Source organism: Typopeltis vanoorti, chromosome 14 (assembly GCF_054136105.1).
Source record: "Typopeltis vanoorti isolate ZY-2024b chromosome 14, IOZ_Tvanoo_1.0, whole genome shotgun sequence".
Lineage (NCBI taxonomy): Eukaryota > Metazoa > Arthropoda > Arachnida > Uropygi > Thelyphonidae > Typopeltis > Typopeltis vanoorti.
The window spans coordinates 41,000,925-41,498,509 of NC_143562.1; the positions used below are offsets into that span (position 1 = coordinate 41,000,925).

General features: G+C 35.3%; 1 protein-coding gene across 1 annotated transcript; it reads left to right on the plus strand.

Moving 5' to 3' along the window:
* The first annotated feature begins 19,511 nt into the window (after positions 1 to 19,511).
* On the plus strand, positions 19,512 to 425,936 carry LOC150099398 (SWI/SNF-related matrix-associated actin-dependent regulator of chromatin subfamily A containing DEAD/H box 1B-like). Its single transcript, XM_090404492.1, has 19 exons — positions 19,512 to 20,032; positions 47,588 to 47,785; positions 77,601 to 77,715; positions 104,807 to 105,062; positions 135,138 to 136,031; positions 149,536 to 149,747; positions 164,601 to 164,791; positions 195,488 to 195,626; positions 217,948 to 218,083; positions 250,373 to 250,510; positions 271,170 to 271,265; positions 283,806 to 283,910; positions 293,550 to 293,684; positions 313,805 to 313,900; positions 346,292 to 346,384; positions 362,522 to 362,640; positions 403,175 to 403,357; positions 416,148 to 416,257; positions 425,449 to 425,936. The coding sequence occupies exons 2-19, from the start codon at positions 47,611 to 47,613 to the stop codon at positions 425,508 to 425,510; spliced, it is 3,255 nt and encodes a 1,084-aa protein (XP_090260618.1). The 5' UTR covers positions 19,512 to 20,032; positions 47,588 to 47,610; the 3' UTR covers positions 425,511 to 425,936.
* The last annotated feature ends 71,649 nt before the right edge of the window (positions 425,937 to 497,585 follow it).

A 497,585-nucleotide genomic window follows, 5' to 3' on the forward strand; every position in this document is an offset into this window, starting at 1 on the left:
CAGCGAGAGAAGCAATAGGACATAAAATTTACTCCAAAACTATATCCGTATTGAACTACAGTAAAAAGAAAATACAAAAATTTTAGCAAAAATGAAGGAAAATTGAAAAAATTGAATCGATATATACATTGTAAGTAAAATACAGCTACATGTGTGAAGGATATAAAGCCACACGAAATAAATAGCAAAATAAGTAAAATTAAACAGGAATACTGCAATAACTAGAATAAATAAAGATATAAAACCCTTCATACCATTTTTGGCTTCACTTCAGTGGAATTAAAGGGTGAATTAAATAGAAGCATATTAATAGTTAGTTTATGATAGCCGTTGTTCGCAACGGTTGCAAATGAAATTTTACTTTGGTGATCTCTTCTTCTCTGAGGAGGTGAAGAGCAAATTAGAAATTATGCAAAACATTTGGGTTTGGATATTGATATGTCACATGAAGATATCTGTTTGTATGTTATGGCTTTTATGCAAATAGAGGTCTTCAAACTTTATGATACACGAATGACTTTGACGGCCAGGAACGGGAGAGAACCGTTAACTTCAAAAAATTACCAATTAAAGTTTCCATTGGCCTGGGTAGCTCAATAGAAGTGGTTCCTGCTTCCTCTGCGCTAGGCCGCTCGAAGATAGACTTAGAGTTCGAGTCTAGTCGCTGACTGGAGGAACTTTTTTTCTAAGCCTTTCTTCGACCAGTTCCCGAGATAATCTATCTTTGGCATGGGCAAGCGGATTTTTTCATCTCGTACACTCAAGAAAATCGACCATAGAACTTACATTATTTCAGACAGTAACATATCCTGTTAGGGTTAGGCACTAAGAGATGGAAGCGCTTGTTTGCCGGTCGCTGCCTATAATTAGTGAGATAAACTGAAACTGCACACGCAGTCTCCGAAAGCTAGATAGGGTTGAAAGGCCTCGCCTACTTCCTATACTAGAATAAAAGGCGTTAGCGTATTATTATATCATCACAATTTTCCTCCAGATAAGCCTGTTATCAGTCAACATTCACAAATATTATCAGATGTTATATTTATGTTATCTAAAGACACTTTTCACTGTATTAATACACATACACATTGGTCTTCCTCTGGATCATTTTCCTGCAATCCTGGAAAAGAACACTTCTTTAGATAATCTTACCTCTCCCATTCTGAGATTAGCTCTTTTAAGAAATTCCCGTATGCTGTCAAGTTCTTTCCTAGTATCCTTGTTTTTAAAACGATATTGCCATTGATGCCATCTATTCAGTCCAAATTTTTCTTATGACTCATATCTGTGGTGTCCAGTCTTTGATCAAGAATTTTATATCTAATTCAGCTCTCAGATACAAAAATTAAAATTGGTTTCTTCGTCGGTGGCTGCCTACAATTAGTGATAGACATGGGCCAGTTATCTCTGATTGGCTACCAATGGAGATTGAACTTTCCACTTAGTCTCCAAAAGCTAGATAGAGTATAAAGTCCTCGCCTGTTCCCTATAAGAGAATAGAAAAAGGCGTTAGCTTATTATTTATTATTATTATTAGAAATTATATTTTTCCTTAGCAAAGAGGTCGCTCTCGCTCTACCACGAAGTCGGAATTTTGGTAATAACAACAAAATAATTGATGCACCATGGTAGAATGGACATCAACTTGAATGAAGCAAGTTGACTCTATTCAAGCACAGATACGACCAAAGGCCTGTAGTCTCTGCGTTTTCTTTATCCACAGCTAAAACGACTTTCATCTGTTTACAGATGAGAGTCGTTTTTAGTCTTTCCTGCAATACTAGACCACACTTGATTTGGCTTTAAAGGGGAACATTTATGAAATGTAAGCCATCTCGAAAATGTTCTACAAAGGGATATATACACTGGTGCTGGGATTATGGGATAGGGAGGAATTACGCTTAATGGACACTCCGAGCTACAAATGGTGAAAAGAAGGAACTCTGTCTGGTGAACGATACTGCAACGAAGTTCTTCAACGTTATTTTCGATTTTTGCGTAGTTCTGTAGGCAAAGACTTCATTTCTATTCATGCACACCACATGGTACACTAGCAGTGGGATGTTTATTTTCAGAAACCGAGGATATTAATAGAATCGAGTGGTCAGCCATATCCCCATATTTAAGATGTCCCTAACAGGTTCTATGGGAACCCGTTTGGGAGGCAATATGTACACACATTTCTGCTAGACATTCCTCAGGAGAAAACAGTCTTATCCTTGCTCTGAAGGGGAGGAGTGGAACAGTTTGCCTCAAGAACTCTTAAATCACTTGGTGTTCAGTATGTTCTGACGTTGGTAGGGCTGCATTGTAGTTCAGGGTGGACATATTCCATACTGAAATGTCTCTCCGCATAGTTTTCTGTAAGCACATTAATTCCATAACTATGGCCTTAGGAAATTTGTAAGTTTTGCCAACAAACGTATTGCAATTTAATTTGTATGAAATTTATACATATTTTTGTGTAATATAATTTACTAATATGCTAACAATAAACTAATCTCCACATTTTGTTGTAGTCATGGAGATTGTTTCATGTACGGGTAAAAATATAGTTCGTCCTTAGCTTTTTGACACCAGTGATCATGACTGCTGCATTACGTAACCACTGGTATCCCTTCTGGTCTGACTCCCTTTATGATCTTTTGTTCTGAAGAGGAAAATTCACTGAAGTGGATACTTTGACATGGGATATGAGCGCCTCTGCTGGGTAATGGGATGAGTCTGCCGATGGGCAGAGCCCATCGCTCTGGATTCTTCTCAGTGGCGGGGTGAGCCTCTCACTGCTTGAACGCTGAGTTTCCTGTTGTTATATATGTAATGAAGAATTTCGTGACCTGGGGTGTCACACGGTTAAACTAGTCTCCCATTGTTTTTCTGCTCAGGGAACAGGTCAAATAGAGAAAAGTCAGCTTTTCTGGAACTACTTTTTTCACTGGAATACACCTTAACTCTACATTAACAGAGATGAAGAATGATAGAATCAACATAAGAAGCATTAGTGTTAAAGAACTGATACTAGCAGAAAATTGGATAAGTATAGATCAACATAATAGGGGTGACTGAAACCAAAAAGACAAAATATGGTGAGATTTATTTGAGCAATAAATACTAAATGTTATATTCAGGCAATGACAATTAGGGAAAAGAAAGTGTTGATATAGTATTGAACACAAAGTATGACGCTAATCTTCTTGGATAGTAAGCAATATCAAGTAGAGTGATGTGGGAAAATATCAGAATAGGGAACTGGACAATGAGAGCTATTTGTGCCCATGGTCCCAAAGAAGGTTCTACTAAGGTAGAAGTGGAAGAATTTTTTGAGGCTTTAGAGAAAGCATCTGGCACAATGAAAAAGGAAAAAGTTGGTTCTTGTTAGAGATCTAAATAGCAGAGTAGGAAATGATTGTCAAATATGCAGAAATCTTCTTCTTCAAGTGTCCTCTCCTAGAAGGAGGTTGGCAACCATGTCACGGAAGTTTTTTCTTTCTTTTGCTGCTCTGGAACATTTAGAATACACATACAGAAATATTTTAGGAAAATTTGGAGAAAAGAGGAAAGCTAATAATAATGGCAAATACCTATTGGATTTCTGCTCAGGACATGGACTGGTTATTACTAACACAACGTTCCAACTTAAAAATGTACACAAATTCACATGGAGAAAAGAGGCAAGGAATAAGAAAATTCTCATTGACTATTCTATTGTTAATAGCGATGTTTTCTCACTGGTGCCGAACACTAGAGTGAACAGAGGATTTGAAATTGGAAGCGATCGTCATTTAGTGTGAAGTTGAGTAAAATTGGACTTCATATAGAACAGAAGAGTGTGTGTAGGAACGTTTTGAAACGAATTAAAGTTGATCAGCTATCGGATATCAACTGGAGGAAAAACGAGAAGTACAAGCTAGCTTCAGGCCATGCAGATGTTGTCAGTATCAGATTTTCACTTTAAGACGATTAGCTCAGAAATTATGGGTAGATAACAGGGAAATTTATTTAAACGTTAGTAGATCTGGAAAAGAGATATAACAAGATACAAGAGGAAAGCTGTCCAAAATGCTCCAGTTATATTACGCAACTGGGAGATTATATCAAGCAATAGACTCTATTTGAATCGTAAATCAAGAATTAGAGTTGAAGAGGTACAGGAAGATCATTAGATGTAGTCAGGTGTGCACGAAGGATGTACATTATTTCTACTGTTATCCATCATCTATCTGGATCACATTATGTAGGAAAGTGGTAATAAACATGATATCCAGATTGCTATTTATTTTGTGTAGATCAGAGGTAGGCAATCTTTTCACTAAAAAGGACACTCCAGAATAGCTGGCTTATGACAAAGGCTACTTCACCTTAAATTGTTTGGATGGGAAGTTGTAAGCTTAAAGGAAATTCAACTGATGTTTATTTTAAATGAATTGATTAAAACAAAATTTTATTTACAATTCTACTTTCCAGCTCACAAATCCTTTTTTTTTTTCCAATTATGGAATTTATACGAAAGTTTGTACTGTATTAAAGTTTTTATGAACATTGTTCAAATGCCTGACTACGTTAGACTTTTTAGGAACCGCAACTCTTTCATAGCATAACAAGCACACACATATTCCCATAAAATAAATAAAACCAAATTGTTTTTTCGTCTCTATGTTAAAGTTATAAACCTTTTTTCTTTTTTTATCTATGTTATCCATCATCGGTTGTAAAATATATGATATAAATATATACAATTATTAGAAACACATCAAATAAACAACTGATTGTCACTTTGTCTCTCTAGAAAAGAATTCAGGCTACTATCCTATGTGTGACAGAAGTGCATAACCTGTAACTGGTGATGTGTGGTTCGCATGGACTAAAACATTTGAAGGTTGTTCGACACTTCATTATCTGGCACAATGGCGGAAACTTTAAAAATGGCGGAAACTTGGGTGCGTGAGAGCCCCGTGTTACTGACCCATGGTGTAGATGATGCTACACTCTGATATAAATCCGGCACAAGTCTCCAGGATTCCCTGACCAAATTGTGTAACTACAGTGTAATAAATTTGGTGTGAAAATGAACATTAAACAGACAATGACAATATAGGAAGAAACATTGAAAACATGAACTGCATCCTGAATGGAGAACTTATAGAACAAGTAAAACATTTCAGATATTTAAACCAAATTTTCAGCGAGCGCGGAATATTAAATTTGGAAATAGACAGCAGAATTAGCAAAGCTCATATGGCAGGAAGGAGCGCTGAATAAATTTATATGGAATAAGAGAGAGAGAGAGAGAGATTAGTTAAAATATTAAACTAGCTGTATATAAGACAGTGTTCAAACCAATTTTAACTTTTGTATCTGAGAGCTGGATTAGATATAAATTTCTCGATAAAAGACTGGAGACCAAGGATATGAGAGTCATCAGAAACATTAGGACTGAACAGATGGCAGCAATGGCAATATCATTTTAAAAACGAGGATATTAGGAAAGAACTTGAGATTGGTAGCATTTTCAGGAATTGGTCAGCAGAGCTAATCTCAGAATGGGGGAATGGAAGAGGTAAGAATATCTAAAGAAATGTCCTTTGGCAGGATGGCAGGAAAATGAGTAGGTGGATTTATACAGTGAAAAGTGCCTTAGATGACACAAATATAAGATCTGAAAATATTTGAATGTCGACCGATAACAGACTTATCTAGAGGAAAATTGTTGATAGGAAGTTAATAATGATGTATATTTTCATGTTGTAGTATCATACCATCATGTATATTCTTTAGGGTATAAGTTAGTAATTTGGTGATGATATAATAATATGCTAATGCTTTTTATTCCAGTATAGGAAGTAGGCGAGGCCTTTCAACCCTATCTAGCTTTCGGAGACTGAGTGTTCAGTCTCAGTTTCTCTCGCTAATTACAGGCAGCCACCGATGAAGCGACCGGCAAACATGCGTTTCCATCTCTTAGTACCTAACTCTAACAGGATTGTTACTGTCTGAAATAATGTGGGTTCTATGTCGATTTTCTTGAGTGTACGTGATGAAAAAAACCCGTTTTCCCGTGCCAGAGATCGACTAACTAGGGAACCAATCGAAGAAAGAAACAGAAAAAGTTTCTCCAGTTGGCCAGACATGAACTATTCGTTTATATTCGAGCGGTTGCAAGCGCCACTTCCACTGATATAATATACATAGGAAAGATGTAGTCGTGTATATATATATATATATATATATATATATATTTATATCATCGTCAATGTTGTTATATGTATCCCGAAGGGGTCTTAGGTTACTCTGAATTCGACAGCACTTTATGATGAAGTTCACATTATTATTAATCTCATATCTCGGTTTCCTTTAAATCAATTTATTTTTTGCAAGTATTCCAATATTATCACATGTAAGATTTCTCATGTTTACGGTATTTCCGAATGAATCGATCCACCTAAACATTGTTTTTTTCTGGATATCTGTTCTTCCATATTTTGCACCAACCTCCTGTTTTTCTAACTTTTCTTTTCTCCATTCTGTTTAAGTGGTCACACATTCTTAGATTAGCTCAGCTGACAAATTCTTGAAAACAAACATTGCCAAGTTTCTTTCTGATATTTTCATCTGTAATATTATTTTGCCATTGATACCACCCGTTCACTCCTTAAAGGTTTCTCAGAATTCTCATGTCTGTGTTGTATAGTCTTCGATAGAGTGCTTTATTTCTAACCTAATTCTCGGATTCATCACTTAAAATTGGTTTTGAAAACTGTCCTGTATAGTTTTAATTGGATTTTTGGCTAATTTCTCTCTAATTCCATATATCGAATAATACAGGTATTCTTTCAGCTGGTTACATCCATATCAGCGTTGTTTTTTCTGTTGTTTATTTCTATATTTAACCTGCCATCGCCACTAAAATCGGTGTGTAAATGGCTGAAATATTTTATTCTATGATCACCACCAGCCTGGGTAGCTCAGTGGAAGTGGCTTGTGTCGTCCGCAAAGCTAGCCTGCAGGAAGAAAGAGCATCAAGTTTTAATCTAGTCACCGATTAGAGAAAACGTTTCCTATCCATTCTTTCGACCGGTAGTCGCGTTATCTCCGGTACGGTAAGCAGGATTTTTTTCTCACGTAATCTTAAAAAAATCCGTCGTAGAAACAATTTCATTTCAGAATGTTAACATAGTGTTAGGATTAGTAACCATAAGATGATGGCACCTCTCATTTGCCTCTCTTCAGAGGACTCCATGTATAATTAGTGATTTTGGTCTTTTAAAATTTAATTTTTATGGTCTGGAAATCGTATTGTAGAGACTAAAACTGGAACTTTTTCAAGCCTCCAATAAGCTGGAGGTAGTCTCACACCAAGTGGTGAAGTTCATCAAACACTTAAAAAAATTTACAAACTTCCATTCTCATAGCGGAATTCGAACCCTCAACTTGTTTGTGGGTGAGCTGATACGTTACGACTCGGTCCACTGGACCAGCATTTATTCATTTATTAATATTACTCCTACTATCGAAAGATGAAGTATACAACTAAATGTGGAATAATGATACGGAGATGGGGGATTACCTCTCTGCCCATTTATCATAGTTTATTCTAGCTTAGATCTGTCATCGGTCAGTCTGTTGAAGGCTTTTATTGTCAATAAATGTATGTATATAAGAAGGAAATTCATGCTTAATTTTGCATCAGAAGCACTATGCTGTAATAAATATTGAGTATCTTCTTATTTCGTGATAAATGATACTGAATATGTAATTTCCTATTATCATCACACGTGGCATGTACAGATAAATATTTGTTATGATTTGCAGTATTTATAATTTAGATACATTCATACCAATGAAGCAGAGACAGTTGGCAAAATAACAGAGTTATTTGAAATTTCGACTGTCTGGTTTGGAATCGATAATCCGGAATTCAGATTAGTAGCTGGTATTTATTGCAAAAAGCAGTACAGTGGGAAGTTTTATAATGATAGCCACACACACACACACACACACACACACACACACACACACACACACACACACACACACACACTCTCTCTCTCTCTCTCTCTCTCTCTCTCTCTCTCTCGACATCAATAATAATGGCTAGAAGGGCATAAATAATACTGGTATAAACAACATCATGGTGCTCTATTTTGGAGCACTACGATGTTTGTTGATAAGAAAGGATGTATTTCTTTATCCATCAAATTGACATGCTTGGATTTGTCAGAGTCTTGAGGGATTCTTTTTGTCAATATGCATTATCCAAACTGCAAAGTTTCATCGCTGTGGTGAAATGATGTAGAGCTCTTTCTCCTAGTACAGACATCGACAGTTGGTTGCACGATGGTTGTTCGATAAGTCTACAAAACTGAAGAAAACATAATTTTTTTGGGACAAACATTTTGTTTTTTTCAACATAGTCTCCTTTGACGTCTATATACTTAGTCCAACAATGATCGAGTTTTCTGATCCCGTCCATATAGTATGATTTGCAGTGGCAATTTGGATACGTGTTGGATAAAGTTCTAAAATAAAAACTACAACAAATGTTGTCTTTAACTGTAATGTCCAAATATTTAAAGAGACAGAGTAAACACGATAAGCACTACGAACACTCCACTACTGGAGCAAACTGCATATAAACAACAGTGGAACTGCGTGAAGGACAGTGCCTCATTATGCTAATAGCTCGCATCCACTATGACGTGCACATGCTTTTGCACGTAGCAATATGACACTGTGGTAAACACGGTGCTGCTAGCGTCCTCCGCCCTCCTAAGTGCTACAAGTTGGATTTTTATTACTTTTTTATACGTAACAAGAGAAATTGTAGAGGATTTTAATGATAAAATTACATATTACCAGCAAATATAAATAAATGAATAAATATATTTATATATCGAGAAAAATTGGGGTGCTGCAGTTCCGCAATGCCTATGCACGAGCCGTCCCTGATGATTTGTCTAACTCTTCAAAATAGCCAGATGTTTCGGCAATCACCTCATCGTTTGATGAAAATATCTTTCCTGCCAGCCATTTTTTCATGTTTGGAAACAGATAGTAGTCCGAGGGAACCAAATCGGGGGAGGGGTGCGAAATGACTTTGTAGCGGAAATCGAACAATTTTGCAATCACAGTTGTAGAAGAGTGAGCGGATGCGTTCTCGTAGGGAAAAAGAATCTTATTTTTCGCCAAGTGTGGTCGTTTTTCCTTTATTTCATTATTTAAACGATCCATCAAAGACACATAATACACTCCGGTAATTTTTTTTCCCTTTTCCAAGAAGTCTATGAAGAATATGCCACGAGCATCGCAGATGGCCATAACTTTTCCTGCTGAAGGAACGGTTTTCGCTTTCTTTGGTGGAGATTTCCCACTTGCAATCCATTGTTTGGACTGTTCCTTAGTCTCAGGCTGGTAGTGATGAATCCATGTTTCGTCCACTATTACGAAATGATGGAAGAATTCCTCTGGATTCGGCTGAAACAGCTTCAGGCTGTCTTCGCAACAGTTCACACGTTGATGCTTGTGATCCAGAGTGAGCAAACGCGGCACCCATATTGCGGATAGTTTTCTCACATGTAAATGTTCATGTAAAATATTATATATGCGGTCATTTCAGATGCCCACAGCCTTAGCAATTTTACGCACCTTCACTCTTCTATCATTCATCACCATATCAGATATGTTTTCAATAATTTCTGGAGTAGCGACCTCAACGGGGCGTCCAGAACGTTCAGCGTCACTGGTGCTCATATTGCCACCACTTCAAAAGTTACTAAACCACTTATAAACCGTTCTAATCGAAGGTGCAGACTCACCATAATGTTTATCAAGCTTATATTTGGTTTCCTGAGCCGTTTTGCCTTTTGAAAAGTAATGTTTAATCAGTACACGAAATTCTTTCTCATCCATTTTTCACAAATTCACGGTACTTGATCGATTCAAATGAACGCCAAACACAGAGCAACACATCTATCAGAATGAAACTTAGTGTGTGATCCTCCAACAGTTGCGTGCAATTAAAAATAACCTCGACACGTACTAGTGGCACCATCTCTTCGACTTTGCACGGATTTATCGAACAGCCCTCCTAGTACCAAAGAGGATGAATGTAGAGCTATGCTTACACATTTCTCGACGATAATATAATGTTTCCCACATCGTGGAGGCTTTTATTGTTGGCGAAGTTTATTTCTCTTTCAATGTGACAATCAGCTATGTGCCATTTCGACATGGTTTGAGAAATACTAGTCAAAATTTGACTGGCTTGCAGAGTCTCAATCTGAGAATTTTTCTCTTGGTTTTATATATATTTATATCATCAGGTGTATAACATGAAAAGAGAAATACAAAAAAATACATTAAAAGAGGCAGGTATAAATTAACTTGCAAACGTATTGCTGACATTTGAATCTGTTGTGAATGCCATAGGACTGTTGGGCACTTTCATGCGGGCATGATCTCGTGTATGCCAAAGTTGGACAGTTGAAGACTGAAATCAGAGGTTATAGCTAAGGAGAGTTATAACCTATCTAATTTTTTTCCCTTTTTTTCTTTAGTGACAATGAGCTGAGAAGTGTTCCCCCCCACACACACTTTGAAGGTGACTCGTGACACAACCTTGACTTTCAAAAATAACCTAACAAAGGTTGCTATCAAATCAAAAACTCACAATAAGATATTGCAGAATCTAAGAGGCTTTTAATGGGTTATCACCCCCAGCTATCCAACTTTGGTATACACGAGAATCATGCCCCGTGAACGTGTCCAACAATGCTATGGCATTCAGAACGACTTCGTATGTCATGATTATATAGAGAAACCTGTGGAGAATTCATGACGAAGTTTAACACACGTGAACTACAGTAATAAGTATTTTTATTACGTAAATATTTCGTCCTAGGTATCTTCGGACATCATCAGTACAGTAAGTCAATACTAGGAATGACAAAAGAAAGGGCGTGTACGTACAAAGGAATCCAAATTGCGAGCAGTGGCTCGTTGCGGCCTGAACTTAAATTAAATTAAATTGAACTAAATTGCTTAAATTAAATTAAAATTAATTACAGTTAAGTTATTATTTTATACAATTTTATATGACAATTTCCCATACTTTAGGGATGGAAAGAACATCATTGCGGTTTAGATTTGGTCTGTGGAGTAGAGTTTCAACACTTTCTTTATATAAACGTTCATATTTATATGAAGATCTGTGTAGAAGTTTTGTCTTTTTCCAATGGAACTTGCGATTTGAGTTTTCAACTCCGTGTTGAGCGAGGCCTGATTTATGTGGTTTGATGAGGCGGATATAGTCTTGATGTTCCGAAATGCGTTTTAAAACTGATCTGCCTGTCTGTCCAAAATAAGAAAGTTTACAGGAACATGGAACCTCATATACACCAGGTAGTAGCATAGGTGAAAGTTTGTCTTTACGCGAGGGTAACAAGTTTTGGATCTGGTTGATGGGTTTGTAGTTGGCAACAAGATTGTATTTCTTCATAATTTTCGAGAGCTAAGGTATGATAAGGTAAGGTTTCATAATTTTCGAGAGCTTTCAAGATATAAGGTATGGAAATCCTCTGGTGTTGTTATTGTCTAGGTTGAAGTGTGGAGAAATTGCTGATGATTTTTAGAATTGTTTTGAGATTATAACCATTTAGAGTGACTGTGTTTTTGATTATTTCCAATTCTTGTTTTAGAGAATCCTCGGCGGAGCATAATCTGTGTGCTCCTCTGGTTACGAATGATTTAATGATGCCAAATTTATGAGAGGGATGATGAACTGAAGTATTGTGAATGTAGCGGCCTGAAAATATCGGTTTGCGATAGATAGAAGTGGAGATGGAACCGTTTTCTTTTCTTTGGATATGTAAATCCAGAAAGAGGATGCCTTGTGGGGATTCTCTTTCTAATGTAAATCTGATGCGAGGATGAAGAAGGTTGATTTTTTTAAAAAACTTAAGTAGCTCTTGTTGGGAATGACTCCAGACTGCGTAGATATCGACATATCGAAGCCAGAGTTTTGGTTTGGGTTTGAATGCGAGGATTTTTTCTTCTAGATGTTCTATAAACAGATCTGCCAAGTTGGGTGACAAGGAAGATCCCCATTGCTGTTCCCTCCTCTTGCTTGTAGATTTTTCCTTTCCATGTGAAGTAACCAGAATTGATAGCAAATTTGAACAGTTCAACAATGTCTGACGGAAATATCTGGTTTAATAGGTCTACAGTTTCTTTATGGGGGGGATATCGGTGAAGAGAGAGACAGTGTAGCTAATTAGCATGTCTGTTGTCAGCAGTTTAATGTCTTTTATTTTGGTGTGAAAATCTGTGGAGTTTTTTATTGAAGAGGTTGAATGGCCTATGTGGGGACGGAGAAGGTTTGATAAAAATTTTAATAACTTGTAAGTCGGGCTGCTAATTGGATCAATGACAGGTCTGAGTGGGACGTTGTTTTTGTGAAGCTTGGGTAAACCGTATATTCTCGGAGGTCTAGCATGGTATATTTTGAGTTTTTTTTTGAAGTTTCTTCATCTAATGACGTTGTTTCATCGAGTAGCTTGTTCAGTTTCTTCACTGTCATTTTGTTGGATCATAGTCCAGTTTTGCATAAGTATTTCGGTTTCGGAGTAGTAGATTGATTTTTCGGTCATAGGAAACAGCATCAAGAACTTTAATATAAAGAGCCAATAGGCTTCATTTCGGCGATATAAGCATTATTTAAATTAAGGGGATATTAAATCCCACATTGCTTTAAAATCGAATAAGAAACTCACAGATTGGAATCAGAGAGTTTCATGCCGAATATAGTAAACTATAAAAGTATCGGCGATTACTAGCGTGAGCTAATGCAAGTAGTCCTAGTACGTAGTACAGTCTCGGGCAACTCGCAGCAAAGGTGATAAAGTTCTGATCGCTATATGAAGCCTATTGGCTCTTTATATTTAAGTAACTTAATGGTTGCACCTTTTTGACAACTCGTATAGTAGAGTATATAAGTTCTTTTCGCTATATCCTTTGGTATTTATTTGGTCTAGCTACTCACTGATGAAGCCTCAATAAAGGCTGAAACCGATCTGGGTAGTGACCTCACACCATAATGTAATAACAACATACATTTCCTAGGAAATGTGTTTATACATTATGGAAAATACCAAGAATAGCGATCAGAACTCAGTTAAGTAAGTTTGAGCGTGGTTAGTAGTTGGAAGGGGACCAATCGTTCGATGCTGTTGGTACACTCTCCCTCGATGACTCTTTGGACTCCCTGGAGGTGTCAAATAATAATTCTACTATGACAACGAGGTTGGTAAACTAAATAGAACTTTACCACCCTTGCTACGAGTTGCCCGAGATTGTACTACGTACTAGGACTACTTGCATTAGCTCACGTTAGTAATCGCCAATACTTTTATAGTTTACTATATTCGGCATGAAACTCTCTGATTCCAATCTCTGAGTTTCTTATTCGGTTTTAAAACAATGTGGGATTTAATATCCCCTTAATTTAAATAATGTTTACATCGCCGAAATGAAGCCTATTGGTTCTTTATATTTAAGTAACTTAATGGTTGCACCTTTTTGGCAACTCGTATAGCAGAGTATATAAGTTCTTTTCTCTATACCCTTTGGTATTAATTTGGTATAGCTACTCACTGATGAAGCCTCAATAATGGCTGAACCAGTGAGATTGCTAATATGAGTTCGCTATTTTAAGGTTTTTGCCTTAAGGGAGCAATTTGAGTCTCCGGGGAAAGTGGTTTCCGGCAGGGCCCGGTGAGGGGCTTTGTCGGTGAATGCTTTTCTTCGGAATATCAGCGGTTTTGCTCGGTGGTGGTGGAATGCCATCACTGAGTGGAGCCAACGCTGAGATGGACGGTCTTTCACCCACAATTGAGTGGCCTAGGGATCGTCCGAATTTTTATAGACGGCTTTACTTCTTCATAAGGCTGAAACCGGTCTGGGTAGTGACCTCCCACCATAATGTAATAACAGCATACATTTCCTAGGAAATGTGTTTTTACATTATGGAAAATAAGAAGGATTGCGATCAGAACTTTACCACTTTTGTTGCGAGTTGCCCGAGATTGTACTACGTACTAGGACTACTTGCATTAGCTCACGTTAGTAATCGCCAATACTTTTATAGTTTACTATATTCGGCATGAAACTCTCTGATTCCAATCTCTGAGTTTCTTATTCGGTTTTAAAACAATGTGGGATTTAATATCCCCTTAATTTAAATAGTAACAAGAACCACTGTAGTATTTCCTTTGTCGGCTCTGGTGATGATTATGTTTTTATTATGTTTTAAGTTTTAAGAGCTTTCAATTCTGATGGTGGAATGCTTAAAACTGAAGGTTTGGCATCAAAAATTATTTTTGCTATTTCAAATCGAAGTTTGTTAGCTTCAATACTGGAGAGAAAGGTGCTTGTTGTTTCTTCCATTGTTGTGTATGAAATCTAGTGTGAGACGTTTAGGGGGAATGGCAAACTTATGGCCTCTTGCTAGAACATTTAATTCATCTTCTGTTAGTGGGTGGTTGGATATGTTTACCACCCATTTTTCGGTCGGTAATTTATTGATATTTTTCTTAGATCGATTTAGTTGGTTCAGGTATTTTTTCTGTAGGTTAATATTGCTTTTATCAAAAGCTTTGATCCCTGAGTTTTTTGAGACACTAATAATCAGTAATAGCAATTCTTGATTTAGCGTGTTTGACAAATCTGCTTCTAGGTCTATAATTTTTATATTAGTTGTTGCCAATTTATGTTTGGCATCTCGTAACTGAATCAGAAGTAGTGAATGGCTTGCTTTTTGATAGATTTTATGGGCGCTTGATGATTTAATAACTTCCTTTAGCTTAGCGAACGTTGGAATAAGTTTATCGGGTCTGAACATTTTTAAAAACGAGATACGGGCATTTAGCTTACCCTGTTTCTGTTGAAGTTTGCCTAATAAGTCCGTTTTCTTTTCTGTCATTTCCCCGTGTAGGAATAAGACTTGATTATATAGAGAAACCTGTGGAGAATTCATGACGAAGTTTAACACACGTGAACCACAGTAATAGGTATTTTTATTACGTAAATATTTCGTCCTAGGTATCTTAGGACATCATCAGTACAGTAAGGCAATACTAGGAATGACCAGGGTGACCATCACGAGGAAAAATATTTTGTACTAACTTATGCAGGAAAAAGGTACTAGATCTGAAAAAAAAAAGTACTAAATTTTTATTTGCTTTCGTCTCACTCTAATTAGGGAATTTTACGATATTACTACGTTATTATCATAGATGAACTCAACGTAAAACCGCTAAATTAATACATGTACAACAAATATGAAAAGAAAAAACGTCAAACTCACTTCACTGTAGTCATCTATGAGTTCAAGAGATGCAGTTGTCAATCATCATAACAGATGAATTGTAACTCTGGCACTTCACATATCTATTAATTTACCATATAATTTTTAGTCTCATTTTAGTGTTTAAAATAATGTAACATTAAATTTTCACTTATTTAATATGCTATTTAAATATATACAAGGGTTCCCACCCACAAGAAAAACACTGGAAGTATTTATGCATTATTTTTATCAGATTTTACTAAATTAATTAACTCTTCAGAAATAGTAAAGTCTGTAGCTGATGAATGTTTCAATTTTACTTTGTCAAAAGGAGTCCATTCATCAAAGGAATGTTTTTGAGATTTCATTGCATGCATCTACAGCCAAAGCATTTTTTATAAGATAGTTACATTTATTGCGTCCACACTGTATTTTCTTAGCAATTTCACTGACAGTTGCAATTGTTTTCAATAGAGTTGGAAGAGTATCCACAAAAACGGAGATTGTGTTCGGTATCCAGGGCTGTTCCATGGGTTTGCACCACCTGAGTGCAAAATTTTTGTGTCGCCCCCCTCCATTAAAAATTAAAGGATCCCAAAGTACAATAACACGTTACAAATCATTTTATTATACTGCACATTAAGAGGAGTGTATATTAAAATAAAGAAAAACCATAGATAGTAAAAAAAAAACACCTTATTTTTATATAATAAAGAAACATACTCCTATAATGTAACATGGAACACGACAAGAAAAGAAGAGTAATCTCTCAGAATAACTCAGCGTGCAATAGAACGTAGGATTTGTAACGTCAGCGAAATGGAACATGTTAGAAACACCGAACTAAGAAAGAGATCAGTCATGAAAGATATGGTAATTGCAATATATGAAAGCAGCATAAGATGGGCAAGTCAAGACAATATGACCTGCCTAGTGAGAGGTTCAAGATCGAGATCCTTGGAGGCATCTTTGTGACCTGCACTCATGGAGAAATCCTGAGTGAAACACAGGTCCATTAAGAAGAAAACTCAAGAAACTCCTAGAATGTTTGTTCAGTGTTCTGAGAGCAGTGATTAAAGTAAGTTGTGTTGTAGTTTGTACCATTTATTTAACTACCCAGCGACTCAGCCCTTCACTGAAATATCTCACATTCGAAGGTGACAAATATGTACAAAGAGTTCAGTGTATTATTTATTCCCTATTTTTTTATAAATGTGTTCGATTATACCGCCCCTAAATTGTGCCGTCCGGGTTCTTTGCACCCTGGTACGGAAGGGGCCTGTCTGCATCATATGCACATAATCTTAATTCTGCCTCTTTGATTTACGGCGCTTGGCCGCACGAAGGAAAACTTGCTTTCGAGTCTAGTCAGCGACTAGAGGAAATTTTTCTAAGCCTTTTTTCGACCGGTTCCCGAGTTAGTCGATCTTTGGCACGGGCAAGCGGGTTTTTTGTCCTGTAAACTCAAGAAAATCGACCGTAGAACCCACATTATTTCAGACATTAAATATATTGTGTTAGGGTTAGGGACCACGAGATGGCGGCACATTTGAGCCGTCTCTCTTCACTGCATACCGCTTAATTAGTGATAGCCTTGGGCCATCTATCTCTGATTGGGTACCAGTGGAGATTGAACTGCCCACTCAGTCTCCAAAAGTTAGATAGGGCTAAATGGCCTCGCCTACTCCCGTATTCGGGAATAAAAAGGCGTTAGCTGATTTTTTTTTATTTTATTTATTTTTCTGATTGGTACTTGGAACTGGATTTAAACAACGACATTATACATAGTGTGCTTCTTTTAGATTCTAGATTCTGCTAGTGTTTTGGAGTGTTTGCATAATGAATCAATAGACATTTACTGCCATTAATGTTTATATCACAAAATTTACAATAAGCAGTGTGTCCTTTACTTTTACCTGAACTGATCCAGGATTTAAGAATGGGATCCTCCAACCATTCTTCTTTGAATTTTTGCTTATATGATTTTTTCATCTTTTTAGATGAACTTTGTAAACCTGAATCTGAATTTGAATCATAACTATTATCACTTTCTCTTTTACCTGAATTACCTGTGTCAGAAATGGTTTCTTGTGAGTTGGAAAGGCAGGCATTGAAAAAGGAAAATCTAAATAATATTTTCTATGAAGAATTAAACAAGTTTTTGTTAATAAAATTAATAAAAACACTGGAGTTCTTATAACGCGCGAGAAGTGTTTGAACAGCGAAGAATATATTTTCATTGGCTAATGCCAGTCGGATTGCGTGAGTACGGGATCGGGGGGGGGGGAAGACTAGCGAACAGTGAGAAGGGTAGGGAAAAAAGAGAAATCATATTCTTGTGTCAGTGAATGTGATGACATATGGGGAGGTGGGAGAAGAGAAAAAGATGAAACTCCGATGTCTAACTCTTATGTTGTTGTTATTATTATTATTATTATTATTATTATTATTATTATTATTATTATTATTATTATTATTATTATTATTCGGAAGGAAAAAAGTACAAGATATGTTGGTGAATTTACTAGAACACTAAAAATTTATAAAAAGTACTAGATCTAGTACGAAAGTACTAGTGGTGGTCACCCTGGGAATGATAAAAGAAAGGGCGTGTACGTACAAAGGAATCCAAATTGCGTGCAGCGGCTCATTGCGGCCCGAACTTAAATTAAATTGAATTGAACTAAATTACTTTAATTAAATTAAAATTAATTACAGTTAAGTTATTATTTTGCACAATTTTGTATGACAATTTCCCATACTTTAGGGGTGACAAGAACATCATTGCGGTTTAGATTTGGTCTGTGGAGTAGGGCTTCAGCACTTTCTTTATATAAACGTTCATATTTATATGATGATCTGTGTAGAAGTTTTGTCTTTTTCCAATGGATCTTTTTCCAATGAGCGAGGCCTGATTTATGTTGTTTGATGAGGCGGATATGGTTTTAATGTTCCAAAATGCGTTTAAAAACTGATCTGCCTGTCTGTCCAAAATAAGAGAGTTTACAGGAGCATGGAACCTCATATACACCAGGTAGTAGCATAGGTGAAAGTTTGTCTTTAGGCGAGGTTAACAAGTTTTGGATCTGGTTGATGGGTTTGTATGTGGCAACACGATTGTATTTCTTCATAATTTTCGAGAGCCGTTCAGAGATGTCTTTGATATAAGGTATGGGAATCCTATGGGGTTGTTCTTGTCTAAGTTGACGTGTGGAGAAATTGATGATGATTTTTTGAGTTGTTTTGAGATTGTAACCATTTAGAGTGGCTGTGTTTTTGATTATTTCTTCTCATTGTGCTCCTCCGAGGATTCTCTTGTTTTAGAGAATCCTCGGAGGAGCACAATCTGTGTGCCCTGATTACCAATGATTTAATGAAGCCAAATTTTTGAGAGGGAGGATGAGCTTCCCTTCGTATGTGAGCATTGGAAGTCGTTCTAGCACGTGCATTTGGAAAGTTGGAAATGCACATGCTAGTACATTTCGGACAAAAGTTTGAGATTAGCGCTTCACACAGCAGAATACTTTTCTTCAGTGTGACTTAACAATGCCCCCACTTCCCTGATTGATGAGCATGGTAATAAGCCATGAGATTTATCTCTTGAATAATAAGATTATCACAACTTACTAGCTACGAACACTTCAGTAATATTGTCATTTCTCTATTCCGGTGGGAAAGGGCTTGAGATAATCTATAGAATACAATGGTTGAGAACATTGACTTGCACATATATGAAAACTTCTTCTATACAAATACTAAGAGAATAAAATCAAGACAATCTGCTTTGAGAACTACTGTGCAAATGTTGCATGAAGCCTTTCATATGACGTGAGCCTGGAAATTATATTGTAGACACCATTGCACAACTAGAACTATATTGGCACACACACGCACACATCATAAAAAGAAGAAAAAAGAAAAACGCATTCATTTAAAATGGGCATTTAAATAGATTTTGTTTTTTCCCCTTCTTCTTATGATTATTTTTTTTTACCATGTGTTTTCTTCTTGTTGTTCATATTGTCGTCTGTTTTCACCTACAGGAGAAATTTTATTATATTCTTTGGAAGTTTTTACTTGAATATACCACCAGTCTTCTGTTTTGTTCCCGCTAAGTTGTGCAATGTTGTGTACTTGTTTTTGTGCATTAAAAATATTTATGTTACTATCAGTAGTTTAATTTTTTGTAATGTATATTCACTAGAGAAGTTTTTTTTTTTTTTTTTAATAATTTGCCTTCCTCTCACATAGAGAGGAATATTAAGAACGCTTTCAAATATGCGGTGCTGGTTTGTGCATAGTTCCTTATAAGTGCTTTCTCGTTTTGATGTTAGCGCAACACATTTCTTCGGACTGTGAGTAACAGAATAGATTTAAAACTATTCTCCACATTCCCAGGTTTTACAAGAATATAGCACAATAGATCTTCGTAATCCATTCCGGTAGTAACGCTGGCATATGTCAGTGTTTCTGCTTTGTGACAAGTTTAGTCATTTCTGGCTTAGCCCGACGTAGGCACTAGTAATTAAATCAGGTCCGAAATATAATAAAACGCCGGCATCTTCATAACGAGCCGTACTTTTTTTTTTTTTCGCCTAGAAGGAACCTCCTGTATTGCAATATATAATGTACACAAAACACATTTTTGTGTCCATTTATTAGGGATAAATACAGTTCTATATTTACTTGATGGTAATCATTTTGTTAATTAGATGTTAGCAGATTATTTCATATATGAAATTATTTCTTTGACATTTGTAAATATAAATCAGTTTTTTTATTACTTGTGACTTGTTCAATTAATTTAGAAATAATTGTATTCAGGATTGGCTTAGGAATTTGTGTGTGTGTGGGGGGGGGGGGACTCCTGTATTTGTTATAATTTAAATCAAATCTAATTGGGAGATTAGACTATGGGCATTATATCATTTTTGTCATTGGAAATGAGCAATCCAAGGTTTTGCTAACTTCATTGCAAATCACACTTAAAATTGCTTTTCTTGGAACATGTAATTTTATAGTGAAGATGACTGGAATAAGAGCTTGACAGTCAGGTTGTAAAGAGAGGGAAGAATGTCTGTTTTTATCAGAATGCAAATTGAAACGATACGAAAAAGTAGTAAATATTGATTGTTTATATCAAAGTCTTTTTTTATTTTTAGAATTTCACTCACAGTATTGTAGCCATCTTTGCTAGCCACTTTGTTGGCCACTTATTCCCACTGTGGGCATTGATATTTTTTATCTGACTAAATGGCAGAAAGCACACTTCTTTTCAGATGTATATTGTTATGCATTATGGGAAAGGTCACTGCTCAGACCAGTTTCGACATTTATTAAGGTCTCCTTAGTGAAAGCCAGATCCAGACCGACACCAACATTGAATTACTGCAGAAGTCATGTTTTTCATATACAAGTATTAAAAAGGTGGATCACTTATTATTAAAATATTCTGATCTGAGATGGTTGTGGAAAATTTTTTTCACTTGATTACAGAGTAAATTATAATTTAAATAATTTACTAAACAAGTGAAAAAACTTTCTACAACTATCTCTGATCAAGAGTATATTAATAGATAATACACCTTTTTTGCTATTTGTTTATGGAAAATATATGACTTTTGTATTAATTCAACTTTGGTATCTTTCTAACTGGACGCAACCCAGGTGATCATCTCATGGTCATTCTTGCTAACGAGGGAGATTAAACACTCCATTCACAATCACATCCTCTGAGGATATGAATGGAGCTAAAACTGTCAACTCTTGTGTGCCCTTTGTTACATATTACTTAAGATAATTCTCTCTCAAGAAATTCATTCTCCCTATTGCTTTATGCTATAATTTCATTCAATCAGTATTACCATATGAAAATCACCTATAATGATCTCTCTCTCTTTTGTTCACCAAGCCAGTTTGCCTTAATGTTTCCCACACTACTTCAAGATCACTGTTGTTATTTTCTCATTGTATCTCAACCTTGTGCAGATGTAATTCCCCTGCTTATATCAGCAGTATTCACTCTCATTTTTTTGCCTTTCCTATTCTAATGAAAAACATCATGCCCTTCCATCAAGATTTCATTCTCATTTAACCATGTTAACTTATTCCACTATTTTTCAGGTGAATAAGCTCAGCATAGCAATGCATGCCTTTAATTCTGCTATCCCTGGCATTCATAAATAAACAGCAGTTCATTCCTGTCTGCTCACCTTTATAACCCTTTATCCCATCTCTCTCTCTCTCTCTCTCTCTCCCTCCCTCCCTCCTTCCTTCCTCTCTCCAGACTTGACTACTTCCCATGCATCCAGGCTTTCCCATTCCTGTGCTGATCATATCCTATATATGCATTCATTACTGCTTCCAGAATCTATCCTACTTATACTGTCTTTTCCCTCCCCTTCCATGTCCACTTACATTCTGTTCTGACATTTTCATCTCAAACATTACTTTCCTCTCCATTCACAAACACTTCAGACATACCTCTGACTTCCTCCGATCCCTTGTTCTCATTGGTAATGTGTGGAATGAATTTGTCCTTAAAATTCATTCCACACATTAACAAACTGTACTTTTTCTCTTCCACCACCAACATACCAACTACCTTCCTACCATGATGTTTTTCATTCTCCTTAGTAATCTGATATCATCTTCACACTCTCCCTTTGCCCAACCATGTCATTTGTTTCTACTACCACCATTAACTTCCTTGCATGTTTACTTCTCATATCCAAACCATCAATCACTTTGTTCATTCTCCCTCCTGGAAAACAAGCCTTTTCTCTCTTTTCTGCCTCATCTTTTATAATGTAATCTTTATACAGCACCACTTTTGAATCATTTATTATTTGACACCTCCAGGGAGTCCAAAGACTCATCGAGGGAGAATGTGCCAACACCATTGAACGATTGTCCCTCTTCTGACTACTAACTACGCTCAAACCTGCTCAACTTTTTGTAAGCAATTAGTAGCAGAGGCTCCCAATCAACCAACCTTTGCTGGCAATTAATTATTATTAATATCTGACCTCCATGGAGTCGAAGACTTATTGTGGGAGGTACACATTATTGCACACAATGCTCATCCAACCAAACTGATTCAATGTGTATGCATTCACCACACACAATGCATTCCACTCTCCATGCAAGGAACCTACTCCTCTGCTCACACTTTCCTTATACAATTTCCAGTGATGACCTCTTGTTTTACCCCCCCCCCCCCCCCTCCTATGAAAAATCTGTTCTATGTCAACCTGATAACAACCCCTGACTAACTTATGTCTCAATCTTAACCACCCACTCTTCCTCCTATTCATGAGGCTCTGCAACTTACGTCTTAATCTGTCCTTGTACCCCCCACATTCCAAAGACTACTGACCGCCTTTGTGAATCTTTTCTGGACCCTTTCCAACATATCCTTTTCACCATGAAATCCTGGTGACCAAATCTGTGTACAATAATCCAAATAGGCAACTCCAAAATGCCTGGTTTTATGCTGTGGCTTATTTGCATATACTGCTGATAGCATCACTTTTTACTTAGTTTACCTGACTTTCAGACTCTCTCACTCCAAGTTATCACTATTTTTCTCTTTGTTCCTTAATTTATAAACCATTGTAGTTTAAATGAGAAGATCAAGGAATAAAGAGTGAAATGGAAACAGCATTTATATAAGATTGAAAGATATTGGCTACCAAAAGAAGTGGATAAATAGGGAAAGAGAGAGAGAGAGAGAGAGAGGAAACCCAATTGTAAGAGACGGCTAGTGAAGTTGGAATAGGCAAGCTTCTGATCCTTGATATGAAAGAAAGAAGTAAATAAGTTGAAATAAAATAAATGAAAATGAGTGAAGAAGACAAAAATTACCACAATGGTATTATTTAAGGATGTTGAAGATTTAGAATATATATTAATTAGAATAATTTAATTAACACTTTCATGCTAGGCTTTGTTTTGCACATGTTGTACATCTTGAGTTAGCTTGCTTGACTGTAATGTCCTTTCTGCTTTGGGCAGGCAGGCATATTGAGTAATACATAATGATGTGCCAGTTTTGAGGGTTTTTTTTTTTTGGTAGAATTTTCATGTTTTCATGAATTTTTAGAAATGTAAAAATACAGTTATAGACTTTGGGTTTCTGTAGAAAGTACACGATTTGTTGCATGTCTGACAGATGGCAAACCAGAAGTATGAGATAATTTGTTTCATCCTGTCCCATGGCCAAGTACCAAATGAACAATTTTGTGTCATACTTGGTGTGAATATGTTATTACTTCCAGTATTTCAGCAAAGTCAAATTACTGTCATTAGAGAACAATGTACACACTGATATGTTCAGACATTACGTTGGGTAAGTGACACTAAAGCTTCAGAACCAAAGTTGAGCCTAAAGTCCTAAATAGTGCCCCTTGATACTCAAGAATGGCTTTTTTTTTTTTTGGCTGCTGTTCTGAGAATGAGCAAGTCCCAAATTTGTTGCAGTTTGAATAGTTTCTTAAAGCTGAGGCAGATTCCAGGAACAGTCTCTAGTATTTATTTGCTACAGTGAAGTGGTCAACAAGTCCTGAGTGGCCATAGTAGCAAAACTGGATGTACTCCTTGTGCTTGGTGATGATTCTGATATTGAGTGTTCTGCCTGTTTGGCTGTACTGAGATAGCTTATAACTTCAAAGTATTTGGTAAACTCCATGCTGGTTTAGGGCGTAGGGCAGGTATAGCTGGCCTGGTTGGCTGAATGGTTAGCGGACCTGCTCTCCAACCAACAGGCTGCAGGTTTGAATCCTGCCATGGGCATGGATGTTTGTGATTGTCTTTAGGTGGGAGATGAATGTCATCACCCAGCGTGAGACCACCACCCTGCTTATTGGAGGCCTGAAGTGGCTTGAAAAAGGTTCCATATTTGATCTCTAGAGCAGGGTTTCTGGACTATGTGAAAAAATAAATGAAAAATGCAAAAAAAAAAAAAATATATATATATATATAAAATTGATAGAAATAGAAAACAAAAATATCCTTAGCTGACTCACAGTACAAAAGTACATTTTACTACTAAAATGTACTGTTGCTCCCATCCACAAATAACCATTTGTGGGTGGGAGCAATATATAAAAAAGGGACTATGATTGATCTTTGGGAGAGCAGATAATGGATGCAATTTCTTATATGGTCTATTAGTGGTTAAAATGATTTCTATTTTTATAAGATTTTTGCTAGATTTTCAGACATGGCTTGGATATATTGGATGGTTATAGATTTGATTTAGTCTCTGTTTTGTAGGGTATTAACCTCAACAAATTTGATTGCATGAAACTGCCACAGGGACACTTTGAACAGGAACAATGCTCCACGTGCTTTCAGTTTCATCCACTGCATTGGCTGCATGCATATATCACTCTGTACATTGTTCTCTGATGACAGCAATTTTACTTTGCCAGAATATCAGAGATATTAAATTTTTATAATTAATATAAAGTAGATTCTGATTAATTGGTCCAGAAAGTTTTTTCACTTGGCTATACTGTAAATTAAAGATGTCAAGTGTAAGCAAACAAAGTTTGCATGTGAAGTCACTTCACGACTGGACTACTTGTATATAGAGACTGATGACTTCACATCAATTGTCTTAGTATCCCATAATGCAACACACATAACCTTAGAGATGTATAATGCTATGCATTATGGGAAGGGCTAGTAGCCAGACAGGTTTCGACCTTTATTGAAGTCTCATCTCATCTGGCAGACCAAAAAGTGATATTAAGGTTGAAGTAATGCAGAAGTCATTACTTTTGGCTACTTATATATTTCCATATATAAGTAGTCAAAAGGTGCACACCTTATTACTAAAATACTCTGGATTAGAGAAAGATATTGATTACACTTGGTTATACTATAAATTAAAGTTATACTATAAAAGTTATAGGTTATACTATGAAATTATATTAATCCCATAATGCATAGCACTATACATATTTAAGGAAATGTGTTGCATTATGGGATACAAGGCAACTGATGTGAAGTTATCAGCCTCTATCTAAGTAGTCCAATTGTGAATGACTTCACATGCAAACTTTGTTTGCTTACACTTAGATAAAAGATGAAACCAAGAATATAATTTCTTGGCATCTTTAATTTATAGTATAACCAAGTGAAAAACTTTCAACATCTTTCTCCCATCCAAAGTATTTTAGTAATAAGGTGTGTGACACTTTTTGACTACTTATATATGAAAATATGACCTGCAGTACATCAGCCTTGGTAATCAGGGTCTGCCTCCCACTGATGAGACCTCAATTAAGGTTGAAACTGGTCTGGGTAGTGGACCTTTGCATAATGCATAGCATGATACAAGTCTGTAAAGATATGTGCATTGCATTATGGGATACTAAGGCAATTGAAGTCATCAACCTCTATATAAAAGTAGTCCAGTTGTGAAGTGATTTCACATGCATGAAACAAGAATGTGATTTCTTGGCATCTGTAATTGGTCCACTGGTTAATTGGGACAACCATTTTATTGGAACAGTATGGAAGAACAAAAACAATACAAGAATATAACAAAAAATTTGGTTAGTTATTTAGGACACAATTCTGTTTTATTGGGCCAGCCAGTAATCTCCACCACATGCAATGTTAAAAAAATTAATCTCAATTCAAAATTTAGGGCTCATGACACCTTAATTGGGCCAAAAACCTCACTATTTTATCATGCCACTGGTGGTTTCCTGTCTAAAAACATTTTGCTTGTTGAATGTAAGAGATTGTGTAATAATATAATACTGTTCAAATATATCATGAATAAATGAAAGCTGTTTGTCCTTGGGAAAAGGGCCAAGCTCAATGCTTTATAGGAATTAGAATTGAGAGTTTACCAGTTCAGTTTCATTCAAAGAAAAATGTATGAAATGATATCTGAATTTTTTAGGAATTAGCTTATATGTTAGGACATGAAATTACAATGGAAATAAAGAAAACTTTTACTGGTTCTTGACAGTTGCTAAGCAGGTCAGTGTAAAATTTAATCTTTTACAAGCAATAGTTTATGGCCAATATGTATATATAAATTTCATTTATATATACATATATAAATGAAATTTTTACGGCCTGTATTTAGTAATATAGTAATTTAGTAAAATTTGTGAATCGTTAAAGGCTGTGGGATGGGGGGGGGGGAACAGGAGAGTAAACTCCGCATCATTTAACTCCCATATACATTTTTTATTGAAATTAAATAGTTCACTAACTGTCAACACATTTTGCCATTTTTAAATAGTCGGTGCTGTCAAGAAAACTTTGTCCTAAATCTTATGAGGGACATCCTCTATGGGTGCTGTTGGCTAGCCTTAGATGTTAGGTGGGAGGCCTAAGAATTAAAGTTTCTCAAATGTTGGAAAGTTCAATACAACCTATTTATTAAGATTAGGCTGGTTTTTTAAATCTGCTACTAATTCTAAAAAAAGAGTCAAGAGTGTATTTACTGTGATAGAGCATGATAGTTTTCTTGATTCTGTGCAAGGTATCCAAGGCATGGTTCTGCTAGACCTATAATTGTGGCATGGATGTATTTTTTATGTTCATCTAGGCAGATGTTAGATCTCCCGGTCGGACCATAATATGATAAGTTGCAAGAGCAAGGCATCTTGTAAACACCTGGAACAAAGAGGAGAGAAAGTGAATCCTTAGGAGAGCAAAGAAGGGAAGTCAGCTTCTGAGGGTTGAAACCAGTGTAGAGATTAAATTTCTTTAAAGTTCTGGCTATTTTTTCCCAAGGATAAAAGTGCCCCAGATAAAGGGAATGGTAATGATGTTACTATAGTCTTTATGTTGAGATGGATGTGGGAAGGTGGAAGGGACAAATAATTTATAGATCTTTTTGGCTTGCAACCATTGGACAGGAAGATTTGATGGATTTTGATGACACCATTAAACTTGCTCTTTGATTATTCTCTTTGTGCTGTAGTTATTCCATTAAATTGTATTAATGTAAATCAGCACCTAAGCCGAAATACTCATTTACTAATATCTTCTGCTATTCAACTCCAGCCTGGGGATTTCAGAAGGCGTTCTTTGATAAGTCCTCTGTGTGGCCATAGTGCCTTACATGCAAAGAAAGTATCTTGAAATTAGCATGAGAGATAATTCAAAGCTTAGTAAGTCTATGGAACTTTGCAGACAGACAGACACCATACACCTTTAAAGAGAGGTAGATTTTGGTATGATGTGGCCATCTTCCTGAATTAGCTGCACTAAGTATTAGTTTTCAGCATAGTACATAGCTTTCTCATGATGGAGGGTAGTGAGTGGTCACCCATCACCTACATCAATAATGACTAACATATCTCTTCTCTGTACTACAAGGTCAGGTTTCCTGAACCCATGTTAGTCTTATAGTGGAGTTATCCCGCTTTGGACTACTGTATCCCAATTTTGTTCTTCAACCTGTAACTTTCATGATTGCATTGTGTCTTCTAACACATTTTCCATGTGTGCAATAACAGTATTGAGCAACATGAGCCAAAGTTTGTTTGTATATACTGCAGTACTTGCCATCACTTCTTCCCTGAGTTGAGTCAACAGAGCAATGACTCCTGCCCTAATTAAATCTACGTATTCAAATCCACTCAAGAAGCATGCACCATCCTTGATCTATTGATGTTAAGAGGGATGTTAATTGAATGATGAAACATTAAAGCCCATCTTCTTTGTTCAGTTGAAGCTATTGTAATCAGTGTCCTACCATCAAGCACCTATCCAGAAGTACATCAGTAATCATCCTTAATATGTGAAGTCCTACAGGCAGTAAGACATAATTCTGAAGTTGGGAGAAAATTTCTGTAAGTTGGATAGATGTAATCTAGGTACCAACCATCACAATGAAGGAATCTCATGAACTCCATGGTTTACAGTTGTATGGAAAAATGCTGCTGGCACATAACCAAAAACAAACTGCTGAGCGAACAACTACATTCATCCAGGACAATACTGACAGAAAGAGGCTTTATCTAGAGCTAACCTATGGTAGAGTCTAAGAAGGAAGCAATTAAGAATGAAGAGCTGCTGTTGAGGCTTAAGTGGGGGAAAAGAGAGAAAGATCCTAGCATGGATGGGAAAGAGGAGAAACCTGTCAGAGAGAGAGAGAAAAAGGAGAACACCAAGGTAAACCTATGGTATATTAGTATTAGGATGGGTAAATGTTAGATAATCCAGAAACCTTGTTCTAGATACCAAATATGGACTTCTACAGTCCACTTCAGGACTCATTAAGAGATGGCCTTACACTCTGTGATGACTTTTATTTCTCACTTGATGACATTATTCACAAACAAATATGGTGGATTCAATGCAGTATATTGGCTGGAGAGCAGGTACTTGATATATTTGGCTGACCAGGCTGGCAGAACTGACATTTAATTAGAATACCAAATTTATAATGTTGTAAATTAGAATTTACAACATTATAAATGATGTAAATTATAAATTATTAATCAACAGTTAAAATTTAATCAGTAATTTAACTAACAACTCATTATGCACTGAATTGGAATACAAGTTATATGCAAATATATTATTATTAAGAGAGAGACCTCCACGGAGTCAGGAACTCATCACGCTGTTTGCACGAGCTGTCATATCTGTTCTCGAATTCATTCAGCTACTTGCACCGTCTGTGCAGATAGCCGAGTGGCTATATGCTTCATGATCATATGCCTGGGAAAGGAGTGTCCTGGGTTCAATGTCCTGGGTCTACGTTAGGAACTTGAGGATCTTTCTCAGACATAGCCAAGTTACCTGGTCTTGGGTGGACAGCAGGGTTTTTCTCCCCAGTTTATCTGGGGGGTTTTCCTCCCTCAAGCAGGCAAACTGGCCCCTTGAACACACACACTGATTACAGTCAGGAATACTTAAGCTCCAGCCATAGGCCTGATTCGTCAGCTGTGCCGGTCCTGAGCCTGGATAAAATTTGGGAGAATTGAGATGGTGCTGTACTTCCCTGTAAAAGGGGCCTCAATGCCGTTATATCATCATATGCTATAATGATAATAATAATAAAAGCTATTTGCACACATAACATCCAACGGCAACCCATTCCAATCATTCACTAATTATTATTGTTCTGGGAAACTCCAAGGAGTCGACAGACTCATCGAGGGAGGCCCTAACATGTCAAGAACAACTGTTCAACATTCACACAGTATCTATCATACCTTGCCTTGAACTCATTCATGTTCGTAGCACCCACAACAGACTCTGAAAGCTTATTCCACTCATTCACCACTCTCCAAGTAAAAAACCTAGCTCTAACACCCTTGTCAACCACGCTCTCGCCCAGCTTCCATGCATGGCCCCTATCTGAGAGAAAAATCTAGTCCTAACCCCCTTCTTGACGGCATTCATTTTCAACTTCAGTGGATACCCTCGCGTCCTTTCCCCTGCCCTCCATAAAATGAAAAATTTCCATCTACTAAAATTCTGTGTAACCCTTTCAGAAGTGTGTAAGTCTCAGTCATATCACCCTTCTTTCGCCTGTTTGCTAGTGTCTGCAGCCTACAAATTCTCAATCTGTTTCATAATCTGTATTCCACAATCCTGATATCATTTTTGATATCAGGATTGTGGAATTTGTGGACTCCTTTGCACTCTCTCCAGTGTATTAGAATCACCACAGAAACCAGGAGACCAGACCTGTATGCATTAGTCCAAGTGAGGTCTTATCAAATCCTTGTAAAAAGGCAAAATGACTTATTTTTACATGTCAAGGTTTATTTCAGCATTGCCATTATTCTCTGAGTTGTATTTACAATTTTTTTTATATGACTCTTGAACTTCAACTTCCTGTCTACTAAAACTCCGAAATCTCTAGCCTAATCAGTTTCTTCAAACATAATCCCACCAATACAGTACAATACAACATTGGATATCTAATCATACCAAAATGCATGACTTTACATTTATTAATGTTGAAATGATAGCCATTTTCACATTCCCAAAATTCTAGCTTATTCAAATCTTTCGGCAAGTACTGCATATCAGCAGGACTCCTGATTACCCTACCCATCTTGCTTTGAATCTTTCAGATTTCCCCCCCCCCCATGTAGCACTTTTTGATATTTGTCAGTCAGCCATCCTCTTAGCCATGTTTATAATCCAATCTCATATTCTCCAATTTATGCCACAGTATTCCATTCTGTGTTCTGTCAAAAGCCTTAGCTGCCTGCTGCTGTATAATTATTGTAACTGACATCATCCTTATCTACTCGGTATTCCTTCCATATCTTTTTCTTATGAATCTCTTGCTTAGAGTACACATCCATTTTACTCCTATTTATTCTTTGAACTCTAGGGACACATTCTGATATCGTGTTATTTAACTATTTTTTAAACACCTCCCATATACTGCCGATATCTCTCCCATCCAATAACTGATACCATGGCAGAACCCAGCATACCTCTCAGGTGGTCATAATTTCTTGCTTTGTTTTTCAGCATGTAACCTTTTCTGAATGGAACATCATAAACTTAGCCACTTCCCAAGTGGGTACTGCATGATCACAGTCACCAACCAGAGGCAGAATAGCTGTCTTTAACTGACCCCCCCCCCCCCCCCCAACAGTATAATCAGATCTAACACGCTTTGACCTCAACTTCCTTCTGTCACATGCTGCTTGAGGAAGTTGTCTCGCAACAATTTAATAAATTCAGTTTCATTCTTCTCATGCGATTTTAAAGCTACCCAGTCAGCAATGTCCCCCATTGTGATTACTCTTTTCGTACCCATCGTATTTATTTGGTGATGTATTTTCTTAGTCAGTAGCAACCGGTCCACCAGGTCTGTAACAACACCCCACTGTGTATTTAATCTTATTAGACTTCACCTCATACCAGATGTCTTCAAATTCACTGCCACTTGAAAAATTGTTACTACTATTGCAGTCATAGGTCCCAACTCTAACTGGATTCAATACATTTAATATCATTAGCAGCACACTCCTCCTCTCCTCTCGTATCCTATCTAGCCTTCCTAAAAATACTGTACTCACACTTGATATCAGAAGCAAACGTACTGACATGAGGTTGTACTCTACTCCTTTGTTTCTGATACTTCTAGCATTTGTGTACTGACATAATAAATAACCTGCATGCTCTTTTTGCATACACTGGTCTGCGGTCTGCATGACACAGTCGACAACTTGCAGATCTCTGTTCTTATCTAGCTCTTTACTTATGCAGACATCGTTATTACTCATGCTTGATAGGTCCAAACCGGACAAACACAGAATTGTTCTCTCTTCATAATCATTTTCATTCCCATCATTAACATAGTTACCTAACATTGTTGCTCTTATACACAGATTCTCAAGATTCCTTCAATCAGAATTCAGTTTCCCTGGCCCTCTGTGTTAGGCCTTAGATCAGTTAATACTTTTTCAAGACTCCCGATGCCAAATGCATTCAAGTGTAAGCCATCCCTCTTATACAAATCAAAATTTCCCTTAAACTCACTTCACATATCCAAAAATTTGCATCCATTCCTTCTACACAGCCTGCCATCAAATCACTTGCCATCATAGCTCTTCTTAATTTTTTCATATTGAAGTAATATACTTATTATTTTCACTTTCTCGCTCTTCACTCTCGCCTCTTCCATTAACCCTTTCATGTCCTCTCTCATACTGAACTTATTCTTAGTTAAGTTATTAGTCCCCACTACAATTATGAACTTGTTCCCTTTCCTTTACTGTTTTCGAATTGCGTGTTATTTTTAATTTTTGCAGGAAAACTTGACATTATAACCTGCTCTTCAGTGGCATGTTTTAACTTGTGTAAATATATACAATAATTAAATTTTTAATAATTAAAAAATAACTTGTGTAAATAAATATATATATGTATATATACGTAGAAAGTTTTTTACCTTGGGTGTAATATACGTTAAAGATACCAAGAAATTTTATACTTGGTTTTAATCCTTTTCCCAAGTAAGCAAAACAAAGTTTTGCTTGTGAAATGTATTCGTGTCTGAGCTACTTGTGTATATATAATATATATATATATATATATATATATATATATATATATATAGAGGCTGATGACTTCATATTACTCGCCTTAGTATGTATTCCATAATGCAAACATACCCCCTTTCAGGCACGTATAATGCAATGCATAATTGGAGGATCCACTACCCAGACCGGTTTGGACCTTTATTGAGGTCTCGTCAGTGGGAGTCAGACCTGGGAGAGATACCAAGGTTGAAGTAATGCAGAAGTCATATCTCATATGCAAGTAGACAAAAGGTATACAAAAGGAATACATTTCATGAGCAAAACTTTGTTTTGCTTACTTGGGAAAAGGATTAAAACCAAGTATAAAATTTCTTGGTATCTTTAATGTATATTGCACCCAAGGTAAAAAATAAAACTTTCTACATCTTTTTCTCATCCAGAGATTTTTATTAAGAAGGTCGAGCACCTTTCGTCTACTTGTATATGAGATATATATGACTTCTGCATTACTTCAACCTTGGTATCCTTCCTGGGTCTGGCTCCCACTGACGAGACCTCAATAAAAGTTGAAACCAGTCTGGGTAGTGAACCTTCCAATTATGCATTGCATTATACATGCCTGAAAGGGGTGTGCTTTGCATTATGGGACACATACTAAGACAAGTGATATGAAGTCATCAGCCTCTATATACAAAGGGCTCAGACGTGAATACATTTCACGTGCAAAACTTTGTTTTGCTTACTTGGGAAAAGAATTAAAACAAGTTTAAAATTTCTTGATATCTTTAACATATATATATATATATATATATATATATATAAAATTAAATATTGCTAATATGAAATCATGAGCTTTATTAGAGCAACATGATCTGATTGTAATTAGGCCTAATGATGTACAGAAATGTTTATATCAATACCCTCTTTCACAACTGCAATAATTAATAAGCTTCTCAACACTTGGAATGGGTTTTAGTGATTTGACAATGATAATATACTGGCATATAAATCTCTAAGCTATCTAATATGTTAGATCATTGTATGTTTTATTTACCTCTTTCTGTTTTACAGAAAATAATGAAATTATTATTATTATTATTATTACATAACACCTCCAGGACTCATCGAGGGAGGGTACCTACTCTACAACTGTTCGTCTTCACCACTCCACCAGCCGCAACGACCTTCATCTATACCAATGCCATCTACCACCAACCACCACTAGTATTTTCACAAACAAACATTCATGCCCGCGGCAGGATTCGAACCCGCAACCTTTTGGCTGGAGAGAGGGGATACGCTAACCACTCAGCCAACCAGGCTGGCATGGAGGAAATGGAGGAAAAAATTTTCAAATATTTTAAAAATAACTTGTAGGGATTTTTAATTAAGCATAATTGCTAAGGCTGAATTTCATCTTCATGTCCATCATTTACACCTATTATTGCTTGCTTTTTTCATTTTGCAATGTAGTTCTAACTTATGCTAGTGATCTTGAACCTGCTAGTGTTCAAGATTAAAAGGTCTTGAGATTGGCCAGTTATTATTTTAATTTGATATTTTTTATCCCATAAGTTTTTTTATTATTATTGATAGCTGTTTTGTGAATCACTAAAGCCTTAATATACATAGTTTTTTTTTTTTGCTTACCTTGTCATGAATGGCATAAAGTGTACCCATTTTAACTTGCAAACTAGCAGAACCTTCTTTAAGGTAATAGCAATAATTAATGCTATGAAACACTAGGGCATCAAACACGGGGCTGGTTTTAGACTGTTAGACACCTGCATGCTAGAGATAATTGGCTGCTCTTGCGGGTAAGGCTATACTAGTGTTTTTTTTTTTTTCGAACATGTACAGCAGTGAATAGAACATGCAAGGATGGTGATAGCCATGTTGATGGAAAAAATTTATAGAGAACATCACCATTCTTGTGCATATATTCTATTCACTGCTGTACATATTTGAAAAAAAAAAAAAAAACTAGTGTAGCCTTACCCTAACAATGCAGATCGTGAATAAATTTACAGCATAACCCAGAATATTACTATTAGTACGTTTTTATGACAGTATAATGTAGCCTAATTGACAAAGGAAAATTCATAAAATATTTTATATACTGTAGGCTATTTATTTTAATTTTATAAAAATAGAAAAAGTACAAGGAATGTATAAATTATATCAAACAGATGTAAAATGTACAACTCCCCAAACAGATGCAATCATACGTCAGAACATTGCTCTTCTTGCTTTTTTTATTTGCCAATTCATCAATAACATTTGATAATTCTAATTTTTCAGACAAATCCTTTTCTATTGCTAGCAATCCTAAATCACTAAATCTGTCTTGGGTCATTGATGTTCGTAAATATGTTTTTATAAGTTTGAGTTTCGAAAAGCTCCTTTCACCTGATGCTACACTAGCGGGTAATGTGAGGAAAATTCTCAAAGCTATAAATAGATTTGGAAATGATGACATAAAGTTATTTTTTGCAATATATGTCAAATTTTTTAATGAGTCAGTTTCTATAATGCCACTGCTAAAAGTTCTGTACGTTATCAGCTCATTGAAGAGCTCAAAACCATCAATATCTTTAATATATTATATTCCCCATCTTCATTAATTTGAAGGGAAGCATCTAAATCAACACAAGATTTTTTAATTTTTTTCTTTGGTCATTTCTCTGAATTCACAAAGAAATTTAAATACATTATTACATTCATTCATTCAGAATTTCAAATCTTTCCTTAATGGAATTTAATGCTGTATCAACAATTACTAGATAAAATTGTATTCTGAACAATTCTTTTGAATTTTTTATTTCTTCATCAAGTTCATCTGGACTTTCATAATCTAAGGGTGAACTTTAGTTCTGTTCCTTACAACTGGAAATTCGGATACCACGTTTACTTCTTTAGCTAAAATGTCTGCGTCTTTAATATAAGTATTAAACACAGTTCTGAACGAAATTCAAACTTTTCATTTGATTTTTCGCATTCCACCTTGATTTCACCCTTACTGTCTGAAAAGGTTCTGAAGTGATTGATGTTGTTGAGTTATTTTCGTCTAACTTTACATGTTTCAGTATGGATCCTCATAATTTTTCCCTTTCCTTATCACTTTCATTCTTTCTTTTGCGATAAAAAGCACCAGACAGATGTTTAATTTTCCTATCCGACATATCTGAACATATAATAAAAAACATTAATAATAATGGTAATAATAATAATAATAAGCACAAATTATTTTTTCTCTTTTTGAATGAATAAATGTTATAATGACCCAAACTGACTTAAGCCTTTCTATACAGGTTCCAAAAAAACTCCGATCTGTCAGGTCTGTCTGAAAGACGGTGGTATATTTTATAACAGGTACTAGAAAAAAAACAAAAAATTGTAATTCCATTTTTTTCCCAATTATGTATTTTTAGTAGCAAAAAACTAGGCCAAAACTATGGTTCGCTTGAATGAACATTCCTTGTTGAGTGAGGGTTTTAAAGAAATAGAGAATGAAACCCAAAGAAAATATTTAGAAGTTAGCACCGCTATAAGTTTTAACAATGTTATGTTTCTATTTCTTCGTCAATATTTTAAAATTAACTATAGGCTAGATCGAATTTATTCCATCGGCTTCCCTAGAGATTTGGCTGCCTGCGCGCACGCACGTCCTGCACACCTATTAGAACCAGCTCTGATCACACACCAAGTCACATTTATCCTACACAGCACTCACAAAAATGCATAGAAAAATTATTGGATGATGTTTGTTGAAGGAAGAGCCAAGAAGGTGTAACTATGGATGCCAAGTATTTGAATGAAAAGATATTAAACACCAATTCTTTCATAGCAGAATATTTTGAATCTTAAGTTTCATAATTGACCAGAAATCTTATGAGAATGCAACCTTTGGCATCAGAGTTGCTTATTATTATGCTACTTAAGAGATATGGACTTTCTGAGGATTCTATTGAAAGTTTCTATTGAAATTCTATTCTGTGAAATGTATAATATTAAAAAAATGCACCTCACTAAAAATGTATATTGATATATACTTGATTTTGAAATTGCAATGAACTTTGCATGCTATTTTCAGTTGCTTGATTTCATTTATTTTCATAAATTGAAGTAGAGGTTATGATAGTATTATGATTATATGGATATTTCCATGGAGTCAGAAGACTCATTGTGGGAAACCACAGTACCCATTATTCACACAATACTTATTATACCTCTGGCATTCCATTCCACTCATTAACTGCCATCCAGAGCAGAAAAATCTATTAGTCCACATATTCTTATTAGCCACACTCATACTACTTCCAGGAAGTGATCCCTAGTTCTCTGTCTGTCATACATTATGTTTTGAAAAATTTCTTTTGTCTAGAGCAGGGGTTACCAAACTTCTTTGACCGTCGACCCTTTCAACAGTTTCTTGACTTTTTATCGACCCCCTCTATTTTACTATTACGTAATTATAATAGGATAAGCAAAAAAAGACACTTGTTGGTAAATACGTCATTTTGGCCTATTTGATTGGCCTCCGTAACTATTTTCATGATCTTGCTCCATCTTACAGGTCCTATTCATGTCACTGTTCCCACGATTCACTCTTAATTGTGTTGTCATTCAGGATGGAGATAATTCAAGTTAACCGAATTAAATATTACCCGTACAATGATGTCTTATATTTTTCTATCAACCCCTGAACCTGAATCGACCCCCTAACAATGTTATATCGACCACTTTGACGACCACTGGTCTAGAGAAACCCTTTAGTAACTTGTTAGTTTCTATCATTCTGAAGACTGAAGTGATTGCAAATGAGAATAGTAGTACTGTGAGTGATAATGATAGAATGAGAGTGCAAGATGGATAAGGAAATGGGGGGGTGAGTCAGGGTGGACAGGGAAAAAACACCATATAAGGAGTGTAGATATTGAAAGTAGTAGTGAATGTGTATGTATGGGAATGGAATGACCTGAGATGTACAGGGTGTAGTTGAGTCCAAAGAGATAAATGGGTAAGCAGTGATAAAGCCAATTGGGAATGGTTAGGTGTGGTGAAATTGCAACTGACAAGTGGTATGGGCAGGATTGGTTATAAACCTAAAAGTAAACTGCTGTTTATTTACAAATCCAAGAAGCATCAGAAATAAGAAAGATGAAACGGTTTTGCTGATTGAGTTTATTTGCCTCAAATTGTTGGAATAAGTGAAACATGGTTGGATGAGGATGATATCCTGACAGGAATAGAAATGGAAGGGTATGATGTTTCTGTGAAGATAGAAAGAACAACAATTAGGGAGGGGATGCCGTTGATGATAGCAGGTGAATTGTATCCACACAAAGTGGAGATATGAGATATAAATAGTGGCAGAAAGAGATGTTTAGTTGAATGCTGTTGGCAAGGGACCATGGAGGATAGTCATGAAGAAATGTATGCAACTTTAGTTGAAGAAGAAGGGAAGGATGATTATTTTGGGTAATTTTAATTATGGCAGTATAAATTGAAATGAAGAGATAGCATTTGGGAATAAGAAAAATGAATTTCTTTATCTTCTTTCAAAATCTTCCTTTACATACTGCCTAAGATACTCTCTTGAGAGAGTATCTTAGGCAGTATGAAGGAAGACAGTGTGATTGTGAGTGGCATTTCACGCTTTCTTCCAGTTGGTGAGATTGATCATGAAGTGATTACTTGGGTTATGGCTAGCCGTATGAAGACTTTTGTGAGGAAAGGATACACTTCTTGGAAATAAGCCAATGGATCCTATAGTATGAAGAACAAACAGCCATGGCACCCACCTTAATAAGATGTAGGATCTTCTTTCGCTGCAGTGACTGCAGCAATCTTACACTTACTTTCCACAAGCGTATGATAGCAATCAGTGGGAATTTTGGACTATTCTTCTTGTTGTGGGACATCCTTCCCACAACTGGACTATTGTGGGAAGGATGTCCCACATCAGTCCAGTTGTGGGAAGGATGTCCCTTGACTTCATCTGACATTCCAGTTCATCTCACAGATGTTCATTAGGGTTGAGATCAGGGCTCTGTGGAGGCCACTCACATGTGGTGATGTTCATGTCCACAAACCACACAGTTGCAGCAGCAGCATTATGACATGCCGCATTGTCTTACTGAAAGAAACAATCGTCTGTTCTATAGAAATGCCACAAAGTAGGAAGCATTACATTGTTCAGAATGTTCAGATACCTCTCAGTGTTCATGGTACCACAAACAGAGGTCCAAGGCCAAACCAAGAAAAACAGGAGCATACCATCACACCACACCTCCAAATGTCATAGTTGGCAGTTACACACTCTGGTAAGAGACGTTCACCGAGCATCTGCCACACCCACACCTGTCCATCTGCTTTGTAGAGGGTGTCGCGTGTGGTTGGAGAAGGGAAGGATGATTATTTTGGGTGATTTTAATTATTGCAGTATAGATTGGAATGAAGAGATAGCATTTGGGAATAAGAAAAATGAATTTCTTGAATTCTTGATTGAGTATCTTAGGCAGTATGTAAAGGAAGACACAATGTGATTGTGAGTGGCATTTCACGCTTTCTTCCGGTTAGTGAGATTGATCATGAAGTGATCGCCTGGGTTGTGACTAGCCATATGAAGACTTTTGTGAGGAAAGGATACACTTCTTGGAAAGAAGCTGTTTGTTCCTCATACTATGGGATCCATTGGCTTCTTTCCAAGAAGTGTATCCTTCTTGGAAAGAAGGATACACTTCTAGCCATGGCACCCACCTTAATAAGATGTAGGATCTCCTTTTGCTGCAGTGACTGCAGCAATCTTACGCTTACTTTCCACAAGCATATGATAGCAATCAATGGGAATTTTGGACTATTCTTCTTGTAGGCATGTAGTGAGGTCCTGGACTGCTGTGGGAAGGACATCCCTTGACCTCATCTGACATCCCAGTTCATCCCACAGATGTTCATTAGGGTTGAGATCAGGGCTCTGTGGAGGCCAATCAAATGTGGTGACGTTCATGTCCACAAACCACACAGTTGCAGCAACAGCATTATGACATGGTGCATTGTCTTGCTGAAAGAAACAATGGTCTGTTCCATAGAAATGCCACAAAGTAGGAAGCATTACATTGTCCAGAATGTTCAGATACCTCTCAGTGTTCGTGGCACCACAAACAGAGATCCAAGAAAAACAGGAGCATACCCTCACTCCACACCTCCACATTTCATAGTTGGCGGTTACACACTCTGGTTAGAGACGTTCATCGAGCATCTGCTATACCCACACCTGTCCATCTGCTTTGTAGAGGGTGTAGCATGATTCTCTCTCTATAACAGTTTTTCAAGCTTCCATGTCCCATTGTCACACTCTTTGCACCACTGAAGACAACACTGCATGTTGGTTCGTGTAATGTGGTGCTTGCATGTTGTGGTCCTACCATGGATGCCCTTGTTGTGAACTTCTGTTCTGAATGTTTTTTTGTGTAGATTCGTGTTCCAGTTGTTGCCTGGAGCACTGCATTCAATGTGTTGATCGATGAATGGCAATTTTTACATATCCTTTGTAACATCCTATAGTCACATTTGGTGATGTGGTGGGTCGTCCACTGTGTGTAGCACTTGCAGTTGACTCCCTATGCATACATCTGAGTATGGTATCACTAATTGTTGAGGGGATGGAACCATAGGTCAACAATTTTCCAAACATAACCTGCAACATGGCATTCTATCACAGTGCGTCTTTCAAACTCCTTCAGTTTCATTCTCGCAGCTATTTTGCCCATACGCAGTTGCCCTGACTTGGGAGTATCATATTCTTCTAATTTATACCAGCTACAAATACGACTCATTACATGGCATGATGCACCTTGCCAGTGGTGTGTCCTATGTGGGGAACCGACCAAAAGATATTTAAGAACATTGATATGCAAATATATTCTGAAGGTCCAAAGACTGAATAAAATGTTTGCATAAGTTATCCCATAATCATCATCCTTTTCTTATTTGCCGGTCTCATTTGCCTATACATGTCCTTCTTATTGCCCTCTACAATATCTAACATATTAGCAATACTCAGCAAAATATTTAATTTGTTCACCTCTATCTCACAATATTGCCTCAAAACCACTGCCACGATTTTCCCCCTTGATCTCCACTTTGATTGGTCCTCTACCATTAACATCACTTCTCTTCCTTTTGTACCCTGTCTGTCCTCATTGAAAAGACCACATCCATCTCTATTCCTGTCAGGATGTTATCCTCATCAAACTGTGTTTCATTTACTCCAGCAATTTTGGGTAGACAAACTCGATCAATGCAACAATCTCTTTCCCCTTATTTCAGATACTTCTGACATGTGTGTCCAAACATAATAGCTCATTTCTGGTTCTATAACAAGTTACATGGACACCACTTCTTAGATGTTACCTCCATCAACCCCCTCTCCCCTCTGGCCATTTTTCTCTTATCATTAATAATCCTACACCCATCACCATATCCATATGCTACTGCTTCTTCAGCTTATCCCACTTAAGTAGGGTCACTGTTTTTAATGAGTCTCCTCTATATCCTCCTGTCTTGGGCTGCAACCACATCTAAGTTCTTCATCCTCAGGTCCTTCACTAGCACCCTTCATCTCTTCTTTGGCCGCCTGTGCTTCCTCCTCCTCTGCTCATCCATCTGCATGACCTTTCTTCCCACACACTTGTCCTCCCTCCTTGTCACATGACCAAACATCTCAACCTTGCCTCCTGTATCTTTGCTCTCCTTACATAGTCATTTCTCAGACGATCCTTTCTGGTCATACCACACATCCACCTAAGCATTCTCATCTCTACTACCTCCATTCTGCTGATGTTATTTTTCCTCAGGGCTACAGTTTCCATAGCATACATCATAGTCTCACCACTGTCCTGTAGATTTTTCCCTTTAGATTGACCGGCACCCTCTTATCACATAGCACTCCTGCCACCTCTCTCTCTCCAGTTCCTCCATCCAGCTTGTATCCTGCATCCCAATTCCTTCTCAGCCTCTCCATCCTCTTTCACTGTTAAAGTATCTAAAGTCACTAACCTTCCTGATGAAATTTCCTTCCAGCTCCAGATCTGCCTCTTGGCTGTCATCCCCCTTTGCAACACATGTACTGTCTTACTTCTGCTTAGCCTCATACCTCTCTCTCTCTTCCAGTACTCTCCTCCATATTTCCAATTTACCTGCCACTTCTGTTGATTCTGCATACAACGTTGTCCAAGGCATCTTCTCTCACCTCTTCCGTCACCATCTTCATCACAATATTAAATAGGAATGGACTTGATGCAATCCAACTGTCACTTGAAAGCTTTGTCTCTCCCAGGCAGGTCCAAACTCTTGTTTTCACATTTCTGTACATCTCCTGCACCAACCTGATATTTCTCTGGTATCTTCTTCTCCCTCAGACACCTCCAGACTTCTTGCCTTGGCACTCTATTATATGTTCTCCAGATCAATAAACACCAGATGTAGCTCCCGTTGTTTCTCTCAAAACTTTTCCATCATCTGCCATAACCCAAAGATAGCATATGTCGTTGATTGACCAGGCATGAAGCCAAAATGCTCCTTTGCAATGTCTACGTCCTTCCTCAGTCTTCCATTAAGAACCCTTTCTAGGATTTTCATTGTGTGGGACATCAACTTTATTCCTCTATAATTCTTAATCTTGTGCATCCCCTTTACCCTTGTAAATAGGGAAAAGAGCACTTTTCCTCCACTCCTCAGGCAAGTTTGAGCACAGTTAGTAGTTGGAAGGGGGATCAATCGTTCGATGCTGTTGTCACACTCTCCCTCGATGAGTCTTTGGACTCCCTAGAGGTGTCGCATAATAATAATTATTTCTTGCTGGCAAACTTTAATGAACAGATCCCACAGCAGGTCAATGACCTCTTCTCCTAGTGCCTTCCATGCCTCCACTGGGATCCTGTCAGGGCCCACCGATTTTCCATTCTTCATTCTCTTTACAGCCTCCTCAACTTCCACTCAACTGATGTTCTGCACCATCCCCTCATAAGACTGCCCATCTTCTCTGTGAGTCTTCACATTTTCCTTGTTCAAGAGCCCTTCAAAGTATATTCTCCATCTGTTTCTTATATCTACATCCCTCCTTAATACTCTTCCTTTGGAGTCTTTGATCTGCCTCACATGTAAGATGTCCTTTGATGCCATATTACCAGATCTATATCCTCATGCACATTTTTCACACAGTGTCTACCACCACCATTTCCCTGTCTTCGTGTTTTTCCTGCCCTCTCATTCTCTTCATTCATACTACTCACTCCTCCATTTACAACCCCTCTACTTTACTTCTGTGCTGTTCCACATCACCTCTTATGTCCTCAGAAATTTTATTCATTAGTCATTAATCCCTCTTCTAGCAACAGTCTCCAACTGACTCGCACCTTAACCATTTAAATGTATTCCACCTGTGTTATACAGTTCCTGTATAATACTTCTATTTGTCCCTCATATTCTTCTTACACGTTCACAAAGTGCACTTCTTTCTCCTTGTACCGTTCATGATTTTCACTCGCTGCCTCAACTCATCACTGCCATACCTGGACAATATACTGACAATATTCCCTCTCACATTATCTTTTACTGTTCTCAGCAACATCCTGATATCCATCCCATTCTCACATTCTTTTTCTTCCCAGCCAAATCATTCATTCCTACTATCATTAACAACTTTTGTTCACTTACTCCTCATATTCAGTGCCTCAATCACTGCTCACCTTGTGTCTTCTCACTCACCACATCTCTAATAATTTAATCCTCATACAGAGCTGCTCTCAAATCATTTTCTACCTCTTTCACATGGCCATCATTTGTTCCATTCTTCCTCACTCTTTTATGCAAATCTATTATTCTCCTCATTTCACTCTGCATATGCTTCATCTCTTGCCACATCTTCACCAACTCTGCTTTCATGTCTTCACTTTTTTTGCTACCATTCACACTTGCTAACATGCTAGTTACACTTTTTCACTACCTTTCACACCTGTCATCTTACTCTCTGTGCTGCATGCTGTCAGACTGCTATTTGCATTCCCTTTTTCACCAACAGTCTCACATGTTTTATCATTGCCATCAGCTGTATTCTCTAGTTTCACCTTACTGTGAAACTAGATTGCTTCTGTTGCTACAAATGATACTCTGCCTTTTGCCATTCACAGTTAAAGATGCCTCATAGGCCATACACATATTGCACTTCTTACACACCACTCTATCTCTCCTATTCAATCTCTTCATATTGATATCTCAACATCTCCCCAAGCATGCATATTATATTCATGGCACCTTACCTTTTCAAAAAATTCAGTTTATGTTTGTCCTTTGCACTGAACTACACCTCGTCGTTTTCACTCTCATCCACCACCACCAACACACACACACATCGAAGTAAATTAATATAAATCCTTAATTCAACCAAACACCACTTACCAATCATAGCTATCACACAACATTTAATCAAAAACTATCAATATTATTATTGCACAAGCACCTCCATGGAGTCTGAAGACTCATTGCGGGAGATCCAAAATATGTACTCAATCTGTCATAACTCTCCTTGAATCCATTAACACCCAGAGCACTTACAACTGACACTGTACTAGTCCTCACACTCCTACTAACCATGCCTTTATTTAACTTCCAGGGATGACCTTTTGTTCTACACCCTCTAGCAAGTGATGAAATATTTCCCCTACATCAATCCTATAAAACCCTTTAAGTAACTTTAACGTTTCTATCACATTCTGTCTTTTTCGCCTATCAACCAACTTCTGCAATCCACGCATCCTCTCATAGGGAACATTTTACAGACCACTCACCATCTTGGTCATTAGCCTCTGAATCGTCTTCACCATTTTCTCATCCCCAAGAAATCCAGGATACCAGACCTGAGCACAGTAATCGAGATGCGGATGTATCAAGGCCTTAAAAGTATGAAGTTTGCAGGGCATTATGTCCTTCTTTTCGCTATACCCTTAGTATTAATTTGGTCTACCTACTCATTGATAAGACCTCAATAAAGGTCGAAACTGGTTTGGGTAGTGACTTCCCACCATAATGTATAGCATCATACGTCTCCTAGGAGATGTGTTTTACATTATGGGAAATACTAAGAATAGTAATCAGATCTTTACCCACCTTTGCTACGAGTTACCCTAGTTTGTACTACGTGTTTTAGCTTACACTAGTATTCGCCGATACTTTTATAGTTTACTATATTCAGCATGAAACTCTTTGATTCCAATCTTTGAGTTTCTTATTTGGTTTTGAAACGATGTGGGATTTAATATCCCCTTAATTTAAATAATGTTACATCGCCGAAGTGAAGCCTATTAGCTCTTTATATTTAAGTAACTTTACCTAATTTTGTATCATCAGCAAACAACTGACCATTTCCTTTCAGATTATTTCATATATCATTTATGCACAAATTAAACAGTAGTGGTCCTGGTACTGAACCTCGTGGCACACTACTGGTCACCTGCTTTCTCCTGGATTCTGCTCCTCCATACGCCACTTTTTGTTCACCAGCTATTCTGTTATCCACATAACCATGTCATATCCATTCCCAGTTGTTCTAATTTGTATAACAGAGCTCCATGTGGTATTCATTCTGTCAGTTGTCTTTGTGAAATCCAGCAGAATCATGTAGCCATTTCTTTTATCCTGCTCAGCTGTCACTTTATTATAAAAAGCTAGTAACTTACTAAGGCATGACTGGCATTTCAGAAAGCCATGTTGCCTTCATAAAGTATCATATTCTTATCTGCCCATTTATGAATTCTCTTTTTGACCAATTTTTGCAGTACTTTTACCACCACTCCTCAGATACAGATTAGTCTATAATTTGCTGTTGCAGTCTTAGAACCGCCCCTATGCAAAGGAATTATTTTGCCCTCTTTCCAATCCCTTGGAACTCTACCAGAACTGAGACTTCAATTAAAGAACCTAGTAAGAAGCATTGCCATGCACATTTTTGCGAAATGTGAGCTGATATCTCATTTAATCCCACAGCTGTATTTACATAGAGATTTTGCAATATCCTAAGAACCTCCAGTTCATTCACCTCTGTTCCCACATCAGTCTCTCTTTCATATGTCACAGCATTAACCTTGCTTGGATGATATATCACTTGCAAAGTGATCACTCAGTAACTCAATAATTTTATTTGCTTCTGTCACCTTGTCACCATCAGCACGCATTAAGGTCATTCTTCTTCTTACTTGCCACGTAACAAAAGAACTGTTTGGGATTTCCTTTGGCCTCTCGATTAGTTTCTTCTCATAATCTGATTTTGCCTTCCTTATCATGCTGGTCACCTTTCTCTTTATATACTCTCCAAAGCATTTTCTTCTTCTGCAACTTTTGCTTAATGATACTCATCCATCTAACTCTTACCTGATTTACCCTCCTTGCCATAGGCATGCAATATAATATTGCTTTCTCTAGATGCCTCTTAACTGTATCCCATGCACTACTAACATCATTTCCATGTAGAACTTTATGCCAATGCACACCTTCAAGCTTTCTCTTAGGTGTGTCATAATCACCTGCCTTGTAGTTCCACATATACCCCTTATTGACAAAATATTCCTCATGTTTTACATGAGGACAGAGCACACTTCAATCTCCAAAGTAAAGATGGCATGGTCACTTTTCAAATTGGAAGAAATATGGCCATCTTGGTTATGGCTAGCTCTTCTGATCCTGTGACCAGGTCCAATATTCATGTACCCCCGAATCCCCTCCATCACATGTTACCTCAAGTAGTTCACTAGGTGTACAAATTTCATTTCCTTCCTGTTATGTGATCTTTCTTCCTTCGAGTCTATATCTCCAAAGTCCCCCTCGACCTGCACTCAGTGTCTTTCAAGATCATCCCTATAACCCCTGGTCTATAGCATAAACCAGCCCTACATTTTGCTTATTGACTTGATCTCACACCAGAATTGCTTCAAATGAACAGCCACCCTCCTGCTTATCTCCTATTCTTTTTGGGTTCAATTCATTTGTTATCATTAGCAGTATCCCCCCCCCCTCTATCCTGTCTTCTCTATCCTCTCTGAAAATATTAAACGCTTCATATTCTGTCCCTGTAATTGCATCATCTGCTGTTAGCCAAGTCTCACTAACACCTATAAGTTTTGGAGGGAGATTACACTAATCAATGCTGATACTTTTGTCATTAGTGTACAGAAACTGCAGCATCCCTTTAGTACTCCCCCCCACCCCCACAAAAAAAAACACTTTTACTTTCTCTGTGTGTTGGTCATTTCCGCACCTGCCTCATGGATGCTTTATACATACTCACCTGCATCCACCCTAATTGCTTAAATTTTCCTGAATTTGAGCTTCAGCATGCTTAGTGAACAAAGCTCTCTAGACACTAACCCTAAAACCATTTAGATGCAGTCTTTCAGTATTATAAAAATCCTTCTTTCCATCAAACCCAGACCATAAGTCCACAAATGCTATCATTCTATCACACATCATTCCTTCTGCACAACCTGCAAATTGAATCGTTTGCTATCAGCACCCTCCTCCTCAATTCGCTTCTATCCTAGCATGGCAAGACACTTAGAATCTCTACTTTCTTGCTCTTTGTCCAACTTCTTCACATTCACATCCTCCCTCATAGAATACTTTTCACACAATCTCTACTTTCTTGCTCTTTGTCCAACTTCTTCACATTCACATCCTTCCTCATAGAATACTTTTCACCTCTCAGATCATTAGTGCCAATCAAGGCAATTAATTCTTTTGCCTTACCTTTCTGCATCCATATAGCATGATTAATATCATTAATCAAAATCTTGCCACACGACAAATATAAAATTTTAACTTTATCTTTCCATACTTCTCTGATTGACTATCTTTGCTGCCTGGTGGCAATATGGCAATAATATTAGTATTTGGTTGGTAGATAGGTTGTCACTTATGCCACTTAGAAATAGAGGAATAACTATAAATCAACTAAGAATAGTATATATATATATATATATATATATATATATTAGCATTTTGTTTGCTATGAAGTCTATTTAATTTTCAGTTGAAATATGAAAATCTGAATTTACATGAATATGCTGTAAGGAATGTATGCAATTTTTATCCTAGCAATTCATCATGCACTTCATTTTAACTCACTGTATTGGAATATTTGAAAAACAATCTGTGAACATAAATATATTTCTGATCAGTATTATATAATTTCTAGGTAAGAATTCATGGTTCTAAGGAATGTCTGCAAACAGTGGAAGTCAGTCTCCTGGCCTAATAAGTTTGCTTCGCCAATATCGCTTCCAGAAAAAACAGAATTGTCCAAATACTGAAAACAGTGAAGATAAAGATTCTTTAACTTCCCAGTGTAGTCAAGACAGTACAATTACTATTGAAAGCTCGTTGTCTGATGCTGGTATGTTAAATCCTACGTCTGTTTCACTTATGTTAACGTATGTGTGTACAGTGACTCTCTCTCTCTTTCTATCTCTATCTCTTCTAATACCTGATTATTTACACTGTTTCAGATGCTGCAGATCATTCACTTTTCAGATGTAAGATACTTAAAACTAAGGTACCCAGCTCTAATAAAAAAATTTTATGACCTCAAGGAGGACACAGATTAATTTTGATTTAGTTTTATATTGGATGTCCAGTTTTTCAGTGTTGCTGTTATGTTGTATATACTTTCTGTATTACTATTACTTGGTAAACTTGGAATAGTGTAAAGTTGAGGTTAATATTTACATATTTATTTGTTTGTAGGATTTGTTTTATTATTATTAAGAGAGCCCTCCAGGAAATCAAGAACTCATCGAGGGAGGCCATGCTGTTCGCACCAGCATTCATACCTGTTCTTGAATTCATTCAGCTACTTGCACACACACACAACATCCAATGGCAATCCATTCCAGTCACGCACTACTCTTTGAGAGAAAAATCTAGTCCTGACCTCCTTTTTGATGGCATTCATTCTCAACTTCAGTGGATATCCTCGCATCCTTTCCCAATCCTCCATAAAATGAAAAATTCCATCTACTGAAATTCTGTATAGCCTTTTCAGAAGTTTGTAAGTCTCATTCATATCACGCTTTCTCCTGTTTGCTAGTGTCTGCAGCCTACAAATTCTCAATCTGTTAATAATCTGTATTCCACAATCCTGATATCATTTTTGACACTCCTTTGCATTCCCTCCACTGTATCTGTATTAGAATCATCACAGAAACCAGGAGACTAGACTTGCATGCAATAGTCCAAGTGAGGCCCTTATAAAGAGGCAAAATGACTTCCTTATCTTTACATGTCAAGGTTCATTTCAGCATTGCCATTATTCTTTGAGTCTTATTTAAAATTTTTGCTATATGACTCTTGAACTTCAACTTCCTGTCTACTAAAACTCCAAAATCCCTAGCCTAATCAATTTCTTCAAACATAATCCCACCAGTATAATATGACATTGGATATCTAATCACACCAGAGAAATAGTTATGAAACTAAGAGATTAGTTTGATGAAGAATGTACTTGAGCAGTAATAAAAAGAATAAAGTATATAAATAATTTCTTGCAAGCCCAACTAGGATTACAGAAGGAAAATATAAAAAAAAAAAATAATTAAACCCACAGCCACTTCTTGGGTGTTGAAAAATTAGAACAAGTTAAAATAAGGAATGTATTATCCCTCTTTATAAGGCTATGATTCAGCCACATCTTAACTACTGTGCACAGATTTGGTCGCCTGGGTTTCTTGGGACTAGGAGGTCAGGAGGATTCCGAGACGAGTGACCAAGATGGTGACAGGTCTGCGGAATATTCTATATGAGAATAGGTTGAAGGTTTATGGGTTATAAAGTTTAGTTGATAGGTGGAAAAGATGGAACATGATAGAAACTTTTAAGATATTAAAGGGATTTTACAAAATTGTTGCAAGTGAATTTTTTCAATATATGACAAATAGCCAGGTAACTTGGGTCATCTGTGGAAGTCGTGTAAGAGTGTGGTTAGTAGGAATGTGGGGACAAGATTTTTTTGCATGGAATGGATGTCAGAATTGGTTATGAGTTCCCTGATGGTGAATTGATTCAAGGAGAAGTATGATAGGATTTGTGTGTATGATGATTGATTTGGGTCTCCTGCAATGAGTCTCGACTCCATGGAGATACTGTAAAATAATAATAATATAATACATTCACTCAGGAACAACAAATCTCAGTAATAGACAAAATCCCTGGAGTTACTTGAAAGCAGGGGGAAGAACCTAGAAGACAAAATATATCAATCGATTTTTACCTGGAGTTACTTGAAAGCAGGAGGAAGAAACTAGAAGACAAAATCTGCCCAATACATAAGAAAAAGTATAGAACAGTTTGTGAAAATTTAAGGGGTTTTATAAAATTGATGCAAGTGAAATTTTCACTATATGACAAATAGCCAGGGGAACTAGGAGCTATCTGTGGAAGTTGTGTAAGAATGCAGTTAGTTAATTAAAGTTATTTAATTATAGAGATATTTCTCTGTTATGTACACTATACAAAATATTTACTTCTATTTTTAAGAACAGATTAAACCCATTTGTGGAGAGGAAGATTGGTGTTTTCCAAGGGGGTTTCAGGAAGGTAAATCTAAAGCTCCTTTCCCTACTTTAACATCTAAGAGTGAATTAAAGTTACTCCTGATTGCATTATGATCAATTTGGGTTTTGGTTTTACCATCTCTTGATATCCAGGTCATTTTATATATAAATAAGCTTTCTCCTTTCACAGTAGGTCACCATTCTCATTTCTTGAATTACATGCTTCAATACCTACTCTTATCTTCTTATTTCTTTTGCCAACTTTAACATTCATGTCACTTGTAAGAATAATGTCACGATTGTACTTGTTCTGTATATTCATGATTGTATTTGTTCTATATGTTTTTGTAACTTAAAGGAATATGTTTCCTTTGCATTTGGAATTTATAATTCTTGAATTCAAATTCAAAGTGGATGAGTGTGTGAGAGAAAGTGTAATTTTTTTAGTTTTTTTAATATAAATAATTGTGTGTATAGTTATTTAATTACACATTTAATTAGAGTTAAAGATAAGTGAAAGTAATATTAAATTTCAATAGTTTGAGGAAAACTAGTATTGTTTTTAAGATGGATGAATATATCGGAGGGAAGCCAGAGATATTTAAATAATACTCATGGTACGAACCTAACATATAACTGTGAATAACCTACATAGTAGTTTTAAGTGTGTGAGAGAGGTAAATAAACACAGATCAATAGTCACCAAATAGGGTTACTAATCATTAAATATTAACTCTTCTTCAACCTTTTGGTTCTGTCCACTGCTCGACGGAGGTCTCCCCCCATGATGTTCCAGATCACTTGGTTTGATTGGGAAACAAAAGGAATAAAAATGAATGGAGAAAGGTTGCATCATCTGAAATTTGCAGATGATATTGTCCTAATAGCAGATAATCTTGAAGATCTAGAAGAAAGGCTAAATCAGTTAAATGAAGCCTCCAGAGTAATTGGATTAAAAATAAATAGAGAAAAAACAAAAATAATGATGAATAAATATATTAACCATAGAACTGTCAAAGTTGAAAACCAGGAAATAGAACAAGTTATTTCATATGTATATTTGGGCCAATTGTTATCCTTTGAGTGCCAAAGAAAAGAGATTGAACGAAGAATTCACCTTGGATGGATGGCTTATGGGAAAATGAGACATATTCAGAAGTGACATCCCTATGAGTCTAAAAAAGGAAAGCTTTCGACCAGTGCATACTTCCTGTCCTAACATATGGAGGAGAAACATGGACTTTAACAGAAGTCCTAAACAAAAAGCTGAGAACAACACAACATCGCATGAAAAGAAGTATGCTAAAAATAACATTAAGAGACAGGAAGACAAATACCTGGATAAGATCTCAAACAGGTGTCAACAGGCTAAGTGGAGATGGGCTGGTCATATTGCCAGATGCAGTGATGGGAGATGGACTAGAAAAACAACAGAGTGGAGGACAATGGATGGAGCAAGACAAAGAGGAAGACCGAGAAGAAGATGGAGGGATGAACTGGAACAAATTGCAGGAATGAGATGGATGGGAGAGGCAGAAAACTGAGTGATCTAAATATTAACACCAAGATCTAAATGGATTGATGGTCAGGTGTGCAGTAAAAGCAGAAATATAAGATCCGATAATATTGGACTGCGAACAAGTGACAGGCTAATTTGGAGAAAAATTGTTGACAGGAGATTATTAATAATGTAAAGTTAATCGTGTACTACTGTTATAGCAAAAAGCCTGGAACAATTCAATTTTATGATTACAGAGCAATGAGCCTAATGAGCCAGGTAATAAAATTACTGTTATGAATTATATTGGAAAAAATAAAATCAAAACAGCAAATGAAGTAAAGGATATTGAAAGTTGATTTATGAGAAACAGAAGAACAAGAGAGGGCATCTTTAGTATCAGAATGATACTAGAAAGAAACCTGGAAATGCAGAAAGATCGTCTCTGTTTTATCTATTATAATAAAGCATTTGATAGTGTTCGCTACAAGAAATTAATAGAAAGATTAATAAACACAAGAATAGAATAAGATAGATGGATAGATTTCATCATAAAAATTATGGAAGCAACTACCGTGGTATAGTAAAACTTCAGTTTAATATAAACCAAAAGAACTTGACATTTCGATCTTCACATTAAGGTCATCATCTGGAGTATACATATATATATACAAAGAAATAAGCTGCACTACAATCTACATGATATGCTAAAGTTACATTGATCTGGTTAACCGTTAAAATATGTTAAAACCGTTAAAATAATAATAACAGGACTCTATGCTAGAGTCCTATTATTATTATTATTATCTATTTGTTACAAAAATAAATTAAGCTAGAGAGCAACATGTTCACACAAAGTTACTCATATAAGCTCATAAAAACTGTTTTTTTTTTTTTTTCATCAGAGGTCACGCCAATAGTTTTAATGTTGGAAGTTTTTCCACTTGGTTATACTATAAATTAAAAATGCCAAGAAATTATATTCTTGGTTTAATCCTTTATCCAAGTGTAAGCAAACAAAGTTTGCACCTGAAGTAATTTCAGGACTGAGCAACTTGTATATAGAAGCTAAAAACTTCACATCATTTGCCTTAATAGTCATCTAATGTGAAGTCATTAGCTTCTATATATGAGTTGCTGTCCTGAAATTACTTCAGGTGCAAACTTTGTTTGCTTACACTTGGATAAAGGATTAAACCAAGAATATAATTTCTTGGTATCTTTAATTTATAATTAGTGTTAATGGTTGATAATTTAATAATTCACCAGATCAATGTAACTTTAGTATACCATGTAGTTTGTAGTGCAGCTTGTTTCTTTGTATATATGTGTATACTTCAGATGATGACTTAATGTGAAGGTTGAAACGTCAAGTTTTTATTTTGATTTATATTAAACTGAAGTTTTACTCTAACACAGTAGTTGTTTCCATACTTTTTTTATGATGAATTCTGATCACTGTAACCATGAAGGAAATAGATGGATAGATAAGATAGAATAAGAAAGAAAATAATAAGATTGATATTCTATGTGTATTGAAACCAAACTGTAAACATAAAAATCAATTAACTGTCAGAAACTTTCCAAATAATAATAAAAAAAAGGTGTTAAGCAGGGATATGTGCTTTTATTTTCAATTTCTACAGTGAAGAAATTTTTGAAGGTATGGAAGAACTGGTGGGGGTAAAAATAGGAATAAGAAATATAAATAATGTTTATTATGCAGATAATACTGTATAGATTGCTGAGAAAGAAGAAGACTTGCAGAACTTAATAGAGCAAATAAATACAGAGTGAAAAATATAGCTTTACATTAAATTCCCCCCCAAAAAACAACTAAAGTTCTGATAGTAAGCAGAGAAAATTATACCCCAAAGTTAAAAATTAAAGTAGAAAACCAAATTATATAACAAGTCAAATGTTATACTTATTTAGGACACTGAACTGCAGAGGCAAGTTAGAAAATGCTAGGAGAAGAATAAAAATTGCAAAATCAATCTTTAACAACAAAGAATATACTAACATCAAGAGAAATAATAATAATGATAAAAAACTATGATTACATGTTTTATTTGGTTTACTTTTCTCTATGGAGCAGAAACATGGACAGTAAACAAGGAAGATGGTAGAAGGATTGATGCTTTCAAGATGTGGATGTATCTAAGAGTATTGAAGAGCTCATGGATCCAGAAGAAGAGAAAGAGATAAGTGCTAAATTGGAACTATTGAAGAACATACAATAAAGAAAAATATCATATATGGATTATATTGCAAGGAATGAAAGTCTTCCAAAAGATTAGAGGTAGGAAAGGAAGCTAGTGATCCACATGGTTTCAAAACAGAACTGGTTGGGTCTGAACTATGCAGAGAGCTGCCCAAGACAGAAATATACAGGAATTCATAATAGGACTCCAACCTCATGGAGTCGACATTGAGATGACTCCAACCTCATGGAGATGACACTGATAGGACTGTTATAGTGTCTATATTCTCTCTCTCTCTCTTTTTGTTGATGATGTAAATTTGAGGATAGTAGTCAGTTTGTTCATATAACCTAAATTCTGTATAGGATGTTCTTAAAAGATTGGAAGAGTGGATGGGGAAGTTACATTTAAAATTTGAAGTAAACAGATACGGGGTGCTCAAAGGTCAAAGCTATATAACTGAGAGGCAGTGGCGTAGCAGGGGGGGGTCACGGGGGCAGTCCGCCCCAGGCTGCACTTTTTTGGGTCTCACCTGAGACACAATTTTATTTGTCGATGATTCTTTTATTTATGTTAACTTGGTAATTTTTATTACTTAATTAATAATTAGTCTTTAACAACTATACTTACAACTAAAATAAATAAAATATAAATATAACAAAACTGTTACATTTCCCTATCATACTATAATTCAAATTCTTAAAAATAAAACAGTAAAATTCATGGCAAGGCAATTGGTTTATTGCTTATACTGTGGTGGCTGCTTCTCAGCAGCAGGCACTGCACGTTTGGTATACATTTGCAGAAAGGCATTTTTTATTTATTTTTCTTCTAATTTTGCTTATAACTAAGGTCATCGACAGGATTTTAGGGTTCCTGGTAATAATAATATCTGTGTTTCTCTATTATATCAGGATTTTTGCTTAACCCGTTTGATGCATTTATGCAGTGTATAAAAATTAACAAACATGATTTCGTTTTTACTCTAAAATGCTAAAATGCCTGATTCATCATTAGTTTTTTCTAATCTGTTACACGTTTATATCATTTGGCTCGTTATTGAAACCAATGAAAAAATATTTATTATATTATTTATGTATCATTAGTCTAGAGCAGGGGTGGACAACCATTAACATGCCTGCCAAACATGGCACGGCAACGACTTTTTTCCGGCACGCAACCAAGGGCTCATCTTAAAAAATAATTAAATAAAAAAATACATTTCAAACTTCTTCGCTCACACACATTTTAACTTAATATAATACCATTTTATTAAGTACAGCGATACCAAATAAAAAATGCAATAAATAATTAAACCCTACCAACTGTTTCAGCAATAATAAGTTATAAGAAAATTAGAAACAAACATCTTATTTCCAAGCCATCTATATCTCCGCAATATACTGATGTACAAGTTTTGTCCAGTTCAGTTGTTGCATCATTCGTCAGGCAGCTAGACTTGGCGTGACTCCTTTACCATCATTTGATATATCTTTCCATGTTTCGTAAAGAACTTATTCATTTTCTAAAGTGTATTTGGATTTTATTAAATCATAAATCATTAAAATATGGATTGGAAGTATTTATTGTCAATTAATATATTTAACTTATTAGATATAAAAGCAAATTTCCTTTACATTGCCATAAACATATCGTATTTACTCGAATATAATTCTCACTTTTTTCCTCAAAATTAAAGCTAAAAATCGTGGTGCGAGATATATATGGGGATTTTCGGAAACTAAAGTCTTAAGTTTTTTTCATAAAATCCCCGCATATATCTCGCGCCACGATTGCTATTTCCTGCCTAGAGAGCAGTTTTCTTGTGTGCATCCTATCCAAATAGCAGCATCTACTTTCCCATTATTTCAAGCAAAAATTACCAGTAATTTACACAACTTGAGATACTTAATGAACAATTCTTCACGAATGACTAATGAACAGATAGCTATGGTACGAGGCCAGTAAAGATATGTGCATATGATTGGTGCAGTATTAACAAAAGATCGCATGAGTCAAAGATAAAAGTCAGCAGACAATTTTTGAATTGAAATGCTAATTCTCTTCAACCGAATTCATTATCTGAGTGCCATAACAATATTCGCTATATATTTCTTAGCTTTAACAGGTTTACGAATTTTAACACTTTCTGTTGATTTTTATTGTTGCTCTGCATTTGAGCTGGGAGGGGAAACACTGAAAACTAGTCCCACACATCTAGTTTTTAGTGTTTGCCAGTGCAGCATATGATTTTGCTTGAGACTAAATAGCATAGTTTCTGTGGGAATGGGACATGTGATTCATTAGTTAGTGCCATTTTTATCCCAGCTGTCTCTAATTGCACTATTTGTTGAGAAATATATTACACAGACTGCAGATGTTTGTACCTTATTCAATGATACAATAAAACAACCTGCTTTTACTTGCGTCTGCAGACATATTGGCTAGTAGGGAGTTACTATCACCTTGACGTGAACGTGATTAAACTTTTTTTTTTTCTGTGCAAGATATACACGAAACGTTTCAATTTCTTTTTTCGCAAAGTAAAATCAGGTTTTGCAAAGTAATATCGAGTTATATGCGAAGGCCAGTTATATTCTACTAAAGACGATAAGTTATTTTTAAAGCTATGTGAAATTTATTATCAATATTCAGGATTATGAAGTGTTGTCTGCAGAGGATTAGATTGCATGAATACCCTTCTCTTTCATTTGCATGTGTATAGGTCGGCTTATAATTGTACTAATTTTTGGTTTGCTTAAACTTAGTGGGTATATGCAGAGAGTGATTGTGATGAGATCGAATCCAAATTATAATTTTTGTCAGTGTCTAAATGTTTCTGTCCACATTTTTACACCCCATAATCCGATTTTATATATATATATGTATGTAGAAAGTATTTTACCTTGGGTATAATAAATGTTAAAGATAAAATAGCTTTAGTTTAAAATAGCTTGGTATCTTTAACATATATATATATATATATATATATATATATATATTTGCTTCCTGCTCTTTACAGATTGAGCAGAATGTCACAACCACCTGCAAAGAACCATAGACATTCAAATGAAAAGGATATTAGACAATTTAAAGAATACTGGACTGAAAAAATATGGCATGATTAAGAAAGATAATAAAGCATTATGCAGTTTATGTCCTGAATTAGTTATTTGTAATACTTCTTCTGTAAAAAGACATTTCGAAACTGTTCATAAGAAATTAAGTAACAAAAGTGAGCCAAGAACAAAGAGAATTAATTTCTCGTGAACTGAGCAAGACAAAAAAAAAATAGTCCGATACTTTGAAATTTATTTCAGGTAGGCCTAGTTCCAACTTAGTTGCTGCTAGTATGGGGAGTATATTAGGGAAGCATGGCTAGAATGTGCTCCATTCCTTTTTGACAAGCTTTCAGAAAAGTTAAAAATTATTCAGCACATTAAAGAATTGTTAACAAATTGCAAACAAAGGATAGAACACGTAAGTTGGAAAAGAATACAGCAGAGTAATTAACAAAAGATTTGGCTTCATGTGAGTTCTTTTCTGTTTGTGTTGATGAGAGCAAAGACGACATTATATCATCAACTAGGCTGGCAATCTTTGCTCGATTTTGTAGGGATGATGAATTATGCGAAGAAATGATTAACCTTGTAACACTACCTCAGCGTACGTGGGGTTTGAAATATGTAAAGCAGTTAGGAACGAATTATGTGTTCGCCAAATTGATATTTTAAAAGCGATATCCATCACAACAGATGGTGCGCCCAGCATGATTGGTAGAGAAGCAGAATTTTTAAATCTGTTTGCAAAACATTTTAATCATACACTAATAGGTTTTCACTGCATCCTACATGAGGAGAATTTATGTGCAAACGCTGACCTAAAGGAACTTCAAGAAGTGATGCAAACAGTAACCAAGGTTGTTAGTTATATTTCTGCACTTGCCTTGAATAAAAGACAATTTCAGAATCTATTGAATGAAGTGGATTCGGTGTAAAACTGACTAATAATGTACAACAATATCTGCTGGCTTAGTCGAGGTCTTGTTCAGAAATGATTTGTTGAATGCCTGGATGAGATAAATCTCTTTTTGACTGATCAACAAATGTCTTATAAAGAAATGTATGACATCGTGTGGGTTTGTAAAGTGATGTTTTTGCAGATTTTTGCGAACATTTAAATGACTTGAACCTCAAACTACAGGACATGAAATCATCTTCAAATAAACTTGCAGATGTTTTCGTAGCTAAATAAATAAAGGTTTTGAAATGCAGTTGATTGATATTCAAAGTTGCTCAATTTGGAGGCAGAAATTTGTTTTCAAAGTTGACTTGGAAAACACTGAAAAGTATTGATTAGAGACGGGAGTAACAGAGAGAGAGAGAGAGAGAAGTGCGGAAAAAGGAAAGAATTCTAAGAACTTGGAATGCTGTTCCCGAAAGTTTTGTATGTTTAAACATTCTTGCAACAGCATTAATATCAATTTTTGCACCTATATATTTTTGTGAATCAATGTTCTCAGTGGGGTGCTAGGGTCAAAGCTGTATAACTGAGAGGAGACCTCCACATAGCCTTTAAAGGAATGTGGAGAACCGACCAGGGCTTCTGACCTAATGTCCAATCCTCACCTTCTTGTGGTGCATCCTGTTAGGTATCTACCTGGATACTTAACGAACAAGGATGGGCTGCCAATTTGGGATTTAGCTGACCAAATTGCATTCTTATTGGCTTAAACCACAATATTAAATGATGGTACAACATGATAGAATTTCATGCCGGCAGGGGCATCACCAGGTTAAACAAGGCCCCCCCCCCCTGTTGTTTTCACCAGGGAAAACAGCGAAAAGTCAGCTACTGGAACAAATCCTAAAACACACCCCATCTCAATATCACCAGAATTGGAGATCGGTACTATCAACATAAGAAGCCTGACATAATAGAGGTGACTGATACAAAAAAGACCAAAACTGGTGAGCTCTTTCTGAATAATAAATACAAAATGTTATATTCAGACAATGACAGTCAAGGAAAAGAAGGGGTAGCCATAGTATTCAACACTAAATACGAGGCTAATCTTCTTGATGGCAGTGAATTTCAAGTAGAGTGATGTGGGCAAATATGAGAATGGGGAACTGGACAATGAGACTTATTTGTGCCTATGGTCCCACAGAAGGTTCTCTTAAGGTAGAAGTGGAGGAATTTTTTGAGGCTTTAGAAAAAGCAACTGACACGATGAAAAATGAAAAGTTGGTCCATGTTAGGGATCTAAATAGCAGAGTAGGAAATGATTGTGAGACATACAAAAATAGTTTGGGAAAATTTGGAGAAAAGCTAATAACAATGACAAATACTTGTTAGAGTTCTGCTCAGGACATGGACTGGTTATTACTAACACTATTTTCCAACATAAAAATCTGCACAAATTCACATGGAGAGAAGAGGCAAGGAATAAGAAAAGTCTCATTGACTATATAATTGTTGATAGTGATGTTTTCTCCCTGGTGCAGGACACCAGAGTGTACAGAGGATTTGAAATTGGAAGTGATCACTATTTAGTCTTAAGCAGGATAAAATTGAATTTCATATTGAAAAGAAGAACATGTAAGAAAGTTTTAATACGAATAAAAGTTGAGCAGCTCTCAGATGTGAACTGTAGACTAAAATATGCAAACATTATTGAAGAAAAAATGAAAGAGTTTGAGAACAGGAATCAAACCTTGGAGATTCAGTGGCAAACTCTGAAGAAAACATTGATTGATTCTGCCAGAGAGGCATGTGGTGAGGTTGTCTGTAAGGATAAAAAAAATCAGAACTCCCTGGTGGACACAGGAAGTTAAAGAGGCAGTGAAGGAAAAGAAGAAAGCATATCAAAAGTTCCTTGCAAATAAGTAAGCTTGTGCTCTTAGACAAAAAAAAAAAAAAAAAAAAAAGTAAGAAAGCTAAACACTATGTAAAACTAGCTAAACAAAAGTCATGGGAAGACTTTGGTAAGAACATTGAAAATAAATATCAGGAAGGTGGCAAGATATTCTGGAGGTTGTTAAAGAAGCTCAGAAATGGAGGAAAGAGTGTTGTAAAAGGAATTAGAGATGATAAAGGTGATATGAAAATTGGAGAAAAAAGATATCCTTGAAGTATGGAGTAATTACTTCGAAAAATTGCTAAATGAAACTAGCAGTGATGAGAGCACAGTGATAAAAAACATTGACCAGGCATGCAATCAGGGTACATATCCATGCTTGAAGTAGAAAAAGCCATAAGTCTGAAATGTGGAGAGGCAGCTGGAGTAGATGATATTAGGCCAGAAATGCTGAAGTATGGAGGTATAAAAGTTTTACAGTGGCTACACTGCATAGTTCAGAGCACCTGGACAGAAGGACGAATTCCAGATGATTGGAGTAGAGCTCTCATAGTACCCATATATAAAAAGGGAAATAAAACATTGTGAGAATTACAGAGGTATAAGATTTATGCCAGTATACTTGAGAAACTTGTATACTTGATAGATATATAAATATAAGATATGACAATGTTGTAGCTTTGACAGGTAACGGATTGATTTGGCAGAAAATTGTAGGTAGGAAGTTAGTAATGATGTAAATTTTTCATGTAGTACTATCGTATTCTGTATACACCCCTTGAGGGTAAATGTCAGGAATTTGATGATGAGGTTCTCAGTGATGAACTTTTTTAAGTCTTGTGACAGGAGTAGCCTTACATATGAAAATAGTAGTGCATGCATTTTTCTAAAGGCTACAAAATATAAACCTGATATAAATGTTATTAGTGATGCAGCAGCAGAAGTCTCATTGATGCTAAATAATTAAAATGTCCACTATTTTTCTTTCTCTAGTTTTGGTTTGATGTTTTCTGCTAAAAATGGTAAAGTTTAACTTCTGTTTAATATATTATGTAGGCAAAATAAAATTTATTTTGTTTGTAATTTTTATGTATTACTCATAAGGGATTAAGAAGTAATACAATTATATCTTTAATTTTATTTTCTTTTATTGTGCTCTAGTCAAGTGAAACGATTATGAGATTGTGCACTGCAATATATTGGGAAAACTTGAAATAACTTATGTCTGATTGATCTCTATATAAAAAAACAAACAAACAGAATTATTGTTGACTCTTTTGCTGACGTTAAAAAATGCTTTAAATTGTGCAGCTTTACTTTAGAATTGCACTTAAGTGCAAATAAAAAAAATACTCTCGCTATCAACATGATAGAAGGACTTTTAAGTAAAAATTCTGTCACTAATTTTTACATTCATTCAATCTTTACAATAATCACTCACAATATTCTTTGATTTTACCATTCTAGTGTGATTTTTGATTATTTGAAAAGGTCTTCTCAATACTTAAAAGTCACCAAATAATAATATGTTCTCCAAAATTTCGGTTGGCACGTGAAAAAATTTTGCATCAAAGATCTGGTTTAGAATCTAGATTTAAACAAATCTATCATACTGCTGCGTGTTTGGGAGTTTATGGTGATCAGGGAGCTGCGGCAAAAATGCCAGCCAGTCTTACCAGCGGTGACGGTGACCAACCCTCAGATTGTCAGAAATGCTATACGCAGTGGGGGCCTGTACATAAGCACTGCGACACTGCAGCACCCCCAAGAAAAAATGAAAAAATTAAATTTTGTGTTTATAAATAATAACAATGCTTACAACATTATATAAATGCAATACAGCATGTTAAAGGTTACAGCTTACGTTTTGACATTGATTGAATAGTTAATAATTGGAATTGTTCAATTAACACTTTAGATTACGAAACAAATGCACTGCGATCTAACGCTGATATTCTTTTGTGCTTGTCATTGCACGTTCGTCATTCCCACACTACTAAAATGGCAGTGTATCTTTAGTATGCTTATGCTCCTTATTTCTGTGAGATGTGAAACGTTTATTATTGGTGTGTGCATGCGTGTTGAACTATTTTTTTGTAAATCTTATTTTATTTTGTTAAAATAACATATAATTAATTATTTATTATAGATACAAGGCTGAATTATGATGAGTGTCACTGTTGAAAATATGAAAAGAATTATATTTTTTCAATTATCGTTACACGAAACAAATGCACTGCGATCTAACTCCTATATTCGTTTGCGCTTGTCATTGCTATTGATATGAAACTTTTATTATTGGTGTTTGTTCGTGGTGAGGATGAAATATTTTTATAAAGTAATTTTTAATATGTAAATTTATTTATTAATAAATTCATTACTGATTAGGAAAAAGAAAGTTTTTTTTTTTTTTGTATATGCAGTACCCCCACTCAAAATTTTCACTGGCCACCACTAACTATAAGTCTTTTTGACTTTTTTTTGTAGTATTTTGGGTGTGTATCTTGAGAAGGGTGGCAAACTCAGGGACTGCCCCGGGCTGCAAGAGCTCTAGCTAAGCCACTGCTGACCTCCACATAGCCTTTAAAGGGATGCGGAGAACCGATCAGGCTTCTGACCTAATGTCCAATCCTCAGCTTCTCATGCTGCTCCCTGTTAGGTGGATACTGAACGAATGAGGATGGGCTGGCAATTTGGGATTTAATTGTATTCTTATTGGCTAAACCAAAATAAAAAAATGATGGTACAACATGACAGAATTTCATGCTGGCTGGTGCGTCACCGGGTTAAACAAGGACCCCCGTTGTTTTTGCCAGGGAACCAGGGCAAACAGCGAAAAGTCAGCTATTGGAACAAATCTGAAAACACACCCCCAACTCAACATCACCAGAGTTAAAGATCGATACTATCACCATAAGAAGCCTGAATGGCCAAGAAATCGAGCTAGCTGAGGAATTAGATAAGTACCAGATCGACATAATAGGGATGACTGAAACAAAAAAAGACAAAAACTGGTGAGATCTTTCTGAGCAATAAATACAAAATGTTATATTCAGGCAATGACAATCAAGGAAAAGGAGTAGCCATAGTATTCAACACTAAATACGAGGCTAATCTTCTTAAATGGCAGGCAGTCTCAAGTAGAGTGATGTGGGAAAATATGAGAATGGGGAATCGGACAATGAGACTTATTTGTGCCTGTGTCCCTACAGAAGGTTCTACTAAGGTAGAAGGAGAGGAATTTTTTGAGGCTTTAGAGCAGGAGTGTCAAACTCAAATTGGACTGTGGGCCATTTGCTATAAAACTGTATCTCAAGTGGGCTGCAAAAAAATTTTGACTAAAAAACCTGCACTAATTAGAATCGAAGGGAAGTGAAAAAATGTGTATAAATAAATTGAAATATTAATAACAATTTTATTTATTCTAAGCATTACAAGACGTAAAATAATATGATTATGACAACTCAAAAAAAAATAATATAAAGAATATTTTTATTATATTAATATTTACAATAGACAGCATTTAATCCAAATTAAAGCGAAATTTTAACTCTGAAAAAAACATTGATTGATTCTGCCAGAGAGGCATGTGGTGAGGTTGTCTGCAAGGATAAAAAAATCAGAACTCTCTGGTGGACACAGGAAGTTAAAGAGGCAGTGAAGGAAAAGAAGAAAGCATATCAAGAGTTCCTGTCAAATAAGTCACTTGTGCTCTTAGAGAATACAGAGACAAATGCAAGAATGCTAAACACTGTAAAACTATCTAAACAACAGTCCTGGGAGGACTTTGGCAAGAATATAGAAAATAAATATCAAGAAGGTGGGAAAATATTCTGGAGGTTGTTGAAGAAGCTTAGGAATGGAGGAAAGAGTGCTGTAAAAGGAGTTAGAGATGATAAAGGTGACATGAATACGGAAGAAAAGGATATCCTTGAAGTATGGAGTAATTACTTTGAAAAACTGCTAAATGAAACGAGCAATGATGACAGCACAGTGGTAAAAAACACTGACCAGGCATGCAGTCAAGAATACATATCCATACTTGAAGTAGAAAAAATCCATCAAAGGCTTGAAATGTGGAAAGGCAGCAGGAGTAGATGATATTCGACCAGAAATGCTGAAGTATGGTGGTATGAGTCTTATAGTGGCTGCACTGCATCGTTCAGAAAGTCTGGACAGAGGAACGAACTCCTGATGATTGATGTAGAGCTCTAATAGTACCCATATATAAAATGGGAAATAAAACTGCATGTGAGAATTACAGAGGTATTTCCCTACTGAGTGTTCCTGGCAAGATCTATGCAAGTATACTTGAGAAACAGTTGAGAAGGATTGTGGAAGAGAAGCTTGGTGAGGAACAAGCTGGATTCAGGCCAAATAGAGGCTGTCAGGATCAGATATTCACTTTACGACAAATAGTTGAAAAGTCATGGGAATATAACAAAGATCTGTATTTAAGTTTTGTAGATCTGGAAAAAGCATATGATAAGGTGCCAAGTGAGAAGCTATTCTAAACACTACAGTTGTATGGTGTCAGAGGGGCATTATATCAAGCAATACTTAGTCTTTATTTGAGTTGTAAGTCAGCAGTTAGAATTGAAGGAAGTACAGGAAGATGGTTTAATGTTAAATCTGGTGTGAGACAAATATGTACATTATCCCCCTCTGTTATTCATTATCTATATGGATTACATTATGAAGGAAAGTGGTATTAAACATGATATCAGAATTGGAAATGTTAATGTCAGCTCCTTGCTTTATGCGGATGATGTTATACTTCTAAATAAATCCGCTACAAGTCTGCAAGATTCCCTGACTAAATTGAATAACTATTGTGATAGATATGGTATGAAAGTCAGCAATAACAAGACAAAGATAATGAAATAGAAGCATCGAAAATATCACCGCATTGTGAATGGAGAACCTATAGAACAAGTAAAACATTTCAGCTACTTTGGTACAATTTTTAATGAAGATGGTAAATTATATATGGAAATAGACAACAGAATCAACAAAGCTGGTATGGTAGGAAGTCAAACTGAATAAATTTATATGGAATAAGAGAGAAATTAGTCAAAACACTAAATTAGCTGTATACTAGACAGTGTTCAAACCAATTTTAACTTATGGATCTGAGAGCTTGGTCAGAAGTAAAACATTTGACCAAAGACTAGAGACCGCAGAAATGAGAGTCATGAGAAAGATTGGGGGCATGAACAGATGGCATCAATGGCAATAGCATATTAAAAAAAACGAGGATTTAAGTAAGAACTTGACATTGTCGGCATCCAGGAATGCGTTAGCAGAGCTAATCTCAGGTGGTATGGTCACTTAAGCAGAATGGGCGAGGAAAGATTAGCAAAACATGTGTTCTCTGCCAGGTTGGCAGCAAAATGATCCAGAGGAAGACCAAAGTATAGGTGGATTGATACGGTACAAAGTGCCTTAGATGATAGGAATATAAGATCTGATAATGTTGTAGTCTTGACAAGTAACAGACTGATTTGGAGGAAAATTGTAGATAGGAAGTTTGTAATGATGTAATTTTTTTCATGTAGTACTATCATATCCTGTACACCCCTTGAGGGTACAGGCAGGAATTTGATGATGATGATAAAACGAAATTAAATTTTATTTAAATAAATCAAATATTTATACATTCTAAAAGAAAAGTATAAACTCTCATTAATAACTATCACAAAAATTTACAGAGCATCCTGTTAGTTTGAAATTTTTTGTTTTTGCGTTGAAATAAAATACTTCTATATATTTTTTTTGCGGCGGCGGGGGGCTATATTTCGAATTTTTAAAGGAATTTTTAAATGTTACTGAAAATATTTTGGGAGAAAAGTTATATTTTCGGGTTAAAAAAAAAATAATATATATATATATATATATATACTTGCATAATATAATTATAATAATTTAATTTCAGTATTTTATTTTTTTCCTGACACTTGACAGCATTTATTATTAACCAGCCTGTCAAAATTTGGACTAAAAGATTGTGAGCATACGATCTTCATTATGGCAGAAAGGTTGACGTTGGTTAATCTTGATCTGTGGGCTGTTTTGTTACCTTTCATACATGAGAATAATTGTTCACATAAATAGGTGCTTCCAAAATAACAGAATATTTGCTGCTAACTTTTTTATTTCCGGATATTTTTGACCTAAATAACTGTATATTTTTGGTACACAAACTTCTTGGTATTTTGCTTTTAGAATGGAATCATTTTGGAAATCAATAAGTTCCATTTGAATACAAATAGGAGCTTTTTTCGAAATTAAAGGAAAAAGGATCCGTAAAAAGCGAAAAAACTTCTTCTTGCTCGTTGAAATCTTTAAATCGCCTATCAAATTCTTCTTTTATCTTTTCTAGTTTGGGACAATATTGAGAAAAGGTAAAACTTTGATTCTTATTGTTCAGCTGTTCACACATAGGAAAGTAATTTAGAATATTCTCTTTTAAATGATTTTAAAAACAAAACTAACTTACATCTAAAACTCCAGTGCATCATACACGTGTGTTATTAACTGATCTTTCCCCTGAAGTTTGACATTTAAACATTCAAATGTCCTGTAATATCAACTAAGAATGCCAGATCTTGTACCCATGTTGGATCATTAAGAAATGCAACATCATGATTTTTCATTTCTAGGAACAATTTGATCTTCTCTAAAAGTAAAAAAAAAAAGCTTTTTAGAACCATATGACAAGATAATCAACAAATCTCTGTGTAATAAGTTAGCCCTTGAAATTCACTCTTCAAGTCTTTTAAAAATTGTGCAAACTGGTGGTGATTGAGGCCTCTTTAGATGAAGGTTTGGATGAAGTTCACGGTATTTGTCACAGGCTTAAGTACGCTGCTCATTTCCAACATTTTGGAGCACAGGACCTGCTGATGAATAATGCAGTGGAAAATTGCAGTTTTGGAATGTCTGGATACATTTCCTTTAACTTTGCTGCAAGTCTTGACACAAAACCTTTTTTTTTGCCTGTCATTGCTGGAGCACCATCGGTTGTCACTGCTATGAGCCTGTTCATAGGAAGTTGATATTTTTCAAAAATGCCCCACATGGCATCAAAAATGTCTTCCCCTGTAGTGGTTCCATGAATGGGAATCATTTCCAAGAACTCTTCAGTAATATTCATATTGTCGTCGCAAGCCCGAAGAAACAAAGCAACTGAGCCATGTCGTGAATATCGAAACTTTTGTCAAGTGCAATTGAAAAGCACTGTACGTTTGCAGATATTTCTTGCAACTGGTCGCGCAGATTATCTGCCATTTCGGTCATTCTTTTGATCACAGTATTTTTGGACAAAGAAATATCGCAAAATACTTGCACATTTTTGGGACATACATTTTCGGCTTCTTTTATCATACATTCCATAACCAAGGAACCATCACTAAAAGGTTTGGAATGTTTTGCCAATGAATAGCTGATTTCATAACTGGCTCTCACTGCTGATTCATTATCTTTCATGATTTTTGAAAATACTTGTTGTTGACTTTGAAGTGAATTCTTCATATTTCATTTTTCTTCTCTCACTTTACCCTCAAAGCGTGAATATTGTTCTTTGTGAATTTTATCGTAGTGCCTTTTTATATTATATTCTTTGATGATACTTATTGTTTCGTTACAAATAATGCACACAATTTTGTCCTTTGTTTCAGTGCAGAAGTAATTTAATTCCCATTTTTCTTGAAATTTTCTCCTCTCATCAGCATCTTTTCTTGTTGGCTTGGAAAGCAACATTGCCTCGGTGAATAAATAGTATTAATATTATTAACAATTTTTATAAAAATGTTTGAATAAAACCGCACAAAACTGTAGACCAGTGCACAATATTATTGCAAATAAAAATAAAAAATAATAAAAGGGATTCTCTCACTGCTAGATTGTCGTTGAATCGTGTTCGCCTCACTGATTTCAAAGATCACTGATTGACTGTAGCAGGCAATTATAAACTCATAGCTGAATTCCTATGAGTGCATATGCTGTGTGTCACGTGAACAGCTGATAGCCAATAGAATTCAACTTTTTCAGTACGCTACCAGCAGCGTGCTGTAAATTAACAATGAAAGCATAAATATAGTTTACGACTGATTAGGATCAGATCTAACATTGAAATTGCGACATAAATTTTTATTATTGGAATTATATTATAGCAGGTCGTTGCATCCATGTTGTAACTATAAATGTTGTATGAAAACGAATAAATCGATACCATATTTACTCGAATATAACTAGCACTTTTTTTCCCCAAAAAATTAAATCTAAAAAATCATGGTGCGACATACATGCAGGGATTTTTAGAAACTAAAGTTTCAGAAAAAAAAAACTGAAAATGGGGATCACTTACCAAGAATCTCCTCTTCGTTATAACTACTTCTGGCCTCCAGAGCAGTTTCCTAGTATGCATTGTTAAAGTCATCTATCCAAATATCTTCTTTACCATTATTCCAAGTAAAAATTACAAGTAATTTATAAGATTTTAGATATGTAATAAACACCCTTCATGAATGTCTGAGAAGTGAAAGCAGAACGCGAAATAGGCACCAATGATAGGCCAATAGAGATAGAACATCTATGAAGATGTGGATATGATTGGTGCGGTATTAACAAAAGCTCGCATTACCAAAACACAAAGTCAAGCCAACATTTTTGAGCTGAAACGCTAATTCTCTTCAACCAAATTCCATAATATCTGAAATGTCTTAACAACATTCACTCTATATGTCTTAGATTTAACACGTTTATGAATTTTATTGCAGCTTTGTGTTTGAGTTAGTGGGGCACTCACACACATCTAACTAAAAACAATAGATTTTAGTTAGATACTGTGTTTTCCGGTGAAACATATGGTTAAGCAAAACCATAAGTCTAAACAGCATGGTTAATGTGGGAGGGGACATGTGATTCATTAGTTAGTGCCATTTTTCTTTAAGTTAAGAAACAAAGTATTGTTGTCAGTACCTAACTGTGGAAGTTTGCAGCAAAAGAGATTAAAGATTTCTTTATACCAAATTTTACTTTTTTTAATGGAAAGAATGTCAGAGCCAAAGTGTTGTAGCAATCTTAGAGTTAAGCATAGAGTGTTGCAGTATTCAGGAACAATTTCAGCTTTTGGACCTTTATAATTATTTACTTCAAACACGGGAAGATGAAAACCCAGGTAGTACAGAAGAAGGTCTGCACATGTGTGATATATGCAATATTTCATGAATTTTTGAAGCTATGTTGTTTAAATAGCAGAATTTTAAGACTGGAAACTCAAATCCTACATGCTACATGATAGTTGAAGAAATTCCTTTTTAGCTTCCTGGTATTGGCTGGACCAAAACAAAATTGCACAGGCTTACTATATAATTGCTTTTCTTCAGCTTCTGTGATGTCTGTAATATTTATTATGTACAACTGAGCAAGGAAGATTATGGTTTTATGGCTTTAGAAGAAACGGAAAGTGGCCCTATTTTCCAGTCTTTTAAGGTTTCAAAGTTCTTGTATATAAATTCTTGAACTGGTAATAATGAGTAAATGGAGAAGGGAATTCCAAGTGTAATGAGGGATTAGTCCAAAAGGAATGCCTTCAAGATCCCACTTTCCAGAAACTTTTAATTTTCTGTTGTCTTCATTAGTAGTTAATCTACTGATCTTGTTGAATTTTTCCAAAATACCAAAAAGAAATATGTATGGAATCATTATCCTTTAAAGTGCCCACTACATCATATGCTAATACCTTATTTTCCTTCATAGTTGAATGAACTTATTCCTCGCACAGCATGTGTATTGTCGACTTCCTGTTAGAAAGGTTCAAGAACCAATGTGAAGAGCAGTGGACTTAAGAGAGCAACCTTGCTTGACTCCTTTTTGAATTTTGACTGGGTCTGACATGAACCAATTAACTTGGAGACAGGTAGTTGAATTGGCATATGCTCCTTTGATAGCAGCTTTTTCCCTACACCATGCTGGGGGATGTGGAATCGAAAGGGATGCTGGACATTATCAAATGCTTGAGTAAGGTTTACTGGATAGCACTGCCATTGACTGCTTTTTCGTATTAACTAAGTGGATTAGATCACATAGCAGAAATAGATTAAATTCTACTGCTTGGCCTGGAACTCCATACACCTGTGTGCTTTTAATTGTATGTCTCATTCCCACTTTGAGCCTGTTATTGATAATGTAGAAAAATATCTTGTAGTCAGTATTAGATAGAGAAATAGGTCTCCAGCTGCTGACTCAGGTATAATCAGTGGTGAGCTATGGAAATTTTAATAAAGCGCTCGCATCATTGAGAAAAAAAAAAACACCAATGCCATCTACTGCTGACTGCCACCACTAGTATTTCCAGAGACAATCACAAACATCCATTCTCACGGCAGGATGTTTGTGAACGCTAATGGATGTTCGCGGGATGTTTATAAACAAAATAAATTTGTTTTGTTTGTGATAGAAGTTTTTATGACAAACAATCTATAGATAATACATAAATATTATCTAAACACAATAATATTGAAATAGGTTATATTTCTCTTTTGTTTTTATACTTCAAGTGATAATCAACGGTACCGATCAAGGAACATTATTTTATAGTCCTATTTATTTATATGAGACTACCAAAACTGAATTCTTATTTGTAAAATGGTAGTAACTATAATATTTTATTTAATAAAATCACTTTCGAAACTATGAGACGATTTTACATGAAAAAAAAACAAAAAAACTCTGTCTGGTGCACATTTACCCAGAAAAAACTCTCTCCTTTAGAGGTTAACATTTACAAAGAATTACATGAAGGAAATATTTATGACAACAGCTGCTACACCTTATTTCCTCCTTCACGTCTTGTGTTCTTCTAGGAGCATCTATAGCCGAGCGGTGATTTTCTAGAAAAGATTTGACATAGGGATTCGGATTAAATTCATTCAAGGGTTTCCCATTTATACATGTCACGAAATCCGAAATACGTTATAGTGAGAGAATATCTCTTCGTAGTTACGATGTTATTCATCACACTAAAAGCTTGTTCGACTTCGGTGCTGCAAACTGCAATTGTTGCCATAATCGCTTTGGCTTTTTTCCCCATGCCGGGAATTTCGTTTTGTAACTTTCCAGTCAAAGCCATTTCCTCTAAATCTCCAAAATCATTAATTTTAATTTCATATTTCAAAATAAAATTTAAAGATCTTATCTTTTTTTTTCCCTTTTAACCATGGACACGTAACTACTTCCATACTCCATGTTTCAGGATAACATACATTTAAAATGTTTTTGAATTCTTCATCTTCCAATTCCTCATAATTTTCATTTTTAAGTTTAAAATTTCTTTTCTGCATTAATCTATCCTTTAAAGACATAAGAGAGCTTAGTAATGTTTCTCGCAGTAGTTTGTGAAATCTAATTTTGCTTTCAATTGCTGTTCTTTCAAATTGTTTTGATTTTAACATGGTATCAATTTTAGATTCACAAGAACCTGCAGAATTTTTAAAATCATTAATTGCATTAATTGTTCGCATGATTAAGAAGTTAGCCCTTATAATACTTATATTGCGATTTTGTAGAGCTTCTGACAGATATGATAATTCATATAGGATATCAATCATTAGTCCTAGATCTTTTAAAAATTCCAATAGAGAAGTCGGTTTAAAAAGTCCTTATATTTATCATTCGATGCAAAATGCTTGCATAAAGCTGGGTAATTTCTCCACACAGCAAGAGCCATTTGTAAACTGCAAGCTGCCCATCGTGGTCCAAACACATGGCCGATCTTTAAAATTTCGATACCAAGGTCTTTTGCAATCGTATTTAATTCTCGTTGATGTTTTGGCGATTGATGATGAAAAGCATATAATTTATCCATAAATATTTCAAAATGATTTATTTCTTTAATGTTTTTTTATCGAATTGTCTGATGCTAATTGTAAACGATGAGCTACGCAATGCCAAATCACAATGTTGGGAAATTTTTGTAGAAGTTTGATTGCAATACCTGATTTGTTTCCTGGCATTACACCAGCTCCATCAGAACAAAATGCAATGAGATGATTTTTTAAATTGCTATCAGAAAATCCATATGAATTTAAAGTAGCATGTACATTCTGCAGTGGTATTTTCTAGTTCTGCAAGATTACAAAAATCATACATGATTCAGTTAGCTCAACTTGTATGTGAATAACTAAAACACTTTTTTTTCTATAATAGCAGAAGAATTGACAACATTATCGATTCGTCTGCTATTATAGAAATTTTGCATATTTTTTCTATTATTTTGGAGAATATTTCAAATTTTATTTGTTTAGAAATATGTTCAAATATTCTAATTCATGAGAATTTAGAATTCAATGATAATCCTAGATCAATACCATTTTTAATTTGGAGCTCGATTAAATCTGGCAAATCAGACAGATTGGTCGGTTTCTCTTCACCAAACTATAAACAGAATTAAGCATTTTTGAAGTTATCAAAATTTCTCTTTCATTTAGTTTGTCAATTAAATTTGATAATATAGATTTGCTACATTCTTCATTTATTTTTATGATTTTATTATGAGCAAATGATTCATTATGTGTGGATAACTTTTTACGCAAACATGCGGTTCTTGAGCCTGTAGTGTTTCCATTCGGTTCCATTTTCATTTCTACCCATTCCTTTGATGATAAAACAACTTTTTTCTCCTTCAACACTTAAGTTTTTATATTTTGAGCAAACACGACATCCTAATTTACCATTTTTAACTTCTAACCACTTATACTGCATTTTGAAATATGATGCTTGCTTCTCATTCTAGCAATCAGGTAAATTATTTTCTTTTTCTCCTCCAACTTGTTGCATATTCATTGAATTAATGTGTGTATTATCTTCGAACTTCATCTTCGACTTCATTTTCAACAGCAGTAGAATCAGCAGAATCACTTTTCATTATTTTTTTTCCCCAAAAAATTTAATATAATAAATTTCACTGTCTTTTCATGTTTCACAGGTAAAAATACTTTTACAGTTATAAAAATAAAATTTGCTGAATCTACAGTTTTTAAATTTATTATTAATTTTAAATTTTAAACAAACAATTGTTATATATCAGTGTACTGACGAACACAGAACTAATGTCCAGTGGAACAACCTGCTGATGACAGTTTTATGAACATCTGATTGTCTAGTGGTTTTACCATACGATTTACCATATTTATTTTCAAACTTTTGTTATAGAGGAGTTGAAACAATAATTCCAAATAATCTATACACTGCCGAATAGACTAATTTTTGTTAGGTTACCGAACGAGTTTGTGGCTTAATATATTTCAAAAAATTGTTTTTTTTTTAAATAAAAAGTAAAGAAGAATAAGGGGCTCGCAAATTTGAGAAAAATTTAACAAAGGGCTCGCACGAGCCCCTTATAACTCACCACCGGGTGTAATTTCTATTAGGTTTGGGACGAAGATAAGTATGGCTTGCTACAAATTCACTTGGTATGTGTCCTGATGAGAGAAAAGAATTAAATAGTATAACTAGAATGGAAAGAATAAAATCCTAGGCCATGCGATAAAGTTCTATCCCTAGACCATCAGGTCTTGGGGATTTTCTTGTCTGGCATTCTTTATTGGCTGTGGTAACTTCAGGTGCTGTAATGGATCTGTCAAGCCCATCTCAGATGTGAACAGGAAAGCCATTAATGTTCCAAGAGTTATAATTTCCAACAGTACTATTGTCTTCAAACAGATTTTTGTAGTATTTTTGAAAAGAATCAAGGATGTCTTGAGTGGTGGACATGTCTTCACCATCAATGCAGATTTGAGTAATAGTCCTTTCTTTGCAGAATTTAGTGAATTGTTTATTCAAGAATGCAACTGAAGGGCTATCTACTAAGTGCTGCTGTATTAATGTGTTAAAAAAAGCCCGCCTGGTTGGCCGAGTGGTTAACGTATCCACTCTCTAGCCAAAAAAGGCTGTGTGTTCAAATCCCACCATGGACATGGATGTTTGTGATTGTCTGTGAAAATACTAGTGGTGGTGGGCAGTAGATGGTGTTGGTGTAGATGATGATATTGGGTGGAGACAGTTGCAGAGTAGGTGCCCTCCATTGATGAGTCCTTGGACCCCTGGAGGTGTCGCATAATAATAATAATTTTTATCGTAAAATTTCTTTCTTCTACTTGTTTCTGCCTTTCCATTTCTATTTCTGTGTTAATATTTCTAATGATGATACATTCTATACCATTGCGTTGGTTTGTTATGAACCAGCTTCTCTCTTTATACAGGTCTTTCAACTTTTTTTCTTTTGAGGAAAGCCTGTTCTTTTCCCCATTCCATCATATTCTGTTTTACTGCTTGTTTGAATTTTAACCACATATCCCAATTTCAAGTAACATTATTCCAGTTTAAACAGAGGGGTCTGGAATTTGGTTGAAAAGATCAACGGAAAATTTGGTGGAAGTCTCCATGGTCCTTCGTATGTCTACTAGTTGAGCGTTGTCGAGACAACTGTGCATATCCCACTTTTCCACATCCTTTAGATGTTTAGTGGGTGTCCTATTTGGTCTAATGTGGGGTTTTCAATACAATTCCAGTCTCCAACTGCTATGATGTAGTACTAAAATATTACTAAAATACTCTGGATTAGATAGATGTTGTTTCACTTAATTTAATTTCCACTAAATTAAAGATGACAAGAAATTCTTGGTTTTATCTATTATCCAAGTGTAAGCAAACATTTGCATGTGAAGAAATACATTTGTCACCTTATTATAAAACATGAGCAGGTAGGTAAAACAGGACCTGCCCTTCATTCATGAACCTATGCTGATCATCGTAGAGAATTCTATGAACCCAATCCTGTATTCTATTCCTAACCAGTTCTATAATTAGAAACTTCTGTCTTAAAACCATACTTGTGGAGAGGTGCTATTTTGCCTTCTTTCCCCTTCTTAGGAACCTACCCAATTGCAATACTTTTTAAATAAACAGATCATGGGCATAGCCAACTGTTTTGCACATGGCTTATTGGTAGTGCAATTTAAATAATAGTGCACCTGGAACAACAACCTGTTTTCAAATGTTATTCATAATATATAGTCATACCCCTGTTTATATCCATTGAGTATGCACATGAAAAATACAACAAATAGTTGAACCAAGGTTTTTTTCTTTCTTTCTTTAGAATTAATATAATAGAGGTGGATGCATATTGAGATATTGAAGTATTGAGTTAGTTTCTGTTCATATATTAACACAATTTAAGAAATAGTTTTGGTTAATTCGTTGGTTATGCTTTATCAGAAAACAATTTTCTCTCTCTTTTTTTTTTATTAGTCATTGTTTAGCATATATTTGGATATTTTTGCATAACATTATTGTAAATTACTTTGATATGTAATAGAAGTCAAATAATCTCAGCACTGGGATTGAAATTGTGACTTCAGTATTTCAGTCCCAGTATTGAGATTGTTTTAAAGAATATATATTTACAACATACAAATTAGATATAAACAATGACTGTTAACTCTCGTTTGGTTCTGTTACTTTTTAAAAAATACTGTCTGTTAAAGACTGAAATGAATATTTTATTTTGAGAGCAATATAATTAATGGTTAATTAATGATATAATCAAAAGGACTACACAGATAAGCTTAATGCTCTTCTATTAGATCAGGCTACTTACCTCCCTATTGAATACAATCTCACAAATCAGAAAACTTCACAGGCTCCTTAAAAAAGTCACTTCTTGGCCTGTAGAAGTTACCAACAGATTAAAGCCGTTTAACTCTATACCCCCCGTATTTATGGACTCCGAAAAATACATAAAGAAAATGTGCCATTACGTCCCATAGTGGATGGCATTGATTCCCCCACATACAAATTAGCTAAACATTTGGCCAAAGCACTTACACACTATACTGGCAACACACCATCACACAAAAAACTCGGCCCACTTCAAAGCTAGCATAGAAAACCTAACACGCCAACATACTACTGACATAATGGTCAGCTTTGATGTTGCCTCCTTATTCACAAATGTCCCACTCAAGGAAACTTTAGAGCTAATCCAAGCTAAATTTTCTCCCGATATCTCAACCCTATTTCAGTTCACAATGAACTCGGGCTATTTTGTTTGGGAAAATTCTACAAACAAATAGAGGGGACAGCCATGGGTTCTCCACTCTCCCCACCCTTGGCCAATTTCTTTATGGAGACCTTTGAAGAAAATGCCTTAGCCTCTGCTTCACAAAAACCAACCATATGGCTTTGCTACATTGATGATGTGTTCGCTATTTGGCCACATGGCTCTGATATATGCCTCTCCTTCTTAACACACTTAAACAACCAACACCCCCAGAATTAAGTTCGCCCTGGAAAAAGAGGAAAACAACAGCCTCTCTTTCCTAAGTCACCTGCCAGCCTGATGGAACCCTAGTTTTCTCAGTTTATAGAAAACCCACCCATATAGGCAGGTACATTCACCAACAATCCCCCCCCCCTCCACAACAATATGGAGTGGTGAAAACACTTTACAACAGGACTATACTAATCTGTTCTAATGACATGGCCCTAAACACTGAACTAAATCACATCCTCAACACTTTCTCAGCCAATGGCTACCCCCCCCCCCAAAAAAAAAAACCCAAAAAATATTGAAACCTACAAACCACAGCTCCCCCCTCCACAACAAGGATTACTCTAAATCCATCACCATTCCCTACATCTGAGGCACCTCGGAAAAAATTACCAAAATCTTAAAAAAACATGACTTGATCTCCTGTTACAGACCATACAGAAAATTGGCATCCCTTATCTGCTCCACTAAAGATCAACCACTTCCCCTAGACCTACCTGGTATATACCAGGTCCCTTGCAGCTGTAAACTGTCTTACTTTGGCAAAACAGGCAGGACAGCAAATATCAGAATTTCTGAACACAAGGACTACATCTATTTTCACAACTACAGCCATTCTGGTCTTGCAGACCATGCTCTGGATACATGCCACAGAATACGGTGGAAGAAAGCTACAGTAATACACCGTAGCAAATACAAATTCGAAAGACTATTTATGGAATCAGCCTCAGCCCTAAGAAACTCTCCAAACCTCAACAAATTTGGTTGTATGAGACTGCCCCAAATTTGGGAGGCTTTCATCAGTAGACCTTTAGCCCAACGGCCAAGAACACCTACTTAGCCTGCTAGAGGGCACCATCAGGACTTTTAGGAGAACAATTGCTTCATCACTTCATTCTCAGTTACTGTGTTGTAGTGCCTACGTGCACGTGCCTTTTTTTGTAAGTTCCTTTTGAAGATGGCAACGTGATGTTGCCGAAATATCGGAAATATTTATTAAAGTGTAATTTAATTTATATTCATATCTACGTTGTCAAATTCAACCTCAACAATGATTGCATTAATTTGTAAAAGATCTGGGAGACAGTCATTCTGAGACCATATAGTCTGATTTATCCAAATTAATTTTATGGTTATCTGGCCATAGATCCTCATGTTAGGACATTAGTTTATTTCCAGTTACAATTTATATTGTTTCTACAGTGATTTAGTTGAGTGCTGTGTGCTTGTTACAGTTGTAATTTTGTGCTCTGAACATGCTGGGATAGAAAACCAGCAAAGTATTAATGAATTCAGTAAATTAATTTTATTTTTTCTCTTCTCGGTGCTGTTTATACTATTAAGTGCTATTATGAATAACCAACAACACCTAAGCCTTTCTATACATATATTTTGTAAAAACATTATCTCATAATATAATTAAGAGATGTTTTCCTGGGTTATTCCCAAAATTTGACAGTGTAAATCCTAAAGGATTATGTTTAACACTTAATATGCTTAAATGTTCTGGGACCCTTTATGACAGGTGGAGTATTATAAGTGAGAAAATTACACAGTTAACAGTTTAGTTGGAGCACACATAAAATATTGTAGGAAAATTGGTTCATCTTGAATAAATACTACTTTTTACAAATTTCAGATGGATAATATTCTGATTCTCCATGATTATTGTTGTGTAATTATAAATTAAAGATGAACAATATATGTCATAACAAAATATGTCATAATATATATGTTTATTATATAAATTTTTTTTTCCTAGATGAGAATGGTATCCCTGAAACTCAAGAATTACAAGGAGGGAAGAGTAATGTAAATTGTATTTTGTCAAATAATCACTCTCTTATCCCAAATGGCAACTGCTCTTTTATATCTAGGTATTATGATTTTTAGTAAATCCATTTCTTTATTTTTAATTAGCTATACTTGTACTTTAAACTGTAGACCAATATATCTCCTGTACCACCTCTATAAAATATTCACAAGAATCATACTAAATAGAAAAAAAATGTATATTAAAATAGTATTGAAGCACAAGCTGGATTTAAGAAAGGATTCTCCACAATTGATCATATACATATGATTAGTTGAGAATACATACAATAAACCAACCAATGAAAAATGCAGAGAATATCATCTTCCACTTTGACTGCTATTTATCAATTTCAAATAAGTGCTTGACCAAGTAGAACCTAATGCAGTTTGCCAGGCACTAAAAGATAAAGGCACTGAACAACCATATATCAAGTTAATTCAAAACATATATACAGGCAGCAAAATTCAGATTACTCTTTTTAATAAACCTCTTGAAATACCTCTCAGGGGAGAAGTAAGACAAGATGTGATCGTTCTCAATCAATTTACAGAAACTAGAAAACATTCTAAAAAACACCAACCCAGATGGAAGCTTAAATATCAATGGAGAGAATCTTAAAACACTCCTGTTTGCTGATGTGGTTTTGATATCTCATCAGCCATCTGAATTAGAAATAAAGCTGAATGAAATAGACTTGCACTAAAATAGCAGGATTACAAATCCATCCTGAAAAGACAAAGTGGATGACAAAATGAATACTGTCATGACCAACAAATCTAATTGCACAATAAATTCATAAAGTGGAGAGTTACATTTATTTAGTACAAGCAATCAAAATGTACATTGATATATCAAATGAAACAAATAGATGGTTTGAAAGCTTTTAACCACTTAAGGACACTATCACAAACCAAAAAATTGATATCAAAATAAGATCAAATCTTTTTAATAGTATTATTCTATCAGCAGTGATCTACAGCAGCTAGACATGGAACAAAAAAAGGAAGAACAAAGCTTAATAATCCAAATAGAAAGAAGCATCTACAATATAAGACAGAAAGATTACATAAGACACCGAAATAAGAAAAAAATTCTAGATTCAGAGATGTGGTAGAAGTTATCTATGACAACAACAAAAAAAAGGTGGGCAGGACATACAGCATGTATGAAAGACAGCAGATGGACTTCAAGAAAAATAGATTGGTATCCCAGACATGTAAAAAGAAAACCTGCTAGACCACCTAGGAAATGGATGGATCCTATATTAAAGCCAATAGGAGGAAAACGCAGGAGATTGGCTCAGGATAGAGAAAGTTGGCATCTTTGTTCCCTGCAGTCATGGAAAAACCAAGGCTGAAAACATTGATTCATCATGGAAATCGTTTATGCTGTGCTTTAAACACTTAAGATTCCATAGCCCTTTTCGAAACTATATTTGCATTTAAGGATATCCCAGTTAGGGTTGTGCTATGTCTGGTTAAACTGCAAAACTTATTTATTTTTTTATTTAAAAAAAAAACACTTTATTAAAAAAGACAGATAAAAGCCTTTAAGCTTTTGTAATTCAAAAGGGCTAAGAAAATGATAACTTTCTTAGCCCTTTCTGAGGAAAGTGTGGATTCTAAATAAAACATATTGAGGACAAATCTGTAAATGCCTGTTGGAAGAACTTATGGCCTGAGTTTGTGCATGACTTCAGTCCAATGAACTATGAACCATTCCAGATGAACAGCACAAGAAAATCATTGCAGAAATAAAGGAGTTGGCCAGGAGAATAGGAATTTAGGTTTTGAGGACTTTGGAGGAGGACATCAATGATTTATTGATGACATGGAACAACACTATTGGATGATGAACTCAAGGAGCTTGTTTGTTCCATCTCTGATGATGAGGTTTAGGAAGAAAACTATGGTAAGAGAAGTTCGACTTGGGAAACCTAGCACTAGTAATGTGTGATACAAATGCCTTGTGGACGTACAAACTTGACAACGATTCATGCGGTGAATTTCAAGGAAAGTTTCGACAGTATTTTTACACCATATGCAACCATGTTCAAACAAAAGAAGAAACAGCTTTCCATCACAATGTTCCTAAAAAGGACAACCTCTACATTGAATCCCCCTGCCCCAAGCCAGAAGTCTCCATGTCAGCTACTGCTGCTTCTCAAGCCTCTGACACCTCTACTGCTGAGAAGTACTGAATCCTGTGCTGGATACCCCATGTACACCCTTGTTCTTAACTGTGTAATAAAACTTTGATATGGTATTTTTGAAGCATGGGTCTAAAATGTTACTCATTTAAATAAAATTGTATTTTAATGTTACTCATCGTTGTAAAACACAATTGAAACCTTTTTGAAAACATTTGAGCATTTTTCTGTTAATGGTAAGTGTTCAAGCATATGTAGAAAACATCTGGAACTATTTGGGTGAGAGTGGATTTTCACAGAATTTTACAGGAGGTGTTGACAAGTAACCCCTGCAAATTTTGAGACCTGACTGTAATTTATTAAACTTACTAACATTTCACTTGATTTCTAACCAGCATCTTCAGAGCACAATTTGCAATACAGGTAAACACACATTACTGTGTTAGATTGGTGTAGAAACAATTGAAATTGTAACTGAAAAGGAACTAATGTTGTACTCTGGGGGCAGGATAAAAATGAAGTTAATTCAGAGAGGCTAAATGTGGTCTAAGAACTGACTGTCTCTCAAATCTTTGGCAAATTAATCCAGCCATACATGTTGAGGTTATAAAAGTTTTTCCTAGCTGATGCTGATTATAAAAATGGTCTCTGAGACTTGTAGCAACTTATATGCAGCACAGTCGTCCTCTTCCATTTAATCTTGTGCAAAGGGATATCCAGAGCATCATCTATCAGTATTCCTGATTTTCCAGATGATTGCAGATACAGTTATGTTGTTCTTCAGTATTAACAGATCTACCAGTCTATACAAAGCAGGTTAAGTTGCATTTGGAGTAGGAACTTATACATTTCAGGATGTGTAAGATGATGAAGCTAATCCTTAGGAGAATGGATGTAGGATGTTTGTGGATGCCTGGTTTGAAAGTAGCATGGAGATTATATTTGCAAAGAACTGTAGATATCTTTTTAGATATACCCTAGATAAAGGAATGGGACTAGTTTTGTTGCGATCTTGTATGTTGATTGTAGGAAGGATAGGGGAGGTATGTAGAAATTTGCCTTTTATAGGGAGTTTGTAGTTATTTTCTAGAAAAGCACTGCAAAGGTACCTGAGTTTAGTGATAATGGTTGTCAGTTGAACAAATAGTCCTGGTTCTGTGTGTGAGTGTTTTGAGGATTCCATATTTTTGGAATGAGTGATAGTGTGATTGCATATGTAAGTACCTTCTAGCATGTGTGGGTTTCCTATAAGCAGAAATGGATAATGATCCATTTGGTAGGCATGTGCAACTATTATGTCTAGTAAGGGATAACAGTTTCTTTTTCTGGTGAAGTGAAATGTATTTTTGAATGTCAGTTGTTTAAATACACAGAAAATGTATCTATTGTCTATTCCATGGGTCAAATAGCAAACACAGTATCTACTCAGTGTAGCCAGACTGTTAGTTTATGCATAGCTGTGATGAGTGCTATGATATGGATACATATCATAGCACTCATCACAAAACACTCATCACCAAAAAGTAGTATATGGAGGAGCAGAATCCAGGAGAAAGAAAATGACTAATTGTCATTTGCTTTCTCCTGGATTCTGCAAATTAGTCATTTGTAAATTGCAAATGACTAATTGCCTGGATCACTGCTGTTTAATTTGTACATAAATGATATAGGAAATAATTTGAAGGGAAGTATTCAAAAATGTACCTGGCTGTTTTGCTGGGCAATGCCTTATCTGGCATGAATTTTCATCTTGTACCATCATTATCTCTTTAATCCAATACAGAATCCAACTTTGTTTGGCTAAATTCCAAATTGCCAGCTTGTCCCTTTTTGTTCTGTATCCAGGTAGATGTCTACTAATTTGATGCATCCCAAGTATATGACTCTTGGACATTAGGTCAGAACACCTCCAGTCAGTATTATTAAGAGAGACCTCCAGGGAGTCAGAGACTTATCGAGGGTGGGTCACATACTACACACACCAGCTATCATACTTATTCTTGAATTCATTCACACTGCTTGCACTCACAACATCCAAAAGCAATCCATTCCAATCATGCACCACCATCTGAGAGAAAAATCTAGCCCTCACACCCTTCTTGGCAGCCTTCATTCTCAGCTTCCAAGGATGCCCTCTCGTCCTTTCCCCACCCTCCGTAAATTGAAAAATTCCATCAATTGAAATCCTGTATGACCCTTTCAGAAGTTTGTAAGTCTCAATCATATCGCCCCTCTTTTCTCCTGTTTGCTAGTGTATGCAGTCTACAAATTCTCAATCTGTCTTCATAATCAGTATTCCACAATCCTGATATCATTTTAACACTCTCCTTTCTACTCTCTCCAATATATTAGAATCACAACAGAAATCAGGAGACCAGACCTGCGCACAATAGTCCAAGTGAGGTCTTATCAAGGCCTTGTAAAGAGGCAAAATAACATCCTTATCTTTACATGTGAATGTTCGTTTCAGCATTGCAATTATCTTTTGAGTTGTATTTGCAATCTTTGCCACATGGCCCTGAACTTCACCTTCCTATCTATTAAGACTCCAAGAAACTGATACCTCATCAGTTTCTTCTACCTAATTCAACCAATATAATACCACATTGGATATCTAATAATTTTAAAGTGAATAACTTTACATTTACTGACATTGAACTGACACCCATTCCATGTCCACAATTTCGGCCTATTCAAATCATTCTGTGAAGACTGCATATCAGCAGCATTCCTGATTACCCTATCAATCTTTGCATCATCAGCAAATAACTGTATGTTGCTTGTCAAATTCTTCCCAATATCATTAATGTACAGATTGAATAACAGTGGACTAAGCACTGATCCTTGTGGTACACCGCTTGTTACCTTAAACCTTGCCGACTCAGATCGCCTGTATACCACTTTGATATCTGTCAGTCAGCCATCCTCTTATCTATTCTAATATTGTAAACCCAAACCCATTTTCTCCAATTTATGCAACAGTCTTCCATGCTGTATTCTGTCAAAAGCATTAGCAAAATCCAAAAGTATCATGGTGTATCCATTCCCCTTGTCTAGTTCAATGGTAACATTGTTATAGAATGTGAGCAAGTTGCTAAAAAAACATGACCTTCCTTTAGTAAACCCATGTTGTTCATTACAAAGTAGAGATTCACTGTCAACCCATTTCTAAATGCAGGTCCTAACCAATTTTTCCAAAATCTTCACCACTCCTGAGATACTAATTAGTCGATAGTTGGATACATTGGTCTTTGCCCCGTCCTTATGCAATGGAATTACCATACATTCCTTCCATTCCTGCGGAAACTTCCCTGTACTGAGACTCATATTAAACATCCTGGTCAAAGGAATGGCGATTACAGCTGAACACTCTTTTAGCACGTGTTGATATTCCATCAGTCCCTATTGCTGAATTCTTATTCAGTTTGCAACAGCTGTAGTACCTCCGCCTCACACACCTACGTTTCTTCATCTAGTGAAGAGGTAACAGTGAGCTCAATGTTGCGTTCACCAGGTTGATAGCTTTTAACGAAATGGGCACTCATTAACTGAACGACCTCTTCTGCATCTGTAACGCTCACTCCTGGATTTAGAAGAGTTCTTTCATATTCATTCTTTCTTTTACTTGCAGCATATCGATAGAATTCTTGTGGGTTGTCTTTAGCACGCAGAGCCAGTTTCTTTTCATACTCAGACTTTGTTTTCCGTATAACAGTTGTGACTACGGTGACTATTCTAGCCTGCTGCTGTAACGTTCATAATGGACGTCATCCATATGCAAACTGTATTCCTTCCACATTGTCCTTTTCTTATGAATCTCTTGCTTAATAAGATTACGCATTCATTTGACTCCTACTCTATTTATTCTTCGAACTCTCAGGACACATTCTGATATCGCATCATTTAAGTATTGTTTAAATGCTTCCCATGCACTGTCGATATTCTTTCCATCCAGCAACCGATCCCATTCCGCTGAACTCAGTATACTCCTCAGTTGGTCATAATTTCCTGCTTTGTGGTTCAGCATGTAACCTTTTCTGAATGGAGCATTCATAAACCACTTCCAAGTTAGTACTGCATGATCACTGTCACCAACTTGAAGCAGAATAGTTAAGTCTTTAACTGATATGTCCTCTGACACTATAATCAAATCTAACACTCTTTGCCCTAGAGTTCCTTCTGTCGCATTCTGCTTGAGGAAGTTGTCCCACAACAGCTCAATAAATGCATTTTCATTTTTCTCAGAGATTCTGCTGCTACCCAATCAATATTTGGACAATTAATCTTCTTGCGCTCATCTTTTCTGTTTGGCAATGCTTTTCTTCATCACTAGCAACCGATCCACCAGGTCTCTAACAACAACACCCCACTATGTAATTTGTCTTGTTATATTCCACTTCACACCAGATGGCTTCAAACTTACTGCCACATGAAATATTGTTAGTAGTATTACTACAATCATAGGTCTCAACTCTAACAGGATTTAAGTCATCCAATATCATTAGCAGCATGTCCCCCTCCTCTGCTATCCTCTCTATCCTTCCTAAAAATACTGTACCCACGACACTCGATACCAGTTAGTAGGTCTGATTCTGATAGCGAGGTCTCGCTAATACCTGCAATCTGAGGTCGCAACATATTGACTAAGGCAAGAAACTCTCCCCCTTTGTTTCTGATATTCCTAGCATTCGTGTACAGACATAATAATCTACCTGAATGTTCTTTTGTATACTCTTGTTTGCAGTCTGCCTGACACAGTTGGACAACTTGCAGATCTCTATTCTTCTCTAATGTCTTGCACATGTAGACATCTTTGCGCACATACGATGGGTCCGAACTGGATGAACACAATCCGAAACTCATTCTCGTCTTGTCAACATTTCCATGACAAAGCCCATTTCCATCATTAACACAGTTATATACCATTGTCGCTCTTACACTCACATTCACACCATTCCTCCCTTTAGAATTTAGTTTCCCCAACTCTGTGTTAGATCTCATACCAGTTATTAGTTTTTCCAGACTCCTGATACCAAATGCATTCAGGTGTGAGCTGTCTCTCTTGTACAAATCCAGTCTTTTCTCAAACTTACTCCACACATCCAAAAACTCGCATCCATTCCTTCTACATAGCATATGCATCGAATCATTTGCTGTCATAGCCCTTCTTTTTAATTCATTTTTATCATAGCGAGGTAAAATACTGACGATTTTCACTTTCTCACTCTTCACTCTCACCTCTTCCAACAACCCTTTCATGTTCTACAGCATGTTTTATTATAGAGTCACCACCAAATAACTTCTTTCTTTTTACTAACAATGTCACTTACCTGATTTCTGTTATTTCCTGACTTACCTGTTTCTTTGCTTTGTTGTTTTTTATTTTCCTGTTCATTTTTCTTTTGATCCCAATGCTCATTTAAACGTCTCTCAACTTTTTGCAATTCCTGCGTCGTCTCTCGGATTATCTGCTTCAACTTCGCTATTTTGGTGGTTAATTCATTTTCGTTAACCTCCTCCACATGCACAATAACCTCGTTGGCAGGGCTAACTTCCTTGTTCTCACCTGCGGTGTTTTTTTTAGCATTACTTTTCTTGCCCTTTTTTGGCACCATTTTAAACGTATACTAAATATTGAAGTATTTTTTTGCATTTCTTAATGAATAGGTGCAACCTCCTTCCCCCCCCCCCTCACCAGTTTCTGTATGGAATTTCTAGAAAACCAAGTACTCGGCATTAACTGTCTGGCTGTGTTGTGTGGATGTTTGGTATTCGTGATCTCATCATCATCAAATTCCTGCCATGTACCCTCAAGGGGTGTACAGGATATGATAGTACTACATGAAAAAAAATTTCATCATTATTAATTTCCTATCTACAATTTTCCTCCAAATCAGTCTGTTACTTGTCAAGACTCCAACATTATTAGATCCTATATTTCTATTGTCTAAGGCACTTTGTACCGTATCAATCCACCTATATCTTGGTCTTCCTCTGGGTCGTTTTGCTGCCAACCTGGCAGAGAACACTTGTTTTGCTAATCTTTCCTTGCCCATTCTGTTTAAGTGACCATACCACCTGAGATTAGCTCTGCTAATGCATTCCTGAATGCTGACAATGTCAAGTTCTTTCCTAATATCCTCGTTTTTAATATGATATTGCCATTGATGCCATCTGTTCATACCTCTAATCTTTCTCAGGACTCTCATATCTGTGGTCTCTAGTCTTTGGTCAAGTGTTTTACTTCTTACCCAGCTCTCAGATCCATAAGTTAAAACTGATTTGAACACTGTCTTGTATACAGGTAATTTAGTGTTCCGACTAATTTCTCTCTTATTCCATATGAATTTATTCAATTGACTTCCCACCATACCAGCTTTGCTGATTCTGTTGTCTATTTCTATATTTAATTTACCATCTTCTGTAAAAATCGTGCCTAAATAGCTGAAATGTTTTACTTGTTCCACAGGTTCTCCATTCACAACACAGTTGACATTTTCAATGATTCTGCCTATTTTCATTGTCTTTGTCTTTTTATTGCTGACCTTCATGCCATATCTATTATAACAGCTATTCAATTTAGTCAGAGAATCTTGCAGACTTGTAGCAGATTTATTTAGAAGTATTACGTCATCTGCATAAAGCAAAGAGCTGACATTAACATCTCCAATTTTGATATCATGTTTAATACCACTTTCCTTCATAACGTGATCCATATAGATAATGAATAACAGAGGGGATAATGTACATCCTTGTCTCACACCAGATTTAACATTAAACCATCTTCCTGTACTTCCGTCAATTCTAACTGCTGACTTACAACTCAAATAAAGACTAAGTATTGCTTGATATAATGCCCCATTGACACCATATAACTGCAGCGTATTGAATAGCTTCTCTCTTGGCACCTTGTCATATGCCTTTTCCAGATCTATAAAACTTAAATACAGATCTTTGTTATATCCCATGATTTCTCCACTATTTGTCGCAAAGTGAAGATCTGATCCTGACAGCCTCTATTTGACCTGAATCCAGCTTGTTCTTTACCAAGTTTTTCTTCCGCAATTCTTCTCAACCGCTTCTCAAGTATACTTGCATAGATCTTGCCAGGAACACCCAGTAGGGAAATACCTCTGTAATTCTCACATTCAGTTTTATTTCCCTTTTTTATATATGGGTACTATGAGAGCTCTACTCCAATCATCGGGAATTTGTCCCTCTGTCCAGGCTTTCTGAACTATGCAGTGCAGCCACTGTAAGACTGTTATACTACCATACTTCAGCATTTCTGGTCGAACATCATCTACTCCAGCTGCCTTTCCACATTTCAAGCCTTTGATGGCTTTTTCTACTTCAAGTATGGATATATATTCCTGACTGCATGCCTGGTCAGTGTTTTTTACCACTGTGCTATCATCACTGCTTGTTTCATTTAGCAGTTTTTCAAAGTAATTACTCCATACTTCAAGGATATCTTTTTCTCCCGTTTTCATGTCACCTTTATCATCTCTAATTCCTTTTACAGCAATCTTTCCTCCATTCCTAAGCTTCTTCAACAACCTCCAGAATATTTTGCCACCTTCTTGATATTTATTTTCTATATTCTTGTCAAACTCCTCCCATGACTTTTGTTTAGCTAATTTTACACAGTGTTTAGCATTCTTGCATTTGTCTCTATATTCTCTAAGAGCACTAGCTGACTTATTTGACAGGAACTTTTGATATACTTTCTTCTTTTCCTTCACTGCCTCTTTAACTTCCTGTGTCCACCAGGGAGTTCTGATTTTTTTTTATCCTTACAGACAACCTCACCACATGCCTCTCTGGCAGAATCAATCAATGTTTTCTTCAGAGTTTGCCACTGAATCTCCAAGGTTTGATTCATGTTCTCAAACTCTTTCATTTTTTCTTCAATAATCTTTGTGTATTTTAGTCTACAGTTCACATCTGAGAGCTGCTTAACTTTTATTCGCTTTAAAACTTTCTTACATGTTATTCTTTTCAATATGAAATTCAATTTTATCCTGCTCAAGACTAAATAGTGATCACTTCCAATTTCAAATCCTCTGTACACTCTGGTGTCCTGCACCAGGGAGAAAACATCACTATCAACAGTAACATAGTCAATGAGACTTTTCTTATTCCTTGCCTCTTCTCTCCATGTGAATTTGTGCACATTTTTATGTTGGAACATGGTGTTAGTAATAACCAGTCCATTTCCTGAGCAGAAATCCAACAGATATTTGCCATTATTATTAGCTTTGCTCTTTTTTCGAAATTTTCCCAAAATATTTTTGTATGTCTCACAATCATTTCCTATTCTGCTATTTAAATCCTCAACAAGGACCAACTTTTCCTTTTTCATTGTGTCAATTGCTTTTTCTAAAACCTCAAAAAAATTCCTCCACTTCTACCTTAGTAGAACCTTCTTTGGGACCATAGGCACAAATAAGTCTCATTGTCCAGTTCCTCATTCTCATATTTGCCCACATTACTCTACTTGAGACTGACTGCCATTCAAGATTAGCCTCATATTTTGTGTTGAATACTATGGCTACTCCTTCTTTTCCTTGATTGTCATTGCCTGAATATAACATTTTGTACTTATTGCTCAGAAAGATCTCACCAGTTTTTGTCTTTTTTGTTTCAGTCACCCCTATTATGTCAATCTGGTACTCATCTAATTCCGCAGCTAGCTCCATTTCTTTGCCATTCAGGCTTCTTACATTGATAGTAATGATCTTTAACTCCGGTGATGTTGAGTTGGGGTGTGTTTTCAGATTTGTTCCAGTAGCTGACTTTTTGCTGTTCGCCCTGGTTCCCTGGCGAAAACAATGGGGGCCTTGTTTAACCGGGCAATGCCCCAGCTGGCATGAAATTTTGTCATGTTGTACCATCAATTTTTATTTTGGTTTAACCAATAAGAATACAATTTGGTCGTCTAAATCCCAAATTGCCAGCCCATCCTCGTTTGTTCAGTATCAAAGTAGATACCCAACAGGGTGCACCACGAGAAGGTGAGGATTGGACATTAGGTCAGAAGCCCTGGTCGGTTCTCCGCATTCCTTTAAAGACTATGTGGAGGTCTCCTCTCAGTTATACAGCTTTGACCCTTAAGCATGTCTGATGTCCCTTTAATGTAGGGAATGGTTATAGTTTTACTGTAGTCTGGTTTGTCTTTGTTTTTTATTGAGGTCTTGTAGATTATTTTGTTACTAATGTTTTGGCTGTATCCATTTTTTTGAAAAGTATTACTGATCACTTTAAATTCGTTTTTCAGTGCCTGTTTACTGGAGCAGATCTTCAGAGCCCTGTTTTTTATGGTCTTGATGAACACCTAGTTTTTGTGTTGGTGGTGGTAGTTTGTGTATATATTGGCCAGTATGTGTCGGTTTCCGGTAAACAGTGAAGGAAAGATTGTCCGAGGGAAGACGTGTGGCAAGTGTATCTAGAAACGGCAGTGTGTTATGTTTTTTTCAATCTGCACCTGCAACATACCATACATAGGAGAAACAGGGCGCACAATTACGATCAGACAAAAAGAACATAAATGACACATCAAATATAATAATTATGGTGAAGCTGGACTTTCTGATCATGCTCTGAACACCTTACATAGACTTGACTGGAAAAGCTCACACCAAAACATGGTATGAACACAAATTTAAGGAAGCTTGTGAGATCATTATCAACCACCCCAATCTAAGCAATAATGATGGTCTAAAAATCCCATGCATATGGAAGTCATATATTTGTCCCACAAATTCTTCCTCTCTAAGAACAATTATAAACAGGACTCTAGAAAATCCAATATCCTAAATCCATAATAACAAATTTAATACTGAAAAATAGGACATCACTGTTAAGGAAAAAAAAAATCTATAAGAAAGTTTATTCATGTTGTAATTTATAAATATATATATATTTTTTTTTTAAATCAAAAATAACAATTGTAATAATAGAAATAGGACATCACTGTTACTGGAAGGAAAACCATCTGTAAGCAAGAATATTTATTCATGTAATCAAAAATTAAATTAACTTGATGTAATTATTTATTTATTTTTTATTTTTTAAAATTTTATTTTATTATTATTATTTTTCCACTAGAGGTCATACCAGTGAGTAGCATGTGATCAAATCATTGTTTCTCTAGCTTACAGCTTGAAACGTTACGCAACTCGTCTTGTATATTTATGTATGCTCCAGGCGATGATCTTGATATGAAGATCGATACGTCGGGATAATAAAAAGAGTTATTCTAACACAGTTGTAGAATCCATAATTTCAAAAATGAATGTTGATCACTGTGTAACACTAAAAGAAAGGAAAGCAAGAATATACTTTTAATGCATTTAACCAGTATCCAATAATGCACTTCGCTTCACTATAGACAAAGAAACTAACAACTGTGTCCCATTCCTAGCTATTCCTAGTCCACATAAGGATACTGTACCATCAACAAAATTACATGCAAAAGCATGGTGTTTCAGAAAATCAATTCCAAATATTACTTGTACATTTGGATTTGAGAATAGATGAATGAACTATTAATGGATGACAGACTTTAAAAGGAAAACAAGGGATTGAAATAAATGCTTATTTGCTTATCAGCTGAAATTTCTGATTCAAAAATGGCCTTTAGTTTATTGGATATCTCAAAATTGAAATGTGATTTGGAATTAGAGTTTTGATTTTGTTAAACAAACTATAAGAAATGAGTTATTTCACTCATGTACACTTGTATCTAATAAGATTTCCCAAGGCATTTTCAGTAAATCCTTGTAGAACTGTCAAAGGATTATCTCTATTAGCTCCTAATTATCTGTATTATTAGGAGCTAATTCTACATCAAACTTTCTTTCAGAGTTTGAGCTGCCTTTAGCTTTACTCATGTCTAATGAGTAGTTTGACATTTCTGTTCTTGCAAATATATTAGAATCATAATTATTTCTGAGTTGTCCATTATTCTCAAATTTCTTATATTGATAAATAAATTTATTCCTAACACAACAAGTCTTTAGTAAAATGACCAGCTCTATTACATCTAAAGCATCTTGGAACATATCTCTTTTGAGATGTTTTACATCTCAAAAGAGATATCTGTAGGGGGATTCTTGGATATTGTTAAATCAGATATCTTACATAGAAGTCCTTGTCCTTTCATAGTTAGTCCCTGCTGTCTTTCTTTTCTAAGAAATATTTTCAGTTCAGTTCCTTTAATTGTTCCTAAAATCCCAAATCACGGGATTTTATGTTGTATTCAGATTTATGAACATCTTCAGTTAAATTCACAGACATTTCCTTACTGTTTCTTTCTCTTAGCACATTTTAATTTTTGCTACGGTCATTCTCTCCCCTTATTTACAATCACTGTATCAGGAGAATGGGTTTCATTATACTGAAAAGAGTATCTATTTAGTGTTTGTAGAATGAAATATATATATATATATATATATCTCCTTTTTTTTTCTAACAGCTGAAGACACTTTTCCAGATTTTTAACTTTTTTTTTTATATGCTGTTTCTTTCAAATTGTCTCTAAGGCTATGCCTAAAGTGATGAAACATCAACCATTCTAAAGAGGATCTCTTTTCAAATGAAACATTAAATCCATGAGCAATGCTCCAAAGTCTGTGGTAATACTCTCAAAGGCTGATTATTATCTTGAATGCAATGATAAATTTTCCAAACATTAATCCCTAATTCCCTCAAATTTGAAAATTCTGATATCAGCAAACTTTTAAAGGTTGCATCAGTGTCTCTTAATATTAGGATGTGTTTAGGAATGTTTTAGTTCTGCTCACTAATTTATTATGAAGTATAATTAAAAAATGGAAATTGGCCATTTTTCTAAATGCTCTCATGATTATCACCTGAAAAAAGTGTTACCAAGTTTGAATTAACTAACTTAAAAAAATTCTTTATCCTTAATGGAAGAAACATCACTAGAGAAACTACTATCTCCTGTAGCCATTTTTCTTGAGTCAAAATTGCACTTTCAGGAGTCTAAAATAAAGTCAAGTCACAACCAATTCTGATAGTTCACTGTGTCATTGTTAATTTTCATGTCAGCTGTTCCAGTTATGTAATATCACTGTAAAGAGACTGTTTTTTACACCAGGTGTTAAGTAAATATACAAGAGTTCAATCCGATAGGTGCATTGACTTTGAATCTGGTAAATGATTAACTTGAGACCAAATAAAAGAATATACATTTAACGAAACTAAAACACTGTGCACATTGTAAATAAAATTAAATTAACTACAAAATTAATTGGATATCCAAGGCCTTCAAAATTAAATCTATACTTTAGAGATCTCCTTTATCTTTAAAGGAATATTTTCATTCTCTCACTGATTCGTACTGTTATTGGTTTGCTTCACATGTACTTAATCAGCCTACTAGACTGAGCATTTGTTTTTTCACAATGAATTCTTACAAACAATAAATATCCATTATAGTCAGTTCTTTATTAGGCCTTTTCTCAAAACATAGAACTTATTAACTTCCCTGGGACTATGCATTGTTTCCTTATTTGGCATACATTTGTTCCAATCATCCTCACTGTTTCACTGAGTATAATTAGTCTTACCTCAAGCAGTTTTATTACAAAATGCACAAATTTATTATCAGAGAGAAAAAAGATTCTTTAAAGTATCAAAGTGGAGTCTCTTCATTAAAGCCACTTGACAATTTCAGATTTCTCTAATTCCGTCGCTTGTTCCATTAGAATAATAAATATATCTGGCGTCCTTGAGACAGAAGATGAAATTTTTGATTTAGCATTTCTTCGAACATTTATTTAATATCTTTTATTTACTATTCGTTTGTTGACAGTCTCAATTTTCCAATCTAAGGATTTGATTTGCTATGATTCCTTTTTTTGAATCCTCTATTAATATATTCTGACTGTCAAATTTTCTTAAACACTTCCTAAAACAGAATTCTCTGGTCTGCATTTTCAGACTGCACTTTCATGAAAGTCTGCACTTTCATTTTCTCTCTGTCGTCTTGTTTCCTTCTGTTACCTGATAGCCGTCAATCACCCTTCAGTCTCCTAGTTGAGCATTTGCACTTGTTTCATTATGTTCCAGCAGCAATTAAGAAGCTAGTAATGACTGACATGTTCTCATCATTGGCAAAAAGAGAATGTCTTTACAATGAATAACAGATATTACAATTATGAATTACAATAAAGATCAGTGAAATTATTACAGCTATCAGAATCTAGTAAGTACAACAATCTCAAATACTTTACATTTCATTGTAACATAAATATCAATATCAGGCACATTGCAAGTGCTTATTATATGTGGTTATGAAACCAATATCAGATAGAAATTCTTGTTGCAGTCATTTGATGGTTTCTGACAAAGGAATGTTGGTAAACAATGACACAATATCTGAAGTGATCATAACATCTGAAAGGTCTAGATGAAGATCACTAATCTTGTTTTAAAAGTCCAAAGTGTTTTTGATATAAGTTGAAGATTTTCCTGTAGAAGTAGCGAGTAAATTGGATAAATATTTTGTTAGCTTCTATGTATATAGAACAAAAAATGCAATCAAAAACAGGCCTTAATGGAACACTTGGTTGATGGATCTTAGGCAAACCATATAATCTTGGATGATGTACATGGAAAGGCTTATATTTTTTTTTTTCTTTAATTCTTCATCCTAAAGAGGAGAAATGTTGTCAAAGAGATGATTAAGCTTATTGAACTGGGTACTAGTAGGATTAGAAGAGCGAGGCTGATATGTAAAATACTCTCAAAGCATTAATGAAATCTTCCTATGGTATTCTTGCCTATCTTAAACAACTACGAGGGTGTGCTGAGAAGTTGTGATAATCACCATGAAGGAATTGAGGTAAAACCATGTAACCTGCACATTATTCTACATATTCCCCACAAAGTGTTACACTTGTTACAACACTGCTGCATCATTTGCAGTACTCTGAGAAAAAAAGTATTTCCCATGTTACACAAACCAGTCCTCAGTTGCAAATATGACTTCATCTACAGTAAATTTTGTTCCTTTCAAGTGTTTCTTTAAATTTGGGAATAGGAAATAGTCAGATGGGGCCAGGTTTGGCAAACAGGGTGGGTGAGGCAGACACCGAAATTCCAAGTTGTGTATTGTCTGTTGCAGAGGCGTTGTCCTGCAAAAGCAACAAGACTGCTCAGTTTCACACACTGTTTTTTCTTCAGTATTTCCTTCAATTCCTTCAAATCTGTTGAATAAACTGCTACTGTAACAATTTCACTTTTTTTTGAGGTATTTGGTAAGGATTACACCAAATGTAATCAAAAGACAATGGCAAGAACCTTCCCTGCTCACTTTTGGGTTCAGAACTTCTTTGGCTATGGAGAACCTTTTGTGTCTCCACTCCATTGACTGTTGTTTGGCCTCTCAGTCATAGTGATGAAGCCATGTTTCGTCAACAGTCACAATACGAGCCAAAAAATTTGTGTGATTTCTCAAAATGACCCAAAATCCATAGAGCACACGTTCTCTCTTTTGATCAGCATTCAAACATTTGGGGACCCACTTCACTGCAGTATTCGTCTGCATGTCTGGATATTAGTGGATAATAATCCTAAATTGTTCCCAGGATATCCCCAGAGACTTTGCAATTTTTTTACTAGTATTCATCTATCATCAAGGATCATGCAATGCACTGCATCGATGTTTTCAGGGGATGAGTGCTGTGGAAGGTCTTTCTGACCATGGGGGACATCTGCTGTTTCAAGATGCCCAGTTTTAAACTTTGACACCCATTTGGCAACTGTTGGCTAAGCTGGGGCACAGTCCCCCTGAAGTCTCACACAAAGTTTGGTGAATCTCAGTTGTGGACTTTTCTTGCAGCATGAAAAACTTGATGACAGCCTGCATCTCTGCGCCTTCAAATTTCTTCAAAACCTCTGACATGTCTTATTATATATCCTAAAAGAAAAAGAACAAATTATTACAATTTGATGAAATATAAGGGTTAAAGGGTTTTATGATATGTTCTTTCTTGTGGTTATATATCAGTTGCTTTAATATGATTTTTGTTCTAGGTGTTGATCAGAACTTTTTTAGCCTCCCTCCTCATACAACCTTTTCCATTATCCAGTTTTTGTAATAGTCAAATTATTTCTCAAAGACTTAAGTTTTTATGTTGCTCTTACTCATGAAAGGTGCATTCATACCATGGGTTGGTTAAGGATTTTTTTTTTCTTTTTTTATTGATTTTATATATTTTTTATATTTTTACCAGGTCTGGAAACCCTGTTTCAGAAACCAAACGTGGAACCTTTTCAAGCCACTTCAGGCCTCCAATAAGTAGTGTTGGTGGTTTTATACCAGGTAATAGAATTCTGAAAATGAAAGAGTTAGAGGAGGTGATTTATCTTTAAATAAAATTTTGGCACTAAGAGAAATGGCAACTTCATGACATTTAGATAATACCAAAAGCTCATCGTGAGTTAGAGGACATCTAGATATATTAACAACAAGTATATCATGTTGCAGGTAACATTATAAGCACTGGTCCTAAAATGGCTGATAACCAAATTACATGTTTTAGATTGTCTCGAATGGAATTAAAATCACGCTAGAATGATGCTGATGAAATTTGGAGAAGAATACTGTTGAAAAAATCGGACAACAAAATACGTTCTGAGATTCATAACTTATTTTAACATTATTGCAACACCAGAGAAACTAAATTATAAAAAAGATGTTTATTAACTGGCTTATATTTCACTGGATTACAACATGTTACAATTTACATGCAAAATGAGTAAGTGAAACAATTCAAATTGTAATGGAAAAAAAGATCTGAAGTCCTAATTTGTCACCCTCTAACTTTGTGAAAAATAATCATTACAGTTGTGTATAAGTCTCCCAAATTTTTTGGCAAATTAATGCAGCCATGCTTGTTAAGGTTAGGAGAATGCTTCATAGCCATTGTCAGAAAAATTATTCTAAAAATAATTTTTCTGACCTGTAATGACTTCTGTGTGAAGGGATGTTGAAACCAAAGTGTGTCAGTTTTCAGACTTGCATAATAATAGTAATGAATGTATTTCTTATGTTCTCCAAGTCAGGTGTTAATAAATCTTCCTTACCAGCGTACTACTCTCCAACCATAACTTCAACTAGATTGTATGGTTATAAAGTTATCATCACAGGTGCCTATAGAAGCTAAGAACCCTCCCAGCCAATTTCATAACTTTGTTATTACACCTAACCAGTTCCAAAAATTGAAATTATAATGAACATAGAACAGGAAATCTACAATCTTTCAACTTCAGTAGCCAGTAATGTTTGTTTAGACATAGCAGGCATCTCAAATGAATCTAAACCAGTTAAAAGTAATATGACACAATAAAATAGCTGCCTTAAATGAAAGAAGAAATACTTGTGACATTATTATTATTATTCGTGACACCTCCAAGGAGTCCATAGACTCATCGTGGGAGGACATCCATTATACTACATCAATGCCATCTACTGCCTACGACTACCACCACAAATAGTATTTTTTGTCTGTAAATTGCTTGTGTTCTGAAGAGTTGATTTGTCTGTATGCGGATGAAAAACCTGAGTTTCCAGGAGAAAAAAAACCTGCTACCTCTGTATGAGATCGGCTAACTCATTTTCGATTGATAAAGTCCACATAAAGATTCCTCCCTTCACAACGAGAATTGAACTTAGGCCTTTTCCAATCGAAGAGCGCAATGTTCCACTATTCTTCCAGTTGCGCTATGGAGGCGCTTAAGCCTGATGCAGAAATATGAATCATATTGTTTTAAAAAAAAAATTGCTGCTGGCAATGCTCTTACTATTAAATGGGTGATTAATATTTCTGGACACCTGTTGTCTGATTCTGAGACAAATGTGTTAGCCCATGAATTTGCTGTCATGCCTAAAAATTCAATTTGTATCTTGATTTTTTTGCATAATACAAATACAATCTGTCAGAATTTCAAGTGAAAATACTAACAAACTAAGTTTTGAATTTGCTAATTCACTGTTTAGAAGCAAATTAGCTTGGTATAATTTATCCACTACTGAATTCATTGTGGTGATTTTATTAAAACAAAGAACCATATATCTATTTCAAAAGTGAATGAAGGAAAAGCTGTAGTGGTAATGTATAAGGCCGATTATGAGAAATGACTAACTGTCTTTTGCAGGATATCTCCACCTATCAAGAAATTAGTTATATTCCTACTAAAACACAGATTAAAGAATTAAATATATTCTCCTTAATGAAGTTGTTAGGTGGGATCAAAAACTTTGTATAAGTTATGCACTCAATTTTAGAAAGATTCTCCTCGCTTATATGGTCTACCAAAAATTCATGAAGGTTGTCCAGTAAGACCCATTATGAATTGTATTAACTCCCTTACACATAGAATTAAGTTTCTTTCGCATTTACTAACTGCCCATAATGAACAATCCAGATTATTCCTCAAGATTCCACACATTTTCTTAAAAAAATTAAAGATATTCAAATACAAGAGTCAGATATTTTAGTCAGTTTTAATATTGTTTCTCTATTTACCAATATTCCATTATCTGACACTATTACTTTACTATACGATGATTCCCTTCTTTATGTGAAGATTTTTGAATTTGTTATACAATCAAAATATTTGAGCTGGAAAAACATGGTCTATAAACAGATTGAAGACAGCCATGAGTAACCCTTTGTCCGCCTTTGGCAAACTATTTTTTGAACCATCTGGAAGATACCTTGTTCTCATCCATTTATACCCAACCCTCTTCCTTCCTTCCTTCCTTCCTTCTCTTCAAGGATTAGGCATTGCCTGTTCTGGCTTCACTGGTCTTTCCATCTTGCAGCTGGTCTTCCTCTCTCTCTCTCTCTTTCCCTACCAAAAGATATATATATATATATCCTTTGGATCTTTCCATTTCTCTCTATATTCCTTGATCTTTTCATTATGTCATAAATCTCTAGTTCTTTTCTGCTGTCTTCCTTTCTTATATGATTCAATTTTGGGCATCCTTTAATTGCTCTTAAAAATCTTATCTCTGCAGCTTGTATTTTACTTTCATCTTTCTTTTTTAACCATCTATGTTTCTGAACCATATAACACAGTGGGAGTGGCCATTACTTTATAAAATTTTAGTTGAGTTTCTTGTCTTGTGATTTTATTCAGTGTCCTTTTAATTGTTTCACAGATTTTCTGAAATTTCTTTATTTTTTCATCTTTATCTTTTAGATGCGTTATTATGCAGCCTAAATAATTAAACTCTGTCATCTGTTCTATTATTTTATTTTCTATAACTATTTTTTTTATCTAACACGATTTTGACCTTTGAATGTCATGACTTTTCTTTTGTGAAATTTTTAAATTATATTGTTGGCTTATTTTGTTTAATTCATCAACTGATTTTTGAAGGTCATCTTCATTGTCTTGTAATATAATCTGATCATCTGCACACACAGCATTGTATTGATAACAGTTCTTCTGGTTAACTGGATAACTTGTTTTATTGTTGTTTTCCATATTTTAATAATCTGATCAATATATATATATATATATATATATATATATATATATATATATTGAATAGAGTTGGAGATAAGCTACATTCCTGTCTGATGCCCTGATTTATTTCAAATTCTTCTATTAATTTATCACTGAACTGTAACACAGTATATTTTTGTATCTTTATATAAACTTTATATATAGCTTGTACCAGATGTAATGGATATCCTTGTTTTTTTCATTATATTTCATAGTTTATACTCTGCGATTTTATCAAAAGCTTTCTCGTAATTTATAAAGGCGATATGAGTTTCTAAATTAAATTCTTGTCTTTTTTAAATAATTTGTTTTAACACACAAATGTTGCCAATACTTGATCTTCCATGTCTGAAACCATTTTGTTCTTCTGAGAATAGATTGTTTGCAATATTTCTTAGTATTTTATTCACGATTTTACTGTAAATTTTGTAACCTGTATTTAATTGAACTTATTCCTCTGTAATTTCCAAAATCATCTCTCTTTTCTTAAATATATAGATATAACCTTAGCTTTTAACCAATCTGATGGAATCTCACATTTCTCCAATAGTTATTTATTCATTTTAAGGATCTGTAATGTAAATATTCTCCACCATATTTCCAAAACTCTGTATTTGTCATCTAATCATTCTCGACCATATTTCCAAAACTCTGTATTTGTCATCTAATCTGGTTGATTTTCTATTTTTTGATATCTTTATTGCTTCTTTTAGTTCTTCCAATTTTATTGGTTTTATATCAGTACTGATTTCTTCATTATTATTTTTATTAAATTTGGGTCATACTGTTATTTATGTAAATTTGGGTCATACCATAAATTCTTATAATGTTCAATCCGTTGTTTCTCTTCTATTGTGTTAATTTGTGCTGTATCTCTTTCTTTGTTGTTTAATTTCCTTAATATTTTGTAGACTATATCTTGTCTTCCATGCATGTCTTCTATTTTATTAATTCTATTTTATTAAGCCTTAATATTTTATTTTATTCTAGAGGTACAAAATGGATTTAGAAAAGGACGATCATGTATAGACCCAGCCTTCTGCCTAAAATTAATAATAGAGAAAAGAAGAGAATATAATTTAGAAACACGTATTGCATTTATTGACTTTGAAAAAGCATTTGACAAAGTTAAAAGAAACATATTATTTAACATATTAAAAGAAAGACAAATACCAAATAATATCCTAAAAGCTGTCACAAGTATATATGAAAATAATCAAATACAAATAAGATTAAATCATGAGCTATCATATACAAGAGAGATAAACCAAGGGGTCTGACAGGGATGTCCCCTCTCAGCAACTCTTTTTAATATCTACTTAAATGAAATAATAATAAAATGGAGTAAAAATTTACATCAAGGAATTAAACTTTCACCTACAGTTAACTTAAACACTCTCCTCTTTGCAGACGACCAAATAATAATTACAAATTCTGAAGATAACTTACAGAAAGCTATTTTAAATCTAAATGAGATATCCAAAGATTATGGTATGATAATATCAACGGAAAAATCAAAAACTATGGCCTTTAAAGGACAAGATCCAGCAAGAACTAAAATAGTATTAGATAACAAGATCTTAGAACAGGTGAATTCATTTAACTACCTAGGATGTATGATCACTTATGAAAATGAAAAAGATATAAACATAAAAATTGCAAAATATTTAAAAATAACAGGAGTAATTAACTCTATATTTAAACCAAACCTAGTTCAAAAACAAACCAGGCTAAAAGTATACAATACATTAGCCCTACCGGTCTTAATGTATGGAAGCGAAATCTGGACAATAAAACAAAAAGACAAACAAAGATTAACAACAGCAGAAATGAAGTTTATGAGAAAAACTGCAAAGTATACCCTATTTGATCACAAAAGAAACGAAGATATTATGAAAGAACTAAACCAAGAACCAGTAATTGAAAAAAATTAAAAAATATAAACATAGATGGATGGAACACGTTCAAAGAATGAAAACAGAAAGATTACCAAAACAAGCCTTCAAGTACAAGCCATTAGGAAAAAGAAAACCAGGACGTCCTCTTAAACGATTCAACGATGACTTCTAAGGCTGGAACAGGCCATACTAGGCCTAAATCCTTGATACGTATGATGATGATGATTTTATTAATCATCTTGGTGAGCTTTCTGTACTATGGTTTTAACTTTTTTTGTTTTGTTTTGTTTTTGCATATTTCTTCTGTTTCCTTTGTATGTTTTTGAAGAAATGATTTGTATGCCATTTGTTTTTCTTTTATTGCATTTTCTATATCTGTGTTCCAGATTTTTAATGTTTTTCTTTTTAATATTTTATTTTTCTTTCTAAGTACTTCAGAGGCTGTGGATTATCTTTATTAATGTCATTCTTCTTCTATATCTTCACTGATTTGGGCTTCTTTTAGGTAATCTGTTAATTGTGACTTAAATAGCATTCTAATGCTTTATTCTTGTAATAGATATACTTGTTCTATTTTTTTATTTTTATTTTTTTTAATTTACTTCCTTTCCCCATTTTGCTAGTATTTCTATTTTAGAGTACTAAGTAATGATCTGAAAAAAATTCACTTCCTCTGTAAACATGTAGATCTCTCATACATGAAGCTAGTTTCTAATTAGTAATAATATAATCATAGATCTTGTTCCTCTGCCATTCCAAGTATATCTATTTATTTTCTCTTTTTGAAAAAAAAAAAAAAAAAAAAAAAAAAATTACAGTGAAAAAAATTGGCTGAGGTGCCTCTGATATAAAGGCAATCCAGTTGTTTGAGGAAATAGTTGAGAGATTTAGCAAAAGTAGTTAGAATGATACAAACTGTGTAGACTAAGTTGGATGTAATGTATAGGATGGTTATAATTAAAGTTCACATTTTAAAAGGCTAACTGGGTAACTCAGCAGAATAATTTAATATTTAACATTATGAAGTGTGTGGCAATGGAATTTTATTTTGTGCAAAAACCATTAGTTCTAAAGTTGCCACTAGGGCGATACATGTAAATTACATATGATACTCTTGGTATGCAGTGAAACGTTGCGACTGTACCATTCATGCAAATACGCGTGGATAGGCTTATGTGTTCATCAGACATGTTGTAATAGGTTTCACGGTATAATAAGAACACAGATGGTTAAGAAAATAACTATTTATTAACTTAAAGATAATATTTTGCTGGTATTATATCCAGCATCTTCAGAGCACACAACACAGTTTGTTACAAATGTAAGACAACCACAATCCGGTGTGCTCTGAAGATGCTGGATATAATACCAGCAAAATATTAGCTTTAAGTTAATAAATAGTTATTTCTTAACCATCTGTGTTCTTATTATACCGTGAAACCTATTACAACATTCATGCAAATAATAAATGTCTGTAATGATTTATGTTGTAGAAGGCATCAGTTCATTGCCTGTGAGCAGACATGTCAAAGCACAATGTTGCCATTGCCGAAGGATCGTGCACTTCTCGTGAAGTTGTTTTAGGAAAATGACCCAAATATGTGTCTTGATAGCATTGTGAAAGTTCAAAACAATAAAGGGATTAAAAATGGGTCCAATGATTGCAAATGATTTGTGCAAAATGATTGGGAAATTTGAAGAGACAGGTTCCTTAAATGTCAGACCTGGCAGAGGACAGAAGCCCATCAAACGGCAGACAGTGGAGGAAGTAGCCACAGCGTTAGAGGAAGAAAGGATGGCAAATGTCATAGGAAGCAACAGTACACGTCATATTGCATGGTCCTTAGACCCATAAGCATGGTTCACAAAGTCACAAGGCAAATTTTGCACTGTTATCCTTGTAAGATTCCTCATGTTCTGAAGAATGACTGGGGTGCACAAGAAACATTTATTCTGCAGATTCTTGCTTGGACTGAACTAGACAATGACCACAGAATATTTTCTGGACTGATGAAGTTCACTTCAATCTGGATGGTGCTGTGAATACACACAGCTGCAGAAATTGGGCAACTTCAAACCCACATGTCGTGCAACAGACAATTGTAGGTCACACCACACCAACAGACAATTGAAGGTAACACCAAACGGTGACCTTCATTCCCTGAAGGTCACCGTTTGGTGTGATTTTACAGTAGAATTCATTATCAGATCTTTCTTTTTCGAGGAGTTCAGGCCTGCTGGTCTTATTACCTGCACTGTTAATGGTCAACGATATGCATCTCTCTTAGCCAATCAGGTGATTCCAACAGTGCTTGGATTCAACAGTTTTTATGCAGGATGCGCCCCTCCTTCCATCACCACCCCTGTCAAGTGGTCGCTTCAGACACATTTTATCAAGGACAGAATCATCAACCACCATTTTCACATGTGGCCAGCTCGTTTGCCTGATCTGAACCCCTGTGACTTTGGAGTGAAGGGACATCTCAAAGACGTTGTCTGTTATGAACACATAGCCAACTTAGTGAACCTAAGACCAGCATTACGTGTCATATCCACAACATTTCAAGTGAAGCTCTATGTTCTGTGGTTGAGCATGTGATTTCAGCTTACGTGTCATATCCACAACATTTCGAGTGAAACTATGTTCTGTGGTTGAGCATGTGATTTCAGCACGTTACCAACAATGGAGGACAGCATATTGAACATGTTGTGTAATCACACGTACACCGTGTGTACACTACATTTTGTAACGTTTTGAATTACCCACTATGCTATTTCAGCACTGTTCTAGTGGTTCTAGTGGCAACTTTTAGAACTAACATTGTTTTTTGCACAAAACAAAATTCCATTGCTGCACACATAATCATGTTAAATATTGAATCATTCTGCTGAGTAGTTACCGTTACAGCCTTTCGAAATGTGAACTTTAATTATAATCACCCTGTACGTATTTTTATAAGACCCCACTCCTGCTGTTACCTCACTTCCTTGAAGATGAGCATAAACTTTCCAAAAGTTATGCATATGGTACTATCATCAGAATGCTTTGTTGCAATTTCTGAAGAATTTGTTGTCAATGCATTAGCCTCTCATGTCTCTTTCATGAATCATCCAATTAAGCTTAAGCTTTAAGAATTACACTTGCTCCATGTGTTTCCAGCTGATTATTTTGCTGGTGAATGTACCATTGTACTGTACATGTTTCATTATTTATTACACTACAGTACCATTTACAGTAATTTTATGTTATAATTTGTAAACTGTATTATTTCGCTATAAACAAGGAGGAAATAAACAATATAACAGAAACAGACCTACATGTTTTAGTATTCAGGCATGTTAATTGTTAGCATATCCTTATGATTCATATAATGATTTCCCACTTACAACCTTTTTTTGACTTAGGATGGGATTATCAGAATGTAACCCCATCATAAGTCAAGGACTGACTGTAGTTGTTTACCTTAGTTATGGCCAATTCTGACTACCAGATCTTTTTGAGATCTTTTGAGAGTACGAGATCTTTCATCAGATCTGGTACTCTCAAACTCCAGTTAGTACCTTTCATCACATGCTATTTCACATAATTATCTCTCAATAGCTGAATAAATTCACTTTCTTTCTACCTCTGTCTTTTTCTCTTAATCTTTGCTCCCATAGTTGGTCCCTCATAATTATCATTCATCCCATACTTATTGGGCTAATTTGCCAATGCATGTCATTCACACCTTGGCACCCCTTTCACATTTTGCCTTTTAAATAAATAAATTGAATATTAAGAAAGCATTTATGTTGGTGAAACATTTAACTTAATTCATGAAATATTGCTAAATATTCAGTTAACAATATTTCATGGATTTAGTGAGTTAGCAATAAACATTCATTTCAAAATAGCTGTTGAAGTTTTTTCACTTGGTTATACTATAAATTAAAGATGCCAAGAAATTATATTCTTGGTTTAATCCTTTATCCAAGTGTAAGCAAACAGGACCTCCATAAAGGTTGAAACTGGTCTGGGTAGTGGCCCTTCCCATAATGCATAGCATTATACATGTCCATAAGGATGTGTGCTTTGCATTATGGGATATTAAGGCAATTGATATGAAGTCATTAGCCTCTATATACAAGTAGCTCAGTCATGAAGTTACTTCACATCCAAACTTTATGCACACTCTTGGATAAAGGATGAAACCAAGAATATAATTTGGCATCTTTAATTTATAGAATTCAAAATAAATTTACAAATATTCATAAAAGTCAGAAAAAATGTTCTGCAGTTGAGTAACTTTATTAATGTTATATTAAAAACCTTAAAAAATTGAAATAAAATTTCATACAAAATTTTGTCATTAAATTTTTTTGGATGATAAAATAAAAAATCCATTTATAATGACATTGTTTGCGGTATAAGGTTTTGCAAGGTGTAATGCAAATGCAATATAAGGTATTGCAAGGTTAATGTACAATCTTGCACTTTGTGTGTGTGTATGTAAATTTAGGTATGGAATTTCCTGATGAATTTTGTGTAATTCATTTACTTTTACTCATGTTAGATCACAAGCTACTACATGTAGTACATCAGCAGCAAACCATGATTCTGTACTTAAAAAAGGAATCAAACGTATTAGGCAAAAAATTATAAGTGATAGTGAGGAGGAGGATCAAGGTCAAAATATAAAGGAGAAAAAACTTGAATTACCATCATCTACTAGTCAACAAAGGCATTTGATGGATGAATATGAGATTTTCAATGAAAAAGAACGTAGTCTAAGAAATTTATTAGAGATGTATCCTGGATCGGATATTATGGTAAGTATGCAAAGCAGGCCATTTTTTTGTTCATAATATAAATATTCAAATAATTATATAGCAAATATGTTTTAATAATTCGTTAAAATAAAGATGACAATTATTAGGGATAGATTAGTAATGAATGACCAATCATTACCAAGGTACTAATATATACTACACTACATCGATACCATAAAAATATAGTCAGCTCTGTGGCACACAACTTGAGAATTTTTCAATTCATTAGAGAAGACAGTTGACATAGAAAATGAATAATCTGGTCCTTGTTAGAGATCTGAACAGCAGGATAGAAAATGTTATGGGAAAGATAGGAGATAAGATCATGGCTAATAATCATAGTGACTATGTACCACTTGATTTCTGTTCAGAACATGAGTTAATTATTAATACCATGTTTCAAAATAAAGATGTATCTAAATTCTTATGGAGAGAAGACACAAGAAATAATTCTGATTGACTGTTATTGTAGATAGTGATCTCCTCATATTGGTTCAAAGGCACAAGAGTATCTAAGTAGATTTGAAATAAGAAGTAATTACCATTTAGGTGATTAACATTTCAGCTCTTTAGGCACAGTTTTTAGTGAAGATGGTAAATTAAATATGGAAATGGACAACAGAATTAGTAAAGCTGATATGGTAGGATGTCAGCTGAATAAATTCAAATGGAATAAGAAAAAAATTAGTTAGAAAGGTTAGCTGTATACAAGACAATGTTCAAATCAATTTTAACTTATGGATCTGAGTGCTGGGTTAGAAATAAAACACTTGATCAAAGACTGGAGACTTCTGATATGAATGTTCTGAGAAAGATTAGTGGAGTGAATAGATGGTATCAATTTATTTGTATGGGGGTTTTCTCCTCTTTCTCCCTCCGTCTCTTTGTGGGGTGGGTTGAGCCCTTCTAATGAGGGATTAGGTATATGTATCTTATGTAAGTCCATTTGTGTGTTCGCAGGGCTGGTTTGCCTGCTCTAAGGGATGAAAAACCTGAGTTTCTGGGTGAAAAAATCCTCTACCTCTGTCTGAGACCAGCTAATTTGCCCAGAGACCAGATAAAGGTTCCTCACGTCATGGACAGGAATCGAACCCAGGTCTTTCTGACCAAAGGGCTTCATCTATACTGACTGAGCCACGGAGGTATGGCATGAATAGCAGTATCACACTAAAAATGAGGATATTAGGAAAGACTTTGTCATTCTTAGCATTCGGAATGTGTTAGTAGAGTTAATCTCAGGTGGTATGGTCACTTAAACAGAATAGGAGAGGAAAGATTAGCAAAACAAGTGTTTGTTGCCAGGTTGGCAGGGAAAAGACCCAGAGAGAGACCAAGATGTAGATCGATTGATGCAGTAAAAAAGTGCCTTAAAAGTTAAAATGTAATATAAGAAATATAAGAACTGATATATCGGAATCTTGACAGATAACAGATTAATTTGGAGGAAAATTGTTGATGGAAGTTAGTAATGACGTAACTTTTTCGTGTAGTACTATCATAATTATCCTGTACACCCTCTGAGGGTACATATCAGAAATTTGATGATGATGAAATTGAATATCACATTAAAAAGAAAAGTATGTAAGAAAGTTTTAATAAGAATCATACTTAAATAGCTTTCAAAGATGAACTGTAGACTGTGATATATAAATTTTATTAAAAAAAAAAATGAAATAGTTTGAAATGAAGAATCAAACCTCAGAGAAGCAGTGTCATAGCATTGTCTGCAAGGATAGAAAAATCAGACTTCCATGGTAGATTTAGATAGTTAAAAAAGCAGTCACAGGAAAAAGAAGTTTTCATGGATAGTGTTCAAACTCATTTTAACTTATAGATCTGAGAGCTGTGTCAGAAACAAATACTTGATCAATCACTGGAGGTCACAGATATGAGAGCTCTGAGAAAAATATGATTCTATTATTGATGCTATGTGTTCATTTCCATAATTTTTTTGGATCTCTCACTTCTGTGGTCTCCAGTCATTGATCAACTGTTTTTTTTTCCTACTGCTAATCCAGCTCTCAGATAGCTTGTTTAGTGTTTTGACTAATTTCTCTCTTACTCTATGTAAATATAAATGTATTCATTTGACTCCTTGCTATACCAGCTTTGTTTATTCGGTTGTCTATTTCTTTATTTAATTTCCCATCTTCACTAAAGATTGTTCTTTATAAAACTTGTTCTCTAAGTTTTCCATTCAGGATACAACTGAAGTTTTCAATGTTCCATGAAAATATTGTGGTCTTTATCTTTTCATTGCTTAATTTCATACTAAATTTGTTACAGCAGTTATTTGTTCAGTTAAGGAATCCTGCATGTACTAGATTTATTTATAAGTATAACGTCATCTGTATATTAAAGAGTTCGAGGTTATCTCCCATGCTGATGTAGATTTAACGCCATTTTCCTTCATAATGATTCACACAGATAATGAATAGCAGTGGAGATAGTAGATATCCTTTTCTTACAACTGATTTTTACGCCAAAACCATCTTCCTGTATCTCTTGTGTAGAGGCTTAAGTGCTGTGAGGACATTATGTTGGAGGTTTAATGGATTTTTTACAACACTCAAAAAGAATTAAATTAGAATTTAATACTCCTATATTTCGTCCTAGTCACTAGGACATCTACGGGATTACAAAAACAATTAATGTAACATGCACACAAAAACTTACAATACTAAGCCCAACCACATGGGTGACACTAAAGTCCTATCTAGGTGGAGCACCCTCTAAGGGCAGTAGTAGGTGGCCTGGAATGGTGAGACCTCTGGTGATGAGTGTTTCCCAAATCTTTGGAAGCTTAATGCAACCGTATTTGTTAAGATTTGGTTGGTTTCTGAGAGCTGTTGCTGCTGCTTCTAAGAAAAGTCTCTCTTTCTTGAATTTGCTGTGGTGGAGCATGGTGGTTTTCTTCCATGATACTCTGTGGGTGGTGTCCAACACATGGTCAGCCAAGCCTGAATGGCCATAGTTGTGTTTAACGATGTATGACTTGTGTTCTTCTAGGCAGATGGATGCTGATCTACCTGTCTGTCCAAAGTACGCAAGCTTACAGGAACAGGGTACTTTGTAAACTCCAGGCAGAGAGAGAGAGAGGGGGGAGCTGATCTTTCGTAGAACGGATAAGGGTAGCAAGTTTGCGGTAGGGCTTATATGCTGTGTGTAGGTTATACTTTTTTAGTATCTTGGCTAATTTTTCCAAAGTGCCTCGGATGTAGGGTATGGTGATGGCATTTTTAAATTCTTGTTGACGTGAGGGACGGGGAATGGGGGAGGAATTGATTATTTTTTTGATACTGTGTTCACTGTAGCCATTGGAGAGGAAAGTTCTGTGTGTGTGGTTAAGCTCAGTAGTGAGGGTGGTTCCACTGGAAAAAAGATTGTGGGCTCTCTTGGTAAGGGTTTTAATGATGCCATATTGTTGTGAGGGGTGGTGGTGGGAGAGTTTGTGAATATATCTGCCTGTGTGTGTGTGGGTTTTCTGTATACAGTGAAGGCAAGTGTATCATTGGGCAGTCGTGTGACTAAGGTGTCTAGGAAGGGTAAACAATTGTTCTTTTCCTTTTCCATAGTAAACTGGATTCTTTGGATGTAGGCTATTGAGATGACCGAGGAAGGAGTCTAACGTCTCTGGGCCATGAGGCCAAATGGAGAACACATCATCTACATATCTTAGCCAGATAGAAGGTTTGAGTGGGGCTGAGTCTATGGCTCGTTTTTCGAAATCTTCCATATAGAAATTGGCAAGGGGGGGTGAGAGGGGGGAACCCATGGCGGTTCCTTCTATCTGCTTGTAGATTTTGTTATTCCAAGAGAAATACCCACAGTTGATGGCAAAGGAAAAGAGATCTAAGATGTCAGAGGGGAAAACGTTTTCTAAGAGAGATAAAGTGTCAGTTAAGGGAATATTGGTAAACAAAGAGGAGATATCAAAGCTTACCAATATGTCTGTATTGTTCAAGGTTAAATTTTCTGTGAGGGCTTTAAAGTGGGTCGAGTTTTTTATATAGGAAGCTGAATTTCCGGTGAGGGGGGACAGAGAGTTGGCCAGCTGTTTAGACAGTTTGTAACAAGGTGCATTGGTGGCATCTACTATAGGTCTGAGTGGGGAATTGGGTTTGTGGATTTTTGGTAAACCGTATATATTCGGGGGGGGGACGGGAGCGGAAAGGTTTAAGTTTTTTCGTGACGTCAGGGGGCCAGGAGGTTACTTTTTTAAGTAAGATTTTTAATTTCTTAACTTGTATTTTTGTGGGGTTGTATTCTAGCGGGATGTAGGTAGCGCGATCGCGGAGGATAGTGTTCATTTTACAATTGTATTCACTGGTATTAAGAACAACTGTGGCATTACCCTTATCCGCTCTGGTGATGACGATACTTTTTTCTTTGCGTAGTTTCTGGAGAGCCACGCGTTGGGCATAAGATAAGTTACTTTTTGGAGGCGAAGAGTGAGCGAGGATGTTGGCTACGTCGAGTCTGATGTTGTTGGCTACCTCCGACGGTAAGCAACCGATCCCCCGTTCGACGTTAACCATTACATCGAGCACCGGCACTTCTTACGGGGCGACGGCAAAATTACGGCCGAGGCCAAGGGCGCTGACGGCATCCTCGTTGAGTCTTTTGGAAGAGAGGTTAATTACTGTCTGGAGCGGTTGAATTTGTGGTTGTGGTTTGTCTTTAACCAGGTTGCTGTATTTCTTAACATGTTTGTTTTTTATTTTTTGAAATTCTCTCTGTGCGGAAGTTTCCAAAATGTCAGAGAGAATCGACCAAAGTTCAGGGTTAAGAATGGTGGAGAGCTCTGTATGTAGGGAGCCAATGGTGGCGTTCGTCACTGCGAGGTCGGCACGAGTAGAGGCGATTTGCTCGCGTAGTAATGCTAGGCTGGCACGTTTATATATACGGAGTGCTTTTTTGGAATGGAAATTGGTCTTCGTTTTAACGCATTTCGGTATCACTCTTGTATCCCGACATCTTTTTAAAAAGGCCAGCCTATTTAGTTGTCTAGATAGTCGTAGTTTTGACTTACCATATTGCTTGGATTTACGTGCTAAATCTTCTCCATGGATGATTAGAATTCTTGTGTAGAGGCTTAAGTGTTGTGAGGACATTATGTTGGAGGTTTAATGGATTTTTTACAACACTCAAAAAGAATTAAATTAGAATTTAATACTCCTATATTTCGTCCTAGTCACTAGGACATCTACGGGGATTACAAAAACAATTAATGTAACATGCACACAAAAACTTACAATACTAAGCCCAACCATGTGGGTGACACTAAAGTCCTATCTAGGTGGAGCGCCCTCTAAGGGCGGTAGTAGGTGGCCTGGAATGGAAGGTGGGACGTCTGGTGATGAGTGTTTCCCAAATCTTCGGAAGCTTAATGCAACCGTATTTGTTAAGATTTGGTTGGTTTCTGAGAGCTGCTGCTGCTTCTAAGAAAAGTCTCTCTTTCTTGAATTTGCTGTGGTGGAGCATGGTGGTTTTCTTCCACGATACTCTGTGGGTGATGTCCAACACATGGTCAGCCAAGCCTGAATGGCCATAGTTGTGTTTAACGATGTACGATTTGTGTTCTTCCAGGCGGATGGATGCTGATCTGCCTGTCTGTCCAAAGTACGCAAGCTTACAGGAACAGGGTACTTTGTAAACTCCAGGCAGAGAGAGAGAGAGGGGGGGAGCTGATCTTTCGTAGAACGGATAAGGGTAGCAAGTTTGCGGTAGGGCTTATATGCTGTTTGTAGGTTATACTTTTTTAGTATCTTGGCTATTTTTTCCGAAGTGCTTCGGATGTAGGGTATGGTGATGGCATTTTTAAATTCTTGTTGACGTGAGGGACGGGGAATGGGGGAGGAATTGATTATTTTTTTGATACTGTGTTCACTGTAGCCATTGGAGAGGAAAGTTCTGTGTATGTGGTTAAGCTCAGTAGTGAGGGCGTTTCCACTGGAACAAAGTGTGTAGGTTATACTTTTTTAGTATCTTGGCTATTTTTTCCGAAGTGCCTCGGATGTAGGGTATGGTGATGGCATTTTTAAATTCTTGTTGACGTGAGGGACGGGGAATGGGGGAGGAATTGATTATTTTTTTTGATACTGTGTTCACTGTAGCCATTGGAGAGGAAAGTTCTGTGTATGTGGTTAAGCTCAGTAGTGAGGGCAGTTCCACTGGAACAAAGATTGTGGGCTCTCTTGGTAAAGGTTTTAATGATGCCATATTGTTGTGAGGGGTGGTGGTGGGAGAGTTTGTGAATGTATCTGCCTGTGTGTGTGGGTTTTCTGTATACAGCGAAGGCAAGTGTATCATTGGGCAGGTGCGTGACTAAGGTTCCGAGGCACTTCGGAAAAAATAGCCAAGATACTAAAAAAGTATAACCTACACACAGCATATAAGCCCTACTGCAAACTTGCTACCCTTATCCGTTCTACGAAAGATCAGCTCCCCCCTCTCTCTCTGCCTGGAGTTTACAAAGTACCCTGTTCCTGTCAGCTTGCGTACTTTGGACAGACAGGCAGATCAGCATCCATCCGCTTGGAAGAACACAAATCGTACATCGTTAAACACAACTATGGCCATTCAAGCTTGGCTGACCATGTGTTGGACACCACCCACAGATTATCATGGAAGAAAACCACCATGCTCCACCACAGCAAATTCAAGAAAGAGAGACTTTTCTTAGAAGCAGCAGCAGCAGCTCTCAGAAACCAACCAAATCTTAACAAATACGGTTGCATTAAGCTTCCGAAGATTTGGGAAACACTCATCACCAGAGGTCCCACCTTACATTCCAGGCCACCTACTACCGCCCTTAGAGGGCGCTCCACCTAGATAGGACTTTAGTGTCACCCATGTGGTTGGGCTTAGTATTGTAAGTTTTTGTGTGCATGTTACATTAATTGTTTTTGTAATCCCTGTAGATGTCCTAGAGACTAGGACGAAATATAGGAGTATTAAATTGTAATTTAATTCTTTTTGAGTGTTGTAAAAAATCCATTAAACCTCCATCATAAATTCCTGTATCTCCTTTACTTGTAATTAACGATTGCTTGATATAATGTTCTCATTCACACATTTATAATTGTAGTATTTGAGCAAGCAATAAATCCGCTACAAGTCTGCAAGATTCTCTGACTAAATTGAATAGCTGTTGTAATAGATATAGTATGAAGGTCAGCAATAAAAAGACAAAGACAATGAAAATAGGCAGAATCATTGAAAATGTCAACTGTGATGTGAATGGAGAACCTGTGGAACAAGTAAAACATTTCAGCTACTTAGGCACAATTTTTACTGAAGATGGTAAACTAAATATAGAAATAGACAACAGAATCAGCAAAGCTGGTATGGCGGGAAGTCAATTGAATAAATTCATATGGAATAAGAAAGAAATTAGTCGGAACACTAAATTAGCTGTATACAAGACAGTGTTCAAACCAATTTTAACTTATGGATCTGAGAGCTGGGTCAGAAGGAAAACACTTGACCAAAGACTAGAGACCGCAGATATAAGAGTCCTGAGAAAGATTAGAGGCGTGAACAGATGGCATCAATGGCAATATCATATTAAAAATGAGGATATTAGGAAAGAACTTGACATTGTCAGCATCCAGGAATGCGTTAGCAGAGCTAATCTCAGATGGTATGGTCACTTAAATAGAATGGGAGAGGAAAGATTAGCAAAACAAGTGTTCTCTGCCAGGTTGGCAGGAAAATGACCCAGAGGAAGACCAAGATATAGGTATATTGATATGGTACAAAGTGCCTTAGACGATAGAAATATAAGATCTGATAATGTTGGAGTTTTGACAAGTAACAGACTGATTTGGAGGAAAATTGTAGATAGGAAGTTAGTAATGATGTAATTTTTCATGTAGTACTGTCATATCCTGTACACCCCTTGAGGGTACATGGCAGGAATTTGATGATGATGATGATGGTGTTTGAGCACTTGACATATACTTTTTCCTTATCTGAAAAAAAAAAAAAATTAAGTATACAGATCATAGATTTATTCCCATGATTTCTCAACTCTGTGTTAAAGTGAAAATCTGATCCTGACCACTCCAATTTGGCTTGCACTTATTGTTTTCTTCAATAATCTTTTCCACAATTTTTTTTAGCTTCTTTTCAGGTATCCTTCATGAATAAAATTTATAAAAGATACTTCCGTCATCCAAGGATACTTGTGTGACGGAAATAGCTATTACTACTCCATTATGTTGGAGTTTTAATGGATTTTTTACAACACTCAAAAAGAATTAAAATAGAATTTAATACTTCCTATATTTCGTCCTAGTCACTAGGACATCTATGGGGATTACAAAAACAATTAATGTAACATGCACACAAAAACTTACAATACTAAGCCCAACCACGTGGGTGACACTAAAGTCCTATCTAGGTGGAGCGCCCTCTAAGGGCGGGTAGTAGGTGGCCTGGAATGTAAGGTGGGACCTCTGGTGATGAGTGTTTCCCAAATCTTCGGAAGCTTAATGCAACCGTATTTGTTAAGATTTGGTTGGTTTCTGAGAGCTGCTGCTGCTTCTAAGAAAAGTCTTTCTTTCTTGAATTTGCTGTGGTGGAGCATGGTGGTTTTCTTCCATGATACTCTGTGGGTGGTGTCCAAAACATGGTCAGCCAAGCCTGAATGGCCATAGTTGTGTTTAACGATGTACGACTTGTGTTCATCCAGGCGGATGGATGGCAAAGGAAAAGAGATCTAAGATGTCAGAAGGGAAAACGTTTTCTAAGAGAGATAAAGTTTCAGTTAAGGGAATATTTGTAAACAAAGAGGAGATATCAAAGCTTACTAATATGTCTGTATTATTCAAGGTTAAATTTTCTGTGAGGGCCTTAAAGTGGGTCGAGTTTTTTATATAGGAAGCTGAATTTCCGGTGAGGGGGGACAGAGAGTTGGCCAGCTGTTTAGACAGCCTGTAACAAGGTGCATTGGTGGCATCTACTATAGGTCTGAGTGGGGAATTGGGTTTGTGGATTTTTGGTAAACTGTATATTCGGCGGGGACGGGAGCGGAAAGGTTTAAGTTTTTTCGTGACGTCAGGGGGCCAGGAGGTTACTTTTTTAAGTAAGATTTTTAATTTCTTAACTTGTGTTTTTGTGGGGTCATGTTCTAGCGGGATGTAGGTAGCGCGATCGCAGAGGATAGTGTTCATTTTACGATTGTATTCGCTGGTATTAAGAACAACTGTGGCATTACCCTTATCCGCTCTGGTGATGACGATACTTTTTTCTTTTTTCTCTGACATCTTAGATCTCTTTTCCTTTGCCATCAACTCTAGGTATTTCTCTTGGAATAACAAAATCTACAAGCAGAAAGAGGGAACCGCCATGGGTTCTCCCCTCTCACCCCCCCTTGCCAATTTCTATATGGAAGATTTCGAAAAACAAGCCATAGACTCAGCCCCACTCAAACCTTCTATCTGGCTAAGATATGTAGATGATGTGTTCTCTATTTGGCCTCATGGCCCAGACACATTAGACTCCTTCCTCGGTCATCTCAATAGCCTACATCCAAGAATTCAGTATACTATGGAAAAGGAAAAGAACAATTGTTTACCCTTCCTAGACACCTTAGTCACGCGCCTGCCTAATGATACACTTGCCTTCACTGTATACAGAAAACCCACACACACACACAGGCAGATACATTCACAAACTCTCCCACCACCACCCCTCACAACAATATGGCATCATTAAAACCCTTACCAAGAGAGCCCACAATCTTTGTTCCAGTGGAACCGCCCTCACTACTGAGCTTAACCACATACACAGAACTTTCCTCTCCAATGTCTACAGCGAACACAGTATCAAAAAAATAATCAATTCCTCCCCCATTCCCCATCCCTCTCGTCAACAAGATTTTAAAAATGCCATCACCATACCCTACATCCGAGGCACTTCGGAAAAAATAGCCAAGATACTAAAAAAGTATAACCTATACACAGCATATAAGCCCTACTGCAAACTTGCTATGCTTATCTGTTCTACGAAAGAGCAGCTGCCTCCTCTCTCTCTCTGCCTGGAGTTTACAAAGTACCCTGTTCCTGTAAGCTTGCGTACTTTGGACAGACAGGTAGATCAGCATCCATCCGCCTGGAGGAACACAAGTCGTACATTGTTAAACACAACTATGGCCATTCAGGCTTGGGTGACCATGTTTTGGACACCATCCTCAGAGTATCATGGAAGAAAACCACCATGCTCCACCACAGCAAATTCAAGAAAGAGAGACTTTTCTTAGAAGCAGCAGCAGCAGCTCTCTGAAACCAACCAAATCTTAACAATTACGGTTGCATTAAGCTTCCGAAGATTTGGGAAACACTCATCACCAGAGGTCCCACCTTACATTCCAGGCCACCTACTACCGCCCTTAGAGGGCACTCCACCTAGATAGGACTTTAGTGTCACCCACATGGTTGGGTTTAGTATTGTAAGTTTTTGTGTGCATGTTACATTAATTGTTTTTGTAATCCCCGTAGATGTCCTAGTGACTAGGACGAAATATAGGAAGTATTAAATTCTATTTTAATTCTTTTTAAGTGTTGTAAAAAATCCATTAAACCTCCAACATAATGTCCTCACAGCATTTAAGCCTCTACACAAGTATTACTACTCCAGTCATCCAAAACTCAACTTTCTGACCATACCTTCTGAATTATTCAGTATGGCCACTTGTGAAATTTTCATACCTTGATATATCTAGTGTATATTTGAGCATTTTAGTAAACCTGCAGTACTTCATGTTTACTCCTGATATTATTAATTTTTGCATGTCTCTCTCTCTCACCCTCTCAGCATTCAATTCTGTATCATATACATAGCAAAGATTATTTCTATTCCTTCCTCCTTTGTTTCATAAACTCTCTAGTTCTGTACTTTGAAAGATTTTTTTCAATGTAGAGATTGAACAGAAGCGAAAATACACCAATCCTTTTTTTTTTTTTTTTGGAAGGTTCTGATAGTTCATTGTGTTTTTTATGTTTGCAGTTTGGTTCCATATATAAGATACCAGCCTTATATCATTCCTGTCAGTATTCTTTATTAAGGTTTGTATTAATTATGAAATTTATTATAATTTATAAAACAAAGATAAACATCTTTCCGTATTTCCAAGTTTCTTTCTAGTATTTTGATATTGAATATGCTCTGTCTTGTTTCTCTTATTTTTCATAAATCCACTTTGGATGTCTTTGTTTCGTTTGCTGTTTTTGATTTTATTCTTTCCAGTGTAATTTATAATAGTAATTTTGTTACTCAGTTTGTTAGGCTTATTAATCTATAATCTTTGCATTAAACTGCCTATCCTTTTTCAGGATGTTTTTAAAGATTGAATTCAATTAATCTAGAATGCTTTCACATATGCAGTTAAATACTTTTCCTAGATATTCAGTTCCACTTTCTTCAAGGCTTTCTTAGCATTTCTGTGTAAATGTCATCCTGGCTTGGTGCCTTTCCTGTCTTCATATGTTCTATGGATCTTAGAAAATCTTTTAGTATTGGAGATTGCTTTAGAGTTCTCTAGGTATTATGTCTCTCATCTCCAAAAATATTTAAAATTTTTCTGCCAACTTTTTCTTAACTTCTTCAGTTTCAAATAACATTTTATTGTCCTTACTTTTGATTGAAAAGTTCCTTGAATGATTCATTTTTGCATTAATTTCTTTTATATTGAAGAGCCTTTGCATTTGTTTTTGACATTATATCAAATAATGAGGCATTATTTGATATAATGTCTCATTCACAGATTTATGATTGTAGTGTTTGAGCACTTGTTTCCATATCTGAAAAAAAAAAAACTTTTTTTTTTCTATTTCCTTCTCCTTATTATTATGTTAAGTTTCTTTGACCTCTCTCATGTTCTCTTTATTATTTTGTTTAAAGTTTTATATTCTGATTTATTTTTTGCTGAACTGATCTAATATATTTAGCATCTTTAGTTGTATCTCTCAAATATTTCGATTATTTTTCTACCTTCAAATTATTCTTTCATGTTCTAAATGGACATTTATGAGGCGTTCAAAACAGCTTTTGATATTTGTCATATGCATATGTGAAGATCAGCATGGATTTGTTAAAGAAATTCACATGTTCAGTCATCTGTTTGCCTTTTATGGTAAATTAACAAGAACAGTTGATGAAGGAAAGTCATATAATGCAATTTTATTAGATTTTGCAAAGGCATGGTAAGTTGATATTTAAGTTGCATCACATTGAGTTAGATATCCAGTTAGTGAATTAGATTGGGAGTTGACTCTCTGACAGATATTAGAGAGGAAAATATCAAGGAGATGGACAGTCACAAGTGTGTGTGTGTGTGGGTGGGGGGGAGGTTCCACAGAACTTAGTACTGGGACAATTCCTTTTTAATCGGTATCAGTGATGTTGTGACTAGAATGTAGGGAGATATTCAGTTGTTTGCAGATGTGAAGCTTTGAATGGTTAGTGGTAATAGTGCCAATAGTAGCTCGTCATTGAATGGGAATGTCAGTTTAAGGCATCTAAATATAAGGTCTTGAAACTTTGGATTCATCTGTTGGAGGTTGCATGAACTTTGTATGCAACTTCCTATGGAAGTTTAGGGGCAGGTTGTGATGAAGGTGGTGAGGATCCAGTGGATTGCAGCAGTACTAAGGACATTGACCACTAGAGATAAAAGGGTGGCAATTACAATGTATAAAACTCTGATCAGACCACATCTGGATTCTTCTTCTTCTTCTCATGGCTTGTGTTCCTCAATCGAATTTTTGCCATTTCTTTCTGTCTGTTGTCTTTTTATGAAGTTCTAATGGACTTACTTAAATAAAGAGCCAATAGGTTTCATTTCGGCGATATAACATTATTTAAATTAAGGGGGATTTCAAATCTCATATTATTTCAAAGCCAAATAAGAAACTCAAAGATAGGAATCAAAGAGTTTCAACTGAATATAGCAAAACTAAAAAAGTTTTGGCAGACTGTAGCGTAAGCTAATGCACATAGTTCAACACTAGGGCAACTTGTTGCAAAGGTGGGTAAAGTTCTGATCACTATTCTTAGTATTATCCATAATGTAAAACACATCTCCTAGGAGATGTTTGATGTTATACATTATGGTGGAAGGTCACCACCCAATCTGGTTTCGACCTTTATTGAGGTCCCATCAGTGAGTAGGTAGACCAGGTAATACTGAGTTTATAGCGAAGAGAACTTTGTACTTTGCTATATGAGTTGTCAAAAAAAAAAGGTGCACCCATAAATTAATTAAATAAAGAGCCAATAGGCTCTTTATTTAAGCTTTATTGAAATTCTTTGATTCCTATCTTTGATTTTCTTATTTGGCTTTGAAATAATGTAGAATTTAATATCCCCTTAATTTAAATTCTATTATGGACTTTAAGTGGGTGCTTTCTTAAATATTGTCAATCCATTTTTTTCTTGGTCTTCCTCTGTTGGGCTGTCCTTCAATTCTACCATTTAATAATATGCTTGATAGTTTTCTTGAAACATGTCCAAACCAGTTTAGTTGACTTTTTTTTAGTGCTGTAATTATTGTTTCTTTAAAGTTAAGTTCTCTGACTTTTTCATTTGTTTTTCTTTCTGTCTAGGTTGTTCTATTGATTTTTGTTAGGCATTTCATTTCAAAAGCATTGAGTTTATCGGTTTCTTTTTTTCTTAAGATCCAGCATTCTGAGCCCTAGAGTACTGTGGGAATTATCATTGTTTTATATATCTTTAATTTCAGTTTGCTTAATCTTTTATCATCATCAAATTCCTGACATGTATCCTCAAAGGGGTGTACAGGATACGATAACTGCGTTGTGAATGCAGTTATCCTATCCTGTAAAATTACATGAAAAATTTACATCATTACTAACTTCCTATCTGCAATTTTCCTCCAAATCAGTCTGTTACTTGTCAAGACTCCAATAATATCATTATCAGATCTTATATTTCTATCGTCTAAGGCACATTGTACCGTATCAATCCATCTATATCTTGGTCTTCCTCTGGGTCGTTTTCCTGCCAACCTGGTAGAGAACACTTATTTTGATAATCTTTCCTCGCCCATTCTGTTTAAGTGACCATACCACCTGAGATTAGCTCTGCTAATACATTCCTGGATGCCGACAATGTCACGTTCTTTCCTAATATCCTTGTTTTTAATATGATATTGCCTTTGATACCATCTGTTCACGCCTCTAATCTTTCTCAGGACTCTCATATCTGCAGTCTCTAGTCTTTGGTCAAGTGTTTTACTTCTGACCCAGCTCTCAGATCCATAAGTTAAAACTGGTTTGAACACTGTCTTGTATACTAATTTAGTGTTCCGACTAATTTCTCTCTTATTCCATATGAATTTATTCAATTGACTTCCTACCATACCAGCTTTATTGATTCTGTTGTCTATTTCCATATTTAATTTACCATCTTCAGTAAAAATCGTGCCTAAGTAGCTGAAATGTTTTACTTGTTCCACAGGTACGCCATTCACAATGCAGTTAACATTTTCAACAATCCTACTTTTTCATTGTCTTTGTCTTTTTATTGCTGACCTTCATACCATATCTATTACAACAGTTATTCAATTTAGTCAGGGACTCTTGCAAACTTGTAGTAGATTTATTTAGAAGTATAACATCGTCTGTATAAAGCAAAGAGCTCACATTAACATCTCCAATTCTGATATCATGTTTAATACCACTTTCCTTCATAATGTGATCCATATAGATAATGAATAACAGAGAGGATAATGTACATCCTTGTCTCACACCAGATTTAACATTAAACCATCTTCCTGTACTTCAATTCTAACTGCCGACTTACAATTCAAATACAGACCAAGTATTGCTTGATATAATGCCCCATTGACACCATGTAACTGTAGCATATTGAATGGCTTCTCTCTTGGTACCTTGTCATATGCCTTTTCCAGATCGACAAAACTTAAATACAGATCTTTGTTATATTCCTATGCTTTCTCAACTATTTGTCGTGAAGTGAAGATCTGATCCTGACAGCCTCTATTTGGCCTGAATCCAGCTTGTTCTTCGCCAAGCTTTTCTTCCACAATTCTTCTCAACCGTATCTCAAATATTCTTGCATAGATCTTGCCAGGAACACTCAGTAGGAAAATACCTCTGTAATTCTCACATTGTTTTATTTCCCTTTTTTATATATGGGTACTATTAGAGCTCTACTCCAATCATTGGAAATTCGTCCCTCTGTCCAGGCTTTCTGAATGCTGCAGTGCAGCAACTGTAAGACTTTTATACCACCATATTTCAGCATTTCTGGTCGAATATCATTTACTCCTGCTTCCTTTCCACATTTCAAGCCTTTGATGGCTTTTTCTACTTCAAGTATGGATATGTATTCCTGACTGTATGCCTATTGAGTGTTTTTTTACCACTGTGCTATCACTGCTTGTTTCATTTAGCAATTTTTTGAAGTAATTACTCCATACTTCAAGGATATCTTTTTCTCCTGTTTTCATGTAACCTTTATCATCTCTAACTCCTTTTACAGTACTCTTTCCTCCAAGCTTCTTCAACAACGTCCAGAATATCTTACCACCTTCTTGATATTTATTTTCTCTGTTCTTGCTAAAGTCCTCCAATGACTTTTGTTTAGCTAGTTTTGCATAGTGTTTCACTTTCTTACATTTGTCTCTGTATTCTCTAAGAGCACAAGCTGACTTATTTGCCAGGAACTTTTGATATAGTTTCTTCTTTTCCTTCACTGCTTCTTTAACTTCCTGTGTCTACCATGGAGTTCTGATTTTTCTATCCTTGCAGACAACCTCACCACATGCCACTCTGGTGGCTGAATCAATCAGGGTTTTCTTCAAGGCTTGCCACTGAATCTCCATGGCTCGATTCCTGTTCTCAAACTTTTTCATTTTTTCTTCAATAATCATTATGTATTTTAGTCTACAGTTCACATCTGAGAGCTGCTGAACTTTTATTCACTTTAAAACTTTCTTACGTATTTTTCTTTTCAAAATGAAATTCAATTTTATCTTGCTCAAGACTAAATAGTGATCGCTTTCAATTTCAAATCCCCTGTACACTCTGGTGTCCTGCACCAGGGAGAAAACATCACTATCAACAATAACATAGTCAATGAGACTTTTCTTATTCCTTGCCTCTTCTCTCCATCTGAATTTGTGCACATTTTTATGTTGGAACATGGTGTTAGTAATAACTAGTCCATGTCCTGAGCAGAAATCCAAGAGGTATTTGCCATTATTATTGGCTTTGCTCTTTTCTCCAAATTTTTCCAAAATATTTTTGTATGTCTGACAATCATTTCCTACTCTGCTATTTAGATCCCCAACAAGGACCAACTTTTCCTTTTTCATTGTGTCAGTTGCTTTTTCTAAAGCATCAAAAAATTCCTCCACTTCTACCTTAGTAGAACCTTCTGTGGGACCATAGGCACAAATAAGTCTCATTATCCAATTACCCATTCTGATATTTGCCCACATCGCTCTACTTGAGACTGCCTGCCATTCAAGAAGATTAGCCTCGTATTTTGTGTTGAATACTATGGCTACTTTTTCTTTTCCTTGATTGTCATTTCCTGAATGTTTTTATATGAATAAATACATTTTGTATTTATTGTTCAGAAAGATCTCACCAGTTTTTGTCTTTTTTGTTTCAGTCAACCCTATTATGTTGATCTGGTACTTATCTAATTTCTCAGCTAGCTTCATGTCTTTGCCATTCAGGCTTCTTATATTGATAGTACCAATCTTTACCTTGGCGATGTTGAGTAGGGATGTGCTTTCAGATTTGTTCCAGTAGCTGACTTTTCGCTGTTCGCGGGTTCCCTGGTGAAAACAACGGGGGGGGGGTTGTTTAACCAGGCAACGCCCCTGGCGGAATGAAATTTTGTCATGTTCTACCATCATTTTCTATATTGGTTTAAGCCAATAAGAATACAAATTGGCCAGCTAAATCTCAAATTGCCAGCCCATCCTTGTTCATTCAGTATCCAGGTTGATACCCAACAGGGTGCACCACGAGAAGGTGACGATTGGACATTAGGTCAGAAGTCCTGGTCAGTTCTCTGCATTCCTTTAAAGCCTATGTGGAGGTCTCCTCTCAGTTATAAAGCTTTGACTCTTAAGCACCCCTAATCTTTTATTGTTCCATATTTTTTGTAGTTAGTCTGCCCATTGTTATCCATCCATTATTGATTCTGTGTTTTATGGTTTTAAAATAGTCTAGATTTTCATTGATCCTAGGTAATTGAGCTGCTTTACTTGTTTGTATTAATGTTTCCTATTTTCATTTGGATTGCTTCCCTTTTTCTTCATATTACCATTAGTTTTATTTTACTAAAATTGATTTTCATATCATATTTGTTATTTGTTTGCAGCTTGTCAATATATTTTCTAATTTTTCTTGGCTGTCTGTGGTGATAACTGTGTCGTCAACATACTTTAAATGTGTTATATTTCTTCTATTTACAGTTATGCCTTCACACATCTGTAGTCCTTTGTCTACTACTTTTAGATACAGGTTGAATAAATATGGTGACAATTGACAGCCTTGCATAACTCCTTTTTTAATTGCTATTTGATCTGTTTCTATGTTTTCGTAATTCACTTGTGTTTCTGAGTAGTAACTCTTGATACAATTTAATAGGTATTTGTCGAACCCTCTGTTTTCTAGAATTTTAATGAGTTTGCTTCTGTTTATTCAGTCAAAAGCTTTTGAAGTCGATAAAACAGCAGTAGAGTTTTTTATTTTTGTCTCTAATAAGATCTGCTAATCTGTTTAGTGTGAAAATTGCATCTATTGTGCTTCTACTATTTCTAAATCCCATTTGCTCTTCTTCCATTTGTTCTTCATAGGAATGTTTAACTCTGTTTTGAAGAATCCTGATGAATATTTTATAGCAATGGCTTAGAAGAGTGATAGGTCTAGTTAGTGCAGGATCTGATCTCCTTTTTTTGTGGATGGGTATGACCTGGCCTGTTCTCCATTCTGCTGGTAAATTTCCTTTGTTTAGTATTTTGTTGAACAGTTCCCTTAGGTAATTTATTATGCTTTCTCCCCCTTTTTCTAGAAATTCTTTTTGAATGTCGTCTATGCCTAGTGTTTTATTATTTTTCATTTATTTGATTGCTCTATGTATTTCTTCATTTAGTATGTCTTTTGTGTCAGAAGTTTCTTCTGGTTTGAAGGTGTCTTGATCAATATTTTCTTCAGCTGCAAACATTTCTTTAAAATGATTAGTCTATATTTCTTTTATTGCAAAAAGATAGAACACAACAAGCAGCCGTGAACGGCTGCTCGTTGTGTTCTATCTTTTTGCAATATTGAAACTGGGTTGGGTGAGTATGTTCTAGTTATCTCTTTAACTATTTCATAAATGGTCTTGGAGTCATGTTTTTTGTATGCTTCTTCACATATTCCTGCTTTTTCTTCAAAATATGCGATTTTTGCTAATCTGCATTTTTTGTCTATTTCTTTTTTCAAAATTTTGTATAATATTCTATTTTCTTCATTATCTTCTTTTGAGAGATTAATTTTGGATATTCTTTTTTTCTTCCATAAGTCCAAAATCTCTGGTATAAGCCAATCTTTATTTACTTTTGTCTGAATAGCCTAGGTGTTTTGTTGCTGTTTCTTTAATAATTTCTTTACCTTTTTCCCAAGACTCTGAGACTGTATCTAAAGCCAGATTATTTAATTTTTCTTTTATTGTTCTCTGATAGTTAGATCTTGTCAAGCTATCATTGAGTTTTGAGGTAGCTATCTTCTTTTGTTTTTGGTGGTTTATTCTCTTTCTTTTTAAACTGGTTTTTAGTTTTGCTGATGATAGTTCATGGTCTGTATCCGTTGTCAATCTTTTTTAATGTTTTGACATTTTGGAATGTTTCTATTTCTTATTAACGATTATATAGTCTATACAGTTTTTGATTTCATTGTTTGGTGATGTCCAGGTGTATTTGTGTTGTGGCCTGTGGTAGAATAAGATATTTGTGATTAACAGTTGATTTATTTTGCAAAAATTAATCAAGTCCTCTCCTCTCTCATTCATCTCTCCATGACCAAATTTTCCCATTACTTCTACTTTATCTTCAGAGTACTGACCGATCTTTGCAATAAAATCTCCCATAATAATCAGGATATCTCTTGTACTTGTTCGCCTGATTTATTTTTGCAGTTGTTCAAGAAATTGGCTATATTCCTTCTCTTCATGTGATTGGTCTGGGGCATAAACTTCTATTATTTTTATATATATTCCTTTTTCTTTTGCATTCAATCTTACTAAGATTATTCTAGAAGAAGTTGGTCTTACATCAACTATTGAGTTTAGGAGCCATTTTTTAATTATTATTGCTGCACCTTCTCTGTAATGGTTATCTTTCTTTCCTGAGTAAAATATGCTTGTGTTTTTTTTTTGTCGATTTTTCTCTTGCCTGTCCAGTGGGTCTCTGCAACTCCCACTATTTCCCATTTGAACAGTTCAAGTTCTCTCTCTATCAGTTTTAATTTGCTGGGTTTGTACAACATTCTGATGTTGATGGTTGAAATATTATATATATATAATTTGCGTTCCACATTGCTGTCTTCTCGCCTAGTGTATGTGGGCTTGAGTTAGGCACATCAGCTCTCCCGTATGCGGTAGCATTATTTCTGCTTCTCCTTGCTGGCCGATTCATCTTTAAAGATTTTAGGCAATTAATGCAGCCGGCTTGCCATTCCTCTGCTGCATACCTGTTGGTCTGCAGGATGTGTTTCATTTTCCTGCTACCACCCATTTCTGGGAGGCATTCCCCGATCTGCCACCTGGGGATGCACTTTCTAGGGGTTAGGCGTCCCCCGAAAGATCTGGATTATTGTGCTCACATATGGTTGCTGGGATTTTAAGAAAGGGATGAAGTAACCTTGGAAATGCTACAGAGGTAGATAACAAAAATGAAACCAGGGTGTACACTGGCCATGAGGATTGACTGAGGACATGCAAACAAACTGCAAAGTTTGTCGAATAGAAGATGAAGGTGTGACATAATTGTGGTGTTTAAACTGAGCAGTATTTACAGGACTGAAACTGGGTAGATTTTTTATATAGCAGAACAAAAAGAAGAACCAAGAAAAAGGAGCCATCCCCTGAAGTGGTGAAAGTAATGAGTAAGAGGGTGCATTGGAATGCATTGTCTGATAGGGTGCTGAATGAGTAGATGGTGAAAACAGGTTTAAGGGATGGTATGATAAGTCTTGTGGTATGGATGGCCTGAGTAATGAAAGTATTCAGAGCCCTCATGATAATATTATTATCATCATAATAATAATGATAATTTGTTGAATTATTTTCTTTAGGTAATTGAAATCCAGTTGAGATTCTTTATTTCTACATTTAGGCTTAATTTTTTTTTAATTTTGAAACCAGTGGAATGTGACCTAGTTTTTGGGACGGTATGCAATGGCATGGTAGACTAGCACCTTTATTGACAGTAATGTGTTACATATGGATGTAGTACATCCAGAAGTTTGTAATATTCAGTAATTTTTATACATTTACTTAGTATGCAAATAAGCTGTTATTTAATTACATTTTTGCTAGTAACACTTTCAAGATATTTGCTATAGAAAAGTGTTATTAAAATTATCACATTTTACTTATTTTTTTATATACTTGTATAATAAACTAATACATAAACTGTTTATTATATATTTAATTTGCTGCTCTTATGCCAAAAACATCATCACTCTATGAAGTACTAGTTTTTATAACCTTTATAACCTTTTAAATTTCAGTTTTTCATTTTAGCACAGAATCAGTACTGGCACCTACCGTTGACAAAACAACAACAACAACAAAAAAAAAAAAAAAAAAAAAAACACTGTCTGAGTCTATCTGCTCTTGGTGTGTTTTTGTTTGCACAATACTACTTTGAAATCTTTTTCTAATTTTTTGGTCTGGTTTCTGATTTTACTATCTAGGCTTGTCTAGGTATATAGTTATCTTTTTTTGGTTGCTGAAAACAAGATATTTGTTTATTATTCAATAATTTTGCACACAGAACTCAATTAGCTTTCATATTGCTAAGCCTAATTACCATTTATCAGGAACACTCCTCTTCCTATGTATCTGATTTCTACATTTATCATCAAATTCCTGATATGTACTCTCAAGGGGTGTACAGGATATGATAGTACTACATGAAAAAATTACATCATTACTAACTTCCTATCTATAATTTTCCTCCAAATGAATCTCTTACCTGTCAAGACCCCAACATTATCAGATCTTATATTTCTGTCTTCTGGGGCACTTTTTACTCTATCAATCCACCTATATCTTGGTCTTCCTCTGGGTTGTTTTCCTGCCAACCTTCTAGAGAACAATTGTTTTGCTAATCTTTCCTCTCCCATTCTGTTTAAGTGACCATACCACCTGAGATTAGCTCTGCTAACACATTCCTGGATGCTAACAATGTCAAGTTCTTTCCTGATATCTTCATTTTTAATATGATATTAATATAATTACAATATAACAGATTACATACATTGTATGTAATATAATACAATGTTAGCATTGTATTATGCTGTAATACATATCTGCGGTTTCTAGTCTTTGGTCAAGTGTTTTGTTTCTAGCCCAGCTCTGAGATCTATAAGTTAAAATTGGTGTGAACATTGTCTTGTATATAGCTAATTTAGTGTTTTGACTAATTTCTCTCTTATTCCATATAAATTTATTGACTTCCTATAATACCAGCTTTATTGATTCTGTTGTCTATTTCCATATTTAATTTACTATTTTCCCTAAAAATCATGCCTAAGTAGCTGAAATGTTCTATTAGGTTTTACTTGTTCTATAGGTTCTCCATTCACAATATAGTTGATATTCTCATTGTCTTTATCTTGTTATTGCTGACCTTCATACCATATCTGTTACAACAGTTATTCAATTTAGTCAGGAAATCTTGCAGACTTTTGTAGCAGATTTATTTAGAAGTATAACATTATCCATATAAAGTAGAGCTCAGATTAACATTTCCAATTTTGATATCAGGTTTAATACCACTTTCCTTCATAATGTGATCCATAGTCTGGTGTCAGACATTGTCTGACACCAGATTTAACCTTCAACCATCTTGCTGTACTTCAATTCTAACTGCTGACTTACAACTCAAATAAAGACTAAGTATTGCTCGATATAATGCCCCATCGACAACATATAACCTTAGAATTTTGAATAGCTTTTCTCCTGGCACCTTGTTATATATATGCCTTTTCAAGATCTACAAAACTTAAATACGGATCTTGGTTATATTCCCATGATTTCTCAACCATTTGTCGTAAAGTGAAAATCTAATCCTGACAACCTCTATTTCTACATTTCTGATTTCTACATTTAAGCTCCTTCAATGATAAAAAAAAAATCATCTTTGTTTATCTGTTTTATAATTCTTTGTATCTTCTCCTTTCTCCTCCTAATGTTGATCCATCAAACTACCAAATTCCTGATTACACCATCAAGGGGTGTACAAGATACTATGACAATGCAACATAGTATGTTGTACCCCCCCCCGATGGGGTGTACAATCATTTCCTTACAAATTAATGTGTTATGTGTCAGGACTCCATTGTTGTCAGATGTTATATTTCATTCTAACTAAGGTACTTCTAACTGCATCGGTTCATCTGGTTCTTGGTATCCTCTTTTTTCCACTATCTTAGTATAAGAAGCCTGTTTTGTCAACCTTTCTTTTCTGCTCTATTTAAATGATCATTTCAAATGAAATTCGCTTTGAACATGCAATCCAGAATGCTAACATTGTATTACATATAATGTAATACATTTACAACACAACAATTACAATATAACAGATTACATACATTGTATGTAATATAATACAATGTTAGCATTGTATTATGCTGTAATACATTGTTATGTATTGTAAAACCAATCCAGAATGCTCGTGCAACTTTTTGCTACATCAATCCACCTAAATCTTGGTCTTCCTCTGGGTCTTTTTCTTGCTCTCCTGGCAAAAGAACACTTGTCTTACTAACTTTTTCTCTCACATTCTGTTTAAGTGGCCATACTACATGAGATTAGTACTGCTAATTCATTCCTGAATGCAAGCAATATCTCAAGTTCTTTCCTAATATATCCTCATTTTTAATATGATACGCCATTGGCACCATCTATTCACTCTCCTAATCTTTCTCAGAACTCTCATATCTGTAGTCTCCATTCTCTGATCTAATGTTTTATTTCTAACCCAGCTCTCAGATACATAAGTTAAAATTTCTTTGAACACTGTCTTGTATATAGCTAATTTAGTGTTTTGACTAATTTCTCTCTTATTTCATGGAAATTTATTCAGTTGATTTCCTACCATATGAACTTTGCTAATTCTTCTGTCTGTTTCCAAATTTAATTTTCCATCCGCCTAAATATCTGAATATTTTACTTGTTGTATAGGTTCTTCATTCTGGATGCAGTTGATATTTTCAATGTTTCTGCCTATTTTCATTGTCTTTGTCTTTTTAATGCTGACCTTCATACCATAACTATTACAACATTTATTCAGTTTAGTCAGGGAATCTTGCATACTTATAGCGGATTTATTTAGAAGTATAACATGATTTGCATGAAGCAAAGACCTGGTTAACACCTCCACAGTTAAAATGTCACATTATTACATTTTAATGTCATAATGTGACATTTTATTGAATAAATTTCCATGGAATAAGAGAGAAATTAGTCAAAACACTAAAATTTAAACATAAATCCTTGTTATATATTCCAATATATATGGATCACATTATGACATTTTAATGTCATAATGTGATTCATATAGATTATGAATGATAGGAGAGATAATATGCATCCTTTTCTCACACCTGCTTTACCATCAAACCATCTTCTGTACCTCCCTCAGTTCTGACTGCTGATTTACAACTCAGATATAGACTAAGTATTATATAATAATTGCCCATTTACACCATATAACTGTAGCATTTTCAACAGCTTTTCTCTTTGTACCTTGTAATATGTATTTTCCAGATCTATAAAATTTAAACATAAATCCTTGTTATATATTCCAATGATTTCTTAACTATCTATCTTAAAGTGAAAATCTGATCTTGACAACTTTTATTTGGCCTGAATACAGCTTGTTCTTCCCCAAGCTTCTCTTCCACAATTTTTTTTATGTATACTTGCATTAAATTTTACCAGGAACACTCAGCAGGAAAATTCTTCTGTAATTCTCACATTCATTATTTTCCTTTTTTTGTAGATGGGTACTATGAGAACTCTGCTGCAATCGTCTAGGATTTGACTCTTTGATCAGGCTTTCTGAATTATGCAGTGTAGCCACTGTAAAACTTTTATATCTTCATATTTGAGCATTTCTGGTTGAATATCATCTAGTGCGGTTTCCTTTCCACATTTCAGGTTTTTGATGGCTTTTTCTACTTCAGGTATTGATATGTATCCCTGTTGAGTGTTTTCTATTGCAATGCTTTCACTGCTTGTTTCATTTAGCAGTCTTTTAAAGTAATTACTCAAGACATCTAGAGTATCTTTATCTTCATTTTTCACATCATCTTTACCATTTGATTCTTTTTACAGTACTATTTCCTCCATTTCTAAACTTTTCAACAGCCTCTAGAATAATTTACCACCTTCCTGATATTTATTTTCTATGTTCTTACCAAAGTCTTCCCATGACTTTTGTTTAGTTAATTTTTTATAGTGATTTGCTTTCTTACTTATTTCTCTTATATTTTCTTCTTATACATATATATTTATATATATATTTTCTCTTATATTTAATAATGATAATATTAAAAAATAATATTTTTTAATAATATTTATTAATATTAATTTCTAGCATGCGGCAAGTTTTTAATTGGTAAACCACTGACTGCTGTATGTATCTTGTATTCTTGTTGCTTTGATTTGCTTGTTTCTACGCACTGATGATGTACTGTTATTTTCAGTACAAAATATCTGTACCTTCATTTCATTAAAGTTAATTACTGTGGTTATTGTAATATTGTTGTTGTTTATTTTACTGTCAAGTTATTTCATCATGGGTGGTTGCTAACAAATTTGTTGAAGTTTTATTTCCAGAGAGTTGGAAATAAAACTTCTCAATCTGAAATCCTTAATGTGAACACTAACAGCATTCTCTTTTAAAGAATCACAAAAACATTTGCAATTTTAGTTGCAGTTTTGATCTTCATTTTCTTCTATCATTTTATCTCCTTTAAGGTTCAGAACTTTATTTTTCTTTTTGTATTAAAGACTACAAAGAAATAAACAGTCATTAGACTCAACTTGCCATATCTTCATCCCTCAACACTTGTTTTGTTGTTATTGTCATAACATAATAGTTGATAAAACTTTGAAACATTTTTCTTTCTATATGAAACACTACCTTAAATATCTTCTGTCGAGTTGAAGGAAAAGAAGTAAGCATATCAAAAGTTCCTGGCAAATAAGTCAGCTTGTGCTCTTAGAGAATACACAGACAAATGTAAGAAAGCTAAGCACTTTTGAAAACTAGCTAAATAAAAGTCATTGTTTGGGAAGACATTGGTCAGGATATAGAAAATAAATATCAAGAAGGTATTTTATTTTAGAGATTGTTGAAGAAGCTCAGAAATGGAGGAAAGAGTGCTGTAAAAGGAATTAGTGATGATAAAGATGACATGAAAACTGGAGAAAAAAATATCCTTGAAGTTTGGAGTAATTACTTAAAAATTGCTAAATGAAACAAGCAGTGATAGCACAGTGGTTAAAAAACACTCACCAGGCATACAGTCAGGAATAAAATATTAATACTTGAAGTAGAAAAAGCCATCAAAGGCTTGAAATGTGGAAAGGCAGCAGAAGTAGATGATATTTGACCAGAAATATCATCTGAAGTAAGGAGGTATAAAAGTCTTCGTGGCTGCACTGCATAGTTCAGAAGGTTTGGACAGAGGAACAAATTCCCGATGATTGCAGTAGAGCTCTCATAGTATCCATATATAAAACGGAAATAAAACTGAATATGAGAATTGCAGAGGTATTCTCCTACTGAGTGTTCCTGGTAAGATTTATGTAAGTATATACTTGAGAAACGGTTAAGAAGAATTGTTTAAGAAAAGCTTGGTGAAGAACAAGCTAGATTCAAGCCAAATAGAGGCTTTCAGGATCAAATCTTCACTTTGCAACAAATAGTTGAGAATCATAGGAATATAACAAAGATCTGTGTTTTAAGTTTTGTAGATCTGGAAAAGGCATGTGACAAGGTGCGAAGAGTGAAGCTATTCAATACGCTACAGTTATGTGGTGTGAATGGGGCATTATATCAAGTAGTACTTAGTCTTTATTTGAGTTGTAAGTCAGCAGTTAGAATTGAAGGAAGTACAGGAAGATGGTTTAATGTTAAATCTGGTGTGAGACAAGGATGTACATTATCCTCTCTGTTGTTCATTATGTATATGGATCACATTAGGAAGGAAAGTGGTATTAAACCTGATATCAAAATTGGAGATGTTAATCTCAACTCTTTGCTTTATGCAGACAATGTTATACTTCTAAATAAATCCTCTACAAGATTCCCTGACTAAATTGAATAACTGTTGTAATAGATATGGTATGCAATAACAAGACAGTCAATGAAAATAGGCAGAATCATTGGAAATGTCAACTACGTTGTGAGTGGAGAACCTGTAGAACAGGTAAAACATTTTAGCTACTTGGGCATGATTTTTAGTGAAGATGGTAAATTAAATATGGAAATAGGCAACAAAATCTATAAAGCTTTTATAATTTATAAGGAATAAAAGAGAAATTAGTTGGAACACTAAATTGTCTGTATACCAGACAGTGTTCAAACCAATTTTAACTTATTGATCTGAGAGCTGGGTTAGAAGTAAAACACTTGACCAAAGACTAGAGACTGCAGATATGAGTATCCCGAGAAAGATTAGTGTCACGAACAGATGGCATCAATGGCAGTATCATATTAGAAATGAGGATATTAGGAAAGAACTTGACATTGTCAGCATCCAGGAATGCGTTGGCAGAGCTAATCTCAGGTTGTATTTACTTAAATAGAATGAGAGAAGAAAGATTAGCAAAACAAGTGTTCTCTGTCAGGTTGTCAGGAAAAAATGACCCAGAGGAAGACCAAGATATAGGTGGTTTGATACGGTAAAAAGTGCCTTAGATGATAGAAATATAAGATCTGATAATGTTGGAGTCTTGACAAGTAACAGACTGATTTAGAGGAAAATTGTAGATAGAAAGTTAGTGATATGTAAATTTTTCATGTAGTACTATTATATTCTCTACACCCCTTGAGGGTACTTGGCAGTAATTTTATGATAATTTCATTAATAATATTAACAACTGATAATTATAAAAGTAAAAATTAAAATTGGCACAGTGAGATTAAATCTATAGTACATTTTATTCTTCTTCCATCACCTTTATCCCTTAAGTAGGTGCACAGCTGTAATATATTATTATTATTATTGTTGTTGTTATTATTACATGACACCTTCAAAGAGCCCAGGGACTCATTGTGGGAGGGCACTTTCTTTATTTTGCTACACATCCCACTGTCTCTTCTTTCACTTAATTCTCTAACCACACACTATGTCACAACTACCATGAACATACAATGCCATTGCCCACCAACAGTAGTATATTTTGTCTGTAAAGTATGTGTTCTGATAGTTGATTTGCTTGTACTTGGGATGAAAAACCTGAGTTTCTAGGAGAAAAAAAATTTGCTTCCCCACCCCATTACAAGATTTGGCTAATTCGTTGTCCTAAGCTTATTTTCACAGCTTGCAACATGAATTAACTTAGCGTAAGTAAATGCTTTTGTTATGTAAAAATTTTACATAATTTTATTTGTGGTATACATTATTATTATGTTACACCTCCTTGGGAGTCCAAGGACTCATCGTGGGAGGGCACACTACCCTACTTCGCTAAATACATCTCATCCTCTTCCCTACTGCTTAATTCTCCAACTACGACACTACTGCCATTATCACCTATCATCACCAACAACAGTGTGTTTTGTCTGTAAATTGCATGTGTTCTGTAGGCCAATTTGTCTATATATGCCAGATGAAAAACCTGAGTTTCCAGGAGAAAAAAACCTGTTACTACCTTATGAGATCGGCTAAGTCGTTTTCAACTGAAAAAGCCCATATAATGATTCCCCTCATCACGATGAGGATCTAACCTAGGTCTTTTCCAATCCTTGAAAATTTTAAACCCACATTAAAGGAAAATATAATTCTGTATAATTATGTGTAATCTATAATGACAATTAAGAATGTATTACTTTGTTTTGTCATCATAACATTTAATTTTTTAAAACATCACCTGTGACAGTATTTATATAAATATATATTTATTTATATATTTATATTTATATATTTATATTTATATATTTATATCTTAAGGAAGCAAATTTTTTTGTGATTAGTAGATTTAAGTTGTATTTCTGGAGTCGTGTGTGTGTGTGTCACATGTATGTATATGTGTGAGTGTGTGTGTACTTCTGTCTTGAACCAGCGTGAAAATATCACTGTAACAGTAACATAGGCAAGGAGACTTCTTATGTCTTCTCTCCATGTGAATTCATGTGCATCTTTATATCAGAACATCATGTTAGTAAGGACTATTCCATGCCTTGAATAGAAATCCAGCAAGTGCTTAATATTAGCTTTGCTCTTTTCTCCATTTTTTTCTCAAACATTTCTGTTATTCATTTCCTGCTCTTTTGTTCACATCTCCAACAAGGACCAGATTTTCATTTTTCTTTGTCAACTACCTTCTCTGACAACTTGAAAAGTTCCTCCACTTCTTCTTGAGTAGTCTATATGTAGAAATAAGTCTTTGTCAAATTCCCTATTGTGATGTTAATCCATTTCACCTACTTGAAACTGGTTGCCATTAAAGAAAATTATCTTTGTGTTTAGCATTGAATATTATATTTGCTCTCTTTTTGCAATCATTTTTACTGAATATAACTTCTTGTATTTTTATTTAGAAGATTTTCATCTGATTTTTTTTTTAGTACTACCAGTTTTGTTGATGCAGCACCTTCTTTTGTCAGTTCCTTTCCTTTTCCATTGATACTTATGTTGATGGTGTGCTTATCTTGAATTCTGGTGATATCGAGTTGGTGTTTGTTCAAAGGATTTTTTGAGATATTTAATGATCCATTTAAGAATGAATATTATAACTTAAAAATTTTTCTTTGTCCTTGAATAATCAGAGTTCATGAATGCTTTTTATTAACTACATGCTGAACCTTAAGGAAGTCTAATTGCATAGCTTCAAGCCTTCTGCTTTGCTTACTAGTACATGTATTCATTACTAGTACATTCATGAAGAATCCAGATACAGTAAAATTGATTACCAAATATATGGAAGGGAATTTCAAATTGTCTGGTAATCATAAATGTTTGAATATAGAAATATGAGGAAAATATAGTGCAAAATATATATATATATATATTTCAATATTGTATTATGAAATGTGTATCAAAAATTGTATGCATGTGTATCAAATAAAAATAATTATGAATGAAAAGATTGTAAAAGTTTCACATGTGGCATATCAAGTGTCTGCCTGGAACCCAACTTATTCTCTGTGAGATAAACTTATTAAATTTTTCATGTTAGGATTAACTAAAGATCAGTTTATGACAACTCTGCTGAATTAGATTAAGTTTGAATCTTGGGTAACATTTCAGATTTTTGAAGTATTGTTTAAAGTGGCATCTTTTTTTCCTTTTTAAGCTTAATATTTTATATTAATTTGTGTTTACTTTCCAAGTACTAATTTCTGATTTCCCTAAATTGTAAACTATTTGGGGAGGAAAAAATGCATAATATTGTTTTCATCTGAAGTTATTCAAGATTTTCAGTTAAATATAGGTTAGTTTAATCAGATATAGTGATATATAAATATCACTATATCTGATTAAAGAAAATGATTTTGTATTCTACTAAAAGAAAAGTAAGTTTTCTTAATTTATATATATTTATTTATATATTTTCTAACAGGAAGCCCAAGATATTCTTGTATTTTGCGGTTGGGATCTTCAAAAAGCTATTGATGCTATAAAAAAGAAGCCCCTCCTGAAAGGAAAGAAATACTCCAGGTATTGTAATCAGCCACCCTCAGAAGATAAAGAAGAGAGACAAAACAAAGGTGTTGTATATAACTCTGATGATAGTGATCAGTCATCAAATGAAGTTAAAATCACCAACAGAAAAATGTTAACTAAGAAAAGGAAAACAGTTATGAGAGTAGTATCAGAAGATGAAGAAGATGATGATGATAAAAACAAAGAAATGTTAACAAACAGTGATACTTCCAGGGTAGAGAATACAACTAGTAATCAAACTGAGATAAGGACAAAATGTGATTCTAACTTTGTTAGTGCAGAATTTCAAGCAGATAGTTCACGTATTCAAGAATCTAACAAACTGGTTTCTGAAGGAAAAACAGAGTCTGTGAAAACATATAGCAATATATCAAGATCACCACATAAAACAATACAAAGTTCATGGTTTAAAACTGAAAACAGACATAGTGACAATTCTCCTTGTCAGAATTTACCATCAGAAAATAATAATGAAGTAAAGACTGAGCATAATTCAGAATTGAAAAGGAATAATTCAGGTCATGAACAGCATTCACATTCTGGTGTATCTAAAACAAAAGCACAGGAAGTAGTTTTGCTATCATCAGAGGAAGAGGAAGAATTTGCTAACAATGAGGTATATGATAGTGATGCAAGTGATGAGGATAGTACTTTGCATTCTGCTCAGAGTACTGTTTTATGTTTTTTGCAAAAAGCCACCATAGAAGAATTAATTAGTATACCTGGTTGCAGTAAAAAAAAAGCTGAAATGATCCAACAGTGCCGTCCCTTTAATGGATGGAGAGATTTGGTAAGTGTTTTGTGATGTTCTGTTCATAATTTGTGAAAAATTTGGGTGTGTGTTTCAAATAATAGTTATCTTTATGGCAGTAATTCTTTAATGTTTTTATTATTTTTACTGTTATGTAAGTTGCATGAAATATTACCTATTTTAATAGGCTATTTTGTTGTTCAGCTGTTGTAATATTCAGTTCAGGTTAGACATCACCAGCTTGTTGAGGTTGCAAGTTCTATGACTGCTTCTTCATTATGACCTACATATAAAATAAGTACAGTATTTATTGTTTTCTTATTTCATAACAAAGTCTTTGATAACTTGCAGAAACTACCTGCTAATGTGCTATATTAAGAAGGGTAACATTATGATGGAAAATTAGTCATCAGGCTTGAAAAATTTTGTGCCTGCTTACCAGTCAAGCAAATATCTCTTTAGTCAGGTGTTAGTGTGGGTGGAGATACCATGGTAGCTTAATGCTATCAGTGCAGAATAAATTATTCCCCACAAAATTTCCAATTTTCATATAAGCAATTCCTCACCTTTATATAATTACAGAACAACTCTAACCCTATTGCTCCTCAGTAGTTTTTGAAAAACTTCACCGAGAATGATCCGTTCTGCACTAATACCATGGTTGCATGTTCAGTTCTGCTTGGTCATTTTATAAGTTTTTAATACTATGGCTAATTTTTATCCTTTGTAACTAAATCATTTGTTGAAGCAAATATGCTACTAAGTACTGTATTTATCAGTGTATGCCATGAAGACAAAAGTGACATGGTCATTTTCCCATGTTTTAATTTCTAAACCCTATAGAATGTGCCATTATAAATAAATATTGAGGGTGAAATGATTCAAAATTATCATAGCTCTCACAAAAGTAAAACTGGTAGAGCTACTTTTTTTTATATAAGGACTACATGTGAAAGGGTGAAAGATTACAAAACATGTAACACAATAGTGCCATGTATAGGTAAGTGATTAAGGAGAAAGAGGTAATCTGTTTATGTTTCTTAAACAGGTGGGGATTGTACCAAAAAGCAGAAGTAAATGGGATAAAGGAAGACAAGTTCATTAGTATGTTTGGAGTTGGTCAATGGCTGCTCTTGTTTTTCAACCATTAGAAGAAAGTGGAGCAATAATAGTGGCCAGTTCAGCAGAGTAGTGCCCATGAAAGTTCTTTAGAAAAGGCATTGTGCAGAAACGGTGCCTATGGGGAAAGTGATTGGAGGATGTGTGTGAGAGAGAGAAGGGGGGGTTATGTCACCTGATCAGGTGCTCTCTTCTGTATTGTAATATTTATTCTCTTCTCTCCTAACGTCATGGTTTATGATCTTAATCCTGACTTATTCCCTCCTATAATTTCCTTAACCAAATTTCAAGAAATGTTCTTTGCTACTTTAATTCGTATGCAGTCTCAATATTTAATGTGGGCTGTTAAACTTTCTTAAGAGTAGTGCATGTGGATTGAAGACAAAGGGATTGCTGTTGGATAGCGCCAATTCCTTTGTTTCAGTATTGGTGCCAGTTCCTTTTCAGATTCAGAGAAAATTTCTATTATACTGCACCACCCTAAATCCTAGACTATTGAACAATGCAAAATCAAGGAACTAGAACTCAGTTTAGTGAACTGTCTAATATCTCTTAAGCACTGTCGTTAACTTCTAAATTCATCGAATAACTAAAATTCATTTCAAAGTCGTAGCCTCCCTTGTATTTTACCTCCCGCCTTGGTTCTAACTTAATGAGCAGTGCAATAGAAAGGAAATCAGGCAAGTTATCAATTAATACTAAAGAAAAACATTTAATTATAAAATGAGACAATTTACACTTTATGAACAAACTCTGACATACAGTTGCACTAATTTTAGGGAATGAGTATACTCAACTAAAATTTCTAATTCTCTCGTAATATGTTAAAACATTATTTCAAGTAGGAAATTCTATTAAAGGTCAGTTATCCATTTTACACATAACAATGCTAAAGGTGATTCATTTATCAATAACAGAGTTATCTCAACAAGCTTCCACACAATTCCTTCATCTAGAACTTAAAGTTTCTCTACTTCCTTTAGCATAATCTCTAAAGTCCTTTCATTAATCAAAACATTATAAACCTAAAGTCCTTTTTACAATTACAGGTTATTTCCCTCAACATAATTATATAACAGATCAAAATTCTACATTACCAACGGCTGAGGAATTATTCGACCTTCACATACATCTCGACAGAACTTCGTTTCCTTGATCCTTCTCTTAATTGATTTCATCTGTGCTATTCGACTGATGGACTCGGACTAGACACATCTCTGCCAAAAGGTAAGACTGGCTCACCGCTCTCAGGTCGACTGGCTCAGCATGGCTTATCGATCTCCATAGTGATCAGGAACTCCACTCCGCTGGGCTACTCGTTGACCGGCGAACTTGCCATAGGCACTTCCGTGTGCTCCAACGACCTGTATCTCGATGACCACTCCAATTCAAGGGGAAGAGAAAAAAAAGCCACGAACTAGTGCTGCTACGCTTTTTAAATCGCGCTCCCGATGTTTCTTCCCTACATCATCCTGCTCTCTCCCTTTTCCCACGACACCTTACTTTTTCCAGCACCTTGCGCCATCCCCCCCCCCCCCTTGTGTGCTTTACGGAGGGAACCCTCATGCGCATCCTACTTGGTGCATGTGTTTGGTTTCAGGCCCTCACTATCTAATCCGATTATCTTTCTTCCGGCAGTACACAAGTATTTGCACAAAATCCGCATAGTTCAACATTAGAAAATTTACAATAATTATTTACAACATGATGCATAGAAAAGTTTTTACTTAAATTACTAATGTTGCTTATAAATTACAAGTAGCTTTATTTCCTCTGATATACCAATATTGGCCCCAGGAATGTTATTGCATGTTAAATTGAATGAAACATAAATGAATTTAATTTCAGTTTCATTCAGAATTTAACAGTATATCATCAAGAATTCTTATGGAGGTTTTGGGTGCATCACCTTAAAGTGTTCATGGGTTTTCTGAATTCTGCACACTGACAGAGCTGGTGATTTATAAGATGCAGCAGCAACTGAGAAAACAGTAAAAAAAAAAAAAAACATTTTTAGGTCACCTTTTTTTTTCTGAATCAATATAAAGAAACTATACATTTTGTAAGGGAAAAAAACTTGAATACTTCTTTCTTAGCTTTTAATATCTGCTATTAATCAAATTTTGTATATTCCAGTAGTGGATATGAATAAGCCAGTTACCACTGTCTTCTTTGCTTCTGTTTTAGGTCATGTCATGTCATGATTAGCATTACTTTGCAGTGCATCTTAGTTCTCTAAAATAAAATTATGCAGGCATAATCCTCCCATTGGTTGTATTCCATTATGACAAAATAATAATAGTTGACAAAACAGGCATTTGTAATGGACTGGCATTCCACAGTAAGTGGTGTAAGCATGGTAAAAACATACAAAAAATATATTTACGACATAAAACACAATATAGGAGCCCTGAGAAGTAATAGACTAATTTGGAGGAAAATTACCGATAGTACTATTATAGGATTTTCTGCACTCCTTGAAGGTACATATCAGGCAATTAATTTTCATCTTAGTTTGTAAATTTTCAGTTACAATTTAGAATACAATACATTAATCCTATTAATTAAAATTCTTGGGCATAATTTAATTTCAATGTAATAATATGCATGATATGTATTTTGCTACATGCTGTATATCTCAACACAAGTGTACATTCATTGGCAGCAAGCATTGATGTTGCAAAACTATATCTTCCGTAGTTGGAGGAAATGCCAACTAGACCTCTAGGTGATATGTCTTTCATCGCCCAGTGAAATACCACCATCTTGCTTATTAGAGACCTGAAGTGGCTACAGCCATGGCTACAGAGCAAGGGTTCTGTTTTTGTTGGGGGGGGGGGGGGGGGCAGATCCTCTCCATTTAAGGGTACAGCAGTAAAATGGTTCCCCAAGACACTGGTTAGTACATGGGACTGAACCAGTTAGTAATGAATCTGGAGGATTCCCAATCAGCTAGTGTCAAATCCTGCAATCATTGGTGTAGCTAGAGCTTTTGCTGCCCAGGCGGTCCCTGAGTTTTCTGCCCTTCTCAGTACACACCAAAAATACTACAAAAAAGTCAAAAAGACGTATAGCATTTCTGACAATCTGAGGCTTACTCACTGTCACTACTGGTCAGGATGGCGGACGTTTTTGCGGGAGCTCCCTAATCACTGTAAACTCCCAAACGCACAGCAGTATGATAGATTTGTTTAAATCTACACTCTAGACCAGGGGCAACTTTCTTGTGTGCATGCCAAAATCGCCAAATTTTTGATGCAAATTTTTTTTTATTGCCAACTGAAATTTTGGAGAACATATTATTTGGTGTCTTTTAAGTATTGGGAAGACCTTTTCAAATAATCAAAAATCACACTAGAATGATAAAATCAAAGATTGTAAGTCATGTAAGATTGAATGAATGTAAAAATTAGTGACGAAATTTTTACTTAAAAGTCCTTCTGCCCTGTTAATAGCATGAATATTTTTTATTTGCATTTAAGTGTAATTCTATTCTAGCTACCATATAAAGCTGTTCAATTTAAAGGGCCAATTTTCAACATCAGCAAATAATTCTGAATTTTTTTTTTTTTTTTTTATAAAGATCAATCAGGCATACGTTTTTTCAAGTTTTTCCAATATATTACAGTGCACAATCTCATAATCATTTTACTTGACTAAAGCACAATAAAAGAACAGAAAATTAAAGATATAATTTTATTACTTCTTAATTCCTTAAGCAGTAATAAAAGTTATGTATTACGAGTAATACATAAAAATTACAGACAAAATAAATTATTTTACCTACATAATATATTAAACAGAAATTAATCTTTACTATTTTTAGTAGAAAACATCAAATCAAAACTAGAGAAAGAAAAATAGTGGACGTTTTATTTATTGAGCATCAATGAGACTTCTGTTGCTGCTGCATCACTAATGACAGATAATTTATATCAGGTTTATATTTTGTAATCTGTAGAGATATCCATGCGCTACTAGTTTCATCTGTAAGGCTACTCCTGTTACGAGACTTAACAAAGTTCATCACTGAGAACAATGATTCACAAGAATATGTAGATGCAAAAATGGATAATAATGCTGTTGCAAGGGTTTTTAAACATACAAAATTTTCGAGAATAGCATTCCAAGTTCTTAGTACCTCTTTTTCTGCACTTCTCTCTGTTACTCGAGTCTCTAATTGCTCCTTTTCAGTATTTTTCCAAGTCAGCTCTGAGGTCAACAAATTTCTGCCTCCAAATTGAGTTACTTTCAAAATCAATCAACTGCATTTCAAAATCATCAACGAAAACATCTGCAAGTTTATTTGAAGATGTTTTTGTACTTGTAGAACCTGTAGTTTGAGGTTCAAGTCATTTAAATGTTTGTAAAAATCTGCAAAAAAAAAATCAGTTTACAAACCCACACGATGTCATACATTTCTTTATAACATATTTGTTGACAAATCATTTCTGAACAAGACCTCGACTAAGCCAACGAACATTGTTGTACATTATTAGTCCTTTGTACACCGAATCCACCTCATTCAGTAGTTTCTGAAATTGTCTTTTATTCAAGCACGTGCAGAAATGTAATTAACAACCTTGGTTATTGTTTGCATCACTTCTTGAAGTTCCTTTAGGCCAGCATTTGCACATAAATTTTCATGTAGGATGCAATGAAACCTATCAGTGGATGACCAACATGTTTTGCAAACAGATTTACAAATCCTGCTTCCTTACCAATCATGCTGGGTGCACCATCTGTTGTGACGGATACCACTTTTGAAATATCAGTTTGTTGAATAGATAATTCGTTCATAACTGCTTTACATATTTCAACCCCACTGATGCGCTCAGGTAGTGTTACAAGGTTAATCCTTCCTTCTCATACTTCATCATCTCTACAAAATTGAGCAAAGATTACCAGCCAAGCTGATGTCTATGCGCTCATCAACACAAATAGAAAAGAACTAATATGAAGCCAAAGCTTTTGTTAATTGTTCTGCTGTATTCCTTTCCAACTTAACTATTCTATCCTTAATTGTTTTTCTACTCACAGACAATTCTTTAATGCACTGAATAATTTTTACCTTTTCTGAAAGATTGTCAAAAAGGAAAGGAGCACATTCTAGCCATGCGTCTTTAATATACTCCCCATCACTGAGTGGTTTTCCATGTTGGACAATAACTTTTGAAACCTCAAAACTAGCAGCAACTAAGTTGGAACTAGGTCTACCTGAAATAAATTTCATCAACGTATCGGACTGTTTTTTTGTCTTGCAGTTCATGAGAAATTAATTCTCTTTGTTCTTGCTTACTTTTATTACTTAATTGCTTATGAACAGTTTCAAAATGTCTCTTTACAGAAGAAGTCTTACAAACAAATGATTCGGAACATAAAATGCATAATGCTTTATCTTTCTTAATCATGCCAAATTTTTCAGTCCAGTATTCTTTAAATTGTCTAATATCCTTTTCATTTGAATGTCTGTTTCTTTGCTGGTGGTTGTGAAATTCTGCTCAATCTGTAAAGAGCAGGAAGCAAATAAATAAATAAATAAATATATATATATATATATATATATATATATATATATATATAAGAAAGCAATTAAATAATTGCTTTCTTCATACAGATTTTAACTTTAATGAAAATCAGATTATGGTTTATAAAAATGTGGACAGAGACATATAGACACTGACAAAAATTATAATTTGGACTCAGAAAATTTCATCATAATCACTCTCTGCATATACCAACCAAGTTTAAGCAGACCAAAAATTAGTACAATTATAAGCCGACCAACACACATGCAAATGAAGGAGAAGGGTTGTACGCATGCAATCTAATCATGCAGATAACACTTCATAATCCTGAATATTGATAATACATTTCACATAGCTTTAAAAATAACTTACTTTATTTACTCGAATATAACTTGCCCTCGTGTATAACTTGCACCCCTGATTTTACTTTGTGGAAAAAGAAATTGAAAAGTTTCGCGTATACCTCGCACAGGAAAAAAAAAAGTTTAAACACGATTCAGGGCGATAGTAACTCACTTCCCGTGGTAAACCACACGCTCTCCCCAGTAGCCAATAGTGACTGCAGACACAAGTAAAAACAGGTCATTTTATTGTATTATTGAATAAGATACAGAGACATTTGTAGTCTGTGTAATATATTTCTCAACAAATAGTGCAATTAGAGACAACTGGGATAAAAATGGCACTAACTAATGAATCACATGTCTCCTTCCCACAGAAACTATGCTATTTAGACTCAAGCAAAACTATATGTTGCACTAGCAAACACTGTATCTAACTGAAAAAATAGATGTGTGTGTGGGAGTCTATCCCCCCCCCCCCCAGCTCAAATGCAAGGCAGCAATAAATATAAACGGAAAGTGTTAAAATTTGTAAATGTGTTAAAATTAAGAAATATATCGTGAATATTTTTATGGCAGTTTCAAATATTGAATTTGGTTGAAGAGAATTAGCATTTCAATTAAAAATTTTTCGGCTTGCTTTTATCTTTGACTCGCGCGATCTTTTGTTAATACCGCACCAGTCATATGTACGTCTTCATAACTGCTCTATCTTTACTGGCCCAGTACCATAGCTGTCTGTTCATTAGTCATTTGTGATGGATTGTTCATTAAGTACCTCAAGTCTTGTAAATTACTGGTAATTTTTGTTTGAAATAATGGGAAAGAAGATGGTGCTATTTGGGTAGGATGCACACAAGGAAACTGCTCTCTAGGCAGGAAATAGCAATCGTGGTGCGAGATATAAGCGGGGATTTTACGAAAAAAACTGAAGACTTTAGTTTCTGAAAATCCCCACATATATCTCGTACCACGATTTTTAGCTTTAATTTTTGGGAAGAAAAGTGCAAGTTATATTCGAATAAATACGGTATGCTTATGGCAATGTAAAGGAAATTTGTTTTTATATGTAATAAGTTAAACATATTAATTGACAATAAATACTTCCAATCTATATTTTAATGACTTCCGATTTAATAAAATTCAAATCCACATATATACACACTTTAGAAAACAGATACGTTCTTTACGAAACACGAAAAGATATATCAAATGATAGTAAAGGAGTCACGCCACATCCTGGCTGTCTGACGAATGATGCAACAACTGAACTGGATGAAACTTGTACATCGGTATATCACAGAGGTAGATGGCTTGGAAATAGAATCTTTGTTTCTTATTTTCTTATTACTTATTATTACTAAAACAGTTGGTAGGGTTTGCTTCTTTATTGCATTTTTATTTGGTATCACTGTACTTAATAAAATTGTATTATATTAAGTTAAAATATACAAGTCAGTGAAGATGTTTGAAATGTATTTATTTATTTAATTATTTTTTAAGGTGAGCCCTGGGTTGCGTGCCAGAAAAAAGTCATTGGCGTGCCATGTTTGGCACGTATGCCAAGGGTTGCCCATCCCTGCTCTAGACTAACCATAGATAAAGAATACAATAAATTTCAACGGTTTCGATATCAACCCAAATGATATAAATGTGTAACAGATTAAAAAAAAACTAATGATGAATCAGGCATTTTAGCATTTTTTAGGGTAAAAATGGAATCATGCTTGTTAATTTTTATACACACATCAAAAGGGTTAAGCAAAAACCCTAATATAATAGGGAACTGCAGAAATATTATTACCTGCACCCTAAAACCCTGTCGATGACCTTAGTTATATGCAAAATTAGAAGAAGAAGAAAAAAAAAACCAATACGTTTTTGCAAATGTGTACTGACTGTGCGGCGCCTGCTGCTGAGACACAGCCAGCACGGTATAAGCAATAACTAATAAAGCAATTGCCTTATCATGTGTTTTATTATTTTATTTTTAAGAATTTGAATTGTAGTATGATAGGGAAATGTAACGGTTTTGTTATATTTATATTTTGTTTATTTTAGTTGTAAGTATAGTTGTTAAAAACTAATTAAGTAATAAAAATTACTAATTTAATATAAATAAATGAATCACGTGACCCCCCCCCCCCCCCAATGTGCCTCCTGGCACATTGGGGGGGGGGTCTCTTCAGTGGGAGCTGAAGAGACCTCAATAAAGGTCGAAACTAGTCTGGTAGTGGCCAGTCCCTTAATGCATAACAGTATACATATCCACAAGGAGATGTGTTTTGCATTATGGGAGATACTGGGATAGGAGTGTTGGTAGCTTGCTCCACCTTTGCTACGAGTTGCCCTGGTGTTGCACTACTTACCCAGGTAAGATAGTACAACACTATATTCAGTCCTGAAGATAATTTCAGGCACAAACTTTGTTGCTCTCACTGGGATAAAGGATTAAACTAAATTTATTATAGTCTAACCTAGTGAAAAATAAACTTTCAACGTGGTTCATATATAATTCAGCCATTAACCTTCGGTCTCTCCAATCTAAACCTATTTTGCACACTTCCATCATATTTTCCCATTTCACCATGTCAAATGCTTTTTCAAGGTCGATCAAACATATATAAACTTCTTTATTTACTTATATATTTACTTTTTTATTTACATTTATTACTTCTATATATTCCTTTCGCATATAGTCCTCATTACTCCAATTGCATCTCTAGTTCCTCTGTCTTTTCTAAATCCAAACTAATCATATCCCCCAGAAAATACTCCACTCTATTATCTAATCATCAATTTAGTATTCTTAGCAGTACTTTAGAGGCATGCAAGAGTATGCTTATAGTTGTGTAGTCACTGCACTTAGTAGGATTGTATTTCTTTTCAATTGTTATAAGAATACTCTCTGTGAAATCTTTAAGAAATGAGGGTGCATAGTTTCCATGTTTCAGTTATACCTTTGTCCTCCAGTTGTTTTAGAATTCCATGGTATTCCATCCACTCCTTCCATCTTTCCACTTTTTAATTCCTTAATTGCTGTTTCTACTTCTCTCTTCAATATTTCAGGACCTCTTTCATCTGTTGATTTCATGGATGCAACTATAAGCATGCAAGAGTATGCTTATAGTTGTGTAGTCACTGCACTTAGTAGGATTGCATTTCTTTCCAATTGTTATAAGAATACTCTCTGTGAAATCTTTAAGAAATGAGGGTGCATAGTTTCCATGTTTCAGTTATACCTTTGTCCTCCAGTTGTTTTAGGATTCCACAGTATTCCATCCACTCCTTCCATCTTTCCACTTTTTAATTCCTTAATTGCTGTTTCTACTTCTCTCTTTAATATTTCAGGACCTCTTTCATCTGTTGATTTCATTTTGCTCTTCTAATTCAATTTTCGTGGATCTTTCACTTTTTACATAAAGTTTTTCAATTCCTTCCATTTTTCACTTTGTATTTCAATGTCATAAATTGGTAGAGCCTCTGCTACTAATGGCCCAGTTAAGTAAGTTTGAGTGTGGTTAGTGGTTGGAAGGGGACCAATCGTTCGATGCTGTTGGCACACTCTCCCTCAATGAGTCTTTGGACTCCCTGGAGGTGTCAAATAATATTAATAATAATAATTAATTTTCCTTGCTTATCTTCTAATGGCAGAATTATTATGTTTTTTTAATATTTGTTAGTTCTTTTGCTTTTTCAAACATTTTATCGTATTGTTCCCTTTTATCCAATTCTTCATATAATTTACATTCTGCATTTAACTATTCCTCTCTTGCTTTATCAGAAAAAAGTTCTCAGTTCATTATTTAATACTTTGTATTTTCCTCTTTCCTCTTCAGTGTTTATATTTTATTTTCTTCTTTCTTCCATTTTTCTTATCATTTTATTTGTAATCCATTTCTTCTTAATTCTTTTCCCTTCCACAAAACCCATCTCATCAGCAGCTGTTTCATTCAAGTTTTTCAGTTGATTCCATTTTGCATTAACATCAATAGTCTCTTCAGATATATCTTCTTTGTTTCTTATTTTATTCTCCAGTTATTCTCTGAATTTTTTACCCACATCTCCTTTGAGTTTTTCTAGGTTCCACCCTTTCTTGCTTTTACCATTGTTTATTTTCTTAAATTGTATTCTTAATTCCATAAGTAAATTATGGTCTGAGTCAATATCAGCTCCTGGATATGTTGATATTCTTTTTACACTGTTTCTATACCTGTTTGGTATTAATATATAATCAATCTGTTATCTTACGATATCTCCTGGCATTTACCATTTATATCTTCTTCTCTTTGGAATTCTTGTAGATAAATTTATACGTTCGTTACACATGACTTTAAATTTTTCAGGAAATGACAATGCATACTAAAATATTAATTAAAAAACTTTAATCAATACTTTCCTATATTTCAGCAATGTTACATTGCCATCTTCTGGGAACATAAAACTATGATATGTGCATGCAGGCACTAACAATGAGCAAATGAGGCTGAAGAAGGCAACTGGCATTGGTCCTAGAGTCCTAAAGGTGCCCCACCATGAATTTTCCCTGCTAAATATTTCGTTTAGCAGGGAAAATTTACAAACAGATAGAGGGTACAGCCATGAGTTCTCCACTCCCCCCCCCTAGCAAACTTCTTTATGGAAACGTTTTGAAGTAAAAGCCTTAAACTCAGCCCCCCCCCCCCCCAAAAAAAAAAACCCACCGTCTAACTATGCTACGTGGATGATGTGTTCTCTTTTTGACCACATGGCTTAGACATACTCCACAACTTCCTAACACACTTAAACAATCAACACCTCCAGAATTCAGTTCACCTTGGAAAAAGAAAACAACTGTCTCCCTTTTCTAGACACTGATTGATTACATACGCCAGCCTGATAGATCCCTGGTTTCTCTGTTTACAGAAAACTGGCCCATACAGGTAGATACATTCACCAACAATCTCCCCCCCCCCCACACTCAAATCAGTATGGGATTATAAAAACCCTATATAACAGGGCAAAATTAATCTGTTCAGACAACACTTCCCTCAAAAAAGGCTGAAACCGGTCTGGGTAGTGACCTCCCTCCATAATGTAATAACAGCATACATTTCCTAGGAAATGTGTTTTTACATTATGGAAAATACCTAAGAATAGCGATCAGAACTTTACCGACTTTGCTGCATGTTCTTCGGTATTGTACCATGTACTAGGGTCACTTGCATTAGCTCATGCTAGTGGTCGCCGATACTTTATAGTTTACTATATTCGGCATGAAACTCTCTGATTCCAATCTTTGAGTTTCTTATTCGGTTTTAAAACAATGTGGGATTTAATATCCCCTTAATTTAAATAATGTTTATATCACCGAAATGAAGCTTATTAGCTCTTTATATTTAAATATGGCTATGTTATCAGACTCGGATAAATTGCATGATGTTTTTAAAAGGAATTAATTTAATCACATTTGATAATAAATTCTGTATATAATATGTAGATACTTTCCTTTTTTTTTTTTTTTTTTTTTTTTTTTGTACATGCATATTATTTACTAATTTATATCTTTGACTATTTATTAATACATTGGTGTCCCAAGGATGAACACTATTTCTAAAGATCTCAATTGCAAATTCAGATGAATCAGCTGTGGCAATTTGTATAACTGACAATTTTGAATAGAAAATGGGCATATTCAAATTTTTAAATTGCGTGAAAAGGGTACACTTGGTAACATTCAATTAAATAATAAGGCAAAAGGCTGTGCTTAGCGAATAGCGTTTGAGGGAAGCTCTTTTTGTGAAGGAATAAAGTGGCAAACTTGGATGTCTTGTATTGTCTCAAAGACATCATCTAGATGATTTCATACGAAGAAAAATTATTGAAAAGTTTGAAAAAGGCTGCAGAATTACTGATATTGTCAGAGAGTTTCAAATCTCACATAGCATTGTATCCAGGCTTTGGGCAGCATTTCAAACCAATGGAATATGTTCCAGACATTTGCTAAGAGATCACCCTCACTCTACCACAGAGCATGATGACAGATTTTTCGTTATAATAGCAAAACATAATTGACACACCATGGTAGGTCAGCTTGAAAGTTGGTTCCATTCAAGCAGAAGTATGTGGATATCTCAAACTGTGGCAAGATGTCTATGACAAGTAGCCCTATATGCCCCAAGTTCTATTCTGCATCCCTTTATCCACAGCTCATTGTAGAGCACATTTTCAGTGGTGCTGTATCCATAAAAATTGGACTAAATGCCAACGTACTCCTTTTAGATGAGTCGTTTTAGTAAAAGTAAACAGATACTTGGTTACAAAGTAAATAATACTTCCCAAGAAATTATATTCTTGTTTAATCCTTTATCCAAGTGTGAGCAAACATAGTTGGCACAGGAAGTATCTTTATGCTTTACTTAAATGAAGGATTAAATAAGAATATAATTTCTCAGCAAAATATTATTTTATGACAAAAACTTTTATGAATAATGAAAGGTGTCATATATATATATATATTTCATTTTGAGAATTGCATTTATGTGTATTGGTTAAAAATATTTTCTTTGCTTTCAGGTAAAAAAATTTGAAGAGTGTAAATATTTATCTCCAGATCTCTTGAATGGTGCAAAGAAGACAATAGATATGCGTGAATCAATCAAAAAATTGATGACCCATTGTCAGAAGATAGCAGAAAAAATGAAAAACCTTGTTGCAGATCTTTTAGATGGAAGAACAGGAGAAAATGAAGGTTATATTACATCACAACCAGAAATTCTTAATCAGAGGTATGCATGTCTCTTTCTGTCCATTCCTTCTTTATGGGGAGGGGATTATACGAGTATAATTTAACAACGTATGCATTTATACCATAGCTTTTATGAATTTTTCAATTTTATCGTATTCAAGGTGGCATGTGAAATGTTTCACAAAACACTTAGGTGTGTGAGGTTATAAACTTCACGACAATGCTTATATCCTTGGAAAATATTTTTATGATAACACATTTATGTCAATGTTCTTTATTTTAACAACTTCTTGAAGACATACATCAGTGTTAAAAATGATCCTCTGACACATCTCTGTAGGAGATTTCTTCAAGAACTTTCCATGAACCATTAAAAAAAATTCACATGGATTCAAGTCAGGACTGCTAGTTGACCAAAGATGCTGCAATTGCTAAGATCGGGGTACCACTGTTAGAGTACATTAGAACCAAAAGTAGAATGCAGATAATATGAAATGCCATTTGTTCTCTGAATTGCCATGAGTTGCAGTTGGAAGTTATTCTGTGGCATATTCTCACAGGTCTGTGGGAATGGATATGAAGCCAGAGAGTAGTATATGATGGAGTGGAATGCAGGCGAATGAGGGTGACTAGTGGAGTACCTCAAGGTTTGGTACTAGGGCCACTACTCTTTAATTTGTATATCAGTGATATAGGGAAATATTTAAGAAGCAATATTCAGTTATTTGCTAATGAAAAACTGGGGAGAGCAATAGTTGATAAAGGGATATAGATATCCTGCAGGATGATTTAAATAAATTGCCATTATGGGTAAAGGATAACGACTGTCATTTTAATGTTGCAAAATGTCAGGTTATGCACTTTGGGTGGAAAAGGTTGCATATAGTATATCATATTGATGGTATTGGATTGCAGGAAATTGATGAGGCTAGGAAGTTGGGATCATGGTAGACAGAGAGTTGAAGTTTGGAGGGCATATTGTAAAAGTTAGTAAAATTGCTCAAAGGATTACTTGGATGTTGAAAAACATGCTAACAAGTAAAGATAGGGAAGTTATTATCCTTCTTTATAAGGCCATGATTCAGCCACATCTTGCCTACTGTGCACAGATTTCTGGGGTGGATGTCCCACAAATCTGTGGTAGAGAAAATTCAGAGATCAGTGAATAATCTGGTTTGTGGAATGCTTCAGATGAGGGATAGGTTGAAGGTTTGTGTGTTACAAAGTTTAGTTGATAGGTGGAAAAGAGGAGACATGACAGAAATGTTTAGGATATTAAAGGAGTTTTATAAAAATTGATGCAAAGAAAATTTTTCAATATATGACATAGAGAACTGGGGGTCATCCATGGAAGTTGTATGAGTGTGGTTAATTGGGGGTGTATGGACCAGATTTTTTTGTGTTAGAATGGTGACTGAGTGAAATGGATTGCCAGAATTAGTTGTGAATTCCCTGACAGTGAATGGATTTAAGGAGCGGTATGATAGGTTTTGTGCTATAATAGTTAGTTTGGTTCTCCCACGATGAGTCTCTGGACTCCATAGAAATCATATAATAATAACATGAAGCTGGACTTTAGTTTCATTAAGCCATGACTTAGCATGACTACTTGCATGGTTTCTTTCTTTCTTATGTTGCTTTCTTCATGAAATTAGAAAAGACATTTCTGTTACCAAAAATACCATTTTTTCTTCTTGTTCACAATGATGTTAGTATAGAAATTTTGCCTGAAAACCAGAGATATTGCAACATTTTATTCTTTGCTATGCCCATGTGAATTTGCCTTCTTTGTGTGGCATTATTTCATCAAATTTGTAGGGAAACATTTTCAAATCAAGTTTCTACGTTTATTGAAATAAATGTCAAAATATTTCATGTGCAGACTATTTTTTCTTGTTTATTTTCTTACACCATAGGAATGTTTATTTATTTTTATTTTTTTATTTATTTATTTTTTTTTTGTAGAACACAGGCTGGAGTTGTGATGTCAATCGTTACTTTAAACACTACCCACTTATTCAAACTAGCAAGATTAAAAAAAAAAAAAAAAAAAAAAGTACAGTTCGCCCTCGAAGAATGCGGGTTTGAACTGTTCAGGTCCACTTATATATATATATTTTTTTTTTGAATAAATATATTGGAAAATTTTATGGAGATTTGTGACAATTTGAAAAAACTCACAGATGAACTGCATAGCCTAGAATATTGAAAAAATTAAGAAAAAGTTAGGTATATCATGAATGCATAAAATATATGTAGATACTAGTCTATTTTATCATTTACTACCATAATGTATACAGAAATCTATTATAAAAAGTTAAAATTTATCAAAACTTATGCACACAAACACTTAGACTGCACATTTACATTTCTCTTGACTTCAAATGCAGTCAAGAGAAATGTAAAGATGCAGTATAAAATCATAACTTCATAAAATTAACTGTTATTAATTAGTTAAATTAATTGTTATTAATTAGTTAAATTAATTAACATAAAATAAAAATTTTATAATGATTCCATACCACCTGAGATTAGCAGAGCTAATCTCAGGTGGTATGGTATGTCAGCATCCATTCCAGTATGCTGACAATGTCAAGTTCATTCCTAATATCCTCGTTATTAATATGATAATGCCATTGATGCCATCTGTTCACGCCTCTAATCTTTCTCAGAAGTCTCATATCTGCAGTCTCTAGTCTCTGGTCAAGTGTTTTACTTCTGACCCAGCTCTCAGATCCATAAGTTAAAACTGGTTTGAACACTGTCTTGAATACAGGTAATTTAGTGTTCCAACTAATTTCTCTCTTATTCCACATGAATTTATTCAATTGACTTCCTACCAAACCAGCTTTGATTCTGTTGTCTATTTCCATATTTAATTTACCATCTTCAGTAAAAATCGTGCCTAAGTAGCCGAAATGTTTTACTTGTTCCACAGGTTCCCCGTTCACAACACAGTTGACATTTTCAACAATTCTACCTATTTTCATTGTCTTAGTCTTTTTATTACTGACCTTCTTACCCAATCTATTACAACAGTTATTCAATTTAGTCAGGGAATCTTGCAAACTTTTAGCAGATTTATTTAGAAATATAACACCATCCGCATAAAGCAGAGAGATGACATTAACATCTCCAATTCTGATATCATGTTTAATACCACTTTCCTTCATAATGTACATCCTTGTCTCACACCAGATTTAACATTAAACCATCTTCCTGTACTTTCTTCAATTCTAACTGCTGACTTGCAACTCAAATAAAGACTAAGTATTGCTTGATATAATGTCTCATTGACACCATATAACTGTAGTGCATTGAATAGCTTCTCTCTTGGCACCTTGTCGTATGCCTTTTCCAAATCGACAAAACTTAAATACAGATCTTTGTTATATTTCCATGCTTTCTCAACTATTTGTCATGAAGTGAAGATCTGATCCTGACCACCTATATTTGGCCTGAATCCAGGTTGTTCTTCACCAAGTTTATCTTCCACAATCCTTCTCAACCGTTTCTCAAGTATACTTGCATATATCTTATCAGGAACACTCAGTAGAGAAAAACCTCTCTAATTCTCACATTCAGTTTTATTTCACTTTTTATATATGGGTACTATAAGAGCTCTACTCCAATCATCGGGAATTCGTCCCTCTGTCCAGGCCTTCTGAACTGTGCAGTGCAACCACTGTAAGACTTTTATACTTTAGCATTTCGTGTGGAATATTATCTACTCCTGCTGCCGTTCCACATTTCAAGCCTTTGATGGCTTTTTCTACTTCAAGTATGGATATGTATTCTTAACTTTATGCCTGTTGAGTGATTTTTACCACTGTGCTATCACTGCTTGTTTCATTTAGCAATTTTTCGAAGTAATTATCCATATTTCAAGGATATCTTTTTCTCCCATTTTTATGTCACCTTTATCATCTCTAACTCCTTTTACAACATTCTTTCCTCCATTCCTAAGCTTTTTCAACAACCTCCAGAATATCTTGCCACCTTCTTGATATTTATTTTCTATGTTCTTGCGAAAGTCCTCCCATGACTTTTGTTTAGCTAGTTTTACACAGTATTTAGCTTTCTTACATTTGTCTCTGTATTCTCTAAGAGCACAAGCTGACTTATTTGCCAGGAACTTTTGATATGCTTTCTTCTTTTCCTTCACTGTCTCTTTAACTTCCTGTGTCCACCATGGAGTTCTGATTTTTCTGTCCTTGCAGACAACCTCACGACATGCCTCTCTGGCTGAATTAATCAGTGTTTTCTTCAACACTTGCAACTGAATCTCCAAGGTTTGGTTCCTGTTCTCAAACTCTTTCATTTTTTTTTCAATAATCTTTGTGTATATTAGTCTACAGTTCACATCTGAGAGCTACTGCTCAACTTTTATTCGCTTTAATACTTACATGTTATTCTTTTTAATATGAAATTCAATTTTTTCCTGCTCAAGACTAAATAGTGATCGCTTCCAATTTCAAATCCTCTGTACCCTCTGGTGTCCTGCACCAGGGAGAAAACATAATTATCAACAATAACATAGTCAGTGAGACTTTTCTTATTCCTTGCCTCTTCTCTCCATGTGAATTTGTGCAAATTTTTATGTTGGAACATGGTGTTAGTAATAACCAGTTCATGTCCTGAGCAGAAATCCAACAGGTATTTGCCATTATTATTAGCTTTGCTCTTTTCTCCAAATTTTCACAAAATATTTTAGTATGTCTGACAATCACTTCCTACTCTGCTATTTAGATTCTCAACAAGGACCAACTTTTCCTTTTTCATTGTATCAGTTGCTTTCTCTAGAGCCTCAAAAAATTCCTACACTTCTACCTTAGCAGAACCTTCTGTGTGAACATAGGCACAAATAAGTCTCATTGTCCAGTTCCCCATTCTGATATTTGCCCACATCACTCTCCTTGAGACCGCTTGCCATTCAAGAAGATTAGCCTCGTATTTAGTGTTGAATACTATGGCTACTCTTTCTTTTCCTTGATTGTCATTGCCTGAATATACGATTTTGTATTTATTGCTCAGAAAGATCACACCAGTTTTTGTTTCAGTCACCCCTATTATGTCAATCTGGTACTTATCTAATTCCTCAGCTAGCTCCATTTCTTTGCCATTCAGGTTTCTCATGTTGATAGTAACGATCTTTAACTCTGGTGATGTTGAGTTGGGGAGTATTTTCAGATTTGTTCCAGTAGCTGACTTTTCGCTGTTCGACCTGGTTTCCTAGCGAAAACAACGTGGGCCTTGTTTTAATCGGGTGATGCCCCAGCCAGGATGAAATTTTGTCATCATTTTGTATTTTGCCAGCATATTGCCAGCCCATCCTTGTTTGTTCAGTATCCAGGTAGATACCCAACTGGTGCACCATGAGAAGGTGAGGATTGGACATTAGATCAGAAGCCCTGGTTGGTTCTCTGCATTCCTTTAGAGGCTATGTGGAGGTCTCCTCTCAGTTATACAGCTTTGACCTTTAAGCACCCCCCCCCCCCAGGTTGTATTTATGTCATATAATATTTATTTTATTTGATATCTGAATGATATAATCATGTAATCACAAGAAAGATATTTATTTAACCAAATATTTCGGTCTGGAAATAGCAGACCATCTTCAGTGGTATTACAAGAACAGTTTAAAAAATACAAGCTAGAATACTAACAATAGATCGTTAAAATTAGAACACGCCACCTGATGTTATATCACTAAGTATGAAACGGAATATTTTGAAGTAGAAACATGATTGAATTTGCTATTTAAAAAAAAAAAAAAAAAGTAATCTTGAATAGACTTTCCCAGATTTTTGATATAGATATACAGTCATTACGATTCAGGTTGGGGTGATGGAGCAAGGCCTCCACGCTTTCCTTGAACAAACGTTCGAACCTATAATGGGATCTATGTAAGAGGCGAGTCCTGGACCAAAGGATGCTGTGGTCAGTTTCACTGACCACAGCATCAGCTGTGTTGAGCCAATCCAGACTTTTCAGGTTTGTTGTGAAGAATGGATGATTGATGTTCTTGGATTCTTTTTTCAAGAGAATGTCCAGTCTGTCCAAAATAAGAGAGATCACAGTTGCACGGAATTTGATAAACTTCAGGAAGAGATAAAGTTGAGCGTTTGTCTTTAGGAGAAGGAAAATGAGAAGACAATTTGTTAATAGGTGAATACGTAGTTGTTAAATCATATTTCTTTAAAATTCTTGCGATAGGTTCTTTTCGGAGAAGGATATTTTCCTTCTCCTAAAGACAAACGCTCAACTTTATCTCTTCCTGGAGTTTATCAAATTCCGTGCAACTGTGATCTCTCTTATTTTGGACAGACTGGACGTTCTCTTGAAAAAAGAATCCAAGAACATCAATCATCCATTCTTCACAGCAAACCTGAAAAGTCTGGATTGACTCAACACGGGATTGAAACTGATCACAGCATCCTTTGGTCCAGGACTCGCCTCTTACATAGATCCCATTATAGGTTCGAACGTTTATTCAAGGAAAGCGTGGAGGCCTTGCTCCATCGTCCCAACCTGAATCGTAATGACTATATATCTATATCAAAAATCTGGGAAAGTCTAATCAAGATTACTCATTATTTTTTTTTTTTTTTTATAGCAAATTCAATCATGTTTCTACTTCAAAATATTCTGTTTCATACTTATGATATAACATCACGTGGCGTGTTCTAATTTTAACAATCTATTGTTAGTATTCTAGCTTGTATTTTTTAAACTGTTCTTGTAATACCACTGAAGTTGGTCTGCTATTTCCAGACCGAAATATTTGGTTAAATAAATATCTTTCTTGTGATTACGTGATTATATCATTCAGTCTTATGTCGCAAGTATCCTTGAAACAACTTATTTGATATCTCTTTAATGTATGAAATGGCTGCAGTTTTATTGTAATTTAGTTTATTTTTATTATTAGGTGCAGTCTTGTGAATAATTTTGTTGACAATATTAAAAGCATTATTATGAATTTGTTCTTATTTGTTCTTTGACAATGTTATAAATAGGATATAACTTTGATGCAGGTTATTTTTTTTTTTTTTTTTTTCGCTAGAGGTCAGGCCAGAAGAATAATGGTTGATCAAATCATTGTCACTTTGGCATACTGTTTGAGATGTAATTTAGCTTGTCTTTATATATACTCCAGATGATGACTTTAATATTAAGGTTGAAACATCAGGAAATTACATGCCCTAATTTTTTTTAGAGGAACTATAACTCAGACCCTTTGCTATATAAGTATTTTCTCTTTATGGATAACTTTCTTAACACGGTTGTAGTCTCCATGATTACCGAAATGAATGCTGATCACCATGGAACATTAAAGGAAAGGATTACCTGAAAATTTATTTAACATGTTGTTTGAAGCTGACGTGTGCATGCACAAACTCTCAAGATCTTGGTGGATTGATACAATAAAAGTGCTTTAGAAAATTGAAATGTGATATCTGATGATATTGGAGTCTTGACAGATAACAGATTAATTTTGGAGGAAAATTGTTGATCAGTAGTTAATAATGATGTAACTCTTTTATGCAGTACTGTTATAATATCCTGTACATCCCTGAGGGTATGTATCAGGAATTTAATGATGATGGTGGTTGTGTGCCTGTGCAGACTTTTGAGTTATTTGGACAGCTAAGTAACAGGTGTTTAAGTTGTAGTAGAGACAAGGAGAAATATAGTTCCCATTTAGTAAGAAGAAAGAGCTATAGGAATATATTTGGAGACCTATAGATTTATCTAAAAGTGTTTATTCTTTCAAATGCTGTATGACAACCAGAAGAGAAAAATCTAGAAAAAGAACAAACAGTTACTCAAGTTTGGAAAAGAGCAAATTCCAGTACTAGTTTTGATCTAGTTTTTATTTATTTAAGCCTGCATTTGTTTAAAAAAAAACAAAAAAAAAAACAGATGAAACTGAAGTCAGAACATTTGTATCAAGCAGAAAGTTATGTTTTATAATACACACACTATCATAAACAGTTCTATATGATAGTGTGTGTATTATAAAAGACAAGACAAAAACTATTATTCAGGCAAAAAAAGGAACTGAATTCATGTAATGAAGATTTTTTTTAGAGAGAACTATAACTCAAACACTTTATTATAAGTATTTTCTCTTCATGGATAATTTTCTGAAGCAGGGTAATTTTTTCAATATTGATTACACAATATTGGAAAAATTCTTTATTTAGAAGGAATGTTGAATTTGGAAATTGAGTGAACTGATTATAGTGAAAAGCTATAGTTGTTATCCTAGAGAGGATTAGTAAAGGAATTTGTTTCCTTGGTTGTTGTTATAAGAATTTTTTTTTAATTCCTGAAATAAAATGTGTGTGAGACAAAGTATATCTCTTATGAAATATGTTTTAATGTTTTAATGAATTTTATGTAAATGATTGACTATTAAATTATTTAAGGAATTTACAACTTATATTGGAATATTAATTAACAGAAACTTTAATAAATACTTCCTATATTTCGGCAATGTCACGTTGACATCTTCATGGGAACATACAAATATCGCACATGCACGCAGACACTACAAAAAGCAAATGAGGCAGAAGATAAGAAACTATTTTTGTTCCTAAAGTCCTAATGGTGCCCTCTAGCTGGCTATGTTGGGTTGTCTTGGCCATTGGGCTGATGTTCTCATGATGTAAGTCTCCCAAATTTGGGGTAGTCTCATGCACCCAAATTTGTTGAGGTTTGGAATGTTTTTTTAGAGCTGAGGCAGATTCTGTGAATAATCTTTCATACTTAAACTTGCTGCGGTGTATTACTTTGGCTTTCTTCTGACATATTCTGTGGCAGGTATCGGGATCATTGGTCTGCAAGCCCAGATGGCTGTATTGGTGAAACCGGATGTAGTCCTCGTGTTCTGAAATCCTGATATTCGCTGTCCTGTCTGTTTGGCCAAAGTAGTACAGTTTACAGCTGCAAGGGACCTGGTATACCCCAGGCAGGTCTAGGGGGAAGTGGTTGGTCTTTGGTAGAGCAGATAGGGATGCCAAATTTTTATATGATCTGTAACAAGAAGTCAGGTCACATTTTTTAAGGATTTTGGTTATTTTTTCTGAGGTGCCCCGGATGTAGGGAATGGTAATGTAGATTTAGTGTAATCTTTATTATGAAGCGGGTTGTGGTTTACTGGTTTTAATATTTTTTGGATTTTTTGGGGGTTGTAGCCATTGGCTAAGTAAGTATTAAGAATGTGGTTTAGTTCAGTGGTTAGGGACATTATCATCTGAACAGATTAATTTGCCCTGTTATATAGTGTTTTAATAACCCCATATTGTTGTGAGGGGGGAATTGCAGGTGAGTGTATCTGCCTGTATGGGTGGGTTTTCTATAAACAGAGAAAACCAAGGATCCATCAGGCTGGTGAATGATTAGAGTGTCTTGGAAAGGGAGGTTGTTGTTTTCCTCTTTTTCCAAGGTAAACAGGGCTCTGAGATGTTGGTTGTTTAAGCGTATTAAGGAGTGGAGTGTATCTGGGCCAAGTGGCCAAATAGTGAACACATCATCCATGTAACGAAGCCAAATAGTGGGTTTTTGTGGGGCAGAGTTTAAGGCTTTCTCTTCAAAAGTCTCCATAAAGAAGTTGGCTAAGGGAAAGTGGTGAACCGATGGCTGTCCCCTCTATCTGTTTGTAGAATTTTCCTTGCCAAACGAAATAGCCCGAGTTCATTGTGAACTGAAATAGGGCCAAGATATCGGGAGGAAATTTGGCTTCGATGAGCTCTAAGGTTTCCTTGAGTGGGACATTTGTGAATAGGGAGGAGATGTCAAAACTGACCATTATGTCAGTGTGTAGGAGTGAGAAGTTTTCTATACTGGCTTTGAAGTGGGCTGAATTTTTTGTGTGATGGGGTGTTGCCATTATAGTGTGTGAGCGCTTTGGCTAATTTATGTGTGGGGGAATCAATGCCATCCACAATGAGACGCAATGGCACATTTAGTTTATGTATTTTTGGAAGTCCATATAATCAGGGGGGGGGGTTATAGTTTAAAGATTTTAATTTGTTGGTAACTTCCACAGGCCAAGAAGTGACCTTCTTAAGGAGCCTATGGAGTGTTCTAATTTGAGAGCTGGTAGGATTATATTCAATAGGGAGGTTGGCTTCGGTACGTGGATGATGTGTTTGCTATTTGGCCACATGGCCCAGACACATTCCACTCCTTTTTAACACACTCAAACAACCAACAGCCCAGAGTCCTGTTCACCTTGGAAAAGAGGAAAACAACAGCCTCCCTTTCCTAGACACTCTAATCACTCGCCAGCCAGATGGATCCTTAGTTTTCTTTGTTTATAGAAAACCCACTCATACAGGCAGATACATTCACCAGCAAATCCCCCCCCCCCCCACAACAATATGGGGTTATTAAAACACTATATAACAGGGCAAAATTAATCTGTTCAGATGACAATGGCCTAACCACTGAACTAAACCACATCCTTAATACTTTCTTAGCCAATGGCTACAACCGCAAAAAAATAATAAAACCCGTAAACCACAACCCCCCCCCCCACAATAAAGATTACACTAAATCTATCACCATTCCCTACATCCAGGGCACCTCGGATAAAATAACCAAAATCCTTAAAAAAAAATGACCTGACTTCTTGTTACAGACCATATAAAAATTTGGCATCCCTTATCTGCTCTGCCAAAGATCAACCACTTCCCCTAGACCTACCTGGGGTATACCAGGTCCCTTGCAGCTGTAAACTGTCCTACTTTGGCCAAACAGGCAGGACAGCGAATATCAGGATTTCAGAACACGAGGACTACATCCGGTTTCACCAATACAGCCATTTGCGCTTGCAGACCAATGATCCCGATACCTGCCACAGAATATGTCGGAAGAAAGCCAAAGTAATACACCGCAGCAAGTTTAAGTACAAAAGATTATTCATAGAATCAGCCTCAGCTCTAAAAACCGTTCCAAACCTCAACAAATTTGTGTGCATGAGACTGCCCCAAATTTGGGAGACTTACATCATGAGAACATCAGCCCAATGGCCAAGACAAATATGGCACATGCCTGCATGCGCGTGCCATATTTGTATGTTCCCATTTAGGTGCCAATGTGACATTGCCGAAATATAGGAAGTATTTATTAAAGTTTCTTTTAATTAATATTCCAGTATGCATTGTAAATTCCTTAAATAATTTAATAGTCGTGTTGTCAACGTATAAACCTTTCTACAAGAATTATATAAATGATTATATTTGTATGGTTATTTTAATTAAGTAATGTTTCTTTTGTATTACATCTCTTTTGTCTTAATTATAAGATTAAATGTAGACAACACCAAGAGAGGGGGGAAAAAATGGAAAAATACATTTATTTTTTCCTTCCTTAGTGTGTTGTTTATACCGTAAAGCATTATTATCAATAATCAACAACACCCAAGGCTTTCTATATATATTTAAGCGAATGTAATGTATGAGATTTTAAGTGTCTGGGAACTTAGAATTGTTTTATAGCAGATAAATAATAATCATGGTAATGAGAGCCTCCTTGTGTGTCATCATTTCATATTTGTAGGGAGACATTTTCAAATCAAGTTTCTACATTCATTGAAATAACTGTCCACATATTTCAAGTGCAATGACTATTTTTCTTGTTTATTTTCTTACACCATAGGAATGTTTCATCATATTTTTTGTAGAATGTATGCTGGAGACGTGATGTCATTGGTTGCTTTAAACACTATGCACTTGACTTGTGGGAAAACACAAACACACATAATATACTAACTTCTGTGGTGAAACTTCCATTTCACTTTAGCCTCTGTAGCTCATTCGATGCCAGTGATGACTTTTTATTGTAAGGATCTGGATTCATATCTCAGGATATCGTTATTGAATTCTTGATGTGTACCCTCAGGGAGGATGCACAGGATTTTATGATAGTACTGCATGAAAAGTTTATCATTACCAACTTCCTGTCAGCAATTTCACTCCAAATTAATTACCCGTCAGGATTAAAATATCATCAGATTTACATTTTGGTCTTCTAAGTCACTTCTTAGTTTATCAACTCACTTAGATTTTGGTTTTCTTTTGGGTCTTTTTCTTGCCATCCTGGCAAAAAAACATTTTGTTTTCCTAACTTTTCATCTCCTATTCTGTTTAAACAATCATGCCATTTTCTGCTTACACCTTCCTGAATGCTAACGGTGTCAAGTTCCTTCCTGATATCTTCGTTTTTAATACAGTTCTGCCATTGATGCTGTCTGTTCACTTACCTTCTTTTCAGAGCTCTCAGGTCTGAGTCTTTTCTTTCTAGCCAACCTTTCTCCTTATATCCCCTCCACAGCATTTTCTTTTTTTTGCAGCTCCTGCCTAATAATACCACTTATCCATCTACTCTACTTGATTTATCCTCTTGAATGGATATATAATCCAATACTACTTCTTTCAAACATTCCTTAATTATCTGCCATGTACAGCTGACATTATTCCTGTGTATAGCAAATTTTTATATGCATTGCTTCAAGCTGCCTCCTAATCTTATCATAATTACCTGTCCTATAGTTCCGCATGCATCTATTCATAACTTCAACTTCCACATGTTTGACAAGCTTCCAAGTCAAGACTGCATGATCAATTTCCCAAATCGAAGACAATGTTGCTATCTTGGTTATGGACAGATCCTGTAATGCTTTTTTAACACTCACATATTCAAGTTCTCTCAAGTCACATTCTGTTTCAAGTAATTATCTTTTAGTGGGTGAATAAATTCCATTTCCTTCCTGCCACATAATCTTTTCATCCTTCCAGTCGATGTCCCCATGGTTGAAGTTCCCTTAATAATTATTCTGCCTGCATTCGTTACGTTAATTTGCTGATGCATATCATTTACATCTTCCTTTGCACTTCCTGTTATGGAGCAGCAACCAACTGTATGTTTTTATCCTGTTTGCTTCTATTTTATGCTACATTACACTGAAATGCACCTGAATCTCTGGCCTTTTGCCTGACCTTCTACTCTTATTTTGGTTGCAGTTCATCTGTCATCAGCAATATCTCCCCTTCTATCCTGTTCTGTCTGTCCTCCCTGAAAATACTATCTATCTCTCACATTCTATCCCTGCAACTATATCATCCTCCATAAACCACGCTTCACTAATGCATATAAATTTTGGCTAGATTGCACCCAAACCACTACCAAAAACTACCTATCTTATTCTTGATTCTGCTTGTAGCATTAGTATACATAAAGTATGGTATCCCCTTATGCTCATAACTGTCTTTTTGAATGGGACAGTCAATATACCCTGTATTGACCACCCCATCCCGTTGAAATTTTTTACAAAAGGCACTGGATTCTGTATTTTTCCATCATTCTTACTCTCATGCACTTACCTAAAGGCTACATGCATCCCCCCCCCAAACATCTCTAGTTTCCCACATTTAGTAAGTAATGCTTTCTCCCTACACCTAACTCCAAATTCATTCAGTTACAATCTGTCTTCCTAAGTCAGATTTGCTTCACAGGCCCACAAACTGCACACTATTCCTCCTGCACAACTTGTGCTTTGATTTATTTCTAAACATAGTCCTCCTCAACTAGTCTCTTCCATATTCCTGGCAGTAGACTCATAATCATTACTTTTTCACTGTTCTTTTTTAGTAACTTTCATGCCTCCCCATCCTTTCTTTTTGCTTATTTGCACTAAGAACAATTCTTCCACTTTACATTCTGATAGTCCTACTTAATATCATTGATTTTTGTGCATGAGAAAACACAACTAATTAGTGCCAACCTTGTTAAGCACTCCTCCTATCATAGATTCAACCAAAAAAAACTTTTTTTCTTCTCTTGCTTGAGGAGGGTACAAAGAAAGTTTTTCCCTCTTTACTTTATACATTCCTTTCTCTTCTCTTCTCTTGAACCTGTTTTTTTCTCAGCTCTACCACTTGACTGATGTTTCTGCAATTGTTTGAACTCGCACTGTGTCCTGTCCAGAACTCCCTGTAAACATGCTATTTCTCTTGACCTTCCACTGCTGCACTTTCATCAGCAATCTCGCTGACACATTTCCCCACCTTTTGTCAACATCTTCACTCTCCTTTTATGTTTTACTCATCACACACAACTGGTGACACTTATTCTTAAAATGCTTCTGACATATTTGCTTGCCAGTCTTGCTTTCCTCTCCCAAGTCTTTTACTCTATATAACAAATATATTTCACACATACACCTGAACAAAATCTCTTATATGACTACTTATTGTACTTATAAAGACTTCTTGGTTGCCATTGTTCTGTTATGCATTGCAACATATTGACAATGTTCAGTATAATATGACATGCAATTTTTTTTAAAAAAATAACAACACATGCTGTTACATGCTTATAAAAAGTAATAAGCTACTACAAATTAATCTATTAGGTTCAGGAAAAAAAAGCTTCACTTTCTTGTGTATTTTTGTACTATGCACATGTTGATGGACTCATTGGTGGTATCCTTTGGTATGTTTTAAGAAGTTTCTTCAGACGTTTGTGTGTAATTTCATTTAAATGAACTATTTTGTGCACCCAACATTTTTTCTGTAGCATCATAGTAGTTGTTGCATGAAAGTGATACTCTGATGATTCACAAAGCTCAAGTGATGAATCCTACCAGCAACTAGTGAAACATGAACTTTTTTGGCTCACAGATGTTACAGAAATATGCAACTCATTTCTTATTATTTTTGAGATTGAAATGATAAACATAATTTGTGTAGCTATGTATTTTGAGTTCTTTATAATTATCTCTCTTTATTATAATCTCTGTTAATAGTACTTTATTTTTCTATTTCTACTGATTCATTGCTTGTATGGTGTGTGCTCTTTTAAAATCTTTTTCTAATTTTAGGTTACATCTTGTACCATATCAAATGATAGGACTTAATTGGCTTGTTCTTATGCATAAGCAAAATGTAAATGGCATACTGGCTGATGAAATGGGACTTGGAAAGACTATACAGGCAATAGCATTTTTATCTTATTTAATGGAACAACATGAATTCACACCTCACCTTGTTGTTGTGCCATCATCAACTTTAGGTACAAAACAAAACAAAAAAAAAAAATATATATATATATATATATGAAGTGATATGTTTATAATGCTTTTAGTTCATGAATAAATTTTTTTGTGATATAATTTTTGTTTATTTCAATTTATTATTATTATTGTAAGCATAATATAATTGATGCTACACAGACCTTATTTGTGCCTATGGTCTCATAGAAGGTTCTCCAATGTTGGAGGGATTTTTTGAGTTATTAATATGGCAGTTACACAACAACAAAAAAAAATGAGCCCTATTTTAATCTTAAATAGGGCTCTTTTTTGTTGTGTAACTGCCATATTGAACATGATGTGAAGTGCAAGAATTGAAAAAATTCCTTTCCATAGCAGCAGTTTAAGTTATTGAAGAACATGCAGAAAAATGTGATTTGTGTTTTAGCTAGTTTATCCTCAAACTGATCACAGGGATGTGATTTTTTTTGTCAGGTCATGACCTCCACCTCACCTTTAAGAAATAAGGCAAACACACTGGGGCTTCTGACCTAATGTCAATCCACACATTCATGTAGTGCAACCTATTAGTAGGTATCCACTGGTAACCGAACAAATGAGGCTGGGTTGGCAATTTGGAGTTAACCAAATTGTATTCTCTATTGGCTTAAGCCAGAAATATATATGATGGTATAACATAATGAGATTTCATGCTGGCTATGACATTGCCTGGTTGAACAACAGCCCCCCCTGCTGTTTTTGTGAAGGAACCAGGGCAAACAGCAAAAAACCATTTACTGGAACCAACTCAAACTCAACATCTAGAAGAAGAACTGAAGATGGGAACCTTCAATTTAAAGAGTATTAATGGAAAGGAAATTGAACTTGAAGAACTGGAAAAGTTACATGGACAGAATTAACATCACTGAAGGCTAAGATCTTACTAAATAATAAGTATAGAATGTTGTATTCTGGCAATAATGATAAAGGAAAGGAAGGACTACTAATAAATGGACAGTGAAACTTATTTGTGCCTATGGTCTCATAGAAGGTTCTCCAAAGGAAAAAGTGGAGGAATTTTTTGAGTTATTAGAGCAGATAGCTAACAAAGAAAATGGAAAAAATATCCATTGTTGTAGAGCTAAATGGATACTGGAGTTAGTGCATGGCATTAATAATGACATATTATTAATGCCATGCTTCAACATAAAGATGTGCACAAGTTCATGTGAAGAGAAGACACAAGAAATAAGATAAGCCTCATTGACTGTGTAATTGTTCATAGTGATATCTTCATGCTGTTTCAGGATACAAGATGTACAGAGGATTTGACTATCACTTAGTTTTAAGTAGGATAAAAATGACTATTACATTGGAAAGAACAGTATGTAAGAAAGTTTTAAAAAGAATTAAAGTTGAGCAGCTTTTACAGGTAAACTCTAGACTCAATTATACAAAAGAATAAACAGTTCAAAAACAAATACCAAACCTTGGAGTCTCAGTGGCATACTCTGAAGAAAACATTGATTAATTCAGCAGAGAGGCATGTGGTTGAGGTTTTCTGCAAGGATAGAAAAATTAGACCTCCATGGTGGATTCAGGAATTAAAGAGATGGTCAGGGAAAAGAACAAAGCACATCACAAGTTCCTGGCAAGTAAGCTGCCATTTGTCCTTAGAGAATGCAGAGGAAAATATAAGAAAGCCAAGCACCGTAAAACTAGCATAAGCAAAAATCATGCAAAGACACGAGTGCACAGTAAGACTAGAAAATAAATATCAAGAAGGAAAAATATTCTGGAGGCTATTGAAAAAGCTTAGAAATGAAAGAGTACAATAAAAATAATCAGATGATAAAGGTCACATGAAAACTGAAGATAAAGATATTCTAGATGTTTGGAGTAATTCCATTGAATGATTGCCAAATGAAACAAGCACCGACAACAAATTAAAGATGCCAAGAAATTATATTCTTGGTTTAATCCTTTTTTCCGAGTGTAAACTACTTTGTTTGCACGTGAAGTAACTTCATGACTTGGCAACTCGTATATGGAGGCTATTAACTTCGAACTTTCAACAAGCATTGACAACATGGTAGTAGATGACACTCAACAGGAATGCAATCATGGATATATATATACATACATATATATATATGTCTATATACATATATATCGATATATATGTATGTGTGTATATATATATATACATTTATATATATCAAATATATATATATCCAAATATATATCAAACATATATATATATATATATATATATATATATATATTTGTGTATGTTAAAGATACCAAGCTATTTTAAACCTGGTTTTACTCCATTTCCCAAGGAGTAAAACCAGGTTTAATACAAATTACCTTTAATTTGTATTAAACCTGGTAATTACAAATTTAATTTGTAATTACCTTTAATACATTTCATTGAATTCATTTAACTACCTAGGATGTATGATCACATATGAAAATGAAAAAGATACAAACGTAAAAATTGCAAAATATTTAAAAATAACAGGTGTAATTAACTCTATATTTAAACCAAACCTAGTTCAAAAACAAACCAGGCTAAAAGTATACAATACATTAGCCTTACCGGTCTTAATGTATGGAAGCAAAATCTGGACAATAAAACAAAAAGACAAACAAAGATTAACAACCGCAGAAATGAAGTTTATGAGAAAAACTGCAAAGTATATCCTATTTGATCACAAAAGAAATGAAGATATTATGAAAGAATTAAACCAAGAACCAGTAATAGAAAAAATTAAAAAATATAAACATAAATGGATGGAACACATTCAAAGAATGAAAACAGAAAGATTACCAAAACAAGCCTTAAAGTACAAGCCATTAGGGAAAGAGAAAACCAGGACGTCCTCTTTAATGATTCAACGATGACTTTTAAGGCCGGAACAGGCCATGCTAGGCCTAAATCCTTGATACGTATGATGATGACCTTTAATACAAAGGTAATAATTAACTGTAATTAAGTCAAGTTTGCGCCTGCACGTAATGCAAGTCTAGCTGGCCCGTGCAGGTGCAAACTTGACTTATTTGTCTGTTTGCTTACTTGGGAAATGGAGTAAAACCAGGTTTAAAATAGCTTGGTATCTTTAACATTTATTATACCCAAGGTAAAATACTTTCTACATCTATCTCTCCTCCTGAGATTTTTATTTAATAAGGTTAAAACACCTTATGGTAACTTGTTCTGGTAAAATACTTATAAGCCGTGTATTACTAAATATTACTAAAATCTGTATTACTAAAATCTTGATATTTCTAGCCTGGCTCCCACTGATGAGACCTCAATGAAGGTTGAAACCGGTCTGGGTAGTGGCCCCTTGCCTTTAATACAAAGCATCATACATCTCCTCCAGGAGATGTGCTTTGCATTATGGGTAAATATTAAGATTAGTGATCAGAGCTTATTCTACTTTTACCATGAGTTTCCTTGCTCTTGCACTACCTGCAGGGCCAGCTAGACTTGCATTACGTGCATGTGCAAACTTGACTTATTTGTCTGTTTGTTTACTTGGTAAATGGAGTAAAACCAGGTTTAAAATAGCTTGGTATCTTTAACATTTATTATACCCAAGGTAAAATACTTTCTATATTTGTGTGTATATATATATATCAATATTTGAAGTAGAGAAAAACCATCAAAAATTGAAATATGTGAAAGGCAGCTTGAGTAGATGATGTTCAACCAGAAATGCTAAAATATGGAGGCTCAAAAGTTATATAATGGCTACACTTTATAATTCAGAAAGCCTGGTTCAGAAGGCTGAATTCTGGATGACTGACTAGAGTAGAATTCTCATAGTATCCATCTATGAAAATCTCTTTTAGATGGATGGAAATATAACTGAGGAATTTCCGTATTGAGTGTTCCTGCAAGTATGGAGGCTAAGTAAAATTGTGTAAGAGAAGCTTAGAGATGAACAAGCTGGATTTAGACCAAATATTGGTTTTCAGGATCAGAGTTTCACTTTAAGATAGGTAGTTGAGAAATCATAGGAATATAGCAAGAATCTGTATTTAAGTTTCGTAGATCTGGAAAACATATTACTAGGTACAAAGAGAAAAGCTGTTGAAAACTTAGTTATATAGTATGAATGGGATATTATATCAATCAACACTTAGTCTATATTTGAGTTGTAAGTTAGCAGCTTGAGTTGAAGGAGGTACAGAAGATGGATGATGTATAGAGGCAAGCAATCAGAGATGCTACTGATATACAGCATTTACTGGGCAATTTGAATGGGCTAGAAGGTAGGCAAATGATAATGGCTATTAATTTAATGTGTAAGTGTAAAGTCACTTACCTTAGCAAGTAAAAAAAATTCTATAACTCAGATGCGGGAACTAGAAAATTCATCAGACCAAAACAATTGAAAACGACCAAGAAAGAATAAAGATAAACGATTAGGAATCTCAGACATTTTAAAAGTAGGCACATGGAATGTGCGAAGCATAACAACAAATGAATTAAAGGAAACAAAAGATATAGATGGTTTTACTATGCTATATAGTGAAGTGCACCAACATATCAGAGCTTCTAGTGGTGTGGTCATTTTAATCGATAATTATTATTATGTGACACCTCCAATGAGTCCAAAAGACTCATCGAGGGAGGGCACCTACTCTACAACTCTCCATCTCCACCATTCAATCCACCAACTACTGTGAACATCATCTACACCAATGCCATCTATTTCCCACCACAACACTAGTATTTTCACAGACAATCACAAACATCCATGCTCATAGCAGGATTCAAACCAGCAGTCTTTTTTGGCTGGAGAGTGGATATGCTAACAACTTGGCCAACCGGGCTGGCAATAATAAATAGAAAAATAGAATACGAAAGTACAGTTTTGTAAATGATCAAATAATAACAGTTTAATTAAAAGCAAATAGAAGCTACTTAAATATCATAGGAATATATGTCCCTGAAGAAGATAGGAAAGAGGAATCCGAACAGTTTTATGAAGAACTACATAAACAGTTAAATAAATGTAATTAAAATGACTATATTAATAGCAGGAGATCTTAATGCTAGAGTTGAAAATAATCCAATTCCCAAATGTCTTAGGAAAATATGGAGAAATTTGCATGAATAACAATGGTCAAGAACTATTAGACTTCTATACTTCCAATAATTTTAAAATAACTGATTTTTTTGCCAAAAAAAAAAAGAATATAAATAAATGTACTTGGAATGGCAGAGGAACAAGATCTATAATTAATTATCTCATTACTAATCAGAAACTAGCTCCATGTGTGAGAGATGTACATGTTTACAGAGGAAGTGAAATTTTTTTCAGATAAATATTTTATCTGAAAATAAATATCAAAAAGGGGTAAGATATTCTGGAGGTTGTTAAAGAAGCTTAGAAATGGAGGAAAGAGTGCTGTTAAAGGAGTTAGAGATGATAAAGGTGACATGAAAATGGGAGAAAAAGATATCCTTGAAGTATGGAGTAATTACTTCGAAAAATTGCTAAATGAAACAAGCAGTGATAGCACAGTGGTAAAAAACATTCAACAGGCATACAGTCAGGAATACATATCCATACTTGAAGTAGAAAAAGCCATCAAAGGCTTGAAATGTGGAAAGGCAGTAGGAGTAGATGATATTCGACCAGAAATGCCGAAGCATGGTGGTATAAAAGTGTTACAGTGGTGCACTGCATCGTTCAGAAAGACTGGACAGAGGAACGAACTCCTGATGATTGATGTAGAGCTCTAATAGTACCCATATATAAAATTGGAAATAAAACTGAATGTGAGAATTACAGAGGTATTTCTCTACTGAGTGTTCCTGATAAGATTGTGGAAGAAAAGCTTGGCGAAGAACAAGCTGGATTCAGGCCAAATGGAGGCTGTCAGGATCAGATCTTCACTTTATGACAAATAGTTGAGAAAGCATGGGAATATAACAAAGATCTGTATTTAAGTTTTGTAGATCTGAAAAAGGCATATCACAAGATGCCAAGAGAGAAGCTATTCAATACACTACAGTTATACGGTGTTGTTATGTCGATGTTTTTCTTATGTTTCTATATGATTTATGCTTAATTAGTTGTTCACTTAAATCTATCCTTTCTTACCTAAAACCTTATACAATCAAATCCTACCGGCTGCTCTATTGTTATATATTCACCTTTCGTTATTTATTCTTTCTTCTCTTATTTTAATCTTATTCTTATATCTAGGATTGTTTCCTCTTTGGATACTGGCGAATTTATATTTTGCTGCGCCAGCCAGTATCCTGTAGTAAAAAAGATCCTTACTCAGGGAGACAGTACTAGATTCTTAGCTTTCTTGCACATCTTATTTAAACTGCCATATAGATTCAGATTATTGCAGTTGTGATCTAAATCTATATTTATATTCACTCTCTAAATCCTTCCCACCAAAATAGGTTCCATTTTTATAAGTAGTAAGTTGGAATTGTAATCAGGCATGACTCAGGTTCAGGTAAATATGACATATTTATTGGAATATCTAAAACACAATACAAAATTCATACACTCAATTATGTTCAATACTAAATAAAACTCGAATTAAGAGGTTAACACTTTCTAAATTAATTAAATCTTATAAAGCATGCTAAACACAGTAACTGCATATTGGGATATAGATAGCAAATGATATGAAGTTAAGCTAAATTCCTTTCAGTAGTATTACTTGTAAGAGAAAATTAACAAACATTCTAATGTCACTGAGATGCTAAATTCTGCTATTCTTATCGCATTAAATTAATCCTATCACATACAAAATTACAAAAGATCTCTTCCAAACAATTCTTCTTACTCTCAAAGGAGGTTAACTTTCTAATTTGAGACTGTCCACAGAGTTCTTTAGAATACAGTTCTTAATTTCATATTTGTAAACAATCTTCTCTCTTCTAATGAACTTTCACACAAAATAGAGTAATTGCACCTTACCGAGCTTTTTCCGAGTCGTTCTGCACCACATGTATGTCTGGATACTTCTCATCTATTGGCTGTCCACATGCCAACGTAAGGGTTATGCTATCTTCATTCCTTCTGCTGAAAACAGACTCAAATCTTTGCGTTTCAGGAACAACTCGATGGGACTTTTCATCGATGGCTAGATTCTGCTAGGACTGGAATTTTTACCTTCAGCTTTGCATAGAATCCTACTTCATTTTAAGAACGCTCGCAGTCCAACATCTTATCACAGACTTCACCCCCCCCACCCTACGCGAAACTGTCTGCTAACTTCCGAACTACCAAAACAGGAAAACGTTACAATCAGAGAGAGTGCGTCTTCTGATACGCGCTCAAGCCCTTATATTCTTCTATAGAGCGCCCTCTTTTCTCAGTCCCCTTTTTTGCACATGGCCTTTATCTTTTCACCCCTTTGGGTTCATCCTTCGCTTTTACGACGCTGTTATACTTGGATTCACAGAATACATGGCAACGTAATTTTCCGAGTAAGCTATAGCCGCTAGTGTTATGCTGTACACGTGTAGCTTTATGCCTTCCAGGAATTATTACTTAGCATCTTTTTAGATGACTCACAGTAATTTTTATATAGCTTAAGTGAGGCTTAAATTTAAATCAGATTATCTCTCCTTTTAGATATACTTAAAAATGAAATCTTAATATAATCATCTCAGCTTAAATATAAGGCACTTGGAATAAAGAATACAAATTTAACATAAAGTGAAGAAGTTTCTCTTTTAATTTCAGCTGATGTGCAGGTATTTCTCTTTGTCAGCAAGTTTTATATGTTAGATTCCAAATGAATGATTTCTTTCCAAGATTTCTTCATTTAGGATCTAACAGTGTCAAGGGGCATTATGTCAAGCAATACTTATTCTTTATTTGAGTTGTAAGTCAGCAGTTAGAATTGATGGAAGTACAGGAACATGGTTTAATGTTAAATCTGATGTGAGACAAGGATGTACATTATCCCCTCTGTTATTCATTATCTATATGGATCATATTATGAAGGAAAGTGGTATTAAACATTATCCGAATTGGAGATGTTAATGTCAGCTCTGTGCTTTATGCTGACGATGTTATACTTCTAAATAAATCCGCTACAAGTTTGCAAGATTCCCTGACTAAATTGAATAATTGTTGTAATAGCTTTGGTATGAAGGTCAGCATTAAAAAGACAAAGACAATGAAAATAGGTAGAATCGTTAAAAATGTCAACTGTGTTGTGAACAGGGAACCTGTGGAACAAGTAAAACATTTCAGCTACTTAGGCACGATTTTTACTGAAGATGGTAAATTAAATATGGAAATAGTCAACAGAATCAATAAAGCTGGTATGGTAGGAAGTCAATTGAATAAATTCATATGGAATAAGAGAGAAATTAGTCAAAAAACTAAATTAGCTGTATACAAGACAGTTTTCAAACCAGTTTTAACGTATGGATCTGAGAGCTGGGTCAGAAGTAAAACACTTGACCAAAAGACTAGAGACTGCAGATGTGAGAGTCCTGAGAAAGAATAGAGGCGTGAACAGATGGCATCAATGGCAATATCAGATTAAAAACGAGGATATTAGGAAAGAACTTGACATTGTGTCAGCATCCAGGAATGCGTTAGCATAGCTAATTTCAGGTGGTATGGTCAAATAAACAGAATGGGCGAGGAAAGGTTAACAAAACAAGTGTTCTCTGCCAGGTTGGCAGGAAAACGACCCAGAGGAAGACCAAGATATAGGTGGATTGATATGGTACAATGTGCCTTAGACGATAGAAATATAAGATCTGATAATGTTGGAGTCTTGTCAAGTAACAGATTGATTTGGAGGAAAATTGTAAATAGGAAGTTAGTAATGATGTAAATTTTTCATGTAGTACTATCATATCTTGTACACCTTTAGGGTACATATCAGGAATTTGATGATGATGATATTTTATCTGAAAAAAATATTTTTTTCAGATAAAATAATTTTTTCTACTAAAATAGAAATAATTATTTCTATTTTAATGGTCTCTAAAATATAAAAACTAGCAAAATGGAGAAAGGAAGTAATAAGAAAAAACAAGAAATAGAACAAGTATACAAAGCATATCTATTACAAGAAGAAAGCATTAGAATGCCTTATCAATCACGATTAACAGATTACCTAAAAGAAGCCCAAATCAGTGAAGATACAGAAGAATGGAAAAACTTTAATAAAGATAATCCATAATGCGGCCATTTAATAAAGATAATCCATAATACTCCTCTTAAAGCTATTATTTTTATGACTATTTTGCCTGCTTCTGTTTAGGAGTGCCCCTGTTTTAATGTCAGGCTTTTTACTCATAAATTCTTAGAACATTGTAGATGTGTATTTACAGATAAATATATGTACAATAATGAAAGAAAATTGACAACTTCCAAGAAAATTCATTCTTGGAAGTTTTTGCTAGTCTTCTTTCCGCAGTGTGCATATACGTCTGCTGTTATGGTGTTGGAATGGAGTGTGTATGTGGGGGGATGGGGTTTGGCAATGTGAGAGAATTGAATTGAAAACCCGTTTTTTTTTGTATAATATATGTATACTATTACTAATATTTTCTCTCAAACCAGGTTTTGGTGCGGTGTAGTTCCGCACCAAAACCTGGTTTGAGAGAAAATTTAAAGAGTCATGTGAAATGCTCAAACATAACCCAAATCTCAACAAAATTGATGGCCTAACCATTCCAAGAATGTGGAGGACCCATCTACAACCTGTATAACAACCTAAACTAGCCATAGAAAAATCCCACTACAAGAAGACAACCTGCTGAAATGTTTGTAACATTCAACAGCAACTGAAAGAAATCATATTATAATAATCAGAGCTGTACAAATCTAGAAGAATATTAATACATGAGGACTTTTGCAGTTTATTGTAGTTGTATTTATTTATTTATTTTTTTATTTATTTAAAAATTTTTATTTTTTATTTTTTATTATTTTTTTATTACTAGAGGTCAGACTAGGGAAAAGGATTAATTAACTACGTAGATTTAGTTTACCGGTATACAGGGCTAGAGCATGTAGCTTGGTTCCTTATACACTTGTATCCTCCGATGATGACCTTGATATGGGGGTCGAAACGTCAAGTTTTATTTTATTAGTAATTAATAAAATAATCTGTTCAACACGTGTTTTTGTGTCCCTAAATTTATAAATATGAATGCTGATCACCGTGTAACCTTAAAAGAAAAAATCTTAAAATTAATAAATAACTGTTGGTGGAAATGTGAGGTTTCATCAGATTGGTTAACAGCCAAGGTTATATCTATGTTTAAGAAAGGAAACAGAGATGATTGGGGAAATTACAGAGGAATAAATTTTTTAAATACAGGTTTCAAAATTTGCAGTAAAATTCTGAATTAAAGACTTAGAAATATTGAAATAATCTACTCTCAGAAGAATAAAATGGTTTCAGACATGGAAGATCATGTATAGACTATGTATGTGCTAAAACAAATTATTGAAAAAAGACGAGAGTTTAATTTAGAGACTCATATGGCCTTTATAGATTATGAGAATGCTTTTGATAAAATACGCAGAGAAAAATTATGGAAAATAATTTAAAAAATAAGGATATCCATTACATTTGGTACAAGCTATACAAAGTTTATATAAAGATACAATAATGCAGTTAGGTAGTAAATTAACAGAAGAGATTGAAATAAATCAGTGTTAGACAGGGATGTAGATTATCTCCACTCTATTCATTACACAGCTAATTCTCTTTTTACACCTTTTTTTTTTTTTTTTTACATGATTTTGAAATTTGAAATAGCATGGTTTGGAAAACAAAAGCAATTCTATTTTTACATGGTATATTTTGATTTAAATGGCACGTATTTTTGAAATTTCTGCTTGAATTCAGTTCTGTTAAAAAGGGTATTTCCATTATAATTACGTTTACACGTTTTGTGTTTTATTCATGAAAGTTTTGTTCATTCAATAGAGTTATATGGGTATGTATTAAATTTTGAAGTTTTGTATGCATAATATCAAATTAGTAAAATTAATTATTGATTATTTTCAGATATTTTTGTAACATTACCCCATTAATCACGATGCCAGATAATTCAGTTAGACAGAAAAAGAAAAAAGATAATTCTTTGGAAACTAAGATCCAAATTTTAGATCTTTGAGCAGCTGTAGAAGGTTCAACATCCTTAGGGAAATACTTTGGATTGAACGAAGCTACTGTGAGAACGATTAAGAAAAATGAAGAGGCCATTAGAAAATCTGTTGTTTATTGAACAAAATTATTATTACTATTACTATTACTATTATTACGGGCAACTCCAGGGAGTCACTAGACTCATCGAGGGAGGTCCCAAATCATATTCATCACAACTATTTGACATTCATACAGTATCTATCATACCTCGCCTTAAACTCATTCACTGTCACAGCATCCACCACAGACTCAGGGAGCGCATTCCACTCATTCACTACTCTAAAAGTAAAGAACCCAGCTCTAACACCTTTACTAACCACACTTTTGCCCAGTTTCCATGGATGTCCCCTAGTCCTCCCACAACCAGCCCTGTTCTCAAAAATATCTTCTGAATTAATTTTATAGAAACCCTTCAGTAATTTGAATGTCTCAATCATATCTCCCCTCCTCCGCCTATCAACCAATTTTTGCAACCCACAAATCCTCAACCTGTTCTCATACAGTTCATTCCACAGACCTGCTATCATCTTGGTCACTCGCCTCTGGATCCTCTCCACCTCCTCCCCATCAAGAAGAAACCTAGGTGACCAAATCTGTGCACAGTAGTCTAGATGGGGTCTTATCAAGGCTCGATAGAGAGGAACAATAACCTGCTTGTCTCTGCTTGTCAACGTATTCTTCAGCAACCAAGTGATTTGATGAGCTGTTTTGGTCACTTTTGCAATGTGTCCCCTAAATTTCAATTCCTTATCTACCAACACTCCTAAATCTCGTGCCTCATCAATTTCCTGGAGCAGGGTTCCACCAATGCAGTAAACTGCCGCCAATCTTTTCACCCCAAAATGCATAACCTTACATTTTGCCACATTAAACTGACATCCATTCTCCTTAGCCCAGACCTCCAATCTATCCAAATCATCCTGCAAAATTTTGACGTCATCTGCATTCACTATTGCTTACCCAACTTCGCATCATCCGCAAACAAATGAACTGTTCCTCTCAGATCATTTCCTATATCATTTATGAACAAATTAAACAGCAGTGGTCCAAGAACAGATCCTTGTGGCACACCACTAGTCACAGGCCATCTTGTGGACTCTACTCCCGAGTAAACCACTCTCTGATATCTCTCCGTCAACCACCCTCCTATCCATCTCACCAACCTTATGTCCATTCCCATATGCTGCAATTTACTGATTAGAATTCCATGTGGAATCCTGTCAAAGGCCTTGGCAAGGTCCAGTAGAATCACCGTAAACCCATTACCCTTATCCAGTTCAGCCGTCACTGTGTTATAATACGTAAGCAAGTTACTGAGGCATGACCTACCCTTCACAAAACCATGCTGTCCCCGATACAGTATCCCATTTTCTTCTATCCAATCTTGTATTTTTCTCTTGACTATTTTCTCTAAGACCTTGACAATGATTCCTGATATGCTAATCGGTCGGTAATTTACAACAGCAGTCTTGGAACCACCTTTATGCAGTGGAACTATTTTCCCCTCTTTCCACCCGCTCGGGACTAACCCAGACCCGAGACTCAAATTAAACAAAATGGTCAAGGGTACTGACAATTCTTTAGCTGCTTCTCGTACAACACGAGCTGGTATACCATCCAATCCCACAGATGTATTGACATTGAGGTTATGCAATAGACTACTCACCTCCACTTCATTAACCACAATTCCCGTATAATCTACTGGTTTATTCGTTTCTGCAATGTCACCACCTGGATGATATACTTTTGCAAAGTGCTCACTCAGTAACTCAACTATCTCAACTGATTCAGTTACCTCCCTACCATCGGCATTCTTTAAAATCAATCTGCCATGTACATTTTTCCTTTTACTTGCTACATATCTAAAAAACTGTTTAGGATTCTCTTTAGCCTGCATGGCGAATGTTCTTTCGTAATCCTTTTTTGCTTTTCTTACCACGCTCGTCACCCTTCTGGCCTGCGCTTTATACCGTTCATGTGCCTGCCGGTCACCCTTCTCCTTAAATTCCCTCCATAGTTGTTTCTTTTTTTGCAACTCAAGCTTAATGGTGTTATTCATCCATTTAACCCCTACTTGATTTATTATTCGGACTCTAGGTATACAGTCAGCCATTGCTTCATGCAAGCACTTCTTAACTACCTCCCATGCACTATCAACTTCTAGTCCTTGCAGTTGTACATGCCATGGCACTGAACCAATCAAACTCCTAAGCTTGTCATACTTTCCCGCCCGATAATTCCACATGTTCCCTGTCTTAATTGAAAATTCTACACCTTTAGCCACCTCCCAAGTTAAGACCCTATGATCACTCTCACCGATTGGTGGCAATGTGGTCATATTTGTTACAGCCAAATCCTCAGATGTAATTACTAGGTCAAGCACTCTCTGACCCCTAGTATTTTCCATTACATGCTGTCGCAGATAGTTATCCCTTAATAACCGCATAAAATCCAGTTCCTTCCTCCCGTGTGTCCTCTCCTCACTCCAATCAATGCGACCATAGTTGAAATCTCCCATAATAATCACCCTCCTTCCACCCATTTCTTCTATTTGCTTGTGCATACTGTCACCACCATCTTTTCCATCACCTGGTCTATAGCAGCACCCAATTGTATATTTAGTTCTGCTAGCCACAATCTCACACCAAATGGCCTCAAATGTGCTCTTTTCTGTATCCTGCAATTCAACTTCTATTCTCCTTGGCTGGAGCTCATCAGCTATCATCAACAATACTCCTCCCCCCATTTTATTCTCTCTGTCATTCCTGAACACACTATACCCATCACATTCAATCCCACTAGTTATATCATCTACAGTCAGCCATGTTTCACTAATACCTATAACCTGTGGTCTGGAAGTGCCAACCATGGCCAAAAACTCTTCCTTCTTGTTCCTAATACTCCTGGTATTAGTGTACATGAATTTAAGACCCCCATTAGCCCCAACCCTAACTTGATGCCTTATATTAACTATCCCACTCTGATTTGTTGTTCTTATTTGCTCTGGCATATTATATTCATTCTTACATTCAACTGCCTCCATAAGGACTGTATCTCTACCCCCCCCCTAACAAATCTAGTTTCCCTGAATTTGCACATCCACTACATTCAGCAACACTTTCTCAAGTCTTCTTACACCGTAACCATTCAAATGCAAGCCATCCATCTTATATAGATCCTTTCGCCCATCAAACTCACTCCACACATCCACAAATTCCACACCACTCGTCATACATAACCCACGCATAAAGTCATTTGCAATTATAGCCCTCCTTTTAAACATTTCACTGTCATACCGTAGCAAAAGACTAATCATTCTAACTCTCTCACTCTTTTCTTTTGCTACCTCAAACAATTCATTCAGGTCTTCTATCATTTCCATTTTATCTCCTTTCAAATCATTCGTACCTGCCACAACAATCATTTCTTTCACCTTTTCCTTTTGCTCTCTAATAGACGCAGTTATGTCCTTTATGGTCGCACCAGGTTGGTACGATTTTGTCAAATCCTCTACTAACACACCTCGTACTAACGAGTCTCCATACAGCACTCTATCCTTCATTTTGTTCATGTTCACATTCATACGTCTATTTTTCCTGTCATACCTTTTATTATTGGTTGGTTCATTCAGTCTACTTTTGTTCATGCACTCTAGCTGCTGTTTTGCTCTTTCTATCGCACTATTCAACAACGCGATCTCACTCAATGCATCTATCTCATCTTTTTTGTTCTCTGAGAAACCATTTATACTATCATTCACACTTTCTACATTCACACTCTCACAATTTTCATGTACAACCTTGCCGTTTCTTGTCATATCCCTATTTCCTTCATTCTGGTTGACAAAAATATCACACTCACGATCCGAAATACACTTCAATTCCGCATTCTCCCTACATTTTCTACACACATTCAATCCTTTATCATCATCTAACCACACTCCGACCGCACTCCGCAAAGCGTACATTTCACAGCTAGTACACTGACTCATTTCTTTTATGCTACCGTTCTTTGATAACGATGGCGAACCTTCGTTACTGGCCGCCATTTTCCTACGCACAGGTGCCATATTTATCTGTAACGTGTTTTGTCAAATTAAATGTTATAACACATCAAAAATAGACGCACTAAAATACGCAAGGCAAACAAAACAAAACTACACAATATTAAGTAATTTGTATCAATAACTGAAAATGATACTTATCTTATCTGGAGTTTGCACGAACACTACTCATTACGAATTCATCTAGCGGCGACTTCCCGACATAGATTATGTTATAAAACACTTTAGTACACTAACCACGTTAATAAAGCTCTAATAATATACCAAAATTAAACACTTAAGTCCATTAAATTGAATCCAAAACACCAATAATTCAACAAAAAACACAAATCTCTCAGGAGCTCTCCGATAGCACGTCCATTCACCAGCTAGCCTCGACACCAACCTAATTAGCTGCCAAGTTGTCATCGTATATGAGAGACATTATAAAAGTGAAGATGAAAAAGGCCCTAGTGATGTGGATAGAAGATTGCTCACAAAAGGGAATACCTTTAGACGGAAATTCCATCAAACAGAAAGTATTGCGGTTGTACAAACAGATTCAGGAAAAGGAGCAAACAACAACAGTTGTGATTTTTCTGCAGGCACAGGGTTGGCTTACAAAGTTTCTCAAAAGATACACACTTCATAATGTAAAAATAAATGAAGCCACATCTGCAGATGTGCCGGAAGCTAGAGAATTTCTTTCAAAACTGTCCAGACTTATTGAAAATGGTGGCCACACTCCTGATCAAGTCTGGAATGCAGATGAGACTAGCCTTTTTTTGGAAAAAAATGCCATTAGAACTTATATAGTGAAATCACAAAAAAGTGTTGGTGGATTTAAAGCAGCTAAGGATGGTGTGACTATTGTTTTCCAGCAATTCTTTCAGGAGATCCAATATTAAAACCATTATTCATTAATCGATCCCTAAGACTGCGGGCAATGAAAGATGTGGATTTTAACACGTTACCCTTGCACTGGAAGGCAAACAAAAAAAGGTTGGGTTACAAAAGAAATTTTTATTGAATGGTTCCATCAATGTTTTGTTCCAGAAGTTAGATGCTATTTGATGGGAAAAAATCTGGACTTTATTGATTATTAAGTTTTATTGTTAAGATTATTAAGTATTATAAAGTTTTATTGATTATAGACAAATGCACTTGGCCATCCTGAATATGAAATTTTGTTTTCTGCCACCTAATACAACATCCTTAATACAACTGCTAGATCAGGTGTGATCACTACCTTCAAAACTTATTACATAAGAAGAACATTCCAATACATTTTGGATAAACTAGATAAGGATAATTTACTGACAGTTATTGATGTGTGGAAGAAATTTTCTATTTTGGATTGCATCAAACTTGCTAAGTTGGCATTATAAGAATTTAAACCATCAACTTTAAATGCATGCTGAAAGCTTCTTGGCCAGTATGTGTGAAAAAGAAAAATCCTGTATCTTTGCATACAACTGAATATCCGAATATCATCAGATTGGCACATGCATTTGGCAGAGAAGGATTTGATGATTTTTTTCAGCAGATATTGAAGAATTGTTGGTTGACGAGGCTGTTAGTGATGACGAAATAATAGAAGCTGTCCTTGAGAATCTTGATGAAAAATAAAAAAGTGATGATGATGAAGAGATTTCACTCACTTTAATTAAATTAAATTAATTAACCCCTTAACATACAAAGACATCTGTGACACGTCTTTTGTTTATTGTACCAAAATTGATTTTGAATTTTGGTTTCACATATAAATACAACCAAATATAGACGCTAGACAATCTTGTGCCTGTTGCCTTTCAGCCAAGAAAAGTTGCCAACGGCATGTATCGGCTATTTCGTTTGCGTTTGCACAAATTCATTGTTATTTTTCAAATAACGATGAATTTGATCCAGCAAATTACCCTCACCCAAACTTTGCCCAAAAAATTGGCAGAAAAACGACCGCTTTCTGATTTTTAATCGGTACATTAAGGGGTTAAAGAAGGGCTTCAAATGGCTAGTAAATTGCAAAGTCATTTTCTTACACATGATCCAAATATTGAATGAGCTGAACAGTTTAATCGTGAACTGCAGTCATGTATGGTGTGATATAAAGAATTATACAAAGATCTAGTCCAAACAGGATCTCAACGATTAATTACAAAGTTTGTGGTAAAAAAATCAACCTTCAGAATTATTGGAAATTAGTGCTAATTTAGTTCCTTTTACTGAAGAAAATGTTTCGCCATTGCAGTATGAACTGGATGGCTAAAGTTCAAGTGATGGAAGTGATTTAATTTCAGTCTCACACAAAAGAATGTGACTACTGTCAGAAATTAACGGCGAATAAAATTTAACTAATAACCAAATGTGCGAGTGTATTTGGGCCCTTTCAAATTTATTAGTGACACACTATTTTCTTTAAGAAAGATACATATGTATATATACTTTAAATAAGTATTTAAAATAAAAAATATTCCATTAAAATTAAATGGTTTTATTCAATGATTTTCATGTTTTGTTTTGTTGAAAATAACTTATTGTTCGTATTGGGTTTTCACATCTGGAACCATTCTTCTATTTTTTCATATGCATTGTATTCTTTTTTACATGATTTTCATTTGCATGTTTTTTTCTAGAACCAATCTACTGTGTAAATGGAGAATTGTGTGTGTATATTGATCAGATTATTAAAATGTAGAAAAGAACAAAACAAGCAGGGATAGGCACTGCGGAACTGCAGCACCCCCAATTTTTCTCGATATATAAATATATTTATTAATTTATTTATATTATTTATTTATATTTATATGTTTATAATATTTAATTTTATCATCAACAATCCTATACAATTCTCTTATTTTGTATAAAAAAATAATAAAAATCCATCTTGTAGCACTTAGGAGGGCGAAGGATGCTAGCAGCACTGTGTTTACCACAGTGTCATATTGCTACATGCACAAACATATGCACATCATAGTGAGATGCGAGCTATGATGTGCATATGTCCGTCGGTCAGTTCCACCGTTGTTTATATGCAGTTTGCGCCAGTAGTAGTGTTCGTAGTGCTTATCGTGTTTACTCCGTCTCTTTAAATATTTGGACATTACAATTACAGACATAACATTTTGTTAGTTTTTATTTTAGAACATTATTGGGGTTATGATAATGGATTTTATTTTAAAGTAATTTTGAATTATACCAAAGTGTATAATTTTATCGATAATAAACAATATTTTTTCATGAAACAAAACAAGAAGAATATATTTTATTTTTAAGTAATTTTGAATTATACTAAACTGTATAATTTTATTGATAATAAACAATGTTGTTTCATGTTTCATTTTTTTTTATTTTGATATTTTATCCAAACATGTATACACTGTACTTACAGTATGTATGTATATTTTGAAAGTTGCCCCCCCCCCCCCACGATTTCAAGCCACCAGCCACCACTGAAAACAAGGTATCTAATTAACCAGAAGAACTGTTACCAATATAATGCTGTACGCAGATGATCAGATTATATTACAAGACAACGAAGACGACCTTCAAAAATCAGTTACGAATTAAACAAAATAAGCCAACAATGCAATTTAAAAATTTCACAAAAGAAAAAAGTCATGCCATTTAAAGGTTGGAATCATATTACATCAAAAATGGTTATAGAAAATAAAATAATAGAACTAATGACAGAGTTTAATTATTTAGGTTGCATAATAATATATCTAAAAGATAAAGATATAGATGAAAAAATAAAGAAACTTCAGAAAATCTGTGGAACAATTAAAAGTACACTGAATAAACAACCAAGATGAGAAACTCAACTAAAATTTTTTAAAGTAATAGCCACTCCCACTGTTGTATATGGTTCAGAAAGATGAAAGTAAAACAAGCTGCAGAGATGAGATTTTTAAGAACAATTAAAGGATGCAGAAACTTGGATCATACAAGGCGTGTTCAAAAAAAGACCAAACTTTGCTATAAAGACTTCATTGCTCATTTTGCAACATTTTAAGTACTGTTCGCCCCCTTCAAAGTAGTCCCCTTCCTCTACTACCAATACACCATTCCCAATGTTTCTTCCATTGTTGGAATGCTTCCTGGAACATATTTTCTGTGATGGTGTGCAGTTCTCTTATCACATTTTCCTGAATCTCCTCTATGGTTTGGAAACAACATCCTTTCAAAGTGGATTTAAGTTTGGGAAACAGGAAAATGTCTGCTGGGACTAAGTCCAGAGAATAGGATGGATGGGGCACCGGATGTCTGATGCCACATAACTGTGGATGAGGACCGGCATGAATTTTGCACTGACGTGACATATCTGAAGTTTTTCAGTCAAAATTTGATGATGACAAGATCCTATGCTAATACCCAGCATGAACTCTCTCGACATGGTTGTCATCTTTTGATGTGGAATTTTGTCCAGGCCTGGGATTTTCGCTGACCAGTGCTGCCCTTTTTAAAATGCTTAAATCACTCATAGCACTGAATTCAGCTCATACAATCCTCCCCATATGCTTGGTTAAGCAATTAAAATGCCTAAAATTTTTACCAAGTTTGCAGCAAAATTTCACACATTGTTCTTCAAGCTCTTTCATTGTAACTTTGTTACTAATCCGATGAACAGCTTGTACTCACTTCAGCAGATGTAACTCGATGATAATGCTCATAGCAGATGTGGCAAATGGTAGTTTGTTGTTAAAACATGCCATTAGGTGCTCTCAGTAGCCACCACACACTCTATGTGCCGGTTGGCATGCTATTTAAAAAGTTCGGTCTTTTTTGAACGCCTGTTGTATAAGAATTGAAGATGTCAGAAAAGAATTGAATATATATAACATAAATGAAAAGATCGAGGAATACAGAGAGAAATGGAAAGAACATTATCTAGAATGGAAAGGTATTGAGTACCAAAAGAGATGGATTGATATAGACCAAAGGGAAAGAGAGAGAGAGAGGAAGATCAGTGACAAGATAGAAAGACCAGTAAAGCCGGAACAGGCAAATGCCTAATCCTTGTAGTGAAGAGGTGTGAAGTTATGCACTCTAACATGATAATATATTGTTATATGGTTTGTCCTTCGTGTCTTTTACTATATTACTTTGACTTTCTTTTATCTTATCTATATTTACTCTCTCTATAGAGCCTCTAAGATATTCTATTAACTTGATTTCTGTGAGATGTCTCCTTTTCGAGCTCAGGCAAATTTGTTTGTTCAATTGTTGTGCCAGCCTGAGTCTAAGGATAGAAAATGTCTTATCCTCGGGATAGTTCACAGAAATAAAGTGCCACTAATATTATCTAAATATATCAGGAAGCTGTAGATATCCTAGCCTTGCAGTAGCCCCTTTACACTTATTTTAACCTGGATATTCCCCACACTTATAGGTTCGATATTTTAATGAGTGGTGAGTCAGTCATCATGGTTACACAAATGCATACAATATAAAACATGTTTATTGAATAACTAAGAAAATACATACAATTAATAAGGTTTTAAGTCAATACTAAGGTAAATTCTGTCTAAAGTTTCACATTCAACTCTCGTACTTAATATACACAAGTCATGATTACATTTAAGACATCTAATAAATGAGTTTCACCATAATTAAACATGAACTGGTACTCATCTGGCACAAAACATTTGTTTAACTCTAAAGGCACCTTTAAGTTCAATTATCAGTTCTATTACAACGTCCATTGAAGTCACATAACACTAGGATTCTCAGACAGATAGTTAATGAGATTCCTTTGATTGTTCCTGAAAGTTCTTAGGTATCAAAGTTCACTTTTCTTTTAATGAGGATCTTAATCTCTTTCACTCACTATTATCAAACAATATGGGTATGAAAATGATAGTACTTATCTACACTGCTTGGATCACATCAATTCCTTCGTCTGTTTCTTTGTGGTGGAATATTGCTGCTGCCATAACCTGTCGCCACGTGGGTTTCACCTGCACAATACAAATTTTTGGCGCTCGCTCCAGCTTCCTAACATCAGCACGTTCTCGCCAATGGCCTGCACTTTTGTTCTGCCGTAATCTGGTGCTTCATCTAGCCGATATGCTAGTCTGCTACGGGAGCGTAGGAACTGCCCACCATGGGCACAGCACACTGAGAAGTCCCTTATTCATTCCTACCCGGTGACGTCACTTCATTACCTTACGGAGTCGTATTTTTGGGAATGCATACCCCGAATACTTTTCCATGAATTCTATAGCTACGGGCGTTACGTCATGACCATGGTATTTCCGTAACCTTTGACCTTTTGTTAGCAGTGTACTCAGAGTACTAACTTTCTTGTTTACATAAGATTTATACTATTGCTGAGGTTTTATCATATATTCAAAATTACATTAATTCTATTTCATTCTTAATTCTAGTAGCAAGGCTTATACGTTGGTCATACATAACTGGTAATTAGCTTACGGAATTAACAACGCATATAAAGGATATTAATTAAAGGCAACTTTAACGAATAACTTCGATATTTTGGCAACGTCACGTTGCCATCTTCAGGAACATAAAAATATGATATGCCTGCCTGAACATACCGTATTTTTATGTTCCTGAAGATGGCAACGTGACGTTGCCGAAATATTGAAGTTATTCATTAAAGTTGCCTTTAATTAATATCCTTTATATGTGTTGTTAATTCCATAAGCTAATTACCAGTTATTACTTATTACATTCTTAGATTGTAGAAAGCCTCAGATTTAATACCTTTTCTTTAATCTTATTCTCTCTAGTTTAACATGATAATGTTTCTCTACTGATTTTAAATTGATGGCAAAAAGGGAAAGTATGTTCCTCCAGTTAGATACATCCTGTTAGATCCTGTATGGGTGATTCTTATTTCAATAAAGTCTCCCATTCATGATCTAACAATATCCATTAGCATGTTATATTGGTGGGATGCTTGGAGTTACTGACAAGGCTTAGAGAATTTGGAATTATGGTGGATAGTAAGTTGAAATTCAAGGATCACATTGCAAAATTTGCAAGTACGACTCAGAGGGTAATTATGATGTTGAAATGAATGTTTCCATGTAAACATATGGAAGTTATTTTGCCTCTTTACAATGCCTTGATACAACTACACCTGGACCTCTGTGTACAGATCTGGTCTCTTGGGTCCTGAGCGGATAAAGAAGACAGCAAGGTTGCAGACAAGTGTTACAAGGTAATATCGGGATTATAAAATGTTGATTGTGAGGATAGATGAAGATAATGTGGACTGCAGACACTGTTAGACAGTAGTAAGAGGGGTGATATGATAAAAGTTTATACTTCTGAGAGAATTCAGTTGAATATCAGGTGATAAAATTTTTCACTACAATATAATGTAGGGAGGGGACATTTGTGGAAGTCAACTTTGTCTGCCATTAAGAAAGGAGTGAGGACTAGATTTTTCTCTCACAGAACAGTGAAGTGAGTGGAATGGTTTGCCTTTTGAAATGGTGAGCATACAGATGGTGTGAATGATTTTACGAGAAGGTATGGTAGCGGATGTGGCCTCCCTCAATTATGTCCTTGACTTTCTGGAGGTCTGATGAAAATAATAATAGTAATAATAAATAAATAAATACAATATAGGTGTAAATATCTGCTTATCTTGGAATTATTCAAGGATGGGTTGCATATTTTTAACAAGTTTAACTCTTTGATATAAAAGTAAAATGAAATAAAATTAAGATTTTTTTGATAAAAGGAGTTGCAGGAAGATATGGAAGTAAGCATGATGAGGGAAATACATTCAAAGAAAATTTAAATTAAGTGGTTAAATGCAAAGATAAAAGTATAAACACTTTCTGACCTTTAAGAAGTAATGGAATAGTGGCTACTCGGAGATCTAATAATTTTAGCCTAGGCGAGAGAGAGAGAGAGAAATAAAGTGAAGAGATTGTTTTAAGATTAAAATACAAAGCATAAGTACGAATTGATATTGCAGAATTTCTGCTACGTAATTTAGCATGTGAAAGTTGCTTTCAAGTTGCAGTGGTGGATTATCCATGTTAGTAACATGGAGAAAAAAGACAGAAAATGTATTTCAGTAGAAGAAAAGATGGCAATTCTGTGATATGTAGATTGGCATGCTGGAACATGTGTGCATTTAGCAAAAGATCTTGGACTCTCCGTATCCACTTTGAACACGATAGTAAAAAACAGGTCAAGCATTGAACTCAATGCAAATCAATCTGGAGCTATGTCAAAAAAAAAAAATGAAAAGAAAAACAGTCAACAATTCAAGATTTTTTTAAATACATGAATGTAAGTAATTCTAAATTCATTTATTTTCAGTTATTAAATTTTGTAATCGAGTATGTATATTCACATACTAGCAGTAAGTCATCTTTAAGCTTTTTTTTTTAATGTTTTTTTTTACATTTTCCTGCTATTTACACTTTTTTCCATCAGTCCCCTGAAAAGTGTAAAAAAAGCGGTTTTACTGTATATAGAAAATCAATCAAGCTGAAAGATTTGCATTGAAAAATTCCAGATGCAGTTGGGTCTCTTTTTATGCTGTAGATACGTTCCACAGAAAACTGCATATAAAAATCTCACAAAAAAGGCCTAACTTACATTGAAAAGTTAGGGATACGTTCTATAATTTTCTAAAACCGCATAAAACCGAAGCAATGAATTAAAATAAACCTAAAATTGCATAAAAAAGTTTATGAAAATTCAGGAAAATAAGAATGCCTAAGTTTGTTTTAAAGCTTTATTCATTTAATTTTATAGAAAAGTAACATTTTTTTTTTTTTTTTACATTTTGTCATCAGAATTATCATCGCAATTAGACTATAATTTTCTAAAACCGCATAAAACCGAAGCAATGAATTAAAATAAACCTAAAATTGCATAAAAAAGTTTATGAAAATTCAGGAAAATAAGAATGCCTAAGTTTGTTTTAAAGCTTTATTCATTTAATTTTATAGAAAAGTAACATTTTTTTTTTTTTTACATTTTGTCATCAGAATTATCATCGCAATTAGACAATATTCGGCAACGTTTGCGAACTGGTGCAAAATCACTTTCATCACCAGAAGAGATAGTCAGCACATCAGATCCTTATGGTAAAAGCAATGGTTCTTCACAAACAGAATTAGCTTCACCCTCGTTCTGTGCTGATTTTTTTCTTCTGACAAAGTAATCAGTGATTAAACTTTGAGATGATTATTTCACTAATTTTTTATGCAGCTCGTAATATCCAGACATACAGTTCTTCAGCTCACGGTGGCATTTAAAGGTTCGTTCAGAATTTGTGTCATTAACAAGAAAATGATTTTCCAATTTATTGCACAGTTCAAGACCTTCTCGAATTATATTTGCAGTGAGGGGGACAGATTTTTCTTCCGCTTCACTATCGTTTTCTGGATCTTTGACGATATCTAAAGTTAATCGATATCCAATAATATCATTGTCACATAAGGCATTATCCACAAGCAATTCGTCTACATCGTTCTGGCTAAATGTATCAATACCTTCTCCACCAATTGCATTTGTCAAAGTAATGATTTCAGCTGATAATGTAGATGTTTGCATGATTGCACTGTTTGCAACACATGCAGGCCAAGCTGCTTTCCAGCAGGCATTTAAAGTTTGGTCTTATTTCAACTATAGCAGCAATAGCAGAATGCAACATGATTTAAGCAGTCCAAAATTGAAAATTTTTTTCGAACGTCAGTTACCATTAATGATTCATTTTCTATTTTATTCAATATAAATTGAAAAGTGCGCTTAACATAATATTCTTTAAAAGTAGAAATTATGCCTTGATCTAATGGCTGAATAAAGCTTGTTGTCTTGGATGGAGAAAACATTACCTGCACATTTGGATGTTTTAAATGCAGATGACTTGGTGCATTGTCAACAATTAATACAACTTTAAAATTGAGAACTTTTCGCTTCATATATGTTTCCACTTCTGGTACAAACCAATTATTGAACCATTCAATAAATACAGCAGTTGTTACCCAGCCCTTTATATTAGCCATCCAATGTACTGGCAGTCGTTTTAGATCTTTGCCTTTTAGAGCACGTGGTCTTAGAAATCGATTTACTAGGAGGGGTTTCAATATTCGTCTCCTGATGCATTGCTACAAAGCAACAATGTTACTCGATCTTTGCTTGCTTTAAACCCACTTGCTTTTTTCTCAGAACTTTGCGGTGTAAGTTCAACTAGGCATTTCCTTCCAAAACAATCCTGTTTCGTCAGCATTAAACACTTGATTGGGACAATATCCACCATCTTCAATAATTTTGGCTAACTTCTCTTGAAAATTTTTGGCTGCTTCTTCATCTGCTGCTGCTGCAACCTCGCCTGTAATCTTCACGTTATAAAGTGCATTCCTTTTTAAAAACCCAGTTAACCATCCTCTGCTAGCCGAAAATTCTTTATCAGCCTGGGAATTAGATAGCTCCAATTGCTTCATGTGTTCATAAAACCGAAGAGCTTTTTGTTTAATTAAATAACCACTTATAGGAATTCTTCTTTGAGTTAATTCTTCAATCCAAATTACAAGTGCTCGTTCCGTGTTTTCTAATAAAGCATCTCTTGAGTACGATGATAATTTGACACTTAGTTTTGTGCCAGAAATGACAGATTTTCTTATTGCGACTTCATTCTTTTTAATTGCTCTTAATAATAGATTCGCCTAAATTAGAATGTTTACTAATTGCCGTAGATCCCTCTCCTTTGCTAAGCGATCTAAAATTGCAATTTTAGATCATTTAGCAAAGAAATTTGCTTTTCTTTGGTGCTTTTTTTCTCCATTGGGCCAGATTAAATCTTTAAAATAACAATTAGCGAAATTTAGACTTTCAATAATAAAAAGACAAACACTTATTAGTCGCATGCAAAATTAAACTTCACGAACACTCACTGCTTACACGTTATCACGTTACGCCAGAATGTGCTGCAACACGCTGTTCATTATGTATAATGGCGATGAACGAATTGGTCAGCAACACGTAATATCACGTGCTTTATAGGTAAAATTTTCCAACTGTTAAACAAATAAAATAGTTACCACTTTAAAAACTACAATGATCATAAAAGAGAAGTTAATTTTCCGCCATGTAATAATTAACAACTCATCCCACAATATGGATTGATTACCGTAGGGTTTTCCAAACTGTGTTCCGCGGAAGGTGAATAAGTGTTCCGCGAGAAGTTTTCCTGGAATTTGTCATTTTAGTTTTCTAAGCATTTTTCGTGAATAAATATGTTATAGTGGAAGTATTCTGAGGAGAATAACATTCCTGAATATGTCGAAAAGCTCAGACCCCAGAACATCTAAATAACATCTGTGTAGCAAATGTTAGTGACCAAGTGACTGTGTATTTTTAAACTGGAAGTATTCATGAATTATCGTTAATTTTCACACATTAAAACCTTTTGTAACATTCGGGAAAGGGAATACAGCTGTTTATGACCAGTTATAAAAATTGCCTGCAAGCCGATTACAACAATGGGCAGAGTATCCTCTGTTCTCAAAACTGAACGAAATAACATCTGTGTTGCAAATGTTAGTGACCAATCAGCAAGGAAGTATCATCATCATCAAATTCCTGCTATGTACCCTCAAGGGGTGTACAGGATACGACAGTACTACATGAAAAAAATTACATCATTATTAATTTCCTATCTACAATTTTCCTCCAAATCAGTCTGTTACTTGTCAAGACTCCAACATTATCAGATCTTATATTTCTATCGTCTAAGGCACTTTGTACTGTATCAATCCACCTATATCTTGGTCTTCCTCTGGGTCGTTTTCCTGCCAACCTGGTAGAGAAAACTTGTTTTGCTAATCTTTCCTCGCCCATTCTGTTTAAGTGACTATACCACCTGAGATTAGCTCTGCTAACGCATTCCTGGATGCTGACAATGTCAAGTTCTTTCCTAATATCCTTGTTTTTAATATGATATTGCTATTGATGCCATCTGTTCCCGCCTATACTCTTTCTCAGGACTCTCATATCCGTGGTCTCTAGTCTTTGGTCAAGTGTTTTACTTCTGACCCAGCTCTCAGATCCATAAGTTAAAACTGGTTTGCACACTGTCTTGTATACAGCTAATTTAGTGTTCCGACTAATTTCTCTCTTATTCCATATGAATTTATTCAATTGACTTCCTACCATACCAGCTTTGCTGATTCTGTTGTCTATTTCTATATTTAATTTACCATCTTCAGTAAAAATCGTGCCTAAGTAACTGAAATGTTTTACTTGTTCCACAGGTTCTCCATTCACAACACAGTTGACATTTTCAATGATTCTGCCTATTTTCATTGTCTTTGTCTTTTTATTGCTGACCTTCATACCATATCTATTATAACAGCTATTCAATTTAGTCAGAAAATCTTGCAGACTTGTAGTGGATTTATTTAGAAGTATAACATCATCCGCATAAAGCAAAGAGCTAACATTAACATCTCCAATTTTGATATCATGTTTAATACCACTTTCCTTCATAATGTGATCCATATAGATAATGAATAACAGAGGGGATAATGTACATCCTTGTCTCACACCAGCTTTAACATTAAACCATCTTCCTGTACTTCCTTCAATTCTAACTGCTGACTTACAACTCAAATAAAGACTAAGTATTGCTTGATATAATGCCCCATTGACACCATATAACTGCAGTGTATTGAATAGCTTCTCTCTTGGCACCTTGTCATATTCCTTTTCCAAATCGACAAAATTTAAATACAGATCTTTGTTATATTCTCATGCTATCTCAACTATTTGTCGTAAAGTGAAGATCTGATCCTGACAGCCTCTATTTGGCCTGAATCCAGCTTGTTCTTCACCAAGCTTTTCTTCCACAATTCTTCTTAATCGTTTCTCAAGTATACTTGCATAGTTCTTGACAGGAACACTCAGTAGGGAAATACCTCTGTAATTCTCACATGCAGTTTTATTTTCATTTTTATATACGGGTACTATGAGAGCTCTACTGCAATTATCGGGAATTCGTCCCTCTGTCCAGGCCTTCTGAACTATGCAGTGCAGCCACTGTAAGACTCTCACACCACCATACTTCAGCATTTCTGGTCGAATATCATCTACTCCTGCTGCCTTTCCACATTTCAAGCCTTTGATGGCTTTTTCTACTTCAACTATGGATATGTATTCCTGACTGCATGCCTGGTCAGTGTTTTTTACCACTATGCTGTCATCACTGCTGCTTGTTTCATTTAGAAGTTTTACAAAGTAATTACTCCATACTTCAAGGATATCTTTTTCTCCCGTTTTCATATCACCTTTATCATCTCTAACTCCTTTTACAGCACTCTTTCCTCCATTCCTAAGCTTCTTCAACAACCTCCAGAATATTTTGCCACCTTCTTGATATTTATTTTCTATATTCTTGCCAAAGTCCTCCCATGACTTTTGTTTAGCTAGTTTTACACAGTGTTTAGCATTCTTGCATTTGTCTCTATATTCTCTAAGAGCACAAGCTGACTTATTTGACAGGAACTTTTGATATGCTTTTTTCTTTTCCTTTACTGCCTCTTTAACTTCTTGTGTCCACCAGGGAGTTCTGATTTTTTTATCCTTGCAGACAACCTCACCACATGCCTCTCTGGCAGAATCAATCAATGTTTTCTTCAGAGTTTGCCACTGAATCTCCAAAGTTTGATTCCTGTTCTCAAACTCTTTCATTTTTTCTTCAATTATCTTTGTGTATTTTAGTCTACAGTTCACATCTGAGAGCTGCTCAACTTTTATTCGCTTTAAAACTTTCTTACATGTTATTCTTTCGAATATGAAATTTATCTTGCTCAAGACTAGATAGTGATCACTTCCAATTTCAAATCCTCTTTACACTTTGGTGTCCTGCACCAGGGAGAAAACATCACTATCAACAATAACATAGTCAGACTTTTCTTATTCCTAGCCTCTTCTCTCCATGTGAATTGTGCACATTTTTATGTTGGAACATGGTGTTAGTAATAACCAGTCCATGTCCTGAGCAGAAATCCAACAGATATTTGCCATTATTATTAGCTTTGCTCTTTTCTCCAAATTTTCCCAAAATATTTTTGTATGTTTCACAATCATTTCCTACTCTGCTATTTTGATCCCCAACAAGGACCAACTTTTCATTTTTCATTGTGTCAGTTGCTTTTTCTAAAGCATCAAAAAATTTCTCCACTTCTACCTTGTAGAACCTTCTGTGGGACCATAGGCACAAATAAGTCTCATTGTCCAGTTCCCCATTCTTATATTTGCCAACATTACCCTACTTGAGACTGACTGCCATTCAAGAAGATTAGCCTCGTATTTTGTGTTGAATACTATGGCTACTCCTTCTTTTCCTTGATTGTCATTTCTTGAATATAACATTTTGTATTTATTGCTCAAAGATCTCACCAGTTTTGGTCTTTTTTGTTTCAGTCACCCCTATTATGTCGATCTGGTACTTATCTAATTCAGCAGCTAGCTCCATTTCTTTGCCATTCAGGCTTCTTACGTTGATAGTACTGATCTTTAACTCTGGTGATGTTGAGTTGGGGTTTGTTTTCAAATTTGTTCCATTAGCTGACTTTTTTGCTGTTCGCCCTGGTTCCCTGGCGAAAACAATGGGGCAATGCCCCAGCCGGCATGAAATTTTGTCATGTTGTACCATCATTTTTTTATTTTGGTTAAAGAAAATTTTTCCACTGAAATTGAAGATCAAGGTAGTCTGTATCCGGTTCTCAGATCTAGTAATACTGAATACTTTCTTCACAATTTCGTATTGTAGGGTGAAAGTGCTTGTTTCGAAACCGTAGTGCCATGGTTTTTTAAAAGTAATAGGCCTACAAATTTAAATTTTAATATGAATAAGAGACAAGGGACTTTGTTTAAATTTGGTGTTAAGAAATATCTTATTGAAGGCGCTTGTGACGCAACAGATAGTGATTCATCCACCTCCAGCCTACAGAGCGATCTCCAAGATGTACAAAAGGAGGGGAAAACTATCAGCACACAGGAGAAAAAGTCTGCATTCACTCGTAAGTACTCATAATATTATAAATTTTTGGTGATCAGAATGGGATATGTCAATGAAAATCGGCACAATTTAATTTAATGATGTTTATGTTTAATTGATGTTTAAGTAATTATTAATTAATAATTGATCAATTATTAATTGATAATAAAAACAGCTAAATTAACAATTAATTATTAATTAATACATTACAAAATAACAAAGGTGTTCTATGAAAATTTCAGGATTTGTGAAGTGTTCTGTCGTAGGAAAAGTTTGGGAAATGCTGGATTACCCTATTATTGGAATGGATTCTCCTTCTGTTGACATGTGCAGAAGTGTCGAAAGGTCTCGTTACTTTGGGCATATGTGGATTTGAAGTTATGCACTGCATAACTTCAAATCCACATAAAAAGAGACCCGAATGTACTAAATTGAGATTTTAATTGATTATGCAATTCTTTGGTTAAAATAATACTTAAATTGCAAAATTATTTTTAATGGAATATATCTTTTTTTCAGATAACTGGAAACGTGAGTGGGAGATCTGGTGTCCAAATGCCAATATTTTAATATACCATGGATCTCAAGAGGAAAGAAGAGAATTGAGAGCAGAGATATTAAATGAAGAAGTAGAGGAATTTGATATTATGATTACAACGTGAGTTGGAAACCAGATTTAAATACTGTGAGAGATTTTTGAAATATACCAAATAGTATGAAATACTCTACTTTCAGACATATATCACGAGGGGGTGGATGGGCCCAGTGGGCTGTTTGGAATTTTCCGATGGGCTTACGTGAATAGGCCTAATATCTGCTAGTTTTTTCCTTTTTTTTTTTTTTTTTCTTAATTATTCAAGTGTCATTTTATTCAGGAAAATATGATTGTAAATAAAAATACAGCAAAATACATATACAACAGATGTCATGAACTTGCTTGGGTGGGGCCTATGACAGTGAGTGTAATGTCGTATTCCTCTTCCCTCACACACTATTTAGACTTGTGCAAGCACATTGGCCATTCATCTATTCCACATTCATTTGTTTACTTTTTAAATAACTAGATGTATTTGTAGCTGCCAAATAATAGTAATGACTATTATATAAGTGTTATGTAATAGCATGTCCATTAACATGTCAAAAAGGAAATTGCAAGATGGCTGGGAAAATTAAATGAAAAAAAAAAAAAGATGTTACAAGCCAAAATACAGAGAATGTAAAACATTTTGTACATTCTCAAAAAAATGTTCACATTCACATCATACTTCAATTGTGATCATGCCAGTCTTTCCTGTCGCTGTATCGTCATTGAATATAGATGTTGCTGGTAACTCACAGTTTGAAGAAATGCTATAATTTAATTTGACAACTATATCTGCTTCACAAAGTTCTGCATCAATACCATCAGCATTAATGATACATACACCCAACCTTAATCAGGCCATTCCATTAATGTTCTGAAATTTCCATGTATATACCTGAAGAACTGTTAAATTCAGAATCTTTCACTGGTAATCATAATTGATTTTGTTTCTATAGCAATGTCATAATCATCCTCAAATGTACATGAAGATTATGAAAGCAAAAGTAATTTCTTAGACTGAAAACATGATAATCTAAATTATTTTCTCATTTTCATCAGAAATAATCCAATTTTAATAGGTGATTTCTGAATAATTGGAAAATTTTGAACAATTCATTTTTTAGCATCAGTTTGTAATATTAGCAAATGAAGTCTTAGAAATCTGCCTTGAAACTAATATTAAAGATAAACTGACTACAATTTTTTTTTTTTTTAAGATTCCAAAAGAAATTGGTTCCATAACATACAACAAAATCCAAAAGAAACATATAGACATGTGTAATGTAGCAATAATGGATAGAGAGAGTACTTCATTGTTTTAATCAAAGATAGTTCAAATATAATCTTTGCGAAGAATTTTTGTAAAGCATTCATATTGGATTCTAGGAATTTTGAAAATATTCAAAACGATATCCAAGAAAATGCCCTTATAAAACTTAGCAAAAATTAGGTATAATATTTCAAAAGAAGTGTTACATGCAAAGCTGTATTTTGCATGAAAATGGAGAAAAATTCAGTCCAGCTTTTACTGAAAATGTACTGTATCAAATTATTGACACTTACAATGATAACTGCTACGAGACTGTTATTATTTCTTCATGGCGCTACAACCCAGTTCGAGTGGTAGCCATCTGTATTTGTTGCCCCCAATCCTGCCTGTTCAAAACTTCTTCACTTTGGAGATTGCAATATGATGTTGCTCTTTTCATTTATTTTTATTTGCAATACGATGTTCAAAATTCTTTTGCCAAGAATTTACTATTTATGTTCTTAAGACCACTCTCATTTTCCATACAAAAAACATGTCCTACCACTGCAACTTTTTGAACTTGATTATAAAGAACCCATAATATGTAGCATAAAGTGATATAACTCATGGTTATATCTGATTTCCAGAGACCATTTCATTCACTAGGCTAAATATTTTTTTAAGGATTTTTCTTTATAACCCAAAATCAGATTCTCCACTCTTGTAAATATCCACATTTCACATCCATAGGTAACAGCTGGACTAATTATTGATTTTTATATTGTACTTTAGTCTTCCATTAGATATCTTTTAAGCTGAGTACACATAAGAGAGTGAGAGAATAAAAAGCCAGATTACCTCTTTTTATTTGATTTGCGCTTCTACCATCTCATTTGGTTGACTAGTGATCATTACTTCTAAATATTTAAATTGTTCTACTTTTTTGATTTCAAGGTTCTCAATTTTCACTTGTATCAGTTAGCTGATTTTGCTTAGTATTAATCATTATTTTAGTTTTTTGCTGATTAATTTTTAGCTATATCTTTTCTGCATATTTTTCTATTTTCAGACGACTTTTCTTGCATTTTTTAGTTTTTGAAAATTTGCTAATTTCTAGTTTTTCTAGTTGTAGTTTACTGCTATTGGAAATCATAAATCCTGCAAAAACTGCTTGCCATGCTGTTATCAGGTTTCAGCTAAATTTAATTTGCACACTTTGGCATCTAAGGTGCATTTTTAGACTATAAATATGTATTAATCAAACCAGGTATTCTGTGACAGATCTTTTTCGAAACTAAAATGCATTCTAAACAGACTGAGGAATGTCTTACATGGTCATATTGTAAACATTCATGTAAATTGTCATGAGAAAAGACTGACTAAAATTGATTAACAAGAATATTCTTAATGAATCTGCATGAAAAAGCTTTTTTATATATATTTAAAAATAATGCATAAATATATGTATATATGTAGAAGCACTGAGCTTTCCAGGTTGACTGAGTGGTTAACATATTCACTATTCAACTAAAAGGCTGCGGGTTCTAATCCCACTTTGAGCAAAGGATGTTTATCTCTTATTTAATATTAAATTTTATAAATAAATTTTTAAATTATTAAATATTAAATCATGAAATTTTACTATAAATATTAAAGGAATAAAAATAATACTGGAGAATAATATTTGATAATATTGGGGGTGCTGACAAGTGATAGACTAATTTTGAGGAAAGTTGTTGACAGGATATTAGTAATACTGCAAACTTAATGTACTCTCATAGTATCCTGTACATCTCTTAAGGAAACTGCAATTTGTAGATTCTCATCTCAATTATTCATAGGTCACCATTTCAGTTGGTTCAGTAATATGTAGTAGCATTAAATTGATGCATATTAGCTGGTTAGTTTATTTTTAGAAATGGCTATAAAAATATATTCAGAAGTAAAAACACAATAGGTTTGGAGAAGTTTGTGGTTGACTGATGTTTTCATGGCATGTAATGAGGTCTAGAAGCCCACTTACCAAGCTCTGTCTTCTATACTTTCAGTCAGGTCAGTATTAGTAGTCTCTCTCATTCACCATGTGTGTGTGTCATAGAGGATGATTTCTTTCTCTTCAGATTTCCCTATGTCAGTATTGTACATGGTTTGTACTCATTCCTGTATACAGAAATGATCTTTCATTGACATAAACTATTCACCATCTTCCATAACCCATTCCAATATCTTGAATTTCTGCTTTGTTGGTATCAAAACACAGTCCTGACTTTTCATGAGAAAGATCTGAGTTTACCCCATCCCTTATTTTTTCAGTAATATTCAGATCTCCAGTCAAGATCAAATTTCTTTACTTGGGCTAATTTATATCTCTACCATTTCCTGGCACAAAAGCATCATACCTGTAACCACCTTATCTGAAGAAAAAAAAAAAATCCATTTAAACACGAGACATTTTTTTTTTCAACTGTACAACTGCAAACATAAATCTCAGATCTTCCCATGCTTTAAATAATGTTACACATTAAGGTGATTAGTACAGTCACAAATAATGCAGGTTTTGGATGCAAAGCTTGCCTTATTTGGATATAACTCATATATGACAGCTGTAAAAGATGAAAATGGAATACTGATTACAGATAGATTACAAATAATAAAATGTTAGAGATTATAACTAAATTTTATTTTGTATATAATTCTATACAATTAATTGGAAAGAAATGGAAACAGCAGTAGAGACATAAATATTGAAAATTTGTAGATTCAAATACACAGATATTATTCAAGAAAAGAAGACCTGAGATTCAGTAGCAAACCATGAAGATGATTTCAGCCAAAGAGGCATGTGATGAGGTTATCTGCAAGGCTAGAAAAATCAGAATTCATGTTGGATTCAGGAAGTTAAAGGCAGTGAAATAGAAGAAAGCATATCAAAAGTTCCTGGCAAGTAAGTTGGCTTGTGCTCTGAGATAATACAGAGAAAAAGTTTGAAGCATGGCAGTTGATAGTTACATTATTAATGTTTATGCTGAGGTCACAAATGTTGTTGAAGTGGATGTGTCATTATTAGGATTTCTGTCCTGAGAATTACTGAGAAATTTTCTAATATTTTTTTGTCTCAAGTCCCAGGAAAAAGAACTCGAGATTTGAGACCTTTGAACAACATCCTGATACATACCCCCAAGGGGTTTTTCAGGTTACCATGACAGCACTATATGATTTAAGTTTACATTATTATTATTATTATTAATCTCCTATTGACAATTTTCTTCCAAATCAATCTGTTACTCATGAGCACTCCAGTATTGTCATCTAACATATCGCGCTTGTAAGGCACTTCTGCCTAAATCAATCCACCTAGACTTGGTCTTCCTCTGGGTCTCTATCTTGGCATCAAACATCTGTTTTCCTAACCTTTTTTCACCCATTCTATTTAAGTGGCCATACCATCTTAGATTAACTCTGCTGACACATTCTTGAATGCTAATAATGTCAAGTTTGTTTCTAATATCCTCATTTTTAATATGATTCTGCCATTGATGCCATTGGTATACTCCCCTAATTTTTCTCAGAACCCTCATATCTGTAGTTTCTAGTCTTCGATCAAGTGTTTTATTTCTAACTCAACTCTCAGATCTGTAACTTAAAACTGGTTTGAACACTGTCTTGTATACTGATAGTTTGGTGTTTTGACTAATTTCTCTCTTATTCTATATAAATTTATACAGCTGGCTACCCATCATACCAGATTTGCTTATTCTATTTCCAGATTTAACATGCCATCTTCTCTAAAAACTGTGCCTAAATAGCTGAAATATTTTATATGTTCTATGGGATCTCCATTCCGAATGCAGCTGAAGTTTTCTATGCTCCTGCCTATGTACATAATTTTGATCTTTTTATTGTTGATTTTCATGCCAAATTTGTTACAACTTTTATTCCGTTTAGTTAGTGAATCCTGGAAACTTGCAGTAGGAGTATATATATCATCTGCATAAAGCAAAGAGCTAAGTTTGGCATCTCCAATTCTAACATCAGGCCTAATGCCACTTTCATTATAATGTGATCCATATAGATCTTCCTGTATTTCCTTCAGTTCTGACTGCTGACTAAACAACTTAAATATAGACTATGTATTGCTTTATATAATGTTCCATTCACCCCATATAATTGTAGTGTTTTGCAAAACTTTTCTCTGGCACCTTGTTGTATGCCTTTTCCAGATCTACAAAGCTTAAGTACAAATCCTTAAACATATTCCCACGATTTCTCCGTTATCTGTCTTAAAGTGAAAATCTGATGTTGACAACCTCTATTTGGCCTAAACCCACTTTGTTCTTCTCCAAGTTTCTCTTCCAGAATCTTTTTCAACCTCTTTTCAAGTATGCTTGCATAAATCTTATTTGACTTAATAGAGAAATTTCTCTGTAATTCTCGCATTCAGTTTTATTCCATTTTTTAAAAATGGGTACTATGAGAGCTATACTCCAATCACTGGGAATTCGACCTTCTGACCAGACCCTCTGAATCATGCATTGTAGCCACTGCAAAACTTTTATATCTCCATGCTTAAGCATTTCTGGTAAAATATCATCTACTCCAGCTGACTTTCCACATTTCAAGCTTTTGACAGCATTTTCTATCTTAAGTATTGATATGTACTGCTCTTTACATTCCTCTTGAAAATTTTCTAGTATGGTTCTGTCACTGCTTGGTTTGTTTAACAGTCTTTCAAAGTAATTACTCAAGACATCTAGGATATTCTTATCTTCAGTTTTCATGTCACCTTTATCATCTTTGATTCCTTTTACATTACTCTTTCCTCCATTTCTTCTTCAATACCATCCAGAACATTTTGCCACCTTCCTGCTATTCTTAAAATAAGGGGATATTAAATCCCACATAGTTTTAAAACCGAATAAGAAACTCAAAGATTGGAATCAGAGAGTTTCTTGCCGAATATAGTAAACTATAAAGTATCGGCGACACTAGCGTTAGCAAATGCAAGTGATCCTAGTACGTAGTACAATACTGGGCAGCTCGTTGCAAAGGTGGAGAAGTTCAGATTGCTATTCTTAGGTATTTTCCATAATGTAAAAACACATTTTCTAGGAAATGTATGCTGTTATTACATTATGGAGGGAGGTCACTACCCAGACCGGTTTCAGCCTTTTTTGAGGCTTCATCAGTGAGTAGCTAGACCTAATAATACCAAAGTGTATAGCGAAAAGAACTTATATACTCTGCGAGCGAGTTATCCAAACAGGTGCAACCATTAAGTTATTTAAATATAAAGAGCTAATAAGCTTCATTTCGGCAATGAAAACATTACTTAAAATAAGGGGATATTAAATCCCACATAGTTTTAAAACCGAATCTTATTCGGTTTTAAATCCCACATATTAAATCCCACATAGTTTTAAAACCGAATCTTATTCGGTTTTAAAACTATGTGGGATTTAATATCCCCTTATTTTAAGTAATGTTTTAAAATAAGGGAACAAAAATATAATTCTATAATACATATTAATAAAATAAAACGAAATAAAAAATAACAAATGAACATTTTTTTTTTTTTTTTTTTTTTAATTTTCGAATCAGTCTGATGACGAATTGCACGACATCACTTCGTTAATGTCACCATCTGTTGTTGTCTGAGGACCCAGTTTAAAAAATTTGTCCAACATTTGTTGTATTGCGTCCCTTTTCTTTTCGCAATTCTTCGTAGCAGTTAATAACTGTGTTAATGCCGCGAGAAACTTTGGCGCTGCATTCTTCATTAGGATGTAGTTTTGAAGTAGGATGTTTATTCTTTGTTCAAAATGAGTAAGCGCATTCGATAAATCCTTTGAGGTTAATTGTTGGCACACAACTGGCTCTTGTTGTTCCTCATCAAATGTACGAATTATGTGCTATGCGAAGATTGCGTGACTGCAAGACAACGGAAGTAGCGTTCCTGTGCGGAGCAGTGCGGCCAGCCTAGAACACATGACAAAAGATGTACACAGGGGATTTCCTGACTTTTTGGCCATATATATTGAAAAATTGTGGGCCGTAAATCGAAACTTAGCCATAATTACACAAGGCCATTGTAGCGAGAAGCCATGTATAAAGAGGGGCCGTATAGAGAGGTATGAGTGTACTTACCATTATTATTAGTAGTAGTTTTGCCCTTTTCTCCAAATTTTTTCAAAATGTTCCTATTTGCCTGGTGGGATTCGTTTCCTACTCTGCTGTTCAGATCCCCAACAATGACCACTTTTTCCCATTTTCTTTATGTCAGCTGCCTGTTCTAATGATTCAGAAAATTCCTCCACTTCTTCCTTGTAAGAATCTTCTGTGGGACCATAGGTGCAAATAAGTTTCATTGTCCACGTCCACATTTTGAAGTTTGTCCACATAACTACTTGAAACTGCCTTCCAATCAAGAAATTTATCTTCATGTTTGGTGTTGAATGCTATCGCTACTCCTTCCTTTCCTTGATCAGTATTTCCTGAAAATAACATTGTAAGCTTATTAATTAGTAAGATCTCACCTTATTATTTTTCTGTTTTGGTCTTCTTTGTCTCAATAATGCCAGTTATGTCCATGTGGTATTTTTCCAATTCTTCAAGTTCAGTTTCCTTTCCATTAATTCCCTTTATATTGATGGTTCCTATCTTCAGTTTTTTGATGTTGGGTTTATTCCTCTTCCAGATGTTCAGTTGAAGCTTGTTCCAATAGCTGACTTTTCACTGTTCACCTTGTTTCCCTGATGAAAACAGTGGGAGCCTTATTTAAATGGGCGATGCCCCAGCCGGAATGAAATCTCATCATGTTGTACGACCATATGCATTTGTCATTTAAGCCAATAGAGAGAGAGTACAATTTTTCGACTAAGTCCCAAACTGCCAGCCCACCCTTGTTCTTTTAGTACCCAGTAGATAACTACTACTTCACGTGCACCACGTGAAGGTGAGGATTGGACATTTGGTCAGAAGCCCCAGTCTGTTCTCTGCATTCCTGAAAGGCAATGATTACAGCATTGTCTTTCAGGATTAAATCACGTAGATTATAGATGATGATTGAAATTTTATTACAAATTAATTAAACTATTCATTCACTGGAATGAATATAATGTTATTTGCAGTGAAACAGGGACATGTAATAGACATTCTTTTACATTTAGTCAGTTCATTTGCAGTATAATTCCTCTTATCAGGTGGTTCATTAGTTTTTTTTTTAAATAAAAGATTGTTACCAGTAGCATCTGACTTCTATGCTGTAACGTATGGTGGAGTTATTATTTTTCATTTTTATTTTTTTGGATCACAATTTGATAATGTGTTGGTAAGGTAAAAATTATTTTATCATTTTCATTTTTTTTTTAAATTTTATAATTTTAATATGCAAAAAATGGAGGATGTTATGGATCCATCTATATTTTATAGCCAAATATAGAAAAAAACTTTAAAAATAGTTTTGAATTTACCCGAGAGTATGAGATTAAAACTCAGCATAGAAGTGTTTTAGTTTGCACTACTTATAAGACACAAACTATGCCCAAGAGCCTGTATGTTTATCGTTTAATACTGCTTAAATTATGTTTTCCTGACCTGACAGCCAGAAAATTTCTCATCTGTCAAAGTTATATGTATATATCAGTGGCATCGCATGCCCATTTTGGTTGTGTGCGTGTGCTGTCGCGTAGGTTGTGCAACCTGCGCTACAAATTTCACGTCAATTTGACCGTCTGCGTAGGTGCCCGCAGAAAATTTTTAGGGGGTGCGCTTCTAGACAGATAATTACATCAATAAATTTTTATAATTACTGATGTAGTTATATAATTACATCAATAAATGTCTTTTAGCATTTTTTGATGTAATTATTTGTCGATGTAAACTATAAATGAGTTATCATTTTATATCGATTTTAATGAACTTTAATTCTTGGAAAAAAAAGTATTCTTAATTAATACAGTTTTTAGCACAATTCCATATATCAAAAAAAATAAAAAATTGACCAGCATATTTTATTAAAAATCATATAACTAATTAATTAATCCCAAAATCCTAAATTAAATTATTTCACTTTAAAAGCAAAAAAATCATAAAACTAACAAATAAAAGAATATTAAGTTACATACACTTACCTTTTAAAAATGTATTTTTCTGTTTAAATTTGTTTCACCATAAATTTACAATTCAAACTTCACTTAGTGATTCACTAGGTGTGAATCACTAAGTGAAGCAAACAAACACTGGTCACTATTACAAATAGTGACCACTGTTCACAACAGCAATGAACATTTTTTTCACAAATCAGATAAAGATGAACCTAAAACAGTAACACGCAGCTTTATTGCTGCAATGAAACACGTGTTCTATGGCTACCTCCTTGCTGTGGGCTGAAACAAGCCAACCCATAATAAAATTTTAAGACAGAAAAAGCATCCCATGATTGAGGGTGTAAAGTTACATATCTCAATCACTTTTACGATTATAATTTATGGAATTTTTTACTCGATCCCAGGAGGGGGGAGAGTTCCCCATTTTCCCCCATCTGATGATGCACATGACTGTATGATTGCATTTTTACCGATGTATGAAAGTTTTGAGAGTGCATAGCGCATCAGCACTCATCTTAATTGGTCTAATGCAATTAATTTTAATTGCAGTGGGGGAACAATCTATTTGTTTTAGGATTTATTAGAAAACAACAATGAAGGAGAATGCTATATTTGGTTGGTATATTTGAAATACTCAAAGACAAATATGTGAACCATCTTTTATAAGACGTGAGAATAGGAAATGAAAGGAAAGAATAAGTGTGAGTAGAAATACTTTCATTAATGCTAAACGAATTATTAATAATTAACATTTGTGATAGGTGTGTCCTATAAGTTGCTGGGTAGAGCGAATAGCATGAACCTAGAAAGTCTAGGCACGAATAAGTGAATTTGTGATAGCATAATTTAAAAAAAAAAAATTACGAGGAGACAGAGAGTATGGCAGGAATAAATATGGTTTGATGGAGCAACCAATCATTTCGTAAAATTTGTTGCCCATGTTATGTGTATTTCTCGGGTTTTTGTATATTTCACTCCATTTTCCAAGAATTTTCTTTTGTTACTGAGACTCAGTGTACATAACATCCAATCATTATCGGAATTATCCACACTTTCAGGAATCCTACATTCATTAGTTTATTTTTTAGTATCAGTGGTTCATCTGTCTTATCAATCTCACATATGCTGGTATTTTTTTGTAGATCAAAAACGTCATCACAGAATATTCATTTTTATTCAGGAATAGATATTTTTTACTGTCTGCTGTTGTTTCTGAAGACTAGAATAAAAATGTCTCTATACTGTTAAAAAAACTTTGCAACCTCAACAAACGCTATACTGCATAGCAAGAGAAACATTTAAGTTTTTTCTCCTAACATCTGCTTTCAAATTTTCAGTTCCAGAAAACGTATAACAGCTGTTTGTAATGCAGCCATCGGCTACAGAAAGTGCTCAACTCATGACAAGTGACAACGTTTAATTGGATTGGTTGACGCAATAACCAATCACAGCCGCTAGGTGTTGGGTGAGCTCTCAATGTGAGCTCACCTAGCTTCACCTTTTCAGTAGTTTAAAAATACCAGAACGCTAAGAATTTGACCTGTTGCACCATCTTTACATCTTTTCAAAGGGGGCAAAGGTGTATGCATTTGAAAACACACCCGGGCTATTAACACGAATGTGATACAGTGTTTACGTGTCGAAAAATTTCTTCTTCATGAAGCACTATTGCTTCATTATCCTTGTGAAGAGGGCAATGAAGCAATAGCATATTGTGTTTAATTTTAGGAATCACTCAAAGTCTGCAAACAATTAGGGGAATCTTTAATGGGAATAAATGCAAAAATATAATATCGGTGACACTGATATTTCGTGGATGTGCAGCGCACACCCGGAATATTTACCCCTGGTATATATATAACTTTGTTCGGCTTTTATTTTATATTTTATATATTATCTCAGGGTAGCAATTCTCCATAGCTCAGTCAGTATAGACGAAACCCTTTGGTCGGAAAGACCTGGGTTCGATTCCCATCAGTGACACGAGGAACCTTTATCTGGTCTCTTTCGACTAAAGGTGAGTTAGCCGGTCTTATACAGAGGTAGGGTTTTTTCCAGCCAGAAACTCGGGTTTTTCATCCGAGTTTTTCATCCCCCCCCCCCGAACAGGCAAGCTGGCCCCTTGAACACACATGGATTACAGTCATGAATATGTCCCAGCCATATGCCAGTCCCAAGCGCAAGTAAAACTGGGAGGTTAATGAAAGCAATGGTAAACTACCCTGTAAAAATCTCAATAGGAATACTTTGTGAGCAATGCCTACAAAGTCACCTATGGTTGGAAAATGACTGAAAGGAAAAACCAGTATCTCAGGGTACCTGATAATGTACTTGCCATAAACTTTTGATATGATGTTTCTTTTCTAGGACTGCTTCTTTAACTTGTTGATTCACCACAATTTTTTTTTTCATTATTTATTATTTATTTTTATTTTATTTTTCCTTTTTCTAAACACATCCAATGCAAGTCTCTAGGATTATCTAACTAAATTGAATAACAGCTGTAACAAATTTATTATTAAAATCAGCAATAAACAGACCAAAACTATGAAAATGGCAGGATCATAGAAAACTTCAGTTACATTCTCAATGGAGAACTTACAGAATAAGTAAAATATTTCTGTTATTTAGGCCAGTATTTAGTGAAGATGTCAAATTTGGAAATAGGCAACAGAATAAGCAAAGCTGTGGTGTGGTATGAGGGAGCTAGCTGAATAAATTTATATGGAATAGGAGAGAAATTAGGCAAAACACTAAACTTGCATTATACAAGACAGTGTTCAAACCAGTTTTAAATTAGGAATCTGAGAGTTGGGTTAGAAATAAAGCACTTGATCAAAGACTAGAGACCACAGATATAAGGGTTCTGAGAAAAAATTAAGGGAGTGAACAGATGGCATCAATGGCAAAATCATATTAGAAATGAATTAGGAGGGAACTTGACATTGTTTGCACCAAGGTTTAGGTGGATTGATTCAGTCAGGAATGCTTTCAAAATATGAAATGTTAGATATGACAATATTGCAGTGGTGACAGTTAACAGACTAATTTGGAGGAAAATTGTGGATAGGAGATTAATAATAATGTAAACTTAACATTTAGTGCTGTTATAGTAGCCTGAACACTCCTTGGGGCTACACATCAGGAAATTAATGATGTTGATGATATTTTTTTATTTATTTTTTATAATCCTTGCAAACAACACCATACATGCATTCCTATCGGGAACATTTAACATTGTTTTCAGATTTTGTGACTGAGTGCAGGTTTTAGGTTTCATTTGCAAACCCTGTAATTCATTTATCTAATAATATTTTTATATGAGATTACAGATGACATCTGAAAGCTGACTGAATATGACTCTCCCTCTCTTTAAAATTTGCACATTTTTTTCATTTCAGTAGAATGCTTACTTTTGCCTTATTTGAAATTAAATGGTGATGGCTTACTATTTTAAATCACTTCTGTGTTCTTACATCCTGAACTATTCAGTAAATGTCATTAGGAACAATAATATAGTCAGTAAGACTTTTTTTTATTTTTTTTATTTCTTGGATGTTTTCTCTGTATGTATAGGATTCCCAGTGCTAGCAGAAAATTTTCTTAATCCTTCCGTGTGCAAGATGGTGGTCTCATCATATACATGTCTTTATGCTAGAACATAATGTTATTAGTGGTTACTAATGACTGATGTAAATATGCTTATGAAAAATAATAGTATCAGCTAGATTTCTGAACAGAACTCCAGTCCCATTTTTCATACCTATATTCATCATTCATAGGTATATATTGCATGTGTTACTTCCTCCATGGAATGTTTGTGATCTGTAGTATATTTAATATCATGGATAGGCTAAAGGTTAGAATAATCCAGGACTTCCATTTTAGATGGAAATCTTTCTACTTACTTTAGTTCTTCAATGTGCAAGATGGTGGTCTCACATTATGCAGTGAAAAGACTATTTTCATTGCATAATTGGAGTCTGTGGAGATGGAGACATGCAAAAAGATCCAGATGTGTAGCCAAGATTATATATCTGGTGTATTTGGGTTTCCATCCATCTGTTCATTGGACATCAACAGATGTATGGTCACTCAGACTGTGGAGATGGAGACATGCAAAAAGATCCATCTGTGTAGCCAAGATTATATATCTAGTGTATTTGGGTTTCCATCCATCTTTCATTGGACATCAACAGATGTATGGTCACTCAGATGCTCGGTGATGTGCCACATCACTCCCTTCCATGTGGTCCTGTTGTATGCTTTTCTGAAGGATTCAACTCTGAAGATCAGTCACTCCAGACACACCATTCATCTATCTCATTGATGGTCTACCTCTTCCTCTTTCCAGGAACTTTACCTTCTATTACTGTTCTGAGAAGTCCTCTTTTCTCCTTTCAATGTGTTCAAAGTATTTCAACTTTCTTCTGTCAATATCCTTAAGGAACCTTAAAGTTCTACTGATCCTTTCTAGTACTCATCCATTTGTTCACCCTTCAGTATATGATATCCTCAGCAGCCTTTTGTAACACTGCATCTCAAAAGCAGTTATCTTTTCCTTTTTGGGTCTGAATGAGAGGAAATATAATGGTGACATATAATTCGATGTGTGTGTGTGGGGGGGGTTTATTTTGCAGTTCATGTTGGGAGTGAGAACTTGTGTCATCTCTGGAAGCTGAGTAGGGGCATGGTTCTTCTTGTGGCATGTGGAATGGGTTACTGATTGATGCTTGGAGTGTATCTTCAGTAAATATATTCAAGGAGGGATATAGATATGTGTGGTGGTTGACATAGAAGGGGAAGATCTCCTTGATGTCTCCTTATTAAGCATTTTCATAAACATTATTATTATTGTATAGGCACCTCTGTGGAGTCCTAAGACTTATCGTGGGAGACAAACTATCAACACAGTATGGGGGGGGGGTGTCTGGAAAGTTCTGATAAACATCTAGAACAAAAATGTTTTTTCATATAAAAATATTGATAAAAAAATTTTTAGCAAAAATCTTTTTTCAGAAAATATCTTTTCTTTTAGGATATATATAAGAAGACATAGAATTAATTAATTTTTGTTCTAGGTGTTAATAAGAACTTTCCAGACCCCCCCCACCTATCTATCATACCCCTCCCTGAAATCATCATTAACAAAGCACTCACAACTGACTAAGGCAACCACACTTTATCCAACTCTTGTTCTGACTCCACTGACCAAGTGCGGAAACATTTTCCCTGCATCAATCCTATAAAACCCTTTAAGTAACTGAAATGTTTCTATCATATCCCCTCCCTTTCCTCCACCTGTTAATCAACTTTTGCAATTCCATAAATCCTTAATCTATCCTCATAGGGAGCATTCCATAGATCAGTCACCAACTTGATCACTCGATTCTTGATCCTCTCCACGACTTCCTCATCCCAGATGACTGACCTGAGCACAGTAATCTAGATATGATCATATCGAGACTTTATAAAAAGGAATGATATCTCCCATATCTCTGCTTGTTAGTGTGTTCTTCAGTAATCAAGTAATCCTGTGAGCTACCCTGGCAACTTTAGTAATACAGTGGTATCTCGCTAATCCGAACTAATAAAAACCGTGCTCGTTCGGATTAGTGAATTTTCCCCCAAGAGACAACAATAACTAGCGTTTAAGACAAAAATAATCAGATTCTAATGGTATATCCATTTAATTCTGTAAATAAATTAACTGAGAGAAAAAAGTTACTGTACTTTAATGTAAAAAAAAAAATACAGTATGCAAGTTTATTTTAGTAAAAAATTAAATTTGTATGTGCCTGTATTGTTGAGGATTTTGATTTAATAAAATTGCATAGTTCAGTACGTAACTTAATTTGCGGAAAAATTATCACCTTGTACACAACACAAAAAAAGTTTCACAGAATAACAGAAAAAAAAAGTTTTTTATTTCTTTGTAAAAAAGTAACTGCTTTTCTTTTGCTTCTTGTAAGAAACTTATTTCGAATGCTTCTTCTTGGAGCTGCATTAGCAACAAAATTTTGTGGAATGGCATATCATTCTGCTTAGCACATTCTAAAACTATTAAAACTGTCAGCTGCCTCTTCATGTTTTACTTTTTTTTTTCTTTGAGTTCTTCATTATCATCATTGTCTTCTAATTCATTCTGTAGCGTCATATTTATAATTTCAGCATCTGATTTGATTTCATCATTTTTGGTTCTAACTGTAATCATTCCATAACATCTGTTTGTGAAATTTCAACATCTGGATTTATATTTTTAACCAAATTATGCACATTTTGAATTTCCTCTTTTTGTGTATATTTGTGATTCATTCCGACAATACAGCACATACTGTACAGTATAAAAAAGCAAACGTGTACATACAATAAATCAAAATAGGCCTCCAGTATAACCATACAATCGACAGCATGAAAAAAATACTGTACTGTAATAATAATAAAATAAATAATAATAAAAATAATAGTACCCAAAATAATATGTAATAAAACTTTTTTTCTTTCAAACCGCAGTTTGGATTACTGGAGGGTTCTGACTAAAGAGGTTCGGATTAATGAGATACCACTGTACACTCTCTAAACTTCAGCTCTCTATCTTCTACTATCCCCAGATCCCTGCTTTCATCTTTATATCCCAAAATGCATAACTTTACACTTTTCTACATTAAATTAACATCTGTTATGTTTTGCCCATGCTCTGTCAGTCTATTTAAATCATCCTGCAAGCTCTCTACATCACCTTAATTAAACATGAAACAATTTGAATATCTCCCTTCAAATTATTTCCTGTATCATTTATATACAAATTAAACAGCAGTTATCCCAGCACAGAGCCCCGTGGCCTTGGTATCTGTCCATCAGTCACCCTTTTATTTATATCACCAGTTTCATATTCATCCCATTTGTTGTATTTTGCATAAAAGAGTTATACGTAGTATGCTGTCAAATGCAAACTCTTTGCAAAATTGAGTAGTATCATAGTGTAGTCATTCCCTTTATCCAACTCAGCTGTTATTATAAATATAAATTTATTTATAAAAATAATTATAAAATTATTTTATAAAATAATTTATTTTTTATAAATTATAAATCTATTATAAAAATGTTAATAAATTACTAAGGTATGACCAACCCTTCACAAAGCCATGCTGCCCCTCATAGAATATCATATTCTTATCCACCCATTCCTGAATTCTCTTTTTGATCAACCAGTAGTTTTACCACCAATCCTGAGATGCTAATTGGTCTATAATTTGCTACCACAGAATTAGATCCTCCTTTATGCTAAGGAATTATTTTGCCCTCTTTCCACTCTCTTGGAACTTTGCCAGAGCTGAGACTTAAATGAAACAGCCTAGTTAAAGGCATCACCAGTTCCCCTGCACATTCTTGTAAAACATGAGCTGATATCCCATCCAGTCCCACAGCTGCATTTGCATTCAGATTCTGCAATATACTAAGTACACTCTCTGTCCAAAAAGAAACTAAACTTTTCGAAAATAGAAGAAACTAGTGACGCCACCTGTTGTATCTTTTTGTTGTCGAAAGCGGCAACCTTCATTAGTGTTGTGTCAACTGTTTATGACATTTGTTTCATTAGAAGCCAAGTTATAGTGCCAAGAGTGACAGTGTGTTTTGATGAATGGTCGGTCATCGCGATATTCATGCCATACGCAACAAATTCTGCTATCAATTGCTTCAAAACTTTGAGATGAAACTCACCATTGACGTTCGGCCATGCTGAATGAATTCTTTGTGGATAGAAATCGTAGAAACAAATCAACATTGTCTTTACTTTCGACTTCTCCAAGCTACTTTTTCTTCAGATGCCCCTCTTCTGGTGGTCTCCACTCAGCACTCTGGTGCTTTGTTTCGGGCTCATACTCAAAACCATATTTTCTCACCAGTAACGATCATTTCAAGGAAGTTGGAATCATTACAAGTGGTTTTTATGAGGTCCTTGCAATTGTCAATTCGATACACTTTTTGGTCATCAACTTGTGGAAAACAAATCGCGAACTCAATTTACGAAGGCCCAAACTCTCGGTCAAAATGTTGTGCACAGTTGATTTTGCAATCCCCAATTCATCTTCAATCGATCTCGCGAACGATTTCAGGTTTTTTTGATGAAATCACGCACGTTTTGGATGTTAACTTGCTCAGTCGAGTTTTTGGACGGCCCGGCTTTTCGTCGTCCTCAAGCATCTCACGACCACTTTGAAATCACTTAAACCACTCGTAAACTTGAGTATTGGATAAACAGTCATCACCGTATGCTTTTTGAAGCATTTGATGCGTTTCGATGAAACTTTTACCAAGTTTAAAAGTTACCAAAAATCATTCGAAGTTCTCTATTTGAAACTCATTTTCCGACCATTTGTCAAAACATTCTATCACACTTGGCACTATAACTCAGCTTCTAATGAAACAAATGTCATAAATAGTTGACAGAACACTAATGAAGGTTGCCGCTTTTGACAACAAAAAGATACAACAGGTGGTGCCATTAGTTTCTTCTATTTTCGAAAAGTTCGGTTTCTGTTTGGACAGAGGGTGTATGTCCAATTCTTCAACTTCTGTTCCCACATCTGTTGTAATATCTTGGTTGCAAATATTCTTTCAAAATGGTCACTCAGTAGCTCAACAATTTCATTTGCCTCTGTACCATTTGCATTCATTAAAGTTATACTTCCATAGTCATTCTTCTTTCTACTTGCCACATAACAAAAAAAATCTTTAGGATTTCCTTTTGCCTGTTTGGTTGATTTTTTTTTTTTCTCTTAATTTGATTTTGCCTTCACATGCTGGTTACCTTTCTTGCTTGATCCATCTACTCTTCATTAGTAGAACACATTAAGGAGAAACGTGATCTGTTCACGTTTCTCCTTAATGTGTTCAATAGAAATATTGTCAGCAATAACTTGAGGGGCATGTTCTTAAGCGTGTTCACTGAATACTGTTTTTTTTACTGTTTGTACTTTTGTATACCTTACACTTTGGTGAATATTTTAGCATCTTGTACCTTTGAATTAATTTTGATTCCTGTAATCATTTATGGGGTGCTTAAGGGTCAAAGCTATATAACTGAGAGGAGACCTCCACATAGCCTTTAAAGGAATGCGGAGAACCGACCAGGGCTTCTGACCTAATGTCCAATCCTCACCTTCTCATGGTGCACCCTGTTAGGTATCTACCCGGATATTGAGCGAATGGATGGGCTGGCAATTTAGGATTTAGCTGACTAAATTGTATTCTTATTCACTTAAACCAAAACATAAAACGATGGTACAACATGACAGAATTTCATGCCGGCTGGGGCGTCGCCCGGTTAAACAAGGCCCTGTTGTTTTTGCCAGGGAACCAAAGCGAACAGCAAAAAGTCAGCTACTGGAACAAATCCTAAAACCAACCACAACTTAGCATCACCAGAGTTCAAGATTGGTACTATCAACATAAGAAGCCTGAATGGCAAAGAAATGGGGCTAACTGAGGAATCTGATAAGTACCAGATCGACATAATAGGGGTGACTGAAACAAAAAAGACAAAAATTGGTGAGATCTTTCTGAGCAATAAATACAAAATGTTATATTCAGGCAATGACAATCAAGGAAAAGGAGGAGTAGCCATAATATATTCAACACAAAATATGAGGCTAATCTTCTTGAATGGAAGGCAGTCTCAAGTAGAGTGATGTTGGCAAATATCAGAATGGGGAACTGGACAATGAGACTTATTTGTGCCTATGGTCCCACAGAATTCCTAGTGGATTCACAGAAGAAAGATCAACTCGGTTGGATGATTTTTTGGAGACTAATGAGGAGAACTCACCAGAAATGCTTTGGGAAGGAGTCAAGGTGATAATACAGGATACAACAAAGTAGTATCTCGGCCCAACAAGAAGACCAAGAGACCCATGGATATCAGATTCAACATGGGAACTAATCAAAAGAAGATGGTTGGAAAAACAAAGAGACACAGGGACTGAAGAATACAAGAGATTACATAGAGAAGTCAGAAGAGCCAACAAGCAGGAGAAAGAAAAGTTCTTATACTAATAAATGTGTAGAAATAGCATTCCAGATGAGGAGGCACAATTATATAAGAATGTTTTATTTAGTTTGTGACTTAGAGCACAAGTTTAAGCCTAAATTGAATGTCATCAAAGACAGAAATGGAGCATTACTAACAGAAGAGTTGGAAATCAAAAACAGATGGAAAGAATACTGTGAGGAACTGTACAGCAGAGTGGATAAAGAAAATGTGGAGCCCTCTCACCTGATTAGGAACCTCCTCCACTTAGGCATGAGGTTGAAAGAGTAGTTAAACAGCTTAACAACAGTAAGGCTCACGGTGCAGGTGGAATCCAATCAGAGTTAATTAAGGTCATAGGGGGATGGAGGGATTGGGAGTATTTCATACACTGATTACAAGGATATGGAAGACAGGATCATGGCCTAGAGACTGGAAGAAGTCGGTTTTCATACCACTACATAAGAAAGGTGATATGAAGGCGTGTAAGGATTATAGAACTATTAGTTTAATATCTCATGCAAGCAAATTTGTATTGAAGATCATGCTTAATAGGATTGAGGCCAAAGTTGAGGCAGAGATGCCTGAGAAACAAGCAGGTTTTAGGAAAGGTAAGGGCACCAGAGATCAGATCCTTTGCCTTAGACAGATCATAGAAAAATATAAAGAATTCAGACTCCCTCTGGTGATATGTTTCTTAGACTACTATAAAGCTTTTGACTGTGTTGAGTATGTGAAATGTGAAACTGTGGGAAGTAATGAAAAGAATGGATTTTCCTCAACACACTATCAGGTTGATAGCCAACTTGTATAGGGAGCAAGAAGCCATTGTAAGAACAGGTGTTGGATTGACTGACTGGTTTCAAGTTGGAAAAGGAGTCAGGCAAAGATGTTTACTTTCTCCTCACTTGTTTAGTGAGGAGAAATATGTGGAGGACATCATGCGTGAAGCATTGAATGAGCTCAAGACAGGAATTAGGATAGGAGGTAGATTGATCAGTAATCTGGAGTATGCTGATGATACAGTACTCCTTGACATGGAAGAACTAGGGCTAATTCTTGACAAAGTTAACAAGATCAGTAATAACAGAGGACTTCAACTCAATCCTAGCAAGACAAAGATTATGGTTCTCAAAGGAAACACAAAAAGAGAAGCTCTTGAGAAACAAGTGTACCTTAATGGAGAAAGAATTGAAGAAGTCAGCAAGTTTGAGTACCTGAGGTCCATTATTAATTAATTAAAAATTATTAATATGAAGAATTGCTGTTCGGAAACATCAGAAAAAGATTAGGAATGGCTAAAACAATAGTCAGAGACCTGTCTTAAAATCTGGCAGGATGGATCTATCTCCATGGGAACGAAGTTGAGGATTTTGGATGCAGTTGTTTTTCCAACAGCGACTTATGGATGTGAGACTTGGAACCTAAAGAAGTCAGATAAGAAACAGATATCTGCTTTTGAGATGTGGTGTTACAGAAAGCTGTTGAGGATATCATATACTGGAAGGCATACAAATGAATGGGTTAGAAAAGATCAGTAGAACTTTAAGACTCCTTAAGGATATTGACAGAAGAAAGTTAAAATATTTTGGACATAGAAAAGATGGAAGGGGCACTTCTCAGAACAGTAATAGAAGGTAAAGTTCCTGGAAAAAGAGGAAGCGGTAGACATCAATGGGATGGATAGTGTGTGTGTGTGTGGAGTGACTGATCTTCAGAGAGTTGAGGCTGCCAGAAAAGAAATCTGCAAGATTCCCTGACTAAATTGAATAACTGTTGTTAATAGATATGGTATGAAGGTCAGCAATAACAAAACAAAGACAATGAAAATAGGCAGAAAACATTGAAAATATCAACTGCATTGTGAATGGAGAACTTATAGAACAAGTAAAACATTTCAGCTACTTGGGCATGATTTTTAGTGAAGATGGGAAGTTAAATATGGAAATAGACAACAGAATCAACAGAGCTGGTATGATAGAAAGTCAAATGAATAAATTTATATGGAATAAGAGAGAAATTAGCCAAAACACTAAATTAGCTGTATACGAGACAATGTTGAAACCAATTTTAACTTATGGATCTGAGAGCTGGGTTAGAAGTAAAACACTTGACCAAAGACTAGAGACTGCAGATATGAGAGTCCTGAGAAAGATTAGGTGCATGAACAGATGGCATCAATGGCAATATCATATTAAAAATGAGGATGTTAGGAAAGAACTTGATATTGTCAGCATCCAGGAAGATGTGTTAGCAGAGCTAATCTCGTGGTATGGTCACTTAAACAGAATGGGAGAGGAAAGATTAGGAAAACAAGTGTTCTCTGCCAGGTCGGCAGGAAAAAATTACCCAGAGAAAGACCAAGATATAAGTGGATTGATACAGTAAAATGTGCCTTAGAAAATAGAAATGTAAGATTTGATGATGTTGGAGTCTTGATAGGTAACAGACTGATTCGGAGGAAAATTGTAGATAGGAAGTTAGTAATGATGTAAATTTTTCTTGTAGTACTATCATATTCTGCACCCCTTAAGGGTATATATCAGGAATTTGATGATGATGGTGTAATCATTTATGCAAGAAGGAAGTTGTAACTTTAGTGAAACACATAGTCATAGTTTAACATTGCTCTTCTAATTAAAAAAAAAATAAAAAAATAAAAGACATTGTCTTAGCTTATCATAAATAATTTTAATTTATTTACTAAAATAAAGAGCCAAAAGATTTCAGTTTGACAATGGAAATGTAAGTAAAATGGATATTAGATTCAGCATTATTTCAAAGCCGAATGTAGAAACTATGAAAGTTTTGTAAAAATAAGTTGACCATAGAGCTTACTCGAATTTACGAAACTTTCATAGTTTCTACATTCGGTTTGAAATAATGCTGGATCTAATATCCACTTATATAATTTTAATTTAGTTTATGTATTTTATTAACCTAAAAAAGATGAATTCTAAATTTTCTTCTTTTATTTGCTACCTAATTTATGCCCAATAATTTTATGTTTAGATACAATATGATTACCAGCAGTCCAGAAGATCGGGGTCTCTTCAAACGTATTGAGTTTCACTATGTTATATTTGATGAGGCTCATATGCTAAAAAATATGGGATCTCAGCGCTATCAGCACTTAATGAGAATTAAGGTAATCCTAATTAATCATCTGTTAAATTTATAATTGAAGTTTAGTGATAGTTTTTATAATCAAGTATAAAAATTATTTTTCTGCATATTTATTATTTTACATGTTATAAATGTAACTGTTCATGTTTTATAACTACCATGATTTAATAATATCTTTATTAATTTCTTAAAACTCACAGTGCTCTTTAAATTACTTTGCAGCAGTTCTGCTTTTAATTGGTATTGAATTTTATAAATGTAGTTTCCTTATAGATTTCTGAATATTAATAATATGCAGTTCTTTTCTGATATATTTATTTATATGGTTCTATTATTGATGCTCTGTCTCGCTAAATTAATTCAAAATTCTCATAGTTGTGGCTTCCATTCCTTGATAAATTGTTCTCTTTCTAGTCCATCTCTTAGATCCATCCATATCTTACATCTATCATTTCTGACATTCACAGTAAGGGCTATTATACCAGGTATTATGATATTCCAACATAACTATAATTTTATGCCTTGTTTCCTATCAGTCTTTTAAACTGGTGTATTATTTGTTTGTTGTCGGTTTGATTATTTCGTTTCTCTAAAGCACTCCTAATCCACCTATACCTTTGCTTTCCGCAGGATCTTTTTCCTGCTTCTCTTTTACTAATTTTTCGCTTCACATTCTGTTTAAGTGACCATACCATCTTAGATTAGCTCTGCTTGCACATTCTTGAATGCTGTCAAATTCTTACACAGTGTGTGTGCACATGCGTGCATGCATGTACACACACACACACCACTATAATGTATTTACTCATTCTAACTAACTACCAAAAGGTCCCAGCTAACATTTAATAGCAGTGTCTGTTTAAGAAGCCATTTTATTGGTCTTCAGGAATTTGCTGTATCAAGTTTGACACTGTATTAATAATTAGTAGATCTCTTTTGATATTTTTGTGTTGAATATGATTCAGCCATTGAAGCCATTTATTTGCTTGTCTTATTTTTCTTTCTCATATCTCTGGTCTTCAACGTTATGACTTGCCAGCCGGGAACTTTTCCCCATGGACTGCTTTATTGTCCTCTGTCCACTGTGATGTTTTTATTTTGCTAGCTGAGACATTTTTAAAACCAGATTTTCCCTTAAAACTCTAATATTTGGCTCTTGTTTTTAAATTCTGTCACTTTTTTTAAATTGATTTTAGAGTTCATATCCTGAGAGCTCTTCAACCCTAAATCCTTTTCAAAACTTTAGTGCAATTTCTTTATTTCAGTAGGATATTCATTTTTAATCATGTGCACACTAGATGATGTTACTTCCTGCCTCAAATCTTCTATATGCTGCTGTATCTCAGACCATTCTGATGACATCACTGTCCTCAAATGGGCATAATATTACTAATTCTTTCTTTTAAGGTTACACAGTGATCAGCATTCATATTTATAAATTTAGGGACACAAAATCAAACATGTTAAAAATATTATTTTATTAATTAATAATATAATAAAACTTGATGTTTCGACCCCCTGTATCGTGGTCATCATCATCATCAGGATACATGCGTATAAGGAACCAAGCTATATGCTCTAGCCCAGTATACAGGTAAACTAAATCTATGTAGTTAATTAATCCTTTTTCCAAGCCTGACCTCTAGTGATAAAAAAAAAAAAAAAAAAAATAAATAAATAAAATAAATTTTAAAAAATTAAAATAAAAAAAAAAATAAAAAAAGATTACAACTACAATAAACTGCTAAAGTCCTATGTATTAATATTCTTCTGGATTTGTACAGTTTCTGATTGTTATAATATGATTTCCTTCAGTTGCTGTTGAATGTTATAAACACTTCACCAGGTTGCCTTCTTGTTGTGGGATTTTTCTTTGGCTAGTTTTGGTTGTTATACAGAGTGTAGATGGGTTCTCCACATTCTTGGAATGGTTAGGTCATCTTTGTTGAGATTTAGGTTATGTTGGAGCATTTCACATGACTCTTTAAATTTCCTCTCAAACCAGGTTTTGGTGTGGTGTAGGGACTTGGTATTTTTCCAATCAATTCTGTGGTATGTTTGGAGTGCGTTGTCAGAAAGGCTGGTTTTTCCAAAATGGAGGTATTTAATGTGTCGTTTGTGTTTGTCTTGTAATTGGGATAGTTCGCCCTGTTTCCTCTATGTATGGTATATTACATGTGCGTTGTATTTTGTATACCCCTGGGTGGGCTAGATGTGGAAGAGGATCTTTAGAACTGAGTAGGTGTCTTAACTTATTCGGGAGTTTAAAGGTGTATTTAAATAGTGTTCTTTCTATTTTTTCAGAAATGCCTCTAAGGAATGGCAATAGCATTCCTGAAATCTTTTTTGTTCTTACTGGTATCTTTGTGAAGGATCTTGTGAATAGTTTTTTTACTGTATCCATTTTTTATAAATGTTTGGTTGATGATCTTGTATTCCTGGTTTAGAGCTTGTCCATTAGAACAAATAGTTTGAGCTCTGTGTTAAAGGGTGCTTATGACACCTAGTTTTTGTGTTGGATGGCGGTAAGAATTTTTGTGTATGTATTGGCCTGTGTCTGTAGGTTTGCGGTAGACTGAGAAGGAGAGACAGCCAGAGGGAAAACGTGTGATAAGTGTGTCTAGGAACGGAAGAGAGTTGTTTTTTTCCATTTCAATGGTGAATTGGATACATTTGTGTTGTTTGTTTAGGTGGCTAAGGAATGTATTTAGTACTTCACGGCCGTGGGGCCAAATAGCGAAAATATCGTCGACGTATCTGAGCCAAATTTTGGGCTTTAGACATGCTGTCTCTAGAGCACGTTGCTCAAAGTCTTCCATATAAAAGTTAGCTATTGGGGGGAAAAGTGGTGAGCCCATGACTGTACCTTCTTTTTGAAGATAAAAATTGTTTTGCCACACGAAATATCCAGAGTGGAGTACGTGGACAAAGAGGTCCGTGATGTCGTGTGGAAATATGTTCTGTAAGAGCAAGATAGTGTCATTGATTGGGACATTGGTGAAAAGGGAAGTTATGTCAAAGCTGACTAATAAATCTTGGTCGTTGAATGTAATGTTTTTAATTTTATTTATGAAATGTGTATTTTTTATATAGGAAAGGGACTGACCTACCGATTCCTTGAGTGTGGCCGCTAATTTTTTGCGTAAGTGATATTTGGGCTGTCAATTCCTTCAACAATCGGACATAGTGGTGTGTCTGCTTTGTGTATTTTTGGCAGGCCATAAATTCTGGGCACGTGGGCATAATGAGGTATTAATTTTTTTGTTGTTTCTTCGGGCCATGTGTGGACGGATTTGATTAATTCAGTTGTTTTCTTTTTGCTACATTTTGTGGGGTTGTAGTTTACCATTTGGTAGGTGTTGTGGTCCGATATCAAATGGTTCATTTTTTCAATGTATGTTGTACGTCTAAAAGGACAGTGACGTTACCTTTATCTGCTTTCGTGATTATAATATCTTGGTTATTTTTTAAGGATTTAAGGGCCAGATTTTCGGTTTTGTTTAAGTTACTGCTTAGTTTTTTGTTTGAATTTAGTATACGCGATGTTTCCATTCGTATTCTATCAGCTAGATTGGTGGGGAGGGATCTTAAACCTCTCTCGATATGATAAATGATATCAAGTTTGTTCACTAACTTCGGAGCAATGGCGTAGTTCAAACCTTTCTTTAGCAGTGAGAGTTCACCTTGGTTGAGATTGTGGTTTGATAGGTTAATAACGAAGCTGTGGTCTGATGGTGGTTGGTTGCTCCTAATTTCTTTTGTGGGCGGTTGACTGCTCCTTTTGATGTCGGTTTGTGATTGGCTGTTCTTTTCATTATGGCATCCTGATGGTCTTGTGCTTTTCTGTTGTTGTTGTAAGACTTGAAATTCATTATTAATTTTTCTTTGTTTTTCAGTAATGAGTGCTTGGCCGAGTAGTCTGTGATCCTGTCTAAAATCTCCCAAATTTCTGGAATAATGTAGGTGGATAGCTCTAATTTAAGTTGTAGAACTTTGGCTTGGGTAGATGCTAGGTTTTTATGTGCCTCGTGGATTTGTTCTCGTAATAAAGCTTTTTACAACCGGGCATAAATATGGAGCGCTTTGGCTGATTTAAACTTCTTCTTTAGTTTAATGCAGTTCGGTATTAAGTTGCTGTCTCTACATCGTTTCAAAATGACTGGTCGATTCGTTAACAAGGAAATACGTATCTTTAGCTTAACATAGAAGCTGCACTGCTTGTGGGTCCCATCTCCATGGAATATGATGATTCTTTCTTTTAAGGTTACATGGTGATCAGCATTCATATTTATAACTTTAGGGACACGAAAAAAGGAACCATTTGATATCGGACCACAACACCTAACAAATGGTAAACTACAACCCCACAAAACGTAACAAAAAGAAAACACTGAATTAATCAAATCCATCCACACATGGCCCAAAGAAACAAAAAAAAAAAAAAAAAATAATTAATACCTCATTATGCCCGCGTGCCCAGAATTTATGGCCTACCAAAAATACACAAAACAGACACACCACTATGTTTGATTGTTGAAGAAATTGACAGCCCAAATTATCACTTAGCCAAAAATTAACGGCCACACTCAAGGAATTGGTAGATAAGTCCCCTTCCTACATAAAAAATACACAACATTTCATAAATAAAATTAAAAACATTACACTCAACGACCAACATTTATTAGTCAGTTTTGACATAGCTTCCTTTTTCACCAATGTTTCAATCAATGACACTGTCTTGCTCTTACAGAACATATTTCCACACGCCATCATGGCCCTCTTTGCCTACGTACTCCACTCCGATATTTCATGTGGCAAAACAATTTTTACCTTCAAAAAGAGGGTACAGCCATGGGCTCACCACTTTCCCCCCCCAATAGTGAACTTTTATATGGAAGACTTTGAGCAACGAGCTCTAGAATTGGCGTGCCTAATGCCCAAAATTTGGCTCAGATACGTCGACGATATTTTCGCCATTTGGCCCCACGGCTGCGAAGCACTAGATACATTCCTTAGCCACCTGAACAAACAACAGAAATGCATCCAATTCATCATTGAAATGGAAAAAAAAACAACTCTCTTCCGTTCCTAGATACGCTTATCACACATTTTCCCTCTGGCTGTCTCTCTCCTTCTCAGTCTACCGCGAACCTACACACACAGGCCAATACATACGCAAAAATTCTTACCACCACCCAACACAAAAACTAGGTATCATAAGCACCCTTTAACACAGAGCTCAAACTATTTGTTCTAATGAACAAGCTCTAAACCAGGAATACAAGATCATCAACCAAACATTTATAAAAAATGGATACAGTAAAAAAACTATTCACAAGATCCTCCACAAAGATACCAGTAAGAACAAAAAAGATTTCAGGAATGCTATTTCCATTCCTTAGAGGCATTTCTGAAAAAGTAGACAGAACACTACACAAATACAACATTAAATACAACATCAAATACCCCTTTTAACCTCTGAATAAGTTAAGACACCTACTCAGTTCTAAAGATCCTCTTCCACACCTAGCCTACCCAGGGGTATACAAAATACAATGCACATGTACCATACATAGGGGAAACAGGGCGAACTATCCCAATTAGACAAGACGAACACAAACGACACATTAAATACCTAAATTTTCTTCTTTTATTTGCTACCTAATTTATGCCCAATAATTTTATGTTTAGATACAATATGATTACCAGCAGTCCAGAAGATCGGGGTCTCTTCAAACGTATTGAGTTTCACTATGTTATATTTGATGAGGCTCATATGCTAAAAAATATGGGATCTCAGCGCTATCAGCACTTAATGAGAATTAAGGTAATCCTAATTAATCATCTGTTAAATTTATAATTGAAGTTTAGTGATAGTTTTTATAATCAAGTATAAAAATTATACTTGATTATAAAAATTTCCGGCCTTTCTGACCACGCACTCCAAATATACCACAGAATTGATTGGAAAAATACCAAGTCCCTACACCCCACCAAAACCTGGTTTGAGAGGAAATTTTGTAAAATGCTCAAACATAACCCAAATCTCAACAAAAATAATGACCTAACCATTCCAAGAATGTGGAGGACCCATCTACAACCTGTATAACAACCCAAACTAGCCAAAGAAAAATCCCACTACAAGAAGACAACCTGGTGAAGTATTTGTAACATTCAATAGCAACTGAAGGAAATCATATTATAACAATCAGAACTGTACAAATCCAGAAGAATATTAATACATGAGGACTTTAGCAGTTTATTGTAGTTGTAATTATTTTTATTTATTTATTTAATTTAATTTCATTATTTTATTTTAATTTTTTTTATCACTAGAGGGCAGGCTAGGAAAAAGGATTAATTAACTACGTAAATTTAGTTTACCGGTATATAGGGCTAGAGCATGTAGCTTGGTTCCTTATATGCATGTATCTTTCTGATGATGATACATGCATCATCAGAAAATCGTTTCGACCCCTGTATCATCCTCGATACAGGGGTCGAAACGTGAAGTTTTATTTTATTAATAATTAATAAAATAATCTTTTTAACACGTGTTTTTGTGACACTAAATTTATAAATATGAATAATATTACTAATGATTACTCTGTTCTGAGTAGAATCTAGCTACGTAACATTACTATTGTCTTTGTCCTTTTCTCCAAAATTCTGCTTGTCTAGGATTCATAATTTGTCTGGAAATCATTTCTTATTTTGCTATTTTAATCAACAGAAATCAATTTTTCCTTTTTTCTTTATAAGCTGCTCCTCTTAGGATGTAAAGCAAATTTCTCTACTTCCCTAAGAGAACATTCTCTGAAGGCTATAAGACAAATAAGTCTCATCATCCAAATTTTCCGTTCTGAAATTTGTTCACATCCTTTTACTTGAAATTGATTTCCATCCAAGAGATAGACTTCATATTTGGTGAGTGTCCAGATTTCAAGTGCATTAAAAAAAAAAATCATTTTATTATTTTTGCGATGTCTCCTGATTGCTTGTATTTTTGTCTTTTTGATTTTCAGTAACACCTGCTATTAGTATGCTATTTCTATAGTTCTTTGGCTTCTATCTTTATTTTTATAGAAATAGCATACTAATAACAGGTGTTACTGAGTGTAAAAAAGACAAAAAGATAAGCAATCAGGAGATATCACATAAATATTAAAATGATTTTTTTTTAATGCACTTAAAATTTGGACACTCACTAAACATGAAGCTCTACCTCTTGGATGAAAATCAATTTCAAGTAAAAGGATGTGAACAAATTTCATAATGGAAAATTTGGATGATGACAGTTCTTAGTTTAAGGAGCTTATCTTTAATCTATTGAGGTTTTATTCTCTATATTTGAGGGGATACCAATGGTCTTTCGATGATCTTAATTGATTGCCTGCAAACCTTTTCAATGTTTTCATCGTTTCTGCTTGTCGAAGGTCAGCTAGATTACGGTTAGTCTTCAGCTGACATGTCCTCATTTTTAAAATGGGAAAACCACTCGTTGACCTTTTCCAATCGGCATTTTACCTAAAGCATCATCCTTAAAGGCTTGATGAAGCATAACAATACTTTCAACTGCAGTTTTATCCAAAAGAAAACAATTTCACTCACACTCTCTGTTCTTTGTGGTCAGCCATTACAAAACTGCCAAACTTGCTTGTAAGCACTAACAAAAAAGCAGCCAGAACAATGGACCAGTTCACAAAGGATGGCCACTTGCCAGACTGGACACTTACCATAACTGCACACTCACGATGCCTAGTGGCATCATCCATAACTAGAAAATGTGCTCACACCAGTTTCAGGTTCTGGTTATTTTTGGGTATCCCCCACCCCCTCGTATTTTTATTCTCTATATAGATGTTTATAGGGCATAACTACATATGCATGCCTTCTTCAGCTACCTCTAAAAGTGCATCATTCAACTGGTCTCTATTATATTTGAATATAGTTCTCATAGGCATCTGTATGTACATTATTCAGTCAGATTTGGAATATAGTTTTTCCTTACATTGTTTATGCTTCCCTAAGAATTTCAGCTCACTTGGACAAAAATAAAGAGGGAAGTTGTAAGGGGATTGGTCATGCTCACAGACAATGTTAAAGATCTCATTGTTCAACTGATTTTGGTCATATTTGGAATATAGTTCTTTTTTTTTTTTTTTGGTATTTCTTAAAAACTTTAGCTATTCAGACTAGAATGAAGAGAAGATCGAAGGATAGTCATTTCCTCTTGTAGGTACCTCTACAAGTTCCATTTTGTTTAAGTTCTCCAGAAAAATCCAGTCTGATGCAACTGAAAGTTGCAAGTCAGAGTAAAATGAAGTAGATTTTTTTTTTTTTTGGGGGGGGGAGGGTGCTTCCTCCTCAGATCTTTTTTTTACAGGTCCATTTGGCTGTTCTTGTTTCGAAATTCTGAATATTATTTTTATGTTGTTTAAAGCTCCCTTGACAGTTTCTGCATGTTTGGCCAAAAATGGAGGGTTGATTATAAAAATAAGAGGAAAAAAAGGGAAATGTTGCAAACACCTACAGATTTTATCATACAACTTACTTGGTCCTGATATTCACTGAATTTTTTACTTTATCTTAAAAAAAAAAAAAAAAGATCTCATTTTAAAAAAATCTCGTACATAAAAATGAGCCAGCTACTGAGGAAATAGGAATTTAGCTGCAGTTCAGAAGTAAAATTCAAATGTTGATAGCAGCAAGCAGTAATAGTATCACTAATTTCAAAAATCAGTGATACTTTTGTCAGTAAAGAAGCTGCTTCTAAATTGCAGCTGACACCCTTTAGTGAGATACTGCTTAACTTGCTCATTTACATATGTGAGATGGTTTTGGAGATATTTATAAATAAGAATACAGATGTTATAGTTATGATTCTCATGCATATAAAAATGTTTTAGGAAGATTTAGAGACCACAGCAAAGCCAAAAATAATAAGTTCCTGCTGGAATTTTGCTCAGGACAGGAAATAGTCATTATTAAATTTGTTGAAAGGAAACTTTTGTGTTAAAGTTTCACATAGAGTCAAATTTGTTCTATCAGAGGCAAACCATTGATTAAAGTATACTAATATTACTGCAGAAAAAAAACAAAAAATGATTGAAAACCAAACCCTGGAAACTTGTGACAAAATCTGAAGAATATGTTGATTTATTCATCCAGGGATATATGATGAATTTGTTTTCAAGGATAACCCTACATGATAGACTCCAGATGTTAGGGATAGCTCTGAAAAAGACCTCTTATCAAAAGCTCATGTCAAGCAAGTCTTCAGGTGCCACAAATGAATACACAAAAAACATAAACAAGGCTGTGCTTAAAAGTTGCTAAACAAGTCATGGGAAACATATCCTGAAGATTGGCAAAATATTCTGGAGGATATTGCAAAAAGTTTAGAAATGGAGGGAAGAGAACTAAAGAAGTAAATGAGTAAATATGAGATAAAAACTGAAAATATTCTGGATGTGTGGAATAATATTACTTCGAAGCATTGTTAAATGAGATTAGTCGTGACAGAAACAGTAATAGTAAGTATTCATAAGGAATACACATCAGAGTGCATATCTCTGTGTAAGGTAGAATAATCTATCACAATAAGTATCTCAGATTTCACATGAACTTTGAAGTAGATATTTGACCTGATATTTACATATATCATGTTCTTTACAATAATGCTCAAATATGGTGATATGAACGTCTTATAGTGGTCATCCTGCAGATAATTCAGAACAGAAGATTTAATTTCAGATAATTGAAATAGAGCTCTCAGATCCTGTTTCTATGAAAAGGGAAGTAAACCGAATATGAGAATTACAGAGGAATTTCCATACTGAATATTCCAAATAAGATGAATGTAAGTCTACTTGAGAAAGAGGTGGTTCAAGAAATCATAGAAATATAACAGTGATCTATATTTAAGTTTTGTAGGTCTGAAAAAGATAATATGAAGAGGCAGAAGAAAAGTTGATTGAAACATTACACTTAGCCTGTACTTAAATTATAAGTCAGCAGCTTAGAATTGAAGGATGCAGGAAATTAGTTGGATCTAAAATAAGGTATAATATAACAGTGCACATTATCTCTGCTATTATTCATCTCTTTTTTGGATCACATACTAAAGGAAAGTGGCGTTAAACTTGTAATTCAGATATAAATGTTAATTATTATTATTATTATTCGTGACACCTCCAAGGAGTCCAAAGACTCATCACAGGAGGACGCCCACTGTACAACTCCATCTTCACCACTACACCGAACCTCTACTACCCATCGACTACATCAGCGCCATCTACTGCCCACCACCACAACAAGTATTTTTTGTATGTAAATTGCATGTGTTCTGAATGGCCGATTTATCTGTATGCAAGATGAAAAACCCCATTTCTGGGAGAAAAAAACCCTGCTGCCTCTGTATGAGATCGGCTAACTCACCTTCAATTGAAAAAGTCCATGTAAAAATTCCTCCGGTCATGATGGGAATCGAACTTAGGTCTTTTCTAATTGGGGAGGGGGGGGGTGCAACGTACTGTCATTCTTCCAATTGTGCTACGGAGGTACTTAGAAAAATTTCCTCTAGTTGTCAACTAGATTCGGAAGCAACTCTTCCTTTGTGTGGTGAAACGCCGTGGTATTCAAATGCCACATCCACTGAGCTACACAGGCTTTCATGTTAAACTGAATTCTTTGCTTATACAAATGATGGTATTCTCCTAAAAAAATCTATTACAAGTCTTTTGAACTGTTAATTAAATTAAATAACTTTTGATAAATTTGGTATGAAAATCAGCAATAAAAAAAAAAAAGAGAAAAACTACAAAAATAATGAGTCTCAGTGAAATATGTAGAAAAACATTTTGGCTGTTAAACACAGCTTTTAGTGAAGATGGTAAATTAAATATGAAAATATCACAACAATCATAGCTGTTAAATTAGTGAGCCATTTGAATTAAATTGACAAAAATGTTATAGCCACATACAAAGGAATAGACAGCATCTAAACCAGTTAAACTTATGAATCTGAGAATTGGGTAAAAAATAAAGCAGTTGGTCAAAGTCCATCATTATCATCAATTTCCTCAAGGGGTATTCAAGTTACAATGACAGCTTATGGAAGAAGTCGATAAATTTGAGTAATTATGCACTACTAAGTGCATCCTACTTGCATGATATATCTGCTCTCTCTCTCTCTCTCTTCAATAGTCTTTCCCTTTAACTACTGGAAACAAAAAACAAATCCAGCTAGTAATATGCAAAAGGTCGACTGAAATTTGGTGGGCTTAAAAAAAATGCATTTAGTGCAACTTTCTTTTAAATAACATGCACAGGTTATTCTACTTGTGATGTCAAATGTCGACGTGGACTATTTAATTCCGTTAAGTGATTTTTGAAAAACTAGTAATTGAAACTACATTGTAAATAGTGGATAGACGAATCTATTAAACAAAGATAAAGGGCTGTATAGCCTTAAACATGCTTGTGTCCAACTACCTGTCAACAGTACCCCACAGTGATCCACTTTAAGATAATCAAGGTAGGCAGTGAAACTGTTCAGAAAATTTAGGGAGCGAATACAAGAAGATGTAATTGGCATAAAGGAAAAAAATAAAGGAGACAGCTCTGTGGGAGGAGCTTTTCAAAACTGAGATTAATAATCTGAAATTTTTGAATTCACTTTGAATTCAATTTTTGGCTGTATTCAAGATCTAAAGAATAAATTTCATTATAATGAAAAATTAATTCAAGAAATAACCAAAACAAATGCGGTGCTGATGAATGAAATAAAACTATTTAAACAACAGATATGACCTGGAATGGGAAATAAATGATATACATGGTGTTCTAGTCAAACAGCATTGAAATAAATGAACTACTAGAGGTGCCAAATAATGAATAAGCTAGCATCACTACTGGGATTAGCAAATGAGATACAGTGCATGCACACAGATTGCCATCCAGCAGGGAATCGGACAATAAACTGCTTATTATTCAACTGCACCATAAAAGTGCCTCTGCCTACTCCATCCAGAAAAGATTAGTGCAGAAGATTTTCATGAACAATTAAAATCCTAACTTTATCTAATAAGTAATTGCTTTACCAGACAAAAGAGCAAGTGGGAAAGTTAAATATGTGTGGGTAAGAGACAGAAAAGTATTCTTAAGACAAGAAGACAAAAGTGAAGTAATAAGGATAAGAACACTGAAAGATCTCATTGAATACAATAGGAAATGCAAATAATGTGCTATGCATTCTTTATGATCTGAGCATTATGTATTCTCTGACCTAAGTGATACTACAGACACAAATGGATTTAACAAGTTACTTAAATAACTGCAAGCTAAACTGTGAAAATCTTTTTTTGAAAAGCATTCATCAAATTCTTGCCATGTACCCTCAAGGGGTGTGCAGGATATGATAGTACTACATGAAAAATTTACATCATTACTAACCTCCTATCTACAATTTGCCTTCAAATCAGTCTGTTACCTGTCAAGACTCCAACATTATGAGATCTTATATTTCTATCTTCTAAGGCACTTTTTACTATATCTTGGTCTTTCTCTGGGTCTTCTTCCTGCCAACCTTCCAAAGAACACTTGTTTTGCTAATCTTTCCTCTTCCATTCTGGTTAAGAGACCATACCACGTGAGATTAGCTCTGCTAACGAATTCCTGGATGCTGACAATGTCAAGTTCTTTCCTAATATCCTCGTTTTTAATATGATATTGCCATTGATGCCATCTGTTCATGCCCCTAATTTTTCTCAGGACTCATCTATGGACTCTAGTCTTTGGTCAAGTGTTTTACTTCTGACCCAGCTCTCAGATCCATAAGTCAAAACTGATTTGAACACTGTCTTGTATACAGCTAATTTAGTGTTCCGACTAATTTTTCTCTTATTTTATATAAATTTATTTAATAGACTTCCTATCATACCAGCTTTGTTGATTCTGTTGTCTATTTCCATATTTAATTTACCATCTTCACTAAAAATTGTGCCTAAGTAGCTGAAATGTTTTACTTGTTCTATAGGTTCTCCATTCATAATGCAGTTGATATTTTCAGTACTTCTGCCTATTTTCATTGTCTTCGTTTTGTTATTGCTGACCTTCATATCATATCTATTACAACAGTTATTCAATTTAGTCAGGGAATCTTGCAGATTTATTTAGAAGTATAACATCGTCCTCATAAAGCAAAGAGCTGAGATTAACATCTCCAATTTTTATATCAGGTTTAATACCACTTTTCTTCATATTGTGATCCATATAGAAAATGAATAACAGAGGGCATAATATGCATCCTTGTCTGACACCAGATTTAACATTAAACCATCTTCCTGTACTTCCTTGAATTCTAACTGCTGACTTACAACTCAAATAAAGAGAGAGTATTGCTTTATATGATGCCCCATTGACACCATACAACTGTAGTGTATTGGAATAGCTTCTCTCTTGGCACCTTGTCGTATGCCTTTTCCAGATCGACAAAACTTAAATACAGATCTTTGTTGTAATATTCCCATGCTTTCTCAACTATTTGTTGTAAAATGAAAATCTGATCCTGACAGCCTCTATTTGGCCTGAATCCAGCTGTTCTTCACCAATTCTTCTCAACTATTTCTCAAGTATACTTGCATAAATCTTTCCAGGAATGCTCAGTAGAGAAATACATCTGTAGTTCTCACGTTCAGTTTTATTTCCTTTTATATATATATATGGATACTATGAGGGCTCTACTCCAATCATCGGGAATTCGTCCAGGTCTTCTAAACTATTCAGTGCAGACGCTGTAAGACTTTTATACCACCATACTTCAGCATTTCTGGTTGAATATCATCTACTCCTGCTGCCTTCTACATTTTAGGCCTTTGATGGCTTTTTTTTTTACTTCAACAAGTATGGACATGTGTTTCTGGCTGCATTCCTGTTGAGTGTTTTTTACCACTGTGTTATCACTGCTTGTTTCCTTTAGCAATTTTTCGAAGTAATTACTCCATACTTCAAGGATATCTTTTTCTCGAGTTTTCATATCAACTTTATCATCTCTAACTTCTTTTACAGCACTGTTCCCTCCATTTCTTAGCATCTTCAACAACCTCCAGAATATCTTGACTGAATAGATTATATGGAATATATATATATATATATATTTTTTTTTTTTTTTTTTTTCATGTAGTGCTATCATATCCTGTACACCCCTTGAGGGTACATGGCAGGAATTTGATGATGATGATATATATATATATATCCACCTTCTTGATATTTATTTTCTATGTTCTTACCAAAGTCTTCCCATGACTTTTTGTTTAGCTAGTTTTATACAGTGTTAAGCTTTCTTACATTTGTCTCTGTATTCTCTAAGAGCACAAGCTGACTTATTTGCCAGGAACTTTTGTTATGCTTTCTTCTTTTCCTTCACTGCCTCTTTAATTACCAGTGTCCACCAAGGAGTTCTGATTTTTCTATCCTTGCAGACAACCTCACCACAGGCATCTCTGGCTGAATCAGTCAACTTGTACCATGCAAATATTAGATCTCTTAAGATAAATTTTGATAATTTTTTTTACTATTTTCAGAAATTGACCAATATATCAATATACTGATACTATGTGAAATTTGGATAAAAAATTTTAAATTGGTAATTACTCCCTAAATGGCTATGATATGTATTACGATTGCGGAGATTTATTATCGTTCAGAAGGAATTATTATATAAATTATATTATATTAAATTATCGTAGACAGGCTTATACGTTGGTTATGCATTACTAAATCACTTAAGGAATTGACAACGTAGATACGAATATAAATTAAAGTGTAATTTAATTTATATTCGTATCTATGTTGTCAATTCCTTAAGTGATTTAGTAATATATTTAATTATATTTTAATTTTTTTTTTTAAATTTAAAATTATATAAGAAAAAGAATTTAACTTTAACAACCTTGGTGCAGAATTCATAATGGTTCATGATACTTTGATGGATATACTGATTTTAGCTATTTATCATGCCTGTGATTGCCCAACTAACATATTTCTAATGGAGTTAGATAATACTTGAAATTATTCAAAACACAACACCATTATTTTAGTAGGCAAACATAAATTCATACCTATACAAAACTAAAAACACTTCTGAAGAATATAAAAATATACTTTACTCCTGGGTTCCTAGCTTACATAGACAGCAAATCAAAGGAAGTGAACAACTCAGTAAGTTGTGTAGATCACATATTTGTGAGAAATATATTGGCCTTAAAAATATATATATATATATATGTATATGTATATATTTAGCAGTGGCATCAAGTGTCATTTCTGTTGGGTGTATTGTCCTGTGGGTTATGCAACCCACGCTACAAATTTCAGGTCAATTTGACCATATGCATGGACATCCACAGAAAATTTTCCAAGAAAGGGGGGATAGGGAACCCTTGGAGACAAATAATCACATCAATAAATGTTTATAATTATTGATGTAATTAAATAATTACATCAATGAACGTCTTTTAGCATTTTTTTGAGGTAATTATTTGTCGATGTAAACTACAATATAAATACATTATTTTCATTTGACATCAATTTTGATGATCTTTAATTATTAGGGAAAAAAGTATTTGGAATTAAAACAGTTTTTAGCACAATTTCATGTATAAAAAAATTGACCGGCATATTATATTAAAAATCAACTAATTAATTAATCCGAAAATCCTGAATTAAATTATTTCAGTTTAAAAGCAAATAAAACTATTTAACAAGTAAAATAATATTAAATTACATACACTTACCTTTTAAAAATGTATTTTTCTGTTTAAATCTGTTTCACTATAAATTTGCAATTCACATTTCACTCATTGATTCATTAGACACAGAGGGAAACGAACACTGGTCGCAGTTCACAAGAGTAATGAATCTGCATCAGGAGAGGTGGGGGGACAGGGAACCCCTGAGATCAAGTAAAAAATTCCACAAATTATAATCATAAAAGTAATTGAGATATGTAATCTTACATCCTCGACCATGGGACGCTTTTTCTGTCTTAAAATTTTATTATGCGTTGGCCTATTTCGGCCATTGGAGAGGTAGCCATAGAACGTGCTTTATTGCTGCAATAAAACACATGTTCTATAGCTACCTCTCCAATGAGGTAGCCATAGAAACAGGCCAACCCATAATAAAATTTTAAGACAGAAAAAGCGTCCCATGGTCGAGGATGTAAGATTACATATCTCAATTACTTTTATGATTATAATTTGTGGAATTTTTTTACTCTATTCTGGGGGGTTCCCTGTCTTCCCCCCTCTCAGGACATTATCGTATGATTGCATTTTTATCGATGTATAAAAGTTTGAGAGTGCATAGCGCATCAGCGCTCATCTTAATTGGTCCAATGCAATTAATTGCAGGATAACATTGAATACTTCTGCAGTGGGGGAACAATCGGTTTGTTTTAGGACTTATTAGAAAACAACAGTGAAGGAGAATGCTATATTTGGTTTGTATATTTGAAATACTTTGAGATAAAATATGTGAACCATCATTAATAAGACATGTTAGAATAGGAAATGAAAGGAAAGAATGGGAGTAGAAATAATTTCATTAATGCTAAACGAATTATTAATAATTAGCATTTGTGATAGGTGTGTCCTATAAGTTGCTGGTAGAGCGAATAGCAAACCAATAAAGTCTGGACATGAATAAGTGAATTTATGATGGCATAATTAAAAAAAAAATTTACAAGGAGACAGAGTATGGCAGGAATAAATATGGCTTGATGGAGCAGCCAATCATTTCGTAAAATTTGTTGCCCATGTTATGTGTATTTCTCTGATTTGTGTATATTTTGCTCCGTTTTCCAAGAATTTTCTTTTCTTTACTGAGACTCAGTGTACATAACATCCAATCATTATTGAAATTATCCACAATTTTGGGGGATATTTTTTTTTAAAATTTTTTTATAGTATCAGTGGTTCTGTCTTATCAATCTCACATATGCTGGTATTTTTTTTTTTTTTTTTTGATCAATGACATCTTATAATACACAGAATATTCATTTTTATTCAGGAATAGATATTTTTTACTGTCTGTTGTTTCCAAAGACTAGAATAAACATGTCTCTATACCGTTAAAAAAACTTTGCAACCTCAACAGATGCTATACTGCATAGTAAGAGAAACATTTTTCTCCTAACATCCACTTTCAAATTTTCAGTTTCCGAAAACGTGTAATACAGCCATTGGATTCAGAAAGCGCTCAACTTATGACAAGTGACAATGTTCAATTGGATTGGTTGACACAATAATCACTCACAGCCGCTAGGTGCTGAGTGAGCTCACATTGAAAGCTCACCCAGCCCCGTCTTCTGAGCAGTTTAAAAATACTAGAATGCTAAGAATTTGACCCGCTGCACCCTCTTTACATCTTTTCGAACGGCTCAAAGATGTATGCATTTTGAAAGCACACCCGCGCTATTAACGCGAATGTGACACAATGTTTACGTGTTGAAAGGTGCCTCTTCGTGAAGCACTGATGTGTCGTTATCCTTGTGAAGAGAGCAATGAAGCATTAATATATTGTGTTTAATTATAGGAATCACGCAAAGTCTGAAAAGAATTAGAGTAGTCGTTAATGAAACTAAATGCAAAAATATAATATCAGTGATACTCATATTTCGTGGATGAGCACTGCACACCTAGCACACCTGGAATATTCACCCCTGATATTTAGATATATTTATATATATATATCCTTGGCAATCTATTTTAGCAACATCTCAGATGATCATTCGCAATTACTGAGTCTCTCATTGACACACAGTACAGTTTTCAAACTGCACTGATCATCATGAAAAAGCACAAATTGGGTTCATTTTCAACAAATCTGACAAATGTATAAAAAATTATCACCTATCCTATGATGAACAATCAGATGTAGATCAATTATATAATGAATTGATCAAAGTGATCAACTATGCTAATGATAAATCTAAATACTATAAAACAAAAAATATAAATATAAAATACCATAATCAAAAAATAGTATATAAAAGATATACTATTTTTTGATTTAGATATACATGCCGGCCTGGTTAGCTGAGTGGATAGCATATCCGCTCTCCAGCCAAAAGGCTGTGCTTTCGAATCCTGCCATGGGCATGGATGTTTGTAATTGTCTGTGGAAATACCAGTGGTGGTCGGCGATAGATGGCGTTGGTGTAGTTGCAGTCAGTTGGTGATTGAATGGCAGAGATAGAGTTGAAGAGCAGGTGCCCTCCCTCCCTTGATGAGTCCTTGGACTCCCTGGAGGTGTCAAATAATAATAATAATAATATATGCAGTTTCTGGATCAGTGGTGACTTCAAACTGATAAGGATGAAAGAAAAACTTGAGTACAAGTCTAGAAAGAATCCATATAATCTATTCTATGAAAATGACTATAGATTTGTGAAAACCTTAAAGGAAAAGATAAAATGTGCAAAAGAAAACTTTCTCCTATCAGAATTCATCCACTGTGTGAATGAAAAGAATAAAGAATAAAAATTAGTTAATTCTCTAATGAGAGATAAGAAGCCTATGTACATTCCCAAATGACAGTAACGCTACAGCAAAATGAATCGCCAGTTTATCAGTTGTGGTAGTTCTGATTTAGATCCTGTGGACAGGATGGACTACGTAAGTAACGCTGTGTACCTATGCATAGCTGATGAGGAAGAAGTAAAGAGCATAAGAAAGGCTTAAAAAAAGGTAAAAAGAAGGCTGTGATCAAATTAATGTCATAAAACTGCAAATTTTAATTAAATGCCAGTTTTTAATAAACATAAATCAATTAAAAAGGGAAATTTATTGAACATTTAAAGGTTGCTTCATTAGCACCCCTTTGAAGTATCTCCACCTCTTTAAAGTGGAAGTAGTAACGAAATAAAAAATGATAAACTATTGAGATTTTAATTGAAAAGCACTTAACTATCTGAACATATCTTTTATTCCCTCAACTGTATAGTTTTAGAGCCAGTCTAAACACTGAAAAGCACTGTTGGTATTCATGGAATCAGTACACAATGGAATAAACAGTGGGAAATGTACTGCATCTGTTTATCTAATCATCTCCAAAGCACTTGAATGTGCCCATCACGATCTGCTCTTGCAGAAAATATAGATATGGTATTATATGGTATCAAAGACATACATAAATATACTTGGGCAGCAAGAGGATGGAAATCAATATTAGGTTACTTTATACTAAATGAAAAGACATCAAAATTTTCACTAGATGTTAGAGTTCACAGAGGATACGAAATAAACAGTGACCACTTCCTTGTTAAAATAAAATTAAGATTACCACCTAAATGGCTACAAGTAACAAGAACAGAAAGAAAAATTGAAACTTTTGTTTATAAAACTAGACTATTGAATGACACAAATGTACAATGGCTATATGAACAAAGAATTAACCAATATCTAGACAAAATAAAACAAAATGAAGAAATAGAAATAGAATGGCTTAATATAAAAACGATACTAAATGCAGCAGCAAATGAAAGCTTAGGAAAGACCAAAAAATTCAATATAAGGAAAAAACTGAAGATCTGGGATGATACAATGAAAGAAATAATCAAAAAGAAAAAAGAAGCCTATCACAAATGATTAAGCAGTAAAAGATTAGAAGATGAAATAGAATATAAAAGAATAAGAGTCATAGCTAAAAGAGAAGTCAGAAAAAGACATAGATAATCATGGAACAAATTTGTTTCTAATTTAGAACATGATTTATATAAAATAAGACCCAATGTATATAAAATTTTGAAACACTTAAATGCAGATACCAAAGAAAACATAAAATTAAACACTGAATTGAAATTAGAAGAATTTCTAAATTACTACACAGAATTGTGGATAGACAAATATTTTAAAAAAGATTTTAAAAAATATTCTACAAACAATTAACGAAAATGAAAACGAAATAACTAAAGAAGAATTAGAAATCAGCCTGAAAGAAACAAGAAATGGAAAATCACCTGGAGAAGACAAACTAGGTTCAGAACTATATAAATATGCAGGAACTAGATTCAAAGAAAGACTCTTATTATTTTTAAATAAAATTTATTCAACTGGTATCACCCCAATAGAATGGAAAAAAGCAATTGTGATTCCTATCTTTAAAAAAGGTAATAGAGATGACTCTAAAAACTATAGAGGTATCAGTATACTAAATTCCTGTTACAAAATATATAGCAGAATCTTAAATAGCAAAGTAATGAAATATTCCGAAAACTTTATTTTAGAATTACAGAATGGATTTAGGAAAGGACGATCATGTATAGACCTGGCCTTTTGCCAGGTCTATACATATTGCATTTATTGACTTTGAAAAAGCATTTGACAAAGCTAAAAGAAACATATTATTTAACATATTAAAAGAAAGACAAATACCAAATAATATCCTTAAAGCTGTCACAAGTATACATGAAAATAATCAAATACAAATAAGATTAAATCACGAGCTATCATATACGAGAGAGATAAACCAAGGGGTCCGACAGGGATGTCCCCACTCAGCAACTCTTTTTAATATCTACTTAAATGGAATAAAAATTTACATCAAGGAATTAAACTTTCTTCTACAGTAAACTTAAACACTCTCCTCTTTGTCGACGACCAAATAATAATTACAAATTCTGAAGATAAACTGCAGAAAGCTATTTTAGATCTAAATGAGATATCCAAAGATTATGGTATGATAATATCAACAGAAAAATCAAAAACTATTGGCCTTTAAAGGACAAGATCCAGCAAGAACAAAAATAGTAATGGATAACAAGATCTTAGAATAGGTGAATTCATTTAATTACCTAGGATGTATGATCACATATGAAAATGAAAAAAGATATAAACATAAAAATTGCAAAATATTTAAAAATAACAGGTGTAATTAACTCTATATTTAAACCAAACCTAGTTCAAAAACAAACCAGACTAAAAGTATACAATGCATTAGCCCCACCAGTCTTAATGTATGGAAGCGAAATCTGGACAATAAAACAAAAAGACAAACAAAGATTAACAACAGCAGAAATGAAGTTTATGAGAAAAACTGCAAAGTATACCCTATTTGATCACAAAAGAAACGAAGAAATTATGAAAGAATTAAACCAGTAATAGAAAAATTTAAAAAATATAAACATAAATGGATGGAACACGTTCAAAGAATGAAAACAGAAAGATTACCAAAACAAGCCTTAAAGTACAAGCCATTAGGAAAAAGAAAACCAGGACGTCCTTTTAAACGATTCAACGATGACTTCTAAGGCTGGAACAGGCCATGCTAGGCCTAAATCCTTGATATGCATGATGATGATCATCAGAGATGTTGCAAATACTTGGGGTAAATCATATTTAACTAATAGGAAACAGTTCATTGACTTTGGAAAACATAACGGTGAAATACAAAATATAAAACATGGCATACCACTTGGAGCAGTATTAAGCCCTGTACTGTTTTAATATATGTAAATGATGTGCGGCTGCAACTTATTTGACAAAATACTGATTGTCCTTTGCTAATGACACTGTTTTGATTTACATTTCCTAAAAAAGTAGAAGCTATGTCTAACCAATGCATAAGCTTATCTACAAGAACTATATACCATCCTTGATATTTTACCATTACAGAAACTTTATCTTTAACTGCTGTTTACTGTATATTAGGAACATTAATGCAGCAATATTGACAACGTTAATATTGCTGCATTAGAAGACCACATAAATCAGGATATGAAAAATAAAGGTTTAATAATAATGGCTTCAAAATAAATTTAGATGAGACAAAACATAGGTACTTCAAATTAACAAATAAGCTAGATTGCCATCAATAACTAGAATGCATGATTTAAATTGCAGTGGCAAGCATGTCGCTGCTGATTAATTAAAAAAATAAAAATAAAACACCTGGATAAGATACTTCAGTCTGAATATGGACAGCAACTTAGTGGAATTCCCATGTTACATTTTTGGCAAACAAAATAAGATATATCATCAACAAATTCTATTATGTTTAAAAATTTGTCAGTATGTCATGCCTGAGATGCCTTATACTACTGGTAAATTCCTCTCTCCAGTATGGCATCACTTGCTGGGATGGAGATTATTATAATAATCTACTGCCCCTGATAAGTATCTGAAACAAAATAAGAGCAGTGCTCACTTTGGATGACACTGTTTTGATTTACAACAAAGCTAATAATGCATATCCAGCATTATACTCTGCTGAAGAACTATATACCCTGCCATCCTTTGGGAAGCATGCATTCTAAGATCGTCAGCCCAGCGGCCAAGACAACACAATTTAGCCTCTAGAGCAGGGATGGCCAACCTATGGTGCATGTGCCAGAAGTGGCACATTTAATCCCAATGATAATAAAAAAGTAAGCCTATTTATGCAAAAAGTATTAATCAAAAACCGATTTATAGAAAAAAAGTTAAAACGTAGTAATTATTTTTAGCAATTTTATTGTTTTGCGCACATCTTTCATGCATTCATTGGTTTGATCCTGAGGTGCCAAGCGTTAGCAAAATCGGGTGTCGCAGGTTTTGCAAGCGATACTTGTGGGCTACAGAGTTGTGCTCTGTTTGTTCTTTGTGAACATTTGCAGTTTTTTTGAAAGTTAAGCCTTTTTTTTTTACATTCAGTTACCCATCACAGTGCAAAAGAAAACAAGCAAGAAAAAAAAAAAAAAACAGAAGGCGATAGTAAGTGTGAATTCAGTGAACGATGGAAAAATGAGTTCTTGTTTATAGCTAATCCGCCAGGAAAACCGTTGTACATTATTCGTGAAAATACTTTCTCACATAATAAAAGACATGATCTTAATAGACAAACAACATCAGACTGAAATGCGAGGAGAACTGAAGTGCTTGGGGTCTGAGTAACAGATAGAATCTCGTTTTTATATTAAATCAATATATCACCTCTACATTAACATATTTTTCCTGGTAGTTTTTAAGGGTACAAGAGTTGTACAACGCATCTGAATTCGCAAGTGAAAAAATTGGCGCATGGAATGTAAAAAGTTGGCCACCCCTGCTCTAGAGGGTACTGTTTAGGACTCTTTCCTGACTTCTGTTGCCTTTCGTCTGCCTCATTTGCTTAGTGTCAGTGCCTGCGTGCACGTATCCTTGTTTTGTGATCCCTGAAGATGGTAATATAACATTGTCAAAATATAGATAGTTATTAAAATTTTTATAATTAATAATCTAGTTTACATTGTCATTTCCTAAAAAATTAGAAGCTATGTCTAACCAACGCATAAGCTTATCTACAAGAACTATATACAAGTTTTAAAAGAGGTAAACCGTGAGCAGACATATCGGTACACAATAAATAATGGAAAAAACTCACATAGAAAGATTATTTATTAGTATAATTTTCGCCTGTGTGTCACAGGCATCTTCAGTACATTAAGCTCAAAATTAAACACTAACTGACAATTCCAAAAAGCGCCACCTAAGTAGCTGGTGTAAGATAACTAAAAAGGTCAATAACTTTCCTAAAAAAAAAAATAAATAAAAAATAAAAAATAAAAAAAAAAATTAAAAAAAATTAATACAATAAAAAGTTAGGAAAGATTAGCTGATTTGTAAAGTACTATCTCCCATAAAGGGGATAGACGTAAGCCGTAGGATCTGTTTAAGTTAGGAGAATGAAGTAGAGTTTCACATGCTTCTTTATAAAGGCGCTTCATGAGAAACTGACTTTTGTGAAGAACTCTTGTCTTTCTCCAATGAACTCTGTGTCTAGTGAAGATGGCATGTTCAGAAAGTCCAGACTTTTCAGGTTTAAAGTATTCAATATAAGATTGGTGTTCTTCTAGCCGAATAGAGGCAGATCTTCCCGTTTGTCCGAAATAAGATAATCCACAAGAGCACGGAATCTGGTAGACACCTGGATGATTAAGATGTGGAAGCTTGTCCTTAGGAGAAGTGAGAAAGGTGGAGATTTTTCTAAACGGTCGAAAGGCAACAAAAATATTCAGTGGTTTTAAAACTTTTGCTATACGTTCACTGATGCCTTGTACATAAGAGATAGTAATGCGCATTGTTTCCTCTGTGTTTGAAGAGGAAGACATATTAAAACTACTCAAAGTTCTTTTAATGAAGCAATTCTTATAGGATCAAGTTTACCCTAGAAGTAGAATCAAATAAGCAGTTAGCCTTTTTAGATCTTCTAATTCTTCGCCAACCAGATGGTAACCTACATTTCTCAGTTTATAGAAAGAAGACTCATACAGGCCATTATATCCATGCGGAATCTCCACCATCCCAGTCAAAAGGCAGGAACTATTAAAACACTGGTTCATCGGGCCCACTCCTTTTGTTCTACAGACGATCTTTTACAGAAAGAACTACAATATATAACTTCTTCCTTTCTATCTAATGGTTATAAGAATTGCTTCATTAAAAGAACTTTGAGTAGTTTTAATATGTCTTCCTCTTCAAACACAGAGGAAACAATGCACATTACTATCCCTTATGTACAAGGCATCAGTGAACGTATAGCAAAAGTTTTAAAACCACTGAATATTTTTGTTGCCTTTCGACCGTTTAGAAAAATCTCCACCTTTCTCACTTCTCCTAAGGACAAGCTTCCACATCTTAATCATCCAGGTGTCTACCAGATTCCGTGCTCTTGTGGATTATCTTATTTCGGACAAACGGGAAGATCTGCCTCTATTCGGCTAGAAGAACACCAATCTTATATTGAATACTTTAAACCTGAAAAGTCTGGACTTTCTGAACATGCCATCTTCACTAGACACAGAGTTCATTGGAGAAAGACAAGAGTTCTTCACAAAAGTCAGTTTCTCATGAAGCGCCTTTATAAAGAAGCATGTGAAACTCTACTTCATTCTCCTAACTTAAACAGATCCTACGGCTTACGTCTATCCCCTTTATGGGAGATAGTACTTTACAAATCAGCTAATCTTTCCTAACTTTTTATTGTTTTAATTTTTTTTTAAATTTTTAAAATTTTTTATTTTTTATTTTTTATTTTTATAAAAAAAAAAAAAAATCAGCCAACGCCTTTTTATTCCCGTATACGGGAGTAGGCGAGGCCATTTAGCCCTATCTAACTTTTGGAGACTGAGTGGGCAGTTCAATCTCCACTGGTACCAATCAGAGATAGATGACCCAAGGCTATCACTAATTAAGCGGTACACAGTGAAGAGAGACGGCTCAAATGTGCCGCCATCTCGTGGTCCCTAACCTTAACACAATATATTTAATGTCTGAAATAATGTGGGTTCTACGGTCGATTTTCTTGAGTTTACAGGACGAAAAACCCGAGTTTCCGGGAGGAAAAACCTGCTTGCCCGTGCCAGAGATCGACTAACTCGGGAACTGGTTGAAAAAAGGCTTAGAAAAATTTCCTCTAGTCGCCGACTAGACTCGAAACCAAGACTTCCTTCGTGCAGCCAAGCGCAGTGGTGTGCAAACGCCACATCCACTGAGCTACACAAGCTCTAAAATTTATTTTATTTATTTATTTATTTTTTTTTTTTTTAGGAAAGTTATTGACCTTTTTAGTTATCTTACACCAGCTACTTAGGTGGCGCTTTTTGGAATTGTCAGTGTTTAATTTTGAGCTTAATGTACTGAAGATGCCTGTGACACACAGGCGAAAATTATACTAATAAATAATCTTTCTACGTGAGTTTTTTCCGTTAAGAACTGTATACCATCCTTGATATTTTACCATTACAGAAACTTCATCTTTAACTGCTGTTTACTATACATCAGGAACATTAAAAATTTTCTCATAATATAATGTGGATTATAATCTGCACTGTGGGAGAAACTTGGTAGTACTGAAAGCCAAAGCGAGATATTCCACAAATCTTTTCAACATATAGCACAAACAGCTAAAAAAATTACCTGATGATATAAAATCTGTTTCTTCTCATTACATATTTAAAAAAAAAATTGAGGAATTATATCATGAAATTAAATGACACTGAAGTATATTTCAAATACACAAAATAAAATCTTTAACAGATGAAACATTAAATATGTCCTAAAAATTGTACATAATCCGATGTATAAATTGTGTATAATCCAATTATGTATCTAATAATTTATGTAATCTAATAATCATATACCTATAGGCAAGTAAAATCTTACACTGCGCACGTATCCTCAATGCATATGTTTTTTTTTTTTTTTTTTGTTTTTTTTTTTCATAGTAAATTTTGTCTTATTTTGTGTCACCCTATATTGTAAATTTTGCCATATTTATATCATCCCATATTATTTGTCTCGTGTATCGAATCTGTTATATATGTGCTCTGTATTCGTGCTAGCAAGACATACTGTAATTATATACAGTGGAACCTCGGTTGTTGAACGCCTCTGTTCTCGAACAATTCGGTTCCCGAACATATTTTCCGAACAGAATTTCGGTTGCTGAGCTGTAAGGTGGGAAAGCGTCAGTTACGCAGCAGCCTTCGTTCAGTGCAGACACCTGCTCGAATTTGCAGTGAGTTTTCTTAATTTTCTTCTTTTTCTTTTTTTTTTTCCATAAATTATTATTAATTAAGCCACCATGGGGCCACAGAAAAATAGTGATAGCAGCAAAGCGAAAAGAAAAGTTGTTAAAACCACGATAAAGATGAAAAAATAAATCGCATCCAGACATGAAAATGGGTTTGTGTCTCGGATCTTGCTATGCAGTTCGGTATGGCGAAATCAACAATCTGTACAATACTCAAAAATAAAGAGGCGATCAATTTTTGTCTATATTTTATATATTAAAACAAAAAGAATATTATGTTTATTCTTTTTATGTAAGATTTTATGCATTTTCATTATGTTTGTATACGATCTTATGCATGAAGTACTGTTGTAAAGGTTTAAATAAATAATCATCTTTGGTTCGAGAACGGATTAATTAATTTTACATTAATTCTTATGGGAAAATGGTTTCAGTTTTCGAACAATTCAGTTTCCGAACTGCCTTCGGGAACGAATTAAGTTCGACAACTGAGGTTCCACTGTATTAGTATTTTATCTTGTATTATACTATATTTCATCTGTACTATGTATTAACATAAATTCAAACTGAGTTCAAGTTTGTGCTTAATATTTTTGATTTGACATCTTGTAGGATTAGTGCTTTACTCCCAAGTACATACTTGTTGCTAATAGGTGGGTATCTGATTTCAATTAGTTTTAACTTGGGGGGGGGGAGAATTATTCATTTGCCTTGGAAAATCAGTCAAGTTGATGCTTTCTAAAAGAAAACTCATGGTAATGCAGATATGATAAAGCAACTCACTAGATTTAATTATGAATGAAACATAACTGCATCTTTATTATTGTAATTGTCATAATTATTTTGATCATAATCGCATGTTATTGTTGTAATCATAATAGTATCATTAGCAGGGTTACTAAATATCACAGTTGCAAATGGAGGAAAATTTCTGTAGTAAATGTTAACAAAGGAGGTAGATTTCTGAGTGCTGCCGCAGAAATCAACCGAATCTGAATAAATATGGTTTGCATAAAACTTCCCAAAATTTGGGAAACATTAATTATCTGAGATCCCATGTTACATCCTAGGCCACCTGCAAACACCCATAGAGGGTGCACCACCTAGATAGGAGTTTAGTCACACACTTGTTTCACTTAGTATTGTATTATATTTGAGTGCATTGTAACAAAAATTATTTGCAATCCCTGAAGATGTCTCAGTGACTGAGATGAAATATTGGAAGCATTAAAATTAGTTTTAATCCTTTCCCAGTGCTGAAAATATTCTATTAAACTTCCAACATGATGTACTCACAGCACTTAAGCCTCAACACATGGAAACTTTCATAGTTTCTACAAACATTCGGCTTTGAAATAATGTTGGATCTAATATCCACTTTGCCTATGTAATTTTACATCGTTGAAATGAAGCCTTATGGCTATTTCTTTTAGCAATAAAGAATTTATAAGTTTTAAATTGCATGCCATTCTGAGTAACATGGTGAAATCTTGCGACATCCTACCAGGGACGTGAATCACTCCTTTGTCTAGTATATCCATGCTGTACTGTATGAGTTGTGGCTATTAAATAATGAGACAAGGTGTGCTGTGAATCGTGTACTCGTAGCAGTGGGATGTGCTTGTGCCGTGAATGACCTTGAAGGCTCTAGAAGCAGTTGAGATAAGCATTGTTTGCTGTCACTTGTAGTTAATCTGCAGGCAGTTATAAAAGAAACAAATGGGAAGTTGCTTTGCTGGAATAATGTCTAACGTTAAACTCGAGCAGCGCATTCATCTCAAATTCAAATTGAAGAAATCGCCAACCGTGTGTTTGAAACTGCTGCAGAAGGTGTACAGTGATAATGTAATGTCACGTGTGCTAATGTTTGGATGGCACAAACGCTTTGCTGAAGGTCAAGAAAACGTTGAAGAAAGAATGACCGGGTCGCCCTGTAACAGCAGTGACCGAACAAAATGTTGCGAAAATTAATGAAATTGTCTTCAACGATTACCAATTAAGCATTCGAATGATAGCAGACATGGTGCACATTCATAAGGAGACTGTACGACAAATTTTGCATGAGCAATTGAACATGAAGAAAGTCTGCACCAAAATGGTTCCCAAAAACTTGTGTCAGTAGCAGAAAGACGTCTGGAAACAAATTTGCACTGACCTCATGGAGTGACTGACAGCAGAGCCGGACTTGCAGGAAAAAATCACCACATGTGATGAGATGTGGATTTTCCAGTATGATCCAGAAACAAAGAGACAATCGATGCACTGGAAAACTCCCACGTCACCGAGAATGAATAAAGCAAGAATGAGCAAGTCAAAACTGAAGGCAATACTGATTGGTTTTTTTATATATATATATCAATGGTGTGGTAAGGGTACCAGAGGGTCAGACAGTTAACCAACATTATTACCTTGAGATTCTGGCCAAGCTGAGAGAACGAGTGAGGAAGAAGAGACCCAATCTGTGGACGAACAACGCTTGGATTTTCTATCAGAAGAACTCTCCAACCCACAGTGCACTGTCTGTAAAGCAGTTTCTGGCTGATAAGAAGATCCCAGTGTTGGACCATTCACCTTACTCGCTGGACTTAGTCCATGCGACTTTTACCTTTTTCCATAGTTGAAATCCTCATTGAAAGGCACCCATTTTCAGTCAGTGGGTGAGGTAAAGGAGAAAACGGCAGCTCTACTGAAGCAGATAACACCTGTTGACTTGCAGCACTGCTTCCAATAACAGAAAATTCGTATGCAAATGTATAGATAGAGGAGGGGAGTATGTTGAAGGGATAATGATTAAGTTGCACAATTGTAATCATAAACCACATTTTTGCAACCAGTCTCGTTATTTAATAGTCACACCTCATATATGCTATCCACCTGTTAGTCATTTAGTAGCTGTCCAAAAATATTAAATGGGAAATTTAAGAAATAAAAATTCATAAATTTTAAATTGTGTGCCATTCTGAGTAGTTCTCAGTTATAAGATCGACTGTTGTGGTATTGCAACACTTGTGTTGAAGTAACCCTTATTTTATTTAATAATGTCCCCAAAGAGCAAGAGTAGTGATGCTGGCAATTCGGATATGCCAAAGAGAAGCTGTAAAGTGCTTCCTTTTAAGTGAAAAGGTGAAAGTCCTCGACTTCATATTATAATAAATAATAATAATAAACATATGCTGAGGTTTCTAAGATTCCATTCGCAATCAGATAACTTTTATTACAGTATGTTGTTATAATTGTTCTATTTTATTATTAGTTATTGTTGTTAATCCCTTACTGTGCCTAATTTATAAATTAAACTTTATTATAGGTATGTACGTATATGAAAAAACATGGTATGTATATAGAGTTAGGTGCTATCTGCGGTTTCAGTTATCCATGGGTGGTCTTGGAACATATCCCCTGTGAATAAGGGGAGGCTACTGTAAAATGTATATTTAATTCTGTACTCTTACCCTAACTTTACATAACAAAACAAACTGAGCTGTTAACATATTAATGAGAGTTGCTGTTTAAATTTTTTTATTTTTATAAAATCATATTTTTCTGATGTACTAACTCTCTTAAGTAATTGCTTATTACTTGCAATTTCTTCATAAAATTGCAAACAGGTTCCATTGCAAAAGTCGAATTTTACCATTACCAAACTTATTATAGTTTCAGTCAACATTGTTTTCTTTGTCGACTGTTGTGATTCCATTAAACTAAATATTCTCTCTCTCTCACTCAGTGGTGGCAATGTGAGCTGGAATTGCAGACATATATTGACAAATTTTAAGGAATTCTGAATGTTGTTCTGGATTGCCTATTGCTTGAAAATACCCAAACTATTTCTCATTTACTGATTGTTCATTTAAATTAGAATTCTGCTGCAAATAATTTTTTAAATTACCATATTGATTCACACACTTTGAATCGTCAGTTGTTATTTTCCTTTCATTGTATTCAATAGTTTTCACAATATCCTCCTAAAGAGGGATTTTTGAAAGTGACATCCAATTAAAAACTTTGAATGGCAAAAATTGAACAGTCCACAAATTTAAATAGTCCAATCCAGTTTGGTACATGATCAAACAGTTTCTTTTTAAATTTTCTCTCTCTCTCTCCAATTCAACATATTTATTGAAAATATTATTCACTGTCAGTGGGAGAAACTTTGTTTCTAATCTAACTTATAAAATATCAGCAACTTTTTCCAAAATAGACATTGTCTCTTTAACACAATTAGACTCGCGCATGCCCATCGGCATTTCATTGAACAGACACTGTGTTCCACTTCATACAAAACTGAAGATTCTAAACTGTAAAAGTAGGATATTTGCTGTTTTTGTTCAAAGGTTGGAGGACTGAAGATCAAATTGTAGGACATGTCCCTCTAAACTAGGATGTTTGGTAATCCTAATCATGAGTAGCATGCAGTTACTGAAAAGTAATTTCTGTGGGAAGACAAGAATTGGGTGTTGTTATAAGCTCAGTTAAACTCAGTAAATATTAATAAATTTATTAGATGTAAGCAACACACATTTTGCACTAAAATTAACATTTAAAAATATCAGACCATGTACTGAGGATGAGAATTTCCCAAAGTTTAGACCATCATTCTGATTTAAATTACTGCTTTAAAGTTTGAGATTAGAGGCTAAAGCGCGAAGAAATCTCAGCAAGGTTGGGGCTTCCAATAACAGCGATCTTTTGCATCATTCACAAGAAGCTTCACATGACGATGGTGGATGGCCCGACTTCTCTCTCTTCAATTAAGGAGCATCTTGAGACCTGTTCCCGCAAGTTTTAGAGCTTTGCCAAGGGAATCAGAGAGAAGTACTGAAATCCATTGTCAACAGGGATGAAACCATGATCATTTATTATGATCCTCCTTCCAAAAGGGAATCCATGGAGCAGTACAAACCAGGCAAAGCACTACCAAGAAAAGCCAAGGTCACTCAGTCCATCAAGAAGATCATGGCAATCAAGAGAATTCCCTGGCAATTCCAAAAAAAGATTGCAGGGAATTCTATTGATTGACTTCAAGGAAAGGAATACTTTTCGTGAATGCAGAATATTATGCTTCACTGCTGAACTGCACAATGCCATAAAGGAGAAGAGACATTGTGCAGGAGATTGAACACCCACCCTACAGCCCAGATCTAGCACCCAGTGACTACTCCCTCTTCTCAGAACTGAAGAAAGACCTTCGAGGAAGAAAATTTGCAGATGACAATGGGGTGAAAGATGCAGTTTTAGGCTATTTTGCAGACAAAAGTATAGACTATTTTTTGAAGAGCATAGAAATGTTAATTCAAAGATGTGAAAAGTGTGAGTAGAGGGAGATTATGTTGAAAAGTGACACGGTTGTTTTCTTTCAGGCTGGAAACTTATGGAACCTCCTTTGTATCTGTTGTATACTTTCAATAAATTGACTTAGATTTATTGGTTGCTTTTAATCTTTTGTCCTATGCTCATTCTTTTAAAAATGTGCATTTTAAGCCTTGGTCTAAGGATTTGTGAAGATCTCTTTTATCAAACTTGAACCTTCAAGTGGTTCTTGGAAGTAAGACTAGATTTCATATGATCAGTTAAGAATTCCCATTTTTTATAAACACGAATCCCACCAACAGAAGGCTACTTATAATTCATTGGTGTTAGTACTGTATGTGGAGGTTGGCTTAGAGTTTAAATAATCATGATTATCTTATTTTTGTTATATCAGATTGTGAAAAGCATACATTGCATAATTTAATTTTAAGATATTTTTTATTTATAGGCTGCGCGAAGGCTTTTATTGACAGGTACACCACTTCAGAACAATTTAGTGGAGCTCATGTCACTACTTATTTTCGTAATGCCTAGTATTTTTAATGGAAAAATTGACCAGGTTAAACATATGTTTTCTGCTGTTTCAGTAAGTTTCACTAATTTTGCATTCTGAATGAAAATTTGAATTTTTAAATTAGCTTGAAAACAGTTATTTTTAAGGATAAGTAGAAAAATATTTTCAGAAGTTATAAGTACTTAAATTGTAAAAAATAAATAAGATAAAAATTAAACCTCTCTAGTAATTACATATCTTCAAGAAACTCGTGTGACTAAATCTGTGCACTTAATTGAATTGCGTGATGTTTTGTACATCATACAATTAGATAGATAGGCATATCACAACCTTATTAAAAAGAGGCGATAATTTCCCTCTTATCTCTCTCTCTCTCTCTCTCTCTCTCTCTAGAAGCGTGTTCTTTGATATCCCAGTGATCCTTTGAGCTTTGTCAGCATTTGCAGTATGCCTTCTGAACTGCAAATCCCTGTTCAGTTCATATGATGATAAAATCATAGGGACAAAAAAAAAAGTATATTATAGTATAAGATGGCTGAGAATAATATCTTAACATAGCAATATTGCAGGCACATGCAATATTTTATGCTCTAAATTGTAACTGACTACAATTTAAACTATTAGGGTGTGCAGTCTTTACCATGTTTTATTGATTTTTATTCTTATGGACTTTAGATTGACATAAGTTCAAGTGTAATTTGTATAGAGAACGATCTATGCTATTCACAGATCAAATCACTGAAATTTTATTAGTTTTTATTAGGCAAAAATTTTGAAGTTAATTATGTGGTGAAACATTAAAAATTCAAGGATATAACTTATGTGAAATATTTCTTCTCTTCTAAGCCCTTTTTATAACCATTTTTGGTTATAGGCTTCTTCCATTTGTCTCCATCTTTTTCTGTTAAAGGCATCCTGATGCTAATTCTCCGGCCATCACTACCAGGTTATTCTTCCATCATCATCTCTGGTTGTCCAGTCATTCTTCTTCCTTTATATGGATGCCACCAAGTAATTGCATTTTTTCCACCTATCACTTTTGACCTGTGTAATATGTCTTTAGTCCATCTCCATTTTAATTTTAAAATCTGTTCTACTATATCCTATACTTTTGCTTCTTTTCTTATATCTCATCATCAAATTCCTGCCATGTACCCTCAAGGGGTGTACAGGATATGATAGTACTACATGAAAAATTTACATCATTATTAACTTCCTATCTATAATTTTCCTCCAAATTAGTCTGTTACTTGTCAAGACTCCAACATTATCAGATCTTATATTTCTATCGTCAAAGGCACTTTGTACCGTATCAATCCATCTATATCTTGGTCTTCCTCTGTGTCATTTTCATTCCAACCTGGCAGAGAAGACTTGTTTTGCTAATCTTTCTTCGCCCATTCTGTTTAAGTGACCATACTAACTGAGATTAGCTCTGCTGACGCATTCCTGGATGCTGACAATGTCAAGTTCTTTCCTAATATCCTCGTTTTTAATATGATATTATCATTGATGCCATCTGTTCACACCTCTAATTCTTTCTCAGAACTCTCATATCTGCGGTCTCTAGTCTTTGGTCAAGTGTTTTACTTCTGACCCAGCTCTCAGATCCATAAGTTAAAACTGGTTTGTGTATACAGCTAATTCAGTGTTCAGACTAATTTTTCTCTTATTCTATATAAATTTATTTAATAGACTTCCTATCATACCAGCTTTGTTGATTCTGTTGTCTCTATCCATATTTAATTTGCCATCTTCAGTAAAAATTGCCTAAGTAGCTGAAATGTTTTACTTGTTCCACAGGTTCTCTGTTCACAACGCAGTTGACGTTTTCAACAATTCTGCCTATTTTCATTGTCTTTGTCTTTTTATTGCTGACCTCCATACCATAATCTATTACAACAGTTATTCAATTTAGTCAGAGAATCTTGCAGACTTGTAGTGGATTTATTTAGAAGTATAATATTGTCTGCATAAAGCAAAGAGCTGACTTTAACATCTCCAAGTTTGATATCATATTTAATACTACTTTCCTTCATAATGTGATCCTTATAGATATTGAATAACAGAGGAGATAATGTACATCCTTGTCTTACACCAGATTTAATATTAAACTATCTTCCTGTACTTCTTCAATTCTAACTGCTGACTTACAACTTAAATGAAGACTAAGTATTGCTTTATATAATGCCCCATTGACACCATATAACTCTTAAAAAAAATAAAAAATCAATAAACTTCTATTTCAGTCCTCATCTGCAACTCACATACAGCACTGATGGGCTTGTAGGTATCTCAACCTCTTGTGTATGGGATCAATATAAAACATTCTTGTAAATGTTTCTCTGCTTCCTATAACTGCCTGGTCAATTTTTGAATAATTCCTTTTAATCTGGAAATTTCGTATGATAATTTTTCTTCATTTATGTCATCAACATAAAGGTTATCATTTCTGAGTTCCATATTGTTAAGATTAGCTTTCAACACTAAGCTATTGTTCTACAGGTTTTTGTGATGCTATTTTCAAAACCTATTTCAATTTAACAATGTCTTAAAATATATCAGCAAATATCATCATCATCAAATTCCTGACATGTACCCTCAAGGGGTGTACAGGATAGGATAGTACTACATGAAAAATTTACATCATTACTAACTTCCTATCTACAATTTTCCTCCAAATCAGTCTGTTACTTGTCAAGACTCCAACATTATCAGATCTTATATTTCTATTCGCCCATTCCGTTTAAGTGACCATACCACCTGAGATTAACTCTGCTAACGCATTCCTGGATGTTGACAATGTCAAGTTCTTTCCTAATATCCTCGTTTTTAATATATTGCCATTGATGTCATCTGTTCATGCTTCTAATCTAGGCTCGCCAAACTTCTTTGACCGTCGACCCCTTCAAGAGTTTCTTGACTTTTTATCGACCCACTCTATTTCACTATTAATAATTAATATATTCAATATATTAATTATAATAGGATAAGCAAAAAAGATGCTTGTTGGTAAATACATCATTTTGGCCTACTTGATTGGCCTCCGTAACTATTTTCATGATCTTGCTCCATCCTACAGGTCCTATTCATGTCGCTGTTCCCACAATTCACTCTTAATTGCGTTGTCATTCAGGATGGAGATAATTCAAGTTAACCGAATTAAATATTACCCGTACAATGATGTCTAATATTTTTCTATCGACCACTGCTCTAATCTTTCTCAGGACTCTCATATCTGCGGTCTCTAGTCTTTTGTCAAGTGTTTTACTTCTGATCCAGCTCTTAGATCCAAAGTTAAAACTGGTTTGAACACTGTCTTGTATACAGCTAATTTAGTGTTCTGACTAATTTCTCTCTTATTCCATATAAATTTATTCAATTGACTTCCTACCATACCAGCTTTGTTGATTTTGTAGTCTATTTCAGTATTTAATTTACAATCTTCAGTAAAAATCGTGCCTAAGTAGCTGAAATGTTTTACCTGTTCCACAGGTTCTCCTTTCACAACACAATTGACATTTTCAACAATTCTACCTATTTTCATTGTCTCTGTCTTTTTGATGCTGACCTTCATACCATATCTGTTACAACAGTTATTCAATTTAGTCAGGGACTCTTGCAAACTTGTAGCGGATTTATTTAGAAGTATAACATCATCCGCATAAAGCGAAGAGCTGACATTAACATCTCAAATTTTGATATCATGTTTAATACCACTTTCCTTCATGTGATCCATATAGATAATGAATAACAGAGGGGATAATGTACATCCTTCTCTCACACCAGATTTAACATTAAACCATCTTCCTGTACTTCCTTCAATTCTAACTGCCGACTTACAATTCAAATACATACTAAGTATCGCGTGATATAATGCCCCATTGATACCATACAACTGTAGCGTATTGATTAACTTCTCTCTTGGCACCTTGTCATATGCCTTTTTCAGATCGACAAAACGTAAATACAGATCTTTGTTATATTCCCATGATTTCTCAACTATTTGTCGTAAAGTAAAGATCTGATCCTGACAGCCTCTATTTGGCTTGGATCCAGCTTGTTCTTCACCAATTCTTCTCAACCGTTTCTCAAGTATACTTGCATAGATCTTATCAGGAACACCCAGTAGGGAAATTACCTCTGCAATTCTCACATTCAGTTTTATTTCCCTTTTTGTATATGGGTACTATGAGAGCTCTACTCTGATCATCAGGAATTCGTCCCTCTGTCCAGGCCTTCAGAACTGTGCAGTGCAACCACTGTAAGACTTTTATACCACCATACTTCAGCATTTCTTTGAATATTATCTACTCCTGCTGCCGTTCTACATTTCAAGCCTTTGATGGCTTTTTCTACTTGAAGTATGGATAGGTATTCTTAACTTTATGCCTGTTGAGTGTTTTTTACCACTGTGCTATTACTGTTTGTTTCATTTAGCAATTCTTCGAAGTAATTACTCATACTTCAAGGATATCTTTTTTTTCTCCCATTTTGATGTCACATTTATCACCTCTATGTCCTTTTACAGTATTCTTTCATTCATTTCTAAGCTTCTTCAACAATTTCCAGAATATTTTGCCACCTTCTTCATATTTATTTTCTATGTTCTTTTCAAAGTCCTCCCATGTCTTTTGTTTAGCTAGTTTTACACAGTAAGCTTTCTTACATTTATCTCTGTATTCTCCAAGAGCTCAAGCTGACTTATTTGCCAGGAACTTTTGATATGCTTTCTTCTTTTCCTTCACTGCCTCTTTAACTTCCTGTGTCCATCATGGAGTTCTGATTTTTCTATCCTTGCAGACAACCTCACCACATGCCTTTCTGGCTGAATCAGTCAGGGTTTTCTTCAAGGTTTGCCACTGAATCTCCAAGGTTAGGTTCCTGTTCTCAAACAAACATTTTTTCTTCAATAATTTTTGTGTATTTTTGTCTACAGTTCACACCTAAGAGCTGCTCAACTTTTATTTGCTTTAAAACTTTCTTACATGTTATTCTTTTCAATAAGAAATTCAATTTTATCATGCTCAAAACTAAATAGTGATTGCTTCTAATTTCAAATCCTCTGTACACTGTGCTGTTATGCACCAGGGAGAAAACATCACTATCAACAATAACATAGTCAATGAGATTTTTCTTATTCCTTGTTTCTTCTCTCCATGTGAATTTGTGCACATTTTTATGTTGGAACATGGTGTTAGTAATAAGCGGTTCATGTCCTGAGCAGAAATCCAACAAGTATTTGGCATTATTATTAGCTCTGCTCTTTTCTCCAAATTTTCCCCAAAGGCCCCCGTTGTTTTTGCCAGGGAATCAGGGCGAACAGTGAAAAGTCAACTACTGGAACAAATCTGAAAACACATCCCAACTCAGCATCACCAGAGTTAAAGATCGTTACTATCAACATAAGAAGCCTGAATGGCAAAGAAATGGAGTTAGCTGGGTGATTGAAACAAAAAAGACAAAAACTGGTGAGATGTTTCTGAGCAATAAATACAAAATGTTATATTCAGGCAATGACAATGAAGGAAAAGAAGGAGTAGCCATAGTATTCAACACGAAATACGAGGCTAATCTTCTTGAATGGCAGTCAGTCAGTCTGAAGTAGAGTAATGTGGACAAATATGAGAATGGGGAACTGGACAATGAGACTTATTTGTGCCTATGGTCCCATTGAAGGTTCTACAAGGTAGTAGTGGAGGAATTTTTTGAGGCTTTAGAAAAAGCAACTGACGCAATGAAAAAGGAAAAGTTGGTCCTTGTTGGGGATCTAAATAGCAGAGTAGGAAATGATTGTGAGACATACGAAACTATTTTGGGAAAATTTGGAGAAAAGAGCAAAGCTAATAATAATGGCAAATATCTGTTGGATTTCTGCTCAGGACATGGACTGGTTATTACTAACACCATGTTCCAACATAAATATGTGCACAAATTCACATGGAGAGAAGAGGCAAGGAATAAGAAAAGTCTCATTGACTATGTTATTGTTGATGGTGATGTTTTCTCCCTGGTGCAGGACACCAGAGTGTACAGAGGATTTGAAATTGGAAGTGATCACTATTTAGTCTTGAGCAGGATAAAATTGAATTTCGTATTGAAAAGAATAACATGTAAAAAAGTTTTAAAACAAATAAAAGTTGAACAGCTCTCAGATACGAACTGTAGACTAAAATACACAAAGATTATTGAAGAAATATGAATGAGTTTGAGAACAGGAACTAAACCCTTGGAGATTCAGTGGCAAGCCTTGAAGAAAACCCTTATTGATTCTGCCAGAGAAGCATGTGGTGAGGTTGTCTGCAAGGATAGAAAAATCAGAACTCCATGTGGACACAGGAAGTTAAAGAGGCAGTGAAAGAAAAGAAGAAAGCATATCAAAAGTTCCTGATAAATAAGTCAGCTTGTGCTCTTAAAGAATACTGAACACTGTGTAAACACTGTGTAAAAGTAGCTAAACAAAAGTCATGGTAGGACTTTGGCAAGAACATAGAAAATAAATATCAAGAAGGTGGTAAGATATTCTGGAGGTTGTTGAAGAAGCTTAGAAATGGAGGAAAGAGTGCTGTAAAGGGAGTTAGAGTTGATAAAGGTGACATGCAAACAGGAGAAAAAGATATCCTTGAAGTATGGAGTTATTACTTCGAAAAATTGCTAAATGAAACAAGCAGTGATTGCACAGTGTTAAAAAACACACAACAGGCATACAGTTAGGAATACATGTCCATACTTGAAGTAGAAAAAGCCATCAAAGGCTTGAATTGGGGAAAGGCAATAGGAGTAGATGATATTTGACCAGAAATGCTGAAATATGGTGGTATAATAGTCTTACAGTGGCTACACTGCATAGTTCAAAATGCCTGGACAGAGGATCACATTCCCGATGATTGGAGTAGAGCTCTCATTGTACCCATATATAAAAAGGGAAATAAAACTGAATGTGAGAATTACAGAGGTATTTCGCTACTGAGTGTTCCTGGCAAGATCTATGCAAGTATACTTCAGAAACGATCATATTAAAACCGAGGATATTAGGAAAGAACTTGACATTGTCAGCATCCAGGAATGCATTAGCAGAGCTAATCTCAGGCAGGCAGGTGGTATGGTCACTTAAACAGAATAGGCAAGGAAAGATTAGCAAAATAAGTGTTTTCTGCCAGGCTGGCAGCAAAACGACCCAGAGGAAGACCAAGATATAGGTGGATTGATACAGTACAAAGTGCCTTAAATGATAGAAATATAAGATCTGATAATGTCGGAGTCTTGACAAGTAACAGAATGATTTTGAGTAAAATTGTAGATAGGAAGTTAGTAATGATGTAATTTTTTTCATGTAGTACTATCATATCCTGTACACCCCTTGAGGGTACATGGCAGGAATTTGATAATGATGATGACAAAAATCATTTCCTACTCTGCTATTTAGATCCCCAACAAGGACCAACTTTTCCTTTTTCATTGTGTCAGTTGCTTTCCCTAAAGCTGCAAAAATTCCTCCACTTCTACCTTAGTAGAACCTCCTGTGGGACCATAGGCATAAATAAGTCTCACTGTTCAGTTTTTAATTCTGATATTTGCCTACATCACTCTACTTGAGACTACCTGCCATTCAAGAAGATTAGCCTCATATTTAGTGGTGAATACTATGGCTACTCCTGCTTTTTCTTGATTGTCATTGCCTAAATATAACATTTTGTATTTATTGTTCAGAAAGATCTCACCAGTTTTGTCTTTTTTGTTTCAGTCACCCCTATTATATTGATCTGGTACTTATCTAATTCCTCAGCTAGATCCATTTCTTTGCCATTCAGGCTTCTTATGTTGATAGTACCAATCTTTAACTCTGGGGATGCTAAGTTGTGGTTGGTTTTAGGATTTGTTCCAGTAGCTGTTTGCTTTGATTCCCTGGCGAAAAAATAGGGCCTTGTTTAACCGGGCGACGTCCCAGTTGGCATGAAATTCTGTCATATTGTACCATCGTTTTATGTTTTGGTTTAAGCGAATACGAGTGCAATTTGGTCAGCTAAATCCTAAATTGCCAGCTCATCCTCATTCGTTCAATATCTGGGTAGATACCTAACAGGGTGCATCATGAGAAGGTGAGGATTGGACATTAGGTCAGACGCCCTGGTCGGTTCTCTGCATTCCTTTGAAGGTCTCCTCTCAGTTATGCAGCTTTGGCCCTTAAACACCCCATTTCTTATCTTCATTCTTTAATTTGCCAGCAGCCTGATGTTTATCATGGCTCTTTCCGTTCTATGCTCAGATTTCCTTGTTTTGTCCGGTATTAGTTTAATTAATGGCCATGTCTCTGATCTGTGAATCATAATTGAGATGAGGTGCATTGGTTGATAAGTTTGGCTCTATTGTCAGGTTATATTTTACTACTCAGGAATATTTTTCTGTTTGCCAAAAACTGTCCAGCCTGCTGAATTATTTAGGTATACATCAGTGGCGGCTCATCCATAAGGGCTGCAGAGCTGCTTTGAATGCAACTCTAGCTTGGAGTATACTAGCCAGTACTACTCACTCAATGCTGGAGCTGCATTCAATGCAGGCCTTATGGATGAGCCGCCACTGGTATACATATTCTTGTATTTGTCCTGTTTTTTTTTTTTTTTTTTTAAATCGTCTATTATTATTTGTTCTTATATCTGGGTTTACTTCAATATTTCTCATTTCAGTTTTTTAATGGTTTACGAATAATCCTACCTTATTTGATTCTGTGTATAATTCATTCATTTCTTCTCTTCCTCATTTGTTTTCTATTACTGCAATATCATCAGCATATTGTAAATTGTTTAGTTTTTCATTTTAGATATTAATCCTTTTGTCGCTCCATTCTAGTTCACTCAGAGCATATTTGTAATACTGCATTGTGAGCAAAATAGTATCTCCTTGGCATACTTCTTTATTTATTTGAAATGAGCTGCTTTGTTCATTTATAAGGACACTATCAATTGCTTTTTCATATATTTTACTAGCTGGTTTGCTTTTCAACTGACTCAGTGGCTTTTTTCTAATCTATAAAACCAAGTAGCTAGTTGTACTAAACATTTCAAACTCCTTTCTGAATAAAACATACTAAACTCCTTTCTGAATCCTGCTAGTTCATTAAGCTGAGCTTCATATAATAATCTGCTGATTCTGTTTGTTATTTTTATAAATAGTTTATTTACTTGTAACAGCAAGCTTAGAGGTCTATAAGCTTGCTGTTATAAAAATCAAGGTGAAAACAGGTGTCTAGTGGTGTCCCACAAGGTTTAGTGCTGGGCCCACTACTTTTTAATTTGTAGATGAATGATATAGGAAATAACCTGAAAGGAAATATTCAGTTGTTTGCTGATGATACAAAATTAGGTAGATTAACAGTTAATCAAAGCATTGTTGGAGAGCTTGCAGGATGATTTAAATAGGCTGTTAGAATGGGCAAAAGATAATGGGTTTCAGTTTAATGTGAAGATATGCATTTTAGAATAACCAGATTGCAAGCTGTGTACCACATTGATGGAACTGTACTCCAGGAAATAGATGAAGCTAGAGATTTAAGGGGTGGTGGTAGACAGAGAGTTAAAGTTTATAGGACGTATTGCTAAGGTTGGTAAGGTAGCCTATAAGATTACTTGGCTATTGAAGAACACATTAACAAGTAGAGATAAGGAGGTTGGCATTCCTCTTTATAAGGCCTTGATATTCCCACATCTGGATTACTGTGCTTAAGTCTGGTCTCTGGACTTAAGCACAGTAATCCAGACCATATCTTGGGGATGAAGGAAGCAGTGGAGAGGATTCAGAGGAGAGTGACTAAGTTGGTGAGTGACCTGTGGAATGTTCCCTATGAGGATGGATTAAGGGTGTGTGGACTGCAGAAGTTTGTTGATAAGAGAAAAAGAGGGGATATGATAGAAGCATTTAAGTTGCTTAAAGGGTTTTATAGGATAGATACATGGGAAATGTTTCAGCACTTGTCTAGAGGGACCAGAACAAGGGGTTCATCCCTTGAAGTTGAATAAAGGTGTCGTTAGTAAGGGTGTGAGGACTAGATTTTTTGCTTGGAGAGTTGTGAATGAGTAGAGTGGGTTGCCAGAGTTAGTTGTGAGTGCTTTGTTTGTTAATGGGTTCAAGGAGAGGTATGATCAGGGGCCTGCCAGCCATATATGCAATGTGTGCCACGCACACAGGTGCCATAATAGTAAAGACGCGAAAGATTTGGTATGATATTTTAAATAAAGTGAATTTTGTCAGCAAAATACTGCCGTCTTCATCTATGAATCTCTAACTTGCTTTAGATGCATTGAATGATCTAAATCAATTTTTAAATTGATTTAGATCATTCAATGGGTATTATTATAGGTATGATGAAACTTTCAAAGAAATTGTAGAAAGCTAAAATTAATTGCAGTAAAATTTGATGCAGAATCTGTATTTTGTAGTAGTAGACCACTAAGGCGATGTAAAAAGACAACACAATTTAATTACGAACATGAAAATGAAATATAGTAGATCCTGAAATTTTATTTAAAGTATTTTTTTTTTCTCTGCATAATAGATCAAATATTACAATCTTTGAAGGAAAGATTTAATTTATTAAAAGAACAAGAATTCATTTCAGTTTTTGTATTTGTTAAGTACTTCACGAAATAAAGAATATTTGTTATCTTGTTGTAAAAAGTTATGACAAAAATTAGCACATGAGAATCATTCAGACATTGACACAGATGATTTATATGAAGAAATTTTACACTGTGAACCAATTTATTTCTAATTTAAAAAAGATATATATCAGATAATTCAGTATATTTATTCAAAATGACTTAATCACAGTTTATCCAAACTTTACAATTGCTCTTCGGATTCTTTTGTCATTACCAGTATCTGTAGCATCTGTGGAACGATCCTTTTCTAAACTTAAAATTATTAAAAACTACTTGTGCTCCACAATGGTACGTGACAGACTTTCAAATCTTGCCATTATATCAATAGAGTCAGATATTTTGGATCAACTTGATATACATGATATTATTCGAGAATTTTCATTAATGAAAACTAGAAAAGTTCAATTCACTAAGTGATTTTTCTTTCTGTTTAAATATTTATTTAACTATTTCTTTACCCAATAATGTTTAATATGTTCCTATTTTATATACTTGTACGTTACTATTATTTATTTACTTTATTTTTTTTCAAATTATTTTTGTTGTTTTTGTACCCTTCTTGGATGTTATGGTTTTTTATACATTTTTTTTTGTAATTTCTGCTTTTTGTTCAATAAACTTATAATTAATATATTTCATATTTCATTTTAACTTACTGATACGTTTTTATAAAGTAATTTTTTATTGGGGGGAGTACAGGGGCACCAACTAAAGTTTTGCACACAGGCACCGGACACTAATGGCACGCCCCTGGGTATGATAGATTGTGTGGATAGATTTGGGTCTTCCATGATGAATCCCTCAGACTCCATGGAGGTACTCGTATAATAATAATAATGTTTTTTGGCTTTCTCTTATTACCTTTTTTGAACAAGTATCATGATAGCATTGTTCCAGTGGTTTGGTATAATTCTGTTTTAGGCATTTATTAAATTGTTTTTTTTTAGTGTTATTAATATTTCTCTTACTGTTTCATAATTTCTTTTATAATTCCATCTTCTCCTGGCATTTTATGATTTTTAATGCTTTCCATTGCTTGTTCGATTTCAAACTTTTGTATTTCTAAGATACTTTCTTCTTCTGGATTCCATGTAATGATGTTTTTGACAGTGCATGTAGTGTTATACTGTTCTAAAAAGAATACTATCCAGCCCTTTCTACTATGTTTTTTTTTATCTCTGATCTCATCTTCTAGTATTTCTTCCCCCCCCCCCCCCCGGTGTGAGATTGTTTCACCATACTTTCATATTTTTGTTATCTGTTGTTTCTTATATCAGTTTGTCTTTTCTTTTTATCTTTAATATTTTTTCTGATTGTTTTATTTATTTCTGTAAGTTCTGTATTTTGCTTTCTCCAATTTGTCTTTTTTTCCCCAACAGATTTTGTTTTCTCTGATATGTTTTTATTTTTAACATTTTTATCTTTTGTAATCTTATATGCACTTTGTTTAATGATTAGATTAAGATTTTCCTGTATATTATTCATTTGTAGATTTTTGTTGGTTATTGAGATTAGGGTATTAATTCATATCTGATGTGCTGATTCTAAAAATATCTCGGACTTATAGCAACTTCTGTGCAACATAGCTTCTTTGCTGTCTTCCTCCATTTGATTCTCTGTAGAGGAGTATCTACAGAGAATCAATCCAAGTATCCAGAGCATAGTCTGCCAGTCCAGACATGTCATACAGATGATTATGAATATAATTCTTGTATTCTTCAAGGCAGATGTCAGTGGATATACTAGTGTATCCAAAAGTAGGTTGCAGGCACAAAAAACCATATATATCCCAGAATGCGCAAGAGAATGAGGCTGATCTTTTATTTATCTTTTCAGATGTCCCATGGATATAGGGCAGTGGTGTTGAACCTTTTTTTTTTATGCGAGCTACTTTTCTATACTAAGTTATTCGGTGATCTACTTTCTTATATAGATCATGATCCCCCAACCTGATATCTGGTTATGCACAACTATGCAGTTAAATGTGCTCATTCACTTCAGAGGACCCACTCTCCCAGCCCTAAAAACTTTAAAGAAACTAAAAACTTTATTTGTGTATTTAAAAATTTATTTATCACTTTTAATTATTTTAATATAACAAATAAAGCAAATATATTGGAATAAAATATTTATTTCTGTATTTGGGAAAACCAAAGTTAGAAAAAACAACACATTGATTACACACTCACAAGTTACAGGAAATGCTGGTTGATTAAAAAAAAAAGTTAATGTGAAATTTGGCATTATTTGGACCTCGCAATATATTCATAGTCAGGTTGATATGAAGAAGTGGGCAATTGCAGACAATCATCCAAATGATCATTTGTAATTTGGTTTCTTAATTTATTTTTTATGACTTCATATTTGAAAGCATCTGACAAGTATGTTGATCCTTTCCAATAATGGTACAATTTTCAAAAGTTCTTCTTTACTTGAATAATCATGAAATACCATGCAAATAAATACCATTAACTGAGCAGTATCAGTGAAGTCGTTTGATTCATCAAATTGTAATGAAAACGCAACACACTGGTGAATGTCTGACATTAACTGAGTGTTCAGATCGGCACTTAAAAATTTCAACTCTTCTCATAACCGTTGTCCTGGAAAGTTGTAAATCTTTAATATTCGAAATGATTTCATTTTTATTTTTAAAATCAGAAAATAAAGATTTTGCTGCTGCAAGAAACGATTCTTTTATTAACTCTCCATCAGTAAAAGGCTTTTTTGCTTTTGCTAATTAATGACATACTTTCAAAGATGCAGTAGTGGCTGATATTGGTTTATTTATTACTTTCGAAATCATATTTTGTTGTTCAGAAAGTCCTGCCTTTAAATTTATAATTTTTGATTCACGTATTTCGGAATTTTTGGGAAAATCTTCATATTTTGCATGTAGCAATCGAGAATGTCTCTCAATATTACCTTTTTTTGGAATTGCTACAAATGAATTACAAATCAAACAACAACACTTTCCATTTACCATTGTAAAGAAATAATCCATTTCCCATCCCTTGTGAAAATGATGTCTTCAATTTCTTTGATACACTCATGATTATCCTCAATTTAAAAAAAAAATAACTTTTAAATATTTTATTAAAATAAATGTTTATAACTTATCAATCAGCGAACAAAATAATGCTAAATCCAACGATAAATTTAGAGCAACTGAAATTCTAACAGTGGGTAGTGGGAAGTGTTTGATGTAGTTTCGAGTAAACACGATTATAAACGAAATGCGTACGAGTTGCTTTGCTTATAATCGTATTCACTCGGATCGCTGTTTGACTTCCACTGATCCAAATTAATTCATTTACCCGGACTTATAAGAAATTTACTGATTTGACAATTTTAACGAAAAATAAATAAACAATAGGAATACACTTAAAGAGAATTAAAAAAATAATACAAAATAATGATAAATAAAATATTATGTTTTCAGTTTTAATTAAATTTGTAAGTAAGTAGGAATAAACAAGAGATCTACCAAAAATCGCTCCGTGATCGACGGGTTGAACACAACTGATATAGGGGATAGGAATAATTTGGTTGTGAACTTATGTGTTGGGGGTAGGTGTGGGCAAGTGACATGTAGTATTTTGTCTATTTTATAGGAATTAAAAGAAACACATGCATTAACCACAGTGAAAATTATTTAATTGTAAATATTTCATCCTAAGTATCTTGGGACATCATCAGTACAGTAGTTTTAAACAATAATAGGAATAACATACAGTTAGGGTGCATGATTACAATAGAATCTCATTAAATGTGCATAATGTGCTACATTATGTAAAATAAAGTAAAAAAAAAAAAATATATATATATATATATGTCCGCGCGGTTAGCCTAGTGGCTATGCGCTTCGCAACCATATGCCTGGGGAAGGAGTGTCCTAGGTTCGGTTCCTGTCGGTGACGTGAGGAGCTGAAGGATCTTCCTCAGCCATAGCCAAGTTAGCCAGTCTTGGGCGTAGACAGCAGGGTTTTTTTCCCCAGTTTATTCTGGGGTTTTTCATCCCGCAAAGTAGGCAAACTGGCCTTGAGAACTCAACACTACAGGCCATAGGATACACCGGGGCATAAGGCTGACCACCTTATCCTGCAAACGGAGTGAGGTCCGATGATCAATGGACGCTCGACACCGCAAGGTAAAAGAGGGTATAAGGAAGATGAGATAAATATATATATATATATATATATATATATATATATATATTTAACACAATTTCAATTCAATATGGAATTGAAAATCCAAACCATAGGATCCATTGGGAAAAGTCTAAACTTTTACATAGATCTTAAACATGAACGTTTATACAAAGAAAGTTCTGAAGCCCTACTACACAGACCAAACTTAAACCGCAACGACGTTCTTACTATTCCTAAAGTATGGGAAATTGTCATACAAAATTGTGTTAAATAATTTTTTTTTTTTTTTTTTTTTTACTTCTGTAGCACGTTATGCACGTTTAATGAGATTCTGTTGTAATCATGCGCCCTAACTGTATGTTATTCCTATTATTGTTTAAAACTACTGTACTGATGATGTCCTAAGATACTTAGGATGAAATATTTACAATTAAATAATTTTCACTGTGGTTAATACGTGTGTTTCTTTTAATTATAATCACACCACAGGTTTCGTTATTAACAAAAAAAAAAAATTATAGGAGTTGACACTATTGATTTAAAAAAAAGTATTGTAAAGATAACGGAGGTCCATGGCAAGGGCTATATCATTAGACAAATAACCCTGACTTTGTTAGTGTTTTGAGGATGCCATATTGTTTGGATGGATGGTGGTGATTATGTATGCAAGTACTTTCCAGTGTGTATGTATAGCTTTCCTGTAAATAGAAAAGGATAATAAGCATAAGGAGTCATAAGGAATTGCACCACCACCCATCTCACATCATGGTATCCTCAAAACACACTAATGCATGTACACTCACAGGACTATTTATCTAATGTCATAGCTCTTGTCGCAGAACTCCATTATCATTGAGATATTTTCAGCCAGTGGCTACAAATTTTATAAAATAGACTAAATACTGCATGCTTCTCTTCTTTTCTACACCTGATAGACAACTGTCCTGCTATGGCCAAACAGGCAGGACAGCTAATATCAGGATATCTGAACATAAGGACTATGTCTGGTTCCACCAATATAGCTACTTAGGACTTGCTGACCGTGCTTTGGACACCCGCCACAAAATAAGCTGGAAGAAAGCCACTTTACTACACCTCAGCAAGTATGAATATGAGAGAGAGATTATTCCTGGAATCAGCCTCAGCTCAAAAAAAAAACTCCCCAAACCTCAACAAATTTGGATGCATGAGACTGCCCCAAATATGGGAAGCTTGCATTCTAAGAATTTGGGTTCTCTTGGCAGCCCAACAGCCAAAAGAACCTAATTTAGCCACTAGGGGGGGCATCTTTAGGACTCTAGGACCGACGTCAGTTGTTTTCTTCAGCCATATTTGTTTAGTATGAGTGCTGCATGCACATATCATTAGTTTGTGTTCCCTGAAGATGGTAATGTAACATTACCAAAATATAGGAAGTATTAAAGTTTTTAATTAATATTCTAGTATACATTGTCTTTCCCTAAAATCTGACAGTTACCTGATAGAAACATCATAAAACCATTCCAATTCCCTACGTCCAGCTTATATATAAAAACATAGCTAAGTTCTTCTAAAGATAATCATGATATTCTGAACCAAATATCTTGCTGTATCTTTCATCCATTCTCTGTTGAATCAGCATCGTCCTCTTGCACATTCTAGAATGTATAAAATTTCTTCTGCCTGTAGTGTAGCCTACTTTGGACACACTAATAGATCTTTTGACATTTGCCATGAAGAGCATAAGGACTAGCTGATCATGCTCTTAATTGATGCTCCTTTACACAGATCAAAGAAGATAGCTATGCTGCATAGAAATTGCTACAGGTCTGAGAGATTATTTTTAAAATCAGTCAGATATGAATTACTTCCCTAACATCAATAAGTATGGCTGCAATAATTTGACTAAGATCTTGGAGACAGTAATTTGAAAACTACATTTTAGTTTGTCTTCTCGGAATTAGTTTTTGATTGAATATTTGGCTATTTTGTGTGATGTATATCTTAACACAGTTGTAATTTGTGCTTTAAAGATACTAGTTGAAATCCATTGTGAAATAATAAAGTTGGAAATATTGGCAGAATTTTTGTCTTCAAGCCCTCCCCTCCATTTAAGCTTCTGCCTTCTTCCCTTGTGTGAAGAAGGCAGAAGACCTATCTCTGCAATATTAATTCACCTGTTCCTTTTGCTACACATTTCCCTTATTTGCAACAGCATCTATGCTTGAGTGGCTTGTTTTCATTTATCCCTCACGTGGCTTATCCTCCACTTTCTGTCTAAAGTGCTGTGCTGCATGATTCCAGACCTCTTACTTAATTTGTGCTATTTGCTTTAATTCTGTAATTATTATTATTATTTGACACCTCCAGGTAGCTCAAAGACTCATCGAGGGAGGGCACCTACTCTACAACTCTGTCTCCACCGACACCATCTACTGCCCACCACCACACACACACCACCATTTCCACAGACAATCATAAATATCCATGCCCACAGCGGGATTCGAACCCACAGCCTTTTGGCTGGAGAGCGGATACGCTAACCACTCAGCCAACTAGGCTGGCCGAGAATTACAGGAAGTTTTACTGCTAGGTGACAAAGTATGTTATTCTTGACAAGAAATTATATTTTTGTTTTAATCCTTTACCCAAGAATAAGCAAAGAAAATTTGCACATGAGGTTTCTTTATGACCAGTTTATTTGTATATAAGGGCTGTTGACATCACATCATTTGTCTCAATGCAAAGAGCATTAATCGGAAAGGCCACTACCTAGACTGATTTCAACCTTTATTGAGGTCTTGAGTGACAGCCAAACCCAAGAACATATTGATGAGAAGAGGCTTCTGCATTGATTTAACCTTGGTATATTTCTGGGTCTGGCTACACTGATCACTGATGAGACCTTAATACATGTCAAAACTGGTCTAGGTAATGCTCTTCCCATAATGCAAATACATTACGAGGTGCTGAGGCGATTGATGCCAATGGCCTCTATATACAACTAGATTAGTCATGAAGAAATATCATACACAAGAAGGATTAAGACAAGAATACACCCAATTCTCCATTAACACAGTAAATTGGTTCCAGAAAAAAAAGTGTAAATGAAAACCATGTAAATAAGAATACAGTGCATATGAAAAAATAGAAGAATGGTTCCAAATGTGAAAACCCGATAAACAATAAGTTATTTTCAAACAAAATATATGAAAATCATTGAATAAAATTATTTTCTTTTAATGAAATGTTTTTTTTAATTTTAAATACTTATTTAAAGTATATACATATGTATCTTTCTTGTGCATATGATTATTAGTCATTAGCCAAATGTGAAAACCCGATACGAACAATAAGTTATTTTCAAACAAAATATATGAAAATCATTGAATAAAATTATTTATTTTTAATGAAATGTTTTTTTTTTAATTGTAAATACTTATTTAAAGTATATACATATGTATCTTTCTTAAAGAAAACAGTGTATCACTAATAAAACAAATTCGAAAATGCTCAAATACACTGTTCATATGATTATTAGTCAAATTTTTATTTGCAGTCACTTTCTGACAGTAGCCACATTCTTTTGTGTGAGACTGAAATTAAATCACTTCCATCACTTGAAACACTTTGGCTTTCTTGTTCATACTGCAATGGCGAAACGTTTTCTTCAGTAAAAGGAACTATATTAGCACTAATTTCCAATAATTCTGAAGGTTGATTTTTTTTACCACGAACTCTGTAATTAATCTTTGAGATCCTGTTTTGACAAGATCTTTGTATAATTCTTCATATCACACCATACATGACTTCAGTTCACATTTAAACTATTCAACTCATTCAGTATTTGGATCATGTGTAAGAAAATGACTTTGCAATTTACTAGCCATTTGAAGCCCTTCTTTAATTACTCCTGCAGTGAGTGGAATCTCTTCATCATCATCACTTTTTTCTTTTTCATCGAGATTCTCAAGGACAGCTTCTATTATTTCATCATCACTAACAGCCTTTCTTTTTCTTTCTTTTTTACACAATCTGGCTAAGTAGCTTTCCAGCATGTATTTAAATTGATGGTTTCAATTTTGATAACGCCAACTTAGCAAGTTTGATGCAATCCAAAATAGAAAATTTCTTCCACACATCAATAATTGTCAGTAAATTATCCTTATCTAATTTATCCAAAATGTATTGGAATGTTCTTCTTATGTAGTAAGTTTTGAAAGTAGTGATCACACCCTGGTCTAGTGGTTGTATTAAGGATGTTGTATTAGGTGGCAGAAAACAAAATTCCACATTTGGGTATTCAAAAACAGGATGGCCAGGTGCATTGTCTATAATCAATAAAACTTTAAAGTCCAGATCCCCCCCCCCTCCATCAAATAGTGTTTAACTTCTGGAACAAAACAATGATGGAACCATTCATTAAAAATTTATTTTCTAACCCACCTTTTTTGTTTGCCTTCCAGTGCACTGGTAATATGTTAAAATGCACATTTTTCATTGCCCGTGGTCCTTGGGACCGATTAATGGTTTTGAACATTTCAAATAGTAAACAAGAAATGATTGTTTAGCAAATGGCTTAACTCCTTCCAATCAGCTTTATTATAGGCGGGCCTCCGGTAACGGACCAGCTTAACTTCGAGGAATCGGCATAGCACCCTTCTGCTTCCAGGAACCAATGCCAAGTGAATATAACAGATCATCTGTCAGCTTAACTTCAGGGAATCAAAATGACAAAACTTTATTTTTTTTTTGTTGTCGCCACAGTTGTGTACATTCTGTAGCGTAGAGTAATCCCTGATATTTAAAACATCAAAGGTGGGGGGTCTTCAGAATTCAAGTTTAAGTACATATGTACCGTTCTAGGAAATAATAATTATAATGGAAATACACTTTTTAACAGAACTGAATTCAAACAGAAATTTTAAAAATAAGTGCCATTTGAACCATGTAAAATCAAAATATGCGTGCAAAAATATAATTGCTTCTGCTTTCTAAACTGTTAAACTGTGTTATTTTGTAATCATGTAAAAAAAAAAAAGCCATGTAAAAAGAGAATTAGCTGTATATTTAACAAGAAATTCAATTACTGTGTACTGCTTACAAATATGTAATATCCATTCCTCCTACTACCTTTGTTTTTCACATATTCAGTAATGCTTCTCATGTTGCAGTTATTAGAAGTAATTATTTTTCTCAACACACCTAGTCTTTGTTTCTTGAGAACAACGTTCTTACATTTTTTCTTCATCTTTCTATCATTAATGATCAGTTGTTGTTTTTTTTATTTGATTATTCTTTAATTCTGAGTTAACTTAATATCTATGCTTCTGCATTACCTCAAAAATTACTGCTGCTGCTGAATGAGAGCAATAAATTTATAATTCAGAATGATAGGGGGAGAAAAATGCCACAATGATTAGCTCTTTCAGCTTGCAACTTGCTTTCATGTGCATGCCACTTATTAGATTAATCTCTCTCTCTAAAGTCATGTTAATGGTATGTACCATCAATCTTTTATACATAGAATTACTACTTTAAAAAAAAAATGACAGTGCTGATAGATAGATAGCTATTCATAACTATGATATTATTTGCTCATATAAAATTTAAATGCAAATGAATCTCATTTAATGACCATAACATTTTATAAAAATAGATATTATTTGGGAAATCATATAAATTTGATTAATGTTTATGATCAAAAAACTTAATGTGAATGTATGGAAATCTTTTTTCTTTTGCTCTTGATTTGGTTAATATTTTCAAATAACTTTTCAGTTTTATTTAGGAAGAGCTTGAGTATACAAATAAATTAACAATGTAAATATTAAAAGAAACTTGCATGTTTATATATTTTTAAGAAATGTATTTCAAAATTGAGTTCTTACAATGCTTAACATAATATCATAAACTTTTTTTTTTCTTATTTTCTTCCAATTTCAGAAAACAGAAGAAAACAGAAGCAATTTTGAACAGGAACAAATAGAAAATGCCAAGCACATTATGAAACCTTTTGTTTTACGTAGGCTTAAAAATGATGTGAGTATTTTTCAGGGCAAAAAAAATGTTTATATAAATTTAATCATGTATCTAAAAAGTTTAAAGCAGTTAATAAAAGCTGAAAGTGTGTGTGTGGGGGGGGGGGGGGAATTGCAGATAGATGTTTCTTATAATCAGAAGGATCATTTAAAATAAAGTAATGTGTTAATTTCCATGTTTCTCTTACTTCTTCCATCTCAGGCCAGAAGTAAGTTAGCAGGACTAAACTTAGGTTTGTTTTTGATCATGCTTAGTTCTACTTCTCATGTTTGTTCCTTTTGTGGCATCTAGCTGTTCTAGTAATATGTATGTTACAAACTACACTTAGTTCTGCATTGATATTGAACTGAGCTTAGGTTTGCTGTTGAACTGGACTTTGTTCTACTTCTCATGTTTGTTCTTTCCATTTTAGTATGCTACTGTTCTAACCTGTTAACGTACTTGGTTAGAACGCATTCTGTGATAGAAAGAAATAATATTAGAAGCCAAACTAAGCCAGTCTATGATCAAAGGCTGAACCAGGTTTATAGTTTATCATAAGTACTATTATGGATCCATTCATTTTGCATTATTATTATTATATTTATTTTTAAAAAAGAAATGAGAAATGATATTATTCAGCTGAATATCATAATGGGAGCAATACAAAGTACAGTATTATTTATTATGTATATCTGTAAATGCTACATAACATGTTTATCTTGTTAATTATGCATTATTATTGAAATAATAAATGATTATATGTTAAATTAAGAGGGATATTGTTAATATGTTTAGTAAATGTTGGTTTTGGGGTTGGTTGTTTTTAATATTGCACTTATTTAAATGCTTTTTTAGATGCATTTTGCCATATGACAGTGTCTACTGGATTCATTTGTATTTTGTGTGTTTCATGCTTTAACTTTTGGCATACTTGTTAGATTTTTATGAAAGTGTCACCATTCATTTGTTGAATACTTTAAATTTTTCACATTCATCATGACAGTTCTTCCAAAAATTACAAGCATTTATCCAGATTGGATAAATGCTTTTTCTCCTCTTCCTTATGTTGTAATTGGATTGTTTTTATTAGCAGAATGATTAAAAATAATAATTCCTCTTGAGATGGTATTTAAGATGCCTAGTAGAATTTGTAGTCATTTCAGTTTTGATTTCAGTTAAACCATTTAAACATGGTAAGCCATTTGGTGGCACAATGCCTAATGCTCATGTGAAATATTGCTATCCATATTATACAGATTTTTTAAAGAGATAATTTCTTTAAAAAATTTTTTATGTTGATCCTAAAATGTAGCTTGTTATGCTCTCTACAAGTAGATGTAATGCCTAGCTTTGTGAAAAATATCCTATCAAACTTGCTGCCTGTCAGTGGTTGCCATTAACTGGTATAGAAGATGAGTACCTAGAATAAACAGAGGATTAACCTTAGCACTGAACTCTATCTTGCAAAATGGCAGTCTATTGCAAAGTATGTGAAGAAATATGTATTGATTTTATCTGTTATGAAATGTGCAAATTGAAATGCATTTGCACACTGGAAATGCACTCCATACAAATTTGGTGAAATCAAAGTCCTGTTTAGTGTTTTAATTCTTTGTCCCATAATGGATATTATTTTATAGCTGATCAGTGCCTGTAGGCATCTTCTCCTATAGTATATGACTCGAGCATTCTAGAAATCAATAATGTAAACAATATCTCTATTGCAGATTTATCATGTTCATGCTGGGCAGTGTTTTGTTGCCCATATGAACTCGCTTTGCTGTGTTTATATCCCTTTTGTGTTGTGCAGGTGCATTTTCACAAAGTTTATGCAACTTTTTTGGTAGAATTTTATTTATAAAATTAGCATTTGTGAACACTCTCAATGATATAGAAAATTTCAAATACAATTTGAACTGATTTCAGTTATATAAATGTATGCATATATATATATATATATATCTTTATTTGCTTCAGAAAATTCGCTTTACATAAATTGTTTGCTTTCCTCATCCAGTGATTGCATTATAAACAGGTGTTACCACATATTGATGCTACAATAAAACTCTTTGCATGTATAGTGACTGTGGGTGAGGAAGTGTTTTAAATTATGAAGGGTCATTTTCATTCCAATTGTCTCTAATTACACTAATGGTTGCTAAATAGTCTCTGTACTTTATTTAGTGATACAATAAAATTGTTGCTTTTCTTCCATATATGGTATAGTGTCTGTTGATGAGGGGGGTGTTTTCATTGCTGTCTTCAGACAGAATACACATAAGGAGTAAAAATCTGTCAATTCATTTGAAAAATGAAAATCCTTCCATATTCTATAACAAGAGGACTGCGTCTGATGATAACCAACAAAATACAAACCTGTGGGCTATCCATATGTTCCACTGATAAGAGAAGAGAGAGAAGAATTTGCTGGCCAAAAAAAAGTCCATGATACAGTTAGAATTTTCGAACAGCCATTGAATAATTAATAAATCGTGCTTTATATTTACAAAGCAGTTCCTCATCTGATGAGCAAGATATTTCAGAAAGTGAGGTTTGTGAATATTCAGTTTCTGCAAATGAATGGAGTCCAGTAGGTAATGAAGGAGTAACATTTCAGGAATACAGAAGGGAGGATGAGCTACTTTTACTGTTTGATGTGGAAAATCCATCTGCAGCGTATTCTGATGTATCCTTACATATGCACTTTATTGTTTTCACACCAAGTGTTAAGTAAATTTACAAAATTTCACCTCTCTAAATCCTACAAACACCTCATCATAGCGGAGAGATGAACGGGAGATGTAGGTGACGTATGCCTGAAGCTTGATCTTTCAGAAGGGCCACACTAGGCATGAAGGCTACATCAATATTCCTGGCTAACATGGGAGGCATCTGGTGATTGGACTAGCAACCCATCATTGGATGTAAAATAATATTGCTTGAGAAACCAAGACAAATGTGAATCGGATGAAAAAATTGCATATCGATTGGAAAAGGAAAAGAAAACAATATGGAATAATAAAACTAGCAACATGGAATGTGAGAGCGATTAATGGAAAAGAGGAAGAACTTATACAAGAAATAGCCAAAAGAAACATTAAAATATGCAGCGTAACAAAAAAAAAAAAGGAAATGGAACGATGAACAATGAGCTGAAGCTGGGAGTAGGACTAGTAATACATAGAGTTAAATGAAAATATAGAAGAATATAAATATAATTACAGTATATGCTCCAGAAGAAGGAAGAAAAGAAAAAAACAGAGGCTTTTTATGAGAACCTACAACAAATAGTACAAGAAATAAAACCAAATGAAAAATTAATTATAATGGGAGACTTAAATGCAAGAATAGGAAATATACCAATAAATGGAATTATGCAAAGATTTAACAAAGCAACAAGAAAAAATAATGGAGAAACATTGATACAGTTCTGTGCAAATAAGTTAAAAATAATGAATACATTTTATCAGCATAAAATAACTTTTGGAAACACAAGAGGACAGGAATCAATAATAGATTATATTATATGTAATAAAGTAATACACCCATCAGAAATAGAATACATTAGAGTGTTAACATCAGCAGAAATTGGAAGTGACCATAACCTGTTAATATGTAAACTAAGACTTTATAAGAAATGGGTGAAAATAAAATCTAAAGAAAATCAACATAATGCCAAAATAAAAATTTAAAGTGGAATTATTAAAAGAAGAAAGCATAAAAACATTACAATACAATACATTAAAACAAAGTTTCAAGATAACCATTAAGCAGCTGATAATTATAGAAGATTTTTAAAACAAATTTAACTGAAATAGCAACAGAAGTATTAGGGGTAAAAAAAAAATAACAAAATCAAGAAGGTGGACTCCTTGGTTTAATGAAGAAATAAAAATATTAAAAAGAGAAAAGAAAGAAAAAATATCTACAAATGAAAACAACAGATGATTGGAATTAATATAAAGAAATAAGAAATAAAGTTAATCAAACGAAAATCAAAAAAAAAAAAAAAATCAGCTAACGCCCATTTGTTCCTGTATAGGGAGTAGGCTGGGGCATTTACCCTATCTAACTTTTGGAGACTGAGTGGGCAGTTCAATCTCCACTGATAGCCAATCAGACAGATAGCTGGCCCAGGGCTATCACTGATTCATCAGCACGCAGCGAAGAAGGTGGCAAGCTAGTGCCGTCATCTTGTGGTCCCTAACCCTAACACAATATTTTTAATGTCTGAAAATAGTGTGGGTTCGACGGTCGATTTTCTTGAGTTTACGGGACGAAAAACCAGAGTTTCCAGGAGAAAAAACTCCTAGCTCGTGCCAGAGATCGACTAACTCGGGAACCAGTCGAAAAAAGGCTTAGAAAAATTTCCTCTAGTCTGCGACTAGATTTGAACCACCAAATCCTTTCTTCGTGCGGTCAAGCGCCGTAGAGTGCAAACGCCACTTCTACTGAGCAACACAGGCCCTTCAAACGAAAATAGAAAGCAAAAATCAATTTTGGGAATCATATATAAAAGAACTTGAATATGGTATGTATAGAAACAAATGTGGAGATTTATTAATACACAAAAAAAAAGAAGCAGAATATATCCCAATATTAAAAGTGGAAATAGAGGAATTAGAAAATTATTTTAAAAACCTTTATAAACAAATAGTTGAAATAAAAGTAGAACTAGGTAAACAAACAAAAGAAGAAATAAATACAACAGAAACAAAAATTGAAAATGCAATTAAAAACTGAAAAAAAGGAAATCACCAGGTCTAGATAATATCAATAATGAATTATTAAAAAATGGTGAAGAAATTATTAAATAATAAATAACAATCAAATAATAAATACAATAAAGATTCCGGTAGAATGGAAAAAAAGTATAATAATACCAATATTTAAAAAAGGATATAGAAAATAACCAGAAAATTATAGAGGGATAAATGTATTAAATACTTCATTAAAAATACTAACAAGAATTCCAAATAATAAAGGAAATTAATCTTTAGATGAACAGCAAGGTTTCAGAGAAGATAGATCATGTACAGATGCAATATTCATAATCAGATATTATGCTGGAGGTTTAATGGATTTTTTACAACACTCAAAAAGAATTAAAATAGAATATAATACTTTCTATATTTTGTCCTAGTCACTAGGACATCTACGGGGATTACAAAAACAATTAATGTAACATGCACACAAAAACTTACAATACTAAGCCCAACCACGTGGGTGACACTAAAGTCCTATCTAGGTGGAGCGCCCTCTAAGGGCGGTAGTAGGTGGCCTGGAATGTAAGGTGGGACCTCTGGTGATGAGTGTTTCCCAAATCTTCGGAAGCTTAATGCAACCGTATTTGTTAAGATTTGGTTGGTTTCTGAGAGCTGCTGCTGCTTCTAAGAAAAGTCTCTTTCTTGAATTTGCTGTGGTGGAGCATGGTGGTTTTCCTCCATGATACTCTGTGGGTGGTGTCCAAAACATGGTCAGCCAAGCCTGAATGGCCATAGTTGTGTTTAACGATGTACGACTTGTGTTCCTCCAGGCGGATGGATGCTGATCTGCCTGTCTTTCCAAAGTACGCAAGCTTACAGGAACAGGGTACTTTGTAAACTCCAGGCAGAGAGAGAGGAGGGAGCTGATCTTTCGTAGAACGGATAAGGGTAGCAAGTTTGCGGTAGGGCTTATATGCTGTGTGTAGGTTATACTTTTTTAGTATCTTGGCTATTTTTTCTGAAGTGCCACAGATGTAGGGTATGGTGATGGCATTTTTAAAATCTTGTTGACGAGAGGGACGGGGAATGGGGGAGGAATTGATTATTTTTTTGATACTGTGTTCACTGTAGCCATTGGAGAGGAAAGTTCTGTGTATGTGGTTAAGCTCAGTAGTGAGGGCGGTTCCACTGGAACAAAGATTGTGGGCTCTCTTGGTAAGGGTTTTAATAATGCCATATCGTTGAGAGGGGTGGTGGTGGGAGAGTTTGTGAATGTATCTGCCTGTGTGTGTGGGTTTTCTGTATACAGTGAAGGCAAGTGTATCATTAGGCAGGCGCGTGACTAAGGTGTCTAGGAAGGGTAAACAATTGTTCTTTTCCTTTTCCATAGTAAACTGGATTCTTGGATGTAGGCTATTGAGATGACCGAGGAAGGAGTCTAACGTGTCTGGGCCATGAGGCCAAATAGAGAACACATCATCTACATATCTTAGCCAGATAGAAGGTTTGAGTGGGGCTGAGTCTATGGCTCGTTTTTCAAAATCTTCCATATAGAAATTGGCAAGGGGGGGGGGTGAGAGGGGAGAACCCATGGCGGTTCCCTCTATCTGCCTGTAGATTTTGTTATTCCAAGAGAAATTCCCAGAGTTGATGGCAAAGGAAAAGAGATCTAAGATGTCAGAGGGGAAAACGTTTTCTAAGAGAGATAAAGTTTCAGTTAAGGGAATATTGGTAAACAAAGAGGAGATATCAAAGTTTACTAATATGTCTGTATTATTCAAGGTTAAATTTTCTGTGAGGGCTTTAAAGTGGGTCGAGTTTTTTATATAGGAAGCTGAATTTCCGGTGAGGGGGGGACAGAGAGTTGGCCAGCTGTTTAGACAGTCTGTAACATGGTGCATTGGTGGCATCTACTATAGGTCTGAGTGGGGAATTGGGTTTGTGGATTTTTGGTAAACTGTATATTCGGGGGGGACGGGAGCAGAAAGGTTTAAGTTTTTTCGTGATGGTCAGGGGGCCAGGAGGTTACTTTTTTAAGTAAGATTTTTAATTTCTTAACTTGTGTTTTTGTGGGGTCGTGTTCTAGCGGGATGTAGGTAGCACGATCGCGGAGGATAATGTTCATTTTACGATTGTATTTGCTGGTATTAAGAACAACTGTGGCATTACCCTTATCTGCTCTGGTGATGACGATACTTTTTTCTTTGCATGGTTTCTGGAGAGCCATGCGTTGGGCATAAGATAAGTTACTTTTTGGAGGCGAAGAGTGAGCGAGGATGTTGGCTACGTCGAGTCTGATGTTGTTGGCTACCTCCGACGGTAAGCGACCGATCCCCCGTTCGACGTTAACCATTACATCGAGCAACGGCACTTCTTTTGGGGCGGCGGCAAAATTTCGGCCGAGGCAAAGGGCGCTGACAGCATCCTCGTTGAGCCTTTTGGAAGAGAGGTTTATCGCTGTCTGGAGCGGTTGAATTTGTGGTTTGTCTTTAACCAGGTTGCTGTATTTCTTGACGTGTTTGTTTTTTATTTTTTGAAATTCTCTCTGTGCGGAAGTTTCCGAAATGTCAGAGAGAATCGACCAAAGTTCAGGGTTAAGAACAGTTTAGAGCTCTGAATGTAAGGAGCCAATGGCGGCGTTCATCACTGTGAGGGCGGCACGAGTAGAGGCAATTTGCTCGCGTAGTAATGCTAGGCTGACACGTTTATATATATGGAGTGCTTTTTTGGAATGGAAATTGGTCTTCATTTTAACACATTTTGGTATCACTCTTGTATCCCGACATCTTTTTAAAAAGGCCAGCCTATTTAGTTGTCTAGATAGTCGTAGTTTTGACTTACCGTATTGCTTGGATTTACGTGCTAAATCTTCTCCATGGATGATTAGAATTCTTGTGTAGAGGCTTAAGTGCTGTGAGGACATTATGTTGGAGGTTTAATGGATTTTTTACAACACTCAAAAAGAATTAAAATAGAATTTAATACTTCCTATATTTCGTCCTAGTCACTAGGACATCTACGGGGATTACAAAAACAATTAATGTAACATGCACACAAAAACTTACAATACTAAGCCCAACCACGTGAGTGACACTAAAGTCCTATCTAGGTGGAGCACCCTCCAAGGGCGGTAGTAGGTGGCTGGAATGTAAGGTGGGACCTCTGGTGATGAGTGTTTCCTAAATCTTCGGAAGCTTAATGCAACCGTATTTGTTAAGATTTGGTTGGTTTTTGAGAGCTGCTGCTGCTTCTAAGAAAAGTCTCTCTTTCTTGAATTTGCTGTGGTGGAGCATGGTGGTTTTCTTCCACGATACTCTGTGGGTGGTGTCCAACACATGGTCAGCCAAGCCTGAATGGCCATAGTTGTGTTTAACGATTATGTTGATAGGACCGATCTTTAACTCTGGTGATGTTGAGTTGGGGTGTGTTTTAGGATTTGTTCCTGTAGCTGACTTTTTGCTGTTTGCCCTGGTTCCCTGGCGAAAATAACGGGGGCCTTGTTTAACCAGGCGAAGCCCCAGCCGGCATAAAATTTTGTCATGTTATACCATCATTTTTTATTTTGGTTTAACCATTAAGAATACAGTTTGGTCGGCTAAATCCCAAATTGCCAGCCCATCCTTCTTCGTTCAGTATCCAAGTAGATAGCCAACAGGGTGCACCACGAGAAGGTGAAGATTGGACATAAGGTCAGAAGCCCTGGTCGGTTCTCCGCATTCCTTTAAAGGTTATGTGGAGGTCTCCTCTCAGTTATACAGCTTTGACCCTTAAGCACCCCTTTGTTCATCAATTATTTTTAATTTTATTTCCGAGTGTACCTATATATTTATTTATTTATTTGCCCAAGGGTTCACTCCGATTGGTGCAGTGACCTCCGTTTTTACTATTTCTTCCAGAATCCAAATAAATCACTGACTCAAGATCAAAATACAAAATAAACACATTTAATATAACAAAAACAATATATATATACACTTCAAACAAATATTACATAACTAACTACAAATTTAATTGGATCCAAGGCCTTTTAAAAATAAACTTACACTTAAGACTAGACTAAACACTTTATTTTTCACAATGACAAAATGTTCATAGTTAGTTTCTCTCTGTGTCAAGGCCCTTTTCCGAAGATTATGTGACTTTATTCTTCATTTTCACAGGATCCTTTCTCATCACTTATGTAGCACACATTAAATCTTCTTGACTTAATTCTGTCTTCTTTTTAGTAGAAATAACAGTTAGATCTGGTGTCCTTAATACAGATGAAGCTTCCTAATCAGAGTTTTCTTGAACACTCTGATTAGGAAGTTTAGAAGTTTACATTCTAAAGAAACTTAAGAATGTAAATAGCAACTTCTTCTTGTATTCACTAATGTTTATTGACAGTCTAAACTCTTCCACTTTAAAAGAATTTACAGTTCTATGATTCCCTTTTCAGAACCTACTATAAATCTTTCAATTAGTATTTCCTCCAATATTCTTTTTAAAATGCCTATAGCAATATTTCCCTTTTATTTATCAATACTTATTCCACTTTAAACTTAATAGTTCCACGATTCCTTTTTTGGAATATACTATTAATTTTCCTCCGACTGTCACATAAATACTTAGGTTCCTCCTAATCTAAATATCTGCCGGCCTGGTCTAAATTCCTTCCGAACGCTATCTTGTTTATTTCTGTTATTCATATACCGAACGCTTTCCTCATCAGCTGTCAGTCATACATCAAACTTCTTGGCGAGCATGCACACTCCTTGAAAATGGCAAGCGAGAAACTAAATACTGTATAATGGCTGACACAGTTGTTTCCATTAGCGACAAGAGAATGTCTTCATAAAACACAAAACTTAAATATAAAGAGCCAATAGGCTTCATTTTGGCGATATAAACATTATTTAAATTAAGGGGATATTAAATCTCACATTGTTTTAAAACCGAATAAGAAACTCAAAGATTGGTATCAGAGAGTTTCATGCCGAATATAGTAAACTATTAAAGTATCGGCAGTTACTAGCGTGAGCTAATGCAAGTAGTCCTAGTACGTAGTACAATACCGGGCAACTCGCAGCAAAGGAGGTAAAGTTCTGATCGCTATATATACTTGGTATTTTCCATAATGTAAAAACACATTTCCTAGGAAATGTATGCTGTTGTTACATTATGGTGGGAGGTCACTACCCAGACCGGTTTCAGCCTTTTGTGAGGCTTCATCAGTGAGTAGCTAGACCAAATTAATACCAAAGGGTATAGCGAAAAGAACTTTATGTACTCTGCTATATGAGTTGTCAAACAGGTGCACCCATTAAGTTACTTAAATATAAAGAGCCAATAGGCTTCATTTTGGCGATATAAACATTATTTATATCGTTAGTGGCCTCCTAAATAGTGACCTCCCACCATAATGTAACAACAGCATACATTTCCTAGGAAATGTGTTTTTACATTATGGAAAATACCAAGAATAGTAATCAGAACTTTACCTCCTTAGCTGCGAGTTGCCCGGTATTGTACTACGTACTAAGACTACTTGCAATTATCGGCGATTACTAGCATGAGCTAGTAATCGCCGATACTTTTATAGTTTACTGTCTTCTTCTTTCACTATGCCTTATCCCATGTTAAACGGGGTCGGCGCACCGATCTTTAACCTTCCTCTTCCAAGTTCTCTGGCCCAGGGCATCCTTTGGACTCCATCCTTTCTCCCTAAGATCCTCTGTAACCTTATCCCTCCACCTGAGCTTGGGCCTGCCTCTTTTCCTCCTTCCCTCCAACTCCATATACTCCACTCGTTTACCAACATACTCCTCACCCTTCCTCTATACATGTCTAAACCACCTCGGCCTACTTTCTTGTATCTTCTTGCCAGTTGGTCCCACTGAACCGTCCCTCTGATGTAGTCATTCCTTATCCTGTCCTTCTTTGTCACACCACTCATCCATCTCAACATCCGCATCTCCGCTACCTCCATCTTCCTCTCCTGTGCCTTGGTTATAGGCCACGTCTCCGCACCATGGAGCATCGCCAACCTCACCACCATCTTATATAGCTTTCCTCTTGCAACTCACTCTCTTGTTGCAAAGGACCCCACTCATCTTCCTCCAATTCATCCAACCGCATGCTATTCGGTGCTGTATTTTCTCATCAAGTCACCATTCCTCTCGACAACCAACCCAAGGTACTTGAATTTCTTCCCTGAAATTAGCCTTTCACTCTGGAGTCGTATGGCCATATCCTCGTCACTCCCCGTTGACATATATTCAGTCTTCACCCAGTTAATTCCCATGCCTCTCTCCTCCATTGCCTTTCTCCACTCTTCCAGGGTATTTTGAAGCTTCTCTCGGGATGATTTGCATAGAACAATATCGTCGGTAAACAGCATGCTCCATGGTGCCTCCTTCTTGACATCCTCCACTAGTACATCCATGACCAGGTCAAAGAGGTAGGGGCTCAGAGCTGACCCTTGGTGTAGCCCTACTACAATGGGGAACCCTTCTGTCATGCCAACACTAGACCTGACCTGAGTTTCTGTTCCCTTATACATCTCCTTCATCAACCTCACGTACTTCTCCAACACCCCCTTCTTCCTCATACACCTCCATACCTCCTACCTGGCCACTCTGTCGTATGCCTTTTCGAGGTCTAACTATATTCGGCGTGAAACTCTCTGATTCCAATCTTTGAGTTTCTTATTCGGTTTTAAAACAATGTGGGATTTAATATCCCCTTAATTTAAATAATGTTTATATCGCCGAAATGAAGCCTGTTGGCTCTTTATATTTAAGTAACTTAATGGGTGCACCTGTTTGACAACTTGTATAGCAGAGTATATAAGTTCTTTTCGCTATACCCTTTGGTATTAATTTGGTCTAGCTACTCACTGATGAAGCCTCAAAAAAGGCTGAAACCGGTCTGGGTAGTGACCTCCCACCATAATGTAACAACAGCATACATTTCCTAGGAAATGTGTTTTTACATTATGGAAAATACCAAGAATAGCGATCAGAACTTCACCTCCTTTGCTGCGAGTTTCCCGGTATTATACTGCATACTAGGACTACTTATCGGCGATTACTTGCTCTCGCTAGTAATCGCCGATACTTTTATAGTTTACTATATTCGGCATGAAACTCTCTGATTCCAATCTTTGAGTTTCTTATCGGTTTTAAAACAATGTGGGATTCAATATCCCCTTAATTTAAATAATGCAAAACTTAATATTTTAAACTACTATAAAAATTTTTAAAGTAACTCAACTATTCAAATCGGGTAAGTACATAAATTTTTAACTGCTTTACATATCATTTTGACAAAACAATTTCAATAACAGGCACATTGCAAGTGCCGACAATGCGTGTTATGAAACTAAAACTAATAAACATATTAACATAAACAATACGTAAAAATATTCAGAATTTTAAATTATGATTATATTTACAGATTCATTCCCAAGAAGTAGTAGTAGTAGTCATGTGATACATTAAAGCACTGCTGATATTTGCTGATTGAATTTTTGCTGCTTCAGTGATTTTGTCACTGTATTATCCTATTGTCTTTGTGTTAAATTAAGTCAACCAGTAAATTTTTGATTTATCAAAAATCATACTGTGATGTCTTTTCTTGTATATTTAGATATATGCAGTGAACACTTAATTACTGGAAACTCTAGCTAAATCCCCATATACAGAATTCTAATCCAAAGGAATTATAATTATTGTGGAGGTCCCTAACAATTTGCTGTACTGAGTGTGAACTGCATTAGGTTACTGTTATGTTTTTGTTAGTAAATTTTAATTGAGTTGTTTGTATGTGCATATCTTTAGATGTATTTTCTAAAGTAAATTTTTTATTTAAGGTATTAAAGCAGCTACCAGCAAAACACGAAGAGACCAAGTTATGCCCTCTTTCAAATGCTCAACATCAGTATTATGAAAATTTAGTTAAAAATTTATCTAAACAGGTTGGTAAAATTATTGTGAATTTTAATATATTTTTATATAGTATTTTATAATAAAATATGAAATACAAATAATATAAAATATAATATTTTATATAATCTCACCTGGTGGATTTGACAAAATGAATTGCTCCTCTTTACTCTCAAACTAACCAAACTTCTCTTAACACGTTCGCTGCCAACTACGAGTATACTCGTAGTTGGTATATGAGCCTCACAAGCCAGCTACGAATTTACTCGTATGATGCATACCGCCGGCAACGAGATTAGCCATACTGAACTTGAAGAAGTGAAAATGCTTGGTTTGTGGAGCTAGCAGCAAAAGTGTGTATACTCGTAGATGGTATATAAGCCTCACAAGCCAACTACGAATATATTCATATGTCAATTACTGCAGGCAACGAGATTACCCGTACTAACCTTGAAGAAGTGAAATTGCTTAGTGTATGGGAACAAACTATGCCTGAGTAGCATGGCAGCGAACTTGTTAATAATCCTAAATCAGATGATAAGCTCATAGTTTTGCTTCATTTAGCACCTGAAAAGATGATTGCCACATACAGCCAGCACACCATCATGTAGCTTGCAGGCTTTGTATATATTTTATGTTTTGTTCCTTTCTAATTCTCCTAGCTTTTTAGTTCTGGATTTTAAGATTCTTAATCTTTCAAAATCCATTGTTTAATATATTTTTTATCTGTCTTCTCTATTAGTTCCATTGATGCTTTTTTTTTTTTTTTTACTATTCAGTACATATCTCTGTTTACATATTTGTTCTTCATCCTGAACTTTTTCTTACCATCAAGTTCGGTACTGAATCATATCATCTCTACCTTCTTAAAATCAAACACAGCTATGTCATTTAAATAACTCTAATTTGTAAAAAAAAATGAATTTTAATTAGAACTAAATTTAGCCTTAGGTTGTGATTATAAGAGCAACTCCATTAACAAATAAGTGTTCTGTTTTTACTTAGAAGATACATGAAGATATTTCCCAAGAATTAACAAATTCTTTATTTTTAATAGTAGCAATAGCCCATGTTAATTATTGTTTCATTAAAATTGTAAACCCCTCTCCTTTTTTGAGTGTCACTTTTTCATAAAAACATAATCATACCCTGCCTTACTAATCACTTTTATTCCTGACTTTTGCAGTCTCTTTTCACTATAGCCAGTCCTTAGGAACCACAGGAACAATTAGTTATATTGGTTATAATGGATTTCCTTAACCCTTTGAACTGTAAGTTACGTGTGTAGAGGCTTAAGTGCTGTGATGACATCATGTTGGAGGCTTAATGGATTTTTTACAACACTCAAAAAGAATTAAAATAGAATTTAATACTTCCTATATTTCGTCCTAGTCACTAGGACATCTACGGGGATTACAAAAACAATTAATGTAACATATACACAAATAACAAACAATACTAAGCCCAACCACGTGGGTGACACTAAAGTCCTATCTAGGTAAAGCGCCCTCTAAGGGCAGTAGTAGGTGGCCTGGAATGTAAGGTGGGAACTCTGGTGATGAGTGTTTCCCAAATCTTCGGAAGCTTAATGCAACCGTATTTATTGAGATTTGGTTGGTTTTTTGAGAGCTGCTGCTGCTTCTAAGAAAAGTCTCTCTTTCTTGAATTTGCTGTGGTGGAGCATGGTGGTTTTCTTCCATGATACCCTGTGGGTGGTGTCCAAAACATGGTCAGCCAAGCCTGAATGGCCATAGTTGTGTTTGAAGATGTACGACTTGTGTTCCTCTAGACGGATGGATGCTGATCTGCCTGTAGGCAGATTTGCATTGTTGTATTGTTTTGTTATTTGTGTATATGTTACATTAATTGTTTTTGTAATCCCCGTAGATGTCCTAGTGACTAGGACGAAATATAGGAAGTATTAAATTCTATTTTAAATCTTTTTGAGTGTTGTAAAAAATCCATTAAGCCTCCAACATAAGAACTAAGTTACAAACACTTATTTCACATATCTCACCATAGAGTTTTGACTCCTGCCAAAAAAAATAAAAATAAAATTATGCAATCAAATGAATCTGCAGTTTCATAAGTATTTGAATTTGATCCAGATTATAATTTCACCAAAAATTGTCTTTGACAGTAATTGGGTGGGTTGACCCGAGGTGTCATTATCAAAGCAAAAAACCAATGCAATTCCTGGAATTTTTTTTTTTTTTTTCCCACATTTGACGTCTGTAGACACCATATGTCGTACCTCACATGGTTTTGGCAATGATGTCTTCTGCTAGAATAAATGGTAGGGTCGCAGATTCCCTTTCCCTCCCTGGAATGTTGTTTGTCCATTTCTTTTGATATTTCTCATTTATTTTGTTGTTTTTTTATATATAACACTATTATAAAAATTATTAACCTCAGTAGCAATGTTTTTTAGAAGTTTGGCCATGCCTTATATAGAAAAGAACTTTTATTGCATACCTCTGATTGAATTGGTTTTGATTCAGTTGGTTTTTAATTCAGTTGGTTTTTATTCAATGATCCATTTGCATGGATCATTGAATAAAAACCAAGGAATTATATTAAGTGATTGATATTAAGTCTTTTAACATTAGCAATTTCAACTTTGCTGACAACCACTTTTATTGATAACTGCAGACATCTAATGCATGCCATGCAATTTTATGTTTATTGGTTAGCATGAATTTACTTATTTGTCTTGTATTGTTTTAGCATTTAATCTCAGCTTTGTGAAGAAACAAACAGTTCTATTTTAGGTGGTGATACTAGTAGGCATATTTTACTTAATTTAATGACTAATAAATTCCTGTTGTTTTGAACTATTATACATTATTATCTGAAATAGTGAGTTCTATTCTAGTTTTGTTGGATATAAAAGTTTTCTGTTTTAAAACTGAATATCTAATAACTAGATATTTAGCTTTAACATTATTGATTATTAAGGTAGGATTTTTATGATAGTAAAATAAAAGCTGTACCTCAGATTGCACAGATGTCTGTATGGTATGTCCTATGTGATATGTAACTGTACAAGTAGATTGTAAAGTTGTCATAACTAGCCTAGACATAGCATTTCTTTAAACATTGCATCCTCCAATCTTTCCATTTACAGGCTCAATACATTATATATTTTACATATCCAAAAGTTAGTGGGATTGAGATCAGCAAAGCTCATTGGCTATGCGTTATGAAAAGTTTTTAAGTAATAATGCAGTCCTTTTTGAAACTCAACTGTTATATTGATCCCATAAATGAGAGGTCAAAGAACCTTTGAGTACATCAGTGGGGGTGTGGGGTAAAGATTGACAAAGCAGTTTATTGACATTTTTCTTGAAGAGTTGCAGATTGTAATTGTTTGGGAATACTTCATGAGGAAGGCCGTTCCATCAGATTGTTTGCTGTTGCACTGAAAAGGGATGCTGGACAGCTACTGCTCTTGTTTTAGCAGAGCCAACAAAAGTGGAGGAATGATGGTTACCATTTAGTGGACCAGTGACCATGGATGCCCTGTAGAACTGACATAGCACTGAAACATTGCTTCTGTGAGATTAAGGTTGAAGTGAGTCTATAAGTAGGGCTCATCTATGAACCGACTTGCTCCCTTCTGGACAGCATTGAGAATTTTTAGGTAGGCTTTAGGTGCACCATCTCAAATATGTGAGCAGTATTCTAAACATGGGTGGATTTGTATATAGTCAGGGATAAGATGTGATGTATTTATGCCAGGAGTGCTGGATGTAAATGTTAGACCAAGCAGAAAGAGAGAGAGAGAGAGAAATTTGATCCTATCTGCTGATTTGTATACTACAAAGAGTAAGCATAGGTGATCTGAGATTCCTTTTGCAAAAGAAAAGGCAAGAACTGCATTTGGTGGCATTTAAGGTGACCAGATTGTCCTCATCCTATTGAAGGATGATATAGAGATCAATGTTTAAGGCACTGTTTGAAGATTATCTTGCAGGTTATGACGTTTGAGCACTGCATAGTTGTCAAATGAGCAAGATGAATAGAGAGTACTGTCATCAGCAGAGCTGCAAACAGGATTAGTAGTGCTTGAGAGTAGGTCATCTATGTATAGGAGAAACAGGATAATTAGAATAGAGCTCTGAGGCACTATTCTATCAATTATCCATTGGTAGTGAATCTTGAAGAGAGGGGGCCATCCACTGTGACACTGAAAATGACTGGGAAAAAAAGATGGCCACTCAATTACAGTAGGTCAAGTAGACCAAAGGATGGCAATTTGCTTAGCAGGACTTGATGCCAGATGTGATCAAAGGCTCTGGAAATGGCAAGCGCAACAGTACAAGTTTCTCCAAACCTGTACTGCAAACTGCTATTGGACAGTATGTTGTATCTGAGGGTAACTCAACAGGCAACTCTAACTTGCTAATATATATTTTTACTGCCAACTATTCTGCCAGGCCATGTCTGGAGGAATCTCAAGTGGTGGTGGTGTGTGTATATATTTATGGAATGAGGATTATATTAAGCATTGCTGTTGCCAAGAGAATGAAGACACAAGAATGGATTTTTTTGTTCATAAATACAATTACTTGAATTCAAATAAAAGTAAGGATATGCATAAATATGTTAATACATGTGGTATTAATTGTGTACTATTAAGGTGCTGCAAATTGCAGAGGGAATAGGTATGGCTGTTTCAATCTTTTTTGCAGATTGAAGGGAAGTCGATCTCTCCACCCTTAGCCAGTCATAGATAGCTGACCCAAAGTATCAATAATTTTTAAACTTCGTCCGGTGGAGAGAGCATGGCAGACAACTGTGGATAAACTTTCCTCTAAATTCATTTATCTTTCTAAACATATCTCTTGTTTTTCCTTAATGTTACTTTCTTTATTTTTCCTTGCACTCTTTGTTTAGATGTTTTCTTTTTCTTTCCTAGCCTGTCTGAAAATTTTCTAACCCTTTCAGTGATTCCCCTGAAGTTCAATTTTTCATCACTGAATAGCCACTTCTGGCAGCCATTTCTTGTTTATTTAATCATTTCACTGCTGAGAATATTGAAACCAGCCAAATTCTCCTTACTGTCTTATTTTGTTCATCATCATCAACAAATTCCTGCCATGTACCCTCAAGGGGTGTACAGGATATGATAGTACTACATGAAAAAAATTACATCATTATTAACTTCCTATCTACAATTTTCCTCCAAATCAGTCTGTTACTTGTCAAGACTCCAACATTATCAGATCTTATATTTCTATCGTCTAAAGCACTTTGTACCATATCAATCCACCTATATTTTGGTCTTCCTCTGGGTCGTTTTGCTGCCAACCTGGCAGAGAACACTTGTTTTGCTAATCTTTCCTCGCCCATTCTGTTTAAGTGACCATACCATCTGAGATTAGCTCTGCTAACGCATTCCTGGATGCTGACATTGTCAAGTTCTTTCCTAATATCCTCATTTTTAATATGATATTGCCATTGATGCCATCTGTTCACGCCTCTAATCTTTCTCAGGACTCTCATATCTGTGGTCTCTAGTCTTTGGTCAAGTGTTTTACTTCTGACCCAGCTCTCAGATCCATAAGTTAAAACTGGTTTGAACACTGTCTTGTATACAGCTAATTTAGTGTTCCCACTAATTTCTCTCTTATTCCATATGAATTTATTCAATTGACTTCCTACCATACCAGCTTTGCTGATTCTGTTGTCTATTTCCATATTTAATTTACCATCTTCAGTAAAAATCGTGCCTAAATAGCTGAAATGTTTTACTTGTTCCACAGGTTCTCCATTCACAACACAGTTGACATTTTCAATGATTCTGGCTATTTTCATTGTCTTTGTCTTTTTATTGCTGACCTTCATACCATATCTGTTACAACAGCTATTCAATTTAGTCAGAGAATCTTGCAGACTTGTAGCAGATTTATTTAGAAGTGTAACATCGTCTGCATAAAGCAAAGAGCTGACATTAACATCTCCAATTTTGATATCATGTTTAATACCACTTTCCTTCATAATGTGATCCATATAGATAATGTACATCCTTGTCTCACACCAGATTTAACATTAAACCATCTTCCTGTACTTCATTCAATTCTAACTGCTGACTTACAACTCAAATACAGACTAAGTATTGCTTGATATAATGCCCCATTGACACCATATAACTGCAGCGTATTGAATAGCTTCTCTCTTGGCACCTTGTCGTATGCCTTTTCCAAATCGACAAAACTTAAATACAGATCTTTGTTATATTCCCATGCTTTCTCGACTATTTGTCGTAAAGTGAAGATCTGATCCTGACAGCCTCTATTTGGCTTGAATCCAGCTTGTTCTTCACCAAGCTTTTCTTCCACAATTCTTCTCAACCGTTTCTCAAGTATACTTGCATAGATCTTGCCAGGACACTCAGTAGGGAAATACCTCTGTAATTCTCACATGCAGTTTTATTTCTCTTTTTATATATGGGTACTATGTGAGCTCTACTCCAATCATTGGGAATTCGTCCCTCTGTCCAGGCTTTCTGAACTATTCAACTATGCAGTGCAGCCACTATAAGGCTCTTATACCACCATACTTCAGCATTTCTGGTCAGATATCATCTACTCCTGCTGCCTTTCCACATTTCAAGCCTTTGATGGCTTTTTCTACTTCAAGTATGGATATGTATTCCTGACTGCATGCCTGGTCAGTGTTTTTTACCACTGTGCTGTCATCACTGCTTGTTTCATTTAGCAGTTTTTCAAAGTAATTACTCCATACTTCAAGGATATCTTTTTCTCCCGTTTTTATGTCACCTTTATCATCTCTAATTCCTTTTACAGCACTCTTTCCTCCATTCTTAAGCTTCTTCAACAACCTCCAGAATATTTTGCCACCTTCTTGATATTTATTTTCTATATTCTTGCCAAAGTCCTCCCATGACTTTTGTTTAGCTAGTTTTACACAGTGTTTAGCATTCTTGCATTTGTCTCTATATTCTCTAAGAGCACAAGCTGACTTATTTGACAGGAACTTTTGATATGCTTTCTTCTTTTCCTTCACTGCCTGTTTAACTTCCTGTGTCCACCAGGGAGTTCTGATTTTTTTATCCTTACAGACAACCTCACCACATGCCTCTCTGGCAGAATCAATCAATGTTTTCTTCAGAGTTTGCCACTGAATCTCCAAGGTTTGATTCCTGTTCTCAAACTCTTTCATTTTTTCTTGAATAATCTTTGTGTATTTTAGTCTACAGTTCACATCTGAGAGCTGCTCAACTTTTATTCACTTTAAAACTTTCTTACATGTTATTCTTTTCAATATGAAATTCAATTTTGTCCTGCTCAAGACTAAATAGTGATGACTTCCAATTTCAAATCCCCTGTACACTCTGGTGTCCTGCACCAAGGAGAAAACATCACTATCAACAATAACATAGTCAATGAAACTTTTCTTATTCCTAGCCTCTTCTCTCCATGTGAATTTGTGCACATTTTTATGTTGGAACATGGTGTTAGTAATAACCAGTCCATGTCTTGAGCAGAAATCCAACAGATATTTGCCATTATTATTAGCTTTGCTCTTTTCTCCAAATTTTCCCAAAATATTTTTGTATGTCTCACAATCATTTCTTGCTCTGCTATTTAGATCCCCAACAAGGACCAACTTTTCATTTTTCATTGTGTCTGTTGCTTTTTCTAAAGCCTCAAAAAACTCCTCCACTTCTACCTTAGTAGAACCTTCTGTGGGACCATAGACACAAATAAGTCTCATTTTCTAGTTCCCCATTCTCATATTTGCCCACATTACTCTACTTGAGACTGACTGCCATACAAGATGATTAGCCTCGTATTTTGTGTTGAATACTATGGCTACTCCTTCTTTTCCTTGATTGTCATTGCCTGAATATAACATTTTGTATTTATTGCTCAGAAAGATCTCACCAGTTTTGGTCTTTTTTGTTTCAGTCACCCCTATTATGTCGATCTGTACTTATCTAATTCCTCAGCTAGCTCCATTTCTTTGCCATTCAGGCTTCTTACGTTGATAGTACCGATCTTTAACTCTGGTGATGTTGAGTTGGGGTTTGTTTTCAGATTTGTTCCAGTAGCTGACTTTTCGCTGTTCGCCCTGGTTCCCTGGCGAAAACAACGGGGGCCTTGTTTAACCGGGCGACGCCCCAGCCGGCATGAAATTCTGTCATGTTATACCATCATTTTTTATTTTGGTTTAACCATTAAGAATACAGTTTGGTCGGCTAAATCCCAAATTGCCAGCCCATCCTCGTTCATTCAGTATCCAAGTAGATACCCAACAGGGTGCACCACGAGAAGGTGAGGATTGGACATTAGGTCAGAAGCACTGGTCGGTTCTCCGCATTCCGTTAAAGGCTATGTGGAGGTCTCCTCTCACTTATACAGCTTTGACCCTTAAGCACCCCGTCTTATTTTGTTTTATAATTTAAATTAAACATTATCATGTTTAATTTAAAACTAAATTAAAATTTTAGGGTTTTTTCCCAATTCAAGTTTAACCAAAACTGTGATTTATAAATTGTTTTATTGATGAAAATCTTGCTCAGTTTTTATACAATAAAAATGCAGCACTTCCATCATACTTTCAAAATTTAGCTATTATGCTATTTTTTGAAAATGTGAGTAGATAGAGAGGGCACCCAACATTTGTCACATATACAGCTACTTGCACCCCCAAATGAAGTTTTTTGGACACACATTGCAATATCTTGTTGAAATTTCTTTTTGGTGCAGGTAAACCAGGTTAGGAAGTTTCTTCCTTTCAGTTAATGACTTTGTAACCAGGTAATGTACATCCTATTTTAGTGGTCGTTCTCAGTGTTTTTGTGGAAGATTAGAAATATTTCTCTTATGAGAGTAAGTTGAAAATCTGCCAACATTGTGTTTCACTGTATTTACTTTGTATAGTGCTGAGAATTTAGAATTGTTCGTATCATTCTTATTGTATTCTCTTATACAATGGGGCTTTATTATTAGTGAAAGTTGGAGGAAAATTGCCAACAGGAAGTCAGTAATAATGTGAACTTTTCATCTATACTATCATAGTATCCTACACATCCCTTGAAGGTTCATATCAGAAATTTGATTACATGAAATATCATGTTAAATTGATTAATATGTAGCATACATTCAGGACATACATCACTAGAATTATCACTGTGACGCTACAGTGTAATGATGCATTTTTTTTTTCATTTTGTTAATTGACTCTAAGCAGGTCTTTTACTATTGCTAATATAGTCACTAAAATGTTACTGTTAAATACTGATATAGTTTTTAGTGAACAAACATGAATTTGATCACAATTTAAATGAATAATAATGTAGTTCATAAGTTCATGATGCATCAGAACAGTGGCATAGGGAAGCCTTAAATATTTCATAGGGAGAGGGATAGTGTCTGTGTTCAAGTCCTGTAAAAAATCTATAAAAATTTTATTGTTACAGTACAGCACAATTTTTGTACTGTACTGTACTGCAGCAGATTTTTTTTTTTAAAAAAAAAAAGAAAGAAAAATACATTGGGACCTTTTTTCCTGGTAATAAATATTTCTGTATATTTTCCAAAAAATATAGAATTTTTTGTGTATCATTTCATAGATTACACTACATAGAATTAGTTAAAATTGATAGAAAGTAAAATTTCTCTTTTTTCATGTAATCTTAGATAAAAGAAAAGGGTGTTGAAACCAGTGGATCTGGAATGATGATGCAGTTAAGAAAGGCAGCTAATCATCCTTTGTTATTAAGGAATTATTATCCTGATTCAAATCTTTTAAAAATGTCAAAGTTAATGCTAAAGGTAAGCTATTTGCTTCAGTTAAACCTAAATTTTTGTTTATAAGTGGCTACACTTTTTACATGGTATCATAATTCACATATTTCCATAATTATCTGGTATGTTATTACATGCACGTTTGAACATATATGCTTGGTATTTATGATTGCATGGTATCTGGCTGACATCTTAACTGGTCTTGTATATTGTCCATAGATGGTAAGAGTTCGATTGAAACTCTTACCATCTAGTCCATGCTAGAAACAAGTTTACCAACTGTTAGCTGGTAAACTAACAGTTGGTAAACTACAACATTTTTTTTTTTTTGACAAAGGAAAGGAGAGTGCTCCAATCTTAGAATTTTCCTGTTATTGGTTTCATATTTTTGTTATTAAATAATTCTTAATCTGTTAAATGATAATAAAAGGATACTGCTTGTATCCTTTATTATCAAAGAAGAAGACTGTGATCATTCCATACTGTTCTGGAAAGTGGTGAACTATATGGATGTTCCTGTCATGATAGGTTACACGCGGAGCTATGAAGCTGGAAATTATGATAAACCGAGGAGAATATTATGTTTGGTCTCATGCTATTCAGTTACTGAATAGGAAGAATATCAGCAGTTCATGGGAAGCTTTGAAAAGATGCTCAAAAAAAGGTATGAGGAGTCTGTGTAATATATTTCTCAACAAATAGTGCAATTAGAGACAACTGGGATAAAAACACATTAATTAATGAATCACATGTCCCCTCATACAGAAACTATGCTGTGTAGACTGAAACAAAAACCATATGTTGCATGGGCAAACACAGTATCTAACTAAAAACTATTGTATTAATTAGATGTGTGTGAGTTCGATTTCCCAAGGCAGCAATAAAATTCAACCGAACGTGTTAAAATTCATAAAAGTGTTAAAACTAAGTAATATATATATATATATAATAAATGTTATGGCAGTTTCACATATGGAATTCGATTGAAGAGAGTTAGCATTTCAACTGAATTGTCAGCTATGCTTTTATCTTTCGGTTGCACGATCTTTTGTTAATACCGCACCAATCATATGCACGTTTTAATAACCTGCCTTTGCTGTCTGTTTCGCGTTAGGCTAAATTACTGTAAAGGAAGAAAAGTCACAAAAGAGAAAAATGTTCCTGGTCCGGGGATTCCCTTATTCAGGTAATATTCACTAATTTCATGTTATCAGTCTGTGGTGTGCCAGTATCGGTGAGTGGTGATATTATTTGATCTATTCTACATTAAAAAATTTAACCCTGAGATGGATAAGTGGCTGATAAAAAATAAAAAAAAAATCCCGCGAACAATCAGAAGAAGCAGAAACAGACTTTAAAAAAAAAAGGACAGTATTTCATATTTTACCAGAACAGCCCGCACCGTCTTCAGAACCAAACGGTAAGAGGCAAAAAATGTAATATGTGCATTTGAATTTTGCAATATTCGCTGTGTATGTTTTGTATTGAATATAAATACGATAAATATTATAATAATATATCTCTCTATTACGATTTTTTTTCGAGGGGGGCCGTGAGATATTTTAATTTTGCAAAGGGGGCCCTGGCATCCAGAAGTTTGGGAAGCACTGCTCTAAATAGTACTGCCTCCTTAAAAATATCAAAAACTTACAAATTAGCAAAAAGAAAATGCCATAGAGGAAAAACCTGACATGATAGAGAAAAATGGGTTTGATATTTGAAATCAGCACACCCAAATTAGTAAAAAAACAAGTCTCATATAAAAGTCAGCAAAAATTGTGTTGGACTGTGTAATTATTAATAATTCTTGTAATTAATGAAAATTAATAAAACATTAATGAAAGTGTTTCTATTCACACTTATTCTTTCTTATTCTTACATGTCTTATAAATGATGGTTCACATATTTTCATCTTTGAGTATTTCAAATATACCAACCAACTATAGCATTCTCCTTCATTGTTGTTTTCTAATAAATCCTAAAACAGATTGTTCCTCCACTCTACGCAGAAGTATTCAAAGTTATCCTGCAATTAATTGCATTGGACCAATTAAGATGAGCACTGATGTGCTATGCGCTCTCAAAAGTTTCATACATCGATAAAAATGCAATCGATCCCGGGGGGCATTTTCCCCCGGGATCGATTAAAAAATTCCACAAATTATAATCAGAAAATTGATTGAGATATGTAATCTTACACCCTTGACCCTGGGATGCTTTGTCTGTCTTAAAATTTTATTATGGGTTGGCTGTTTCGGCCCACGGCGGAGAACACGTGTTTTATTGCTGCAATAAAGCGTGTTTGGTTCATCTTTTTGTGATTTGTGAACAGTGACTGGTTAGTTTGCCCTCTGTGTCTAGTGAGTCACTGAGTGAAGTGTAAATTGTAAATTTATAGTGAAACAAATTTAAACAGAAAGATACATTTTTAAAAGGTAAGTGTATGTAATTTAATATTATTTTACTTGTTAGTTTTATGTTTTTTTTACTTTTAAACTGAAATAATTGATTTTTTTTTAAACTGAAATGATCAATTTTATTAATTGATTTTTAATAAAATATGCTGGTCAGTTTTTTATATATGAAATTGTGCTAAAAACTATTAATTCTGAATACTTTTTTTTTCTCCAAGAATTAAAAATCATTAAAATTGATGAAAAATGAAAACAATGTATTTATAGTTTACATCGACAAATAATTACTTTAAATAAAAAAAAACTGAAAGTCATTTATTGATGTAATTATTTGTCTCTCCAACCTTGCCCCCCCCCCCCCCCAGAAATTTTTCTGTGGGCGCACGGCCATGCATACGGTCAAACTGACGTGAAATTTGTAGCACGGGTTGCATAATCCACACGACAATCGAAATGAGCATGCAACGCCACTGATATATATATATGTGTGTGTGTATTAGTAGATTGTAGTACTTATAGAAGACTAGTGCCATCTGTGGATAGGAGTATAAGTAGAAAACAGGAATCTGTTCAAATTTTATTTGAACAACTGAAAGTTGTGTTCTTTGGGGGAAGGTAGAATAGGGGAGACTGGTCCAAAGAACAGAAGTAGCTGGAATAAAAGAGGAAGCAGTGAAGTTGGTTTGATGAGTTTCAAAATGGACTGTAAAAGAATATTGGTTAGTACTGACTCTTGTTGTTATGATTTTGGAGGAATAATAGTAGCCAATTCAGCAGAGCACTATCCACAAAAGTATCTATAAAGGACAAGGCAGAAACTGAACATATGTGAGAGAGGGATCATTAATTAGCCAGATTGCCTCTTCTGGAAAGAATTGAGCAATCTTAGAGAGGATTTTGTTGCACATCCCAAATATGGGAGCAATATTCCATGGCTTCTGCGGTGCCAAAACTTGGCACCTGCAGAAGATAGTTGAATTGTGTTTGTGCCAGGAAAGATTGAAGGTGTTGGTAAGTCCAAAAAGAGAAATCTGATCATGTTTGAATAACTGAATTGTTGCAGGTAAGGGTGGAAGGATGCAAGCTCTTTCTTGCAAGAGGTCAGACATTTGGTGGCATTGATGTCTACAAGGTTGTCCTTATCCAATTGGGGTATCACTAGGAGATCAGAGTTTAGGCCACTGGTCATGGTGGATCTTGAGGATTCTAATACCTGAGCACTACAAGTAATTAATCAATCAAAAACATCATCAATTAATTAATGACTTGTGTTCTCACATATTCACTCTATGGAAATGTCAGAAGAAACCTAATTTCTCCAAACCTTTTCATGGCTGGTATCCAGTGGTGGTTAGTGACTGTTGGACTGCATCATGCAGTATGCATGATCACGAACTTCATCAAAAAAAAAGAATGAAAAAAAAAAGGTTAATTTATAACGTGTGGTGAAAAACAAAATGATTGATGGGGGAGGAAGAAAGAACAATGCCCTAACCGTACTCTTTAAATATGAAATAGCTTCAGATTAATACAAAATACTTACATCATATATGAATATGCACATACAAAGGAAACTGAGGCCAAAAAAAAAAAAAAAAAAAGCTTTAATCTTGTGTTTAGGTGAAGTAAACCAAAGTTTGCTCTTGGAAGTTGCTGCATATTGTACAAATGATAATTATCACAAGAAACTTGTTGCATTTGTGCAACTTCATTTATTTTTGCAAATTAAATACAATTTAATTTGTATAGTTGATGGAAGTTTATGAAAGAACCAGATGAGCAAATGATAGGAGGGGGAAAAATGAACACCTTGATGATTCATTGTCATTGAGTAGTCTGTTTTATTACAACTAATTGAAAATACTGTACATTTCATCACAGCTGTATTTGCACCTACCAAAAAAAGAAAAGGTGAGGAAAAACGTTTTTTTTTCTCTCCAGATGTTAGGATTATTTTTTCCATGATTTTTTATCCTTTAATTTTTTTATGTTTAATTTTTCTTTCTTTTTTGGTATTAGGTGGTACAAATATAGCTTTGATGAATATGGTATTTTCACTAGTCAGTTATTGTAAAATTGACATATTCAGTGATTCATCACATTGTTCATTTCTACAATCAGTATTTCCATTTTAAGTACCAATTATCATTTGCTGATATTTAACAAATAACAATAATAATCAAATCTAAATTGAATGGACAATAGCAGACTACTAAAATTACTCTATAGATATAATAAATGGAAAAAGAATTGAAAGACCAAGAAAGCATTGCTCATGTTTGCTTTCTGATGTTATGAGAAAGCAACAAAATTGATTATAATATTCAAAATATTAACACAAAAAAGAGTCAAACTGCATTAGTATACTTTCACATGTCTTGTTTATAGCTGAGTGAACAGGAAAATGCACTATTAACATTCCAGGGAACTAATACCTTGTTCTCATTATCACCAGTACTAAATGATAGTTTACTTTATTATTAATTTCTTATCCACAATTTTCCTCCAAATTAGCCTATTACTTGTCAGCACTTCAATATTGTTGTATCTAATATTTGTGCTTCTAAGGCACTTATGACTGAATCAATCTACTTAGACGCATGGATAGGCTAATCTACCTAGACCTTGGTCTTCCTCTGGGTCTCTTTCCTGCCATCATGGCATCACACCTGTTTTGCTAATCTTTCTTCACTTTTTTTATTTATGTAGCCATACCACATTAGATTAGCTCTGTTTACACATTCTTGAATGCTAACAATGTTAAGTTTCTTTATAATTATCTTCATTTTTAATATGATTCTGCTATTGATACCATCTGTTCACTTCTTTAATTTTTCTCAAAACCCTCATATCTGTAGTCTTTGATCAAGTGCTTTATTTCTAACCCAACTCTCAGATCCATAGCTTAAAGCTGGATCTTGTATACTGCTAGTTTTGCTAATTTCTAATTGATAATTAGAAATTATTCAGCTGCCTACCCACTATACCAGCTTTGCTTATTCTGTTGTCTATTTCCAGATTTAACTTGCCATCTTCACTAAAAACTGCGCCTAAATAGCTGAAATATTTTACTTGTTCTGTAGGCTCTCCATTGAAAGCAATTGATACTTTCAATGTTTCTGCCTATTTTCATAATTTTGGTTATTACTGATTTTCATGCAAAAGTTGCTACAGCTGTTATTCAATTTAATTAGAGAATCCTGGAGACTAGCACTGGATATGTTTAGGAGTATATCATCATCTGTATAAAGCAAAGAGCTAAGTTTGGCATCTCCTATTCTAATATCAAGTCTAATGCCACTTCCTTTCATAATGTGATTCATATACACTGGCGTCCAAAACTTAAGGATGAACACTATTTCTGAAGATTACAGCTGCACATTCAGATGAATCAGCTTGTGGCAGTTTGTATACTGACCATTTCGAGTAGAAAGCAGGTACACATTCAAATTTTTTAATTGTTTGCAAAGGAGTCATGCAGTAGCACTCCACAGGATAAAAGGCAAAAGGCTGTGATAAGCGAATTGTATTTTCTCTTTTTATGAAGGAATAACGTTGCAAACTTGGTTGTCTTCTAATGTCTCAAAGACATTACAAGATGATTTCACACAAGGAATAATTATTGTAAAGCTTGCAGAAGGCTTCAGAATTACTGATATTGCCAGAGAGTTTGGAATCTCACATAGCATTGTATCCAGGTTCTGGGCAGTATTTCAAACCAATGGAATGTGTTCCAGATGTTTATTAAGTGGTCACGCTCACTCTACCACAGAGCATGAAGACGGATTTTTGATTATAACAGCAAAATGTAATCAATGCACCAATGCAGGTCAGTTTGCAAGTCGGCTCCATTCAAGCACAGGTATGCGGATATCTCTACAGACTGTTGCAAGATGTCTGCAACAAGTAGGCCTATATGCCCGAAGGCCTGTAGTGTGCATCCCTTTATCCACAGTTCATTGTAAAGCACATTTTCAATGGTGTTGTATCCATAAAAATTAGACGAAACACCAGCTAGCTCATGTATCTTTACAAATGAGTTATTTTAGTCTTCCTTCCGATTCTAGACAACACTTGATCTGGAGTGAAAGTGGTGTTGCTTACCATTGCGAGAATGTTCTTGAAAGGGATAGATACCGTGGTGCTGGGATCATGGTGTGGGGAGGTAATATGCTTAACGGATGCACCGAGCTGCAAGTACTGCAAAAAGGGACTATGACTGATGAACACTATCGCAACACAGTTCTTCAATGACATGTTTGACTGTTCCATGGTGCTGTAGGCGAAGAATTTATGTTTTATGGATGACAGTGCTACACCACATCGTATGCAAGCAGTGGGTATACTTCTGGAGACAGAGGATATTAATCGAATCAAGTTGCCAGCATGCTCCCCCAGATCTCGACCCCATAGAACACTTTTGCAGCACAACAGGGAGATATATTATGCTCAAAATTCCCCATCAGAAAAACAAACAAGGCCTTATCCTTGCCCTGAAGCAGGAGTGGGCCAATTTGCCTCTAGAACTCCTCAATCACTTGGTGCTAAACATGGTACGATGTTGTGAGAGCTGCATCACAGTTCAGGGTGGACATATTCCATACTGAAATGTCTCTCAGCATAGTTTTCTGTAAGCACCGTACACTTATTCCTTAACTATCTATCCCAATGGCTTTAACAGGCCTTTAAGGCCTACAACCTTCCAAGCATGCTTGGATTTCGTAACTGAAATACGAGGATAGAATGGTCACTCCTATGCCTCAAGGTATTCTTGGCTGTATCCCTGTGTGTTCACGGGCCGGTTTGCCTGCTTGCAGGATGAAAAACACCAGATAAACTGGTGGAAAAAACCCTACTATTCCTTAACTAGGCCTTAAAAAATTTGAAACATTTTGCCAAAAATGTATTGCACTTTAATTTGTACTAAATTTATAGCACATTTTTTGTGTAACATTATTTAATAGTTTGCTGGCAATAAATTTATGTTCACATTTGGCAATAGTCATGAAAATTTTTTCATATAAAGGTAAAAATGTAATTCATCTTTAGCTTTTGGACAACAATGTAGATGATGAATAAGACTGGAGATAATGTGCATTCTTGTCTTATCCCTGGTTTTACATCAAACCATTTCCTGTATTTCCTTCAATTCTAACTGCTGACTTACATCTTAAATATAGACTCAGTATTGCTAGTGGCAGGTGGAGTCGACATGGGGGTGCAAGTTAGGATTCTTGGCTACGCTGACAACCTGAACATTATGGCGCATCAGCGGGACAATGCGGTGGCATTGGTTACTGCTATTGAAAAAGCTGCAGAAGAAGTTGGCCTGAAAATAAATGCCGAGAAGACAAAATACCTTTTTATGAGTTGCCATGCTGTTCAAGATCCAGAGGGAGCTACACAGTTTAAGAGGGTGAAGGTATTTAGGTACTTGGGTTCTTTCGTGACTGAAGACAACAAAGTTGAGGCTGATGTCCAGAGTCGGGTAAATGCTGCGAATGTGGTCTATTATCAGGTGCGTCCACTTTTCGCCTCATGCTTGCTGTCTTGGACTACAAAGGTGGGACTATACAAGACTTTGATCAGGCCTGTTCTCCTCTACGGTGCTGAAGCGTGGACTCTCACTGCGAGACAAGCCAATCACCTGAGAGTATTTGAGAACAAGATGCTACGACGTATCTATGGAGGGGTCATGGCAGACTGAGTCTGGAGGAGGCAGTCCAATGCTGCCATACGCGCTTTATACAACTCAGCAGATGTCTTGACGGAGCTGCGAGCCCGGTGTCTTCAGTGGCTGGGGCACCTGTGCTGTATGGGCCCCGAAAGGACTGTGAGACAAGCGAGGGAGGCCCGACCCCGATCAGGGAGACCGAGAAAGAGATGGGCAGATCAGGAGAAGGAAGACCTGCAGACCGTCAGGCTGGAGACCAGAACATGGCAGACAGTCGCAGAGGACCGTACCCAGTGGCGACATGTGGTGCTTGAGGCCAAAAGTCCCCCTGGGCTGATAGTGCCTGGCTAATGTAATAATGTAATTGCTCTGTATAATGTTTCATTTACCCAATATAATTATAGTGTTTTGAAAAGCTTTTCTCTGGGCACCTTGTCATGTGCCTTTCATCACATATAAAACTAAAGTACAGATCCTTGTCATGTTCTCGATTCTCATGATTTCAACTATTTGTCATAAAGTGAAAACCTGATGCTATCATTATATTATTATTATTATGTTGACCCCTCCAAGGAATCCAGAGACTCATCGAGGGAGAGCACCTACTCCACAACTTTCCATTTCCACCAACTACAGAGAACCACATCATCTACACCAACACCCTGCTGCCCACCACCACAAGTATTTTCACAGACTATCACAAACATCCATGCCCATGGTGGGATTCGAACCTTCAGCCTTTTGGCGTGAGAGTAGATACGCTAACCACTTGGCCAACCAGGCTGACATGACCTTGATGTCCTAAACTCAGCTTGTTCTCTTCTGCAATCTTTCTCAACCTCTTTTCAAGTATGCTTGCATAAATGTTACCTGGAACACTTAAATCAGAAATTCCTCTCTAATTCTTAGCTTTATAATTCAGCTTTATTCTCTTTTTTCATGGATGGGAACTATGAGAACTTGACTCCAATCATCTGGAATTTGGCCTTCTGACCACACCCTCTGAATTATGCAGTGTGCATTGAAAGATTTTTCACTTGGTTATATTATAAATTAAAGATGCCAAGAAATTATATTCTTGGTTTCATCCTCTATCCAAGTGTAAGCAAACAAAATCTGCACATGAAGTTACTTCACGACTAAGGTATATATAGGGACTGATGACTTCATATCAGTTGCCTTAGTACCCCATAATGCAACACGCATATCCTTCTAGACATGTATAATGTTAAGCATTATGGGAAGGACCACTACCAAGACCGGTTTCACTATATAAGTGACAGGAAGTCTCCAAGAACTCGAGCAGTAATTCCCCAGATCACTCTAAACTCGGCAAGTGTGAGCGACCCAAAGGATCATTTTACTCATTTGTGGTTCTATGCAATGGCAGGCTCTCACACCACCAAGCAAAACTATAAACTCAGCAGTAGCCCCACTAGAGACATGCAAAAACCCACCCTGAGCAGAGCCTTACATATCTCTGTGTGGCAACAACTTCAATGTTAAAGTGCATCAGTGGGAGCCTGGCCCAGAAGTGATACCAAGGTTGAAGTAATGCAGAAGGCATATTTTCATATACAAGTAGACAAAAGGTGTCTACTTGTTAGATGTTAAAGATGCCAAGAAATTATGTTCTTGGTTTCATCCTTTATCCAAATGTAAGCAAACAAAATTTGTGTATGAAGTCACTGTACGACTGGACCACTTGTATATAGAGGCTGAGCAATCAACTGTCTTCCATTGATGAGACCTCAGTAAAGATCGAAACTTGTCTGGTTAGTGGCCTTCCCATAATACTTAGCATTATACATGTCTCTAAGGATATGTGCATTGCATTATGAGTCCATTATCCATGGCTGATGGATTTGGACTTTGTTTAGAGTTAGCAGGTGTGAAGTAGTGTTGTGCAAAAAAGTACACCAAGTTTTTTGGCAGCTGCAGAAGCTATAGTTGAAATGTGGTTGTGCCAGGAAAGATCAGAGGTGCAGGTCAATCCAAGAAGAGAAATCTGATTGTGTTCGGATATCTTAGTAAGGTAAGGGGGAAGAATGCAAGCTCCTTGTTCACACAAGATCAGACAGAACTGAGGAGGCATTGAAGTTTACAAGGTTGTCCTTGCTCCAACAGGCTATATCTAGGAGATCTGAGTTTAGTTCACTGGTCATAGTAGATCTTGAGGATTCGAATATTTGAGCAATACAAGCTTCATCAAATGAAAAGGAGGAATGGAGTGCACTGTCATAAGCAAAGCTATGGATAGGATTGGAAGTGTGAGACAGCAGGTCATTTATATACATGAGGAAGAGAGTGGGTGAAAGAACAGAACCATGGGATACTCCTGTGTTGGTGGGGAAATCTACGGAAATTAAACTGTCCACTATAACACATACTGAGCGACCAGTGAGAAAGAAAGTTGGCGAAAGGTGATTAAATATAATTTAATCAATCAAATATTATTTATAGTAATTATATACATGATTAATTTAGTAACAATTGTACATAGGTCATTGACCTGTGAATTAATAATATTCTAATTTTCACACTCTTTCTCTGAGTTTAAACTGTAAAACAAATGAGGAATGCAATGCTTTAAGCTCAACTAAAAAATTATTCAGCTCATAAAAAAAAGAACATAGACTAGAAGTAACATTGCATTAATCCAACAGCTGAACTCCCACCAACTTCGAGTAAAATTTCACAAATGTCAGTTCCTTGAATAAAGTAAACAGAGCAGACAAAATTGTATTAGTCCTTGTTCCTAACATGTACCCCCAAGAGGGGTAGAGGATATTATGATAGTACTACATGAAAAACCTGCATCCATCATTACTAACTTCCTATCAACAATTTTCCTCCAAATCAATCTGTTGTCTGTCAAGACTCCAAATTATCAGATCTTATATTTCTGTTTTCTAAGGCACTTTTTACCGTATCAATCCACCTATATCTTGGTCTTCCTCTGGATCTTTTTCCTGCCATCCATCCAAGTTGGCAGGAAAAAATGTTTTGTAACACCTGTTTAAGTGACCATACCACCTGAGATTAGTTCTGCTAACACCTTTCTGGTTGCTAATAATGTTAACTTCTTTCCTAATATCACCATTTTTAATGTGATACTACCATTGATGTCATCTGTTCACTCCACTAATCTTTCTCAGAACTCTCATATCAGAGATTTAACCTCCCTATCGGCCAATGTGGATGAAATAGTGACACCAAATTGCACTTCTTATCCATGTTATTCAATGGGTTTTAGAGCTTCGTATCCAGATTTAGCTCGACGTCTATAGACGTCGTGGCAGGTTGAGGGGTTAATCAAGTGTCTAACACATCTCTTAGATCAATAAGTTAAAATTGGTTTGAACACTGTCTTGTATTGTGTTCTTGTATTGATATATAGCTGAGATTAACATTTTCAATTTGGATATCAGGTTTAATATCACTTTCCTATATAATGTGATCAATATATGAGCAGAAGGGATAATGTACATCCTTGTCTGACACTAGATTTAACAAACCATCTTCCTGTACTTCCTTCATTTCTAACTGCTGACTTACAATTCAAATAAATACTAAGTATTGCTTGATATAATGTCTCATTGGCACCATATAACTAGTGTTTTTGAACAGCTTCTCTCTCTCTCTTGGCACCTTGTCATATGCCTTTTCCAGATCTACAAAACTTAAATACAGATCTTGGTTATATTCCCATGATTTCTCAACTATTTGTTGTAAATTGAAAATATGATCCTGACAGCCTCTGTTTGGTCTGAATCCAGCTTGTTCTTCACCGAGCTTTCTTTCCACAATCTTTCTCAATCATTTCTCAAGTGCAGTTGTATAAATCTTACCAGGAACATTCAGCAGGGAAATACCTCTGTGATTCTCACATTCAATTTTATTTCTCTCTTTGTATATGGGTACTATGAGAGCTCTACTCCAATCATCTGGAATTCGTCCCTCTGTCCAAACCTTCTAAACTATGCAGTGCAGCCACTGTAAGACTTTTATTTATACCTTAATACTTAAGCATTTCTGGTCGAATATCATCTACTCCCACTGTCTTTCCACATTTCAGGCTTTTGATGGCTTTTTCGTACTTCAAGTATAAATATGCATTCCTGACTGCATGCCTGCTGTCAATACTTGTTTCATTTAGCAGTTTTTCAAAGCAATTACTCCATATATCATGGATATCTTTTACTCTGGTCTTCATGTCACCTTTATCATCTCTAATTCCTTTTATAGCACTTTCCTCCATTTCTGAGCTTTTTCAGCCTTCAGAATATTTTGTCACTTTCTTGATATTTCTTTTCTATGTCCTGACCAAAGCCTTCCCATGACTTTTGTTTAGCTAGTTTTACACAGTGTTTATCTTTCTTGTATTTGTCTCTGTATTCTGTAAGAGCTAAAACTGATATATTTACCAGGAACTTTAGATATGCTGTCATCTTTTTCTTCACTGTCTCTTTAACGTCCTATCCACCATGGAGTTCTGATTTTTCTATCCTTGCAGAATGCCTCATCATATGCCTGTCTGGCTGAATCAGTCAATGTTTTCTTCAGATCTTGCCACTAAATCTACAAGGTTTGGTTCCTGTTCTCAAACTCTTTTCCATTTTTTCTTGAATAATGTTTGTGTATTTTAGGATACAGTTCAGATCTGAGAGATGCTTGTCTTTTATTCACTTCAAAACTTTTTTACGTGTTCTTCTTTTCAGTATGTAATTCAGTTTTATCCTACTCAAGACTAAATGGTGATCACTTTTAATTTCAAATCCTCTGTACACTCTAGTGTCCTGCACCAGTGAGAAAACTTCACAAATCAACAATAACATAGTTAATGAGTCTTTTCTTATTCTTTGATTCTTCTCTCCATGTGAATTTGTGACATTTTTATATTGGAACATTGTGTTAGTAATAACCAGTCCATGTCCTGAGCAGAATCCAACAGGTATTTGCCATTATTATTAGCTTTGCTCTTTTTTCCAAATTTTCCCAAAATATTTCAGGATTTGTTCTGATAATCATTTCCTACTCTGCTATTTAGATATCCAACAAGGACCAACTTTTCCTTTTTCACTGTTTATTGTTTATTTAGCATATGGCATAATAAAGACACATGACATCAGAATATATAAATACATATTTGTGCAAACAATAAAAATGAGACAAGTAATGCACATATACAAATATCAGGTAAAAAAAACTCACTAAAATTTTAAATCTAGTTCAGATAGCCAATCAAGAGCTATAGAATCTGCCTCAAAAAAGTCTCTCAGGTCACCAGGGTAGACTCTTATGCTGCAGTCCTCCACAATGTGCTGGATGGTGTTCAATTTATGGCACCACAGTCGCATTGGGGTGTAGGTGATCTTCCCCACTTGTGTGTCTGCTCAGATACCCTGTCCTGTGCATATCCTATTTAGACTTTTTCATAGATGACATGGAAGTTCAATCCCTTTTGGATTTTGATTGGGAAGGATATACTTGTTTAAGTCTGGGGTGTATTCCTAGCTCGCCTCCTCGTGGTGCACCCTGGGTAATGCTAAATGAGCTAGAGCGACTGCTGGTAGCCAGACCTATCTTAACGATCTCTTGGCTATAGACATGAAATTATAAGCTATACAATCACCAAAAGAAGAAAAGAAAATTGGGTGCTAATTTCCGGATTTGCCAACTCAACGTTGAAGGAATCAGCTTTGCTAAAAGTCAATATCTCTCAAAAATCCTTCGAGAAAATGATATAGACATAGATAATGAACAATAATTGAAATATAGAGGAAAAATTGCAGGGTATGATATACTAAGAGCTACACATCACCAAGCTCATGGCTGTGCAACTTACCTACGCAATAATATAGAGAATGCTCACTTAATATCAGCACATATTAATCAGAATATGCACGCTATCATAGCCAAAATTGAATTGAAGATCTCACAGTGGTTAACATCTATAAGCCTCCCCCTGGTAGAATGGCCACCTGAAGTAATTCCCATATTTCCACATCCCACTATTTACATAGGAGATTTTAACAACCATCACACCATGTGGAATTACAATAATAATGATGGAAATGGTGAAGCATTAACAAACTGGGCTGAGCAAAACAATCAACTTAATATTTGATGCAGAGGACAAAGGAACCTTTAAAGCTGCAGCATGGAGGAGGGAATACAACCCAGACCTCTGCGTTGTTATCCAAATTTTTTGTTGCGTCAGTTGCTCTCTCTAAAGTCTCAAAAAATTCCTCTACTTCTACCTTAGTAGAACCTTCTGTGGGACCATAGGCACAAATAAGATTTCTCGTCCAGTTTGCCCATTCTGATATTTGCCCATATCACTCTACTTGATATTGCCTTCCATTCAAGAAAATTAGCCTCATATTTAGTGTTGAATACTATAGCTACTCCTTCTTTTCCCTGATTGTTATTGGCTGAATATAACATTTTGTATTTATTGCTCAGAACAATCTCACCAGTTTTTGTCCTTTTTTTTGTTTTAGTCACCCCTATTATGTCGATCTGGTACTTATCCAATTCTTCTGCTAGCTCCATTTTTTGCTATTCAGACTTCTTATGTTGATATTACTGATCTTCTTGAACTCTGGTGATGTTGAGTTGAGATGCGTTTCAGGATTTGTTCCAGTAGCTGACTTTTCGCTGTTCGCCCTGGTTAAACAAAGCCCCTGTTGGTGAAAACAACAGGGGCTTTGTTTAACAGGCGATTCCCCAGCTAGCATGAAATTCTATCATGTTGTACCATCATTTTACATTGTGGATTAAGCCAATAAGAATATAATTTGGTTGGCTAAATCCCAAATTTCCAGCTCATCCTTGTTCATTCAGTATCCAAGCAGATACCTAACAGTGTGCACCACGAGATAGTGAGGATTGGACATTAGGTCAGAAGCCCTAGTCGATTCTCTTCATTCCTTTAAAGACTATGTGGAGGTCTCCTCTCAGTGCTTAAGAAGGGGGTGCTTAAAGATCAAAGCTGTATAACAGCTTTGATCTTTAAGCACCCCCTTCCCTAAACTAAATGAAAGAAATTCTTAAAAATATCAGCATATAGACTGTTCCCATGCATCTCTTGATAAAACTAATTTTATTCCTTAAATTTATGGAAATTCTGGATCGATATTATTCCATAACTTTGAATTTTTCTCCACACACACACACTCTACTCTATCCCTGTTATTTTTTTTTAAAGTGTTCTCCATTACTAACGAAAGAGACAATAACCATATAGATTGTGTCAGTTATATCCAGATTGTTCACATCTTTGTCATCATGTGCCTATGCTGGAGTTAAGTGAACTGAGTTCTTTATGTATGATATGGTGTTGCCAGTGTTATGAGGGAGCACTTTGACTGAAGTGTTTGCTAGTTTGTAAGTGGGTGAATTTATACCATCTGCACATTTCCTTTATGGATTTTTGGGAGCCTATATATGTTTTAATTTGTTTATAACATCCACAAGCCAGGAAGTACATCTTTGAGAGGCTTGTGATTGTAGAGCAACAGATGGCAGGTGGATTGGTTTTTTACAACATTTGGCTTATGAATGTGATCTGGCTGGTTTAAAGTTGCAGTTCCATTGTCCTTATGCAGTTTAATGACTTTTTTTTTTCTTTTTAGTAATGCATCAAATTCTCTGTTAGAGAGGTTGCTTCTGAGGGTTTGCCTGTCTTACGGCATTGGTTACATAAGGCTATGTTGTGTTAGAAATAGAAAGCAACAATAGTCTGCCCTTGCGAGATATCTTGATTACATATCAACCAAATGGATCTTGACATTCGATGTGTACAGAAAAAACCATGAACACTGGGAAATATATCCACCAACAGTCCCTGGCAGTGTGTTAATTTCTTAACTCCACCACATAACATATGAATAACACACATACACACAAAATAGCATCACTTACTGCTTTCCTAAAGTTCAAGCAATACTTGGATTTGCTTGGCGTCTACTAAGTACCCTGCAGGTGTTACCTGTTCTGCTATGACAGTCAGCTTCAAAATCCCAGCACACAGACTATATTCAGTATTATAACTATGCCACTCAAAACTAGCAGACCATGCCTTATAGACACCTGGCACCACAGAATCCATTGGAAAAGGGCTATTTTATTTCACTGAAGCAAATACATATTTGAAATATTATTTCTTGAATTTACTTCTGTTTCAGCCTCAACAGATATGGATGCATTAAACTGCCACTCATCTGGAATACATTCCTTCTTAGACAGTCAGCTCAGTTTAAATAGAAACTTTTATGACTGTTTTATGAAGTTTTATGACTAAAACGTTCCTAAAACAACAGGAATTTATTAGTCATTAAATTAAGTAAAATACACCTACTAGTTTCACCACTTAAAATAGAATGGCTTCAGTGTTTGAACATCAAAAAACCATCAGTACATGGATCACAATGTTGATTAAATGCTGAAAAAATATTAGAAAACCACTAAGTAAATTTGTGCTAACCAATAAATAGATGTCATTTTATGAATGGTTTAGTCATAAACTTTTTCTATTTAAATATGAATAGTCTGCATGAAGATATTAAGACAAGTTCACTGTTATGAGAATATATATCACAAAAAGCCCTCATTGATCAACCATTTCATTTTTCTTAAAAGATTAAATGTAATGTAATTCCTAAGTTTATGTGCATTAAACAAAGAGTGATATCAGTTAGAGTGAAATGTATTTATCAGAGATCTTCGTTAGTGCTCTTACATTAATGTGTTCATTATTATGTTTGAGATCAGCAAACTAGATTTCATATGTCTCAGTCTGTTTTTCATTATAACCAGTGAATCAGATATGGTTTCTTGGAACAATATCAGCAACATAGCTCATATGAACACTTTTTTAGTTGTTGCATGAATAGAATGAAGAAGAAATTTAATTCATTACTTAGATCTCAGACAGAGCATTGTTTTTACCTATGGATAAAATCGTATTAAACTGTCGGACCACCACTTAACACATTCAGTGAGCAGGTGCTGAACAAGAATGAGAAATTATTAGCCAAACATAAAAAAAAAAATAGCTACAATAAAAAAAAAAAACAGTTTACAAGATCATCCACAAAAATACCATTAAAAGCAAAAAAAAAAAATTACAGGAATGCCATAACCATACCATACATTAGGGGCATATCAGAAAAAATAAATAGAACACTATATAAATACAATATTAAGGCAACCTTCAAATCTCCTGCAAAATTAAGAAATTTACTCAGCTCATCCAAAGATCCTCTTTCATACCTTGCCCACTCAGGGGTTTACAAAATTCAGTGTACCTGCAACACCTACCCTAGAGGAAACAGGGTGCACCATCCCAATAAGAAAAGATGAACGTAAATGCCACATTCAATTCCTCCACTTTGATAAAACAAGCCTGTCAGACCATGCACTTCAAACATCTCACAGAATCAAATGGAAAGGCACAGGTCCCTACACTGCACCAAAACTTGGTTTGAAAGAAAGTTCAAAGAAGTTTATGAGATGCTGAAACATCATCTGAATCTAAACAAGAATGATGGATTAATAATTCCATGAATCTGGAGGACCCATTTTCATGCCATATAACATCCCAAACACAAGAAAACCTTAATATGAGAGGACTGTAGAAATTACTTAATGTAGTTCTGTTATAAATTTTTTTATCATCTGTATGTTATTATACTGATATGTATAAAAAGTTTATTTTATTTTGTTAATTAATTTATATTTCTGTATGTATTTTATTTAGTAATATTTTTATTTTATTTTTTTTTCCACTGAGGCTAGGGTAAACGATTAACAAAACATTTAGATGTATCTTACTTCCTGTTGTCATGTAGCTTGTGTCCTATACATGTGTGTTTTCCTGATGATGACTTCAATACAGAGGGCGAAGCATCAAGTGTTATTTTCTTAAATTATAAGTAAAGTAATTACTCCAACACGTGTTTTTTGTCTCCATAAATTCTTCACTATGAATAAAATCTAGGTAGTCTTACATGATGATTTTAAGTTTTTGAATTATATCTAGATCAAGTGAAAATACATCATTCAATACGGAGTTAAGTTGACTCTTGGTTGGGTCTCTGGCAATTAATGCATTGGTTTTATGAGCTCACTGCAATATATCATTTCAAGTCTTAACCTAAAACCTACACTATTTGAAGTAATTCATATGAACAGCTAGAAGTTTTCTTACAAAAAATCAGCAACCTTCATCACAGAATCAATTTAATTCACTATGAAACTTCAAAATGGGACCATATCTTTTCTAGATGTCCTTATAAAAAAGAGAATTGGATGATTACTTTTTAACATTTGTGTTTCTCAAATCCTTCTTCTTTAGTTGGTATATCTCTCGCACTTCTCTGCCCATTTGTCTCCATCCTCTATTAGAAGAGATGACTACATGCAGTCCCATTTGTACATTGAAGGGGATCTCAGAACGTGTTGCTCATATCTCAAAGAAGTTTAATATCCCCATCACTTTCAGGCCTATTAATTCAATTAACTCTGTGATACCATATCCAAAGATAAATTTCACCTCTACTGTTACTTGAGGGGTGGGGGGTACTCACTCCCATGAAACTGCCAGTTATATTGCTTTGGACAAACAGACCCATCTGTTTCTATATGCATTTCTGAATATCAATCCTACATTGTTTCCAAGAAACACAAATCGCTACTAGTAGAACATGGGATTACTAATACTAGGCAGTGGATTCTTTGGAATGACTAAATTATTGCACAGATGTTCCCTAAATGTGAGTGCCTCTTTAAAGAAAGTTCTGAAGTCCTTTTGCATTGTCAGATCTCAACCTTAATAATGGTCTTTCCATGTTAAAAAAAAACTGGGAAATTATTATTAAGAACTATATGGTTTAATAGTATGTTTTTTTTTCTCATTTTTTAATTGCCTGCACACACATTTCATTTGGTTATTCATACTTCATCTCTCGCTACTGTGTACAAGGAGAGATTCCATTCTTCATATACCTTCATTGTTATTTAACTTTTCTAATTTCCAACAAAAATATGCTGATAATGGTTCATGATATATATGAATTGAAATATCTGTAGTTTAATCAGTATTATAATAATATTTTCTTCTCTTGGCCAGTCATGCATTGGAAAATTTCTTTAGCATGTACTCTCTAAAATCCCTTTAATAACTATGTCTTAAATTTGTCTCAAATTACTTTCCAGAAGCATATTCATTCATTAATTTTTGCTTTATTATTATATTATTTAATTTTAATTATTATGTGATAATTAGAAGCCATTATTTTATATGAGATGGTTTTTGAAGTATATAAATCTCTATTTTTTGCATATGTTTGCTAATTCCAGTCTCTGTCTTCTTTAATGATAAGTAATCCTGTTCTTTACAGATAGACAGACAATAGATGGAAATAATATAAAACTATTTGAAATAAACTGAACCTATTAAGTCTTTTTTTAAATATTTGCATGTTGTATTTCATGAAAAACACTACATAAGATTTCTTCTACAGATCCATCTGGCCAAATGCTCTCCCTATGTAAGCATGATTTTAAGTTAGTTTCCATCTTGAATCATAATTTTATGTTACTGTTTTTTTTGTTTTGTTTTCATCAACACATAGACAGTGTTAAACCTAGGTGCTAATAATTTCAGCACTTTTGTTCATAAAGTCCTTGATACAGCTCATTCATGCTTTCATTGGTTTGAGAATAGTGTGTTATGGTAATAGTACATATTATGGTTGATGGTCTTGCACCATAAAACCTCAGATCAATCAATTATGAGTGGCTATATTTTGATTACTTTTTTCTCTGGATTAGCTTTTCATCTTTATAGTTACACAGTAAAATTTTTCAAAGAGCTCCTTTTCTCCTAACTATAGTGGTTAACTAACAAGACAATTTGCCAAGGCGAGAGGAATGAATGATGCGTATATTATTTGAATAGTATAAATTCATCTCATTATTCACATTTAAAACAATTCTACTGCTTAGTTCTTTCACATTTTTGAATTTTATATGATTTTATTTTGTTTAAGGAACCAACACACAGAGATGCAGATCCCAATCTTATTTTTGAAGATATGCAAGTCATGTCTGATTTTGAACTTCATCAACTCTGCAAAAAATTTAAGGTACAGTCAGTTTTTAGGTTTTCACTCAAATAATTTAAGCTGCTAATATAGTTGATGTAAATATATCTAATGAAATTTCTTTTGATTTTTCATGTTGTTTAGAATAGATAATCTCCAATAATATGAACTCAGCTTCTAAATGGAAGTTGAAATTAATAGTATTAAAAAAGGACCATCAAAAACGTAATCTTTCTCTCATGTTTATATATAATTATTGATTTTGCTTTTAAAAGCATTTTTACTGTGCAGCTGTTGCCTTGTAATCCCCTTCTTCAATGTGAACAGTCATTTGAGAGCCTTCTTGCAACTCTCTTATCTCGTGTTGCCTCTACAACTCCTCTCCATCTAAGTCAAGGCCATCCTGTCTTCGTGATGGTGAGTGACCAGTTCATCACTTGCTTAGGTCCTCTCTCTCCTGTGGTATCCATTGAACATGTTCATACCACTGTAATGGTTGATGTTCTGGATAGTCCATCACATTTTCTTGCAAATTCGGTCTCTCCATGATGGTCTCATTCTGAACTCTTTCAAAGTGAAATATGCATATACTTCAGCATAAGCCATCCATCTCTACAACTCTTATATGATTCTTCTGCCTCACATTCAATGCCCATCCTTCTCCCCCATACATCAGAACATGCTCGACTGTCATTTGGAGTATCATCTTGGTTTCATGCCGAATGTCTCAACTTCACAACACCCCCATTCAGTTGTTCAGTAACATTACAGTTTTGGTTGACAATGATCTACGTCTTTCTCACATGTTCCTGACTTATGACTAATAGCTCCAAAGTATCTGAAATGATCTACTGTCTTGACTTTATCAACTCCTAAATCTCTGCCTTCTCCACCAAATATTTTCTCTTGGTAAAATTTACTTTTGACTTGCTCATTTGTTTTGTGTTCTGACCAGTGAATCTTGTTTATTTTTCTTAAGCATTTCATTTCGAATGTTTTGATTTTCTGTATTTCTTTCTGATTGAGCGTCCAAGTCTCGGCTCCATATTTTGCTGTAGGTATAATAATGGTTTTATAGAGTTTTAGTTTGAGGCTTTTTGAAATGCTGTTATTTTCCCATATTTTGTTTAAATTATTCATATTAAACAGTCCTTTGTTAAGTCTGTATTTTACTGTTTCCGTGATGTCGAGGTTGTGAGTAATGAATGAGACTGCCAAGATATATAAATTGTTTTACTTATTCAAGTATGTGATTTTCTAAGTTTATTAAATTCTTCCCTCATCTCTTCCTATTTTCATTGTTTTAGTTTTCCTTAGGTTGATTTTCATTCCAAAAGTTTTGCACTCTTCATTTAAAATTTTTGTTTTTTCCAATTGTTCTTTAGATTTTGCAAAAATAATAATATCATCTGCATATTTAATGTGAATGATATTTGTTCTGTTTATTTGTAGACTTGGTTCTTCAACTATGGATTTGCATATATTTTCGAGATGAATAATAAATAAATTGTGAGAGTGGGCAACCCTACAAGGACTCTCTTTTCTGCTTTGAATTTGTTTTTGTTTTTATTTTATTAAATTTAATATTTGCTCTGGTATCGTTATAATTCGTAATAAAGTTTTGTAGTTTTAAATCTAACTCATAGATTTTAAGATGTTTAGCATTTTATTCCTGTCGGTAGAATCAAATGCTTGTTTGAAGTGAATAAAACTCCAGTATATAGGTAAATTGTATATGCCCAGTACTTTTCTGCCAAGCTATTAATTGTAAAAATATTGTCTATAGTAGACCTTTCCAGGTCTGAATACTACTTGATCTTCTCCTATTGTCTCATTCATTAAAGTCTGGATTCTATTTTGAATAATGCATGTGAAGATTTTGTAGCTTTGACTTAGCAGTGGTATGGGTCTATAATTTTCACACCTTCATTTATCTCCCTTTTTGAGAATTGGTATTATGATGCGCGTCTTCCAGTCATCTGGAATTTCACCAGTATATAGTATTTGGTTAAAAAGTTCAAGCAGGAAATTGATGGCTGCTTTGCCACCATATTTCCACAGTTCAGTAGGAATTAAGTTTTTCCACTTGGTTATGCTATAAATTAAAGATACCAAGAAATTATATACTTGGTTTAACCCTTTATCCAGGTGTAAGCAAACAAAGTTTGCTCCTGAAGTATTTTCAGGACTTGGGCAATTCGTATATAGAAGCTAATGAGTTCACATCGCTTGCCTTAGCATACCATAATGCAAATCACATATCCTTGGGGACATGTATAATGTTATGCATTATGGGATAAAGGATTAAACCATATATATAATTTCTTGGCATCTTTAATTTATAGTATAACCAAGTGGAAAAACTCTAACAACTATCTCTAATCCAGAGTATTTTAATAATAAGGTGTGACACCTTTTGGCTATTCATATATGAAAATATGACTTCTGCATTACTTCAACCTTAGTATCTCCTTCCCTGTGTGGTTGCCAGGATAAGAATAGCACCAATGTAGCTCATGCATGCCGTATGAGGCGACTAAAATGGGTACCCAGGGAGGGTAATGGATAGCAATGCTATAGCCAATGAAGTTCTAACTGAGGCTTGGCTATTGCTGTTACCCTCGTGCCATGATCAGGGCTTTATAGCTCAATAACACCTTATCCTTACACTGTCCTCTACAGACAATAGGGAATATGAAAAGCATTCTTGCTTCACCCCTTTAAGCCAGTCCTTATTAGGACTTACTATCTCCTCTTGGTCTGGCTCCCACTGATGAGGCCTTAATACAGGTTGAAACTGGTCTGAGTAGTGACCCTTCCCATAATGGATAGACATAAAGGATTAAACCAAGTATATAATTTCTTGGTATCTTTAATTTATAGTTCAGTAGGAAGTTCATCACAACTAGTTGACTTAGATAAGTTAATTTGTTTTTTTGCATTCAAAATTTCTTCTTTTATTATGAATGCTTTTTCTCTTACTATCTCTTTGTGTTTTTCCAGTCTTCTTCTCTTCGAAAAAGTATCTGGTAATATTCTTTCAAAATTTTTTTTTAACAAATGAGCAAGTCAAACAAAAATTAAACTATAGATAAGATATCATAGCTATAATTCTTAAATGGCAGTTAAGATGGTTTGGACACCTCCAGAGAATGTCCTTTCAAAGATCACCAAATATAGTTTTGAATGGAATCATTGGAGGAAGACAATCAAGAGGTAGACCAAATAGAACTGTCAATAGTCTTTGAGGGAAAAGTCACTATCAAGCTAAAGAAATGGCCAGAGATAAAACTAGATGGCAAAGATTTGTACATAGGTACTCAACCCATCATTTGATGGATGAGGAAGAAGAAAATTTACTTTTAGACCTCCCATGCTGTAAACATCAACAAATTTCCTTATCATAAAGTCAATGTCATCCTGATCTTGAGCAATATAATTATACAAAAATGATATAGAATTATACAAAATGAAAATATAGTATTAGTTTTAATATACTTTCTTCTCAGGGGAATGAAAATTCCAATGTGGCAATTAGTCAATCAATTTTGTAATATGTACCCTGTAGATGTGACAATTAGGTGATATTTAATTTGAGATTCAGTACACAAAAGATTATGCTATCCCTTCTGTATTAAGTGGTTTATTCTCCTTTAATGTTTTAAAAGTTATACATTGAAAATGTATAAATTTATGCATTTATAATATAGTAATTCTGGTGTAATAGCAGAGGAAAAGCAATTAACACATATTAAAGTTACTTTTACATTCTTAAATCCAAAGATAACTAATTGGCCTACAATTTGTTGCCTCAGTCTTAGCTTCACTGTTGTGTAATAGAATTATATAGCTCTTTCCATTCATTAGGAATTTTGCATATGTTGCAACTCAAGTTGTGAACAGTCAGTTCAACATCATTGCAGACTGCAAAACAGTCTGCAATACCGTTGACCAACTGTCTCCAGTCCAACAATCGTATTTGAGTCTAGCTCTTAAACAGCTTTAATACTGCCTAACTTATTTATCTTGATTCTTTCTTCCACTTCTCCTCCAGCATTAAGAGAGTTAATGGGTCTGGCTGAAATAGATACCTTACTCAAGTGATTACTTAATAACTCAGATATTTCTTATGCATCTGACACTTTTCCACCTTGATTAAGGTTATTCTTCCATGGACATTCTTCCTTTTCCTTGCTACATAGCAGTAATATCAGATCCACATCTCATGATATTGAATCCACTTTTTTTTGCAGTTTTTTGTCTTCTCAGTTTATAACAATCACCTGCTTTATAGTTTTACATATAACCCTTCTTAGTTAAAGCTCTTACATGAATTGTCACCTTCCAAGTTGAAACTGTATGATCACTTTCACCTACCAAGTTAAAACTACATGATCTTTCTCACCAGTTAGAGGCATAATGGTCAAATCATTTATAGATATTGTCAGATGTTATTATTAGATCCAGTGTACTATGGGTCCATCACATCATGTGCTGCATGAAAGTAGTTATCCCTGAGTAATTCTATAAATTCATTTCCTCTCGTTACATGCTTTCTCTAACTTCCAGTCATATTCTCATAGTTGAATTCATCCTTAGGATAGTCCTTGTAGTCATAAGATTTATCTGTATATATAGCACATGGATCTCTTCAGATAATCCTAGTCTATAGCAGCTCAAATTTCCTTTTAACTTCTGTCTCACACCAAACAGCCATAAACCAATTTCTTGTATTACTCATGCCACCATCATTGAGTGTTTCTGCTCTGGTTCAATTTAATTTTTCTGCATCATTAGGAATTTTGCATGATAGGTCCATTTATAGAATAATTGACAGCAATCCTATGCAAAGCCAACTAAACAAGTTGAATAAATTGTTTGATCTAACATTATATACTAATACTATTGAAAAGTTGGAAATTCATAATGCTCATCCTCCCATGTATTTATGGCCTTCCTAAGTTACACAGATCTGGTTATCTATTACATCCAATAGTTGATTGCATAGGATCTCCTACTTATTATTTGGCAAAATATCTTTCAAGACTTCTATGAAATTTTTATGGGAAAATCACCTCTTATATTTCACTTCAAAGAAAAAGTTAAGCATCTTTATTTTTAAGAATCTCAAATGATTGTTTCCTTTGATCTAGTTTCACTGTTTACAAATATACCATTTCAAGGAACTCTACAACTTTTACAAATAGATTTCTCTGCTGACATTGTCAATTTATTTGAGTTTACTATCAATGCTGGCTATCTTATTTGGCATAATAAATTATTTCACAGATGGAAGGCACTGCGATGGGTAGTCCTATGTCACCTGCTTTGGCTGATTATTTTATGGAACATTTAGAGGATCTGATATCTAAACACCATTCTCTTCTACCTCGCATTTGGCTACGTTTTGTGGATGACATTTTTACAATCTGGTCTCACTCTGAAACAGAACCACTTCAGTTTCTGGATAAAATTAACTCCTTATATACACATTAAGTTCACTATTGAATGTGAATCTAACAACAATCTTCCCTTTTTGGATACTTTAAAACATCGTAACTCTGCTGATTATATTGAATTTTCTCTTTACAGGAAGCCATCCTTTACAGGCAGATATATCCATGTATCTTCACATCATTATCCTTGTACACCAACTACACACAATTGTTATTCTTAGCCTCTTCTATTAGAAGAGTTAAATAAAATAATAAAAAAAGCCCTGCAAACTACTCCCCCCTCTCTCTCTCTCTCACACATGCACGATGGTAGTTTGTGGCTATTCTTCTAGTCTGCCCATTGCATTTTTTATTTTAAAGAATAAAATTTTATAAAAATATAATTATTACTAAATATAATTACTAAGGAATAATATTCATTATAGTAAACATGACATAAAAGTTATGTAATTTTTTGTCTAAATATAATTAGTAATATATGCAATAAAGAAAGAAGGATCCATGTATTGCTAAAACTCAGATAACAAATCACATAAAGTTGCATTTTTAGCTTTACTACATGTAGATTTTTGTAACATATTTCTTGTAGATAGTAATATTCTTAATTCTTATTATTTAATCATTTATTATTATTATTCCAAGACTCCCATGGTGTCAGACTCATCACGGAAGGTCCCTTTGTCATACACATTGCTAATCATACCATGCCTTAAATGCTTGTACATTCAAATTCCATGCAAACACTAAGCTCTCAGGCAGTGCATTCCAATTATTCACAACCCTCTAAGCAAAAAACCTTGTCAGTCCCTTGCTCACCCCCCCCCTTGTTATACATCTTCTAGGTATGTTTTCCCCATCACTCACCATCTTATGAAAAACCTCTTCAATATCAATCCTGTAACATCTTGTAATCATGTTACAGGATTGACATGTAATCCCTTACCAAGTTGTATGTCTCTGTCATATTACACCTCTTTTCAGTACATGGCAGGAAGGAAAGAACAAGGGATCACCCATGGAAATTGTGAGTGTTATTGTGAGACATTGAGGGTAGTGAATTGGTGGAATGCATTGCCAGAAGTGGTTGAGTTTAAGGAGAGGTATGATAGGTATTATGTGAATAATGGCTGATGTGTCGATATAGGGGTCTCCGGCAATGAGTCTTCTGACTCCATAGTCTTTTTTAACTCTTAATTAATTATATGTACTTTAATTGCATTCTATCTGAATATATCCTATTCCATGATTGTTCTTCATTTCTTACCACATTTTGTAATTTTTCAGATAATTACTCCAGACATTGAGAATATCCTTGCCTTTAGTTTTAAAAAATCATCTTAATGTTCTTTGCTTCCTTGTGGTACTCTTACCTCCAGATTAAAACTTTTTTAGTAGCCTCCAAAACATTTTACTACAAATATAATACTGTCAATTCTCAGCATAACAAACTCATGGGGACCAGAACCATATGAATAGTTTGTTAGAGTTTGAGAAGACTTAGTGTTTTCAGACCTGACAAGTCCAAGGTTGTCTAGCCTGGATGTATTCTGAATTAAAGTCTAAAAAAATTCACAAAAATTTTATGTGATAAAGTTAAAAAAAAAAAAAAAAAATTGAAAATGATTTGATCCAAAATAATTTGCATTTGTCATCATCAAATTTCTGCCATGTACCCCTCAAGGGATGTACAGGATATGATAGTACTACATGAAAAAAACTACATCATTACTAACTTCCTATCTACAATTTTCCTCCAAATCAGTCTGTTACTTGTTAAGACTCCAACATTATCAGATCTTATATTTCTATCGTCTAAGGCACTTTGTACCATATCAATCCACCTATATCTTGGTCTTCCTCTGGGTCGTTTTGCTGCCAATCTGGTAGAGAACACTTGTTTTGCTAATCTTTCCTCGCCCATTCTGTTTAAGTGACCATACCACCTGAAGTTAGCTCTGCTAATGCATTCCTGGATGCTCATTGTCTGAATATAACATTTTGTATTTATTGCTCAGAAAGATCTCACCAGTTTTTGTCTTTTTTGTTTCAGTCACCCCTGTTATGTCGATCTGATAATTATCTAATTCCTCTGCTAGCTCCATTTCTTTGCCATTCAGGCTTCTTATGTTGATAGTACCGATCTTTAACTCTAGTTATGTTGAGTTGGGGTGTGTTTTCAGATTAGTTCCAGTAGCTGACTTTTCGCTGTTCACCCTGGTTCCCTGGCAAAAACAACTGGGGCCTTGTTTAACGGGGCGACGCCCCAGCCGGCATGAAATTTTGTCATGTTGTACCATCGTTTTTTATTTTGGTTTAACCAATAAGAATACAATTTGGTCGACTAAATCCCAAATTGCCAGCCCATCCTCGTTCGTTCAGTATCCAAGTAGATACCCAACAGGGTGCACCACGAGAAAGTGAAGATTGGACATTAGGTCAGAAGCCCTGGTCAGTTCTCCGCATTCCTTTAAAGGCTATGTGGAGGTCTCCTCTCAGTTATACAGCTTTGACCCTTAAGCACCCCATTTTGTAATTTGCATTTGTAATAAATTTTAATTGGTGCAAATTAAATTTGCCTCTATTTAATTGTATTCTATTTCTTAATCACACTGATTTTTGATTGCACACTATTTTAAAATATATATATATATATATATATATATTGGCATACATATTTACTTGGTAGATAATGTTATGAAAAAATTAGTTTGAATGACTATAATGCCGAGAATAAAAAGAATAAAGTTTAATGCTGAGATACTACTAGTTTCTTTGAACAAAATTCAATTTCTTCAGGTATCAAAGACAAAGAATTATGTAAAATAACAGAGACATAATAAAATTACATCAACAGAACTGGTATAAAAGACCGATGTACAGCTTAAAACAGGAATGCGTGCTGGAATTCCAATTAAAGTTGACTACATGCGAGAGTTGTCACGAGAGTGCCAGTATTAGACAGTGGCAATGTGTGCATCAGAAAGATTGTAACTAAGGCTGTTGTTTATATGGGATGAATCAAGGGATATTTCTTTAGATTCGACTATCTTCCTTTCGAGCTCATCATAATACCTATGAATATTAGAAGTTTGCGGCCAGTCTACGAGGTGTTGAAGGCCTTCATCCAAGTTGATAGTGAAGAGAACGTGGCTTGAGAGCGTGCTGGCCTTGGTCCTATTGTAGGATATATCTCTTCTGTGTTCCTCAATACGTAAAAGGATGGATTTAGCCTTCTAACCGTAATATGGTTTGCCACATTCACACAAGATCTTGTAGACTCCTGGATACAGGAGAAGGAGATGTTTTATTTTAGGTCTACTTAGTATTGATCGAAGTTTTGGAAACGTAGTGAAACAAGTTCTAATGTTGAATTTTCTAAGAATTTTTGCCAGTTTTGAGGAGAGAGAGCTGATGTATAGTAAAGATATGAATGCTCTTGGGGAAGAAGAATCTTCAATAGTAGGAGAACAACAGTGAGAGATAAATTTATCAATTTTCTTAAGAGAGAAACCATTTTTGACAAAAGTCCTTTTTAGTAAAGTAAGCTCATTTTCAATCTCTGTTTCATCTGTTAGTAAAGATCTGGCGCAATGTACCAGGGTTGAAATAATTCCAAATTTCTGCAGAAGGTAGTGATGGGAAGAAGCATGTTGGTTTTCTAAAAATAGAGATTTTGATGTTATCAGTGCATCTTGTGAGTTTTAAGTCCAAAAAGAAAAGACGGTTGTTGGATTCCAGTTCGTAGGTGAAATTGATATTCTCATTAAACTTGTAGAGATGGTCTAGAAAAATATTGAGGTTATTTAAACCGTGTTCCCAAATGAGGAATACATCATCTATATAACAATACCAGATTTTGGGTTTCAGCGTAGAGGAATTAATCGCCTTTTCTTTGAAGTCCCTAAGGAATAGATCAGCAAGAATCAGAGAGAGCGGACTGCCCATAGCCAATCCTGAGTTCTGTTTGTAAATCTTATTTTTGAATTTGAAGTATGCTGAATTTACACAGTGAGAGAGTAAAGAAAATAATTTTTTGGATAGTTTGTTCTTGAGAAGATGGAGGACTTCTTGAGTAGGTACATTCGTGAAGAGAGAAACTATATCAAAACTTGCCATTAAATCTGATTTGTTGAGTTTGACATATTTGATTTTGGAAACGAAATCAGCTGAATTTTTTATATGAGAGAAGGAATCGCCAGATAGGTTTTCCAAGAAAGAAGCAAGGTATTTAGATAGGCTGTAAGTAGGGGAGTTTATGCCCTCAACAATTGGTCTAAGTGGAGAGTTCAATTTATGGATCTTTGGGAGTCCATATAATCGTGGGATTAGTGGATGAATCGATCTCAGGGAAAGACGGATGTTTCTTGGCAACTCTGAGGTAGTTTTCAGTAAATTGTTGGTCCTATTGTGTAATTCTCTTATAGGGTCACTATTTAATTCAGAGTAAGAGTCAGTTTCTAGTAGTTCCAAAATTTTATTATGATAATCGGTTTTGTCTAAGATGACAGTAACATTTCCTTTATCTGCAGGGAGAATTATAATATCATTATTTTTCTTTAAGTTTTTAATAGCTGATCTTTCAGAATAAAAAATGTTATCAGTTGGGGGTCTTACATGATTTATGGTAAAAATTAGACAAAACTGATTATCATAATAAAATTTTGGAACTACTAGAAACTGACTCTTACTCTGAATTAAATAGTGACCCTATAAGAGAATTACACAATAGGACCAACAATTTACTGAAAACCACCTCAGAGTTGCCAAGAAACATCCGTCTTTCCCTGAGATCGATTCATCCACTAATCCCACGATTATATGGACTCCCAAAGATCCATAAATTGAACTCTCCACTTAGACCAATTGTTGAGGGCATAAACTCCCCTACTTACAGCCTATCTAAATACCTTGCTTCTTTCTTGGAAAACCTATCTGGCGATTCCTTCTCTCATATAAAAAATTCAGCTGATTTCGTTTCCAAAATCAAATACGTCAAACTCAACAAATCAGATTTAATGGCAAGTTTTGATATAGTTTCTCTCTTCACAAATGTACCTACTCAAGAAGTCCTCCATCTTCTCAAGAACAAACTATCCAAAAAATTATTTTCTTTACTCTCTCACTGTGTAAATTCAGCATACTTCAAATTCAAAAATAAGATTTACAAACAGAACTCAGGATTGGCTATGGGCAGTCCGCTCTCTCTGATTCTTGCTGATCTATTCCTTAGGGACTTCAAAGAAAAGGCGATTAATTCCTCTACGCTGAAACCCAAAATCTGGTATTGTTATATAGATGATGTATTCCTCATTTGGGAACACGGTTTAAATAACCTCAATATTTTTCTAGACCATCTCTACAAGTTTAATGAGAATATCAATTTCACCTACGAACTGGAATCCAACAACCGTCTTTTCTTTTTGGACTTAAAACTCACAAGATGCACTGATAACATCAAAATCTCTATTTTTAGAAAACCAACACACAGAGACAGATATCTTCATGCTTCTTCCCATCACTACCCTCTGCAGAAATTTGGAATTATTTCAACCCTGGAACATTGCGCCAAATCTTTACTAACAGATGAAACAGAGATTGAAAATGAGCTTACTTTACTAAAAAGGACTTTTGTCAAAAATGGTTTCTCTCTTAAGAAAATTGATAAATTTATCTCTCACCATTGTTCTCCTACGATTGAAGATTCTTCTTCCCCAAGAGCATTCATATCTTTACCATACATCAGCTCTCTCTCCTCAAAACTGGCAAAAATTCTTAGAAAATTCAACATTAGAACTTGTTTCACTACGTTTCCAAAACTTCGATCAATACTAAGTAGACGTAAAATAAAACATCTCCCTCTCCAGTATCCAGGAGTCTACAAGATCTTGTGTGAATGTGGCAAACCATATTATGGTCAGACGGCTTTATCCATCCTTTTACATATTGAGGAACACAGAAGAGCTATCCTACAATAGGGCCAGTGCTCTCTCAAGCCATTTTCTCTTCTCTATTAACTTGGATGAAGGTCTTCAACACCTCGTAGACTGACCGCAAACTTCTAATATTCATAGGTGTTATGATGAGCTCGAAAGAAATATCCCTTGATTCATTCCTTATAAACAACAGCCTTAGCTACAATCTTTCAGATGCACACATTGCTACTGTCCAATAGTGGCGCTCTCGTGACAACTCTCGCATGTAGTCAACTTTAATTGGAATTCCATCACGCATTCCTGTTTTCTGTTATTTTACATAATTCTTTGTCTTTGATACCTGAAGAAATTGAATTTTGTTCAACGAAACTATTAGTATCTCAGCATTAAACTTTATTCTTTTTATTCTCGGTATTATAGTCATTTAAACTAATTTTTTCATATATATATATATATATATATATAAAACTCCCACTTAAATGCTACACAAAAATTTGGAATGAAGACACTGGATTATACTTGGTGAAGAAGCAGTATCAAAAATGAGAATAAGAACGTCAAATAGACCACTAGATCATTTAACAATGAAGCAAATGCATCACAACTGTTTAGTGATGCTTTGGATAGCAGTATATGATGAAAATAAAACAGCTTTTTATAAAGCATTTGACCACAGTGAAACATATTTACAAACCATTAAAAGATTTGCCTTGCTTGAAAGATGTTCTCAAACTTCATAAACAAGAATTAACATTCTTGGGATATCAAGAAAATTCATAATGTTAACAGAGCAAAAAGACAATCATTTTTACAATAATGTGGATCTGAAAAACATTGTATTTATATTTTAGGTTATTTAAATTTTCTTACAAAAAAGAAACAATTTCTAACCACTTTAAATGTAGTCATGTATGCTGTGAAAATATAAGTAAATTTTATATTTAATATATGCTGATATTGTGTCATTTGTAGACTGACTGACTGACTGACTGAGATATTTGAGTGTGAAATGCAGTGTTTGGTTAAATTTTTAAGGTGGTATTACTTTAAATTCACTGTTTCTTCTTAGTGGTTCGATACAATATAGCAGCGAAAGGTAGATTGTCGTGTAGGTTGTGAAAGACAAAGTAAATGGTGTGGATTTCTCAAAATTGGTATGGTGTCTTGAATGTAGTGTGTATGCTTGGAAAGCTATCATGGATGTTTATGTGGGGAGGCTGAATAAGAGAAAGAAGTGAGTATAGGTAAATAGGAAGTGCAATCTTCTGATGGACTACAAGGCTTGTTTAAATATGAGTAAAGAACATGGCATCATAACTGAAAGGGTATTTGAGGAAGATTGTGCAAATATTCAAAAACTATATGGAAGTGATAGCGAGGAAAAGAGTTTGATAGCACGATAGAGATGTTGAAAAATGATGCAATTAACAATAAGCTGGTGAGTGGGGCAGATGGCAAACAAGCATGTGTGACTGATAATAAAATAGTGAGAGTGAATGATAGCGAAAAACTGGCACAAGATTCGAAAGCTGAGTTGGTTAAAATAAGGCAAAAGATGAAGCAGATGCTGAGTGAAATGAAGAAAATTGTGGGTATGCATAGAAGAGTGAAGATGGGAGTGAATGATGCCCATATGATAGAGGTAATGAAAGATTTGCAAGTGACATTGTGTGGGAATTTGATTATTAGAGGTGTGGTAAATGAGAAGATACACAAGGTTTATTTTCTGGAAGTGATTTCTGGGAATGAATGGAGTGATTGAAATATTGGATATGAGGAGTAAGCAAGCAAAAGAGTTGATAGTGGTAGTAGGAACAAATTACTTTATTGGGAACGAGGAAAATGTAAGATTGGATATCTGGAGGTTAAGAAGGATAAAAAATAATAGTGTGATAGGAAAGGTAGTCAGTGTGGATTATGAATATGTTGACAGAAATTCTTGAAGAAAAGGAGTGCACTTTGTTAATGTATGGAATGAGTTTGAAGGATGAATTGAACTGTATAAAAGTGATGAACTGCATTTGAATGGTTTTGGTGTGAGTCATTTGGAGAGAGTCCTGCTGGAAGGGAGAATAATGAGTGCAGAAAATGAAGTAGTATAAACAAGTAAGAAGTAATGCTTCATTTTCTGCACTCATTATTCTCCCGTCGAGCAGGAGTCTCTCCAAATGCCTCACACCAAAACCATTCAAATGCAATTCATCACTCTTGTACAGTTCAATTCAGGAAAGTAAGGAAGGAGAAATTGCTTATGAATAGAGCAGTGGGTAGCATGAGTGTAGAGAATGAGAGAACAAGTGTGGAAGACAAACAGGAAAACATGGTAAGATAAAACAGGAAATGGGCAGGGAAACACTGTGTGAAACAGGTTGATGTCAAAGAGGAAATAAATATGTAAACAAGAAGGGAATGGAATGGCCTGGAATGTAGGGAGAACAGTTGGATTTGAGGAAAGTTCTGGAATAGGTAAGGAGAAAAAGAAATGGCTCGAGGAATGTATGGAGAAGTCACATCTAATAGTCGTATCAGTGAAACTGATTCAGGAATGAACTGTCATGTTTGTATACAAATGTTACAAGTACTAAAAACAAGGGAAATGAAAGTTTCATCGAGTTCATTCACCTGAAATATTGGGTATGATGTTTTTCATGAAGATAGACAGGGTAAAAAGGGAGGGGAAGTGCTATGGATGGATGATAGAAAAAGAGTTATATCCATACAAGGTAGAGATGAAAGGGTAGTGACAGTGGTATTGAGGCAGTATAGTGAAATAGAGGTGAACAGAATGAAATACTTAGTTAGATGCTGCTGTAGACTTTGTAATGTGGAAGGTGGTGACCATGAAATGTATAAGCAAGTTAGCCAAGCAATAGAGAAAGGATGATCATTATGGGTTATTTTAATTATGGAAATGTAGATTGGGATGATGAGATAGCAAACCAGAAGTAAAGAAAATGAGTTTCGAGTTTTTGAGGGACAGCCAACTCAGGCAGTATGTAACAGAGGGCACACGAGGAATGAGGGTCTTGGATTTGATCATCTGATCACAGGATGTCATTATAAAAATACTGTGTCAAATCTCCCTTATGTTGGCAAAAGTGACCGTGAAGTGATTACCTGGGTGGTTGCCAGCCACATGAGGACTTGTGTGAGGAAAGGGTTTGTGGAACTACAAGTCAAATGAAAAGCTCAGGAAACAGCTTGCAGCTGTAGCATGGAATGGGGAGTTGAGTGGAAAGGAGGTCAGTGCTGCTTGGGTGCTATTTAAGAACTGTCTAGTAGAAGCAATGTCTAAATGTATGGCAAGAGTCAGAAGGTTAAATAAGAATAAGGCAGGTGTGAAATGGATGAATGAAGAGATGAAGCATATAATACAGAGAAAGAAGGCATTATGGAGGCAACATAAGATGAGTAGTAATAATCACTTTCGTGAGGAGTACAAAGAACTGGCAAGGAGGGCGACTCGGTTCATAAGGGTAGCAAAAGTGCAGTATGAGCAGCAGTTTTGCTAATGAAGCCAAAAAATTAAAAAAAAAAAAAAAAAAAAAAAAAAATGGGGAGTTCTTTCGATACTTACCTTGATGGACTGGTGTTTCACTCAGGATTTCTCCATGAGTGCAGTTCACAAAGATGCCTCCAACGATCTCGATCTTGAGCCTCTCTCTTCCATGTTATACCCATAGATTTCACTAGTGGATCTTCCCATCTTGTAGGTGGTCTTCCTGGTTTTCTCTTTATTCTTGGTTGCCAGTTGAGTATTCTATATGTCCACCTGTTATCCCTGAGTCTGGCTATGTAACCTGCCCATCTCATCTTACTTTCATATACTGCAGTTACCACATCTTTTATGCCTGATCTCTTTCTTAGTTCCGTGTTTCTAACATGTTCCATTCTGCTGATGTTACAAATCCTGTCTTCTATTGCATGCTGAGTTATTCTGAGAGTCTCTTCTTCTTTTCTTGTCGTGTTCCATGTTTCTGATCCATATGTGAGTGATGGTAGAATATCACTATTAAATAGTTTTACCTTCAGAGAGATGTCAAGATTTGGATCAGTAAGTGTTTCTTTTAGTCTGTTGAATGATAGCCATGCAGCTTTCTTTCTTTTTTGCTAGTTCTTCAGATAAATTGTTATTCATTTTTATTGTTTGTCCTAAGTACTTGTATGAGTCAACTTGTTCTATAGGGATGTTATCAATACATAGGTGACTGTCACTTGTGTAGATGTTTTTGATCCATTTTGTTTTTTCTAGATTCATTTCTAAGTCTATCTTGTGTATACTTTTTCACCCATTCTAGGTCTTTTGGGTTGTGGGATATCAGTACTAGATCATCAGCAAACATAAGAATTTGTAGCTTTTCACCATCTATACTTATCTTTCAGTACTTAGCCAGCAAAAATAAAAATAAAAAAACCGGGGAGTTCTTTTGCTACTTAACCAGCAAAAAATGTTGAAATGTGGCAAGGCAGCAGGGGTAGATGATATTCGACCAGAAATGCTGAAGTATGGTGGTATAAGAGTCTTACAGTGGCTGCACTGCATAGTTCAGAAAGCCTGAACAGAGGGACGAATTCCCAATGATTGGAGTAGAGCTCTCATAGTATCCATATATAAAAAGGGAAATAAAACTGAATGTGAGAATTACAGAGGTATTTCCCCTACTAAGTGTTCCTGGCAAGATCTCTGCAAATATACTTGAGAAACGGTTGAGAAGAATTGTGGAAGAAAAGCTTGGTGAAGAACAAGCTGGATTCAGGCCAAATAGAGGCTGTCAGGATCAGATCTTCATTTTACGACAAATAGTCGAGAAAGCAGGGGAATATTACAAAGATCTGTATTTAAGTTTTGTCGATTTGGAAAAGGCATATGACAAGGTGCCAAGAGAAAAGCTATTCAATATGCTACAGTTATATGGTGTTAATGGGGCATTATATCAAGCAATACTTAGTCTTTATTTGAGTTGTAAGTCAGTAGTTAGAATTGAAGGAAGTACAGGAAGATGGTTTAATGTTAAATCTGGTGTGAGACAAGGATGTACATTATCCCCTCTGTTATTCATTATCTACATGGATCACATTATGAAGGAAAGTGGTATTAAACATGATATCAAAATTGGAGATGTTAAAGTCAGCTCTTTGCTTTATGCAGACAATATTATACTTCTAAATAAATTTACATTAGGCGAAGTTCCAAAGAAGTTGAAGGCTGGCAAGATTCTACTGCTTCATAAGGGAGGCGACAGAACTCAAGCATCAAATTATAGGCCAATCTATATGTCGGGTATTTTGGTTAAAGTGTTGGAGAGGCTGGTGAGAGCTAGGATCCAGAATTGGGTTGATAACAGTAGGATTATCATTGATGGAAAACACAGAGTTGCTAAGGGGGAAGTCATGTTTTAATAATCTAATTATTTATTACAATAAGGTGACAGCTGCTTTGGAGGTGGGGAAAGATGGATACACAATGGTATACTTAAATTTTGCCAAGGCTTTTGATATTTACCACATAAGTTGATAGTCAAACTAGAGTGAATGGAGTTGGATATTAGACTAGTGCATTGGATTGGAGATTTGCTGCCTGATAGGTATCAGCAAGTTATGTATGGGGAACAATATCCCAAAAGAAGAACGTCATTAGTGGTGTCCCTCAGGAGTCTGTTATAGAGCCATTGCTGTTTAACTTGTATGTTAATGATATTAGGGAATAGCTGAATATCCCCATTCAAATCTTCAGACTTTAATGGGGATATTCATTTCTTCTCAACTTTGCAGATGATGCAAAGTTGAGAACTATGAGGACCAGAGCAAATGTTGTGGCTTTACAAGATGACTTCAATAGCTAAGTGAATGAGCATGGGAGTGGGGATACCAGTTCAGTGTTGCAAAGCTTAAGATTTTAAAATTTGGGAAATAAAGATGGGATATAGAATTTATGCTTGATGGGGAATTTATATTGTTGGAGGTAGAGGAAATGAGAGATCTTGGGTGATGGATAAAGATCTATAATTTAGAGGATACATTGCAAAAATGGTGAGGACCATGCAATAAATTCTGGCGATGGTGCATAGGACACTGACTTGTAGAATCAATGAGATTCTGGTTCCATTGTATAAGGCCTTGATTAGACTACATTATGGATTACTGTGCATGCACAGATTTGGTCACCTGGTTTTCAAAAGGATGAAGTATTAGAAAGAGACTAGAGGCATTTGACTAAGGTAGTTTCTGGAAAAAGTAGATGCCCAGATACTGTCAGTCTGTTCTCATAGGGAGCATTCCATAGATCTGCCACATGCGCGCATGCGCGCACACACACACACACACACACACATATATATATATATGTCACACATACATGTGAAAGGTATCGGAACCTACAGCAAATTTGATGCATTGCATGCAACAGAAGATTAAGAGATAGCAAAGAGGAATTTATTAATGTTTATTTTTGAACAGCTGGATCCTGAAGCCCTTGGGGGAAATAATTCAATGGAAAGAAAATAGAGGTAGATAGAATGAAAGATGAGTGAAAGAAGCAGCTTTCTGGTTTAGCACTTGAATTATAAATAGATATTGAGTAGTTGTGGCCCATGTTATGGTAGAACTTAACAGAAGTGTGGAAGAGGTGTTGGGTGTCACCTCTCTAAAAGGGTGCTTATGAAAATATCTGTAGAAAAAGTACAATGCATTTGTGAAATAATGGCTAGATGTAGTGTGAGACTGTTTGTCGATTAGCCAATTTGTTCACTTTTTAGTTTCATCAAATATTTTTGAGGGATTTTGATGCACCACCTCTAACATTGGAATAGTATTCTATGTTTCGACAGATTTGGATTTGTACAGAAATAGTTGCCAGATATGAGATGAATGGGGCTCTCTTTTTTTCCAGCATTTGAAAGTTTGCCCTGGCTTAGATATACAACCAGAGCATTAACAACCTGGTCACCTAATAGGTGACTATGTTATTATCACCTCACTGAAGGATGGTGTGGAGATCAGTGTTATTTAGCACTCTTTTTGACTCATATAGTGCTTTTTTTGAAGTCAGCGAAGGTCATTTATGTATAAGAGGAAGAGGGAAAATCTGAAAAGAAAACATCTGCCATCACGATCAACAAATAACAAGGGAGAAGAAGCTGCTCATTGAATTACAAAGACTGGAAGGCAGACTATAAATGATAATTTACAGAGCAGTCCTCTGTATCAAATGCTGTGACTTAGAAATGTCAAGTGCAACAGCACAGGTTCTCCAAACCTTTCAGTGCCACATGTCTAGAGGCAGGCATATGAAGAGAAGAGATCTTCTTTGAGAAGAGAAGCTAGTGAAGAGATCTTTCTATTTTATCTTGAGTAGTGGAATCTGTACTGCTGTTCTGTTGATTAAGTAGCAAGTCTCCATGTGATGGAAGTTAAAGATACATGACCATTATTTTTGAGAGCACTTAGAGAAGGCATTTAGAACCAAAAAGCATGATGACTACTGTTTATGAAAGAGACAAGTTTTCTGCATATAGCACTTTTGAAGTCAGATTTATATTTGCTAATGGCAGTTTTGCAGTTGTAGCTAATTTGTGTAGGCTTATTATCCTACTCTGCACTTGAATATGAGAGCATACATTGAATTCATAGACAACAGGAATAATTTGTTACGGTTGCTAGTTTAATGCCTAACGGACTCCAGTCAAGACTTTTTTTACAACTTGTTTTTGCCAGTAAGTTTATTATAACAGTGTTTGCTGTAATGAGAATTGACTATATATTTATTTGCATATTTATCCTTAGATAAATATGCAAATAAATTTGCATATTTATCTAAGAAGCATTAAGTGGTTATCTTGAAGCCAGCAGATTCTTATTTGAAACAGTAATATATAAGGTCCAGCATATTTTACAGGAATTTACCAACCATTGTTTCAAATAAGAATCGAGTACAAAAAACACTTCTCATGGAATGCAAGTAATTATGGAAACATTTCAGAATTATAATGGACAAAAGATGTAATGGCTTATCATGGTGATCTCTAAGGTTGGATTTAAAGTAGTTTACAGCTGTTAGTCTTGAAATTAAAGTTCTCCAATTTTTTGGCCAAGGAATGTAGTAGTTTTGGTTAGTTTTTTTGTTGTCATTTTTGTTGGTGCTGATTTCAAAAATAATTTCTTAAATTTGTAACTGCTTTTGTGTAGTACTGTATTTTCTTTGATTTAATTTTGCATGGAATATTTTTCTAATGCATGGAGTGAGAATCCTGACTTGCTTCAACATGGAATACCCTACTTGTGGTAGAGGGAGACCTCCCATTGAAGATGCTGGTGCTATTTGTTTTTTATCTTTGTATATTCTTTTCATCCAGTAGTCTTTGCTCTTCCTTTCTTGAGTTTTTGTTGCTGTCATATTTCCAGACTACCATCACTAGTATCAAATAGTATTGTCCTGTATGATGTGACCCAAGAACATCTGGAAAGAGATTCGAGTAGTTTCACACTACTTCTGTAGATGACTGGGCTTGCCTGGATGAGTTGATGGTGTTAGTCTCTTTTCCATGGTCTGACAACAGGACCCAAGGCTTGCTGTGGAAATCCAGGGCTACCTCAGTTACTATACCACTTGTGAGTGCAGTCATTTCTTGCTGGATGTGGGTGTCCATGTGTGGGTGGTAGGAGTTTAGTTCTCCACTGAATTCTCCCTCCCTAAAATGAGTCTTTTATCCTCAACAACAACAACCAACTAAGTGCATAAACCATATGAATATCAGCTGTTGACAGCAAAGATAAATAAAAACATCAGGTGTGCTTAAGGGTCAAAGCTGTATAACTGTGAGGAGACCTCCATGTAGCCTTTTAAGGAATGCAGAGAATTGACCAGGGCTTCTAACCTAATGTTCAGTCCTCACATTCTCGTAGTGCACCCTGTTAGGTATCTACCCAGTTACTGAATGAACGAGGATGTGCTGGCAATTTGGGATTTAGCCAACCAAATTGTATTCTTATTGATTTAAACCACAATGTAAAATGATGGTACAATATGACAGAATTTCATGCCAGCTGGGATGTCGTATTGTTTAACCAAACAGCACAAAGTCAGCTACTGTAACAAATTCTGGAACACATCCCAATTCAACACCAAATAAGACCACATCAACATAATTGGCATGACCAAAACAAAGAAGACAAAAACAGATAAGATCTTTCTAAGCAACAAATACAAAATGTTATATTCAAGCAATAGCAATTAGGGAAAAGAGAGAGTAGCTATAGTATTCAACACTAAATATGAGGATAATCTTCTTGAATGACAGGCAATATCAAGAGAGTGATATAGGCAAATATCAGAATGTGAAGCTGGACAATGAAAATTTGTGCTTATAGCCCTACAGAAGGTTCTACCAAGGAATAAATGGAGAAATTTTTGATGCATTAGAGAAGGCAGCTAACATAGCAAAAAAGAAAAAGTTGGTCCTTGTTGGAGATCTAAACAGTAAATTAGGAAATGGTTACCAGACATAAGAATGTTTTGGGAAAATGTGGAGAAAAGTGGAAAACCAATAATAATGGTAAGTACTTGTCAGATTTCTGGTCAGGACATGGACTAATTATTACTAACATCATGTTCCAACATAAAAATGTCCACAAATTCACATGGAGAGAAGATGCAAAGAATAAGAAAAGTCTCATTGACTATGCTATTATTGACAGTAATGTTTTCCCACTGTTCCAGGACACAAGAGTATACAGAGGATTTGAAATAGGAAGTAATCACTATTTAGTTTTGAGCAGGACAAAATTGAATTTCATATTGAACAGCATAGTGTATAAGGAAGTTTTAAAACAAATCAGAGTTGAGCAGCTTTCAGAGGTGAACTATAATCTCAAATACACAAACATCATTAATGGAAAAAAATGAAAGAATTTGAAAAACAAGAACCAAACCTTGAAGAAAACATTGTTTGATTCAGCCAGAGAGGCATATGGTATGATTTTCTGTAAGGATAGATAAAAGGATAGAACTCCGTGGTGGACTCAGAAGTTAAAGAGGCAGTCAAGGAAAAGGAGAAAACATATAAAAAGTTCCTGGCAAGTAAGTCAGCTTTTGCTCTTAGAGAATACAAAGAAGAATGTAAGAAAGCATAGCACTGTATGAAACTAGTTAAACACATGTCATGGGAAAACTTTGGTAAGAACATAGACAATAAATATCAGGAAGGTAGCAAAATATTCTGGAGGCTATTGAAAAAGCTTAGAAATGGAAGAAAAAGTGTTGTAAAAGGAATCAAAGATGATAAAGGTGACATGAAGACTGAAGATATATATTCTAGATGTCTGGAATAATTGCTTTGAAAGACTGCTAAATGAAACAAGCAATGTCAGTATGGTGGTAGAAAACTCCCAACAGGAATGCAATCAAGAATAGATATCTATACTTGAAGAAAGAAAGTCATCAAAAACCTGAAATGGGAAAGACAGCTGGAGTGGATAAAATTCAACCAGAAATGCTCAAATATGGAGGTAGAAAAGTTTTACAGTGGCTGCATTCAGAAGCCCTGGTTAGGGGGGTCGAATTTTGGAATTTTGGTACTCATCCATAAAAAGGAAAATAAAACTGAATGTGAGAATTACAGAGGGATTTCCTTACCAAGTATTCCTGGTAAGATTCATGCAAGTATACTTGAGAAACGGCTAAGAAAAATCGTGGAAGGGAAGCTTGGTGAAGAACAATCTGGATTCAGGCCAAATAGAGGTTGTCAGGATAAGATCACCTTAAGACAAATAGTTGAGAAATCTTGGGAATATAACAAGAATTTGCATTTACATTTTATTGATCTGACAAGGCACTAACAGGATAGCTCTTCAAAACGCTACAGTTATATGGTATAAATGGAACATTATATCGAGCAATACATAGTCTCTGTTTAAACTGTAAGTCAGCAGTTAGCATTGAACATGATACAGGAAGATCGTTTGATGCTAAATCAGGTCTTAAGAAAGGGTGCATATTATCTCCCCTATTTTTCATAATCTATATGGATCACATTATGAAGGAAAGTGGTATTAAATCTGATTTCAAAATTGGCAATGTTAATCTTAGCTCTTTACTTAATGCAGATGATATTCTACTTCTGATTAAATCCAGCACAAGTCTACAAGATTTCCTGACTAAATTGAATAACTGTTGTAATAAATTTATGAAAATCAGCAATGACAATAGGTAGAAACATTGAAAACATCAGCTGTATCCTGAATGGTGAACCTATAAAACAAGAAAACATTTCAGCTATTTAGATGTTAAATTTAAATGAAATAGCAACAGAAGTAGTAGGGGTTAAAAAAAAAGAATAACAAAATCAAGCAGATGGACTCTATGATTTAACGAAGAAATAAAAATATTAACGAAAGAAAAGAAAGAAAAATATCTACAAATGAAAACAACAGATAATTGGAATGAATATAAAGAAATAAAGTTAATCAAAAGAAAATAGAAAGCAAAAATCAATTTTGGGAATCATATACAAAAGAACTTGAATATGATTTCTATGGTATACAGAAACAAATGTGGAAATTTATTAATACATAAAAGAAAGAAGAAGCAGAATATATCCCAATATTAAAAGTAGAAATAGAGGAATTAGAAAATTATTTTAAAAACCTTTATAACCAAATAGTTGAAATGAAAGTTGAACTAGGTAAACAGACAAAAGAAGAAGAAATAAATACAACAGAAGCAAAAATTGAAATAACAAAAATTGAAAATGATTAAAAAACTGAAAAAAAAAGGAAATTACCTGGTCTAGATAATATCAATAATGAATTATTTAATAAATAATGGTTTAATAAAAAATAATTTAAAAAAGAATAATTTAAAGAAAGAGTTTAAATATACTATTACAACTAAATAATAAATACAAAAAAGATTCCGGTAAAATGGAAAAAAAGTATAATAATACCAATATTTAAAAAAGGAGATAAAAAAAAAACCCAGAAAATTATAGAGGGATAAATTTATTAAATACTTCATTAAAAATACTAACAAGAATTCCAAATAAAGGAAACAAAGGATATTAATCTACTAGATGAGCAACAAGGTTTCAGAGAAGATAGATCATGTACAGATGATTATCTTCTGTACATTATTGCATCTATTATGATGCAATATTCATAATCAGACAATTTATAGAGAAAACAGTAAAATACAATAAGAAATTATAGATCTGGAAAAAAACCATTTGACAGAATATTAATTCAATATGTAATAGAAATATTGCAAAGAAAAAAGTATCAGAAAACATAATACAAATAATTAAAGAAATATATGATAATAAAAACACAAGCAAAAAGATATAATAAAAACACAAGCAAAAAATAAGTACAGAGATACAAATTGGTAATGATACAAAGATATAATGAGATACAAAGATACAATGGCATTACACAAGGAGGCTCTTTAAGTCCAACAATATTCAGTATAATAATGGATGAAATACAGGCTTTTCGGGATAAATTTGACATATTTATAATTAATTATATTTTTCCGTAAGTTACATGTATTAACACACACTTCTCTTCATTTAAAAGTTTGGACCCTTCTTCATTCATATACAAGATGTCAGAAAGGATGGATAGCTGGAACCCACCTGAATCATGGAAGAGAATAACTTGTATCATGATGATTCGTGCCCGCCATCAAAATAAGGATATTACGACTGCTGCCCAATGCTCCCTGAATACAGTAAAAACAATCAGGCATGAACTAGAGACTTGCAATGGTGACTACGAGGATGTAGCAAGAAGAAAGATCCCTAGCAGACGATCTGATTGCGTTCGTACAGCAGAATTCCTCGCAAATCTGCAGGAACAGGTGTTGAAGAACCCTGGCATTGGAATTCGGGCTTTGTTCGTGGAGTTGCTAACTGTAGTCAAGCCCTGGATAACAAGGGTAGCCAATGGTAGGCCGTATGTATGGCAGCAGGATTCGGCCCCTTGCCACACCTCTGGGAAAAGTCAAAAATGGTTGTCTGAAAATTTCTACGACTTCACCAGTCCAAATGTTTGGCCTCCAAACTCCCCAGACCTTAACCCCATGGATTATTTTGTATGGGGCACAGTTGAAAAAGACACCAATCGCACTTCCAGTAATACAAAAGGCCAGTTAATGGATAAAATTAAAACAGTTTTTGCGGCCCTTCCCAGGGAGACTGTAGCATCAGCTTGTTCGAGGTTCCGAAGCAGAATTGAAGCTGTGATCGATGCTAATGGTGGTTATTTTGAGTAAATCTTGTTGATAGTATTGTAATTAACTCTGCCTGTAATGTTTTTTTGTCAATTTTTTGTAATTAACTCTGCCTGTAATGTTTTTTTGTCAATTCATTAAATTTAATAGATACAAAGAAGATTTTCTTTTTTCTTACGAAACTGTCGAATTTATCCCGAACACCCTGTAATAAAAAAATTAATAATATACAAAATACAGAAGTGGAAATAATAGAATAATAAGTATCATATGTTATGCAGATGATGTACTATTAATTGCAGAAAATGAAACTCAGTTTCAAATATCACTACATGCAAAGCAGCAAAATTATATAATATGAAGATATTAAAAACTAAAACAATGTATGACAATATCACAAGAACCACAAAGATGCAAATTAGAATCGGAAGGTACTATTATCAAACAAATAAATTGCAACTATTTAGGTATACAACTGAACTGGGAAGGAAAGCCACATCTAGAATTCAGAGAACAAGTTGCAAAAGCTGCAAGAATATCAAGATGTTTGAATGAAACAATATGGAAAAATAAACATCTTAGATAAAGACCAACCAGAAATTATAAAGCAGTAATCAGGCCCATTATGACATATAATGCAGAAACAAGACCAGACACTAGGAAAACAAGACACATGTTAAACACAGGTGAAATGAATATATTAAGAAAAATAGTAAATAAAACTAGACTAGATAAAATAAAAAATACAGATATAAAAAAAAAAAACAATGTGAAATACAAGCAATAAACAATTGGGTATCAACCCGAAGAATAAAATGGATTGAACATGTGGAGAGAAGAAGTGAAAATAGAATAATAAAACAATTCTATAGTTCGAAACCAAAGAATAAGAGAAGAAGAACAGGAAGAACCTAGGAAAAAGACTAAAAGATACCATTAAAGAAGATGAAGCCTTGGTCCCAGCAGATATCACATGTAATGCATGAAGAAGAAGCTATTTAGACACACTTTTTAGTGATGATAAATTAAATATGGAAATATAGAACAGAATAGTAAAGCTGGTATAGTAGGAAGTCAGCTGAATAAATTTATATGGAATAAAGAAATTAGTCAAAACACTAAATTAGCTTTATACAAGACAGTTTTCAAACCAATTTTAACTTATGGATCTGAGAGGTGTGTTAAAAATAAAACACTTGATGATAGATTAAATTTGTTAATGATAATAACAAATTCAGAACTCTCATATCAGAGATTATTGATAATAATCTCTGATATGAGAGTTCTGAGAAAGATTAGTGGAGTGAACAGATGTCATCAATGGTAGTATCACATTAAAAATTGGGATATTAGGAAAGAACTTCTCATTGTTAGCATTCAGGAATGTGTTAGCAGAGCTAGGAGAGGAAGGTTAGCAAACAAGTGTTCTTTTCCAGGTCAGCAGAAAAATACCCAGAGGAAGACCAACATATAGATGAATTGATACAGTAGAAAGTGCCTTTAAAGACAGAAATATAAGATCTGATAATGTTGGAGTCTTAACAGATTAATTGAGATGAAAATTGTTGATTGGAAGTTAGTAATAGGGTTAACTTTTTCACATAGTACTATCAGAATTATCCTGTACACTCACCCTGAGGGTACATATCAGGAATTTGATGGTGACGATGAAAAAAACACATAACCTATAAATATTGCCTTTTATACTGATTATACACAAACCAGCCACTGAATTAGAAACTTTTATTTAATACTGTGTTTGACCTTTTTTTATCCCAAATTACAGCACATATGCAGTTTGGCATAGATTTCACAAGGTGTTGGATTGCATCTACATCTACAACTTATCAGGTGTTCACCAGACAGTCCTTTAACCATCTGAGATTTAACTGAAGAGAGCTTTGCTCCCGGATTTGTTTTTCTAACCTGTCCCGTGCATTCTCAGTGGGATTCAGATCCGGTCTTTGTGGTGCTCAAGGAAGGATGGAAGTCACTTTCATGCTCTCTGAACCACTGCTGAACCGTTCTTGCACAAAGGACAGTGGCATTGTTTTCCATGAAACAACTGTCACCTGCTGGATAAAAAGTCATCATTATAGGATGGACTTGGTTGGCAGCAATATTCAGATATTCTTTGGAGTGCACCTGACCTTCAAGTAATATCAGGGGAACTGTTCTGTACCAACATAACATTCCCCACACCATGACACCAACTCCAGAACCTGATAATATGGTTCTGGAGTTGGTGTCATGGGTTCGTTGCTTCATGGGGCTTCCACCAAATTCTGCTTATTATCGACAGAATAAAGTAAACCATGACTCGTTGGACTGCACGACTTTTTTCCTGTCTTCTGGTATCCAGTCACTATGTTCCTGGATGAACTTTTCACTGTGCGTAGTATGAAGAGATGTGAGTTGGGAACAGACTTTATTAAATGCTTCGGTCAGTTGTTGCACACAGGAAGTTCTGTTTGTCCATACAAGCACTCTCAGATGATGGCAATCTCATGCCTGACACTTTCTGAGGACTACAGTTATGCTTCTTAGACAAGCACAGTGGGTTATTTTCCCACTGGTTAAACAACCAGGATATCTCACTTCTGCACTGCTTTTTTCAAAATTATGGCTCCAACCAGACAGGCATCCACAAAAGTCCTTTATCAAACTATGAAAGATCCTTTGTTTTTCCCATTGTGATCAACACTATTGACAAGTACTGACTGGCAGCAGGATTCTTAAATAGTTGGCTAGAACACTTGGTGAAGCACACGACCAAGTATTTTGCATATACACTAAGTGACATTTACTTACATCTGCATGAAGGTTTTTAATTCAGAGACTGTTGTATGTACATGTGACGAGTCAATGTCTGATTTGAAAAATGTCACCCTTCTTTATCCAGAAAGGTTTGAAAGAGTTGGTTTCTCAAAATCAGTGAAAGAGACATTCTTCTTGAAACATCATCCTCTCATAAACTATCGGAGTAACTCTTTTGTGCAGTGTCACTTAGGGAAATGCCAGTCACAGTAATCGCCCCATAAACTGAACTTTTCTTGAAGAATACTGCAGTGGGACTGCCTTGATGTTCTCAACAGCTAGATCTTCTTCAAAGTAAAAGATCAAGGAGTGATAGCCATAAGAAAAATTGTCATATATAGAGTAGTATCCTTGTATCCACTAGGAATATCATCTTTACATTTATCCCCCCCCTCCCAAAAATCAGTATGACTCATGTTGAAAGAATGATCTCTTCATTCTTTCAACATGAAATATATACAGAGATAGTTGCAGCAAGTTGTTGACCCTCTTTCATACTGGTCATAAATGGGTTCAGATTTTCACAGCAAACTTTCTGCCTATTTTTTGCTGCAAACATGTTCATCCTGACCAAAACTAAGATTAAAGCAAACAGTAATTTCAGTTGCAACAGGAGCCAGCTTCTTGGAACTTATATTTGACAAAATAGTGACATTTTTACCTATCATCATCATCATCAGTTGCAAGATTCATGCCAATAAAAGATGAACATCCTTCACACCTTAGCTTTCAGCTGTTGCGATTCATTATTCCACTTATGTCGAGCACTTAACAGTTCAAGAATTCATTAAATTTTGAATTGAATTGAACTTGATGGTGGGCTGAATCCGGTCCTCTATCAAGCTATCCAGAATTGCAACTAGAGCATTTTGAAAATCGTCTATTCCTAGTCATTATGTCAAACCAAATAAACCACATTTTTCCAACATTACATGACCAGAAATAAATTTCCTACCACACCATTATACATGGCTAATTATTTTTTGTCCATGGCAAAAATTTGTATAATGCCTGTCAGACTGCAACATGTCCCTTTGGTTTGTGAATAAAAGCATTTCCACAAGCTCTAAACATCAGGGTAGCCAGTATTGCATGGATACCACTAAATGTAATACCACTATCATCATGCAGGTTAGTGAAGCATTCTACTCCTCCTCTGTCTACCAGCAGCTCTTTGAAACACACAGAGCAGAATATCCTGATTTTTGTACCTGGCTGTACTGCAGCTGTTTTTCCAAATAATGTAATATCTAATCAGATCCTATGAGAATGTTTCAGCTCTGCTGCCAAGCTGCATGCAATAGAGCTTTCATTAAATTACATGAAATAGAAACATTACCAAATGTGTATTATTTATACCCTTCAACCTGTGGTCTGTGAAATTTCCTAGCGGTCCACCAAAAATTTTACCCAAGTCATGTAGCGGCTACATTGTTGCATGGCAAGCAGGATGCTGCATACGACAATGTAGCACCCGAAGTATAGGCAAAGTGCACGACCGTCGAATGCCAGTGTTGTGCCAGCTCGCCTATCGACAGCACGTCGCAAAAATTCTTATTTTATCATGCTTATCCATATTGTTTTCTAATATTGTGTTGTGGTATTTCGGAAAACAAGTTATTTCTTTCGTAAAATTTGAAACCCTACAAAATGGAGACAAAAAAAAAAAGTCAAACAGCAAAACCTTTTAACGTTCTTTAGTAGAGGCAAGGACAACATGCAGGAGAAAAGTAGTGATGGTACTGAAAGTATGCCGAGTACTAGTGCTTCAAGTTTAGAAGAAACAAAGAAAAAGAAATATGCTGATACTTCGGAATGTGCAATACAAACCAAAAAAAGAAAAGGAAACTTTGTTAGGCATATCGACAAGGACTATTTAAAGCTTGGTTTCATTGTAGCCCCTGGCAGTGAACTATTGCCATAGCGTTTGTGTGTGGTATGTTCCAAAATTCTGTCAAATGAAGCTATGAAACCTTCCAAACTTGCTCGTCATTTGCATTCGAAGTGTAGAGATTTTATTGATAAGCCACTGGACTTTTTTCAAACATTACGTGACCAGATGAAAAGTCAGAAAAATGAAATGATCATGACTAGTGACAAGTCGCTGCTTCGAGCATCTTATTTAGTTGCTCTTCGAATAGCTAAAACAAAAAAAAAAACGTTTACTATTGATGAGGAGTTAGTAAAGCCTTGCATCTTAGATGTCGTACGAGAAATTTGGGTCCTCAAGCTGGCTATATCGCTTTCGGACACCACCATTCAGAGGAGAATTATTGATATGGCCACCGATATTGAAAAGCAAGTTGTAGAGAGGATAGAGAAATCAATGTTTTGCGATTCAACTTAATGAATCAACTGATGTTAGTAACCTGCTATCCTACTTTGCTTCATGAGGTATAGTGAAGATGAAGACTTAAGGGAAGAACTTCTTTGTTGCCTTGACTTACCTGGACAGACAACTAGTTCAGAGATATTTAATGCTGTTGACGGGTATTTTCAAGCACAGAGCTTAGACTGGAGCAAATGCGTCAGAGTGTGTACGGATGGTGCTGTGAGCATGACTGGATGTCACTCAGGAGTAGTTGCGAAAATAAAGGAAGTCACGCACCCAGAAGTTTTGTCCACTCACTGTATGATCCACTGGAAGCACCTAGCTGCAAAGAAGCTTTCTACTGAACTAAACACTGTGATGAATGACGCGGTGAAGATCATTAATGAAATTTGTAGTCAAGCTATGAAGTCCAGGCTGTTCATGACACTGTGAGAGTATGGACTCACACCACCAACATCTCCTTCTGCATGCAGAAGTGAGGTTGTTATTGAGAAGAAGGGTTCTTGCATGCCTTTTCGAACCGAGCGAAGAAGTAAAGCAGTTTCTGCAAGAGCGAAAATCTGACCTAGTAGAACCTTTGTTTAATGAGGAATGAATGGCTAAGCTAGCTTGTGTATATGGCAGACATATTTAGCCTTCTTAGCGAACAATATTTCTCTTTGGGGTTCTTGTACAAATATTTTTATACTGAGAAATAAAATGGCTGCGTTCAAAAAGAAACTGGTTCTTTGGAATAGTCGTATACAAGAGGAAGATATAGAAATGTTTCCACTTTTGGGAAAATTTTTGATTGCTGCTGATGTCAACAAGAAAGTCATAATCAACACAATAAGTCAACATTTAAGGGCATTAGCTGAAAACTTTAATAATTATTTCCCTGAAAATGAGGATCCTCTTAAAGGTAACCTGGATTAGTAATCCCTTCTTGGAAGATATAAAATCATGTGCACTTGATCCTCGTGAAAAAGAAAAACTGATCGAGTTGTCTTCTGATGTCACTCTGGTGTCCAGGCATAAAATGCAATCATTGTCTCAATTTTGGATATCACTCGAAAAAGAATATCCATCTCCGAGTTATAAAGCTATCAAATTGTTGGTCGTTTTTTCGACTTCCTATTTGTGTGAAAAGACTTTTTCAACCATGTCAATAATAAAAACCAAACAGAGAAATCGAATGGATGTTATTTAGCACTTCGTCTCTCAGAAACAATGCTCCAACCACGTATATCAAATTTCTAACCTCTAAACAGCAGCAGATGTCACACTAGCTAAAAATTTTAATTTTATAACATTGGATTTATTAAATAAAATACTATCTACATTGATTTATGTTTCTGTCTTAGCCGTCAGGCGGGACGTGAAATATTTCTCTTATTTTCTGCTATCTGCAGGTGTAAAAAGGTTGAAGAACTGATTTATACCAATTCAAGAATATCTCTTCAGACACTTTGAAGTCTGTTGTACCATAAACGTCCAGAGCTCCCCCATATCCAACTTTTATGAGATGAGGAGGCTCCATTTAGACGTTCTCCTATGTTGTATCTGAAGCCATGTTGGGATCAAAAGAAATGAGGCTAGGGCAGCCCGTTCCCTAAAATATCATCTGCCTTGCTTGCATTATAGGCAGATTATATGGTAATTAATATGGTAATATGATGATATGGAACATAATGGAATAGAGAGAGAGAATATCAGTGAGCCATACCAAATTAAGCCTTAAACTAAACTGTGGTGGACTTAGTCTACACAGAGGGGAAGTTGTTCTTACTTGAACTGTATGTAAGATGATTATAGGCTATAATCATCTTACATACAGTTCTTATTGAGGGATAATGAAATGTCTTTGAGCACTCTAGCTCTGCATTAATGTTATACATATTTTAATAACCTTCCCGAGTCCTATACACTCAGACAGATTTTATCTGATTTCTCTGTTGTACCATGTACTTATAATAAGTAGGTATAGATTTATACAGATTACTTTTAAAGAGAATTTTTTTTTATTCATTTTACATTATCCATAACATATGTATTCTTACGTTGACTTATAATTTATACCATGGTTTTACATAATTTTTTAATCATTCTCATGAAACATCATAGCCGAAGTTTGGATTGTTCCCCTTTCCCCCACCATGAAAAAAAATCAGTCCAACCAGAAGAAAGACCATTATAAGTTGGATTCTAGGCACTGACTAGAGAAACATTTTCTAAACCTTTATTTGACCCGTTCCTGAGTTAGTTGATCTCTGGCACAGATAAGTATGGTTCCCCCCCCCCCCCTAGAAACTTGGATTTTTAACTCCTACCCGCATATATAAAAAAAACAACCAACTGTAGAATTCGCTATTACAGACAATGATACAGATATTAGAATTTAGGACCACAGGATGGGGGAAACTGCCTGCCTATGAACATACACACAATTTACAGACACAAGAATATATATATTTATAAGATTTAACTAACTTATCCTAAAATACGATGGTTATGAAAGCCAATCTGGGTTGTAGGCTTTGAGCAGCTAAGTACCACAAATTATTATTATGACCATTTATTGTCTTATGTTGGAACTACGTGTATATTAAATTACATAAAATTTGCATTATGTAAACTTTCAATGTTGGGGAAACATTTCCTTCTCAGTAATTTGTCTTCTAATTTGTATTTTAGAGCATATCATCATTCCAATTGGACACAAATCTTATAAAAGATTCAGGGAAATTCAATGTATTAGAATCCATTTTACCAATATTTAAAGAGAAGGTAAGAATTGTTTTTTTTATTTATAAGTGTATTATAACTTCACTATCACTTTTTGTTAGAAAGTGGTTGTATTAATATTCAAGGCCTGGCAGCTTCTATCCTCTGAATAATTTTTATGTTATGTGTTAAATTATATCTCACATGATTTTGGGGAGCATGTTTTGTAAAAAGTCTAGAAAAGTGATAGTAAGCGTCGACAGTTAATAATAGTTTTTACCATATTGCACATTTGTCAAATGTGGTCGAATGTTTAGAAACTTTACATATTGCAGTAGGTTTCATCTTAATTGACCTTGATCAACTTTTGTAAGAAGTCTTATTTTAAACTATGTTTAGTTTTGTAGATATGAACAATGCTGAACAACTCTCGTCTTGATTCCCCTTCACGTGTGGCACCCGTTTGTGGTAGAAGTGGTGGTACTGGTCATTTTCATTCTTATTCTTTTTTATGCTATTCTTCCTGTATTTTTTACTCTACGTCTCCTGAACCTTTTTTTACTATTATCTTCCATGCAACACAACCATTGCTGGCATCCAGTGTGTTTGCAGTGCAGAAAGGAGAATCCCATGCTATTTTGGTTTCTGTTGTTACGAGCAGTCCTGGATGGCCCAGCCAGAATCATTCAGCTGGTAGCATTGATCCTTTCCTACAAGGAATGGTGGTATTACAGTAAGTCTCCTTCCCTCTTGTCCAGGATAGGGCCCAAGGCTTGCTGTGTACAAGTATGGCATAGAGGATAGTCTTGGTTTTCTACTCCCAAGTGCCAGCATTGCTTGCTGGAGAGTGGGCATCTGTGCATAGCTTCATGGTGAGTATAGAGCCCTGGTGCTGAAACAGACTCTCCTTGAGTATGGATAATGTTTAATCCTCTTGTTTATCAGGTGCCCTCAGCAAGGCCCAACCATGTTCAGAAACTATTGCAACATCATCAGAATATCATACAACAAATATAGGGAAATGTCCACTTCGAAAATTTCACTTTTCCTGATCCAAAAGGGTTTGGAAGGTTGGCAAGATCTCTAAAATTAGTCAAGAAACGCCATTTAGGAGGCATTCTCCCCACACACACAAAATTTTAAACTTTTCTAGAGGTGTAATGTTAGAACAGGACCTCCTCGATGTTTCCAATGACCATATTTGACAGTGAATCTGAGTAAGGAACAAGGGGTGACAATGGATAATTATTGTGTGCTGATTCCCACCAGGAGGTAAAGAGGATATATATATATATATATATATATATCACAAAAGTACCAACAAGGTCTGGTAAACCCTCTTACACTGAGATGGCAACTGTAAAGAAAGTATTAACGAGGATCTTAACCCATAAGGTAATCCTGCCTCCTTACAGCTGCAACATCCTTGATTAGTACAATATCCTTACCATCTCTTTTAAGCATATGAAAGAGAAAAATCAAGTATGCTCACTCCTAATGACATGGCCAAAAATTGATCCCATTACATGAGAATCCATCGGTGAAAAAAATAATGGAACATGCACCACAGTGAATCAAAAATGGGCCTCCAGATCCATTAATAGATGGAAAAATATCTCCATTCCCCTACATTTTGCTGCATTTTCACCTGTAACATGTATAATATGTCCTAAGTTAGTTTTATGAATAAAGAAATTTTTTTTTTCTCTGCCATAATAAGCATACATTGAAAGCATTTGGTATCATAAAAACTCAAAATAACACCCTTAAATCTACACATATAACTACAGTAGTGTATTTCTGAATTCTGAAACATTGTAGGGCAGTGACGTCATATGACATAACTACAACTCGGAAAACAATCAAAAAACATTTAGATTGAAATCAGTATAAAGAAATATTTTTGGGAAAAGAAATACTTCTTTCTCAAGTTTCCAAGTATTAATATTTAATATTAACAGTCAAATTCTGCATATTCCATCATTAGATAAGAAATAAACTAATTACTGCTGTTCACTATATATCTGTTTTAGATATGTTTTATATGTGTTGTGTGACTATGCACCTCATGGTACCCTTATTGCACTAAATTTAAAATGATGCGTGCATGCATATCTAATCCTCTCATTGGGTATATTCTGAAAAAATCAGTGATAATCAACAAAAACTGCTTGTTTGCTCATCCATGACAAGTAAACGAGCACATTTTAAACAAGCAACTCTCTAATAACACAGGCCTCCAAATTCGAGTCATGAAAAGTTGTCTGGAAACTAACTGTTTTTGATTTATTTTTGACCGCTGATTTCAAATATCTCTTCCAGTTTTCTCTATCACGTAAGGATTTTTCACAAAATGGATCTCAAAATAACAGTATTTAAAATTTTCCGTAAACATTTTTGGAACGAAAGTATTGAAAAAAAAATTTTTTTTAATTAACGATTTATCTTTAGTACATATTTTATATTTCGTTGTGGCATCTTTTTCTTTTTCCTTCAAAGCTTCTTTTTGAACTTTTTCTGTGAAATTCTTTTCTTGGGTCATCTCTGTGCAACATCCAGCAATAGTCTCCCATCATGTTGACATTCCACTTGCCCTGATACCTTCTTTCCATCTCCTTGATGTCTTGATGGAATCGCTCTCCTTGCTCTTTGCTGACAGTTCCCAGATAATGAGAGTTGAGAAAGTGCACTTTTAAGCTCATGGAAAACAGTATAAGTTTCCTGGTGTCCAGACCGGTAAAAATACCTTATTTCAATTTTGCTGAAGATAATCCCGGAAATTTTGCACAGATGTATTTAAAACACTCTCCTTCTTTCGACAAAGCCTTGACAAATTGCTTCATCAATCCCAGCTTTATGTGAAGTGGGGAGTAAAAGGATATTTTCCCGAGCAACCCAAGTTTCGTGTAACACATTTTTACTTCCAGGTTCTAATGTGACTCTTTCTGGCCATTTCTTCTTGATCCAATGTTGCTCTCGATATCTCAGCTGTCCCACTTGCACAAAAAGCATGGGTATTTGGTGTATCCTATTTATTTCCCAAAATCATAGATATGATTTTAAGATCATTGCAAATTGTCCATCCATGATCATTGTACTTAAGTTTGCAGAGAATGAAGGCTAAATTTTTGTATTGTTCTTTCAAATGCACGGAATGTGCTACTGGTACTGAAGCTTATTGTAATTATAGAGAAGCACAGCTTTGAGGCTTCTTTTTGAGGAATCAATAAACAACCTCCAATTGATTGACTTCATATTTTATGTTGAATTTGCTTATCAGTCTGGGAATATCATTACAGTAAACTAAATCACCTTCCTCTGAAAAGAAGGAAAAAAATCTCTTACTCTATATCTAAACCATGAGAAAGAAATGCCAGGGGCTAACAAATTCTTTTCATTTAGTCTCGAGCCCAGCAGTTCTGCAGATTCCTTAGGAAGACCCAACTCTCTAACCAAGTCATTAAAATCGGCCTGTGAAAAAAGTTCAGGTGGGCCACTATCTTTGTATTCATCATCATTGAAATCTTCAACTTCTTTGTTTGAATTGCTACTGAGTGGTTCTTCTAAAATTTGTGGAGATGTTGGCATGGATATTTCGGGACCATGTTCCACTGGGTGTATTGCAGATGTTAAATTAGGATAGGAAATGTCTTTTATTTTTCACATTAAAATCTCGAGCATTCAAAGAACAGGAGTAACATTCATCGGTATGGTTGCGGGGTTCCTGCCATGCCATGGGAATTCCGAAATGGAAAGATTTTTGTTCTCCCTTCAACCACCTTCTAAGTTCTTCTAAACACATGGAACATACTATATGTGGCGCCCATGGCTTATCTAAGTCACCAAGTTTCATCCCAAAATACTCATAGCACACTATTTTCATGAAATCTGTAATGTTTCTTCATTGTTTTATTACCACTAACTCCCTGCATATGTAGTAGAACCTCTTGAACCCATTACAAACACCACTTAAAACACAATTAAACGAATTTTAACGAATGTCATCAACACTATTACACGACACTATGTAAAAACATAAAACATTAAGAAAACTGCAAACACATTAAATTAAACACATTAACTTAGAAAATATGCCACCTTTCAGAAATATGATAATCCTAGTAGTCAACGACTAAAGTTCAACTAAAGAATCACACAAGAAAATGTGTCTGTGACAACAGGAAAGTCATCCATTATCTCGGCGAATCAGATTCAAAGTAGCCACCTGCACTTTTATATTCATTCCTCCCTCCTTCCCTCTCCTATCTTAAGAATGATAAGTTTTATGGAAATTTCTTTATTTGCCATAAAAAGGCACTTTGAAAAAGCACTTATACAACTAATTAGCTGTAAATAAAGGAGAATGAAAATAATCATAAAAATGATAAAATTAGAAATTGGGTAAAATTGGTGGGAGATGGAATTTTTTTACTATTTATTCTGAACTCAGCACCTAAAAATCTATAAGAATCAGTTATTACTTCTCAGACAACTTTTCCATCGCAGGCCTGTCAGACAACTTTCCCATCACTATTACACTCACTGTGTAATAGTGATGCTTGTATATTCTGTCTGATTAATTGTATTCCATTATGATGAAATAAGGCAATCATGATGCATGGTATGCATTAGCTGTCTCTTTGGATAGTTCGATGGTAAGTGTTTCATAAGTTGAAATTTAATATATTGAGTAAGAGATTTGATTAGATTTCCAGACTTCGTTTAAGTTGAGGCCCGGTTTCTGTTCGGGAGCCATGTGAGTGAACATTTGCAGTGAATTCCTTGATTAGACACAAAAGGAATTGTCAAGGTTGGCATAGTAGCTGTGGCCCAGTTGATAATGTAATTTGTCATGGATGCATGAATTGTAAGCCCAGATTTTTCCTATCATCTGTATTCTACATTATTATTATTATGGGTATCTCCATGGAGTCAGTAGATTCATCGCAGGAGACCCAAACTATCAAAACAATATCTATCATATGACTGAGTCAGGCAATGCATTCCACTCATTCACCATCCTCCAGGCGAAAAACCTCGTTCTCACACCCTTGTTAACCACAGTTATCCTTGATTTCCAGCGATGAGCTCTTGTTCTTCCATCACTATCACACAGCTGAAATATTCATTCAGTTTTAATCCCCTGCATTAATCTTATAAAAACCTTTTAGTAATTTAAATGTTTCTATCATATCCCCTCTTCTCTGCCTCTCAACCAACCTCTGCAATCCACAAACTCTCAATCTATCAATGTAGGGAGCATTGTTTACATCACTCACAACTTAGTCACTCTTCTCTGAACCCTCTCTGCAACTTCCTCATCTCCAAGGAATCCAGGTGACCAGACTTCAGCACAGTAATCCAAATGTTTAAGTATCAACAGGGGAATATGGGGATTATGTAAAGGGGAATATGTTAGTGTGTTCTTCAATAACCAAGTAATCCTATGTGCAATCTTGGAGACCTTAGCAATGTGTCCTCTGAACGTCATCTCCCTATCCACCAACACCCCCAAGTCCCTAGCCTCATCAATCTCTTGGAGTACCATTCCATCAATGTAGTACACAGCTGGTAATCTTTTAATCCCAAAATGCATAACTTTACACTTTTCCACATTGAACTGACATCTATTACCTTTTGTCCATTTTGCCAGCTTATTTAAATCATCCTGCAAACTCTCAACATCAGCTTGATTTTATTGCGCTACCCAACTTTGCATAATCAGCCAACAACTGAATATCTCCCTTTAAGCCATTTCCTATATCATTTATGTACAAATTAAACAATAACGGCCCAAGCACAGAGCCCCGAGGCACACCACTGGTCACTTGCTTCATCCTAGACTCTGCTCCTCCATACAATGCTTTCTGGTATCTCTCCCTGAGCCATTCTCTTATCCATATCACCAGTTTAGTATCCATCCCCATCTGCTCCAATTTGCTCAACAGTATTCCATGGGGTATCCTGTCAAAAGCCTTAGCAAAATCCAGAAGTACCACTGTGTAGCCATTTTCTTTGTCCAACTCAGATGTCATTCTATTATAAAAAGTTAATGAATTGCTAAGGCAGGATCGACCATTAACAAAACCATGTAGGCACCTATAGAGTATCATATTCTGATCTGCCCATTCTTGAATTCTGTTTTTAACCAACTTTTCCAATACTTTTACCACCACTCCCGAGATGATGATTGGTCTGTAATTAACTAGCGCAGTCTTAGAGCCACCTTTATGCAAAGGAACTACTTTGCCTTCCTTCCACTCCCTAGGGACCACACCAGAGTTCAAACTTAAGTTAAATAACCAAGTAAGAGGCACTGACAATTCCTTTGCACATTCACAGCAACATCCGAGCTGATATTCCATCCAAACCTACAGCAGAGTTTGCATTTAAATTCTGCAATATACTAAGTACCTCTGATTTATTAACTTCAATTCTCACCTTAGTTATTGCTGCAGGTACAGAGATATCCTCTTGGGTGATAGACTTTTGAAAAGTGATCACTCAGTAATTCTACTATTACATCTGAATCAGTCACCTCAATACCATCAGCACCCACAACTGAATAACACTGTTAGATTGTGATAGAGTGGAAATTTAGGTATTCCTATCTTATCACAGTCTAACATGCTTTTTTCAAACAAAAGAATGAGATAAATATAGTAAATTGCCTCTAAGTGTAGAATAAGTATTATGTATATATAAATCAAGTATGCTCTGTTATGAAAGGGTTAATTAAGTATGTATTTTGTGCCATTTGCAAACATGTTTAACTCAGTATTGAAAATGTAAAGCATTACCAGAGCTTTAGAAATTAACCTGTGTAAAAGAATTATAAAATGTGAGCACAAATCCAACAGTTGGGGGGGGTGTCAAGTTCAAAGGTCGTAACGCAACGGAGGGTTCGCCCCAAGTAAACAATGACGTCATAGTACGTGCAACAAGCAAGGTAGACGATGGATGCCATGACGTAAAAGTTCGCCAAATATCGAAGGGGGCGAGAAGCGCCGTGAAAAAGGAGGGAAATATAAGGGTCATGTGACCCTGAGACAAGGCTTTTTCCTCCCTGGATTTCCTGGTGTCCGGTTCCTGTGCGGTGGCATGGGGCGTGAGTCTCTTCGATGTCGGAAGGTGCCTTGATGTCGGAGGATGGGACTCGATAGGCAGTTACGGTCTTGGTGGCTGTATTCGCCGCGAAAAGAAGTTTCCTGTGAACCTATGAAGCTCTAAAGAATCAAAAAGGGAAGATAAGTAAACTTTGTTTGTGTTATACTGAATGGCAATGAAAGATTTGTGTCATGTTAACATGTTGTAAAACGGACATTTGTGATTTAGGATAGGATTATGTTGCTAGGACTTTAGAAGGATATTGAATTTATGTTGAATATCTGTCGTTGTGTTTAAGTTCGCCATTATAGTGAGTGAAATTAAGGATATGTTTAGAGTAAAGAATTGGCATAATATTAAGAGTTTGTGAAAGATATGAATGTTATCTTGTGTAGTCTGACAGAGCTACAGAGTTTTAGATCGATTGTGAAAATAGCACATGAATAACGCATTAGCGAAGGTTAATATAATTCATACTTTAGGAAGCTACTGTATGTTAATTTATATGTGTAACAGTAGTGTTTGAATTTTATATACCTTTCTGAAATTCCCTTAAGATGGGATTTATTTTAGTGGTCTTATTTGTATCAACCTTTGAGTATAATAAACCTTGCTTTTGATTCTAACAAAGACTTTTTGTGATTTCTGGAATCCGGTGCATCGCTTATAAAGTATTAATATGAACCTATGTGGGATATTTGAAAAGAGTAAATTTTGGTCACGTCTGCAGAGTTAATTGGTATCATTAAGTACTGTCCTGAGATTACCTCTTGGTTGTTAATATTAATTAATCTAATAGCTCTAAGTGGCGCAGCGAAACAAATTAATTTCTTGGCGTTTTAAGAGAGGTTAATCCCAGACACTCTGATACTCTGGTACTGCCTCGATCTCGAGGATTTTCCATTGTCCCTCAGAGGTACCACGTGTTACCTGACAGAGTGTGTCAAGGAGATATAGTAAAAGGTTAAAGTAGTTGTATTTGAGAAGAAAGGTTACAACATAAACTGCGCAGCAGATAGGATATAAAATAGTTGTACAAAACAAAATAAAATATAAGATAATACAAAAAAAGGAAGAAAACGTCACAACAACGCCTAAAGTTATCCTTCCGAAGTCATTCTGCCTTTTACTTGCCACATAGTGGAAGAATTCTTTGGGATTACCCTTGATCTCCTTGGCTAAGATCTTTTCATAATCTCATTTAGCTTTTCTTACTATGCTGGTAACCTTCCTAGCTTGAGCCTTGTACTGCTCATGGGTGTACTGATTGCCTTTCTCCTTGTAAATTCTCCATAACATTTCTTTTTTTGCAGATCAAGCTTGATACTACTACTCATCCATCTAATGCCTACCTTGTTTGTCTTCCTGACCATGGGATACATTCTGATATTGCCTTCCTCAGATATCTGCTGATTTTATCCCATGTACTGCTAACATCTTTCCCCTGCAATATGTTCTGCCATGGGATGGCTGTAAGCAACTCTAATTACCTAACCTGTAGTTCCGTGTATAGGTCTTCTTAAGAAAGAAATCCACAAAATTTGCAACCTCACAAGTCAATACCACATGATTGCTCTCACCAATTGGAGGTAACGAGGACATCTTACTTATGCATATGTCCTCTGAACCAATGACCAGCTCCACCACATGTCCCTTCAGTTATGTGCTGTTTCAAGGAATTATCTCTTAGAAGATGTATGAATTCCATTTCCTTTTTGCCACATGATATTTCCTCTTTCCAATTGATATCACCATAATTAAAATCCCCCATAATAATCACTAACCTGCACACATTGCACTAATTTGCTGATGCATGAATTCAATATCACCCCCTGGCCTATAGCAGCAACCAACTGTATATTTGATTTCATTGGTCACTATTTCACACTATACCACCTCAAATGAACTATCATTCACATATCTATCCTCTTGATATACTACTTTCTTTGGCTGCAACTCATCAGCTAACATCAACAGTACTCCTCCCCCTTCTGTCTTCTCTATCCTCCATGAAAATACTACCCATCACATTCAATTCCAGTAACCACATCTTTTGCTGACATCCAAGTTTCACAAATGCCAAAAATTCTTCCCTCTTATTTTGAATGCTTCTTGCATTAGTATACAACAGTGGTGGCAAAATCTTTTTATTTGCGTGTGTCAAAAGTTGTTGCTGACGTGTCGGTGCGTGGCAAAAATTTACAAACCAAGTTGCTGATATGCCGGGCAGTTTTTAATAGAAGAAAAATTAATAGAAAATTTATTAATTATTTATAATTTTATAAATATTTTATTTTATAATATTTATTTATATATAAATTTAATATTATTCAGTGTAAAATTGATTATTGTATAATTAAATTGATTTTAATGATATTGGTTTGAAAAAAAAATGACAGTGAGAAAAATATTTATGCATTTTAACTCACCATAGATGTCGGCTGAGCAGGGGAAGCAGCAGAAGGATGTCAACTTGTCGGTGAAACGCTTACCATATTTACTCGAATATAACTTGCCGTCATGTATAACTTGCACCTCTGACTTTACTTTACGAAAAAAGACATTAAAATGTTTTGCATATACCTCGCACACAAAAAATATTTAAACATGTTCACATCGAGGCGATAGTAACTCGCTCCCTGCGGTAACAACACACCCTCCTAACAGCCATTATTCTGCAGATGCAAGAAAAACAAGTAGTTTTATTGTGTCCTTAAATAAGGTACAGATGCTTATGCAGTCTGTGTAATATATTTCTCAACAAATAGTGCAATTAGAGACAGCTGGAATAAAAACGGTGCTAACTAATGAATCACATTCCCCTCTCACAGAAAGTATGCTGTATGAACTCCAACAAAACCATATGTTGCACCGGAAACACAGTATCACTAAAAACTATTGTCCACTTTTTCAATTATATGAAATGAGTGTTTGTTTGATTGCATTTGAAAGTCGATGTTATTATGACAGATCACAAAGGATAACTTCGAATAAAATTCTACCACGAATTGAAACATTCAAATAATGCTTGTGTGAGTTTCCCTGCCAGCTCAAACACAAACAAGCAGCAATTAAAATCAACAAAGGGCTGAAACATTGTGTGAATTGAACTAGCAAGTAATGAGAAGTTCCATTGGAACGATACACGACACCCAGTCACGAATGTGTTAAAACTAAGAAATATATAGTGAGTGTTGTTATGACAGTTGCAGATGTTATGGGATTCAGTTGAAGAGAATTAGCTTTTCAATTCAAAAATTGTCGGCTGCTTTTATCTTTGAATCAAGTGATCTTTTGTTAATACCGCACCAATCATATGCACGTCTTCATAGCTGCTCTATCTATTCTGGCCTACCATTGCTCTCTGTTTTGCGGTATGCTTTCACTTCTCATTAGTCATTCATGAAGGATTGTTCTTTATGTATCTCAAGTCTTGTAAATTAATGTTAATTTTTGCTTGGAAGAATGGAAAGGAAGATTTCACTGTTTGGTTTTCTGAAAATCACTGCATATATCTCGCGCTACCAATTTGTAATTAATGGGAAAAAAAAAAAGTGAGAATTATATTCAAATAAATACGGTATTATCACATACACATGCCCAATATTTATATATGCAAAGTATGTAATTTATTAAATAAAAATGTATGAATCTCTCAATTTTAAACACTGGTTCCAACAATAATTAATATTTTGAATTTAAAAACACATCACTTTAATGCAGCAATTAAAATTTATTGAAAAAGTTAAACTTAGTTTCTTTTACTACAACTGAGTTTTTGAAAGTTTTAGTTATAGTAGTGAGAATTTTGTTTTCTGTCCGTTAGCTTATTAATTCTGGGATGAATTGAAGTGACAGCCAAGCGGAGACAGTCAGAAAGCTGCAAGCGGTTCGTCTGTTTCGTTATAAGCACAGTCATGACAAAAAAAAATATAAATGCAAACTTTCACAAATATATGTGGTGAAAAAACAAAGAAGAAATCTCATTGATATTTCATGTATAAATTTGAATAATCATTTTTCATTCTTATCCAGAATTTCGAATTACTCATAGAATTAAAAGTACTTTCTAGTCCTTTGATGATAATTCAATATGTTGGAGGGTTTCTTCATGGGAAAGGGCTGTCTCTTTGTGTTCAACAAAGGGGTTCACATATTTTGCCTCCGGGAATCCTCATGTTCGGGATAAAACTTTTCGAATGACAGCAACATCTTCAAGTGGGCTGCAATAACGTCTGGTACTGAATTGTGTGCATAGAAATCATCTGCTTCCATAATATTATCTGAGTATGACTGAAACATTTTATTATTTCTTTCTGCAATCATATTAAACCAGAGTTTGAGTTTCTTTTTGAATGATTCGCCCTTGTTCCAAGCATTAAATTTTGTTGTATCTGGACCTTGAAGTTTTAATCCAACTCGTTTATGCAAGAAAATATATTGTTGAGATATGCCGCCTGGCTACCCATTTCTTATCCTGGAAATAATGGTACATGTCACTTTTCTTATTAATCAGAGATAGCTCAGCTTCCTTTCGGAGTTCATATAACCTCGTGAACTTCACCGCAGGACAGCCAACGAACTTCAGAATGTTGAAAGATTTCAATGTCTGAAAATTCCCGATCACTCATGAATCCTCCATGTTTAAAAATACGCTGCTTCATCACTGACATTTCCTACATAGATGTTATTTAGGTGTTCTGGGTCTGAACTTTTTGTTACATTCACGAATATTATATTCTTCTCAGAATATTTCCACTATAAAATATTTATTCATGAAAAATGACAAATTTCAGAAGAACCTCTTGCGGCCAGGTATAATTGATGCCAGGGCCCAGCAGTTGAGAAACCTGAATCTACAATGAGTCAACTGAGGAAAAGAAAAATTGTATTTGTTCACAGCCCACTGTTAGAAGATGCTTGGCAGATATGACAGATACGACCGCCATGTTACTCTTAATATCATGTTTAGAAGACACGTGTTTTGACAAAGTTGCAGCTGGTGACTTTTCATATGCTAAAAATATTAAAGATAATAAACTTGAGTTAATTAATAAGCTTTTAAATAATGAAAAGTTTTGGTGACTAAACACGGTCTTTTCTATCAGCTGAGTCAGCTTTCCCTCAGCCAGTGGCTAGAGATTCTTTACATCAGCTGTAGTTTTTAGCTGCTGGGCCTTGTTCCTACAGTAGGCATTGTGTTTGTTGGTTAGTTTCTTTCGTGTAAAACAAAATTTAACTTGTACATATTATAACAATTAAAAAAATGGTTGAATAATTTATAAGCGTATAAAAGGATAGCACCTGTAAATCATTGACGTGCCAGCAAAATTCTCGGACGCGAACCTATGGCATGTGTGCCATAGGTTCGCCATCAATGGTATACAAGAATTGCAGATTCCCTTTACTTCTTGTACCAGCTTTAGAACTGATATACATATCCCTAATTTCAGTAGTCCCATTCCCATTTTATCCACTCTATTCTGTAATTTATTACGCGAATAAGGATCAATAAATATACAATCACTGCATAAGTTTCTCCCTCTTACACTTAACTTTGCCCAATTACTTCAACTTGTTCAGAAAACAGTTACTTCTTCAATAGCTTTACATCACTGAGATATTCCTTTTTTTTTCTTATTTCAAAACTTTTGCTTGTCTGATCTTTGAAAGTCTTCTTTGATCTTCAAAAGATAGCAATCTATTGTCTCCAGTCTGCTATCTTTTGGAGATTTAAGGAGACTACAGACACTTTGGATATTTTTTCATGGATATTCTGGATATTTTTGGATATTCTGACACGATTTCCAAACAAATCAAGCATAGTGCCTTGTTATTTTTCTTGACAAAAAAAAAAGTACTCATTTTTTATTGAACAATCTTCCTTCATCCACGATTTTTCTTTTTTTGCTGGGGTAAAAAAAAATTAACAATTAAATGACCATTTATTTTTATAGTATTAGCAATGTTGTAAATGTAATTATAACAATATCATGAGCAAAGAACTAGTTTTGTAATTCCTATACCATAGCTGCTGAAAAATCATTTTAACTTAATTAAATTATTTTACAAATAACACAAGAAGCTCAAGTTTAATAATTAAAAAAGAATACCTATATATTGTTTAATGACAAAAATGCCAGTCTTCATAGGAACATGTAAGTAGGTTGAAATATTACTATCGGTAATCGCTGCGTCTTACTAGTCAAGTCGCATATGTAACATGTGAAACACACAGGTTTCGAATAAATTTAGTTTAATCCTTTATCCAAGTGTGTGCAAACATAGTTTGCGCCTGAAAGTATCTTCAGGACTGGGGTAAAGTGGTACAACACCGGGCGACTCCTTGCAAAGGTGGAGCAAGCTACGAACACTCCTATCTCAGTATCTCCCATAATGCAAAACACATCTCCTTGTGGATTTTATTGTAGTCTGACCAAGTGAAAAATAAACTTTCAACATCTTTCTCTAAATCCAGAGTAATTTAATAAAAAGGTGGCACACCGTTTGGCAGCTCCTATAGGAGGAGATGACCTTGCTAATGCTTCTGCCTTGGTATCTCCACTTAGGCCTGGCTCCCACTGAAGAGACCTCAATAAAGGTTGAAACTAGCCTGGGTAGTGGCCCTTCCCTTAATGCATAACATTATACATATCTGCAAGGAGATGTGTTTTGCATTATGGGAGATACTGAGATAGGAGTGTTGGTAGCTTGCTCCACCTTTGCAAGGAGTCGCCCGGTGTTGTACCACTTTACCCCAGTCCTGAAGATACTTTCAGGCGCAAACTTTGTTTGCACACACTTGGATAAAGGATTAAACTAAATTTTTTATAGTCTGACCAAGTGAAAAATAAACTTTCAACACAGGTTTCGATTTGACTGATTGTGTGTGGCTAGCGCAGGAGGAGAAGTTAGCACCACACTGTACCCCTTCCTTCACAGTGTTCTGGTGACAACAGAACACTGTGAAGTCCACATTCAAGCACTGCTCAATAGAATCATGAAAAATATTACTAAAAATCACATAATGTTAAAAATTTAAGATCTTATGGAGCCGCATTACTAACAGTCTTAGGGCCACCTACGAGCCGTGAGTTGGATACCCCCCGGCTCTGAAGAATCAGTTACTCTGCTGATAAAATATCTGAAATAGCATTGTATTATTATTATTATTATGTGACACCTCCAGGGAGTCCATAGATTCATCAAGGGAGAGCACTTGCTCTACAACTCTGTCTCCACCACTCAATCCACCAACTACAATGAACTGCAACTATACCAATGCCATCTACTGCCAACCACCACCACTAGTATTTTCACAGACAATTACAAACATCCATGCCCACTGCAGGATTCGGACCCACAACCTTTTGGCTGGGGAGTGAATATGCTAACCATTCGGCCAATCAGGCAGGCAATATAATGGTCATTCAAATCTAAAGTGGACAACTCTTACATGGGCCGAATAGATTATCACTGCATCCCAACATAATCCAGTCATATCTAAAAAAGAATTCAGCATTATCACCATCAGTCATAAGAATCAGTATGTATCTACAGACATTGTGAATTTTAGAACTATCAGACATTCATGTTCCAAAGTTCAACACATACACTTAGTATATATATTTTTTACCCCTTTCCTTTCTCCCTCACTCTCTCCCTCTGGTGGCATTAGAAACCACCATATTTTAATATTGATGGAAATGTATAGTGTTTATTGTTCGCAGAATAGCACTTCACATAAGTTTATTATGCCTACTTTAGAATTTCTGTAACATCTGATAAGGTGTGAAAGAGAAAGGTCTGACTTTCTCCAAGCGAATAGTTGTAATGCTACCATATCATCCAAGAAACAAAGCAAAGAAGCATGCAATGAAAATGCCCATCTCTAACATTACCCAACAATACAGGAAATACATTGTGTATACTGACATTTTTCTTTGATTATCATTGTGCAGTTTTTGAATTGCATACTACCTGACAAATAATAGACAAATCTGGATGCAAACTGTTGACAGGATGTAATGAAACTAATAGTGTCATGCATGAGGCTAATGTATTAGTAAAAACACAAAATAACATTGAAGCATTTAATATTATTAGTATGTGAATTTATTATAATCCACTGAATTTTTTCTAATTTGTTCCAATATTATTTTCCACCCAATGTAGAATTTTTTTTAAAAAATGCTCATACTCTCTTTGCATGCAATTTCAAGTCATTCTATAGGATCACTTGTTTACTCATATACTGTTTACCATTTTTTATAACTGTTAAAAGATATGACACTTGAGGGTAATTATCACCATCTAGCAGCCAGAACCATTATTGATTAGAGAATTACTGATAATTTGTTAATTATTCTAGTACAGAATAAGTAATAAATTTATTATTAAAAAATTAATAAATAGAATAATTAAGAATAATTTTTATATTTAAAATATGGATCATATTTTAAATATAATAATCTGTGCTGTATGCACAGTTAGCCTAGCTGTGCATACAGCACAGATTATTATATTTAATAATGGCTGTGCGCTTCGCAACCATATGCCCGGGAAAAGAGTGTCCTAGGATAAGAAAAGCATTTGTATTACAGACAGTAGAATCGGAAATTGCTGTTTGATAAAAATAGTTTCAAGTTGAACATTTTAATGAATGTTAGTCCATGTGCTTCACTAAATTGTTTTGTATATACTTACTCAAGAAAATCAACCACACAACTCATACTATTTCAGACAATAATATGTAGTGTTAGGGACTGCAAGGTGATGGGTGGCAGTTGGATGCAAATTAAAATCTTCTCTGGATGCAAATTAAAATCATTGATAGTGGAGATTGTCTCTCCCCCCACTCAAGTTTCGAAAAGTAAGGATTAAATGGATCTGCTTACTCTCTTTGAGGAAATAAAAGGCATTAGCAGATTTATTATTTACTTAATTTTTTGACAGAAAATTTAAAATTTACTTAATTTTTCGACAGTTAACAGAGACAATGCCTCAAATATAAACTTGTTTTATTTAAATTTCATCAGTTGAAAATTTAATTTTTTTGTAATGTAGATTTGTTCAATATAAATTTGTTTTCAGGGTGATCGAGTGTTGCTCTTTAGCCAGTTTACTATGATGTTGGATATCATCCAAGAATATTTAGCCCTTTGTAATTACAGCTATGTCAGACTAGATGGTTCTACTCCTGTGAGTGAAAGGTTAGCATATATTTTGATTTTAATTTCTTTTTATCATATTTAAAAAAAAAAAAAAAGAATTATCCTTTCTTTACCTTTTAGAAATGATGATAATTTTTTAAAAATCTGTATGCTATTTAAATTATTATGGATGTTGTGATAAACTCAAATATATGATATGTGGTTTTATGTTTTCTTATTTAAGAGAAGAGGTTGGTAGGGAAGAGGCTTAAGTTTAAAACTAATATCTGATATTTAATGCTATTGCAAGTTAAGGATATATAAAATGAATCACGCAACTTCTCATTCTTAGACTAGCCTTGTCAGTAGTGATGATTCCATTTGGTTGAAAACATCTGAATTCAGATTAGCTAATTATTATACAGAAGTAATAATGATTTTCATCCCATAAAACAGGCAAACTGGCCAGAAGAAGAATGCATGCAATTTACAGACATGGTTGACTAATGCAATTTCTTGAATATATAATTATTGTATTGAATGAATCATATTTTAAATATAATAATCTCTGCTGCTGTCCGCTCAGTTAGCCTAGTGGCTGTGCATTTCGCAACCATATGCCTGGGAAAGGAGTATCTTAGGTTCGATTCCCTTCGTGACGTGAGGAGCTAAAGGATCTTCATCAGCCATAGCCAAGTTAGCTGGTTTTGGGCGTGGACAGTATGGTTTTTCCCCCGTTTATCCTTTGGTTTTTCATCCTGCAAAACCGGCCATGAGAATTCAACACTACAGACATAGGATACACTGGGGCATAGGGCTTGACCACCTTATCCTGTGAACGGTTTGAGGTCCTATGATTAATAAACCCTCAACACCGCAAGGTAAAAGAGGGATAAGGAAGATGTGATGAGATAATCTGTGCTGTTGCTTTGATGGTATAATGGGTTACCACAACACATTAAGTAAAAGAAGTATTAAAGTAAGTTTCATGACTTACATGTAACAAAAATTATATAGAATTTATTCAATAACTCCAATATATTTCATTCATTGTGAAATGGACATTGTCAGGGAGATAGACTGTTAACTACATTCAAAAGATGAATCAAAATAATGAATCATAAATCATGCATATATTAGCTCGTGTCTTGGTCGCAGCTGAAGTATATGATATTGCACTATTAGAGTTCAAAGAAACAATTGTAGTAAGTTGCACAGATTATAAAAATAAAATAATTACTAATTAATTTAAATAAAAGCGTAAAACTTATGAATGATTAATGGCAATCACTTCCCAAAACTTGGATATTGGCATACAGTCTGCTATTGGATTCACATTCAGTTTACTATTGAATGTGAATCCAATAACCGACTATCCTTTTTGGATACCATAATAATTCAGAAGCCAACCTTTACTGCTGGCAGATACATTCATTCATCACAAAAAATGAGTATTATCAAGAGTCTTGTATGCAGAACTCATATGATCTGCTCTTGTAATCCCTTTTGTTAGATGAACTAAATAATGGATACAACAAAACTACCATTCAAAAAAAATTATTGATAAGAATCATCCTTTTACCAGACTACAATCCAATATGAAAAGAATTTCAGTACCCTACCTTAAAGGAGCCACAGAACAAATAGGAAGGATTCTTTATAAATTCAATGTATCTGCTTTCTTCAAACAAGCTCTAAAACTGTCTTCCTTCCTTCCTACCTACCTACCATCAACAAAGGATACATTACCACTTCTTTCCTTGCTGGCTGTCTATCAGTCACCCTGCTCATGTCATCTTTCCTATTTTGGACAGACTGGCCATTCCTCCTTGATTAAAATTAAAGAACATCAATACTGTATTGCATTTTTGGAATCTGACAAATCTGGCCTCACTTTTCACACTGTTGACACTAGGTGCAGAGTTCTTTGGAACCAGGCAAAACTTCACTCCAGCAAGTTCAAATTTGATTGCCTCTTCCTTGAAACATGTGAAATGTTCAATCAAAGAAGAGTAGTACATGTGCATTTGTCAGATCTGACATTCTGTTCCATGGCAGATTGTGAAACCTATAATCTCTTTATGATCTGTTCTGGTTCAATATTGCTTTGCTACTTTCATTTCCTAACTTTTCTGCTTTCTAATTTCATAACCACTCTGACCTCTTTGATTATTTATCTCTGAAGGTTGATTTTCTATAGTCTAATTACCAAATACTGAGATCATCTTCCCTGAAGATCAATCCTTGTAATTAAAACTGCTTTTTCCTTCTCAAACTTCAAAGATTAAGCCGGAGAGGATGTTAAAAAATTTGCACATTTTCTTTTCTAAAGACTGACATCTAACAAACCAGTCTCAGCTTCTGCCCTTTGGTACTATAACAATACCAAATGAGATCCCTTCAGGATTTCCATACGTCTTCTAGAATGATTATTTCTCTCTTTCGATCCATACCATACTCTCCATATGAGACACCTGTTGATAGTTGAGGGGACTTCCCAGTGATGGTACTGACCCTTTTCATCCTTATTCTTTTTCTGTGCTTTTCTTCACTCTACTTCTCCTGTATTATTTATTTTCCTATCTTCCAGGCCACTAACACTGGGATCCAGCTCCTTGCTATTGTGTTTGCCATACAGTGCAACCCATGCACATCTAGAAAGGGAGATTTTGGTAATCTTGCATTACTCTGGCCTCTGCTTAGGTGGTCCCTGGATAACCCAGCCTGGATCAGTTGTTTAGTGTGTGTAAAGGATCAATGGTGCTACAGTAAGTCTCTTTCCCCATGGTCCAAGGACACAACCCAAGCCTTTCTGTGGTGCTAGTATAGTGTTCCCTGGCTACACACTCCAGTGTGTAGTCATTGCTTGCCAGAGTGGGCATTCGTGAGTGACTCTGTGGTGCATTGGGGAGCCCTGGCACTGAATCAAACTCCTTATAAGAATGAATAATTTTTCATCCTCTTGTTTATCAGGGCCTTCAACAAGCCCAAACCAGGTTCAGAAAGCATAGAATCATTAACAGGTGCAATAAATACACCACTTTTCTTAAATCCGCATTCATCAGAGGGAACATTCACTTGGAAAGTCACCCTTCTTTATCCAGAAAAGTTTGGAAGGGTTGGCAGGATCTCTAAAATATGTAAAGAAACTGTGCTCAGGAGATATCCTTATGGAAGCAGATATAGTAGTACAATCAGAAAAATTATTTCATGCAAAATCTATTGGGAGAATACCAATTACAGTTACCCCCACAAAATTTTAAACTTCTTCTAGAAGCATAATATCAGAGTTGGGCCTCCCAACTTGGTGTTTCCAAGGAGATCTGCACTGAACTCAAGGACCAAGGAGTGACAACCATATGTGAGGATGGCACCTGGTTCTTACCAGAAACACCCTTACCTTCAACATACCAAAACCACCAGCATCTGTGAGAGCATGTTATCTCAGCTGTCTGGTAAGGCTTTATATCCTGAACACTTTGCACTGTTTTAAATGTCAGAAATGTGGTCATTCTTAAAGTTGTGGCTCTGCCATCTGTACCTATGGCAGTAATGGTTATGAGAATAAAGATTGTAAGGTCGTCCTCACATAGGACACTGACGTGCCCTATGTGAGGGAGACTACCCAGCATTCTCCCTAGCATGACAAAAGTGGAAGGACAAAAAGGAACTCCAAAAAATAAAACCACAATTCATCACCTGTCTATCAGGAAGGAGTATACTACAACAGTTGCAACATCTGCTAAACCTTCTTATTCTGAGAAGGCAATTGTAAAGAGAGTCTCAGTAGGGATGTTGGCACACATATGTCAATCCCGCCTCACAATTGCAACATCCCTGAAAAGTATGATTTGCTTGCTATCTCCTAAGAATGAATCAAAGAGAAAAATCGATATGGAATCAACCCCGAGGATATGCCAGAAATGATCCCACTGCATGAAAATCTTAAAAAAATAATGGAATGTGCATCAAAGAAGATCAAAGACATGCCTCCAGACCCTCGGATAGATGGCCCATCAACAAATAGCATGGATATCTCTGCCACCCCACAAGAAGATAAAACAGTTGATATATTAAGTGTCCTGGAAGCAATGGAATATGATGTCTTGGATATTTTTTCTGATAAAGAATGATGGACTCTGGCCATCCATGATTTTTGAAAAAGGAAAAAATCTGACACTAATTAAAATAAAACTTCACAAAATTGGAAGCTAGATGATATCACAGAAAAGAATAAAAATATTTTTACATTGGAATTGGCATCAAAACATTGATGAAATCAAGACTCTCTTGCAAAAGTATAAACCGATATGCTTCTACTTGCAATAAACTTACCTCAAGCCTAGTGATGATCCAGCACTATGAAATGTTACTATCATTCATAAGGACAGGATGGATCTGCTCAAGGTAGAGTTGCTATCCTTATATTGGGGGGGGGGGGGCACTTCTTCGATTGGCGCTTCTTCCTGGAAAAAACAGTGTGCGCGTGCCGTTCGCACGTAAGCAAATGGCCTTCAGCTACACAATTTATCTGAGGTTGTCGTTAATGAACTTTGATCCTTTGTTGTTATGCTCTAACACAGTGCTTCCCAAACTTCTGGATGTCAGGGCCCCCTTTGCAAAAATTAAAATATTTCACGGCCCCCCTCGAAAAAAAATCGTAATAGAGAGATATATTATTATAATATTTATTGTATTTATATTCAATACAAAATATACACACCGAATATTCCAAAAATCAAATGCATATATTACATTTTTTGCCTCTTACCGTTTGGTTCTGAGGACGATGCAGGCTGTTCTGGTAAAATATGAAATACTGTCCTTTTTTTTTTTTTTTTTTTTTGAGTCTGTTTCTGCTTCTTCTGAATGTTCGTGGGATTTTTTTAAATTTTTTATCAGCCACTTATCCATCTCAGGGTTAAATTTTTTAACGTAGGATAGATCAAATAATATCACCACTTACCGATACTGGTACACCACAGACTGATAACATGAAATTAGTGAATATTATCTGAATAAGGGAATCCCCGAACCAGGAATATTTTTATATTTTGTGATTTTTCTCCCTTTAGGGTAATTAAGCCTAATGCGAAACAGACAGCAAAGGCAGGTTATTAAAACGTGCATATGATTGGTGCTATATTAACAAAAGATCGCACAACCGAAAGATAAAAGCATAACTGACAATTGAGTTGAAATGCTAACTCTCTTCAACCGAATTCCATATGTGAAACTGCCATAACATTCATTATGTATATATATTACTTAGTTTTAACACTTTTATGAATTTTAACACGTTTACAATTTTAACACGTTCGGTTGAATTTTATTGCTGCCTTGGGAAATTGAACTCACACACATCTAATTAATAACAATAGTTTTTAGTTAGATACTGTGTTTGCCCATGTAACATATGGTTTTGTTTCAGTCTATATATACAGCATAGTTTCTGTATGAGGGGACATGTGATTCAATAATGAGTGTGTTTTTATCCCAGTTGTCTCTAATTGCACTATTTGTTGAGAAATATATTACACAGACTCCTCATACCTTATTCACTGGCATAATAAAAGTACTTGTTTTTATTGCACTTTGTAGATATACTGGCTGTTAAGGAGGGCATGTTGTTTACCACTGCAAGCGAGTTACTATCTCCCCACATGAACTTGTTTAAGCTTTTTTCATGTGTGAAGTATATGTGAAACTTTTATTGGTAACAGAAAACTAGCTCGGATGACAGTGATAATATAAAACGAGTTTTGATATGTATAAAAAGTCAATATCAACAGTCCCTGATTACGAACGCATGATGAAAGGGACAGGAAGATTTGGAGCTTCCCTGGAGAGCATTCGAAGCAAATACAATTAACCACTGCTTTGAAATGAAACATATGAATAAGCAATATTTACTAGTATTCATTAAGCTCCGAAATACGCAGAAAGCAAAGTTTGTGAACCAACACCAATGTGTGAATTTTTCCATTAAAATATAAAAAATAATAAAAAAGAAATAATAAATAATAAACGTTAATTACATTTCTTTTAAAATAAAAAAACTACTTAGTCTTAAAACATTTTAAATTTGTTTTCATTATTTCACGGCCCCCCCTCATCAAAACCTACGGCCCCCAAGGGGGCCGTGGCCCACAGTTTGGGAAGCGCTGCTCTAACATATATCTTTATAGTGAAACTAATTACATTATAATCTTTTTACAAAGAAAACGCATCTTTCACCTTCAATTAATATTACAAAGTTTGTATTAGTACAATTCTTTAAAAAAAAATTAGTATCTTCACTTATTTACAAGCATTTCCCCTTTTAGTTTTTTTCTTTTTCTTGTTAAATTCTGAATGAGATATTTCTTAGTAAAAATATTTTCATTCAAAATTCAACATTACAACATATATTCAATTTAGTCAGGGAATCTTGCAGACTTGTAGCGAATTTATTTAGAAGTATAACATCGTCCGCATAAAGAAAAGAGCTGAGATAACGCGATTCTTGTAGATAATGAATAAGAGAGGGGATAATGTACATCCTTGTCTGACACCAGATTTAACATTAAACCACCTTCCTGTACTTCCTTCAGTTCTAACTGCTGACTTACAACTCAAATAAAGACTAAGTATTGCTTGATATAATGCCCCATTAACACCATATAACTGTAGTGTTGGGGTGCTTAATAACTGTAGTGTAATGTTGGGGTGCTTAAGGGTCAAAGCTGTATAACTGAGAGGAGACCTCCACATAGCCTTTAAAGGAATACGGAGAACCGACCAGGGCTTCTGACCTAATGTCCAATCCTCACCTTCTCGTGGTGCACCCTGTTGGGTATCTACTTTGATACTGAACGAACGAGGATGGGCTGGCAATTTGGGATTTAGCCGACCAAATTGTATTCTTATTGGTTAAACCAAAATAAAAAATGATGGTACAACATGACAAAATTTCATGCCGGCTGGGGTGTCGCCCAGTTAAACAAGGCCCCCGTTGTTTTCGCCAGGGAACCAGGGCGAACAGCGAAAAGTCAGCTATTGGAACAAATCTGAAAACAAACCCCAACTCAACATCACCAGAGTTAAAGATCGGTACTATCAACATAAGAAGCCTGAATGGCAAAGAAATGGAGCTAGCTGAGGAATTAGATAAGTACCAGATCGACATAATAGGGGTGACTGAAACAAAAAAGACCAAAACTGGTGAGATCTTTCTGAGCAATAAATACAAAATGTTATATTCAGGCAATAACAATCAAGGAAAAGAAGGAGTAGCCATAGTATTCAACACAAAATACGAGGCTAATCTTCTTGAATGGCAGTCAGTCTCAAGTAGAGTAATGTGGGCAAATACGAGAATGGGGAACTGGACAATGAGACTTATTTGTGCCTATGGTCCCACAGAAGGTTCTACTAAGGTAGAAGTGGAGGAATTTTTTGAGGCTTTAGAAAAAGCAACTGACACAATGAAAAAGGAAAAGTTGGTCCTTGTTGGGGATCTAAATTGTAGAGTAGGAAATGATTGTGAGACATACAAAAATATTTTGGGAAAATTTGGAGAAAAGAGCAAAGCTAATAATAATGGCAAATATCTGTTGGATTTCTGCTCAGGACATGGACTGGTTATTACTAACACCATGTTCCAACATAAAAATGTGCACAAATTCACATGGAAAGAAGAGGCTAGGAATAAGAAAAGTCTCATTGACTATGTTATTGTTGATAGTGATGTTTTCTCCCTGGTGCAGGACACCAGAGTGTACAGAGGATTTGAAATTGGAAGTGATCACTATTTAGTCTTGAGCAGGATAAAATTGAATTTCATATTGAAAAGAATAACATGTAAGAAAGTTTTAAAGCGAATAAAAGTTGAGCAGCTCTCAGATGTGAACTGTAGACTAAAATACAGAAAGATTATTGAAAAGAAAATGAAAGAGTTTGAGAACAGGAATCAAGCCTTGGAGATTCAGTGGCAAACTCTGAAGAAAACATTGATTGATTCTGCCAGAGAGGCATGTGGTGAAGTTGTGTGCAAGGATAAAAAAATCAGAACTCCCTGGTGGACACAGGAAGTTAAAGAGGCAGTGAAGGAAAAGAAGAAAGCATATCAAATGTTCCTGGCAAATAAGTCAGCTTTTACTCTTACAGAATACAGAGACAAATGTAAGAAAGCTAAACAGTGTGTAAAACTAACTAAACAAAAGTCATGGGAGGACTTTGGCAAGAATATAGAAAATAAATATCAAGAAGGTGGCAAAATATTCTGGAGGTTGTTGAAGAAGCTTAGGAATGGAGGAAAGAGTGCTGTAAAAGGAATTAGAGATGATAAAGGTGAAATGATAACAGGAGAAAAAGATATCCTTGAAGTATGGAGTAATTACTTTGAAAAACTGCTAAATGAAACAAGCAGTGATGACAGCACAGTGATAAAAAACACTGACCAGGCATGCAGTCAGGAATACATATCCATACTTGAAGTAGAAAAAGCCATCAAAGGCTTGAAATGTGGAAAGGCAGCAGGAGTAGATGATATTCGACCAGAAATGCTGAAGTATGGTGGTATAAGAGTCTTACAGTGGCTGCACTGCATAGTTCAGAAAGCCTGGACAGAGGGACGAATTCCCGATGATTGGAGTAGAGCTCTCATAGTACCCATATATAAAAAGGGAAATAAAACTGAATGTGAGAATTACAGAGGTATTTCCCTACTGAGTGTTCCTGGCAAGATATATGCAAGTATACTTGAGAAACGGTTGAGAAGAATTGTGGAAGAAAAGCTTGGTGAAGAACAAGCTGGATTCAGGCCAAATAGAGGCTGTCAGGATCAGATCTTCACTTTACGACAAATAGTCGAGAAAGCATGGGAATATAACAAAGATCTGTATTTAAGTTTTATCGATTTGGAAAAGGCATATGACAAGGTGCCAAGAGAGAAGCTATTCAATACGCTGCAGTTATATGGTGTCAATGGGGCATTATATCAAGCAATACTTAGTCTTTATTTGAGTTGTGAGTGAGCAGTTAGAATTGAAGGAAGTACAGGAAGATGGTTTAATGTTATATCTGGTGTGAGACAAGGATGTACATTATCCCCTCTGTTATTCATTATCTATATGGATCACATTATGAAGGAATGTGGTATTAAACTTGATATCAAAATTGGAGATGTTAATGTCAGCTCTTTGCTTTATGCGGATGATGTTATACTTCTAATTAAATCCGCTACAAGTCTTCAAGATTCTCTGACTAAATTGAATAGCTGTTGTAATAGATATAGTATGAAGGTCAGCAATAAAAAGACAAAGACAATGAAAATAGGCAGAATCATTGAAAATGTCAACTGTGTTGTGAATGGAGAACCTGTGGAACAAGTAAAACATTTCAGCTACTTAGGCACAATTTTTACTGAAGATGGTAAACTAAATATAGAAATAGACAACAGAATCAGCAAAGCTGGTATCGTGGGAAGTCAATTGAATAAATTCATATGGAATAAGAAAGAAATTAGTCGGAACACTAAATTAGCTGTATACAAGACTGTGTTCAAACCAATTTTAACTTATGGATCTGAGAGCTGGGTCAGAAGTAAAACACTTGACTAAAGACTAGAGACCGCAGATATGAGAGTCCTGAGAAAGATTAGTGGCGTGAACAGATGGCATCAATGGCAATATCATATTAAAAATGAGGATATTAGGAAAGAACTTGACATTGTCAGCATCCAGGAATGCGTTAGCAGAGCTAATCTCAGATGGTATGGTTACTTAAATAGAATGGGAGAGGAAAGATTAGCAAAACAAGTGTTCTCTGCCAGGTTGGCAGGAAAACGACCCAGAGGAAGCCCGAGATATAGGTGGATTGATACGGTACAAAGTGCCTTAGACGATAGAAATATAAGATCTGATAATGTTGGAGTCTTGACAAGTAACAGACTGATTTGGAGGAAAATTGTAGATAGGAAGTTAGTAATGATGTAATTTTTTCATGTAGTACTGTCATATCCTGTACACCCCTTGAGGGTACATGGCAGGAATTTGATGATGATGATGAACTGTAGTGTTTTGAATAGCTTCTCTCTTGGCACCTTGTCATATGCCTTTTCCAGATCTACAAAACCTTAAATACAGATCTTTGTTATATTCCCATGCTTTCTCAACTATCTGTCGTAAAGTGAAAATCTGATCCTGACAGCCTCTATTTGGCCTGAATCCAGCTTGTTCTTCACCAAGCTTCTCTTCCACAATCGTTCGCCCTTCACAACCATTTCTCAAGTATACTTGCATATATCTTACCAGGAACACTCAGTAATGAAATGTCTCTGTAATTCTCACATTCTTTTATTTCCCTTTTTATATATGGGTACTATGAGAGCTCTACTCCAATCATCTCGAATTCGTCCATCTGTCCAGGCTTTCTGAACAATGCAGTGCAGCCACTGTAAGACTTTTATACATGCATACTTGAGCATTTCTGGTTGAATATCATCTACACCTGCTGCTTTTCAACATTTCAAGCTTTTGATGGCTTTTTCTACTTCAAGTATGGATATGTATTTCTGACTGCATGCCTGGTCAGTGTTTTTTTATCACTGTGCTGTCATCACTGCTTGTTTCATTTAGCAATTTTTCAGAGTAATTACTCCATACTTCAATATTATCTTTTTCTCCTGTTTTCATGTACCTTTATCATCTCTAATTCCATTAGAGATGCCTTCCTAAACTGTGAGTGCTCAGTGTTTTCTTTGATATGGAAAAAGCATATGGTGCTGTTTGGAGATTCGAAATACTGAAAGACCTACACAGTTTTGGTCTCATGGAGAATCTCCCTCTTTTTATCAAAACCTTTTTATCTATCTAAATCTTCCAAGTCTGCTTGGGACCCATTGTCTCCCAGTTGTATACTCAAGATAAGGACATGTTGTCCCTGTGTGATTCCTTATTATTGAGTTAAGGTTAACTCGATAACCGAACTCCCTCTATTTCTAAGTAACACCCCCTATGTGGATGACTACCATCTTCTGTAATCCATGTAATATGAGGGACATAGAAAGACAACTATAAGAAGCCATTGATCATATTTCAAAATGGGCACTTGCAAATGGGTTCAGATTTTCACAGCAGTAGACGGTGTATGTGCACTTTTGCTGCTGACTTCGTTCTTCATCCTGACTCAGAACTCACACTAGGACAAACATTAAATCCCAATTGTACCAGAAGCCAAGTCCTTGGGACTTGTATTTGACAACAAATATACATCGGTCACAAGACAGGTCTGTAAAGCAGTGAACATTCTTCATACCCTGTCTTCCATTTCTTGGGATACAGACAGTTGTTCTTTGCTCTGCCTATATTGTGCACTTATAAGATTGAAACTTGATTATTGATCCCAAATCAATACTTCTGCCAAAGAGAGTTCTCTAAGAGTTCGTCATCAAGTGTAAGAATCTCAATCAGAGTATTTCAAATTTCGCCAACTTCTCTCTACATCGAAGCAAATGAACCACCTTTGTCTCATTAATGTCAACAGCTCTGTTATATGCTACCAAATAAAATCTCTGCCAGACCATCCCACATGGGCAACTGTTTTTTGTCCATAGTGGGAGAATCTGTACAACACCCATCACCGTCACTTGACCTTTTATTTGCATATAAAAACTCTCTTACAAACTCTAGATATTGGAGTGGACAACATAGCTGAGGTACCACTAAACACATTTCCACCATGGCATGCATATAATATCACTGTGTAACTTTTCCTTTTGCAGGCTACCTATATTTTCCACCCTCTCCTATTGTCTATCAGCAGCTTTTTCAAGTTCATAGAATTGAATATGCTGATTTTGCACCTGTCTACACAGATGGTTCAAAATTAGAGGCACCAGTGGGATCTTCTGCCTGTCTTGCCAGACATCACAATATCTACTCAGATTGCATTAGTATATAACTTTACAGCTGAGTTGCATGTTATAGAGCTTGCACTAAAATACATAAGACTGCATTGCTGCAAAGGTTCATAATATACTCATATTCACAAAGTTCTCTACAGGCAGTACAATGTCTAGAGCTAAGGATAAATGCCAAGGACTTTCCTAAATCCAACATCTCCTTTCTCTCAGTCAAGCAAGCTACACTTGAATGTACACTCCTTTTGCATTCCAAGCCACTTCAGGATCAAAGGAAGCGAAGCAACAGGTACTGTATCTAAGTCAGTTCATTTCTCAAGCCTCATCATCTGCATGTCCCATATGCTTGACTACCAGCAGACTGTCAGCCACAAACTTTGATTCTAGTGATGGTGGTCTTCCAGACCAATATCACTAGGATCAAACACCTTGCAACAGTGTTTACCATGCAATATGACAAATGGACATGTTACTAAATGTTTAATAGGGACACGCATGTTAGACATACTGTTTTAAATAGCAGCTTCAGGCATGTAAAAGAAAACTAAATAGAATTTATTACTCCTATACATTTCACTCAATATGTTACGAGCTTTATTCAGGGAGAAGGCAGAAGATTTAGTAAAAACATTTAAATTATAAATACAAGAATGAGTCATACAACATGCCTATAATGTCATGTGTCCAGGGCTGAATATTCCAGATGTGCGGTGCACATACAAAAAATAGCAATAACATTGATATATTTTTTCATTTATTCCTGTAAAAGACTGTATGAAGCTAGGGAACATAATTGTTTCCTAGCTTCATATGATTCCAAAAATTGAACACAATATACTTATACTTAATGAAGAGGACATTTTTTGATGCATAAACATTGCATCACATTCACATTAATAGCCATGGTGTGCGGTCACAGACACCACTAAGTCCTTTAAACAGATATGCAGATGACACAGCATGTCAATTCTTAGTGTTCCAGTGGTAGACAAGGCAGGGTTTGCACTGAGACAGTAACACCCAGAAGTCGTTATTGGCTGTGATTGGTTATTATGGGAAGCAATCCAGTTGAATCTTGTCATTTATCATGAGATGCTGTTTTTGTTTTCTCTGAATTTCATCTGTTTTACATCCATGAAGTCGGAACTGACATGTTTATAATACCAATATAGACAAGATTTTAATATATATTTATAATTTCTATAAATAATTTATAACTTTTTTGCCCATATTTACAATGAAGAAACAGTGTTGACGATGTACTGAATGTCCCGTTTTCTGCCAGAGCTTTTGCAGATTATATGATTATAGCCAAATAAGGTTAGAACCTATGTATAAGTAAATAAAACTAGTTATTTCAGCCTTTCTTTGGTTCAATCTGTAAAATTAATAATTTCCCAAGTAATTACTTTTTTCGATTTATGTGCGTATTATATGGCTGTATTTAAAAATCATATCAAAATTCAAATTATCCAGGTCTCACTCTAGTATTTGCCAATGATGATCTAATCTCACCACGAATGATGATGATGATTAATCGATAAATTAAAGTATTGAAAGTTATCCTTCAATTAATTGCAATGAGCTAATTAAGATGACCATTGATGTGCTATGCACTTTAAAACTTTCATACATCAATAAAAATGCAATCATATGGTCAAATTGATATGAATTTTGTAGCATGGGTTGTATTAGACACATGACAGCCAATGACTCTTTGCAGATATAATCTGTATACCAAACCAGCCTGGAAGTTGTCTTCTTACCACCTATCAAAGATACATTATCACCTCTATCCTTGCCTGATGTTTATCAAATACCTTGTTCTTGTTATGTTTGCTGCTTTGGACAGACTGGCTGTTCTGCTACAATTGGAATCCAGGAACATCAAGATTATATAAGATTATTGGAATCTGATGGTCCAGGCCTTGCTTCTAATGCCATCTGCAGCAGGTTCAAATTTGGTGATCTATTTTTTGAATTGTGAGAGTCCCTATGCCTCCTTCCTAATCTTAATCAGACAGAATGTATGCTTTTCTCTAATTTTGAAAGTGATTGCTGTTAATTGCTTATGTATTTTTTTAAATTACTTAATTATACATCTCTACTCACATCTCTGAACTCTAATAGTATTTCCTCCTACTTGTACAGCTGCAAGTGATACACGATATTATATGCAAGATACTACACTACACTAGGTTCCAATTTGATCATCTACTTTTTGATGCATGCTGAATGAATTGTTCTTGTATTCATAATTTAAATGCTATTACCAATTCTTCTGCTTTCTCCCTGAATGAAGCTCATGACATATTGAGTGAAATATATAGGAGTATTAGATTCTATTTGGTTTTTCTTACATGTGCGCAGCAGTTATTTAAAATATTATAGTACATGGACATCTGCAGAGAGGTCCTTGTAGTCTCACACTACTATGTCCTTTGCTTTGGCAAGAGAGTTCTGGATGATCCAACAAATATCAATCGGCTAGTGGACTTGTTTGCAGGTGTCAATGGTGTGTTGCAGTAAGTCTCCTTCCCCATAGTCTGGGAACAAGGTCCAAGGCTTACTGTGGTGCTTGTATGACATCCTGCATAACCCTGGTGTTCCACTTGCTGGAGAGTGGTCAATCAATATAAGAATGAGTAATTTTTCATTCCCAAAGTTATTAGGGACCCTCAGCAAGCCCCAACCATATCCAGAAACCACTGAAACATCAAATGAAATCAGAGAAGGGAAAAAAAAAAAAAAACAGAGCAGTAAAGGTACCAACCTTTTTAAATACTATACATTTTACTGAATAACATCCACTGTGGAAAATATCACCCTTCTTCATCCAGAATGGTTCAGAAGGGTTGGCAGGATCTCCAAAATCAGTGAATGAACTCCATTCAGGCGACATTTGGTAGAAACGATACAGATGCCATGAGAGCATCATCTGTTGGAGGAACACCAATCACTGTCACTCCCCCACAGAACTTTGAACTACTCTCGAGGGGTAATATATATTGTTGTAGGATCTCCTTGATGCACCAGACAAATCTGCTCAACCTGCCTGTTGCGGCTCTGCTTTCTCCAGTCAGTGTGGCAGTAAAGATCACAAGAGCAGAGACTATAATAGCAAAACACTAATGCCCTAATTTTGTGAGAGATTGCCAGCATACTCCCAAGCATGCCAAGGTGGAATATCAGGAGACAAGAAAGCAGTGTACCACAAAAAGTAGCAACATTTAATGGTAAAGCTTCAAGTATAACAAGTGCCCTAGAAGAGTCTGGTTCGTTAGGTCCTGGATATTTTTCCTAATGAAGAAAAAGTGATACACTCTGGCCATCTATCATTCTATCCAAGGCCATTGAAAACAAAACTGCAGAAAATCGGTGATCCCACCAAAAAGAAATAATGAAAACATTTCTACAATGGAATTGTTAGGGATTCTGTCAAAACATTGACAGAATTGCAGGAAACATACTTGCAGTGACGATCTGGCATTACAAAATGTAGCCATCATTCATAAGGATGGACCTGCCCATTGGAAGAGTTACCATCCTTGTGTGCAACCCAACCTCTCATCAGTAAGTCCCACTTAATACAAGCATAAAGGCAGTTGCCATTTGACTCTCATTTGGATTCCCCTGTGCTATTCATCTTCCTACATGGGCAACCATCCATGTCTATGTTGTGTATATCATCTTTCAAAATTGATCAAGTTGACTGGCCCTCTGGAATTTGATTCTGCAGTGGTTAGCTCCTCTCCTATATCAGTGCAGTGAATCATGTAATAGTGTAATATACAAGCTGCTACGGCTGCAATTTCTGAATCCATGATGGAATGCCAATTGCGTAGCAACCAAAGAAGCCAGAAGAAAGCTTGGGGTATATTATAAATTATACAGAATCCCATAACAACAAACCTAATTGCTTGCAAACATGCTCGAGCCTGAGCAGGATACATTCCTCATCAGACCCAAGTGGAATCCTGGATTCAATTCACATCTACCACAACAAATGCAACCAGAAGCAAATAGGTCTGAGACAAAATCCAGAAAATGAAGAGCAGATATATCACCCACCAGCTCTCTATCCTTGAACATAATGGATACACAATTGTTGATTCAATAGCAATTTCTGACATTCTCTTGGAGTTTTTTGCTGAAACATCAGTAAAACATCAATTCTGTTCTTTTTGAGTGGTAAAGAAGAATACAACAGACTATTCACAAAAAGAAGAAATGAAAGCTGCATTACTTAAATCTCACCCAACTGCCATTGGATGAGATTTCACATCATTCCACATGAGGTGATTAAACATCTGTCACCAACTACCAAATCAGCTACTCTACTTGTTCAGCAACATTTTCTGTGAGCATGTTTTTACAGATACCTGCAAAAGGTGATGCCTTTCCCAGGAAAGGATCCAAAATCCCTAATAAAGTATTGACTAATTGATTTGACCAGTTGCTTATGCATAATTATGGAAAAAATGGCTAACTCTCATCTTTTTTATGATTTGTGGAGAAAATTGACTTTTTTTTTCCAGGACGCAATCTGGAATGTGCAGATATTTACAACCAATCATCTAGTCTCTGACTGGAAGCATCCATTCAAGATGCTTTTCTAATGTGAGCTCATAGTATCGGTTTTCTTTGATATGGAAAATGCATATGATGCTGCTTGAAGAGTTGGAATACTGAAAGATCTACATAATTTTGGTCTCATAGAGGCTTCCTCTTTTTATCCAACTGAATCTTTCAAGTCTGAGTGGGAACTAAACTTTTCCAGTTGTATATCCACAAGAAGGAAGTCCTGCTAGGTTCAGTTTTAACTGCCACAGTTTTTCTAATTAAGATTATTTCAATAACGAAACAACTTCCTCCATCTGTGAGTAATGCTCCTGTCTGTGGATAGTGTTGCAATGTTTCAAAATGTGTACTTTCAGATTTTTACAGCAGAAAACAGTTTGTGTGCCTTGTTGATTCATATGTGGTCTTCATCCCAACCCAGAACTCAGACTTGGGCAGACTTTAATTCCAGTTGCACCAGAAGCCAAGTTCTTGGGGCTTATATTTTACAAGAAACTCGGTTTTCTTCCTCACAGTGTGCCAGTTGTGAGATAAGTGCTGTAAATCAATAAAAATCTTTGCACACTGCTTCCAGTTCATGTAGTGCTGACAAATGTTATTTGCCTTGATTATACTGTGAACTGATTAGATCTAAATTTGATTATGGGTCCCAATCTATGCTTCTGCAAGAGAGAGAGAGAGAGTATCCTGCATAATATTTGGATCATTTTGAACTTCACTGATTCCTGGTCTATATGTTCTGAAAATGTTATGTGCTCTGAAAATAAAATCTGCCAGATCATCACACATGGCTGACTATTTTTTGACCATGGTGGGAGAATCTCTACAACACTCATTAGAAAGAGCGTGTGAGAGCTTTTGTTTTTGAACAAAAGTTCATACAAGCTGTGGATATTCCTGTAGATATACCACCATACAGCTTTTCTTTCTGCTGACTATCCAAACATTCCGCTCCTCTTATTATCTACCAGCACCACCCCTCTTTCAAGCACTTAGAAGAAGATGGTCTGATTTTGTGCATGTCTGCATAGATGTATTCAAAATTAGAAGATCTGGTGAAATCTGCTAGCTTCCCAAACAGTATAACATCTGCTCAGATCAGTGGAATGTAACAACTTTACTGCTGAGCAATATATAATAGAGCTTGCTTTAAACTACTTAAGACCTATACACTAACAAAATGCATTATATATATAGATTACCCATGAAGTTCTCTATAGGCAATAAGATGTCTAGAGCTGCATAAACATCCAGGGCTTTCTCACATCCTAAATCTCTTTTCTTAGTTATAGAAGCTACACTTGAATCTATGCATCTGTTGGATTCCAAATCACATTCGGATGGGAAATGAGACTGCAGATACTGCAGCTAGGTCAGCTTGTTCCTTATGCTTTCACGATCTACATATCCCATACACCTTTACTGGCCAGTCATCAGACACAAACTGTTATCTCACTGGCATCATGGAATAGAGAGACTAATAATAAGTTTGATTAAATCAAGCCTGAAATTAAATTGTGGCAGACTTTAGATTTTTTTTTTTTTAATCAGATGCTATCATTTCATCAGTAAGCACAGTTACTATTTTAGTAACATTCATTATCTGTCTTAGTCCTACTTAGATCATCAATTCATCAAGTTTCAATCCCATTTTTAAATTTTTACAAAGTATCACTGTATATCATCTTATATGAACTATATACATTAGTTTTATTAGTTTAATATAGTGTATATAAATTTTTAACGCCTGTTTTTTTATGTATTTTCTACTTGCACTTTTATACTTCTTTTTGTGTTAATTTCTACACATCTTTAAAAATTTTTTTATATGCTGCTTTTTATATTTGGTTATGCTCTGTATTTATTATTACTTTGTGTACTGGTGCAGTATGACCACAACTATCTTTGCACCATTAAACACATTTATATATATATATATATATATATATATATTATTCTTTTACAGCTGCTGCGAATATAAGGGGGGTGAGGAGCTTTACTGTTTTGGAATGATCTGCATATTAGTTGGGGGGGGGGGGTTAATGAAAATATCGATTAATAGTGAAACTATATAAAAAGTATTCAAATTCATTTTGGAGCAATTGGCTCTAGCTATGCATTTACTATAATATTTCTCTTCAGGATGATAATTTGAATTAATGCATTCAAGTCAGAACATTTTGTTAACTTCATGTATCTTGTTAGTGTGTTTGGATTTTTCTGTAAATAGCATCGAGAGAGAGAGAGAAGGAGGAAAGTGTGGTATCTACAGTATTAGTAGATACCACACTTTACTAGGATTAAACTGTTGATATGTAGTTAAACATCTGGAATTATTATTATCATCTGAGACTTCCAGGGAGTCAGACTCATCACAATACATCACTCAAACCAGCTGTCATACCTTCTCTTAAATTCATTCATATTAGATGCACTCACTATCTCTGAAGGCAAATTATTCCACTCACTGCTTTGTGAAAGAAAACCTTGGCTCTTAATCCCCTTTCTTGACTGTGAACAAAGGATGTCCCATGTTCTCTCCCCACCTTCCATATAATGAAAAATTTGTCCCATGTTCTCTCCCCACCTTCCATATAATGAAAAATTTCATAAGATACTCTATAACAGCTATTTAGAAGTTTATAGACCTCTATCATATCACACCTCTTTCTCCTGTTAACCAGAGTCTGTAATCCACATACTCACAATCTCTCTCCTCATAATCTAAATCCCATAATTCTGAGATAATCTTTGTAACTCTTTTTTGCACTTTCCACAGCTTCTTTATCCCCTTTGAACCTGAGAGAGACCAAATCTGTGCACAGAAGTCCAGGTGCAATCTTATCAAGGTCTTATAAAAAGGCAAAATGATTTCCTTATCCTTACATGTCAAGGTTCACTTCAACATTGCAATTATCCTCTGAGTTGAATTTTCAACTTTTGGTACATGACTTTTGAACTTCAAATCCTTATCCACCATTATGCTAAGATCCCTAGCCTCATCAGTTTCTTGTATCATACCCCCTGCTAATATGTTGCTGGAAATCTCATCATGCCAAAGTGCATAACTTGACACTTACTACCATTAAACTGACAACAATTTTTGTTTGCTCAAATTTCCAGCCAATTCAAATCATTCTGTAAGTGCTAGATATCAGTAGCATCTCTGATTGCCCTGCCTATTTTTGAATCATTGGTAAACAGTTACACATTTCTTATTAGAGCCTTCGTAATATCATTAATGTATAGATTGAACAACAATGCCCAAGGACTAAACCCTGAAGTACACCACCTTAAATCTAGCAGATTCATACCTATTGTAAACCACTTTTTTGATATCTGTCAGCCATTCACTGATCCAAGTCAAAAGTTTATATTTCAGGATATAGATTGAACAACAATGGCCCAATGGCTAAACCCTGAGGTACACCACTGGTCACCTTAAATCTGTCAGATTCACACCCACTGTACCAGTGTATACCACATCTTGATATCTGTTTGTCAACCATCCACTGATCCAAGTCAAGAGTTTATATTCCAATCTCATTCTCCAGTTTATGCAACATCCTATCAATTGCCTTAGCAAAATTCAACATTATCATAGTGTATCCATTCCCTTTATCCAACTCACCCATAACATTGTTATAAAATATGAACAAATTACTAAATCATGTCCTTTATTTTAAACCCATGCTGTTCCTTGCAAAGTATAGGTTGTTTGTCTACACATTTCTTTATTACTAACTTCTAAAATCTTCACCACCATACCAGAGATACTGATAAGTTGGTAGTTAGACACATCAGTATTTGTGCCACTGTACAATGAAACTGTCATATATTCCTTCCATTCCCGTGGTATCATTTTTGAGCTGAGACTCAAGTTATGCAAACACATGAAAGGCCTAGCCAATTCAAATGAACATTCCTTTAGCAAATGCTGATATTCCATCTGTCCCTATTGACAAATTCTTATCCAGGTATGTTACTGTCGTGACGTGTTCTCTTGACGTTCGAATCCGCCATCTTGCTAAAAGTCACTTTCTTAAAATAAAGGAAAACTAATTGCAAATTAATCACAGATCTAAGGGTAGAGAAATTTCTATTATACTGCGCCACTCTATCCTTAGATAAGTCTATATGAATTAGCAGGATTAATTCAAAATTAGTTAGCAGTCTTTTCATTCATTCAGGCCGAAGTATTTATTTTCTTTCTGGGATTCCCGCTAGATTCGAATTTTTGTGAATGGTGCAGTAAAAAGAAATTCAGGCAAACACAATATTTAAATTAACAAACAAAACATTTAATATATGGTTATATAACAAATACATGAATTCCACTTCTAAATATGACAACTCAGTCAAGTTAGTACATCAGGTCAAGTCATTCACAATAAACCAATCTTCCAAATTTTCACATACAAATTCACAGTTTCAGAATCACAAAGTTTCTTTACTCAATTTATTACAATAGAATTTCTTATTTAATCAGTTTCTATGTATCTCTCAGCTACACTCTATGATTAACTCATAACAGGCACTAACCACGGTAGATATCATTTCAATGTAACTATATTTTCAACTCTCAGCCTCGATGATATGCTACAGTTAATGTTAGAAACAGCGCAACGGAACTAATACTTAAATCTTCATACACTGAAATAAACTAATATGACTGTCCTTACCAGAAATAATCTTCAGTACTTCCAATATTTTGTGAGCACACTTTCAAATTATATTTATTACACTTACGAAACACATTTATAAGAATTCTCCAAGGTTATAACTAGAACATTATTAATCGCGCTTTATAACTTCAGACAACAACTATAGGGTACATTAATTATTCTTGTTTATCACTCATCAACTAGTTAAACTCCGTATAATTCCTTTTATGGTAGCATAGAAATAAGTCGTAATTCTAGACTGACTGGATTTATTCAGAATTCTTCTTTGAATGTCCAGTTCTCTAAATTATCCGACTACGGCATTAATTTCCTTTTATTACCACGGCTGATTTTTGCTTTCAGCCAATTATAAGATTCACTTATAAAATAAATATCCGCTCAACTCCTGCCCTTAAGAACCTTTTTTTTTTTACTTCTACTTCTCTAGTTTTCCTCCTTGCTACCATTTAGTTCCAAAGTTCCGTTCCGACTCCCCCTTACTACGTATCTATTTTCTCTTCTTATTCTCGTCACGCTCCCTTCACTCGCGCTCATTTATTTCACGCGTCTCTGACAACCGATAAACGTAAACATTCTCGCGAATGTTACATTAGGCTATACAACTACATTGAGTTATTACATAACATTAAGCTTTCACAAAACAGGAATAAATAGAATATTTGCGTTTCATAAATGCGTAGTTAAATTACAAATATAAGATTTTATAATATTGATATAACAATAAATAAAACAGCTTATTAATATTTAATACAGAACTTATTTACCATTAACACATTTCTTTGATTAAGCAATTAAATATTTGACATAATTAAGGTAGTTATATGATATCAATTATAATTTATGTTATTTACATTAAATAATATTTACAATGCGGTGATGGAAAATCATGTTGGATTCTGAATCAAATAACATTTATTCTATTTTCTACATAATTAGAATCCAACATTACATACACCAGGTTGATATATCTTAGCAAAGTGAGCACTCATTAATCGAACAATCTCATTAGCTTCTGACACTAGAGTACTACATTCAGTAAAGTTATTCCTCCACATTCATTCTTTCTTTTGCTTGTAACGTAAAAATAAAATTATTTTGGATTGCTTCTAGCCTAATCACACTTAAAGATTGTTAAATGAAACAAGCAAGGACTGAACCAGATAAAATTTATGCAAGCATACATGAGAAGAGACTAAGAAAAATTGTGAAAAAGAAACTTGGGGGAACAAGCTGAGTTCAAGCTAAAAAATATTCATGAAGAATGCATTCAGGAGTATATATTAATCCTTGTAGTTGAAAAGTCCATCAGAAACCTAAAATGTATAAATACAGCTGGAATAGATGATAATTTGACCACAAATATGAAGGTGTAAAAGTTTTCATTAGTTACACTGCATAATTCAGAAGGTCAAAGTCTGGATGATTGGATTAGAACTCTTATAGTTCTATCATCAGTAAAAAGGGAAATTGAACTGAACATGGGAATACATGAGAAGAGGCTAAAAAAATTGAAAAAGAGAAACTTGGAGGAACAAGCTGAGTTCAAGCCGAATTAGGAATTGTCAGGATCATATTTTCACTTAATGACATAGCAGAAAAATCATGGGAATATACCAGTTGTCTGTACTTGAATTTTATACCTCTCGAAAAAGCACATGACAAGGTGTGTAGAGAAAGACTTTCAAGAATGCTATTATTATATGGGGGTAAATGAAAAATTATACCAAGCAATGTGTAGTCTCTATTTAAGTTGTAAGTCAGCAATTAGAATTGAAGGAATTACACAGAGAGATTATTTGATAATCTCTCTGTGTAATTTAATAAAAAAAATCATGTGTAAGACAAAGGTGCACATAATCCTCCACTTTCATTCATCATCTACATGGATCACATTGTGAAAAATAGTGACATCAGAGAGATATCAAATTTAGCTCTTTATTTTATGCAGATGATGTTATGCTCCTAAACAGATCTAATGAAATATTCCAGGATTCTTTAACTAAAATAACTTCTGTAACAAATTTGGCATGAAAATCGGCAGTAAAGAGATCAAAATGGTGAAAATGTAGGAAACATGGGAAACTTGAACTTCATTCTCAGTGGAGATCAAGTAGAACAAGTAAAATATTCTAGCTATTTAGGCACATCTTTTAATGAAAATTGCAACTTAATTTGGTTGGAGAAGGTGTAGGTCTGATTATTGTCATGATGAGAGGAATCTTTATATTGGTTTTTAATTGAAGGTGAATTAGCCAATCCTGTATGAAGATAGCAGGGTTTTCTCCCAGAAACTTCAGTTTTTAATCCCACACATAGGCAAATTGGTCTTGAGAATACATGCAATTTACAGACAAAAAATATTAGTTATGGTAAGCAGTACATGCCATTTTGTGTAGATTATGATAGTAGCAGTTTTGTGTAGTTTGTGGATTCAATGGAGTAGACGGGGGAGTTGTAGAGTGCCCTCCCTCGATGAGTCCTTGGATTCCTTGGCAGTGTTATGTAATAATAATAAATATGGAAATAGACAGTAAAATAAGCAAAGCTGGTATGGTGTGTTTGTGTGTGGGGGGGCCATTAAATAAATTTATATGAAATAATAGAGAACTTAGCAAAAACACTATGAAATGCAAGACAGTGCCCAAGCCAATTTTAACTTATGGATCTGAGAATTGAGTTATTTCTAACTCAACTCTTCTGTTAATCAAAGACTATAGACCACAGATTTAAATTCTGAGAAAAATTAGTTGAGTGAGCTGATAGCATGAATGGCAGAATTCTATTTAGAATGAAGATAGTAAGAAAAAAGCTCACACATTCCTGAATGCCAACAATGTTGGCATTCAGGAATGTGTGAGCAGAGCTAATCTCAGGTGATATGGTGCAATAACTTTGATTCATGTCAGTTTCTGGAACAGAAAACTAGTAAAAGCAGGAATGCAAGTAATTTACTGACTAAACGTAATTATTTACAAGTCAATGTTTTACTAACTCAAGCTAGCATTATCAGAGGCATTTTAACAATACATACTCAGTGAAGACAGGAAGTGGAATGACCTGAATAATGAGGACAGCAATGTGCATGGAGGGTGATAGTGGTGCTCTTCATTGTGATTCCTGTTCTGTAGAACTTGTGCCACTTCCAGTGGTATTATAACTGTCTAAATCTTCAAAAATTATGGAAATAACTATCGTGTTTGAGTAAACTTCAGTTTAATATAAACCAAAATATTTTAGTTTATGTTTAAGTTAAGGGATATTACATCCCATATAGTTTCTTAGCTGAATAAGAAAACTCAGAGTTTCATGCCGAATATAGTAGAAACTATATAAAGTTCGGCGATTCCAAGCGTAAGCAAATACCTGGATACTGCAGCACTGATCCCAAAGGGTAGTGCAAGCTGGGGCAACTCGTGGTAGAAGTGGAGCAAGCTCCGATCACTATTCTTGATATTTGCCCATAATGTGAACTTAGCTCCTAGGAACTGTATTTTTGTTCACATTATGAGAGAAGGTCACTACCCAGACCGGTTTCGACCTTTATTGAGGTCTCATCAGTGAGTAGCCAGACCTAGTTAATATCAAGTTTGTAGCGAACAGAACTTGTACCCCTTCTACAAGTATTGCCGTGAGGTGCTCTAATAAATTATTAGATATGTGAAGAGCCAAAGGCTTCAATTCGGCGACATATAACTTGTTTAAGTTAAGGGATATTGCATCCCATATAGTTTCTTAGCCGAATAAGAAAACTCAAAGAAGCCTTTGGCTCTTCACATATCTAATAATTTATTATAGCATCTCATGGCAATACTCGTAGAAGGGGTACAAGTTCTGTTCGCTACAAACTTGATATTAACTAGGTCTGGCTACTCACTGATGAGACCTCAATAAAGGTCGAAACCGGTCTGGGTAGTGACCTTCTCTCATAATGTGAACAAAAATACAGTTCCTAGGAGCTAAGTTCACATTATGGGCAAATATCAAGAATAGTGATCGGAGCTTGCTCCACTTCTACCACGAGTTGCCCCAGCTTGCACTACCCTTTGGGATCAGTGCTGCAGTATCCAGGTATTTGCTTACGCTTGGAATCGCCGAACTTTATATAGTTTCTACTATATTCGGCATGAAACTCTTTGAATTTTCTTATTCGTCTAAGAAACTATATGGGATGTAATATCCCTTAACTTAAACAAGTTATATGTCGCCGAATTGAAGCCTTTGGCTCTTCACATATCCAATAATTTTATTTTATTTTATTTTTATTATGTTTTATTATTTTGTTTTATATTAAACTGAAGTTTTACTCTAACACGGTTGTTGTTTCCATAATTTAGGAAGATGTATTCTGATCACTGTGTAAGCATGAAGGAAAGGATAACTTTGTCTAGTTAGTTATTTTCTTTATGCTGAGTAGTAAAGATAACAGATTCATCTTCTATTTGACATGTAAAGAGTTTAACAAAAGTAGAGAAAGAACAGGAACCTTTTTCTAAGTTTCAAAAATGACAACTAGTATGGAATAGACTATTCAGAAAGTTAACGTTTTGAAGCATAGAATACTTTTCTAATTAGAATACAGCTCTCGATTAATGCATCTCCAAATAATGTGTCCTTTTTTTATACCCAGATTCAATTAGTTTGCCTATATGCATCTTAAAAATAAATGTTACAGATTTTAAAAATTTTCTATCTATACATTTTTTATGGCTAACTATTTTAAAAAATCACTCACCAGGATGAAATAATTTAGTTACCGATTTAAAAGATTTTACAAAGTTATTTTTTAATGGCATACTACACTATTTCCATGTACACTATGTTCCAAATTTACTGCCAAAATTTATGTTGTTTGCTAATTACAGAGCATGTTGATGATCATATCTCGTGCCTCCTTTGCAATTGTTGTCCTTTTTTTATTTTAAAGTATTTTCCCAACCTTTCATCATGAGTGAAAGAATTAGTGAGCAAAAAAGTGGAAGTGTAAAAATGATTAGAAAAGTAATCTTATTGGAAGAAAAACTTGAAATAATAAAGAAAAATGAACAAGGTGAGTCCAGAAAAAAATAGGACAAGAAAACACAAAAATAGGTAAATCATCTATAAGAGCAATTTTAAGCAAAGCTGTTGAATACAAAGAGAAAGATAAGGCTGCTTCAATTTCATCATGCATGCACTTGAAATCAAAGTTTATAATGATTGAATTAGAGACTTCTTTCTACATGGATCGAGGATTGTAACCAAAAATGGATCCTGCTAATCACTGACCTTATTAAATCAAAGGCATTAAATCTCTTTGCAACCTTGAAAGAAAAGGCTATCAATGATGAAAAAGAAGAAGAAGAATTCCACTCTAGTGCTTGGGTGGTTTGAGTGTTTCAAAAAGAGAAATAACCTACATAATGTTTTAATCATAGGCGAAGCTGTAAATGCAAATAAGGAGGTGGGCGCAAATTATCCAGAGATTTTTGAAGAAAATTGTGGAAAAAGGGAGCTATTGTGACCAACAAATATTTAATATCGATGAAACTGTCCTTTTTTGGAAGCAAATGCCTTCCAAGACTTTTCTGGCCAAATCAGAGAAATCTCAGCCTGATTATAAAGTCACAAAGTTGAATGAAATTACTGCTAGCAATATGTGAGCCATATATTTTTTCCCATAGGTTATTATATTCTATTAGTGCATTTTCGATTAATGCACATATTTTAAAGAACGCATTCATTGAGGGATATCTGTATCATATAACACGTTAATGCATGCATTGTCTGCACATATGTAAACTGCTGGTGGGAACTGAGTTTAGTGTATGTATGCCTCTTCTACATTGGGCAGTTGCAACTTTTTTTGGTAATATATTTATAAAGCATCTTGATGATATCAAATACCTCAAATGTACTTCAAACTTATTTAATTTATATATATATATATATATATATATATATATATACATACAGTATATGCAAAACTTTAAATCAGTTTTGAAGAAGTACATTTGAAGAGTGTGTGTGTGTGCATGCGCACGTGCAACTTGAAATCAGTTTGAAGCACACAAACATATATTATAATCTGATATTGATTTTTTGCTTTATATAAATTGTGTACTTTCTGTATTCAGTGACTGCATTATAAAATGCTATATGTATTTTCTGGAACTGAAAATTTGAAAGAGGATGTTAGCTGTTATGTTCAACTACAATAAATCTGTTTTCCTTGCATGCGTGCAGCATAGAGTCTGTGGAAGAGGAGTGCTTTTCCATTATGAGTGTCATTCCAGTTGTCTCTGATTGCACTAATTGTTGTTAAATATAGTACACAAAACTGTAAATGTCTCTCTACTATAGCTCCTTCTTGTCATCACCTTTTAGTGATAAACAGAGCTACTTGTTTTTTCTTGCTTCTTAGTATAGCATCAGTTCAGGTTGGAATGGTTTTCATGATATAGGAATATTTTTATTCCGCTCTTCGGAAATAACAGATGTGGTAAAAATTTATCTGTTCCTGAATAAAAATGAATACTTTATAAGAAGTGGTTGATCAACAATAGCTATTATTAATAAGACAGAAGAGCCACTGACAAAAAAAAAATAATAATAAATAAATAAAAATAATAATGAATGTAGGATTCATGAAAGGGTAGATAATTCCGATGATGATTGCAAATTGTGTATCCTATTACTGTGTAAAATGTATACTGATCCTTAGTAAACAGAAGAAAATTCTTAGAAAATGAAGCAACATATAAATAACAGAGAAATAAATACAGCAAGCACAACAAAATAATTTGCAGTTCCATCCAGCCACATATGTTCGTGACATGGCTAAATGAATTACCTGATTGGATTAGCCCTTCCCTATCGTTATTTACGGAATTACCAAATGTATACAGCAGCTATTTATTATTGGTTATTTATACTTTGCAAACAAATTTCTTTTCCTCTCCTCGGTTTTTTTTTGTTTACATTATGCCATCATAAATTCACTTATGCATGTTTAGAATTTAAAGGATCACATACTATTCATTCTACCCAGCAACTTACAGGACATATCACAAATATTAATTGTTAATAATTTGTTTGTCAGTAATGAAAGTTTTTCTACTCACTTGTTCTTTCCTTTATATTACCTATTCTCACTTTACACATTTACAACTTTGAGTAATTCAAATGTACCAACCAAATATAGCATTCTCCTTTATTATTGTTTTCTAATATATCCTAAAACAAACACATCCACCCCTACCAATGTGGATTTGGTTACAATTTAAAGAATTGTTACAATATGTAGCTTTGTCAGCTGAAATGCAAGCACAAAATTTCTGCAGGGCAGAGTGTTCTCCTTCACCTCGTCAGATAGTTAGGGTGATGACAAGAAAGAGCTACAGTTGCCCCAACATTCTTTCTAATCATAAATCGTACATAAATCATACATATACATAAAGAAATCATATATATACATAAATCATACATATACATAAAGAAGATCTGATTCTTGCATCTCTCTCTCTCTCTCTCTCTACTTTAACTGCATAGAGAGTTCTGGTGTGAGATTATTTCCCTTCTTTTGTAAAGTTCTTCAACTGTTCCAGATTTTTATATGTAACTAATAACTAAGAAATCCAAGTTCTCTTTCACAGTAGTTAGAATCTTCAGTCAATACATTCTTCACTGTTCTTCAGAGTTTTCAGTTTAAGAGATTAAAATGGAAGAAATGTCTTACCTTGTTGACACAAAGGGGTTATATTTGTCAATTCAAACTTGTTTTCTATCTTTATTTTTAGGAGGATGAGTTTACTCACTGTTAGGCTTGTGAGTTACTTTTACATAATGAACATTTTTTTCAAATATGCTGAGAGGAATGACACCGGAGATATGGTTCACAATGCAAAATGTTCAAAAGGACTGACTCCATCAAAAACTGTTTTCTTTACACTCAATTAACCATTACTCATGACTGTACATTGCAGTGCTCTTTAAGACATTTCCTTTGGCTTTTTCTGTCTTACACACCCATAGATCCTGTAATATCATGCAAGCTGCACAATGTAGTGTCATTCTTCTCTCTTCTGCTTGTTGTTTCATGCAATAGCAGCTTCCATTGATTTTTATTCTCCTCTCTGAAGGCCTATTCTCGCCCTTTTGAGGACTTGTTCCATTTTTTTTTTTTTTTTACTTAGTCATTTACAGTGCTCTTTTTTATGATAGTGTGTAATGGTATGGCATACCAGTACCTTTATTAACAGAGACACATGATATATGGATGCAATATGGTTTTAATTTTCTACTTTTCACTGTTGGTAAAGAATGTGTACTGGCACCTATTGTTTTTATCCAAAAAAAAAAAAATCCTGATTATTTGTATTTTGTGCCCCTTTGATCCCCCATCATCTTAAAGGACAAAAAGAGTGAGACTGAATCATTTGCACAAGTAATATTCAAGACTGATGTCCTTCATATACAAGAGATTGGTATAATCCATAAAAACCAGAAAGCAGATAAAAAAAAAAGCATATTTATCTTAATTATTTTTTGTACTTATGCCCTTCATAGGAATTTAAAGAATCTGAAGCATGGATTTTTACATATGGTCATGTAAACATAAGTGAGAGGAAAGGTTAGCAAAAGAGATGTTTGATGACAAGATGTCAGGGAAAAGATCCAGAGGAAGACCAAGATCTAGGTAGATTGATGTAGTCAAAAGTGCCCTAGAAGACACAAATATAAGATATGATATAGGGATAATTTGGATCAAAATTAAGATATTGGTAATTTAAATTGTTCATCTATTACTATCATTTGATATACTACATGAGAGTAGATATCAGGAACTTGATAATGTGCATTAAAAATATCTAAAGTGTTCATGTTGTACACCTAAATTATGAATATTTTGTAACTATAGGAGGTTTTCAAAGAGGTGTTTTTTCCTTTGTTCATTTTGTATAGGAGTTAGCGTGAAGGGATAATGAGATTCTAAATATGACTGTCATTTAGAGGTTTAATGTCATGTGATGCCCCTACAAGACAGAGAAACTGGTCTGAAATGCACATAGCATGCTATGCAAATACGAGAGAAATAATTAGGTCTCTAAGAAACTAAGTTACTTGGCCATTGATTAAATCTTTCACATAAAAGGGGTATGAAATGTCATATAAAATAACTAGAATGAATTACTGTTAATACTGGATTATTATTATCATTATTACCACCACCAGAGATCTCGAGGAAATCAGGCACTCATCAAGGAAAATCACATATCATCCATACCAATTGTCACACCTTTTCTGAATTTATTAACATTACATTCACTCACTATCTCCAATCTTGCTCTCACCCCTTTCTTGACTGCATTTATTCTCAACTTCAACGAATACTGTCTCGACCTCTCCATACCCTCTATAAAATAAAAAAATTCTCATCATTCAGAAGTTTGAAGGTCTCTGTCATCTCTCTCTTTCGCCTCTCTTTCTCCTGTTTGCTAGTGTCTGCAGTCCACAAATTCTCAGTCTGTCTTCGTAATCTACATTTCATTACCCATTGTGTGTCATCTTTAATGCTTACCTTTGCACGGTCTCCAATGTATATGCATCAGAAACCAGGCAACTAGATCTGTACACAATTTAAGGCCTTTTAAAGAGGCAAAATGACTTCCTTGTCCTTAAGTGTTTCAGCATTGCAGTTGTGCTCTGAGTTGCATCGGCAATCTTTATTATATGGATCCTGAACTTCAACTCCATGATTGATCCGTTTCTTCTAGCATAATTCCACCAATATAATGACATTGGATATCTAATCCAATGTCATATTATACTGACATTGGATATCCAATCTAATCAAATGTCATTGTGCATGACTTTTCATTTACTAACTTTAAACTGATAATCATTTTCATGTGCCCACAATTCTAGCCTCTTCAGATTATTCTGCAAGTATTGCATGCCAGTTGATTTCCTGATTACCTTGCCTATCTTTGCATCATCTTCAGCAAATAACTGTTTGTCTCCTCAAATCCTTCTCAATGTCATTAATGTACAGATTGAATAATAATAGACCAAGAATTGATCCTTGTGGTACACCACTGATTACCTTAAATCTTTCAGGCCCACATTCCTTATATACCACTTTTTGATATGTCAGTCAGCCAACCTCTTATCCGTTTTAATATTTTCTAATCCAATCCCATATTCTCCAATTTGTGCAACAGCATCTGCATTCTGTTAAAGCCTTAGCATGATACTTTTGGATCATGGTGTATCCATTCTCTAACTTAGTCATAACATTATTATGAAATGTGAGCAAATTACTCAAGCGTGACCTTTTCTTAGTAATTGCATACCGTTCATTTGAAAAGTATAGATTTTCTATCAATCCATTTCTGTATGTGAGTGCTTATCAACTTTTCCAAAATCTTGTGGTGCAATCTAATCCAAAAGAATTAAATTGCACCTCATCCAATTTTACTCCTGTGGAATCTTACTTGTGCTAAGATTCATTTTATAGGTCACTAGTTCAAAAGGACAGCCAGTTCAGCTGAACACTTTTTGAGCATCTATACTAATATCCTGTCATTCCCTATTGCTGAGTTAATATAAGTTTATGCAATAGCCCTAATACCTCTTCCACATCTGAGTATTTTCTTCCAGTATAGAGGTAGCGTTAAGCATAATGCTTCACACACCAGGTTAATAGCTCTTAGCAAAATTGGCACTAATTTAGTTGAACAATCTTGTCTGCATCTGTTACCTGTGTACCACTGGCATTTAGTATACGAAACCAAAAAAGTTCATATGGTTTTCGGTGGGGTTCGCTGCAATGATTTGTTTTATTTTTTGGTGGTTTGTAGAGCGCAATTTTTTATGTGCATCATAAGGTACAGATACACATCAGTCAATCAGTGCACTCTAACTTGATGTATACTCTTTTTTTCTGTGACTTTGACCCGTTTTAAAATGTCAGTTGAACTGGTGTAATTTGAGCTTGTTTGCTTTATGAATTTAAACTCCATTCAAAGGCTTCAGAAAGGTTCCATAAGATATCTGTGGCATTTGGACAAGATGTGGTAGCAGAACGTACTGTGCAGAAATGGTTTAAAATTGTTTCTGGTGATGAATCACTTAAAGATGACTACGTTCAGGAAGACCCTCGTTATTGATAATGAAGAATTATCAGTAATGCAGGATCTTCCTGAAAATAATTCAAGATCAACATGTCAAGAACTTTCACAAATGTTTAATGTGATTGGTGAAACAATTCGTTTACACTTGCATCAACTGGGAAAATCATGGAAGCTAAGCAAATGGTTCCCACATGCATCAGATGACAATAAACTTCAAAGGCTAGCAATTTGTTCTTCATTTCTTTCGTGTCATGAAAACAAGCCATTTTTTGGATTATTTGCTCTCTTATGATGAAAAATGGATCTTGTACTCTAACAGGAAGCAAACTTATCATTGGTTGTTACCAAACAATCCTGTACTGCACACTTCAAAGGAATGTGCAGTACAGGATCCTGAACTGGACACTTCAGAAGGCTATGCTTGGTGTGTTGTGTGAACTGGAGCCAGTATTGTCCACTACAAGTTTCTCACTGCAGGCCAAACAATTATGGCCGAGATCTACTCGATGCAACTCGAGCGTATGCTAGATGCATTACTTCAGAAACAGCCATGACTAGTTAATCAGAAGAAGCTATTCTAACAGGGCTACACAAAACCTTGTACTGCAAAACTTATACGTGAGAAGATTTGTGCTTTAGGATGAGGGATGCTTCCTCATCCTCCATATTCTCCTGACATTTCTTATTTCCTATTCAGACTTAGCTTTTTGTACAATACTTGTAACTCTTCTGGCTTCCACTTTATCATTTTTTCATAACTGACATCAACCTTATGCATACAGTATCCCTTCCACATCTTTTTCTTAATCTCTTGCTTAATAAGACTGCATATTCATTTCACTCCCATGTTATTTATTCAAAATCTTGGGGCACATTCTGATATTGTATCGCTGAAGTATTTTTTATACTTTCCATTGTCCATCTGGTATACCTGAATGGTTTATTAACTTTTCAGTTAATAACACAGATTTGGATCTGGGATTTTATTATAAAAACAAATTACCATAAGAGATTGAGTGAGAGACGACGTAAATTCAAAATTAATGTCTTGACAAACAAATAATATTAGTGTAAAGTATGGTATTGCATGGGTGTAACAGTGTGTGTAAAATGTTTGTTTCGCAAGTGCTATATACAAATCTGCATTATAACTTAACACATTTTAAAGAGAAAAGGATCCACAATGTAACATCAGACTTAAAGATCGTAAACAAAAGCTGTTCATGTCAAACTTTTAAAACAGTTTCTTCCTCTCTCAACAATGTCCATTAAAATATAATTAACTCATACCTGTTTTGAAAACAAAAAATTAATTTGCGTGCTACCTTTCTTGAATAAAATATTTATTTTTTCATGTCTTCTTTAACATATTAGTTCCTTTTTCTAATTCTTTGTAATACAAAGATAATTTTCAAATTCCCTTTTTATCTTCTGGAAAATTGTTCCTTATCCTGAGCACAAACAAGCTCCTCATTTTCACATTTATAATATTTAATCAAAATAAGTTTGCTGCATAATGTATCAAAAGGAACTATTCATTGCTTTGGTTTTGGTTTCTATATAATTCTTTGTATCACTTATCTATGCCCACAAAAGAAATGAAGAAATTATGAAAGAATTAAACCAAGAACCAGTAATAGAAAAAAGTAAAAAATATAAGCATAAATGGATGGAACACGTTCAAAGAATGAAAACAGAAAGATTACCAAAACAAGCCTTAAAGTACAAGCCATTAGGAAAAAGAAAACCAAGACGTCCTCTTAAACGATGCCTTCTAAGGCCAGAACAGGCCATTCTAGGCCTAAATCCTTGATACGCATGATGATGATGATGATGGTGACTTATCTGTGCCCTAACTTAGCTTCCTTTAAAAGAAATTCATCGCATTATTTTTGGGATAACTGTTTGCTTTCCTCATAGCATTTTTTCCGCTTTTTTGACCTTAAGAAATGTCCTTTTCTTTAAACAACCTTCAAAGCATGTTCTGTTCTTAACCACACAACAGCTGTTCTGTTTAGAAATATATACACGTTAGCACAAGAATAATGTTTAATTTGCCAAATATTTCAGTCTAAATATTACAGACCATCTTCAGTGGCTACATAGGAATAGTTTTTAAAAAAAAAAACAAAGTGGAATACGAACAATTGATCATTCATACATAGAACGTGCTGCGTGATGTCATATCGCTAAGTATTAGATGAGTAAAAAAAAACATAATTAAAGATATTAATTCAGAAATTCACATAATGATCTTAAATAACATTATACTGATAAAAAAAACTAAATAAAAATAAAAATGTGTTATCCTAATTCAACTTTTCCAAATTTTTGATATAGATATACAATCATTACGATTCAAGTTAGGACGTTGAAGTAAGGCCTTTACACTTTCTTTAAATAAACATTCAAATTTGGCGACATCTGTGTAGGAGGAGAGTCTTGGACCAAAGGATGTTGTGGTTTGTTTCTAATCCATGCTGAGCTAATCCAGATTTCTCGGGTTTGTTGTGTTGAATTGATGACTGATGCTCTTGAATTCTTTTTTCTATGGAACGTTCGGTTTGTCCAAAGTAAGAAAGATTACAAGGAACTTGATACACACCAGGTAGAGACAAGGTTGAGCGTTTATCTTTAGCTGAAGGAAACTGGGTGGATAATTTGTTAATAGGTGTACAAGTGGCTGTTAGATCATATTTCTTTAGAATTCTCGAAATTGGTTCTGAAATCCCGGAAATGTAAGGAATGGGAACTCGCCGTATTGAATCTTGGTTGTTCTGTGTTGGTTTGTAAGAATAGAAAAGATGTTGTTTACTCTTTTTGGAGAAGCCATTTAGTTTCATGTGATGTTTGATAGTTGAAAGTTCCTTCTGTAATAAATGAGAAGTTGAACAGTTAGTTTTGGCTCGTAGGATTAAACATTTTGTGACTCCTGTTTTTTGACAAGGCTGATGAGCAGATTCTTTGAGAATATAACGACCTGTGAAAGTTGGTTTTCTGTAAACTGTTGTTGTAAGAATACCAGAAGGTGAATGGATGAGAAGGACATCTAAAAAGGATAACTTGTTGTCTTTTTCAATTTCCATGGTAAACTTTATACGAGGATGTAAGGAATTGATACCGCTTAAAAAGGAAGGTAAGGGGTCTCTGTCATGAGGCCATATAGCAAAGATGTCATCTATATATCTAACCCAAAAGGATGGTTGAGGGAATATAGACGAGAACAGGACTTCTTCTAGATGTTCTAAATAAAAGTTTGCAAGAGCAGGAGAGAGTGGACTTCCCATGGCTGTTCCTTCCACTTGGTTGTAAAATTTATTTTGACATAAGAAATATCCAGAGTGCATTACAAAATGAAATAGTTTTATAATATCTTGTGGGAAGATGTCAGCTAGTAATTCCAAAGTCTCTGAGAGGTACATTCATATATAAAGATTCTATATCAAAGGCAACCATAAGATCTGTAGGTTGTAAAGAGAAGTTTTTTAATTTATTTAAGAAATCAGAAGAGTTTTTCAAAAAAGAGCATGAGTTGCCAATGTGTGACTTCAATAATTTAGATATTTGGCTATGTGATAGGTAGGAGAATCAATACAATCCACTATAGGGCAAAGAGGAATATCTGAACTATAGAAGAAAACTTTCCCTTTTACTTCGAGATCACTCAACATACCAGGAACTCAATTACGATCCAACCAACAGACAACTGAAGAAATTAAATTCCCTTCTAGATGAGGTCATAAGTTTAGATGTAGACACTATTGAAAGACAAAAAACTCATTTTGCAAGGCATCCCAGGTTTTATGGTCTACCAAAAATACATAAGATAGATATTCCTCTTCGCCCTATAGTGGATTATATTGATTCTCCTACCTATCGCATAGCCAAATATCTATCTAAATAATTAGATAGTCCACTCTCTCCTGCTCTTCCAAACTTTTATTTAGATCATCTAGAAGAAGTCCTGTTCTCATCTATATTCCCTCAACCATCCTTTTGGGTTAGATATATAGACAACATCTTTGCTATATGGCCTCACGACAGAGACTCCTTACCTTCCTTTTTAAGCAGTATCAATTCCTTACATCCTCGTATAAAGTTTACCATGTAAATTGAAAAAGACAACAAGTTATCCTTTTTAGATGTCCTTCTCATCCGTTCGCCTTCTGGTATTCTTACAACAACAGTTTACAGAAAACCAACTTTCACAGGTCGTTATATTCTCAAAGAATCTGCTCATCAGCCTTGTCAAAAAACAGGAGTCACAAAATGTTTAATCCTACGAGCCAAAACTAACTGTTCAACTTCTCATTTATTACAGAAGGAACTTTCAACTATCAAACATCACATGAAACTAAATGGCTTCTCTAAAAAGAGTACACAACATCTTTGCTATTCTTACAAACCAACACAGAACAACCAAGATTCAATACGTCGAGTTCCAATTCCTTACATTTCCGGTATTTCAGAACCAATTTCGAGAATTCCAAAGAAATATGATCTAACAGCCACTTGTACACCTATTAACAAATTATCCACCCAGTTTCCTTCAGCTAAAGATAAACACTCAACCTTGTCTCTACCTGGTGTGTATCAAGTTCCTTGTAATCTTTCTTACTTTGGACAAACTGAACGTTCCATAGAAAAAAGAATTCAAGAGCATCAGTCATCAATTCAACACAACAAACCTGAGAAATCTGGATTAGCTCAGCATGGATTAGAAACAAACTACAACATCCTTTGGTCCAAGACTCTCCTCCTACACAGATGTCGCTACAAATTTGAACGTTTATTTAAAGAAAGTGTAGAGGCCTTACTTCAACATCCTAACTTTTTTTTCATTTTTTGGTAAATTAAACATTATTCTTGAATCGTAATGACTATATCTATATCAAATATTTGGGAAAGTTGAATCAGGATAACACATTTTTTTTTTTTTTATCAGTATAATGTTATTTAAGATCATTATATGAATTTCTGAATTAATATCTTTAATTATGTTTTTTTTTTTTTTAAATGTTTACTCTTCTAATACTTAGCAATATGACATCACGCGGCGCGCTCTATGTATGAATGATCAATTGTTTGTATTCCACTTTTTTTTTCTTTTTTTTTTTTTTAAACTATTCCTATGTAGCTACTGAAGATGGTCTGTAATATTCAGACCAAATATTTGGAATTAAACATTATTCTTGTGCTAACGTGTATATATTTCTAATCATTATGTCACAAGTATCGTTAAAAAATCAGCTGTTCTGTTTTTCTTTCTCACTATATCAACTTCCTCTTTGGAATTAAAAAACTTTGTGTAGACAGTGAGACAAAAACAAAATCAATACTTGTTGTGAATAAGGCTACAGTTTATTTTTTTTTTTACTAGCGTGAAATCCTTGTCTGAAAGTTCAGTATTTTTTTTTCTATCAAGTTTTTTTTTAAGTTACATAAATAAAAACTAAGTTTGATGTGAGTCTTTTTTACTTGCTTGATACTAATGAATATCTCAGTTAAACAGTTTACAACAGGCCGTAACTATATATACAAAACATTAATAAATGAAATTTCTAATTACAAAAATCATGCATTTTCATTCGACATCTAGTGAAACGTTTACATATATATAATAAAATGAAAACTTATCCTGTCCTTTTATTTATTTATTCTGAATTGGCCATCACTAAATTTGTTTTTGAAAAAAAGTAAGATAATCTGATATTGCTAAATAACAAATATTCTACACCATGCCCTGCTGATATCCTTCCAATCTAACAACTGATACTGTGAGACTGATCCTAGTATTCTTCTTGGTCAATCATAATTTCTTTCTTTGCTGCATTGTAGTTCGGCATATGTAACCTTTTCTGAGTAGAACATTGATATACTTATCCACTTCTCAAAATCTTTCAACAGTATCTTTTAACAGTAGATGCATAATAAGAAATACAGTTTGTTTTTTCAGTATTTGTCTTGTTTTTCAGCTGTTGGTTGGCTTTTTTCCCATACATGAGCTGTTGATTGTTCAACCTGTAGGACATTAATCTCACAGATGGGTATAGTTGAGAAAGAAGAAATTTATTTTATTTCATTTAAAGATCTACTTATGTATTTCTTAGGAAACATATAAAATGGTAGTGTGTTCCAGAAAGACAGCAGTATAAAAAATGAAAGAGGAAGAAACATTGTTCTGTGAGTTTGGAGTTGAACTGTGAATGGAATGTTGGGTAACTGCTGCTGCTGCACATGTCTCAATGGATTTAGTAGAGAGAGAAAGTAGAGGAATTGTTCATGATAGTTCAGATGAACAATTATCATGGAAGTATAAGTATTTATAGAAGATTCATGAAGCAGAAACAAAATGCCTTTGTGATGTGCAAATGAGAGGTTAAATTGGTAAGAAATGGGTCATTAATCGACCTGATTGCTCTCTTGTATTGAGTTAAGTATTTTTAAGGAGCTCTTAGAAGCACTACCCCAAATGTGAGAGCAGTATTCAGTGGTCGGGTGGATTTGTGATTTGTATAACGGTATACCTGTCGGGGGGGGTTAAGTAACACCTTGAGCAAAAGAGTAATCCTAATTTTTCGGATGCCAAAGAGACAATAGCTGTAGTGCTTATACAAGAGGCTTGATATTAGAATAGTCCCAAGAACAGATAGAAGAAAGATATAGTCTTCTATATCTTTTTCTTAAAAGGGGTGGGTGATAGAACAGAGCTTTACAGAACCCTGCCATTATTTTTTTTTTTCCTACTTCAGAAAATTGTTGTAATTGAATCATTATATTTTTGTTGTTGTTGGATTTTTTAAGTGCATGGAATACAGTGGCAACATATTGTTTGTTCATTATTTCTTATTCATATAATAGAGCCATTCTGATTAGCCAGATTTTGATAAAATTTGAGATTTTTCATCTGAATATATTAACACAATTGCATATACCTCAACCAGAGCAAGATTGCTTTGGCTGTCTAACTGGGTTTGTATAGTTCCATAAATGTTAGATCACTTCTGTTTTATTGGTATCAGTTATTTCTGCTTATTTGAAGGACCTGTCTGTCTGTGGAAAGTAAATAATCATTTGATTATTAGCAAGATCTAAAAGCATTGTTCAGAGTTACCAATAACTTAAAACTAGCACCTTTCCATTTCTCTTGTAAACTTATTCCCTAAAGTTTCTATTGTCTTCAGTTTATATATGAGATTATATGATTGCTATATAACTGTGTCACACTAATTTAATAAATAAATATAGTCTTCAGTTAAATAAGAAACAAAAAAGTGCTTGCATGGCCTCTTCTTTGTTTTATGCAAGCCAAAGAAAGATTTATAAGTTCAGTTCTAGTTATTGATTTCATGGTAACTGTAATATCCATATTACAATTAGGAAGCATTGGGCAGATGTGCAATGGAGGATAGCCACTTGTTTGTTTCTAAAAGTCAGGTCTAAACTAGTGTCACCTGCTTATGCAGCATTAGAAGATTTATTTATTTTTTATTAGATCAATAAACAACAAAATAACATTTCTACAGTAGCATCATTCATTCATGATGCCCCATTGAAAAAAAAATCAGCAATTGAAGCTGTTTTTTTTGCTTATCTCATGTATAGCTCTGCTTAATTATTTCAAATGACTTATAATTTTGTATTTAAATCATTTTTGTTTAATTTAGGTGTTTAAAATGGTTTGATTTAAAACAAATTTTGGGTAGGGTCACAAATTTTAATGAAGGTTGAAATATATCAAAAATGTCTCCAATCAGAGCAGTTATAAATGAATGAATGTGCATAACAAAAATAGGTGCTTATGCATTGTTACAAAAGCACCTAACAAAATGTGTTGTAATTGTTGGCTCTCTAGATAGTCATTTTTCTTATATTAAGCTTACTCTGGCATTTGCACTAGATTGTGTGATAACCTGGATGACAATTTATGAAATAGATATTCTATTCTTGTTTATATATATTTTAATAAAAAATGGATTATTAGCTATTTAATGTGTGGCATTTCGAAACAGTGCAGTTGTAATGTTGTTGCATAAAAATTAATAAGTTATATGAAAATATATTGAATTATCTTACAAATCATATGAGAGAAGGTAATACTTGAGAAATGAACAAAAACAAAATTATATTTAGTAAGAAATGCATATGTACTTTTCTACTTCATATTTAAATGTGCTTGTATTTATTGCATTTATTGGCAACAGCTTTCATTAGATCCATATTCACATACTGACCTAAATATGGTAATAACAGTAAATTCTATGTCTGTATTTATGAATGTGTTCAATGAATTGACAGTGTTATTTTTGTTACAGGCAGTTATTGATTGATCAGTATAATGAAGATCCAGAAATTTTTCTTTTCTTATTGTCAACTAGAGCAGGTGGGCTAGGAATTAATCTCACTGCTGCAAATATTGTTATATTGCATGACATAGATTTTAATCCTTATAATGACAAGCAAGCTGAAGATAGATGCCATCGAGTTGGACAAACAAAGTATGTTTGAATATATGTTTGCACATATGTGTGTGTGTGAGAGAGAGAGAGAGTACTGTGTGTTTATTTACATAATATATTATTTTCAGTATCAACTTCCCCATGTCCTAATGTTAGCTTTTTTCCGACCCTTTTCAATGCGAGATGCTTTTTTGACTTATTTAGCACAACATTTTAAAGTTTTTTTTTTCCTCGTGCAAATTTCAAAAATATTCATGTGTTGCTCCATAGAAAACTGTTGTACAGCCATGCTATAATGAAGTAGTTAACAGTTGTATTTATTACCCCCCTCCAGCCCATTAACAGTAACCTTTAAATGTTCACTGCAGTCATTTGTTTAGCATTGAGGAAACATTCAAGTTTACTGAAACAGGTATTATTTTAATTAATTGCCATGTACATGTTAGAGCCCTACAAGTTAGTAAGGGGTTGTTATAGGATCAATGTTGAAGAGGTTTTACAGAAAATGGTGGGAAATCAGGGGAGAACCAGAGGTCATCCCTGGAAGCTGTATAAGGAGGGTGTGAGCACGGGAGTGAGAAGCAGGTTTTTTGCATGCAGAGGTGCAAATAATTGGAATGCCTTGTCTGAAAGGGTGGCGTCTTTAGAGAATTTGAGTGTGTTAAGCCATGGTATAATGAGCTGTGTGTGTGTATGACAAAAGGACTTTCTAGATGAGTCTGACTCCATGGGGTTGGAATAATAATAATAATTATTATTATTTGTTATATTAGCTAACCTTAAATGCCTTTAGTAGTGTTCAGTCAGAACTGAGGGCTAAAGTAATTTACAAATAATCCCAAAACTTAGCATCTTCTATACCTTTCATTTATAGGCCTTACATAAACCAGAAAGCTAGTTTATGTAAGGCCTATAAATTAAAGATACAAGACTTATATTTTTGGTTTAATCTTTTATCCAGGTGTAGGCAAACAATATTTGCACATGAAGTATCTTCACGACTGATAAGTTCACAAAAACTTTCATCTGTTTCTAATCCAGAGTATTTTAATAATAAGGTGTGGCACCTTTTGACTACTTGTATATGGGAAATATATGACTTATGCATTACCTCAACCTTGGTATCTCTTCTGGGTCTGCCTCCTACTGATGAGACCAATAAAGGTTTGAAACTGGTCTGGGTAGTGGCTCTTCCAATAATGCATAACATTATATGAGGGGGGTCTGCAACATTCTGATAAACACCTGGAACAAAAATTGATATTAAAGCAATTGATATAACCACAAGAAAGAACATATCTTAAAACCCTTTAACCCCCATGTTTCATCAAATTGTAATAATTTTTTGTTCTAGGGGTTTATCAGAACTTTCCAGATCCCCCTCCCTCACACATCTGAAACAGTGTGTGCTTTGCATTATGGGATACTAAGGTAATTGATGTGAAGTCATTGGCCTCTATATACAAGTAGCCCAGTTGTGAAGATACTTCACATGCAAACATTGTTTGCTTGCACTTGGATAAAGGATTAAACCAAGAATATAATTTCTCGGCATCTTTAATTTATAATACAACCAAGTGAAAAAAAAAAAATTTCAATATGTATGGCCTGTAAAGTTTGTGTGAATTCCATAATAGAGAATACTTAGCAAAATAGCTCAGAGATGAATTTTATCACTTGCATGGGGCCACCTTGCTTTATTGGAGCCTTGCAGCAACTTGAAAAAGTTCCATGTTTGCCGGAACAGGATTTCCAGATTATCTTACCAATAGCCCTTGGTATTAATGTACAATAAGCCTTCAGTCTTTCATAGATGGGAATTCACATAACATTGTCTAATCAGAAGAGAAATTCAGTGTGTCTGCATGTTTACCAGTCATTCTAGGAACTTTTTCTATGGCTACAACGCCTTATTATTATTGTTATACAACATCTTCATGGAATCTGAGGACTCATCTCGGGAGGCCACTGTATGTTACAACACTACAGAATCTACCATCTACACTACATTTGTTTACTTAGAAGAAAATTTCTTAGCATGCTATTTCAAATCAAGTGAGGTTATCTTGTTATATAGAATCCTAATAAAAATCAAACCTTCATTTTGCACAGTATAAGGAGTCAGCAAACCTCAGATGTCATCAATTTTAACAATGAGAAATAAAAGCAGACAAATGGTAGTATAATTTTAATTTCTTAAAATTTGTCTGTTACCTTGAAAAGCTACTATCTAAGTAGCAAAACGTTGCATGAATCTGAATTCTGACAAATTTCTTTTCCTGTTTTATTTTGTTTTGAATTTAGACACGTTCACATGGAACAAAACTAAACCTTGAGGTCCCCCCTTTTTTTTCTAGAGTCCTTATACTAATTCATGGCACATTTTCCCAGTCATGATAATATCAAAAGGAAGGAACAAATTTTCTCTTACCATTTGAGACCACATTCATCATAATTTGGTAACTAACTGGATTATTTCCTCAAGGAAGCTCTTCACAGAAGTTAGGAGTGTTTCTTAACAAATTCTTTAGCTTCTTAGTATATACCTTTTATTGACCCCCAGATCCGGGACATCGGTACGAAGGATGGTAAAGAAATGTTCGTACCAAGTATAACTGTTCCGGATCCCAACGAGTGGAGTTGTTGCATAAGCTGACACAGTTTGTTGTCATCTTCTGGAACAATGTCCGCCTTGGGACCCTGGTGGACTTGGATCCCAAAAAGGGGAAGCTTGAAACCCAAGCTTCCCCTTTTTTTGGGATCTGCACAGGATAGCTGCAGGTATGTTTAGTCTGCAGTATCCTGTTTAGATGGAAAGCGATATTGCTTAGGTATCTGATGTTAAAGGGAGGGGAGGGCAACACCCCCCCCCCCCCAAGGTTCTCCGGAAGTTGAAGGATCTTGATGTCAACTTCCTGGCTTAGATTGCCCCAGAAGAACTTCAGGGGCTTCCTGTAAAGCTGGATTTCCTGATCCTCGCTGATGTTCGTAATGTTCAGGACATGCTGAAGCACAGAGCATACGATGGTCTTGATGACAGAGGCCCTGGAGTAGAGTGACAGCTGTCCATTTTTCCAGTCCTTGAGCTTCTCGACGGTGTTGTTGACGAGATATTCAGTGTTGAGCATGGGCTGTTCAGCAAACGGGACCTCCAAGATGGTGAGGGGATCAGCAGTAGGGACGAGACCTGCAGGGATGTTGTTGTTCAGGTCCCAGACTTCATATGTCTTGATCTTAGTTTTGTCAGGGTTCCATGTCAACCTGACACTTTGAACTTGTCTAGGATATTATAAAAGTTTAGTATGGAGTCGGTGTCCCTGAGGGTGCCCACCACGTCATCCCTGTAAGCAATTACCTTGGAATCATCCGTGGTGAGAGGGAGTGGAATCCCTCTAACGTCACGAGAGCTGTTGACAGCCTGTAGGAACAGTTCAAGGGCTAGTGCAAAGAGCAGCAGACTAAGGGGACACTCTTGTTTGACCCCTTTCTGGATTGTAATGGGGTCAGATAGGTGTCCTTTAATGAGGAGATGAGTGGAGCTGTTGTTGTAGCCTCCTCTGATGATGTTAAGGAGTCCACTGCTGAACCCGACTTTCTCCAAGATGTTAAAGAAAAAGGAGTGTTGAACGCTCGACTGTTGAATGAATACACCCGCCTTCCATGATGGTGGTAATGGTTCGCTCCTGCCGGAAGTTGACGTAACGCTTGTTATAGAATGCGGCCGATTGCCTCTCTTGCAAGTGGAGGTGGATCTTAATGTCCTTTTCTTCCACCTGCTTCTGTCTCTCCATTTCAATGTCGAGATTAATGTCACGGATGGCATTGTGACATGGAAAGCCTTGGCGTTGGCTGGCCACGAACCAGCTCCTCTCCTTGTAGAGGTCATGGAGCCGAGCTCTTCTGAGGAAGGCACATTCCTGGCTGCATTTTATCATGCTGTGTTTGATGGTAAGTTTTAGTCATGCCCAGGCGTCCCAGCCAGTGGTGCTTCAGGTGGAGCACAGTTGGTTAAGCTTGGCCGAGAACAGGGACGGGAAGTCAGATAGTAATTTCCAGGGGCCCGAATCAACATCTACAGCTTCTAATGGATGATAACTGAGCATGACTAATTTGTGGTCCGAGATGGAATAATTAATTGGAACATGCCTTATTGTCTCGGCTATGGAGACAAGGGAAGGTGACAAATAGAGGTGGTCGATCCGATGCCTTGGCCTGTCCAAATATAATCCCGACAGTAGGGATTGTGAGCCCTCCAGTTGTCTGTCAATTGGAGGTTCCTGAAGTGAATTTCCAATTCCCTGTAGCCAACTGTACCTGAGTATGGATTACCCCCTACTTTATCATAGGCCGGGTCTGCCACGCAGTTGGTCCCCAATCAAGATGACTTGATGGGCACCGTATAGATAAGTATGGAGCGACTGGAAGAATGCTGGTCTTGATGTTGCATTTGCCGGGGCGTAGATGTTAATGTATCTAGTGATACAGCCCCAGTACTTCCAGTCGACTGCAATTACTCTCCCTTCTGTGTCTCTCTGGATGTTATGGAAGGCTCCGAGGAGGGGGGCTAACGTAAGTACCCTGACCCTGGCGCTGTTACTTGTGCCGACGCTCCAATATGATAGTACGGGGTACTTATGGCTCAGTTTCTGCATATCTTTGTAATGAAAGAAGTGTGTTTCTTGCAGGAACAAGAGCCAGATGTTATGGGCTAGCATGAGCTTCCACACCTCCTCTTGTTTCGGTGGTGAACGGAGCCCTCTGATGTTGAGAGAGGCAACACAGGAGGAGGGTGATGGCATTACGATGTTTTAAGTAATTAAACCCGGCTAAGTCTTTGATGCATAGTCTTTTGACATATTTGGTGAGATCGTCAATCTGTGGGGGGGGGGGGGAGGTAGAATATCCCGCATCCTGCAGGCCGGCTTCCAGTCTTGTACACAATTTCAAGAGAACCTCGAACTTGTGCTGGGTGTTTGCGATCTTGAAGCTAACGATTTCATCGTCTTTAATTTTATATTCATACAAATTGAACTGGGAGCCGGTGAGTTTTGGAATTTTAGAATTTATACTTTCCCTACGAGAGGAGGAGGTTTCCACCTCCTCGGGCTCTGATGACATTGAGTTCAAACCTCCCTTGGGGCGACTTCTATGATGTTTTTTCTCCAGTTTTGGAGAAGCCGCCTCTTTTCTTTACTTAGGGAGGTCTTTGGGGAGGGGGGTGGAAGATGTTGTTCCCCCTCTTCCGTGTTCTTCTCTTCTGCAGGGGGGGCTGACTACTGCAGGGAAGATCTCTGAAGCGTTACCAGAAGAAGCTTTCTCTGTTGTTGAGGGGGAGATCGCTGGTGTACTGCTATCCATGGCTTCTTCTGTGCTACCCTTGGCTGTGTGTTGTTCTACTTCCGTTGGTGGTAGTGGAATAGTAGAAATGGCCAAGGAGGAGACTGCTTCCTCAGCTGAGGTTGTTGCTGGGGGGGAGAAACAGTTTCTTCTGCTGGTGTTGTAGCAGGTTGCTTCTTGATTTTACCCAGCACTGTTTGTGTAAATATTTTCTCCCCGCTGGTGGTGGGTAATATCAGAAATTCATCGGCATCCCTGCCCTCTCTGCGAATGTGCACAGAGGACACGATGTAATTTTGTGCTCTGTGCTGGAGCACTGTCGGCAGGGGTGTGGGCACTGGTTGGAGATGTGCCCGACACAGTTGAAACACTTGGCTTGGGGGCAGTCACTTCCCAGATGTTCGACCGAGCCACATCGCAGACTTATTGGATGAGCACGTCATCTCCGGTTTCGATGTACTCCATGGGAAAGCAGCTGATTTTTAGTTGGTGCACTTGGGACCCCACCATGGTAGGGGTCACGTGCTTCCCTTGGACTTGGAAGCCCTCTAGTAGCTTATCTCTCGATGTCACGTTCACAACGAACAGAAATCTACCCCCTCCATAGGTGGTGAAAGAGAAGATATTCTGCGCTCCTACGGTCTCCTTTAAAACTTTGGTTAGAACTCTGGGGTCTTCCAACCCTGGAATCTCCACTCCTAAGGTCCGGGTCCTGGGAACACAGGTGAAGAACATATAACTTACATTAATCAGTCTAAAGAGGAGATGATATGCTTGGCACTAGTGTGAACAAGTCAGCTTGTCAATTAGGAAGCTGATAATCCCAGATAGCTGTTCATTATTTGTGGTGTTCTCCTTTCTTCTTTCTAATTGCAGGTGACTAATTATAAAGTTCACTGACTGATGAAATTTTCAGGTTATTTTTGATTTTATGGTGTAGACCAGTGGTTGCCAAAGTGGTCGATAAGACATCATTGTACGGGTAATATTTAATTCGGTTAACTTGGATTACCTCCATCCTGAATGACAACGCAATTAAGAGTGAATCGTAGGAACAGTGACATGAATAAGACCGGGTGATTATGGTTACAATAGTTACGGAGGCCAATCAAGTAGGCCAAAATGATGTATTTACCAATAAACGGATGTCTGTGGTTCCCGGCTCGGCGGGAACGAGATGGCAACACGTGCATGATTGCTTATTTACTTATACTTACACGTATGCAATCTCAGTCTCATTTTTGCCATTGACATACAAGTGAGCATTAGTGTTCTAAAATTCATCAACATACATGTTATAATTCAATCATTATTCATTCACGAATTAAACTTTTCTATGTTGAAGAATTCAGAAGGGCTGGTAGTAATACCAGTGATATTAATACCAGTATATTAATATCACCAGTGATATTACTAGTGGTAGTAATAGTAGTAGTAATATAATACTATATACTATATTATACATACAATAAGCACTGGAATTATGAAATAAACAATCTAAAAACTCACACAAGCATCTTTTTCGCTTGTCCTATTATAATTACATAATAGTAAAATAGAGGGGAGTCGATAAAACATCAAGAAACTCTTGAAGGGGATCGACGGTCAAAGAAGTTTGGCAACCCCTGATATAGACTGTATATTTAATTCACTATGAAATAAACATGTTCACATTAAGTGATATTAATTTAGGTAAATGCATTTTAGTGAAAAGCTGATTTCCATTGTCTACCATTGCTGTTTTTTTTTTTTTTTTATGGACTTTTGCAAAAGTAAGCTCTGTAACATACATAAAACCAAATCTGAAAAGTGATGATATTCTTCATGTTTTCCATTTCTGTAAAGTTGCATTTGATATCGTTCACTGTCATTTTTTAATATATAGTACACATACAATAATCAGTCGGAACAATTGTTTATATTTTTACTTCTGTTTCACATCTTATCTTTGTTGGTTTAATGCTTTTATTCAACTACTGTATTGCTCCTTCACACCACCTAGTGCTTATGAAATTTCCTATCTCTTGGCTTCATTACAAAGTGATAATTTTTACCCACAAATATTTTTTGTTTTTGCATAAATTCAAGTTCATTTCTTATTCCATACCGTGCGTGATGGGTATGCTTCAATTTTGAGACTTCCATTAACAGTTCCATTCACCAGCGCTTCAGGTGAACAATTGGGGCTTCGTCATTCAAGCTTTCGACATCGTACGAAGAACATGCATCATTTTATGAACGCTGGGATGGCAGACATGCACCTCATTTACAGGTTAGCTGATGGTAATGGACGAGCCGTTGTATGAATGTATCGCGAAAGATACCAAACAGATGTGTACTGCATCTCCAAATGTTTGCGCATTTGCATCAGAATTTGTGTGACTATGGATCATTCAGGGATTGCAGGCATGGGCGGCCATGATCGACGTGAAATCCCACCACGGAAGAGGAGGTGTTGCATGCGATCAACAATAATCCAGAGACAAGCACACGTGCTGTTGCCTCTGTTATAGGAGTATCTCATTTCCAGTGTATTACGCATTTTGCACTCTTGAGTCCTTGCATCCATTTCGTCTGAAACGGGTCCAGTTACTGATGGCCGAAGATTATCCTTGATGTGTGTAATTCGTGCAGTGGTTTCTGCAGAAAAGCGCCGTAGACTAGGATTTTCCAACTTGTGTTTTGTTCATGGATGAAGCTTCATTTACCTGCGAAGGGGTCTTCAATCACCACAATGCTCATATGTGGGCCCATGAGAACCCACATGTTGTGCAATCACATGCTGCACAATAACGCCTCGCCATTAATGTATGGGCAGGTATCGTCGCTGACTGTTTAATCGGCCACTACCTGTTACCACCCCGACTGGACTCCCAGAAGTATCGGACCTTTCTGGAAGAAGTTCTGCCAGATTTACTGAACAATGTTCCAATGACTGTGCTTCGGCAGATGTGGTTCCAACACAACGGGGCTCCAACCCATTTAGGCATTTCTGTGTGTCAGTATTTGGAACAGTTCCTTTGGGGCTCGATGGATTGGACATGGTGGACCCGTCGCATGACCCCCACGCTCAACTGACTTATCAAGCATTGATTTCTTTCTGTGGGAGACCCTTAAAGCCATGGTGTATGAAACACCTGTTGTCTCTGACATGGACCTCGTGGCAAGAATCTCCATTGCAGCTGCTAATATCTGGGAAACTCCAGGTATTTTCTAAAACGTACAGCTATCGATGTGTTGTTGGTATCAGGCATGCATCACTGCTAATGGTCGTAACTTTGAGCACCTGATGTGAAACCATATTATGTATCCAACTACTATTGAACTGTTCAGTTATACCTAATAAAGTTTTTTACACTACTTACTGCCTTCTGTTATTTCTGTATCTTTGTGTCCCTGTTAGTACCTTTCAGTGGTGTTTCGAGTCATGCTTTCCTATGTGAATATGGTTGATTTTGATGTTCTCTACCTCCCCTCAAAGTTTGTATGTGGAATTTTGAACCACCCTGTATATGCTTCCTTGGCTCAGTCAATTTTGACAATGCCCCTTTGGTTAGAAAGACCTGAATTCAAATTCTGTCTAAGACACAAAGAACCTTTATCAAGGCTTTTCATCTGAAGGTGAATTAGCCAGCCTCATACAGAAGTTGCACCCTCCTTCTCCCCCACTGGAAACTCCTGGTTTTTTGTCCAACAAAACAGGCAAGTCAACCAGAAGAACATATGCAATGCACAAACATAGAGACTACAGGAGTAAGGATTTCTCACCCTATTCTGTCATCTGGTTTCAAAAGACTGCATGGTTGGTATGATATTGTAAGGTCTACGCATAAGCACAAACGAGAGAGAGAGAGAATATTTTGGTTTCCAGTATATTTAAGAACAAAATAAAACAAACATAGCAATAACACAGTAAAATTGAATATCAATAATCATAAAGCAAATGAGTACATATTTATTTTTCAAGAAGTTAAGGGGTATGTGTACAAAAAAGAGGAGTATTAGAATAGAACTACTGAAATGATTATTAATATTATTCAATTTTACTATGTGTGTATCAGCAAATAGTTAGTGCATTCATTCCAAACTGCATGCACTTTCTATTTGCTGATCAACAGAACAGTGAGTTTCAGCATAAGAAATACAGTTAAATGAAAATGAATTACTATATATATATATATATACACACACACATTCACATGTGTGTATTAATTTTGTGTATTAATTTTAGCTACAGATACTACCTCCAAAGAGGAAAAGTTAATTTATGGCCACCCTGTGTGTATATATATATATATATATATATATATATATATATATATATATATATGAAACGTACTATTAACTCAGGGTTGGGATATGTTCATTTTTTAAATTAACTGACTTAAACCCGAGAATTATAACACAATGACATTTATTTGAAAAAAAACGCAACATGTTTCGTCAAAAATGACTTCTTCAGGCAATAAGAACATAGAAAGACAATAAAAGACACTTAAATTAACATTGACACACTCTAAAGCTATACAACTATAAAGCCATAATATTCGACTGTAAATTACAGTTATGAGCTTGAACTACTGTCCGAGTTAAAGTTCTATTGTTGTACACCTGTGAGTGTGTGGAATCACGCGATCTCCAGTATCTAATAGTAGAGTTGAAAGAGTCTGCCAAATTATAGCTAAGATTATTATTCAAATGAAAAGGGTCTAAGGTGATTTCCCTTGACTCTACAATGCGGCGCTCTATTTCATCATGGCTGATGTGTAGGTTTGAAGTCAATGTCCAATCTATTTCATGTTGGTGGCCTTCGTTGTTCGTGTTTATTGAAAGCAGGACATGGCCCGACAGAGCAGTAGCTCTGGTTCTCTTATAGGCAATGTCTCTCTGATGCTCTTCGAGACGTAGTAAGATAGATTTTTCTGTCTGTCCATAGTAAGGCTTTCCGCATTCACAAGTAACCTTGTATACACCTGGGAATTGTAGAAGGTTGTGAGGTTGTTTATAGTTGTTGAAGCGTGATCTTATTTTTGGCAGAGTCGAGAAGCATGTTTTTATGTTAAACTTCTTTAGAATTCTGCTCAGCTTTTTGGATAGTGTGCTGATATATGGCAAGACGATATGACCTTTGGAGTCGTCCTGTGTCTCTACGTTGTTACGTTGGTGGCGGGATAATTGGTTGTTAATACTTTTTAGAGAGTAGCCATTGTTTTTAAAGGTCCATTTAAGATGTTGTAGTTCCTTTTTTAGTTCTTCTTCATCTGACAGTACAGATCTTGCATGATTCGCTAGAGTTGATATAATACCCAACTTTTGCGCTGGATGGTGATGGGAGGACGCATGCAAATATCTGTCTGTGTGTGTTGGCTTTCTAAAAATAGAGACTTTAATTGATTCAGGCGTCTTGGTGAGTTTAACATCTAGGAAGCAGATGGAACTATTTTCTTCAATCTCCATAGTCAATTTTATATCTTGATGGCGGTTGTTTAAGTGGTCGAGGAACTTGTTAAGATTCTCAGTACCATGCTCCCATATGAGGAATATATCGTCCACATATCTAAGCCAAATTTTTGGTTTTAAAGTAAAAGAGGAGATCGCCTTTTCTTCAAAGTCTTCGAAAAAAATGTTGGCTAACACAGGAGAGAGAGGGGTTCCCATAGCTAATCCTTTGACCTGTTTGTATAGTTTACCTTCGAATTCAAAATAGCCAGAGTTTACACAGTGAGATAACAGAGAGAACATTTTATTTGAAATCTTGTTTTTTAAAATATGGAGAACGTCCTGTGTCGGAACGTTGGTAAAGAGTGCTACCACGTCAAAGCTCACCGTGATATCAGAAGATTTTAGTTTTAGGTCCTTTATTTTAGAGACAAAATCTGTTGAGTTTTTAATATAAGAAGAAGATTTTCCCGCATAAGCTTTTAACGATGCGGGAAAATTTACCAACGTTCCGACACAGGACGTTCTCCATATTTTAAAAAACAAGATTTCAAATAAAATGTTCTCTCTGTTATCTCACTGTGTAAACTCTGGCTATTTTGAATTCGAAGGTAAACTATACAAACAGGTCAAAGGATTAGCTATGGGAACCCCTCTCTCTCCTGTGTTAGCCAACATTTTTTTCGAAGACTTTGAAGAAAAGGCGATCTCCTCTTTTACTTTAAAACCAAAAATTTGGCTTAGATATGTGGACGATATATTCCTCATATGGGAGCATGGTACTGAGAATCTTAACAAGTTCCTCGACCACTTAAACAACCGCCATCAAGATATAAAATTGACTATGGAGATTGAAGAAAATAGTTCCATCTGCTTCCTAGATGTTAAACTCACCAAGACGCCTGAATCAATTAAAGTCTCTATTTTTAGAAAGCCAACACACACAGACAGATATTTGCATGCGTCCTCCCATCACCATCCAGCGCAAAAGTTGGGTATTATATCAACTCTAGCGAATCATGCAAGATCTGTACTGTCAGATGAAGAACTAAAAAAGGAACTACAACATCTTAAATGGACCTTTAAAAACAATGGCTACTCTCTAAAAAGTATTAACAACCAATTATCCCGCCACCAACTTAACAACGTAGAGACACAGGACGACTCCAAAGGTCATATCGTCTTGCCATATATCAGCACACTATCCAAAAAGCTGAGCAGAATTCTAAAGAAGTTTAACATAAAAACGTGCTTCTCGACTCTGCCAAAAATAAGATCACGCTTCAACAACTATAAACAACCTCACAACCTTCTACAATTCCCAGGTGTATACAAGGTTACTTGTGAATGCGGAAAGCCTTACTATGGACAGACAGAAAAATCTATCTTACTACGTCTCGAAGAGCATCAGAGAGACATTGCCTATAAGAGAACCAGAGCTACTGCTCTGTCGGGCCATGTCCTGCTTTCAATAAACACGAACAACGAAGGCCACCAACATGAAATAGATTGGACATTGACTTCAAACCTACACATCAGCCATGATGAAATAGAGCGCCGCATTGTAGAGTCAAGGGAAATCACCTTAGACCCTTTTCATTTGAATAATAATCTTAGCTATAATTTGGCAGACTCTTTCAACTCTACTATTCGATACTGGAGATCGCGTGATTCCACACACGCACAGGTGTACAACAATAGAACTTTAACTCGGACTGTAGTTCAAGCTCATAACTGTACTTTACAGTCGAATATTATGGCTTTATAGTTGTATAGCTTTAGAGTGTGTCAATGTTAATTTAAGTGTCTTTTATTGTCTTTCTATGTTCTTATCGCCTGAAGAAGTCATTTTTGACGAAACATGTTGCGTTTTTTTCAAATAAATGTCATTGTGTTATAATTCTCGGGTTTAAGTCAGTTAATTTAAAAAATGAATATATATATATATATATATATATATATCCTAGTTGGGTTTCATTTTATAAAATTGCAAGAGTATATTTGAGACTGAGTAAATCTTGTAGATCTTAATTTTTTAAATTTTCTGTGTTAGGGAAGTTTCAGTTACAAAATTGGTGAGTGAATCCACAATCGAAGAAGGAATGCTGCAGTGTGCACAAGAAAAACTGAAATTAGAGAGAGATATTTCTGCTGGACAAAATGGTATGTTTTGTGTTAAATATTCAAGATATCAGATAACTGATTTCAGAAATTACATATCCAAAAATCTGTTGACTAATAGTTTTGTAGATTAGTTTTAAAAATTTTAAAAACAATCAATTTCTTTTGTTATTGCATTACGTGAGATTCAAATTTCTAATAACAACCTTTCCTGCCAGCTCCTGGCTTTGATCTAGTTGACTATTCAAATTATTCAGTCCTTTTTATTGCACCATGGTAACAAGGAGTGCAGTAATCACTGTTGTCTTTTGTTTTAGGCTATTCAGATAAATTTATACTCATATATTTACTTTTTAACATATTTCAGTTTTTCTGAGTAATATGCTGGGTTTCTGCTTATATATCATTATTATTACCGTAATTAATCAGGACTCAAAAATAAGATGGTACGAATGAATTTCACAGTTGATGAGTATTGGACAGTACCAAGTGGTTTATAGTGGCTATAACTTTACCAAGGGCAGTTATAGCTACTGTAAAACTTTTATACCTCCATATTTGAACATTTCTGTTTGAATATCTACTTCAGCTACCTTTCTGCATTGAGATTTTTGATGGATTTTTTACCCTTGTGCATTGATATATATTCCTGATTGCATTCTTCTGGAATATTTTCCACTAATGTTCTATCACTTCTTGCTTCATTTAGCAATCTTTCAAAGTAATTATTCCAAACATCTACAATATCTTTATCTTCAGTTTTTGTGTCACATTTATCAACTCTGATTCCTGTTATGCAGTACTCGTTAATCCATTTCTAAACTTTTTTTTTCTGTATTCCTCCAAACATTTTGCTACCTTCCTGATATTATCTTCTATTTTCTTACCAATTTTCCTTTCAACTTTTGTTTAGCTACTTTCACACATTGCTTCACTGTTGTGCATTTTTCTCTGTATCCTGCCAGAACACACGCAGTCAGTTCACTGACATGATACATTGGCATCAGAGGCTTAGTTGCTTTAGCCATAATAAAACAACTCAGCCCAGTTGTGGTTACATGTATTTCTCTTTTTAATATTAACTTTAGAGTATTATAAAGATTACTCTCATCTAAAATCATAACTACTTCAGCTTTATTAATTTTCTGTCTATTTCATATCTGTAGATTCACACAGTGCTTCACATAAACAAATTGGACAAATAGTAGGATTAATTCCCATCACTCTTTGATTCATTTAATATTCAACATAAAATTAGACTCTTCAGATTACTCTCAATAACTATGTGTACTCTGCTAATATTAAGTTTTGAGGTTAACAAAAGCATGAGACAAATAAAATTGTGCTGATAACTATACGTGACAGCACAGCAGAGGTAGCCATTGAATGCAAATTGAGAACGATAAATCTGGTAAAGATCATGCATTACAGAATGTTACCATCATCCATAAGAACAGAATAAGGGATTAATCTACCCACATGTGAGTTACCATCTTTTTTGGGCAATTCTATCCTCTTCTAAGTCCCACTCAACATGAACATAAGGCATTTGCTATCTGCCTCTCAGTAGGACCTTTTATTATAATATGCTGCATCTGTTTACTTTCCAGTGCAAATATATCTTTGGATGATTTTGTTGATTTCATATTGCAGTTGCCCGCTATATTTATAATGAGGAATTTGAATGGCCACAGTATTCTGTTGGTAGTGCATATACCAACATAGGGAGCATTCATTGCCATTAATGGCAAATTAATGGCACTGTTTAAGTGGGAAATTGATAACTGAAATGGGTGTGATCATTTTACTATGATATCTGCTTTGATATTGACTCCAACATTACAGATGCCCAAAACCACTTCAACAGCCTTTGGAGAACTGCAAAAATATTTGGACTAAAAATAAACTCCCAAAAAACAAAGATTAAAACATCAGCTTGATGGGCACATCTATATAAATCAAAATGATCACCTTGAAGTAGAGAACTTTGTATACCTTGGATCACACATCTCAGATTCCTTAACAGACATTAAAACAAGAAAACAGAAAGCAGTGCAGTTTCACAGAAGTCTTAATAAAGTATGGAAGTAGAGCCTCATCTCAAAGGAGACGAAGATTCGTCTTTACAAGTGCACCAGCCTATCTATCTTTCTGTATGGCTCCCAGACCTGGAACATCTCAACAAAAGCAGCAACCAATATTATAAATAGCTTTGGAACTACTTGTCTAAGAAATATCCTGGATTACTCCTGGGAAGACCACATTCCCAACTCTACTATATTAGATGAAACCCAGCAAGATCCTCTAGTCAGCACTGCTCAAAGAAACCAAATAAAATGGCTCGGCCACCATCTTAGACATCCACCCTCTGTACTCTTTGATGCTCTAGTCCTCTACGCCCCTACAGATGGAAAAAGAAAGAAATAGACTCCGAACTCCATGTTGGAAATATATCAGCAATATTCTCCCCGTTTTCCCCCAACTCTCTGCATCAAAGATCTGTCAATTAGCATATGACAGAGAAGCTTGGTTTTCCTTCATGTCATAACAACCTCCAAGTCCTATCTTAGTGTACACAGACTACTTATTTGTTTTGATTGGTTTCCCTATTTATAATTGTAAAAATATAAATAAATGATGATGATGATCTGCTTTGGTAACATAGGAAACTATGTTCTCCATTATGGGTAATATGGTGGAAAATAGAACAAGCTGATCAGTTCACCTTTCCCTCCTGTAATCAAGAAAGCTGAAAACAAAGTTAAGGATATCTTTTGGAGATATGCTACTACAACAAATCTGATTGCTTTCAAATGTGCTTTGGCTTGAGCATAGTTTATTCTTCAGAACCAAAAGGAATCTTGTATCCAATACACATCTTCAGTAACTAGATCAACCAACTCCAATGTCAGAAATGAAGACAGATATACCACCCACCCTCTCTCCCACTTTTTGATCCTGGAATACAGTGGATGTACAATTGCTGATTCAGAAGTAATTATAGATATTCAGGGAGAATTTGCAAAAACATCAGCAATATCTTCTTAGTATACCCTATTCCTGGTTCTAAAAAGCAAAGTAGAAAAACATCAAATATTAGTCACTTCAGTCGAAAAACAACAACTTGAAATCTGCTTTGCTACCAGCGTCAAGCATCTGTCACAATCTTCCATTTGTCAACTTCCCTGCCTCTTTAAAAGAATTTAATGTCAGCATGAATTTCCATATTCCTGTGAAGATGGTTATTATTGCTTTTTCAAAGCCAGGCAAGCATCCCAAAACTCTAACAAATTACTGTCCAATAACTTGAACTAGATAGCTTTGCAAGATCATGGGAAAAAATGGTTAACTTAAATCTTTTATTTCTAAAGAGTTTAAAGATTTCTGAAAGCCAAATTGTATTTGGCTTTCAGAAATATCACTCAACATCAAATCATCTCATCAAGCTACAAACATCCTTTATAGATGCATTCCTCAGAAATAAGCATCAGTTTTCTTTGACATGGGAAAAAGTAGATATGACACATTTTGGTGGTTTGGTATATACAACTTTGTTCTTGGAGGGAACTCCTCTTTTTATCAAAAATTTCCTGTACATCTGATCCTTGGGGTCTACTCTCTCTGCCTGATCCTTTCTCCAGGAAGGGACTCTGACAATGGTCAGTTTAAGTGTAATGATATTCACAGCCAAAGTAACTTTGATAACAGAACATCTCCCTCCTATCATAAACATTGCCTTCTGTGTGGATATCTTTTGTCATTTCTGCAATATGAAGGTAATAGAAAGACAGTTTGCAAGCCATTGACCACCTTTACAACGAGATGACCATTTGTGTGCCCTTTGCTACAAATGTAGTCTTCACACAGAGCTGAAAATAGCACGGATGATATTCCCAGTTACAACAAAGTTCTTAGGACTCGTATTTGATTTAAAAAATAAAAAAAAAGCACTTTCCTACCACACCAGATATATTAAGTGCTGGAGAGCAACAAACAACCTTTGTATCCTCTCTTCCACTTCCTGTAGTGCAGACTGATGTTCTTTGCTCTGTCTCCATTGAGCACTTATCCAATTAAGACTCAGCTAAGCATCTCCATTCGATGCTTTTGCTTGAGGAAATATGTTTTAGTGATTGGACCCAATTCACCATCAGGTCATTTAGAATTGTGACTGGAGCATTCAGAATGTTACTTGTTCTTAGTCTTTAATATGTTGAAGTAAACAAACTGCCACTCTCATTTGGATGATAACTCTTTTTTTTTTCCCTGCCAGATCATCCCACATGGACGAGTTTTTTTTGTTCCAGTTAGGCAAGCATGTTACACTCTTCAGATTGCCACTTGGCCCTTTGAACTATGTCTAAAAAGGATTACTACAAGCTCTAAACAAGTGCATGAATGTTTCAAAACACACTACTACCTTGGCATTCCCTAATTCCATTATGCAGCTTCTCTTTATGCAAGTTAGGGAAACTTTCCACCCCTGTCTACAAGCAGCTCTTAAACACACAGAGCAGAATATTCATGTTTTTTAATCTTTAGAGGTATCTGTGGCATAATAATTAATAATGGAACATGTATAGACCACAGTAATAACTTTAATTAAATAAAGGTACAAATATTTCATACTGAAAGTAACAGTACATCCTCAGTGTAGAACAAACAGTTAAAGGAATGAATACAAAGTTTGGGAGACTCTTATTTTATGCAACCATCAATGAAATAATTATCTTTAAAGAATTATTTAATAATATTTTAGTAATTAATCTTGGCACGCGGCAACAATTTATTTGGTGATCCACCGACTGTTCTGTACTTTGTATTCCATACCTTTAACTGTTTGTTCTACACTGAGGATGTACAGTACGAAATATTTGTACCTTTATTTAATTAAAGTTATTACTGATCTATACATGTTCCATTATTACTCATGTTTTCTACCAATCCATTATGATTTAAAATTAGTCTTGAGTAGTTTCCCAGACAGCATAATATATACTTGGATCTCATTGGAGTATAGCAATGAGCTGCATGCCATATTATTAAGAGAGACCTCCACGGAGGCCACATACTATCCAGACCTGCTGCCATACCTGTTCTTGAATTTGTTCACACTACTTGCATGCACAACATCTAATGGCAATCTGTTCAAAACAGGCACCATTCCATGAGAGAAAAATCTAGCTTATCCCCCTTCTTGATGGCATTCATTCTCAACTTCAAACAGTGCTCTTGTGCTTCCCCCCCCCCCCATAAAATGAAAAATTCTATCTATCGGTATCCTGTACAATCTTTTCAGAAGTTTGTCTCAATCATATCATCCCTCCCCCCTTTCTCCTATTTGCTAGTAGTCTACACATTCTCAATCTTTCTTCATAATCAGTATTCAGAAGCACCAAGGGAATCAGGAAACCAGATCTGTATGCAGTTAAGTGAGGTCTTATCAAGGCCTTTTAAAGAGGCAAATTGACTTCTTATCTTTACATGTCAAAGTTCATTTCAGCATTGCAATTATCCTCTGAGTTGTATTTGCAATCTTTGCTATATGATCCTTGAACTTCAATGTCCTGTCAACTAAAACTCCAAGAACTCTAGCCCCATCAGTTTCTTCTAGCATCGTCCTTCAATATAATATGATACTGAATATCTCATCACCCCAAAGTACATTAGTTTATATTTACTAACAATGAACTGACAGCCATTTTTCAGATGCTCACAATTCTAGCCTATTCAAATCATTCTGCAAGTACTGCATATCAACTGCATTCCTGGTTACCTTGCCAGTAAATAGCTGTATGTTACATCTATTAGTCAGCCATCCTCTTATCGTTGCTAATATTTTATAATGCAATCTCATATTCTCCAATTTATGCAACAGTCTTCCATGCTGTATTCTATCCAAAGCCTTAGCAAAATCCAAAAGTATCATGCTATATTCATTCCTCTTGTCTACCTCTAGACAAGTGAGCACCTTCCCTTAATTAACCCATGCTGTTCATTGCAAAGTATAGATTCTCTGTCAACCCATTTTTTGTATGCAGTCTCTTACCAACTGTTCCAAAATTTTCACCACCACTCCAGAGATATTGATAGGTCGATAGTTAGATATAGTCTTCACGCCACTCTTGTGTAATGGGATTACCATACATTCTTTCCTTTCCTGTGGAATTTTTCCTGTTCTGTGACCAAAATATAAAGCTGGTCAAAGGAATAGCCAGTTCAGCTGAACAATCTTATAGCATCTGTGCTGATATCCCATCAGTCCCTATTGCTGAATTCTTCAGTTTGTGCAACAGCTCTAATACCTTCTCATTCACCTGAGTTTCTTCATCCAGTGAAGTGGTAGTGAGTGCAATGTTGCATACACCAGGTTGATAACTTTTAGCAAAATGGGCACTCATTAGTTGAACGATCTCTTCTGCATCTGTCATCTACATTCAACAGAGTTATTCTTTCAAATTCATTCTTTCTTTTACTTGCAACATAATGATAGAATTCTTTCGGGTTGTCTTTAGTTTTCCTTACAACAGTTGTGACATAATCCTAAAGCACATTCGTGTGGTATATGCAGAACATTAGTTATAAATATTTATTGTACAATTATGTTCTGAGAAGGTATGCTAAAAGACCATACATTTTTTTTTTCTTCAAAATTCTTAATTTACGACTTTCAGTTCAACCATGAGTTTGAAAACAGGAGTATACATATATATTCTTGTTTTCACCCCATATTCTGTTAACATGCGGAGTAATATTGTCATGCTATATAAAGCTTCTTTTAATTTGCCATATTGTTTTTTTTTATTATTATTCATCTGGAAAGAATAATATAATTATCAGCCTTTCAAAGATATCATAAATGCTAGTAAGCCCTAAGGCTGAGAATCCACTGCAAAAACAAAAAAGATAAGTGAAAAACTTAGCATCGAAGGTAAATATTTGAATTTGATTACTACATTTTTTATAAGATGCTGAGCATGAAGAATAAAAAAAATTTTGTTGTATGCAATTATTCGATATTTGAAACTTATAAGTTTCATAATGCAGATAAATAAAATTTGTATGTTTTTCAATATATTTTTGAAATTAACATCATGTAATATGCTTTTCATAGTTTAAATTAAACTATATGACTGATACATCTTTGTCATTGCTATGTAGAGATGATCTTATAGACTTTGAAAGAGGTGTTATATTGAAGGATGCCATATCACTTGTCTATTTATGACATTGATAAAAGTCCAATGGATATATAAGAATAAAACCTCAACTGTAAAATACAAAAGAGGAAGAATAAGGTGGAAATCTTGAGTCAGATATGGACATGCTCTTCTAGGAAATCAGAGAGCTGCATATTCTCTATTTATGTGGATGGACAGCTTGCACATATGCCAGATATCAATCACGACAGTATTCAGTGCAGACTGTATGACAAAGACCATTATGACTGTATTCTGTAGAACATTAGAAGTCTGTGATGTGAGATGATGAATCACAATGCACTGTTTTTTAATTGGATGGGTGAGTGTGGGTGTGGAAGATATCCATTGTTTGGTGGTTGAGATATTTAATGATTTGTAGCTGTTTCTTCTGGTATGGACTTTTGCTTTTAATATCTGGAAGGATAAACTCTGATAGATATGCAACACTTCTGGATAATGCCATTTTCTTTCATTAGAACAGAATCACTATATCATACTCATTTCAACTGAAATTTCGCTATTTCAACCTCATTTGAGGAAAATTATATGTGAAACTTGATTGGCCTATACATGATCTCAGTCTCAACACAATAGAGCATCTCTGGGACAAACTGGAAAGGAGAAAACCAGACGAGCTCACCTTACAGTGGTTCATTGGCTGGTAGTCATGTTGAAGAAAGAATGGTTCAGATTACCTGATCTTACATTATCACAAACTGGTGGAAAGTTGGACTAGTGCCAAAGGATGGTAGACTTTTAATGATGAATAATATGCAGATTGTTCTAGTACATATATCACTATAGTATCTGTAGATGTGTGTGTATTATCTACTTTAATTAAGAGAAGAAAGGTATTGCTAATATTTTCACTGTTGAATCCCAGAATCTCTTTCCTAACCATATCACCACCAAGACATAAATTAAAAATTGAATTACTGTTTTTTTTTTTTTTTATGTGCAGTATTAAAAAAAAAAAAATGATGATGTTTCCGCAGTAGTACTCCATTTAACCTTTTAGCAGATCCACATTTCTTCAGCTCATTCAAAATTGGGTATTTGCATACTCTTCATTTGAATAATCAGAGTTCTGTATTACTTAAGGTGTCACAAGAGTAAATACATATATAGAGTATACGTTGCATTATAAGCTTTAGCATCTGATAATGCTCATCCTTCCTTTACGGTATTCTTCACATAGTTGGTATGTATGTTTTATTGCGTTGACTCACATTATTAGCAGAAGATATAATCAATCTCGTGCAAAAAATTTTTAGCAATAGATAGCACAGTGACATTCTCTTGAAATGAACATTGAGAATGCAAATTACATCTAGTTAACTTGTAATTAAATTCTGCAAGTCGACTATCAGGAATTGTAGAGAGGAATGCAAACTGGTTCACAATTGCAGAGAAATCAGTCTTAATGAGGACTGTTAATCCTACTTATATTTGGATTCTTTGACATTCAGGTGGATATTTTTCAACAGTAAAGCTTTGCATAATTGTTTTGGATTAATTCTCAGGGCAATCTAAACAGGATTTCATCATCATCATCATCAAATTCCTGACATGTACCCTCAAGGGGTGTATAGTATATGATAGTAATACATGAAAAATTTGCATCATTACTAACTTCCTATCTAATTTTCCTCCAAATCAGTCTGTTATTTGTCAAGACTCCAACATTATCAGATCTTATATTTCTTTCGTCTAAGGCACTTTGTACCATATCAATCCACCTATATCTTGGTCAATGCCAAAAATAGCTTCTGTTTCATTTTCCTACCAACCTGGCAGAGAACACTTGTTTTGCTAATCTTTTCTCGCCCATTCTGTTTAAATGACCATACTACCTGAGATTAGCTCTGCTAATGCATTCCTGGATGCTGACAATGTCTAAACAGGATTTGATTTAATTAAACATGTCTTGTAAATATATATTTTACTAATAATTCTTAGAAATGTTTATTTCTTATAAATAATCCTTAATTTGTTTATTCTCTAATCAGTTTTTTTTTTCTTTTTCAACAGAATCAGAAAAAGAAGCAAATGTAAATGTTGTGACACTACTTAGAGCAGCTTTAGGATTATAAAGGAATAAGAAAGATGTTATGATCTCATTGCTGATCAGCAGGAAGCATTTACTGTTTCAAGTAATTGTGAAAAATATTGGGACCAGTATTTTGAACATGAGAATAAGGGAAAACTTATTGTATATTAGTCCAATTATATTATGCTCATATATGGACTGAGTTCACAAGTGATCAGTTCATCAGTGAATTTTTCTGGTGTAGTAGTGAAACAGTCAGTGCATTGACATATTACCAAGTCCAGAAAGTATACAATTTAAGAAGCTAATGGACTTCATTTGGCATTTGTTGTTGATCTTCACTGCTGATATCCACGATCCTTATTCTGCAATGCTGTGATGCTTTCATAATTTGTTTCTAAAGGCAGAAACAAACAAACAAAAAAAAAAATTTTTTTATACATATCTCAATAAATGACTTTTAGCCACACCCAGCTTTATATTTATTTTTATTTATTTATATTTTTTTTCAAATGATATACTTATATATATCATTTGAAAAGTGATTCTTTTTGCATTCCCTTAATGCTTACTCTAGGATTTTGATTTAGTAAATTTTCACTTGCATTTTGTATGGTTTTATTGACATAAATCACAGTTAATCAGAGTGAAAAACTCCACACATTTGTTTAGGATATGTATTTCTTTACTTTCTTTATGCATAATATTCTAGTTTACCAAACCATTAAATTGAATGAAATAAATTGTGGTGACAAATTATGCTTTAAGCACTTGAATTGCCACATTGCACACCAGCAGAATGTGGTGCATGAATTACAGTTCAGCTTATTAATTTAAAAAGATGAAACTTTATCATTAATGCGAAGAATAACATATAGGGTGTTCCTCAAACCAAATAATATAGTTGAAATCATGTGATGAAGCAAGCTATATAATTCCTGGAATACTTGTCACTCTGTAATGTTAATCTTGTTTCAGTGTGTTGGACTGGAAAAAAAATTTACTTTTTTAGATGTTCTCAAGCAAGTAATATTTCAATCCATTAAAAATGGCTTTCTCACAATTAGGAGTTGTCCCTTATGGAACCATTATTGCGTGAAAATTTACATATTCAGTGTTTTTGCTTTTCAGAATTTTATTATACATTATTCTTCTAGATTATTATCTGTAGGTTGGCCATAATTAAAGAGGAAGTGTTCAGAGCCCTGTAGCAAAAAATGTATTGCACAAAATTCAACCAAACTTGGTGTAAGTATACTCTGAAACATGAGATTTTTATTTACAAGATAAAAAAAAAATAGTACAAAATTCTGCCACCAGGAGACATTTGGCTTGACATGGTTTGAAATTAAACAGTGATGGCTAGAAGAGACAACAAATCAATTTTTGTGTTCGTATAACTTAGAGAGGTAGTTCAATATGTCCTCCGTTCAGATGTTCTAAGTACTGCATTCTGTGAATGACATTTTCTACAGCAGAATGCAGCAGATCTGCACTGATTTGCCTCACATGCTGCATTATTCAGTTTCTCATGTTTGCTAAATCAGGAACATGTCCTTCATATATCACGTTTCAGATGGCCCCACAACAAAAAGTCAGGGATTGATATCAGTCAAACGAGGTGACCATGCTTTGGGAAATGCATGACTAATCATGCTGTGTTCTCTGAAGTGTTTTTTTAACATTTGCTGTACTGGAAATCCAATGTGAGGTGGTACTCCATCCTGCATGAATATCGTAGAGTCAAGGCATCTTTGCTGCTGCAGTTGCAGAACAACAAAGTTGCACAGCATCTCTCACCTAACAGCACAGATGGTGCAAGTCACTGGTTCTGTGGGGAGAAGTTCTTCGAAAAAGTATGGACCAATAATAAATGATGCAGTGAAACTGCAGTAGTGTGTGAGCTAACACTAACATTCAGATAAAAATGTGCCTCATCATTCCACAAGATCTTTCACAGCTATGCATCACCATGAAGCAAAGCTTAAGTATGGTTGATTTTATAGGGGAAAAAACTCGGCATTTGATGCAGGATTTTCCACACATTTGAGTATGGCATGCCCAGTTTCCTTGATATTGCCTGAGCACTGCTCTACCATTGTGCATTATTCATTCCGTGTTCCACAACAGCATTTGCAACTTTTTTTGCTGGCCTGGTTAGCCGAGTGGTTAGTGTATCTGCTCTCCAGCCAAATGGCTGCAGGTTCGAATCCCACTGTGGGCATAAATGTTTGTGATTGTCTGTGAAAATACTAGTGGTGGTGGTGGTTAGCGGTAGATGGTGGATTTGAGTGGTGGAGACAGAGATCTGTAGAGTAGGTGTCCCTCAATGAGTCTTTGGACTCCCTGGAGGTGTCACGTAGTAATAATAATAATCTGTTTGCGCCTTCATCTTGCCCTCTCTACTAAAAATCTCCATTTTCAAATCATAAAATTATTTTTCTAAGATTTGTTATTGTCATCGAACCTTTTCTCCTATCCTTCAAATACCAGAATTCTCAAAGCATGGCATTAGTGTTACCACATTGTTGATAGTAAAACTTGACTAGCAACACACATTCTGCTAAGTCGAGATCCATAGCACTTCAGCCTTATCAGAACAACACGAATCCGTTTCGGTCTTCTTCCATCTACCAATTCATCAGTAGAAACAGTGAGATTATGCAAATATCACACAATTCTAGCACCAATTTTCTGCTGGTGGCAGATTTTTATTTATTTTTTTCTCTAAATCAAAATCCCATGTTTCAGAGTGTATTTACACCAAGTTGGGTTGAATTTTGTCTGATACATTTTTTTGCTACAGGGCTCTGAACACCTCCACTTTAATTATGGCTATCTTGTATATACAGTTTTTAAAGACGTGCACATTAAGAGTATTAATCAAGAATTATCTGATAAACAGTGCCTTTTGCTGTCCATTCTTGGATTAATTGACACAAATATGTTATAATTTATAGATGATGGAAATGATGGTAGTGTGATTCTTGCTTTATTCATCTAGTTTCCAGTTTTGCAATTCTTAAAAATACGAAATGAAGGGTTGATTCAGTTAGTAGTTATATTTTTGTGTTATACTTCAGAGAATGCGTAAAGCACATATAAAATTTTTTTTTGTGTGTGAGGGAGTATTGGCTGGATTTTATGGATTTGGCTCAGTTCACTGAGCTGATACAAGATTGTTTGAAAACTATGGTGTTCCCATGAAGTTGAGAAATGTTCTGTGCCGGGAATTAATGATAGGTTATCCACAATGACTGATCTGCAATATTTTCCATGTGTTATACTTTCTAAATTATTGTTACCATAGTTTAAAGATGGTATTTCATAGTCATGCTCATCTTACAAATATTTTCTTGTTGAGTCAGAAATGGCACATGAGTATGTGAAAGTAATAGTAGTTTACATTTATGGCTGGAAAAAAAAAAAATTTCTCAAGATGTCTGGTTTATGATTCAAACAAAACTTTATGTAACTTAAATATCTTAGTGCTTGAGGTGTAATGCTTTCAGTTTATTTATAGGTATTTTGTGTAAAGATTGCAAGCTGCAAGTACAATCAGTTCTTCTTATAGCACACTCACAAAGATCAAAGGAATACTTTATTAAAATGAATGTGAATTTCCTTTAGTGTATCATTGATGCTATGGTGCTTTGGCTGAACTTGCCACTAATTTGTTATAGTGAGAATTGACTGTATGACAGACAAAGTACTGTATTGTCAGATTGGAAACTGGAAATAATGTGTTCATATATACAGCCAGTATTGATTCGCAATGAATATTGATCATCTGGTCTCATATGGAGTGACAGGGTTCTTCTCTCAGAAACTCTGGTTTTTCATCCCACAAAACATTGAACACATGCAGTTTACAGATGCAATACTCTGGCCCCATGGTCTTAGTTGCTTTGGATAGAATTCCACACAACCATAACTGCAGTGGTTATTGTCTGTTAAATGTTGGACTAGCACAAAGCAACAGAATGCATACATTGAAGTATTATATGATTTGCTTATAATAGTTTTGTTGGCAAGCACAATAAAAAATTATGATAATAAATGGACATAACATTTATTGGTGCTCATAGCTGTATAATGCAGTTTAATTATTTAAGTATAAAGAGCTAATAAGCTTCATTTCGGCGATGAAAACATTACTTAAATTAAGGGGATATTAAATCCCACATAGTTTTAAAACCGAATAAGAAACTCAAAGATCGGAATCAGAGAGTTTCTTGCCGAATATAGTAAATTATAAAGTATCGGCGACACTAGCGTTAGCCAATGCAAGTGATCCTAGTACGTAGTACAACACCGGGCAACTCGTTGCAAAGGTGGAGGAAGTTCAGATCGCTATTCTTAGGTATTTTCCATAATGTAAAAACACATTTCCTAGGAAATGTATGCTGTTATTGGACCTGTTTGGAAAACTCGTTTGCAGAGTACATAAGTTCTTTTCACTATACACTTTGGTATTAGGTCTAGCTACTCACTGATGAAGCCTCAAAAAAGGCTGAAACCAGTCTGGGTAGTGACCTCTCTCCATAATGTAATAACAGCATACATTTCTTAGGAAATGTGTTTTTACATTATGGAAAATACCTAAGAATAGCGATCTGAACTTCCTCCACCTTTGCAACGAGTTGCCCGGTATTGTACTACATACTAGGATCACTTGCATTGGCTAACGCTAGTGTCGCCGATACTTTATAGTTTACTATATTCGGCAAGAAACTCTCTGATTCCGATCTTTGAGTTTCTTATTCGGTTTTAAAACTATGCAGGATTTAATATCCCCTTAATTTAAGTAATGTTTTCATTGCCGAAATGAAGCTTATTAGCTCTTTATACTTAAGTAACTTAATGGTTGCACCTGTTTGGAAAACTCGTTCGCAGAGTACATAAGTTCTTTTCGCTATACACTTTGGTATTAGGTCTAGCTACTCACTGATGAAGCCTCAAAAAAGGCTGAAACCGGTCTGGGTAGTGACCTCCCTCCATAATGTAATAACAGCATACATTTTCTAGGAAATGTGTTTTTACATTATGGAAAATACCTAAGAATAGCGATCTGAACTTCCTCCACCTTTGCAACGAGTTGCCCGGTATTGTACTACGTACTAGGATCACTTGCATTGGCTAATGCTAGTGTCGCCGATACTTTATAGTTTACTATATTCGGCAAGAAACTCTCTGATTCCGATCTTTGGGTTTTAAAACTATGCGGGATTTAATATCCCCTTAATTTAAGCAGTTTAATTATTTATTAAGTTGAAAAAAACAAAACTCCTCCATAAATTATCAGCTTTTAGTTTTTGCTTAAATGTTTTTAATATTTTTGGACATGAAATGTCTTAAATTGTAAACATACTGTATATATAATTCACACATTACTAAAACAAATCATCTTCAAGGAGTTGTATTCCTTGATAACTGAACTGGTGCTGTACTTCAATGCTAGTTATGCATTTAATTCTTTATAAGAAAACTAAAACTGTTTTGAAAATCACTGATTTCATTGTCATAATAAACAAAAACTAAAAGAATATAACAAAAAAATTTGAAAAATTAAGGATTTTTGACATTATTATGAATTAAATAACAGTTAGCACATATAAATAAAACAGCTATAGGAATTACTCCTATACATTTCTTCCCTGTTACAAGGACATTATCAGAAAGAATAAAAGATTGATAACATTCAGAAGTGATGTAAATCATGTGTGCATGCGTTTACTGCTCTTGTCTCAGTCACAGCTGAATAAATAGATGAATGCCTTATGAGAGTTCAAAGAAAATAATGCAGTGTATTGTTGTGTAGGTTATCTATATATATAATCAGTGGTGTCATGTGCCCATTTCGGTTGGGTGTGCTGTCGTGGCTTATGCAACCTGAACTACAAAATACACCTCAGTTTGACCATATGATTGCATTTTTATTGATGTATGAAAGTTTTAAGAGTGTATAGCACATCTTAATTGATATAATGTAATTAATTGTAGGATAACTTTGAATACTTTAATTTATCAATTAATTGTAACCAAATGTGTGCAGAGTGGGGGATAATGTGTTTGTTTTAAGATACTTTATATTAGTAAACAATAACGAAGGAGAATGCTATATTTGGTTGTTATATTTGAATTACTCAAACGTGTAAAATTTGAAAGAGGAGGACAAAGCTAGCCTTCTTTGACTACAGTGCTGTTTCCCATTGTAAATATGGGCAAAAAAATTATTCCTGTATATACAGGGAGTAGGCTTGGCCGTTTTTAGCCATATCTAACTTTTTGGAGACTGAGTGGGCAGTTCAATCTTCACTGGTACCCAATCAGAGATAGCTGGCCCAAGGCTATCACTGATTAAATGGCATGCAGTGAAGAGAGACGGCTCTACAGGTGCCGCCATCTCGTGGTCCCTAACACTTGTATTTAATGTTTGAAATAATGTAGGTTCTATGATCAATTTTCTTGAGTTTACAGGATGAAAAACCCAAGTTTCCTGGAGAAAAAACCCACTTTCCGGTGCCAGAGATTGACTAACTTGGGAACCGGTCGAAAAAAGGCTTAGAAAAATTTCCTCTAGGCGCCGACTAGACTTGAAACCAAGTCTTCCTTCGTGTGGAAGTCTTCCTTCCTTCCTTCCTGCCAAGCGCCGTGGTGTGTGCAAATGCCACATCCACTGAGCTACACAGGCTATAGTTGTGAAGATGTCTAATAACTTCAGAATGATTGAAGTTCAGACAGTGTTCTTAAGTTTCACATGTACGGCTCAAATCAAACTAAGATTGGTTTGATTCCATTGAACTCTGTGGAAGTGACATGGCATCCAAGGCCATATCAATCAGATTTCAAGAATTTGATATAATCCTGATTTTCATGGATTGATATCTCAGCAGAACTGTCCAAAATTGAATCAGTTGCTTCAATAGGAAGAAGATGCTGATGGATCATCATCTTCAGTGGTCCTGACAGGCACTTAAGCACCCATGACCTTCCAACTATACTTGAACCTCACAACTGTAACTTGAGGATAAGGTGGTTAGCCCATGCCTCCCAGTGTGTCCAATGTCTGTAGATGCGTGTGTTCATGGGGCAGGTTTGCCTGTTCTGTGGGACAAAAAACCTGAGTTTCTGGGTGGGAAAACCCCCTACCTTCATACGAGACCAGCTGACTCGCCTTTTGTCGAAAAAGACTAGATAAAATTCCTCACATCACTGATGGGAATTGAACCCAGGTCTTTCTAACCGGAGGGCTTCGTCTATATCGACTGAGCTAACGGAGGCTTGATGATAGATAGAGATGGTAATTTATCCTTGATGGATGGTAAAATAAAGTCGAAAGTTTTTGAAATAGTTTTAAGGTGGATCATAAATTGTACTTGCAAAGAGTCACCTGCACTGTGTTTGTTCAGGTGTTTTTTAAGTTTAAGATTAGGTATGGCAGCTCTTTTCATATCTGATTGCAGTCTAGTTGGGGAATGATATTGCTTGGTAATTCTTGGAACAGAGGCCTGATTATATCCATTAGTGTTTAGGGTGATTTTCATGGTGTTTAATTCTTCTACCTAGTTTTGCCATAAATACTCTTACAACCTGAACAGTGCATAAATCTTTAATCTATCAGTAAATCATTTACAGCTTTCAGCATTCAAACCACATGCACACCCAAAGTTTGTGTGGCCATATATCGATGGTGGTGTGCACAACATCCACTGCTCGCTCTAAATCACATGTATGACATGCATATAGCAACACTCAATGTTCAAAATATCTCCCTTTTGCCTTCATGCACACTCAAAGTCCATGTGGCCACATATCGACTGTGATATGCACGACATCTGCTGCTTGCTCCAAATCCACCTTCAGGCAGGTGATGCTGGGGTGTCGTTTCTTGCAGGTTCTCAAACTCCGACCACAATTTTAAGTTCATTGGATTCAGATCGGGACTTCGTGATGGCCAATCTCGAACCACTTTTGTGTGATCGTCGCCTTTTGTCATTTTGGAAGGTCCACTGCCTATCGTGATACAAGGTGTTGTTCACTAGCCATACCACAAGTTTCACCACACTGTCTTGATACACTTCGGCTGAGGTTTTGACCACTTTCTTGCAGAAATGCAACTTGGATATCCCCTGATACATATCCCCCTCCCTCACACACACACACACACACACCAAAAAATTACTGACACAGGATGATGATTTCTCTGAATCCTGGGTGCTATGTGACATCCAGGGGCATATACCCAATCATTTTAGTGTTTAAACGACTCTTCAGTGGTGAAAAATCTTCTCATCCCTGAAACAGATATCTTTGTGTCTGTTGTTCATTCACATACTGCTGTAGAAGTGCCTTTGATTTTATCACCCTTTGCTGCATAAGTTGTGGCATTAGGAAGTGTTTAGTACAATGACAATAGTCTCTCACCCATAGGTCATAAGTTAGTACATGTGACATTGTTCTCAGTGAAACGTTCATCTCTCATGACATCACTTTCTCCATTCTCACAGGAGTGCAGTGGATGTGCTCCTTCATAGCACTCACAAGCTGTTGCATCCCAATGCAGTATGGTCTACTTGTTCTTTGGTGGTCATATACTTTTAGTATATCATTATAATGGTTAATAATCTGATACACAAACATCCTACTGATCCCAAATGTTTATCATGTTGAAAATAACAGGTGGTTGCATTCCAACCTTGAGAAGTGCTATTGCAGCCACACAGTTCTCATAATTTCTCTATTGCATGTTAACCTGCAGCTAGACAAATCTCTCTACTGGTATGCACATGAATGTTGGCTGTGCACAGTGTCACCAATGGAAATGGACTTGTGCGATTCTGTGGGCAGTGCAGGGATGTGCTGAAGTTGTAACAGTATTTATGGCAAGACTATGTAAGCGTTATCAAAACTGTTATACTAAGCTCATTGCATCTATTCAGCTGATTCTCTTCTGTTGGAAGAATTAAGCAAAATAAAAAATAACCCTGAATGCTAATGGATATATTAAGTCTCCATTCAAAAAATTATCTATAAATATCATCCTGCAACTAGGCCACAATTGGAGGTTAACATGTTCACTTTGGGAACTTCACACATTTATCATACCCATGGGACTTCTCATTACTGATTACTGTTTGTCTACCACTTCTGTGTCGGGTGGGCAAGCTCACTGACACAAAGTTTAGACGCCATGTTAGCTGCAACTCTTTTGGTAGAATTTTATTTGAAGTTAGCATTTGTGATCTGTCTTAATGACATCGAAAATTTCAAATGCAATCGAACAAACACTTTTGTCATGTAATTAAAAATTTGGACAAATCTGCAGTACAACAAATGGTTTTGCTTGAGTCTATGCAGCATAATTTTCATGGGAGGGGACATGTTTCATTAGGTAGTGCCATTTTATCCCAGTTGTCTCTAATTGCACTGTTTGATGACAGATGTGTTACACAGATGCAAAAGTCTTTGTACCTTATTCTGTGATACAATGAAACTACTTGTTTTTCTTGTGTCTGCGGTATAGTGGCTGTTGGGGAGGGCATGTTCACTATATAGGGACAGCTACTTCCAGTCTTTGGACAATATATACATAGAGAGTAAAAATTTATCTCAGGAAATACATGTTCCAGTGATGAATTTCCTGAGCTGCTGTCAAAAAAAAAAAAAAACTTATCCAATGAAGTTCGAATTTTTGAAGATGTAGTGAATAATTCAGATGATTTCAATTGGGCATTGTATATACAAAGCAGTTTTTCATCCGACAAAGAAGATATTTCACAAAGTAAGGTTTCTGAATGTTCAGTTTAAAACAAATGGAATCTGGTAAGTGATATGGCAGTACCAATTCAGGAGTACAATAGAGAAGACAAGGTAGACAATACCAAGAAAGACAGTCAAGTGGCATTAAAAAAAATGCCATTTAAGTACTCTTTGGAACCGCTCTTGTGAATGCATGGATTATTCACAGAAAATTCAGTTCTAAAGGAAATGTTACCATTCTCCAATTCAGAGAGATAATCATAAAAGAAATTTTAGTACAGGATAGACTATGACTATATCTAAAGAGATTACAATGAAAAGAAAAAACGTTTATCAGTTAAGAAAAAATAAAGGTCCGTCGCACAAGGTTAGTAAGCACTGCAGAGAATGCTATTGAAAATTTTCAAGAATTGGTGGAAAGAAATTGGTAGATCGGAAATCTAAGAAGGTAACAACATACTGTATAAACTGTGGGCAGCCTCCCATGTGTTTTAATGTGACTCATACAAATGAATAATTTACTACTTTTAAAATAATGTAATGTAGAGGCATGTTATAGTATCCATATGGGGTGGGGGGATCTGGAAAAATTTTGAATAAACACCTAGAACAAAAATTAATTTTGTCTTATATATATATATATCCTAAAAAAAAGATATTTTCTGAAAAAACATTTTTCTTTTATGAAAAAACATTTTGTTCTAGGTGTTTATCAGAACTTTTAATCCCCTTCATAAATAAATTTTTCTGTGAATAAGCAAAATTGATATTATGAGCTTTTAAAATAAAATGTCTGTATAAGGAACAAAATTATTTATGTATATATTGTACTACTATGAAAAAAGAAAAAAAAAACAGATCTGAAAAACACTGATTTACTAATAAATTTTATTTATTAGTAAATAAATAAAATTATCAGAAAATAAAGTGAAATGTATAAAAAAGAAGGAAATACACATAACAAACACAATAAATTTTGCAAGAATATGAGCAATCAACTCGCTCATATTCTTGTCACACCCACAAAAATCACCTGATCAGCATTATTAGATCATAGGATAAGCCCTTCCTTATGGTTATTTACTGAGTTAGCATGTATACAGTTGCTGTTTCTTATTGGTTTGTGATTAATATTTTGCAAACAAATTCCTTTCCATCTATTCATATATATATATATATATATATATATGTTTTTTTTTTTGTAATTTATGCCCATCATAAATGCAGATATGAAAGTCTAGAGTTTGGATCACGTATTCTTCGCTCCAACCCTGATACCTCTAACACAAGCACACATGTAATATCACATGTAAATTATTCATAATCCATTTTACAGTACTGAAAGTACAATTTTTATTTATGCCTATCCTTTCTCTTCCTTATATAGGCTATTCTTTACATCTTTTAGTAACTAATCAAATATATTATTCTCTTTAATTATTGTTTTTAAGATATTCTGAAGAGAACATTCCTTTTCACCTCTTTTCCCCACTGTGGAATGAGTTACAATTGAAGGCACTGTCACGAAAAGTGATGCGTCTGACATGAACGGTTAAGATCTTAAAGTGCACCAGAACAAATAGTTCAGGTTCTTCTTGAGTTGAGTCCACTCATAACCTCCAAACCATTTTGGAAATTTCATCTTTTATCATTTACCAAGGATAAATCACTGCTTCTATCCTTCATGGGTATTCATCAGGTTCCTTGGTATTTAGGGGTGAATGAGCTTGTTCTTTAAGATCACAATTCAGGACTACATCAAGTTCTTAGAATTAAACAAAGATTCTGCACTCAAATAGATTTAAGTTTGTCAGATCCTTGAAACATGAAACCATATGACACTACCCAAACTTCAATTGTTTTGATTCTAATCACTATTAATTTTATAATTATATATATAATTATATATCTGTAACCCTAGATTGTATATATGTAACCCTATATTGAATTGCTATACTATATTTTCCTTTTAACTCTAATAGTGTAGTGTATCTTGGTCACAGCTGTTTACTCGCTGTGACCAAGGCATGAATACTAAGCACGTCATGTAACTTGTGTCAGTTTAGAATGGCATTGTCAGCCCCTTTTATTTTCCATCACAATGTCTGTATTGTAACAAGGAAGAAATATATATGAGTAATAAATTTTATATTTTTATTTACATGTGATAGCCATTATTTAATTCATAATAACTAAATTATTAACATAAAATGTAGGTAAAATAGCTGCATTGTGATACATTTAAAGAACTTTTAAGAATATAAACTGTCTAAATATAGTTGATTCTCACTGTAACAAAGTAGGATAAAGTCCGTACCAGAGATCTATAGGTATAGTATTTTTCCAAAGATTATTCATAGAAAATATTCACAAACTAGTCCTGCATTTCCACAATTTCTCTGTAGTGAAAACTGACTATGTATATTTATATAAACATAGGCAATATAAACTATCTTATATTGTTTATCTAAACAACATAAGATATTTACTACTACTCCCTGCTCATGTATGTAGTTAACTTTTCATGTATCATTGTACAGCTATCTTCTTTGCATTAATGTCACATTTTTTACAGCAACTAAGGTTACAAGTATTTTCTTTCCATTATTTTAAAATGATTTATAAAAAAAAAATAATAATAATAATTTATCCTTGAGTCTTAATCACAATTCATTCATTACTTTCATTTACCTTAAAGACAAGAGAATTGTAGTGCCAAAACAATATTTGTTAATTTGTTTACTTAATATCATGCAGCTTCATAGTGCAATTAGAAGAACAATGGTACATCTCACCCTTCAGTTGGAAAAACCCCGAGTTCAATTCTCATTGTGATGAGAGAAATATTTATGTGCACTTTTTTAAATTGAAGGGGATTTAGGCATTCTCTTGATGACAGCTGCTATTTTTTTCCTCCTGGAAACTCTGGGTTTTTCATTCCACATACAAGCAAATGGCCAGTGAAAACAATTTAAAGACAAAAAATTACTCTTGGTGGGTGATAGATGGCATTATGTGTGCATAGTAGTGCAGATGATAGGTTGTGCCTTCCCATGATGAGTCCTTGGAGGTGTTGCATAATAATGATAATGGTTTAAAAAAATACATTTATTTACTTTTAACTAAAAAATTATAAGAAATACACTTTCTTACTCTCATACACAATTTAATTTAATCATCAGGATAATAAAAAAAAATTAAATTCTTTTAATTCTTTCAAGGTTTACAAATTCATTTCTGTTGGGGAAATACCAATTACAGTTACTCCCCACAAAATTCTGAACTGTTCTCAAAGAGTAATATCAGAGTGGAACCTTTTCACTGTTCCAGATGAAGAGATCTACTCCAGATTAAAAGACCAAGGAATGATAGCCATCAGAAGAAGCCTCACATGTAGGTCTGCAAAACAACACCTAGTTTTCTAACAGTAACTCAAATTTCAATTACTTCAATCACCACGCTCATAATCCAGTTCTGCTTGAGTTCCACTGAATGGAACTTAAGTAGAGCTCAGTTCGGGACCATGAAGACTTTTACCAGATTTTCCATTGATTTTTTCAACCAAATTCCAAGCCCTCTGTTCAAATTGGATGAGTGTTCCACTACACTCATATGTACATTCAGTCATTTCAAATGAGAACTCTTTGCCCTGATTGAAAGCTTCCTAAACAATTTCTTAAAATGAATGGAAAAAAATAAGCTTATCTTATCCTCCCTCAGTAGACTTCACTGTAGTCTTACCACATATTACCTTGCTTCAGAAAATATAAAGAACAACTTAGGCAAAGAACTCTGACTTTATAGCTTGTCTAGACAGATCTTTCATTGATAAAACTGTTTCTGTTTCCAGAATACTATTTCCTCATGTATGTGTGATACAGCATCTTAAAATTTGCAAACATCATTGTTAAGAAGAAAGTATAATTTTCTTTCTAAAAACAGTTATCTTATTCTATCTCCAGTTCAGATTATGCACTAACACACTCAAGATCCAGTTGCTAAAAGAAATAACTTTCTCCAAAACTGATTGAAACAACAGTGAGAGACCTTATTTTAGATTTTATCTTCTACTGTTTAGAAAAACTTTTAGATAAATCTATGGGTTTCTTTTTTCTGTTAAAAAAAAAAAAAAAGAGAGAGAGAGACCAATAGATTTATCTAAATTGTTTACATTCACGTCCATTGTTATGAGGTATGCTGCTTCATGGAGGTCCACACGCATATACACTGCTTCATAGTAACAGTTAAACTTAATGGACTTCTCCTTGTATAAGTAAGACAAACAATACATAAAATAAACTGCTGTAAGAATAATAGCTTTATTATACAGTTTTTAGTCTACTAAAGTAAAATATGACAAGTTTCCTGAGATCTGCTGACTAAAACAAGTCCAGTTTCTGAACTTGAAAACCATTAACCAACTTGCAGTAGACCTCTATATTTTCAGAATACTGAAAATATAGAGGTCTACTCTATATTTTCAGGTTCATTTCCAGTTCTCTATTTTTAGAATAATTATAATACAGTATATATACATATACATTTTGAAAGTGTAAACTGTTCGTTGATGCTTAATAACACAAACTTAAATACTAAAGATTGTTTTAATATCAGTAATAAATTTCAAATTTTCATATGTTTTTTTTTTAAACAGAAAGATATACTATTTTTAAAGAGAGAGACAAGTGAAGTTCCTTATTTATTACAAAAATGAAATTCATAACAGTGTAATAGGCAGCATCAACTATTACATTACTTTAAATGGGTGAGAGAAACAATGCACCTAATTATAGCTTAAAATCTATTTTCCAAATTTATGTAATTAAAAATAATTTTAATTGTTAAGGTTAATTACTAAAATATAACTGTTGTATCTGAATGATAATCCTCAGATACTCCACAATTTTTTTGTTAATTCTTTTGTTTTAGATTTTAGATATTTGTTTTGTGAAATGTTTTGGTTATGTGTAGGTTTTGTTTACTACCACAATAAACCCACTTGTTTTCAGAACAAATGCTATTTAATTTGCATACTTTAATAGAATTATGCATTCTTGCTAGGAGCATATTTTTTTCTGCCAAAAGGGTCTTATTTCTATATATTTTGCACTTATGAGAAGAGTTTCATTGTCTGTATCTAGTTCTCTGTTTTTTAAGACAGTTATAGTGCAAACTGATAATGCCAGTAGTCATTTCCAGTTCTCTATTTTTAGAATAATTATAATATATATTGGTGATATGCAGACTTTATATTATAAACAACTGTTTGTTAAAAACTATAAAAAAAAATTATATTTGGATTTGAATTATTTTTAAATTAAAAAATATAATTAATAAAATAATAGATAAAAAAAAGAATTAAAGTGGTGATCAACATGTCTACATTGTATTTTTTTTTTTATTAAAATTAGATACAGTAACATTTAAAGTAACTTTATTATAAAACAAACTTTTGAAAAAGAAAAAAACGTGGCTCCTAGCTACTTAATTATATATGTAAACAGACCTTTCATACTTTTTGAACTAGCAACATCAGTACCTCTCATACTTAGATGTTTAAAAGAAAATATAAATAGCACATAATTATAATGTAAAATGTAAAAAAAAAAAAAATTTATTTTTTATTTAGAAAGTTTATTTAAAGATACTTGTGTTTTAGAAAAAAACAAACAAAACATTTAAATAATTTTTCCTTCTTATACAGACAACATTACCAAGAAATAAATATTCATAAACAGATAGATGGAAAAAATAGTTGTTTTGCAAAGCCTTTGTCATTAAAACATGAAATATCATTAACATGTATGTGAGAGAGAAAAATAGTAAATAAATCTGTGGACAGACTTATGTGTTCGTCGAACATGTTGTTTATTATTTTAACGGTATAATAGAACACAGAAACTAAGTAAATAATTAATTTATTCACTTGATGCTGATATTTCACTGGTGTTATAACCAGCATCTTCAGAGCACAAAAACACTGTTTGTCACAATACGCGAGACTAACAACATGGTGTACTTAAACAAAATTGTAGCAGCAACACAAAGACTAGAGTCCTGATTTTGGCGCCCTCTATCTGAAAAAAAAAAAAAAAAAAAAAGCTATCATATATTACTAGAGTCCTAGAAAAGTGCTAGTTTTTTCTTAATATGACTGTCTCCCAGATTTTCGGCAAGTTAATACAGCTATATTTGTTGAGATTTGGAGTGTGTTTTAGGGCTTCTGTCGCCTCTAAGAATCTCTCTGATTTATACGGGTTTCTGTGTAGTACTTTTGTGTTTTTCCAGTTGATCCTGTGTGCAGGGGTATCCAGTGCATGGTCTGCTAGGCCCGACTTCCCATAATGATAATTCTGGACGTATCTTTTATGTTCGCTGATGTGGATGTTCACAGTTCTTCCTGTTTGACCATAGTAGGCTTGATTGCATGAGCAGGGTACTTGGTAGACTCCTGGATGTGATAAAGGAGGAATGCAAATTAGCCACCCTCATCCGCTCACCCAAGCTATCCTTGGGTGAGCGGATGAGGGTGGCTGATTTGCTACATGGTCTGAATGTAGTGCGTAGTTTATGTTTATTGAGAATTCTTGAGATCTTTTCGGATGTGCCTTTAATGTAAGGGATGGTGACTGTTTTGTTGTAGTTCTCTGTGGTGGATGGTGGGAGGGGTTTCTTAGGAGTGTTTAGTATTTTGTTTATTTTATGTGGATTGTAGCCGACGCAACGGCAAAAAAAGAATTCGACAGAGTCAAAAACAGGCACCAAAATAAGTTCGAAAATCTCCAACAGCGGAACACCATACAACGACCGCAATTACAACAAGACCTCGTCGTCGTGAATCTATCGTCACTCACCTTAAGCAAAGAAGCCACGACTGCTTTAAGTCGAGGGCACAACTTTGCCATAACCCCCAAGCAAGTTCCAAAAGCCAAAATAATGGCGTCCATCGAACGAGGAATATACGACCTGCCTACAACAATAGCTAACAACATACGTTTAGATGTGGCCTACATCCTAATCAAGTCCAAGCCTCCCCAAAATAATATCCCACATAAGGAATTCATTGCTATAAAAGAGCTACACAACAACAGCCAGATTACCATAACAAAAGCAGACAAAGGAAATGCAACCGTGGTGATGGACACGACTGAATATGAAAACAAAATGCACACGCTATTACAAGATCAGTCAACATACAAAATTATAGATCGCATTCCCACCAACACACAAAAGAATAAGGCACGAAAATTATTGAAAAAAGTCACTTCCTGGCCCAAAGACACAGTTAACAAACTCAAACCCTTCCATGTTAAAACACCGAGGATCTATGGAGCACCAAAAATTCACAAACAAGGCACACCCCTACGCCCAATTGTGGACAGTATAAATAGTCCCACATACAAACTGGCTAGACGTTTAGCTAAGCTACTAGCCACTCTCACAAACAATTCTCCCTCCTTTGTCAAAAATTCAGCACACCTAAAAAGCATCTTACAACACCTTACCCTAAAAAGCTCAGACTTAATAGTAAGCTTTGACATCACTTCACTATTCACAAATGTACCACTAATAGAAACCCTCAATCTACTGAAGTCACACTTCCCCCCTGATATATTTGAACTATTCAAATTCACAATACATGCAGGATATTTCACATGGAAAGGGAAAATATACAAACAAATTGATGGGACAGCCATGGGCTCCCCCCTTCCCCCCCTAGCCAACTTTTACATAGAACACCTGGAAAAACAAGCAATCAATACAGCCACTCTCAAACCAACACTTTGGCTACGCTATGTTGATGATGTGCTTGCTATTTGGCCACATGGCCCTGAGACATTGAAAACATTCTTAGCACATTTAAATAACCAACATCCAAAAATTCACTTTACTATGGAACTGGAAACCAACAACTGTCTGCCCTTCCTGGATACACTCATCACACGTCTCCCAGATGGTTCCTTATCATTTTCAGTTTTTAGAAAACCCACACATACAGGCAGATACTTACACAAACAATCACACCATCATCCTTCTCAACAATATGGCATATTAAAAACTCTAACCCATAGAGCGAGAGCAATCTGTTCCAATGACAAGGCTCTGACTGCTGAACTGACTCACTTACGCCACACCTTGGCCAACGGCTACAATCCACATAAAATAAACAAAATACTAAACACTCCTAAGAAACCCCTCCCACCATCCACCACAGAGAACTACAACAAAACAGTCGCCATCCCTTACATTAAAGGCACATCCGAAAAGATCTCAAGAATTCTCAATAAACATAAACTACGCACTACATTCAGACCATGTAGCAAATTAGCCACCCTCATCCGCTCACCCAAGGATAGCATTCCTCCTTTATCACATCCAGGAGTCTACCAAGTACCCTGCTCATGCAATCAAGCCTACTACGGTCAAACAGGAAGAACTGTGAACATCCGCATCAGCGAACATAAAAGATACGTCCAGAATTATCATTATGGGAAGTCGGGCCTAGCAGACCATGCACTGGATACCCCTGCACACAGGATCAACTGGAAAAACAAAAGTACTACACAGAAACCCGTATAAATCAGAGAGATTGTTCTTGAGGCGACAGAAGCCCTAAAACACACTCCAAATCTCAACAAATATGGCTGTATTAACTTGCCGAAAATCTGGGAGACAGTCATATTAAGAAAAAACTAGCACTTTTCTAGGACTCTAGTAATATATGATAGCTTTTTTTTTCTTTTTTTTTCAGATAGAGGGTGCCAAAATCAGGACTCTAGTCTTTGTGTTGCTGCTACAATTTTGTTTAAGTACACCATGTTGTTAGTCTCGCGTATTGTGACAAACAGTGTTTTTGTGCTCTGAAGATGCTGGTTATAACACCAGCGAAATATCAGCATCAAGTGAATAAATTAATTATTTACTTAGTTTCTGTGTTCTATTATACCGTTAAAATAATAAACAAGTAAATAAATCATTTTCCCTTCCTATTATCCAGTTTAAAAAAAAAAAGGTCCCACTATAAACTACCAGCTTTCTATTTCATGTGTCATTCTCTTTTATGTTTAATTAAAATAAACTTTTTTTATTAAATTTTATAAATTTTTTATAAAATAATATAATTATAACTACTGGAAACTCTTGATTGATTGTGAACATTACTACCCTCTGTTATTTCTTTTGAGATATGATAAAAGATTGTCTTTGACCGTTTACGTAAGTTAAGTAGCATTAAAACAATCAGAATGAAGACAATTATTTTGTATCGTTGTTTTCATTCTTCTCAAATAAGCTTGTGTTTATTTCTATGCTTCTCAAAGTGCAAGTAGCTTACTTCTGGTCAGAATTTTTGTTTCTGAATTGCCATCCTGGTTGGCAAGTGGTTAGCATATCCCTCCATCCAACAGGGTGCAGGTTTGAATCTTGTTATGGGCATGGATGTTTGTGATTATCCTCAAGTGGGAAATGCATTTCATAGCCTCATGTGAGACCACCTGCCCCACTTATTGGAGGTCTGAAGTGGCTTGAAGATCCCAACATTAGAATGAAAAGTAATTTGAGTTGTGAATAATTTTGCCTGATTTCAAACTGTCATCTTCAGAGGACAAATTGCAACTGTGGTAAGACAGACACAGATGCACACTTACACACTCAATTTGATTGTTGCAGAAACAACTCATATTGTAACTGAAAAGAAATTAATATCCTTTTAAAGTGCCCTCTAGGGACTTGATAAAAAAAAGTTAGTTCAAAAAATTCAGGCTAAATGCAGCCATTAAAGTTAGGGTAATTCTTGGCTGATGCTGATTCTAAAAATAGTGTCTGATATCTGTAGTAGCTTCACTTAGTTCAACACTTGTCTTCTATCATGCAATCCTGTGTGAAGGCGTATCCAGAGCATGACCTCTCAGTCTTAACTTGCCATACAAATTATTGCAAATGTAGTTCTTCAAGATGGATTTAACAGAGCTACTAAGCTGTAGGCTCAGGGAATCTTATACAGGCCAGGACGTTGAAGAGGATGGGATTGATACTTCAGGGAATGGGCGAAGGTTGCTAACTCAATGTGTGGTTTCAAAGTCTCATGAGGATTGTATTTGTGAAGACTCTCCTTTCAGATGCTGTGGTCTTCTGTGCGGCAGGTGGGGAGAGGATCTTTGCAACACTTTTAAACAAATAGTTAAAAATTGTTGCAAAGTGTTACGTCGTCATCATCCTCGTATTTATTCTACTTATGTTACATATCTCACTGAGTTATTATATTTTTTCTATATATCTATTATTTATCATTTAAGGATATCAGTTATTCTGTTGCCGACAAATTTATAACTGTTTAAAATGACTGCGCCAGCTGGCAATTGAATTCTGATACACAATTAGACAACTCTAAAATAACAAAGGGATCACGTGATTTGCAGTCGTGCCCCCTTCTTTGTTACATAAATTGCTTCCCCCTTCACTCATACAGGTCTGAAAGTTTTATAAGTGGTAATTCAATCTCAGAAACAACAGACTCATGAACCTTGACATAAAGAAATACATTTATTATAAACTCTTGCATAGATACACTTTATATAATAATTTCAATGCCAGAGAGTCTGAACCCCCCCCCCCTCCTCTTTATGTTAAGATATCCAAAATTTCAATTCTTATGTTTAAATGAATCAATCCTATATCTCTGTTATATTATTATGTTCAGACTCGGCTATTCCATACAGGGTTACTCAGTGCTCACTCTCTAAGTACAATTATATACAGACTTTATACATAGTATGTCAGACGTATCCCGTCTTGCATTTTAACATGAAAAAATATTCTAATACGTGCTCAAACTTTATTCTCCCTACAATTTAATTAAAATTCAGGCTAATATCTAACATTATATCATATGGTATCTTCCTTACAAACAGTTCGAAAGTTAGGTTCCTTTCTCAGCACAAGCTTAGAGTGGCTCCAGCTTATTTGACACAGACAAATCAGTCCAAGTAGTCTTTTAGGCACTATGGATAAGTTAATGTGTGGAGCTCCTTAATTCCTTGGCTCCTATTCCTTTTACGATTACAATTCTATAATGAGTATGAAAAATTGTACATTACCATCATTTTCCTTTCATGGAGTTTCCGTGACTTCCCTCCACGCTTTCACTTCCGTATTTTCTCACCACGTATTTCATGGCATCAGCTACTTACTTCCACTATCTTCGAAGGTTGCCCTTCGCTGACTTCACTTTCGTATTTTCTCACCACGTGTTTTCATGGCATCTGCGACTTACTTCCACTATCTTGGAAGGTTGCCCTTTGCTGACTTTACGTTGGCTTAACTTACCAATGGCTCTTTACTGGAATTCTGACTTCATTCCTTTGGTGACTTTACTCGACACAGTACGACAGCAACAGGGAGATTGTTGCTGGGCACCGGTGACAGGCTTCCATAGCTATCCAGGACTTGGACGGGAATGCAGGCAGCAAACAAGAGAGAGTGTTTTGAGTCTCGTGCCGCACCTTATATTACCAATGCAAGCGCCCTCTCTTGGTGACTACGTCATACTCTTAGCTGCGGCTATTGGTCACCCCAACTCTGAACTGTTTTGACACGGTTCTAATACATAGATCTCTCATGCACATTTCATAATAACAATTTCCATCCTGAGACAATTTCCCTTTGCTTATTTTACACAGACATTATCAATTCTAAATACAGATTTCCTAAGTTTACTTAATTTTAACAATCTCAGTCAGTTTGAGTGAACTTCTGAGTGAACATATGTACAATACTCTCTTAGTCCTCTCTCTGGAGGCATAAGCATGTCCTTATCCTTAGGTCTAATCGTTACTGTGTGTTGCGTCGGAAATAAGATGGCTTACAAATAGTGAGTCAGCATATTTTCCGACACAACAAAAGATAATCATGATCTGTATCCAGGGCTGTGTATGTTTTGAGATGCCATACTCTTGGGATGGATTGTAGTGATAATTCCTTATGGTGTACCTTCCAGCATGTGTTCGTGCGTGCGTGCGCGTACATAGGTTTTCTGTAAACATAAAAGGATAATGAGCCATTGAGTAACTAGTATATCTATGAAAGGAAAACTGTTGTTTCTTTTCCTACACTGAAATGTATTTTTGAATGTTGTCTGTTTAATGCACCAACATATAGTTAATGTGTCCAAATTTTTTTCACTTAGGTGTAATATAAATTAAACAAGAATATAATTACTTGGTATGTTTAATTTATAATGTGTCCAGGCCTTGAGACTAAATAGGAAATTATCTACATAGTGTAATGAGGCTGTTGGTTATGTGTATCAGTGTTAACTGCTTGGTTTTCTAGAAATTTCATGTGGTAATTTTGTATGGAGTGGAAGGAAGAACCCATTGCACTCCCCCATTTGACTGTTTGTATATTTTTCCATACCATGAAAAATGACCAAAGTTTTGAATTTAAAAAAATTCAAATTTGAACTCAAAAAATTCATTATTGATAAATAATGAAGTAATATCAAAGCTGCTCATAAAGTCTCGCTTTTTTATTATTTTTTTTTTAAATGAAAGTTTTAAGCTGAATAAAATTTTTAATGAAGGCAGGAGAGTTGCCTTTTTTTTTTTGAAGGGGGGAGGGTTGATTTTGCTGTTTGGCAAGTTTATAGGTGGGATTGTCTGCACTATTAACTACATGGCAAAATGGGGGACTGTGTTTGTGAAATTTTTGGGACCTTATATATAAAGGTAAAAATATACAAACAGATGAGACTTCAGTGGACTTATCTACTCTCCTCTCCACTTCTAGCCAGTATCTATATGAAGCCTGTAGTAAACTGAGCATTTATTAAACACACCTACACAAATTATTTTATCTGTTTTATTTTTTGTCTCTTTCTCCCCTATATCCAGTATGTCTGAAAACATAACTTAAGTGCTTCATAAATATAATTTTCATGACACTTTCAAACTACACCACATCCAGGTAGCAATCTTAATCCTTCTCTGAAGAATCAGCCTCATTCTCTTTGACATCCTGGAGTGTGTAAGATTCAGCCTCCTTGTGCTTATCCTGATCTTGAAAGTTTTTTTACCTTGATTCTACTATACATTAAAGATACCAAGAAATTATATACTTGGTTTTAATCCTTTACCCAAGGAAACAAAACAGTGTTTTGCATGTGAAATATATTCACATCTGAGCTACTTGTATATAGAGGCTAATGACTTCACATTGTTTCCCTTAGTATGTATCCCATAATGCACAGCACATACACCCTTTTGGACTTGTAAAATGCTGTGAATAATGGGAAGGGCTCTCCAGACTGCTTTCGACCTTTATTGAGGTCTCATCAGTGGGAGCCAGACTTGGGAAAGATACCAAAGTTACCATTTTTTTTTTTTTTTTTTTTTACCATTAATGCTACTGTCAGGATGTGTGCAGCACAAATGCTTTTCATATTCCCCTTTGTCTGTAATGCGAGTTATTTGAGAAAGGGAGTTTTGTGAGCAATTAAGCTCACCCTCTAGGGGCAGTTGTATTAGGTATGATCAATTGGAAGTAGAATAGCCTTTGTCTTTTATATTTGTGGTAATCTGTTTCATTGTAATTGACAGTTTGTACAATCAGTGGGTTTGAATGTGAACTTGACTTGAAGAATTTTTCTGTGAGATCGCAGAGAAGGGAGGAAATGTATGGAATGCCGGTTTCTCGATGAATCTGTGAATTTCTGATGAACCATGGGGCTTCCAGGATCATCCTCAGGCATTTATTTTGGATTCTTTGTAGTTTTGAAATATTTGATCGTGAGGTGTGACTCCATGCTGGTGAGGCATAGGTAATAACTGGACGTATGACCATACAGTAAAGTAGTAGTTTATTTTGTAAGTTTAATTTGCTCTTGTGGTTAATCATTGGATCTAGCTGTGCAATGACTTTGGAACTCTTGGAGCCAATGAGATTGATGTGCTTGCTAAAAAGGAGTTTCTTGTCCAATAATACCCCAAGGTATTTGGTCTCAGATTGCCACGGAATCTTTTGACCAGAGAACAAGATGTCTTCTTTAATGTAGACCTTTCTTCTGGAGAACAGCATAGCTGAACTTTTGAGGGGGGTTCACCTGAATCCTCCAGTTGGTGAACCAATTTTCTAGTGCAATGATACTTCCTTGGAGTCTAGTGAGGGCTGAGCGACCTTGCTAGAATAGTGGTGTTGTCGGCATAAAGGGCTGTAATGGTTGTTCTTGAGTTAAGAGGGATGTCTGATATGTAAGTGGTGAAAAGTATTGGTGCCAGAATAGAATCCTGAGGTACTCCAGCCAGGATTTTCCGCCTCGATGACACAATTCTGTTGAGTTTTACTTGCATGTATCTTTCACTAAAGATAAACTTTTCGCATAAAAGTTTCATAAGTTTGATTGGGATATTGTTTTCAATTAGTTTGAAGATAAGGCCTTGATGCCAGACCTTATCAAAGGCCTTGGCAACATCCAAAAATTCAGCAGCAGTGTGAAGATGCCAGTTAAAACCATGGGTGATATGTTCTGTTAGTCATTGAATTTGTTGCAATGTGTTGTGAGCTTTGCAAAACCCAAGTTGCTCATTTGGAATTATTTTCTGTTTGTCCACTGCTGATTGTAGTCTTGATAGGATGACCTTTTCTGTTACTTTGCCAAGACAGGAAAGAAGACTGATGGGCCTGTAGCTTTTGGGGAAGTTGTGGGTTATTACCAGGCTTTTTCAGAGGTATAATGTCAGCGATTTTCCAATCTGTGGGAGTAATTAAAATGGAATTGGTAATATTAACTAGATGAATTATGGCTTTCCTTCGTAGTAGCTTTATTATTCTATTGGTAATGCCATCGGGGCCAGGAGCCTTTTTTGTTCTTCAGATGGGATATAATATTGATCATTTCTGAATCATCCTGAGGCTGTGTTAATGCTTTTCTAACTTTACGATAAACTTTGTAAATGAGATTAATATTTAAGTTTTCATAAGATTGGCTGCATTGATTTTCCAGATTGTCAATTAGGGCTTCTACTTTTTCTTCATCAGAGTGTGCAATTCCAAGTTTGGTCTTCATAGGGGGAAGGGATCTTTTAGTACGAAGAGTTTTACAAATTTCCACATGGAGTTATCTTCTGGGTTGATTTCCGTGAGTTTGGATTCCCATTTGGAATTTCTGTGTATCTGGAGGACTTCTCGAACCTGTCTGTATCTCTTCTGGGATCCAGTTGGATGCATGGAAAACTGGTTTGAGTGACATGCTATTGCTGTGCTGATTTGCCTAGTTAAATTGCTTACAGCTAGGTCTGTCTTCTTTTTTGCGAATGACAGGAGGTGGGCCGATGTGGACTGGGAGAATCTTAGAGAGCTTGTCTTATGCTAAGAAAGAATGATGGAGAGAGAGTTGAAGTCCTAGCTTGAGCAGGATGGGATTATGATCTGAGTTAAGCTCTTCTAATGTCTCCAGCTGGTATTGATATCTGATGTTCCTGAGGATAACTATGTCTAGTATGCCAAAACTTCCTGATGGGCTCAGTGGGTCCATCTACCATTGATGAGTTGAGTGACGTGTAGTTATATAAGGTACGGCCTTTGGAGTTGATTGATGAATTGATCCAAGCTGTATGTTTGGAGTTGAGGTCTCTTGCTATAATTATGGAATCCGTGGAGCCAAAGATTGAGTAAGTCTGCTGTTAATAGAGGAATGCTGGGAGGATTGTATGCTGTGTAGATTTTGAGTTTGCCTGTGTTGTGTGCACCTCCACACTTGTCACTTCAAGGTTTACAGTTTGAGGATTGGTCAATGCATTGTGGCTCAAATAATTTTAATAAAAAAATAGCTGTGCCTCCAGAGTTAAGTCGGTCTGTCCTATGAAGAATATAACCTCTTAGCCTTGGGTTGTTTGGTCTGAGGTGGGATTCACTGATCAATATTATGTCTGGATTGTAGCTCTTTGCAAATTCTTGTAGCTCAAGAATTTTATTTCTTAAGCTGCATTCCATGCTGTTATCATGAGGGAATTCAGCTTGAATTTTTTAAACATTATAACGAGCTGTTAATATGGATTGAGTTTCTAGATAAAATCTCTTTCTGAAAGATGGTGAGCTGCTTGCTTTGCTGAATTCATGCAGCATTGTTAAAAGTGAAGAAGTTAGAGCTGATGTGAGTTTGGAATTTGTTTGCTCTTGTGATGAGGGAGTCTCAGTTCATACCACCTCAGCATATGATTTGGACATGGATGAAGTTCGACTACCTTCCTGTGCTGCTGAATGTAAGGTGTTATGATCTGGAGAGTGACCTGCTTGGTTGTTTATGGTGTTAATGCTTGGAGGAGCTCGGTTCGTTCTTGTTGATCCATGGTTTTTTGGATGGAAAAGGCATCCTTGTAATTTGCGGGATGTGGTTCTCTACAGTGGCACAGCAGGCAGGTGTGGATTTGGGCTTTTTGCAGGAGTTGGTTTGGTGACCCTCACCACATTTCAGGCATCTGTAGGCAGCTCTGCACAGCGTTTGGGCCTGCCTGAACCTTTGGCATCTGTGACACTGCCCTGCCAATGATTTCTTCCATAGAGGTTCGGTTGCAATTTTGAGCTTACAAATGTGAGTTATTTCATAAATTCTTTTTTGTGTGTTACTGATTTCGACCAACACCAGTGGCATTGGCCTTTTATCTGACCTCAGCATCCTGCTGACTTTGTTTGGGGTCAATCCTTGATTGATGAGGTCAACTGTGAACTCATCAGTTGAGATGCCCTCCGCAACCTCTTAGAACCACTTTTAGGTTTTTTTCGCTATCGAAAAAAACCTAAAACTGGTTCTAAGAGAGCTTAAGAGATTAGCGCGAAGGTGTGGAAGGGCAATTTGGAGTTGTCCATCATTTTCGTCATCATGATGTAATCTGTAAGAGTGGTCAGTATTTCTTGCACAGGAGAAATTGATATATTGTTCCCCTAGGGATCTTGAGACTGTGGTCCATTTTTCTTTATCTTGAAGGATAACTGGAGGAACCTTTTCTTTTCTATCTTGGGTGACGAGTGTTGTTGCATCCTCTTCCATTTCATCTACAGATGTTCTACGTCTTTTATTAGATTGCTCTTCCTGCGAGCAATCGAACTGTCTGGGAATCTTTGTAGATGGAACAGGTCCCCTTCTGTGCCCGCGTCGTCATCTTCCGTGTCATTAATTTGAGTGAAAAGATTCAGACAACCAGGATATTCCGTTTCGAATTTCTTTAGGATGAATTTCAGAGTGTCAAGTGACATCTTTGTTTAAATTTTGAATGGCATCCTTAATATCTTTTACGTTCTCCATCCTTGCCCACTGTTTGTAATAAAGAAATATTCCTGTCTACCTTGATTACAAACGGTGGGCAAGGATGGAGAATGTAAAAGATATTACTGACAAACGTGAGTCTAAGGGATTTACTGACAAATCTCTTAGACTCACGCAAGAGTCTGCCAGCTAAACAATATATAATCGCAAAATTTGACACAAAATGAAAGCTTACCTCTAAATATCATTCGGAAATCCCTAATATATCAACACTAATCAAAACGCGAGACTAATCTTAAATACACGTAAACGCTAACTAATGCCATCTTTTCAATCTCCACTCCTCACACCAACCTCCTTGAATTCAACCTCGAGATGATACCAAGGTTGAAGTAATGCAGAAGTCATCTCTCATATACAAGTAGCCAAAAGGTGCTAGACCCTATTAATAAAAATCTGTGGATGAGAGAATTTTTTTTACCTTGGTTCTGCTATACATTAAAGATGCCAAGAAATTATATACTTGGTTTTAATCCTTTACCAAAGGAAACAAAACATTTTGTGCTGAAATATATTCCTTTCTGAGCTATTTGTATAGAGAGGCTAATGACTTAAACATCACTTGCCTTTGTGAATATATGAATCTATTTTATGCATAAAACATTGTTTTGCTTCCTTGGATAAAGGGATAAAACCAAGTATATAATTTCTTGGTATCTTTAGACTGATCTGTTGATATTTGCAGTCATCTGTATAGACAGCCAGGCAGAACATGTTCTTGATACTCTTTCACATGCTATCAAATGAAAGAAGGAAGCTGTGCTACATGGCATATTATAGATCTGAAAGAGGATTTTTTGGGATCAGAATCTAGTATGAAATATGCCCTTAAATCTCTTTTTATATTTGGCTACAAAATATGGTTATATCTATAATACCCTGTGTTTTAATATAAGATATTTTGGTCTTCTGGTGGTGTTTATACTGTAAAGCACTATTATGAATGCTTACACAAGTTAGTTTACATATAGAAAGAAGAATTACTCATCTTGTCTTTAGGAAATCTTAATGGTTTGTCATTAATTTTAATGAAATTAAATTATCGTATCCCTTGGTTATTTGTGTTTTTAATTCTTTCCTATAAAAACAATTATTCTCAATATAGTAAATATATATGGACTAAAAGTTTGCTAGAGGGAATGAATTCGCTATAGCAAATTTATGGTCTATATGTATTTACTATATTCAGCATGGGATTGATTCCCTGGGAAGAAGGTTTGGTTCAAACATTTTATTACACTGTAGTGAGTGATTCACTATAGCAATCGTGGCGAACCTATGACACACGTGCCAGAGGTGGCATGCCAAAGAATTTTGCTGGCACGTCAACGATTTACATGTGATATCCTTTTATATGCTTATAAATTATTCAGCCTTTTTTTTTTTTAATTGTTACAATACGTACAAGTTAAATTTTGTTTTACACGAGAGAGCAGCTATGAAGACATGAATTTGATTGGTGCAGTATTAACAAAAGATCACGCGACCCAAAGACAAATGGAACCGACAATTTGTAAGTTGAAATGCTAATTCTCTTCAACCGAATTCCATAACATATACAACTGTCATAACAACATTGACTATATATTTCTTAGTTTTAAGACATTCACGACGGGGTGTCGTTTATCGTTCCGACAGAACTTCTCATTACTGGCGGGCTCAACTCACATAAAGTTTCAACCCATGATTGGTTTTTATTGCCGCCTTTGCGTTTGAGCTGGAAGGGAAACTCACACAAGCATTATATGGAATGTTTCAATTCGTGGTAGAATTTTATTTGAAGTTAGCCTTTGTGATCTGTCATAATGACATCGAGAATTTCAAATGCAATCAAACAAACACTTATTTCATGTAATTGAAAAATTGGACAATAGTTTTAGTTAGATACTGTGTTTCCGGTGCAACACATGGTTTTGTTTGCCTATGTTGCGTAGTTTCTGTGAGAGGGGTACATGTGATTCATTAGTTAGGCGCCGTTTTTATTGCAACTGTCTCTAATTGCACTATTTGTTGAGAAATGTATTACACAAACTGCAAAAGCCTCTGTACCTTATTCAGGGATACAATAAAACTTTTTTTTTTTTTTCCTTCTTACATCTCCAGTATATAACGGCTGTTGGGGAGGTCGTGTTGTTGTTTGTGTGGGAGGTATATATGCAAAACCTTTTAATGTATTTTATCGTAAAGTGAAATCAGGGGTGCCAGTTATACGCGAGGGCAAGTTAAGTTATATTCGACGGTAAGCGTTCGGCGACAAGTCTCCTGCTTCTGCTCCCCCTGCTCTGCTGGCTTCTATGGTGAGTTACAATATTATTATTATTATTATTTGACACCTCCAGGAAGTCCAAAGACTCAGGGAGAGTGCCAACAGCATCGAACGATTTGACCTTTTCCAACTACTAACCGCGCTCAAACTTAACTGAGCCATTAGTAGCAGAGGCTCGACCAACCTTTGCCGGTTTTATAAATATTTTAAACATATTTTTCTCACTACCGTTTCTTTTTTCAAACCAACATCGTTAAAATCAATTTAGTAATGCAATAATCAATTTTAATACTGAATAATATTATACATTTGTGGTGATCAGAATGGGATATATCAATGAAACTTACCAGAAGTTAATTTAATGATGTTGGCCTGAGGAAACTACAATATTGTAGCATTAGTCCTATGATTGATAACTAATTTAAATACGTACTTTTATATTTGTCGACATGCTACACCGCAGAACGATACTGTTTTGATGGGCGAAGCATGAATGCTTTTCATATTCCCCTTCATCTGAAAAGGAAAGTTCTTTGGGTGGAGAATTATTGAGCTTTAAGCTCGCCCTGAAAGGGCATTGAGATTACCTGTGTTCAGCTGAGCATAGAATTGATTTGGGTCTCTTGTATTTGTCGAAATCCGCTTCATTATAGTCTGAAGCTTGCTTGATCAGTGGGTTCGGATGATTAATTGTCTTGATGAAGAACTTTTCAGCTAGGTCATGAAGGAGAGATGTGATGTAGGGAATGTTGACGAGTCTATGAATTTGGGAGTTTCTGATAAACCACGGATCATCCAAACTCATTCTCAAACCTTTGTTTTGTATTCTCTTCAGCTTTTGAATATTTGTTTTCGAAGTATGACTCCACGCAGGAGATGCGTAATTTATGACTGGGCGAATTACCATCTTGTATATGAGCAGTTTGTTCTGAGTATTGAATTTACTTTTTCTGTTGATCATGGGGTAGAGCTGCGCTATTACTTTGGATGTCTTTGAACTTATGTGTTCTATATGATTGGTGAATTGTAGTTTTTTTATCCAGAATTACTCCGAGATATTTGACTGCATTCTGCCATGGAATTTTAACACCTAGTAAATGTATATCTTCCTTAATTTGAGGCTTTTTTTCCTAGTGAACAGTATGGCTGAGCTCTTCTGTGGATTGGACTGGATTCTCCAGTCCATCAACCATTTTTCTAATGTGTGAATACTGTTTTGGAGTCTCTTGATAGCTAGTTTGGGGCTGAGAGATCTTGCTAATAATGCAGTGTCATCAGCATATAATGCAGTGATTGTTGAGTTTGGGTTTTGAGGGATATCAATAATATAGATAGAAAACAGCAAGCGGGCCAAGAGTGAGCCCTGCGGCACTCCCGCCAGAACCTTGCGTCTGGTTGATACAGTTTCATTTATTTTGACTTGCATGTATCTGTCTCTGAGGTAAGAGTGAATTATTTTAACTAGATTAGTAGGCATATTGAATGTGATCAGCTTGAAGAGAAGACCCTGATGCCACACCTTATCAAAAGCCTTTGCAGCACTAAAAAGACTGCAGCTGTATGAAGGTTCCGGTTGAAGCCTTCGGAGATGTATTCGATCAGCCTGTGGATCTGCTGAACTGTGGAATGTTTTTTTCTGAATCCAAATTGCTCATTTGGGATTATACGTAGTTGGTCCGTTTGCGATTGAAGCCTAGTAAGGACTACTTTTTCTGCGATCTTTCCAAGGTTAGACAGAAGAGTGATAGGTCTGTAGCTTTCAGGGAGTTGGGCGTTATTTCCCATCTTTTTGATTGGTGTGACATCTGCTACTTTCCATGTTAAAGGGAAACACTGGAGTCTGAGGATGGCATTAATTATGTTGACTAGATGTACAATAGCTTTTCTGGGAAGGAGTTTTATTATTTTGTTTGTAATTCCACTTCTCCAACAGAAGTTATAATGTTTATAACTTCTGTTGGAGAAGTGCGTGTGAGAGGTTTTAGGTCATCTTTTTGTTGTGTTAGGGCCTGCCTAACTCGGTGGTGAATCTTGTAGATGAGATTGATGTTCAAATTTTCATACGAGGTGTTGCATTGAGTTTCCAAGCTGTCGGCCAGAGCCTCTGCCTTTTCCTTGTCAGTATGAGCTATTCCTTTCGTGGTTTGAATTGGAGGTAAAAGTTGTCTTTTGGTGCGGAAGGTTCTCAGAAATTTCCATATGGAGTTGTCTTCTGGGTTTAATTTCGTTAGCTTAGATTCCCATTCTTGGTTTCGGTGTTTTTGGAGGGCTTCACGGACATGTCTGTTAAGTTATTCAAATTTGCTTTATCTTGAAGGGCTTTTGTTTATGATACCTCTTTCTGGTTTTGTTTTTCAGTCTAATTAAATCCATGATTTCCTCGGGGATCCGACCACTAGGGTAAAACACTGTAGTTTGGGTAATTGACTTTATTGCATTTTTGATTTGACTGGTAAAGTTGTTTGCAGCCATTTCTATCTCCTCTTTAGTGTGAATAGTAGGGACTGGGCCAATGTGATCAGGTAGGATTCTTAAGAGTTTGTCCCAAGATATAAAAGAGTGGGGAGGGGAGAATTGTTCTTGTGTACCAAGTTGAAGCAGAATAGGGTTGTGATCGGACGAAGTTCATTTATTGTTTCCAGCTGATATTGGTATCTGATGTTTTTGAAGACGACTATGTCTAGTACATCTGAACTTCCAGTTGAGCTACGATGGGTGGGCTCTGTGGGTCCAGTTACAACAATAGAATGTTGTGTTGAGTAATGGTTTAGAGTTCGACCTTTGTCATTGATTGTGGAGCTATGCCAGGCTGTATGTTTGGCATTAAAGTCACCAGCCATGATGATGGAGTCTGTGAAGCTGAGAATGGAGTCCAAGTCAGATACCACCAATGGAATGCTGGGTGAGTTATATACAGCATAGATTTTGATATTGCCAGCATTGTTAGTATGAACTTCGATGCCTGTTATCTCTATGTTCTTGGTTTGGGGATTGGTCAGAACATTGTGGCTTAGGTAGTTTTTAATGTGTATAGCTGTTCCTCCTCTGCTGCTGGTGAGTCTATCTGTTTTGTACATAGTATAGTTCCGTAATTTGGAATTATTAGCTGGCCTGAGATGTGTGTCATTTACTAGTATTTTGTCAGGATTATGCCTGTGAGAGAACTCTTGTAGTTCTAGAATTTTGTTATTGAGTCCGTTGGCATTCCATGCAGTGATCATGAGAAAGTTGGGATGGAATTTTCTTTTATTCATTGTTGAGGGCTGTCAGAATTGAGTGGGTACCTTGTAGGAATCTTTTTGTGGAGGATGAAGAAGGATTCGTCATAATGAATTCGTGTAATATGGTAGCTAGTGAGGCAGTTAGTACTGATGTTAGATTTGAGCCTATATGGTCATGAGATGGAGTAGCCTTTGTTCGTGCTGCCTCTGCATAAGTTTTAGGCATTTGTTTCCTGTCTTGAGTTGTCGAACTAAAGATAGTTTGGACTCGGGGTGTGACTAGCACGGTTGTCTTGAGAATCGCTGAAATGTTTTGGAAGGGTAGTTTTTCCTAACCCTTGGTTATTTGGGTGTGTAATGCATCCCTTCTAGTTTGCGGGGTAAGGTCCTCCGCAATTGGCGCATTTAGCTGGAGTGGATCTTGGTTTTGTACACATGACGGTCTGGTGGCCCTTGCCACATTTTAAACACCTGTAATTTGCCTTGCAAAGTTTTTGGGCATGGCCAAACCTTTGGCACCTATGGCACTGCCCAGCTGTCAACTTCTTCCTTAGTGGTTCAGTAGAAATTCTGAGGACACATATCGTTGTCAGTTCGTAAATCTCTTTCTGTGTCTTATCAATTTCTGCAAGTACCAGTGGCATTGGCCATTTATCTGCCCTGAGCATCCTGTTCACTTTCACGGGCGTTAGGCTCCGACTCATAAGATCAGTGGTGATTTCTTCACAGGTGATACCCTCGGTCACTCCTCGAAGCACCACCTTGAGATTCTTCTCACTGGGTAAAGCAAAAGTGTGATATGGAAGACTCTTGTTATCCATTAATCTTGTCAGCTGTCTGTAGTCAGTGACTAAGGCTGTCTGGATTTTGACTCCATCTTGATTTTTAGCCCAGGAATATGCAATTTTTTGTTCCCTAAGGGCTGCTGTGACAGTGGTCCATTTGTCCCTTAGTATTACTGGTGGAATCTTTTCGGCGTTCCTTGAAACTTCTAATGTTGGTATATCTTCATCCATCTGGTCTTCTATGGTTCTTCTTCTTTTGTTAGAGTGCTCCCCTTGAGTGATGTTTTGACAGGGGATTTTAGTGACAGAGCAGCCATGAGTTCCTCTTGTGAGATCTCATTCTCCTCCTCCTCCTCTCCATCCTGATCATTAGAGTGAATATATTCTTTTATGAATCCTGGCCAGTCAGATTCTAACTTGCTTATTATTAGTTTTAGTACCTCTAGAGATTGCTCCTTGTTAAGGATCTGGATCAGATCTTTGATGTTGTCCATGTCAAATTGGCGATTTCCTGCCAACAGAAATTGGTTAATAGTAGTATAATAATCGCGCAGGGCCAGGGGCCTGACAGCAAAGTATCCTGTAGACCTAGACGGATTACTAGCAGTGTATAATCCCTCAGGGCTTGAAGCCTGCCAGCAAATGTCCTGTAGACTGAGTTGGTCTACTAGCAAAGTCTTCTTAGAACCTACTAATTGGGGAAAAGGAGTATCAATATCTCACTTGGCCACAGTTTAGAAACCTACCTCCCTATAAAACCTTAATACCACCACTGGTCCTCATTGCGGGTGGGGCCTGCCAGCCATTTGACCTCTTGCACATTTCGTGCAGAGGGGGAGACAGTAGGAATCACACTGTGTTGGCACCAGTGCAATGTGAGATTACTGAGAAACCTTGTATGCAATGTAATAAGGCTCAGTCTAAAGTAACACGTCCGTTCTCATCAAAATCGCGTCATGCACTCCACTATTCACTGACATGCTACACCGTATACATTAAGTGCATTAATACTCTTTATGATTATGACATAATTAATTATTAATACTTATTTACTAAAATAAATAGCCAAAAGACTTCACATCGGCGATACAAAATTATATAAAATAAATGGATATTAAATCCAACATTATTTCAAAGCCGACTACAGAAACGATAGACGTTTCTTGCGAAATTTGACCAGAGATCTTAGGGAATACACTCGCCAAATTTCCCACGAAAATTCTATAGTTACTGTAGTCGGCTTTGAAATATTGTTGGATTTAATATTCACTTAATTTATATAATATTAATACTCATGTTAGTTTAATGTATGAACTTTAAGAAAATGGGAACGGCATTTACGAGTAAATTTGTTGGGACTGAGCCCTCTAATACAGTAAGAATAAATAAAAATACAATCTATAGAAAAAGATTTGAGAACAATCCCTGACTTTTCCCTTTTCTAATCGCACATGTGTTCATTGTGCATTTCGCAACGCGCATCCGCCAGTAGGTAGAAATAAGCAGCAGCAAGTGCATTATTGTTGCGTATGTGCACTGTTTTGTTTTTGCTACTGTAAAAAAAAATAAAAAATAAAATAAATCAGCTAACGCCTTTTCATTCCCGTATACGGGGAGTAGGCGGGGCCATTTAGCCCTATCTAACTTTTGGAGACTGAGTGGGCAGTTCAATCTTCACTGGTACCAATCAGAGATAGATGGCCCAAGGCTATCACTAATTAAGCAGTACTCAGTGAAGAGAGACGGCTCAAATGTGCCGCCATCTCGTGGTCCCTAACCCTAACACAATATATTTAATGTCTGAAATAATGTGGGTTCTACGGTCGATTTTCTTGAGTTTACAGGACGAAAAACCCGAGTTTTCGGGAGGAAAAACCTGCTTGCCCGTGCCAGAGATCGACTAACTCGGGAACCGGTCGAAAAATGGCTTAGAAAAATTTCCTCTAGTCGCCGACTAGACTCGAAACCAAGTCTTCCTTCGTGCGGCCAAGCGCCGTGGTTGGCAAACGCCACATCCACTGAGCTACACAGGCTCTTTGCTAGTGTAAATGGGAATTATAAAGATAATTTAATTTAGGCATATAATAAAATGTTGATTTTTTTTGAAACTATAAAAAATGCATTTTATTTAAGTTGTGAATTATTTTGTTACAGTTCTACCGAACATGGCTGACGAAAATAAAAAAAAAAACGAAAATTATCACAGTCAAGCAGCAGAGTTCCAAAGCTGCTGGACTGAAGAGTATGGAATGATTAATAAAGAGACAATAAAGCAATATGCGTTTTATGTTCCGGACTTATGAGACAAACCATAAATCGCTCCTTGAGAAAAGCAAGGACGATCAGAAAGAATTTATTGCTCAGGCAATTAAAAATAGGAAAATCCAGTCAACAACCCTAATGAAATTTATCGGCAGTCGTTCAAATATAACACGGGAAACCTTTTGGTGATTGGAAATATACAAAAGAAGCATGGTTAAAATGCGCACTAGTTCTCTTTGAAGATTTTGAAAACAAGGAAAAAATTATTCAAAGAATAAAAGATATGCCTTTGGCTAGATTAGCCATTTCCATGATTCTATCTTTCAACGTGCTAGAAACACGATGAAAGATAGAATCATGGAAATGGCTAAAAATATAACTCATCGGCAAAAAACAGATATAAAATTTTCTGGTTTAATTTCTCTTTGTCTTGATGAGAGTAGTGACATAACTGGATCAGCTCGTTTAGCAATTTTTATTCGTTATTGTGTTGGGAATAACATTAAAGAAGAATTGATAAGTTTAACATCATTAGCAACAATAACAAAAGGAATAGATATTTGCAACGCAGTTGTAAATGCACTTGCTGAAAGAGATATAGATCCTTCCAAAATTGTATCAGTAATTACTGATGGTGCTCGCAGTATGACTGGAGAGGAAAATGGGTTCGTCAATTTATTTACCAAATATATTGGGCATTCAGTTCTGGGTTTTCATTGTATTATACATGAGCAGGTTTTATGCGCAAAGGCTAGTTTCAAGCCACTGGAAGATATGAGCATTATAACAAAATTGGCCAATTTTATATCGGCATACGCTTTAAATAAACGAAAATTTATAGAATTATTAAGTGAGGTAAACTCGGTGTATGTAAAACGGTTTACTTATATACAATAACGTCCGATGGTTAAGTTGAGGGAAAGTTCTTCAAAGATTTGTTGAGTGTTTAGATGAAGTCAAACTTTTTTTACATAATGAGAAAATCATTGAAAAATACAATCAATTAATGAACGTCGAATGGCTTTCGAAATTAATGTTTTTTTTTTATGATTTGTGTTTACAATTAAATGAATTAAATGTTAAACTGTAAGGTGTTAACATGACAATTATTGTCATGTTTGATTTAATCAAAGCATTCGAAGCTAAATTACCAATTTTTAATCGTGACGTCATTTCCAATACCTTCCGATATTTTCCAAATACAAAAAAAAAGTCTTTGCAGATCTAGAATCCCATGAAAAAACAGATCAAGTTAAATTGACAAAAGAGTTTTCTACAGTTATTCAGTCGATAATCAACGAATTTTCTTCAAGATTTACGCAGTTCAGGCAATTTGCAGAGACATCAAAATTTATTTGGCATCAGGACACAACATCAACAGATAAACTCAATTTGGAGATTTTCGAGTGGCTGTATTTGGAGGATATAGAAATGCAACTAATCGATTTTCAATCTAGTTCTATATGGAAACAAAAGTTTGTCGATTTGAGAAATGACTTGGAAATAATGGAAAATGATCGATTATTCGGGGCAATGAAAAAGAATGCAGAAGAGGAAATATTGAGAACTTGGAATGCCATTCCTGAAACCTTTTGTTGTTTAAAAAAACTAGCGATGGCTATATTATCAATTTTCTCCTCTACATATGCTTTTGAGTCATTATTTTTTAATGAATTTTATAAAAGACAGTTTAAGACCTGATATATTGATATTGATAAATTAATAAATTGATAATAGGTTGATATTGATTTGTATACGACAATGTGTATGTCAAATTATGAGTTCATTTTTATGAAATTCTATATTAATTTTTAAACTTATCTCAATAAAATATTGCAATTAATTTTGTATTAATTAATGTTAATTAATTAATTAGTGTTCTATTAATTAGTTGTTGACGTGCCAGGTACGTCAGCAACTTGATTTGTAAATTTTTGGCACGCGCCGGCACGTCAGCAACTCGATTTGTAAACTTTTGGCACGCGGACATAAAAAGGTTCGCCACCACTGCACTATAGCATTGATTGCTATAATGAGAGTTGCCTGTATTTTTCATTTCATTTTAATTTCAGTCTAAGGATTAAGTGAGCGAAGGTTCCTTCTGATATCACGCAGTGCCTAAATTCTGCAAAATTGTTGCATGCTGATTTGAACAGACATATCCCTTTATCACCCTAACTTTTTATCTTCAGCACATAACTGAATATTTCCCTCTGCATTCCCAATTTCTTCATAGGATGTGTCTGAGTAGTATTATCATATATCTGGTAGTACTCGTATTATGGTATATCCAACTCTTCTGTTTCCATTGTAAAATGTGAGCCACTTGCTAAAGCAAGACCTGCCTACCTTTAGTACAACAATGTGCTCCTCTTAGAGGATCACATGCCTTTCAATGGCCTCTAACCAGTCTCTTCAGTACCTTAATAACCACTCTGGAGATGCTGATTGTTCTATAATTGTTTGGATCATTTCTGAGTTCCATCCTGAGATAGGTTGAACAACCAAGCAGCATGAATAATTCTTTTGTGCACCCATGTCAACATCCCATCTGCTTTCACCATTCTGTTCAAAGCAAGTTCTTGAAACTGCTTTAACAGCTTTCAACTGGCTGAAGTTGATGAAATACTTAAGGCCACCTTAGCATTTTTCATAGATCAAAATATGAGCAGCATTCTGCCTTTTATCAATTACCCTCCTCTACAGTTAATCCTTTAATGGTGATTGCAGACTGTTAGTGGATGAACTAACAGTGACCTTTTGTGTCACTTGAATATTTCAAGTGACACAAAAGGTCAATATTTTGACTTTGCTGTTTTATTTATTTATTTTCTATTTCCCAAGATAAAAACAAATTTCACATGTGAAAATAAATTATTTAGTCTGAAATGTGATGAGAGTAGCCTTAATAGTGAATTTATTATTATCAACAGACCTCCACGGAGTCAAGAGACTCATTGTTGGAGGTCCCACTCACATGCATAGCTCATCGTACCTCGAATTAAATGTGTTGACTGTCCCTGCACTCACTACACTCTCAGGCAATGCATTCCAATTACTCTCTATGCAAAAAAACCTACCTCTCATACCCACCTTGTACAACTTCCAGGGATGGCCTCTCATTCTTCCCCTGTCTCTAGATATTCATGAAAAATCTTATCCATGCTAATCTGATAATTACCTTTAAGCACTTATATGTCTCAGTCATGTCTCCCCACTTCCTTCTTTCCACTAGACTCCGTAATTTGCATCTCTGAATTTGTCATCATCTTCCACGTTCCAGAGACCAGAAACCAACTTAGTCACTTAGTCAATTGTCTTTCTACCCTCTCCGACATCTCATTATCCTTTTGAAAACCTGGCAACCACATCTGTGCACAGTAATCCATATGCAGTCTTGTACAATGGAATCAAACCGTCCTTACTTCTACATGTCAGTATTCTCTGCTTCATTCCCATAATATTCTGTGTCGTCCTCACGATTTTAGCAAAATGTCCATGACATTTCAAGTCTATCCACCACAATCCCCAAATCCTTCATCTCCACATCCTCTAAAATATTCCCAACAATCCTATACTCTACATCCCATTTTTGCTTCTCAAAATTTTAAACCTTGCACTTTGCATCATTAAACTGGCATTCACATTCAAATAGTCTATTTAGGCCCTCTTCCGACTACAACATCTGTTCAACTGCTCACAACACTTCCCAACTTTCCATCATCTGCAAACAACTGTACATCACCATTTAAGCTCTTTCCAGTGAAATCATACAAAGTGAATCAATGGTCCCAAGACAGACCCCTGGGGCATACAACTAGTGACTCCTCTTCTGGGATAGCAGTCTCTCATACATAACCTGTTGATAGCTATCAGTCAATCACCAATCAAACGCACCAATATACTGTCCAACTCCGTCTGTTTCAATTTAACTATTATTTTGTCGTGATAATCTATCGAAAGCCTTTGCTAAATCTAAATGTACTACAGTGTATATATATATACATCCTTAGGCAGCCTGGTGGGCCTGTGCTTAACGTATCCTCTCTCCAGCCAAGAGGCTGTGGGTTCGAATCCTGTCTAGGCATGGGTGTTAGTGATTGTTTCTCCCAATATGGACTGGGTCATCATGGGAGTAATATACCCCAAACCTCCCACAATGGAAGAGGCCTTATAGTGTGGGTTGTACAGTCGATTTTCTTGCGTTTACGGGACGAAAAACCCGCTTACCTTGCTAGAGATCGACTAACTCTGGAACCGGTCTAAGAAATGTTTAGAAAATGTTCTTCTAGTCTGCGACTAGATTTGAACTCTTAGGTCCTCTGTCGGAGGATCAAGTGCAAAAACCACTTTCACTGAGTTACACAGGCTGCACGTTTATCCATTTCCTTGCAAAATATGGATTATTGGATTATATGGATTGTCAAACTTCAATTTTAGAAGCAAGATTTTTTGTTTTAATGAACAAGAACTGATGTAAAATTGCATTACTTGCTTTCTGATTGTGAGACCTTTTTTAAATATCAAAAATTCTCTTTTTCTCATTTGTAGCTCTTTTTATAACCATTTTTTGTTATATGCCTCCCCATTTGTCTCCAGCTTTCTCTGTTGAAGGCTTCCCAATGCCACCGTTCTCCAATCATCTCCATTAATTCATCCTTCCATCTCCTCTAGTCGTTCAGGCATTCTTCATTAAAATGGATGCCGCCAAGTAACTTCCCTTATCTCTATCAGTTTACATTCATGTAACATATCCTGGTCCATCTCTATTTTAATTTTAAAATCTCTTCCGGTATATGCAACACTTTGTTGAAAGTTTTTTCACTTGGTCATACTAGAAATTAAAGATACCAAGAAATTTCTTTTTCCAAGTATAAACAAAGTGTGTGTGGAATGTATCTTCAGAATTGGGCTACTTGTATATACCTAGTCTAGCCATAATGATGCTACAGCTTGAAGAGTGCATAAACCTTTAATCTATCAATAAATCATTTACAGCTTTCAACACATTCAAAACACATATATAACGTGCATATAGCAACACTCAATGTTCTAAATGTTCTCTTTTGCCTTCACGCACGCTCGAAGTCTGCGAGGCCAAATAACGATGGCGGCACCCACAACATCCAACGCGCTGTCACTGCTTGCTCTATATCCACTTTTAGGCTAGCAGTGCTGAGGTGTAATTTCTTGCAGGCTGCTGCCTCAAGCTATGACTACAATTTGAAGCCCAGTTGATTCAGATCGGTACCTCCAGACGGCAATTGAAAGGTGTTCATGAGTTTCTAGCACTGTGTCTTGATACACTTTGGTGGAGGTTTTAACCACTTTCTCGCAGAAATATAACTTGCATTCCTCTTCTCCTGATACTACCATCACTGACATGGGGTGATGACCTCTCTAAATCCTGAGTGCTATGCGATCATCTAAGACATAAACCCGATCATTTTGGCAGTTAAACAATTCTTCAGTGGTAAAAATCTAATCTGTGAAGTGGATATATCTGTGTCTGTTGTTAATATACTGTCAGAGACGTGCCTTTGATTTTATCATCTTCTGCTGCATGAGTTGTGGTGTTAAGAAGTGTCCAGTAGAATGACAATAGGTTCTAACTCCCAGGTCATCAGTTAGTGCATCTGACATCATTCTCTACGAAACGTTCATCTCTAGCGACATCACTTTTCGTTCTCACAGGGTTAAGGCAGAGGCGTGCCTTCAAGGCCTCCCCCCCCCCACAAGCTGTTGCATCCTAAGGTAGCAATGGTCAACCTGTTCTTTGGCAGTCAAATACGTCTTCTGCATCGTTATAATGGATAATAATCCAATACAGAAACATCCTGCTGATCCCGAGTGGCTGCTCCAACCTTGTGAAGTGCTATTACAGCTACACGGTTCTCATAATCTCCTCATTGCATGTTAATCTGTACGGATAGACCTCTCTCTCTCTCTCTCTCTCTCTCTCTCTCTCTCTCTCTCTATATATATATATATATATATATATATATATATATATATATATATATATATATATATATATATATATGTTTGGCACGCATACCCCCGGAGGTACGTGAAAGGTATTCAGGGGTATTTGGCAATTTTCGGCTATGTATTATTAACGCATGGAATCATTATAAAAAAAAAATATTTTAAACGTATATATTTCTGAATAAATTATATATTATGTATGAATTCTCCTACTCATGCGAGTTATTGTCGCACTGACGTTCATGTCAGTGCGATAGTAACTCGCTCCCTGCTTAAACAATATGCTAATATTCTGCAGATGCAAGAAAAGCAAGTAGTTTTATTGTATCATTGAATAAGGTACAGAGACATTTACAGGCTGTGTAATATATTTCTCGACAAACAGTGCAATTAGAGACAACTGGGATAAAAACAGCACTAACTAATGTATCACAATGCTCCTCCCACATTAGCCATGCTCTATAGACTCAAGCAAAACCATATGTTGCAACAGCAAACACTTGACCCCACCCCGTCGTTCATGTGTTAAAACTAAGAAATATGTGAATGTTATATGGCAGTTTCAGATATTATGGAATTCGGTTTGAAGGCAAGTAGCATTTCAACCCAACTGTCGCCTTCCCTTTTGTGTTCCGGTTACGCGATCTTTTGTTAATACCGCACCAATCATAGGCACGTCTTCATTGCTGCTCTATCTCTACTGGCCTACCATTGCTGTCTGTTTCGCGCTCTGCTTTCTTCGTCGTCCGGTGGCATCCTCTAGCAAGAGGGTTGCAGCAGATGAGCAATTCTTCTCCATTTCTCTCTGTGTGTCGCCTCTGTCATTCTTAAACCAATCAATTCCACGATGTCATTGAACCACTTCACTTCTCATTATTCATTTGTGAAGGATTGTTCATTAGGTATCTCAAGTCTTGTAAATTACTAGTATTTGTTTCTTGAAATAATGGGAAAGAAGATGATGCTATTTTGGTAGATGACTTTGACATGCACACAAGGAAACTGCTCTCGAGGCCGGAAGTAGCGATAGCGAATAGGAGCGTCTTGGTAAGTCACCCATTTTCAGTTTTTTTCTGAAACTTTTGTTTCCGAAAATCCCCACAATATCTCGCAACACGATTTTTTAGCTTTAATTTTGGGAAAAAAGTACGAGTTATATTCGCTTAAATCCAGTAATTTTTTTAGCTTTCAAATTCTTAAGTATGTATCATTAGTTAAAGACGGGATTTATAAAATGCACCAAAGAGAGCAATACAAGCAATAAATCATATAGCAGATACAAGTAGCTGTAAGCAACAAGAAAATGTTGATATTGTATCTGGATCAAATGAAATTGATAAGGGTGTGTCATCTGACATCTCTAAAGAACCAACTAGGAAGAAGAAGATGAAAAAACTTCATAAGTATGATATGAATTACTTGAAATGTAAATTTTCATGGACGGGAAATGAAGAGAAACTTATTCCATTGTGTGTCATTTTTCTTGAATCTCAAAAAATGATAATCGTGTCAGAAGGGCTTCATATCGTGTGTTGCTAAAAGTGGTGCAGCAGAAACAATTTGTGAAACTTTGGTCAAGCCTGCAGCAAAAATAATAACAGAAATTATGATCGGAGATAAAACAAAAAGGTCTCTTAAATGGGTTTGCCTTTCAATCAGCACTGTTCATCGAAGAATCATTGAAATGGTTGAAAATATAAACCAAACATTGTTTGGTTTATATCCGATATACGTAAGAGTCAAATTTTGCAACTCTTCTAGTGTTCGTTAGGTACGAAAAAAATCAAAACTTCATGACGACCTTTTATATTGCCAACCCTTGCAAGAACATACAGCAGAAAAAATATATAACAGTATAAAGTCCTTTATGCATCAAAATAAGCTTGATTGGAAAAGTTGTGTTGAAATAAGCATGGATGGAGCAAAATCCGTGGTCGGTTTTAAAAAATGGGCTTGTTTCAAGGAATCAAGCTGTTGCACCAGATGCAAAGGCGACACACTGCTGCATACACAGGGAGGTTTGGCTACGCATTTGATAAAGCTGTAAAAATCATAAATTATATTGAACGCTGTCCTCTAAATGTCAGACTTTTTTCTCAGCTTTGCAAAGAAATGGGAAGCAATCATACACAACTTTTTTTCCATACCAATGTTCGTTGGCTTTCTCGTGGAAAAGTCCTAACTCTTTTATTTGAACTTCGGAATGAACTACAAGTTTTTCTTGATGAAAAGCGCCTCCGTAGTGCAATTGGAAGAACGACAGTACATTGCGCGTTTCGACTGGAATAGGCCTAAGTTCGATTCTCGTCGCGACGGGGAGGAATCTTTATCTGGACGATTTCAATCGAAGGTGAGTTAGCCGATCTCATACAGAGGTAACATGGTTTTTCTCTCGGGTTTTTCATCCCGCATACAGACGAATCGGCCCTTCAGAACACACGCAATTTACAGACAAAAAATACTAGTTGTGATGGTGGAGGTGGGTGGTAGATGGCGTTGATGGAGATGATTCGTAGAAGAGGTTCAGTGTAATCGTTGAGACAGTTGTAAGTGTCCTCCCGCGATGAGTCTTCGGACTCCTTGGAGGTATCAAGATTAATAATAATAATAATAATAAAAGTTTGAATTGAAAAAACATTTACATAATTGGAAAATGGCTCAGTCAATTAGCATACTTGGCAGATATATATAATGTATTAAATAATCTTAATTTGTCTTTAAATGCAAGGAAATTTCTATATTTCATGTCCAAGATAAAATGAACGTCAGATTGGCAAAAACGAAGTTATGAGAAAAGAGAGTAGCTAATGAAGGATTTGACGCGTTTCGATCTCTTCATGAATTGTTGCCAATCGAAGAAGAACATCTTTTAGAACTAGCTTCTGATGATTTCCAAAAAAATAAATACAACGCGAATACGTTATCATCATTTTGGCTACAAATGTAGAATGAATCTCCTGAATTAAGAGATAAAGCTCTAAGGTTAATTTTTTTCCATTTCCAAGTTCATATCTGTGCGAAGTTGGATTTTCGGCCCTTGTAGATATTGAGACGAAGAAGAGGAACCGCATTACAAATGTCGAACATCTGAGATTGAAATTGACAATTACAGAGCCAAATTTTGCTGAAATTTTATCCCACCATAAGCAATTTCACTCCTCTCATTGATGATAAATTATTTAAATTAAGTAAAAATTTATAGTATCTTTACAAATTTTGTTATGTTAAAAAAAAACATTTTTTGTTTACATACATGTACATGTAAATTCAAATAAAATAGACTTTACAATGAAATATACTTGATAAGGGGATACTTGGTAATAAGGAAAATTTAAGGAGTGGTACTGGTATCTGAAGTTTGAGAAACACTGCTCTACTAGCTTCTCAATTCTGTGGCCAACGCGGCGGTGTGCGGAAGTTTTAGTGGTATTTATAGCAGGACTAGAGGATAATGACTTCACATCAATTGCCTTGGTGTCCCATAATGCAAAATACATTCCCAAGAATATAATCACTTGGCTTCTTTAATTTGTAGTATGACTAACTGAAAAAACTTTTAGTATCTATCTCTGATCCGGAATATTTTAATAATAAGTTGCTACATCTTCTGATTACTTGTGAATGGGGAATATATGATTTATGCATTACTTGAACCTTGATATTTTGACAAGGAATTCTGGGGAAAGAGTGGTAGTCACTGTGTTGTAAATTAATGAGAAGTATGGCAAAGTCAAGTAAAATAAAATTGTGAGTGATTATGGTGACTGCGATTGATTTTCTTTTTCCGATTGCATTCGTTCAGCGCAAGGTAAGGTTTTGGCTTTTAATGCAACTTTCCCAGGCCCTCTCCTGTTCCCTGCCCTGTGCACGTCAGTAGTCTTCTGCCTCTAGAAGGCAATTTCGACTGCCGGTCTACACTTGGTGGAAAGAAGGGACAAGGCAGGTCCTGAATCACACAGCCTCCTCCCCATTAAATTGCGGGTTGATTTAATTTAAATCATTGCTACTACTTCGGGCATTTTACCAACGTTCGATTTTGCTGGCAGACTTTTGCAGTGAGGGATATTCTCTCTGCCGGTAGACCATTGATTGGGTCTTTATGTGACTTTAATGCAGACTTAAGGACCCGCGCTCTTAAACAGTGCTTTTGCACCTCATTTTCAAATAATAAGTGAAGAGGGTTGGCCATAAACATATACTTAAAAAGATTCTTAAAACATTTGAAATCAGTTTTTATGTCACGGGACAACGAAGAGGTTAACGACAATGCTCCAACAGAAGAGAAATGGACTTGGTGATCTCTGCTCCCTCAGACTTCACGGAGGTCAGAGCACGAAAGAAGCGAAAAACCACGGCCTCTGAACCACCGAAAGTGACTGGAATGGAAGAATATGGTCCAGTTTCTGACCCTTCTGCCTCCACTAGAGAAAAGATACCTCTGATCACACTCCGCGAAAAACAAAGATGAATGTCTCTTAGGGCCACCATGTCCAATCTACAGATCTTTTATATCACTGCCAAAAATGTCATCGACGGCATTAAGATAGCCCACCACAATGATGGACTACTGACCACTGACAGTAGAATTCAGTATCACACCTTCTCGCTCGGCTCAGAGAGAAATCTGAAGGTGGTGCCCAAAGGAGTGTCTGAAGACGTATCCACAAAAGAAGTGGCTGCTGATCTACGCCATCAGAATCTGCCACCCATCAAGGTCAGCAGAATTACCAAAAAAGACAAGACTCCGATGCCACTAGTATTAGTTTAGATCCATCAATTTTACAAACAGATTTATGACCTCAAGTCAATCTGTGGACTTAAAACAGCCCAGAACCCTTAAGGAAAAGGGCTTCAACAGGTCAGTGCCACAGATGTCAAATGTGTGGCCAGAAAATGTGTAAGACTGAGTTTAAATGTCTAAAATGTGGAGACAGCCACCCAATCAATATCTGTACAAAGCCGAAAACCACCCCTACTAAATGTGCCAACTGTGGTGGCCCCCACACAGCCAACCACAGAGGATACATTCAAAACCCAAGAAATAGAAGATCAGAGACAGCCAGACACCCTTCCCCCCCCCCCCCAGTAGTCCACGCCAGAAGCCTCAGCTCCACAGCCTGCCAATGAGCAGCAAAAATTGTCAGAAGTACATCTGCCACAATCAGAGGCCTTTAAAAGAACATCTCAACAATGACAGACAAAGACATATGTAGATGTAGTCCGTTCTAAACAGATAACTCATGAACAGGATCAGCCAGTACCACACAAAAACTTGACAGCTATCATCACCTCTTCTCTGGCAAATATTCTACTAGACTTCAGCAGATCCAACCCTATGCTATCCTCTACTAAAAGATTCCTAAAGGATACACAAACCATCCTCACAGCGCTCATTCATGAACAGGAATAAACTAAATCCAGACTCTGCAGATTATCGCGTGGAACGCGAACGGATTCGGAAATAAGGGCTTGGGGCTCCAAGAGTTCACCCAAAGACATCAGCCAGATGTAGTTTTGATATGTGAAGCGCACATGAGACCATTGGACAATCCCAAAATCAAGGGATATCATCTGTACAGAACTGACAGGCTGACCCACATAGGTGGCTGCACTGCCATTTTCATCAAGAATTAGTCATCATTCTGTAACATCCACCTACCATTAATCTTGAGGTTACAGGTGTAGAGGTTCTCAAGAGCTTTGGCTGATAGACTAAAAATCTATGCAGTATACAATCCTCCATTAAAATCATTACTCTCCTCGGATTTGGATGCCATCTTGGGCATCAGAGACCCTGTCATTATTGCCGATGACTTAAACGTTAAGCAACCCGCCTGGAACAGTCGAACTACCACTGAACCTACCCATCATATTACGAATGGCACTGCTGATGTCTTGGACATAGTCATACTGCAGAATGTTAGACACCAGCACAGTTTAATGACACTAAATTATCTTTCATCTGACTATAATCCAATACTGCTGCAGTTGGGAAACCAAGAAAAACTGTCTTCCCCCTCTCCACTCATTCATATCATGGGCAAAGTTGTCCAAAGTACTCCTGAAATATTTGGTCCTGTTCCTCTTATAAAATCAGCTGTTAAAGACCTGACCCAACAAATTAATACAGCCCTTACAGCAGTCACTACTTCCACAACTGCTCTCAGGCCCAATCACTTGCCAGAAGATATCATGAAACAGATCAAGGAGAAAAATAAGGCTAGAAAAATATTTCATAATACCTGTGCACCACAAGACAAACTAATCCTGAATAGGCTCAATTCTGCAGTGAGGGATGCCCTTAAAGCGTAGAAGTCAATTTTGGAGAGAAAAAAAGATTGACTTCTATCTCTCCTGACATCACTCCATTTGGAATCTGATCAGAAAGATCAAAAACAAAAACAAATCTCTTCCTCCTCTCCATACAGATCTGGGTCTCATCCACACCAATGTAGATAAAGCCGAAGCAATAACAGAAAACTTAGACAAGCAATGTAAACCTTCATATGAACATGTAGACTTCAATCACCTCTACAAGATCCATCGACATGTGAGATGTTCATTAAAATCTTCTGTAACCTGCTCCAATCAAATTGTACCCACATCACCAGCAGAAATATATGATATAATCAAGAAATTAAAAAACAAAAAGGCTCCTGGACCCGGTGGCATCACCAACAAGGTGAACATGGCCCTCTATGCAGATGATAACAGCAATATTAGCCAGATCTTTACAACCACATCTTGCCATCAAAAAACTGCAAGAAAACCAACTACAGATTGAACAATGGTTCTCCAAATGTAGACTGCTAGTAAATCCACAGAAGACCGATGCTTCCTAAAGGGGACATCTTCCTGTTTAACACAAAAATCCCTTGGCAAACAGAAGTCAAATACCTTGGTGTACTACTGGATAGAAGGCTAATTTTCAGCTACAATACCAAGGCTCTCTGTGCAAAGGCATCAAAAGCCATTACTCAACTCTACCTTCTAATCAACAGGAACAATAAACCAAACCACAGAATAGAACTACTTATCTACAAACTGATGGTTCGTCCTATACTCGCTAACGCTTCTCCGGCTTGGTGCCATTCCACTGATACTAATATTCTCAAATTACAACGAGTGCAAAATAAATCTCCACGTATGATTCTAAACGCTCCATGGTTCGTCAGAAATATACAACTCCGTTGGGACACAGATGCCCCTATATTTACACTTTCCTGCAAACTATAGCAACAATGTTCTTTTCAAAAGCATCTGTACACCACAACAAACGTGTTCAGCTAGCTGCAAATTACGAAGCAACGGATTACATCAAACATAAAAGACCAAAAGCCATCTTAAACTCCAATTCTGATGTTTAATCTCCAAGCCCGCTCAGGGCGAACAATTGGCTCATAATTTTTTCCACTCACTGTTTCCCTATCAGATAGCGGGGCGTATGAAAAGCATTTTGCTCCACCCTTTAAGTCAGAAATGTTAATCGTTAATCATAACCTTGGTATTTCTTCTGAGTATGGCTTCCACAGTTGCTTGGAGAAAATATTGTTCAGCGAGAGTTTGAAAGTTAAAAACTAGGAAACTACAGATATTATGGGGAAACAACAAACCATGTGTCTAGCCACAGCCCTGGGACAAATCAGGGTGAGTGCAGGAATAACTGTGCAGAAATAGCCATCCCCCGGGATAGATAAGACTGTGGGGATGATTGTGAAGAGCAGTGTGTAGTTTCCCAGGTTTCGAATCTGAAAGGGCAGGTAATGACATTATGAAAGTAACTGTGGGCACAATTGGATGTTGAAATGCGGGTACACGAATGCCTGAAGTATCAGAAATAAAGGAAACGAATTTTTCATGTCACTGAGATTAGCACAATGATTTCAGACCAAGCAATTATCATTGGCGAATTCAACTATAGTGATATAGATTGGAGGGAGGAAAGGGCAAGTGGCAAAATGGAAGTGGAATTAATTCAATTACTAAGGGATAATTACCTGAACCTACACGTAATGGAAGGGACCAGAGATATGAGAATGTTGGATCTGGTAAAAGCATCAGAGCTATCTATAACTGCAGTAGCAACTCGAACTCCGATCGGGGAATGTCACCATGCAATCTTGCTCTGGGTGGTTGCTCAACATGTGGAAATATCATTCAAGAAAGGGTTTATGTGGAACTTCAAAGCTGGTGATTATGACAAACTTAGGAGGCAACATTGAGTGGGCAATGACATAAAAAACTATATTAAATGAATGTCATTAGTGTATGGGAAGCGGTCAAGGAATGTTTCAGCAAAGTATATAAGAGTCCATACCCATGGTCAGGAGGATTAAGTAAGGATTAAATGAATGACTAGCAATATAAAGCAGGAATTGAAAAAAAAAACATTGTGGAAGAAATGTAAACAATGTGATCGACATGCTCATGAGCAATATAAAGAACAAGCAAAAGAAAGTAGGATAACTAGTTCGGTAAGGAAGGCGAAATCAGATTTCGAAATAAAATTGGCTAAGCAGGCCAAAATAAATCTGAGTTTTTTCGCTACGTAGCAAGTAAGAGAAAGAATAATTATGGAAAATTAACTATACTCAGTGCTGATTATAGGAAAGTGACAGAAGCAGAAAAAATAGTTCACTTCCAATATATATCATCCTGACTTTGCAGTTACTGATGTGACAGATCTAATGGGAGCATAAGGTAGATGAACTGGAGGTAATCAGTACTCGTATATTGAAAAATATCATACAGCAGTGGGCCTGGACGGTATGTCAGGTGAATTTTCAGTGTTTCTGGTGAAGTTGCTTAATCTGTCTGAACTCTGCCAAGATTCCAAGGGAGTGGATAAAGGGTGGATAAATTACATAAAGGAGGCTCCAAGACAGAAGTAGCAAGCTACAGACCAATTATCATACCTGGAGTAGTGGCTAACGTACGGGAAAAGTTGTTTAAAAGTAAAATTCAGGAATGAGTGGATAGTAATATGATGCTCTATAGGGGAAGGCAGCATAGCTTTGTAAAAGGTAGGTCCTGACTCAGTAAATTATTCATAATTTGTAATAAGGCGACAGCAAAACTGGATAAAGGAAATGGTTATACCATGATACTGCTGGACAATAAAATATATTGTGAGGCAATACGGGATGGCGGCGCTAGCCAGCCGACTTTCTTCACCGGATGCCGAATAGTATTAAATAACCTTGGGCCACTTATCTCTGAGTGGCCTCCGGTGAAGACTGAACCTCCCCTTCAGTCTCCAAAAGTTAGATATGGATTAAATGGCTTTAATTACTCCCTGTAAGGGAATCAAAGATGTTAATGACTTTTTTATATAATTAAAAAAAAATCAGCTAATGCCTTTATTCCCTTATAGGGAGTAGGCGAGGCTGTTTTAGTCCTATCTAATATTTGTACACTCAGAGAGCAGTTCAACCTTCACTGGTACCCAATCCGATATAGCTGACCCAAGGCAATCACTAATTAAGCGACACGCAGTGAAGAGACGACTAATAAGTGCCGCCATCTCGTGATACCTAAACTTAACATATTTTTCTGAAAATGGTCTGAAAATAGTATCGGTTGTACGGTCGATTTTCTTCAGTTTACGGGAAGAAAACCGGAGTTTATGGGAGAAAAAACCCGCTTGCCCTTGGCAGAGATCGACTAATTCGGTAACTTGTCGAAGAAAGGGTTAGAAAAGGTTCCTTCTGTCTCGACTAGACTTACACTTAAGTCTATTTTCCTGCGGCCTAGCGCAGATGCAAGTACCACTTTTATTGAGTATATTTTATTAAACCAATAACAAATAAATAGTAGCAGTAAAAATGAATACATCATAAATAGAAACATCATATATTTACATATGCTTCAACCTCTTTAAGGGTATTACTGTTTGTTACTGTATTACAAGTAATTCATTTTGTTAATTTACTTCTCTTAGTCATTAACAGTGAATAGTTACATGACAGTAATTCCATTATTAGTTACATTCAGGTTATAACTCTTAATACCTTTGTTTTACTGTTATTAACTATTTAACTGTTAGCTATTTTAACACACATTATTTGATTACACATTTTTATTTCTTAAATTTCACTCAGCATTTCAGAAAATGTCTTTTTAACTGATGCTCTCTCTCTCTCTCTCTCTCTCTCTCTCTCTCTCTCTCTCTCACACACACACACACACACACACACACACACACACATAAAGGTTCTTTCTGTTCAGCTATCTGTAAGGTAGCCTTGGTTAATTTGATGAAAAGTGAAATCCTAAGACTCCCATTCCTCTGCGTTCATCTTTTTCAAAAGGATAGAGTTCCTCATAACATCTTGGAGGTATCCATGGAACTTTGGATATTTTTACTGCCTGTTCTGGCACACATATGGCCATACATGTATTTCACTCCTACTCTATTTATTCTTCTAACTCTATTATATATATAAAAGAAAAAATCAGCTAACGCCTTTTTATTCCCGTATATATATAGGGAGTAGGCGAGGCCGTTTTTAGTCCTATCTAACTTTTGGAGACTGAGTGGGCAGTTCAATCTCCACTGGTACCCAATCAGAGATAGCTGGCACCGGCAAAGCGTGAAATTAGGCATTGTATAGAATGCCTAGGCATTCAATACATTCTATACAATGCCGAAAGTGGGACATCAAAGTATGAAACGCTTAGATTTTCACACATTTCCTGGGAATTATAGAATGTCAAAAAGTAAATCGGCAAAGATAAAATACTCCCGGCAGTGACGTTTAATGTCTCAAGGCAAGTCAGGTAGGTTACGTTAGGTTAGGTTAGGTGTATGGTTTTGAAATTTGAGAAGCAAAGATGGAAGGTAGAGTACACAGTCGATGTAAAAATCTTGGAAGAAGGAGAGGAGATGCGATGTCTGAGAGCGATTGTGGTAAGGGCCTAAAATTTTGGGGATATTGCTAAAATTGTTAGAACAGCACAGCGAATAATGGGAATGATGCAGAGGGCACAGACTTGTAGAAGTAAGTTAAAGTTATCGCTCCATTGTATAAGGCTTTGATCATGCTTTTACCGACTTGGAACTGCTGAAGGAATTTTAAACCAACTCTATACCAGATCACAATTCACTTTATGTCCCAAGGATTTACTGAGAGTTGGAGACGTTCCTGACCACGAAATAGCTCTCCGGTCAGCCGCTTCCACTCAGTCCACGGGTAGCGGCCAAGGGTTCGTGTGGTGTACTTGCAAGACCAAGAGCTGGCTTTTGTATGAAAAAGGCAGTTAAGTGCAATTCAAAATGCCATTCCAGTCTACCTTGTAGCAACAAGTGGTTCAGCAATGGCCTTTTTCTGTAGAAATATCCCGTATCTTACATTTTGTACTTCTGATATTTTCACATGCATCTTTTCAATAAAGCCTTTTTCACGCTTTGCGGAAATAGTATTTGTCATTCTATATAATGCCTAAGTATTCTATACAATACCTAGGGAAAGTATGTAAAATATTAAAATAAAACAGATATTTCATACTTTGCCTAAAAACGTCATGCGTGGTATAGAATGCCTAGGCATTCTATACAATGCCTTTTTACACTTTGCCAGTAACACACACATATATATACAGTATAAATATACTGTTCGAAGAATAAATAGAGTAGGAGTGAAATGGATGTGATGTGTAATCTAATTAAGCAAGAAAATGATAACGTGAAAGGAATATTCTGTGCATAAGAATGATGTCAGTTATGATAATTATAAGCAAAAGGCCAGAAGAGTTACAAGCGTTGTCCGGAAAGCTGTCAGTATGAAAAGAAACTGGTTGTGCAAGTTAAAGATAATTCCAAAAGAATTCTGTCATTATGCTGCAAGTAAAAGAAATAATAACTACTGAATCGAGATGGCATGTGATTGACTAACTCAGAAGTGGCTGTTCCACTAATCAGTAGTCATTTTTGCTAAAAATTATCAATCTGATATATGCAGCATTGGACTCACTGCTTCCTCGTCACTGTGTCTTGAGAAAGTACTAAAGCTGCTAAAAAAACTTCATAAGAATTCTGCAATCGAAACTGATGGGATATTAGCACGGATGCAAAAAGATTGTTCAGCTGAACTGGTTATATAATTTTGGTCTCAGAACAGGGAAGATTCCACAGGAGTGGAAAGAATATATGGTAATCCCATTGCAAAGTGAAATGACCGATGTATCCAACTATCGACCAATCGATATCTCAGGAGTGGTGTTGAAGATTGTGAAAAGTTGGTCAGGGCTCGCAATTACAAATGTTTGGCAGAGAATCTTTACTTTCCAATCAACAGCATGGGTTTACTAATAATATTACCGCTGAGTTAGCCAAAGGGAATAGATACACCATGGTGCTTTTGGATTTTTCTAATGATTTTGACAGAATTCTGCATAGAAGACTGTTGCATAAATTGGAGACTATGGGATTGGATTATATACTATTAGCATGAATAAAAGGATGACTGACTGACTGACAGATATTAAAAAAGTCGTATATGGGGATGTGAATCTGCAAGATTCAAGATAACCAGTGGTGTCACTCAAGGATCAGGTCTTGGTCCATTATTATTCAATTTGTACAGTAATGACATTGGGAAAGATTTGACATGCGACATACAGCTGTTTGCTGATGATAGAAAGATAAGTTATGTGATCAGGGGTGATGCAGATATGCATTACTTGCAAAATTATTTGAATAGGTGGATAGTGAGCATGTGAAAATGGCTTCCAGTTCAAATGTTAATAAATGTAATATGATGTACTTTAGTTTCATTGATGTCCTAGTAATGTAGTACTATATTGGTGGGATTATGCTGAAGGAAACTGATCAGGCTAGGGATCTTGGAGTTTTTATAGACAGGAGGTTCAAGTTCAAGTGTAATATATTGGTTCGAGGATACATTGTGGTTGATCAGTGAATTTAGCACTTGTAAAGTTGGTGATTCTTGTCTATTTTATTGTGTTTTTCTCTTAGGAAATTAGTGTGTTTTATAGTATATTACTGTAGATTTTAGTCTATTTAGTATTTAATAACATATTTGTATTAAGATATTTCAACAATAAGTATAAGTTTAAAATGACGCCAAAAACGCAAAAGAAACGTAATGGTAAGAAGGGCACTGCAGGGGGGAACAAGAAGGCTAGTTCCACTAACGAGGTTATTGGAGATGTGGAGGGAGGGTCATGAAAATTAATTAACCTCCAAAATAATAAAATTAAAGCAGATAATCAGAGAGACTACGCGGGAATTAGAAAAAGTCGAGAGCAGGAAGTAACAGAAATCAAGTAAGTGACGTTGTTTGTAAAAAGAAAGATGTTATTTGGTATGAGCGAGCTATAACTTCAAGTTTTTTGGAGCAAAAATTAAGAATATAAAGGAAACAATTCAAACACAGAAAAGTAAACCAAATCGTAATTGTAGTAGATGCTACGACTTAACTAGCGATAAGTTCATTATGAGAGAGAACATGAAAGAGTTGTTGGAAGAGGCGAGAGTGAAGAGTAAGAAAGTGAAAATTGTCAGTATTTTACCTCGATATGATAAAAATTAATTAAGAAGAAGGGCTATGATGGCAAACGATTCGATCGGTAGGCTATGTAGAAGGAATGGATGCGAGTTTTTGGATGTGTGGAGTGCGTTTGAAGAAAGACTGGATTTGTATAAGAGGGACAGCTTACACCTGAATGTGCTTGGTATCAGGAGTTTAGAAAAACTAATAACTGGTATGAGACCTAACACAGAAAGTCAGGGAAACTAAATTATAAAGGGAGAAATGGTGAGAATGTGAATTTAAGAGCGACAGTGTTGTATAACTGTGTTAATGACGGGAATGGGCTTTGTCAATGGAAATGTTGATGAGGAGAGAACGATTTTGACTTTGTGTTCGTCCGGTACGGACACATCAAACGTGTGCAAAGTGCAAATTTGTCTACATGCATGAAGCACTAGAGAAGAATAGAGATCTACAAGTTGTCCAAATTGTCATGCAAATTGCAGACAAGAATATACAAAAGAACGTGCAGGTAGATTAATATGTCTGTACACGAATGCTAGGAGTATCAGAAACAAAGAGTTAGAGTCCGTAGCGTTAGTTAGTATATTGCGACCTCAGATTGTAGGTATTACTGAGACCTGGCGATCAAAATCAGACATGCTAACTGGTATCGCGTGTATAGGGTACACTATTTTTAGGAAGGATAGAAGAGGAGAGAGCATGCTGTTAATGATATCGGTGACTTGAATCCAGATAGAGTTGAGACCTATGACTGCAGTACTACTACTACTACTAAAAGTATTTCATGTGGCATTGAGTTTGAAGTCATCTGGTGTGAGGTGGAATGTAACAAGATCAAATACATAGTGGGGTGGTGTTACAGACCTGGCGGATCGGTTGCTAGCGATGAAGAAATGCATAACCAAATAGACAAGGTGAGTGCAAAAAGAGTAATCATCATGGGAGACTTGAAATATCCAAATATTGATTGGTTAGCAGCAGAATCTAATGAGAAGAATGAAAATGCATTTATTGAGCTCATGCGGGACAACACCTCAAGTACCATGTGACAGAAGGAACTCGAGGTCAAAGAGTGTTATATTTGATTATAGTGTCAGAGGGAGTTTCACTTAAAGAAGTAACTATTCTGCCTCCAGCCGGTGACAGCGATCATGCGGCACTCACTTGAGATGTGACTAAGTTTATGAATGTTCCATTCAGAAAAGGTTACATGCTGAACTACAAAGCAGGATATTATGACCAACTGAGGATTATGCTGAGTTCAGTGGAATGGGATCTGTTGCGGAATGGGAAGAATATCGGCAATGCATGGGAAGCATTTAAACAATACTTAAATGATACGATATCAGAATGTTTCCCTAGAGTTCGAAGAATAGGAGTCAAATGGATGTGTAATCTTATTAAGCAAGAAATTAATTCGTGAGAAAAGAATTATATGGAAGGAATACCGTGTGCATAAGAATGATGTTCGTTATGAAAATTATAAACAGCAGGCTAGAATAGTCACAACTGTTGTATGGAAAGCAAAGACTGAATATGAAAAGAAATTGGCTCTGCTTGTTAAAGACAACCCACAAGAATTCTATCGATATGCTGCAAGTAAAAGAAAGAATAACTCTTCTAAATACAGATGCGGAAGAGGTTGTTCAGCTAGTGAGTGCCCATTTTGTTAAAATCTCTCAACCTGGTGTTTTTGTTGTCGTGTCCGTTGAAGAGCTTCTAGACCCGATCGTCGGCCTGCAGAACTACTTTGGCAGTCTGTTTAATTTTGATGAAGTACAGGGTTTTCTATAAGAGTATTATCAGTTTTCTGTAGAGCAGCGGCAATTACTGGACAAGAATAGATATGGACAGGTTTTAGTTCGACTTCTGGACAGTTTTTGCGTATTTCATAGCTTTTAGTACCATCCGAATGAATTTTCATGCTCTAAAATGTTCGTTCCTTAATTTGGGGATGATTGTGGTTATTTCTCTATTTTCATTAATTTGCTGATTTCATGCTTCTTCTTGATAGTTGGTTTTACTGATTTTTCCGACAGAGTTAGCATCAGTTAGTGATAGTGGGTGAAATTTTGAGAATGTATCTTTTTCTTTGGCTGGTCTATCTGCTCTCTCATTATTTTCAATATTTACATGGGCTGGTATCCATCCCAGTGTACAGTTCTTATGTTTAAAATTTAAAATTGTTAGTTGTCGATGAATTTGCTATGTGAGTTTTGTTTTTCCATTCTTTAATGCCTCAAGTGCAGATTTTGAATCACTGTAGTTGGTTATTCGTTCTGTAATGTTTATTATTACTGGATTAGAGAGATAGAACTTGAGAGCTACTTGTATGGCTGTTAATTCACAAGTGACGTTTGAAGCTATTTTGCCAGCTGTGGTTTTGATTGAAGAGCATCTGCTCAGATCAACCTCGTGTACACGACATTGAGCTCACTGCTACATCATCACTGGATTAAAAAACTCCGGTCTATGAGGATGAGGATGGTATTAGAACTGTTGCACAAATTTAACAAGAATTCAGCAGTAGGGACTGATAGGATATCAACATGTGTGCTAGAAGAATGTTCAGCTGGACTGGATATTCCTTTGGCCAGGCTGGTTAATATGAGTCTCAGAACAGGGAAGATTCTGCTGGAATTGGAAGGAATGTATGGTAATTCCATTGCACAAGGGTGGTGCAAAGACCGATGTATCCAACTATAGTTTCCATCCATGCTAATTAAAATCACTAATAATGTCTGACCAAGTGTTGTGTCGTTGGGTAAAGGTGGTATTATCTACTACTTGTCTTCAAAAGTACAGCTAAATAGCTTACCTCCTTTATTTGTGGTATAGAAGCTGTAAGCAGATGATAATAATCATCATCTAACGCGTTTTATTCCTTTATGGGGATTAGGCGATGCCTTTTAACCCTCTCTAGATTTCGACGACTGAGTGAGCAGTTCAGTCTCCACCAGTAGCCAATCTGAGAATGTCCGGCTCATGATTATCACTAATTATAAGCGGCAACCGATGAAGAGACATGCAAAGAAGTACTGCCATTAGTTGGTACCTAAACCCCTAACAGGATATGTTAGTTTGAAATAATGTGAGTTCTACGGTTGATTTTCTTCAGTTTACAGGACGAAAAACCCGAGTTTCTTGGAGAGAAAAAAGCTGCTTGCACGTATAAGAAATCAACTAACCCGAGAACTCATCGACGATAGTCTTAGATAAAGTTACTCCATTCAGCGGCTAGACTTGAACTTTAAGTCATATTTATAATCTACAGCACATAATTCTAAACCTGTTATGATTACCTTTCTTAACTATAATTTTCCAATAAGGGTTAATTAATACCCTTTCTATACACGTGCAGTTTATTCCTCATATTATGAGGCATAAACAGCTACATGTGCCCACCTTAATAAGCTATAGGGATTATTTCGCTTCATTGACTGCAACAATCCTAAGGGACATACTTCCTACAAGCATACTATTGCGATGAATAGGAAATTTAGACCAATCTTCCTGTAGGTATGTGACGGTATCGTGGATTGCTGTCGGGCAGAATACCTTGACCACTTCCAAGGCTCAGGTCCAACCCACAGTTGTTTCATTTTACAATAAGGATTAATCCCATTCCTATATATATACTCATACTGAGGTAGGGTTTTTTTTCACTCGGAAACTCAGGTTTTTCAGCTCCCAGAACAGGCAAACCGGCCCGTGAACACATGCATCTACAGACATAAGACATACTGGGAGAAATAGGGATAAACGATATTATCCTCAAGATACGGTAGCAGATAAGTGTAGAAAATCCTCGATTCTGAAAGGTAAAATAGGAGGGCATGAATAATAAGAGTATATATATATATATATATAATGGAATTAATTGTAGGATAACTTTGAATACTTTCATTTATCAATTAATTGTAACCAAATCTGCACAGAGTGGAGGACAATGTGTTTGTTTTAAGACACTTTTTATTAGAAAACAATAACGTAGGAGAATGCTATATTTGAATTACTCAAAGGTGTAAAATTTGGAAGAGGAGGGCAAAGCTTGCCTCTTTTGACTGCAATGCTGTTTCCCATTGTAAATATGGGCAGAAAAAGTTATAAATTTATCGAAAATTATATATTAAAAACTTGTCTATATTTTATATAAAAACTTGCCTACCATATCATTTCACACTTCACGGATGCCAAACAGATGAAACGCAGAAAACAAAAACAGCAACTCATGACAAATGACAATGTTCAATTAGATTGGTTGACACAATAACCATTCATAGCCTTTAGGTGCTATTGTCTCAGAGCTCACCATGTTTTTTAGTAGTTTTAAACTGCTCATGAGCCTTCTGAGCAGTTTAAAACTACTAGAACGCTAAGAATTTGATACGCTATTTACATATCGAAAAGCGTCCTCTTCATGAAGAGTTAGCATATTGTGCTTACTTTTAGGAATCACACGAAGTCCAGAAACAATTAGGTGGAGTCTTTAACGGAAATAAATGAAAAAATATAATATTGGTGATGTTTTTATTCGCTGGATGATCACTGCACACCTAGCACAACCTGAATATTTGCCTCTGATACATATACATACACTGCTTAAACGATGTCAACGGACACCTTGCGAGGAACAAGCAGCCACAACGAACACCTGAATGAAATATGGGACATCCTCTCTCTGAATTCACTACAACAATCCTCAGAGACATACTATCCTGTAAGCATGTAATGGGGGGGTCCTGGACTGTTGTGGGACAGACATCCCTTAATTGTACCCTAAGCTATGGTTCATCCCATAGATGTTCAATAGGATTGTGATCAGAGCTGTGGAGGCTAGTTATGGCAGCAGGCAGCCTTATGACACAGTGCATTGTCTTGCTGAAAGAGACAATGGTCAGTTCTGTAGAAACACCAAAAAGTAGGAAGCAATGCATTATCCAGGGTTCTGATACTTTTTGGAGTTCAATGTTCATAGCACCAGAAACAGAGGTTCAAGTCCAAATCAGGAAAAACAGGATCATACACCGCCACTTCCGAATGTCATAGTTTTGGTTACCCACTCTGCTCATTAAGGGTGTAGCGTCATTTGTCGCTCCATAAGAGCTTTCCAAGCTGTCACTTCACACCCTTAGCATCACTGATGATGATGACGGTGAATGTTGGTTCCGGTAATGTGGGGAGGGGATGCATATTGCGTTTCTATGATGGAAACCTATCTTATGAGCCTCGGTTCTGAATGTTTTTGCACAAATTCGTATTCCAGTTGATTCCCGGATCTCAGCATTCAACGTGTCGTCCGACGATGGCGGTTTTTACATATTATTCTTCGAGACAGCATACGGTCACGTATGTTGAGTGTGTGATGAATCGTATACTGCAGGATTGCATTTGCAGTTGACTTCATGTGCTTGCAGCTCAGTATAGTTTCATTGATTGTTGACCTGGGATGACTCAATTCGTGAACAATTGCCGAACAGATACTCTGCAACATGGCATCCTATCACAATGCCTCTTTTCATCGATCGAAGTAACGCCTCGTTACTTGCCCATTGGAATGTCCAGGGACTTTTTTCCAAGCAATGTATACAAACACATGTGGTACTTGTTGGCCAAATAATTAGGGTACCTGTTCTGCAATGAACAGTTCGTCGGTTCGAACCCGTCTACTGAAATGATATTTGCGATTGTCTTTAGGTGGGATATGATCTTCCAGCGTGAGACCACCTCCCAGATTATTGGAGCTCTGAAGTGGCTTGAAAAAAGTTAGGTTTCTGTCTCTAGAGCAGAGTTTCTAGAGTATATATAAATAAATAAATAAATAAAATATACAAAAAATTGGGAAAAAATCCTTAACTCACCCATGGTAGATATATATTGAAGGTTTGCAAATTATCTTGTGTGTGTGATATAATTGATTTACTCGGCTGAGAGACATATTTTTCAAGCAGATTTTATTATTTTTTAGTATGATGATATAACGGCCGTGATGTCCCTTTCATGGGGAAGTACGGTATCATCTCAATTCCCCCAAATTTTTCCGGGCTCGGAACCGGCATAGCTGACGAATCAGACCTATGGCTGTGGCTTATTCCTGACAATCTTTGTTTGTTCACAGGGCCGGTTTGCCTGCTTGCGGGAGGAAAAATCCCAGATAAACTAGGGGAAAAACTCTGCTGTCCATGCCCAAGACTGGCTAACTTGGCTATGTCTGAGAAAGATCCTTAAGCTCCACATGTCGGCGACGAGAATCGAACCTAGGACACTCCTTTCCCAGCCATATTGTTGCGATGCGCATAGCCACTCGGCTAACCGCGCGGACTTGAAACAGATTAAATGGCTATAAGCCGTGAGATCAAAAAATAGAAACATTATTTTAATTTAAATAAACCACAACTAGTTAAGACTTCTTCGAGTACATAACATGAGGGAACTACAACAAATATTGCGAGAGAAAGTCTTCAAACATTAATATGTTATCCCTTTAATGTATAGATTTTCTCTCGCAATGTTTTCTGGTAGATCCCTCGTGTTATGCACCGGAAAAAGTATTTTAAGAAGTTGTGCAATAACGTTTTGTGCAGTATATTTAAAGTTTGTTTTTTTTATCTCTCGACGTATAGTCATTTAATCTGTTTCAAAATAATCATAATAATAATAAATAATAATAAATAAATATATAGAACATTGCGCCCTTCGATTATTCGATTGGAAAAGAAACACAGAGGGCGCTGTGTAGGCAGACAGACGTACGTATGTTGTATTGCTGCTCCTGGTTTTATAGGTTTAAATGTTAATTAACTCATGTTTCTAACTTGAAAGTGCTACTATGTAATTCTACTAGTCACGCTGAAGACAGGGATGTTCAAATTACCAAAATCGGATAAGTAAGATTCAAATTTTCAGTGTAGGAAGTTCATAGAGTGTACTGCAGTCACCAGCCAACGAAGAACAAAGGACGTCGCCATTTTAAAAGTCGCACTATAGTCGCTAACGGGAAGAAAGGCTAAAGGTCACCGAGACAGCGAAGTTCAAGCAAAATGAGCTGTAACAAATGCAATAAGCCATTAAGCGATGAAAGGGACGGGCCGTAGTGTTCCGGATGTAACAAAAAACAACACTTCCACTGTTCAGGGATCTCAGAAAGCACGTGGAAAACAAAAGGAGCTGTGAAACGGACCGAATGGCGATGTCAACAGTGCCGTGAGAAAATGAAGAACAAAAACCAGACACCAAAGAAAAGTAACGGCGCACATCAAGGTAAGCCGCTTCCGGATCCTAAAATTATAGATAACTTTGATTCATTTAAACTCATGGTGAAAGACTTATTAAATGCACACATGGAACAAATTAACAAAAAATTCGAGGAGTATGAACATTACATACAGTTCAATAACGAGACCTCTGAAGAAATGTTAGGAGCCGTGCGAGAAATAAAGACGAAATTAACGGTAGCGATAGAAACGCAAGAAACACTGCAACGCGAAAATCAAGAATTGCAGAAAGAAGTAAACACACTCAAGTGTCAAATGGAACGCATGCTACAAAAAGAAAGGAAAAAAGAACTTCAAATTGATGGAATAACAAAAGAAAATACAGAAGACTTAAGCAACATAATGCAACTGATCGGCAGCAAAATTGGAATTCAAATCGCAACCACAGATATCACCTATATCAACCGAGGCCCACAAAAAAATAAAGAGCGACCGCCACCAATCATCGCTCGTTTTACCAACAGAAATCTGAGAGACTCCATTCTTACAGCAAGCAAGAAAACAAGGCCGACAACAACGATCCTAACTGATAAGAAACTCCCAACACCAATCTATATAACGGAACACTGGACTCCATACTTCAAAAATCTTCTATACCAAGCAAGGAAGACAAAAACAGAGAAAAACTTCAAGTTCCTGTGTACAAAGAATTCCCAGATATTTTTGAGGAAGAATGAAAACACTCGAGTATACATAATTACAAGTGAATCCGACTTACACAGCCTACCAATATAAAACACTAACTTTTCACATCCTTAAGAACAAGATTAGAAATCACTTAAAAACTATATAATGGAGATCTCAAACATAGGCGAACATATCAGACAACATAAACTTCAAGGTCTTTGACTCTTTGAAGAAATTGTCAGACAACATTTCCACCAACACCAACTTCACAATCATACACACAAACATAAGAAGTATAAAAAAACACTGGCTTACATTGATAACACAGCTCAATTATACCATGATAAACATAGATGCGCTAATACTGACCGAAGTTGCAATAAACGACACAGAAATTTACGCATACAACATAAAAAATTATCAAACCTACAACTTATGCAGACCAAACAAAAGAGGAGGTGGTATTGTGGCATTTATCAAAGAAAAATACAATGTGACAGAAAAACAAACTCACTTCGAACATACAGAAACACTAATTTTGGAACTCACAAATAGCCACAATAGTATCAAATACACAATAAACACAATATACAGACCCCCAGATAATAATCCACTCAGTTTTCTTCACGAGTTAGAAACATGGCTAAGCGGCATCGAACCGCGTACAACACACAGGCTTATCCTAATAGGAGACATTAACATAAATACTCTTGACCACGCTTCTTCAACCACTAACACATATCTTGATATACTAAGTCAGTACAACATAAACTCTACCATTAACTCCCCAACAAGAGAAGAAATACTCAATAACACACTAACACAATCATGCATTGATCATATCAATATACGGGCTCCCATCCATACATATACATCATCAGTAATTAACGTAAAAATTGCCGATCACTAATTTGTCTCAACTTCGTTTTATTACGTTTCCTACCCTCCCTCCCACCACCACAAAAGTCGACAAAACTCGATCATACTAAAGAGCATTGTCGATAACCAAGTAAAAAATACAGACTGGAATTCCCTACTTAAAATAAACGATCCTGTAACATTATACGAGAATTTTCAACTAAAGTTCACAGGAATATACAAAAAAGCGACAAAACCTACACAAACGAGACGACAATCCATGGATAAATGACGACATACTAAATACTATTACTGAAAAAGAAAATCTATGGAAAAAACTTAAAAAGTCACCCAGTAACACACATTTACAAACCTTATACAAAAACAAGAAATAAACTAACAACAAAAATTCGTAGGGCAAAAAGACGCTACTACTTCCAAAAATTCATGGAATATAACGACAACATTAAGCAAACATGGGCTACACTCAACGAATTAGTAACCCGAAAAAAGAAAACGTCAGCACAAGATGTTATTGCAAAAAAGCTTCGGTCAGGACCCAAACCAAGAGGAATTAGCAGACTCATTCAACCATGCTTTCACAAACAACATCACACAACTCAAAAAAGACAAACTACCAACGTTCAACAAAAAACTACCAACACAAAGTCAACAACAAACGATGTATTTTCCACCCATAACAAAACAGGAACTGAAAGAAGCACTCCTAAAACTAAAACCAAAGACCACTCCAGGAATAGACAAGACTCACAGACCTTATAACACACTTTGAACAAATAAATCCAATACTTTTGAAACTCGTGAACATAATATTCGACACATTACTCCACAACAACTAAAAACTGCAGTAATTACGCCAATATACAAACACGGCAAAAGAAACAATACTCAGAACTACCGACCAATAGCTACACTACCAGTCATCTCAAAAATTCTAGAAAAAATAACACACACCAGACTACAGAACTATTTAGAGAAGTACAACATCATCTCACAAAACCAATACGGCTTTCAGAAAACAAAAAGCACCATTACTTTATTACAAGACCTCGCCGACACAATAAACAAAGTTCTCGACAAAAACAAGTTCGCCGTCCTTATACTGCTGGACCTAACCAAAGCATTTGACACACTTGATCATGACATACTACTCACCAAACTATACTCAATAGGTATAAGACGAACACTGCATGCATGGTTCAAGAACTACCTCTCAAACAGAACACAAGTAACAAAAATAGGTACATGTCACAGTCGGAGTATACAAGTAAAACACGGTGTACCTCAAGGTGCCATATTATCACCCACTCTATTCAACATATACATTAACGATGTTCATAACATATCCATAAGAAGTCAAATATTTCAATATGCAGATAACACTGCACTACTAGCAATCCACACAGACATTAACACAGCTCTCTGCAAAGCACAACAAGACCTAAACGAAATCACAACATACTTCCACCAAAAGGCAATTCTAATCAATGGCACCAAAACACAGATGTTGATAATACACAACCCAAGAATCATACGCCCCGCATCACTATCGATACATTGTCACACATACCGCTGCATTAACAACAAAAATACCTGCCAATATTCCGAAATCAAACCTGTAACACACGCAAAATACCTCGGTCTCTATATAGATTCCCACCTTAAATGGACAAATCATATAGAATACCTACACACCAAACTCCGGATCATCGGAGCAAAACTCTTCCAAGTTAAAGACATCAATCCACCCAACATAAAAAAAAAACTCCTATATCACGGTATCTGCGAATTCCTACTCAGATACGGAATAACAGTCTATACAAATACATCAAACAGCCACCTAACAAAATTAGGAACATTACACAGGAAAATCGTGTCAACAGTGATCTGGACACCTTACAATCAACAACCAATATCCGAGAAGCACATGGCGATACACAGAATTCTGAGCATTAAAAACCTGAAACACTACATGATATTAACAAGGAATTACTTCAACATCATCTATCTAAACAACAGAGACACATATCGTATAACACGACCTACAACAACTCTCTACATCCCCACACCCTTCAACAACTCACACGGTTCTTTTGTGAGATCACATCGGATACCCACGCAACTCGACAACCTACCAAGAAAGTTAAAACACGTAGATAACTACAGAACATTAAAAAACGAACTCTGGAAAATATACCAACAAAGTTAAGAAACCATTAACACTAATATACACATCACAAATCACTAGCATCCAATGCCTACATCCCATACATAAACAGTAGCAACAACACAAATAGTGAAGGCTAAATCCCACTCTCTTCATAAAAGCTAACCCAAGCTTCGAAGTAGGAGGGATTAACTTGCCTCACTCATCTACAAGTAATCCTTATAAGCAAATGCAGAAATTTGTATGTATAATCATTCTTTCTCAAACTTAAAAAAAAAAAAAATAAAATAAAATAAATAAATAAAAACCTTCGTTCGAATCTGGCCCTAGCTAGAGGAATCTTTTTATGAGCTTTTTCAAATGAATGTGAGTTAGTCGATCTCAAACCGGGTTAGGAGGGTTTTTATTCCCCGACACTGAAGGTTTTAAATCTTTGTACAGGAAATTGGACCATGAGAACACATGAACTTTATGTGTTCATGTGTTCTAATACTGGTGTTAAGCGGTAAAAGATTGTGGTGTCGTTGTGTGTATTTGAAGAATTAAGTAGTAGGGAAGATGGTGAGATGTGTGTACCGGAGTAGAGGGAGTACCTACCACTGATAAATTTTTGGACTTCTTGGAGATTCCATTCAACTACTACTACTACTAATAATAATAATAATAAAACAACTAGAAAAGTAATGACTATGCATCATGCATTATATACACGAAGTGATGTTGAACGGATGTACCTACCGAGGAGAATAGGTGTGAGGGGGGTCTACTGCAGGTGAGACTGACTATGGAAGAAGTAATTAGTTTAAGAAGTTACATGGAAAATAGCTCTGAGCCAGTGCTTTAAGCAGTTACAAAAGAGGGCTGTTTAAAAGCAACAGGAAACAAATACGATTACAAAAAGGAACAACAAAATAACCGATTTGTACGCTGGAAAAATTAACCCTTGCATGGCCAATTTCTTCGGGATTCTGCGGACAAAATTGACGTGAACAAGTCGTGGCAATGGCTACAATACGGATACATTAAAAAAGAAACAGAAGGATTTATTCTCGCAGCTCAAGAACAGGCATAACAAACTAATGCGATGAAAGCAAAAATTTGAATATCAATAATAACAGCAAATGCAGATTATGCAATCAGAAAGATGAGACTAGAACATCTAATCATTGCCTGCAGCAAAATAGCTCAAACTGACTATAAATACCGCCATGATCATTTGGCCAAAATAATTCATTGGCATGTATGCAAAAAAACATGGCTTTCCTACTTCTGATAACTGGTGGAGAATAAAACAGAGACAGTATTGGAAAACGAAACAGCAAAAATTCTCTGAGACTTTCGAATACAAACTGATCGGCGTTTGGAACACAATAGACCTGACATCACAATTATCGAACATGGACAGGTTTGGATTATCGATATCGCAGTACCCAGTGATAACAACAATGAACTGGAAAAAATTACAAAATATTGACATCTGGCAATCGTAGATGGCTGGCCGTCTGTGGCTTAAACACACCAAAGTCATTCCAATTGTTATCGGTGCACTTAGTGCAACTTCAAAGATGCTATCCAACTATTTACAGCAATTAAAAATCAACGAAGTGACCCCATGTGACCTACAAAAACAGCATTACTTAGAACAGTCCATATTTTACGACGCTAATTGGCGGACTATTCTTAGATTCTTGGGTAGAATCTAAATTGTTCTGTATCACCAGTCAAATTTTTGTTTATATGATATCTTGTTTTTACTGCGTATCTATAATAATAATATTAATAACTGTAGGTGATATTGGAAGACTGAGTGGCTTGAAAAAGTTCTGTGTTTGATCTCTAGAGCACGGTTTCCGGATTAGGTGAAAAATTAACAAAATACAAAAAATGCTTAACCCATTCACGGTACTAATGTGCTATCGGTTTGCAATTCTTTGTGACTTTTAACCACATTAAAAAAAAGATTCTCAGTTTTCCATTCCGTGTACACTACAGATTGACAAAAGTGTCATAAAATCAATTCCAAAACAGACTTAATAATGGCCAAATGTAAAAAGCTTTCCTGCTGCTCAAATGGAAGAGAAGCTAATTGGTCCGTTGCTAAGGATGTTGTTTCATATAATTTATTTTCTTGTGTTTACCACTTTTATATCCTCATTGTAATGGTGACATCAACCAAACATCTTTTAGTATCAGTGTTTTACTACAACTGTTGTAATAACAAGCCAAATCTTGTTACAGTCAAAGCCTGTTTACAACATGTCTCTGATCATTCATCAGAAAAATCCTTAAGAGCCTCCATATTAATAAATCGTCTCTTCCAGATGGTGTCCTTTCAATGGTGCTGATATCTTGTGCTCCAAAATTAACAATTCTGGAGCACATTCGTGTGGAATCTTCTCAGATGTATGTGACAGTATGAAAGCTAGCCTTTATCCATCGCATTAAAGAGGGAGAAAAGTCAGCCATCAAACTGTTGTCGCTTTCCCTCTCTTAGGTATGCTCAAGCGTAGCGAAGCTCATTAATTGACAGGTTTGTGCTATCTGAAGATTCATCAATTAATTAGCGATCACCAGTATCGTTATCCACCCTTGGGCATAAGCCACGGGGTTAACTGGGTTAACTAGTGTGGCCACTCTTGATATTTCCAATGCATCTAATCGTACCTTGCATAGAGGGATTTTTACAAAGCTTCCATCATCGTCTGATCTTCCTCCTGCCATTTGTGATTGCATTGCCAGCGTCCACTCTGAGAATTTATTGTATGTCGCGGAGAACGGGTTTCTCTCACTGTATTTCTTTATCAGTGCTGGAGTAACTGAGTTACTCCAGTAAGTTACGCAATAAGAATACAAATAGATGTTTACTTTAAATGAATTTATTAATACAAAATTCTACTTACAAATTTAAGTTTGTACTTCAAAAAATCATTAAAGTGATACTTCGTATTGCAGATATTCAGCTAATTTATTATAATCTGGAGCGTAACTGGAATTTCCTGTTCTTAGGCAGTGTTCAATACGAGAATCGTTGAGCTGTGATGATACTTGAATTTCAAACACTTCATATTTGAAAATAAAGAGATTTACATGAATATGTCGAAGCACAGAATATATTTTAAGAATATATATATAAGATATATAAGAATGTATTTTAAGAGCACATTTTCTTACTAAAGGATAGCTATTTTTATCAACTAAAATGCGACAGAAGTGTGTAACCGGTAACTGGTGATGTGAGGTTCGCATGTACACTAAAAATTCGAAGGTTGTTCGACGCTTCAGTATCCGGCACAATGGCGGACACTTTAGCCGATCCCTGTCAAAAACGATAGAAAATAAGATTATTATTATTATTATTTGGCACTTCCAGGGAGTCCAAAGACTCATCGAAGGAGAGTGTGCCAACAGCATCGAACGATTGAACCCCATCCAACTACTAACCGCGCTCAAACTTGCTTAACTTTTTGCGTGAGCCATTAGTAGCAGAGGCTCTACCAATCGACCAACCTTTGCGCCATTCGATTGGAATAGGCCTAAGTTCGATTCTCGTCGAGACAGGAGGAATTTTTATGTGGACTTTTTCAATCGAAGGTGAGTTAGCTGATCTCATACGGAGGTAGAAGAAACTTGGGTTTTTCATCCGCATACAGACAAATCGCCCCTTCAGAACACATGCAATTTACAGACAAAAATATACTAGTTGTGGTGGTGGTGGTCGGTAGATGGCGTTGATGGAGATAATTGGTAGAGGGTTCGGTGTAGTGGTGGAAACAGTTGTATAGTAGGTGTCCTCCAGCGATGAGTCATCGGACTCCTTAGAGGTGTCACGAATAATAATAATAATAATAATAACCTTTGCTGGCAAAGGTTGGTCGATTAGATGTGTAATTGTTGTTTATTTAAGCTTAATAACATATGCATACACGTATTTTTGTCCAGGAACTTTGCCTAATCGTTACCAATAACAAACAAACAAAAAATGAGGATATTTTTATTTGTATTGCAAATAATTTTTTTTTTCTCCTGAAAACTCGGGTTTTCATCCCGCGTAAAGACAAATCGACCTTCAGAACACACGCAATTTAGAGACAAAAAATACTTTTGTTGGTGATGGGCGAAACAACATGTTTAACTCTGCAACTACATGCATATATACATGTACCGTATTTTTCGCCTTATAAGACACGCTTTTTTGTACCCAAAATTTATCTGAAAATTAGGATGTGTCCAATAAGCGAATGCATCTTATAAACCGTTGCATCTTACGGTGCGTGTGATACATCGATGTGGTTTTTGATATATGCGCAGTTACGGTGCGCCATCGCTTGTCGGTAATGCGTCGTGATCATTTTGAATAGTTGCACGATATAAGAGTTGGTCGATTGGTAGAGCCTATGCTACTAATGGCTCGCAAAAGTTAAGCAAGTTTGAGCGTGGTTAGTAGTTGGAAGGGATTTATTCGTTCGATATTGTGGGTACACTCTCCCTCGCTCGATGAGTCTTTGGACTCCCTAAAGGTGTTACATAATAATAATAATAACAATAATCACGCATTTAAACTAGTAATCATACATTATTGTATTTAATTTTTTTTTTTTAACTCTTGGATTCTACGAAGCAACAGTTGTACGATTGCGTTTAAGCGTAATGTGAATTATTCACTTTAACCGGTAATTATTAATAATAACCGGATTTATCAGTTTAACCACAACATATATGTGTGTGTACTTTGCAGGTGGAACAAAATTGCCACCTTTTTAATTTTTAAAAGAAAAACAATGCCAAAGAAGAACTTCCCAAAGCCATTTATATTCGTAATCATCCAAAAGGATGATGGATGGATGAGGAGGGGATGAAGTTATGAATAAAGAAGGTGTGGTCGGGACGTGCTGGAGGATAACACATGCATTAAAATTTTAAATAAAAGTATAATGTTTACATGAAAAATTTCATGCATAATAATAATACAAATACAAAGGTGCGTCTTATAAGGCGAAAAATACGATATATACGAGGATGTTTTGAAAAGTTCTCGGCCTATCAATGAAAAAACGAATTTATAATTTCAAAATTGTTTTAATTTTTCAACATAATCTCCTTTAAGATTAATACATTTATTCCAGCGATGCTCCAGCGCCATTATCCAGTACCTGTAGTGGTTCTCAGTAAGATCTGCAAAATATCCCTCTACAACTACAATCACCTCTTGATTCGAAAAAAAAAAAAAAAAAAAAAAAAAAAACGCTGAACAGCGAGGAGTTTTAATTTTGAGATGGAAGTCAGGGGAGCCAAGTCTGGGGAATAGGGTAGATGTTCCAAAAATTCAGAGTGCAGATCCCTTAATTTTCCCATTGCCAAAACACTTTTGTAGGCAGGTACATTATCCTGATGAAAGATGATTTTTTTCTTCTGCAAACCGGGTCTTTTCTCACGAATTTTTTCGTCTAGTCTGGTTAAAAGATCGGAATAATATTCTCCTGTTATTTTTTTTTACCTTTTACACTATATATAATTAATAAACAAAATGCTTTTAGCATCCCTAAACACAGATGCCATGACCTTTCCTGCTAATGGAACCTACTTTGTCTTCTTTGGCGCTGAAATGGCTTCTGTCCACTGTTTTGGCTGCTGTTTGGATTCTGGTGTATAATGGAATCCAAGTCTCATCTATAGTTATAAATCGACGCACAAAATCAGTTTTATTCTTTAAAACCATCCAAGCACTGTGCAAAGATTTTCATATGAGTGCGTTTTTGATCTGCTGTGAGCAAGCGCGGCACCCCTCTTGCGCAAAGCTTTTTCATATGCAATTTTTCATGCAAAATTTATCCTACACGTTCTTTTGAAATGACAATAGTCTCAGCAATTCCACTCACTTTGACTCGCCGGTCATCCCAAATACCATATCGTGCACTTGATCAATGATTTCTGGTGTTTTTACACTTTTTGGACGTCTTTCATGTAGATCTGTGTTTCTCAAAGTGTGGTACACTTTGAGAAACACGTATCCCCTGAAGACCTTTCGCGTACCCCTGGGGGTACGCGAAAGGTCT

Coding starts and splice junctions, on each gene's coding strand:
- LOC150099398 (XM_090404492.1), top strand. CDS start 47,611: ATGTCTGCAAACAGTGGAAGTCAGTCTCCTGGCCTAATAAGTTTGCTT. Junction 105,063..135,137: donor ATCCTGGATCGGATATTATG/GTAAGTATGCAA, acceptor ATTTTCTAACAG/GAAGCCCAAGATATTCTTGT. Junction 149,748..164,600: donor CCAGAAATTCTTAATCAGAG/GTATGCATGTCT, acceptor TTCTAATTTTAG/GTTACATCTTGTACCATATC.